The 576,716-nt window shown below is 42.7% G+C and overlaps 1 protein-coding gene and 2 pseudogenes across 2 annotated transcripts; 1 reads left to right on the forward strand and 2 right to left on the reverse strand.

The window, feature by feature from the left end:
- Window positions 1–78,392: 78,392 nt before the first annotated feature.
- LOC126298857 (homeotic protein distal-less-like) lies at window positions 78,393–379,440 on the reverse strand. Of its 2 annotated transcripts, XM_049990363.1 has the most exons (6): window positions 378,853–379,440; window positions 373,389–373,451; window positions 316,743–316,927; window positions 121,589–121,778; window positions 119,958–120,294; window positions 78,393–81,253 (listed from the first exon to the last, which is right to left on the reverse strand). In XM_049990363.1, the coding sequence occupies exons 1-6, from the start codon at window positions 379,346–379,348 to the stop codon at window positions 81,235–81,237; spliced, it is 1,290 nt and encodes a 429-aa protein (XP_049846320.1). In that variant the 5' UTR covers window positions 379,349–379,440; the 3' UTR covers window positions 78,393–81,234. The 2 variants fall into 2 exon arrangements, with proteins under 2 accessions (XP_049846320.1, XP_049846321.1); XM_049990364.1 differs by lacking the exon at window positions 373,389–373,451 and having other exon boundaries at window positions 378,853–379,418.
- Window positions 353,470–353,588, forward strand: LOC126299882 (5S ribosomal RNA; annotated as a pseudogene).
- Window positions 379,441–430,385: 50,945 nt separating the features above from the next.
- LOC126300069 (U6 spliceosomal RNA) lies at window positions 430,386–430,450 on the reverse strand (annotated as a pseudogene).
- Between the last annotated feature and the right edge of the window lie 146,266 nt (window positions 430,451–576,716).

Genomic DNA, 576,716 nt, shown 5'->3' on the forward strand with positions numbered 1-576,716 from the left:
CTCCCTGAAATGTAAGCCTAGGATGGCTTCCCACGAAGACCAACAAATCGCGGCGTAGAATATCGACGACGTACCGCTGTGCTACGAGTGCCAAGGATGACAACCAAAGGGGTCCTGCTATGGAAAGAAATGGCACCCCAGCTAATCAATCCTGATTGACGGGCAGTATGGCGGGCGATAATCAGGTTGGTATGTCACCACTGTCATGGACATCCCCAGACCCGTGTTCGCTGGTCGTTGGGACTCATCTCGAAGTGGGATTCATCAATGAAAACAGTTCTACTTCAGTCAATGAGATTTCAAGCCGAAGACGTGTCAGGAGATACCCCAGCTACCGATAGGATACCAAGCAGACTGTCGCCCAACATACGGCTCGACAACGAGAAGTGATAGTCTGGGGTGTGATTTCTTTTCACAGCAGAACCTCTCTGGTTGTCATCCGTTGCCCCCTAAAGTATAGAAGTACGTCGCCGATATTCTACGCCCTGTTTTGTTACCCTATGTGGCAAGCTATCTTGGGATGACATTACAGCAAGATAATGGATGCCCGCCGGCGAGAGTTTCAACTGTTTGTCCTCGAACTTGCCAGACCCAACATTGCCAGCAAGGTCGTCGGATCGTTGGCCAATTGAAAAAGTTTGAAGCATTATTGGCAGGCCCTCCAACCAGCTCTGGATTAGAATTTGGCTCGCTAGGCCACAAGAGGACATCCAGAAACTCTGCCAATCAATGTGAAACCAAATAACTGCTTGCATATGGTACAGAGGTGGACCATCGCGTTATTGACTTGCTCTATTTTTTTGTAGCTCTTTCTCTTGAAGAAATCATCCAGTTTTTCTGAAATTGTTGTGAGTCGTTTGTCTGAACATGTAAATCACATCCACCGATTTCCATACCATTCTTTCGTATATTTTTGTCTTGAAGTTTATTTCAAAAGTGACGGTATAACCCTACCACTACTATTGTAATTTAGTATGCATTTACCTGAATAACAGAAACCCTGTCTCTATGTTGCCACGTATAACCCTCTTACTAAAATTTAGTTTAGTTTCCAAATAAAGTACACTATGGGAGGATAGTCCTGTTAATAGGAACAATTAATCGATAGACTTACGCTTTTTACAGGATTTGACCCTGTGCTGTGTCTGATGAATAAGTAAATCAGACTATTCACTTCTTTTCCTACGATCTTACCCAGCGGTTAGATAGAAACGCAGTATGAATAATATTATATTCAAGCTAGGAGAACTCAGTTCCAAGATCATTTAGTCGTTTAAAACATGTACTAATCGTCGCCAGCCTATCCAGGCAATGAAACAGTGAAGTATTGAAAAAGCAGAAGTGTGAATTTTGCCTATTTTCTTGCTACTGTTTAAGTTGCTTCTTCAAATAAATATTACTCCATGTAAACAATGTTGGACTACACCCTTATACATTACATTTTTGAAAGAGGAAAGGCCCAGTAGATAACTTCAAGGAAGTAAAAAAATTTGGCCACACGGCACCCTTTGAAAAGCACTTTCCGTAATAAACAAACTTAACTACTAAATTACTTAGATACTAAAGCATACCTTTTTTATACTGAACATTTCACTTCAGGAAAACCTCTTTCTTATTGGAATTTATTTTCAAAAGCTATTATTCTTTGAACTAACTCGGTACAGACATTTAACAGATTCAAGTAACTAGGCATCACTCTGATTAAATTTTACGTAAGCAAACATTTACTATTACACTTTGCAAAAGTTAAGAAAAATTTTTCATTGCTTACACAAAAAAAAATTTAATGGTGCCTTTTTATATTAACTTGGCACTTCATAAGTCTGTAAAACACGATACTCGGATTAATCAAACACCAGGAAGGAACCGTATATACGTGTATGATTAGGATGAAATAACAGGGTGAACCAGTTTCTTTGAAGTCTATGAATGATTATTAAAACACAGTTTAAATTAATGGTTCACGTTGTACAAAAGTAAAATAAAAGAAATCTTGTCTGGTGTCTGCAGGCTTGGGTGCGGCGAACAATTATGACGGCTACACTACCCACAGTACGGCCTGCAAGTACCTTTTTTCGCTACCCAGAGCCACTTTCGTTTCAAACAAAAGCACACTAGCTTTTAAATAACACTTATTTCTTAAATTGTTCCTAAGCGTGACCATTTCTTAAATTGCCAAATTAACACTAATATGAACATTTTATACAGACAAATATTTTTAAACACAAAATGTCATCGGAAAAATATTTGACGTAATAAACAAATTACATGTTATTTTACATACATTACTCACATACAATGCAAGAACTCCAGTGTAGCACACTTCACTTCACATGTTGTTGTTGTTGTGGTCCTCAGTCCTGAGACTGGTTTGATGCAGTTCTCGGTGTTACTCTATCCTGTGCAAGCTTCTTCATCTCCCAGTACCTGCTGCAGCCTACATCCTTCTGAATCTGCTTAGTGTATTCATCTCTTGGTCTCCCTCTACGACTTTTACCTTCCAGTACTAAATTGGTGATCCCTTGATGCCTCAGAACATGTCCTATCAGCCGCTCCCTTCTTCTGGTCAAGTTGTGCCACAAACTCCTCTTCTCTCCAATTCTGTTCAATACCTCCTCATTAGTTATGTGATCTACCCATCTAATCTTCATCATTCTTCTGTAGCACCACATTTCGAAAGCTTCTAATCTCTTCTTGTCTAAACTATTTATCGTCCATGTTTCACTTCCATATATGGCTACACTCCATACAAATACTTTCAGAAACGACTTCCTGACACTTAAATCTATACTCGATGTTAACAAATTTCTCTTCTTCAGAAAAGCTTTCCTTGCCATTGCCAGTCTACATTTGTATCCTCTCTACTTCGACCATCATCAGTTATTTTGCTCCCCAAATAGCAAAACTCCATTACTGCTTGAAGTGTCTCATTTCCTAATCTAATTCCCTCAGCATCACCCGACCTAATTCTACTACATTCCATTATCCTTGTTTTGCTTTTGTTGATGTTCATCTTATACCCTCCTTTCGAGACACTATCCATTCCGTTCAACTGCTCTTCCAAGTCCTTCGCTGTCTCTGACAGAATTACAATGTCATCGGCGAACCTCAAAGTTTTCATTTCTTCTCCATGGATTTTAATACCTACTCGTAACTTCTCTTTTGTTTCCTTTACTGCTTGCTCAAGATACAGATTTAATAGCATCGGGGAGAGGCTACAACCCCCTCTCACTCCCTTCCCAACCACGGCTTCTCTTTCATGCCCCTCGACTCTTATAACTGCCATCTTGGTTCTGTACAAATTGTAAATAGCCTTTCGCTCCCAGTATTTTACCCCTGCCACCTTCAGAATTCGAAAGAGAGTATTCCAGTCAACATTGTCAAAAGCTTTCTCTAGGTCTACAAATGCTAGAAACGTAGGTTTCCCTTTCCTTAATCTTTCTTCTAAGATAAGTAGTAAGGTCAATATTGCCTCACGTGTTCCAACATTGCTACGGAATCCAAACTGATCTTCCTCGAGCTTCTACCAGTTTTTCCATTCGTTTGTAAAGAATTCGCGTTAGTATTGTGCAGCTGTGACTTATTAAACTGATAGTTCGGTAATTTTCACATCTGTCAGCACCTGCTTTCTTTGGGATTGGAATTATTATATTCTTCTTGAAGTCTGAGGGTATTTCGCCTGTCTCATACATCCTGATCACCAGATGGTAGAGTTTTGTCAGGACTTGCTCTCCTAAGGCCGTCAGTAGTTCTAATGGAATGTTGTCTACTCTCGGGGCCTTGTTTCGGCTCAAGTCTTTCAGTGCTCTGTCTAACTCTTCACGCAGTATCATATATCCCATTTCATCTTCATCTACATCCTCTACCATTTCCATAATATTGTCGTCAAGTACATCGCCCTTGTATAGACCCTCTATATAGTCCTTCCACCTTTCTGCTTTTTCTTCTTTGCTTAGAACTGGGTTTGCATCTGAGCTCTTGATACTCATAGAAGTGGTTCTCTTTTCTCCTAGGGTCTCTTTGATTTTCCTGTAGGCAGTATCTATCTTACCCCTAGTGAGATAAGCGTCTACATCTTTACATTTGTCCTATAGCCATCCCTTGTTAGCCATTTTGTACTTCCTGTCGATATCATTTTTGAGACGTTTGTATTCCTTTTTGCCTCCTCCATTTACTGCATTTTCATATTTTCTCCTTTCATCAATTAAATTCAATATTTCTTCTGTTTCCCAAGGATTTCTACTAGCCCTCGTCTTTTTACCTACTTGATCCTCTGCTGCCTTCATTACTTCATCTCTCAAAGCTACCCATTCTTCTTGTACGGTATTTCTTTCCCCCATTCCTGTCAATTGTTCCCTTATGCTCTCCCTGAAACTCTGCACAACCTCTGGTTTGGTCAGTTTATCCAGGTCCCGTCTCCTTAAATTCCCACCTTTTACATCTAGTACCGATATACGAAAATTTTAAAGCAAAAAACTTTCGACATGTTATACAAATTTTAATGAACCATAAGCAAATCATGTTTTAACTGTTCGCTGTTCTGTGTTGAAAGGTGCAATTTTTATCTTATTGCGGCGATGTCTATTAAAAGGAAACAGGGAGATGCTGATGGAGGGAGGCGGAGGATGCGAGAGTCACAAAGTCTACTTTTACCCTGTAGGCCCCTGGTGAAACTTTTAACTTCCCTCTTCAAGTCACTCTCGTTCCAAAGGAAACAATGACAGTTATGCCACCAAGTCTTAAATGAGAGTATAGGAGTCGGTTACAAAAGCCGACGGCACCGCTGACACGTCAAACACGAGATTGACACGGCGCCGACGAGTACAGCCAGCTGATGGAAGAGCTGATGACAACAGCAAACAAGGGCCAGGGGCGGTTGGCTTGCAAGCGACGCCTCGCGGCCGCCGCGGGGAGTAAGAGCCGCGGGCTGCTGAATAGGCGGCCGGCTGATGTACTGGCAAGGAATTTGGCGGCAGCCTTGTAAGGGCGGCGGGCATTGTTGTTTTTATTGCGGTGCGCCGGCTGGGCCGGCAGAATGCGGCGCCGACGAGATGTCCGGCGACAGCTACCTGCGCTTTGCGCTTTCGCCGTCTTTCACGCAGCCGCCTGCCGCCAGCGCCGCACGTCACAAACAGCGACGCGCGCGCCTAATCTGCCACAATATTTCCACCCCGATCTGCTCCGGCGCTCACAGGCTCCAGCCCGATAACGATGGTGCACGTTTCGTTGTTAATTGACGTTTAGGACGACTCCTCTTTTCTTCTTTGGCCTTTCAACCAGTTCCGGCTCATCTCTCCCAGGGCTGGAGTCTGTCAGGCGCACTCATATACAAAATTCGGGTTTCTGTAGTCTTTCACGCGGTTGACATGTGCCTTCCACTCATTAGCACACGCCTTCAGAGACCTAATTTTGAAGGATTCTCTAGCTGTAGTAAAACACACTGTGTCTGCTCGAGTATACCCAAAATACTACTCATAAATATTCTCTGAAGAACCAAAGAAACTGGAACAGCTGCCCAATATCGTGTAGGGCCCCCGCGAGCACGCAAAATTCTCTGAACATGACGTGGCGTGAGCTAAACTAATGTCTGAAGTAATGCAGGAGGATATTGACACCACGAATCCCGAAACTTGCGGGCAAATTAAAACTGTGTGCCGGACCGAGACTCGAACTCGGGACCTTTCTTTGCCTTTCGCGGGCAATTGCTCTACCACTTGCCCGCGATAGGCGAAGGTCCCGAGTTCGAGTCTCGGTCCGGCACACAGTTTTAATCTGCCAAGAAGTTTCATATCAGCGCACACTCCACTGCAGAGTGAAAATCTCATTCTGGAAACATCCCCCAGGCTGTGGCTAAGCCATGTCTCCGCAATATCCTTTCTTTCAGGAGTGCTAGTTCTGCAAGGTTCGCAGGAGAGCTTCTGTAAAGTTTGGAAGGTATGAGACGAGGTACTGGAGGAAGTAAAGCTGTGAGGACGGGGCGTGAGTCATGCTTGGGTAGCTCAGGTGGTAGAGCACTAGCCCGCGAAAGGCAAAGGTCCCGAGTTCGAGTCTCGGTCCTGCACACAGTTTTAATCTGCCAGGAAGTTTCATATCAGCGCACACTCCGCTGCAGAGTGAAAATCGCATTCTTGACCAGGAATCCTGTAGGAGATAATAAGGGGTGGAGATCTCTTCTGAACAGCACGTTGCGAGGCATATGCTCAATAATGTTCCTCTCTGGAGAGTTTGGTGGCCAGCGGAAGTGTTTAAATTCAGAAGAGCGTTCCTGGAGCCACTCTGTAGCAATTCTGGGTGTGTGGAGTGTCACATTGTCCTGCTGGAATTGCCGGCCGCGGTGGCCGTGCGGTTCTGGCGCTGCAGTCCGGAACCGCGGGACTGCTACGGTCGCAGGTTCGAATCCTGCCTCGGGCATGGGTGTATGTGATGTCCTTAGGTTAGTTAGGTTTAAGTAGTTCTAACTTCTAGGGGACTTATGACCTAAGATGTTGAGTCCCATTGTGCTCAGGGCCATTTGAACCATTTTTGAACCTGCTGGAATTGTCCAAGTCCGTCGGGATGCACAATAGGCACGAAAGGATGCAGGTGATCAGACAGGATTCTTACGTACGTGTCACCTGTCAAAATCGTATCAGGACGTAACAGGGGTCCCACATCACTCCAATTGCACAAGCCCCAGACCATTACAGAGTCTCCACCAGCTTGAACAGTCTCCTGCTGTCATGCAGGTCCATGGATTCATACTCATACACGTCCATCCGCTCGATACAATTTGAAATGAGACTCGTACGACCAGGCATAATCTTTCCAGTCATCAACAGTCCAATGTCGGTGTTGATGGGCGCAGGCGAGGCGGAAAACTTTGTGTCGTGCAGTCATCAAGGGTACACGAGTGGCCCTCGGCTCCGAAAGTCCATATCAATGATGTTTCGTTGAATGGAGACTTGTCGATGGCAGCATTGAAATATACAACAATTTACGGAAAGGTTGTACTTCCGTCACGTTGAACGATTATCTTCAGTCATCGTTGGTACCGTTCTTGCAGGATCTTTTTTCGGTCACTGCGTTGTCGGAGATTTGATGTTTCACCGGATTCCTGATATTCAAGGTACACTTGTCAAATGGTCGTACGGGAAAATTCCCACTTCATCGCTACCTCGGAGATACTGTGTCCCATCGCTCGTGAGCCGACTGTAACACCACGGTCAAACCCACTTCAGTCTTGATAACCTGCCATTGTAGCAGCGGTAACCGATCTAACAACTGCGCCAGAATGTTGTTGTCTTATATAGGCGTTGCCGACCACAGCGCCATATTCTGCCCGTTTACATATCTCTATATTGGAATACGCATGCCTATACCAGTTTCTTTGGCGCTCCAGTGTATAATTTATCTGTCTTACATACGCCGCGTGTTATAATTAGTAGCAGACACCGATACGGGTGAAAGTGTACGATAATCGAAGATAAACTTTTCAGTAAACGTGGATGCGCAATCGACCCGTTCGCGAGATAACTAGAAACGTGTAGTTAAGAGTCGCCACTTATATCGGTACGGTATGAAATGCTGTTCAAATTATTACGAATGTGTTTTAAATGTACACTTAAGTCCACACGAGATTAGGCTCAAGTTTGGCCTGCCATCACAATACAACTTCAGCATACTACATGTTACAATTTACTGTACATTTGTGCCTGTGAAAAGCGGTGTTCCGCATGTCCTCGCATTGGGGTGCAGTACTCATCTCGTCTTTGCAGTGAGTTACGAATTCCTCAAAAACTCACGGACCATTTTTAAAGCTTCATTAGACTGTACAATTTGCCGCTCCCGTTCTTCCACCGTATGATCCCCGAGTGTAATATACTTCACATTTGAGAATACCTAAGACAGAAAAATCCGGCAGATTGAGGTAAGGAGATGTTCGAGATGGAGATACAGACCCTGCTCGAGATGTCAATTTAGACCTTATTAGCACGTTAGATATCGTCAGCAAAAAATGCCGGTGCCCATTAACCCTGCACCACATTCCCAACGTTCAATATGGGAAACATCCTCAAGCAGTCCTGCAAGATCCGACCAGAGAAACCCAAGGTATCCTCGTCCATAAAGTATTCTGCAAAGAATGTGTGGCCTATAGAAACGATCATCTATCACCTCTCAGTATCCATTCGGTGAGAAACTTTGCTGGTGTGGTGATTCGTGAACAGCATGTGAGCTTACACAAAATTTCAGCCCAAGTAGATGGGGATTGAATGGAAAAGTTTACTCTTCAAATATAGTAGTACTAGATAGAGCAACCACACATTCTCAGTCATGCCCCAAACGATTCGTTTGCGGACTTATCTTTATTAGAACGTTTTAGTTGCTAGCATCATATATTTACAGCTATAAAAGTTTTCATTCTTAATTGTGGTGTATCCTGTATAGGATGTCGAAAATATTTGTCAAAATTGGTTCAAATGGCTCTGAGCACTATGGGACTTAACATATGACGTCATCAGTCCACTAGAACTTAGAACAACTTAAACCTAAGTAACCTAAGTACATCACACACATCCATGCCCGACGCAGGATTCGAACCTGCGACCGTAGCGGTCGCTCGGTTCCAGACTGAAGCGCCTAGAACCACTCGGCCACACTGGCCGGCTTGTCAAAATTATCCAGGTAAGGAACACTACGTTAAATATTTTGTGATTTGGAAAAAAAATTACTTCGGAACGAATGTTTCAGATGGTACGAGGCCTTTAATGACTAATGCTCGGAAGCATGTGTTTTTAAAATACTTATTTTTTTGTAAAAAATCTGTCTACCGAATAGCCAAAACCTTGACAAACAACACAAAATTGTGTACGAAATTGCCGATGTGGAATCGACCAGTGATAGGAACTTAAAAACTGTCAATGAAAACGAGATGTAGGGTTTAGAAAGCAGAACGAATGCGCAGATAAACAGAAGTTATTATACCAGGTGCATCGGTATGAAATGAGCGTTAAGATACAAATGTGTTGATAGGGAACATTTGTTGTGAACGAGCCTTAATTATTTTTGTTTGGTTGGTATGACATCTGTCAAAGCTATTTAGTATACATCAAGTCATGGAACAAACTACATCGTATGTTTTCATCGTCTTAACAATGTCGAATTTTGTACATGAAAGTGACGATTTCCGGACAGCATTATTTTTTTGTTTTCATTTGAAAAAAAGAAGTGCTGCAGAATTGCATCGAATACTTGTCGAGGCATATGGTGATCATGCTCTATCAGAAGCAACATGCAAAAGATGGTTTCAACGGTTCAGAAATAATGATTTTGATGTAGGAAATGAAGAACGTGGAAGACCACCAAAAAAGTTCGAAGACGCCGAATTGCAAGCAATATTGGATGAAGATGATACTTTGAGTCAGAAGCAAATGGCATCAATGCTAAATGTTGCACAACAAACAATTTCTGACTGTTTTAAAGCTATGGGAAAGATCTAAAAGTGTGGAAAATGGGTGCCACATGAATTAAATGAAAGACAGATAGAAAACCGAATAAACATTTGTCAAATTTCGCTTCAAAGACATGAAAGAAAATCAATTTTACATCGAATTGTTACTGTTGATGTAAAATGGATTTATTTTAAGAATCCTAAACGCGAAAACTCATGGGTTAATCCGGGACAACCATCAACATTGACTGCAAAACCAGATCGATTCGGCAAGAAGACAGTGCTCTGTGTTTGGTGGGATCAGAAAGGTGTGGTGTATCATGAGCTTCTAAAAACCCGTGAAACTGTGAATACTAATCACTACAGACAACAAACGATCAATTTGAACTATGCATTGATCTAAAAGAGACCAGAATGGGCAGAAGACGTGGCAAAGTAATTTTTTTACACGACAATGCACCTGCACACAAAGCAAAACTGGTTCAGGATAAAATCAAAACACTTGGCTGGGAGGTGCTACCCCACCCGCCGTATTCACCAGACTTGGCCCCTTCCGACTACAATTTGTTTTCATCAATGGGTCACGCATTGGCTGAGGAACACTTCGATTCCTACGAAGAAGTCGAAAATTGGGTGTCTGATTGGTTTGCTTCAAAAGACAAACATTTCTATTGGCGTGGTGTCCACAAATTGCCAGAAATGTGGTCAAAGTGTATAGAAAGCAATGGTCAGTACTTTTTACTTTTCAATTCAAAATTAGTGTTTCATTTTCACAAAAAAAACCGCTCATTTCATACCGGTACACCTGGTAGTTCGCATAAATTTATCGCTGTGAATAGAAACTTGAATGATTAAGCCATTGAGAGCTCCTCAGAGTTTTCGACAAAGATCTAAAATGGAAGGAATATTAGAATCTAAGGTACCGCCGACAGTGGGGTCGTTAGAAACAGAGGTGACTCGGCAATATCCTTATCAAAGAAACCATCGTGACGTTTACCTTAACCCGTTTTGGGAAACCGCTGCATAAAGCAAACCTAAATCTGCCTGTCCAGACGGCAATCTGAACTGCCATCGCTTCCGAATACGAATCTAGTCCCTAGCGCTGCGGCATATCGCTCTGTGGCAACAGTTTTACGAGATCGTGTCGGATCGTGTATCAGAGGATTCATTAATGAGCAGCCATCAATTGCCCGTGGAATACAGTGTAGAGAGTACTGACGTAGAAGTAATTACACAGCAGTCATAAGGAAAGAGAGCAAGCATTAAGGCTACACCTTTTTTAAATTAATATAGCTGTTCTCGGTTAGTATTACCAGACGGTGCGACGCGTGTGTTGGGACCTGCCTGTCTTATTAATTATATTGTCTGTTCTATGGAAACTGCTGTTACAGCCTAAATAATTAAATATGCTGACCTGCTCTTGTTATTTTGGTGGATTTTAGTTTTTATGGATTTATTCCCTTCAAATGACATAGTTTTTGAAACTTATCGCATTTTTTGCTAGTTTGGAACATTTTGTAGCACGCTGTTTGCAGGTCACCTTGTAATACAACAAGATCGTCAGCAAATAATTGACGTTTGACGATCCTTCTACCACTAGGAAATAGAAGAATCATCTCCATATTACACTGTCAGTATAGTCGTGTACTAGACACAGTACGAGAAGCAAAGCAATCCTCATGGACCGCAGTTCGCAGATTAAAAGAAAAAGAGTAATTCAAGAAATCTGGGGAACAAATGGCCTCCCGGGTTCGATTCCCGGCGGGGTCATGGATTTTCTCTCCCTCGTGATGACTGGGTGTTGTGTGATGTCCTTACGTTAGTTAGGTTTAAGTAATTCTAAGCTCTAGGGGACTGATAACCATAGATGTTAAGTCCCATAGTGCTCAGAGCCATTTGAACCATTTGAACAAATGGCCCCCTAGCTGTATAGACATCTACATAAATAAATCCCGTACATAAAATGAGAGATAAAACACGTCCTAAGAATTAGAGAGGAATCTCCCTCTCCCTGTATGGTGATGTTAAAGACATTTTTAAGCAGAGATGAATGAATACTTGACCTTCAGTTAGGGGAGTATCAAGCAGTGTTCAGAACATGTGTAGGACAAGCCATAAGCTTAAAGCACATCTTAGAAATTAGGAAAATCAGAAGCTCGAAATACGCGGTAACGTTTGTAATTTTGAAAAGGCATGCGATTCTATTGATGCAAATACATTACTCAACATTTTATTAGCCTTTAGACTAGATAACAAAACAAAATAAATAACTAAAGCAACTTCAACCTATACAGTATGAGAAGTAAAATTTAAAAGAGCAGTGCCTGAAAATTTTGAAATAATATCAGGAGTAAGATTAGGACAGAGCTTCCTGCCTCAGTTTTTGAATTGTGCGCTAGAGAAAGTGGTTGGAGAGTGGAGGAAGGCCATAAATACAGGAGGTATACATAGAAAGAAAGCCAAAGAAAATCACTGTAGATAGCGTAGCTTTAGCGAATGACATGATACCTATTACAGAATCACTTGAAAATGCACAAGAACAATTTACAGAACTACAACGTCAAGCAGCAAAAGTACAATTACACACATAATTTGAAAAACAAAAACAGAGCTCATGATGAACATCAGGAATGCACCTCAAAGGCTTTTGATAAATAACAGCACAATATCTAAATAAGACTGTTCTAAATATCTGGGGGCTTTCAAATAACAGAAAACATCTATACTAAAAATATTTATCATGGAACACAAAACTGAAACAAAAATAAACTGTTGTAAAATAAGAAATACTGTATGCAGCAGAAGTTCTTAAACTGATTGCGAAGCGAAAGCTTAAGAAATTAGAGAAAACTGAAAGAAGTATCCTAATAAAAATACTGGAACACGAAAGCAGCAGTAAATCACAATAAACATAAAGATCTAATACAGAACTATATCTCAGAAGTTGAAAAGGCAGCGTAAGTAATGAGGGAAAAGAAGATTAATGTCCTATGGACACATGTGCACCGGAGAAAGCAGAAATCCAAGTTGCGATCTATTTCTGTGTCGCGCGCCTCCACTTACATTCTGTGGTATTTGAAGGAATAGTTCAAACCTCTATAATTACAACGCAATAATGGTTCAGACAGCCAGATACAAAGGCAACGTGACTGAAACTATATTACCGAAAGCGAACAGGGTGATTTCATAAATTCCCTCTTTGGGACGATTTGTTTTTGGGGAAGGAGACCAGACAGCGAGGTCATCGGTCTCATAGGATTAAGGAAGGACGGGGAAGGAAGTCGGCAGTGCTCTTTCAAAGGAACCATCCCGGCAGTTGCCCGGAGCGATTTAGGGAAATCACGGAAAACCTAAATCAGGATGGCTGGACGCGGGATTGAACTGTCGTCCTCCCGAACGCGAGCCTTTGGGACGACATCCAGTCACATTCAGAAGAAACATTTTCACATTCAGCGAATAAAACCAAGCAAACTGCAACACATCCCATCACTCGGTTGAAGCAAGAGTCCAATTTTCCTTTCACAGGGCCTCGAAAAATATTTACAACATTATGCGTCTAAGATAGTGGCAATGCAGCAACTGTTATCGGATGGCATGTCGGATACACAGACTTCCAGTAACTGTCTTATCAACATGTAAGGCAAAACTTTCCGGAAGCCGAAGGTTGGTTTAGAAACTTGAGTGCTTTACTTAACATGTTACAGTTCTAGGGGTATAGGCACTTACCTTACACCGACATGTTATATGGGAACTAATAATTTAATGGGGACTGCAAATCACACTGCGCGTTGGCATTTTTCACATCAACAAACTATTGGCATAGGTGAAAGAAACGGTATGTTACAGAACAGAACAAAATTCTAACATAGACTGAGAAATTAATCCCGAACCTTTGGAATTTACAGTCCGCCACTTACCCAAATACCTACCGAATGTCACGATCAATAAGTCTAGAAACAAAAATTCCTCCGATATGTAAACCAGCACATTAAACTAAGCACGTTCCCACCTTCTTGAGCGAGGGACGTGACACGGTGGTAACATATTGGATTCGCATTCGCGAGGGAGATGTTTCAAATCTCTGTCCACCAATCCAGATTTAGGTTTCTCATAGTTTACTGAATCACTCAAGGCAAAAGAAAATGCACAGATCATAAGCAATATAACACTCACTGCTGAAGAAATAAGGTAAAGCTATGGTAAAGGAGAATGCAGCACGGGCTATGCGCGGTCATCTATAGGTGACATAAAATTTTCACCCAGAGGTCACACGTTTCCAAATTAGAAGAAGGTAATGTCTGAGTTCTAATCTGGTGCTGGAAATCGTATCCTGTAGTAGCAGTAGTAGTGGTGGCAGTAACCACGTCGCGTGCAGCTTTATTTGCGCCCTCTGTATAACGCACGGATCATAGGCCCCATGAAGAGGAACATCTGCCATGCTGTGACTTACATGTCGACTAACGTCTTCCTAGACAGACTGCAGCAGGAAACGCGCCTTTGAGTAGGAAAATCGTTTGCGTTGTTCATGGTTCAGTCACGGTGTTACCCCCTCCCCAGTGGGCTGACGCTCGACCAGCTGATACTCTATTTAAACCGTTAGAAATTCTTCGTCGATAGTTTTCCACCAACCACAAACTGGAAGAAACCTCGTGTCATCAGATTCCTGACGTTCAATTTAAGCGTCTATATCATCGGCTATACACAGTATCTCATACAATGGAAGCTTGCGATTTTTCTGATGGTGATCCGCTTCCTGGAACACAAAGTTAAGCTTACATGCCCTCACAGCGTCTTTCGAGAAGAGCCGAGTACACGTACGCATATGTTTTTACCCTCTCCTTTTGATCACTAATCGTAAATAACAACACGAATATGAATAAACTGTACATGTAATCACTATAGCAATTTTCACGAATGAGTTATGAATAAGACACAATACTATAATTCTGCAACTTAAAAGTACTCTTGAGCGTGAATAAATAAAATCTTCCCGATTTAGGGGTGTGTCAACAGAAAAGCCATTCGGAAACAGCAGTGTACATCGCAAATTTCTCGAAACCATTAATTTTCATATCAACGATATACTTGGCTCAAGCAGAGTGCGTATAGAGACCAAAATTTCACACTGTTCGATGTGACCTACAACATTGAAAACCCTTTTGTCTTTTGCTGTATTGTATTCTACCGTCAGGTGTGCTACAGCTACTACCTAAGCTGTGTAAGCCTCTGGCAGCAACGTCTTTGGAGACTCCTGGACAATTATTTTCTTGTCGTCTACTAATGGTTTTCGCAATCAATACTACACTTACAACAGACACTGACCCTTATTTCTATTTATGCAGTTATCGATTCAGAAACGTGAAAATTAAGAGACGCTCTCCAATTTAGTACTAATATTTCCTGTCGCCGTGCCATCAAAATGTCCTCTTCATTAAAGTCGTTTATACAAGACTCCTTCCTCTTGTTCCACACATGCATTGAGCTGAATTACCTGTTTCTGAACCAGATCCTTTTCCTACCATATCATGGCAGGTGCAGGGAATGGCAATTGAATCTCAATGTAGACAAGTGTAATGTGCTGCGAATACATAGAAAGAAAGATCCCTTATCATTTAGCTACAATATAGCAGGTCAGCAACTGGAAGCAGTTAATTCCATAAATTATCTGGGAGTAGGCATTAGGAGTGATTTAAAATGGAATGATCATATGAAGTTGATCGTCGGCAAAGCAGATGCCAGACTGAGATTCATTGGAAGAATCCTAAAGAAATGCAATCCGAAAACAAAGGAAGCAGGTTACAGTACGCTTGTTCGCCCACTGCTTGAATACTGCTCAGCAGTGTGGGATCCGTACAACATAGGGTTGATAGAAGAGATAGAGAAGATCCAACGGAGAGCAGCACGCTTCGTTACAGGATCATTTAGTAATCGCAAAAGCGTTACGGAGATGATAGTATAAGTAGGCTGTTTAGGTTTTTATATTGGTAACGCCACGTAGCGCTCTGTATGAAAATCACTGGTTGTGCTGTGTGCAGTCTGTAGCTGGTTTTCATTGTTGGAATGTGCTATTGTAGTGCTGGGCAGTTGGCTGTTAACAGCGCGTAGCGTTGCGCAGTTGGACGTGAGCCGCCAGCAGTGTTGGATGTGGGGAGATAGATGGCGGAATTTTGAGAGCGGACGATCTGGACGTGTGTCCATCGGAAAGAGTAAATTTGTAATGTTGTATATCATGGACTGATACATATATTATGACTTTTGAAAACTATTAAGGTAAATACATTGTTTGTTCTCTATCAAAATCTTTCATTTTTTAACTATGCCTATCAGTAGTTAGTGCCTTCAGTAGTTTGAATCCTTTATTTAGCTGGCAGTAGTGGCGCTCGCTGTATTGCAGTAGTTCGAGTAACGAAGATTTTTGTGAGGTAAGAGATTTGTGAAACGTACAGGTTAATGTTAGTCAGGGCCATTCTCTTGTAGGGATTATTGAAAGTCAGACTGCGTTGCGCTAAAAATATTGGCTGTCAGTTTAGTGTTGATCAGAATAGGTAAAGAGCGAAATGTCTGAGCACGTTCAGTTCTGCTCAGCTGTTTGATTACGCTGATACAATAGCTCCCTACTTAGCAATCATATACAACCGCTCGCTCACTGATAGATCTGTACCTACAGATTGGAAAATTGCGCAGATCGCATCAGTGTTTAAGAAGGGTAGTAGGAGTAATCCATCGAACAACAGACTTATATCATTGACGTCGGTTTGCAGTAGGGTTTTGGAGCATATACTGTATTCAAACATTATGAATCACCTCGAAGGGAACGATCTGTTGATACGTAATCAGCATGGTTTCAGAAAACATCGTTGTTGTGCAACGCAGCTAGCTCTTTATTCGCACGAAGTAATGGCCGCTATCGACAGGGGATCTCAAGTTGATTCCGTATTTCTAGATTTCCGGAAAGCTTTTGACACCGTTCCTCACAAGCGACTTCTAATCAAGCTGCGGGCCTATGGGGTATCGTCTCAGTTGTGCTACTGGATTCGTGATTTCCTGTCAGGAAGGTCGCAGTTCGTAGTAATAGACGGCAAATCATCGAGTTAAAACTGAAGTGATATGAGTTGTTCCCCAGGGAAGCGTCCTGGAACCTCTGCTGTTCCTGATCCATATAAATGACCTGGGTGACAATCTGAACAGTTCTCTTAGGTTGTTCGCAGATGATGCTGTAATTTACCGTCTAGTAAGGTCATCTGAAGACCAGTATCAGTTGCAAAGCGGTTTAGAAAAGATTGCTGTATGGTGTGGCAGGTGGCAGTTGACGCCAAATAACGAAAAGTGTGAGGTGATCCACATGAGTTCCAAAAGAAATCCGTTGGAATTCGATTACTCGATAAATAGTACAATTCTCAAGGCTGTCAATTCAACTACGTACCTGGGTGTTAAAATTACGAACAACTTCAGTTGGAAAGACCACATAGATAATATCGTAGGGAAGGCGAGCCAAAGGTTGCGTTTCATTGGCAGGACACTTCGAAGATGCAACAAGTCCACTAGACAGGTTACACTACACTCGTTCGTCCTCTGTTAGAATACTGCTGCGCAGTGTGGGATCCTTACCAGGTGGTATTGACGGAGGGCATCGGAAGGGTGCAAAAAAGAGCAGCTCGTTTTGTATTACACGTAATAGGGGAGAGAGTGTGGCAAATATGATACGCTAGTTGGGATGGAAGTCATTAAAGCAAAGACGTTTTTCGTCGCGGCGAGATCTGTTTACGAAATTTCTCTTCCGAATGCGAAAATATTTTGTTGAGCCCAACCTACATAGGTAGGAATGATCATCAAAATAAAATAAGAGAAATCAGAGTTCTAACAGAAAGGTTTAGGTGTTCGTTTTTCCCGCGCACTGTTCGGGAGTGAAATGGTAGAGAGATAGTATGATTGTGGTGCCAAGCACTTAAATGTGAATTGCAGAGTAATCATGTAGATGTAGATGTAGATGTAGATGAAACGCCAAAGAAACGTATAGGCATGTGTATTCAAATACAGAGATATGTAAAGAGCCTGAATACACACTGCGGTCGGCAACGCCTACATAAGGCAACAAGTGTCTTTTGCAGTTGTTAGATCGGTTACTGCTTCTACAATGGCAAGTTATCAAGATTTTAGTGAGTTTTAACGTGGTGTTATAGACGGCGCACGAGCGATGGGACACGGCATCTTAGAGGTAGCGATGAAACGGGGATTTTCCAGCACGACCATTTCACGAATGTACCGTGAGTATCAGGAATCTGGTGAAACATCAAATCTTCCACATCGCTGCGGCCGGAAAAAGATCCTGCAGGAACGGGACCAACGACAAGAGAATAATTGAACGTGACAGGAATGCAACCCTTCCGCAGATTGCTGCAGATTTCAGTGCTGGGCCATCAACAAGAGTCAGCGTGCGAACCATTCAACGAACCACCACCGATATGGGCTTCCGGGGCCGAAGGTCCATTCGTGTACCCTTGATGACTACACGACACAAAGCTTTACGCCTCGCCTGGGCCCATCAACACCGCAATTAGATTGTTGATGACTGGAAACATGTTCCTTGGTCAGACGAGTCTCGTTTCAAATTGTATCGAGCGGATGGACGTGTTCGGGTATAGAGACAAGCTCATGAATAAATGGACCCTGCATGTTAGCAGGGGAATGTTCAAGCTGGTGGAGGCTCTGTAATGGTGTGGGGCGTGTGCAGTTGGAGTGATATGGGACCCTTGATACTTCTAGAAACGACTCTGACACATGACACGTACGTAAGCATCCTGTCTGATCACCTGCATCTATTCATCTCCATTATGCATTCCGACGGACTTGGGCAATTCCAGCAGGACAATGCGACACGCCACACATCCAGAGTTGCTACAGAGTGGCGCCGGGAACACTCTACTGAGTTTAAACACTGCCGCTTGGCACCGAACAACCCAGAAATGAACATTATTGAGCATATGCATGGCTTGCAACGTGCTGTTCGGAAGGCATCTCCACCCCACGTTCTCTTACGGATTTATCGAGAGCCCTCCAGGATTCATGGAGTCAGTTTTCTCCAGCACTACTTCACACATTAGTCGGGTCCATGTCACGTCGTATTATGGCACTTCCTCGTGCTCACGGTGTCCTACACGATATTGGGCAGGTGTACCAGTTTCTTGGGATCTGCAGTGTAGCTGCCGTATTTTGTTGGAGTTATTCTTTTAAGTCATGTTTGATCTGTGTTTCTATTTCAATGTGATATTAATTAATAGGCTTGGTGGTTAGTATAAAGCATCAGTGGATCATTGGTAGTATCCGTCAGTGATTCGGATCCCCCGCTCGGTTCGAGTATCGTTATGGAGGAATGGTCAGAAGCATTCGGGCATCATACTCCGGCTCCAGTCAGTTTGCTCCCGTGAGGGAGCAGGCACGGCTGTATTTTATGGGCCCATCCACTGACGTGAGTGTGCCGGCAAATAGCACGGCCCGACACTTGCCATTCAGTCTTTCGCCAGTTCATTTAAGCCTTTAGTACACGCCATTGATCAGCAAAGTTTTGACCTTGCCTGTGTTACATTTTTGTTTCGTTTGGCTCTCTGGACAGTTTGTATACCCTTAAGACGACTTTGTTGCACTGGACTTGTTTCTGATTAGTAGCTCACTTTGTAAACTCCGCTGATATCGGTCTCAGAAACCACCAGCTTCTTCGACTGATCTATGCATTATTGTTAATGCGAGAGTTCGTAAACTGTTTCTTCATATGCAGAATAGAATAGAAAAGAGGGGACGAGAACTTTCTCAGTCTATTCCAGTGCAACATGATTCCTGAATCTCTAAAGTTATGGAAGCAGAAGTTGCATCTGCAACAGAAGCAACAACCTACAGCAACAGCAACAATAGCATCAACAGCAGTGGGAATCCCAACAGTAGAAACTGCTGTTACTCCTGCTGAAAAACGAACAACAGTCTGTCGCTGCAGTTTCCTCGCCTCCCACACCGCCTTTCGTAAGCTTCGTTGGGGCAAACGACAGTTGGAGAGACTATTAACGTCGTTTTGTTGTTCCCCGTAACGCAAGTCAAGTAAATGACCCAGAACCTCAGCTGCACTCTTACTATCTTCTAGTAATAAACTGTACGAGGTGATGCAGAAACTATGACCATTCTCGGTCCACAGTAGTTTTGAGTTGTTTTTTTTACGTTTGTGGTATACTGAATTACTATTAAGGCCACCAAATCCAAGTATTTGCAGTTAGGTTCGAATTTAACCAATTTGTTTGGCAACGCAACTAAAAAAACCGCAGCGTGGGCTGCAGACTTGTAAGACTTAGCACGCAAGTGTGAGTTTTCCTGTAGAGAGTGTGGCGCATTAATTCGAGATGCTATTATAAGCCTTTCACCTGATAGAGACTTAGTGCAGAGGCTTTAGAGTCATCTGATACAACCCTCAATGACGCGCTTCAAATTTCCAAGGCTCCTGAATCAACGGCACGAATGCAAGCTGTGTCTTACAGTACTTCTGGTGTCGACTTTGTTATTGGGAATAGCCTCTGTGGCTCTAAGTTTTTCTGGCTCACCAATCACAAACCTCTCATTTCGTTACTCGACCTCATTCGCAACTTGCGGATAAGACGGCATAGTGGCTACAACAGTGGGCATTCTTTCTTAGTTACTATACCTACGAGATCCGTCATTGGCCCACTGCGCACCACTCCAGAGGAGACGCACATTCATACTTTTCGTGTCACCCAAATTCTGAGTTTCACTAGCATGATGCACTGTGTTTTACCTAATAAGCAAAATAGCAACTCACCCTCGACGACTTCGCGGTTACTGCGCGTGAAGCAGCCGTGGAAACAGTGATCCGCTGCTCCACAGGGTGTTATCGGCCACATGGTGGGGCTGTCCTCGGAACCTGCCTGAGGACGCGAACTCAGCACATGCACCTATCTATCGTTATGGCGCGGGCTTGACGTCGGTGACGATGTCATGTTGGCTATAGATGATTCTGAAAGCTGGGTGATGGTTCCTCCCAGCTCCATACACGCATATAGAAGCTTCTTCACACTGAACAATGTGGCATCATGGGTAGCGGTCTGGTGTTGATGGCGCCATAGAACACACCGTTCAGACCTACCAGTGCACCAACACTCAGTGGGTCCCATTTCAGTGTTTCACTCTTTGACCAAGCCCAAACTACTCCTGGCGAAGCGTGCACGTTTATTTCCCTGGAACATTTCGAGACTGAATGTGGCTGCTAGTTGTTGACGCCCTCGCTACATTTCCCTATGTGGCAGGGATGGCTACCACCACCACAGCAGCTATCATCTTTGCCATATCCTTCATAATTGCAATAGTGGGGCATCGTCCACTCACATTTTTAGCAATGGCCCTCTGTTCACACAATCTACATTTCAGGATTTTTGCCAACACAGTGGTACTGAGCATCTGACCACTGCCGCTTTCCATTCCACTTCCAGTTCAGAAGCCGAGTGGATGATGAGGATCTTCAAAACGCAGATGCATAAAATAATGACAACAGCCGACGCAGGGGAAGCACTCACCAGTTTCCACATCACCTACCAGTCCACCCACGAAAGTGGACGTGATCTAGCTGAAATTTTACATGGCCACAGACCCTGTACCGTCTTCAACCTTCACTGGTTGAAACTGTCATCCACATACACTTGCCAATACCATACTGACTCCTCCTCCACAACTTCCCCTGTCCTGCCAACTGAGTAAGATGTGCGCAACCATGCTAAAGCCCGTCTCACACGGAGCAAGATTCGCTGTAAGTTTCCTTGCTGGCTTGCGCGACGGCTACCTTGCGGGCTCCGTCGTCTGCCAGCGGGCTACCTTGCTGGGAACCTTGTAAGATTTCCAGGATAGGTCCGGTGCTATGTTTCTTGTAAGGTTCCCTGCGTGCTACCTGCGTTATCCAATCATGAGACGTTCCGTTTGTGACGTAAGACGCGGAAAGCTTGGTCGGGGAGCCTTTGTTGATTGTCGCTTTTCTATTGTTGTGAGGTGCGGTAGGAAGTTCTTATAATTATTAAATAATGGCACCGCAGTTGTCCAAGGAAGCGATTGAAGGATTGATATGTACTTATAGGGAAGAACAGTGACTGTACGTCGTGAAAAACGCAAACTATTATAATAAACACTTGAGTGCAGAAGCACTCGAAAGAGTTGCAAGTGCCGTGTGTCTTGTTCGACCATATACGACGAGCAAAGAGTGCTATACCAAAACGCAGAATTTACGTACTCACTTTAAAGTGGAGTACGCCAAAGTAAAATCATCCAAAAGCAGTGGCGGTTGGATGAATTGCCTAGCGCATCACCGTGTCTTTCTACTGAATCAGAGGCGAAACCATGCAAAGCAGTTCTTTAAATACCAATACATCCATTCGTATAAAATTTGCAAAGGATGTACGATCTTCTATCCTATAAAATAAAGTCGTATGTAACAGTCATTATTGGTATATTTATAAAGTCAAATGTCCGCAGCTCGTGGTCGTGCGATAGCGTTCTCGCTTCCCACGCCCTGGTTCCCGGGTTCTATTCCCGGCGGGGTCAGGGATTTTCTCTGCCTTGTGATGACTGAGTGTTGTGTGCTGTCCTTCGGTTAGTTAGGTTTAAGTAGTTCTAAGTTCTAGGGGACTGTTGACCATAGATGTTAAGTCCCATAGTGCTCAGAGCCATAAAGTCAAACAGTAATGAAATGGTGATACTTTTCAAACAAAAGTAGATGTTATGCGGACTAACCTCAACCCTTTGTGAAGCATGGAGAGCACACCTTTTCTAGCGCTTCTCCTCTTAATCCAGGTTTTCGTCCATTCTTTCTTTCTTCTTCTCTCAATAACACGCATTTCTGCATCGTTTAGCACCAATACCGCTAATATCCCAGTTTGCTCTGAACATCTGTACCTTCGTTCGATACAACATTCAGCCGATCACAACACAGCTAGCTGCCGATCTTGCACCGTGGGAGAGCTTCGGCTTGGAAGATAGCCGGCTCCTTTCAATGCAAGCCGGCAGGCATACACGCCATCTCGCAAACTTGCGGCGAACCTTGCTCCGTGTGAGACGGGCTAAGACATGCCTGCCCTGCAGCCTGCCTGCTACTGCTACAACCTTCGGCGTCATGTTCAGTAGTGACAAGGTGTTGACAGCAACCAGTGATGCGGGCCAAAGGGAAGTGGAACCACTTCCACACCACAAGCCACTTTCTGCTCCCGCAACACCAACAACCAACTCACCACATAATCGATGTGGGATGAGAGTTTTCAGTATGAGGTGTCCGGCGAAGCGCAACTGGTGTCCCCATCTTCATCACAGTTGGCAGGACGTAGCTGTAGCCCAGACTCTGATGATGTACAGCCAAGCATATGGAAACGGTCGAGAGGCAGCACGGCTTTACCCTCACAAACACTGACCACTGCACAACATTTCAAGCCCCTTTTGGGCGTTTGTGTGGTCATGGATCCTTTCAGACAGACGAAAGTTCAGGAAAGCTACGGGCTGTGTGTACACCAGGTTTGGAGGACCGGGCTCTATCAGATGTTGAGGCAAGCCCTAGTATAAACTCCAGGCAAATGGCCCGCCAACATGGTGTGAGCCAAAGTACCTTCTGTCCCTATCACGTGCAATCCCATGGAGACCACTTTGGACATTTGTTGTGACGTGGATGTGATGTACCTCCGCACATTATCCATTTTCGGACACATGTTCATAATACCTTGTTTCCTCCATTTCCGGTCGTGAATTTGGCCGTGCAGTTTGTCGGTTTTATTAATGTAAATAATTCCTGTCAGTATTTCCAGTTATGACTTAACCTGACGATTGTGCAATATTCACACCTATCAGTACATGCTTTTTTGAAATCTGAATTAAGGCGTTTGTAGGTATTTCGCCTGTTTCATGTATCCTGTATAGTTGTTGTTGTGGTCTTCAGTCTGAAGACTGATTTGATGCAGCTCTCCATGCTACTCTATCCAGTGCAAGCCTCTTCATCTCTGAAAAACTGAAGCAGGCAACATTCTTCTGAACATGATTACTGCATTCATTCCTACGTTTCCCTCTCAAATTTTAACCCCTACGCTTCCCTGAATTATCAAACTGATGGTTCAAATGGTTCAGATGCCTCTGAGCACTATGGGACTTCTGAGGTCATCAGTCCCCTAGAACTTAGAACTACGTAAACCTGATCAAACTAAGGACATCACACACATCCATGCCCGAGGCAGGATTCGAACCTACGACCGAAGTGGTCGTGCGGTTCCAAACTGTAGCGCCTAGAACCGCTCGGCCACCACGGCCGGCTACCAAACTGACCATTCCTTGATCCATCAGAATGTGTTCTACACTACTAGCCGTTAATATTGCTACACCACGAAGATGAAGTGCTACAGACGCGAAATTTAACAGAGAGGAAGAAGATGCTGTGATATGCAAATGATTAGCATTTCAGAGAATTCACACAAGGTTGGTACCGGTGGCGACACCTACATCGTGCTGACATGAGGAAAGCTTCCAGCCGATTTATCATACACAAACAGCAGTTGACCGGCGTTGCCTGGTGAAACGTTGTTGTGATGCCTCGTGTAAGGAGGAGAAATGCGTACCATCACGTTTCCGACTTTTATAAAGGTCGTATTGTAGCCTATCGCGATTGCGGCTTATCGTACGCGACATTGCTGCTCGCGTTGGTCGAGATCCAATAACTGTTAGCAGAATGTGGAATCTGTGGGTTCAGGAGGGTAATACGGAACGCCGTGCTGGATCCCAGCGGCCTCGTATCACTAGCAGTCAAGATGACAGGCATCTTATCAGCCTAGCTGTAACGGATCGTGCAGCCACGTCTCGGTCCCCGAGTCAACAGATGGGGACGTTAGCAAGACAACAACCCTCTGCACGAACAGTTCGACGATGTTTTGCAGCAGCATGGACTATCAGCTCGGACACCATGGCTGCGGTTACCCTTGACGCTGCATCACAGACAGGAGCGCCTGCGATGGTGTACTCAACGACGAACCTGGGTGCACGAATGGCATTTTTTCGGATGCTGTTTACAGCATCATGATAGTTGCATCCGTCTTCAAAAATGGTTCAAATGGCTCTGAGCACTATGAGACTTAACATCTTAGGTCATCAGTCCCCTAGAACTTAGAACTAGTTAAACCTAACTAACCTAAGGACATCACACACATCAATGCCCGAGGCAGGATTCGAACCTGCGACCGTAGCAGTCTCGCGGTTCCGGACTGCGCGCCTAGAACCGCGAGACCACCGCGGCCGGCACATCCGTGTTTGGTGATATCGTGGTGAACGCACATTTTAAGCGTGTATTCGTCATCGCCATACTGGCGTATCACCCGGCGTGATGGTATGGGGTAACATTGGTTACACGTCTCGGTCACCTCTTGTTCGCACTGACGGCACTTTGAACCATGGACGTTACATTTCAGGTGTGTTACGACCCGTGGCTCTACCCCTCATTCGATCCCTGCGAAACTCTACATTTCAGCACGATAATGCACCACCGCATGTTGCAGGTCCTGTACAGGCCTTTCTGGATACAGAAAATGTTCGACTGCTGCCCTGGCCAGCACATTCTCCAGATCTCTAATTGAAAACGTCTGGTCAATGGTGGCCGAACAACTGGCTCGTCACAATACGCCAGTGACTACTCTTGATGAAATGTGGTATCGTGTTGAAGCTGCATGGGCAGCTGTACCTGTACACGCCATCCAAGCTATGTTTGATTCAATGCCCAGGCGTATCAAGGCCGTTATTTCGGCCATAGGTGGTTGTTCAGGGTACTGATTTATCAGGATATATGCACCCAAATTGCCTGAAAATGTAATCACATGTCAGTTCTACTATAATATATTTACCCAATGAATACCCGTTTATCATCCGCATTTCTTCTTGGTGTAGCAATTTTAATGGCCAGTAGTGTACTAACCAATCTCTTATTTTAGTCAAGTTGTGCCACACATTTCTTTTTCTTTTCATTCAATTCAGTACCTCCTCATTAGTTATTCGGTCGATGCACCTAATTTTCGTCACTGTACTATAATGCCACTTTTCAAAAGCTTCTATTCTGTTCTTGGCTGAACTGCGTATCGTGCATTTTCCACCTCTGTACATGGCATATCTTGCATACCAGATGGAATAGTTCCGTTATGGCTGGCTCTGAAGTCTTGTGATTGTAACAGAATTAGAAAGATGGCTTCATTTCGGTGAGACTATTGCAAGTAGGCGTATCAGTGTGGAGGAGTGAGTGTGGCAGGGCGCGGGCGCGGGCGCGGGGTTAGCAGAGGCCGCTTAAAAAGTCGGGGCGGCGGCGGCAGCGGCAGCGGGGCGCTAACGCGCTGATTGAGGCCGCACAATACGCGCAAACGAGGAGGAGCGGCCGGCCGTCGCCATGGCAACGCGCCCCGCGTCATCTCATTTCCTCGCATTTGTTTGCCAATACCTACACCGCAAACACGCCGGCTCTAGTTGCTTAACGTACTAGCCCGGGGCAACCAAATAAAGAGCGACTAATTACAAAATTATTCAGGTCAAGAAACTCTAAAACGTAAACAAACTCCAATTAAGAACAGAAACATTGTTTTAAGGACAGAAACATAGTTTAGAAGATGGTTCTGCCAGTGTTTCACTGATCGCTGATTTATGTTGAATTACCCGTTGCATGTTAACCGAGTAAGATGGAATGTTATGTCAGCATTCTTCTGTCCCTCTTTCACTACATTAACGAACTTCACAAAACTGCTTTACAATAAAAACATGGAATCATTGTGCTTCTTATATAAATTTTCTCTTTGTTCACGTTTTTTGGCTAGAATAAAAATATTTCATTACGCGAACGAGGTAGATTCTACAGAAGGCTATGCGCAGTCTGCGTATGGAAGGCACTTACGGAAGCGTCTGCAAAACAGCGTGAAGTACATCATATGAGGATCTGAGCACTTTATGATATTATTACACGTACTTCCTATTTAACAGCTCCACGATGAATTCCGAGGCTTTTGAGACCCAAAAAGATATGTTCCCTCAACGGGTTTTAATTTTCCGTACAGTGAACTGGCAAACACTGTGACTGTCGGGAATATTCCTTATTAACCATACTATTCTGCATTTAAACTTCTAAATTTAATTTAATACACATGAACAGCTTAATTGTTTTTCACTCTTATACTTTGAGAGGAACAGATTATCTAGTTGTACACCACACAAAGCAAATGCAAGCACAGACATTGTTTGCACTCCTACACTAACCAAATTTTAAGCGAAAACTAATAACAAGAAGCCACAAACCATCATCATCATCACATGGAAATCCCTACGACGCACGTAAATGTGTTTCGGGAGGCATTCTCCACTCCGGACAAAGGAAACGAGAAATAGATAGATATATAGAGCTTCAATCAATAGACGCCGAATCAGTCAGGCCCCAAACCAATACAAAACCCGGAACTACCGGACCTAGACTCAAAAAAGCAGACAAATTAGATGACGAAAATGTGAGGAAGGCCCATGTGACATTTGCAAAGATGTCAACGTGCCCCTAGAAACAACCACCACTCAAAACATCAACAAAGACACCATAACACATGCAGTCAGCCCAACACAAATCACCACCATCGTTGACACCACACCAGCAAACACAACCAACGTCAGTGAAAAACGTGTGAAGACAAAAAGCACTGAAGAAGCATGTGATGAAATGAAGTGTAACTGTGTGACATATCAAAGATATCTTAAAGGGTCTCCCAATCAGCGGCCAACATCAAATAACAATCCATCTAATGCCACTGCGGAAACCGCAACAGAAACCAGCACCAACAAGAAACCAGCTACACGTAATTATGATAATTTAGAATTTAGCTTACTTTTAAGTAGGCTAGAGGAAAAGAGCTATACTGCAGACAGGGCAGTGGATGCTATTTAGACTGGGCCATCCAAAGGGTGATTCTCTCTGTTTTCCAGTAACTGAGCAGACAGATAGAAATATCGTAAGGACAGAGAATATTCCTATATCAGCAGAGCCGCTGCTCGACCTCATGCTTCATGTCTGCCTGTGCAGGTCATAATCATTCGACTTGGACGAAATATGAACAGATCATCTAAGAGCACAGGGACGAACATATTTGATTACTCACATATAGGCAGTAAATGTGCTTACAATAACTTTATAAAAGAAACGGTCAACTAATATGTCTAACAAAACACGCTACCATAATAACAGGCAGCAATGACAGTAAGGCTGCAATAGTAATTTTAAGCAGAAATTATAACGGTATTAAGGTTACACAGTTATGCAATCAACATTCCATTACCATAAAGATAAAAAATGGGAACGTTACATAGGTGATTGCATTCATGTACGCCCAATGCAGCCATCAAATACAACCTTACACAGACCACATCAGACACCTAGCAATGTATGCCAGAGGCAAAAAATTAATGATAAGTGCTGACATTAATTCAAGATCCACCCTCTGGAACTCAGACAGAACAGATGAGAGAAAACGCATTAACGCCGACATAATACAAGAAACACAATTACACGTAATGAACAAAGAGGGACAGATACCAACATTCGCAGGTTTCGACGGTATGTCAAGTAATATCGACTTTACGCTAGGAAATTATGCAGCAATCGCATAGATAACAAATTAGACTGTACACGATAATGTAACCAGTAGTGACCACAATGTCATAACATGCACACTAACTCACACTCAGAACACAACTGCCAAATCATACATCAAACATTTATTGTTCCACAAAGTAGACTGGAATAAATTAACGGAAATTATCCAACAACACGATCTAGAAAACATCAATGGAAGTATCGATTACAGAGAGCACAAGCTAACACAGGTAAAATAAGATGCACAAAACACATCAATACCGATTGCAAAGAACACAGAATACTCACCAATACCATGGCCAAGCGAGACTCAAACAAGGTGCCAGACGCAAACGAAAATTATATGAAAGGGCGATACTAGATAGAGGCAACGCATAAGGCTTGAAGCATATAGGCTTGCACAAGACTTACAGAGACAGACCCCATACAACATGCGTAGGAAACAATGGGAACTTTTGTAACAAAATATAAGGGGAGGGGGGGGGGAGCCATACAAAATGCTAACTTTGAAGGCAAAAACCGCTCTAGTTCTGTGAACGCTAAGGCAGGATGACGTCACGACGACGAAGGGATGGAGGAATACAACAGAGTTTCTGCTGTATAAACTGCTCCCTGACGACGTATCGATACAGACACACAATATCATACGACACTAACAGAAAATCTACACACACCATACAACATTGCGACTATCACCTGGCCTTTTGCGCAAGAAGGGGTTGCGCTACCAATCTCAGAGCTCAAAAACAAGAAAGCACCTAGACCAGATGGTATCCATTCGGAAACACTGAAAAAGCTAGCGCTTCATATCACCCCGTTCCTAACTACGTTACTGAACGGTGCCTTACGGCTGGGCAGGGTACCTACAGTATGTAACACCACCAAAGCAGTCATTATTAAGAAAACAGCAGACAGGGATCCTTCAGATCCAAAGAATTATAGGTCAATATGCCCAGTGAACACCCTAGCATAGTTCCAGGAGAACCTACTGTGTAAGCGCTTGGAAACCCGGAGTTCTCCGGGGCATGAGACAACACCAGTTCGGTTTCAGAACTGGCAAATCAATAGATGATACCATCAGCCATGCCCTACACATACATAATACTACAACACAGAAATACGGCATGCCAATAATGATTGGCATTGCCGGGGCATTCGATAATCTCTAGTGGCCCACAATGTTTCAAAGGTTAAAACATCTGGAGTTACCGCAACACTGTACGACAGTTCCCTAGACTACTGTAAAGACCGAGTAGTCGAATGGCAGATGGACAGCCGGAAATCAATTAAAAATAATTACAGAAGGCTGTCCTCAAGAGTCGATCTGCGGCTTCGTCTTTTGGCACATAACAATCGAACCCCTCCTACAACTTCTAGATATGGATGACAGGTGAGACGGAATGACTTGCAAGAAACAGAGCAAAGCTAGAAGGGAAATCCAGTGAAATACTGCAAACAGTTACACAATGGTGTCACAACAACAAACCTAGGATAGTCGAAAACAAAACAACGTACACATCACGTAAAGGATCATTCCAAAACAACCCTTCAGTTAAAATTTGGGACACAAACATCAAACGAGCACATGTTACACGCTATCTTGGGCTACACATAGATGAGAAATCGAATTTCCACGAACACATAAGGCTAACAACAGACAAAGCAGAAAAAATACTACATGAGTTGGTGAGGCTAAATTCAAAACAGTACAGACTACCTCTACCACTTATACGGACACACCATTGTGGGCTCTTCGAATCATTATTCTGCTTCGCAGCTAGCAAGTGGACACACAGACTTAACGTGGTCACCAACAAAGCATCAGTCAGTCGAGGGCTATCTGGAGTCTTCGGCACCACCTCAGTGGACGCACTGTGCGTGATGCTCGGAATATGCTACATAGATATCACGATCAAATACATACATACAAGGTGCTGGATAGAGATGGGGAGACCGGATAGGGTACTGGTGTATCGATACAGACGATACGTCAACTTCAAAGTTGGCGTTTGGGTACATAGAAAGGTGAGTGGGATGTAAGTGATAAGGGACTTAGACTGCACGACTTCCTCCCTGACATAGGGGAGCGGTTGCGAATGAAACATATCGATTCCAGCCGCGTTATGGTACATTTCTTAACCGGACACGGGCCTTATCCCACGCACTTGAATTGCGTGAATCTGAGACAGACACCTAGGTGCACATGCGGAGAGGAAGGTTCCCCAGGACACACTGTCCTTTTTTGAGGGTAATACACGAACAAAAGACATGCACTATACTACGCTGAAACAGACATACATACATACCCATCAATCGGAGACGAAGAACAGTGGGCACAACTAAACGCGTGGATAAACAGGATTTCAAAAGCAACGCATGAACACAGAAGAGTACCTGAGGATACGACGTTGTAGAAACGCATATATGCAATGTAAAGAAATCTCCAGAAGGTGAACAACGACACTCAAATTGACAGAGAAAACAGTGACACTGAAGAGGAACTGAAGGAGAAAGACGAGATGTAACAGTGAATAAGCATAAGGTGCTGGCGATCTCTCCAAGAAAGCACCAAAAGCTATACACGGACGAACACCTAAAGTTAATGCATTACATTAGCAATAGTATTTCTCTACTACTAACCAAACATTTTTGTTGTGACTGGCGGTCATCAACTCGAAGAAACCATTACGAGGTATTCACCGTCAGTCACAATCGGTGATGGCACTAACAAATCTCTCCTCTATCTTTCTGTATTCTTCTTCAAAAACCGAGCGAGGTGGCACAGTGGTTAGCAGATTGGAGTCTCATTCGGGAGGACGGTTCAAATTTACGTTCGGCAATCCTGATTTAGTGATTTCCCTAAATCGTTTCAGGCAAATGCCGGGATGATTCCTTCGAAAGGGCAGGGCCGATTTCCCTCTCTATCCTTCGCTAATCCGAGCTTGTGCTCCGTCTCTAATAACCTCGTTGTTGACGGGACGTTAAAAACTAATCTCCTCCTCTCTTAAAACAACAAAATTATATTTAAACCTTAAGTTGTTGTTATTTTAGAAAGTATAATTCATTGTAAGATATTGCAGATAAAAACAAATGAAATGAAAATAAAACTACAAAAAAGATGAAAAACTAAAACTGTAAGATGTACGACCTGTTTTAAAAATCAGTTAAGATGTCTATAATTTGGCAATAAATCAATAAATAAAACTAATTTAGTCAACAATTGGATCCAGAATTAACCGTTACAGCACAGAAGTTTCGTTGACAGAAAGCCTGACGTATACAACGATGTAATTGTGTATTTTATGGTGTTAAACTTCAAAAAAATGTTAGGTAAAATTTATACAAACGTCAACTTAAAATTTGTAAGTGCTCGGGTAAGCCGGTGGCGTAATAATACCAAACAGTGAAGATCAAAAAATGTCTAATGTGGGAAATAATTCGGGCAGTCGCAAATTGTTGTACAATGGTAGGAGGGAGCGCCGTGAACAACAGTCTAGGAATCCTGACAGATGGGGACCGAGTGTGGAATAGGCGTACGTTTGAAGGTAACTTTTGTACGTTTTAGTTGAATAACTTGAAAGCTAGTGAAACAGTACCCGTTACAAAACCTAACTGCATTAAATTTTCTTCAAAAAAGTCCTGTTCATTTTTTCTGTTGGAGTAATAATTTGCGCGTAGCATGCGAAAGAATATGAAAATTTTTCGCATGGCTTTTCGAAGCGAAATATAATATTGCGGGTTGCAGAGAACGACAGCGGTAGGGGCAACTGAATCACCATGTATGTGGCAAATTTAAATTTGTAGGGTCGGAACCCGACATTCCACGAGTTATCCGTTGGTAAATTCAGATATCCGGGCGCACTCACGAACTGACACAAAGCTTTAATTTGATTCGAGCTTTTCTTAGTTTCCATACCAGAATACTAGATATGAAGAGTCGATTCATCTTGTGTATTGGCTTCAATGGCTAATTCCATCCGTGGCCTGTGTTCAGCAATAGATATGCAGCCATTGAAACTGTCACCCGTCATGGTCAGGAAAACGAATTCCACGACTTATAGATCGACGCATAAACATGCAATTTAGGAGCATGAGAAACATTTATGCTATCAATGCATGCACACAGACGTTACGCCGCTAAGTAAATACCATGTTTTAAATTGGTACTGAAAAAAATTCTATGTACTTCGGGGGGTACTAATTCAAGATATTATCCGACATTCACGCACCCCATACAACGACACTGAAGAACATCGATAGTGTCCTGGTTCTATAGCTTTGCAACCTCTATCACCTGACCTATTCTCGCCGTACACCTTTGTCGGGTAATTATCGAAGATTGTGGTTTAGAAAACCCCAAAAGAGTCACAAGAACATATGTCTGGTAGAATAATCGCATTGTATGTAGCTGATGTCGCCAGCAGCCTTCGGATAAGAGCGTCAGTCGACTGCATGCTGTGTCACGAGTGTTTTGGATGCTGCAGGCCCTGTAACACTACTAGACATTTTTTGTTTCCCCCCAGCATGATCTTGACTGTTAAAATCGACTTCTTCAAACTTTTTTCTTGCTACGTCTCCTTTAAATTAAATGAAATTGTAGAGTTATTCAAATGTATATTGCTATTTATGAATATTTAGTGATTTCCGTAATCTCATCTCTCAGGTTTTCCTGGTTTTATTGGTTAATTTTGTACTTTTCGGTGTTCATCTTTGTTGTTGATTCCACTTTTATGCACGATATTTCGACGATCGACCCAACAATCTCTTCAGGTCCTGCTTTTTATGCGTGTTCGCTGTCTGGACTCTGACCATGTCTTGTCGGTCCAGGTAGTTAAAACAGTCGAGTAGAGGTGCACGTAACGTCAGTGACACATCAGACTAAAACAATCAAGCAAATCAGCTGTCTCCAGCACTGCCTCAAGTGTAATCGTGAAATAAAAGGCTATATTACCATAAAAGTTTCTCATAATGAGAAATGAGAGGGAGCAGTCTGTATGTACTTTATAACGATTATTTTAGAGCCAAGATCGTGTTCAAAGTTTCGACAGATAAGTCATTTGTGTGTTTATTTCTAATGCCATGTCAACATTTTGTTGGGGAGTAGATTGCACATTCCATACAGGTTTCTCAAAACTAAAGTTACAAACAAGTTTCTCATAAGTGATGTTGAAAATGAGTGGCATGTATCTTTGTTGTTTTGACACGTAGTGTAGCATTCAATAAAAGCTACTTGGTCTACCACCGCAATGTGTAACTTACTCTTTGCAACCCCTTCGTACAAAAGAAATTAAGAAAATCCAGAGAGAAGCGTTTGTAGTGTGTCGAGATCGCAGTGAAGACCCTTCGATTATTGACTGAAGCCCTGCTGATGAAGCTGTGCTTCAAATGTAAATATGCGAAGTAAAACGGGTATTGAAAAGACAGGAAACGAAATTTGCTATCAACTTTTCATTCATTTTATCTCGGGGTTCCGGCCCCAATAAAATAACTATTCTCTTAAAATTTGTCATTTGTTATTGTTGAAACAAGGGCTTTTCAGAAAGTGGCTGAGTAATTAACTTAGAGAGAAACAGTGTTGTGTAATCTGCAAATTTCACGTGGTTGTTTCCATTGGATGATTTTATAAAGGTTTTCGTAAAGACCTAACACAATTACACTCCTGGAAATTGAAATAAGAACACCATGAATTCATTGTCCCAGGAAGGAGAAACTTTATTGACACATTCCTGGGGTCAGATACATCACATGATCACACTGACAGAACCACAGGCACATAGACACAGGCAACAGAGCATGCACAATGTCGGCACTGGTACGGTGTATATCGACCTTTCGCAGCAATGCAGGCTGGTATTCTCCCATGGAGACGATCGTAGAGATGCTGGATGATGTCCTTTGGAACGGCTTGCCATGCCATTTCCACCTGGCGCCTCAGTTGGACCAGCGTTCGTGCTGGACGTGCAGACCGCGTGAGACGACGCTTCATCCAGTCCCAAACATGCTCAATGGGGGACAGATCTGGAGATCTTGCTGGCCAGGGTAGTTGACTTACACATTCTAGAGCACGTTGGGTGGCACGGGATACATGCGGACGTGCATTGTCCTGTTGTAACAGCAAGTTCCCTTGCCGGTCTAGGAATGGTAGAACGATGGGATCGATGACGGTTTGGATGTACCGTGCACTATTCCATGTCCCCTCGACGATCACCAGAGGTGTACGGCCAGTGTAGGAGATCGCTCCCCACACCATGATGCCGGGTGTTGGCCCTGTGTGCCTCGGTCGTATGCAGTCCTGATTGTGGCGCTCACCTGCACGGCGCCAAACACGCATACGACCATCATTGGCACCAAGGCAGAAGCGACTTTCATCGCTGAAGACGACACGTCTCCATTCGTCCCCCCATTCACGCCTGTCGCGACACCACTGGAGGCGGGCTGCACGATGTTGGGGCGTGAGCGGAAGACGGCCTAACGGTGTGCAGGACCGTAGCCCAGCTTCATGGACACGGTTGCGAATGGTCCTCGCCGATATCCCAGAAGCAACAGTGTCCCTAATTTGCTGGGAAGTGGCGGTGCGGTCCCCTACGGCACTGTGTAGGTTTCTACGGTCTTGGCGTGCATCCGTGCGTCGCTGCGGTCCGGTTCCAGGTCGACGGGCACGTGCACCTTCCGCCGACCACTGGCGACAACATCGATGTACTGTGGAGACCTCACGCCCCACGTGTTGAGCAATTGGGCGGTACGTCCACCCGGCCTCCCGCATGCCCACTATACGCCCTCGCTCAAAGTCAATCAACTGCACATACGGTTCACGTCCACGCTGTCGCGGCATGCTACCAGTGTTAAAGACTGCGATGGAACTCCGTATGCCACGGCAAACTGGCTGACACTGACGGCGACGGTGCACAAATGCTGCGCAGCTAGCGCCATTCGACGGCGAACACCGCGGTTCCTGGTGTGTCCGCTGTGCCGTGCGTGTGATCATTGCTTGTACAGCCCTCTCGCAGTGTCCGGAGCAAGTATGGTGGGTCTGACACACCGGTGTCAATGTGTTCTTTTTTCCATTTCCAGGAGTGTACATTGTCCCGAAACGCTTAGTTCAACTTTTGGGAATCAGTCAGCTGCAGAAATATCTGTTTAAAATTGGTTTGTAGAATTTTGTCGTGATCGTGCTTCCTGCAGCGATGAGGTACGTGAACGGCGACCAAAATCGGCAGATGTTACAAAAAACATGATGCGGTTCGCAGCATGATTCAAAAGGTTAAACACGTCGCTTACTTAGTGTGTTAGTTACTTGTTCCATGGATCAAATTCACGATAAACGTTATTATGTGGAAGGTGTCAGCAGGGCAAACTTATTTACCGTACTTTTAGTTTGGTAATAGGGATGTTCCATTTAAAAGAAAAGAGTATGTTGCATAAAAATACACTTTCTAAGTATTATTACAATCTGTTTATTGGCTAATATTACGAGCACCTGACTACCAATCCATTTTGTGAAACTCGCAGATGAGAAGCACTTTCCATATGCGCAATATTTGCGTTGCAGGTCTTAGGTGATTCTCCCAATATACGCTGCAACTACTTCATCGCCCCTTATATATCATTTTACCACGCATACTTGAGGAGATATGACGTCAGAAACATGCAGATGCGTCAAAAAAGCAACTTTCCCTAAGACGAACCGAAAATTACTTATACTCATCCAGTAACACACGCTATTTTATACACGGGAGCTCTATTCTTTAACAAATCGGGGAAATGAGGGAGGGGTAGAAAGAGGACGATTTCCTCCGAGCATTCAGAGTAAACGTTAGACGGCCGTTAGTACGGTCGTTCGACAGTAGACGTTCCTGTGCTTGACAAGTGCGATATCCCCCAGGGTGAGTGAAACCGACACCGGCGAATGCGGCTGCGTTGTCTGTCAGCTGGCGCTCTTTAGTGGGTCGTCGGCAGAAGCCGAGCAGAAGATCGTAAATTTACAAGTGCCGTATGAATGGCGCTGTATCGAGTCGGGGTCACATTGTAAGGCAGCGTGCCGTCGAGATGGAGATCTGGCGGCCCGTCACACGGCGGCTGATTAAAACGAGCAGAGGCGAGATGCGGCCGGCGATAGCGCCACTCCACAGCAGCGCCTCCCGAAGCACGCTACTCGTCTCCCGTCACCCCACATCTCGTACCTTCCCCGCGAAACTGCATCTGTTTCGCGGCCTCTCTTCAAGAATTCGAAACGTGTCCGCTCATATTTTGCAATTTTCGAGCGAGGAGGGCGAAAATTATTCATATTGCATCTTAACTCGCCTGTGAGGACCGAGCGAGATGGATTCCTAAAAAAACATAGGGTTCAGGCCCATATCGCTTTAGATTTTACTCTATTTTTGGTTAATAATTTGGGACGATCGCTTGTATGGCGCCATTAGAAAGTATTGGACAATCCCCTGCCTCATGGCGCTGTCGTCAAATTCTGCATCTTAAAATCCTGCCAGTCCTCGAAAAATTTTAACGTGGATATTCATGAATAATTTGGAACTTGATTGTTTCTTGAAGTTTATCCCAAGATATTGAACAAGACCCTTGGTAATGTGATCTCGGTGGCCGGCCGGGGTTGCCGAGCGGTTCTAGCCGCTACAGTCTGGAACCGCGCAACCGCTACCGTCGCAGGTTCGAATCCTTAGGTTAGTTAGGTTTAAGCAGTTCTAGGGGACTGATGACCTCAGAAGTTAAGTCCCATAGTGCTCAGAGACATTTTTTTGTGATCTGGCTGTATTGCTAGTACTTTAGAGATGGTAGAAACGTTCGCATACGGTAACGGAAGAGGGAAGTTACTCTGAAGTTACGCAGACCAACATCATAGTATACTGCTTCAGAGTGTAATAAGCTTTGCTTTATAGGCTAAACTGGTGCAAGACAAATATGTTTGTCATTATTAGCTTTTATGAGCGAAAAATCTACTAATATATGAGTTCGTGTGGTGGAGAAAATGATATGAAGACTTCGGCTGTAAACAGTAGTGCGTGTCAATCGATGAGAAAAAGAGTTACTTCATGTACAATCTTTGTGCTTCCTTCATGTTAGTTGATAGCTTCGCGATAAACTGAGAGATTGCTGCTCTAACTCTAATTTCATACTCTCGATAGCGGCATGTTTGTGAGAATGTGTGTACGTAGGCTGTTTAGGTTTTCTTATTGGTAACGCCACGTAGCGCTCTGTATGAAAGTCACAGGCTGTGCTGGGTGCAGTCTGTGGCTAGTTTGCATTGTTGTCTGTCATTGTAGTGTTGGGCAGCTGGATGTGAACAGCGCGTAGCGTTGCGCAGTTGGAGGTGAGCTGCCATCTCTCTCCCCACATCCACCACTGCTGGCGGCTCACCTCCAACTGCGCAACGCTACGCGCTGTTCACATCCAGCTGCCCAACACTACAATGGCAGACAGCAATGCAAACTAGCCACAGACTGCACCCAGCACAGCCAGTGATTTTCATACGGAGCGCTACGTGGCATTACCAGTAATAAAACCTAAACAGCCTACTTACATGTGTACACGTAAACAGTGGTAAGTGACAAAAGGGAGGAGAAGAAGATTGGGGTTTAACGCCCCGTCGACAACGAGGTCATTAGAGAGAGCACAAGCTCAGATTTGGAAAGGAAATAGGTCCCTTTGTCGAAGGAATCATGTCAGTATTTGCGAGAAGCGGTTCTCAGAACTCATGGAAAACCTAAACCAGGACAGGCGGACACGGGTTTGAACCGTCGTGCTTCTGAATGCGAGTCCAGTGTGATAACCACTGAGCCACCTCACTCGCTGCCAAAAAGAAGGCTGCTAGTAGCAGTAAAGATCGGTGCTCGTGCCAGCAAAATGTTCTTCAGAGACCATCTGTACGAATCTGAGTGTGGATAACTACATCTTATATAAAGATCCTGAATATATTCCGGAACGCAAATGCGCTTCGAAAGATGTTGCTTATCATGTAAGTGTGAATATTTAATGAGCAAGTACGTAATTTAAAATCCAGTCTCTTACCACAGTTTACGTTAATTTACGTGACAAGGTGATGGTAGAAATGTTAAGGATCATACTGAACACTGTCTACGTGTGGCAGTGAGATGATCGAAAAATTTTATTAATCGCATTGTAGAAATTTTGGCTGTAGTTGAAGTGAGTAGTCATATGTTGCCATATTTGAAATGTTTAGTATAGATTTTGAGTGCAAGAGCTTCACGAACACAGCGTGATAATTCGTAACACGACACATGCATATCATATTAATTGAAGACATAAAGTTTGAAAATGAGTCCGTGATCATATTTTTGGTACTTTATTTTACAGGTCTATCTTGATCACACAAACTTTCACACTTCACTATTACCGGTTTCGGCTAGTGCCATCTTCAGATCATCGAATATTCTGATGTAGTATCAACGCCAAACTAAACGTGTAGGTATATAGTAAGTGTTTTTCAATAGTAAGGGCATTTCAATCACAGTACATGAAACTGACATTTAGTTGTAAGGAGCTAGATGGTTGGGTCTAGGGATGGATTATTCTATCTTTAAAAAATGAAATTTCAACTGCTGTTAAATGTTCCATGAACTTATTGTACAAACACCCGCCTGGATAGCCGTGCGTGCTAAGGAGCCCCTTCCGAGACGGGGAGGTACGTCGGTCCCGCATCGAATCCTACCGGCGGATTAGCGGCGAGGATCAGTGTGTTGGCAAAAAGCGTGGATGTGCTTTATAGGTAGTTTCCCAGATCCCATTAAGAGAATAGCGGGTTGGTACCCAAGCCCCGCCTCAGTTTCATGATTCGCAAACATTTCTACAACTTTCGCCCACTTTCACGTAAATAAAGCTACATGCAGATAGCGGGATGGTGACAGGAAGTACATCTGGTCACCCTTTAAAACTAATCATTCCAAATCCTTAAATAACCATGAGGACTCTGTGCGGACGCGGAAAAAAAGCACAAGAAAAAGATGAAGATATTACACAATCTGCATTAAATAACGATATATCAGGCTTAGTTTGTAACAGCGGTAAATAAATAGAAAAAGGTAAGTTACATTTATTCCGCGATATTTTAAGCAACGGAAGCCTCAGTAAGAAGTTATGAAGAGTTCACACCCTTCTAGAGCTTCTTATTAAAAATTCGTAGTATATAGTCTAGGTAACTGTAGCAGGAGAACGGAAATTCGTAGTTAAATCGTGCCCTTAACAATATATGGAAAGTTATGTTCACTCCCACCATCCATGTAGTGAAAGTGTATCTGTTTAGGCCACTACACGGCGTGCGAAAGTGCTAAGGCCCCTTCTTTTAGTACGTATCTCTCCGACATGCCATCAGATGTGAGAAGCAATTCAGGAACGCCCCTAAGTGCTCCTGAGAGATTTTAGCCGAAATCGTTGTTCTTTGTTTTTTTTTTCTCTTTACGTATATACAAATAAACGCGGCATATATGTGTGTATAGATCGCGTTTCAGATAAAGTAATGAATAATGTATTCAAGAGTTTAGTAGTTCTAGCTCTTAGTGTGCGTAGTCTGCCAGAGTATTTGTCTATACGACACAGTAGTTTCGTTAGAAACGCAAAGACTGCACTGTCGGATTTGTCTGAAGTCTTCTTTTTTTCTGGCTCTCACTTTGTAAATTTTCTATCGCACAGGTTCAGTCAAACAGGAAGCACGATACAGAGATGACTAAGAAGTTGAGGCACTGAAACGGGTTGGATGACATAAAAACAAACCCCTTGTGCGGAGTTAAGAGGCTCATGATGACAGAAAGCGGAGTTGCCATCAGTGATATTCTTTAATACGATACGACTAAAACATGGAGGGAGAAGTGGTCTTCTACGATATGCATGGCTTTCTTTGTATGGTCTCTCGAATATTCCACAAACGAGCTACAAGCGAATGTTCTCTGTTCAAAGACGTGTCGTTTTTTTCATGGTTCTTACGCCTCTTACTTTACCAAGTGATGGAGAACACTCAGTCGTTCGTAGTCTTCTTTGTGCCATTATCTGAACTGCATCACAGGGAAGTTATTCTGACAAAATTTCTATCATTCCTCCGAAAGCGGTGTGTTTTTCTTCTGACACTGTAGCTACAGAAACGGACATAAGTCGAATCATCTGCAACACCGACCGTCAAACGTTAACGGACATCTCCTTTTTCTCGCGAGGGAATGAATATTTGAACGAGGATTGAGAGAACAGTCGGCAGCCGTGCAGAGAGCGCAGCACGCGACCAGGCCACGTTTGAAGGCTTAGAAAGAGACGCCACCCCGATGTTTTATGGAGCAAGCTCGAAATTTGATTGCCGCACGTCGTTACAATATAAAAGCGAAACACTATCCCGTACTTCTGTGTTACTAGCTTCCGCCTTTGGGTGTTAGTGCGCACGGTTTTATCGAGAACATCGCCTAACGATAGCTCCCAGCTCCATTATTCAGCCGCCTCCGCTGCGCGAGACAAAGCTTTTCAGCATCGAAGATGATGTAAACAAAGTGCATATGAAACATGTCTCTGCTGAAGTACCTTTACACCAGAACATTCCGCACGAATATATTAATTCGTCTTGTGACATTGACTCTAGACGAAATATTAAATAAGACTAAATTTTTTAACCAGTGACGGTTACTTTGTTGATATAAGAAAGTGAACCACAGAGACATGTTTCTTCTTTTATCTGAGGGTACTTCAGGTCCAACAGTTTAAAATCGTCTTCCACGGCGAGTTTTCAAACAAATGCTAGAAAACAATTTCGCAGGTAAAGTTGCTTTGTGCACTCACACCTAAGATAAAATTTCGTTGCTCCATTCGAAGAGAGTACCAGACATACCGGCAGTTAAGGACGTGCAGCCTTGTGGACGAGAACATACGCGAACACATGGATCAAATTTTGTACAAATCAGTTAACAGTTTAGCGATCTTTTCTGAAGGTCCAATCTCTCATCCAAAAGGTACTTTTTGTCAGAATTGTTACGATATGCATGCACCGGTTATAAGGAATTAAATAAGATAAAGGTACAAAAAATGCATTGTTATCTACTAACCAAATATCGGTATATTTCTAGTTTATAAGCGATCGTTCTAATCGATCCAAACTGGTACCTTTTTCTGAAACTATAATTTCCCACCTCACTTGAGTCACTTAATTCCCATGCTACTGGTGCCTAACACACCATCTGCGCCCTTGGTTTTGTTAATATTCGGCACCTCTCCGATAGGGCCTTGGTCAAACATACGTACTGTGCAGTGGACGTTTAAGCATACACAATGTTATCTTAATGCTGAAGCACATGGAATAACCAAAAAGATCGTAGCCAGGAGAGCATACGATGCTTAGATTCTGGTAAATTGAGGAAGCTACGTATTAACAAGAACACTTACGGGTTCTTCGGTACTTTCCTCGTTTATCGAATAAGAGATATTGTAAAATTTACCTAAAAGCTTTGCTTAACATGACTCACATCTCTTTAAGGAACTATATGTGGGCAATATGATCCAGATTAACATATGGGATAGTTAAGATAGAACTAGCTTCATAAGTTAGTCATTGATGGACGAAATAGACCGTCAAGTAAAATTCGCGGTTCTCATTCTTTAAACCCATTAAAGACTTTATGAGAGTGAGGTTTGGTTACAGTCATTGACCGTCACGTCTGTTCACTAACAATGTGAATGAAATTTACTCTGTCTTAAGGGTACATCTACGGATAGGAGTGGAAAATGAGCTCTGCGCATGGAAAGACTAGTAAAACACACTTCTTTGGAGTCCAGTAGATGACATAGCCATGTAAGATTATTGTAGAAGCGTCGTAGTTAACAAAAGCTCTCCCTAAGTCGTTTAGGGATACTCTGGAAACGTTACCTGATATATGCTGCAGGGACATACAGAATACGGGAAACAAGCACAACCAAAGTAATACGGTGGGTTGGCATGTAAAACACATGTTGCATTTCTGAATAAGGGTTCGAAAGCCTGTGACAATAGGTAAATTATATTTTCTGTCCCATTATGCAAAAATCTTTAAAAAATAAAATTTGTAGTACAAAAAAGAAAGTATTCAATATACGGCAGCGCGGGATTAGCCGAGAGGTCTAAGGCGATACAGTCATAGACCTTGCGGCTAGTCCCGGCAGAGGTTCGAGTCCTCCCTCGGGCATGGGTGTGTGTGTTTGTCCTCGGATAATTTAGGTTAGGTTGTGTTTAAGCTTATAGACTGATGACCTGAGTTAAGCCCCATAAGATTTCACACACATTTGAACTTTTTTTCTTTTTTCAATATACACTGAAGAGCCAAAGGAACTGGTTCACCTGTCTAATATCGTGGAGGGCCCCCGCGTGCACGCAGAAGTGCCACAACACGGCGTGGCATGTACTCCACTAATGTCTGAAGTAGTGCTGGAGGGAACTGACACCATGAATCCTGCAGGGCTCTCCATAAATCCGCAAGAGTACGAGGGGTGGAGATCTCTTCTGAACAGCATGTTGCAAGGCATCACAGATATGCTCAGTAATGTTCATGACTGGGGAGTTTGGCAGCCAGCGGAAGTGTTTAAACTCTGAAGAGTGTTCCTGCAGCCACTATGTAGCAATTCTAGACGTCTGGGGTGTCGCATTGAGCTGCTGGAATTTCCCAAGTCAGTCGGAATGCACTAAGGACATGAATGGATGCCGGTGATCAGGCAGGATGCTTACGTACGTGTCACCTGTCAGAGTCGTATCTAGACGTATCAGGGGTCCCACAGCACACCAACTGCACACGCCCCGCACCATTACAGAGCCTCGACCAGCTTTGACAGCCCCCTGCTGACATGCAGGGTCCATGGATCCATGAGGTTGTCTCCACACCCGTACCTGTCCATGTGCTCGATATAATATAAAGCGAGACTCGTCCGACCAGTCAACATGTTCCCAGTCTTCAACAGTCCAGTGTCGGTGTTGATGGGCCCAGGCGAGGCGTAAACCATTCTGTTGTGCAGTCACCAAGGGTACGCGAGTGGGTCTTCGGCTCCGAAATCCAATATCGATGATGTTTCGTTGAATGATTCGACGGTTCGCACACTTGTTGATGTCGCAGCATTGAAATCTGCATCAATCTGCGGAAGGGTTACACTTCTGTCACATTCTGCGATTCTCTTCAGTTGTCGTTAGTCCCTTTCTTACAGGATCGTTTACCGGCCTCAGCGATGTCGGAGATTTGATGTTTTACCGGATTCCCGATATTCACCGTAGAGTCCTGAAATAGTCGTACGGGAAAATCCCCCCCTCTATCGCTACCTATGAGGTGTGGTGTCCCATAGCTCGTGCGCCGAAAATAACAGCACGTTCAAACTCACTTAAACCTTGGTAACCTGCCATTGTACCGGCGGTAACCGATCTAACAACTGCGCCAGGAACTTGTTGTCTTATATAGGTATTGCTGACCGCTGGCTGTTTACATATTTGAATATGCATGCCTGTATCAGTTTCTTTGGCGTTCCAGTGTAGAAAGTGAAGCACACAGAAGAGGAGGAGTGAGCAAAATGAAACTTCACAGGTTGTGATGGTATGAGACATTATTTCAGTCATTACAAAATCGAATTGAATTAACAGAGATCTAGGCAGAGTGGTCCCACTTATCAGTATGACGTGGCACCCCTTCTCGTCTAATGCATGCAGTGATTCGGTTGAGAATGTTGTCATAAAGCCGTTATACGCCTTCCTGAGACAAGCTGGCCCACAACTGCTGTAATTGGCCCTTGATATCCAGGATACTGGAGTCGACATCAGAGGTAGTCCTACATATCTTGTATTGGGGAAGATCTGGAGATCTTGTTGGCCCGGGAGTACCTTAACATCAGTGCTTTTGATTTTTATGCAGTTTAACTATATTCCAGAATTATGTACTCAACTTTTTGTTATAAAAGACACTTCATGATATGTAGTATTTCTTGAAAACAGGTACTCATGTTTTTTTATAGTGCCCTATAATACTTTTAGTTCAAAATTGCTCTGAGCACTATGGGACTTAACATCTGAGGTCATCAGTCCGCTAGAACTTAGAACTACTTAAACCTAACTAATCTAAGGACACCACATACAACCATGCACGAGGCACGTTTCCAACCTGCGACCGTAGCAGTCACGCGGTTCCGGACTGAAGCGCCTAGAACCGCACGGCCACCACGGCCGGCATACTTTTAGTACTGAGGACTGCAAATACCCATAAAAACAGTTTCATTTTCGTAAAACGCTCTTTCTTTAATAATATTCCTACAGTGTTTCACAGTTAACCATCAGAGAGCCGATTGTAAATATCCTTTCTGCTCCATGTAGGTATCTTATCCCTGTACCCTACTAAGTAAAACTCTTAATAACGTAGAGTTCTTCCTTAATGTTGTTCGTTTGAACTGTTGTACTAGGGTCGTTCATTAAGTAATGCTCCACATTATTTTAAAAGCCATTAATATACATAGACAAATTTCCTTGTTGGTGCTCGACATTTAATGCTTGTTCTGTGCGTCGGTGAAGTTTCGAACCGTTTTAGCAGATGGCAGAGCCGTAGTACAGCGTCAAAATGGCGTCTACATACAACTCACGTTACAAGCAGCGTGCTGTAATTGAATTCTTATGTGCAGAAAAGAAACCGTGGTGAAGGTCCTTAAACGTTTGTGCACGAGTCTGCAGTTGATAGGAGTACAGTTGGGCCATGGGTAAAGAAAGTTACAGCCTCAGGAAACGCAGAAACAGAGCTACTTGGTCAACCACGCTCGGGACGTCCTGTCACAGCCACTTCTCCAGACATGCTAAATCGTGCGGATGCCATTATTCGTGCAGACCGGCGCATCACAACTCGACAATTGGCTCTACACTTCGCAGGTGACGAGAGTGTCAGTTGTGCAGTGAAAACATGGCTACGCATACAGGACAAGAGCTTTTACCAGCAGGGAATATATCCTCTTCCACAACGTTGACGTACGGTCATAGAGCATGAGGGAGACTACGAAGATGAACAGAAAGTGGCCAAGACATGTTGATGTATATTATCACCAAAATCTGACCTTTAGGCTGGTCTTTGTGACCGAGCGGTTCTAGGCGCTTCAGTCTGGAACCACGCGACCGCTACGGTCGCAGGTTCGAATCCTGCCTCGTGCATGGTTGTATGTGGTGTCCTTAGATTAGTTAGGTTTAAGTAGTTCTATGTTCTAGGGCACTGATGACCTCAGATGTTAAGTCCCATTGTGCTCAGAGCAATTTGAACCTTTTTTCTGACTCTTAACAATAAATATGTTCTGATAAAAAAAGTGTGGGATATTACTTATTGAACGACCATCATATACGACAGTGTGATACCTTCATTGTTTCATTCACTCATACTGCTGTAGTTATAATGATAGCCTATCGTCATTTTATACCTTTATTTTTATTTTGAAAACGTGTCCAGTGCCTCTGTTTTTTGTATTTGTATTTAGCACTTTATTTTACATGTGAAGAATGCTGACGGTAGCTGAAACTGGTTATTTCACGACTGACTAACGAAAATTATGATTTTATCAAAGGTTTTGTAAGTCAAAGGAGAGAGAGAGGTAGGTTTATGGTTTAATGATACGTCGGTAAAGAAGTCATGAGATACGGAGCAGAAGATTAGATTAGGTTAGATTCAGGGAGAAAATGGGCCGTGCCCTTTTATAACAACCATCCCAGTGCACTTTAAGACTTTCCCGACGTAGTAACTGCTCCATGGATACACGGGCGTCGAGATGGATAATGTTGTGGCAGTTGCACAAAATTTTGACGAGGCAGTACTTCAAAATAGTTCAAATGGCTCTGAGCACTATGCGACTTAACATCTGAGGTCATCAGTCCCCTAGAACTTAGAACTACTTAAACCTAACTAACCTAAGGACATCACACACATCCATGCCCGAGGCAGGATTCGAACCTGCGAACGTAGCAGTCTCGCGGTTCCGGACTGAAGCGCCTAGAACCGCACAGCCACCGCGGCCGGCTCGAAACATTCATTTCACTTGGAGCTGATCATCTTCAGGTGCTTACTGAGTTGGTCAGTAAGTACCTGAAGATGAGGATCAGTTGTGTCGTCACCAGTATCCGACACCGCAGCCGTGAACCAATGAAGCAACCATCCCAGTATTTCCTTTAAACGATTTAGGTGAGTCAACGGGAAACCCAAACCAGGAAGATCGGAAAGGGATTTGAAGCGGTGTCCTCCCAAGTACGAATGTAGTGTCTTGCAACGCTGCTTCGTTTTGCCGGTGGATTTAGCTTGCTTTTTGTCGAATTATTTTTAGCTTACTCTCCGTCACCAGCATCACGTAATTAGAAAACGAAGTAATTAGAAGTATCTCTCTCAGACTTCAAAAACGGTCAAATTTTCCCACACAGAATTCTTCGCTCTGATAAACATTACTGAAACACGGGTCTTACAAATTTGTTCCACCTTTTGGGCAGCGACTGGTGCTCCGCTACGAGAGATTTCAGGCGCCCCGGCTGTCCACATTTAACGTGAGATGTGTCTTCCCAATGTGTCACGTTTCAGAACGCGTCGGAAGCTCGTAAAAGCGTAAGGCCGGCGAGTTTTCAGTGCAGAAGAGCGGCTGTGTAGTTGGAAGCGGCCGATACCCGATGAAGCGGCGAGCGGTTCTTTTATGCCATTGTAAACACGAGCCGCCGGGCCCCGGGCCCGCTACCTGAATTCAACTGAACCACGCGTACCCCTCTAAGTTTACATAATATAATCCTCTTTTTTTCCACACCTTTTGAGTGGCGTGCCCCCTGCGACGCGGCTCGGCAGTGTCGCCTTACAGCCGGCCCGGGGTTACGGGCGAGCGGCGGGAGCGCGGCGGCGCCCGGCGCGCTACTGCTACCACCAATCATAACCTCCAATTTAAGAATTAAGGTTAACTGTAATTTGCCCGAGTGTGCTGCCAGCCACCGAGGGAGTCAACCCCTGCCGTGAAATCTGATAACTCCGCGGGGAATGGCAGCGATCGCCGACCGAAATGTCGAGCGGTGGACGGCGCCGGCGTATGCGACACCGCTCAGTACCCTGCCCACAGGAGTGCACAGGAAACGAGCCACAACAGAAACAGCCGCTGTAGCCACCGGCAATTCCGGATTTATTTCATCTACATCTACATCTACATCATTACTCTGCAATTCGCATTTAAGGGCTTGGCAGAGGGTTCATCGAACCACAATCATACTATCTCCCTATCATTCCACTCTCGAACAGCGCGCGGGAAAAACGAACACCTAAACCATTCTGTTCGAGCTTTGATTTCTCTTATTTTATTTTGATGATCATTCCTACCTATGTAGGTTGGGCTCAACCAAACATTTTCGCATTCGGATGAGAAAGTTGGTGACTGAAATTTCGTAAATAGATCTCGCCGCGACGAAAAACGTCTTTGCTTTAATGACTTCCATCCCAACTCGCGTATCATATCTGCCACACTCTCTCCCCTATTACGTGATAATACGAGGGCTATCCACAAAGTACATTACGTTTTGGAATAAAAAATAAATAAAGTATTGGAATTTTTTATTATATACAGATGAAAGCCACACTTAAATACTACTTTCTACATAGTTGCCATTTAAATTAAGGCACTTATCGTAGCGATGGACGAGCTTGGAAAATCCTTCGTCGTAAAATTCGGCCGCCTAAGGGGGATATGCAAGCAGCTAGCTTGTTGGTGTACAGACTATCTAATAATAAAGCAGCACTTAAATATACAGATCTGAAACCAGCAGTGTATTGACAATGTGCAGCCGATATTTTTATAGACGAGCACGTGGATTTCTTATAGGCCAGAATGTCGAAATATCTTTCGTCGGTATTTAGATGCATCGTACTTCTTTTCGATATGTCTACGGCCGCAACATTATTCTTCTAAAATCGATATATCGAACGCATGTTGTTTTTAAGAATGTTAGATGTATCGATACTTCTCTTTGATATATTGAGAGCCGTATCATTATTCTTTTAAATATCGATATATAGGAAACACGATATTTTTAAAAATATCAACAGTCCTAGTTCAAACGCGGAGAGCTGAAAAAACGTGATTCATAGATTGCATATTATTCACGCTTGAGGCGAGATTCACACAGAGAGGCCTAATAAATTAGCACAATAATCACATGTAGGCTGGCGCAGATACTCGAGGAGGAGGAGGAGGAGATTAGTGTTTAACGTCCCGTCGACAACGAGGTCATTAGAGACGGAGCGCAAGCTCGGGTGAGGGAAGGATGGGGAAGAAAATCGGCCGTGCCCTTTCAAAGGAACCATCCCAGCATTTGCCTGAAGCGATTTAGGGAAATCACGGAAAACCTAAATCAGGATGGCCGGAGACGGGATTGAACCGTCGTCCTCCCGGATGCGAGTCCAGTGTGCTAACCACTGCGCCTCCTCGCTCGGTACGCAGATACTCGAACGATCACAAGTGAAGTATTTAGGTTCATTTTAGTATCATCGCATGTGGAGAAATTGTCAGTGAAGACTCATACAGCCCTACACTTTCTCAGACGGACTGTACAGGTGCTGTTTATCGTCAGTTCCTGTGCGACAAATTACATTGGTGTGCAAAAGTTAAGGACAAAAGTAACTTTCGCATGATTTGTCACTGTCAAGCAACATAGCTCGATGAACTTCGAACCATACATAGAAAGAACTGCTACAGAATAGCACAAAAGACAACTAAAACAAATACGCAGGGAGACGAACAGAAATGACACTTTTGTTCAGTCAATAATCACACTGCGATTCATGCCGCTTCCCAGGACATTACAAAAGACGGCACAGTGTTCGTAACAGGATGTGTGATCACCATGGAGGGCAAAAAATGCTCTGCAAAATGCTCCCATACTGACCACAAGATTGGTAAAGAGCTCTTGTGGTTGGGCGTTCCATTCCTCTACCAGGGCGCTTGACGACTGTTGGAAGGTCGTTGGTGCATGTGGGATGCCACAGTACCTCTCTCCAACTCATCCCACACGTGCTCGATCGGATCTGTCAGAACAGTCCATTCGCCGAATATTGTCTCGTTCTAAGAGCCCCTGCACTTGCATGGAGGAGTACAGTGTCATTAACTTTGACTGGTGAATGGACCGTGTTCAAAAATTTGGAGGACTGTTCGCCTATACAGCAGTATGAATCCCTACGCCACAACACCCATACAACCTGAGGCGTAGCGCCATATACCGATCCTGCCTTGGAGGCGGTTAAGTGGGAGGTGTGTCTCAGAGCTGGATAGTGACAGATGGTGACGCGAGACTGGATGCGCACGTAGTTTATATATCAGTCGATAGAGGACAATATTGGATTAGGGGGACCGTGATTTTAGTTTCGATTGTGCCCACTAGACTGCACTAAAGTATTAGAATGTTTTTCATAAACTGTTCTAGTATTTTCATAAAGTGTTATTATTTCTTTTTGTGTATGTAAAATGTTATAAATATGTTTTAGCAGTATGAATGGGCCGGCCGCGGTGGTCTCGCGGTTAAGGCGCTCAGTCGCGGAACCGTGCGACTGCTACGGTCGCAGGTTCGAATCCTGCCTCGGGCATGGATGTGTGTGATGTCCTTAGGTTAGTTAGGGTTAAGTAGTTCTAAGTTCTAGGGGACTGATGACCACAGATGTTAAGTCCCATAGTGCTCAGAGTCATTTGAACCATTTGAACCAGTATGAATGATGCCTGAGTGTGGATTAATGTCAATATGAAGATAATTGTTTAACGAGTTATGTAGTAGGATTTAGTGTGGGAACATTTCGAAGAAGTTTGGATATGAACAAAGGGGATTTTTCTAGAATAGATTTGTAAAGAAAGTTTATGGTAAAGGGAAAGTTAATTCAGGTATAAATAACAATAGTAAATAACTTTATGCATAAACAAAACTTCATCATATTAGATAATTACATCGGTAAAAGGTGCAGTCGTTAGGTTTACTATTTTGCCATTGGTTATTGATGAAAATCGCGGACTGACGCGGGAGAATGTTGTTTTGCTATTGGCTGTTGAGTATACTGACCAATGGTAAAGCAATATTCTTCGCGCGCTTTTCTCTGCTGGTAGAGAAGACTTAGAGTGTTCTAGAGAGGAGTCGAAGCCTAGCCATGAAACAGATCGGACGTGTGTAGTAGTAGTTCCGATGGAAACGATAAGTTGCAGGATCTAGCAATGTTTGATACATCAAAAGTGTGGTAAAGTGACGGCATAATTACTCCGATGGGCGTGTAGAAATTTCGGAATTTTTAAGTGAATTTTGTGACGAAAAAAGACATATATTCCGCGTGGCGTAATTGAACAGGTCTGTGGCTAAAAACTGTGACTGCATTTGGTACCGACAGACTTAATATTCGGCGAGTATTATCGATCTAAAACAATCAGTATTTTTGTAGTTATTACGTTTTCGTAAAATGCAACACCACAAACTTGCTAACGTGAGTGAAAAGGATTGTGAGTGACTGTGTTAAGACTAGCACGGGCTTGGCAGTGATACTTGTTCACCTAAGTTTCAAAATATATTAATTGAGGACAAAATTTCCAACCTTTCACCTCATATGAAAATTTTCTCCCGAAACGTAGATTAGTGAATTTAATAGCAGCCTGGTTCACGTCGAAGTACAGTAGGTTTCACTCGGCTTCCCTACTGATGATCTGCTGAGACAATGTTCACAGGTAGGTGCAGGTTCGTCGTAAAGGGACGGAAAGAACAGCGCCGCCGCACACCTAAATGATGATGTTCATCCACGTTCTTTGGTGCATTATTTGTCGTCATCTCTCGCAATATAAGGATACTACCAGCATTAACAGTTCTTTCTGTGTAAGATCCAGTTTCATCGAGCTATGAGAGCGTGCTGAAAAATTGTGCCTCCCAGTTTTTAACGTACAAACAGTCATTGCTTTTTAAATGAAAACAACGTTATTAACACTCTACGTTTTTACTCTTTATGTGAAATATTTGCAGCGTTCTACCACCAGAGGGCTCGGAATTGTAGTGTGTAATATGGGGCGCTGAGTAACATTACTGCGACGGTGCATGATAAACAACGTGCAGTAATCGTAATTCGAAGATTTCGTCATCATATCGAGCACCCTCTTCTTTAGCGTAACAATGCCAGGCCACACACGAGGGTTTTGATATCTGCAGCAGTCAGACGCCTTGGGTTCATTGTCATCGATCCTCCTCCGTACAGCCGGCCAAGGTGGCCGAGCGGCTCTAGGCGCTACAGTCTGGAACCGCGCGACCGCTACGGTCGCAGGTTCGAATCCTGCCTCTGGCATGGATGTGCGTGATGTCCTTAGGTTAGTTAGGTTTAAGTAGTTCTAAGGTCTAGGGAACTGATGACTTAGAAGTTAAGCCCCATAGTGCTCAGAGCCATTTGAACCATCCTCCATACAGTCCCGACTTGGCCCCATCCGATGTTCATCGCTGTCAAAAATTTGACGAACGCCTTCGAGGACATCACTTGATAGTGATGAAGTGGTGCAAGCAATTGCTAGATTGTGACTCCGTCAACAAAGTCAGAAATTTTACAGTGACGGTATCAACAAACTGGCCTCTCGTTGGGAGAAAAAGGGTTTGTTGATGGCTACTACGCTGAGAAATAAATATGTAGACGTTAAGAATAAAGAGATAGAAAGTTAATAATGGTCCTTTCATTAATAAAAATTTAAGAAATTGCACATAAAAAATTTGGAGACATTGTTTTTCAACATGCCCTCGTGTGTTACTTGGCTGTGACACTTCGTGCGAAATTTACTTTCACTCTTAAATTCTGCACATGGGTATATTTGCACTACTAAAGAACTCTACCACTTCACAAAGGGAACGGATGTAGTTCATGCACGACGGGACACCACTCCATTTCCTATGCCTCGTACAACAGCATCTATCACAGATCTTCAATGAGCGATGGATAGTCTGGGGATGTGCAGCAGTATAGTCTCGCCGTTCACACAACCTTAATCCCGTAGATATAAGGCTATGGGAATACGTAAAGATATTGATGTATTCAACACCCATCGGCAGCGTGTACACGTTCCAGGAACGTTTGTCCCATGCTTGTGACAAAATCCATGGGCAGCAACGTGTGCTCGCAAAAGTTCGTTATTCTTGCGATTTCTCTGTGAAGGAGTGCTGAAGGACATATAATAATAAGGGGTCACCACATTGAGCATCTTATGTAGTATCGAAAGCTCATATGACAACACGCATTTTATTCCTGGGCCTGTGTTTATAGGAACTTTTTTCTAGTTTGACCAGTAATGCCTTCTCTAGGAAGATGGGACACGCCTCATAAACACACACGGAAGAGTGAGGCGTGAGTATAATTTAATAATAGGGCTTTGTCTTCCTCCACACATTGTGTAGTAGAAGATTGACTGGCTGACGCAGTACCATGGTATGGTAACGGCATAGAAAGCGCTTGGAGTGTTTTGTGTAGTTTTGACTGAACACTGAAGTTTAATGAAAATATTTTCTTCGCCAAACGAACTCTTAACAGCTTATACAATAAATATGGAACCAACAAGGTGCTGAGCAACTCGTGGTATTGTTTCTCAACGCTTCAGCTAAGGTGTTCATATTTGTAAATACCTTCAGTTAAAATATTTCTGTAACTCTTAAATACAGTTACAAAAAGAGTCACTCTCTCATTTGAAACGAGGTGGCAATATGCTCTCCAATCTCTGACAACTCGCTTGCCGTAAATATTAAGTCACTAGTGCACTCTTGACAGTTTTTCTGCTACACACTCTCTTTAAACTCATGTACTCAACATTATTTTACCTATAATGTGAAGAAGGAAAGACAATGGGCGCCCTCCAGGAATGTACCTTCATGAATGTAACTAGTAATGCTAGGATTCCTATTATGTCCCAGAAAATGTTCTGTATATCATCTAAACGAAAGTATTCTCTCTTCTCTTCTCACGATTGTACTCAACTGTAAACGGTATACGTATATGATAGACATTAGGCTTACATATTCAACCGTCTGTGATCCAGTGGCTACGTCTTTCATCAACCAACAAGCTCGTTGATAACTTAAGCTACAGCAAGTTTGTGATTGGGAACATATCTGTACTTGCCAGATTCATCGGTGAGCCCTAACGACTTAATGCGGAGCGCAATTATTCTTCACTCGGTAGATATACTTCCTAGTATCAACGTATATTATCGGATCAAAAGTACCTGGACACGTATTAGTGGACATTAATTTAGAGTGTGTCCATCATTCCATTTGTGACAACTTGAACTCTGCTATAAACAATTTCTATGAGTAGTCTGAATGTCTGTGGAGGAATGGCAACACACTGTTCCTCAAGAGACGAAACCATGGAAGGTAATGATTCTGTACGATGGGGTCTGGAGCGAAGTAACTAATCCCACGTGTGTACCACTGACTGCAGGACGGAACTCTGATAAGCAAATCCATTTCAAGAATGCTATTGACTACAACCCTTCACCTCACAGAGCTGCTTCATGACAGGGTGCTTAATCACGCTGAAACCAACAATCATCGTCACCCCAAGTGTTCTTCTGCTGTATGCAGTACAGAATACTGTAGTTCAATATCCAGACATAATTGTCGTAAATATAATTTAAATGTTTATTTGACACTACAATAGTGAAGCCATAGTCCCAGTACATAAAATTTTTGTTTTAATACAGTTGGGTAAGCATGTGTATAAGTTGTAGTAACTTGGTTGTGCCACCATTGCCTCGGTTGCCTGGCCTCATTATTTCTTGTAATTGTTGTCAGATGTATGGTTATAATTCACATTATATATTCTCCAACGGATGTTTTATATTTGAAAACGACGACGTAGTTTGTTGAAATCGGTAATGTAACCCAATTTCTAAAGAAAAATTTTATGTACTGTGACAATTGCTTCACTATTGTAGTGTCAAATAAACATTTAGAATACAGTAAAATGTGTTCAAATCCTTCCGCATTTAGTTTTTTCTCAAGCGAATAAGAGGGCCACATCCTAACCACGAAAAACATCCCTATACCGCAATACCACCTCCTCAGACCTTCACTGTCAACACTACACACGAAGGCAGGTAACATTCTCCAGGCATTCGACAAATCCAAACCCTTCCATCTGATTGCCACAGAGTATACCGTTATTCATCAAATCAGATCACTCGTTTCCCGTCATCCAGCGTTCAATTTCACCGCCTTTTTACACAACCTAAAACGTCGCTTAACATTGTCTATATACACGTGCGGCATATGAATAGTTGCTCCACTATTGTACTCTATTCTTTCGAACTCCCTGCGCTCAGTTGTTGTGCTAGATGGACCGCTGGTAGCACTCTGTAACTCACGTGTGACTGCTTCCACTGATTTCATGCAATTTCTCACAACCACCCTTCGCATTGTCAACTGTCCCTATCCGTCAGTACATGAGGTCTGGCTAGTCTTGCTTTAGCTATTGTTGTCCTTCCGCGTTTCCACTTCACAGTCACATCACCTTCAGTCGACTAGGGCACCTTCAGAGGGGGATTTGTTACACAGTAACAGCCAACGATTAGTTCACTTTCGAAGTCAGTAAGCTCTGCTGGCCATTCTCCTGTACTGCTTCTCTGTTCTCAACACATTTCTCCCCTTTCATACTGGAGGGTCCGCCTCTCGTGACAGCAAATGGTCAAATCTACATTACCTAGGAGTGCCCGAATACTTTTCATTAGATAATGTGAAACGTATTACCTTGCTCAGAATACGTTCTTTCAAATTTACTACGAATTGTGAGTTGCCTAGTATGCACATTGAGAGGTTTTGCGTATTGTAATCTAAACGTTTTACTTTCTATGGTAGAAATTATTTGACAACAACAGGATTCTCTTTAAAATATGTGTTGATAGCTAATTTTCTCATCCAGTGCCCCATAAAACGACAAATTTAAGGTCACGATGTCGTCAAATACACACATCAAAAAAGGTTTTACATCACCCTGGTCCCCAGAACTAATGGTTCAAATGGCTCTGAGCACTATGCGACTTAGCTTCTGAGGTCATCAGTCGCCTAGAACTTAGAATGAATTAAACCTAACTAACCTAAGGACATCACACACATCCATGCCCGAGGCAGGATTCGAACCTGCGACCGTAGCGGTTGCTCGGCTCCAGACTGTAGCGCCTAGAACCGCACTCCCCAGAACTCCTGACAATAGACCTTGACTCTGGATGTTGTATCCCAGACACAGTCCCTTTGACTGTTCAGAGATGTCACTTAACTCGCCCAAGCCGGCCGCGGTCGTCTCGCGGTTCTAGGCGCGCAGTCCGAAGCCGTGCGACTGCCACGGTCGCAGGTTCGAATCCTGCCTCGGGCATGGATGTGTGTGATGTCCTTAGGTTAGTTAGGTTTAAGTAGTTCTAAGTTCTAGGGGACTAATGACTACAGCAGTTGAGTCCCATAGTCCTCAAAGCCATAACCCGCCCAAAGATGTAAGCTACCGTGCCTGAGCAGCGCCTGTTAGACGGAGGGGTCCGACAGCCGATCAGTTCCAGTCATTACACCCAGAAAGGAGGTACACGGCTCGTGTTGTCTGTAGTTCAACCATGCCTAGACGGTCAATACCGCGGTTCGATGATCGCGTCCGCAATGTTACATTGTGCCAGGAACGGCTCTCATCTAGAGACGTATCCAGGCGTCTCGGAATGAACCAAAGCGATGTTGTTCGGTCATGGAGGGATACAGAGAGACAGGAACTGTCGATGACATGCACCGCTCAGGTCGCCCAAGGGCTACTACTGCAATGGATAACCGCTACCTACGGATTATGGCTCGGAGTAACACTGACAGCAAAGCCACCATGTTGAATAGTGCTTTTCGTGCAGCCACATGACGTCGTGTTACGACCCAAACTGTGCGCAATAGGCTGCATGATGCTCAACTTCACTCCCGACGTCCATGGAGAGATCCATCTTTGTAACGACGACACCATACAGCGTGCTACAGATGGACTCAGCAACATGCAAAATGGACCGCTCAGGACTGGCATCACGTTCTCTTCACCGATGAGTGTCGCATATGACTTCAACCAGACAATCATTGGAGACATGTTTGGAGGCAACCTGGTCAGGCTGAACAGCTTAGACAGACTGACCAGCGAGTGCAGCAAGGTGGAGGTTCCCTGCTGTTTTTGGGGAGGCATTATGTGGGGCCGACGTACGCCGTTGGTGGTTATGGAAAGCGCAGTAACGGCTGTACGAAACGTGAATGCCATCCTCCGACCGACAGTGCAACCATATCGGCAGCATATTGGCGAGACGTTCGTCTTCATGGGCGACAATGCCCGCCCCCATCGTGCATATTTTGTGAATGACTTCCTTCAGGATAACAACATCGCTCGACTAGAGTGGCCAGCATGTTCTCCAGACATGAACCCTATCGAACATGTTTGGGATAGATTGAAAAGGGCTGTTTATGGACGACGTGACCCACCAACCACTCAGAGGGATCTACGCCGAATCCTCGTTGAGGAGTGGGATAATCTGGACCAATAGTGCTTGATGAACTTCTGGATAGTATGCCATGACGAATACAGGCATGTATCAATGCAAGAGGACGTGCTACTGGGTATTAGAGTTACCGGTGTGTACAGCAGTATGGACCACCACCTCTAAAGGTCTCGCTGTGTGGTGGTACAACTTGCAATGTGTGAATTTCATGAGCAATAAAAAGGGTAAAAATGATGTTTATGTTGATCGCTGTTCCAATTTTCTGTACACGTTCCGGAACTCTCGGAACCGAGGTGATGCAGTTTTAATAGCGAGAAATCTCCTAGCAATGTGATGTCGTCGCTAGTGCATCTTGTGTCGTCACTTCGAGAAGGTCACATTCGCGACTGGTCTGTCGTGTAAACCACGCGGGAGATACCCCTGTCGCACGTTGCGTGCGACGTCGTCTTCTCCAGCACGCATGCACGCCGAGTAACCTTCAGGTCCAAGATGTCGTGAAGCTGTGTGTTGCGCACATGTAGCCCATATCGTGGTAGGGACTGACTCCATGCTGCACGTGAAAATAATATACCATGGGCTACAAATTCCACTCTGTACAACCCATTATCTCCATTTTCTCAAATTAACAACCTATTGTTGGTGGTTGTTATGCCATTCGAATGATCGGGTTCGTAATCTCACTTCTAAAACGGCCGGAGTGGCATCTTCCAACTTTATAATAGTGAAAATTCTTCTTCCTGATGCAGCATTAATACTGGTCAGAGAAATTTTCATCATATATTATTAACAAATATGAATTTTTGTTGCTTCAAGCGATACACATTATCGAAACGTATAGGCTTAGCTTGTCAAACTTTGGGATGGTTCCTTGAGCTTAAAGAGAAGTTATTTGCCTTAATAATTATAATCATGAATATTCTTCACAGGTTGACTTCTTACCCTTTGAGTCGTTCTTTACAGTCCTTCACATGCCTGGCAAGTCAGAGACAACACATATTGCCTATATTTTACACGTTAATAATGGCATATTTAAATCATACCTGAGCTAGTAATGGACTGCAAGATTGAATCTACGTATATGGGGAGGCAGCTTTGACCCTTGGCGTAATTATATTGTGGCACGTGACGTGCGCAAACAGAGACGGAATAAAACACTGACAATTTTTTTGTTCTGTGTTACTATTTGGAATTGAGCTTGCAGTGAAAGTTTGATCAGTTGCGTACCTCAGTGTGTATGTTGCGCTGGAATGGTACAGTTTCCATTCCAGTTAGTGAAGGCAACAAACGTGATGTCATGAGAATAAGATAATTTTTATTATGGCACGTAATTTTCGTATATTCTCTTTCGATATGTGTTGTAAGTCACCCATTTTGATAATGAGGCAGCCCATTCTCTCTTGAGACCCGAAACAGTAGAAAGTAGTTATCTTGGACGCTGGAATTCGAGTGCAGTTGACGATCTAACTAATCCATTGGGTTCAGGTCAGGACTCTGTGCACGACAGTCCGTTTCAGGAATGTTATTGTCCACAAACTGTTGCCTCACAGATGCTGCTTCATGACTTGGTGCACTGTCATGTTGAGCCAGTCATCGACTCCGAGCTGTTCCACTATTGTATGAAGACCATACTACTGCAAAATATGTTTGTATCCTTCCGCAATTATCCTTTCCTTAAGTGCAATAAGAGGATCACACACTAACCAGGAAAAACACTCCAATACGTCGCAGCTGGCACAACTCATTAGGACAGGTAACGTTCTCCAGGCAATCGCCAAACACAAACCCTTCCATCGGATTGCCACAAAATATACCGTTATTCAGCAACTCAAATCGTTCGTTTCCTGTTGTCCAAGGTCCAGTTTCGCCGCTTTTTACATAACCTCAAGAAATATATGTCATATGAGTAATTCCTCGTCCAATGTACACCATTCATTTGAACTCCATACGCTCAGTCGTAGCGTTTTGTAACTCACGAGTGATTCCTTTCGCAGATTTCATGCGGTGTTTTACTGTCACCTCCCCCAATGCCCGACGGCCCCCGTCCGTCAATACGTGGGGCCTGAGTGGCCTTGGTTCAGCTGTCATTGTTCCTTCACGTTTTCTTTCCACAATCACATCACCAATAATCAACTTGGGCAGCTTCAGAAGTGTGGAAATGCCCTTGATAAATTTGTTACTCAGGTGACATTTAGTGGCTAGTCTACTTTCGAGGTCACTGAGCTGTCCTGAGCGACCTAGTCTGCTGTTATTGCTTTTCTACTGACAACACAATACGCCACACCTCCTTTTATACTGGCGGGTCCGCCTCTTCTGATATCTAATGGTCAGTTCCAAATTACATAGGGGTGTCCGGATACTTCTGAATGGACAGTGTTGGTACAAAAAAAAAAAAAAGTTTCAAATGGCTCGGAGCACTATTGAACTTAACTTCGGAGGTCATCAGTCCCCTAGAACTTAGAACTGCTTAAACCTAACTAACCTAAGGACATCACACACATCCATGCCCGAGGCAGGATTCGAACCTGTGACTGTAGCGGTCGCGCGGTTCCAGACTGTAGCGCCTAGAACCGCTCGGCCACCCCGGCCGGCTAGTGTAGGTACAGATCCTGTCTATCCATGCGAGTCTTTCCGTCTAAGAATAGACTAGCTCTGATATTTTTAATTCTTCTGGTGCTATATTACATAGAATTCTAGGCTCATTCGAAATTCCACCAATTTCCGGCCGGTGTGGCCGGGCGGTTCTAGGCGCTAGTCTGGAGCTGAGCGACCGCTACGGTCGCGGGTTCGAATCCTGCCTCGGGCATGGATGTGTGTGATGTCCTTAGGTTAGTTAGGTTTAATTAGTTCTAAGTGCTAGGTGACTGATGACATCAGAAGTTAAGTCCTGTAGTGCTCAGAGCCATTTGAGCCAATTCCACCAATTCACCATCCTGTAATTGACGAATTTCCATAACTGACAGAAAACTTTCAATTTCTCTCTAATTTTATTTACGGGCAACGTACATTTCTCTGCCGTGTGGATTTTTTTTCGCTATTCTGATTTTTAATTGGCGGTTTCCGCCACCTTAGTTTTTCTCATCTCCTATACAAGAGAAGTCACCCTGCAATTGCAATGCCACATCAACTGATGTCACCTGCAGCGTAAATGCTTGTGCTCTTTGTGGTACGCTATCCTGGTGTAACATTTATCTAAGACAATGCCAAGATGTTGCTTTTTAGGTCTTTTGTGGCCACAAAATGCAGTTGCATTCATGGCATCCATTTGATGGTTTGTGTGCATAATGCTTGCCCAGAGACGGATGGACTGAAGTAATTCCTCATTTCTGACGAAGAACTTCACAAACTCACTTAAACAACCAGTTAGTCCCCCCTCTCCCCTATTACCACCAATTTCCATTTTGTTCCTCTTTGCTACAGTAAAGACTTCTCATGTTACATAATTTATCAGTTAAATACGCTATTTTATAACTCAAAAGTAAATGAAATATATTTCATGTTCTGAATGGCATGAGTAATTTGTATAATTTATTTAATTTTCGTGGCTTCATTGCTTCGACGATTTTTTATACAAACAGCTGCGTATTTAAGTTATCTGTTATCTCATTGTTGAATATTTGTAATGGGGTGTGTGACCATACAAGGTGATTCCGTGATGTTGTTACAGACTTTCAGGGAAAATGGGGAGGGTAAATGTGTCCATCTAAGGTAACGGCCTATAGCCTGGAACGACCGAGTCGAAAGGTATATACGAAAAGCTACTCAAGTCCCGCCTCAGCCTCGCGCAGGGATCGAACTATGGACCCCAACTTTCCAATTCTGATCGTTACGCATAACCATCTCGTTGAATTCTCCCCAATCCCCTCACATAATTTTCCTTGTAGATGGACTTCTGTATCGATGGCTTTTCACATCTGTAACATCTGTAACGTGAATACCGCTACTATTTAGCATTCCGTCTCAGGTAAAACAGGCTTCACCCGTGAAAAGTACATACGCAGGAAAGCTAGGATCAACTGTAAGGCGCTGCAAGAACCATTGGACAAACACGAAACGAGGTCCGCAGCCTGCAAGAATCAAAGCATGCACTTCCTGTGTACGACAGGGGTGTAGCTTCATTTCCTGTAATACTCGTGTCACAGTACTCTTCGAAACATTCAAATGGTTCAAATGGCTCTGAGCACTAAGGGACTCAACATCTCAGGTCATCAGTCCCTTAGAACTTAGAACTACTTAAACCTAACTAACCTAAGGACATCACACACATCCATGCCCGAGGCAGGTTTCGAACCTGCGACCGTAGCGGTCGCGCGGTTCCAGACTGAAGCGCCTAGAGCCGCTCGGCTACAGCGGCCGGCTCGAAACATTCATTTCACGTGGAGCTGATCGAGTGATGCCTGCAGGCGCCTCTTCCACTCAAGCAGTGAGACCGTATAGTTCTTCGTCCTCAAAATGGTTCAAATGGCTCTAAGCAATAAGGCACTTAACATCTGACGTCATCATTCCCCTAGAGTTAGAACTACTTAAACCTACCTAACCTAAGGATATCACACACATCCATCCCCGAGGCAGGATTCGAACCAGAGACCGTAGCAGCATCGCGGTACCGGACTGAAGCGCCTAGAACCGCTCGGTCTTCGTCCTCCTCGGCCTTCGTGCTGTGGTACTAATTGCCCTGTTTCACCTAATCGTTTGAACAGTCTTGGAAACATGGTGCTAGTGGTAAGTATTCTACTCGGGAATTTGGTTCAAAAATGGCTCTGAGCACTATGGGACTCAACTTCTGAGGTCATAAGTCCCCTAGAACTTAGACCTACTTAAACCTAACTAACCTAAGGACATCACACACATCCATGCCCGCGGCAGGATTCGAACCTGCGACCGTAGCGGTCGTGCGGTTCCAGACTGTAGCGCCTAGAACCGCTAGACCACCGCGGCCGGCCAGAATTTGGTCCTGTACAACTTTTCCTTTTCTCTGCAGCTTCTATTTGCTTTCCCACACACGAAACTCATGTCTGCAAGTTCCGTCACCTGCTACAATTCCATTTGGTTGGGGCTGATCGTCGTCAGTACTTCAACTTGTAAACGCAGGCTATATTGTACACAAGGATTGTAAATGTTAGTATACAGTACGTCATCAGCATTGGGTTCATTGAGTTACTATCCCAAGCTTTACACCTAAGTGCTCATTGGGACTGCGTACCCATAATCTCAGCAATTGGTACGTGCATTCCACTGTCAGAAGTATCATAACGAATTTTGGTGGTAAGTTTCGACTAGACAGCTTAGGAGCTGGCGTCCCTTATCTCAAATTGATACGTTCACCCTTCTCCATGATTCGTGAAAGTTTGTAACATCATCACGGAATCACTCTGTATATATTTATCTGCATACATTCCCAAATTAAAGGAGGGGGCAGTATGTGGACAAATACTGCCCATGTAGGTCAGAATTTAACACTGATAATCCGCCGAGGTAGCTTACATATTTTCTCAATGTTGCTAATATTGCATTTGAAGCTGCCTTATATACGTAGAATACGTGCGTTATATGCCGTTTTGTTCCTGAGTCACGTCGTCTCGAGTAAAATGAGTATTTTTGCTTTGTGAATTCTCAATGTAATTTACAACGCGGACCGACGAAAATAATAATATGTCATCACTACCATTAAAGGGGTCCATAATCTGAAAATTTGCTGCTGTGGCATCGTCTCACTTCCCCTCGGTAATTAAGTAAACAGGATAGTTTTGGTTGCGCCTACTATCCCGTATCATTAGACTATGACATCTGTTAATTGCGCGTGTGCGAGTAACGTAAACAAGATTGAAACTGCATGGCTAATTATCAATTTTTTTGGGGAGCGAACGCTATCTTTACTGCTAACTTATTTTTCTTTTTAATTTGATTTTTATTGGTAAGACGCTGGACTCTTATTCGGAAGGAGTCTCCTTTTATTTTGTAGTTACCACAGCAATGAAGTTATGTCATGGCATTATTGGTTGGGACCCAGGTAGTTTGGGATGGCTGCCAGTCCCCGGCCGGAAATCGAACTCGGCACCCCTCGGCGTAGAGGCAGCCACACTAACCACTAGACCACTACCTGGCGACTGCGGTCACATGGGAAAGCATGGAGACAAATTCAAATGCTGTAACTGGTTATCACGCCTGTTAGCTACTGCATGGCATTTTGGTTTGAATCCTTTCCTAGCACACATTTTTATTTGTTACAATACAATAAAATCAATTCATTATTATTACAAAGTTTCACATCGGTGTTACAAAAATACTTCACTACACAGAAATGGGAGTCATGCAGAGCAGATATCATCTTTAGTCATTTCATGTAAGTTTTATAGTCAAGCTTGTTCTGTTCTGTTTCAAAACATCTGAATCAGCTCGGAAAAGAAGTCTCTAAAGCGTCCTGTACTCACCTGCACATTCTATTTCTGTTGCTAGTCTCCCAAAATGTTAATAATTTTTTTCCATCGATTTCTAAGGGTTTCTGTAAATTCGTGAATTCGTCTTGAAATATATCTTGTCCCAAAAAGCAGTCAACCAATGGTCCCATAATGTACATAGTTTCGTCGTAGAAGAGTTTCCCAGCGTTTTGCAGTGAAGGCTCAACTGTGACATATTTTATCAGAATACGAGCATGAAACCAGTAACCAGTCGTGTTAACGTTCATCCTCCATTCTAGGACAAATTTCATTATTTAGTCATGTAAGTGACCCATTGATAAGAGACGGACACATGTCGGATGACACTGATTTCAAGTACTTGATTGGAACTGGCCTTCTTAAAAATAATAATAGGTTTAATAGCCTCATAGTTTCTTGTAACGAAATAATTTATTTCTACAAAGTTTCTAAAATCTATGCCGTATCAAACTCACAAGTCTACAACTTTAGTTTTCTGTTTTTCAACAATTTCCATAAAGGTCTCAAGTCATTTCATTACAGGCAACAGTTCCTCATTCATAAGGGCAAGGCTAAAAATTCTGTGTCTCGCAGCGAGATAGAGTTCGATGGGCATCTCAGCTCTTCTACTCCTGTGTGTCACTGCTCTCAACGGTTTCAAAATTAATGTGCAACGACATTCTTTATTGTGAATTTAAATCCCCATGGCTCAAGTGTGTATTTTGTTTCTTGATACTACACATCGCGAATGGAACCCTGAGACATGTACTCAGTATATTTGTGCACTGCCTATACATCACACACAATTTGCTATTTTTTTTACAAAACTTTGTGTGAAAAATTCTCTTTACACACTAAACTGTAGGTATGTCTACTTATTATTATTACTGATAGACATTTGTTTTGTTCTTAAGCCTAAATTTATGAAAAAGTAGGGTACATTTCTCATAAAAAATATATGGGAAAAAGGATTGCCAATGATGAGAACTACAAATGACAAAAATAGTTTATCTGTAATATTTTCACCACTCTATACAGGATGTATTTCATTTTGTGCACTACCTTCCCACTCCTTGGGGTACGGAAGTCCACCCTAAACGGAACAGCAGTCAATGTAATGAGGAAGGTAGTGGCTTTGCCCAAGACGCGCCAAGTCGACGTTATTTCTCGGACTGGTTACAGCCAATATTCCCTGGGGTACAAGAAACAATGACTGCCCAATGATGGCTATGTCTTATGGACTAAATGGGTAATAAGACATATGACACAGGGCCTATATTACAAGCAAAACTATCTTCAACAGGGCAATGCTGCTGTCCACAAACAGGCTTTGACAATAGGAAAATTGAGAGATCTGATGTGCTAATTGTTGGAACATCCATCCTATTCTCCAGACGTCGCATTCTCTGATTTCCATATGTTCTCTTATCTAAAGAAATTTGTGACTGGCAGGATTAAAGAGTCCCAACTAGTCATGCCGCACAAACATTTGGAAGTAGCAGTATGTGAAGTATGGTATGTACACATAGTATGGTATGAGCACGTAGTTCCGCCTCCATAGCAGAATGGTCAACGTGACACAAATTCATGCGAGGGACCAGGGTTGATCCCGGCACTGCCAGGACTGGAACGGGCTGCACCCAGCCTCGTGGTGCCAGCCGAGGAGCTATCTGAGAGGTAGAGGCTCCGTGGCCGAAACGTCGGCAATGGCGGGAGTGCAATGTGCTGACTCCATGCCCCTCCATACCGTATCGGATGATGAATGACTGAGGATCACACGGTATTCGGTCGGCTGTCGCGTGGTCTTCAGTACCTGATCACCAGTTTTCTGTCTTTTCCTTTTGACCACCCAGGCTCCGTTGTCGACACCGCAAAGGCAGTTACGATTCATTCGCAGTATACCGTAGAACATCTTCATCTACATGGATGCTCTGCAAAACAAAGTTAAGCGCTTGGCAGAGGGTTCATTGAATCCCCTTCACAATAATTCCCAATTATCCTAATCTCGAACAGCGCTCGGAAAAAACGGATACCTACGTCTTTCTGTGCGAGCTGTGATTTCCCTTATTTTATTATGATGATTGTTTCTTCCTATGTAGGTCGGCGCCAACAAAATATTTTCGCACTCAGAGGAGAAACCTGATGACTGAATATTCGTGAGAAGCTTCCGCCGCAACGAAAAGTGCATTTGTTTTAATTATGTCCACTTTAAATCCTGTATCATGTCAGTTACACTCTCTCCTCCATTTCGCAATAATGCAGAACGTGCTGTTCTTCTTTGAACTTTCACGACGTACTCTGTTAATCCTGTCTAGTAAGAATCCCAGTACCCCCCCCTCCCCCCCCCCCCCCCCCACAAAAAAGAAAAGACGGACAAGCATAGTGTAGGCGGTCTCTTTAGTAGATCTGTTACATTTTCTAGGTGTTCTGCCAATTAAACGCAGTCTTTGGTTTGCATACCCCACTACATTTTATATCATTTATTTCCAATTTAAATTGCTCCTTACTGTAATTCCTACGTATTTAATTAAATTTACGGGCCCTTAGATTTGACTGATATATCCAGTAACCGAAATTTAACGGACTCTATTTACCACTCATGTGCATGGCTTCACAATTTTCATTTCGTAGGATCAATTGCCAGTTTTCACACCATACAGATATCTTTTCTAAATCGTTTTGCAATTCCTTTTGATCTTCTGATGACTGTGCTAGAGGATAAACGACAGCATCATCTGCAAACAACCTAACACGGCTGATCATATTGTCTCCTAAATGGATAATATATACAGTAGATAAGGAACAGCAAAGGGCCTATAACACTACCTTGGGGATCACCAGAAATCACTTTTGTTTTATTCGATGACTTTCCGACAGTTACCACGAGCTGTGACCTTTCTGTTAGGAAATCACAGATCCAGTCGCATAACAGAGACGATATTCCATAAGCACGCAATTTCACTACAAGCCGCTTGTGTGGTAAAGTGTGAAAAGCTTTCTGAAAATCTATAAATACGGAATCAACTTGAAATCCTTTGTCAATAGCACTCAACACTTCCTGTGAGCAAAGAGCTAGTTGTGTTTCACAAGAACGATGCTTTTTAAATCCGTGTTGGCTGTGTGTCAATAGACCGCGCTCTTCGAGTTAATTAATAATTTTCGAACACATTATACAGTATGTTCCAAAATCCTGCTGCATATCGACGTTAATGATATGAGCCTGTAATTTAGTAGATTACTCATACCACTTTTGTTGAATATCGGTGTGACCTGTGCAACTTTCCAGTCTCTGGGTACGGATCTTTCGTCGAGCAAGCGGTTGTATATGATTTTTAAGTATGGAGTTATTGCATCAATATGCTCTAAAAGAAACATAATTGGTATACTGTCTGACGAGGAAGACTTGCTTTTATTGATTTAAGTTGCTTCACTACTTCTAGGACATCTACTTCTTCTAAGTTACTCATGTTGGCAGCTGTTCTTGATTCGAATTGCGGAATATTTTCTTTGTCTTCTTTGGTGAGGGAATTGCGGAAGGCTGAGTTTAGTAGCTCTGGTTTATAGCCGATAGCATTTCCATTGGATCGTGCAGAAAAGGCATTCATTGTGTCTTGCCGCTAGCATACTTTACATCCGACCAGAATCTCTTTGGATTTTCTGCCAGGTGTCGAGAAAAAGTTTCGTTGTGAAAATTGTTATAAGCATCTCGCATTGAAGTACGCGCTGAATTTCGATCTTCTGTGAAAGATCGACTGTCTTTGCGACCTTGCGGTCGTTTAAATTTGGCATGCTTTTTTGTTGTTTCTGTAATAGTGTTCTGAACCGTTTTGGGTACCAGGGGGGATCGGCTACGTCGTTTTTTTTTAATTTATTTGGTACAAGTCTTTCAGTTACTGTCGGTACTATTTCTCTGAATTTAAGCCACATCTGGTCTACAAATGAGTCTGCATACAAAACATGTGCGTGGCCAACTGTTGAATGCTGCGCAAGTACTGACAGAGAACATCGAGAGCATACAAAGAAGGGCCTTCTGAATGGACACAGGCTTGATTCGCTGGCCAGAGACTGCAAAAGAAATTTTGAAAAATCTCAAATACTAGACACTCGAAGACAAACTCCGTACTTTTCCTGAATGCCTGCATAGTAAAGTCTGGAACGGCCTCTAAAGGCAGAGATTATGAATATTCTCGACCTCCCAGCTCATATGCCACATAGAATAAATAAAATCTCACCCAGTGTCGCACAAGAGGTGATTGTTCCCACCCACCACTCGTCACTGGAACGGGAGGAAATCACCACATTTGATACAGCAGGACATACTCTGTTCAGTGCATTGCATACTCGTTCGCATAGCGCAAGGTACAAATGAAAGAGTGGAGCAGGGACCACTGAAACAGGAAAATACCCTAATAACATAGGTCTGGCGACCAGTGGAGCACCAGTGCGACTTATTTATGACTGAGTACATAAACACCTGATAACTCAGTCCTCGAACATCCAGACAGAACATATTTACCTGAAGACAAACACCTTACAACAAGTGTTCCACACTGCCACCGTTCATCTGAAAACAGGCTTCAGCACACTTCCTCATCGCTGCCCGTCACTTTCAGTAATCGCAATCGTGTTCTGATCCCACTGACAACCAAAGCTTTAATACACGCCCACACAAAAAAATTCAGCTGCTCTAAGTCGGGCGCTCCAGGAGGTCATGGTATTGTCCAGCCACTGCCGATGCACTGGTTATGGAAACAGTATTTACCAATATTTGGGTATCCGGAATGATGGTAAAACCAAACAAGGGCTGTCTACCACTTTCCAATTTACTCCTCACTTGACGGCTATCGAATTAAACGTAGCTTTAGACAGTAAACGTGTTGTAAAATTGGCATGACTGCACTTGGGAATACGCCGTGTCGGGGAAACCACTGCTTTCCGGACCATCGGTTATTACGATTGTTTATTTGATTCATTGACCTCTACTAGCGCTTTCCGTTTGAACCTGTAATAGCGATGCAGTGTCTATGACGATGTTGTTGTTGTTGTGGTTGTTGTGTGGTCGTCAGTCCAGAGACTGGTTTGATGCAGCTCTATCCTGTGCAAGCTTCTTCATCTCCGAGTAACTACTGCAGTCTACACTCTTCTGAATCTGTTTAGTGAATTCATCCCTTGGTCTCCCTCTACGACTTTTACCCTCCACGCTTCCCTCCAATACTAAAGTGGTGATCCCTTGATGCCTCAGAACGTGTCCTACCATTCGATCCCTTCTTCTAGTCAAGTTGTGCCACCAATTCCTTTTTTCCCCAATTCTATTCAGTACCTCCTCATTAGTTACGTGATCTACCCGTATTATCTTCAGCATTCTTCTGTAGCACCACATTTCGAAAGCTTCTATTCTCTTCTTGCCTAAACTATTTATACATCCATACATGGCTACACTCCGTACAAACACTTCCAGAAAGGATTTCCTGACACTTAATCTATACCCGGTGTTAACAGATATCTTTTCTTCAGAAACGCTTTACTTGCTATTGCCAGTCTACATTTTCTATCCTCTCAACTTCGACCATCATCAGTTATGTAGCTTCCAAAGTACCAAAACTCATCTACTACTTTAAGTGTCTCATTTCGTAGTCTAATTCCCCCCGCGTCACCTGATTTAATTCGACTACATTCCATTATCCTCGTTTTGCTTTTGTTGTGTGTTCATTTTATATCATCCTTTCAAGACGCTGTCCATTCCGTTCACCTGCTCTTCCAGGTCATTTCCTGTCTCTGCCAGAATTAGAATGTCATCGGCAAACCTCAAGGATATTATTTCTTCTCCATGGATTTTAATTCCTTTGTTTACTTCACTGCTTGCTCAATATACAGACTGAATAACATTGGGGATAGGCTACAAACCTGTCTCACTCCCTTCCCAACCACTGCTTCCCTTTCATGCCCCTCGACTGTTATAACTGGCATCTGGTATCTGTACAAATTGTAAATAGCCTTTAGCTCCCTGTATTTGATCCCTGCCACCTTTAGAACTTCAAAAAGAGTATTCCAGTCAACATTGTCAAAAGGGTTCTCTAAGTCTACAAATGCTAGAAACGTAGTTTTCCTTTCCTTATTCTATCGTGTAATATAAGTAAATGACGATTTAAATGTAGATTAATGGCGTCTGTAGTCAGTGTTTTGCGGACTTTTTGTGATAGTACTTGAAGGCTGAAATCCATTCATTGGATTTGTTAAGCAATGCGTCTTTACATAGGAGGACTCAAAGTCGAAAAATAAATTCTATTTTGACTTAAAAAAACTTTATTTCATAGCCATCTTGATAACATTAATCATTGCCTTGATGTACCTCATTATTGGAACAACGATTCTCAATACTATCTTTATATGCTGACATTTTTATTTATGTTCATTTCAAATCACAAATTTGGCTGGTAGGATTCCCCAAGAACATGACCCACCGATGTCTATTAAATGAAGGAAGACATAACGAACTAAAGATGGTTCAATGAGAATTTCATTTATTACAGTTTCTGTACTGTCATAACTGGAATATTTCTCTCTCACTCACTCGGCTTGTATTTTAAGCAGTGAATTTAATACCGGATCTCTACTCGATAGACCAGAGTAGAGGTTTAAGGGGAGTAGGACGTCAAACGGGCCAACTTGGAGCAGGAGAGGCACCACAGGACATTTTAATTCCTCCTTTCTATACTTTTAAAAATAAATTCATAAAACTTTAACAGCATGACCAGGAAGGATTCTGGATTGACACTCATAGCAGTGGAAGCCCCAAAACGTAACAAAACACATTTTTTACGTGTGAAATTTCATAATTTTTTCACTTACTACTGGCTGCATTTGTTGCTATAGGTGCACTTTTCTTCCTAAGTAAGAGAGATTCTTCGATGACTTTTTCACAGCATACAAACCATAGGTACAGGTGTATGAAACTCTAGAAGTTATTTAATTTATGAAAAAATGAATGAACTGTTACATTTTAGTTAATTATCTCAATTTTTTCCACAGTTTTTTAATAGATTTGGAAAATTCTAGAGTTTCACACACCTGTAACTACTGTTTGTATGCTATGAAAAATTCATCTAAGAATCTCTCTTACTTAGGAAGAAATGTGTACCTATACCAACAAATGCAGCCAGTAATAAGTGAAAAAATGATGAAATTTCACATGTAAAAAAAGGTATTTTGCTGCGTTTTTGAACTTCCACTGCGATGATTGTGAGTCCTCAATCCTTCCTGGTGATGGTGACAAAGTTTTATGAATTTATTTGTAGAAGCATAGACAGAAGAAATTAAAATGTCCTGTGGTGACTCTCCTGCTCCAAGTCGGGCCGTTTGACGTCGTATCCCCCCTAATACTTCTGAGCCTTCCCTCGCTTTTAATCTGATGACACAAAAGTCGAATGGTGATAATACATATTACGTGGATCTGGTAACATCGCCGCCTGTGGACATAATTTCTTTGGCGTTTAGTGTGGACCACGCTAAATCTGGATCTTTTTTATTTATTTATTTATTTATTTCGGTGGTCGCATCACTGAACGGAAGAGCCACGAAGCTAAATCGACGAGCTGCTTTACAGAGATTACAAGTGCCTGTATCCCACTACAGAAAAAGCGAAGCAAAGTAGGCGTAAAAAAAAAAAAGGATAGACCAGGCAAGCGTCAGGCAACGTAGTATGCGTGTTGTGGTCGTCCATGTTTTATTCGTGATTGGCTGGCATCATGCAAAGGCTCCTTTCTAGAAATTCGTGCCGGCGTTCTTGCGATGAGTGCGGCGGCTGCGATACGTTACAGCCAACAAAAGACACGTCCCCCCCGCCCCCCGCCCCCGGCGCGCGGGCCTCTTCTTGTGGCGCGTCGCTCCTCCCATGGCAGGCACACTCAGCCCAGCTGAACCGAACCCGTTGCCGGCTGGCTGCGCTGCGCAATGCGCCCGCTCGGCTACGGCGACGACGACGAAGACAACGATTTAAAAATTGCAGCGTCGCTTCTCGCCTTGACAAGTTGCCGCGTATAAATATCGACCGCGCGCTGCGAGGCCGCACAGCTCCACTGCAGCTCGTCGCTGCACGAACTGCAGCTCGCAGAGCACACTGTGGCATTATCGCGATATGAGAACAATGAGTGCTTACTAACCGTTCAAAATCGCCGCGCGTAACAATTCCAACAGTTTCATATTTCTCTCGCACCTCTGCAAATGCTGTATATCGTCGGATCAAACGGATACCGTTTCACATCATCTTGTAGGTGTATAGCTGCGGATACACTCCATAAGCCTCCGTGGTGTGCGAGGCGGAGCGTACTTCCTACCGATATTAGCGGATTTTTGCTCTACCCATAAGCTTAAATTTCCCTTATACAGGGTGTTACAAAAAGGTACGGTCAAACTTTCAGGAAACATTCCTCACACACAAATAAAGGAAAGATGTTATGTGGAGATGTGTCCGGAAACGCTTAATTTCCAAGTTAGAGCTCATTTTAGTTTGTTCTTCCACCTACGCTCAATGGAGCACGTTATCATGATTTCATACGGGATAGTCTACCTGTGTTGCTGGAACATGTGCCTTTCCAAGTACGACACAACATGTGGTTCATGTACGATGGAGCTGCTGCACATTTCAGTCGAAGTGTTCGTACGCTTCTCAACAACACATTCGGTGACCGATGGATTCCATGGCCTCCACGCTCACCTGACCTCAACCCTCTTGACTTTCATTTATGGGGGCATTTGAAAGCTCTTGTCTACGCAACCCCGGTACCAAATGTAGAGACTCTCCGTGCTCGTATTGTGGACGGCTGTGATACAATACGCCATTTTCCAGGGCTGCATCAGCGCATCAGGGATTCCACGCGACGGAGGGTTGATGCATGTATCCTCACTAACGGAGGACATTTTGAACATTTCCTGTAACAAAGTGTTTGAAGTCACGCTGGTACGTTCTGTTGCTGTGTGTTTCCACTCCATGATTAATATTATTTGAAGAGAAATAATAAAATGAGCTCTAACATGGAAAGTAAGCGTTTCCGGACACATGTTCACATAACATATTTTCTTTCTTTGTGTGTGAGGAATGTTTCCTGAAAGTTTGGCCGTACCTTTTTTTAACACCCTGTATTAATGATTCCTAGGCAGTTTGTACTATGGAGTCAGTACAAGAGCCGAAAATTCTTCCTAGGCTACCAGTTTTCAATATCTACTTAACAAGGTCGGCGAGCACTACATCACGTATCTCCCAAAGTTTACCATTTGGGTTCACCGAATACCTCCGTTCCACTTTCGTATTAATTACACAGACGTGTTGATGAATAATAGTGTGTTTAAAATCTTTCAGTTTCCAATAGGAATACAACATGATAAGGACTTCAAAGAATGGAGCCGTACTCTAGAATTGGATACATTAGGATCTTGTACCCAATTTCTTTTAGATACACCATACTTTCTCAGAACCATTCCTACATGCCAAAGTTGTCCTTTCAACTTCCACATTATTGATTTCACGAGTTTTCCCATTTCATACATATTTGTCTTCCTCTACATGACTATTCTGCAGTTCACACTCTAGTGTCTGTGTGGCAGATGGTTCATTGACGTACATTCACACTATTTCTCTACCGCTCCACTCTCGAACAGCTCGCGAGAAAAGCGAACACTTCAACAGTTCCCCGAGAGTTCTGATTTGTCTTATTTTATTATCAGGACGATCCTTTCTCTCTATGTACATGAGCGTCAACAGAGTACTTTCGCATTCGAAGGAGGAAGTTGGTGATTGAAATTTTGTGAAAAGATTTCGGTACAAAGAAAACACCATTGTTGAAATAACTGTCACTCCAACTCACGTGTCATATCCGTGACACTCTCTCCCCTATTACGCGATTGTAAAAAACGAGCTGCTTTTTTTTTAAAACGTTTTCAATGTTCTCTGTCATTCATATCTAGTAAGGATCCAACGCACACAGCAGTACTGTAGCAGAGGATGGACAAGCGTAGTGTAGGCATCTTCTGTAGTAGAATTGTTGCATCTTCTTTATCTTCTGCCAGTAAACTATAATCTTTGGTTCGTCTTAGTTACAACATTATCTTTGTGATAGTTCCAGTTTTAATTGTGCGTAATTGTAATCCCTAGGTATGTAGTTGGGTTGACAATTTTAACATTTGTGCGATATGCTGTGTAACAGAAATTTAACAGATTCCATTTAGTACTCATGTTGATTAACTCATACTTTTCATTATTTAGGGTCAACTCCTACTTTTGGCACCGATCAGATATCTTCTATAAATCATTTTGCGGTTGGATTTGGTCTTATGATGACTTTATTTGACGGTAAATGACAGCGGCGTTTACAAACAGTCTAAGAGAGCTGCTCAATCCTTCGGGAACGTTAGGTATCAGTCCTTTTTGGCTCCATGACTTTTCGTCATCGCTTGCTAATATCATCTGTAAGTATTTAACTATAAGAGGGCTCCAGATATTCACCACTCATCTTGTAATCGGACACTACTGGATTACATTTATTTGTTATCTTCATTATCGAGTAGTTATCCTCATTTAAAGAGAGCTGCCATTCATTACACCAAGTAAAATTTTGATCATGTTTTTCGTGCTGTTTTTGGGTTCATCCAAGACACCACCTCCCTGTAGACAGCAGCATTGTTAGCTCACATTATGAATGCGCTGCTGACCATTTCATCCTTAAAAGGAAATGATGCATTGTTGTCTACAAGAGTGAAGTTGTTACACCGTTCAAATTTTAGTACCGTAGCTCTACAGAATCAGAAACGGTAGGGATACCGTCAACTACCTTAAAATGCTCCATATATTGCGAACGGCGCCACCAACAGACCGTGACAGACTTGTTACATGAGCCGGTGTCTACAACAACATTCAACCTAATTTTGGAGAAGCGAGCTGGCTGTGATCCTACTGACAATTTACTGCTTTGCAGTATCTCTGGTCGTATCTTTAACCAAACAGAACTGCATCTACAGGATAACGTGAATAACCAAGAGTCTTGTTTGTAGGAGGATACGGATTATAATCTCTGCTTGATGAAACTATACTGGAATGGTTTTTGTAAAAAAGCGGTACAAGAATATTTTGATTACTCCATTAGAGAGGTAACGTAACGTAGTGAGCAGTACGGGACCGCTGCATCATGTCATACCGCCAAACTACAGCTTTCTGCCTCTAGGATAACAGGAGGGGTTCATGGAGAACCATACGATGGGGCCGACAGTGAGCTTTCGATTCCATAGCAGCTATTTCTCATTTTCACTCTACTAGCTCTTTAGTTGTCCTTCAGATTTCGACTAGACCCTACTACATTTCTCTGACGAAGGAGAAATCGTTACCAGTAACGAGACTCCAAAATGGGTTCTACAACCTACACTCTTTAGTCTTATGTCTCGCTCCTGGCCTCATTTAAAAGAATCCATTATTTTTACAAAGACTGGATACTATAGTAAGCTAAATCCAACTTCCGATTCTTTTGTCACGTGTTCTCACGTAGAAAGTTAGCGCTGGAAGTGTATTCAGTAAAGCCGAAATGTACATTTCCGTATCAGTCATCAAGAGTCATGCAGCAGGAGTTTCTTTCAGTCGCTACCAGAAAAATAATTCAATAATTGTGGTAGAAAGAGTAAACAACGTCGAAAAAACAGATGTGGAGCGTCCACTCCACAACCTCGCATAGCGAGATACACCTCACGTGCGACGATCTTTATGCAGCCAAAGGAATGTGACGGTCAAGCCAGGAGTGAGCTGTGCATTTCGCTGTAAAAGGTGAACTAGATGTATCGCTAGCGGTAATCTAGTCGACCCATAAGGCAGATTTATACGGACCATAGATGCGCTTTAACCAACATGCCATCTACCTATTGAGCAACTTGCAAACACGTGTGTACTTGTGCTCTATAAGTCGCTGGTGATACGACTCAATCTTATTACTGGCAACATTTTAAATCCAGTTTTCAGACTTCTAACAAACGAACTCCACTGTTAACTTCCCAGGTGTAAATGTCGAACCAATGAAAAGACGCATGATGTTGCCTATCAACACCAATATAATTGACACAAACTGAGGTCTGTAAACGCCAGCAAGGATCCAAAGTGCAATGCGATAATTTTAGTTCATCTCTCGAAATTCCAAATGAAATACCTCCTGCTAACAGCTTACACACGTCACTTGAGTAGCAAACTGCCCTGAATACTAGAATAGATGACAAATCATAAAGACGCACAGAATGTATAGAAGTGGAACCACTTTCTCATGATGCTTCATGGTGTCTGATGTTTGCTGTCTACAGCTGATATCTGGTACATATTAGTGCGTCCAACATAGGACCCATACGTTAAAATATAACGCCATTTTGATGATAACGTGGATCAAACGTTTTTGGTATCACTTCAGTAACTTTTGTGTCTGTTTTACTGCATCTTCAGCCAAGTATACGCTCAAGATCAGTGGGTATCATAGAATGTGAAGCAGTTACTTCCCATAAAATCCAAGGCATCTGGGTCAGTAGTTATCGACTCTTAAGAAAACTGTATTTTCCATAATAACAAGCTCGGCTGTCGATGAACAATAGTTACGTGAAATTCAGTTCGTGTTAAACGAAAGTCCTGCCCAAAAAGTCATCGATCAATTAAACCAGACTGATGCTGTTTCCCTTGATTTCTAAAACCATTTATGTCAATACGACAACACTAAACAGTAAATGAAATTAAGTTACTGTGGCACTCTGTACCCAAGTGGGTAACCGGATTGACGATTTCCTCAAAAGAACAACACGGCAAGGTATACTGGTCGGAGTGTCATCGAATTATACGAACCCAATTTCGGGTGTGCTTGTTCATTAAGGCTTCCTTGCAGGTGATTCACGAGAAAGTGCTATCCAATTATCTCATGACAAGTTTTTAATGTGTCACAAAACATTGTCATTTAAGAAATACTGAAACCGCAAAGCGTGCCACTAAACGGGACTTGAGCTTTCATTACAGCAATAAGAAGTAAAACACCTTCGAGTAAAACTAAATGAGGATATGGAACGGAATCATCAGTTTTATGCTCGAGTTTATAGATCTAAATCCTGTTCGAGTGTAGGATGTAAGGAAACGGCAGTTAGTCTACGAAAACTGTTTACGAAACGCTTGTGCGACACGTTCAGTAATAATGTGTCAGTGAGATGTGCAATGTATACACAGAAAGGCAGTGAAAATAGTCACGAGTTTGTTTTAAGAAAGTTAAATTGCCAGTCACACGTTTAAGACGAGGATATCGGTGAATATTCTCATATTCTAGTGAGGAATCTAGAAATTCACTGCGATTGATACATACCGTCGTCGCTGGGATAGCGACACAGCACGAAATCTTGATAACTGAATACTCTCAACGTACCATCCGCAGATGAAAAGATATTACCATCACCGTATGGTAAAACGAAAGATACACCTTTTCGTTCTTAACGTGGAATATAAAATATTAAATTTAGATAGAGGAGAAGTGTTATGGGGTAGAAACCAACCATTTGTAAAACATACGTAACGACAATGAAAATAAATGGTTGAACAACTTAAGATTCCTAACTTCCGGAAGACTTTTATCATTCTGTAAAATTATTTCCTCGGATAATGTACGCAGATGGTAGTCCCTTACGAATGTGATGTCCGATGTGAAGCACATGGGCAGCTGTTCTTTGTGCAGCCCTCGGCCGGCGAATTGGCTGCAGTTGGGGACTGGTGTGGCCGGCGCAGCATACAGGTTTTATTGCCGAGCTCCCATTCCCTCCACCTTCTCCGTCTCTTCCCCTTTTCCTTGTCTTTTTATATTCTCCGCTTTCACGTACGGCTGAGGGTATTTTAATTACCTGTACGAACAGACTTCACCTGAAATACGTCGTAGATCCACGTACCGCTGTCAGCATCGATTCAACTTGACGTCCGACATCAAAGGGTAGTCTCCTTGTCCACTTTCAGCCGTGTGTGTGATACTTGTGTACTTACTTTGCGACTCAGTATATCTTTTACGGCCACAATAAATTTGTGCCGCCTGAATTAAAATCTGACGTGATTTTAAACAGTTGTGTATTTGTCATTGATATAAGTAGTTTCGATTAACTTCTGGATGTAGGCAGGTTATCAGTTCTGTAGACAGCCTAGTGAGTGACATGCTCCACCATAAATCTGCTGCTTTAGTCTTGATCGATGCAAGAAAAATTTTGTGTCATTTGGAAAACTCTATCAGCAAGTGTAATTAGTATTTTGAGATCTCTACATATTGTAATAATATTATTGTGTTTACCTTTTCTACATTGATTTTACTTTAATTCAGTCCTGCCTCTGCCTTCTTTGTGTATAATGATACGTAACTATGCAACAGCAGCCGTTCATTTCCTTTTCAGGAATAAGTGCAATATGTTATCTACGAGACCTTTATCGTAATAAACACTTAGAAAATGTGACCCTGCCGCCATTTTTCATGAGCTGCTTTCCTTCCTGCAGTTTCATTCACTTACAAAATAATTCGGTTAAGGAACATATCAGTTCCTGCACAGCCTTCAGCACAGTTAAGTGACAACAGTGAGGCCAAACGTATTTAAATGCTAGCTAGCTTGGCAATAAGTGTGTTGTCTCATTTACAAAAAGAAATTTGGTGACACGTGGAATAATATATGTTAATTGTTTTTCCAAAGCACTCTTCTATGAAACACAACAGTTGATTCACATGATTAGTAGTAATCTTTTGTCTCTGGTAGCTACTTTTTACAGGAAAGTGGAAAGCTTTTTAATTAATAAAACCGCTGCTAGCTGTTGTCTGATGTTTTATTTGATGTTACCCACCGCTGTTGAGTACTGTGGGTGATTTTATTAAGTAGCAGGAAAATGCTGCTTTTTGGTGATACAGGCGCGTGCGACGGTGGAACTACGATTACTAATTCTGTGCCCTGTGTAGCAATGACTGAAATACGTATATAGGAAGGATAATTGCAAATAAACGTTGTTCAAACAACCGAAATATAACAAGTACGATTTGTCTGATCCGTACATTTCTGATCTTGTGTTTTCTGCATAGCAACTAGATACATGAAAATGAGTAAGAAATTTTCATTTTGTCGAAAAATGTGGTGTACTGAAATTCAATTTCCTTAGGACAACAAAATGCATTTAAGTGGAAGAGACGTTCACCTGCTGATTCGAAGTGTAATGTGCACATGTTAGACACCTTCAATATTGTATGCACCTGCAAATACTACTTCATCATTATACAATGAAATGAGAAATCCTTATTACATCATGTAGTATGGTCAGACCTTGGTACATCATCAGGAACACATGTTTGTATTTTGGGACATAGGTACTTCGAACACACAAACAATGGCACAAAACTCCGTTGAAATCGTTATGTATTTTACATACAGAGACCACATCATATTTCTTTATCGGGTTTACACATTACAGCTATTTCACATAAATTTCGTCTGCTGATACTTAGTAGTACGTAATTCTCATTTCCTTTCTTAGGCTGCAATTTTTTGAGTACATTTCATAAAATGTTTCTTATATGCACGAATGTTGTTTCTTTGCGTACAAAAGTGAAGGTTTCCGTGAATTATGTATTACGTATTTCTACAAAACATCGATTATGATATTCGAAGGAAGCGAATCAAAAAACTTTGATGTGAAAATACGTTTCGCTGGTTTTATTTCTTTTTCTATTTTATGTATATCTTTCAACAACACATAAATTAACATGTTCATACAAACCATTAGGTGTTAATTAATTTGATGTTTCATTACTAAAAAAGAAAATAAAAGCGTGAGTAATGTCTAATAACTGATACCACGTGACAGCATAAAAAGTTTGTCTTCTTGTGCCACTAAATATCTGAATTATTTGAGCAATCAGAAATTACGTAATCTACTTTGATCGCGGTTTGTGTTAGATTTTATAAGGTTGCCGAAGTTGACCAATTAGTTTCAATACTCGTTACAAAACTGAATGGACTGCAACCAAATAGCTTACTGAAACCAACAAGACACAGCAAAAGCCAAACTTCACTGTTACAGTCTCTTTGTCTGCCAGTATCACCGCGCATTAGTGACAAAACAAGCTTTTTATTGATGGTATTCGATAGCTTTATTTTCATTTCGTACCCTGTTTAGAGCAAAATAAAATTCTAATATAGCCTTGAATGGCATCAGACCAAGAGCTCATTACAAAAGCAGATCTCACACTGCTGTTTGGTAATTCTCTATATCTTAGAAATATATATGTGACATTATTCCTCTTATAATAAATTTTGTACACCTTACATAATAGATGAACTTATCCTTCATACAGCGTTCGCTGGAATCAAATACGTAAACATCGATCACAACAGCACAAACAATAATTTATGTAACTAAATGCAGTACGAGGATAGCTCACTATACACGTGTCTACACATACTGACGAGTCCTCTAGCGGTAGATCTAATTTTTTTTGTACTGAGTACTGCTGAAGAGAGAAGAACTGTTTCAGACATGTTAATTACAACGGATGAATCTCCAATGAAACCATCTAAGTTTCAGGTGCTTTGCAGACGACATAGGCCCTACTTATGTCACTGGTTTGGAAATAAACCGTTAATAAAAGCATCATTGCTCTCTTAAAAAGAATTGTAAGTTTTTCAAGCACCACGCATGAATTTTTCTTACTCAATATCGGAGAACGAAGCAAATGTGAAGAAGCATTTTCCTAAGAGAGGTGTCATAGGAAATACGTCAGCTACAAGTAAATTCGGTTAAGATGGTTGTGCTTCGATGTATAATATTAATTCATACGCTTGCAACATAGGAAAAACATGTTTTAAACCAACTGATAATAGCGCTAGTTTTTGAACACGTTCACTTTTTAAGGAAGTAGCAAGCGAACGACAGGTTATGCGACAGGTTGGTCTAGTATGTGATTACTATCTACTTTTTGAAAAGTGCATATATCACCCTTTATCTGCAGAAGCCACTGGGAATCCAACACGTCTGCAGTTAACACACAGTTCGTTGCTTCGTCTACGTACTCAGTACAAATGTTTCTTTTTATGTAACAAGCAAATTTCGACTGAACAACTTTCACCTAATACTGGTTTACAAAATGTTTACACGTTACAAATTCACAGAAAATTATTTTTAAGATGTCATGTTCATGCTTAATTAATTCACATCTTATGTCACTAATCAAAGGTCCTATACACAATACACTCGCGATTTTCTAGTGTTATGTTTTGACAGCGAAATTTCTAAACGAGACTTCACTACGGAAGCAGCGTCCTCCTCTTTATGACGGCAGTGTTCCTAAACGAACGATTAACTACTTACGTCATAGTTCCTGAACAAAATATCGTTGTTTATTTGTAGTTCATTTTAGGTGTTCGTGTTTTACGGCTCAATTGACGCTGTGTTACGTTTTTTTTTTCAGGTTAACGACCATGCCGTAGCGAAACAGTGTCATTTTCTCGTACATTACAAATTCCGTCTACAAGTTACGAATAAAACTTCCAAAATAACACTCATTTTTCAATATTTTCAATGCCAGATTTCTTTGATTCTTTGTACTCCGTCACTTTTTATTGTTGTTATTGGCGTACCCAGACGGGCACGACATAATACGTACAGTTATAGTTTGAAAATGCGTTGCATAGTGCTTCTCAGACATCACTGTTTCGTAAGCAGAGTAACGTGGAACCTTTGTCTGAAATCTAATCACATCAGTGTGGAGAAGTCCTCACACAAAACTGTTTGTGCTGAGATTGTTAGATTCAGCCAACCATCCTCCGAAGAGCGATGAGTTAACCAGTAGTCGATGCGGAACAGCCGAAAGTGTGTCGGTTACATTTCAGTTCACATTTCTCCCACGGCACTGTTCGAGGACTTCTAGAAAAACACTTCATCCTCTTTTACGCACACAATAATAGAGCAAACACGACGATTGTCTTCCGAAACGAAAGCAACATTCACTAAAAAAAAAAGAACATTTACACACCAGTGTTTCTTATTCTACAGCAGGCTTGCGACTCGCTTGTCACCGATAGGTAAGAGAAGATCCAAGAGCACGTAACACGAGAACTGATGAGTTGAACTTAAACGGCGGCTGGCGCTGCTCTAGGGACGGTAACTGGGGCGCCCACTCTGGCCGGCTCGAAACTGCTGCTGCTGCTGCTGCTGCTGCTGCTACGTTCCCGCGGTGTCACCGTTAAACAGCAGGCCACACCCTGCAACACCACAACCAGCCGTTACACTTCATTCACAAAAACTTAATTCTAATTATTCAATGGGCTACGTCTTTGCAGCTTAAAAAGTCACAGTATGAAAAATTGTGTAATATGTTTAACAATATTTTGTCTTTGAAGTGCATATGTTCTATAAATTGCACATGGGTTCAGTGTTTTGCTGTGCAGAATAAAACCAAAACAACTGACAAAAAGTTTTTCAATTGACGCGAATAATTTGTGCCTAGTTCTGTATAAACACTATAAGAAACAATAAGTAAAAAAAGTTATCTCCATCAGTTCTTCTACTGCTAATTGCATCGTTCTATAAGTATCCTGTTCGTGTGGAGAAGAACCATAGAAAAAGTCGTACAAATACTGTGAAGCATCCGAATATAATCTTCCACAGTATATCGTGTTTTTTCAATATACTTGTGTTTTTTATTTATTGAGAATTTTTATTCCAGATCTTACCTAAGTATTACGGTCATGGTTCTACTATCAAATCCATGGACACATATGCGTAAAATTTTGCGAACTTCCTCTGATTTACCCTACAGCCATATTGTGGCTTGCAGTTTCCCCGTCGTAATATATCAGCTCCACAAAAACAACGTAAAATTACTGTAATAAGTTTTAAATGCTTCAATATTTTTAGCATAGTATCCGTAATTGAAAAATGTTTGACTTCTCATTATTTGTCTGGAAATAACGCGTTTTCTAAATTTTCGAGATCAGGTTCAGAGTGGTTCAAATGGCTCTGAGCACTATGGGACTTAAATCTGAGGTCATCAGACCCTACACTTAGAACTACTTAAACCTAACTAGCCTAAAGACATCACACACATCCACGCCCGAGGCAGTATTAGAACCTGCGACCGTAGCAGCAGCACGGTTCCGGACTGAAGCGCCTAGAACCGCTCGGTCACAGCGGCCGGCTCGAGATAAGGAAGGGCAGTTATACTATACTGACAATGCTAGTGACAGAAATCGATCACTATCTATAGACTGATATGTCTTGATAAAACAACGGAATAATCGAAATACCTAGACAGGGATCTGAACACAAGTCCTAATGGATGCAAACCCAGTGCCTTACTCTCTATACTACATCAGTCGAATCATTGACAATAAAGGATCATCAGTATTCTTCAAAATACACTCACGCTTCGACTTTATATTTTGGTTTGTACTATCTTATCACATATTTTATTCTAGATGAAGATGTTGCAGTCGCCAGAAACAAAATATAAACTCCAAACCGAGAAAAGGTTATTCAGTATATTCTTGCATCACCAACCTATCACACCTGCTTTCCAACATTTAATTCCTATTTTTATTTTATTATTTTCTATTCTTCGGATTGCACATCTGGAATCTTTTCTCCATGCCGTTTTCTATTTTCAGTAAAGAAAATTCGTGTTAATTCAAGTTTGCAGTCATATCTCTATATCTCTTGTCTCCTCAGTATTCATTGCACTGATACATTAGGAACGGCACATCTACTTCGTCAATGATAGTGAACTGAGAGGTAGAAGCTACTTCACGTCATAATCCGTAATTTAATGTTACTACTCGTCTTATTACTCATCTCGTCAAAATTACTTTAGTAGCCATTTCTGAAAAAAATTGTAAGATGTGTTTGTTAACTTTTAGGAACATGTTACGAATATATAGGTTGTTAAGAATGTCTAAAATACCTGCACTGACCGAGTAGCAAATAGTTTTCTTCCAAACAGCCAGTTACTGCGGTGACACAAACCAAGGAACATTATGTTCGGTTATTGACAACACTCGTGGAAAATTGAAGAGGTTTACAAATGTTGGATGGTAAATTTGTTTAAAAAAATTGTTAGCATGTTTGACAGATGTTAGGAACACCATCAGCTCGACTTCTGCGTGTTTTCTTATTTTCATCTCAATAAACCTTGGAAAACAGAACTGGTAACTTCCGCAGCTCATTCAATACACAATTGTTTAACTGCTTTGTCAATTCGTTGTATGAGGTACATTAGTTATTCATCGAAACAGAGTGTTCTGTAGAGTAGTTACATAACTACTAACTACACTTGTTGCAATTACTTCCCACTTACATTTTTTTTTAAAGTAGAAAGAAAACTGGAAGCAAGGAAAATAGCCATTTGTGAAATTACCTATTCCCGTTGCGTAATCCGTAATTTCAGCACACATATGAATTAAAATCCTACTACATATGTTGTACGTATGGTACAAACGATAAGCAGTTGTGATTTTACCGAAGTGAAGAGCTGAAACGAAATTCAACAAGTAAAGGTCTTTGAAATGTAAAGGGATTTTGTAGCGTCGTAGCGGTCTACCTAACTCCAGAGATAACCTGTTGGTATCTAAAAGGGAGGTGAATTAACACACGGCAGTTAAAAATCATAAAAAATTTTGTCCTTTGCGGAATCACTGAAACGTAAGTTATTAACTATAAGAATAGACGCCTTACGCTTATGCATACCATGGCGAAATAATGAATTCTATTGAATGACTTCATTCCTTCGACCTGTCATCTAAAATTACGCTGCGCTTTCCAACTAAAACCACGCTGCAAATTTGCACTACCTGAAATAAGCATGTGCAACAACTGATTTCACCGTCTGGTGTCTTGGACTACCACAGCTACAACAGTTGAGGACATATTAAACGATGCCACAGTATAGAGAATTCCAGAATATATCCACTGGTGCAATCAGACATGCAGGCTAAAAGATATATTGTTGGTTTGCGTCGACAGCATTAGTACGGATGAAGATCTAATCTATGGCCTCAACATCTTCAGTTCTCAATTCGTTGTATGTCAAATGTGTTAATCTACATTTTTGATTGCTGAAACATGGATTATGTTTTATCAGAACTACTTTTCAAGGTCTCAAGGTCCTTTATGAATTTTTCTGGGCACGAGAACAACTCACTCGTCCGGGGTTTACGTCTAAAATACCTACTTTATGAGTTGTTCTGTGACACTTTTAATGTCATACTGACTTCAAATATTTAAAGCAATCAGTATGTGAAGGAACACACATCAATAACAGTTTGTACAGGAATACACATCGCACTGGTTCAGAGTAGCCATTCAGAAACTAACTTCTTGTCTTTTAGAACGTCTTTCACATAAATTACTTTCTAAGCGAATTCCAGGGTAGTTCCCTTTAGAAGACAACTGCCCTTTGCTTCTATATCCTTGTGCAGTCCGTCACGAGTGATCTTTACGTCGACAAACGTTGAACTCCTATATTCCTTTCATTCTTTATGCAACCAGTGAAATAAAGTAGTCTAAAAGTGTGAGTGAAGGTTCTGTTTGTGATAAACCTATTCGTCTCTCAAAACCAATTAATGGATTATAATTTTTTACACACCACACAAATACCTTCAAGTTTTAAGAACTTTTATTTATCGCGTGTTAATACCGTCACGTCGTAGGTGATATTTGGCTCATCATAAGGCAATTGGACTGTCTGAACTAGATTGTAAAGACCAAAGGTTCAATCACGTCTGTAGTATAATATAGTCAAGTACAAACAGTGAATCTGGTGTTGCTGTTCAGTGGAGCAACTAATTCTTTCAGATGAACTGGTAGCAGAAAACGGTTTTCAGTATTCAACTACACCACTTCACATTTCACTTTAGTGCCTAAGGAGCCGGCCGGGGTGGCCAGCGGTTCTAGGCGCTACAGTCTGGAACCGCGTGACCGCTGCGGTCGCAGGTTCGAATCCTGCCTCGGGCATGGATGTGTGTGATGTCCTTAGGTTAGTTAGGTTTAAGTAGTTCTAAGTTCTAGGGACTGATGACCTCAGAAGTTAAGTCCCATAGTGGTCAGAGCCATTTCAACCATTTTGCCAAAGGAGATTCTTTCATCCTTCGATTGTAGGTTGTGAGAAGTCATAAAATGAAACAAACTTAAACTTTCTTGGTGAAATGACTGGGAGACTGGCGTTTAACGTCCTGTTAATCTCTCAGAATTACTTAGGCCCAGACTGTTTTGCTGTCTCCTGCACATCTGCAGCAGGTCTTCTGAATGACGATCACTGTCGCCAGTTAGCAAGAATATTCTGCTGTGCCACGACATTCAACGCTGTTTAATTGTGTCAGATTCTGCCTTGACACCTCATATTGAGCTCTATTAATGATGGCTGTCGCTCAAAGTGGTGTTTGTCCCAGTATGGGTGTCAGTGCTACGACAGAAGGAAGAAAGGAAGTTTGGATTTTAACGTCTCGTCGACGACGAGGTCATCAGAGACGGAGCACAAGCTTGCATTGTACAAAGATGGAGAACGGAACCGGCCGTGTCCTTTGTTAGGAACCATCTGGACGTCCGCCTAAATTTAGGGAAACTACTTCCTAGGTTAAGGTAGGGTTGGTGCCTGTCCTGTGACTAGTAAGGTGACCGAGCAGGGTGGCGTAGTGGGTAGTACACTGGACTCGCATTCGGGAGGACGACGGTTCAATCCCGAGTCCGGCCATCCTGATTTGGTTTTTCCGTGATTTCCCTAAATCGTTTCAGGCAAATGACGGATGATTCCTTTGAAAGGGCACGGCCGATTTCCTTCCCCATCCTTCCCTTGTGCTCCGTCTCTAATGACCTCGTTGTCGACGGGACGTTAAACACTAATCTCCTTCTCTCCACTAGTAAGGTGCACACTGTTGATTCTGCTAAATTACAACGAGAAGGGAGCAGACGGTGATTTGCAGTCCCGAGTTGGTGCCCACTGCGCCCAGCTGATGATTGGTGTTATCTGGGAGGAAGGCCGCACCGAGCAACTTGCCAAAGCACGGGCGTCAGCCACGTAACGACTGTGCCACAGTTGTGCTAGGACGCGGCCCCGATAACACTGCGTGCCGTACCGACTCAACTTCTACAAGTTTATCACTCGCACGTTTTATGCCGTAGGTCTGTGATGACTTTTTTTAAAGTCTTGGAGTACAAGACTGTCTGCTTCTAGCGGCTTTAGAAATTTCAGATTTTTCTTTATGTTAGCTCTAAGCCTCGCGTAAAAGAAATCATACATTACTGCGGCTTCTTCGTTCTTTGCCTATTTACCGGAAATTTCAAAATAACAGCAATTTGGTAAGTATCAGGAATTCATCACTTGGGATACTAGCGTCTCCAGTATAATGATTAAAAACCAAACCACCATGCGGAAAGCGTACCAGTTTGCTACCCTTCCAGAGAATTTATAATTTCCTTGGAGTAGTCTCCTACTTTTTTGCCTCTTCTATATCGTTTTCGCTTAACTAAAATTGAGATTATTATTAACGAAGTGCAGTGTAAAATAATAACAGGAGAGAAATAACGGTTGAGTTGTGTATAAATGTATGTTAAAATCCGTGTCAAAGAATCCTCCAAAATAATTGGAGGAAAATATTGACATAAAAATACGTAAAAATCGAGCTAGTGAAAACTTCAGATTGATAACTAAATTCAGTTATGTTTATCCCTAGAATCCGTAACAATTATAAGTTACACATAAGGTTTTACTCATTCTAAACGGCAACTAGTTTCAAGTCATTATTATTAACTCAACTTCACATGTATGTACGTTGACAGAGCCACGTCTTTTTTCCTCACAGAATCGTGCGTCAATTATGTCCAGAATTTGTTTTACTCATTTCTTAACGATCCTAAGAGGAAAACCTCAACCACTGCGTCATGTGCCATCGCAGATTTACCGAACGAGCTGGGGGAAATTTAGTAAAGAAACAATTGTCTGCACTGGTTGTATTTTTAATCAATAAATTATAAAACAAAATAACCACTACTGGTCGTTTCCGAAAACTAAATCCATAAGTTAATTCAGTTTCACATAGGTCAGCGACAAATAATTCAGGAAACATTCGTACCCAATTAACAGTTCTAAAATATTTAGTGAGTTGGCGCACTGGTTAGCACACTGGACTCGTATTCGGGAGGACGACGGTTCAAACCCGCGTCCGGCCGTCCTGGTTTATTTTTTCCGTGATTTCAATAAATCGTTCCAGGCAAATTCCGGGATGGTTCCTTTGAAAGGACACCGACGATTTCTTTCCCCATCATTCCATAATACGACAGGATCGATGACCTCGCTGTTTGGTCTCCACTCCCTCTCCCAAATCAACCAACCAACCAATGTTGTTTGAAATCTCATTAAAGGTGAATTCACGAGTTACGAAAATGTAAAAGCAATGAGTGTTTTTACATCGACTAACTATTTCGTTCATCAAATTTTCTGCAGTTGTAGGTAGCTCTATAAACTCTGTGTACGCGCTATTTTAGCATCGGCAACGACAGTGGTATTAATTTGTAATGCATGCAGCAATCACAAGATTGGAAATGGCAGTATGTGGATACAGAAATACTTTTAGAGTACAGTATTGTGCTATACACTTTTTCAGTATCCTAACAGTTTATTTTACAGATAGAAAAATATGGCACGGGTAGGGTTCACACACAGGCTATAAAGTCTACTTTGATCCACTGAATTGTCTTAGCCGGCCGCGGTGGCCGAGCGGTTCTAGGCGCTCAGTCCGGAACCGTGCGACTGCTACGGTCGCAGGTTCGAATCCTGCCTCGGGCATGGATGTGTGTGATGTACTTAGGTTAGTTAGGTTTAAGTAGTTCTAAGTTCTAGGAAACTGATGACCTCAGATGTTAAGTCCCATAGTGCTCAGAGCCATTTGAACCATTTGAATTGTCTTATCTTCTAATGTAATGAAGGTAAAATGTGTTAACTTTGTTGATAAATGAAGGAAAAAATTGAAGTCTGATGTTATATGGCACATATCAAGTATTAGCCACTCATTCCTCCACAGGTAAACGTTTAAATACCAGCGTAAATAATGTAGGTATATAGTTCATAAATATAAATACACTTTTGATTACAACTGACTATAAATAAAAACATTGACAAAGAACTACGACCGCATCTCGTGGTCGTGCGGTAGCGTTCTCGCTTCCCACGCCCGGGTTCCCGGGCTCGATTCCCGGCGGGGTCAGGGATTTTCTCTGCCTCGTGATGGCTGGGTGTTGTGTGCTGTCCTTAGGTTAGTTAGGTTTAAGTAGTTCTAAGTTCTAGGGGACTGATGACCATAGATGTTAAGTCCCATAGTGCTCAGAGCCATTTGAACGATTTTTTTGAAAGAACTACGATAAATGAAATGTAGAATAAGAATAACTAATGAACGACGTAATAGTGAGCATTTTTCCGGTTATGTATTCAAATTAGTAAGTAAAACTAGTGATAATCATGTGGGAAACTTCCATAGAACTTCCAAAGATTTGGATATATGCACAGCGTACAAGCTGTAACATAAATTGAAGCTGAGTAGATTCACGGTAATGCCTGGAAATTTTCTGATCGGTCAGGATTAATTTAGTCCTCATGACGTTATTGATAACAAAGTAAAAGTAAAGAGTTGGATATCATTCAGAGGGAGATTTGTTGAATCACCTAAATTATACTTGGATCTATCAGAAACAGATGTAGCTATACAATTATCGAAAATTGAAAGTGGTGGAACTACTGACTGCAGACTTCGCAGAAAATCTTTTGAATAAAGATGTGAAGTGTGAATGACCATACATAACTGAAATATTACCCTTTTTTAAACTTTATGTACTTTCATTGCAGTACGCTGGTCATGTAGTCCCACGTAGCTCTGTATCTTGGTTAGCTGGTATTATCTACAACTGTTCAATACCTCATTACGACTATACTTGTACCACAACTTCGATGATTGTCTTATCAGACTATTCTCATTAATTTATAAATGTATCCCAAACCTTTCCCTTATATTATTTCATGCGAATTTTCTATAAACACCTATGCCATTAGAGGTCCCTCTTCGTCCCAATCACTATTCGAGGTAGTGTTTGTCACATATTTCTTCTGAAATCAGTTTCTGCGGAGAACTCGTAAATTATTTAATAGCACCCTAAGTCACTGTAAGACGAATGCCGTATTTTTGGTGGACCTGAAATTCCTTTCTTAACCGAGCTAACCCTTCGTCATTACTAACTTCGACATCAACGAGACGCTACATTTAAGGTTCCCTTGTTTTGCACTGGCATATCCTTAGTCTTTTGTAGGACGTAGTATTATTTTTATCGAGGGATGATTAAAATACGAAATCTAATTTCGTATGCAATAAATATCATGTAATAATCTAAAGAGCTGTAGCCCTATTTCACTCGGTTGCTACGATTTCTGCCTTTGTTTCGCCATCTTGTTGAAGCGAGCATTTTACAATGGCCGTGAGGTACCGTCGATACGTATGTCCACGGGGCGCAGCGAACACAAGAGCAGCAGGAAAAACGACAAACAGTTCCGAGGGCAGAGTCAGAGGCGGGGCTGGAATTGCTGGAGGTCGCACGGCAGCCAAAGATCGCCAGATAAAAGCCAGCAGTAAATCCAAGGCTCCACCGAGGCCGGGAACGCCCGCCTCCCGCGATCCGCACTCCGAATGTGCGCCACGGATAATAAGGGGACGCGCAAACGTCCTGCTCTCCATACCGTGACCAGCGATCTAGCCATGTGGCCAACAGATTGCTTAAGCTGCCACTCGATTAGGAAGTGTGTCTCCGAAGCAAAGCGGTTGCGTACCGGAGACCAAATCGAGGCAGTCGTTTCTCCATACTGGTGCGGAAACGAAGTCTCCAATATTTAATCGCGACTCGGTAGCAATCCAGATTTGTGTTTTCCGCTATTGAACTTTCACTCGAACTGGCCTGTAAACAATAAAATGTAATCTTCACATTATACAGGAAAACGTTTGTAGATTACAAAATGAGAGCGTATTCGGAGTTGTGCGCTGCCACTGAAACGTAAAAAAAAAGAATTGATTTTTGAATGTATTTCAGTTGTGAGCCTAGTTTTTTGACCTGTCTGTAATGATCTTGCGCTGGTAGGGTTAGGCTCCGTCACAGTGTCAGGTAAACTGTTGTATCGAGTTGGTCTACCAACACGTGGAAGCCCAGAGGTTTACAAAGAGGGCAAATTGTCGGTGTCCGGATGGTCTGTGCATCGCTTACTACAGTGGAAAATCTACTATCTGTATCTGGCGGTGTTATATCTAGTGACATCACAGCTTGAGGAGATTAATAAGAAATTCTATGTACTAACATGGCAGTGGGAGAAAAAGTAAATTTAATGTAAGGGCAAAGGTTGCTAAACGTGACTGATATTAGTGACTGCTGAGCGTCATATGCACCTATCGAACACAGTGCCCATGCAAACAATGCGATTATTATACAAAAAAACCATGACTGAGTTACTATTGACAAATCTTTTGTAAACTAGCTATACGTAAAAGAAGAGATTCATTAGGAACATGAGTGAAAGGTCTAGACTACCGGCAGCCGGGCTCTCCGAGCGGTTCTAGGCGCTACAGTCTGGAACCACGCGACCGCTACGGTCGCAGGTTCGAATCCTGCCTCGGGCATGGACGTGTGTGATGTCCTTAGGTTAGTTAGGTTTAAGTAGTTCTAAGTTCTAGGGGACTGATGATCTCGGATGTTGAGTCCCATAGTGCTCAGAGCCATTTGAACCATTCTAGACTACCGACCAACGGAAAAGACACATGTAAAGTGTAGTGGAACAATGTTACCTATTGCAGGACATGTTTGCATGTAGAACACAGGAGACGAAGCGTAACTGCCTCCAACTGTGAAGCGTGCTGGAGGTTCTGTAACAGGTTTGGGCGGCAATATTATAGTAAGGAAAGGCAACCGATAACACTTATGAAACCAGTTTAGTTCACTTTATGCACCCCTACAGGGGATTGCATTTCCCAGTGTGATAACGCCTTTATTCACAAGGTGGTAAGTAACCGATATTGCTTCCTTATCACAAGGAACCGGAACAGCCTCTTCGACATGAATATTATAAAATAACGTTTATAACTATTTGGAATACGTGTGTATCGTTACGGTGAGAGTTCGTGTCACCATAAACATCAAATGTAATTCTAAATGTGTATTCCACTTTTTTTCATACAATACATTCTACGTCCTTTTCCAATTAATATTCTGTGATCAATATTGATAGCTTACCACTCTGGTTCGCGAATTTTTCGTAAGTGAAAAGTAATTTGTTACGCTTTGTTACTCAATAAGACGAGATTTTCTGTTGAAATTCATACGCAAACAATAATTGTGAAAATAGGATCAATTGTCAAAAAAATCAAATGTGTGTGAAATATTATGGGACTTAACTGCTAAGGTCATTAGTCCCTAAGCTTACACACTACTTAACCTAAAGTATCCTAAGGACAAACACACACACACCTATGCCCGAGGGAGGACTCTAACCTCCGCCGAGACCAGCCTCACAGTCCATGACTGCAGCGCCCCAGACCGCTCGGCTAATCCCGCGCGGCTTGGATCATTTTTTTTAAATTTCACCATCATTGCAATAATAATTAAAAGTGACTGCTCGAGGGAAAAATGCCAATACAGAACCCAGTCGTAGCAACATAGTTTTTATAACATATGGATATCCACTAATTTGCCACTTCTCTTGCAGTATTTTGTGTAAATGATATTATTTACTTATTCGAATTGATTTTGAGCTACATATTGTGATTTCGCATAAAATCTGTAGTGATGAAGTATTTTGTGTTGTCCTCAACTGTGTTGTTCTACTCCGGGCAATCGAAGACATATTTTTGGGGTACGCCTCACTGTCATCTCTACGAGACTTGAAATCATTATGTGTCTGGCAGCTTATTGTGATATTTTCTCCGTTATATTCACGGTTCACTCCTCAGAACCTGATTTCAGCCTTTCTGTTTAGTAATCTTGGCGTGATATCTACACTGTTTTTAATTAATAATTACCAAAATGCGTTTGTGCAGTTTGAAACTACTTTTAAATGGGTAAGATAACATTCTTCCACTACCATGTTAACATTTTATTTTTAATGACGTCCAAATCCAATCATACTTTACAACGGCGTTCGAAAATCATCCGTAAACGTAACTAAAGGAAGTGAAATAATCTCCAATTTTTTTGACTGGAGTCTTGTGTTTTACCATTGTGCCTCTTCACTTGGTCCAGAAGATGTATCCACAACGAAATATTTTACTACATTTTATTAACCTAGTTTCATTTCCGGTTATTACAAGTAATAAAGATGATACAGAGCTACTTTGTTTTATCTATTTGTTGCAGCACTCGTCTCCATGAAAATGATTTTTGGTGATGGTAATGCGTTTGCACCAATCGTATGTAGGTTCAAAGCGCTGTGATAGAAGAAATTGTCATCTTCGTGATTTGAGCGGCAAAACAAGGCATAGGTGTTATCTACAGTTCATGAAGTGGGTAACACTCAGTAAGGCTTATTTTCGACAGGTTACCGCAATTGTTGAAGGCAGTTACTGATAAATCGGAAGTTTTCAAATCCAAGATAAGGATTTTTTCAGAATAAACTCCTTCCGTGTCCTACTAGAGTAGTTTAGTTCCACTAAATTATGGGTATATAATTTACTGAAATAAATAGAATGGAGTACTTTACACTCCCCTGATTTCTATGGCAATTGTAAATTAGTAAAATGCATTGATAAGGACAAAATCTGTTCACGCAAAGCGTATACAGGTTTGTTTATATAATCCAGTCAACCTGATAAAGGTTTCCCATGTTTTTCCTTAAAATTTCAGTCGAATACGAGGTTGATTCTCATTAACAGACCATAGCTAGCGACATCCATTTTCCTTGCTCCTTAGTAAAACTTCTAATGGCATAAACTGTTATACAGTGTTCTATGGTAATGTCGCTGACGTAGACCACCTCTTACATAAAAAATACTTAAATAGGCTTTTCATGCAGAAAGAACTGAGCAGCGACTTTGAACTGCCTCGTCTAGAGAAGGCATTATTACTATGGTTGTTTGGAACAAACGAGTTCTGTAAGCCACACTTACAGACGAACGACCCAGCTAGAAGAAACATAGTAAATATTGCTCTAATATAAGAGACTCAGTAGAGTGAAGTTTCAGTTACCAGGGGATAGTTTTGGAAGAAAATCTGCTAATTGTGGAACCATGAGCTTCCTATTCTGAAAGTCGAGTTACGGGTCACGGTACAATGACCCACAAACTCCATGACGAACACAGAGGAATGAAATACACATTTCGAATTAGAATCCTAAAGGAAGCTATAAGAAATAAGATATCGAAATGGAGTGAACCTTAGGAGTAGTTATTATTTTTTAATACGCTATCTTTCCATAGAGACAGCACGAGAGCGCTTTGTTTATTGTGTCTCTTTCAGTCACAAAACAAACCGGTAGCTACCCACTTCTTTAAAAATGTGAGATTTCCCTAAAACGTGTGAGAACTACAAAATACGCTGGGGAATCATAATCGCCCAAAACTGACCGTGCCGTCCTCTATCAAACGAATTAATATCTACTTCAAGAGAGAGAGTGAGAGTAGTATTTCGGAACCGTGAAAAATATCTATTTCTTCCATACCACAAATATGGCTGTAGCTCTCACATTAGAAGTAACGGAGGATAGTGACACAGACAATCACGTAATAGCAACTAGACCAATGTCCTCTGATAAAAATAATTGAGAGCTCAGACGAGTCACTACAGTTAATGTAAGGATAAGAGGATAAATTAAGTGCTTTTCGTTTTGGTCTATTAATTCAAACGTTACAGCACGGTTTTTGTACCAGTTAATCACCGCCGAGGCAAGAGAACCAACTATTATGTAATTAACGTCTTGTCATACTGTGCGTTATTACAAAGACATGCCAACACTGCTTTGCAGCCGGCCGGTGTGGCCGAGCGTTTCTAGGCGCTTCAGTCCAGAACGGCGCGACCGCTCCGGTCGCAGATTCGAATCCTGCCTCAGGTATGGATGTGTGTGATATCCTTAGGTTAGTAGGTTTAAGTAGTTCTTAGTTCTAGGGGACTGATGACCATAGATGTTAAGTCCCTTAGTGCTCAGAGTCATTTGAACCAACTGCTTTGCATATAGGTGCCATGGGATGAACGAGATTGTAGATATGTTCCAGAGAGACATTTTGTTATTCTTTAAGGACAAGCTCCACTTCTTCAAAAGTCTATGACCGTGCCGCAGTTTCTCTTTCAAGCGAATTATAGAGATGTCCAGATAAATTCAAATGCAGAATGTATACACTATGCACGGCAAGCCGAGGAACAAGGGAGGTTAGAATTTGACGCACTGTTGACAACAAAGTCATCACAGACGGTACATTCGAGCGAGATGCCGTGTATTAGGGACTACGCAAGCAGTCGAGGACTCAAATCTTCACCAGTTCTTGATTTACACTTTCAGTGGTTTTCCTAAATCCCTTAAGGTGTATGCTACGGTGGTTCCTTTGAAAAGGACACGGCCGAAAGAGTGCAGAATCAAGATCTGAAATCCTCGTGAGAGATTTCACCGCTGATCCTTCTGAATGCGAATCCACTTCACTCAATTTCTTTTCTTACATCAGGCATCACTTCAGGGTACTGTATGTTAGGTCAAATTTCGAGACGTCTTTTTAACTGTTCGAGAATACATTAAACGAACACATATATTTCGCAACTTGTAGCTTATCGTCCTCCGTCCAAGCAATACGAGAAATCATATCCATAAACAGGGATAGAATAACTAAGCCATCACTATACCATAGAACAAGAAAGAGGTCGGAGACTTTCCGATCTGTACTGTGAGAAGTCAGAGAATCGTGCCGAATTGTACACGCTCTGTCCAGGTGTTAAGAAATCAGTTACCGTATTCGACACCGAAAGGCTTTCCGTCACTGAACTAAACTTGGCTCCCTTCGTGGAGCCCCCGTCGACGATGTTCGTCCATCCAAAGTAGGGGAGCCCACCTGTGAAAATAGTGGATGGCCAACACGGTATAGTTTTCTGCACACTGTCGCCGTTACACAGAAAAAATAAAATGAGAACACATGACACTGAAGTATTGTTAAGAGCATAGATATGGGTTACAGCATTGTTTATGGTCTCGGGCTTTGAGAAACAAAATGATGAAAAACAACCGTGTCCTGCATTCAGAAACTCTAATGACCTTGTTGTTGATGGGGTGCGAAACGCTAATGTTGATGCATCCATACGAACTTATGTGCTGGATACTGATCGAGAAAGTTGCGTAATGACAGGACTAGAATTCGGGACGAATAACGTTGACATCGCGCTCACTCCTGCGCTATTTAGGTGTTCCGTCGTTTCTCTAAATCGCTTAAGGCGAATGTTGGGTTGCTCCTTGCGAGGTTTTAATTTACCAGGAAGCTTCAAATCAGCACACACGACGATGCAGAGTGGAAATTCATTCTGGACAGTTTGTTCCACAGACGCAAGGGTGAAATGAGAAAGGAGAGGAGATTTTTTTTCTCTACAAACGTACAGCCAAGATTCTGGGTCCGATCTGGTACTGCAGTTATACACTGAACCGCCAAAGAAACTGGTAAAGGCATGCTATTCAAATACAGAGACATGTAAACAGGCAGAGTACGGCGCTGCGACCGGCAACGCCTATGTATGACAACAATGTCTGGCGCAGTTGTTAGATCAGTTACTGCAGGTGATCAAGATTTAAGTGAGTTGAACGTGGTGTTATAGTCGGCGCTTTAGCGATGGGACGCAGCATCTCTGAGATAGCGATGAAGTGGAGATTTTCCCGTACTACCATTTCACGAGTGTACCGTGAATATCAGGTTCCAAATGGTTCAAATGGCTCTGAGCACTATGGGACTTAACATCTTAGGTCATCAGTCCCCTAGAACTTAAACTACTTAAACCTAACTAACCTAAGGACATCACACAATACCCAGCCATCACGAGGCAGAGAAAATCCCTGACCCCGCCGGGAATCGAACCCGGGAACCCGGGCGTGGGAAGCGAGAACGCTACCGCACGACCACGAGATGCGGGCGTGAATATCAGGCATCCGTTAAAACATCAGATCTCCGACATCGCTACAGCCGGAAAAAGATACTGCAAGAACGGGACCAACGACGACTGAAGAGAACTGTTCAACATGACAGAAGTGCAACCCTTCCGCAAATTGCTGCATATTCCAGTACTGGGCCATCTATTAGTGTCAGCGTGCGAACCACTCAACGAAACAACGGAACCAAAGGCCTACTCATGAATCCTTTATGACTGCACGACACAAAGCTTTACGCCTCGCCTGGGAACGTCAACACCGATATTGGACTGTTGATGACTGGAAACATGTTGCCTGGTCGGATGAATTTCGTTTCAAATTGTATCGAGCGGATGGACGTGTACGGGTATGGAGACAACCTCATGAATCCATGGACCCCGCATGTCAGCCGGGGCCTGCTGAAGCTGGTGGAGGCTCCATAGTGGTGTGGGGCGCTTTCAGTTGGAGTTATATGGGACCTCTGATACGTCTAGATACGACTCCGACAGGTGACACGTGCTCAAGCATCCGGTATTATCACCGGCATCCATGCATGTCAATTGTGCATTCCGACAGACTTGGGCAATTCCAGCAGGACAATGCGACATCCCACACGTCCAGAAGTGCAACAGAGTGGCGCCAGGAACACTCTTCTGAGTTTAAACACTGCCGCTGTCCACCGAACTACCCACAAATGAACATTATTGAGCATATCTGGGATGTCTTGAAACGTGTTGTTCAGAAGAGATCTCCAGCACATGTACGGATTTATAGAGAACCCTGCTGGATTCATGGTGTCAGTTCCCTCCAGCACTACTTGACACATTAGTCGAGTACATGCCCCGCACTTCTACGTGCTCACAGGGGCCCTACAAGTGTACCAGTTTATTTCACTTTTCAGTGTAGAATGAAGGTAGATTTGTGAAATCTACATCTACATCTACGTCCATACTCCGCAAGCCACCTGACGGTGTGTGGCGGAGGGTACCTTGAGTACCTCTATCGGTTCTCCCTTCTATTCCAGTCTCGTATTGTTCGTGAGGAGAGTGAGGAAAAGTGCTGAGGACACCAGTGACTAAGAAACTGATGAGAAAAAGAGAGCGCGTAAAAATCATCGAGCCTGAGCATAGGAAGGACTGACATGCTCACACAACCAGACGTTAAACACTGCCTTCGCAAATATTCAAAGCGGCTGACACAGCAAAATAAACTTACAAATTGCAATCAAAAAAGTTGTAGTCGGAATCACAGTCAGCTATCCTCTTTTTACAAGACTACGGTCTTCAAAACCATTCTGACCAAATACTAAAACGGTTATTTACACTCACAACTAGCTAAATCATTCGCAATCTTTGTCAAAGTTGTTCCAGTATTTTGTCTCCGGCACTCACGTAATTGACCTAGCGAAAGCTTAATCGTCTCTGTACTCGGCGAGGCCGCAGCCCCTGCTGCGCTCGGTCAGGGGATGAGTAAAGAAAGTAGGGGTAGATGGTGGGCTTCCGGCGGCGGGTCGCGTGCAAATGTGGAGCGGAGGCTTTAGGTACCTGTTGACAGCGCTGAGGAGAGCGCGCGACAGCGGCCGAGAAGCACGTGTGCGCCCGGTGACGGCTGGCTGTAGCATCAAGCCCAATCAGCCTCGTTGCTTCTCTATCAAGCGTATCCGGTCGCCGCGGCCGCCTGTTCGGGGAAGGAAGGCGCGCTCAAGGCGGCGAGGCGGCCGACCGCCCACGCGCCCTCCTCTTTAAATGACCACACTGCAAGCTCGCTCGCTTACCAATTCTCCGCAGCTTACAAAAGTCGCCTTCTCCGTCGTGCACTGCCGCGCTCCTTGTAATATGCCAGCTTTTCCTTTGTTCTTTCCCTATACGATAGAATTTCCCGTAGCTTCTGCGTCAGTAAAAGCGCGATTTTATTATTATTAGGAGTCACAGTCTTGTGCCATTTGACTTATTTATTCCCTTCTGGATATACCACTGTGATTCCAGCTTTGTGTTCATTTTCGAGTATTTCATTACTGTCCATTCTCAGTCAGTTACATAGCTTGTCGTAGTACATACTAAGATAATCTCAAACATTATTTGACCATTAAGGTACATCCCTGTATGGTCAGAAAATGATGATGACGTTCTCGGCATATACTCCGACAAGCAATGTAACTGATCTCGAAAGGACAGTAATGCGTCACTTGAATGTAGCTACCAAGCAGAAATTGCAATAGTACATGCAGAAGCAATTTGGGGAGCAAAATAACTGACGATGGTCGAAGTAGAGAGGATATAAATTGTAGACTATCAATGGCAAGGAAAGCGTTTCTGAAGAAGAGAAATTTGTTAACATCGAGTATAGATTTAAGTGTCAGGAAGTCGTTTCTGAAAGTATTTGAATGGAGTGTAGCCATGTATGGAAGTGAAACATGGGCGATAAATAGTTTGGACAAGAAGAGAATAGAAGCTTTCGAAATGTGGTGCTACAGGCGAATGCTGAAGATTAGATGGGTAGATCATATAACTAATGAGGAGGCATTGAATAGGATTGGGGAGAAGAGAAGTTTGTGGCACAGCTTGACTAGAAGAAGGGATCGGTTGGTAGGATATGTTCTGAGGCATCAAGGGCTCACCAATTTAGTATTGGAAGGCAGCGTGGAGGGTAAAAATCGTAGAGGGAGACCAAGAGATGAATACATTAAACAGATACAGAAGGATGTGGTTTGCCGTAGGATGAAGAAGCTTGCACAGAATAGAGTAGCATGGAGAGTTGCATCAAACCAGTCTCAGGACTGAAGACCACAACAACAACAACATCCAGAAGCAAATAAATAGCAGTCACATGACGAAAGCATTATCATTTAGAAATGGTTCAAATGGTTCTGAGCACTATGGGACTCAACTGCTGTGGTCATCAGTCCCCTAGAACTTAGAACTACTTAAACCTAACTAACCTAAGGACATCACACACATCCATGCCCGCGGCAGGATTCGAACCTGCGACAGTAGCAGTCGCACGGTTCCTGACTGCGCGCCTAGAACCGCGGGACCACCGCGGCCGGCTATCATTTAGACCATAAGAAGCTGATTACAATAATTTCCTCTAGATTAAGCACATCGACACTTCAGTTATATCCTTTAGCGAAAGAAGAAAACTCTGAATAGAACCTTTCCATATTCTGAACAGGAATGACGAGTATATAGTGAGAGTCATGACAGCATTCGGCTACACAAGCGTTGAAAACTATCGAAGAAGCGAAGTGCCAAAGACTGACACGTTCCTGGTGACTAGTTTCGGGAGGAGATTCCTAGAAAATACCAGCTAACGTCGCAACATAGTCTGCTTCTTCATTTTGTCTGAACCAAAGAACAAATTTTTTAAATCGGAGATCCTAATAACTGCAACATGTTGAGTAGAGGAACTCTAATAGATCTGGTTCCTGTTATACCTCCTTCGCACGTGTCCCTTTTTATCACCTGGAGATTTGTTTACAGCGACAGAGTCAATGCGGAAAGAATGTCTAAAGCACCGGGGCGTACGTCTTCCAACAGCGTGTCACTTGCGAGTGCTGGCACCAAGTGAATAAACAACTCCTATCTCGATCGATGGTAAGAGTTGGATATAGCTTCTCTCTTCCCATTCCTGTCGGCTTCCCGCTTTTGGTCCCGTAGATTCCTGTCTGTGCTAAATCAATTGTCCTTGTGCTTGCTGGATTTGTATTCATGACATTATATGTACCTCTTAATGTAAACAAAAAAGCACAGACAGTGGAAAACGCTCCGTAAACGATCTTTATAAGCTACTGGAGCTGTATGTACATACATCCAACATATCACGACGGGCGGATTCGAGCTTGTTACACAAGACGCTCCTGATAAGCGAATTTGATATTTTATGCACGCAGCCAACCAATTTATAACAATTCTTTCCGTTATCCCATCGATATATATCAAACTGCCCGAATTAATTTCCTGTGTTACATAATGGTAAGTCGTACACTTAAGCATATGCAGTTTTCCTGTTTCACTTAAAATAGTTTTCTAGGAGAAACGTTTTGTTTAATTTTCTCTGTGAATTTTTTTACGCATATCCTCTGTACTATTTCCATTTCTTCTCCTGTCTCGATACGGCTACATAAATTTAGATTTGTTTAGTATAAAACAAAATTACTCATCTTGAGTGTGATTTCCTTTTATGCTTATTTTATCGACGCACTACACTCATATCTGAATTCGGTAAACTCGTAAAGCTTGCTGCAGTGATATCTAATTTAAAACAAGAAGACGGTGCTCTTCGGCGAAATATCTCTCCTGAAGTTTAAAAGGCCATCAACCCGATTTCACGTTCCATTTATTTATCTGAAACGCCCAACATGACATGATTTGGTCATCCTCAGTTATACTTTATGCTGCTGTCTACCGCTGTTCATCGTACAGGTGTACGTCGTGGTTGATGTGGAACAAAGTGCCGTGTCTCCAGAACGCGAATTTTAATCACAGTCTTAGTCTGTGTTAGTGTGGTACTGAAAGGTGACGAGAGATGCTAGCACATGGCCAGAGTACTAACAGTACCGTTTGATTTGAAGTTTCGTGTCATCGAATGCATTATAATCATTAGATTATCCATATGTGACTTACCCGTCGCAGCTATTAATTGCAGTGAATCAAATTCTATTTTTGCCAAAGTTTCATTTACTAAAAAGCTACCATTTAGTAGGATTAATCCTCCATCTGACGATAGAAACCATTTTATCCTCTGCTATGTTTTTATAACTATCCGCGTTAAGGTATTTATATTGCTGAAGATACAATATGACTCATCCGATACCGATAAAATTATAAATGAATTACGCAGTTGCAGAGGTGGAATTTTATTGACTGCTATAACTATTGGTGTCTCTCGCTTTTGTTTTAAAAGATTCTGACGTAGCGGTAACGCTGGACTCGCAGTTCGAAAGTCGCTGATTCAAATACTCGTGTGGCCACCCATTTATAGCTTTTCCGTGGTCTCCCTAAGTCTCTTAAATCAAGTGCCGGGATAGTTCCTTTAGAAAGGACACGGCCGATTTCCTTTCCTATCGTTCCCCAATCCGCACCTGTGCTCGCTTCTAACGTCGTTGTCACCGACGAGATGTTGATCCCTTAACTTCCTTCCATAAGACAATGCGAAGAAACGTAGGCCTGTATCCCAAAACACTGTGTAGTGACAGAAGCACGTCCGCGAGTTCCCACCCCATCCCCCTCTCTCAATGGACTGCAACGAAGTAGTGTGTGATAACAGAAATCCACCAAAGAGGACTGTCTCTATCATGGCTCGTCTGCACGAAGCTTATTCGAAGCGGACTGGCCGCGTTTTAGTACAGAGCCGTGGCGGTGCGTTATTTCCCCCTGAGTGGACAGGTCGTAGTTGAGTAATTGGCGTTAATGGTACATCTTATCATTTGTAGGCTGCGGACAGACCCCTCTGCGTGCGCGCTGCCGTTGCTGAGGTCGTGGGTCGTGACGACTGACGAAGAGGTCATCGGCCATTGAATACGGCAAACCAAGTTGCCGTACAAAGCCGGCGGGGTAACACAAAGAACGATGTCATCCCGCGCCGACTATCTGTGTTACAGACGCCGGTGTCAGAACGCCACTTGAGTTTGAATGAGACGTTAGCAAATTCATGTGGGCTTTTAGCCAGACCAAAATCGATCCAGAGAGATGTGGAGCTTCTAGACGACGAAAAAAAAAACCTTCAAAGAAACAATACAGGAGTGTAGTCGTTGTCTTTGAGACAGTGAGCAGAATCCGACTTCGACTGTAATTCTTAAGACTGTTCACAATTTTCCTTAATCACTCCACCAGGCTACGACATAGTTTCCTATAAACCCTTTCAAAATTGATTTCATGACCCTTATCTAATTACCCCTCTCGCGACAAAACAGTAAAAACGACACATGAAGCAAGTGGCCTCTCACTACTGTTACGAACCTCGTCAGCGATGTCAAGTACCTCAACCGAGCTTGAGAAGTCTGCGTTTAGCATTAGGAGGTAGCTAAGCAGATCTTTACACTGTGGTATAACGTATCACACTGGTGTCAGCGATCCATTAGCCGTGCAACCTGCAAGCCAATCAAATCAGCAGTATTCGTAAGTTCCTATGACCCTATATCGCGCCAGCTTCTGCGCACATACCGCGATATCCGCTGATGAGCCGCCACGGGCGGGAATCTTTTGGCTTACGAATTTCTGGCTGGCTCTCATCCTGCCACATAGCAGTGAGTCTTTTCATATTCTACATTTATATCATTCTCTGCAAGCCATCTAATGGTGTGTGGTGGAGGGTACTTTCTCCACCACTAACTGAGCCCTCCAATCATGTTCCACTCACGAATAGCGAGTGAGAAGAACGATTGTCCGTAAGCCTCTGTTCTGGCTCTAATTTCTCGAATTTTCTCCTCGTGGTCATTACCCGAGACATATGTGGAGGAAAATAATGTGTTGTCTGACTCTTCCCGGAAAGTGCTCTCTCGAAATATCAATAGTAAATTTATCCGTGATGCACAACGCTTCCTGTGTAGCGTCTGCCAGTGGAGTTTGTTGAGCATCTTCGTAACGCTCTCTCGCCGACTAAACTATTCCGTGACGAAACGCGCCGCTCTTCCTTGGATTAGTCCTACTTGGTAGAGATCCCAGATAGATAAAAAAATACCCAAAAATCGGTCGAACAAGCGCCTTACAAACCACTTCCCTCGTGGCTGAATAACATTTCTTATGGTTCTTTCTCTGAATGTGTCATTTGCTTTTCCCACTATTTGTTTTATGTCGTTATTCCACTTACGGTCGCTCATGATAGTTACTCCTTGATATTTTGCGGTAGATATTGTTTTCGTCAATAGTGTCGCTGTACAGTAATGGATTTCTTTTGCTATGAATGCACTAGGTTACTTGTATTTACGTTGACGGTCAACTGTCAGAGCCCGCACCATTGATCAGTTCTCTGGAGGTCAGTCTGCTAATCGTTACTATCTTCTGTCATTGCTACTTTGTTACAGACAACCGCGTCACCTGCGAACAGTTTTAAAGAGAATCCGACGCTTTCGCTACATCATTTATATATATTTTAACCAGGAACGGTCCTGTCACACTTGATTGGGGTATTCCGGAAATTACCTTTACAGTTGTCCATTTTGTTCCGTTAAGAGCGTTGTGTTGAGTTCTATCTGCAAGAAAGTCTTGAATCCAGTCGTAAAAATGGTGCGATACTCGATAACCTCGTAATTTTTTTTCACTAAACGGCAGTGCAGGACTGTGTCAAACTCCTTGCCGAAGTCAAGAAACACGGCATCAATCTGCGTGCCGTTGGTACGGAGCTGTGGATCTCATGGAGGGACAGAGCAAGCTGAGTTTTGCAGGATCTCTGTTTGCGGAATCTATGTTTATTTCTATAGAGGAGATTTTCACTCTCCAAAAACATCATAATTCATGACCATAAGACTTGCTCCATAATTTTACAACAGATTGACGTCAACGATGAAGATCCTATAACTGCCTGCATCTAGCCTATGGCACTACGAGAATGACCTACTCTTTCATCCAGTCGCTAGGTACCCTTCGTTGCTCTCAACACCAGTGGATGACTTAAGAACTGGAGCTAATTCATTGTTACTCTCGATATCGTGAATAACCACAAAACATTCTAAGGGTATTTTTGTTCTGTTGTTGCAACTACAAAAATGCGTGATTTTTTCACCTGACGCGTTTCGCTTTATTGAGGTAAAGCATTATCAGTGGTCTGTAATTAAGTTATTTACATTTTGATTTGCTTTTAGATCGAAAAACAGTTCGTTAAGAATAGGTTGATTTGTACTTCTGATGAATCAACCTATTCTTAATGAACTGTTTTTCCATCTAAAAGCAAATTAAATTCGGGTCCGCCCCCGGTAGCTGAGTGGTCAGCGCGACAGAATGTCAATCCAAAGGGCCCGGGTTCGATTCCCGGCTGGGTCGGAGATTTTCTCCGCTCAGGGACTGGGTGTTGTGTTGTCCTAATCATCATCATTTCATCCGATCGACGCGCAAGTCGCCAAAGTGGCGTCAAATCGAAAGACTTGCACCAGGCGAACTCTCAACCCGACGGGAGTCTCTCGTCACACGACATTTCATTTTTTCATTAAATTCATCACCTTGTAACATCACTGTTCGTGAGATGTGCATCTACATCTACATCTACATGACTACTCTGAAAATCACACTTAAGTGCCTGGCAGAGAGTTCATCGAACCACCTTCGCAATAATTCACTATTATTTCACTCTTGAACAGCGCGTGGACATACAAACACCTATACCTTCCCGTGCGAGATCTTATTTTCCTTATTTTATTATGGTGATGGTGTCTTTCTATTTAGGTCTGTTTCAACAAAATATTTTTGCATTCGGAGAAGAAAGCTAGTAATCGAAATTTCGTGAGAGGATCCCGGCGCAACGACATACGACTTTGTTTTAATGATGTCGATACCAAATCTTGTATCATACCCGTGACACTCTCCCTCAGTTTCTCAATAATACAAACGTGCTGCCTTTCTTTGAACTTTCTCGATGTTCTTTTTTGCTACTAAGTGGTAAGGATCCCACAACTCGTAGCATTACTTCAAAAGAGCACGAAAAAGAATAGTAGGCAGTCTCTTCAATAGTTCTTTTCTATCTTCTAAGTCTTCTGCCAATACAGCTCAGTATTTGGTTCGCCTTCCCACAAAATATTCTATGAGCTCTTTCCAATTTAAGTTGTTCGTAATTGTAAATGAATTTATGACCTTTAGATTTGACTGATTTATCGTGTGACCGAAGTTTAACGGAATTCTTGTAACATTCATGTGGATGACCTCACATGGAAGAAGAAACTAATCTACTACTAAAAAATTATAGCTCCTTGCTGTAACTCTCTGAAAAAGGACTAAACTATGTTAATATCTGCGCAGAAAAGGTAGAGTTTCTTACATATGCCTAGCTACAATAATGTTCCTTTCACTTATTATTTTGTAAGTACAGAGAAAATCTCCTTATCTAAAACTCCCTGCATATACACTCCAGATAATACCAGAAGATGAGAATTATCTGTATGGTCTTTTTTTTTACATTTCCTGCATTAGAATACCTTGAAGTTTTGATTAAATAATTTTAAATTCATCTTTTTAAATCTTAATCTTCCTCATTATTTTACTATTACGGATTAAGCATATTAAAAAGCGCTGTAGGGGGCGTTATAGTTATGTTTCAGATACGTACTTGGTGCACGTTTCCTTGCTTAGAGGTCAAATGAAAGAAAAAGTGCCAAGTATTAACTCTTTATCCTCCTTTACTTGTTGGAAATTTTTTCATAACACTCATCTGTTCTACTACTTGCCGAAAGTATTTTAAATATCACACTCAAACGAAATAACCTGAAATTTAGCCAGATTCAGGCATAAAGAATACTGTATTCAGTGGATGAACGTAAGACAAGAAGTCTTAGGTACAATTGCCGTGCAGTGTACTGGGTTTACAAAAAGGTCATCAGAGACGAGGTAGGAAGGAGACGTACATGACATGCATTTTGACGAAGTCAGGAAAGTGAATTGAGATGTTTCACCGCATTAAATGACAGGCCAATTAACATGTCGAAGATATTACGCAAATGCGTTACGAGCAGCACAGTGCCTCTGGCTTTCTGATGCGCGTTTCTCTTCACGGAACATACACGACTGTTATTCATTGTCAATGCTGCACCAAATCTGGTATATACGATGCTCGTTTTATTTGTATTTAAGATTATGCTTTAATTTTATTTTATATTATATTATTAATATTATTTTTCAGCGATATGTAATAAACTGAATCACTTAATTATACTAGTTGAATTCTTGGATTATAGTAGAACCAGTAGGTACCAATGGCCCACATAACTTTTCTAGAAATTAACCAACGTCACGCATTTAAATTTCTCACTTTACTGTCGATTTCAAACACATATGTTTATCACCTTTCACTTAGCAGTATGCAGGGTGGCTCACCGAAGAGTCGACACCGCAGTTTCTCTGGTGTTTCGTCATATATTTGCAAATTTCGTTTTTGCATTGTGAAGCTGGGGTCAGTCCAAAGAAAGAGTGCTCTTCACGTCTTTTATCCGAAGGCTAGTGTCAACGGAAGGCGTCTTTTTGCTTCCCGCTACAGAAGATTTTTAAAGCTGAATTTTACGTGCCGATTCGATATAGCGGCCACAGATTAGTCTAGTGAAATGTTCGTTTTATCGATGTGTTATCAGGAAAAGTAAAACATGAAGAATAAACAGCAGTCCAGCAAGACAGTAACGCTGATGTCGTTGCTGCAGTACTGGATATTCTTCGAATTTTACTGCCGCTGTTGATACATATCGATAAAACAAATATGGTACTAGACTAATCTGGGAGCATTCTATAGAATGGACTATTTTTTTGGGCAGAATCCAGCTACACAGTGTTAAACCGAAACTGCAAGTAACTGCTCAAACACAAGAGAAAAATGCTACTGATGACTCTTAGGAAAGACATCCTGTATAACAAACATCTCGCACGATATTTGGCAGAAATTGGAATGTATGTGTGCATGTACAGCATTCATTGTACAAACTCATTTATTACTAAATTTTATCCGCCATAAAGTAAACAAGACTTATTCTGACAATAATTTAATATCCCGCAACTTACAGCTTACAACATAATACGTAGATCGATGTTTTCGATCACGAATAATTCGCCTACGAACTGTTTCAAAAGATCCGCCGAAATTATTATTAACAGCTATATCTACATCTACATTTATACTCCGCAAGCCACCCAACGGTGTGTGGCGGAGGGCACTTTACGTGCCACTGTCATTACCTCCCTTTCCTGTTCCAGTCGCGTACGGTTCGCTGGAAGAACGACTGCCGGAAAGCCTCCGTGAGCGCTCGAATCTCTCTAATTTTACATTCGTGATCTCCTCGGGAGGTATAAGTAGGGGGAAGCAATACATTCGATACCTCATCTCGAAACCTGGACAGCAAGCTACACCGCGGTGCAGAGCGCCGCTCTTGCAGAGTCTGTCACGTGAGTTTGCTAAACATCTTCGTAACGTTATCACACTTACCAAATAACCCTGTGACGAAAACGCGCCGCTCCTCTTTGGATCTTCTCTATCTCCTCCGTCAACCCGACCTGGTACGGATCCCACACTGATGAGCAATACTCAAGTATAGGTCGAACGAGTGTTTTGTAAGCCACCTCCTTTGTTGATGGACTACATTTTCTAGGAACTCCCCCAATGAATCTCAACCTGGTACCCGCCTTACCAACAATTAATTTCATATGATCATTCCACTTCAAATCGTTCCGCACGCACACTCCCAGATATTTTACAGAAGTAACTGCTACCAATGTTTGTTCCGCTATGGTATAATCATACAATAAAGGATCCTTCTTTCTATGTATTCGCAATACATTACATTTGTCTATGTTAAGGGTCAGTTGCCAATCCCTGCACCAAGTGCCTATCCGCTGCAGATCTTCCTGCAATTTTCTAATGCTGCAACTTCTCTGTATACTACAGCATCATCCGCAAAAAGCCGCATGGAACTTCCGACACTATCTGCTAGGTCATTTATATGTATTGTGAAAAGCGATGGTCCTATAACACTCCCCTGTGGCACGCCAGAGGTTACTTTAACGTCTGTAGACGTCTCTCCATTGAGAACAATATGCTGTGTTCTGTTTGCTAAAAACTCTTCAATCCAGCCACACAGCTGGTCTGATATTCCGTAGGCTCGTACTTTGTTTATCAGGCGACAGTGTGGCATTGTATCGAACGCCTTCCGGAAGTCGAGGAAATGGCATCTACCTGGGAGCCTGTATCTAATATTTTCTGGGTCTCATGAACAAATAAGCGAGTTGGGTCTCACACGATCGCTGTTTCCGGAATCCATGTTGATTCCTACAGAGTAGATTCTGGGTTTCCAGAAACGACATGATAGGCAAAAAAAAAAAAAAAAAAAAAAAACAGCTGATAGAGAACTAAAACATATGACGACACTTTAATCAACTCTTAACTCAATAACTTTTCTTTCTTAAAACCAGCGAAATATTCTGCTCCATATCCAACGAAAGACGCACAAGTCATTGTCCGGAGGTACTGTTAATGTAAACACACCCTTGCTACAATAGGTTATTAACTCCGTGAAGAGTCTCAGCGGTAAAAATGTACATACTCAGATACTGCCATCAAAACTTCAAACATCGATTTCTGAGACGAGGTATCTACCGTCAACGTTGAATTTTCTCAATAATTTTATCTTGGAACTCTTCCATTTGGTCCGTGTTTGCATATAAAAACAGCAATACTAACATCAAGGCGGACTCAACTTCTAACATTGAATTTTCCCATAAGATAAATGTTATATGTTTGATAACTGTTACTTCACATTCAGTGCTCACATCAATTTCCAAGTTCAGAAACACAGAACACACTGCAGCAAGCGAGCATCATGTAGCGGAGCATGATTTTATCGCTTTCTGCTTTCTCATCTACTCCAGCGTCCGTGAACTGAGCAAGACTAGCGTGACGAGAAAGCTCATCTGTGTTCAAGGTCTGAGACGTAGTCGGGCAGTGCTTAGAATTATGGCATCACTCAGCACAAGTTAGAAACAGAGGACGGCGTAGCAATGTAATAGTACTAGTACAGTGTTCCAAAAACTGTACAGTAACAATCACTTCGGAGACTGTAATGGACTGCATGCTTCAGTGCTAGCATATTCACGCAGGAAACAGCGAGTTTGATTGGACTCTCACTTTATAACGAATGACTGGTTTTAATTCTGAGGTTATATGTTTCTGTGAATTCGTGATAAACATTACGTCGACTTATAGCAAATATTAAAAATATATCTTTTTGCAATGAATACAATTCCTAAACTTAAAAAAAGACTTGGATCACGCTGTAGGAACCAGTAATTTAAAATGACGAAACGAACCGTTGATTGGAAGGTCTCGGAGAAGAAGCAAGGACTCAGGTATGAAAATTATCTGGGGAGGAAAGAAAATGATCATCTTTAAGGAATAGCCACAAAACTCCTCTCAACGAAGGAATGCTCTGAAAACATACTTTAGGATATTCGTACCGTTATTTGAGCCTCAGCGTTCGACCATATGCAATAAAGAGACCTCGATAATCAGTTGTTGACTTCTCCACGCTCACCATGACGTATCCTTTGTCAGCAGACCAAGAAAACAACAACTGCAGGCCCTGCAGCGAGAGGTATGTCGGCTGGATGCTTTTGCAATGGATCTTACGCAACCTGGTTGCCCCTCACAAATATCCGGACTGGTTCGAACTGCAGTGTGTATGACAAAAAAAATTCTTGGGGCCAGCTTAAACTGAATCGTTGGCTGGGCTACGTTCCTACCATAATTACAGTTAACTGTTCAACAGATGAAAATATCTTGCTGAGATTCAGTTACAATGCTATACTTTTCACGTCCTCTGTATTTCTTCTGTTAACGAGTAGTCATTCTCCTTCGACAATCTAACTATGGATTTAGATTCTTTTTATATTCTCAGAAAAGAGATGATTCTCTGCCGATATGCGGCAAAAAACAAGGTATCCTGAAAGATGTAGTTGTCTTCAGTCCGAAGACTGATTTGATGCAGCTCTCCATGCTGATCTACAGGGTGGTCCATTGAACGTGACCGGGCCAAATATCTCATGAAATAAGCGCCAAACCTAAAAACTACAAAGAACGAAACTTGTGTAGCTTGAAGGGGAAAAGCACATGGCGCTATGGTTGGCCCGCTAGATGGCTCTGCCATAGGTCAAACGGATATCAGCTGCGTTTTTTTAAATAGGAACCCCCATTTTTATTACATATTTGTGTAGTACGTAAAGAAATATGAATGTTTTAGTTGGACCACTTTTTTCGCTTTGTGATAGATGGCACTGTAATAGTCACAAACATATGGCTCACAATTTTAGAAGAACAGTTGATAACAGGTAGGTTTTTTAAATTAAAATACAGAACGTAGGTACGTTTGAACATTTTATTTCGGTTGTTCCAATCTGATACATGTACCTTTGTGAACTTATCATTTCTGAGAACGCATGCTGTTACAGCATAATTACCTGTAAATACCACATTAATGCAATAAATGCTCAAAATGATGTCCGTCAACCTCAATGCATTTGGCAATACGTGTTCTCGCCCAATTTGTCTGCTACTGATGTGCGGAATAGCCGCTACTTGGCCCTCATCATTTGTTGCAGGTCGTGATTGACGTTTCACATGTGACTGAACACTTCCTCTTTGCTTAAATAACGTAACTATCCGGCGAACAATCCGGACGCTTGGGTGATGTCGTCCAGGATACCGAGCAGCATACATAACACACGCCCGTTGGGCATTTTGATCACAATAGCCATACATCAACACGATATCGACCTTTTCGTCAATTGGTAAACGGTCCATTTTAACACGGGTAATGTATAACGAAGCAAATACCGTCCGCAATGGCGGAATGTTACGTGATACGAAGTACTTATACGTTTGTGACTATTACAGCGCCATCTATCACAAAGCGAAAAAAGTGGTCCAACTAAAACATTCATATTTCTTTACGTACTACACGAATATGTAATAAAAATGGGGGTTCCTATTTTAAAAAAACGCAGTTGATATCCGTTTGACCTATGGCAGCGCCCTTCAAGCTAGACGAGTTTCGTTCTTTGTAGTTTTTTCGTTTGATGCTTATTTCGTTAGATATTTGGCCCGGTCACGTTCAATGGACCACCCTGTATATACTTCGCAAGCGTGTCTTCATCTCTGTGCAACTGCCACGACCTAGAGAGTGGTTGTAATCAAACTTTCGCTACTTGAAACAGTGTAGACGGAAAACTATTTTCTGTACGGGTACCCAAATTTATGGGAATGATGTTCGGACTGTGCGCTGCAGGATTTGCGTTGTTAGTAGTGTTAGTGTCATGACGTGCTATTAAGCACCGGTAATGGTACGGTGACGAAGGGTTGAAACACAAGCAACAGTGTGCATTACAGCTGCAGGCAGTCGACATGACGCTGGGCAGAATGGGCAGGGCTTTTTTCGTAAAGTTCTCTTATCACGGCAACAGTAATAGTGCAACTGCTCTTCGCGAGTATCGAAGGGAATACGGAGAGGTGCTCTTGCCGCACCGGGATTGAAGAACATGATTTTAAATTCTAATTAACTGGCTATTTCGTGATTGCTCCTGGAAGAGGCCAAGCGCGCCACAGTTAGTTGAAGAAGTTACTGCTGCCATGGCTGAGAATGCAAGACGCAGTGTGCGATCCTCAAGCAGTGCACAAGCGGTCACGACAGCTGACCATTCCATGGTCCACAGTTCGAGAACTGCTGCGAACAGTCGTGAAATGATATCAATACAAACTTCACATTACTCACCAACTTTCTCCATGCGGCGCATACATTCGAGTAAACCTGGAACGTAAACACGGTACGCAATTAACAAATGGTACCTTCTCATGTGGACATTAGTATGTATTTCTTTCAATGGTTTATTCGTTATTTCTGCTCCGTGTATTCTTACAAATGTTTTCCCAATATGTATTTTTTTCAATGGTTTATTCGTTATTTCTCCTCCGTGTATTCTTACAAATGTTTCCCAAAGTTCCAGTATCCTACGATAGCTCTTTTTTCATGGGAGCCCTCTGAAGTAGCGAAAGTTTAATTACAACCACTCTGTACATCCATCTCAACCTGGTTGCCGTACTGAAGCCTTGGTCTCCCGCTACAATTTTTTACCCCCCCCCCCCCCACCCCAGTAATCACAGATACGCTTTCTTTCATTACAAAACTGACAATCCTTTTATGCCTGAAGATGTGTCCTTATAACCGATCCCCTCTTTTAGTCAATTTGTTCCATAAATTTCTTTTTTTCTCAGTTCGATTCAGTACCTCTTTATTTGTTATTCAATCTACCCATTTAATCTTCATAATTCTTCTATAGCACAGCATTTCAAAAACTTCTGTTCTCTCCTTGTCCGAACTGCTGATCGTCTAAGTTTCAGTTCCGTACAAGGCTACACTCCAGACTGCTTTCTGTACAGGTTTTAAATAACCTTTCGTTCCCTAGTCCATCTATAACATTGAGTAAGATTTGAGTTTTGTGTATTTTTACACACAGCTTTCAGCTTGTAAAGTGTTCAAAAAAATTCGCCCCACCCGCATAACATGTACAGTTCGTGTTTTTATTTTACGGTAACCTATTTCTCAATACTTTTGTTCAAAGGGATCCCAACGTACTGCCACCTGTCTAATGATGACCATTTCTCAGTGCAGTTGAGTAGAGCGCATTGTGTCTCCAGTAGTACAGCTTCTGCGAGCTGTCCTGTCAAACAGAATGCTTCGAATGACAGATTCAAGCTTAGATGGTGTACTCATTACCACCTGAAGGCAAGAAGAATTCGCCATCAAAGGAAGCTGCCGTCTGAATTGACATACAACACAGTAATGTCATTCGAAGATCCAACCGCTATCGTGAGAGAGAGATTGAGGATCTGCCTGCGTTCAACGGGACCATCTTATGGCCACTACCTACAATTGACGGCTGCTAGCTACCCCGGATGAGATGTAATGGACCGCGCGCTGCATTCTGTAGGCAGTCGGTATAGCTGTGTCGACCTACACAGTACGCAGCTGTCTGCACCCTCTACCACAGTGGTGAGCGAAGAAGGCGGAAAAGCGACCACCTCGAATTAAACCTAGACAAATAGCCATGTCTTCTCTTAATCGACGACTGCAGCATTTGTCTGATGTCTGAAGGGCGTCGTAGAAAAGTGTGGAGGCGGTCAGGTATTAATGCACGCCTCAGGCATGCAGTCCCACAGGCTCAGCCATGAGGTGGCTCAATCATGCTTTGGGCCAATGTATCATACGCAGATGTTCGGCGCCACTTATCGGTATCGAGGGTAATCTGCAGGCTGTGCAGTATCAGGACGGGGTCGTCCAGCCCTACAGTGAACTCTTTGGTAACGGACCCGTCTTTCAAGACGATAATGCACGAGCACACCGTTCCCACGCCGCAAAGACCGTTCTCTGCAGGATCAACCATATGGAATGGCCTGCTGTTTCTGCCGACCCTCGGCTGACATAGCATACTTGGGGTCAGTCCGAACTGGGAGTGCGTTCAGGTTTCACCAGCAAGATATCGACTCATATGGATATCACGCCACGGGCGATCCAAGCATGTCATAATGTACGTAACTGCATATTACACACCATTAGGGTTTGATTCCACAAACGTGAAAACATACGTACTCTGCAACAGACTATTTATATTTTGCTTACTCTTTCGCTTTTTTTTCACGATAAAGCCAATTTTCTTTAGTGTCGTAATTTTTTACCGTTCCCTGTTGCCTTCCATCTATGTCCACACCCGTCAGAAAATATGCAGGTCGTGTAAGATCTTTCTGTTGTTTTACTTTGTCGCTCCTGGACCAAAACAGCTACAACCAAAATCTTGGCACCACATTACTAATGAAACCTCCGTCCATGTTCATTACGAGTGTTGAAAATTTATATTTTGAGTTCCTTATGTGTTTTAGTCTTGAAACGATTGTTTTAACTCAGTACTCATCTTTAAGTTTACTGTTCGCAAAGTATTACAATTTTAATGAACCTAATCCTTATGGCTTGAGACCATATTTTGACGTTAACAACTTCCAGAGGAGAAGGTTACAGTATCACCTCACTGATAACTGAATAACGTAACGACATAAAGCATTTCCTATTAAGTCAAAATGGAGCACTACTATATGATGAACATCAACGTAAAAGATGGGATGTGATAATTAACGTAACACAAATATCTTTATTCAAAATAGGATTTTCTGCTTGTGAGTAGTTTGGGATATTCATCCGAGCCAGATATGTGCAGAGAACAATTACGTTATCTAAGGAGCCGGCCGATGTGGCCGAGCGGTTCTAGGCTCTGCAGTCCGGAACCGAGCGACCCCTACGGTCGCAGGTTCGAATCCTGCCTCGGGCATGGATATTGTGTGATGTCCTTAGGTTAGTTAGGTTTAAGTAGTTCTAAGTTCTAAGGGACTGATGACCTCAGATGTTAAGTTCCATAGTGCTCAGAGCCATTTGGACCGTTATCTAGGAAGAGACTGAAGAGGTTACACTTTAGTTTCGAAATAGAAGATTAATGACTTAAACTCGAGGAAATAACTAGCAGCCGATTTTTGTCGCAATGGAATGCGAAGACGTACAAGGAAGCTTGCGAGCATAGCAATAACTGATCAAAGGCCCAAGGTTCGCTGTTTGGTGGAGTATGGGTCCTAGATATTACTAAATGCCTAGAGAACTGAAAGCGTTGGGTGGGGGAAGGGGTTGATATTATAAAACTACATCACTTACGATAAACGCGTTCTTGATATTTGTACAGTGATGGAGAATCAGCAAGGTCAAGTGGAACAGGCTGCTTGTAAATGTGCCTTCTGTAACTAAGACTCGCAGAAGGCGGTCTTTAGAACAGAACACGACCGGTGTATGTACCCCTGTACGAGTCCAGCAAAGAGCGTTTTTAAAGGGCTACGTCAGTTATGGATGGGTTCAATGACAGTGGCAGTTCCGTTAGTCTCTAGAAATTAATTTTAGGCGTGCACTGATTTAGAGAAGACCAGTGAAATGGTACCATCCACCTAATATCATTGGAGATGTCGGTGCGTTGCTCTTTATTGATGAACCCACGAGGTTGTATGTGTTCCAGCTTGGGGTATTGTCAGAGAAGACACGTTAGTTAGTCTTCTTGAGACGTCATATTTAATGGATGGTTGATGAGCAAGGAAACGAAATTACTTTTCAAGAAGATAATACCTGTCCACACAGGACACCAGCAGATTGTCAGCATTTGAAGAATTTGAAAACTGTAGTAGTCTGTGTGGTCCCAAGACTTCAATTGTACTGAGTACTTGTGTGGTGTGTCAATTAGACATCAAACTGCGCTCATATACTCTCAAGAACACTGCAAGAATGGCGATCTGCTACCTGAATATAGGATACGTCAACTGAGGTAGTCCATAGTCTTACCAACTGCATAAGCTTCGTTGTAAAACTTGCCGATGTGTTCACTGTGATCATAAACATGATCAAAGACTGTAACCAGTCCGATTTACGGCCAGTCAAATGAAAATGAGACAGATAGAAAAATTAAGTGAGATGTTTATTATTTCAAAATTAATAGTCATAACTGTTAATACTTTTATTCCACTGTGAGACAAAATGGTCAACGTCTTCATGGAAAAATCTTGCGGCTGTCTACGGAAACAAAATTGTACCCAGGCATGCTATCTTTGTCGGAAGCAAATGGACGACCACGAATGTCCTTCAGAACTTCAAATATATGGAAATCGCATGGGGAGAGATCGGGACAGTATAAAGGATGTGTAAGAGCTTCCTAGCGAAACTTCCGCAGCGTATTCGAAACGACTTTGAGAACATATTGGTGAATATTTTGCTGGCAGGTTGTTTGTACTACGCAGCAGAAGTTTCGCTGGGAAGCCATTACACATCCTCCAAAGAGTCCCTATCTCTTCCATGCGATTTCTGTATATTTGTAGCCCTGAAGAAAGACATTCGAGGCCGTGGATTTGGTTCGGACGAAAAGGTGCACGCCTGGACACATAGTTCCACAGGCAACAGCAAACATTTTTCCACAAAGACATTGACCGTCTTGTTGCATAAATGTGTTAACGGCTATGGTGATTACTTTTGAAATAATAAACGCTTTATTTACTATTTTTTCACCTGTCTCATATTCATTTGACTGCCCATCAGAGTTTCTTTTTAAATCGCAGAAAGATAAGAACATACAACCTCCAATAGAAATATGCCAAATAAAGGTCTACCCTGTTGAAAACGTTGTACGAATAAATAACTCTTTCCTTCTACAAGGCTATATGCTTATAAAGTCATGTGTGGAACGTGGGTAGTTTTACAAATGTGTGTATAGGATCCTCAATTTCCGTAACATAAATGGTATATCATTACCAAACATTCATAAAACCGTATTACACTAAACATAACAAACAAACACTTCAAACATAATTATTTTTATTTTAGACTATTAAAACTACGGATGAGCAAGGGGAATGGAAGAGGTAGGCATGCGAAAACATGGGAAAAAGGTTACATGTCAAAACAGCGGATGCGCGTTATGTACAAAACAGAATTCAAATCAGAAAGAAACGGAGATAAAGCGAGCCATACTTTACATCTTACACATTCTGAAAATTGCCGTATGTACGTACATACATGTCATAGGTAGGAAACTGTTCTGGCCGGCTCCTTCATATCAAGGCAAGTCTGCGGTAATAAAACCATCAAAAGTTTGAGTCCCTCCGCTTACAAACGTGTGAAACAACTTATATGTCAGCTTCATACTATTATTAAGGAACGGCTGTAATAACTCATGGGCATTTTAATTGACAGCATAACCGCCTCACCCAGGGTTCAATTCGAATAACATAAGAACTAATTGTGCTAAGAGGAAAGAAGTAAGTGAATCATCTGTGTGATGTTCCGTTTTGTAACAATGCACATCGCCGATCTCATTGGTACAGAGTTGTGTGTGTATGAGGTTGGGAAGGTTTTCCAGTACCTCGTGGAAGCGACATCCAGCTGGAAATTCCCTGCAAGTAGATACATAGAAATGCTATCAGTCATGTCAAACAGCGATCATAAGAATATAATAGGGATGACAGAAAGAAATTACAAGCGTCCAGTGCAAGGATCGGATTAAAGACATTTTGGGACAACGAAGCTGCCAGGACACCATCACGATCTCGCTTCGGCTAATTTTTCATATGAAGTTAGATTGGGTGCATTTCGTATAGAAAACCGCTCATGTTGCTTACTGATGTTTGCCGAACTTTTCTAAATCCTAATCAATGAATGGGGTAAGTACGAAGCATGTTTTCCAAGTACTGCTTTTAGATACGGCATCGCTGCTGCTAAGAAGCCGCATCTATTAGCTACCCACAGATGCTAAAACAGAAGCATTCGTCCGTGTTCACATTTTTTGTTTTTATTTAAGATGCCAAAATTAAAAATTCTCTCCATGTGAGAAATACGCGCAGTTTTTCGTTTCTTGAGTGCAATAGTCCCTAAATCTGTCGAAAATCAGACAGGTTGGTAAAGTTTATAGAGGAAGACTGTGCGAGATGAAATTATAGGAAAAGAGGTTATAGCTTTTAAAGATGGCCGTGCTATTATTCATGACGAGGAGAAAAGAGGGTGACCATCTTACAGCAGTGAAGATTTTGTGCAGAATGGTGTTGCAGAAGTTAAAGGATTTCACGAATTCGTCCTTGTATAATCAGTTTCCTCAAGCATCAAGGAGTGTTCATTTAGCCAGTCCGTACCACGACAACGTTGATACCGTCAAAGTGGCCAATCAGATGTTCGTTATGACAAGTGGTTTAGTATCGATGGAAATTGTGTTGAAAAGTAGATTTAGGTATAGGCTTTCACGTATTAATAAACTTGTTTTAAGAATGCACTAGCGTTTGTGGAATATGAGGACGATACTTATTTATTTTTAAAAAAACACCTTGTAATATCAAAGTAACAGAAGAAACACCCCTGGAGCAAAAACCGATAATTTCCGAACATGTAGACAGTCCATGAGGCCTGTTCCTCTACGAATTCGTAGTTACTGAAATACATGAAATGATGACCCGTACGCCCCCGCTGCTGCGCAGCCAGCGCGTCTGACTGCCAAGAGGGAGCCTGCGTACAGTTCCTAATACAGTCAAGAATTTTTCCTCATTGAGAGGACTGGAACGAGATGCACTCCGCGTAGTGTGGCCAATTGAGGGCTACTAGAATGAAAAGTAGTGGCCACGAGATCTGGGAAAGGCTGGGAGAGAAATGTTCTTACACCATGACCCTGCACACCGCATCCAACTGATACCGTAACACCTAGGCCCGGTCAGCTCAGCGTGGTCCTCTGAGCCTTTTTATATGCAATATGAGACGTCTGGAAACAAATCCTTGAGGTGCCGACTAAATTTATAAGGTGGCTGTGAAATGAAAACCACTGAACAGATGATAATGCAGTTGCCTACGGAACAAAGTGTGTTTCGTTTAAGAGCGCTGAGGACCTCAACTTGCCACTGGAGGGAGATGGGCGCACACTCGCGTGAAGATAGAGCGAGCACGTGAACGCGTCGACTGTCCATTGTACTGAGTCGTGCTGAAAACAGCGAAATGGAGGCTTCAAAAGAACAGCAGAAGTATGTAGTTTTCTGACAGCGGAAAGAGTGCGAGGAACGAAATTGATCATAGAATGGCTCCAGTGTCCGTTGCGAGGGTCAAGCCGTGGTACAAGCGATTCAAGAAAGGACGAATGTTGGCAGATCGCCACACCGCATTACTGATACCATTGTCCGGCAGGTGGATGCCTTAGTTGTTGAAGACCGGCGAATTACCGTGACAGCCACTGTCACAGAGGTCGGATTTAGCGTCAGAATTGCTACGGATTTGCAGTACTTTCCGTACACTTGTGCCATTCTTCGATACATTTCCGTTCCTCGCACTCCTTCCGCTGGAAAGACAGGCACGACACCCTTTTGCTCTTCTTTTGAAGAGGCAGTATCACCGTTTTCAGCTCGATTGAGTGCTGTGGACGGTCGACGAGTGCACATGATCGTTCTATCGTCACGTGGATTTGCCCGCACGTCCCTCTAGCGACGAATTTCGGGCCTAAGCGCTCTCACGACACCTTCCATCGTAAACATTGTGATTACGATCCCTTCAGCAGTTTTCACTTTTTGTGGTGGTGCGTACTGTAAGACCTTCGGTACACACACCAACAGATTATTTGACTTGTCGCTCTAACGAAGTAGGCGAGTTTCAGCAATATGTCTCGTGGTCTTATCGTGGTGTGTTTATCTTCTGCCATTAGGTCAGACGATAGTAATGCCACTTGCACGATTAGAGTAGCAGATTGACGGTGACCAACTTTAAACGGAACTTGATTAATTTTGACATACATTTATTAAAAAAATAAAAAGCATAGACATTACGTCACTTGATTCTGGATGCAGTTTACAATTGACAATCTGAAGTTCCTTTGGTTTTGGTATGTTAATCTTATTCTCACATATCTCTGATACTTGACAATGTGTCTATTCATTTATCATCATGGCTATGTACAGGAATATGGTAATCTTATTAGGCGCAGACTGAAACTTGACTATAGACTAATGCAGACTAATGCAGACCGGTGCAGACAAATGCAGACTGAGTAATCGGAGGTCTGTACATTCGTTGTAATACCTCGCGCGTTCAGGTATGACTGCGCAAATGTGATCAGTCAGGAGAAAAGGTTCTAAGTTAGCAGCAATCTCATTGGCTGCGTTGCATATTAATACGCGGATCGGCGGAAGCAGAATTTGGTCCGTCTCTGAGGCAGCGCCATCTCGTAGTGCGGAGACGGACGACAGCTGCGCCTGCGCTGTTGTGCTTAGCGGGGCGCCCTCTAGTGGAAAAATGTGTACGCGCTGACTACGCGGAACTATGTACACAACAATTTTCCACTCCCCAGCTCGTTTCATTTTGAATACACCTTATCACAATAGTGAGGAGTTACTTGAGAAAAATCTACGAACGCTTTTGGGCTGATCGATCTTCTAGTGGAGCTTAACCTTCTATAAGACACAGGTTGCGGATTTGTTGACACATCGGGGGGATGGGTTGAGGAGAAGGTGAGGAGGCAGAGCTCGGCTGCGCCGGTACTCACGTGAGGAGCCCCTGCGGGCTGGGCTCGGCGGCCTGGTACCAGGAGTACTGCGCCATGTAGTGCGGGTGGTGGTGGCCGGGGTGGTGCGCGGGGTGCGGCGCGGGGGCGGGCGCGGGCGCGGGGTGCGGTGCGGGGGCGGCGCTGGGCTTCATGTCCCACGCCACGACCGGCGGCGACCCCGACAGCCCGTGCGGCCCGCCCTGCGGGCTCATATCGCTCACCGGCGTCGACGACGGCGTGGGCGTCTGCGCCACGTGGCCCAGGTAGCTGGCCGGCGCGCCGGGCCCGCCGCCCGCGCTCGGGCTGTGCTGGCTGCCCGACGACGAGCCGCCGCCGCCTGCAACAGCCGACACGCCTCAGCACGCCTGCGCCTGCTCTGCGGGGGACCACCTCAGCTGCTACACCTACTGGCTGCAGTATTACTTTGAAGAAAAGGGGGATATGTAGTAGATACTGGGGATACTGAAAGACCTAAGTCGAAACAAGGTCCTGAGAGTAGACAACATTCCATTAGAACTACTGACAGCATCAGGAGAGCCAGTTCTGACAAAAATCTACCATGTGGTGAGCAAAATGTATGAGACAGGCGAAATACCCTCAGACTTCAAGAAGAATATAATAATTCCAATCCCAAAGAAAGCAGGCGTTGATAGATGTGAAAATTACCGAACTATCAGTTTAATAAGTCACGGCTGCAAAATACTAACGCGAATTCTTTACAGACGAATGGAAAAATTGGTAGAAGCCGACCTCGGGGAAGATCAGTTGAGATTCCGTAGAAATATGGGAACACATGAGGCAATACTGACCCTACGACTTATTTTAGAAGCTAGATTAAGAAAAGGATACCTACTTTTCTAGCATTTGTAGACTTAGAGAAAGCTTTTGACAATGTTGAATGGAATACTCTCTTTCAAATTCTGAACGTGGCAGGGGTAAAATACAGGGAACGAAAGGCTACTTGCAAATTGTACAGAAACCAGAGGGCAGTTATAAGAGTCGAGGGACATGAAAGGGAAGCCGTGGTTGAGAAGGGAGTGAGGCAGGGTTGTAGCCTCTCCCTCATATTACTCAATCTGTATATTGAGCAAGCAATAAAGGAAACAAAAGAAAAATTCGGGGTAGGTATTAAAATCCATGGAGAAGAAATAAAAACTTCGAGGTTCGCCGATGACATTGTAATTCTATCATAGACAGCAAAGGACGTGGAAGAATAGTTGAACGGAATGGACAGTGTCTTGAAAGGAGGGTAACAACGAGGATAATGGAATGTAGTCGAATTAAGTCGGGTGATGCAGAGAGAATTAGATTAGGAAATGAGACACTTAAAGTAGTAAAGGAGTTTTGCTATCTGGGGAGCAAAATAACTGATGATGGTCGAAGTAGAAAGGATATACAATGTAGACTGGCAATGGCAAGGAAAGCGTTTCTGAAGAAGAAAAATTTGTTAACATCGAGCATAGATTTAAATGTCAGGAAGTCGTTTCAGAAATTATTTGTATGGTAAGGCGATTATTCATGATGAGCGGGAAATCCGGATTCGTGTCCCGGTATGGAACAGTTTTCACGGTCGCCATTCCACTGAACAGACGACTGTTGCCCATATGCGTGTAGGAGGCGGGAGAGCGTACCTATGAGCGAGCCTGCGGGCGGCTGCGGGCTCGGCGCCGGGGGAGCGTGCGGCGGCTGCTGCGGCTGCGGCGCGGCGCCCAGCAGGTGCTGCGACTGGCCGCCGCCGCCCGCCGGCTGCGTCACCGCCTGCTGCGCCGCCTTCATCATCTTCTTGTACTTGCTGCGCCGGTTCTGGAACCATATCTTCACCTGCAACACACCACAGCCGGGCTTCAACACGCTGTCCCACGCTAGAGCACATCACAATCACAAGCACTATTTATTTAGGGTGTAGCACTACGAATGAAGCACGATCAAAAAGGCAAGCCAAATATAAATCGCTACGCATGCGATAGCATGCCCTGCTTAATACACTGACTGAACAATAATCGGAGAACCAAAAAATACACTACTGGCCATTAAAATTGCTGCACCAAGAAGAAATGCAGGTGGTAAACGGGTATTCATTGGACAAATATATTATACTAGAACTGACATGTGATTACATTTCCACGCAATTTGGGTGCATCGATCCTGAAAAATCAGTACCCAGAACAACCACCTCTGGACGTAATAACGGCCTTGATACACCTGGGCATTGAGTCAAACAGAGCTTGGATGGCGTGTACAGCTACAGCTGCCTACGCAGCTTCAACACGATACCACAGTTCATCGAGAGTAGTGACTGGCGTATTGTGACGAGCTAGTTGCTCGGCCACCACTGACCAGACGTTTTCCATTGGTGAGGGATCTGGAGAATGTGCTGGCCAGGGCAGCAGTCGAACATTTTCTGTATCCAGAAAGGCTCTGCAACATGCGGCCGTGCATTATCCTGCCGAAATTTAGGGTTTCGCAGGGATCAAATGAAGGCTAGAGTCATGTGTCGTAACACGTCTGAAATGTAACGTCCACTGTTCAAAGTGCCAGTCAATCCGAAATAAGAGGTGACCGAGACGTGTAACCAATGGCACCCCATACCATCACGCTGGGTGATACGCCAGTATGGCGATGACGAATACACGCTTCCAATGTGCGTTCACTGAGATGTCGCCCAACACGGATGCGACCATCATGATGCTGTAAACAGAACCTGGATTCATCCGGAAAAATGACGTTTTGCTATTCGTGAACCCAAGTCGTCGTTGAGTACATCATCGCAGGCGCTCCTGTCTGTGATGCAGCGTCAAGGGTAACCGCAGCCATGGTCTCCAAGCTGATAGTCCATGCTGCTGCAAACGTCGTCGTACTGTTCGTGCAGATGGTTCTTGTCTTGCTAACGTCCCCATCTCTTGACTTAGGGATCGAGACGTGGCTGCATGATCCGTTACAGCCAGGCGGATAAGATGCCTGTCATCTCGACTGCCAGTGATACGAGGCCGTTGGGATCCAGCGCGATGTTCCGTATTACCCTCCTGAACCCACCGATTCCATATTCTGCTAACAGTCATTGGATCTCTACCAACGCGAGCAGCAATGTCGCGACACGATAAACCGCAATCGCGATAGGCTACAATCCGACCTTTATCAAAGTCGGAAACGTGATGGTACGCACTTCTTCTCCTTACAAGAGGATTCACAACAACGTTTCACCAGGCAACGCTGGTCAACTGCTGTTTGTGTATGAGAAATCGGCTGGAAGCTTTCCTCATGTGAGCACGTTGTAGGTGTCGCCACCGGCACCAACCTTGTGTGAATGCTCTGAAATGCTAATCATTTGCATATCACAGCATCTTCTTCCTCTCTGTTAAATTTCTGCGTCTGTCTTCGTGGTGTAGCAATTTTAATGGCCAGTAGTGTAATTAATGCAGAGTAATCAAATTTCGGAAATACTAGCCGCGCGAGATTAGCCGAGCGGTGTAAGGCGCTACAGTCATGGGCTGAGCGGTTGATCCCGGCGGAGGATCCAGTCCTTCCTCGGGCATGAGTGCGTGTGTTTGTCCTTACGATAATTTAGGTTAAGTAGTGTGTAAGCTTAGGGACTGATGACCTTAGCAGTTAAGTCCCATAAGATTTCACACACATTTGAACATTTTTTTGGAAATAATTTTGTCTAGGTAACAAATTTAATTGATTAACAATGCAAGATCACTGGTAAGCGCAAGATAAGCCATTGCAAATGTGAAATGCTGGTACATTAGTAACTCATGTAACCACCAGAATCTTGAATGCGAGGAAACATGCATTGTCTTTGACAGACGACAGATGTCGGTATGTGGAATTCCATCCCCACCGCACTTGGTCGGTCAATACAGGGACGGTTAATGGTAATTGTGGATGGCGCTGGAGATGTCGTCGGCCGCGGTGGTCTCGCGGTTCTAGGCGCGCAGTCCGGAACCGTGCGACTGCTACGGTCGCAGGTTCGAATCCTGCCTCGGGCATGGATGTGTGTGATGTTCCTAGGTTAGTTAGGTTTAAGTAGTTCTAAGTTCTAGGGGACTAATGACCACAGCAGTTGAGTCCCATAGTGCTCAGAGCCTCGGAGATGTCGTCCGATGATGTCCGATATGTGCAACACTGGAGGCAGATCTGCTCATTAAGGAGGCCAAGGCAACATGTCAACACTTTGTAGACCATGATAGGTTACAACAGCGATATATGGGACAGCGTTATCCTGTTGGAAAACACCTCCTGGAATGCTGTTCATGAATAACAGCACAAAAGGTCGAATCACCAGACTGACGTACAAATTTGCTGACAGAGTGCGTGGCATAACCACGTGAGTGCTCTTGCTGTCATACGAAATCGCACCCCAAGCTGCAACTCCAGGTGTAGACCCAGCGTGTACAGCACGCAGACTGGTTGGTTACAGGTCCTCAATTGGACTCCTCCTAATCAACATACAGCCATCATTGGCACCGAAGCAGAACCAGCTTTCAACAGAAAACACAATAGACCTGCCGTCTAATGAGCTCTCACTTGACACCACTGAAATCACAAATGGCGGTGGTCTGTGGTCAGTGGAACGCACGCTACAGGGCATCTGGCTAGGAGCTATCATTGAAGTAACCGATTTTTAGCGGTTCGTTGTGTCAATATGATGCCAACTACTCCTCAAATTGCTGCTGCAGATGCAGTACGATGGTCTTTGCTCTCGGTACTGCCACGTGGTCGGCCATCCGGAATCCGGTCATCTTGCGACTGAACTTGCACGTGATCAGCTCTGCCAGCAATAATGTGCAGTGGCTACATTCCTACCAAGTCCCCCCGAAGGAACATCCGGCTTCTCGTAGCCGTTAACACGACCTCGTTCAAATTCAGTGAGGTGTTGATTATGGCGTATTTGTCCGCCCAAAGGTATTCTTCACTGACATCAACTCACTACGTCCCATCTCCAAGGTAACTAACGCTCACGATCGTTCCAGCGTGTGATTAAAGTGACCATGATTTGCGTCCTCATAGCGCTGCTACTCTTATATGACTGGCACGAAATTGGAATAGACGTCATCTTTCAGATGTAGAAATACGCTACCAATTTTTGTTTATGTCGCACAACTCATTCTTGGTGTTGGGATTTCTTTCCCATTATTGTTCCAAAGCACCACGAATGAAAACGAGTTTTTTCCGGGGCTAATACCTCTGGTTCTATTGGTGATAGAAAGGTAGAGTTAAATGTTTTGGATAGCTGTTGCGTTAGGGACCATTTGTATACCAACAAAAGGATCATCTTAGTATAACTATCGTACAATATAGGGGAAAGCTGGAATGGCTCAAATGACTCTAAGCACTATGGGACTTAACATCTGAGGTCATCAGTCCCCTAGACTTAGAACTACTTAAACCTAACTAACCTAAGGACAGCACACACATCCATGGCCGAGGCAGGATCCGACCACAGTGGCCGGCGGAAAGCTGGAATATTACAAAATCATCCACCTTAGGTAAATGGATTGTATCGGTTGGTTCTTTTTGCATTAAATATGGTCTCTTGTGCTCCTTAAGTAGCTTATGGGGCCACCATTTGGTGGTCGTGTGGTTCCTGAGAAACCCAGGAAAACACGGTTTTTGGGTACCAAAATCGATCCACGGATACCAAGAAGGCTATATGCACAGCAAATGGCTGAAATTTTTACGATATATTTCTAAGATCTCGATCTGGAACAACCTTTGAAATTTTCTTGTTATCTTTATATGTCCCAAAGACACAGATTTGCAAAGTTATACTACTTGTACACGTAAAATCAGCTCTCGTACAATCCGGTATGAGGTGAAAATGTAATTTATGAAGTGGCATAACACGGAGAAATATGCTGCAATGTGTCTCCGTTATCAGAATGGTTCTGGGAACCCCATGTTGTAGTACTGAAGGACATGCAATATTTTTGTGCACGTAAAATCCTGCCTGAGGTGTAAAATTATATAGTTTTGCGTAGTATCAATTTCACATAAGAAAACTATCAACATTTTGGTGACCCATAAAGCGTTTTTCGTATGAATGACATCCCCTGCAGTAGCAAGAAAAAGAAGGGTCCTCGTATCGGAACACAAAAATATGCTCCTGTTGAGAAGACCCTGAATGAAAACTGGGGCACCACCTGCCTTATTCTAACTTTCGCAGAAGTTTAATAATTTTCACAAAAAAATTGACAAGTGAACATACTCCCGTCTATTATGCTGAGAGACAAGGAGACAGAGGCAGTCGGAAGGAGACGAAAAAGCGATAAATACTGGAAGACTGTAGACAGTGGTTGTGTTATAGGAAAAGCGAAGGAGACAATGACAGTATGAGGGAAAGAGAGGGAGACAGTGACAATGAAACATAGTTGACAGTGACAGAACAGTGCTAGGAAAAGGGTGAAGGAGAGAGTGCCAGTGGGAGAGAAATAAAGAGAAAGAGGAAGTGGAAGTGCGTGAGAGCCAGTGATAATGAGAGACAGAGTCTATGACAGTGACAAAGAGGAAGAGAGAAATAGAGACAGTGAGAAGAGACAGCAGCAGTTGGAAGAATGGATTGAGATAGTAACAGTAAGGAGAGAAAGAGGGAGACAGGACTGTGAGACGGGGGGCAGTCACTGCTAGATACAAAGAGATAATGACAATGAGTTGAGCAGAATGACTGAGTGATTTCTAGAACGAAGACTGTCTGTTGTCAACGAAAAAATATGTTGGGGGATGGGAAGTTTAAGGTTATTCATTATTTTGGAATATTCTTTCAACAGGGCGTCTTGTCTTCTTAGCAGAAGAAGACCTATGTGGCTGAGTGTTGGACGCCTGGGTGACGGCAGTATAGTGGAGTAGTTCTTCTGGTTCTACTGAGCCGAATGCATATTATTTACGTGTGGGCTGTTCATCCATACCAGAGCACAATGTCAGAGCCAAGAGCCAATGTCCCGTACATTAAATGCATAGCGAGAGCAGAACAGGACAAACGGAGCTAGGTACAGATGTCGCTTCATCCCAACAGACTTGAGCGGCTAATATTTTGTTGGTGTCATCCGAGACGTGATACTGGACCGACCGGTAGGTGCTGTCAGGATAAACACAGCAATAAATCTAGTGAGCTTTCTATAGTTTTCTAGAATGTTCGGGCAACAGCCAAAGTGGAAATACGTCTTCAAATTCCGGGCCGCTCAGAGGGAGCACAGACAGTTCGGGGCCGACTGGTCGACTTCTGAGAGCATGTACCGCGCAGGAAAAGTATCTGTGTCTGCGTTTCCGCGTACCAACACGGAATTATACAAGTAAGCTGGCTTGTAGCACAGTCAGTTACAAGACTAAGGTTGATTCTGACTTCTCTCGCTATCAGTAAGTGCCAGAACACCCACTCCATAGTAACGTAGCCTCTGCATTGAGTCATGAAGATAATGTTGCTCTGTTTACCGCTTTAGTCATAGTAAACATTTAGTACTGCAGACCTTACTCTCACTTGTGTCCATCCTTTTCCGAGTTCCCCATGCCACCAACCTCTCTCTCTCTCTCTCTCTCTCTCTCAGACACACACACACACACACACACACACACACACACACACACACACACACATACACATACCTCGATTACCCCTGACCAACAGTATAAACAGATGCAGCCTACTGTGTGTGAAAAGGTGGGACAAACTAGTTTGATTTCACGATTTCTAAACTGTTACTGGAAATAGTCACGCCCATAAAATATCTCGGAGTATGTGTGCGAGGTGACTACATAGAACTATTCGTAATAAATATAGATATCAGACATTCATTGGGACACGATTAATTGCTCCTTTCTCTGAGTCCTTTACCAGGTAGCATTCACTGGGAAAATAATGAAGATTCAAAGCAGATCAGCGTCCTTTGTTTAGAAGGCCTTATAGCGCCATGAGATGCTGATCGAAATCCGGTTGCGGACGCTACATGAAAGGCGTGATTCGTGAAATTCTGACAGTGTACCTTCATAGAAGAATCATTAAAATGTTACTTAAACCATAATCTTCTTTCCATCATCTTACATCCTCGTTTCATCCTAACGAAGGAAAGTCATTGACGTCATATTTTTGTGAAACTCTGTTCTATTGGTTTTAATGTTTTAAATGTATTACTATTTCTCAGGAGGAAACGCATAACCCTGGGCGCGTTTGCCTAAACAGCTTAATACTAAGCTCACGAATACCAGCCTACGTTATACTACGCTAATGCCTCTTTCGGTGGGGGCAGAGTAGACTGAGTCCTATCCATAACTGTTTTAAACTGTTAGGACGTAGCATAACAACGTGAAATCCACTGGAGAGTGAAACATTAATAGCGCAAATAGTGTTGTCAACAAGAGAGATCTCCACTGCAGAGATAAAATTCCAAAAATTGGTAATCACTGATTGAAAGGAAACGTTTAGTCATCAGAACTGCAGAGCTCATCAGTTTTAGTTATTTCGAAATAGGACTCAATGGCAGTCAAAGATATTACAAGTCGTAAGCTGACCGCATGTGCAATGAAACACTAACATTTTTGGTGGCAATAAATAAAATAATTTATGTTTAGTCATGAAGATTTCCTTCGATACACTGTTCTCAAACCAGCAGTGTGACGAAGAAGACAAGTTCATAACGACGAGTGATCCACTTATTGTCTCGATCAGCCACCTAAACCACGTCTTACTGAGAAGTTATCGACAATACGTTCCAAGAAAATGGGTAAACCCCTTAGGAATCAGATAGCTCTTAAACTTTAAGAATTGGGCCCGACATTTCGTCACGATTGCATACCAGCGACGTGAAGGATTTCCGTCGGAAGAGTTAAGTCACCTCACTCACAGGTATACGTTCTTCTCATCAAACCGCAAGCCACTGCCCTCAAAATTACAGACGAGGCTATTGCAATTCGAAGCAATGCAAGCAAGTTATAGGCTTCTCCCCAAAATGAAATTTTTCTCTGAAATAAAAACTGATTTCTCTACAAAAGTAGGCAACTTTTGGGCGATATAATTCGACTGTAGTAGACAGCAAAGGACCTGGAAGAGCAGATGAACGGAATGGGCAGTATCTTGAAAGGAGGATATAAGATGAACATCAACAAAAGCAAAACGACGATAATGGAATGTAGTCTAATTAAGTCAGGGGATGCTGAGAGAATTAGATTAGGAAATGAGACAAAGTAGTAGATGAGTTTTGCTATTTGGGGAGCATAGCAGTCGCCGTGCAACTGTGGAGCATTAGATTATGTGATTCCGTGCCTTGCAATCCTGTTATATGTGGCTGCAACTCCACCCGTTGCTTAACGTGAGTCTCTCCTTGCGTGTTGCGCAATTTGACGGTCATCTACTTGGAACGCTCTCCACGCACGTGAAACAATGCTGTGAGCAATACCAAACTCCTGGTCTACACACGTCACACTTCGTCATCCTTCCTGTTTCCCGATGATCCTTACCCGTGTGAAGTGATCCAGTTGTTGTCTCCGGGCCATGTTGTAATGAAGTTCATCCCAACAGTCCACCGTAAATACCCGATGATTGACACACAATCCTTTCTTGTTCCTTGAGCTGCGTCGTGTTGCATGACCAGAACTGTAGCCACGCTGACGTCACGCCAGGTGACGTCCAATTTCGTGTGCACGTCTGGGAGACCTCTAGTAACATGATCCCACACTTTCATTCATTTCCAACCAATAGTTAATATTTCGTGTTATTTTACCCATCTTTCCCTAAAGTTTTGCAGTATAGTGTACAAAGTGTTCCATTCACCGTGGCTCAAAAATATAAATGTTGCTTGTTTCAGTGATTCCAAAGGAATTTTCACTCTGCTGAAGGGCACAGAACATTACACGAGCTAGTTCAATGCCAGTTGCTAAGGGTAGATCAGCCATAAAGATAGCAAAATGTAAGTTAACCACAAGTCATCACTAAAAGAAATTTGAGAATCCTCTAGTAAGAAAATATTTAATTATTTTTAAAGCATGAATAAAGCCATCATGTAGCACACAATATGAGTCCTTGAAACGAGGGACAAATAATCACAACAGGTGCCTCTTTAAGCACAAAATCGCAAAGAGCATTTTGTTAGCATCCTACTGCACTTGGTCAAAGACAGTCAACCTTTTGTAGATCGACGATCGACGCTTGGTACAGAATATATCTTTGCAAAGTAACTCCGATTTTAGAAAACGCGAAAGAATTCCAGTACTGAAAGTTGTGAAACAGACAGACATCTTCCAAGTGACATCATCGTAGAAAGCAGTTGTACCTAAACTGCAAGCGAAAATCGTGATTACGAGAGAAAGACGTCAGTTCATGTTCTCGTAGCTACTTGAGACACTTCATCAATGATTTTCCCGACTCATGTGTGGCTCTCAATCTCTATCCTTGTCAGGTATAAAAACGACTGTCGATGGTCATCTCAGCCTGCAGCACGCTCGGCCTTGCTCATCAATACCTGTTCAGCTTATATCTTTAGTATGAATGGCGTTGCAGTGGACTTAGCTGAAAATTTGGCGCAAGCAACCCAAATCCAGCAACTTATTACTGGAACCTTAAATGAAAAGTCGAGCCTTAGAATACAAATATAAACGGTAACAGAAGAGACATTAATCATAGGGACACATAATTTGACACAGTAAAGATGAAAGGTAGCAGCGATAAAACTGAAAGAGCCTAAGGAAAAGATGTATAGTGACTTCTGTTATTTGGGTGTGCTATTATAAATTCCATCATTTCATTCATAACGAAGAAAAACAGCGGAATCACAGTTAAAGCAGTAATTTTCTCTTATCCTTTCATTTCATGAAGTTAGGGAACCTGTAGTTGGCGGTTTCATTGGTAATTGCAGCATGTGCTTGAACGAAATGTGATGGGCTAGTTACTCAGAAGACGAAATCACCGTGGATACCTGCACCATCTATGACTAAGAGGTAGTTTGCTAATGGTCACAAATCTTGCTGACATTTCGAAATGGGCTACAAGCACAATAAGTTATGTAAGAATTGTCGATAGCACAACCAGGGGTAGCGCAGCAGACAGGAATTTCTCAGACAGCCTTTTACAGCAAGTACACGTATCGGAAGATAGTAAGTTCCAGTTTCAACGACGTCACCACCGCTATCTGAGGCAGCGTCCTAAAAACTAAATGTCACGAATATACAACTAAACGTCGCAAATATCCCGCGTTCGAACGTGTGGATCAGTTAGAAATATCGAGCAGATAGTAAGGTCGTTGGGAATGGGCACTCAGGTACGTGTTTCACAAGTGCGGGTAACGCTTTTAATGAAGCTGTGACGGACTTGGACTCCTGGGCAGTTACAGGCAGAGCTGTTAGGCAACTGCAACTAATACTAGAAAACGCTTCGCAGTCGCCTAGGAGTTATTTGTGAACGCTTTCAGTTAGCTAACTGAAACTCAACTGTCATACTGTAAGACCTGGAGAAGACCTCTTTACGGGAAAGTTACAGAAAATACTTGACTGGAGCCACGCTAGAGAAGAAACCGGAATTACTGTGAAACAGCAACGACATAAATAAAACATAAAGCCCGTTACTACAGTCGGATGAGACTCGAAGTATCCATCGAAATACGATACTACGACCTCACGTCACTGCGGAAACCACTGTAATTACTCCGCCTGTACCACACATAGTTTGTATGCAGTTAGCCTTCGGATATTACGCTACTGCCGTGTACCACTGCGTAATTTCTGTAGAAAACACAATTCTGAGGCCGAACTAAATGGTGCATCAACAGAACCTTGGGCCTGCAATACGCAGAGTTGTAGGTAACATAACTGGTAATTCGTCCCCGTTTCTCGACTGTATCTAGTTTATTTACTCATTTCGCAGCGAGTAAATCATACATATATCTCATAAAATATAAAAATAGTTGAAATAAAACAAAGGGAGGTGTTCTAAGGTGAACATTCGCAGCTCAGTCACAATTAAATAACTTTATACTAGACTACTCGTTTTGGAGCCGTGATCTCATCAACTATCAGCCACATAAATACTTAGCAGAGGATACCAATATTATAGCGATATGATGTCTTGCTTCATTCTGGTGTTAAGAAGAGCATCCTCCCACCAACCGTCACTAACATAGACAAAACTCATATAACAAAGAGATGGGGAAAGGCAACGAAGAAGAAGAAGAAGAAGTTGTGTTTCATCCGTATATTCAGCGAAGGAAAAATGACTGCCGATGTGGTTCGGTAAACTATTAATTTTTCTTATTCTATCTCACAAGATCCATGCGCGAGACATACGGTGGAGGTAACAGAACAGTCCACAATCTTCCTCAATACTGGTTCCCTACAGAGTTGCATATGTACCAGATACTCTCTGAATTCGTTCAGCAGGCCAAACGTTAAGCTGAACACGCCATGCAGTAACATCAAGCAGTGTTCGTAGGTCTTAAGGGGGCTTAAAAATTTGAACCATTGCACAGAAAAGTCGTTCGATATTTGTACCATATGCCGTAGGATGACAGCAACCTTGACACCGAAGAACACGTATTCGCCAAGCCGCGATCTCAGTCTTCTGAATAACATGGGCACGCATACATATGTCAGTTCGTGCAGCTGTGTGAACGCAGTCACTTTGATGGCATGGGACAGATGCGTTACGAAATACACTACAGAAATGGCATAATGACATTCAGCTGATCGTTTAAAACACTGTCGTAGTTTACTGTGCATTCTTTCTACTTTACAAAGACTACTGTCATTCGATCGTATGGAATGTGAATCTGACGTTTTAAATTGCTAAGTAATCTTGAGGACCATCAGCAACGCCTGACGTATTGTTCCAGGGTCCTGAAAAGCTTAGCTTATAACAAACTTAATTTAATTGTAACTGAGCTGAGATTTAATCATATTAAGCTGACCTTCCAGTTATCGTCATCTTTCCTACTGCTATATACATGCGAGAAAATAAAATAGAGTTTCCTAGTTCTGTGCAACTGACCAAATTTTGTTAAGGTAATCCAGCACTTCACTCGGAAAATTGTGCAATTCCATTAGGTCAATATTTTGTTCCCACACGTTTCACATAAGTATCTGTTGCATGGATTGCACCTGTCTACAGTCATTTGCCACGTTGTTTGGTAATACACAAGCTGACATTATCCTCCTGTATTAACCCACTGCGGATCTCAGGCGTTCCATAGCCACTCAAAATTTTCTAAAGAAATTGAATTTTTCGTTCTTATTGAATGGGTCTATCAGAAGGCTACGATTGTGAGTTGTGGACACTGAGTGGAATCAGTAGCGGAACATATGTATATGCGTCTCAATCAAAACACAGGAATGAACATGTGCGCCTGTGGAACTCACATGTGGTAAGGACATGTGCCATTATTTTCCTAACCAATACCCGGAGAACGTTAAGGGAATCTATCAGATGAATCCAGGACCTATCCTTTCCCTGATCCTTAATCAATACAAACAAACCGATAACAAAAAAAAAGGGCTCTGAGCACTATGGGACTTAACATCTGTGGTCATCAGTTCCCTAGAACTTAGAACTACTTAAACCTAACTAACCTAAAGACATCACACACATCCATGCCCGAGGCAGGATTCGAACCTGCGACCGGAGCGGTCACGCGGTTCCAGACTGAAGCGCCTAGACCGCACGGCCACATCGGCCGGGATAACAACACACTGGCTATGAATCGTTAATCCAAAGTATGGTATAACCCTAGATCGCTACTGATGCAGATACAAAGGAATAACCAATAATCGAAACACTTGAATGAAAACTAATAATGATTTCGGCCGCCTCTGGGCTGCTTTTCTTCTCCGGTTCTTCACGTAATTTGTACATACAGCTCACAAACGTTTTAAGAAAGAATTTTGTACCAACCTCCACTCAGCGCAAAACACATTTCTTACGTACAATTTGTAAAGGAATCATACGCCGCTTTCTTTGCGTTAAAATATATCACAGACGCTACGACAAGTTTGATCAGTAAATGAGCCATAGAATGCTGAAGCTCATTAACAAGGCAGTCAAACAGCTTCTGAACAGATGAAGTATGAACAAGGAAATTCTGACGTTTAAAGACCGTATCTTTATTAGGGAATAGGCTAGATGACGTATGAGACATTTTCGCATCTAAGACGTCCACAAAATACGTATTTCGTGGTTTGAAAGGAACAATAGGACAACTGAATGCTATGAAACTGCAGCGTACACTTTCACAGAGCGCTTTCATATATAACGATACGAAGAATGCATTTCAATGCATAAACTGTTTTGGGCGACGGCCATATATAAAATCACAGTTTTAGTCGATGATTGACAACAAGTCGTGGTATTATTTTACTTATTTCGGATTACTTTTAGTTGTGTGATATTGGTACTCATTTTGTGATTCTAGGTCATTTGTGATACGTACTTGGAGATGGCTATCCTCATGAATGTTCAAATTGTATAGACCACACTAAACAGCTTTCTCATTTTTAATGCCTCTTAATACTGAGTATTTGTTTTCGCTCGCTATAAATTTTCGCTGGTAATGCCTTGCAACGAGTCATGTACGTCGTCACGATCTAGGTCATAGGACCCAGACGCTTTCGACACTCCTAACAGACTGGCAGTCTTCGAAACAAGATAACTGCTTTCCAAAGACTGGCCTCGTTGAAAGTCAATAAGAAAAGTCTCTCACTTAACCTCACCTACGTTTTGCTGGTTGTATAATACGCTAAGTTGCCAAATTCATGCTTGGTGCAAACCCCTTCTTTTGTTAAAATCCCGAGAGTATGATTTGTTTCGTAACTGTATTTTTCGTTCCAGACGCAATCACGAGAGATATAAATCGGAAGCACGGAAGCATCACACAGTACACTGAAATAGCAAGAGTAATATTGGTTTTCAAAATCCTGAGAATGTACTATCTGTTGAGGCTTCGGGTCTCCATGATGCTATCGAGCAAGTTGGCGCAGTGGTAACTCACTCGATTAAGACTTTAGAGGACGTTGTTTCAAATACCTCCTTGTCTATCCAGATAGTTTCCCGTGGTTCTCCTAAATCGCATCAGGTCAATTCTGGGCTGTTTCGTTTTAAGGTGGACACGGCCCGCTGGAATTCCCATTCTTCCGTAATCCGTGCATGTTCTGCACCTCAACTGACGTCGTTGTTGAGGGGACGTTAAACCTCAATCTTCCTTCCTTCTTCTTCCTGCGGTGCGCCAAAGCCTAACATTCACTAACGAGCATTTGAACCGAAGGGAGCAGCAGTGTTCATTAGATAATGCCGCTGTTTCCTTGGTAAGTGCAGAAGTACAGCTTGGCACGAGACAGTCACGTGTCAGATCTTGTACCGACTAAAAGAGTGATAGGCTTAAGGTCAGACATGACGCGCAGGGAATATGATCTTAATTCATTTTATCGGTACTATATTACTGAGATCCACTTGGTACCCATGAAGGCACTTCATGAGCTATCATGTGACATGAAGATCTCGACTAATATGAAAAAAGCACCAAAAACTTCGGCTATAGTAGTCGAAAAAGTCGTAGACCACACGGGTATCTTCAACGCTAACTCAGATGGTAAAAGATCACTCGCAAACTCAATGCTGGACAGTGCTTGCAAGCAACCATACTATTCAGAACTATGACCTTTGTTGACAGCACATACCATTGCAGCGAGGCTGGTATGATGGTGGGTAGGAAAGCTTTTATTGAACGCTGGAAGCATGGAAGAAGATCTCCATGTGTTTGTACTCAGCGTCGTAAAGTGTATATCGGCAGATAACTCTACACTTGAGGCCCGTGACACGTTAGTGTGTGAGATCCTTACGTAAAATGTACAGGCAATTTGAATACTTACGCGTACATCATGGCAGTGCCTCGCCCCTTCTACGTTCTGCCAAAGACTAGAAGTAACGTAACATCCGTAAGTGTGTGCAATTTACAGAACAATGCTCTCGATAAGTAAACTATTCGCGCGGGGATTTCTGAGAAACGGTAGCTAACTGATAGTACACAGAGTTACGTATGTGACTCGATGCGAAAAAGAGTGTAAGTTTATCGACAACAGAATACCGGTGACTAAGACTTATTTAGGCGTTGGAGGCAGTACCGGCGGGGAAGGCCCAATTATGCGAAACGTCAAAGCGGTGATTTACGGCTCGCAGATAGGGGCCGCCTGGCCGCTGCGCCAGGCTAACAGCGCACATTGTTACCGACCGCGCTACCCAGCTAAAACTCCAAGTCTCGCACGTGTCACGACTGCTCGCTAACTTGAAACATAACGTAATTTAGAGCCACTTCAGTCAGCGGACGGTGAAACGCTACTGTGTGTAAATTGTTTCTCCACGAATTTGAAGACACTGACGATGTTAGCCCAACTACCTGAGAAGCGCAGAGGTCACCGAAGAGTCAAATTCCAATCTCGCCTTGAATGTGCGTGTTGACTTTAACGAATATTTTAGTTGTCTTCGCGCTGTCTTCTGGCGTCGACACTACGCAACATACCTCAACGTACGTTACTCAACGTAAAACTTTCCTTCGTGTAAGTGTGTACCGTAGGTTATATAACATTCTAAATCTTCTTACCTCAAGATATAGAAGGAACTGAGTGAGAGTGTTTGAAGTTTTGTCCTAAGTTAACTGAAAAGTAGCCGGCCGCTATGACCGTGCAGTTCTAGGCGCTTGAGTCCGGAACCTCGCTGCTGCTACGCTCGCAGGTTCGATTCCTGCCTCGGGCATGGATGTGTGTGATGTCATTAGGTTAGTTAGGTTTAAATAGTTCTAAGTCTAGGGGATTGATGACCTCAGATGTTAAGTCCCATAAGCTTAGAGCCATTTTTGAACTGAAAAGTACTAGGTAAACGATCTTTCAACGTAAATTTCAGACGCTTGTACAAGTATTCTACGGTTTAAACGTGTATTAAGACATATTTTAAGCTCAGGGGCTATTTTTCAAAGGCAGGAATAAATTTTGGTTCGCTCCTCGAGGTTTAATTGAAACATATTGCAACACTGTACTACGTTCCAGAATATAACATCGTAGGGCGACCAATCGTCATTTCTGTTATTGAAATGTTTGTCAAAAACGGAGTACGTATTGGCATTTGATGACAGAAGGTATGAAAGTATTCACATCTCATGACGACCAGCAAAGAGGAACTCATGTTTAACCCCATTCCATAGTCATAATAATTTGCGATTCACCTGTTCCTTACGAAACATTAAAAAATATCTAACAAGCTGAAAGAGGTAGTACCAGTAGAATCTGTCACCTCACCAGACGAATGAAATGTTCTGAATCGATAACTCGGTGAGAAACTTGAATTTTAGATTATGGAGTACATGCGACTTCTTTAAAACTGGTAACTTCGGCAAATCAGTGCTAACAATTTACCTAAGTATGTTTCTCCGTCTCACGTTGGTGTGCCGTGTTTGCACCACTGTAAAACCTGAAGTGTCAGCCACTGGTAAGGAATAGCTAATAACTGCTGATAAAATAGAGGGTTTGGTAACGAAACAGTAGAAAGGATTATCGATTCTGTACGTTTCTTCCAAAAAGATTGTAGGGCATTAGTGCCACTTTAAAACGAGGTCGACATTGTGCGCCTTAAAAAATCCTCCAAGGCGTTTCTAGCCGAGTTCTTGTTAGGTAATCAGTATCCAACAAGCGAATACCCTAATAATTTCTAACTGTTGGGCTGTTGCTGACCAATTTTGTGAGGATGCTAGAGTTTCATAGTGGTAAGCTGCGAATATTTTGTATGTCTGTAAGTCCTTCGGTGCTTTGACCGAATTAGGCCGCTTATAATTATTGCATACTTTATTTTACGTGATGTATAACGGTATAAAATAAATTGCTTTGTCACTTTCCAAGAACAAATGCTGATTAGTAGCTACAGCACGTCTCCCGTCATCATTACCTTATTAGTTTCCGCCATAGGTTTTCGAGTTCCTTCAGCAAGGACCCACTGTGTAAAGGAACAATGGCATCGTCTATCTTCTTTTCTTTCCAAATCTTACTGTTGTGAACAACAGTGGAACTTTTCTGGGCCAGAATAACAGAATAAAGATCACTTACAAGAGCTGAGCAATATTTTGTTTAGTCAGTTCAAGGGAAAACCAGTTAACCACAAACCCTAATATGCGGGCCACTCTAGCAACATGAAAATTGATAAAGTTGACATCTTAACACCCACAATTGTTGCACATTATTGCCTATAGAGAACTGACACATTTCCGCCAATCGTCGAAAATATCTGCTTTCGAAATAAAGTTGTCTGCGTGGCGAAAATATTCTCATTTTTTTAAATTTTTTTTAAGCACTTTGCTTTGACAGAGTTGATGTGTGACGAACGAAGTTATATTCCCACAACTAATTCCAATATGAACGTTTCGAAGCCAACAAAGTCAAAGATGTTTCATACAGTATGTGTATAGTGGTGGTAATGCGAAGAGACTTCGTTTCATTTGTCTGTCCTTACGTTAGCCGTGTTCATCCGATATGAAAATGGAACAATACGATTCACACCCAAAGGTAAGCTTCACACAACCTTCCCGCACGACTACGTTTTGTCGAGAATATTCGATGTGAAACGAACTGAACTAGATGAATAATAACAACTCTTCCCTACGAAAGCAAACAGGCACTGAAAAGCAGAAATACTATTTACTCGTTAACAAATTACGGGCTACAGCCACGCAAACATTCTAACAACTTGCTATTTGTTTTGAAGAAAAATAATTATCGTATTAATCCGTTAATATACACTACTGTTGGTGCAGTATTTCATCGTTAGAGCGTGTGCAACATGCAATTACGCGCCAATTTAGCAGCTCAGAATTACGTTGTGGCATCAGAGGTCTTGCTAGTGTATCGACTGAGATTCCGCGTGGAGTGCACTTTAATATTTCTTCGGAAATATCTCTTATAAATTGATATTACTGGTGAGTAGCTACACACTCAAATTATGTTGTTACACAATCTTACAGTTTCATTGCTAAAGGCCAATTAAGAACAGCGAAGTCATTCAGATGATAAAAACCATAGTTTTCTGCGGTCTGGAAATAGGGCTCTTGTGCTCGACAGACTTGTGCAGTTCTTGAACTATTAGTGTAGTTTTCAAACTATTTTCACTGTCGACATTTAGAACCATCCGAATGTTTTCTGTTTCAGCACTCGTTTTCCATCTGAGAAATTAAAGCGACTTCCAGTACAATAAACATTTACAGGGTTATTATACTTCTTATTAATAAATGCATAATCATTTAACTCGTCTAGAGATTAATTAGTGTGCTTGATAGTCTACTGGTAGAAAGGAAAGTAAGTATGTTATTTTGGAGAAAGGCTCACTCGATCCACTTATGATGATGTGTGACAAGTTTCGAATTTGACATTGCGTGCATAAAATCTGAGTCCGCAGCTCGTGGTCTTGCGGTAGCGTTCTCGCTTCCCGAGCACGGGATCCCGGGCTCGATTCCCGGCGCGGTCAGGGATTTTCTCTGCCTCGTGATAACTGGGTGCTGTGTGATGTCCTTAGGTTAGTTAGGTTTAAGTAGTTGTAAGTTCTAGGGGACTGATGACCACGTCTGTTAAGTCCCATGGTGCTCAGAGCCATTTGAACCATAAAATCTGTCGATCTAAATGGAAGTCTGACCAAGTAGGAGGTATGAGTTTTCAACAGTTATCTTTTTTTCACACAGTTTTGTAACTTAAATAAATCGTCGTCTTATGAAAATTTTATTTCTCGCAATTAGCCAGACAAAACGATCCCTAATCGTCCCATATGGCTATTAGTTCACGCTTATCAACGCAAGTTTAGCTGCCTGAAGAGTGAAGTTCCTTTCACAACAGATTTTGAAGTAACATGTAGTCAATAACAGCAACGTTACTTCACAGCAATCGTTTGCTCTTAATCGTCAAACTTCGAATTCATTAATGTTGTTGTCTGTCTCTTGCTATCCGCTTAGACAAGTTCTAAGTTACTCAGCCATCTGAGTGAAAAAAGTGAACCTTGTAAACTTATTTAAAGCAAGGGACTACTCTTAAAAGTAAACACGTTTCATTGGCCAGTGCTGACATTCCACGGCTACATTCTATTTCAGACTGAATGACAGACGTAGTTTACCACCGGAATCCGTGGTAAATCTATGTCCATACTTGTTGGATAGTAACATTTTTAAGGAAAAATGGGCTTGTTGTTAATTCTTTCTTCAAGTCTAAGGCATTTTTGCCTCGTGTACCAAACAGAGTTACGATCCATTCCCTTGCTGCCCTCTCGCGGTGCCGATCGCAAAGATTCTGGAATAATTTGGGAAAAACTTGGACTGTAAATGTTGTTCAGAATAGCCACCACATTCCGTAGTAACTCTTCAACATCCTAAAGATGCAACCCCTTGCATGCATATTTGAGTGCGTGAAAGGGTATGAAGCTTCTTGTGACCAAACCACGCTACCATGGAGGGTGTTCAATGACTGTTATCTCTCTCTTAGCTAAAACGTGACACACCAAAACTACACTAAAATCGAAATACTGCTAGTAAAGGAAACATCAGTCTACATGGTTTCATATTTGTTCAAGTAATAGCTCAGTTATTTCTCGTGCAAAACTTCAGTCTCGGACTTGCAGAATTCCCGCCTCTTCTTTCAGTTTGGTCAATCTGAGATTTTATCAGAGAATGAAATTTATTTCTGATGCCTATTCTAATATTCGCCTTTAATAATTATTCTAATCATTGTTTCGCACTAGAAGGATCTCCATCTCCATGTAACTTATGAAAGTTGAACAGGGGTTTTATTCACCACGTTTTCGAAAAGAAGTTGTACGTTAATGCGTCACACAGTTTGATTGCAACCGTTCAAATGGCTCTGTGCACTATGGGACTTAACGTCTGAGGTCATCAGTCTCCTAGAACTTAGAACTACTTAAACCTAACTAACCTAAGGACATCGCACACATCCATGCCCGAGGCAGGATTCGAACCTGCGACCGTAGCGGTCGCGCGGTTACGGCCTGTGGTGCCTAGAACCGCTCGGCCACGCCGGCCGGCGATTGCAGCCATATTTTTTATCGTTAAGTCATCGGTGTGGACCACTTTCCACATTCTTTCAGATGGCAGAACGCTAACAATCAATAAACTAAAAATCAGGAACGGCCGAAGGCCTGATATCACGCGCTACAGAAAACTGTGTTGTAAATTATGAGACAACTAAGGTTAGAAACCTCTTACCATTTTAACGTACTTTCGGGAGTGATGGAATTAGGGCAGAGCGCCATCTCAGACTTCACAACTGAGGAGACACTCATAGTCGGCTTAGTTTAAAATTTAGGTACACTATGGTCAAGTTCGGTCAGAAAGTTCTTACAAGGATTATAATCAAGCTTCTCCAGATCAACAGTTACAGCTCTCTGCAGGTGTGCCACAGCACTCGGTTTCAGGAAAGTGTACTATTCACTATTCTACATCTTAATTACGCCAAGCCATTGGTTTCGTACAAGATAGAAGGGAAAGTGAGACTACTGAACAACTTGGATTTATCATTCTTACGGAATAATTTGACGAGGAATTGTTCCTTTTTTATTCTAGTAAAATTCCTGACAGAATATTTAGATCAGCAGATACGCATTAGATTCATTAGCAGTAAAAGGGCTGGAATGTAATTAGAGCGTAGCACGTGTCGCTTAGTGGGAGGCTGAGCAGTGTTGTCAGGAGTCGCTAGATTGATGAGCGCCGGTGGCCAGCTTCAGGAGACAGCGGGAAGAACCGTGGGAGCCAAAACAGCTACGCCACGCGTAAAGGTTCCGCCCTCCGCCGCCAGGGGTGACCACTTTGCCGCGGTTTCATTCACTCTCGATTCGGAAACCAGGGGCTCGGCGCTCGGCTGTACCGGTATCGTCTATCATTTCGTGGTACGTCAACCTCCATTCTCTTTCACCCTTCGTGGTATGCCTCATTAGAAAGCAATCGACTACACTCGCCGGCATCCAGAAGCCAGTCAATCATTCTTTATTGTAAAATTATTCCGTTCCAGGAAGTGCTGATCCCTGCTGCTGAGCTGAACACCCGGTGGAAATACGGAAAATTTGAGATCTCATAGAGCGTGAAGGCAATTACTCACGGTGTACTACAACAAATGCAATGAAAGGAACTCAAAGTACAGCAGATTTAACCTTTAATGGATCTCTGATAGGAAAAGGTTGCTGTGACGATCTATCCTACAAGTGACCCCGGCGTTTAGAAAGATGGAAGTTTGAAACGATAGACCATTTGCTGATTTTTTTATGACCATCATTACATAGTATTAGTTTCAGTCGTCAAATTTCGTGGCAAACCACTCTCCGGCAAATTAAATGTGTGGCAGATGTGTTGAAAGTACACTTCTCGAGGTTTCCACAGGATAGCATTGTACAAGTCCTACAACATTTCATCGAACTAACAGTTCTACCTCTTTATATAATTTCCCATGTTACCGCTGCAAGAGGTGACTGTAAGCAGTAACTAGTGCAACCACCTCACAATGTCATCCGGGAAGTAGTGTACCTGCAAAATATTGCAGCATTAAAATTTACAGAAACGTCTAATCAGGCAGTTATATAGCGTCAGTAGATGCGTAAAATTTTCCTGAAACGAGTCGATTCATTGCTCCAGTATAAAATCTGCTGAAATCTGTAGCAAAATCTTTCATGAAATTAAGGTAGCATTCGGAATTATTTAACTCGGTGTTTTTTTTTTTTTTTTTTACATTTAGGAAGACAGTAATTCGCGTTCTATTGTGAGTCAACTGGCTACTGGAGTATTAGTTACGTTCAGCTCACAAAAGTTGGTGCTATGTTTGAGAGAGAGGAGGGAAAAAGAGGAAATTATATTTGACAGCGCATATATGTGCTATGGCTTGATTTCTGTCCTAAATAACCCAAGCTAAAAAAACGGTTTATCCGGTCTTCATTATAGTCCTGCTTAAAATTTGTAATATTGAAAATACAATTCCATGTTATAAGCGCACTCCAACTTTGAAAGAGGGTATGTGACAGGCACAGAAAGAGCGGTAATAAATGGAACGGGAAAGGAATGTCAGCTTGTAAAAATAAAAATATAAGACGTTGGTGTGCCATGTAAACAATGGGCACTGACAGTCTGCTCGACGTTTATGCTCCGAAATGATAAAGTACTGTTACATCTTAAAGCGAACTGACTCAGATCGGAAAACTAGAGGCGAAACTGTCGTAAACGACTTATCTGCTTAGTTACTTGCACAGTTCTCTGGCAGCGTAGCCTTATCCTAAAATATTGCGAGTAAGGAAACAGCTGCTCTCCTATCAACGCCTGAGCTATGGATGAGCTCCGAAAACTTTCTAGAGGAATACATATTTTATCACATTTATGGCAAAAATGTGGACGCCTCCAGTTAATAGAACGTTGACGGTATTTTAAAAAAATAATAACAATAATTTATGGTGCAGTGAGCAGAAGAATACTGTCTCGACAATAGATACCGCAAACTACTAAACCAGTACTTGGATACGTGTATGTCAGAGATTCGAGGATATTTTTTTCTGAAATTATCTCTTTAGTATCTGGGACGTAATAATCATTCAATATTTACCATTCTCTCTCGTATATCCACCACAGGCTCATGTCTAGGTGCAAAATTAAGTACCGGGAAGAAAACGTTGAACTCCCAAGTTCGTCAGCTCTACAAATTTTTTTTATATAATAGTACATAAACTTAGACCAAATCATTATTTTACCTTCTAAGTGTAGGACATACCAGCTACAAATAAATATCTTTAGGTGACCACCAATATATGACGGTATTTTCCTTTTCCCCTGACATGGTGCCTGAAATCTATATTAGTTCAAGTAATCAGAAACAGTAAGAGAGGAGTAACAGAATACGCATGGTGAAACAAATTCATGTAGAACAGCTTAAGGAAATTGTGCGTTATTAGCTGAAAAGTATAATCGTATAAATCCAATTGTTCATAGATCTTTGCCTTGCAAAGTTGTATTAGAGCACTGATGACTCTCATTTCAAATAAAAAAGAGAATTTGAGAGTCACTTTAATGACGTGACTGCTTTCCCGCTACCCTACACCTGAAGCTGATCGGTGATCAGCATAGTGGTTTCCATGAAAGTCTCTCTGGATACGTGTTGATTCAATGAATGAGACACGTTTAAAAATGCAAATAGCTTCGCTTTGACGGCACGATGTATTAAAGTCTATACATTTAGTTTCTACTGCAATAAAGAGGAGTGAAACAAATACAAACTACATTTACTGAAGCCTAGGAATTACAATGGGCAGTATATGGATGATTTTCTGTGTAAATTAAGCACATGTCAGGTACAAACCATTTTAGACCTCTAAAATGTGGTCAGACTTCCTGCTTCCAATCGAAAAAAAAAGAGCCTGCTGTAATTCTGCTCGTTCTACAGGTTTGAACTAATGAGGTATCGAGCACACCGTTATAAGGTACAGGCTCTGTTTAAAATTCTGCTGTCGTAAAGTTCTACAAATAAGATTACGCCCGAATCGTTTCTTAGCCACTTCACATCGCAGTTCGATAATCACAGGATGAAATTAGGGACGATGTCCACATTTAAGATCTCAATCGATATCCTAATTTCCATAAAATATATAGATCCCTAGGAAATAAGATCACTTGGACGTACGGGGACTCAGTGATGATGAAATGTAAATGAAACACGATATATAGCCAAGCACAGATTGTTACGCGCTGACGCACTGGCGTTAAATGCAGATTCAGTAAACATTTTGGAATTGCTCAGAAAACGTGATAGCTGTTATGGAGAATGAACATGTCTGTCAACGAACATACCGACAAAACAAATATGGTGCTAGACTGATTTGGTCCCCTTCTAATGAATAGACACGTAAAATAGCACTTTTAGTCGACGCTGGGCGTCACATGAAACATTTGACGAGCAGTATTTGTTTGGCCGACTCCATCTAAACATTACAAAAACGAAACTGCAGAAATCTGCCGATGCACTAGATGGCCGTTACGAGGGACACACTGTATATCTTATCAATAGGCAGGAGTGAGTACCATCATGAAAAGAAGTCCTCATTTTTAGGCTTTTATTGAAATAAGGTCCGCAGCTCGTGGTCGTGCGGTAGCGTTCTCGCTTCCCGCGCCTGGGTTCCCGGGTTCGATTCCCGGCGGGGTCAGGGATTTTCTCAGCCTCGTGATGACTGGGTGTTGTGTGCTGTCCTTAGGTTAGTTAGGTTTAAGTAGTTCTAGGGGACTGCTGACCATAGATGTTGAGTCCCATAGTGCTCAGAGCCATTTGAGCCGTTGAAATAAGGTAGGAAGAAAATTTCGGAATTCTCTAACGACGAACGCATTTGCGTACAAACTCGTTTTGATAGACTGCCGTGATTACTAAATGATACTCTTGTTTCGTTCTCCCTAGGGTCATGCAACCGAAATATACCAATTCTTTTTGTGCTCCCTTCAGTTCCTCTGCGACAGCCGCAATGGAGTTCACTGAGTGCTTAATTTAAAGTTATGCGTGTCAGTTACACTTATAAACACGTTTATCGTCTAAATGCAGATTTCAATTGTGAGTATACGCTATTTATTTAGTTATTTCATTCTCTTACAGATGGAAGAAATTCCGCTGACAGATAAAGGCAAGGAAGTTATGGTTGAAGGTAAGTCGACAATGAAATCATTATAGGGAAAGTAGCTGTACGCTTTGGGAAATTTGAGGTGGAAATTGTCCTGGCCTTCTCAAAAGAATCAATTTTGAGTTGTTCTAAACTGATTTATGGTAACTGCACAAAACTGAGCGAATTTGAAGAGTTTACCAGTTATTTAACTACTGCACCATCTCGTGAGGTTAAAGCGACAAAGAAGCAATCACATTTTTAGGTAAAATAATAAGCGATGAGATAATCACAGCCACGAGCTTTTTACATTTGTCAGCTTACATTTTTAATCGCGTATGTGAGTTTTTCGATTCAGACGAGCCTGTGAACATTTATGACGCCCTTCTTTGAACACGTTCGAAGTTAAGTGTTAGTCCTATTGACACTGATCCAACATACTATTGCAGTCACTCTCGTTTGTACAAAAACAAAAATTAATTGGTAACCTTCTAACCAAACGAATGCATCCACTTGCGCCACTCCCTGCTAAATCTAGTTGATCTCTAAGTTTTATTTTTACGCCCTCCCTCAGTTTTGATCGAAGATCAATTCAAGCCCAATTCATGTCACTTTAAGTTAACCCCGGGCCAATATTGCCTGCCTAGGTTAAGTGAGCGGCTAGATGGCTGCCAAACGGAGGAGCCGGGTTCGATTTCCGGTACTATCAAGTAATTTTCGTTGGTAAGAGGACTGGTACGGGGTGCTCTCAGAGTCTTGGTGGCAATTGGGGAGCTGTTTAGACCTAGTAGTAGCCCGCAATGGTTCGGAAAGTCTACAAAACGGCCGGGAGAGCGGGATACTAACAGCGTGACCTTCCATACCGCATCCGGATGATGCCTCAAGGCAGAGGATGACACGGTGGCCGATAGACATCCCTTGGGCCTTCACAGCTTGACGAGGAGATCGTTTTTTATAGGCCAGTTTCGCCGACACCAGTCTATCGTAGAATTTTGGAAACCATTCTATAGTTTTTTCGTATTTTCTAGAGATTCAAAATCTTTCCAGTAGGGATTGCCATTGATCCCGCGAATATCTCGTGAAACCCAGATCATTCTGTTTATCCACGATCGTACAGGGCAGTAGATACCAACCTCCTGGTTAGTGTCACGTTCCTTGACTTTCGGAAGGCGTGCGGCAGTGTTTCACATTGCCTCTTAAATGAACTAAATAAGAGCGTAAGAAGATCGAACTAGTTTTTAATTGGATTTAATCGTGCATAGGAAATGAAATCTATGGTAATGCCTGCAGAAAAGATTTCGAGTCTCCATGAATTACGAGGAAACTATAAAATGTCACTCTAGACGGAGTGTTCACAATATTTATAAATAACTCAGCGGATAACGTCTGAAATTCCATGAGACTGTTCGCGGACGATTCTGTCGTTTATAGCGAAGTCACAGCGCTACAAAATTGTAACGAAATGCAAGAAGAGCCGTAGAGGATCGATACTTGGTGCGGGAACTGACAGTTGATCCTCGGAATAAACAGATGTAACAAAGGTCACACAAATAGGCGGAGGGACCCGATTTTGTTTGATTATATGAATGCCGAACACTCTCTAGAAACTGTCTCATTCATTATATACTTGAGAGTATGCGTACAAAACGAGAACGTACGTTTCAAGAAGTTTCAACAGCATATTACTTCCTGCTATATGTTACTGTTGTGGTCTGCAGTCCCTAGACTGGTTTGAAGCAGCTCTCCACGCTACGCTATCCTGTGCAATTCTCTTCATCTCTGCATAACTACTGCAACCTACATCCACTTGAACCCGTTTACAGTTGTGAAGCCTTGGTGCCCTTCTACAGTTTCTCTCCCTTAATCTTCCCTCCATTAACAAATGGATCTGTCCTCAACAAACAGATGTGGTCTGTCAACTTATCCCTTCCTCTTGTTGACCTGTGCCATAAATCTCTTATCTGCTGATTTCACCGCAGTACCTCTCCGATGTACCCACCTAATCTTGAGCATTCTACTGTACCACCAAATATCAAAACATGTTATCCTCTTGACTGTACCGTCTATCGTCCACGTTCCACTTATCTCTAAGACTACATACCAGGCAAATATTTTTACAAAATACTTTCAAAAACTTAAATTTAAATTCAACGTAAAACAATATCAATTTTCCAGAAATACTTTTCTTGCTCTTGCCAGCCGGAATTTCATTTCCTGTCTATGTCGGCAATGATCAGCTATTTTGCTGACTCGACAGCCAAACTACTACTTTCAGTGTCTGATTTCCTAATCTCTCTTGTATCGGCTGATTTTGTTCGACTTGCGCTTCACTACCCTTACTTAACTCCTTTTGGTGTTCATTGCTCTTACAGATACCTTGCAGAAAGACCATGGATGTAAAATCAGAATGATTCGAGCTGATACGGAAGCTTATCACTACTCATCCTTCCCTCGCACCATTCGTTCCTGGAACACGACAGGGTAGGTGACACTAGTACACCAGATACGCTCCGATATACACTGTAAGGCGTTTTGTGGAGTATGCCCGCAAGCTACCGTGCAGTGCGTAGTGGAAGGAACTCCCTACCAATATTAACGAGTTTCTGTCCTAGTACATTGGTATACTGAGTAAGGGAGAAATGACTGTCTAAATGCCTCTTTTCGTTCCCTAGTTTCCCTCATCTTATTCTCATAATCTCTTCGTCAGCTATACGATAGAGGCAGCAGAATTGTCGCATATTCTTGTTCGAATACGGGTTTTTTAATCTCACCCGACATGGTCTCACGAGATCCAGGTATGCAGGGTCATTTTTGTACACTTGTTCCACAAAAAAGAATTCCATAACTAAGAACTGAGAGTACATATGAACAGTATGTAGCTAAAAGACAATGGCTGTTATACACTTATGACAGGACTTTAGGGACATAACAAGCATGTTATGTTCTGTTCGCAAGTAACTTTGCGTGCTCAAGCCACTTCAACAGAGAATCATTCTTACAATTTATGTGTTTGTTACGCAGTCTATAGAGTGGAGATCTACATTTAATTTAATAGGATCATTTTCCCTCCTCAAACTGAAATTCATGGTACTTCTTTTCTTGTGTTCCATGTCACTTTATTGCATATTGACCAATTGCAAACATCCTTGACAGTTTCTTTGCTTTCTCTGTAAGGAGTTCTCTTGTTTTCTCGGTGACTTTAATATCATTGTCATCAGCAAACATAATTTTATCTTAGTATTTGGTATAATGGACCCGGTGTGTCCGTTGCTTATTGTAGTGTAATTGCGTCTCTTTTGATTTCTTACCTCATTTATCTTTCTGCTTGTATTGGAGCAAAAATATCTGCACTGTTGTGCAAATGTGCTGTGTGTCTGGTTTGGAAACAAATTTTTCGATTTATTCGCATTACTTTCACTTTCCCACTTTATTCTGTGCCCTCAAGCTTGCAGTCGGTTCCTCTCGGGTCTTATTTTCTGGCAGTGTTAGCTGAACTTTGACAGTGAAACACGTCTGCGTTGAGAGCTTTACTGATGAAGAGATGGGTCACATGCGGCACGTGTGTGAGCTGTTAAAACTATATTACGCTCAGCTGTTCTCGCAGCGACGTCAACCACATCAAAGAACTCCTTTTTGTCTTAGGATTACTACAATACTCTGTGTTTTGTGTTGCTCGTTTTGCTGATTGCATATTACAGGCTTTCTCAATGTTGTAAGGTTTTCTTTCATAGAAGCAACGGTAATTTGTGTAAGTGATCGAATAAATCGTAATTAAATTATGGATTCCACAAACAGAGAGCATGTGAAACTCAGCTCGCAGTTTTCCTCCATGAGATCCATAACGCTGTAGACAACGGCGGCTCAGGTTTATGCCATGCTCTTTGACTTCACGAAGGCATTTGACACCACTTCGCACTGCCGTTTAGTGTTTAAAAAAAAATTTTAAAAAGCACGAGCTAACTGAATATCGGATCAGATTTACGACTGGGTTCAAGACTTCCCTGCAGATGGAACTCAAAACGCTGCTGTTAACGGAACTAAATCGACAGACGTGAAGGTAATTTCCAGAGAACACCAAGGAAGTGTGATAGAACCACTACCGTTTTTAAAAAATGGTTTTAAATGGCTCTGACAACTATGGGACTTAACTGCTGAGGTCATCAGTCCCCTAGAACTTAGAACTACTTAAACCTAACTAACCTAAGGACATCACACACATCCATGCCCGAAGCAGGATTCGAACCTGCGACCGTGGCGGTCGCGCGGTTCCAGACTGTAGCGCCTAGAACCGCTCGGCCACAACTGCCGGCGCTACGGTTTACAACGCATGTAAATGATCTAGTAGAATGCGCCACAAGCTGCTTAAGACTGTTCGCAGATGATGCGGCTGTCTATTAAAAAAAGTAGCGAAGCCAGAAGACAGTATAGATTTACAGAATGACCTGCGGAGGGTTGATGAATGGTGTAGACCCTGGCAGTTGAACCTGAACGTAAATAACTGTTATATATTACTCATAGGTAGGGAAAGAAATCCACTACTGCGCAACTATACTACTGACAAATTGATGGCAACAGTATGTGCCATAGATTATCTACATGTAACTATCTAGAGCGACGTTAATTGGCATGACCATATAGAACAAATAGTAGGAAAAGCAGATGCCAGACAGATTCACAGGAAAAATGTCAAGGAAGTGCAATTCGTTCACTAAAGAAGTAACTTACAAAGGGCTTGTTCGATCGATTCTTGAGTAATGTCCATCAATATGGGACCTCTACCGAGTAGGATTGATAGAAGATATAGATAGAGAAGAGCCAACAAAGAGCGGCGTGTTTCATTGCGAGGTCGCTTAGTCGGCGCGAGAGCGTCACATAGAGGGTCAACAAACTCCAGTAGCAGACGTTACGAGAGAGGCATTGTGCATCACGGAGAAGTTTTTCTACTGAAATTTCGAGAGGGTACTTTCCATGAAGACGTGAATAACATATTACTTCTTCCCATATACACCTCGCGGAAAGACCACGAGGAGGAAAATCAAGATTAGAGTTACACTATTGGCCATTGAAATTACTACACCACGAAGATGACGTGCTACAGACGCGAAATTTAACCGACAGGAAGAAGATGCTATGATATGCAAATGATTAGCTTTTCAGAGCACTCACACAAGGTTGGCGCCGGTGACGACACCTAGAACGTGCCCACATGAGGAAAGTTTCCAACCGATTTCTCATACACAATGAGCAGTTGGCCGGCGTTGCCTGGTGAAACGTTGTTGTGATGCCTCGTGTAACGAGGAGAAATGCGTACCATCACGTTTCCGACTCTGATAAAGGTCGGATTGTATCCTATCGCGATTGCGGTTTATCGTATCGTGACATTGCTGCTCGCGTTGGTCGAGATCCAATGACTGTTCACAGAATATGGAAACGGTGGGTTCAGAAGGTTAATACGGAACGCTGTGATGGATCCCAACGACCTCGTATCATTAGCAGTCTACATGACAGGCATCTTATCCGCATGGCTGTAACGGATCGTGCAGCCACGTCTCGATCCCTGAGTCAACAGATGGCGACGTTTGCAAGACAACAACTATCTGCACGAACAGTTCGACGACGTTTGCAGCAGCATGGACTATCAGCTGGGAGACCATGGCTGCGGTTACCCTTGACGCTGCATCACAGACAGAAGCGCCTGCGAGGGTGTACTCAACGACGAACCTGGGTGCACGAATGGCAAAACGTCATTTTTTCGGATAAATCCTGGTTGTGTTTACAGCATCATGATGGTAGCATCCGTGTTTGGCGACATCGCGGAAGCGTGTATTCGTCATCGCCACACTGACGTATCACCCCAGCGTGATGGTATGGGGTGCCATTGGTTACACGTCTCAGTCACCTCTTGTTCCCATTGGTGGCACTTTGAGCAGTGGACGTTACATTTCAGATGTGTTACGACCCGCGGCTCTACCCTTCATTCGATCCCTGCGAAACCCTACATATCAGCAGGATAATGCACGACCGCAGGTCCTGTACGGGCCTTTCTGGATACAGAAAATGTTCGACCGTTGCCGTGACCAGCACATTCTCCAGATCTCTCACCAACTGAAAACGTCTGGTCAATGGTGGCCGAGCAATTGGCCCGTCACAATATGCCACTCACTTCTCTCGATGAACTGTGATATCGTGTTGAAGCTGCGTGGGCAGCTGTAGCTGTACACGCCACCCAAGCCCTGTTTGACTCAATGCCCAGGTGTATCAAGGCCGTTATTACGGCCAGAGGTGGTTGTTCTGGGTACTGATTTCTCAGGATCTACGCACCCAAATTGCGTGAAAATGTAATCACATGTCAGTTCTAGTATATTTGTCCGATGAGTACCCGTTTATCATCTGCATTTCTTCTTAGTGTGGCAATTTTAATGGCCAGTAGTGTAATACAGAAGCTTCCGACAATCATTCTTCGCAAGCGCCATTCGCGATTGGAACAGGGAAGGATCAATTTAGTGCTGCAAAAAATACACTTCACGAGACACCTTTGGCTGGCTTGCGGAGTTTACATGTCTGCAACGAGCCACCGGAGACCACCCCAAAATACTCATAAAATATTCCCTGACGACCTTCGAAATTGTGTCAGAGGTCTGGTTCACCCTGTAGATGCGAACGATGGTGCTACGTGTTCGCAGAAAGCGCTCGGCGCGGCGGACAATGGGAGCGGCGGCGGCTGCGGCGGCGGCTGGCTCGCCGGCGGCTGGCGCGGGCGCTGGCGCCCAGGCGGGAGGCGTGGCCGCAACGCCCCTGCCCGGCCGCGCAGCTCGCCTCCGCGTACATATTTTATAGCCCACAAAAAACTTTCCTCCGTTGTTTCGTTTAACGTGATTCAAATATTTCCTCTTCTACAGCCGACTCTCGGCGAAACAAAAACACAGACGGCCACGCACGCCCACCGAGTAATTTCCAGAGAGTCTCCGGTAAAAGAAATTCATTTCTGGAAAACTCCGAAGTCGCTACTGTCTGCTGTGCGTGACGTACTCCACCGTGTGGTTTCGTCCGGTTTAGTATCCCGCTGATACTGTGGTGGATTTAATACTTAAGGAGTTGTCGAAGAAATGTTCTGTCGTAATTCGGAATCACCAGTGACTGAGTGCCAACTCGTACGCACACAGGCGCACAGATTTCAGGAGGCGAGGGAGAGTTACTCTATCTGTTGTTCAAATGGCTCTGAGCACTATGGGACTTAACATCGGAGGTCATCAGTCCCCGAGAACTTAGAACTACTTAAACCTAACTAACCTAATGACATCACACACATCCATGCCCGAGGCAGGATTCGAACCTGCGACCGTAGCGGTCGAGCGGTTCCAGGCTGAAGAGCCTAGAACCGCTCGGCCATCCCGGCCGGCTATGACGTTGAAATTTACAGTCTAGTAAAATCATCATACGATCAAATCCAATTACAAAATGATGTAGAAAGAATATCTGTATGGTGCGAAAAGTGGCAATTGGCACTAAAAAAGAAAAGTGCGAAGTCATCCACATGGGTACGAAAAAAATCAGATAAATTTTGGGTATACGACAAATCACATCCATGCCCAAGGCAGGATGCGAACCTGCGACCGTAGCGGTCGCGCGGTTCCAGACTGAAGCGCCTAGAACCGCTCGGCCACCCCTGCCAGCTATGACGTTGTAATTTCCCGTCTAGTAAAATCATCAGAAGATCAATTCCAATTACAAAATGATTTAGAGAGAATTTCTGTATGGTGCGAAAAGTAGCAATTGACAGTAAAAAAGAAAAGTGCGAAGTCATCCACATGGGTACTAAAAGAAATCAGATAAATTTTAGGTATACGATAAATTACATCCACGCCCGAGGCATGATTCGAACCTGCGACTGTAGCGGTAGCGCGGTTCTAGACTCAAGCGCCTAGAATCGCTCGGCCACTCTGGCCGGCTATGACGTTATAATTTAATTTACCGTCTAGTAAAATCATCAGACGATCAATTCCAATTACATAACGATTTAGAGAGAATTTCAGTATGGTGTGAAAGGTGCCAATTGGCACTAAACAATGAAGAGTGCGAAGTCATCCACGTGGGTACTAAAAGAAATACCATAAATTTTGGGTATAGAATAAATCGCAGAAATCTAAGGGCTGTCTATTCGACTAAATACCTAGGAGTTACAATTACGAGCAACTTAAATTGGAAAGACCACATAGATAATATTGTGGGGAAGGAGAAACAAAGACTGCGCTTTGTTGGCAGAACACTTAGAAGAAGCGACAAACCCACTAAAGAGAAAGCCTACATTGCACTTGTCCGTCCTTTGCTGGAATATTGCTGCGCGGTGTGGGATCCTTACCAGGACGGAGGACATCGAAAAAGTGCATAGAAGGGCAGCTCGTTTCGTATTATCGCGCAATAGGGGTGAGAGTGTCATTGATATGATACGCGACCTGGGGTAGCAGTCACTGAAACAAAGGCGGTTTTCTTTGCGGCGAGATCTATTTACGAAACTTCGATGACCAACTTTCTCTTCCGAATGCGAAAATATTTTGTTGACACCCACCTACGTAGGGAGAAATGATTATCATAATAAAATCAGAGAAATCAGAGCTCGAACGGAAAGATTTAGGTGTTGCTTTTTCCCACGCGCCATTCGAGAGTGCAATGGTAGAGAAGTAGTATTAAAATGGTTCGATGAACCCTCTGCCAGGCACTTAAGTGTGAATTGCAGAGTAACCATGTAGATGTAGATGTAGATCGTGACCTTGTTGATGAAACAAACACAGCATTTGCTGCAAGTGCAGTAGGAGAACCACAGAAAACCAAAAGCAGTATGGTCGGACCAAAATTGAGGAGCACTTCTCAAGTTACTACAAAGGCTTAACGATTGCACCAACTCGAGCAGTCTTTTTGGCAGCCAGTGACAGCTGACTGACCAGAAGAGACTAAGCTACATTTACATGTGGTGTGGAAAATGCTCAGATTACAGAAAAAATTCTGGCGGTTAGTTGACAAGATCGGGTCACGAGTAAAGAGGTACTCATCGATTTGTGGAGAAAAGAGCTTTGTGGTACATCTTGAAAAAAAGAATCTATAGCTTTGATAGGACACATCCTCGGGCATTAATTAGGCTGTTGAGGGAAGTGTGAGATTCCTAATGACTGTGTCATCCCGATCAGCCACTAACGGCTAACTGACTCAAGTAGACAGCTACATATACCGATACTGTGGAAAATGTTCAGGTTTGCAGAAGAATGCTGGATGTTAGATGAGTTACTTATTCATTTATTTATCACGTGGCGTCTATAGAGGTCATCAATTTCTTACGCGAAAATGAAAAACATTTATATACTAAGAATTACACAGCACTGGCAAAAAAGACATGTATTATCAATAAAATATAGAAAATAATGAATGTTTAATAGTGACTGCAACAAAAAAACGTTAATGAAAGTCTAGTTTTCTTATGCAGCACTTAATTTTTATCGTGTGTCTGCTACATTGCGATGTCCAGTGCGCTCAAGCATTCCGTTGCTTCAGTTGTCGTTGTTACGAGATCGTCCCACATACAATGGAATTTCCTATGTGAACACTCAGTCACTGTGTGTTGCTGTGTTTGTTTAACGCTGCAGTCGCATTGACGATTTTCGGCCGTATTCTACTTAAAGACCCCGAACTTCCGTTCTAAGCGCTCTGTTCTGAATCAGTTCAAGCGGTTCCATGAGTCCCGAGTGAAAAGCATGGTTGGAAATGGTTTGCTTTGATCTCTGTAGGCAATGTAGTTGAGGTTTTGGAAGCATATTCATTCTGATCTCCAGTCTTCCTTCAAGTCGTAGGTGGGTGGGATACGGTTCCAGATAGGTTTCCTGGATCGAAGCATGTTATCGGGTAGGGAGCTCAATGTATTATTTATCGCCAGATCTTTGGAGTCTGAGATACGGCTGCTCTTTTTCCAACATGACGGCTTCTACTCCATACAGGGGAGCAACAATCAGCAACAGAGTAGTGCAGCGCTTGTGCCGCTGTGCACACTGTCTTTGCACGTTCTCCCAGCCTGTTTCAGCGATTTTTCTGATCAAGCTGTTTCAGTTTTTGTTGTATGATTTTTTTTTAAAGTAAAGGGTCGCTCTAGACGGACTCTAGGATATTTTGGGAACTAGTAAAGTGAGGCACTGCATCGACGTGGAGACAAAAGAGCTTTATGGCACATCTTGACTAAAAGAAACGATAGCTTTGGTAGGCTATATCGTAGGGCATTAATTCTACTATGGTGGTAAGCAACCCCGTGTCTCTTTGGCAATCAGTAACAGCTGGTTTTTATGAAAATAGACTTGACTATATGTACTTATATTGTGGAAAATGTTGTCCTTTACAGAAGAATGCTGAAAGTTAGAAGGGTTGAAAGAGTAACTAAAATAAAATGAAATGCTTCAGATCTTTATCAAAACAAGGGATAGGCTGTTATGACACATCCTGATGCTTCAAGGACTAGTTAATTAGGAAAAAATGAGAAGTCTGTGTGTGTAGCACCTGACAGATGCAGAGGATCAAATGAACGGAAAGACTAATTGTAATTTCGTGCAATGAACATAGGTTTATGAGGAACTTCTGTAATTATTCGTCGTGCAGCCGATGTCTGCAACGAGTGGGCGATATTAGCGACTGCAACGATTATCAGTAGACCATTGGCAGTAAAAAACTAGGGGATTTGTATTGCTCACCGATTGAGGTACAGTTTTCTGTGGAAAATTAGCTGCAGAAATTGTATACTGCATTCGAATTCAGAGATTGATAACTTGGGTGAAACCTGTAGGTTGGTGCAAAAGTCGTCACAGTATTTGATAACGCTAGAAATTCAGAAACTTTGCTCAGAGATCACCGATCTTCATGTGTAAGTGGGTCAACACGAAAGATTGCTCAATTTTCGGTAGGTCCTTGAAAAAACGAAAGAAGACCCAGAGGCTGTCTACAACAACACTCAGATGAGTATCGAAAATAATTCACTTCATCATGCATGGATACATGTCCAAACTCTAGGAATCTCATGGATAATACTATGCAAAACATAATCGAATGATGGTTTAGTTCTTTGTCTTTCAGACAGAGAGTAGACCATTGATAATTGAACACGGTGCAATCGATTGCATACGAACAGCAGAATAATAAACACGTGGTCAAAACAGAAAGAAATACCCATCCTTTGTCATGAAACTCATTTTCTTTGCTACCGCAGAATACAAACAGTTTTCGTGTTGAGGTACGATATTTATCTATGCTGAAGAATGAAAAATATCAAAGAATCGCCCGTGTGAAACAAGGCTCCCACTGCCCTAACACGGAAATAGTTGGCACGTAACAGACTTGCGTGCTTGCATGTTGGTAGCCTTCCGAAAATGGCTAGGATGCTATTGATCATTATCGTCTCTTAAGCACACTACTCCATTATTGAATTATCACTGGCACGCCTTTATACACGATGTACCTCCAAACAAATAGAATTCAGAATCAAACATGAAACATTCTGATACGTCGCAGCTCCATCAAACCCGACATGTTACTTAATAACATCTCACTATACCAGTTTAGTATTTAAACTTTCACTTTCATAATTTAAAGTGATGAAGAAAGGTTATCGTAATTGATTAAATTTTGTAAATAACGAGACTGAGCCAGATGTGTGTGTTTTAGATGCTCATTCATTCTCATTTATTAGAGTGCTGTACCCTTACTGCTTCGACAATTCAGACATAAAATTACACAACGAAATAAAGCACGGTATGTATGATTACATAATTATGCGGTTTACGAGCTGTCCTTGCTGCTTTGAGAGCTAGTATAGCGGAACGGCACGCGCCTGCTGATCTGACAATGCGGCCAACAGAATCTTCATGAATGTCCCACGGATATATAATATGCTAGTATTCTCAAATGCTTTTACTGTGAGGCCAACAGTAACTGCAGAATTTTCCCATTCTTCATGAATAATGATTTAACTACAATGATGTAACGTGCGTAATATTTTTTTATGAAATGTGAGCTAACATACAATCTCATTCAAAGATAGGTCGTAAATAGTATGAAAATGAAACACACTTCATGTAAACACGCAAAACGTATGAAACTAAAAAAGGTTAATACATAGCTATGACTGTTGGAATGTCAGCTACCTGCAGTAATCAAGCAGAAATGTAAGAGCTATCATAACGACATTAGCAAAATAAAAAAAGACGGTAAATTGCTGGAAAATGCTAAGTTTCGTAAAAATGAGTGACTGCAATCCTATTGCAGGGCCTATTTCTGTATTTATGTTCCTTATCAGAATTATCAGGCGCTAAACATCAAATGTCTTTGAGAACTATGCTTGGCAGATGATGACTTCATTTAAAGTACGAGCACATCACGGTAAATACTGAAAGGAGTGGAAATGGAGAGTAGGGCTAGAATTATCAACAAACACTACAGGTAAAAATCGAAGAAATGTACTTTTCCATTTATAGTCAAAAACTTTCTTTCTGCGAGTCAGACCTCTTACGTGAACGATTGTCCGCAGCTCGTGGTCTAGTGGCTAGCGTTGCTGCCTCTGGATCCCGGATTCGATTCCCGGCCGGGATGGGGATTTTTTCTGCCCGGAGACTGGGTGTTTGTATTGTACTCATCATTCCATCATCATCTTTTGTGGCAGTGGTTAGATTGGACAGTGAAAAAATTGGACGTGTAAAAATTGGAACTTTGTACGGGCGCTGATGATCGCGCCGTTGAGCGCCCCACAACCAATCATCATCACCATCATCATCATCATCATCGTGAACGATTATAAAAACTACTGTAAGTTGAAGAGGGGCACCTTCTGTGAAGCTTTAACACTGTTTCTTCTCTCTACCCCTAGTCAACGCAAAGCAATGTAGAAAGATGTAGTTTTCAGCTCTAGAGGAACAATAAGCAGACACCCACTCTTACACGCACACACACACACACACACACACACAAGTGGACCTAAACCCCGTTGCTACTTAGTATTAATCATTCTGGGGGTAAAAGTCACATTAAGTGATGAAAATGCCCTATTGCTTACAGGAAATAGAATTTTAAATACATTGGTGCGCAAAACGTAAAGACGAAGTAAAGTTTCGCGAGATGTGTCTCTGCCAAATAACATAATTCGATGAAACTTGGGCCACGTAACAAGAACTGCTATAGTACTGTACAGTAAAGTAAAGTACAGAAGGTAGCTGAAACAAATACGCAATGAGGCGAACCGAAGTGACACACTTATTCAAAGACAGTAATTGACTAAAGTCATCGATGGCCTTTATGTCAGGGGAAGGGGCAGGCCATTCCATTACGTCAAATATCCTCTCCTCCTAAGAGTTCCGTCAACTGCGATTTTCGGTTTGGTCAGGTATTATCATCCTTAGAAATGAGGTCTGAGTCGAAAACTTTCTTGAAAAGACGCATACGGGGAAGGAGTACAGTGTCACAACAGCTCTGAGTTACCATTTTCAGATATGGAGATCTGTTCGCTTATGCGGTATTACACCTCGCCACGCCACGCCATAACACCTAAATGACCTAACGTATCACGTTCGACAATGCTCGAGGTTGCAGTACGTGTTCCCACGTCTCACCATATGAGGGTACGTCCCGAATCGCTACATGTACTGAACCTGCTCTCCTTGAACACTCGACACTCCTTCCCCATGTGCTTCCTTCCTGGGATAGATGACAATGAGTGACCGAATCGAACAGTGCAGACGGATGGAGCTCTCTGAACGAGAGGTTAGTCAGCCAATGGAATGGCCTGCACGTCCTCCCGGCTTAAATCCCAGGGAGACTATTGCAGCACGTCCACACTCAACAGAGGCCATCCAGCAGCTGTCAACCGCACTGTTGAAGGGCTGGAACGCCCTACCACAAGTATGCCTTACCAATCTCGTGGCTAGCGTGAGAGTATGTTGTACAGCGTGCAGTGCCGTTTTTGGCGATCGTACGTCGTTCTACGAACAATGTCCCGCCTCTTGTAATGTGCAGAGGAACATCGTGAATAGCAGTGACTTCTGTGTAATTATTATCTTCGAATGCAAGTGTCGTTTCCGTTTGTCTCATTGCGTATTTATTTCAGTTATCTTTTGTATTGTACTGTACTGTACTATAATGCATATGCTCTTTCTGTGTATGGCCCACGTTTCATCGATGATGATGTTTGGTTTGTGAGGCGTTCAACTGCGCGGTCATCAGAGCCACCGTCCAGTGTAGCCACTTTCACGAATGATGATGGCATGATGAGAACAACACAGACACCCAGTCTCCGGACAGAGAAAATCCCAAACCCGCCCGGGAATCGAACCCAGGACCCCGTGATCCACAGGCAGCAATTCTAGCCACTAGACCACGAGCTGCTGACTAAATTTCATCGAGCTGTGTTACTAGGCAGTGACACATCGTGCGAAGTTACTTTCTCCTTGCGTTTTGCGCACCAAAGTGTTTGGAATGCTAATCTACAATTTAATCATCTGAATTGCCGAGTTAATTTCTAGTACTGATCAATGTCAACTACCTCTGTAAAGGCTCTGTTGACAAAGGCTAAGAGTAGAATTAGTTTATTTAAGCGCTGACCGCACAGTAATCTACGTAGTGAAAGTTCTTATTATTATATTTCTGTGATAGTAATTTATGTTATTTCGGGTAGATGACAGCCAATACTTACATTCATGTTACTTATACATGCTGTAGGGATCGTGACCGGACCAAATATCTCACGAAATAAGCATCAAACGAAAAAACTACAAAGAACGAAACTCGTCTAGCATGAAGGGGGTAACCAGATGGCGCTATGGTTGGCCCGCTAGATGGTGCTGCCATAGGTCAAACGGATATCAACTGCGCTTTTTTAAAAAGGAACCCCCATTTTGTATTACATATTCGGGTAATACGTAAAGAAATATGAATGTTGTAGTTGGACCACTTTTTTCGCTTTGTGATAGATGGCGCTGTAATAGTCACAAACTTATAAGTACGTGGTATCACGTAACATTCCGCCAGTGCGGACGGCATTTGCTTCGTGATACATTACCCGTGTTAAAATGGACCGTTTACCAATTGCGGAAAAGGTCGATATCGTGTTGATGTATAGCTATTGTGATCAAAGTGCCCAATGGGCGTGTGCTATGTATGCTGTTCGGTATCCTGGACGACATCATCCAAGTGTCCGGAGCGTTCACCGGATAGTTACGTTATTTAAGGAAACGGGATGTGTTCAGCTACATTTGGAACGTCACCCACGACCTGCAACAAATGATGATGCCCAAGTAGGTCCATAATGATGCAGTGAGCACAAAGTCATCGACGTTTATAGTTAAAAACATGAAGGCAGTGACTGATAGGGTGACGGAAGTAAATATAGCGCAGCACTCCATGGACAAGGTTCTCCCCAGAATGAATGGTTTGGTGAGGCAGTCGGCTAGGGGCGGTAATGGACGAAAACGAAGACGCTGACATGAGCGGAGCCAGTACAGGCCGAAGTGAAACGCAATAAAGCTGTCAGCGCGGCCTCCTCTTTTTATGTCCGCGTCGTCGGTCTTTGTCACTGAACCGCCTCCCGAACGTTAATCGCATATATTTAATGACTGGAGCGCGTGCCTTCAATTAAGTTGCACTGTTAAACGTTATACGGCCAAAAATAAAATATGGCGTGCTGACTAGACGTGCGTAATGTGAACAATTGGCTCCCGCTGTGCAAGTTTGCTAGCTACGTTGTAAATAAGCGCTCACCTTTATTACTTAAATGGACTCTAATTGACCTACTAGTGAATGGAGCGATCAGGGGGCCGCTGTGTCAGTTAATATTAGCGGCTGATATTTACGCGTGTTTTAAACGCCCTCGCTAATGTAAGCCTTCTGGGCTGCCTCTGAATGGAGGTGCTGAGGTTACGTAAGGCTAATTGCGCTGGGATGACTGCTGGAATCAGTACTGGTTTTAGTGTGGCGGCCGCGAACCGCGAGAAGCGACTCTATCAGGCGAGCTTCTCGTCTGCCCCCCCCCCCCCCCCCCCCTCCGATAGCTCCTTATTCTTCGCGGGAACGTTCCTTTCCCGCTGTGTAAGTAACTTACGAATCAGTGGAAACGATGTAATTGCAGAGCAGTTTCTCTGACACTGAGAAACCGCTTCGCCTTGCCATGCCAACGTTGGTCTCGAAGATAACTTACAATGAGAAATTTGGTTTAACTTCCTAATGCGGAGGATCAACATCTATGGTCAGAGTTGAGCGTACAAAATCTACACCTACTCCTATAACTATTCTTTGGGAATCAGCGTGATGCGAATGAACCTTATACATTCTAAGACAAAAAGAGAAGACATTATCCAAATGGGACGGAAATCAATAGATGTGATTTACATGTACAAGCAAACAAATGATTACAATTTCAGAAAAACTGGATGATTTATTTAAGAGAAAAAGCTTCATAAATTGAGGAAGTTAATAACGCGTTAGTCCACCTTGGCCCTTATATAAGCAGTTCTTCGACTTGGCATTTATTGATCTTCAACGGGCATCGGGGCTCAGTTCGAAGCGGGACTCATCATTAAACTCAGTTCTACTCTGGTCAGTGAGATTACAGGCCGAACATGTCTCTGGAGACTTCCCGGACAGCGGAGGGATTCCATCCTCACTGTCGCCCGCTATATGTCCCGAAAATCAGAGTGATTGTCTGGGGTCCCATTTGACTTCATAGCAGACCAACTTTGGCTGTCATTAGCGGCACCCTTACAGCACAGTGGTACGTCGATGACATTCTGCGACCTGTTTTGTTTCCCTTCATAGCAAGCCATTCTGGGCTTACATTTCAGAAAGATAAATCCCGGGCCGGCCGCTGTGGTGGAGCGGTTCCAGGCGCTTCAGGCCGGAACCACGCTGCTACTATGGTCGCTGGTTCGAATCCTGCCTCGGGCATGGATGTGTGTGATGTCCTTAGGTTAGTTAGGTTTACGTAGTTCTAAGTCTAGGGGACTGATGACCTCAGATGTTAAGTTCAATAGTGCTTAGAGCCGTTTCAACCATTTATTTCTTATTGTTAGTTATTTTAGTGACTAAAGTTGGCATGGCAAGGCGAAGCGGTTTCTCCGTATCAGAGAAACTGCTCTGCAATTTCGTCGTTTTCGCTGATTCGTAAGTTACTTACACAACGGGAAAGGAACGTTCCCGAGAAATTTCACACAGGCGAGCGTTGTCAGAAGCCCTCAAAGTCTTGTGTGTCCCTCATCATCCTATACAGTCTAGGTCTTGCTGTTCTCATATGCAGCTTCACTTTATTTTTCCGTCCAACTTCAGAGGATAATCGATGCTCCTCGAAATTCCTCTCCGACAGATTGTATTTCATTATCATGTGAATTATTGTGCACCGATTCCAGCAAGGATACTTATCGCTCTACAGGGTTGTTCGGTTTGATATCTGCCTGCGGTTTGTTGGGGGCCGTCTTCCATCGTGATCATCATCCCCCTCCTCCTCCTCCTCCTCCTCCTCCTCCTCCTCTTCCTCACCATCATCATCTTATTCTTCCTTATCTTAATCATCATTATTTTCCTCATCTTAATTAACTTCGTCTTCTTCTCCATCTTCTGATTTCATAAATACAATGTTTTTATCGTCTTTGCCTGTCTTCTCAGCATCTGAGAAGTATGTCTGGTGGAAAGCTGAAGTGCATGCTTCTTGAACCACATCTACATCTACATAAATACTCCACAATCCACCATACGGTGCGTGGCGGAGGGTACCTCGTACCACAACTAGCATCTTCTCTCCCTGTTCCACTTCCAAACAGAACGTGGGAAAAACGACTGCCTATATGCCTCTGTACGAGCCCTAATCTCTCTTATCTTATCTTTGTGGTCTTTCCGCGAAATGTAAGTTGGCGGCAGTAAAACTGTACTGCAGTCAGCCTCAAATGCTGGTTCTCTAAATTTCCTCAGTAGCGATTCACGAAAAGAACGCCTCCTTTTCTCTAGAGACTCCCACCCGAGTTCCTGAAGCATTTCCGTAACACTCGCGTGATTATCAAACCTACCAGTAACAAATGTAGCAGCCCGCCTCTGAATTGCTTCTATGTCCTCCCTCAATGCGACCTGATAGCGATCCCAAACGCTCGAGAAGTACTCAAGAATAGGTCGTATTAGTGTTTGATAAGCGGTCTCCTTTACAGATGAAACACATCTTCCTCTCCTTTGCCGAAATCTAACGAGATTTTTGTATTCAAAGCTGGATTAGGGTCTGAAATTGAGAATAATGTACCTCTGTTAAGTAATCGAACGAGTCTATATAAATATTGTTATATTTTACCGTTGTATTCATTGACTCGTCATTATCAATTAAGTGGCGTCCATACACACTAAGTGAAGCTAAATTCTGTTATATTGGCAACGAAGATCAAACCGTGCGTTTCCATTGTGGTGGAGTCTTGAAACGCTGGGAAGAACCGGACGATCCGTGAACTGAACGTCGTCCGTGGATTCACAACTGTTTGTTTGTGATTCTTGTGAAGGGTAAAAATTGTGTAGATACTACCTGTCAGAACAAAGGCTTGTTAATTGCAGTGAAGGCTGCAGATAACTTTGAAGTCCCTACAAATCTTCAGACAACTGTAACGATTGTTAAACCAAAAGCAGCAAGTGCATCGTCATCTGAACAATTAGTGACTATGACAGCTTTTGACAGCCCTTAGCTGTGTAAAATTTGTTTCCAAGAAGAGATGGGAATGCTATTCTTTCCGTGTAGTCTCGTCACTGTTTGCGTTAAATGTACACCTTCCCTTTCTTCATATACTGTGTATCAGAATTCTGTTTTAACTACACTAAGAGCGCATTTGTCGTAATAAATTCAGTATCAACGAACAATTTTGACGTATAAAATGGATTGTTAAAATATATTTTTCTACTTCGCTTACTGTAGAATGTATATCACGATTGTTGAAAGACTGTATTTTTTATATACTGTATAACACACTTGTGTACCACTTACGAGTGCTGCTTAAACTGAAGGTTGTTTTATAAGTATTGCCAATACGCATGCTGCAAATATTTTATTAAGTAGTGCAGACAATATAGATGCGGCGTAGGGTGTGAGAAACATTAAATATAACACTATGAATGATTAATAAATTTATTTATTTTCGAGATATCGACTGTAATTGTCTTTTTACCATGAGTGAGAGATTTAAAATCTACAGAGTTCGAACATGTGACGCATTTTAACAGTGGACTCACCTACTGGTGATAGTAAGCAACTGGCATTAAAACAGAGTTTGATTTTATTTTGCGTTAACAATTTAAGTAAAACTCATTTTCGACAACTACGTACGCCTTAGTAATTATTTATATTTTATAAGAAAATATTGGTCTTATTTACAGAAAAAGTGTTATATGCTCGTTCCAATATTCCAATGAAATTTACCGATGTGACTGGTATGCCAGTCCATAATGGATTTCTTGGAACGCAGTAAAGAAAACATACTTCGTCATATGACAGTCACGTGATCACCCTTGAAGATCATTTCAAGATCAAAGGGGATAAAGTAGTTGGTATCTCTGTTACTCATGTGGTAACTGAATGCCGCTATTAATTCAGCCCAAACATCCATATCACTAGAAAAAAGTTTCCTTGCTACAGTTACATAAAGGCAGCCGTCGGACACTAATATTATTAAGTAAGGACTTTCTGTGACAGGACGCACTATAACAGAAATGTGGCAACATAATAATAAGTCACCAATATCATTTATTAAGAATGTGTTACAAAATGTTACTTTGGTAGATTCAGAGGAGAAAGCTGGAAATTGAAATTTGATGAAAAGACCTCGCAGCAACGAACAATGCTTTTGTTTTAATGACTGTCACCCCAACTCGCGCGTCATGTCCTTGACACTCTTTCCCTCACTTTACCTTAATACAGCTGCCTTTGCTTGAACTTTTTTTATGCAACCGTCCATCCTAGCCGCTAAGGATCCCATACCACACAGAAATACTCTTTTTAGTGGATTTGTTGCATCATCTAAGTGTTCTGTCAATAAAATGCAGTGTTTCAGTCGCCTTTCCCACAGCATTATTTTTGTGAATGTTCCAGTTTAAGTTCTTCGTCATTGTTATCAATAGGTATTTAGCTTAGTTGAGACTTAGCTGCGCCTAAAGCCGTCGGCACACGGACCGTGTTGTCGAACGTTAACGTTGTGCGTGCGAAATCCAACGTGCTGCTGAACGCTCAGGAACGATGCGACTTGTGCATACAGTAAGTGGGCCCCAACGTGGTATACGCGATCGCAACGCACTCCGGCGGCAGTTGAGGGATGCTTCTAGTTCCTAGTCACACTGTTTACTCAACGGGCGCGCGCAAAATTCCCACTATACCTCTATTAAAACGCACATTTCCTCCATCGTCCACGAAAAGGAAAGTACCATGTCCAATTAATAAGGACACAGGCTTATAAAAGTTCTATTACAAACAGTGCATTACATATTTGGAATACTTTTCCGAATAAGATAAACATAATTTCGTCATTCCCACATTTTAGTAAAAACCCAAGGTCAGTTTTATTTGATCACTGTTCCTACCCAGTAGCAGAATCTTTGCAACATGTGAATTACAAGGCGTAAAAGAAAAAGGAGCAAAATATCTTTATACAAGTAGGGCAAGGTGTCCTGTAGGTTAAGCCAGTTCAACAAAGTCACCCCTCAAAAAACGTGAACTTACATTTTCATAACATCAAATATTATAGTATATGCTTATATTAAACTAATAATAAAGTATCAGAACTTAATAAAAACGCGAATGTAAAAAAAAAAAATTCGGAAGGCTCAAGACGCGAACCACCGCATCACCACAAAACTCTTCACATTACGCTAAGCCAACATCACACCTGTACTTCGAATCATGTTACATTACCCCTTGCTAAAAACCTTAATCGTAGATATGTTACTAATTGAAATTTAATTAAAACAAATTGTACCAAAACAGTACGTTTTGGGTGGATCTTCAGTGTGTCGCTGCCTTCAAATAGCCTACTTTCAATATACGCAAGTTACAACAATTCTTTTGCCACGAAAATGATGTTTTTTCATTATTTTATTGGAACGAATCACACAGTTAACAACGGGTTTTCCAGTGATTCTCAATTTGCTGGTGCTTAAAAACGGCATGTATACATATAGGCTTGAAATGAATGCCAATATGGCGCCTCACAATTCTGTACTGAAGGCAGACGGCGTGCGTGTGACGTAGGTCGCTTTGTGCCATCTCATTGGTCAACGCTCAGAAGCACGTTCAGAATATCTGACATGCCAGATATTGCTCTGCACGTTCGGAAAGACTCCCGAACATGCTATTCCACGCTCGGCACTCAACCTTCGGATGCACGGTCCGTGTGCCCACGGCTTAAGGAGTTTCCATATATTGTTTGTATTCAAAGGGACCTCTAACAATTTTAATTATTCTGTTAAGCCCATATTCCAATTCTGAATGGCGTTTACATAGTTATTTTCTCTTTCCAGAGTATCGCTTCCTATCTCACCCACAGGTCTTGCGAGGCAGGTTTACTTCCATGCAAATAGCGTCCACGGCCGAGATTGCTATCGAAGCTAGCTGATGCTCCACCTGCAGTACCCAGGTCGACTATTGATGGCAGAATATATTTCGGTCGCCATAATCTGATCAGAAACATGAAAAGAGATTTCGGTGAGTAGTTCCCGATGATCATATTGTGAACTAATGCCTTCCCCTCTCTCAGTTCATCTCCTCCTCCTCCCTTCCTCTCTATCTCCCACTCCCTCTTTCACCATCCATCTCCTACTCCCCTGTTTCTGCCCATCTCCTCCTTCCCCCTCCTCAGTATATCCTCCTCCTTCTGTCCATCTTCTTCTTTCTCCTCTGTCTCTGGTCTGTTCGCTTCCTCGACTTCAATACCATCAATGAAGTGCGGGATACGTTGCACACAAATTGCAGCACGTCCGTCCAGCGGCTGTCAATCACGCTGGTGAAAGAATGGAACGCACTACCGTGTTCACACACCAGATTAGGAACCATGTCCCGCCTTCTGTAATTTCCAAGGGACCATCGTGAATCGTGGTCACTTCTGTGTAACTATTGTCTTTGAATAAAAATGTGATTTATGTTCCTCTTATTGCGTATTTCTTTCAGTTACCTTCCGTACTATACTGCTTCTTCCCACGTATGGACCAAGTTTCATTGAGCTATGTTACTTGGCAACTACTTACGACCTCAAGTTTTGCAGACCAGGCGAACGGTTGCTCGAAGAGTGCTCCGCGCCACGGGCGACAGCCGTTGGGGGTAGTGCGAAGGTCGCTCCAAAAGAAATGCGCACTATTTTTTGTAAAAATACCGTTTTCATTCTGAATGTGTGATAGTTTTACAGTGTATAGATATGTCCTTCCCGCTTGTTTTAAAACTTAGTTCAACCTGTTCCCGTGAGTGGCGCCGTCACAGCACGTCTTCAAGATGGCTGCTACACTTGACGTTCGTCAGAAGCAACGTGCTGTAATACAGTTCCTGTGCTGTGAAAACAAGACAGTGGGAAAGATCCACAAGAGGTTGAAAAAGGTGTGTGGAGATGCTGCTGTCGATCGCAGTACAGTTAGTCGGTGGGCAAGCAGGTTACGTGATGAAAGCGGGCACGCCAATATTGAGGATTGTCCTCGCAGCTGCAGGCCTCGTAGTGCACACACTCCAGACAATGTGCAGAGAGTTAGCGAATTGGTGACTGCTGACAGACGCATCACAGAGAAGGAATTGTCACGCTACGTTGGGATAGGGGATGGATGTGTTTGCAGAATACTGAAAGTGTTGGCGTAAAAAAAGTTTTGTGCCAGATGGGTTCCCAAGATGTTGACAGTGGCTCACAAAGAAACAAGAAAAACGGTATGCAGCGAAATTTTGGAACAGCACGATAATGGTGGAGATGAATAAAAAAAAGAAAAAAATGGTTCAAATGGCTCTGAGCACTATGGGACTTAGCATCTATGGTCATCAGTCCTCTAGAACTACTTAAACCTAAGGAAATCACCCAACACCCAGTCATCACGAGACAGAGAAAATCCCTGACCCCGCCGGGAATCTAACCCGGGAACCCGAGCGCGGAATGCGAGAACTCTACCGCGCGACGACGAGCTGCGAAGATTAATCTTTTGGAAGAATTATGACAGGTAATGAAACATGGCTCCATCATTTTTCACCAGAGACGAAGTGGCAATCAACGGAGTGCCATCATGCAAGTTCACTCAAGAAAAAATAATTCAAAACCACACCATCTGCTGGAAAAGTTATGGCTACGGTGTTTTTCGATTCAGAAGGACTCTTGCTTGTGGACATCATGCCAAGAGGAAGCACCATAAATTTTGATGCATATGTGACGACACTGAAGAAACTTCAAGCTCGACTGAGTCGTGTTCGACCACATCGGCAAAAGCAGGATGTTTTGCTGTTGCACGACAATGCACGGCCACAAGTCAGTCAAAAAACGATGGAAGCGATCACAAAACTCGAATGTACAACACTGAAACCGCCGCCTTACAGTCCTGATCTGGCACCATGTGACTATCATCTCTTTGGGAGAACAAGATTTGAAGATGATGACTCTTTTGTGCACGCTACCAAACAGTGGCTCCAACAGTTTGGTCCAGAATTTTACCGTGCGGGTATACAGGCGCTGGTTCCAAGATGGCGTAATGCAGTTGAGAGGGATCGAAATTATGTGGAGAAATGAACACATTGTTCCTTAAGGATGTATCTACACACTGTAAAACTTTCAAACATGTAGAATAAAAGATGGATTAAAAAAAAAGTAGTGTGCATTTCTTTTGGAGTGATCCTCGTATTATGTTATAGGGGACATTGGCCTGGGCTGCAATCGGACCTGTGGTAGAAATCGAAGGTACCGTGACAATTGTGGATTACGTGAAGACTATTGCGGACCACCGACATCCTTTCGTGCTTAATGTCTTCCCTGGTGCCTTTAATACCTTCCTGCAGGGTAACTGGCCGTATCACAAGCCCAGAAACGTAATGCACTGGTTTGAGGAGCATGATGGTAAACTCACTCTCTTACCGGAACCTGATCGAACTTATCTGGGACGCTGTCGGGCGCCAGGTCGGTACCTACAAACAACCTGCCCGTAATTTACGAGAATTGCGTGAGCTGTGCGTAGACATCAGGTGTCACGTACCTCAGGAACCTACCGACGACTTAATGAATCCACGCTACTCGAAATCGCAGCTATACTGCGTTTCGGAGGCGGACCAACGCTCTATTAAATAAGTGCAGTGCTCATTATGTTTTCTCTCATCCTTACACACTGAGGCGACAAAAGTCATCTGGTACCTCCTAAGACCGTGTCGGACCCCTTTTGCCCCGTGCAGTGCAGCATCTCGAAGAGGCAATGACACAACAAAGTCGTTGGAAGTCTACTGCAGCCATGCTGCAACTATAGCCGTCCATAATCGTAAAAGTGTTGCCAGCGCCGGCTATTATGCACGAACTGTACTCTCGCTTATGTCCCATCCGTGTTCGATGGGTGGCCGGATCATTTGCTCGAAATGTCCAGAACGTTGTTCAAACCAATTACGAACAATTATGGCCCTGTGACAGGGCGCATTGTCGTCCACAAAAAGTCCATAGTTGTTTGGGAACATGAATCCCATGAATGGTTGAAAACGGTCTCCAAGTAGCCGAGCAGAACCATTTCCAGTCAATGATCGTGTTTAGTTGGACCAGAGGACCCAGTCCATTCCACGTAAACAATTGCCAACACCATTACGGAGCCACTACCAGCTTACACAGTGTCTTGGTGGCAACTTGAGGCCATGGCTTTGTGGGGCCTGCCACACTCGAACTCCTTACCAACTGAAATCGACACTCTTCTGACCAGGCCACGGTTTTCCAGTCGTCTAGGTCCAATCGATATGGTCACGAGCCTAGGAGAAGCCCTGCAGGCGATGTGCTATTAGCAAAGGCACTTGCGTCGGTCGGCTGCTGCCATAGCTCATCAACGCCGAATTTCGCCGCAGTATCCTAACGGAAACGTTCATCGTATGTCTCACACTGACTTCGGGTGTTGTTCAACACAGTGTTGCTTCTCTGTTTGCACTCTGATCTCGGTCGTTAATTCAAGGCGGTCGGCCACTGCATTGTCCGTGGTGAGAGGTAATGTCTGAAATGTGGTGTTCTCGGCACGGTCTTGACACTGTGGATCTTGGAATACTGAATTCGCTAACAATGAGATGTCCAACACGTCTAGCTCCATCTACTTCACATTCAAAGTCTGTTAATTCCCGTCGTGCAGCCATAATCACGTCGGAAACCTTTTGACGTGAATCAGCTGAGCTCAAATGACCGCTCGGTCAATGAACTGAACTTTTATACCTTGTGTACGCGATACTGCTGCCATCTGTATATTTGCATCTCTCTATCCCATGACTTTTGTCACCTCAGTATATATCTTTCAAAACAACGAACTGACTATACGTATTCTTGTTTGAAGACTGTCCCGCAGGAACAACAGGAAAAATGGTTTAGCTACATAAAAAGACATGCTCTTTGTATGTCAAACGAAATAATTTTTCACTTTTAATATACCTCTGCCGACAGCTGACTAATGGTTTTCAAAGTATATGCAACCGAGCGAGATGGCGCAGTGGTTATCACGCTGGACTCGCACTTAGGAGGACGACGGTTCAAACCCACGTCTGGCCATCCTGATTTAGGTTTTCCGTCATTTCCCTAAATTGCTTCAGGCAAATGCCGAGACGCTTCCCTTGGAAGGGCACGGCCGATTGCCTTCCCTATTGCCGGCCGCGGTGGTCTCGCGGTTCTAGGCGCGCAGTCCGGAACCGTGCGACTGCTACGGTCGCAGGTTCGAATCCTGCCTCGGGCATGGATGTGTGTGATGTTCCTAGGTTAGTTAAGTTTAAGTAGTTCTAAGTTCTAGGGGACTAATGACCACAGCAGTTGAGTCCCATAGTGCCCAGAGCCATTTGAACCATTTTTTGCCTTCCCTATTCTTCCTTAATCCTATGGGACCGATGATCTCGCTGTTTAGTCCCCTCCCCCAAATCAATCAACCAAGCAAGTATATGTCTGGTAGCTGTTTTCATTCATAACGCTTTCGTAACGACGACAGCTGAAATATTTCGAACGTTCACGGTTTTGTTAATTTTTTTCAAACTGAAAGAACACTATCTATTTTTCCACTGCCTACTGGGAAGAAGTAAAGGGCACTTTTCACATTCGACGACAGAGAGACGTCATGGGATTATTCGGACGAATTGGATAATTGCACTTGCCATGCAAAATGTCCCACTCTTCGTGTTCATTCTCCCCCCTAAGTTTTGTTAAGTGAGTGTGAGAGCGCACACTGCTCCAAAGATGTAATCTGTCAGGACGTTTCGTGGGCAGTCTGTTTTTGTACTGACTTTCTATTGATGTGACAGTGACAGCGAACTGCATTTGAGAATGGAGTTTGGAAAACAGAGTATTTGGAAATTAAATAATTAGGGTTCACTGAATACCTTTTGCAACACGTTGCAAGAGACGTTTGAGAGAACTGTGATTTTAAGTTAAAAAAGAAAAAAACATGCTGTTTGTAGTTACCGTGGTAACATACCTGGAGTTACGAAAACCACAGTACGAGAAGCGAGTGTTTTTTCGCAGTTGTACAAAGAGAAAACTCTACATTTGCAGATGTAAGTTACGTGAATTTGTGATTCACCCTCAGATCTGGTAATCTCAGATGATGGTATTATCTCCGCAAGTCGGTCGAAGTGTTGTTATGGAGATTAATGTAATAATAGTATTTAAGGAGCTTCGCTCAGCGCTAAGTGAACCACTACGCGACAGCCGTACGGGGATGACATGAATTAACAACCAGCTGCCGACGAAATAACTCGCCCTGCCGCAGATGAAAACGCCGTGTTGTGGTCTCGCTAGGAAGTCGTCAGCAGAGACGCGTCAAGTCTGAAACCAGCTCTTGCAAAATCTGAACAATCTCAAACGCCACCAGGTTCTTTTTATTCTTCGGTACTTCAGTAATACAGCTCCACACTTTAGAAATATGACTCTAGATTACACTAACTACTATTAAAGGCGTTGTATAAATAATAGTAATGGAATGTAGGTATTGTTTTGGGTTGGGTTGATTTGGGGAAGGAGACCAAACAGCCAGAAGCGATTTAGGGAAATCACGGAAAACCTAAATCAGGACAGCTGAACGCAGGATTGAACAATCATCCGCCCGAATGCGAGTCCATTGTGCTAACCACTGCACCAATGTTAATGCAAATTGTTAACTGCAATCTATAGCAATGAACAGAGAATGGATAACGTTATGGCTGCGACTTGTCGTCAGAAACCGTTGAGCCATTTCTCTGGACCTGAGGTGATAAAACCTTGGGCAACCAAAGTCGAGGTAGCATGACCGTCTAAAAATTTTGCCCTCGTCACAAAAAGAAAACTTCTTAGAATCCAGTCCTTTCAGCAAGCTACAGTATCTAGAATGACAATCATGCACACCCTGCTATAATGTGTTCGAATGGATCTAGTGGGCTGTTCAACCACTAGATGCAGCCGTCTCACAAGACATGGGGAAAGAGCTCTATTATTAAACTATCCATGTTATGTTGGTTTGGATATGCGAGTATGCATTCATTACGCAACAAGCAATATGCAATGAGAATTCCCTGACTATCGAATGATGCCTCCAGCACCTTCAAACAGCGACTAAATGCGCTTCCGGTACCCCATATGTGACATTTCAATGACGAACCTCTGAGCACATGTCGAGATGACGTATGCTAAGACGCTGACCACAAATTCTGGAGACATGGACTCGTATTCACGTTGAGCCACCAACATTTACACTACTGGTCATTAAAATTGCTACACCACGAAGATGTGCTACAGACACGTAATTTAAACTACAGGAAGGAAATGCTGTGATATGCAAATGATTAGCTTTTCAGAGCATTCACACAAGGTTGGCGCCGGTGGCGACACCTAGAACGTGCTGACGTGAGGGAAGTTTCCAACCGATTTCTCATACACAAACAGCAGTTGACCGGCGTTGCCTGGTGAAACGTTGTTGTGATGACTCGTGTAAAGAGGAGAAATGCGTACCATCACGTTTCCGACTTTGATAAAGGTCTGCTTGTAGCCTATCGCGATTGTGGTTTATCGTATCGCGACATTGCTGCTCGCATTTGTCGAGATCCAACGACTGTTAGCAGAATATGGAATCGGTGGGTTCAGGAGGGCAATAGGGAACGCCCCGCTGCATCCCAACAGCCTCGTATCACTAGCAGTCGAGATGACAGGCATCTTATCTGCATGGCTGTAACGGATCGTGCAGCCACGTCTCGATCCCTGAGTCAACAGATGGGGACGTTTGCAAGACAACAACCATCTGCACAGTTCGACGACGTTTGCAGCAGCATGGACTATCAGCTCGGAGGCCATGGCTGCGGTTACCCTTGACACTGCATCACAGACAGGAGCGCCTGCGATGGTGTACTCAACGACGAACCTGGGAGCACGAATGGCAAACAGTCATTTTTTCGGATGAATCCAGGTTCTGTTTACAGCATCATGATGGTCGCTTCCGTGTTTGGCGGCATCGCGGTGAACGCACATTGGAAGCGTGTATTCGTCATCGCCATCCTGGCGTAACACCCGGCCATCGGTTACACGTCTCGGTCACCTCTTGCTCGCATTGACGGCACTTTGAACAGTGGAAGCTACATTTCAGACGTGTTACGATCCGTGGCTCTACCCTTCATTTGATCCCTGCGAAACCCTACATTTCAGCATGATAATGCACGACCGCATGTTGCAGGTCCTGTACCGGCCTTTCTGGGTACAGAAAATGTTCGACTGCTGCCCTGGCCAGCACATTCTCCAGATCTCTCACCAACTGAAAATGTCTGGTCAATGGTGGCCGAGAAACTGGCTCGTCACAATACGCCAGTCACTACTCTTGATGAACTGTGGGATTATGTTGAAGCTGCACGGGCAGCTGTACCTGTACACGCCATCCAAGTCCAGTTTGACTCAATGCCGAGTCGTATCAAGGGCGTTATTACGGCCAGAGATGGTTGTTCTGGGTACTGATTTCTCAGGATCTATGCACCCAAATTGCATGAAAATGTAATCACATGTCAGTTATAGTATAATATATTTGTCCAATGAATACCCGTTTATCATTCGCATTTCTTCTCGGTGTAGCAGTTTTAATGGCCAGTAGTGTACGTGTTGTGTAATTTCCCCGAATAGCATGCGGCAAATGCTGGCGATATTTCTTTCCGAATCCGAACTAACGCTCTGTCTGTAATGACCTTAAAGCCTCCCGTAACAAATACGCGGCACGAAGATAGAGGAACTGAGTAACGGAACGCTGAACCTCTGCGCCGCATGAAATGTGGAATGTTACCGAGCGAGTTGGCGGAGTAGTAAGCACTGGATTCGCATTCGCGACGGCGGTGGTTACTGCCCGCGTCCGGATGTACACTTTTTCCGTGATTCCCAAACTCGTATATGAGGAATGCTAGGGTGGTTCCCAACTTTCTTCAATACCAAAAAGATTCTGTCTCTAACGATAACGTCTTCCATGGAACACTAATGTTCCTATATTTTCAAAAGCGGAACGTCCTCTGCGCAGCCTTGCCGCGGTAAGGCTTCTTAAGTGTACGTAGTATTGCCTTCATCAGCCACGCCTGTCACGCTAAGCACATCTGTGTATCTGGAATGAGGCATAAATCTAACAGCGCCATTTAGCCATGACTTTTGCCATTTGAGTGTATTCACGCGACTGCTACAAGTGTAAGTGCGTTATATTTGAAGCTAGCTTCAGATTTGGCTCTGGTTTAGTGTAAGCGGCGCGCCGCACACAGCGCCGAGACGCGGAGACTGAGCAGCGGCGCCGCGCGGCGCGGGCAGAGGTGGGCGTGGAGGAAAGCTGTCATTTGGCGCGCCGTCCCGTCCGGCGCTTCCCTTTAAACGCGCGCCTGCTGCGCCGGCCGCCGGCCGCCGCGCTGTGACGTCACGCCGACCTTGGACAGCGAGCGGGCTTCCCAGCCGCAGCCAGCCTGCGCGCCTTCCATCTCCCAAATGATGCTGCCGCACTCATTACGCCCGTGTGCCGACTCACACTCGCCCTTCCAGTTGGGTCGTTTCCTCGCTGCGACACGTACGAGTATTCTGCGCTCCATTCCCGCTCCGTAAAATATTGGAGCGTGGCTCACAAGGGAACCTCCCCATCGCACCCCCCTCAGATTTAGTTATAAGTTGGCACAGTGGATAGGCCTTGAAAAACTGAACACAGATCAGTCGAGAAAACAGGAAGAAGTTGTGTGGAACTATGAAAAAATAAGCAAAATATACAAACTGAGTAGTCCATGCGCAAGATAGGCAACATCAAGGATAATCTGAGGAGCGCCGTGGTCCTGTGGTTAGCGTGAGCAGCTGCGGAACGAGAGGTCCTTGGTTCAAGTGTTCCGTCGAGTGAGAAGTTTACTTTCTTTATTTTCGCAAAGTTATGATCTGTCCGTTCGTCCATTGATATATCTGTTCACTGTAATAAGTTTAGTGTCTGTTTTGCGACCGCTCTGTAAAACAGTGCGATTAGTAGACGAAAGGATGTGCCTCTCCAATGGGAACCGGTAACATTTGATCGCAAGGTCATAGGTCAACCGATTCCTCCACAGGAAAATACGTCTGATATATTCAATACGGCACTGGTGACGGCATGCGAGTTACATGACAGGAATATGTTGTCTACCCACCTAACTTGTACACATGGCGAATGGGTACAAAAGCTACTTCTACCTTGCCCGATTTAGGTTTTCTTCAAATGGTTCAAATGGCTCTGAGCACTATGGGACTCAACTGCTGTGGTCATTAGTCCCCTAGAACTTAGAACTACTTAAACCTAACTAACCTAAGGACATCACACACATCCATGCCCGAGGCAGGATTCGAACCTGCGACCGTAGCAGTCGCACGGTTCCGGGCTGCGCGCCTAGAACCGCGAGACCAGCGCGGCCGGCTAGGTTTTCTTGTGGATGTGATAATCACTCCCAAAAAAGTGATGAAAACATAAGACTTTGTCACATAAACTGAAAATAAAAAAATTAAACTTTTCACTCGAGGGAAGACTTGAACCATGGACCTCTTATTCTACAGCTGCTCAGGCTAACCACGGGACCACGGCGCTCCTGAACTCACATTATCCTTTATGTTGCTTACCTTGCAATGGACTACTCAGTTTGTATATTTTGCTTATGTTTTTCATAGTTCTACACAACTTCTTCCCGTTTTCTCGATTGATCTGTGTTCAGTTTTTCCAGACATATGCACTGTGCCAACTTATAACTAAACCTGAGGGGGTTGCGATGGGGAGGTTCCCTTGTCAGTAGCATTACCCACTACTTTCTTCACGGCATATCTCGACACGTTCGGAGATTGATAAGGGAAAAAAATTAAGTGGAATGATCGTACGGCACGACTGACCGGGAGACCGTCTCTGGGGTTGTTCGGCCGCCTAGTGCGAGTGTTTTTTATTTGACGCCACTTCGGCGACTTGCACGTCGATGATGATGAAATGATGATGAAGACAATGCAACACCGATTGTCCGCGTGGATAAAATCTATGGCCCCGAGATAAGCAAGAATGGAAGACATGCTCGACAAAACGGGCTAACCTTAAATCTAAAAACTTAACAGATACGTGTTGCCATCTGTTGTTGAGTACGGGAACGATCAGAATGGAGATTGGTCCAGTGTGCCATTTGTGCTTTTACCAGTGGGGGGGGGGGGGGGGGGGGGGAATGTCTTATGTATCTTACTAGCTTGGACCGTGGCGTTACCCATAGTCGAACAGTTACTTATAAATATATATTAATGCCGAAACTTACTATTCACGCGTATGCACTATCAGAAAAGCCATCCCTTGTTATATCTTTAAAAGTACATTATAGGTAAAGCTTATTTACAAAATCATCTACATACAGGTGTACGAGGGGAATTCAAAAAGTAAAGACACATTTGTGAAAAGCTGTACTTATTCTGATGATAGAAAACTGAAACATGCGTTATTTTTCTACGTAACCTCCCTGGACTTCAATGCAGTTGCCCCGAAGTTTTACGAGTTTTTTTTATTTCATCAGAAAGTACGTTTATCGGTTGCTTCTGTAACCAATTTTGCACCGCAGCAATGACGTCTTCATCACTTTCAAATCTTCTTCCCTGTAGTGCTTCCGACAAGGGTCCAAACAGGTCAAAAACGCTTGAAACCAGGTCTGGCTCTGAAACTGGATGTTCCAGCACCTCGAATCTCAACTCCTTTCCGCTAAGGTCGCCGGTTCGAATCCTGCCTTGGGGACTGATGACCTCAGAAGTTAAGTCCCATAGAGCCATTTGAACCGCCCGCTACTCGAGTCAATCTAGGAAAATCCCATGTAAGCTATTGCGGTCTCACTGACTGCATAATTTACATATATGAAACTCCACCCTTCTAGGCTCTAAAATAATATGTTAGAGATATAGCTCAGTTTTCGCATCTCGAAACTGACACAAGTTTGGCGGTGTCAGACTATGATTTCGACATGGAAGTTACATCTCGCTGCATCCATTTTAACGTAGTTTTCAGCTTTTTATCGACTATTATAGCAAATGGTTTTTTTTATAATTGAATGAAAGGCGAAAACGATTTGGCAAAGATAATTATTTCTTGGGAATACGCTCAATTTGACAGTGTCATAAATTTGTGCTATTTTATGAGCATCGAGTTAAAACTTGCTTCAGTTATAACGATCTCATGACTTGTTTCAAATCCTCATCGTCATCATCTTCGAACAGCAGTTCTCTTTTATTTTGCATTTATTTTAACAGATTTATTTTGTCCACGAACTTTTTTAATTGAGACCTTTCAGACGTAGCTCGCGAATGCAGTTTTAAAATGATGAAAAATGCACCCACAACAACGGGTTAGTTGCTTTTGTTCCGGCAATCTCATACTTTTTACCAAAGACGCTGATCTCAAATAAATCACGGACACAACCTACTATTCGCACGTGTAATGGATATCAATGTGAAATGGCTCTGTGTTTGCTGTCCCGGTTATACAAGATTGTTTAAACATAGCTGCGTGGAGTAAGAAGTTGAAATTCCCACACTGTGAGAACTGGCTATGAGACTGGATCTATCAGAGGTTTCTAGTCTTGGTGAGATCGGTCGATAGGCACTGCTCGTTCCGTACGCTGGTGCGGTCCCACTGACCTCTACATCCTAAAGACTAAGAAACTAGCATCTAGTTTTTCCCTGCTGAAGCCGCAGTCCTTGTTAGCTATAGCAGGGCCAAGAGTGGTTAACCTACATCAACAAGATGTATGCAAATGTTTATGGAATACGTATTGATTCGATCTCACGTTTCTTTTGTTTTACAGATTGATCATAGACATGGTGAATATTGCCTTCTTTCAGACAGTCACTAATGGGTACAAATGTGTAGGCCACTCACTACATACGCGCCATGTAATCACATCTAGTGTGCTGACAAAGCGAGCGGTGCCACTACGACATTAAGCGGGACCCTCTGGCCCACCCGGTGGTCGATCATTCCTCCCCACACTTTATTTAATAAAATTTTGTGACTGGTTTCGCTAATAGATATACAGTGTGTCCCAAACATTTATGATCAAAATCACAAACACGTCAGAGTATTCTAAACTCAGTATCTTGAGACAAGGAACTAACTATTGAATATGGATGGCTAATTTCCTATTGATATAAATAACACATCTAAAAAAATGGTTCAAATGGCTCTGAGTACTATGGGACTTAACAGCTGAGGTCATCAGTCCCCTAGAACTTAGAACTACTTAAACCTAACTAACCTTAGGACATCACACACATCCATGCCCGAAGCAGGATTCGAACCTGCGACCGTAGCAGTCGCGCGGTTCCGGACTGCGCACCTAGAACCGCGAGACTACCGCGGCCGACAAACAACACATCTCACACTTCTTTACATACCAGGAGAATAGTGTCAAAACACTCTTTTGCCGTCATGACAGAATTCACGATGCCATTTCCCTTCATTATGCAGTACACTGTGCAAAAGACATGTGTGTCCCTGTTGTGCATTAGTTGAAGTCAGCCAGCCGCTGATAAACTGATGACAGACAGCAACAGTAGCAAACGTACTGCTATAATATATAAATTAGTATAGATTTAATTTTATTTTACAGCGTATAAACGTCTTTTCTATCAAATTTATGCATTTTAGGGCCCCAGATGATGGGCGAAGGCCCGAAACAAGTAATGCTATCCCAATATAACAAATTAAAACACACGAATAAATGAAATTATGTGACTCGTTGTGACACCGGGTGTATAGAGTTTTCTAAATATTCAGGGTCAAAATTATGCAGTTGGGTGAGGATCATAAGTGAATAATTTGAGAACAGGAACAAATGATCAAGAATGAATATTCAATGTTTTTATTGACATGAATTACTTACACCATGTCGCAGCAACTGAAGGTCATAGAAACTCCTCAACCTGACGAGTAGAAAAGGAAGGAGGATTAGAGTTTAACGTCACTGGACAATGAGGTCACTGAAAACGGAGCACATGCTCGGCTCGGAGAAAGATAGGGAAAGAAATCGTCCGTACTTTTTGGAAGAAGACGTCCCGGATTTCACCTTAGGTGCTTTAGGGAAACATCGGAAAACAGAAGTCTGGAAGACGGCGGGGAGATATGATCCCCCGTACTCCTGAATTCCAGTCCTGTACCTGAGCACTGCTCAGTAAAATAAACAATAGCAGCGGAAATTTTGCTTCATAAGTACTCTCCACATTGAATTCTTTGAAGAGCGCCCTTCGCGGGCGGGTTGGTTGTGATTATTGGTGAATCTTCTCACAACACCATCATCTTAATTTCCGGTTCTATTGTGGGCTAAAAGTTTCCATCCACGGGAATGAATTCCTTCCAATGTGCACCACATTTTTTGCGTAACTATTCCCTACAATTTTTTTAAACTTCCGGGACGTCGTGCCATGCTGCAATATACGTTAAATACATGCCTGCAAATTACAGTGGAAAGTAACGTTCATTTTTGACAAGAAGTCATGAACTATAATCATTGTGAAGTGCATTGTGAACTAATCAGAAACGACTGTGTATTATTTTTCAAGGTAGCGCCACCGACATCAATGCTACAGGCACATTTAGAATGAAACACAAGTTGTTTAAAATAACGTGCCCTCCACACATTGTCCATTCAAGATACGTGTCATACAAAGTATTCTTTCCGACCATTGGCGCCCCTTCACAATTTACTTTGTTTAGAATCTTCTTCTTCTTTTACTTAGAGCTAATCTGTTCTAGTAAGGGGTTCTCTGAAGTCGAGGATCTGGCAATTTTGTTATTTTTATTTAAGTTTGCCGGCGAATTCTCTTTCTGTCACCGCAGTCGCCAATTACCTAATGAAGGAAAGTCTTGTGCGTCCTCTGTCTGTGAACTGTGTTCTGTGTGTCATCGTATTTGAACTGTTTGTGTATCGTATTTACTGAGGCGGAAAGTGAAGATCAGCCCAGTATTTGCCTGAACGAGCGTGGCAAGCCGCCTAAAAGAAAGACTGAGACGAGCCAATGCAGCAGGCACGGTCTTTTGATCCCTCCTCACGATCCTTTCCGTCCTTATAGATTTAGGTTTTCCGTGATTCAGTGAAGTCTCTTGCTGCGAACACTCTTATGGTTCCTTCGAAATGGCACGGCCGATTTCCTTCCGCAACCTTCCCCGATCCAAAGCTGCACTCCGCCTCTAATGATCTCAGCCGCCTCCGCAGCCGAAGTCTATATCAAAAGCCTGTCAGGTTGAGCTCTAACCTGAGGTATCCGCTTCAAATCCTTGTGGTGGAACAAACTTGCACCGTCTGCGTTTAATTGGCCAGAGGAGGAGATATGCGGCGTAAAGTTACTGATCACAATAACCCGCGCCAGTATCTTAGATTAAATTCCAAATCTCTCCCCAGTGTCTCATGTTATGACGGCATGTAACATTGTGGATGCGATTCTCCCGCCCAAGGGGGACGTTAAGCTCGTTGGTGCCTTCGGAACTGTTCTAGAGGAGTAGCTTACGTCTCTGGTTTCGCATATTTTTTTCTGTCATCGTTATCATAAGAAGCAGTGGTAACGCCAGTCGCCGTCAGATCACCGAAGTTAAGCGTTGACGCACTGGGCTAGGACTTGGATGGGTGACCATCAGGTCTGCCGAGCGCTGTTGGCAAGCGGGGTTCACTCAGCCCTTATGAGGCAAAACTGAAGAGCCATTTGACTGAGAAGTAGCAGTTCCGGTCTCGTAAGCCGACATGCGGCCGGGAGAGCGGTGTGCTGACTACATGCCTAGCCATATCCGTATCCAGTGACGCCTGTGGGCCAAGGAAGACACGGCGACCAGTTGGCACCGTTTCCCCTTCATGGCCTTTTCGGAATGAGTTCAGTTTAGTGACAGCATGCGCTACCTATGTTTCAGAACGTCATGAATAGAAACGGGATTTTTCTGGGGCTCATACCTCAGATTCTACTAGTGATAGAAAGATAGGGTGAAGCGTTTTGGATATCCATTGGGTTGGGGACCATTTTTATACCAAACAGAAGGATCGTCTCACTGTAAATATCTTACAGTACAGGTTCGAAGTTCGAATTTGGCTGGCTCTGAGCACTATGGGACTTAACATCTATGGTCATCAGTCCCCTAGAACTTAGAACTACTTAAACCTAACTAACCTAAGGACATCACACAACACCCAGCCATCACGAGGCAGAGAAAATCCCTGACCCCGCCGGGAATCGAACCCGAGAACCCGGGCGTGGGAAGCGAGAACGCTACCGCACGACCACGAGATGCGGGCAGTTCGAATTTTACACGCTTCTCCCGGCTTAGGCAAATGGAGCAGATCGGTTGGTCCTACTGGCATTATATGTGTTATATGGCGCACCTTGAGGAGTTTATGGAGGCACAATTTTGTTCGTGGGCAGTCCCTGAGAAAATCCAAAAAAATTGTACTTGGGCTTCAAAACCGAGCAGCGGATTCCAAGCCGGCTATGTACAGCAAATGGCTAGAATTTTTACGAGATATTCTTAAGATGTCGATATTGAACAAGTCTGAAAATTTTATTGGTATCTTTATCAGTATCCAAGATACGCAGGTTCAAGATTACCCTACACTTACACGTAAACTATGCACGTGATATCCGGTGTGAGACGTAGCACGGTCAAACATACTGTAAAGTGTCTCCGTTATCATCAGAAGGGTTCTGGAACTATAGTACTCAAGCACATAGAAAAACGTGGTGCACATAAAATCTGGTTTGAGGCGTAAAATTATTTCCGTGTTTCACATAAGTAAACTGTGGTGTCACCGCCAGACACCACACTTGCTAGGTGGTAGCTTTTAAACCGGCCGCGGTCCGTTAGAATACGTAGGACCCGCGTGTCGTCACTATCAGTGATTGCAGACCGAGCGCCGCCACACGGCAGGTCTAGTCCAGAGAGACTCCCTAGCACTCGCCACAGTTGTACAGCAGACTTTGCTAGCGATGGTTGTCCACATACGCTCTCATTTGCAGAGACGACACTTTAGCATAGCCTTCAGCTACGTCATTTGCTACGACCTAGCACGGCGCCATATTCTTCCAGAATGTATTCTGAACAGATAATATTGTGAAACATGTATCGTCAAGAGCGACGTTCATCATTAATGGATTAAAGTTAAGTATCAAACTAATTGCGTCCGCTTCCAGAATTCTCATACTTTGTCGTGTTCCAGACCTCACGTTAGTACAGTTTTTCCCTCTTCACGCTAGCCTGCGTGAGCTGAAATGTCGTGTGGCTAAGGCCTCCCGTCGGGTAGATCGTTCGCCTGGTGCAGGTCTTTCGATTTGACGCCACTTCGGCGACCTGCGCGTCAATGGGGATGAAATGATGATGATTAGGACAACATAACACACTAAAACTCGTACATTTCGGCCTCCATTCGTAACACGGTGTTGGCTCATGTGCCAACACAACATAGACCACCAAAATTTTACTGACCCATAAAGTTCTTATTATAGGAGTGGCATGCCCTGCTGTAGGAAAGAAAAGAAGTGAACCAGCAGAATAATGCTGCTATCGGAGAGCAAAAGAGGCTAATATGCTCCGGTTTTAAAAGACTCTGACTCAAAAGTGTGGTACCAGCTGCCTCATTCTAACTTTCTAAAAACTATGAAAGAGAAGAATACTAACGTTTTTGTGTTCCGGTAGGAGCATTTTTGCACTGGTACACAGTTATCTATTTTGTGTTAGCAGAAGAACTAACACCATGTTACGAGGGGAGGCCGAAATGCACGCGGTTTAGCTCACGCAGGCTGGCGTGAAGAAGGAAGAACTACACTGGCGTGAAGTCTGGAACATGACAAGGAATGAGAATTCAGAAAGCGGACATAATTAGTTTGATACTTAACTTTAATCCATTAATGATGAACGTTGCTCTTGACGGTACATGATTCACAATATTATCTGTTCAGAATACATTCTTGAAGATAGTTCTTATAGTAACTGAATATGGCACCATGCTAGGTCGTAGCAAATGACGTTGCTGAAGGCTTTGCTAAACTGTCGTCTCTGCAAATGAGAGCGTATGTAGACAGTGAACCATCGCTAGCAAAGTCGGTTGTACAACTGGGGTGAGTGCTAGGGAATCTCTCTAGACTAGACCTGCCGTGTGGAGGCGCTCGGTCTGCAATCACTGATAGTGGCGACACGCGGGTCCGACGTATACTAAAGGACCGCGGCCGATTTAAAGGATACCACCTAGCAAATGTGGTGTCTGGCGGTGACACCACATCCTAGACTCAATAGATGCAGTTAATACACATTCCTCAGACAGCGCAACGAAAGGGGCATTGCTTCCCCCCCCCCCCCCCCCCCTCCCTTTCCCTCTGGGTCTACCAGCTAACACTGACGCACGGCACTTCTTCTTTCTATCCGAAAGACATCGGCGTCAACGGAACGTTAAATCACAGTCTTGCTTCCTTTTCTTATGGGATGTATAACTGCCAGGCGATACACACACTATACAGAAGGCGCCTTCTAGGAAGCAATTAACACAAAGACGATACCCGGATTGTTTACTTACGGGACATCTGTGGCTCAGTGTACCATTCCCGCTTCTTGGCGACCCGCAGCCTCTCGTGGCGTTAAATTGTGCTTCAATCAGATCACATCAACACGTGGTGAATGGCGAGGCTGACGGCTTTACGAGAGGTAAGTTGCTTCTTTTGTCAACCAATTTGGGCGGCGGCTGGTGTTAATTATGTGGCTAATAGCGCGCAGGTAGTTACGCCGGCGGGCGAGTGATATGTGGCAGCGCCGCGCGCCTCTGCCGCCAGGATTTCCGCAGCGACGGCTCCTCTGCAATTACCGCTCTCTGGCCGCCCGCCGCCCGCGTTACGTGAGAACCGCGCAAATGCTCCAGACACCGCCGTTCGCCTCACTACTAATCCAAAACTCGCGCCAGCTCCTACACAGGGTAAACATCTTGCAAGTAACACCTTATTTCGTAACCTATCTCTCAGGATATACAATGAAGCGCCAAAGAAACTTGCATATTCAAATACAGAGACAGAAAACAAGCAGAATACAGAGCTGCGGTCGGCACCGCCTATGTAACACAACAAGTATCTAGCGCAGTTGTTAGATCGGTTACTACTGCTACAATGGCAGGTTATCAAGGTTTGAGTCTGAACGTGGTGTTATAGTCGGCGCGCGAGCGGTGTACCCTTAATGAGTGCACGACGCAAAGCTTTACGCCTCGTCTGGGCCCGTCAACACCGACATTGGACTGTTGATGACTGGAACCATGTTGCCTGTTCGGACGAGGCTCGTTTCAAATTGTATCGAGCGGATGGACGTGTACCTGTATGGAGACAACCTCATGAATCCATGGGCCCTGCATGTCAGCAGGGAACTGTTCAAGGAGATGGAGACTCTTTAATGGCGCGGGGAGTGTGCAGTTCGAGTGATATGAGACCCTTGATACGCCTAGATACGATTCTGACAGGTGACGCGTACGTAAGCATCCTGTATGATCACCTGCATCCATTCACGTCCATTGCATTCCTGTTTATTGTGCATTCCGACTTGGGCAATTCCAGCATGACAATGCCACACCCCACACGTCCAGAATTGCTACATAGTGGCTCCAGGAACACTCTTATAAGCTTAAACACTTCCGCTGGCCATCAAACTCCCCAGAGACGAACATTATTGAGTATATCTGGGATGCCTTGCAATGTGCTATTCAGAAGAAATTTTCACCCCTCGTACTCTTACTGATTTATGGACAGCCCTGCAGGATTCATGCTGTCAGCTCCCTCCAACTCTACTTCAGACATTAGTCGAGTCCATGACGCGTCGTGTTGCGGCGTTTCTGGATGCTCGCAGAAGCCTACACATTATCAGCCATGTGCACCAGTTTCTTTGGCTCTTCAGTGTATAATCGTATTACAGGCTTACAGGGGATGTAGAGGGGACTCATCAGATAATGTTTTGATATACATCTCATGTTCAGACATGCGTCGCTTTGATATTGTAAGTAGGCTGTTTAGGTTTTTATGTTGGTAACGCCACGTAGCGCTCTATATGAAAATCACTGGCTGTGGCTGGTTTGCATTGTTGGAATTTGCTATTGTAGTGCTGAGCAATTGGCTGTTAACTAGCGTTACGCAGTTGGAGGTGAGCCGCCGGCAGTGGTGGATGTGGGGAGAGAGATGGCGGAGTTTTGAGAGCGGATAATCTGGACGTGTGTCCATCAGAAAGAGTAAATTTGTAAGACTGGATGTCATGAACTGATATACATATTATGACTTTTGAACACTGTTAAGGTAAACACATTGTTTGTTCTCTATCAAAGTCTTTCATTTGCTGACTATGCTTATCGGAGGTTTGTGCCTTGAGTATTTAGAATCTTTTTTTTAGTTGGCAGTATTGGCGCTCGCTGTATTGCAGTAGTTCGAGTAACGAAGATTTTTGTGAGGTAAGTGATTCATGAAAGGTATAGGTTATTGTTAGTCAGGGCCATTCTTTTGTAGGAATTTTTGACAGTCAGATTGCGTTGCGCTAAAAATATTGTGTGTCAGTATCAGCACAGTAATTCATTAATTTTTCAAACGGGACGTTTCAATATAAAATAATTATGATGATAGGGTAGCTTTCAAATCTCTCGGTTCGCAGTACGCGCACAGGCTAAGTACTCCTCACCGTCGGCAGTCCCTATTGTCATTATGACGTTACATACAGTTTCCGTCTGACTACAATGACGGCTGTACGAAACGGGTACTTTCGCACCTAGGAGGGTTGAGTGGTACTTCTCGGACGCGTCGCACGCTGGACTTTGAAGAGAACGTGGAACTAAGCCGTACGATGAGTAACCTACTCGAAACACAGCACCGAGCGAGGTAGCACACTGGACACGCATTCAGGAGAACGATGGTTCAAACTCGCATCCGGCCATCCAGATTTAGGTTTTCCGGGATTCCCCTAAATCGTTCCAGGAAAATAATGGGATGGTTCCCTTGAAAGCGCACGGCCGAGTTCCTTCCCGAACCTTGACACAATCCGAGCTCCGTCTCTAATGACCTCGACGTCGGTGGGACGTTTTCCTCCCTTCCTTTCGAAACATAGACCATGCCAAAGGCTTCTGTAGAGCACACAGGTAAGAGTTCACTGTCTCCGCTGTGTGCGTACATTGATGCGGGACATTTGAACGTGATCCGATATTGAAACTTACTTTACATCCAAACGGTATGTTTCTGGATATGAGTTCCTCATCACAACTATCTACTATCGGTCGAATGCAACTTCTAGAAGATTTTAATAGGAATTGTGAAACACCCTGCGTATGAGACAGGCGGAATATCCTCAGACTTCTCAAAAAAAATTACTAATTCCAGGTGCAAAGAAGACAAGTGCTTACTAGTATAGCGTTACCGAATCATCTGCTTGATAAGTCATGCTTGCCAAATTCTGACACGAATTATGTACAGAAGAATGGAGAGACTGTTAGAAGCTGTTCTCAGCGATCGGTTTCGGTTTTGGGGAAATGTAGGAACGCGAAGGGCAATACTAACCCTACGTCGTATCTTAGAAGATACATTAAAGAGAGGCAAACCTGCTTTTATAACAATTCTGACACGAATTATGTACAGAAGAATGGAGAGACTGTTAGAAGCTGTTCTCAGCGATCGGTTTCGGTTTTGGGGAAATGTAGGAACGCGAAGGGCAATACTAACCCTACGTCGTATCTTAGAAGATACATTAAAGAGAGGCAAACCTGCTTTTATAACATTTGTAAATTTAGTGATAGCTTTTGACACTGTTGGACTACACTCTTTGAAATTCTGCAGGTAGTTAAAAAAAAAAAAACACAGGCAGCGAAAGGTTATATGCAACTTGTACAGAAAGCAGACTGTAGTTATAAGAGTAGAGAGATACGAGAGGGAAGCAGTAGTTGAGAAGGAAGTGAGACGGGTCTGTAAACTATCCTTGATGTTATTCAGTATATACGTTGAGCTTAATCTGTGTGTAGAAAGCGCATACAGAACGAAGAAGCTCCGTCAGAAACCGCAGAAAGTACATAATTATGATAGATTCACTGATATCAAATCTCTTGAGAACTAGATGAATGTAAAAGAGAGGCTGTGGGAATAAAACGATATAAGACCTTAACTACTGCAATGTACGTCATTTCCGAGTATGTAGGAAAGGGCTTTCATAGCGCTCATGTCCGATCTGACTTTTCTTTGGACAACGGGAGGACATATGTTTAGGGCGACAAGTTGGTTTGTGCCTACCTGCGATGCTAGCTTTGTCAACAATTCTCAGCTGACAAGCCGGATTTCCCTAAGTTTGATTATGCAATCAGCGGCCTTGTGATTCTCAGCTCGCTCTCTGTCTACGAGCTCCACAAGGGAATATATGGCAGCACCTAGGTTGATGCTGTGCTTCTTTAGGGAAGGAATTCTATACGATTCCACACAATCGCTCGGCGAATGAAACACGAGCAAACAATATCGGATCACGTTTGCTATTAGATTCAAGACATCCTAACTAATGGCATTCACTACGTCATTCTCAATGCGAGAAATTGTCAGATGTGAAATTAACCTACACTGGGACCGTGCCGGAGCGGTAAAAGAGCATTATAGACCACGATACATATAAATGATGTACTGGACACGTCGGGAGCTTCATGTGGTTCTACACGGGCTATACTGCTTCGTATAGGGAAGACAGGATGCCAGTAAGATGGAGTGAAATGCGGGAAAAGTTGCGGGAGAAGGAAAGAGGGAGGGAGGCATGTTCCGACGACGATGAGGTCACTGGAGAGGAAGACCTATAAAAAACTGACGCTTGATGCGTCGACGACTCGTAGCTGATACACCACACAAACGCATATAGGAATATTAAGCGTCTCCAATGTGGCTGGTATTGAGTACCGTGACTGTATTCTAAATAAATTACACGACTCCAACCAGTCAATTGATTAAATATCAGCATCTCATTAAGTGACTGGTTGCATTATTGTGCAGCTATAATTAATTCAAATGCAAGGTATATCGCATAAATACGCGAAAAGTCCCATTATTGTTCGATTACGTGATGGACGACCAATAAATCGAACCTGCAACAACAGCAAAACTTGTAGGAGTATGCGTCAGCAGGAATCTAAGGCAAAACATCTACACAACATTTACTGTAGAAAAGGCAGATACCACAGAGTGACTCATTCGTAGAATCTAATGGGAACGTATTTCATCCATCCCGTTTCATCCTCTTCTTGAGAACAGTATCTATCTTCAGTCTGGCACGTTTACTTAATAGGGCAAATAGAAGAGATATGAAGGACTGAAAACAGAGCTGCGCGCTTCGTCACAAGTTTGTTCAATTAGTACAAAAGCGTTACAGAAATTGTGATCCATCTTCATTGACAGATGCTATGTATGAAGATACGGCTTATTATTAAAATTATGAAACTTGCAGTCCAAGAAGAGTCAACCAATAGATGACGCTACACTGAAATCAGAGAAATTCGATATTATAGAGAGACTTAGTGATATTTGGCCCTCCGCGGATGGAACAGTAGAAAAGGGGAAGTGAACAATGACAGCGGTACAAGACAGAAGGCAGCTTGCAGAGTGCAATTTAGAATGCAAATATTAAGGCTCTTCCGGCTGGCAGCAAATAACAGACGGTTGCGATTACTGAGAATTCCGTAAAAATTCACGAAAGTGAAGAGGCCATATTTTGCCGTCTCGCGGGTCGAAGGGCACAAGTCATCATTTTCGAAATTTTTCTTTCTTTATTTTGTGGACATGAAAACTGTGACTCATCAAACTAATTTCGAAGACTGAAAAGTTCCATGAAATCGCAGAGTACAACCAGCATTTCTGATTTTTATAGCTTATGCGCACATGTTTATTCAGTCTCTGTTTTGTGTTGGATCTGAATCTATTGCGGTAGCAGGTAATAACTGAGGAATAAAACTTGGTAAGGTTTTCTATTCCGGCAGAAAATCGAAGTATAACTGTCGAAGTAAAATGATTGATTTTGCATTGACTAGTTTGACTTTCGCCCTTTTCAAGTGTTATCCAAAAAGCTTTTTTCTTAAAATTACGAGGACGTCATGAGGAGTTTTGAAGTCAACAGGAGACTTAACCGTGTACGATATCGCGTCCAGTGGTTGTATCACGAGTGCGTAGGTTGGGATTAGATGGCTGCAGAGCTCATATCAGTTGTAGCAAAGTCGTGGCTATTAATCTTGTCTCGCAGGTCAAATCGAGGCTGGCGAAACTTTCCAAAACTATTTCGTAAGTACAGGAGTGCAGGAAGTTGATCCCAGTCCTCAGATTAACGTTTGTTTCACAGGCGGTGGCGTAATTACGTCACGTAGCGTGTACTGCGCCTCGCTGCCAGCACGTGGGTCGGTCCAGCGAATATTTCTTTCGCGACTTCTTCTTCGTCGGCCCAGAGGGAAAAAGAGTAGGATTTTTTGACGATGGCGAAGGAAATAGGCCGCGCCTTTTCAAAGTAACCTTTCCGGTACTCGCCGTAAGTGGTTTGGGGAGATTACGGGAGACCTAAACGTAGATAGCCGGACAGCGATTTTAACCGTCATTGTGACGAATACGAGTCGAGTGCCTTAGCGCTGCACTACTCCACTGATGATGCAGATGGAAGGAACGTTTTAACCAGGCATGCGAAGATGTAATGTTTAACCACATCACTCTGTTAACGAATTATGTCTCGTCTCTCTTATTCCGGAACCTCATGACAACAAGGGCAGAACTAGTTGCGCGACTGCCATCAGAGAAGCATCAGCATAAGAAACAGGACAAACATGAAAACGAAGAGTGAGCTTCAGCGTCCCGTTAACGACATGGTCATCAGCTCGACTGGAGCAGGTTGCTGTATTGCTCCGGCAGCTGTCCATTACTGTCGTTTGCTAGCTATCCTCTTCATTCCAGCATAACTGTGACATTCCACGCCGTCGCTGATCTGCATCATGTACTTTTACTCCATGTGTTCGAAACTGTCGGGACACCTATTACTGCACGTTAATATGGGATGGCCCACTCTTCACCTTCATGATGGTTTGAACTCAGCCGGCGATACTTTCAATGAGATGTCTGGACGTCTGTGGAGGAATGGCCAGGTCAATCCACTTCGAGAATGTTATTGGCCGCAAACCATTGCCTCAAAGAAATTGCCTTATGACAGCGTGCATTGTAATGCTGATACAATTATCGTTTCCGAACACTTCCTCAACTCTATGCTGCAGACAGTACTATGAAATGTGTTCATGTTCTTGCGCATTTAATGTTATGCACATAAGCGGGGACCACACTCGAACCACGAAAAACACACCCATACCACCTACTCCCTACTTAACTGTACCTTCTCCAGTCATAAGGCAAATCCAAACCCTTACATCAGATTGCCACAGAGTACAGTGAAATGCATCACGTCAAATAACTCGTTTCCAATAATGCACTATCCAGTAGCGTCGTTCCTTGTATCACCACAAGCGTCGCTTAACTTTGACAACAGAAATGTGTGACTTATCAGGAGCTACTTGATCATTGAACTCACTGCGCAAAGTCATTGTGATAGCTGGACAACTGGTAGAATTTTGTAACTCACGAGTGATTCCTTCCTCTGCTATTGCTCGGTATCTTACAACCACTCTTCGCAAAGCTCGACGATCTCTGTAGATCAGTATATGAGGTTTGCCTCATTTCGTTTTAGCTGTGGTCGTTCCCTCGCTTTTCCGCTTCACAATCACATCACTAACAGTCGACTTGGGCAGCTTTAGGAGGATTGAAATGTCCATCTTGGAATTGTTACTCAGATGACATCATGACTAGCCACGTTCGAAATCACTAAGCTCTCCTAACCGACCCATTCTGGTTTTACTGCGTCTCTACTGACAACACAGCACTCCCCACCTCGCTTCAAACTGGACGCCTCTCACGATCTAGTGGTAAATTTCTGATTACATAGGGGTGTCCGGATACGTTTGAACAGGTAGTTTATCCATGACTGTCCCTGTGATTCCTTCCCGCTACCATCCCTTCAGCTATAGTTGTCAGCAACGACTCATTTCGTTATACAGGTATTGAACAAGAATGTTCGTATGGTGAGTGCTTCTGTAACCAAGTTAGTCGGAGTATTTAGAGTTTCAATAGAGACAGTTCTTTCTTTATTTCTTTCTTTCTTTCTTTTGCTACTGTCCTTACCCCGCATCGTGCGCTCGGTCGGCAGGGTTAAGTACGGAATTGGCATGATTAATTTTAAGGGGTGTCCGGATGCCCTTCCTGCCGCCACCTCATACCCCCTGGAACGGAGGTAGTGTACCCCAGCTGTCTGTGTCTAGTGTGAATCGTGAAAGAGTGTGAATGTGTCTCAAATGTCTGCGAGTCATGTAACTGAGGCGGGACGTGGGGACCAGCCCTGTATTCACCAACATTGAGGAGGATTTTGACGAAGAATAAGACAACCACAGATGTAAAATCACTGCAGGACTGAATGTCGCACTCGCGAACTCTGTCAGCACCAAAGCAATAGTAAGCAGGGATCTGGAGGGTCCGCTGGAATTCCAACACCACTCAGCAGTGATGTAAATGCCCGTAACAGGAATGCGTGGTGCTGAAGCCATAAAACATAGACTTAGAGCAATGGAAGAATGTCATTTGGTCGGAAGAATCTGGTGGCACATTGTTTCCAAATTCTGATCGAGATTACATCCCAAGAATGAAACATGGTGGGGGTTCGGTGTTGATTTGGGCAACAATATCGTGATATTCCATGGGCCCCGTGGGTACTCTGCAAGGTCAAACTGCTACAAACGGTTATATAACAATTCTGACTAATCAGGTCCATCCCATGGACCATTGTTTGACAATGGTAAAGCCATGTGCCGAGACGAGAGGGCTCACATCGTCCAAGACTGGTTTTGTGAGCATGACGATGAATTGACGCATGTCTCCTGGCTACCAGAATCAACAGATCTCAATATTGTTGAGTGTTTGTGATCTACTTTGGAGAGAAGGGTGCGGATCGCTATCCACTTCCATCATCGTTACGTGAACTTGCCACTATTCTGCAGGAAGAGTGGTATAAGATTCCCTTGAAAACCATACAGGACCTGTATTTATCCATTTCGAGACGACTGGAAGCTGTTATGAATGCCAATGGTTTTCCTACATTGTATTAAGCACCGTAATGTGTTTTGTTTTTGGTGTTTCCATATTTTTCTCCGTCCTCTGTATGTGCTCATCCATTGTATGCTCTTATTTCATTATATTATTATAATATTATTACATACATCTTTTTTCTCATTGACCAGTTCCAGATGACGTTTTTATTACGTACTCGATCAATTCACCTGATCTTCAACAGTCTCCCATAAGACCACATTTGAAGGACTGCTATTCGTTTCATCTCTCTGTTGCCCACAGTGTAAGTTTCGTCTCCTTATATTGTTTTGTTCCCAACGTACCTTTTATGAAAAGATTTTTACGGCCTCAGAGCTTCATTTTTTTGACCTTGGTCGCTGTTTCATTTTACAGAAAGCTCTTTTGACTTGTGCACTTCTTGCTACTCTGTTATTTTGCACAGTGTGCTAACCACTTTGTGGAAACAAATTTCAGGAGAATTCGCTACCTAGACTTTGTGGTAAAAAAACTGTTGTTTGTGGCGACAAGGCATGTTTTGTAGCGGTTGAGGTGAGCACACGGGCGGACCAGTACCCGCATAATGCATTCGAGTTTGTAAATGCTGGCAGCTACGCCGCCTCGGGCTACTCCGCTTGGGAGGCAAACGTTACAAGTCGGCTGTACAGGAAAAGAGGATTGCTACCTCTATGACCGAGGACCGTTGAATTCTTGGCGATTATTCCAAAGAACACTATGTGAATAAGGGCGTATCGGATTCAAACAATTTCGATACTTTTTTATTCGGCTGGCTGGAAATCAGCGCTAGTAGATGGAAGGAACAGAGACTATGATTCAACGTTCCGTCGACGAACAGGTCATTTCGGACGGAACTGCTCAAACTGGGGAAGAATGGGAAGGTACTCCTCTGCGACGTCGGAGAGAAACCATCCCGGCAATTCGCCTTGAGTGAAATACGAAAATCAGAGAGACCTTCAACATTGGATGGGATTTGAACCGCTGCCCTCCAGACTGAGAAGCAAGTGTGTTTCCGTTTCGTTATCTCCATCGGGGAGAAAGTAGAGACGATCGATTTCTAATGACTAATGCAGGCAAGAGAGAGGGTGTGTGTGGCTTTCATCACTTTGTCGGTTCACAGATCTCTGTTACCAAGGCAGGAAGTTACTTTGTCTAACTAAAACTATACATTAATTGTAATTTTACACATATCATATTTGCGAAGGTGGTTTCCATGACTGTTAGGTGACACGTTTCGTTTGGACTCATTTTCAGATGAAAATTTTAGACCTGGTTTCATCGGTGTAGCTACCATAAACACGTCATCAGACGAGAATTGAGTTTCCCTTTGAATAGAACGGAAAATCATTAAATTCACAAGTGAAACTCTGTTGCCCCATTTATGATGGATGTAACTTTTATGCTCAAAAAATGGCTCTGTGCACTGCGGGACGTAACATCTGAGGTCATCAGTCCTCAGTCCCCTAGAACTGCGCACTACTTAAACCTAACTCACCTAAGGACGTCACAGACATCCATGCCCGAGGCAGGATTCGACCCTGCGACCTTAGCGGTCGCACGGTTCCAGACTGTAGCGCCTAGAACCGCTCGGCCACACCGACCAGCTTATGACTGGCACTCTTAACCTGGAGCTAAGTCTCCGAAAGGCGTCGTTATTGACAATTAAAACTCTTGGCGACTGTCTACGGAGAGTTTATAATGTTTTAAAATTTGTAGTAATATATCTCTAACAATACCCAATGAATATGTAATCTGTCAGTTATTTTTTATTTTCATGTTTTTGTCATCTTCGACGTGCTTGATATAACGAGGTGCTTCGTCGAATTGAAGAATAACATACGAAAGAGGTTTGTTATTGGATCAAGAACAATAGAACAGTTGAAAATAAATTTTTTTGTGCGTACAGTGAAGCACAGGCTACTGGCAAATTTCACTACTCAAACGTCTTGTAAACACAAGATAAGTAAAGACAAATTCTCACTAACATACAAGCGTGATCATGTCCTGTTGAACAGAAGGGGTGAGCCCCATCCTTTAGACCACGCTGCTGTGATCCAAGCGAGTGACTTTAGAAAACCATAACTACGCAGGCGCGTCTCATTGACGTTCACGTGTTTCAAATGAGATGCAGCCCGCCTTCCCGCGTCCACTAAGACAAGAATTCCCAGGAATGTTATGGTAAGGCGGGTAAGAACATGGCAAATTGATTGCAGCGTAAGCCAACTCGGTAACAAAAGCATTAACTGAAAGTCTTTCTGTAATATTCTAAAATAATGTCTAGCCCAGGTATAGTTTCTTATGGTTATTTCTTCCGTTCTGAATTCGAATACAGGATGTCAGTTATGGGCCGTAGTAAATGTGGTGCAGCAAGTTGCTTACTCAGCTGTGGACAGTAAATCATATTCAAAGCAAGCCACATGCGGAAAGTGACCCTCATGTAAAAAGGGGAAAATAGAAAAGTCCTAATAAGTTTAAAAAATTATCAAATAAGGAGAAATCTATGCTTTTGCAGAATGTCACATGAAATGAAGATCCGCAACGAACTGCTGTAAACTTCTTATTATCACTTACAACTCTGTGCCTAACCGAGTCTCTGTTTTCCGACATTGTGTTCAACTTATTGAGGTACCCCAATCATACCTTCGTTCCTCATTTGGCAGTGGTGAGCAAAGCTAGAGACCAGAGTTCGATTCCTTATACAGTATTATCGCAGATCCGTATCGAATTGTGCTCCGCGCTAAAGTGAAACAATCAACCAAAGATTGAGGTTCAGTTCCTATCTACAACATGATCTCTGTCAAGGTGGCCAATGCAGAAAAACCACTGTGGGCAGTAAGAATAAGAGAAGGTAAGTACCTGATGCATACTGTAGGCATACGTGGGACCTTAAAAGACGAGACAGGAGACGCATAATGGTTGCGAGAAAATCTTCTTGATGTTGGCTGGAAGAGTAGATGAAGGCATCGAAATTTTATACAAAAAACGGTTGCGTCCGACTGAAAATACGGAAGAACGAAAGAAGAGATTCATCCGAAGGGAACGAAAATCACTTTTCTACTATTACTATTAAAAATTATCGTCGATGGACATAGAAAGCTGGGTGAAAATGAAAGTATGACGTTGTGTAAAGCATGTATTTTACATTAACAATTTTTTAAAATGTTATACGGTTATTCGAAATAGTGCTGTTTTAAGAATGTGCCGGTGAGGTATTTGAGAATTCAGTTGTTACATAAGTACGACCTGATTTATGTGAAATGCTTCACGGCATGTAATTATCGTCAAACGAAATTGCGTAAAAAAAGAAAGTAAGAAAGTTCCCCTTAAGATCTCCAGTTACTCTGAAAACATACAGTGGAATTATTATTTCGCTGCAGAATCACTGTTACTCCCGCACAAACGCCACAACAAAGTATTGGTGATTGAGGAATTTGCTGCCGAGCTCACTTCTGCAAAGCGAAATCAGTTAACAGTTTACGGTTAGATAAACGAGAATCCAGCAGCACGCAGTATGCTGCAGCTCGTGATGTTTTCCGGCCGCACGTGCTCCATAACCCGCGGCGCTCTAGCCTTACCGTTGTAAACCTGTTCGCCTCTACAAAAATAAGGTCATAACATTTCGTCTCAGACTTGTTTCCCGCACACTAAGCCTTAACTTATGCAGTCAGCTTAAACACGTTATATCATTCGCGTAATACGACAAATCCGGAACCAGCGTAGCTAAGCACTGGGACGCCTTCACCGAAAACAGTTTGAATATAATAGAAGAGGAAGTATGTGTATTTTTATCATTCATTAATAACGTCGGAAGCACGAACTTTATAGTCGCACTTGTGGAGCCACAAACTGAGGAACTGTCCCGCAATTCTTAAATGATGAAACGCAGTTAAAATATTGCTTTTGCCGAGTCGCCACTAGCGTTACGAGAGGTGTTTTCTTATGTGGAAATGCTTCATCTAGTGACCTTATACAGGGGGAAGAACAAATCGCGCACTCAAACTTCGCAGCGCGATTCTTTACGTATTGCCAATTAAATAAAATGTGTCTTAATAAATTTCGTCGTGCACATATTTCGAGCAGTAAATGGACGTTAAAGATTGTCAATCTGGCAACACTGTAATCACATGTACGGTGACTATCTCTCTCAGCAAGCAGATCACTGTTGTGCAGTTGGTGCAGGAGGTATCGTTTTGGGTTAGCGTGCAGGAGGTCAAGGGTTCTATTTGAGGTTGAGGCTTATTTGTTTTTATATACTAAAAGTAGTCTGCGGAGAACGATATGTGGCGTCTTAATTGTCATGCAGAGATTACAGTAGGTCTCTTACAAAACATTGGCAGTTACATAATAAGAACCCAGAAATGGAAGTACAATAGCTTTCATTGGTCAGCTTTTAAAGAAACTTTTAGCACGTCGTGGACGCGAATTGTTTTGCGACATTGCATATATAGACTCCAGACTTGTTTTCTGCGTACCCTCCATCAATGATCCCATCGAAATTATCTGCAAAGCACGTTGCTAGCCTTACTGGTGATGTAAGGGCCTAACGAAAGGTAATTGACCTGAACGTGGCAAGAACAATAGTTGGTATTAATCGATGGGGCCATTGGGGGAGGGTACACACAAAACAAGTTTGGAATCTAGTAGATGCAGTGGTGTGAACAATTCGCGTCCATTATGTTCTAAATGTTTCTTTAAAAGCTGACTAATGAAAGCGATTGTATTTCCATTTCTGTGTTCGTGGTACGTTACTGCAAGTGTTTTGTGGAAGACAGACTGTAAACGCTGTGTGACGATTAAGACGTCAGACACTGTACCACGCAGACTAATTTTAGCAAATAAAAACAAATAAGCCTCAAACCAAAATCGAATCTTCAGCCTCCCGCATACTAACCCAAAACGCTATGCACTGCACCAACTGCCCAGTAATCCTCTAACTGCTGACAGAGATACTCACCGTACATGAGATTAACGCGTTGCCAGTTTGCCAGCCTTCAACGTCCATTTACTGCCCGAAATATGGGCAGGACGACATTTTGGGGGACTCATTTTTGAGTCCGAGAGCGCAAATTTTTTTTCGCCCTGTACACGCAGACTTCATAAAGCCTCTGCTGCTTGTTGTCACTGTGCATGGCTGGTTAGAAGAGTCTGACATTTGTTATTTGTAAAAGCAAAAATTATAAGGTTTGAAGAAATACAGCGATATTTCTTTAACTTCACATCATCGCCTAAGCTCTGTACCAAAACATGAGTTGTCTCAGATATATTTAAGAATTGTTTTAATATTATGTACAGCATGACAGCCGCTGATGTATGATTTCATGCAACTGTCGTAACATGGCTGAAACCAAATATATATTTCGTTTCTTCCTTGTTCAAATAGTTGAAATGGCTCTAAACACTTTGGGGCTTAACATCTGAGGTCATCCGTCCCCTAGACTTAGAACTACTTAAACCTAACTAACCTTAGGACATCACACACATCCATGCCCGAGGCAGGATTCGAACCTGCGACCGTAGCAGGCGTGCTTTTCAGGACTGAAGCGCCCAGAACCTCTCACCCACAGCGGCCTGCTTCTTCCTTGTACTCTTACGCAAAGTACACAGGAGACTTAAACTTGCTGGCAGATTAAAACTGTGTGACGGACTGGGGCTCGAACCCGATATCTTTGCCTTCTGTGGGCGTGTGCTCTAGGAAATGAGCTACCATTGCCTCTCACTATGTACAACACAGCGGCCGACGGCCTTCAGTTAATGAGCTGTGGCGTTTGCGTAGAGTTGTTGGTGCTAATAGACAAGCAATATTACATGAAATAACTGCAGAAATTCATACAGGACATACGACATACGTGCGGCGGAAGTTGGCGTCAATGAGCTATGGCAGCAGACTACAGACGCGAGTGTCTTTGCCAACAGCACGATATTGCCTGCAGCGCCTATCCTGGGTTTGTGACCATATCGGTTGGACCTAGACCACTAGAAAACCGTGGCCTGATCAGGAGAGTCCAGACTTCAGTTGGTAAGAGCTGCTGGTAGGATTCGAGTGTGGCACAGGCCCCACGAAGCTATGGATCTAAGTTGTCAACAAGAGACTGTGCTAGCTGGTGGCGGCTCCATAATGGTGTGCGCTGTGTTTCCATGTGACTGAACCAATCAATGACTGGAAATGTTCATGTTCGGCTACTTGGAGACCACTTCCAGCCATTCATGGAATTCAGGTTCCCGAACAACGAAGGAATTTTTGTGACTTACAAAGCGTCATGTCACCGAGCCACAATTGTTCGCGATTTGTTTCAAGAACATCCTGACATGCCACGTCGAGTTTATGCACTGCGCCAAGCAAATGCGGGTCCGCGACGATGGTGGGTGATATCCCATGACTTTTTTTCACCTCCACCCCGCTCGGTGATAATTTTCGATAATTCAAGCAGTGGTGGGATACGTACTTAAATACCGATTTGTGGCAATCATTTGGAGGTATTTGGCACCGCCACAAATTTTGAAGCTTTATTGTACTACTTTATTTATTTATTTTATTCTATTTCTTAAAAAGGAAGATGACAGTGTGGAATGTTTGTATGTAAAACGGCGAGATTCATAGAGACATACATTTACGCAGTGAAAACAGTGACAGCAGCGACCACAGTTTCTTTTACCCTTGAGATTTTGTTTTTTCTTTGCACGTGCCCGTGCATTTGCCAGCACCAGCCAAGTACGCGACCTGAAGAATGTCACGTTCTCCGGGCAGCACTCACAGGGGAATCCCAGTACTGTGTGATATAAAAAATAATGAAATATAAACGGAATGTTAACACTCTTACGTAAAGCTATCTCAAAGATGTGAATAAATACTTTGCGTCATGGAGACTTATAGCTTCAGAGGAAGAAAACCTATCTTTGAAATGAAACTCTTTTCTCTCTCATATATGGCACAGCACTCAGCAGTCATCCAGAGCCGTATGCTATGTATTGTATCAAGGTAAGATGCAACTATCAGGTAAATTTGTTATTCGATAGTGATATCAGACCTTTCTGTTTCAACAGGTGAAGAAGCCTGATGTAATAGCTGAAGAGGTCTGATATGCAATACATAGTTTACAATGATGTCCATAGAAGATTTTATTGTCAATCGTAGTGGAAATTACGATTCAGAACACGTGTCATAGATAACAAGCATTGTGACTATGAGTATAATAAAGACGTTGATGGTCATGTTCTTTTGTTCTTCTAGTCCTCTTATTAAGAAAATTTTGGTATGGGAAAGCTGATATGAAATTAATTGGTATCATATGTTATATTTGGTGGCGATATCTTTCATTGCACTTATTGCGTTTATCATAATGCTGATTACTGATAATTATTATTGGTAATGAAATGAGACAATGCCATTAACTTTTTAGCAACTGTTTTTGATGAGAAACTTAAACTTAACCCTGTGCTGACCTGCGTGGTGTTCGTTGAAGATATTGCATGAATTTCATGTAATCTATCTTCTGTATTATAAAACTACTGCACAATTTTTTGACATAGACTTGGAGAGTACTTGCAATTTATTTCTGTCCCTAACTTTCTTCGAAGTTTTTAGGCCAACGATTTATCTTCAGATCTGATTCTAGTTGTAGGTTATTACTTTTTTAATCCAGTTTGGCAGTTTAGCCGTTTCGAAGAAAAATTGAAACATGTATTTAGCGGTAATTATTCATAACTGATATATGCTTATTAATACTTACTACAGTAGTCTTAGAGATTCAGTGGAAGCCGCCACCGTACCTGCTTACAAAGCTTACCGAACCACGTTTTGCGAAATCGTCGAAACTTACTGGAGACAAATTTTAAGTCTGATTTTTACGGATAAGGCTAGTTATAGAGGAGCCCGGGCAGGTTTATTGTGGGAAGGGCTGTATGAACACATTTTACGACAGCAAGAAGCTGAGGACTCGGAATTCTTCACCGGACGCTCGCCCCCGGCGCAGGCCTTCAGTGGCCCCTCTTTATGCACGGAACTTCCCACCTAATCTAGCGATCTCTTTGTCGTTCCACTTCCTTGGTCCCCCACTCGCCAGTGTATGACCTTAGCTGTCTCGCGGACGTTAAAAGCTAAAAAAGTTTCCAGCCACCAGTGTCTGGCCCTGGTGGCAGGAAGTCACAAACACCGGTTCCATTTTTATTATTTTTTATGTCTGTATGCGTCCTGAAGGCGCCGCCACCTCATGCGACATCTGCAAGGAGACCCGTCACACGAGGTTCGTACTGAATGTTTGTTAGAACAGAATATATTATTTTCTCAAATTCTTTTGATTTTTTTCTTTTTTTTGGTTCCTCTCTTCTGTATGTACGAAGCGTATTCGGAAAGTAAGGTCCGATTAGGCGCGGAATGGAAACCACTGAAAAAATCCAATTGCACTTTGCACACATGTGTTGGGCAGTGTCTTTTGTGTGCCTGTTGATCGCTTCACGTCGGTCTTTTCAGTTCAGAGCACAAAGTGATCAAATAGAAATATCTAAAACAACAGTTTCTCCCGCCAAGTATGTGGATCTAGTAAGAGATTTCCCCTGAAGCTATGCACCCCACATAACATAAATGTCACGCATTTTTTCCTTCGAGACAATTTTCAGCTGCACTCTGCAGGGGCAATGAAGACGCTCCTGCACCGTTTTCGATGGAAAGTGTTTAATCACACGCAATACAGCCCTTAGTTGGTTCCTTTCTTTGTTCGCCTGTGCTCACATTAACCCCTGGCTACGAAGACAACATTTTGGTACAAACAACGTAAGGCAGACCAGCGTAGAGAATTGGTGGAAAGCACAGGCAGCTGCTTTTAATGATGAGGGTACTGGAAAGTTTGTACAACCCCACGACAAATGTCTAAGTCGGAGCTGCGACTATTTAGAGAGGAAACTGGAAGGTGCGCCTAACTTTTGCTGATAAAATATTTCCCCTTTGAAACGTGGACGCTAAGCAGTTCAGATAGGAGGAGAATGCAAGTTTTTGAAATATGGTTAGGTAGAAGAATTCTGCAGATAAGATTGGTAGATCGTCTAACTAAACATGAGGTCCTCAATCGAATTGAGGAGACAAGAAATTTATGGCACAAATGGACTAAAAGAAGAGACCGATTAATAAGATACATTCTGAGGCATCAAGAAACCGTCAGTTTGGTGTTGGACGGAGGTGTATGTGGGGGGAGGGGTAACATTGTAGTGGGAGTCCAAGGAATTAAAACAGTGAGCAAGTTGAAATCTATGTAGGTTGTAGTAGATATTCGGAGATGAAGAGGCTTGCACAGGATAGACTGGAATGGTAAGCTGCATCAAACCAGTCTTCAGACTGAAGACCACAACTATTATGATGTCGCCCTGAGTACAAGTAAGGATATTCTTCTGACACGGTTTATCGAATATGCACTCAACCCAGTCATTATTTTACTAGAAACGGCAATTTTGATGTGTGTGTCAACATATTTCTTGTGCAGCTTATTTTCTGCCTTAGCCTGTTCAGGCGTTAGCAACAATTAACCGACTACTACTTATCGTTTATGAGATTTCCTCCACAATAATGCCACATGCTGACAGAACAATACTTCTGTAAAACTGAAAATAATCTCTGATCTATCTTTGCAATCATCAGATCTTATTACGCCGTAAAGAGTCTCTTGGAGTTTAGATGTAGATGCAATAGATCTAGATGCCTTTGCACCAGACGCTGATCATCTGCAAGATGGCTGCATTTCACAGACTAGACGTACTGCCCCAAACACACAAAGGGCCTACTTCGTTTTTTTTCTTTTTTTCTTTTTCTTTTTTTTTATTTCCTCCTCAGGTAACTCAAATGGTATCACTGTCGGTGTCGAGTTATTACCAGGTCTTCGTCACATGACCTGAATAAATTACACAACACGGTAACTCAAACGGCCCAGTGAGGTGCTAAGAATGTCTTTCTTCAGGGCTCCAAAGATAAAGACGTCGCATGGGAGGGCTGCATGGAGGATGTGTAACGGCTTCCCACCGAAACTTCTGCAACGTAGTCGAAACAACTTTGGCCATATGTAGGCCCGCCCACAGTTCCGACTACCTTGTAGGTAGTTAGTTGGTTTGGGGAAGGAGACCAGACAGCGAGGCCATCGGTCTCATCGGATTAGGGAAGGACGGGAAAGGAAGCCGGCCGTGCCCTTTGAAAGGAACCATCCCGGCATCTGCCTGGAGCGATTTAGGGAAATCACGGAAAACCTAAATCAGGATGGCCGGACGCGGGATTGAACCGTCGTCCTCCCGAATGCGAGTCCAGTGTCTAACCACTGCGCCACCTCGCTCGGTCGACTACCTTGTAGAAGTGTCGCTAAAGCATACCAGCTCTCGTCGTTAATCCACGAGGTAGATCCGATCCAGGGCTGGAGCATGAGGTGTTCACAATATGAACTTATATGCGCTACTGTAACAAGCAGAGCGAAGATATGATTTGATTACACTGTGAACGCATCTCCTGGCCTCTTCAGTTAACGAGCTAGTATGTAACGTATCCAGGTGACCTTATGATGGCGTGGTAACTTTTCCGTCCCTAGTGACCACATATCTGAAAAACGAGATATTTTCCGATGTCTGGAAGGTATCTGCTTGCTACAGTGTTAATGTCACGCTGTTCTCGATAATACGTGCGTTGTCCAGAAAGTAATGCACCGCAATTTTTTGTTACGAATGCAAAACGTTACGTATGTGTTATTTGCAGTCTCCTGAGTGAGCGCGCCAAGTTTCTGTCACTTCCGACAGATATCGTAGCTGCAGGACAGTTTGAAAATGGCGTCTGTAGGTGATGTACGCTACGAACAACGTACTGTCATTGAATTTCTCACTGCAGAGGAAGAAACCGTGGGGAATATTCACAAACGCTTGTGCAAAGTCTGTAGAGCATCTGCTGTCGACAGAAGTACATTTAGTCGCTGGGCACAGAGGGTGAGGTCATCAGAAGGCGGTTCGACGGAGCTCCTCGATCCTCGATTTGCAGCGGTCGGGGAGACGATCCACAGCTGTCACTCACATGTCGCAGCGAGCTGATGTGGTCATTCGCGAGGACAGACGCATTACGACTCGGCAGTTGGCGCTGCTTCAGTCAACCAGCAAAGGAAGTGTGGACGGCCGCGGTGGCCGTGCGGTTCTAGGAGCTGCAGTCCGGAACTGCGGGACTGCTACGGTCGCAGGTTCGAATCCTGCCTCGGGCATGGATGCGTGGATGTCCTTAGGTTGGTTAGGTTTAAGTAGTTCTAAGTTCTAGGGGACTGATGACCTAAGATGTTAAGTCCCATAGTGCTCAGAGCCATTTGAACCATTTTGCACCAAAGGAAGTGTGGATGCAATGGTTCAAATGGCTCTGAGCTCTATGGGAGTTAACTTCTAAGGCCATCAGTCCTCTAGAACTTTGAACTACTTAAACCTAACTAACCTAAGGGCATCACAGACACCCATGCCCGAGGCAGGATTTGAACCTGCGACCGTAGCTGTCGCACGGTTCCAGACTGTAGCGCCTAGAACCGCTCGGCCACCCCGGCCGGCAGTGTGGATGCAATTCACACAGTAAAGCACTATCTCCGCCACTAGGGCAAGGTTTGGTACCGACGGGGCATACACGCACTTCTTTCGCGCTGGAGGAAGGCCAATATAATGACATGGAGATTACGTGGAAAACTAGGTTGTGTAGATAAAACACCATTCTTTCGTGTTCAGTAAAGGATTATTGAAGAAAAAAAATGCGGTGCGTTACTTTCTGGGCAAACTTCGTATTAAGAACCTGGCAGATGATGTCTGTGGCCCTTTAAGGCTATTCGCAGATCATGCGATAGTATGCAGCGAGGTGACATCGTTAGATAGTTGATACGAAATGAGGAGCCTGTGGAACTAAAACTGCCGGATGAGGACGAACCATAGCGTAATGTCACTGCCTGAAATAGGGAAACAAAGAGGCAGACATTTAGATATGAACGCAACAGCAGACGAGTAATGGCGTAAGGTCCCACAGGACAACGTATGGAGCATTAGTTACGACTAGACACCCCCGAATGGCGGTACTGGCAGAAACGGGATCGTGTCAAGTTCAGCGCTCGACGGGCGAACAAATGCAGATATCAACATAACGGTGAGCGGGCAATGCGGCAAAAGTTGGGATGAAAGACGGCTGTGGCGGCGGCGGCGGCGGCGGGCGAGTGTCCCCGGGTGGTCAGCTGTCTGTGACGTGTTTTGCTGTTCCGCGTCGGGCGACGCACGGACACTAATTAAGGCTGCTGTCCGACTGTCGGAAGCGCGTTCCGCTTCGCCATGTGTGCTTCCGCAACAAAGCGGCCGTGGCCGCGGGCCAAGACCGGCGCGCCTTGTCATAGCTCCCGCTCTGCTCTTCTATTCAGCTGTTGAGCGCCCCTGCTGCCCACCCGTCTTCTACCTCCCTCCTCTTCCTTTCCGTCCTTCGCTTTTTGTCCGCGCGGCCGAGTCAACCACCCCCCGGACAATATAGTAGATGCGACGGTTGCAGATATACTTTTCTACAGTTGTTCTGGCAGTAAGTAAAACGATCAAATTACAAATAATTATTACGAATAAATACACTGAAGTGCCAAAGAAACTGGTATAGGCATGCGTATTCAAATACACGGATATATAAACAGGCACAATACGACGCTGTGGTCGGCAACGGCTGTATAAGACAATTGTCTGGCTCAGTTGTTATACCTGTTTCTACTGCTACAATGGTAGATTATCAAGATTTAAAAAGTGGCTCTGAGCACTATGGGACTTAACAGCTGTGGTCATCAGTCCCCTAGAACTTAGAACTACTTAAACCTAACTAACCTAAGGACATCACACACATCCATGCCCGAGGCAGGATTCGAACCTGCGACCGTAGCAGTCGCACGGTTCCGGACTGCGCGCCTAGAACCGCGAGACCACCGCGGCCGGCTATCAAGATTTAAGTGATTTAAGTGAGTTGGAAAGTGGTGCTATAATGCGCGCACGAGCGATGGGGGCAGAGTATCTCCGAGGTAGCGATGGAGTGGGGATTTTCCCGTACGACCATTTCACGAGTGTACCGTGACTATCAGGAATCCGGTAAAACATCAAATCTCTGACACCGCTGCGGCCAGAAGAAGATGCGGCAAGGACAGGAACAACAACGCCTGAAGAGAATCGTTCAATGTGACAGAAGTACAGTCCTCCTGCAAATTGCTGCAGATTTCAATTTTGGGCCATCAACAAATGTCAGCTTGCTAACCACTCAACGAAACATCTTTGATATGGGCTTTCGGAGCCAAAGGCGCACTCGTGTACCCTTTCTGACTGCACTACACAAAGCTTTACGCCTCGCCTGGGCCCGTCAACACCGGCATTGGACTGTTGATGACTGGAAACATTGTTTTTTTTAATTCTATCCATATTTTGCAGCTTAAAACGTGACTACATTCAAAACATTGGAGGTATGAATTAAACAACGCCTTCTGTCATAACTTTTTCGTGTTTTATTAACTACACGATGTATTTCGGATCCTATGGGTCCGTCGTCAGGTATACTTTGGTTTAATACATGTTCTATTTCTTCTCCTGGATGAGGTGAAATGCATATTCCTGTCACGACAAGGTTTAATGTTAGATTATGAAACACGAAAAAGTGGTGACTGAAGATGTTATTTAATTCATACCTCCATTGTTTGGAAACATGTTGCCTGGCCTGACGAGTCTCGTTTCAAATCGTATCGAGCGGACGGACGTGTACGGGTATGGAGACAACCTCACGAATCCATGGACTCTGCGTGTCAGTAGGGTACTGTTCAAGATGGTGGAGGCTCTGCAGTGGTGTCGGGCATGTGCACTTGGAGTGATATGGGACGCCTAATACTACTAGATAGGACTCTGACAGGTCTCACTTACGTAAGCGTCCTGTCTGACCACCTGCATTCATTCTTGTCCACGGGCAATTCCAACAGGGCAATTCCAACAGGCCAATGCGTCACCCGACACACTAAGAATTGCTACAGAGCGACTCCAGGAATGCTCTTCTAAGTTAAAACACTTCCACTGGCCACCAAACTCCCCAGACACGAACATTATTCCTCATTTTTGGAATGCCTTGCAACGTGGTGTTTGGAGATCTCCACCTCCTCATACTCTTTCGGATTTAGGGACAGCCCTGGAGGATTCATTGTGCCAGTTTCCTCCGGCACTAATTCAGACATCAGTCGAGTTCATACCACGTAGTGTTGCGAAACTTCTGGGTGCTCACGAGGGTCCGCACGATATTAGGCAGCTGTAGCAGTTTCTTTTTCTCTTCAGTGTAAATACTGTCTCATTTTTCAGATGGATATAGAAGCAAAAGAAATGTTCAAATGTGTGTGAAATCTTATGGGACTTAACTGCTAAGGTCATCAGTCCCTAAGCTTACACACTACTTAAACTAAATTGTCCTAAGGACAAACACCCACACCCATGCCCGAGGGAGGACTCGAACCTCCGCCGGGACTATGGTATAGAAGCACTCCAATTATAAAGCACGGAATCAGCGCACTTTATTCTCTTATTTCTACTAAATTTCATTTACATTACAATGATATACACACACGGACGGCCATAAAGAGCAAGGAAGGACAATCTGTTCTTAATTGCTTGCGCGTTACGATGCTCATAGTGACGGTTCTTTGTAGAACATCGTCACAGACGATGAAACATGGGTTCATCACTTCGAACCGGAAACAGAGCGGCAATCCATGGAGTGGCGCTACGCCACCTCTCTTCCGAAGAAAAAGTTCAAAGACGCACCCTCAACCGGTTAAGTCATGGTGAAGATCTTCTGGAACTCACGGGGCAACGATCGACTCTGAAGTATATTATGCTACCCTCAGGAAATTGAAGAAACGACACCAGTGTGTTTCTTGCCGTAAAAATGCAAACGAACTTCTCTTTCTCCAAGAAAACGCGAGGCCTCGCACAAGTCTGCCCACCATAGAGGAGTTCACAAAACTCTTACAGGCTGTTCTTCCTCATTCAGCCTGCATGCCAGTACGTTGATGAGAGGAGGTTATAGATGCAGCATAAATTTGGCTTCGACGTCGAACACTAGAGTGGTATCATGCGGGCACGGAGGCCCTCCCAGTAAGGTCACCTAAGACCGTCACGGCCGGCCGCTGTGACCGAGAGGTTCTAGGCACTTCAGTCCGGAACAACGCTGCTGCTACGGTCGCAGGTTCGAATCCTGCCTCGGGCATGGATGTGTGTGATGTCCTTAGGTTAGTTAGGTTTAAGTAGTTCTAAGTCTAGGGGACTGATGACCTCAGCTGTTAAGTCCCATAGTGCTTAGCGCTATGCGAACCATTTAAGACCGTCACGTTGAACGGAGATTACGTTGAGAAACAGGTGTTTGTAGCCAAAGGAGTGGGGAGTAATATGGTGTATTGGAATATTGAATAATGCCAATCTGGTTTCAGAAAAAAAGTGTTGTATTATTTATTGTAGGCCCATCGTACTTCTGTACATGTCCTGATTTCTCTTCTCTTGTCTTCGCGGTCTTTACGCGAGATGTATGATGGTGGCACTCTGTCACACACGCCGGTTCCAGAAACTTTCTCAATAGTGTTTTGCGGAAAGAACTTTTACTCATTAGGCATTACCGTCTGAGTTGATTAGTATTTCCATAATAGCTAGCGTGTTGATCGGACATACTGGTAACAAATTAGCAACACATATCTGAATTGCTTTCATGACGTCCTTTAGCCTGATCTGGTGGATATACCAAACATTCGAACAGTACTCAGAAACAGGTCTAACAGATTTTCTGAAATTCCGCGGTGTATAAGTAGGAATTGTCAAGCAGATATGAGTTCAGTTTTTGTATGACGTTAATTGCATTATCTATTAAATTCTTCACATTACTTGGTAAAGTGGTCAAACATTGTTATGGCTGAATATCTCTTGCCTTTTTGTGCCACCCTTAGGCTGTGTGACTGACAGTGTGTCATTTGTCCTTCTAGTATGTTTCTGCTGTTTTCAAATTGCGATTGGTTACTGATAAAAAGACTTCTTATCTAAGTGGACTGTCAGACAGTTGTCATCAAAGTGCAGTCTACAAGAGGTTCTAGAGCGGATGCCAGAAAAACGCTGCATACCGTACAGAACGCGTCTAGGGGTCATTTTCCTACTCAGAACCCTGAACTTGATGACGTGCGCCTGCATGATGAACACTTTGTTCCTCGATGAAAAGCTCCCACAGAATATGATCCTATCAGATATTCGTGAATAAACATACAAAAAATTGAGAAACTTTTTCACATTTTCTCCTCCAAAGTCTGCAATTGTATGTAATGAAATCGTTGCAGAGCTTCACAGTATATGAATTTTTCCGTACGTTTTAATTAATTATTCATTAACTCAGCTAACTTATTCACTTTATCACGTATGTGTTCCAGTAGATAATAAGCAACTTACTATTTATTTTTTAAATCGGTCAACTAAAACTCATCTACGAATGTCCAAAGGCCATAACACATCTGTAAATCATAGATATCTATATACAGTTACGTTGTGAAAAATCGACAGCAGTAAACAAGTTATTTTACATCATTCAGACAAAGCAGAAATCAAAGTCTGGCAATCTTCCAATGAAAGAGACGTAGGAATGACGCTAAGAGTTTTAATATCCCATCGACTATCTCATTTGTAGAACGATGGAAAAAGATATCGGCCGTTGCCTGCTCGAAGAAGGCTTTCTGCCTTTTAACTGATGTCACTGAGGGAAATCACGTAAAACCTTAAGAGGCATTTAAAGCCAGTTCATCCCGAATACGAGCCTGGCGCCAACTTGATAGGTCCCCCTGTGGTTTGTCTTACACAGATCAAAAATAATCAGGATGGTTGTTGGAATACGATGCCCTGCGACTATGTGTCTCGTTTTAATTAAATTCTTCCACGTTCACATATCACGATATCATTCCCGAGATCTATACTATCTTTTGTGGTGTATCACTTTACGAGTGGCTGCCTGTCGCAGAATTCCGTCAAGTATATCACAAATAACTCAGTGGTGAGAAGAGTCTAAGAATGTCCCCCTGCGAAACATTTGTTCTCACGGCTGTCGAAGAGCAGGCTCCCTTCTTTAAAGCGGACGGTAGGATGACGCTGCAGTGACGCTGCACAACCGCGGTGCTCGACTCTCGTAGGAAATGTTCTATTCACGAAATTTAATTTATGTAATGGTTCTCTCCTATTGTGGGTTAGGTCCGAATAGTGCCGTGTCCGGCAGTGGAACCACATTTTAGTTCACATCAACGAGACACAGATTTATTTTTAGAAATCGAAGTGCTTGTAACTTCATGTATTTTATATCAACTTCTTCATTCCGATGTCACGCGTAAAAGAATACGATCTGTGATTCAGAATAATTGTATGCTATGCAATACGGAAACCATACCTAAGAGTGCGGAGTTAAAGAATAACAGCAAATGTCTGGGTTATCATCAGTAGGGAAAACAGAATCATTTTAGGTCTATATTTATTAGCACAGACTCTGCATATTCAGAAAATTACAGCAGCAGAGACTTTATGCCTTTATTGAACTTTTCAAAAATACAAAAAAGGGAAATGCGCACCATTTCGTTCATCTGCGCTTAAGAATACGCGAGACATACCCAAAAACTACCCATTTAACAAATGTCACATATGAACGCAAGATCATCCTTAAATGAAGAGCACTGTTCGTGCCACAATCTCCTACACTTATTGCACTGGATCCTGTCCTCTCGAAACGCCAGAATCTATGTTGTCTGCTGACAGCTTTCTGTCTGTTCCTTAAAGAGGACTCCCTCGTACCAAGAGCAGCGGCAATCTATTGTTTGCTTTCTCCATTTTCAATTCGGTGTCTGGCCTCATTGAGCAGCTCTTCAGTTTAGATGAGCTCCCTGTCCGATTTTCCTACTTAATTTGAAATCATTCAGAAATAAAACGTATCCTTTGGACTCCACAGCACGCTCAAGAGGCACAAATTTACAATTCTGCCCCCAGAGAGAACGATAGAAGTGGTGCATCCTATTGTCTTCGGAGAGCACAGTGTCGTGTGTATGATAGACTTTGCACGTATCTGCGTCAATAGAAGCCGCTTGCAAACAGACTTGCGAGGACATCTTGGGTTGCTTGTTTAGCGCCCTGTTGCTCTTTCCAGAATTCACTGCAGCTGATTTGTATTCGGCCGCCTGTTGGGATGGGTTGTGGGCAACAGGTAACGAACATCTCTGGTTACTGCAGCTCGTGGTCACTTCGCGATTCTCTTCTTTGAAAGTGAGGCCACGTCGTAAAAATTCTATTCTAGACACACCTGTGCTATATGCTACGTCACGTTGCGATTTCCGACCATCTGTACAATGAGTTTGCACGCTATAGATTATAATGCATGTGTAGCTTAGCCATTGAAGCATTACTCTCGTAAAATATACGTGAACACTAACACTGATTACCTACGATTCTTAGAGTTATAACTACTGAGAAATGTGTCACTTATTAACCACGTGTCGCGATAAGTGGTACGGCTTTTTCTCGCGTTCCTGTAATAACGCTCTGATTGGTTGTGCACCAAATCTTATTATACACGACATTTTGCTCAGTCTACATAAGAATTTCTTAGCTGAAAACCTAATACTTTTAACCAGAGAGTTTCAACATCTCACATGAAAAGCAGGTACCTCTCGAAATTATGGCAACTAAATTGAAAACTTCAGTGAAAACCGAAGAAGGCAGACTGTACACTCGAAGTTCATCGGTGAAATGATCATGACTGCTGAAATCCCAGTTCCATAAAAATCTATTATTAAAAAAGTTTTAGATCAATTATATCTTCATCGCAGTCGAAGTATGTAAGGGTGAAGGAATGAGCATGGTGGTTGAGACACTTGACTCTCATTCGGAAGATGTAGCGTACAAATCTCCTTCAACCTATCCAACTGTACGATCTTCCACAATGCCGCTAAAGCATTTCAGTCAAGTCTCAGGAAGGTTTCTTCCCCAGAGTCACGAGCAGTTTCTTTCCCCGTCGTTCCACAACTGAGCTGTAATGATCTCTACGTTGATGAGAGGTGCAGGTAAAACCTTGTTTCTTTGTTTCTTGTAGTGACAAGCCCTCTCCGACGTCACTCGGGTCATACCTAGAACGAACGCTACTATACACCTTTCTGTCGCCCCAGGGCACCCAAACCGTTGAGAAGGCACCTCTTACTTGCGAAAACGAGGTTGAGGAGCCCAAGAGCTGCGGTGGAGCCTTCCTGGAAGAGAGCACCTGTGCCGCCAGGCCTATTTCCCAGAACTTCTCTCAGTACTCCTTGCTTTTTCTGCCAATCGTTCTCATTATGTACACTTCTTGTTTCTCGGTTGTATCTTTCCATTTTTGAAACGAAAGGAAACCGAGATTTAAAAAAAAAAAGGAGAGAGGGGTGGGGGTGGGGGGAGGTGGGCGGAGGAGGAGACAGAGACAGAAAGACAGAGAGAGAGAGAGAGAGAGAGAGAGAGAGAGAGAGAGAGAGAGAACAGTAGCTACATTAATTTTGGTGCAGCAAGCATCTTAATCTACGGCGTCCCAAACAGATTTGCTTCCTGAGTAGAATTTAATGTTTTTTTGTCAGTAGTCAATATTCCACCCTTAATGTCAGCCGTCCATGTACATTTACGTAGATGGTTATGAAAGTGTCCCATATCTGAGCACCACATTAAGTGTGGGTTTATCTTTGCAGTGTACGTCCGTCGTATAAATGATTTCCTGTGTTGTAATCCGGTATCAGCAATGCGTGATGTTGAGCTCATATCCGCAGACCTTTGTCGTATGGCAGTGTTTAGTGCGTCAACAAATATTCTGAAATAACTCTGAGGAAAGGTCAGAATACTCCACAAAGGGAGCATAGTAAGTATGCAACTAAATTCTGCGTTATGGTACTTCGGATTTACGTGCATCGTATTAAATGCTTAAGACCACAACAAACACAACTCATAAGACTTTCGCTGTAATTAGTGAAGGTTAGATTTTAGGGTTTTGTGAACAGCGTGGCAGCTATTCAAAAATGGTTCAAATGGCTCTGAGCACTATGGGACTCAACATCTGAGGTCATCAGTCCCCTAGAACTTAGAACTACTTAAACCTAACTAACCTACGGACATCACACACATCCATGTCCGAGGCAGGATTCGAACCTGCGACCGTAGCGGTCACGCGGTTCCAGACTGAAGCGCCTAGAACCCCACGGCCGCACCGGAGGGCTGCGGCAGCTGCAAATGGGATACCAGCCGAATTGCACTAGGATCGGGAAAGCATTTCGCCGTAGCGTTATGAAAATAATTCTCTCCGAATTCGCCTTAAGAAATTTAAGGAAACCTCGGAAAATCCAAACGTGGGTGTTAGGACGACGATATTAAGCCCTCTTCTTTGCTATGAAGGTCCGATGTCTTAACCACTGGGCCACGTGGAGTGATGGATGAATCCGTGCGGCTATTGTCTTCTATGAGATAAAGGAAATAACATTCTCTAATTGGAAACTATGTTAAAGCTCTTTTCTCATTACGTCTGAAACTTAAAGAGAACACCAATCCCAATTTCGATACAAGTACAGATTTTTAGAGAACGAACACAGTCATAACGTGCACATAAGAAGAAAAAGCAAGCCACTGCTTTACAACTATATTATTCATGAGAAACTGCCGGAAACAGTATCTACCGCAAAGTATCTAGGAGTAACTATCCAGAGTGACCTTCAATGGAATGACAACATAAAATAAATAGTAAGACAAGTAGATACCAGACTGAGATTCATAGGAAGAATGTTAAGGACATGTAAGACAGCCGCGAAGGAACTGGCTTACTAGGCGGTTTTTCACCAGATTGTTGAGTATTGTCCATCAATATGCGAGCCTTACCAGGTAGAACTGATAGAAGAGATAGAGGAGATACAACGAAGAGCGGCGCGTTTCGTCACGGGATCTTTTAGTAGGCATGAGAGCTTTCCCAAGATGCTCAGCAAATACCACGGCAGACGTTACAAGAGAGGCGTTTGCATCACGGAGATGTTTACTATTAAAATTTCGAGAGAGCAGTTTCTGGGAAGAGTTGGACAACATATTACTTCCTCTCACATACATCTTGCGTAATGATCACGACGAGAAAATTGGAGAAATTAGAGGCAATACAGAGGCTTATGACAACATTCTTGTCGCTCACCACTCGCGAGTGGAAGAGGTTAGGGTGGATCAGTTCGTGGTAGCATAAGTATCCTCCACCACACACCATTAGGTGGCTTGCGGGGTATGACATAGATGTAAATACCGAGTTTTCGCAGTAAACTCGTTAAACGGACAACACGCGAATTATTCGCTGGAACCAGAGTTTCTTCACTGCGAGTTATCTGTACAGATTCATTCACAGTTTGGGTTACCAGTAGTCACACTGTCCGTGCCCCAGACTTAACGAGAAGTGATTACGGGGGCTACAAAAAGCAGAGCCCGGGTGAGAGGCTGGCTCCATAGATACGCCCCCCGTCGTAATTGGTGGTCGCAGGCGAGTGGCCTGTGAAATTCGCCCCGGCGAGCAGGCGCCGGTGACTAAGCAGTCTCGCGTCTCTAGTGTCTCAGGCCTGGTAACCACTAGCACCGGCTACTCAGCAATTTACATCGGCTCCACAGCGGCGGGGTGTCCGGCGCCAAGGGGGCTAAGCCCTAGGGTGACAAGACATCCACCGACAAAATTTTGGAAGTTGATCGGGGACATTTTTTGAGTATTCTGGTACACAGGACACCTGACCTCCCGTGGCTCGCTACACAGTAATTACATTTCTCTCGATTTCTTACCCCCATTTATCTTAGCATCCGATGCACACAGCAGTGCATATGTCGACTGTATGGACTGCGTATCACTTTTCAAAGCAGTCTTGTTACATTCACTCACCGTACCTGCCGTTGGCGACAATAATATGCACTTTACCCTTCGCCCCCAGGCCTGCATTCGGTACTGCCGGAACTGTATCGGGCTCGTTTTTCCGGCAGTGTTAATTGTACATCAACGGTGATAAACAGTGGTTTTTTTGATTTCGTATTACAGACTTTTACACTGTTGTGAAGGTCCTTTCACAGAAATGAAGGTAATTGAGGTGACAAAACGAATAAATCGTAACTGCGTTATTACTCTGGAGACACTAGAACCACGAAACCCTTATACTAAATACTTAGCAAACATCCTGGAACAATCTCCGAAATTCTGACCGTGGAGTTCGTGTTCGCCCTGTATCGGCTTTATTTCGATAAAATTTTTATCTGTTTGCGACCACCTCATATGTGATAAAACTACCGACGTTTCGGCTACTATTGCGGGCAGCCATTTTTTAAAATTTCCAGCAGTTGCAATTGTATCCCTCTCCTTGATCCTGTCATAAAATCAAAACACAGTATTCCAGGAAGCCTAGCCATTTTAAAATAGTTTACAGGACGTCAGTGGAGGAATGGACAGTCTTCATGGATATGGCAGGAGCCGGCCGGAGTGGCCTCGCGGTTCTAGGCGCTACAGTCTGGAACCGAGTGACCGCTACGGTCGCAGGTTCCAATCCTGCCTCGGGCATGGATGTGTGTGACGTCCTTAGGTTAGTTAGGTTTAATTAGTTCTAAGTTCTAGGCGACTGATGACCTCAGAAGTTAAGTCGCATAGTGCTCAGAGCCATTTGAACCATTTGATATGCCCGGAACAATCATTAGAAGCAAAAAAGTAAACATGGGCTCTGAAATGCATACCTTAAGATGTATGATCACTTCTTTATCTTCAGTACTGTAAAATAAATCATTTCGCCATATTTTTCGCAACACTGTTTGTAATATAGACGACGATGCTTCTTCATCAGTACTCTCCACACCGTATTTTTTAAAGTGTGTATTTCACGGGGTTATTTATGCGTATTCTCCCACATGATCCAACACGGTATGCTAAGGTTCCACTGGGCGAGCAGTTAATTCCCGAGATAGTTTTCCAGCACACTGTGCCTGGAATGACTCAGTTTGACGTAAGTTTCTAACCACAGCGGTAAATTTCTGCCAGTCAGGAGGATGCCGATTACCTGTACATTTATTTGACATTCCAGTTCGTACAGTCTGCTGCACCATACATTAACTCTATGTCCGCAGTTTCGTCTCACAAATAATAGTCTGTCTTCGACGACCATTCATACAATGTAAACAGTGGTTAACTCTTCCTGGACACATACAGACGAACGGGTATTGCTTTTAAGGTAATACTAATAACTGCGAATCGGAGGCATTTTTTAAATGAAACGTAATAAGTTTACAAAAGACGTATTTTAGTCAGATTGCTCGTGCTGGAAATCTCACCGCCTGAAATATTCACATCTTCGTCTCCAAATATTCAGTTTAACATACTGCAGCGTCTGGTGATTCTGACCCTAAGGGCTTACACGGCATGCACATTAGTGTGCAGAACTTAAGGAAAAAAATAAATTTCGCATAATGTGTTTCTGCGTAGCAACATGACTCGATGAAACTTGGACTTAACATAGACAGAACTGCTTCAGTATAGTACAGAAGGTAACTGACAAAAATACACATACATTGAAGTCATCGCGGTTCCTGACGGCCTCCTAGACTTTACAAACGGTGGTACATGGCTCTTAATAGGGTGTGTGATCACCACTGACGGCTTGCATGCCCTGTCACGTAATCCCATGCTTGCCACAAGGTTGATTAGGAGTTCTTGTGGTAGGGCGTTTCCTTCAATACGTTTCCTCAGGGCCTCCCACACGGGCTCGGTGGAATTTAAGCCGGAGAAACGAGCAGGGGAGTCCATTCGCCAAATATTCTCTCGCTTCAAGAGCTACTCCACCTGGTCTGTTCGATGCTTTAACCCATTTTCATCCGTAATACTGAAGTCATGACCGAATGTATCCCTGAAAAGACATACGTAGGGAAGGAGTACAGTATCACAAAGAGGTTGACAGGTGTGTGTATCATGATCGCAGATTTGGAGATCATTGCCTCCTTGTTGCATTACGCCTCCACACGTCATAATACTTGAACCACGTTCGACAATACTGAATGTTCCCTCATATGGAGAGAGGTCGGAACACTTAAAGTACACAGGAACATACAATGTCTTGGACGAGAAGCGTAAGACGGGAAAAGGAGGTAACTGCTCTGTCTGAGTGTTACTTGACCTTGGCTGCACTTTGAATTTCAACATGCTACTCTCACACGTTCCCAAAATATTCCTATTGTCTCACCTTCGTACGTTGTGGACACACAACAGAACAATTTCGAGAAGAAAACAGCTTTTCAGAGGGCGCAGTAGAAAAGCACCAACGGGCTGCAAAACTATGAGGAGACTCTCCTATATTTTTGAAGGTGAATGATAAACAAGTACCAACAACAAAAATAGGGTTCAGCAGCTATTTCTGTATTAAAAAAAGAAAGAGACGAAGACTAGGGTATAATGTGCTGTCGACGATGAACTCATTTTGGACGGTGTACAAATTCAGAGTGAGCAAGGATGGAAGTCGGACGTTTCCTTTTAAAAGTGACCATCCTGGCGTTCTCATCAGTCGATTCAGAAAAAATACAGAGAACCGAACACAGAAAGGGGCCGCGCGTGGTAGCCGAGCGGTCTGCGACGCCATGTCACGGTCCGCGTGGCTCCCCTCGTCGGGGGTTCGAGTCCTGCCTCGGGCATGGGTGTGTGTGTGTTGTCCTTAGCGTAAGTCAGGTTAAGTTAGATTAAGTATTGTGTAAGCTTGGGGACCGATGATGTCAGCAGTTTGGTGCCGTAAGACCTTACCACAAAGTTCCAAAAAAATAGAAAGGGGAGTCCACTACCAATTCACTGCGCTGCCTTACTCCGTTCCACATGTAAGACCATTAGTATCCACACAGTGTACGCTTTCTTCAAGTTTTATCTTAACTCTGTGTTTTGTAAAACATTTTGTTCGAATAAGTCAGATAGTATCTAAAGAAGAAAACGAGTCTGTGCAGGTACTGTGAAATGTTGTGGTGTTTCAGCGATTACTAAATAGAGTCAAATTTACAAAGAACTTGGCAGTATAAGCCCATTTATCAGTGTGACGTTGCACCTCATCTGGCCTGGATGCATGTACTGATTTGTATGGGAAGAGTGTCATAAATCTTTTGTATCCTCTTCTGAGGCAAGCTGGCCCACACCTGTTCTATCTGGTTCTGGATGTACCGGATACTGGCATTGTGACGGAGTTTACTTTAGAAGTGGTCGCACGTATGTTCTACATCTATATCTTGATGAGTACTCTATCAAGTGCCTGCCGTAAGATTAATCGAACCAACTTCAAGTTATTTCACTACTGTGCGAGCTTTGCTTTCTCTTATTTTATTGTCATGATCATTCCTCCCCGCGTAGGTGCGCGCCAACAAAATATTTTCACATTCTGAGGACAAAGCTGGTGACTTAAATTTCATTAGAAGATCTTGCCACAACGAAAATCACCTTTGCTTTAATGATTGCCACCCCATTTCACGTATAATATCCGTGGCACTATCTCCCCTGCTTCGCTATAATACAAAACGAAGTGCCCTTCTTCGAACTTTTTATTTCCACCGCACAACAATAGTCCAGAAGAGGGCGGAGAGGCGTAGTGTAAGCAGTCTCTTTAGTGGACCTGTTGCATTTTCTAAGTGTTCCTCCAATAAATCGCAGTCTGTGGTTTGCTTTCCCCACAACTTTATCTATGTGATCATTTCCATGTAAGTTACTCGTAGCTGTAATCCCTTAGTATTTAGTTGAATTTACAGCCTTTAGATTTGTGTTTTATCCTGTAACCGAGATTTAACTGATTCATTTAGTACTCATGTGGATGACTTCGCACTTCTCGTTATTTAGAGTCAATTGCCACTTCTCGCACCATACAAATATCTCCTCTAAATCTTGGTTACCTTGGGTATTAATTACCGCTTGAGCTGTGTTTAGTCCTTTATTATTGGATCACTAGCGGTTCCGTGTCACTAAAAGCCACATCTTCAGATAAACATATGACTAAAACATTAGAGCGGAAAAGCTTTTAGTGCCACGAAACTGGTAGTGATCCAATAACAAAAGACTAAATACGGCCGAAGCGCTTATTAATACCCAAGATGACTACTCTCAGCTGCAGTTGACCCACCTACAAGGTTGTCTGCTTCTCTAAATCGTTTTGCAATTTGTTTTGATCATCTGATGACTTTATTAGACGGTAAATGACAGCATTATCTGCAAACAATCTGCTAGAGCTGCACAGATTGTCTCCTAAATTGTTTATGCTAATCATCGGCGACCGATCTGGTGATCTTGCTGGCCACGGGTGTCCCTCAACATCACGCAGACAGTTCACAGTCACACGTGTCATTCGTGAACGACCGTGTCCTGTCAACACTGTGGCATGAGACGCAACGCATGAGGACGCAGGATCTCTATGACGTACCCTTCTGCCGTCAGATTTCCCTCAATCACTACCAAGGCGTACCAGATGTTTCCTAACACCGTGGTGCCAGCAGTATCACACCTGCGCTTCTCAAAAATATTGGGAGAACAGGCCCTCCTCCCTGAACGTCGACATACTCGTCGACGATGGTCATCCGTGGCAATTCAGAACCACGATTCATCGCTGAAGCAATGCGACGCCGTTCATCAGCAGTCCACACTTCCCGGCCACTGCACCCCTCCAAACGCAGCGATTTGTGTTGTGGTGTTAACGGCAGTCAACGAATGGGACCGTAATTCCATATTTCCGACGGCTCACACTCTCGAACATTTGTGGAGGATGATACAGAATGTTGCTAGAAATCGATTACTTGTTCTCGGATGGCTGTCGCAGAAGTGAAGGGGTTACAATGTCCTTTATACTCAATACGGCCGTCCTCCACTGTGGTGTTCAGACATGGTCGACCGGAACCTTTGCGATGAGAAACGCCTCCTCTCACGTTCCCACGCATTCCAACATCGGACCACTGTCCCATCCGAATGCCCCAAGAATCTAGATATTGCGTGATTCGACCGCCGGCCACATGAACACCCTTTCAAATACTGTCAGGTGCTGATAGAGCTGTCTCACACGAGTGCACGGCATCTCCGTGTCCTCCACAGTGATCACCCAATATCAGACGCGGTTCACCCCCCTTATATACTACAACACTAAACATAAATAACACTAGTGCACTCTGGTGACCGTTCTACCTGTCACAAAGAACTGCAACTCTGATCATCCACACACACACCGACGATGCGTACATACAGGGTGTTTCCGTAAAAGCGTGCAAAAATGTAACGAGAAAACCAAACTCCGCCCGAACGGGCCATGAAGGCCCAACGGTACCGACTGGCCACTGTTCATCCTCAGCCCACAGGCGCCACTGGTTGTGGATACGGAGGGGAATGTGGTCAGCACACCGCTCTCTCGGCGTCAGTTTACGAGACCGGAGCCGCTACTTCTCAATCAAGTAGCTCCTCAGTTTGACTCACAAGGGTTGAGTGCACCCCGCTTGCCATCAGCGCTCGGCAGACTGGATGGTCACCCATCCAAGTGCTAGCCTAACTCGACAGCCCTTAACTTCGGTGATCTGACGGGAACAGGTGTTACTACTACGACAAGACCGTTCGCGCAAAAATGTAACAGGACGCAGAGAATGCTCAACTGAACAATTTAAGGTAGGGAACCTGGGGTCAGAGAAGCCAGCTTAAGAAGATATGAAAATAAACTTGTCCACCGCTTTGTTTAACATTTTTGTTTTCCAGCTTATTTACATCTAACATGCGTACATGTTTACAAGTACTTTGCTGTTTATTTACATGTACATTCTTTATTTCCTACACAGAAACATGGGTACGAGCCGTATTTCCAGGAAGTTTTTATGCAGGTTTTGTTTACTTTACTTGTCCATAAAGTGGATCTGTCGTATCGCATTTACATTGTCCCATAACAGAACTTGCTATGAATGAACAACACACTCATTCATTACTCAGTGCTATTCAGAGACGTATAGAACAGTACGATGGAGCAGTATTGGTACAGTATTTCCTGATCGCTCGATTAGAAAGGATGGTTCTATTCCGTGGCTGCGAGGTCACCTGACCTGAATCTTCTCGAGGATATTTAAAGTCACTTGTGTATGAGACCTCAGTGGGTACGGAGATGGAATTAGTTGCCAGAATTGCAGCTGCTTGTTGTGTGATTCGAAACACACTTGTCGTGGTGCATCAGAATCTTGTTCGCCGGTGTCATGCTTGCACTGATCCCCCCCTCCCCGTCGGAGGGCTTAGGGACCGATGACCTCAGCAGTTTGGTCTCATAAGACCTTACCACAAATTTCCAATTTTTCCAAAATTTCGTGCTTCCATTGAGGTTGATGGCCGTCAGTTTCGCCACATTTTGTAACATACAATACAAATGGTACGTGTATTGTGTCAATGATCGTATTTGCAGTTAACTAGTGTAAATAAAAAGTACACAATTATGTGATTTTATTCCTATTATCTCCTTATGCTGGCTTCTCCGACACCAGGTTCCCTACCTCAAATTGTTTGGTGGAGCATCCTCTATGTCTTGTTAAATTTTTGCATGCTCTTACGGAAACACTCTGTATACGAAGTTGCATCGACATCCGACAATGACTTCCAGATGCTTCACTTTTTTCGTCAGAAGATAAAACAATACTTGTAAGAGAATGAAATATAAATGCGTAACTGTAACCATATGCTAAAAGGCATGGTAAGTTGGTATATAGAAAATGAAACATCAACACAGTGGGAATAGCAGAACTATTCGAATTTTGTCGAGTTATTTAATCCGCGGCGTGTCTTGGCGGTCGGCGTGTGTCGCTGCCGCGTTCGAGTCCAGCTACTGGCCAGGATATTCCCTCGGCGGGAGGACTGGCCCGGGGTTTATTCAGCCTCGCGAATACAACTGGGGAGAAGGAGTGGCTCCCGTTTCAAAAGCGGACGTACCGCCCGGCAGAGCGGAGAGCTAGTCGCACAACCGCCCCTCACGTCTCAGCCACAGGTTTTCCCCGCAGCCTGGTCGCAGAGATACACTCGAACTTAAATACTACTGCAGCAGCGGATGACATATTTCTTAGTAGCACGTCGGAAACGACGGCAGTTTCCTACCGCTTCTCGTTTTACACCACGAGTTCGGGAATCTTCTCATTCTCATGCGACTCTTTACTAAATCAAACCAACTTCCGACAAATATACAGAAGACCTAGTAGGTCTAATACTGGAATCTCAGCTGAGATGCCACAAGATGTACCGGAGCGAAATTTAGCAATGCTGTGTTAATTTATGTCCATGCACAGCCCTGGACTATCTCATATATCCATCCGTGCTAATTTTGCCGGGTACATGATGTCCTAAGAATGAAACTTACCTAATCTTCCTTTAGACTACGAAGTGAAATGACTTACATTTGAGCTTATTGTTAACTAACGGTCAAGGTGAAACCAGGCAAGGCTAATTCTCTTGTTTCCTCGTAGCTATCTGTGGTCCTAACCCAACCAGCCATATAACCCAAAGAAAAGATTTACAGCTTGGTTTGCGAAACCTGTCAATTACAGCAAGTACAATGAAGTACAAGGGAGAAACTGATTTCAAAATTCTCAGTTAACTGCGACTGCTTGTATTTGAGAACTAGTCCATAAACACTCACACAGGGAGTAAAACTACGAAAAACTTAAATGAGGAAGAACAGACGGGCATTTGAATGCCTCTCTATCCAAACGTGCAGGAGTCACTGCGCCACGTATTTTTGTAGCAAGTATAAGTATGGGAATGTATGGAAACTTGAGACAGTGTAAACGGAAAACTATTAACCGAACGGGTACCCAACATTATAGGAATGATGTTTACTATGTGCGCTGCAGGATTTCCGTTCTTCGTAGTGTTAGTGTCATGACTTGCCGTTAGGCGCCGGTACTGGTACGGTGACGTAGGATTGGAACACAAGAATCTATGAACTGCAGTTGCAGACAGTCAACACGGGTTTGGACAAGGAGAGCAGGGCTTTACTCGTAAAGATGTTTAATGACAACAGCAGTATTGCTGCTGCTATTCGCGAGTATCGACGCATTATAGAGGTCCTCTTTCTACACTGACGTAAATGTAAATGTCGTGTGACTGGGGCCTCCCGTCGGGTAGACCGTTCGCCAGGTGCAAGTCTTTCGATTTGACGCCACTTCGGCGACTTGCGCGTCGATGCGGATGAAACGATAATGATTAGGGCAACAGGACAACACAACACCCAGTCCCTGAGCGGAGAAAATCTCCCACCCAGCCGGCCGTAGAGGCCGAGCGGTTCTAAGAACTACAGTCTGGAGCCGCATGACCGCTACGGTCGCAGGTTCGATTCCTGCCTCGGGCATGGATGTATGTGATGTCCTTAGGTTAGTTAGGATTAAGTAGTTCTACGTTCTAGGGGACTGGTGACCTCAGAAGTTATGTCTCATAATGCCCAGAGCCATTTGAACCATTTTCTCCCACCCAACTGGGTATCGAAGCCGGGCCCTTAGGATTGACATTCTGTCGCGCTGCCCACTCAGCTACCGGGGGAGGAATACAGTGAGGTTGAAAGACATGATTCCAATCACTGACCGACCGTTCCACACAGCGTGGAGAGTGGCCACCAAGATTACCAGATCTGAACCCGTGTGATTTCTGGCTGTGGGGTTACCTGCAGGACTAGATTTATCAACGGGTCACTAACACACGTTGGAGGGGAAAGACAGGCGTAGCAATGCAGGTGCCCAACAATCCACTTGAGATGTTTCGGGCAGCAGTCGAGCAATCTCTAGTGCGGCTCCAGTCTGTGGATGCAGATGGTCGTTACACTAAGCAACGTCCGTAACCCGAATCGTAAACACGGTGCGTAAGTAAGAGATGTTACCCTCTCATGTGAAGTTGCCTTGTTTTATTCGTTGTTTCTCTTCCGCATGTTCTTACAAATGTTTCCACAATGTTTCATTGTCCCACAGTGACTCGTTTTTAATGGTGGCCCTCTCACGTAGCGAAAGTTTAATTAAAACGAGGCTGTACTTCAGATGATGGCATTTTAACTTTTTCTATGCACTGCTGATCCTTTGCTACGATAAGAAATGATTTGGGCCATTCTGTTATTGACATACATCTGTTAGGTCATACAGTCACTTTCTTAACGTAGATTGATTTGGCTAAATTGTTGTTTTCAAGCGACGGGACTGAAGCAAACAAGAGTCGATACGTCTGAAGCAATTCGTGCCCTACGGAGGCAGGTGGAAGAACCCGATAGGAAAACGTGGCGGCGTTTTTTCCTGGCCTTTTCTTGCTACGAGTAGCTTGCGCCTGGTTTATGTAATGCCCCTCCCAGGTAGAAGCGGTTGAGAGTACGATTTTCAACCGGCTGGCCTCGCCGGCACATGCTTCGGCGCTCTACCCGCCGCGCGTGCAGCGTGCGCGAGCCCGCATCGTCGCGCACCCTCTCTCTCACCTCGCGGCGTGGGCGGCTCCGCGCCTCCCACTAACGTAGCTCTAAGTCTTTGAAAACACCGCACTTTATAACTGGAACAGGTAGCTTCTCTCATCTACTTGCCCTCACAGTTTTCAAGCTGCGCGTAGGAAGTACGTAAGTCCCCGCCTTGTATACTGCTGGTCGATAAAATTGCAACACCGCGAAGGCTGTTTGCTACAAGCGGAAATTCGACACGAAGTGCATTGTATGCTTCGATATCAACTGATTAGCATTTCAGTTCAACTGCAGTAGTAGTGCTACAATTGCACAGTCTGCACTACCTGATCAGCTGTAACCGAAATGTCCGTGTAATGCGGGACTGAGCACTTGATGTTACCAGAGGTGGAACCACGAGCGTGAAGGAAGGCGAGGAGCATTGTGTCAGTATAGAAGCTACTCATCGGATATCAGCCGAGTAACAAATCCGACAGGGACGCTTCTATCGTTATAAATCTGCCCAAGTCGACTGTTGTGATATGACTGTGAAGTGGAAGGGTGTAAGAACAACCACAGCTAAACCAAACTGCTCTCATGTTCTGAGCGACAGGGACCGTCGAACAATGCGGTGGATGGTTGTAAAAATCCCATGAAAGCAGCAGAAGAAATAACTACTGAGTTAGTAATGGATACCAGCAATCTACACTGAAGCGCCAAAGAAACTGGTTTAGGCATGCCTACTCAAATGCAGAGGTATGTAAACAGGAACAATACGGCGCCGCGGTCGGCAACGCCTATATAACACAACACGTGTCTGGCGCAGTTGTTAGATCGGTTACTGCTGCTACAATGGCAGGTTATAAAGATTTAAGTGAGTTTGAACGTGGTGTTATAGTCGGCGGACGAGCGATGGGACACAGCATCTCCGACGTAGCGATGAAGTGGAGATTTTCCCATACGACCATTTCACGAGTATACAGTGAATATCAGGAATCCGGTAAAACATCAAATTTCCGACATCGTTGCGGCCGGATCCTGCAAGAACGGGACCAACGACGACTGAAGAGAATCGTTCAACGTGACAGAGGTGCAACACTTCCGCAAATTGCTGCAGATTTCAGTGCCGGGCCATCAACAAGTGTCAACGTGTGAAACATTCAACGAAACATCATCGATATGGGCTTTCGAATCGGAAAGCTCACTCGTGTACCCTTGATAATGTACGAGACAAAGCTTTACGCCTCGCCTGGGCCCGTCAACACCGACATTGGACTGTTGATGACTGGAAATATGTTGCCTTGTCGGAGGAGTATCGTTTCAAATTGTATCGAGTGGATAGAGATTTACGGGTGGGGAAACAGCCTCATGAATCCATGGACACTGCATGTCAGCAGGGGACTGTCCAAGCAGGTGGAGGCTCTGTAATGGTGTGGGGCGTGTGCAGTTGGAGTGATATGGGACCCCTGATACGTCTTGATACGACTCTGTCAGGTGTCACGCATGTAAGGATCCTGTCTGATCACCGGCATCCATTCATGTTCATTGTGCATTCCAAAGGACTTGGGTTATTCCAAATCAAAAAAACATAATTCGCAATAATCAAATGCTACCCGTTACCGATTTTAAAATATCTGTGAGGTTCACTCATTATAAGATAGGATTAATATAGACTAGGTTCCTCTAACATGATCTCCTCTGAAAGAAAAAGGTAGTGATCCCATATGCCAGTGACGTCTGCTATGAGACTACACACGACTCTCGGTGTTGGGTAGAAATATTAATTAACTGCACAGGAAGAACAAAAGTATGACAACAACTAAGAGTGACAGAAATAAGAGGACTTCCAATGATTTCCCTTCGTGACTGATAGAGAGTATATTTCAGAGTTTACAGCCTAGTTACTAATTCCATTTTTATCCATATTTAGAGGGTTGACAACTGTTTTTAGTGTCTCATACCGTCTATTCGGACACTCCTATTTTGGACTTTCGCTCGCAGTGATTTGCCTAATCGGAGAGACACGGGATTTACAACAGGGCTGGACAAAATAAAGTATACTTTATAGGGGAAAGGAAAGAATGATTATTAGCATCCACCGATTATATCTCTGGGACTTTCGGCAACATTGCCGAGTGATTGGTGCAGAGTTTAAGGCACTCCTTTCTTGTTGGGGACGAGCGGTGGGGGATTTGTTGTTTGGTGTTGCAATTCACTTTTTTTATTTTAACGTGGGCGAGTGCTTCGTTTCCACCGATCTCGTGGTCAACGAGATGTGAAAATTCATCGTTCTATCCGTGCTGTCACCTTTTCTCACGCCTTCTCTTATTTGAAAAAAAAAAAAAAGTAAAGCAATGAAATTCTACTCGAACTACGCGCGTGTTTTCTTGCAATTCGCACTGTCACTTGCAAATGCTTCGAGTATCTTACAGTGATGAAACGCACAAAAACTTCACGGAACGCAAACTTCTTCGCCGTGTAATCGTACCTGTGCACCTTCTCAACAGGAGCGACACACGAAGCAGGAAAAGAGATCCGTTCTCGCCCAGCAGCGGCAGTAAATTGTTCGGCGAGTCGGTATATTTTGAAGATGCTAATAATCTGAATATTCAGTTTTAACGACGTTCACTAATAAGTGTGCGTTCTGGGAAGGGTTCTGGCGTCAACGTAACATGCAAGTATAATTAGGCGGCAGGGGGAGTGTTTCCGTGGCAGCAGCAGCGCCTGAGGTGCTCACGCAGGCACACACCGGTCTCACATCCAAATTATCACCGCTAGCTTCCGCACCGACCGCAGGCCGCAGCTTCTGAACACCGAGACACTCTGTGTGGCTTCTAGAAATACCTGCTGCAATTATTTACTGTCGAAAACTAATCTCACAGACATATGACTGTAAATACAGACAAGATACTACTAATCTCTATCTTATGTTGCTACGACATGTACACCTACATATGTACTCCCCAAGCCACCTTACGGTTTGTGCGGAATGTGCTAGTCTACCACTGTCACTTCCCTTCTTCCAGTTCCTGTCGCGAATAGTGTGCTGGAAAAACAATTATTGGAAGGCCTCTATATATACTCGAATCTCTCTAATTTTGTCTTCGCGGTATTTTCGTGAGATACATGTAGGAGGAATTAATTTCAGGTGTACCGGTATGAAATGAGCGTTAAGATACAAATGTGTCGACAGGGAACATTTGTTGTGAATGAGCCTTAATTTTTTTTGGTTGGTATGACATCTGTCAAAGATATTTAGTATACATCAAGTCATAGAACAAACTTCATATGTTTTCATCGTGTTAACAATGTCGAATTTTGTACCAGAAAGTGATGATTTGCGTAAAGCATTAATTTTTTTGTTTTCATTTGAAAAAATGTGCTGCAGAGTCGCATCGAATGCTTGTCGAGGCATATGGTGATCATGTTCTATCAGAAGCAACATGCAAAAGATGGTTTCAACGGTTCAGAAATAATGATTTTGATGTAAGAAATGAAGAACGCGGAAGACGGCCAAAAAAGTTCGAAGACGCCGAATTGCAAGCAATATTGGATGAAGATGATACTTTGGCTCAGAAGCAAATGGCAGCAATGCTAAATGTTGCACAACAATCAATTTCTGAGCTTTTGAAAGCTATGGGAAAGATCCAAAAGTGTGGAAAATGGGTTCCACATGAAATGAATGAAAGACAGATGGAAAACCGAAAAAGCATTTGTCAAATTTTGCTTCAAAGACATGAAAGAAATCAATTTTGCATCGAATTGTTACTGGCGATGAAAAACGGATTTATTTTAACAATCCTAAACGGGAAAAATCATGGGTTAATCCGGACAACCATCAACATCAACTGCAAAACCAGATCGATTCGGCAAGAAGACAATGCTCTGTGTTTGGTGGGATCAGAAAGGTGTGGTGTATCATGAGCTCCTAGAACCCGGTGAAACTGAATACTAATCGCTACAGACAACAAATGATTAATTTAAACTATGCATTGATCGAAAAAAGACCATAATGGACCAGAAGACATGGCAAAGTGTTTTTTACACGACAATGCACCTGCACACAAAGCAAAACTGGTTCAGGATACAGTCAAAACACTTGGCTGGGAGCTGCTATCCCACCCGCCGTATTCACCAGACTTGGCCCCTTCCGACTACCATTTTTGTTTTCATCAATGGGACACGCATTGGCTGAGTAACACTTCGATTCCTATGAAGAAATCGAAAATTGTGTGTCTGATTGGTTTGCTTCAAAAGACGAACATTTCTATTGGCATGGTGTCCACAAATTGCCAGAAAGGTGGTCAAAATGTATAGAAAGCAATGGTCAGTACTTTGAATAAAATGTTTTTACTTTTCAATTCAAAATTAGTGTTTCATTTTCACAAAAAGACGCTCATTTCATACCGGTACACCTGGTATTTGTTGGCTCTTCTAGAAAAGTACACTCTCGGAATTTGAACAGTAAATCACACCGTGATGCACAGCGCCTCTTTTGTAGCGTCTGCTACTGGAGTTAAATGGGCATCTCCATGACGCTTTCGTGCTTATTGTGACGAAACATGTTGCTCTTTGTGGCTCTTGTCTATTCCCTGTCTGGTAAAGGTCCTATGCTGAAGACCGATACACGAATAACCCTCTTCGTTGGTGGCCTACACTTCCTCGCGATTCTTCCAATAAATCTCAGTCTTACATCTGCCTTTCCGATGAATAGTTTTGTGTGGTAGTTCCACTTTAAACCGTTCTATACGCGTAGTCCCATGTATTTATAGTACGTTACTGCTTCCAGTTATTGTTCGATAATCGCATAATCATACAACTACGGGGACTTAGAAGAAACTATGGACCAGGTGGCACAGTGGTAACACACTGAACACGCTTTCAGTAGGCCGGGGATTCGAATCAACCTCCGACCTTCGAAATTTAAGTTTTCCGTGACTTCCCTAAACAGCTGAACAAAAACGCTAAGGAGGACACGAATTTCATTAATTTCGATCAGTTTCAAACATACTCATCATGTTCATATATTTCTTAAGCAACATAAACTGACATGTCAAGATATTGCAGTCGTATTGTAAACTTTTGATGGGAATGTTCCATTTGGGTGGATCGTTAATATAATGGTGGCATGTCTGTCGTTACGTACTGTATCCACCTACTGTGGTTTGTTATAAAACTCCAACTTCAAAAATTCGCGATCAGTCTACCCATAAAAACGGAAGCTGATACTAAATAAAAAATTATTTTCTCTAAACGTCTACTTTACATTCATCTAAAACTGTGAAATAAAGGCACGCAAGTAAGGCAATATTTTCCTGTGTTTCCTCCACAATGAGCGTAAGTTAATATGTTCGTATAGTGTGGAAGTCTTGTAGAAGACAAACTTATGGTTTGTTGGGAGATGTTAAGGAACGTAAGCCACTACAGGGTGCGACTATGAATTTGGTTGATGATGTAAGGTCAATGGATTAGATTATTAAATTACATGCTACAGCAATAGTGTATTCTAATGGAATTGTTATTTATTACAAGAGTTACAACATGAGCCAAATAATTCCAGTAATAAGGAACTCTTATCGACGCGATAAAAATACTTCTCGTCTTGTCACTGAGTCAGTAAATCTTTTGTTTTTAATTGCTAATTCACCTAAAAGTTATTGAAGAACTTTTCTTGTTAATCGTTCTAGATGTATTAGAAATATAGGTCGAAGTATTCCTTTGCTGAAGCAAGTTAATGAAGAAGACACTTTTGATGTGAAAGGTCACAAAGAGAATTTTATCAGTTTGAAAGTTGTAAGTTATGTAGCGTTTATGGAGAAACTTCTTCACAGTTGGTAACAAATTCTGTTCACTAAGTTCTTGTAGGAAGAGGTTCGTTAAAATGATTGAGGTTTGATCCAGTCCTAGGTTAAATCTACTTTTTTAAATAAAATGAATGGTTATCTGTAAACGAATAAAATCCTGAGTGATGGCTGTAAGCATATTGTGAACCAGCGATTACATCATTAAAAGACTGAAAATTAAATTTATTCTCCTCATAAATTCCTTTATACTCATTACTCCTAGAGTAACTAATACACTCTGTCTGGCTATGTTTTTTTTCGGAGGAAAGAGAGCAACTGGGTACTTGGTCGTCGTCGGATGGTGAAAGAATAAAAGAAAAATTGATTTTCCTAGCATTTCTGAGTAAGTCGAGAGATGAAATAAATTGTATACATGATTTGTGGTACAAACTAAGTAGTTCATCATTCACTGTTTTTAGATTACAGGTCCGTTACTTTACCAGTACGTTCTAAACATTGCACTGAGCAAGGCAATGTTTAGCACTCTAGACTCGCATTCGGGAGGATGACGGTTCAGATCCGCGTCAGACCATACAGATTTCGGTTTTCAGTCGTTTCCCTAAATCACTCCAGGCAAATACCTGGATAGTTCGATGAAAGGGTACAGACGATTTCCTTCCCTATCCTTGACACAGTCTGAGCTTGTGCTCCGTCGCTAATGACATCGATGTCGACGGGTCGTTAAACCCCAAAATCTAGCTTCTTTCGACTCGGGTACCTATAAGATGGATTGCGCGATCTTCGAAGGAGCAAGAAGGATAAGTATAAGAAAGCCAATTTTTCACCATATTCGTTAAGTATTGAATGTTTCGCGTACACCTGCCACGAGATGACGCGATCCACTAAAGAATGAAAAACAGCATCACTATAGGTGAGCAGAGCTTGCGGCCCAATGAGAGGCACGCGACGTGCGAAGCGGTATGTGTTGAAAGTTGTAAATCTCCTTGACACAATAATACGATGAAGCAAGCGCCGGCCGGGCCCTGCGCGCGCTGCACCACTCTTAGTTTTGTGCCCACCAGCAGAGAAATGAGTTACGCAACGTCCAGCACTCCACGCTTACATGCACTGCCTAAGTTTTGGAAGCACTGAAATAAAGTGTAGAACGTCTTACGCCCTTAAATTTTCGGTTTGTACTTCATTTAGCACTTTTCGAGTAGGTATTATCCGTATCAAATGCATTTTTCGTAGAACCAATGCTAGCTCCTGCGGTCTTACGTCAATGTAAAATAAACGGACCTTGGGTTCTCGCTGTGCACCTATGCTCGAAACGTTTCCATACGTTGCCTGAGCAGAAGTACGAGTATCAAAGCGGCGCGATATTTTCAAGGCTTGTCAGGTGACTTTTTTATTTTGTACAGGTTGATCTGTTACAACGTGGCATACTGTAAGAGGCGATCAGACAGTCTCTGTTCGAAGGCCGTACAGTCCAGAATCGTTATGCCAATCAGACAAAATCGTCGTGAGCATTGAGGCAGTCATGAAGTTATCCGTTAGTGAAACACGGCGTCCTGCTGCGTGAAGAAGTCCAATTTCCTGCTGCATATCCTAGTCCGACAGGAATCTTCGACCCTTCAAGGCCTTTTTTAAGGGACCGAAGGCGTGGTAATCGCACAGGGAGCGATCACCACTATAGGGCGGGTCCTCGACTGACTCCCGCTTGGGCCGACGTAATGTTTGCGTTACGTCATTAGCGATATGGGACGTACTTTATCCTGAAGCAGCAGCATCCCTTGTCCACAACGGTGGATTTCGACTGGTGTGCTGCCTCATACACATTTTTCGTTCTCTAATGGATGTCTACAGGTATTTGTGCGGCAGCCAAAAAAATATAATGGCATGCTGGTCCCGTTTCTAATAATGTCGTCATAGTCCACGTTTCCGCATTTACCACACACACGTCGGAAATACGCGAATGTCACACTAATCGCTTGCGTACATGTTGATGTTTATATATGCGTATCGGAATCGCGCTATGTTGCATATACACTGCCGTGACCCACCACAAACGGAAAATTCTTGATCGCCCCATATAATATAGCTGTGTGCAATGCTTGTAATAGACTGGTACCGGCGTTTTTTGTGGCTACAAATGGTGAATACCTGGCTAACAGTTGTAATACTAAGTCTCTATACCTACTCTGTTTCTGTTAACAACAGAAACTTTTCGTTCTTCAGTTTATTTCACAATTCTAATTTCGGTATAAGTGAAGAAATTTTCGAGTTCCATTTTTTGAATCCAAGGGAAAATATGTAAAAAGTAACTATTCCTACTCATTTCACTGTAGAGATGCAGTGTGTCATAACGTATGTTCTTCCTAGCTTTATATCTGCCACAATGCAGGCTACTATGATTTATTTTATTTCCATTGACTTAACGTTTGTACTGTTTCTGTGGACGTCTCGACAAAATGGCTCGAAAAGTTGTGTACGCCTTCAGTCTGCGAATCCGAGTTTTCAAGCTCTAAGTATTTGTGTATGGCGTTTTGGGCGTGTAGATGTTAAACAAGCCCGACATTTACATACACAAGACTAACATTCGGTGGATTCGATTCGGGTTTTGTTCGCCTACCTGTCGCTGGGACACTACTCCAGTAAATTAAAAAATCCTCCGATCAAGGGCTTTTACCTATGTTACTAAATTTTACGCCATCAGCAATGCTTTTATAGGTTAACGTTTTATGCTCTCACTGGAAGTGTTCGGAGACCGCATTGTTTCCACACAGTGTTCAAATGCAAATAAAAACTGAATAGTATCGGGGAACTTCCTAGTATTTACGTGAGGTGAACGAGACTTACGCACTAAGAGATAAATAACGTGAAGCATTCCGAGCGACATGTTAACATTGACAACTAGGACTGACGTCAACTTCTTTCACAGAAGAACGATAACGCCTTACGAACGAGATACCATTCTCCAAGAAAAGGCTATAATTCTGTTTTAGACATGTAAGCCGTTTTAAGTCCTACAGCATGTTACTCTGTTTGCGTATTTTGCTGCTGCAAACGCTGAGCGAAAAGATAATTTAAATTATTATTTTGTTCTTTTTAAGCAGAAAGTAGCTGACAGTGTGATATAAGTACATGTAATAATAAACAATTTGTGAGGTAGAACGACTTCTATCGATTTGTTTTCTTGTATCTGCTGTTGGTGATTTGAATCAAAGGCCCTATTTCATCTTACGTGTAATGCAACACTGGTCTACACAGGGTGTGTATATATGTCAAACTCTTCAACAAGCTCCTTTTCCGCTAATTATCTAGCAATTAGGCTGCATCAGCATGCCAATTTACAAATTTTATCCAATTCGGTAGCACAAACGATTTCAACCAGACGTGTAGACCTATCAAAATGAACCACTTCTACAATAATGGAATTTTGTGCTATTTTATTGACCGTTGTTCCCGAAATTTACTTGGAACGAATCCAAAAATTCCTCCTTCATAACGACGGCAAACAAGCTCTGTCCTCTTTATTACCATATTGGGCTTACGATCCCCACCTAAGAATACTTTCGTTAGTGGAACGTTGAATTTAATTTGCCTATAAGGAAACATTAACTTTTGGTAAACTAAAAAAAATAGCATTTTATACCGGTGACAATAAATAAAAGTTTCTTTTATGAAAGCTACCGCCGAAGTTTCTTATAACCTCGGTGTACTTAAGAATGGTAAAGATTTCCTCCATCGGAAGACTGGTTTGAATGAAAATAAACATTCAGTTGCAAGAGAAGGACAATACTTATTTTACAATGAAATAAAATGGTCATAACTTCTGAACGGTTTGCGTTAAGACGTTCAAACTGCACTGTTAGCCGCAAGGCATGATGGGAATTAGGATGCGCATGTGCATGGTTTTGCGACGAAGCCAACTTTCATTCGAATGGGTTCGTCAATAAGCAAAATTGGCGCATTTGGGGGACTGGGAATCCACATTTTGGGATCGAGATGTTTCTTCGCCCTCAATGGGTGACAGTGTGGCGTGTAATGTCCAGTCACCGAATAATCGGTGCGATATTCCGTGAGGCACGGTGACACCGAACGATACGTGAAGGTTTCGGAAGATGATTTCATCCCCATTATCCAAGGTGATCCTGATTTCTACAAGACGGAACGCTACCCCATCGAAGCAGTAGAATGTTTGATATCCTGGAGGAGCACGTTGGGGGCCGCATTCTGGCTCCAGGGTACCCAGAGGCCACTGGCATGAGCCTCAATTTGCCGCCATATTCTCCGAATATGAACACGTTCGACTCCTTTTTGTGAGGCTATATTAAAGAGAAGGTGTGCAGAAATAACCCAAAAAGTATTGGTGAGCTGAAAACAGCCATTCAGGATGTCGTCGAAAGCACCGATGTTCCGACACTTCAGCGGGTCATGCAGAATTTCGCTACTCGTCTGAGCTACTTCATCGCCAATGATGGCAGTCATATCGACCATGTCATATACACCAACATGGTAAAAATAAAGGAGTTAAATATTGAAAAACTTTAGTCTCCGAGCGAGACTGTCTGCAGATAGCACCTGCAATGCTACTACGTAGTCTGGAAATAACATCTCGAACTCTCGTCCTGTTGTCATAACCTGAATTTTTTCGAATTGTCCCAACGCTCTAAGCAAACTCTGGGATAATTGCTTACATAAGGAAACGATCGACACCTTTCCTAGTATATGTAACAAGTTCATTTACTTTTACACTATTACGTCCTATGGTATAATATTTTGTGGCCACTCTGTTTCCTAGTTGAGAATATTCATAGATTAGAAAATGGCAGTCAGGCACATCAGTGATGTCATTTCGCTAACTTCGTGTAAGTCGCAGTTCAGATGTCTCAGTATCATCTGAACACATTCTCTATCATTTGTTGTCGACAATACTGCCATTACGATGGAACTGCAACGCTTATTCATTAAGCACTAGATGGAAACACGATTTTCATTTGGATAACGCTTTCTTGAGCACTGTGTAGAACGGTGTGCACTATTCAGTAAGTTTCATTTTCAGTCGTCTTACAACAGATCATAGAAAATTGAATGATAATCCCCAGACCTTAGATTCTAAATTGAAACTTATTCTACTCTGTAGAGGCGGTCCTCGTAGTAGCTGAGAACTCATCCTATTCTTTCGTATACTCTATCGCAGTTTTTTGTGATTTATTAGTTCTTTAGTTTCTTTTGTTTATAAGTTTTTTGATCAGCGTTCTGTAGCTACGAATTGGCGTGTTCCACGACCGAGTATATTTGGCTCGCATGGCCCTGATTAAAAAATGAATAAAATGAAAAATAAATAAGCGCTTCGTCCTTAACGATCTCATTGTCGTTAGGGCGTCAAATTTTCAAAGTGCAGAATCCTTCTCACAGTTAGGTTAAACAGGCTACTGCATTTGAGAAATGCTCTATTGAAAGGGTATATATTCCAGGTCTCGAAATATTTACGAGGCAATAGTGAAGACTAGTTACAAAGGGAGCAGGAAATCCCAGTTTCAGAAGGCACAGGGAGGGCGGCTGCAATCAGGTGTCGGTGCGGAAGCGCTTCGTGAGGTGAGCAGCGTCATCGCAATTGCCACCAAAAGCGAGGATGCTTTCCGAAGCATTGTGCGGCGGCGCCACAAAAAGAAGAAGAGAGGCGCGCCGACAGACAGTGTACAATTGCGCCGCCTGAGTCAGCACAACGCGCGGCCCTCGCCTACGACTTCCTACGGTGCCGCCTCTCTGTTTCGATGGAAATATTAGCAATTTCATCCTTCATCCAGTTCGAAGGTACACGGAAGCTATGTGACAACTGCACACTGTTCTCTTCTGCTTCTGCAACTCTTTTAGCCTCTTCTTCACTTTTGGCATGGTGTGTCGCGTTTTTTTCTACTCCAACAACTGGTATATTCTCTTCGCTGCTACGGAGCAAGATGAGACCGTAGATAAGACGCTGAATTCGCATCTGGAGGGTCGTTCAAATCACCACCCGGCCATTCAAGATTCGGTTTTTGTGGTTTCCTTATTCGTTTAAGGCACATGTCGACGTGATTCCAATGAAAGAGACGTGACCGACTTTCTTCCCTATCCTTCCAAGATCGTAGAACGATATCCGTGATTGTGTGGACCATCTAATACTTTTGCGCCACATTCATTACTGCAGTGTCGGTATTTGACACCGTCTGTAAAGTTCGATGCAATGTTCCTCAGAGATACAACAATAATGCACTTCATGCCAAAGCCAAGGCAACCTGACGAGGAAACTAAATTAGTTTCTACCTGTGCGGGCATTACGGGAAGCAACGATGGGAAATATGGAGGTATGGGTCTGTCTGTGAAGCGTGCTCGGACAGCCGAAGCGCTTAAGGCGACAGCTCCTGTAAAACGGGAAATCCGGGTTCGGGTTCCGCTCCGCCACAAATTTATATTTGTTTCCAGTAAAATGTATAGCTTTGTTGATACCGTATTCGTAATTTGCGAATACGTTTCACGACTTTTGCATAAGCTTGGCTGGGGTGGCCAAGCGGTTAAAGGCGCTACAGTCTGGAACTGCGAGGCGGCTACGGTCGCAGGTTCGAATCCTGCCTCGGGCATGGATGAGTGTGATGTCCTTAGGTTAGTTAGGTTTAAGTAGTTCTAAGTTCTAGGGGACCGATGACCTTAGAAGTTAAGTCCCATAGTGCACAAGCTTGAACATTATGGGATTAGGGGAAAAACTCAACAATGGTTCACTTCATATTTGGAAAACAGGGAGCAGACGGTTGTCCTCCAGTTTCAACCAACAGAGAAGACATTTCAATCTGATTGAGATCATATACAGAGGGGGTGCAAGGGGGTCCTGTTCTGAGTCCGTGCTTCTTTAGAATTACAGCTAAGCCCTGCCGCTAAACGTGACAGATGATTCACAGTTTCTTCTCTTTGTAGATGACACACTGTTATTGCGAAATACTTGTAATGTAAATGGTCCAGATATTAGGGTAGGCGCTAATATCAGTTCGTGGCTTTCAGAGAATATATTAAGGCTTACCTACAATAAAATGCAATGCACAGAGTTTCTGCCATCCAAAGGTCATTAAACAGTCGGTGGAGACGACGATTTTAAATTCGTAGGACTGTGGGTAGATGGAAAGCGTTCTTGGAAATATCGCGTTCAAGACCTTGTGCTGGATATGAATGGCGCTCTCTTCGGTACTACAAGAATTATCTCTCTACTGTCTCTGAAACTGAAACGTGAAGGCTTGTTAATTTGTATGCTTTCACCGTAATATCTACTACAGTCTCATATTTTGGGGGAACTCTGTGTACTCTTCAATCGAAATATAATTAATCTGAAGTTCCCTGCAGAAGCCTACTTAGTTTGTTGCGACAAGGAAATACCAGCTTATTCCAGTATGAACTATCTGCCCCTGACTCGTAGCATTTCGTCAGCTCAGTACCGAGGTAGACGTTTTTTCCCCACAGCACATTCGGTAATACTTTCAGATGACTCTTGTCTCTCACTCACCTGATTTATCCTGCAGAATGAGTTGATTACGCATAAAAATTGCATGGTTATGCAATTTCTTGCCAGATTTATGATTTCTGTGTTCTTCATACCCGTTCTGTCGAGCATATGCCATAAGAACTCGGTCCAACAGTGTCCTTGATAGTTGTTTGTAGTTTGTTACGACTCTCTCCCCAGAATCAAAGAAGACAAGAGGGTAATACCTAATGTATTCCAGTTCCACGGAGAAGGAACATTGTCTTACGTATGAAAAAGGGAAATTGGGGTTAAACGCCCGTCGACGACAAGGTTATTAGAGACGTAGACGAGCGCAAGATCAGGTTGCGGGAGGATAGACAAGGAAATCGGCCGTGACTACTGAACGAAACCATCCCACCATTTGTGATTCAGGAATACCACTGTGCCAAAAGCCTCATTAGCTGTGCAGGATATGCGTGGTTATCTGCCTTGGCCTACCTCACAGAATACAAAGTAAAACTGATGCACGTTAATTGGATCAGGATTAAAATTTTTCTCTTCCCAAATACGAATACGTTGTCTTAGCCACGGCCCCACGTCGGCCGTTCCTTATCTCCAGAGCATATGCTTCGATTACCGTGAAAACGCTGTGTCCCTACGTGGCTAACGGTGGCAGCTGTTTTCGCGCAACGCCTGGTATAGAGATGTTAGCGCTGTTGACTTCTCGACGGAAGGGAGAGCCGGAGAGGGCTGTCGGGGGTCAAGGAGGGAGCCGAGAAAGGATCCACTTGAGCCGTGCTGTGTCACTGCTCGCCACCTGACGCCCAAGGTCAGCTCAACCCGTGACCCGCCGCGTTAATACTCTGCCATTCCCAAAACAGAACCCACTGCCACAAAACTCGCTCTGACAGCTGTCAGCCGTGCGTACTCCAAGCAAGGGGCTGCAGCAGTTTAAGCACTCAATTAAAACTCGGGTGACCTGGCGCTCCGAGTAGCCTCTTCATAGTGAGCAACAAGAAACATCGAGAAGCGGAAATCTGTGACCAAATTCAGTTCTAAGAAGCAACTGAAACATTGTTTCAGAGCACAGTTTCGAGTGGTGACATTAACAGGAGCAGACAATTCATTAATATTTATTGTTGTATTGCAACGGTACATTGACACCATTCATCTCTTGTATACCTTCATATTTACGCTAACAAACTAAAAAAAATTTACACTTATTGTTTGTCGCTATACTTCTATTGATTTTAGTTTGATGAACTCGGTATATAATATAATGAACACAAAATGGATTCCCAACGGGATGCGAGTGTGGCAGCCGGCCAGTGTGGCCGAGCGATTCTACGCGCTTCAGTCTGTAACCGCGCGACCGCTACGGTCGCAGTTTCGAATCCTGCCTCGGGCATGGATGTGTGTGATGTCCTTAGGTTAGTTAGGTTTAAGTAGTTCTAAGTTCTAGGGGACTGATAACCTCAGAAGTTAAGTCCCATAGTGCTCAGAGCCACTTGATCCATTTTGAAATAAGCGTGCCACTTAGACACAAAGTAAAATAAAAATGGTTCAAATGGCTCTGAGCATTAAGGGACTTAACATCTATGGTCATCAGTCCCCTAGAACTTAGAACTACTTTAACCTAACGACATCACGCAACACCCAGCCATCACGAAGCAGAGAAAATCCCTGACCCCGCCGGGAATCGAACCCGGGAACCCGGGCGTGGGAAGCGAGAGTGCTACCGCACGACCATGAGATGCGGGCAAAGTAAAATCATCACAGCATGAGAAACTGTAAGTAACACCTTAATTAACACTATACATAATGGTTCTCTGTCGGAAATGCAAAATAAGCTGAAACATAATATAACATTTTGCTGTTTACAGATGACAAGCTGTACTAAATGGTTCAAATGGCGCTGAGCACTATGGGACTTAACTTCTGAGGTCATCAGTCCCCTAGAACTTAGAACTGCTTAAACCTAACTAACCTAAAGACATCACACACATCCATGCCCGAGGCAGGATTCGAACCTGCGACCGTAGCGGTCTCGCGATTCCAGACTGTAGGGCCTAGAACCGCTCGCCCACTCCGGCCGGCTAATCCGGTGTGTTTGACAGAATTCGTAGGTAGCTGCAGATACGAGTGCAGTATTACATGCAAATGAGAGGACCCCACGTAGAATACTATTTTTAATATGCACGAATGTACAGTATATTGTAACATATACGTCTGAAGCAGTATTGTATGCGTTGTTAAGGCAGGCCACGGATGAAATCTGAGCCCAGTTAGACAGAGATTTAACTGAAATCTATTTTACTAACTTGAACAATATTCCCTACTGAAATCAGGTGTATCTCGTCTCACACATTGGCAATTACCTCGCAAACTGGTCTTCTGCGGACCCAAGTTTACTGGGACGTTTTTCCTTTTATTATCGTATACTTTCACGCGTGCCAGTGCTAGATGTTATTATACACCCCTTGTTACTTCAGGAACCAGGAAAACGCGTATGTAACGTCGAGGAATAGAAGCAACTCATATGGCCAGTTAAGAGTTCGAACCTCGAACCTTCCCATTCGGTTCCTGACAGCCACTCCTTCTATATAATGCAAGTCATCACTCGCGAGACGGAAGTGCATCAAGAGGCTGCAGTAGGTCGCTTAGAGAGACAGAAAGCAAGTTTATTAGTGCGGACTAATAGATGTGTGAGAGCACGGCTAGCCTGGGGCAAGCAGGAAGTGACGGCAGCGGGTGTGCGGGCCATGTTGTGGCTTAACGAGAAATGGCGCCGCAGCGCGCCGTGAGAACAAATAGAAGAACACAGTAGCAGACAGACAGTCCTTGGTGTTTTTCTCTCTGTGAATAAAATATTATAATAACCAGATGCGACCTTAAGATAGACCTTCACACACGCACGAGTGCATTGTTCGCGCAATCTGAGCGAATCTAAATTAGGCTTGCGGGACAGGAAGGCGCGGGAGACAAGGGGGCTTGCGGCGTTGTCGGGATGTACGAGTAACTCCTCCTACCACTGTCATTCCCAGATCGGAATTATGCACAGTTTCAGGTAATCCGCTGCACCCACGCACTATGGTTCTGCGTTCTGCTTCCTCTCCGATACGGGTTCTCAGAACCGCGACGGTATCTCGAACCTGAGCAGTTATGCTACGTGGGTACGCTAGAAAACTAACACTTAATTATGGCTTTGGCAAGCTCAATTATAAAGTTATTTCTGCACTGTTTCTTTGCCCGAACATATGTAAAACTACTGAAAACTGTGTATTGCTACCTGAATATTTTCATGTATGTGAAGAGTCGTTTTTTTTTTAAGAAGTGGAACTGTATGAATTTCAGTTGGCAACTGTTGGAAGGGCACCGTAACTACGAATGCTGATTCGACTTTACGGTGCTTTTCTCTGTGAACATTTCGTAGAAATGCTTCCGTTGTACTCTGCGTAAAATAATCCTGACAACGATGGAAAATATGCACTACAATCAAACGAATCTGCTATATGGTTGCGCCCACGTGATGCAGAAAAGGTAATCAGTACTTGACCACGTTTTCTCTGCGTGATAAACGTATAAAACTAGACTAGAAATGTTCTTCGGTGTGTGAAGATGGGACTGGATTTGTGACTAATAACAGAAAAATGAATCGTTCATTCCAGCGAAATAAAATCGGTCAACCACTTATGAGCAGGTTAAACACAGATCTGAATAAAGTTCTACGAAAATCTACAGGGACGCAAAGAAAAATGAATGCACTAGACTTAAAGTAGCTGTCAAGAATCTGGCGTTTCCTTAATTCTCCAATTTGTACCGTTCTGCTGGAATGCCATCAAGTTTGGCCCAGTTTCATGAAGAACGGTATAGACAGCCGGTTTCTTTGAGTGTAGGTTTACTAGTATTTACATTAATGTTGTGTTTTTCACTATACCTTCGAAAGAGAATTTTCTGATGAATACTTAACAATGTATTCTTCAGTCTCCCAAAATTTAAAAGGTGGTCCACATTACTCAAGATTTAGTGTTGAGCAGAACACAAGCACTAGTTAGTTCCATAAGAGTTTGTAAATCGCAATGAGGACCAAAAAGTGTATAAAAATGATATGAGAAAAGCAACACTAATGAACTCTTACGGAATATACTTTCACACTGTCTAAGGAAATGAGTTATGTGTATCTAGAAAACAATAACAGTAATCTGAAAACCATGCCATCTGTATGTGTCAACTGATCGGCAGTAAGGTAGAGTATTACATTGTATTTACTTATTTTAACGTTAATACTCGTTAGAATACTATATCGCCAGGAAAAACTTTTTCTGTACTATTATTTTCAAACTTTAACTGAGAAATGTCGCTATAATTTGCGTTCTCTAACCAAATTACTATAAACACAAAGCAAATGGCTGTCACTATCAGGATCGATGCTAAAGTGAAGTGAAATATTAAATAAAAATGACGTGGTATCTTCCACAAGTCATGTAACATGTAGAAAAATGGTGCGGTCATCAAACAGGGAAAGTATCTTTTTAGATATAGCTACGGACGACATTTTGAGAGTACTGCTAGACTATGCAGTCTGAGTTACGCAGTATGTCCGTCGTCAAAATTTGTACTTCTAGATTACGCATGTCGAGAAAGGGAACAGCTGGAACGAACCAGGTAAATTGTAACATATACGCTACCAATAGTAACGCACAGATGATACCGACGTTTCTGCGTCATATTTGTGACCTTCCTGACGCTTTTCTGAGCCTTGCGCTAACAGGGTTTACTGGCTCGAGGCTAAAGGAGGAGAGACACGAAAAGAGCAGCATCTCACCTCCCACAGTGCGAAGGAGCTGCAAAGATGCTGTCGAGAAACAGATGAAATTTCGAGTCGTTTGTCTGAGGCAGGCAGCAGCGAGGTCGAATCTCGGCGCGTACCTAATCCGAGAATGATTGCGTGGTAGCTGGTGACGGCCCGAAGATTGATGAGCGCTGGGACGGCAGTAGGGAGGCCAGCGTGGTCACAGTGGCTGGCTGGCGCTCATGCCATCTCTTTGTCTTACCTCGCTCCTCGCTCTCACGGCGGCCTTTCTACGCGCACCGGAAGCATACATTAAGCGAGCAGGCCTCTAGCTCGGTTTGTCGTGGCCACGCACAGCCGCAACACCCATTGTCAACGTCCGCTGGTCCGTTTTGTTTCGTGGCTGGCTCGGCGCTCTTTGTTCGCATGCACGAGAAGGGCTCTCTTCTTAAAGAGATGAGGCGCGCGACGGCACGCAATGCGGCTCTCGTCCCACACCGCACGATCAGCGCGCTGGATCCTTACTTCGGGCGCATCGCCTCCAGCAGATGTACCGTCACTCGCCCTGTTCATCAGTGTCACACCAACGCTTGCAGCAGAAAGCATGCTTCCCAATGACTGAATGAAAAAAAAAAAATGAAATGATCGTATGGCATTATTGGCCGGGAAGCCCCATCTGGCGTCTGATACCGAGACTCGGACTCGGGACCTCTGCCTTGCGCAGTAAAGTGCTCTACCATTTGAGCTACTCAAGCGCGACATATGACCCGTCTCACAGCTAGAATTCAATCTTTTCTTCCAGGGGTGCAAGTTCCCCAAGGTCTCCAGGAGATCTGTGAAGTTTGGAAAGTAGAGAGGTGCTGGCGGAACTGAAGCTGTAAGGACAGGTCGTGAGTCGTGCTTGGGTAGCCCAGATGGTAGAGCAGTTGTCCGCAATGGGCAAAGGTCCCAAGTTCGAGTCTCAGTCCGGCAGACAATTTTAATCTGCCAGGACGTTTCTGGGCTGCAGAGTGAAAATTTCATTCTAAAAACATCCTCGAGGCGGCTAAGCCATGTCTACCATCTGGCGTCGTTTGGCCGCCTAGTGCAAGGCTTTCTATTTGACGTAGCTTCGGCAGTTTGCGCTTCGATGCAAATGGTATGAAATGAGGAGACTAACAAGAATACCCAATCTCCGAGCAAAAAAATGCCCGATCCGGCCAGGAATTAAACTCGGTACCCTGCGATATACACACAGCGACGCAACCACTTTTATTATTTTTTTATTTTATTTTTACTTTTATTTTTTATTTTATTTATTTATTTATTTATTTATTTGTTACAGAAGGCTGCTAACCCTCTGACCGAACACGCTGAGCCACCGTGCGTAGATCACGAGCTGTGGGCAAAGAGCGAATAAGCACACTAACATCCCACGAGACATGACGCTAATATGTCATATCCAGCTGAAGCCAGTAATTGATGATTAGTGTGCTATCGTCCGACCGCAGATCGTGGCGAGCAATGTCTCGCTGTAATCCGCAACGGCGAATGGGAGAGGCTACAGAGGACACGCCCTCTCTCGCAGTCGAGCAGCGTCCTCGCACAGAGGTCAATATAGAGCCGAGCATGGAACTGCTCTGTCCCAGTTCATGACCTCAGTCGAAGTAGTCAACATCATCGAGCAGGACTAAAGGTTTACTCCAGTCTTAGACGGAAATGTATTTTTGTAAATGTTGAACATTGCACTTCAAGAGAACTGTTTGGTAATTAGTTCATCAAGTGATGCTTTATTAGCCAATGGCAGTTGTAAACTATCATGCACTCCTGTGACAAACAGTTGTTTCAAGGTAGGTAAATATTTTTAATCACTCATGTAATAAAATTCCAGTGTGCCCTCTCCGAGATGAATCAGAGAACCCACAGTACTGACCAGGCGATTGTAGTTTCTTCTGGTTATAACAATTAGCTCCTGCGTGTGTTGATCGCTACATGTCAGCCACCATTCCAGACAGTTTCTACGCGGTTGAGGTCGAGTGATTTACGAAACCATTCGAGGTGCGACAACGTGCCTGAGTGTTCGTCAAACCGGCTTGTAGCGTATGCGTCAAACTTTGTCAACAGTTATCATTTTGGAAGACGATAGTGTCCACAGTATAGGCGTCATGAATATGTTGAAGAAAGGCCAGGATTTTGTCACCGAGAACTTCGAAATAACCGTCCTAATTCATGTTCACGGCAACCTGAATGACTGGCACGAAAAAGATCTACAAAACGTCATTGGCACGAATAACTGTCACGAAAAACATCTACAAGACATCACACATCCACGTCCGGCCTGAATTACATCCTCCATCTGCGGTTTGAACGCCTCATTGGAACATCAATGCATTTGCGCCTTGCATCATTTGAAAAAAAAGGCAAAATAGTGGCTAATGGGACCACACCACACGTCTCCAGCCAGCTGCTCTTAACGTTTTATGTTGTTTCGCCCACTGAAGACGTGCAGTAGCAATAGCATCTTGCGAAGTACCCATCCCCTAATGCAGGTTCCTCCGCAATGTTAGTTCGTAAGCAGGTTGATCTGGACCTATATTTACTGCCACCAGTAATGTTTTTTGTGTTTTACATCAGGTCGTTGACAAAGTAGGACATTCGTCAGCTGTCGCGGCCATTTAGGAACTTTCTGCATCACTATTCTTTCGCCACGGTATGTTGGTGACAGTGATGTACTGTTCCTGGCAAACTAGTTGGCCAGCCCACATTGTACACGAATAAATGGGGCAAGTCCTTTGACAGAGCTGCCAACAACATATCCAAACACGATAGCCCCTTTTTACCATTCTGTCACGTCTCCACGTCGCCCCATGTAACTGCCCTGATTCTATACAACAGTCTGGCACATGCGCGCCACTTCACTGCCGTGACTTCACAATACTGCTTGCCAACCGTTTCTCACTACATACATGGCTCCAAACTGACCAATGTGCAATTTTAAGGGCATAACTAATACAGGATGGTTATAATCGTGGTCGTGCGGTAGCATTCTCGCTTCTCGCGCCCGGGTTTGATTCCAGGCGGGGTCAGGGATTTTCTCTGCCTCGTGATGACTGGGTGTTGTGTGATTTCCTTAGGTTAGTTAGGTTTAAGTAGTTCTAAGTTCTAGGGGACTGATGACCATAGATGTTAAGTCCCATAGTGCTCAGAGCCATTATAATTAAACTTTTGCTACATGAAACGAGTGGTCATTGGTCAATAAAACTTGTGGAACCATTTGTAAAAACATTTGGAAGATAAATAACGAATAACGCTTTGAAAGAGACACATTTTAATATCCGCATGAGATTGTAACATTTGTTAATTGTGTACCATGTTTACGTTCCAATTTAAAAACATTACTCGGGTTGACGACCATCTGCGTCCGCAATAGCATGGAACCGCACTAGAGACTTATCTACTGCTGCCCAAAACAATGGTGGACCATGAAATTTTCAGCTGTTGTGACTCAGCTCATGTACTGCCGGAAGATCGCATATTGCGTCCACCATTCTCAGTCATGGCAATAATAACTTCTTTAACAACTTGTGGAGCAACTGGCCATCGACCTCTCCTGAGAGGAGTTCTCCAATCGCCAGTTAATTCAAACTTCCCAATCATGTTTTTCAACCACGATGCCGAAAGAAGATCTCCAGATATTCCTTTAATGAGCTGATACTCACGAAGAGCAGAAGCACTATTGCTGTTGTTTCGGTGAAATCGCTTTACGTGTAAAGCGCTACTCACGTCGTCCAAACCAATGATGACTGTCTTCAAGTTTAATGCACACTGATGCTTGTGGTTTAACCGTACCTACCAGTACCGGCGCCGAACGGTAAGTCATGTCACTAACAATGCAAGTTCTGCACCGCATAGTCTAAACATCATACATATAAAGTTGGACACCGATAAGGTAAATAGTTTTCCATCTATTCTAGCTCAAGTAGCGAAAATGCAATTAAACCGCCTCGTATTTTGTATCGTGTGCTCATCGATTATGTGAATTATTTTCACTGAGTTACAAGAGCCTTGAGCATGTGTTCGGTGTTTAAAGGACACCAGGTTCGACATAAGGCTCAAACTCTACTATGTGTCATCATTTTGCAAGACGTCTAGCGAAGTGGCACAGTAGGTAAAACAGTGGCCTCACATTCCGGAGAAACAGACGCAAATGACCGTCCAGTCACCAACGTCTCTAGCCTCCACCGACTCAACCAAGATTCCATGTCTCATGACCACGTTGTCGAAAATACATAAAAGTTCAAATTTCTTTCTTTCAGTTTAATTGTTCGTCAACGAGGCCACAGAAGCCCTAAGGAAAGAAAATAGAAATAAAAGTAATGTGTACAGTACGATCTGGTGATTATTATTTTTCAAGTCTTAATATTTGAGAGCCATTTATGGGAAACTTTAATCAATTACGAACACTCTGTGGTATTAGCTCTACAAAGAAATGTATACCATATTCGGTAATATAGTTGAGCCCTGGTCAAATTGTCGCACATCTAAATCGAGAGTTATCGTACTGTCGTAAGGAAACTACAGGTCCTTATCTGCGACATTATAATTAACGGACGTCTGTCGTCTGGCATAGTCATAGTACACCAACGACTGGCATTCCGTTTCTCTGTTTTAATGTCGCTGTGATGACAACATTAGTTTAACGCTGTAATAGCAGACTGCCAGCCAGCTATTTATTTTCTGGAACGTGGAAAGAAAAAAGAGCTACAACTCTAAAGCACAGCGACAGCATAAAACACGTATGAGAATAACGAGAACACATTACATAAATGACAAACGCGGCTTAATGTGTACTGAATGTAGATACTGGTTTTGAGTAAACTGTAAATGTTCCTATTGCAGAAGTAATACAAAGGGAAATGCGCCACACCTCTTAGTATGTCTTCAAAAAGGCCAGCAGTATTAATTACCGAAAGAGTATGATGGTATACCACTAGTAAATGCCGTGGGGCAAACCGTTCGCCGGGTGCAAGTCTTTCGATTTGACGCCACTTAAGAAACTTGCTCGTCGATGGGGATGAAATTATGATGATGATTAGGACAACAAACACCCAGTCCCTGAGCGGAGAAAATCTCACCCTCACCCCCCCCCCCCCCCCCCCGGGTAATCGAACTCGGGCCCTTAGGATTGACATTCTGTCGCGCTGACCACGCAGCTACCAGGGGCGGACATACCATCTGTGAAACGAGGACATATGTAGACACATAACAGTTACAAGAGAATACTTTCACGCCTGCTACCTAACACATTTCCACGCGACGCATTGACGTGAATAGCGAAGATTTGGAAAACTTTTCGGACGTGTAACATTTTCCTTTGCATTGCTCCAGCAGTGAAACGATAGCCAGCACATTCAGATAAGTCTACATTTCTGTTATTTTGTTATGCTTCAGGCGTTGTTAGTCTGATCTTACAAATAAATCTCGGTTCGTTTTAGAAAGTTCAAAATGTTCAAATGTGTGTGAAAGCTTACACACTACTTAACCTAAATTATCCTGAGGAAACACACACCCATGCCGGAGGGAGGACTGGAACCGTCGCCGGGACCAGCCGCACAGTCCATGACTGCAGCGCCTTTAAGTTTTGGAAAGGAATGGACGTTAAATATCCTATCGAGATCGAGGTTATTAAGGACGTAGCGCTAATTCACTTGCAGAATGATAAGACAATCAGAATATCTTAAACAGGATTTCAACTCTGCGCCTGCCGAATACAGGACTAGTGTCGTAACCACGGTGCGATCACGCTATTTGTGACCTTAAACTGATTGTTTTCATCATAAATATTGTCTGTTTCATGACGGCGGAAGGTTCTTCTTGAATATAGTCGAATGAGAGACAAAAAGTTCATGATGTTTCTTGAGCTTAGGTTCAAAAGTGTCAACAGGAAAAAGAGACCCTGCTAGCATTGTTCTGGTGTTTACGAACCATCCAGCTAAAGGTACCTGCCTGATGCCTACAGTACTGAGCTAAAATAAAACGGCTCCGCGCTGTGTGGGAAGGGGAATGAAACAGAACAGTTTCTTAAGCTGCAACGAAGGCGAGAGTAGCGAAGCAAGACGTCCGACGTCCGTTTCCGGGCGCGCGCGGCGTCAGCTGCCCCGGAAGCCGACCAACACATGGCGCCGCAACGCGCGCGCCGCCAACCGATCGCATTCGCCATCCCACCGTTCTCTCAGGGAAATCTGCTCCACACGAAAACGTTACCTGCCGCCGGTCGTCTCACCAAGTTTCTGAAACAACGGCGTCGACCAAAAGAACCTGCTTTGAGAAATACGTTTTGGGTAGTGCCGATTAGAAAACGATAAAGTTTTCTCGTATCAATTCCGCTGTGAAAGTTTGCCGACTCGAAAATGTTCATCGATCAAGGGACGTAGTATCTCAAAGATAAAAAGGATGAAAAAAGGTATTTCATTTGCAACACTCTGTCAACAGAGCACTAACTCAGTTCGACGAAAATCGGGAAGAAAATCGGCCGCGAAACAACATGAATTTGCTTGAAATGATTTACATAAACCATGGAAAATGTAATGAGGATGGCGGAACGGGAATTTGAAGCCTGCTTCACCCGAATCATTGTTCTAATAAGTCTCTCATCTCTCTCAGAGTATATATTTTTTAAATATCTTATACATTTTTACTGGAGCAGAATGAAAATTGTAGTAATGTGGTCTGCATAGGAATATTATCAGTGTGTCCCTATCAACAACACTCACTCATAGCCATAGCACTTCCACGTATCAGAAGAAGAACAGCAGCAGAAAAAGAGAAGCGGAAACAGGAGACAGATCCAAAACACCCCTTGTTCAGATGTGAATACCAACATCCAAGATTAAGATAGAGTTTCCTCCGTTCAACAGAACTACTTTTAACGTTACCTGCAAATCGTCGAAAACAGCTTTGGCGTAACTCACTATCAGACAGGAATTGGAACAACCCTAAAGAAGAGCCTTGCTAAAGGACGTCACCTCCCATATAAAACACGGAAAGTCCTCAACATGCTGAGAACTGGAGTATCCCGATGCAAGGTCAATTTGAAGAAATGGGGTTTCTCTCCAGGAGACGAAGTATGCGAATGTGGCGAACAGCAAGATCATCAACACCTGCTCAACTGTAGAAACGTCCAAACCCGATGTCCAATCGAAGATCTGGTTATCGCCAATGATACAGCAGTTCAAACGGCGGAATTTTGGATATCATATGGAATTTAATCATGTACTTATATTGTGTGTAAATTGATGTCATATGGAATTTAATCACGTGCTTATACTGTTTGTAAATTGTTGTCTACCGGTTATATATGTATGTTATGTTCTGGACACGAGTAAATAAATAAACAGTCACAGGAAATTCAGAAAGCGTGTTCTGAGTGAGCTGTAGCAGATTATTCTCTATGTGACAGACATCAGACAATAAGAGCGACGCATTGCGATGACAACCTGTGAGATCCATTCACTATCGAGCTACGTGTCTTGCTCGCCTTAAATGAGGAGACTTGAACGCCTGAGCAGAACAGTAACACCAATTCGAAGCGTCGCTAGTTTAATCCGACTACTTGGAGTACGTGTCCAACTGAAGAGCCTCTGCTTAAGGAGGCGTGTGAGCTTGGAACAGGTCCAGAAAGTCTCACCGGCAGTGGAAAGAGAAATTCTGCAGTTCAAGGAGGTGAGCCAAAAAAGAGGAGAGAAAAAATTGAATTAAATGTATACATGAATATATTAAAAGCTTCGGTGATTACAGAACACGCATAACTGTGTGGATAAAGTACGGTCTGGTGCACAAGTTTAGGACACACGCTGTCACGCCAGCCGCCTGGGATTTATCGTAGGAACGTTTAATCTGAAACACCGCATCTAATTAATCTACGAGTAATACTCGCTACAGGTTACAGGCACTGCACTGACTCAATTGGTCCGTCTCTTAACAGTGAAGAGACTTGAATGCAACAGTAAGACAGCAACATGAACCTGAAACAGCTTATGCAGAGCAACACGAGATCAGCGAAATGTTTGCTTGTTGAACGGTTCCCGAGGGCACATACAGCCACAGTACATGCAATTACTGCACGCTGAGACCTAAACTTACTGTCGAAATCTGTTCGCAAATAATAGGCTATGTACGTTTCTTCCCCATATGAAAAACGATTGAGAGAGCGGATGCTGGCATCCACTTTGCACATAGCAGATATCTTCAAGCAAATAACGAAAGATAGCTGGACACGTTTGTCGGAGTGTGGGGACGCATAAGTGATTGCAGCAGTAGCTGAGGCGGCACCTGTTGACTCAGATAATTCTCACAGGACGCTGGAACAACCTGTCACAATTACGACCCCATAAATAATAAGCCGAGCGCAGCCATGCATGTCGCCCCTCAGGATATCCGCCGAGTGCAACTCTAACCGACGATTCACAGAGGGATGGAATGTTTCAGAGGTGCCACGTTCACGAAATGTGATATAAATTTGACTCCGAGCCGAGTGATGGCCCTCGGCCAGTTTCCTTCTACACCGAGTATTACAAGATACCTTCTCGGGAGCTGATATTACAACCGTATGAATAATTCAATAAATTTGGTTTCTGAACGGAAGGCGGGACACGGTCAAGGAGCGAGGAGGGTAAGAACTGCCGAATGCTAATGTGGGTGATCAAAATACCTTCGACTCTAGGCTATAATGCTGTTTTATACGCACGTTATTGATGAGTACCAATTAGAGTCAAGTTTAGTAGTTACGGAGTTATCGTAAAGGAAAAATTTTGGCCAAGTAATTTTTTTAGGGTTTCGGCATTCAGTCGAACTGCGGGCCACGTGTTTTGCTGAAAGAACTCATACAACTCGATAACATCAGCACATGGCTTTCAGAGAAGAGACTAACATTTGACTAGAACGAAACACATTGCACACAGTTCCTAACTCAGAAACCTTGTAAAAGCTAAATTTTATTGTCCCGTCGCGGTAAAACATTCAACTAAGTTGGCTGTTTTAAATTCTTACAACCGAAATTACATGAAAAGCTTTCTTGGAATTACCAAGTTCAAGGTTTTGTGTAGAAAATGAACGCTGCTGACTTCTCTATAAGAATAACCTTCACTGCTTCTGATGCTGAAACCCGAAGACTTTTTTGCTTAATTTCGCTCTGTTTCCTTAATTTCACTCTGATATACTTTGTATAACACTGTGTGTTCACCAAGAATATTCTTAGCCCAGAAACGCGCGGTCAGGCAGATTTGCCGCGTCACCTGGCGAATTTCGCATTCAGAAAAAACTGCAACATTCACTCTGTGAACACTAGATGGAAAAACGATTTGCACTTGGATAACAGTTCCTTATGGATCGTATAGGATGATGTATACAAAGAAATATCGCCCACAGGAGAAAATGTTAAAATCCTGGTGGGTAACAGCTGGAGTATTCGCAGCAAAGTGCCAGAGTAGGAAGCGCTCCTAAATATCAGTGAAGTCCACATAATACTCTGTACAGAAAGTTAGGTAAAGCTCGAAGATGACAGCAGTGATGTTTTAGTGTAAAATTTAAGCGTATGTCCACAAGACAGGCTAATGGTAAATAGAGGTGGTGTATTTCTCGTAGTAGACAAGAAAGTCAAGTCTACCAAGATAGAAATTGAAGATTGTTTGGGCATGTCTCAGTAACAAGAGTGGGAATAAAATTACGATTGGATCCTTCTGTCGACCATAAGACTCACCTCCCGATGTAACCGAAAACTTAGAAAAAACCTTGTTTCACTAGTTCGTAAGTTCCCCAATCATACTGTACTCATTGAAGGAGATTTTAATCATCCAACAAACATTTGGGATAATTAAAATTTTGTGGACATGACAACAGATCCTACGAAACGTTACTAAATTCCTTCTCTGAAGACTTCCTACAAGAGATAGTTCGGAACTCCACTCGAGATGGAAATATATTAGATTTCACGTCAACAAACAGACCTGACTTCTTTGAGGATGTCCGCAACAAAGCTGGTAACAGTGACCATGAGACAGTTATAGCAACGAAGTACAAAGAGCAGCAAGAACAAGTAGAATGATGTAAATGTTTGATAAGCTAGATAAAAATGAAGTAGTGTCAAAATTCAACAAGAAAGTTGAAACTTTTTACTCAGGACAGGAGTATGTAGAGGAGACACGGGTCAAGTTTAAAAGAACAGATAACCATGCAGTGGATAGATAGTTACCCAGTGTAATACTTTGTAATATGGGGGAGGAGGAAACAAAGAATGCTGCGTAATAGTTATAAAACAAAGCAGAGGGCCATAGACAGAGGGAACTTGAATAAAACGCATTTGGCTGTCGAGAGAGAAATGCGTGAAACTTTCAGTGACTACCATAGCAGAATATTGTCAGAAGATGATTCACGAGACAGAAACTGAAACTGAGGGTGGAAAAACGAAAGCAAGGCTGCTTAACTCCGTTTCCGAATGTTCCTTTACAGAGGAAACCCCAGGAGTATTACACAAATTTGATTCTCGTACCGCTGAAAAGATGAGTAAGATGATATTAGCATCAGTGGCGTTGAGAAACAGCTAAATTCGTTGAAACTGGACGAAGTTCGAATGGCAATGCGACCTCTCTGAGATTCTATACTGAATTTGAGGCTGAGTCATCCCCTATTTTAACTATAATCTACCGTAGATCCCTCGAACAAAAAACCGTGCCCAGTATTTGAGAAAAGTACAGATTAGGTATCTTGAAGAGAATGACCTCTTCCCTGCCAGCCAGCCTGAATTCCAAAAGCATGGATCATGTGAAACCAAACATTTTTGACATGCCATACTGAAAGCTATGGATCAAGGCAGTTAGGTAGAAGCAGTACCCTTCGATTTAAAAAGAACCGTTTGATACAGTACTAAATCTACGCTTATTATCAAAAATACGATCGTATGGGGTATCTGATTAGAATGAAATTTTTTTGGTAGGAAGAACGCAGTAAGTTATCTCAGATGTAGCAGTAAGTTCTGAGAATTGTGTTGGGACCTTTGCTATTCATGTTGTATATTAGTAACCTCGCAGATTTTTCGCAGGCCCGCATTTCGTGGTCGTGCTGTAGCGTTCTCGCTTCCCACGCCTGGGTTCCCGAGTTCGATTCCCGGCGGGGTCAGGGATTTTCTCTGCCTCGTGATGGCTGGGTGTTGTGTGCTGTCCTTAGGTTAGTTAGGTTTAAGTTGTTCTAAGTTCTAGGGGACTGATGACCATAGATGTTAAGTCCCATAGTGCTCAGAGCCATTTGAACCATTTTTCGTAGGCAATGCAGTTACCTATAATGAAGTACTGTCCGAAAAATATTCAGTCATGTCTTGATAAGATTTAATTTGTTTGCAAATATTGACCGCTTGCTTTAAATATTTAGAAATGTAACATTGTGCACTTCACAAAAAGAAAAACGTAGTATTCTAACGCATATAATATCAATGAGTCACGGTCGGATCAACTCACACAGATACCTGGGTGTAACAATTTGTAGGGGTATGAAATGGAATGATCACGTACTCTCATTCATAGTCAAAGCAGAATATAAGAGAAATGCAATGAGTCCACGAAGGAGACTGCATACCATCCTAGAAAACTGGTGAATTGTGTGGGTCTCATAACAAATAGGACTAACAGGGGATATTGGACGGATATAAAGAAGGGCAACAAGAATGTTCACAGAATTGTTCCACTCATGGTAGAGTGTCATGAAGATGCTGAAAGAGCTGGAATGGCAGACACTTGAAAACAGACGCAAACTATCACTGGAAAACCTACTAAGAAAGTTTCTAGAACCAACTTTAAGTGATGAATCTGGAAATACATTATAGCTCCCTATGTATCACTCGCACAGGGATCCCGAAAATAAGTTTAGACTAATTACAACTCGTACATTTAAACAATCAGTCTTCCCACGAACCATACATAAATGGAAAGGGAGAAAACACTGATAACTGATACAATGGGGCATAACCTCTGCCATGCACTTCATGGTGGTTTGAAGAGTAAAGATGTAGATTTAGATAAGAATAAGTCCAGCAGAACCGAAAAAACTGAATGATAAAACGGAAGTTTTCAAATTTAAACTGAAAGATTTCCTTGTGGCTTGTGGCACACTCAGTCTAGTATGTACATGAGTTTCCCACAGTAATTGAGAACTTTTCTCTATAATGTGTCATTTATTCTTGTACTTCAGTTTCCTGTGTTTATAAACGTTGTAATGAACGTCATGTAAAGTATGAACGAAAAGCTTTGCCACACATTGTCCCACAAAACCTGTTAAATAGATAAAATAAAATAGAAGCCAGGAGCAGAACTGCGTTGTTCTCCTCTAGCCCGTAACGGCGGCCATAGCAGTCGTGTAGTGAAACACGTACACTTTAAAATACAACACAGGAGCGAAACGGTTAGCGGTAATCGAAACCAATGTATTGAACAACGAAAATTAAAAACAAAACAAAAAAATACAAGGTAGCCACATGCTGGCTTGAGCGGTGACTAGGAAGCATGAATTTGTTAGGCAGCTGTGAGCGTCCTTCAGAGGGAGAGCCGTCACCTTGTTTATTATTGCCAGCCAGCACTGCATGGCAAGCTGCTTGGCGCTTCCTTCGCTTTCCTTTTTCCCTTTCCGGCGGACGTGTCCAGCGGCGGCTGCAGCCTTAAAGCAGCTTGCACTGGCACACTGACACGCGGATGTCGACCGGGTTCTTTCTCCCAGCTTGTCCACTCTGCTTTACCACGAAGGGCGCCCGTCGCTAAATAGACGGTGGATCTACCTATGAACGAGTTCTGCGTCTGGCTTTCCCGTGCGTTGGGTTACATTCTGGAGGTGGCTGTGATCGATGTGACCCTGAGTACTAACTTACTGGGTCAGTACCAGCGTTCTGATATGCCAGATATGCCGATCATCAATAAAGGCAAATTGCAGCCACTACGGTAGCCTCTACTGTATGAGCGACTGCCACTGTAGTGCGTCTAGAAGAGGAACTGGTACAGAAAACCATATTTTACTACTCGGTACCCATCAATTGCCTGAATCGTTTGTGGTTTCTGGACAACAGAAGCAGACGCACCGGCAAGCGTCAACAACTGAACTGTCGCGGTAGACAAGCGCACTCATGTAGCAGTATTACATCGTCGAGTATTGCGGATGTGACATACTGAAACTTGCTTCAGCGACGGGTCCCCGCTAGCAGACAACTGTGTGTATACGGATTATTGCCGTGCCTCTGAAAACTTTACTATCAACAGTGTGAGTCACTCTAAACACACATACACACAGACATCCAACCCCCCACCCCTCACCACCACACACACATTTGTTGGAAAAGCGCACGCAACCTTCCTAAATTGTGTCTATTTGCAGAGGATGGTGAAGTATAATTTTCTTAGAATATATTCTGAGTGTTATATGGCATATATTATTACAGACGACGAAGGTATTAGAAAACCCTGCTAGCTCTCAGTGGCCACCCAGCATCCACTGACTTTGATAGAACTTAGTTCTGGAAGTTGCCCGTTTTATACTCCGTGTATCTGTATGTCGAAACAATACGATAAAAGTCTGAAGTACATAAAATGTTAATTACAAAGTTCATACGTTTCGTGCTTGAAATGCAAATACACCAATGGTTTTCCATGTTCTGTAGTCATACCGAACGGTTGTTAATGTTTCTTGTGTAGCATTCTTGTAAAATAAGAAGATTAGAGGCGAAAGAGAGACGCGTAAGGTAGTGTTTCGTGTTAAGAAATAATTATTTGATATTTTATTCCACAATATTAGCGTACTAATAGCACTTCTTCGTTTCATTAGTAACATACTTAATAATTTCAGCTTTCCTACACATCAGTAAGTAGGCGTATTTCCTAGTTTATTATTATTCCACGAATCCCCGTACACCACGTGAACAAGCACGTACATAATTTGTTTTTCTAGCTGACGCAGTGAATATCAGAACGTTTGTTAGCATCGATCGCTTTACGAATATAGGGTTTTTATTGCTCGTGTGTTCACGGTGATGGCGATACGTTCTCCTGTTTTACTACCTAATAGGTAAACCATTGTACAGTATACGGATGAGAGTACTCCGTGTTAATATTGATATTTACTCACTCGTTTAGTTTGCGTAGCAACCGAGGGAAAAGTTAATGTCCCTCTGTATGCTTCCGTAATATCTCTTATTTTACTGTCGTGGTTACTACGCGAGATATACAATAGACTCAGTAGAATTCTTCTAGACAACTCAAATACCGGTTCTCTAAATGTACTTGAGAGGGCATCACCTTTCTTCCAGCGATTGCAACGTAAGTTCCCTGAGCATGTCTGTCATAGTATCGCATAGACTATAATGTCTCGTTCCGATCGTAGGGTCGAATCAGTATGCTAAGCTACAACGTTTTTCAAAATCATAAAGAAGGAAACGTTAGCATGTTGATGGTAGATGCTCTGTAAGATGTTTATTCATTATTTAATACAGTTGTTTGTTTACAGCAGTGAACGTATGAACGTTCGACAACACTAAATACTAAACTGTACTAAGAACACTGGCTTTATTAACGTGACTATACGTTTCCCTTTTATACGACGTCGTGGAGAACTCTCGTGCAGAGCTGTACAAAAATAGGGAACGTGTAAACCTTAGCGAAGGCGTTCCGAAGAGTAAGTATTAGTACGTGCGGGGATAGGGACGGTAGAAAAGGAAAAGTGCGGGGATAGGAACTGACAGTAGGGTTGCGGAAGTGCGCGGGTGCGGCGGGCGCGCTTTCTGCCAACAAAATTATGACGACACACGCAGCTGTAAAGACATTAATTTAGTAGAATGAGAAAGCAAAAAAATGCAGAACAAAAGAGGAAAAAAAGAGGACTGACAGGCTACAAGCGTCATCAAAGTACAGCAGTGTGGAGAAACAAAAAACAAAGGTTGCAGCGCCTCCAGTCCCAAGGTTATCAACATTCAGGCTGCGTTTCTAGAAAGAAACGAAAGAATGAGCAGCAGAGAATGGCGAGCCGGCCAGCCGCACTAAGCAACACACTGTGAATTCTAAAACCGCCTCCAACATTTTACACTTATGTGAAAAAGATTCATCAATCTTGCAGGTGATGTATGTCTCTATTGACTTGTCAAAACATGTGCAGACATTCGTAGAAGCCGAGACACGGTTTACTCGTTTCGGTTCCTCCCGTTCAGCGCCTGGGAAATGTATCCGTGCAAAATGTTCCTACACAACTTTCGCCACTAGAACTGGATTAGCGCGAGGTAGGAGACTGCGTAATGAGATGAGAAGATAAATCAGCGTCCTTTGTCCGGCCTGCTGTGTAATGGAAATTTAACAGCTTAGCGTGTTATTTGTTACTTATAGTCAAAATCTTGTTTCTAAATCATTTATTACGTCACTATGATATCACTTAAAAAGCTGTCACTACTCGAAGAATTTGATACATTCTTACTATTCCTTCATTTCTCATCGAAACACACAATTTTGATTTAGATCCTTGTATGTAAGCACAATTTGTTTGCCCTTAAAGTGGCACAACAATCCCAAGGTTGAGGCAAGGACAAGTAAGCTAATGAAATGGTTTCTACTGACATTTGTCTTTGCAGCAGAACACGAACCACCACATTCTATACAAAGCAGACATGAGTAGATATTCTTCGTCACAAAAGAGCAGGTAAATAGGGATTAAGAAATAATTTAGCTAATTGAATGCAAACTGTAGAACTGAAATAAGTCTGGTCCCTTTAATCCCCCAAACCAACCAAGCAACCAACTGAAATAATAATAAGAAGGAGGAAGAATAAGGTACAGTGTCCCGTCGTGGAACTGATATAATTTTCACGGTTAATGCCTCAAACATCCTCTAACCTTAAGATGCTTACTGATAACTGATAAGATAAATACGATTTGAGGAAGAATTAAGTTTATTTCAAGAATAGTGTGAAAGCAGAATAATTTCCACGATCGTTTATCACATCAAAATCTCATCTGTATTCCACTAGACGCCGTACAGTGTGTGGTGGAGAGTACTTAACTTTATCATAAGCATTTTCCCTTCCCCATTCGTTTCGCAGATGCTACGCGAGAAGAAACACTGTCGACCCCTGTGTATAGGTCAGAATTTCTGTAATTCAACCGTCTTGTTTGTTTGGTGCGGTGTATGATTTAGAAAGCAATGTGTCAGTTGAGTCGTCTCAGTGCCGTGCAACCTCCCATACTGCATCTTGTTGAGCGGTTCTGTGCCACGCTCACCAACGAACACATGACGAAGCACTGAGTTATTCTTTGAATCTCTTCCAACTCTTCCCGCAATACTACCGCGTAAGGGTCTCTCACCGTAAAATAAACCCCGAGAACTGACCGAAAGAGGGTTCCGTGTAACTGTCCTGTTTAACACAGCAATTACTCTTCCTCGGGTTTCTTTAAGTACTGAGTCTGGAACTGTTAGTTCCGCGATTTTCTTTACTTGTTTCAGCTTAAGTACCTTCGGACATCTACTTGATACGTGAAGGTATTTTGAAACTAAGTCATCCGTCGACAAATCAAATGAGAATCGAAAAGGATATTAATATAGCTTAAGCTTGAATTTACTCTGCAAGATGAAATTTGAAGAAGTTGATAGTTTTCGTGGGCATTGTCTCAAGCGACATCCACTGTTAAGAAGACTATTGCAAGGTATTATTCGTTTATGAGCAATGAATTTGGCTCGTTGAAACTTATTGGCAGATCAGAACTTTGTGCTGCACCGAGACTCGAGCTTTTAGCCTATTATTCGAAAGTTAGAAGCTAGGAAGAAAGATCAGAGTTTACGTCCCGTCAACACCGAGGTCATTAGAGAAGGAGCACACACTCAGAATGTTTCAAGGATGGGGAAGGAAATCGGCTGTGCTCTTTCAAAGGGAATATTCCGTCATTCTCCTGGAGTGACTTAGGGAAATCACAGAGAACCTAAATCTGGATGCCCGGACACCGATTTCAACCGTCATACTTTCGAAAGTTCGAGTATTATCTCCCATCATACGAAGGGACTTCAAAATGTAAGTTACACGTTATTATGGAAGGCCGCGTAACATTTATTGAATGCTGCACTAAATGTCGAAGTGACACAGATATATGACATACTTTTCAAGTTCTATCAGCTTGCTCAAAAATGGAAATCACATGTTGCAAGACTGGGCCTCCTGACGAACATTTCATACAGTGTACGCTAGTTTGAGATCTCTTCACTTCCAACAGTTCGTGTGGGCCGAGCTCCTGAGGTTAGTGGCATTGACTTCTCATATTGTCCATTTGACACACACTTTTGGGTCCTAGTAACGCAGGTTGGCATATTTAGTACATTTGGTTGAGGCATATTTAGTACATTTGGTTGACATCATGCGCTGCGTCATCATTGGAGTGTGTAGTGCAGCTACAGTCCGTGCGAGGTGGTCTGGGTGTTTAATGTCACCTTTAGTGTCACTTCACGGCTGTAGAAAATATTCCTGGATTGAGGAAAGATGCCACAGCAGTGCGGACAAGACCAACGACGTGCTACAACCGTTAAGTGTCCAGTGAAGTCCAACCAACATAGAACCTGCCCTGGATACATATCTCGTGGCTGCTACATTTCGCATGAGACTGTGGATCGTCGGCTGGTATATCTTTTTCTGTGTATTAGGTAACGCGCCTGTGCCATCCTTTTACACAAAGGCGCGACCTCCAGGTGCCAGCGCTGTGTCTCGTTCACAGTTAGTGGAGACGGGAACTGTGAGGGTTGAAGTCTATTCTGCAGTAGAATGTTAGCCTTCTTCATGATGAATATGGATCTAGGATTCATTTAAGAGATGCCAATATGAAGATATAGAATGCCTCGATGGGCCAGCTCGCTCATCAAGCCTAGATCCGACAGAACATCTATCAGAGGCTCCATGTTGCAGAACTGTAGCCCCGAAAATGACATCACGGATCACTGGTGATCTCTAGAGGACCCTTGTTCAGCAATGGGATGCGTAATGGCAAGTGAAGCAGGACTGCCTGATCAACAGCACTTGGACCAGCTGTGCACTACGTTAAGGCAGTTCCTCACAACTGGTGTCCTACATGCCGCCATCAGAGCGACACCTCACGGGGGAAGAACTGCTCACTGCCTATAGCCTGGTTTCGGTTCAACTTCAATACACACTGTGTCACGTCTCACAAGGTTGACAGGCCATCTTTCGCTGCATACATTATCGCCGTGCCACGTGCTGATCCGTTGATCGCGAAGATGTAAGCTATGGACACGAATGCACTTAGCTTACAAACACCTATATCCACCCTTGAGACATGATGCTGTTAGGTGGCTGATTAAAGTGATGCAACAAAGTGAAACATTTTCTGGCACACCTTAAAATTAATGGTTCAAATGGCTCTGAGCACTATGGGACTTAACATCTATGGTCATCAGTCACCTAGAACTTAGAACTACTTAAACCTAACTAACCTAAGGACAACACACAACACCCAGCCATCACGAGGCAGAGAAAGTCCCTGACCCCGCCGGGAATCGAACCCGAGAACCCGGGCGCGGGAAGCGAGAACGCTACCGCACGACCACGAGATGCGGGCTTAAAATTAATATAGTAAGTCTCTTGGAAGGTTTAGCAACGACGTTGCAGGAAATTTAACCACTAACATCTTTACGCTGTCGATTAAGCGCCTATATCGGCATGTGAATTACTGCACCGGCACATCACTCATCACAGGTCATCAGAGTTCTCTGTCCAGAGTCATAACGGAGAGTTTCAAGAATTTCACATCTCCTTATAATAAAGACCATGAATACACTGCGTTTCTGAGTACGTTATTGAAACTGATGAAGCTATCTAGCACACGTAGGACAAAGAGAGTAAACGGTAAAATGACTCTTAACTGTCATAAACTATTTGCGGATTAGAGTAGACTTACTGGCTACTTCCGTCCGAAACGGGGACGCACCCAGAATTTCTAAAACGATTGAAAATATCGAGAAAAAAAACTTTTCAACAAGTGGAACAATGCGAAAGGTAACTGCTTCGCTATGAGATTAGTGTCAGGAACTTTTTTATGGATCAACCAGCTGAAACGACTATGTTCTTCTCTTTTCAGTAGAACAGTGTATCCACTTGTTATAATGTTCTCTGTGACCTTTTCGTAAGTTTCAACAGAAATGTGCTAAAAGTGAAAAACCATATAGCGGGAACAGTGTAATCATCATCAACCGGGGACGAAAACATTTCATATCGGTCCTCATACTGAACTATGTCGATTACATGGCCTTCCGTTTAGCAGATTTTATTTCTGTTTTAATAAAAATAACATCTTAAATAATTAAAAAGAGGCAAATGTCTGAGGTAATCTACATAAGATCTCTCGCGTACCATTACAAACATAAATCGTCGCAGTAGTTGAATTAATGATTCGGTGCTTAAAAAAGATTACAGTATTCTGAAGACCACAAAATACACACTTCTTTCATTCCATCAGTCGGTGAAAAGTTAATTTCGATAGCTTGGACATTTAATGAAATAACACAAAGATACTCCATACGGGGGAAGTCTTTTTCTGAAACAATTAGCCACGTAAAAGTATGAGCTGTTGTTTAGTAAGAGGTAAACCTGTAGCAATATACCTTGTGGAAGAACTAAGTGCAATGATTTGACGAGCCCATTATGTTACTAGACGCCGGTAGCGTAACACGTGATAAAATAAATTCCCCGTAAAGTGGCCCAGAGTTATCTGAAGGCGACGTCGCAACCCAGTACAGCTCCTGACACGGTGGATGCTCACGACCGATGAAACACCAATAAATCTGCGGTGCGACCATATTTCAAAATGATGGCGATCCGAGACTGCTAGTTGCGTCTTATCTGGTGGCCGCTAAGTACTTGCGTTACGTCACAGCCCGTCCGCTTAAGCACGCGGCACATCAAACGGTGGCACCCATTCACTGGAAACACCCCACTGATGCACGTCGCTCGCAGGGATCTATTTACGCCGTGCTCATTCAGCAGTCGGCTTTAAGAAAGTGTAGCAGCTGATACAAATGAACTCAAACTTGCGTGACGAGTGATAGATTTGGCTCTACAGGGAAAGATAGAAACTGTACAATATTCACGGACTGAGATCCGATCTAATGGTTATTGACGTCATATTTTACAGCAGCCAACAGACGCTTCCTATAATCTGATTGAAGACTGGAGCTGTATGACAGGCAACAGTAGCGGTATTTTGGAGCAGAGAGGAAAATATTTTTTTCTTGTTAATGCCCAACCTTTGTAGGACAGTGAGATTATTCTGCATTACACTCGAAACCAATTGAAACAGGTGGTCGCTGTATTGCAGGAACAACGCTCTTGAGATAAACTACGTACGTGAGACGTCGTCAGACATTGTCGGCGTGACAACAGGGCGCAGAATTGGCAAGACCTGCGGTCGCGGCCACGTCGTGGGTCCCTCACGCATGGGATACTCCAGACTCCAAGGGCGTGCAGGCGCTGAGCGTTTCACGTTCTGCCGTGTCAAGGGTGTTCCGTGAGTACCTCATTCAAGGAAAGCCTCCGACGTCAGAGTCACGTGCGGTGGGCAACAGCGCGATGACGACAGGTGTCACTGCCAAGTTTCGCCAATTGTAGCAGCGACGGGCAGCCAACTCAGTGGCGGGCAGTAAGAATCAGCGAAAAGAAACATAATACAAACCTATTTCGTGGGGTGCAGAAGTCACCGCCTAAGACGCGTACATGTGCTCGAATACCAACAGGTCAACCCTGCACATGTTTAAATGTGATGGGGCGCCTGAGGTGTCTGTCACTGGTGAACGATATAGCAACCCACTATCCGATTTGGTACCTCCTTTTGTCCACGTACAAGACCCCGAAGGCGGCGTGCATCTTCAGCAAGACAAGACACCATCAATCGCTTTCGGATTGTTTCAGAAGATCTTGAGAAACACTACTCACCATTGCTGCCCTCCCCCCTCTGCTCGCTCCCCACCTTTCTCTCCTCATGGCATGTAGCCTGACCTCCATCCAATTCGAAAAGTCCATGTATTAAGCAATGTCCGTGTATCGTAATGATACTTAGTGTATAGCCTCTAACAATACCACCACTTGCAAAGTAGGTTAGAAATCAGATTAATAATGTTGCTCACGCAGTATGTGTTCGTTTTATCGGGCAACAACAAAGTTATTGACTGTGGATGGTATCGTCAGAATGGAAATAATGAAGTCACTGTAAAAAAGTCATTAATTTTGGCACTTAGCTTGAATGGATTCCCACGTAGATTTTGTCGAAGTTGTTATGGCTCATCTTGTTGATTCTAGGGTGATTCCACTTTGACTACTAGAAGGTCCAGATCTGTATTTTATCAATATTTGAAGACCTAACAAATGCGTTTTTCTGGAAATTCTTAATGGTCAAACAATCCCAGATAAGAACAATGGTATGGTAGAAATTATTTTTGACTTGGTGTTCACGATCCACATTTTTATTAAACTTCTTGTAAATTCATATATACTTCTTCTTAATTGTCACATCATCAAGAAAACAGTTTTTTATCAATCTTCATATATTTAATTTCCACTTTAACCAAACACAAGACTTGAATGTTCTTTTACAAAGCGAAATGACAACTTAACTTTTGCAAAGTGAAACAAAGACTGCTCTGTGCGCATTTGCGCCAAAACGGTTACAAGTAAATCAAAGATTATGACAGTCTCACAGAAACGAATACACACAAGAACCCTATCACTGTAATATATCGATACATCGGAGTACCTATAAACTAATAAAACCAAATGTGAATATTGTCACAAAAATGTGTCTGTTACTTCGCAGAAAAGTAGTACGATATTATTGGTATCGAGAACCGGGGTTGGAGTGCCGTAATGGTCGCGTAAATAAAGAACCATTAAAAGCCCCAGAGATGGGCATGAGGCCCGATAAATTTTAAAAATAAATAATATGTAGCCAGTTTTGACATTAAGGCTTCATGTAGTTCCTCAAATCATTTATTTTAACGGGGCGCTGGGTGGGAAAATGATCCAAACTAAACTGCCTTAGAATCACTGATCAGAATGCTAAGATTTTATAAACGAATAATATAATTTCCGTTTTGGAGACAGCTCAAAGGCTCCGCAATATAATTTATTTCGTTAATTTTTTTGAAGATTACACAACAGGTATAGCGTCGTGTCCGTGAAAGTTAAATACATAACGCAATCATAGAGGTTTCCTCCTGTCATTCGGGAAGAGATGGATTGAAATCTGTCCTGCCATACACATTTCGGGTTTTTCATGGCTTCCCTAAACAGATTAAGCTCGACCGCTACGGTCACAAGTTCGAATCCTGCCTCGGGCATGGATGTGTGTGATGTCCTTATGTTAGTTAGGTTTAAGTATGGGTGGCTTAAAGGCGTCCTACTGCGGGTTATAAACGGCCTCCCTTCTTCACGGAGAAGATACCATTACATCTTGGATCAGTTCTACCATCCCATATCCTGCAAATAAAGACTCTGGAGATGACGTTGTATACTTCACGTCGCAGTAAAAAGTAAAATGTGTAGAGCATTGCGGCTTGTAGCATACGTTGATTTTAAACAATAACGTTCCAGAGAATACAGGTATAATTACCGCAAGTTCACCCATTATATGACTCCATCCGTATGTTTTGTCTAATTACTGACAGCATTTTCTTTTAGCCGTGAGTACAGTATGTGAGTCGAACCTTAATGCGAACCCTTTTGGCGACAAATTGTCCCTGACAAGTCACAGACCGGAGGGAAGTAACGCAACGCGACTTCCATCGGGAAACAATAATAAAGTTAAATATCTAAGACGCTATTGTTCTAAACTTGGAGTGTTCTGTGGCAGTGGTTCCACGTTCGTGTGGGTGGCTCCCATATAGGCATGGCCAGCTGCCCAAGTTAGTACGGCTGAGTTGATGACACTTGGAAGAGGTAAAAAAAAAAAAAAAGAATTCAGAAGCAAAACTTCAGTGTTCAGGCGTAGGTAAGGCGGCGCAGATGAGGATGACGTGACACATTCGTTGAAAGAGGCGGCCGTCCGAGGGCAGGGATCGGCAGATTGAGCGCGCAGGCAGCGACAAAGCGGTGTGGCGGCGTGGGCTTAGGATGTGCTGTTAGCTGTAATCGGGAAGCTCGTTCCGACAATTAAATCGCTGCTACCGAGGCGGACGGCGGACGCCGGCGCCCATACGCCACTTCTTTCCCATCCTCGCTGCTCCACTTGCTTTCAAGCACTACCAAGCTAACTGGCCTATTAGTATTTCCTTTTACCTTCGTGTAGTAGCTTATATAAAGACTTCTTTTTTAATCTTAATTAAAACTCCGATAGGAACTCTATTTTAAAGATGTAGAAATAGGGATGAGCCATCCCGTTTTCAGCTAAACTGATGATCTGGCACACGAAAGTATTGCGCTCCACGCTGTTTTCATTAACTCAGACTCATCACATTATTTAATATTAATTTTGTTTTAGATGGAAAACTTTATAAATAATTACCGGTATACGAGAATAATTGTCATATTGACAATTAGTTTGCGAGTCTAGAAATCTACTAAAATAAGAATTTTATTTTTGATTTAACATAACCAGAAAGATAATCACACTTAAAAAATACACCCTAGAGGTTTTTCCGCATTGTCTGTCGCTATCACAGTCATACTATTCAACACCTACTGGGCTTGAGGCATGTAAAGTAAGTAACTGGTTTTATTCCCAAAAGAAAACGTTATTATACGTATATTTTCCATTTATTAAAACAGTAACGTAAAGATTTCTCAACCTGTCGCACACATGGTGACGATTAGAACAGAATTTTGTTGCGGACTAGCGTGAGTCATTTGTTAGCTATTCTGTGGAACAATTTTCTTTATATCGATTTTCAAAGCAATCGCGGTTTTTATGCGTTATTATGACTAATCTGGAATACCGTGCTGTCATTAAGTTCTTTCTTTTAGGCAATTCATCACCAACTGAGATTCTTCTAAAATAGTTACAGGTTTACACGGCATGCCGCTCTTAATTTTTAACACTTGGGAACAGAAACAAAGCCGTACCTCTCTTTCGAAGGACGTCCCAAAGCTTCAAACACAGACGATCACACCTAGACCAGGATTGTTCATTCGTGATGTATGAATAGAAAATAGAATCTTATAGGTTATTAGGCCTTGTCATTCTCGTCTTCAGATTTATTCCTCACAAATCGACGATTTGATCCATCCTCTTCCGCTAAGCAGAAGATGGTTCAAATGGCTCTGAGCACTATGGGACTTCACATCTATGGTCAACAGTCCCCTAGAACTTAGAACTACTTAAACCTAACTAACCTAAGGACATCACACAACACCCAGTCATCATGTAAGCAGAAGACTATCGCAGACCAGTGTAGTCCTTCAATTTGAAAGAGAGTTTACTCACCCTTGTATGTGGAAGCACTGTTACTGGGTAAAAATTTTCCGGTTGCAAACTATGAATAGGCTCACGTAATAAGTACTACACAATAAAGAGCACATTACGTCTCACACGATGAATTACGTATTAGAAATCTTTGTGCAAAATAGGTGCCGTATCAATTGAGTGTCGGTTAAATTTAGTTTCATAAGAGAACTTCTGAACTGTTTCAAAGTGGAGTTAATAGATTTTGTGCGCCAATTTGTTAGCACGGGTGAGATACGGGTCTTCACTTCACCAAATGAACGAAAAATCAATCAGAATAGTGGATGCTAGCTGGCCTACGAACGTGAAGTCGATTGAACTGTCACGAAGGTAAGCCCAGCTGATTAACGAAAGAAATGAACTTTCATCGGGACATTGATTCTGACTCCAAAGGGTTTTGGGCAGAAGAGAACTGGGATAGCTGAAGTGCAGTTTATCGTAATATGCACCCAATCAGAACATTACGAACTTCAACTATTCCTTACCTTCACATCGAAGAAAACTTACTGTTTTGATTCCAATGCAGATATTACTGCGGTCCTAGACGAGATTTGTGTAAAATTTCAGGAGTCACACCTCACTGATGAAATGTGCTGATTGAAAAAACGTTGGGCCAAAGTGGATTGACCCAAAAGTGCATTTTCAACCTAAAAATCGCATCCATTCCGAGTACTCTTCAGCCTGGCATCATAATGATACTCATCTCAAACAACACTTGCGATATACGTGAAACTTACACTTACTGCTTGCAGCCTACGAACAAAGTCTTCGAGTTCTTTTGCCCGTCACGCGTTCAAGCCGGACGATGTTGCAACAGTACACAAGGTAAACAACGTAACGGCTATTTCCGGAGCAGTGAGTTCGTGAATGACACCTGCTTCTAGACAAGTGAGAAATATTTCCTCCAGCACGGAATGAAAAGAGATAAGGGATTGAAGGACACCGGCGGTTAAGGAGAAGGGGCGTAGGATTTTTGTTGAAGGCGGCCCGTGAGTTTGACCCCATGACCCAGATGGGCAGCGCCTCGGCGCGCCGCTTACGTAACGCCGCTGAATGCTGACAAACGCAGCCAGCGCAACTAATAATCCAATATTTCTGTGGCTGCACCGCTCTGCCCAGCTAACTCACGACAAACCCTTTTCACTTTTCGTGGTTCTATCTGCAGTTTGTTTACAGAATGCACTGTACGAAATCACTACCCAATATATAATCTCCTGACTTTCGTGGAATTTCGGCCACAAGAGTCACTTCGTGTACGTGTAATTATACTTGTATAGGATTCCAACCACGCTAGTCTCGGCTGAAGCTCAAAGCAACCCGTCAGCTTCCCTTGGCTTTAAATTTTAAATTTTTCCTTTTGTTTTTATTACAGCGCCGTTGCAGGATCTAATGGAATATTAAGTTCCCACTGTCACGCACCGTCGCACTTTGGAAGACTTCTATTCAATCGAAACTGAATGCATTATCATTCCAAAACTTCCGTTTTCAGATACTAACGATCTTCTGTCTTTCCATTTCCTTCGACTAATAAAAAATACACAAAAGTTTCTAGTCCTGTTGTCAACTGTACTGAAATCGTATGAAGGTTTTGCAGAAATTAGTTTAAGAACCCCAAAAATTTTCTCTGGAATCGTTTTCCTGGCATGGAATTTTGTAGTCCCTTGTGTATAAGTAATATGGATAGGTGCTTACAGAGGGACTATTCGACTACCAGTGAACTTACTGTGTCATCTATTCTCACTCCTATAGAAAAAACATATTTACGCGATGGATTATTTAAGCTCTCTTCGCTGTGAGCACCTGCAGGTTTAACTGGAACTTTTAAATCGCGTAACAATATACTTGGTGCAAGGCCTTTGATTGTGTAAATCATGGAATTCTTTTAGATAAGCTAAATCATTATGGTTTGAGTGGGGCAGTGCACAAATGGTTTAATTCATACTTAACTGGAAGAATGCAGAAAGTTGAAATAAGTGGTTCGTGTAATGTTAAAACAGCTGATTCCTCAAACTGGGGTGCTATCAAGCACGGGGTCCCACAGGGTTCGGTCTTAGGTCCTTTACTGTTCTTGATATACATTAATGACTTACCATTCCACATTGATGAAGATGCAAAGTTAGTTCTTTTTGCTGATGATACAAGTATAGTAATAACATCCAAAAACCAAGAACTAAGTGATGTAATTGTAAATGATGTTTTTCACAAAATTATTAAGTGGTTCTCAGCAAACGGACTCTCTTTAAATTTTGATAAAACACAGTATATACAGTTCCGTACAGTAAATGGCAAAACTCCAGTAATAAATATAGAATTTGAACAGAAGTCTGTAGCTAAGGTAGAATTTTCAAAATTTTTAGGTGTGTCCATTGATGAGAGGTTAAACTGGAAGCAACACATTGATGGTCTGCTGAAACGTCTGAGTTCAGCTACGTATGCTATTAGGGTTATTGCAAATTTTGGTGATAAGAATCTCAGTAAATTAGCTTACTATGCCTACTTTCATTCACTGCTTTCGTATGGCATCATATTCTGGGGTAATTCATCGTTGAGTAGAAAAGTATTCATTGCACAAAAACGTGTAATCAGAATAATTGCTGGAGCCCACCCATGGTCATCCTGCAGACATCTATTTAAGGATCTAGGGATCCTCACAGTAACCTCACAGTATATATATTCCCTTATGAAATTTGTTGATAATAATCCAACCCAATTCAAAAGTAATAGCAGTGTGCATACCTATAACACCAGGAGAAAGGATGATCTTCACTATGCAGGGTTAAATCTGACTTTGGCACAGAAAGGGGTAAATTATGCTGCCACAAAAGTCTTTGGGCACCTACCAAACAGCATCAAAAGCCTGACAGATAGCCAACTAACATTTAAAAATAAATTAAAAGAATTTCTAGATGACAACTCCTTCTACTCATTGGCTGAATTTTTAGATATAAAGTAAGTAAAAAAAAAAAAAAAGAAAAGAAAAAAAAAACTTAATCATTAGTGTCATGCAATATTTTGTGTAATGTAATTTCTTGTACAGACATCTTTTATTAACCTGACACGTTCCACATCATTACGAAGTGTCGTATTCATGATCTATGGAACAAGTATTAATCTAATCTAATCTAATCTAGTAAAATACTTACATGAAAACATAACTGAAAAAAATGCAAATTTATCTCTCCTGTCACGCACAGAGTTCATTTATCTGTAAAAAACTGCATTTATGTCCAAACTATTGGTTAACCCTGGAACACCCAATGGGGGAAAATGTTAAATTGCTACTAAGGCATTGTAAATTTTATTACTCCTTATTTCATTCAAAGGAAGTCATAATTTATAAATTATACACTGGTTAATTACAATTGAAAAGTCTACAGTGGTATGTTACATACAAAATAAATACAGAAGTCTTGTTTTACACCCGATACACAAAATATCAGATTCGCGGGAACCGACAATTGGTTCCAACTGCAGGGTTTAGTATTCTGGAGTTAACTTTCGAATACCGATTAAACACAACGTCAGAATTTTATAGCTACATGAACTTGATGGCTGGTAGAATAGACATATCTCTGAATTTTTAAATCACTTTTATTCGGTTTGAGCCGAGCGATATCGGATACCTCCCTTGTTAGAGCAGTTCTACGACATTTGCCTTGGGAGAGCCAGTGCTAACAAAACTCTACCATCTGGTTAGCAAGATGTATGAGACAGGCGAAATACCCTCAGACTTCAAGAAGAATATAATTATTCCAATCCCAGAGAAAGCAGGTGTTGACAGATGTGAAAATTACCGAACTACCAGTTTAATAAGTCAAAGCTCCAAAATACTAACGCGAATTCTTTACAGACGAATGGAAAAACTGGTAGAATCCGACCTCGGGGAAGATCAGTTTGGATTCCGTAGAAATGTTGGAACACGTGAGGCAATACTGACCTTACGACTTATTTTAAAAGAAAGATTAAGGAAAGGCAAACCTACGTTTCTAGCATTTGTAGACTTAGACAAAGCTTTTGACAATGTTGACTGGAATACTCTCCTTCAAATTCTAAGGTGGCAGAGGTAAAATACAGGGATCGAAAGGATATTTACAGTTTGTACAGATACCAGATGGCAGTTATAAGAGTCGAGGGACATGAAATGGAAGCAGTGGTTGGGAAGGGAGTGAGACAGCGTTATAGCCTCTCTCCGATGTTGTTCAATCTGTATATTGAGCAAGCAGTAAAGGAAACAAAAGAAAAATTCGGAGTAGGTATTAAAATCCATGGAGAAGAAATAAAAACTTTGAGGTTCGCCGATGACATTGTAATTCATTCAGAGACAGCAAAGGACTTGGGAGACCAGTTAAACGGAATGGACAGTGTCTTGAAAGGAGGATATAAGATGAACACCAACAAAAGCAAAAGGAGGATAATGGAATGTAGTCGAATTAAGTCGGGTGATGCTGAGGTAATTAGATTAGGAAATGGGACACTTAAAGTAGAAAAGGAGTTTTGCTATTTGGGGAGCAAAATAACTGATGATGGTCGAAGTAGAGAGGATATAAAATGTAAATAGGCAATGGCAAGAAAAGCGTTTATGAAGAAGAGAAATTTGTTATCATCGAGTGTATATTTAAGTGTCAGGAAGTCGTTTCTGAAAGTATTTGTATGGAGTGTAGCCATGTATGGAAGTGAAAAATGGACGATAAATAGCTTGGACAAGAAGAGAATAGAAGCTTTCGAAATGTGGTGCTACAGAAGAATGCTGAAGATTAGATGGGTAGATCACATAACTAATGAGGAGGTATTGTATAGAATTGGAGAGAAGAGGAGTTTGTGGCACAACTTGACAAGAAGAAGGGACCGGTTGGTAGTACAAGTTCTGAGGCATCAAGGTATCACAAATTTAGCATTAGAGGGCAGCGTGGAGGGTAAAAATCGTAGAGGGAGACCAAGAGATGAATACACTAAGCAGATCCAGAAGGATGTAGGTTGCAGTAAGTACTGGGAGATGAAGAATTTTGCACAGGATAGAGTAGCATGGAGAGCTGCAGGAAACCAGTCTCAGGACTGAAGACAACAACAACAACAACAACAAGACGTTTGATGGAAGTACCTGACGCAACTAGATAATCTTGAACCATGTGGTACAGCAAAATCTCCGAGCCAGCTAGAGACAGATCAATTGCAAGAAGACTTGTCGCATGTTGACGAGGAGCCGATCAAACCCTCTGGACATAAGTAATTCCGGGAGGTCGGCCTCACAGATCCAATCAATAGGCAAGTTCAGTGCTATCAACACACAGGCCGCAGGATGGACTTGTCAGGCGTGCTTCCTTGAGTTCGTAGAAGCAGGACTTCGTCGCTCGCCGTGAGGACGAGGTACGGGCCAATTAGTGACGTCCTTACGTTCCTGTGCTATGACGACTTTCCTCGTTAAGTCGTTATTAGTTTTTCTTACGGCTGTAACGGCCCTGCGACGGCTACGGCCGCACATCACAGCGACCCTCCGAACGGACATAAGCAGTAATTCCTCCTCTCATATGTCAGTGTCACGGTTGCGCTGAGATACTACTCTACGGGCTTGCGGATTTCGTCAATATGGCCTCATCTGAATAATAAACCATCGTATTACATTCTTTATTTGTGGTTAAAACGTTACTCTCCAAAAACATTTTCGAGGACGCCAGTGAGGCCATACAGTTCTCTCTCTTTTGGGCCCTACTCTAATTACAAACGCAGTCCCTACATTAGTATAACAATAAAGGGAGAATAGGATGTAAGGTAGCCCCGACGACATTGTTATTACAGACGGAGCAGAAGCTTTAACTGAATAAGGATGAGGACGGAAATCTTTTCTGAGGAACCGTCCCAGCATTTGCTTCGAGTGATTTAGGTGAACCAAGGAAAATCGACGGGGATCTGAATGATCATCCTCCAAATTACGAGTTGAGAGTTTCAGCACTGCTCCACGTTACTTGGTACTTTAATATAATGTGCTACATGATTCAGTAGAAGATGCTCAAAGTTTTTATCTCTTTTGGAACAATTACGTTGAATATGGAAGACGGTGAGGCCCAAAAGTTTCTTAAGACTGGATGACTTACGTTAATGTTTGTGGCTGTAGAAGCCACTTGTCTGTCGAGATGATAATCAAATCAACTGGACGCTATATACTGTGAAAAGTATACAATCTACACCCTACATTCGTAGCACATTACTATACAAACGACCGTACAGTTTTACCTAGATGAAGATATTTAAAAAAATGGATCAGTAACCTGGCGCATAACTTGTTGTTACTTAATCAAAAATGGTTCAAATGGCTCTGTGCACTATGGGACTTAACTTCTGAGGCCATCAGTCCCCTAGAACTTAGAACTACTTAAACCTAACTAACCTAAGGACATCACACACATCCATGCCCGAGGCAGGATTCGAACCTGCGACCGTAGCGGTCGCGCGGTTCCAGAATGTAGCGCCTAGAACCGCTCGGCCAATCCGGCCGGCGTTATTTAATCACAAAATGTTGAAAAACAAATTCAGGTTACTGGAGGTAACTAAATATATTTATCGCTCCGCTCGTGCATAGTAAGTAACGTGAATACTGCTGTTTTTATTTTTCAACTGTGAGTTTATTTCTCTGAACAATGTGTCTCTCTCAAAAACTCGCGGGAAACTGATACTGCTGATTTACGACACTAGAACAGATATTTTGTGACACCTCAGTGTAACACAGGCGTACTGATAAAGAAACAAAATGATGTCTAGGAAAAGCAGAGTAACTACAGGCGCCTCAGCTGTCGGTAAACGATGAATGTGTGCAGCCGGAAAGCACGAATGTATTAAAAAAGTTGTGAGCTCTGTTCACCTGAGAATGGGACAGGTTCAAATGGTTCAAATGGCTCTGAGAACTATGGGACTTAACATCTATGGTCATCAGTCCCCTAGAACTTAGAAGTACTTAAACCTAACTAACCTAAGGACATCACATACATCCATGCCCGAGGCAGGATTCGAACCTGCGACCGTAGCGGTAGCGTGGTTCCAGACTGTAGTGCCTAGAACCGCTCGGTCACACCGGCCAGCTGCATGAAAGGGAGTGACCAATTATGTCATAAAGTACCCCCCCCCCCCCCCACACACACACACATAGATACTGGTTTTGTGGAGTAATTACATGATGGACGGAAGTCAGCGCTACAAGTTAAGAAACAAAGTTCGTGAAGAAGAGAACAGCCAAAGCGGATTGTATACATTACATGCAGCACAGGAAACAGCAGCTTGCCCTAAACGTTATTTTTTAAAAGCTTTCCTTGCTTTTATGGAGTGTAACATTTCCACATTGGTTCTGGTCCAACTATATGCATTGCCGGAAAAAAAATAGTGCACCTGAAAAGATGGCGTCGATTTTGATCCGATGACGGCATGTGTCACCGGGGGGATAGCAGATGCACTGATAATGGTTTCAACGTCGTCCACCAACAGACAGAGCAGTGTCATAGCTACTAGACAGAGCGCCATCTGCCTCTATACCTCACAGCTACAAGGCTCCGTGTGGTGCAAACGTGTGAAGCAAGCTGCCAACCATGACACGGAGACGCGCTCGTGCTTCCTCTAGCAAACTGAGCGAGTTTGAAAGGGGGCAAATTGTGGCCATCCGAGTAGCGCGATGGTCCTCTCGGAGAATTACCACAGAAATTGGAGGTTCTGCGTCAGTTGTGCAACGATGCTGGTACCAGTTGTTACTTGAACGTTCTCACACCCGAAGACGAGGTTCTGGAAGTCCACGCATCACTACGTCTACATCTACATCCATACTCCGCAAGCAACCTGACAGTGTGTGGCGGAGGGTACCTTGAGTACCTCTATCGGTTCTCCCTTCTATTCCAGTCTCGTATTGCTCGTGGAAAGAAGGATTGTCGGTATACCTCTGTGTGGGCTCTAATATCTCTGATTTTATCATTATGGTCTCTTCGGGAGATATACGTAGGAGGGAGCACTATACTGCTTGACTCCTCGGTGAAGGTATGTTCTCGAAACTTCAACAAAAGCCCGTACCGAGCTACAGAGCGTCTCTCCTGCAGTCTTCCACTGGAGTTTATCTATCATCTCCGTAACGTTTTCGCGATTACTAAATGATCCTGTAACGAAGCGCGCTGCTCTCCGTGGGATCTTCTCTATCTCTTCTATCAACCCTATCTGGTACGGATCCCACACTGCTGAGCAGTATTCAAGCACTGGGCGAACAGGAGTCCTGTAACGTACTTCTTTTGTTTTCGGATTGCATTTCCTTAGAATTCTTCCAATGAATCTCAGTCTAGCATCTGCTTTACCGACGATCAACTTTATATGACCATTCCATTTTAAATCACTCCTAATGCGTACTCCCAGATAATTTATGGAATTAACTGCTTCCAGTTCAAAAAATGGCTCTGAGCACTATGGGACTTAACATCTATGGTCATCAGTCCCCTAGAACAACTTAAACCTAACTAACCTAAGGACATCACACAACACCCAGCCATCACGAGGCAGAGAAAATCCCTGACCCCGCCGGGAATCGAACCCGGAAACCCGGGCGTGGGAAGCGAGAACGCTACCGCACGACCACGAGCTGCGGGCGCTTCCAGTTGCTGACCTGCTATATTGCACTTAAATGATAAATGATCTTTCTTTCTATGTGTTCGCAGCACATTAAACTTGTCTACATTGAGATTCAATTGCCATTCCCTGCACCACGCCTCAATTCACTGCAGATCCTCCTGCATTTCAGAACAATTTTCCATTGTTACAGCCTCTCGATATACCACAGCATCTTCCGCAAAAAGCATCAGTGAACTTCCGATGTCATCCACAAGACCATTTATGTATATTGTGAATAGCAACGATCCTACGACACTCCCCTGCTGCACACCTGAAATCACACTTACTTCGGAAGACTTCTCTCCATTTAGAAAGACATGCTGGTTTCAGTTATCTAGGAACTCTTCAATCCAATCACACAATTGGTCTGATAGTCCATATCCTCTCTCTTTGTTCATTAAACGACTGTGGAAAACTGTACCGAACGCCTTGCGGAAGTCAAGAAACACGGCATCTACTTGGGAACCCGTGTCTATAGCTCTTTAAGTCTCGTGGACGAATAGCGCGAGCTGGGTTTCACACGATCGTCTTTTTCGAAACCCATGCTGATTCCTACAGAGTAGATTTCTAGTTTCCAGAAAAGTAATTATACTCGAACATAATAAGCGTTCCAAAATTCTACATCTGATTCTTCTCATGGAACAGGAGCAGGGTATCAGAAGCTTTTGGAATGGTCTCCTCTCGCTGTTTCCGGTAACTTTTCAGTCTGTATGTCGTGATGGCAGTAAAAGAGAAACGCTATGACACCATGGAGGATCCCAATAGAATTTCAGTCGAGTTATGTGAAAGGATGGTTAACGTTTAACGTCTCGTCGAAGACAACATAATTTCAGACGGAGCATAAATACAGTTGTAAACGGACAGACTAGGTTAGAAATCGTGTCCTTTTTAATAGGCACTGTCCTGGCTTTTATGCGATATGTGGAATCCACGAAAATGTAATTATTAATGGATGGACGGGGAATTGAACCGCTGTCCAGATTGGTGAAAGTCTAGAGTGTCTTAACCAATGCGCTACTTCGCTCGAAACATTACGTGAAGGGGCCTCATGTCCGTGGAGTGTTCTTCACGGCATTCTGGCTTTCGGGAGCAATGGTCTGCTGCTTTGTCTTTCTGAAGGAACAGGCTGCTTGCGGTGTGCAGCAAGCGAACAAATGGGTAAACATGAATTGGCAGCAGCTTCCTGTATCGTTCGCCAGCGAAGGAAGGAGAAAAACGTATTAAAGGCCCCATCTCATTTCATGTCAACACCCTAAATATGGAAACACTTCCGCTAGTGGGAAGTGACTGCTGATTTAGTTTGCAACGTACTCGTCATGATGATGATGTTAGTTTGTGGGGCGCTCAACATTGTTGTGATCAGCTCCCGTACAAATTCCAGATATTGCCATTTCCAGACTCAGCCCTTCCCGAATGATGATGAAATGATGAGGACAACACAAATACCCAGTCCCCGGATGGCCGGAAATTGAACCCGGGGCCCCGTGATCCAGGGGCTGCAAATGGGCTCACAACCTGCCATCGGTATAGAGTAAGGTATGACAGCTCGCAAATTCAGACGATGTTTTCCCAAGCTTGCAGCACCCATGCCAACTCTGCGCCATGTGCACAGGTACACTCCGTAATGAGGAGGTGGTTCTGGGTGGTTGCTGTTGGCCACAATTTCAATGACAAGTGTTCTGCTGCACCGTGGCCCGCACTGCTGCAGTCCAGCTATCATTAGTTCAGATGCTCATGATAGTGTATTATCAAGAAATTGCCTTTAGTTTTTGTAGGTATAAATCTTAAGAAATACATTTATAGCAACTGCATTCAGTATAAAGTGTCAGCGAAAGAGACATTCAAATCGCTTGCAGCTGACTTAGACATATCGTTTGAGCCGACCTGAGTTCCGATGCGGTTCGTCAACGTATATCATGTGTAACTAAGGACATATCATTCGCCTGAATACTTTTTTGAATATGTGTATTTAAATGTGTTGTGTCCATCACCAACACTGAACGTTTTCCTTAGTAATACGTGCAAAATTACTGAAGTTCTGAACACATCCTTCATCAGTTTTGTGTTCCGTTTCCAACAATATCGACGTTTCCAGAATATTAAACTCTTTCCTTTATATTTTAATGCTTGTTAGAAAGCCTGCTGTGTTATTTATTACACGTTATCATCTGTAAATGAAGTCGATTGAATGACATATTTCTAACTGAACTACAAAATTCTTGTGTCCTTCTCTATGCAGTAGGTGATACGTATTCTGAAGTTCGACAGAGACGTTGGACTCAATAAAGGAGTACTTTCACATATTCATTTTTCAGTTATCAAGAACGGGTTATCGTTTATATTTCACTTCCTCGTCCAAGTAACCACTATTTTAATCATAAAAAGTATGTTCCTTTTATGTGTTACCTGCCTAACGTGATTAGCACGATTCAGCCGCGAAGAACAAATATTTTACACCGACTATCATTCAGTATCGGTACTGGCAACCTTGATCAACAACATACATATGGTGTACTGAACATGAAATTCTCATTTAAAAACTCGCACGCAGAGTACGGGGTAAAGTCGAATGCTGAAGTCTTAAGTGTGAGGTGTATTCAAACGCGGTGAGAGAGAGAGAGAGAGGGGGGCGGGGGTGAAAGATATTGTCAGACAAAGCTATACACAAGCTGGACATTCGCGGACCAAATTAAACACTTACAGTAACATAAAACTGTTGCTGCGTGTCTGTTGGTTGTGTTCGCAGGGGTGGGGCCATAAAACACAATTAGTGCAGCTGGTTCGTGCTGAGCTGTATCCGGCACACGCAGCAGGCTCTTTGCTCTTCTGAACAAAACACCTCAACAATGGAAGGAACTAGGCACCGCTTTTGCGACCACACGAACTTCACTGAGAGTCAATAATAGGTTTTCTTTTCTTTTCATGTCTTAATCGCTTCAGATTACCTCATTTCGACAGAGATGTCCCGTATTCTCAAAGGGATTTAACTGTTCTGTTTAGGAAAAATATTAAGTGCTCAAGATTCTCCTCGTCGTGCTATAAATGCGAGGGCTATTCGTTTATTAAGATATGATAGGTAGCGAAATAGAAATGACAATGAAAATCAGATGAATCTTCGCACAGATGTGTCGGGCAATGTCACTAATATCCCCATCGATCGCATCACATCGGTCTTTACAGTTCCGAGCGCAGAGTGAGCACGTAAAGATGCCTACAGCAGTAGTGTCTACCGCCATGTATGTCAGCTTGCAGAGACATTACGCGTGATTTCAAGCAGCCCGCTTATTTAGCGTTTTCGATGGGGAGTGTTTGATCACCCTACTATATAGTCCGGTCTTGGCTCCCTGTGAGTTGCATCTCTGCTCGTATAAACCGCCAGCTGTGAAGACATTTTGGCACACACAACAATCTGCAGACCAGCTTAGAGAATTGGCTATTAGCACAGGCGGCTGCCTTCCATGTCTACGGTATTGGAAAGTCGATACAACCCTACGACAAATGTCGAAGTCAGAGCGGCGACTATGTAGGGAAGTAGCTGAAAGCTGTAACTAACTGTTGCAAATAAAACATTTTTTATTTTCACTGCAGTTCCCATATCGCGACCGATAGGACCTTAATAAACGGATAGCCCTCGTACATTTGGACGTCTAATTAATACACGTCACACGAAAAAAAATGAAACTAACATACAGCAAAATCAGCTGGGTTATTGGACGACTATTCGATTTGGTAAATTACCTCTTCCACGTAACTTCAGGAACGCATACAATCCCAGCATACTGTACACTAATACTTGCATCTGTTAGTATGTCAGTTTGAAACATACCTAAGAAACAGATACGTGACTTCACGGTACTACTGCTGGAAAAGTGGATGTTAATCAGTGGGCCTTGATCACTTCTGTATACCTGTTTATCTACGATGTAGTATTTAATGAAGGTAGCGGACTTCCATTTCAACCGCGAGAAGAGGTTAACACGTGATAAATCTAAAGCTGCTGCCGCACGCTGACGGTCACCATGTAATATCCGACTGATTCTTTGCGGAAGTCCTCAGCAATATGAGCAAACAAAAAAGTCCCGGGATGATTCTTCCGAGATATAAAGGGCAGAAAGCTCTGCTAAGCACCTCAGTTTCCACGCAAACAAAATAGAAAATAGTGCATTCCCACTTAAATAGAACTTGCCAATATTGTTTCTTCCAGCAATACCACCCCCTCCCCCCCAACCACCCCCCACCCCAACCCCGTAATAGCTCGACGATCCAATACCATTCGTCGCCTAGTAATAACGTCTGTTTGAGGTCAATCACTGTACACTCCAATTTCTAACCTACAAGTGACGATTCGTTAGAACTCCTCTTGTACGGCACAGTTTATTCTCGAACAAACACTCACAAAAGACAATGCTCGTGTACAAGATTACAAGAAGATCCATAACAGTAATTCGTAGACCGACTCTCGAAGTATGCTGAACATTTGGGACCTTTAACCAATGAGTGGTATAGTTGCTTAATGGTTGGCTTGTTGATTACCCACAGATATTCTCACTGATTCCGTCTCTCGTGCATCTCGAAATAAACCCTCAGTTTGCTGCCGACAATTGTTTAAATCACACGCAAGTGCAATAAAGTTGCTGAGATGTTAGGAGAAACTTCCTGAGCACCGGGCAGGTCAGGGATGAAACCCCAAAGCTCATCGAAGTATTCAGCGAACATTGAGAGCTTGCCAACAGGCGTACTATATTTGTTATTATGTTACTATTTATTATAGGAACCATGCTTGCTGCTAACTAGCAAGTTAGGTTCGCATTCTGGAGGACAGTGCTTCAAATCCTCGTCTGCTGCCTGTACTTAAGTTCCGCCAAATCACTTAGGAGACATGCTGGGATGGTTCGTTTTAAAAGGATACTAACAATTTGCTCCCCATCCTTTCCTTAATCCGAGCTTGTGCTGCGTCTCTAATGACCTAGTCATTGACGGGACGTCAAAACCTAATCCTCTTCATCACTGATCCTAGAATCTGAGGCTCGAGATAGAGATGCGGTGCGGTTCATAAACTCTTCCAAAAATTCATCAGATGTTCTCATTCGTCTCAGTGACTACGGTAGTCGACAGCAACGCATTTAATGCGCTCATAATTATAATTAAAATCAGTATGGTATAATTACTTCACCAACAATCCATCAATACGGGCTCTATAAAGATAGATAATATGTTATTTCGCCCTGTACTTTTCGTATCAGACGTTTGTGCCCGTACCAATTAATGCAACCGTCTCCGAGGTCTTGGTCGTAAGCGTCGATAAACGAACGAAATCTACGCATAAAGGCAGTTGCAGCAACGCTGTAAGCTTTGAGCACTTATCTTCGCAGTGCTAAGCTTTATTGCTACTGTCTCATATTATTATTCGCTAACGAGCTTTATAATTTATTCTCGTAATCATCTTTTGTTTCCTAATGCTACAAAGCAGTCATAATTACATCCCTTTTAAGCTTCATATACTTAGTGACGTTGCCACTCTGCAAAGAAATAAGCTGTGGTTATGGATGTTTTTGTTGTAATGTTCGGCTGTTGTTTTGTGACGTATTCGGGACTGTGAAGAAAAGATAAGAGAAATTTGGGCCTGTACGGAAGCATATAGATAGCGTTTATTCTCTCTGTATTTGCGAGTTGAAAAGGAAGGGGAATGAGTAGCAGTGGAACAAGATACCCTCAGCCATGCAACTTATGGTGGCTTGCGGACTATGTTTGTAAATGAAGACGTAGATAATGCGCTTAAAGGTCACTGCTATATGTTTATTTCCCCTAAGATCTAAGCTGTTTACACAAACTCGTGTTTATGTATGATAAGCATTCCCCTTTCTTTCATCAATCAGTTTTTTTCTTTTAATGCAAGATGAAAACCTGCGGATGTATCACACCACTAACAGCATCATATCGTTTTGTATTCTGTCGGGTCTTAGCACTCGCATATATTAGGAGAAACTGAGTAGGGGAATGGTACTTGATAGTGGAATAACCCGGAGCTGCAGCACACTAAAGTAACTGAGTAGAATAAATTTTTACGCTGCAGCCTGTAATTATGGTGTGGCTTTAGGCGTGTCTAGGCAAAATATAAGAATGTAACTTTACGAGTGCTGTTATCAACTGAAGACGTACACGCGTAATTTGCGAACAGCCCAGATGGACTGACGATAAAACTATTGACTCGATCGCATTCTGTTTTCTCTTGGTTGGAGTAGATTAATACAAAGCGAAAACTGAAAGAAATCTTTCCGTATGGGATTGTCGCGGGTATAAAAATGGGGCAGACGACTGTTCAATAATTCAGCAACGCGAGGAGATAGCGTGCCTGGTGCCGGCTCCGCCGACACGTCTGCCGTATATTTTATTCACGCCGCAGACCAGCGCCGCTTATAAAATATCCCCAGTCAGCCATGCGGACGTGTTGGTGCGCACTACGGATATTTGTAAGAGACCACGACAAAAGGAATACAAAAATGAGTATTAACTTTGCACGGTGTGGCGATGTCCAGCAGGCGCAGGAAGCGGCACAAACTGCACGCCGTTTCTACCACGAAACACACTCTTTACGGACGATTACAGTTCCTCCTTCGCGAGTTCACCGTACTTTCTGGTGTAAGCCTAACCGTTTTCCAACCAGTGTCGAAAGGCGAAATTCTGTGAGCGATGTACATGAAATCAGAGGACTCTGTTAGATTCTGATGAATCGTTCAAATGGCTCTGACCACTGAGACTTAACTTCTAAGGTCATCAGTCCCCTAGAAGTTAGAACTACTTAAACCTAACTAACCTAAGGACATGATACACATCCATGCCCGAGGCAGGATTCGAACCTGCGACCGCAGTGGTCGCACGGTTCCAGACTGCAGCGCCTAGAAACGCTTGGCCACCACGGCCAGCGGTTCTGATAACTCGAGTGAATACAGGGTCCAGTCACATTAATGAGACCACCGGCTGTCTTCGACGTGAACGTGCAAAACCCACTCACAGACGCTGGGTGAAAGCAACAGCAATAGATGGTAAACTGGGTGTTACAAAAAGGTACGGCCAAACTTTCAGGAAAAACTCCTCACACACAAGTAAAGAAAAGATGTTATGTGGACATGTGTCCGGAAACGCTTAATTTCCATGTTAGAGCTCATTTTAGTTTCGTCAGTATGTACTGTACAACGTGATCAAATTGTAAATTTTCACAATCAACATGTGTGGGCTGACGAGAATCTGCACGCAATTGTGCAATCACGTCATCAACACAGATTTTCTGTGAACGTTTGGGTAAGCATTGTTGGTGATGTCTTGATTGGGCCCTATGTTCTTCCACCTACGCTCAATGATGCACGTTATCATGATTTCATACGGTATACTCTACCTGTTCTGCTAGAACATGTGCCTTTTCAAGTACGACACAACATGTGGTTCATGTACGATGGAGCTCCTGCACATTTCAGTCGAAGTGTTCGTACGCTTCTCAACAACAGATTCGGAGACCGATGGATTGGTAGAGGCGGACCAATTCCATGGCCTCCACGCTCTCCTGACCACAACCCTCTTGACTTTCATTTATGGGGGCATTTGAAAGCTCTTGTCTACGCAACCCCGGTACCAAATGTAGAGACGGCTGTGATACAATACGCCATTCTCTAGAGCTGCATCAGCGCATCAGGGAATCCATGCGACGGAGGTTGGATGCATGTATCCTCGCTAATGGAGGGCATATTGAACATTTCCTGTAACAAAGTGTTTGACGTCACGCTGGTACGTTCTGTTACTGTGTGTTTCCATTCCATGATTAATGTGATTTGAAAAGAAGTGATAAAATGAGCTCTAACATGGAAAGTAAGCGCTTCCGGACACATGTCCACATAATATATTTTCTTTCTTTGTGTGTGAGGAATGTTTCCTGAAAGTTTGGCCTACCTTTTTGTAACACCCTGTATAATGCGTTTCGGAGGGACGCGGAAAACGATGCAGGCGTTTTCTTATTGCACAAACGGAGCGATTTTATCTGACGTCCAAAAGGGCACGATTATTGGATGTCAGGCCAAGGGTGGAAGAATTACCGAAACGTCTAAGTTTGTAAACTGCTGGCATGCCGATGTGGTTAAAGTATACAGTGAATGCCAATCTTAAACCGGCGCCGAACCAACTGTGGTGCATCGCGGGTATAGATGACAGGGGTGAACAACTCTGCGAAGATGCTTACGGGCGAATAGACCTGCAACTGTTGAGCAAATGACCGTGTACGCGAAACAAGGAGCTACCAATTGTGTCTCCTCAAAGACCCTTCCGCGAACATTGCTGCGTATAGGCCGTCGCAGCAGGCGCCTGGCTCGTTCACCCGTGCTGACTGCTGTTCACGGGCGACCCAAGCTGAAATTTGCTTCCCAGTACCGTAATTAGACGTCCACTGACTGTCGACAGCTGAACTTTCCAGATGAATCACGCTTTATGTTCCATCGGACAGAAAGCCATCGTCGGAAGGGTCTAGGCATGATGAGGGAGCCTTATGGTCTGGGGAATGTTTTCGCGACAGTCCCTGGGAGATCTCGTCATTCTGGAAGGCACCACAATGGATCAACACAAGTATGCATCAATCCTTGGAGACAATGTCCGCCGATGCAGTTCGGCACGATGGCATCTACCAGCAGGACAATGCAAGTATCACACAGCTCGTAGTATACGTGTGTGGTTTGGAGAGCTCCAAGATGAGTTTACTGTACACCTAAGGCCACCAAATTTCCCGAGTTTAAACCTAATCGAGAATCTATGGAGCAACCTCGATCGGGCTGTTCGCACCGTGGATCCTCTACCTCAGCCGTCTATTGGAGCTGGGCATGTCACTGGAGTCGGCATGGCTTAACATCCGTGTCGGTACCTTCCAGAACCACAGTGACTCTCTTCCTTCACCTCTCGCAGCGGCCAGCGCTGCAGAAGGTGGCTTTCAGGCTTTTGACAGGTAGTCACATTGTTTTGATTTGACAGTGTGCAAGGGGTGATCAAGAAGATTCCTTTTGAGGGCGTTGCTAAACCGTATATGCAACTTACCGCGACTCCGATGCGGTTGTATAAACACCGACATGTAGGTGAGGGATTAGTGTGGCATACCTGTCTTTCCAACGTCCGTACGCTAAATGCGGAAACGTGAACTATAGCGACGATACTACCAAATGCATCCAAAGAAGACCAATGTGTTGTTAGTCTTTTCCTGTCTGCCGAAGGACAATCACCTTTAGATACCCATACGAGAATGAAGGATGTGTATGGAGCAGCTTGTCTGTCGAAAATTACCGTTGTGGAATGGTGCGCCGGCCGCTGTGGCCGAGCGATTCTAGGCGCTTCAGTTCGGAAATGCGCTAGTGCTACTGTCGCAGGTTCGAATCCTGCCTCGGGCATGGATGTGTGTGATGTCTTTAGGTTAGTTAGGTTTAAGTAGTTCTAAGTCTAGGGGACTGATGACCTCAGATGTTAACTCCCATAGTGCTCAGAGCTATTTGAACCATTTGGAATGGTGCGACAAGGAGCGTTGCTACCTCTTAATAACGCACCTACCCTTATCGCACATGTCGTAACGCAGAATTTACATCAACCCAATTGGGAGACACTCGGGCTCCCGCCCTACAGTTCTGATCTCTCCCTGTGTGGTTATCGTACCCTGCGCCCCTTAAAAAAGGCCTTCAACGGTCGACAATTTCTGTCGGATAAGATGTGCAGCAGGGAGTAACGGATTTCTTCAGACGGTGTTTTACGAAATAGGTATCTTCAACGTGGCACGACTGTGGGGTGATTGCCTCAAAGCTCACGTCGATTTTTCCTGATTGTCATATCGATTCTGGCCTGTACGACATTCGAAACGGACGTTCACCGGTAATTGTTGGGAGAACTCATAACATTGCAGTGCATTTTATCTTCAAATAAAATTATCTTCTTCTAGCGAGTTTGGTGACACTCATCTTGCCACACTCGTGTTCTATTGAGGAGGATCTCTGTCCAAACACCTTGGTTCATATTTTCGTTGGTTTCCTTAATTACTTCAGATGATTGAAAAACCAGACCCGTCATTAGACAACGACTCCTTCCCTATGACCTGACAACTGATTTAGTGCTGATAATGTATTGATCTCCATATCTAAATTACGGTAAATTCTATGCTATATTTTTTGCCTTCCTTATTTCACATGTGGGAGATGAGCACACGAAACAACATCGAGAGACCTCTATCTCGCCGTCTCTTTTGACTTGGCGGTAAAACTGATTTCACTGCATTCTAAGACAAACTAGTTTTTACTTTCCAAAGGTAGAGTTCCTAGAGTTTTGTTACGGGGAAGTTAATGCCTACTAGCAGAGAAAAACAGTTGTTATACACTCATACGGCTTGGCTTGTCAGTCCACAATTATCATGAAGTAAGGTACTGTTCAAACCATGGATTTGCATTTATTCCGTCTTAAAGGATAGGACTGAGATGTCCAAGATATACCATTCGATTCACTTCGATGATCAAGTGAACACAACAAACTGCTTCTGTTTTGGGTACACATTCACAGGGATTTTTTTTAATGACGGCAAGTTGTCACCATTGACTGCACTATTTTATTTATCCAGAATTACAGTTTCAACCTTCAGACTACCCTCAAGTGGTAATGAAGTACCTCAGCACATTTCGTAATGGCCTTTTATTTTTCACACCTGACGGTAGACGTACTTATTACCGAAGGTAGAAATTAAAATTTTCAATAGGTAAAATAGTTCAACAAAATTATATTGTCATTTAAGTGAGTACAGTCTTTCGTGGGAACTGCATTAGAACATTATGCTACTGGAACTAGTTGTTCCCAAGTATTCCTCAGTTTTCATCATTATTTGTTTCGTTGTTCTCACCACGCTGTACAGCCACTGTTTCTTAGAGACTTTCATCTTTTGTTTGTTGACGCTGTTTTCCGTTTCCCCTCTTACAATGAGAAATTTAAGATAACTGGCTCTGAGCACTATGGGACTAAACATCTGAGGTCATCAGTCCCCTAGACTTAGAACTACTTAAACCTAACTAATCTAAGGACATCATACACATCCATGCCCGAGGCAGGATTCGAACCTGCGACCGCAGCAGCAGCGCGGTTCCGGACTGAAGCGCCTAGAACGGCTCGGTCACAACGGCCGGCTTAAGAGAAGTACGAAAGGCAGAAATTCGCTGCAGTTTTTCTTGGAAATTTGACTGGATGCTGCAGGTATGTCAAAAGACTGCGAACACGAGCTCTATTACTTGTCACAAAACGAAATGAAACATGCAACGTATTAATTACTGTTTGTTTATAATCAAACTTTCCCTATTTGAGCCCTTGTAGACGGGAAAACTATTCACCGTATGGGTACTCAATTTTGGGGACCGAGCGAGTTGGTGCAGTGGTTAGCACACTGGACTCGCATTCGGGAGGACGACGGTTCAATCCCGTCTCCGGCCATCCTGATTTAGGTTTTCCGTGATTTCCCTAAATCGTTTCAGGCAAATGCCGAGATGGTTTCTTTGAAAGGGCACGGCCTATTTTCTTCCCCATCCTTCCCTCACCAGAGCTTGCGCTTCGTCTCTAATGACGTCGTTGTCATTAAACACTAATCTCCACCTCTCCTCAATTTTGGGAATGATGTTTAGACTGTAAACTTAGGGTTAAAACACAAGCATCAGTGTGCATTATAGCTGCAGACAGCAAACAAGGGCCTGGAGAAGGTAAGCAGTGCTTTACTCTTACAGCAGGTTTATCAAAACAATTGCAATAGCGCTGATGCTCTTCGTATCGCCGCGGTAAAGGAATGCGGAGAGGTCCTCTTTCCGCACCGGGGTTGAAGAACATGATTCGAACCACTGACCGATCGTTCCAAACTGCATGGCCACAAATATCACTAGATTTGAACCCGTGTGATTTCTGGCTGTTGGGTTACTTGAAGGACAGGACTTATCAACTGGGCACTAACACACGTTGGAAAATGAAGATGAGTGTAGCTAGGGAGGTAGCCTCAAATGTTTCGGCCAGCAGTAGAGTAATCTCTAGTGCGGTTCCATGTTTTCGTGTATGCAGATGGTGGTCCCATTGAACAACGTTTATAACCTGGAAAGTGAACATGGTTCCCAAATAACACAAAAAAAATTCAAATGTGTGTGAAATCTTATGGGACTTAACTGCTAAGGTCATCAGTCGCCAAGCTTACACACTACGTAACCTAAATTATCCTAAGGACAAATACACACACTCATGCCCGAAGGAGGACTCGAAAATCCGCCGGGACCAGCCGCACAGTCCATGACTGCAGCGCCTTTAGACCGCGCGGCTAATCCCGCGCGGCCTCAAATAACAAATGTTACCTTCTTATGCGGAAATCAATATGTGTTTTTTTTAATAGTTTATTCGTTATTTCTCTTCCGCATATCTTTACAAATGTTTCCACGAAGTTACATTGCCTGCGATTAAAAAAAAAAAATGGTTCAAATGGCTCTGAGCACTATGCGACTTAACTTCTGAGGTCATCAGTCGCCTAGAACTTAGAACTACTTAAACCTAACTAACCTAATGACATCACACACATCCATGCCCGAGGCAGGATTCGAATCTGCGACCGTAGCGGTCTCGCGGTTCCAGACTGAAGCGCCTAGAACCGCACGGCCACATCGGCCGGCGCCTGCGATCACTCATTTCTCACGGCGGCCTTGTCATGTAGCTCTATTTTAATGATAACCATCCTGTACATGGCAGGAGTGTTACAGAAGAATGACTCTGGGACAAAATTATTGTGGAAGACAAAAAAATTTAACAACAGAGCTAAGCGTATAGATCAAAGTTCGTAATTACGTACAGTTTCAACAAACACGGGTTCACAAAGCAGATCTACATTTCTCAACTAATAACGAATGTTTGACAGGTGACATTCGAGCAACTGCATTTCCTGGTTTTTTCGAATAAAGTCAGAAACAATGTGAAGCAGTTTCAAATTTCCATTTAGGTTCACTAGCAGACGGTAGGTAAGCAGGTCAATATGAAATCATTATGTGGTGGTTAGGGTCCCACGGAATAAGACGAAGACCTTAGCTGTGTCAATCTTTCGTTTTGCTAGGAACAAAAGTAAGGAAAACTGTTAGTAATAAAAACCTAAACGTTGTTTTCGTGTAACGTGAAGTTCTTTACAAGCGACTGGCAGAACATTGTTCAGAACGTCCTTGTGAGCCTCCCGTAGTCTTGAGAAGAGAGAGCGGACACGTAACATGTTTCTCACGGAACCCCTTGGGGGCAGCAGAGGCACGCAAATCGTATGAAAGGAAGCAAAAACGAAAAAGATTGGCTCAGGGAAGGATGGCGGCAGCCGGCAGGCGAAGCAAGCTCTCCTTGTGCTCTCGTCGCCCCATCGAACCACTGCAAGTGTGTACCTCTTACACACGGATTCTCACGCAGCCACTAACTACTGGAAAGGACCACAGAATGCGACTTACCACACGGTTATTCAGATACAAGAGAAATCAAAGCTAAGTTACAGGCTGCTTTTATCCGGAGGAGAAATGGTGACACCGTCGACAGAAAACTCTTTCAAGAAACAGCCCATCGTCAACGTCATTCCAAACGGCAGGAAAATTTACACAGGTTCTGAACAATAAAGTTACTTCAATAAAACTCTTTCGAGTAGTTAGCGAGTGTAGGGTCTGCAAGCACTTATACTGCTGCTGGCTTTAGCTTAATGCTTCTGCATTTCATTTCATAGAAGGTGAGAAGCGTATTAATGATAACATGTGTAAATATATTTTATTCCAGGATTTATAAACTACGTCGTTGTTTAAAACTGGAAGGGCAAGTCTACACTGACAGAAAGCCTAATCCGCGGTTGTTTACGATATAGTTCTGACATATGGCGAGTATCTCACTATTAACGGGTAAGATGCCTTCGTGAGGGAGATCACTAGTTGAACGTGACGCTACGACGTTCTACTTGTAGGCAGCCGGTTGGAATATCGGTGGTGTAACAACTAGCATGTTGAAGGGAAGAGAATGGCGGTATATTGTCCTTATCAGCAGACTGTCTACCAGTGCCCACCGAAAATTTCAGAATCCCTTTCAAGGGAACCATCCTGGCATTTGCCTGGAGAGATTTAGGGAAATCACGGAAAACCTTAATCAGGATGGCCGGACGCGGGATTGAACCGTCGTCCTCCCGAATGCGAGTCTATGGAGGTGTACTGCGAGTCTTTCTTGCCACGTACCATCAGTGAATAGAACAGGATGGGAAAGATGAGGCTGTTACACTGTGGCCTCATGCACACGCCGTACAGAGGCCTGTGGAGTAGAGTCGTAGAGGTGGATGTACAGAGTATGGAACTCAGGCGCTAGAGCTCAGTCATGAAACACATTTCTGTGTTGCCTGTTGCGGGAGGATGCGGAGGCCGTGGGTTTCGTGCCGACAGCAGAGGAAGCCGCCGCGGTTAGCGTGCAGTGAGCGGCCCACCAAGGAGGTCGCCCACACGCCCCCGTTTTGCTCCCAGTCCAGCGCAGCTACACACCACCAGCTTAACACTACGAAAACCAGGCCTAACCTGAAAATTTCGTTGCTAACCTACCTTTGACAGTAAAAGCTGCTCTACCAAATGAATACACCTACAAAGGGACTTCAAAACGTAACTTACCTACCCTAAGACCGTTGTTCAACAAGAATGGTGCGTGTCAGAAGAGACTACACGTCGCTGCAGACACAGTTCTGTTGCAGTTCGGAAAACTAGGGCGTCTCACGGTGGGAGCGAAATAGCGCGGCAAGTACAGGGTGATCAAAGGTCAGTATAAATTTGAAAACTTAATAAACCACGGAATAATTCAGATAGAGAGGTAAAAATTGACACACATGCTTGGAATGACATGAGGTTTTATTAGAACCACAAAATGTCCGACAGATGACGCTCGACAGCAAAACTGCTACTGTGACAGGTGAGAGGAACGCCGGCCGATATGTTACAGAATCGCATCATCCGCAGACTGGCTGATAAACACCAGCTGGAACGTACGATGTTTATTCTGGATGGCGCTCCACCCCGTATTGCTAGACGTGTGAAAGATCTGTAGGAATACGCAAGGTAATACTGACCCTACTACTTATCTTTGAAGATAGGTCGAAGAAAGTCAAAGAAAATGAAGGGAAGTCAAAGAAAATGAAAGGGGAGTCGTATTTGAGAACGCAGTGAGACCGGTTTGTAACCTATTCTCGATGTTATTTGATCCGTTCACTCATCAAGCTGCGAAGGAAACCAGAATTTTTTTTTTTTTTTGTAATGGGACTAAAAATAAGGGAGAAGAAAGAAAGACTTTTCTGTTTGCAGAGACAGTTAAGGACTTGGAGGAGAAATTGAATGGAAAGGATGGTGTATTTTATTGTAAGATGAACATCAATAAAGGTAAATAATGGTGGTGGAAAGTAGTCTAATTAAATCAGACGACGCTGAGGGACTTATATGAGGAATGAGACACTAAAAATAGCGCACGAATTTTGCTAGTTGGGCACCAAAATCAGTCATGATGGCTGAAGTAGTAAAAAAATAAAATACAGGCTGATAATAGGAACAAATGCATTACTGAGAAACAGGATTCTGTTAACATCTAATATGAATTTAAGTGTTAGGAAGTCTTTCATGAAGGTATCTTTCTACAGAGGAACTTTGTACGGGAGTGAAATGTTGCTAATAAACAGCACAAATTACAAGAGACAGAAATCTTTCGAAATGTGGTGCTAGAAAAGAACGCTGAAGATTAGATCTGTGGATTGAATAACTGATTAGGAAGTACTGAATGAAACTGGAGAGAAAAGAAACTAACGGTATATATTCACGAAAAATGAGATTGGTTCATCGGATAATCCTGAAGCATCGAGCACTCGTCAATTTGGCAACTGTTTCCATTGGCAATACTGGGAAATTACACGTCATGTAAGTCAGACTTGGAGCATAGGCGGTTCAGACAAGAAGGGAATAGAAGGTTTTGAAATGTGGTGTTATAGAAGAATGCTGAAGATTAGATGGGTAGATTGAATACTAAACGGGAAGGTACTGAATCGAATTGAGGAAAAAGGAAATTTAGGACACAACATGACTCAAGAAGGTATCATGTGTTACGACTCATCCCGAGGCACCAGGGAATCGTCAGCATGGTATTAGAGAGAAGCTTGTGGCAAAAATTGTAGAGGGCTCCTGCAATGTTTCATTGTAACTTGCATTTTTTTTCCTTCAGCTCTTTGCTGGGCTGCCACCAGACCGTTATTCGTCTATACGGTCCTGATATGTTAAATTTTGATTCATCCGAAAAAATTACTTGATTCCAGCACTCCATGTTCTTGTTTATTTGTTCCCTTCCGAAAAGCAGCCTCTTCTTCCTATTGGAAAGACTGATGTAAGGCTTCCTTCTTGCAGTTCGCCCATGGTAATTTTCTCTGTACTGTACTCGTCTTATTGTGCTACGACTGGCCTTCTTCCTAAAATCTCCCTCAGCCTCAATGGCAATTCGTGTAGCTGTGATTCGTGGATCTTTCTTGACCTTTTGTGCAATTGCTCTGTCTTCTCTCCTCACAAATAACCTTTGGCGGCCTGTTTGTGGCAGATTTTCTGCCCTGTTTTCATGTTTATATCGACGGGCGATGTTCCCTACAGTACTTTTCTTCATATTCAGTAATGTTGCTATTTGTTGGCATGTTCTTCTCTTTTAGTGGTGGAACATTACTAACTGCCTCTGTTCAAAAGCGCTGTTTTTATACCTTTACGGCCGGCCGCGGTGACCGAGCGGTTCTAGTAGCTTCAGTCCGGAACCACGCGGCTGCTACGGTCGCAGGTGCGAATCCTGCCCCGGGCATGGATGTGTGTGATGTTCTTAGTTAGGTTTATGTAGTTCTAAGTCTGGGGGCCTGATGACCTCAGATGTTAAGTCTCATGGTGCTTAGAGCCATTTGAACCATATACCTTTAAGTACCGTTGTGTACAAAGACACTTGTGTTTAAAAAAAAAATGGTTCAAATGGCTCTGAGTACTATGGGACTTAACATCTTAGGTCATCAGTCCCCTAGAACTTAGAACTACTTAAACCTAACTAACCTAATGACACCACAAACATCCATGCCCGAGCTAGGATTCGAACCTGCGACCGTGGCAGTCCCGCGGTTCCGGACTGTAGCGCCTAGAACCGCACGGCCACCGAGACCGGCACTTGTGTTTCCTTTGAGCTCTCGACAGGTAATGAACGACACCGCATGAAATAACGAATAACAGCGATATACACACTGATACTGTTGCCATTTGTCCAAAAACTTTTGAAGTGCAGAGTTTCATATCTCGCAGTAAGAAATGGGTCTTGTTCTGTTGGAAACAGGCAAACAGACGTGATTGTACTTTTCATCACCCATATTTACATGTACAACTTGCAGACGTAAGTCTTTGTATCCGTATTAACCATCATAAAACTTTTCCGCATCCAGACATGATGTGCAGTATGTTTGTTCCAAAATTTATGAGAGGCGCTGTACGTTATCATGAAAATTTCGCTCTAGTAGACTTACGTCACCCTAATCTTTTTTTTCTTTTCTTTCTACGCTGTATAATCCCCCCAATTTTGGGTGCGAGGTAAAATTGTTGGGTGCATTAAGGCTCACACCTGTAAAGCGTGACGATTGTATGATTCATTGTGCCAGTTAGGTACGACTGGTGGGGTGTGTTGTGTAGGGGAAGATGCATGGCCAGTGGGCAGTGTGACACGGGAGACGGCAGGCGGCGGCCCCTCGGGTCGTGTGAGCGGCGTGCCAATTATACCGGCGCGTCCAAAGAATCACTTATAATGAAGTCGCCTGTAAGTAGAAGCCGCGCCTAATTAGATTAGAGGGAGGTTAAACGAGCGGGGCTAGGGCAGCGCCTGGCTTGTGTATCACATTGTTACGGCGTCCCGTTGCGCGCGGCGCCGCCCCAACTGCTCCGATTAAAAGAGCTGCAGCCCGTATTTATTGCAGCACGAGGGAGATCTCTGCGCCGCAAATTTCCTCCGTCAGCGCAAGTGGTCAGGCACGCTGATGCTAGCCACGTAGCTACATCTACATACATACTCCGCAAACCGCGGTATGGTGCGGGGCGGAGGGTACCCTGTACCATTACTGGTCGTATCCTTTCCTGTTCCACTCGAAAATAAAACGAGGGATGCCACCGTACGAGCCCTAAACTCTCTAATGTTATCTTCATGGTATTTACGCAAATTGTACTTGGTGGCAATAGAATCGTTCTGCAGTCAGGCTCAAATGCCAGTTCTCTAAATTTTCCCAGTAGTGCTCCTCGGAAAGAACGTCGTCTTCTGGCAAGCGATTCCCATTTGAGTTCCGGAGGCATCTCCGTAATACTTGCGTGTTGTTCGAACCTACCTGTAACAAATCTAGCATCCTGCCTCTAAAATGCTTCGACGTCTTCCTTCAATGCGACCTGGTGCGGATCCCAAACAGTTGATCAGTACTCAACGATGAGTCGCACTAGCGTCCCATATACGATCTCATTTACAGAGAAAACACACTTCCCTAGAATTATCCCAATAAACCGCAGTCAGCCATTTGTCTTCCCTGCTACAGTCCTTACATTCTCTTTCCATTTGATACTGCTTTGCAGCGTTACGCCTAGATATTTAAGCGACGCTATTGTGCCAAGAAATAAACTACTGATACTGTATTCGAACATTATGCGTTTGTTTTTCCTACTCATCTACATTAATTTACATTTTTGTACACCCAGAGCTAGCTGCCATTCATCACACCAACTATAAATTTTGTCTAAGCCATCCTGTATCCTCCTACATTCACTCAACAATGACGCCTTCCCATACACCACAACATCATCAGCAAACAGCCACACACTGCTGCTTACGATGTCCGCCAGATCGCTTCTGTATATACGATATCTTTTCAGCGGCCGGGACAGGAATCTGGGTCTTCTTGCTTGCTAGTCAGAAATGCTAACCATTACACCACCACAGCACTAGGGTTAACAATGCTGCACAAACCATCCAAGTTGAGTGCTTTCCTCAACACATACCTCAGTTCATATTTTCTGCTTATTGTCACTATTCTTCTGTATATAGAAAATAACAGCAGTTCTATCACACTCTTGACTATACCCTTGTCTGTAATGAACACTCGCCGTCGAGGACAACGTGGGTCTGTTACTTAGGAAGTCTTTCCGAGGCTGCTGGGACAATTCGTTGTAAAACTGTTGCACAGCAACGTGTCTTGGTTATTATTCCTCATTGTAGTAAGCTGCGACATACATTCTAGGTTCCTTCTGAAAGTCTTCATCTCTAGCTACATACGATTCGCTTTCCTTTATGCTTCATCAACTACTACAACTATTTTCCTTGAGAAAGCAATTAAGCACTGTGTAACGTGGTTTGCCACACTGTCGGTAATGTAACAATAGAGTCTTCATTCAGCTATCAGTAGCATAACACCACCTGATCCAAAAGTAACACACAAAAAGTGACAAATCAGTCACTGGAAACACATTGCCAGCAATACGATGTGATTTTCAAAGTAAAGTGCAGACAGAGAAAAACTGAAAGAAAAATTGCATGATAATTGAGTTTCTGTTGGCTGTTTCTTATTGTAATTTAAACTTTTGTTGGCTACTTCAAACTTAAAATAATGCGGACAGACAATTACGTCATGTGGACAGATTTTTCACACAAATAAGAACTGTTAGGCGACGTACCTCACAGCTGAACCATCTTAGCTTTGCTGGTGGCATTTTATTGTGTCTAGTACATATAAACTTTAAAATAAAGCAAGGGATCTAACAAGGTAGATTGGGAAGTCGGCTTGAAAATCCATTGCAATAAAAATGAAACAATATACACTCAACGCATTGAAAAGAAAACATTACAAATGACCACTGAAACCATTGAAAAATTAAGGATATTTCGTATTTTGAGTAGTTAAAGACTGCATGGCATGCTAATAAAATAAAAGAAGTGTGTGAGAACGGAATCGAGTGTCTCTAATTGGTTTCAGTAATAAAATATATGTATCAAAAAATCCGCAATTGTGAATGTTGTGGTCAAGCTGTAGACTATAAAGTAAACGGGCAAATGGTATTGTGACAGGAAGCTACACTTTTAAATAGTGACTTGTTGACAGAGATTCAGCGACGGATGTTTTTGTAATTTTTTATTGAAGTGATGGCCTTTAGATATGGACGCTGCTGAATGGAAACATCGTATTTCATGATCGAGTGATGATGAACCTGATGCCCCCCATTATTTCCCTTCGTGTTTTTAGGTTGTAATACTGTTACGTAATACATCATATGAGGCAACCATCAATTACAAATTTAAAATATATTGGAGACTATAATTAAAGCAAAAAGTAGGTCTTTACACGCTAAACCACAAACCAATAAACAATACTAACTGAAAGTTAATTGTTACAGATACAGAACGAAAAGTAACAGACTAAGAGATCGAAGATATTAAGAAACTGTAGGACTAGAGAAAATGATAAAAATTACTTAAAGACATTGTAGGACACATTGTGTTTTTGCGGTGTCTGTTCAGTTGAGCACATCAGGTATTCTTTAACATGGTATTAAAGCATCGGTGTTGAAGGCTTACTTCAACTTCTCGTCAATGAACACTATGAAGGAGCATATTAGCTTTACGAATTTGTTCCGCATTTACACAGTAGACGGCAGTAGTAGCAAGTGGTGGAACAGGTGGTACGTCGTACGTGTCATGTAATAAGCTTAGCCATTTCTAAGCATAACGCCATCATGCTATTAGTTGATTTGTGATGGGTCGTTAAGTTATTCTCGACTGAATATGTCAATTTACGAGCCCAGTTCTCGTCATCTAAGGGAAGTTTTAATTTATCTGCTTTAATATCGAGAAATCTGTGACTGAGTTTCATGAAATGCTGGGTGAGACCAATGGTGAGGCAACTATTAGTGAGAAAATGTGCTGAGAATGGTTTCAACGCTACAAGAACGGCGAATTTGACTTCGAAGACGGGCGTGGCGGTGGAAGAGAGAAGGTTATGAGCTACTGAAACTGACTGAAACAATCACATGAGGTCGTTATCAAAAGCAATAAATGCCGTTTAACCGAGCACTGAAAGACAAACGGCCACAATACAGTGACAGACATGAAAAGGTGATTTTGCTGCATGGTGAAAGTTTATTATTAATTACCGTTATATAGTTAAAAACTGTGACTCATTCGAGGCGCCTGTAATTAAGAGAGTACGGAATGAAAATTATACTTAATTTTTATTTTACACGTCTAGTTCCGTAGGACCAAACTGAGGAGAAAATCTCCATGGTCATGGAACGTGTCAGTACATGAAATTACTACAGAAAAAAATAACAAATAAAATAAAATGTTTATGAAGCCTAAAAAGGTAGCACGCTAAGTTTACGTAACCGCAATCAGCAGTGGAACACCGGAATCATCTTAATTATTCAAGGAACTCCTAGACATAATAGAAGGAGTGACCCAAGAGGAAAGTCTTCTACTTCGATTTGAAAGCGCGTCGATTACAGATAAGATTTTTGAATCTTGTGGTAGCTTGTTGAAAATAGATGCAGCAGAATACTGCACGTCTTTCCCCACAAGAGGCAATAAAGTGCGATTCAAATGCAGATTGGATTTGCGGCTAATATTAACTGAGTGAAAGCTGCTAATTCTTGGGAATAATCTAATCTTGTGAACAAGAAACGACAGTAAGAAATGTATATATTGAAAGGCCAATGTCAGAATACCCAGACTAATGAACAGGGGTCGATAAGAGTCTCGTGAAATTACACCACTTATTGCCCAAACTACGCGACTAATTTTCGAGTAGAACGCTCACTTACTTCTGATACCGTTCGAATAGTAAAAAATGGCAGCATTAAGTCTGTGAACAAGATACTGAACGTGGGCTTTCCATGATAGTTTACTATTTATCTGAACACCTAGAAATTTGAACTATTCAGTTTCACTGATCATATGCCCAGTCTTTGAAATTAAAACGTCAGATTTCGTTGAATTGTGTGTTAGAAACTGTAAAAGCTGACTGATTGTGTGATTTAGGGTTAGTTCATTTTCTACAAGCCATGAACTTACTTCTTGAACTACGCGAATTGAAAAAGAGTGCCAATGTTGCACACATATCCTTTACTACCAAGATAGTGGTATCAGCAAACAGAAATATTTTAGAAACACCTGTTGTTTAATCACTCGTTTAAAAGAGAAAACAACTGTCAACTTAAGAAAGGGTTCCACAATGGCTACATCATTAGCTACATCTACATATGGCAGCACAAAATTGCAAAAGATGACTTGTAGCTATTTTCAGTTCCTTAGCAGTCACCACCTGCATTGTATAGACCATAGAACAGAGTGTCTTCTTCCTCATTCGAATTCGTTTCCCGAACGTCTGGAAAATAAATTTCTGAGAAGTAGTATTTAGTCGACTTCGTGTTTTGCTGCTTAGGACTAAAATAAATTCCACTCGCAAGCCTTATACATTCCTTCAAAATGATCTTTTCAGCCGGGTCACAGGTGCAGAAAACGAATGCTGCTCTGTATTAATTCCGGAGATGAGCATTTGCAGAATGAACAGACGCGTTTCCATGGCCTCCACGCGTCACCCGTGCCTTAGGCCGGCTGCTCGAGTCTCTCGTGGCAAGCCCACAATGCGGAGGGCACGTAACTGATCGGAGCCGCTGATCCGTCTCAGGGACTCCTCCCTCCATCCAGTACACAATGACCAGTACAGCACTGCACGTGTTAAAACGAATCCAGCGTGAGAGTAATGTAACTACAGGAATAAGCATACAGCGATCACAAACAACTTTTCGACACAGCTCCATCTAACAAGTATGCTCACCGACACAGCTAGCAAACCGACCGTACCTACTGTGATGCAGTGTCAAAAGCAAATTCGATAATGGAGGGCTTTGTGTACCGTCAGTACTCGCATAGCTAATAATGAAAACTTTTTCCATCTACGAATATAGGAACAGTTCTTTCTTCTTAAACACTATTTATTGCGCAGCTGACGGTATATGAACCGTGGAAGAATATGCTAACTTCATTAGCTACTTTGGTAGCGCTGTAAAAAATGAAGCAAAACTCAGAGGCAATCCTGGCATCACATTTATTTCGTTTGCATTAATGTAATAGTTTACGTGTCCTTTTTGTTGATTATGTATCGATAGAAAAACATTCTGATAAGATTCATCCACACTTATATCTACATGGATACTTTGCAAAAGTGTCTAGCAGAGGGTTCGTCGAACCACTTTCACAATAATTCCCTATTATTCCAATCTCGACAAGCGTGCGGAAAAAACGAACACCTACATCTTTCAATGCGAGCTCTGATTTCCCATATTTTAACATGATGATCGTTTCTCCCTACGTAGGTCGGCGTCAACAAAACATTTTCGCAATGGGGGCTGAAGGCTGGTGATTGAAATTTCGTGAGGAGATCCCGCCACAACGAAAAACGCCTTTGTTTTAATTATGTCCACGCCAGATTCTGTATCATGTCAGTGACACTCTCTCCTCTAGTTCTCGATAATACAAAAAGTTCTGGTCTTCTTTAAACTTTCTCGATGCACTCCGTTACACCTATCTGGTAAGGATTCCACACCGCGCAGCAGTACTCTGAAAGAGGGCGGATAAGCGTAGTGTAGACAGTCTCTTTAGTAGATCTGTTGCATCTTGTAAATGTTCTGGCAATAAAATGCGATCTTTGTTTCGCCTTCCCCACAATATTTTCTTTGTGTTCTGTCCAATTTAAGTTGTTCGTAATTGTAATTCCTAGGTATTCATTTAAATTTACAGCCTTTAGATTTGACTAATTTATCGTGTAACAGAAGTTTAACGGATTCCTTTTAGCACTCATGTGGATGACCTAACACTTTTCATTATTTAGGGTCAACTGCCAATTTTCGCACCATACAGATATCTTTTCTAAATATTTCTGCAATTTGCTTTGACCTTCTGATGACTTTACTAGACGATAAGGGACAACAACATCTGCAAACAAGCTAAGATGGTTTCTCAGATTGTCTCCTAAATCGTTTATGTGTATAAGGAACAACGCAGGGCCTATAACACTGCCTTAGGGAACGTCAGAAATCACTTCTGTTTTACCCGATGACTTTTCGCCTGTTTACACGAACTTTGACCTCTCTGACAGGAAATCACGGATCCAGTCACATAACTGAGACGATATTCCATAAGAACGCAATTTGACTACAAGCCGCTTGTGAGATACAGTGTCAAAAGCCTTTTGAAATCCAGAAATACTGAATCAATTTGAAATCCCTTGTCGGTAGCACTCAGCACTTGGTGTGAGTAAAGAGCTGTGTTTCACATGAACAATGTTTCCTAAATCCGTGCGGACTGTGTGTCAATAGAGTTAATTCACAATATTCGAACACAATATATGTTTCCGAATCCTGGTCCATATCGACGTTAATGATATGAGCCTGTGATTTAGTGGATTACTCCTCCTGCTTTTCTTAAATATTTTGGACTATTACAACAGTTAGTAGTTTGTTTTTAGTGTGAGCTTCTTCCGTGTATTACACATTACACTTACTTAATAATAACGAGCTCCAAAGTTTTAATCCATTTCCAGTTTTCGTTCTTCATTAGGATTATGACCTAGGAATTCTGCAGTATGTGAATGTCTTATACACCAGAGTTCTTGTCTCCTGTGTTGAAACACTTCTCATTTTCATTATTTTTGCATATTTGTGTGTGTGTGTGGTCTTAATTTTTTATTTTTCATTTATTTATTAATCTGTGTTAGTATCTTAATGTCGGAGAGGTCATTTAGACCAGATTATGAACACAGATGTTTTCGCAGTTTGTTGTCTTCGACTTGCACCTAGATATTTACATGGCTCATATGAGAGACACTAGTTCTCAACACAGCATTTTCGCAGATAGGTGTGGGAAATGCTGCCGTGTGTAATTTTGCTGTATGGGTGCCAAACGCAACATCCACTTCGGTGCACCAGTGGACCAATGGTGAAAACGTTATTGGAATTATAAATATAAAACAGAAAATTATATGTGACTCAGCTCTTTCTTCATAGCGTCACTATCACCTAGAAAAATCATGCTGTTTATGTTGGTAAATTAAAAACAAATAAATTAAAATGATATTTCGCTTCTACGTTCACATAACGGTACGCAAGGAAGAGCATGCGCTATCTAATATCTTCCAAAACGCCACACGTATTAGCGGGATTTTTCCGGGGCTTTATCCTTGCGTTCTGTTGGTGATAGAAAGGTAGGATCAAGTATTTTGAACAGCCGTTGGGCTATGGACCATTTGTATACCGAGCAGAAGGATCGTCTTACTGTAAAGAGTCAAAGTTTGAATATCACGCACTTCCTGCAGCTTAATCAAATGGAGCAAATCGGTTCGTTCTTTTTGTATTACATGTTGTCTGTAGCCTTGAGGGCTTATGGAGACACCATTTAGTTCATGGGCTGCTCCTGATAAATCACGAAAAACATAGTTTTTGGGTACCAAATCCGAGTCGCCGATTCTAAGGCGGCTACGTTCAGCGAATGACTGAGATTCTTATATTGTATTCCTAAGCTTCCGATCTCGAACAACCTTGAATATTTTCTTTATATCTTTATCCGTTACCAAGGTACAGAAATTCAAATTTACCCTACTTGCACAAATAAAACATGCACGTAAAATCCGGTGTGAGACGATATCGTGGGTTATAAAAGGATGCAGCACGAAGAAATACGCTGCAAAAGGTCTCCGTTACACAGGCCAACGAAAATTTTTTTGAAAAACTTTTTTTCTTTGATAGCTGATCTTTATAGATTTTTATGAGCCGAATCCAAATATAGTGTTAGTTTTTTGTATCGCCCATAGTCTTCAAGCAATATGCTTTTTATTGTATAGTATAAAAATCCTATGCTACACGGTAAACGGGGAAATTAATGAAACGCTTTGTTACAACATAAGCATGGTCTGTATTTATAGTAAGCTACTTAAGACAATGATATGTGCTAATAGAGGTTTCAATTGTCAGCTGGAATTGGTTTGTATTTTCTTTGAAGCTTCTTGTGTAGCTTTCTCTACGATGCGTGGCTTGCTGAAGTGACCAACGGTAGTCTCCAATCATGCTGGTGTTCCAGCGGCCTTGGTAGCGTTTTCCCATCGCTTTAATGTCCTGGTGGAAACGCTCTCCTTGCTACTCACTAACATCTCCCATATTGTCCGGGAAGTATTCAAGGTGACTGCACATAAAGTGAACTTTCAGGCTCATTAATCATCCTAAAGTTTTAAATTTCTTTAACATTGTAGCTATAATAGAAACATATCTGTGTCTTTTTCATGTTCTAAGAACTTTGTAACGAATTGCTTCAATGATACCAATGCTTCTTTCTCAGTTAAGGTCATTGTGGATCGAAAGTTAACATCAAACATAATTTTCTAATGTCAGGTCCGACAAAGACGCCTTCTTTTAGTTTAGCTTCTGAAAGGTGTGGAAACTTTTGGCAGAGATACTTAAAACATGGTAGAGGTGGTAGGAGTACGTTTTTTGGGTCTACAAGGTTTTTACGTAGAATGTTCTTCTCACCAGGTTTTAAAGACTCCCTCACGGGCCAGTTCGTTCTGCACTGGTGTTGACCTCTAGCCCTGCTGTCCCATTCACACAAGAAAGATTGAAATTTGGTAAAGCCACCTTGCTGACCCAGGAGTATGCATGTTACTTTTATATCGCCACATATCATCCAACCATGAGCGAGCAGAATAGCCCATTTTATTTAGCACTGCTTCTACGTTTTCATAGCTTTCTTTCATATGTACAGAATGTCCAACAGGTATAGATGCATTCAGGTTAGCACTGTATAATAAAACAGCCTTTAAAGTAGTTTTGGATGAATCAATAAACAGCCTACATTCTTCCTTTTTGTATTCAGTATCAAACTCATTCGTCAGACCGGGAATGTCTGAGCACCACACTAAATCACCTTCTTGTGGAAAAGGCTTAGAAAATTGCTGTTCTCTCTTTCTATGAATGTATATGCTGGTTCCAACTGCCAATAAGTTCTTTTTTTTTTAATCTAGAGCCAAGCAATTCAGCTTTTTCTTTCGTAAATCCCAGATTCATAACCAGATCGTTAAGCTAGGTCTGAGGAAACAATACTTTCTGTATTACAATGGAATTCATCATCATCTGGTTCACCTAAATCAGATCGTACATCAGAAAATACTTCTGTTGGAATAGAATTTAAATCATCTGGTGGTTCAAGAACCGGCAAATGTGCACCGTGCCCTACTGGTCGGATGGCGGACGGAAGGTTAGGATAGCTTATTACCTTCTTGTTTTTTGAATTATGTTTAGTAATGGCAACACTGCAAAAGTAGCAATCATCAGAACGATTTCTTGGCTCCCTCCATATCGTAGGAATAGCAAATCTAAAGGCTTTTTTCTCCTTTTTGGACCATTTTCTCAGATCTTCAACACTCACATAACATATCTTATGCAGCGCCCAAGATTTATCTTGATCGTCAAGCTTAGCTCCAGGATATGAGAGATAAACCTTTTTCACAAAGTTTGCAATGTTTCTTTGGTGTTTTTTAATAACAAATTCACCACAAATATAACAAAAACTATCAGCACAGTTTTTACAATCACGATTAGACTTTGTACTGAGTACATGTACAGGAAAGGGGAAAATGAGGTTAGGTTGACAGTAAACAAAATATCATCTGTTAACACAAAAATGGAATTGACCTTTTTTTTGCCAGAAAATAGTTTTTCAGCAGTGCTACCAACGTCATCTACATTCTTTACACCTCCCTTTTACATTATTCTAACTGTATAAAAGCTGTAAAATTCTTTAAAAGTCACTTAATTTAATAAATTTAACTGTAGAAGTGAAGAATTGGTGGGTGATACAGCTTTTTAAGTATCATATTCGGATTTCCCACCCTAAAAACATAAGAGTGAGGTATTTTCAGCAAAAAAAAAAAAAAATTCCGTCATTGGCCTGTGTTATCATCAGATGGGTTCTGGGAGCCTCATGTTGTTGCAGTACTGAACCAAATGCAATATTTTCGTGCGTATAAAACCCAGTATGAGGTGTGAAATTACATAGTTTTGTGGTATTTCAGTTTCACATACCTAAGCTATCGAAATTTTTCTACCACATAAAATTCTTTTCACATGAGTGGCATCTCTTGTTGTAGCAGTGAAAAGAAAAGAAGCAGCAGAAAAATACTCCTATCGAAGCACAAAGCGTGCAAGTATGTTCCTGTTTATTAAACACTCTGACTAAATAGTCGGGTAGCAGCTGCATCATTCTACCTTCCTCAGCACCTTTAAAAAGTTTTCCAAAAATTTTGGCAGCGAACATATTCGCGATTTTTTATGCTGAGAGAGAAGGAGACAGTGGCTGTGGGAAAGAGATGGGAACGTAATAAATACTGGAAGACAGCACATAGTGGCCGCGGTATAGATAGAGCGAAGGAGACAATGACAATTTCAGAGAGAGTGACACAGTGGCAGTGGACAGTGGCAGGGGACAGTGATAGAAAAGTGCTACGAGAAGGGTGAAGGAGATAGCGATAGTGAAATAGGAATAAAGAGAAGGATAAAATGGAAGTGGGTGAGAGTCAGTGATAATGAGGAGTAGAGTCTATGATATTGACAGAGAGGAAGAGAGAGATAGTGACAGTGAGAACAGACAGCAGCAGTGGGAAGGAGTGAATGAGGAATTAGCAGAAAGAGAGAGCTAGAGGGAGACAGTGACAGTGAGAAGAGGCAGCAGTAGCATGACAGGAAGAAAGATACTGTGGCTGAGAGACGGGGGCAGTCACAGAGAGGCACAAAGAGGTAACAACAATCAGTTGGGCTGAATGAGTGAGGGAGAATGGGCAGGTGGTAATTGTGAGAGGTGAGCTGCATGTTAAAAAGAGCGGGAATATGTTTGCATGCCAAAATTTTTGGCAAAAATTTTACAGGTCCTGAGGAAGGTAGAATAGAGAAGCTGGTACCCCACTTTTGACTCAGTTTTATTAATAAACAGAAGAACATTCGCCTTTTTCGTGCGCCGGTAGGAGAATTTTTCCGCTATACGTATACACTCCACAAGCTACCGAACGATGTTTGGCGGTGGGTAAATGATTCCGAAATCATGGAAGTTAAATTCTGCCGGCCGAGGTGGCCGTGCGGTTCTAGCTGCAACAGTTTGGAACCGCGCGACCGCTACGGTCGCGGGTTCGAATCCTGCCTCGTGCATGAATGTGTGTGATGTCCTTAGGTTAGTTAGGTTTAAGTAGTTCTAAATTCTAGGGGACTGATGACCTCAGATGTTAAGTCCCATAGTGCTCAGAGCCATTTGGCTCAACCATTTTGTAAATACAGATAGGCTGCTTTGTTATCAAATGCTTGAATCTGTCCAATTCTTCTGCAGCTGGTATGCCAACTGGTTCCGAGAGTATTAATATAGAATTGGATTTCTAACACAATTGTTTTTAATTTGGTCATGAAATCGGTTGGAAAAATATAACTAAGAAATAAACATATGCTTATGACATGTCCCATGATCATAGATCGCTCCTCGTACTGCCCTTTAGCCAGCAGTCAAACAGTCGGAACAGGCCTAAGACCTAATCCTTGTGTGGTGTTTTCTTCTATGAAGAGTCTCAAATACACGAAGGAACACACTGAGATGCGAAGCTGAGCTATATTGCTATGCGCAGTCTATCGACGTTTAGTTCCCTTAGTTGTAAAGGAGTAAAGAGAGGGCCATTGCCGTAGCGTGCCAATCTAAGTGGCAAAAATATGGCTGTGCAGTGCCCACACGCGCAGGCATGTGATAGATAAGGCTCCTTACGTGCCATACGAGAGTACGGAGAAGCTCTGCAGATTTGTTATATTTGTCATGCAAATTCTAATATGGTTAGGAAAATCGATAAAATTTAACGTGAAGCATTTCGACTGGCACAGACAATCAAGTATTAGTCAAGTATTACTTCTTCTTAGGTTTATCTCAGATCTTAATATCCAGGCGGCAGCGCAGGAGGTCACTGGAAACTGGCCTCTGATTCAGCTCTGGCATGGGAGGTATAAGATATTAACGTTGTTCTTCCAGAAAGGAGCATCCTGAGGTTATTTAAGATAAACCTCTAAACTCTGGATGGTACGGGCGAACATTAACCCGACCTGCTTTACTGTTACACTATTACCCCCCCCCCCCCCCCCCCAATGGCAAAATAGCTTGTCTCTTAGCGATATGTTTAATTTCTCAACTTCACATCGTGCGTTAAAGGAAGGACAGGCTGAAGAGGACAGGAGTATGGAATGTATGTCTCTTATAGACCACTTTCCACGGCTTTCAGATTACAATAGAAATCTAGTTTGATCTGAATAGTAATTTTTACTGTACGGAGTATTGGTCTGTTAACATTTTCAGGCTAACGCGTGTTTAGGTGATGAGGTTTACATCCAGCCACTGCTCCAGTCTGTCTAAGCCAGCTTACTAACAGCGCAGGCTTTGCTGCTTGCGAGTAATTTACAATATAAAAGATTTACGTATCACCACATTCTCCGTGATTGAGGGAGACGGAGAAATCTATTGATACTTAACGGTGTAATCACACCGCAGATACTCTTCTTTACGGTCCTAGCAACCTGCAATTATCTTTTAAATTAATTTCATCGGTCTTAATCAAGGGGGAGCAAGCTCACCTCGTAAGCGATACATAAAGGCAAGCCGAAATATAAGTTAATTGCGTGTGGTTTATACTCACATAACTGTGCAGGAGCAAACAAGTTTTCGCAGACGTGTGTCTATTTATTAAAACCACAGATTACTTTAGTAAGAGGTGTTAAGAACTAATTATCAACTAGTAATTATTTCGTTAAAAAGACGAGTTTCTCCACTAAGAGACAATGGTGCGCTACAGTTCACTGTTATGACCACTTAATTGTTATCTGCTCAGTCGATCGACATTTGGTAGTAATAGCACGTCGTAGCTCATTTTATTAAGACATAATGTTCGTTTTTACTGTTGTATTTTGATTCAAACAAATATTTATGATCACAGAATCGTTTTAAACACCTTCTTCTCCACGGACAGTTTAGGAGCTAATATGTCATTAATATGGTTGATTAGTGAGGAGAAGCTTTATCTTTAGTTGTGGCGTGACGTGTGGACGAGACTTCTTAAATACTCGACAACTGCGTGTTTTGCACCAAATACTGTTGGTATTTGTACTGTGGTTGCAGCACCTGTGGAGTTTATTGTTCCGCTAAGGTCCTGACAGCGTAATACAAATGCGCGGAGAAGAAACCACCATTTTAACCCCCACTACAGATGAGAGTCAAGGCGACGGCGTTGAGTAAGCAACTCGGTTCTTTTCATTTCTCTAATTGTACTCGTTTCTGAGACACGAGAGCATCCTGAAAGGTCGCAGCCCCGAGAAATGTCAAAGGTCAATTAAGTGATGTACGTAGTAGCGGGTTATTAAAACTACGAATAATTGCGCGTCTGACTTCATAATTAGCTGCCACAGTTCACAAAGTGAGCTACAGTGTTGGGTCCACCTAAGTGTTAAGCTATTTTTTTTTAATTATCTCATATCACGGTACCCTGAGAGGCAGCGTCCGTTTGCGCATCTACCGTTGGTCAGACAGGTGTTCCAGAAGTTTCATCGCATTTTAACCAATGAACCTCGATTGATGGAATGATGCACCTTCTACAGATTCATTTGAAAACTGTTTTATCAGAGTTTTGAATATTTACACACAGTCCACACTATTTCTGCCCATAGCATCACAGTGCGGAGATTAATAATCAAGAAGGGCAAGAACAGTGGGGTAGTTTTATTATTCGTTATTGTACTTAATTGTAGCACCCTTCCAGTTACAGTTTCATTTTCTAATTTACTAAAAAATAATGAATTGTAGGTGCTGGGCTGAAGTATTTCTAAGGTAGGATTTTGGAGTGTCGTTACTTACTTTTACATGTTTCGTCGTCAGCTTTGTTGTCTGTGTCGAAAATGGTGCATGATAAGAAATTGCAATCAGACTTTAGAAGGAGCCAAGAGACACCTGTAGACCGAATTTAACGTGACTGACAGGGGCGAAACATGTGGTCTTAAAACGACAATTTTTGGTTCTGGGCGACACTTAAATGAAGATACTTCAGCATCAAGTCATTGGCTATGCACCTGTCGTATTCTGAATTCCACTGTCGTTTCAGTCATCGAATAACTTCCTGTGGTTGACCAGAATCACTCTCTGATTTCATTATTTCTCTAACATCAAAGTGACTTACAAACGGTACTCAAACCGTGTAAAAAACAAGCTGGGTGTCATTACCCGGAAAGCTCAGCTGGTAAGAAAATCGGGTGTGTTTGAGTTCCAGTGCGGTACACACTTTTAATCTGTTAGCAAGTTTATCACTATCACACAGTCCACAGCAGAATGGAACATTAATTATGGAACCACGATGCAACGGCTTTAGAGATGATGTCTTATTAGTTTCCTTCGCTTATGACACTCGTCGCAAATACCAGACATTGACTATTATCACTTCTTTAACTGGTCAACTTAGTAAAGTGACCAGACATATTAAGTACTGTGTTAGTAGAAGAATTAAGTAAGACAAATGTCATTAGAATCCACAGCTTGCATCAGAATCGAAGATCAGGTACATCGTCGGCAAGGCAAGCACTTATGTGATGCCCACATCCTCAAGGAGGAAATTTGGGCAAGTTCTCCACTAACATTTGAATTATACGCTAATTGCACGCGTCGAACACCAAATAAGTATTGAACTAAACGAAGGGTGGTGGGATATGCACTTACCTCCTTCAGCTGCCCTCCGGGTAGTTGAAAATAGTTGCAACTGGTTGGACAAATGCCAGTGTCAAGAAAAAAGGCACATATTAGCCAACTTGCGTTCTCATAGCGGAAAAGTCCACACGGCATAGAACTTACCAGGCATCATGAAATGAAGAAGAGAGAGCTAAACGCTTTACAAAATTTCAATGCACGAAAATTGTAGTAACACAACTCAAAGTAAATGGCTTTTCGTCCATAGCCATAATTCGAAAATGTGTTACTTGGAAGAATTCCCTTTTGTAAGAGCAGCAAGTATTTGCCGTTTCACCACGTACAAAATTTGTTATAAAACATCTACATTATTACTCTTCAGTGTTTGGGAGAGGGTTCGTAGAATACTCCAGTCGTCAGTTTTTGCTGTCGTATAGCACGAATGTATCCGTTCCATACGCTGACGTAGGCGTGTTCGGCGGTGTCTGATATATTAACACGAATAAAAGTTTCTAAGAACTATGTTAAATAATTGTCTTAATGTAAACCATATTCGATACGGACATACTGCTCAGATGTCTTCATTATAACAGTTGAACCATCATTACTTTTATATACTTCCGCAGCAGTACGCTTTGTCAGTAACGTTTCTGCATGATTTTTTGAAAAGAAGAAAGTAACAACGATTGGGTTATGCACTTCTTGGTGCTGAAACAAATTCACAGTGAAGTTTGAACGTTTGACTACTATGTGATGGTACGGTACCCTTGACTTAGGTGGTTCCTGTTCTTTTTATTCTTCCAAGCCGTCCAAAAAGTAATATTCTGTTGGAAAGAGAAGTATTTGTTAGGTTTTCTGTTCCGAAACGTTCTTGCTAATTGCTTATTTCCTTCTCATTAACTCACGATGTAGTATCAGAATATCTTAGTAATTTATGAACTGTGATTTATGTTTCTAAGCTTTAAATGATTATAAGAAAATCTTCAGTTATTTTTAGACCACAGATACAGATTCTAAAATCTAGTCAGTCTCCGACAGTCCTGGCAATATGAAATTTATTCTCAATAATCCTGTCTGATAAGACAAAATAATATCAATTTCAAAACCGTAAACATGCCTGCTAAACAGCAACTGTGTAAATCTGAAGAGATTGGAAAAATCAGCCAGCTAGTTGAAAAACAATGGCTTATTAGCGCTTGACCTAGGTTTCGTTATTTCTACAAAATATCTTCTTCAGAAGGTGTGTGTCTTAGGCTCTGGCATGATGTACACGTATCTTACGCAAATATTTTATCCTGTGACTTCAATTACAAGTATATGTTGCCAAGGGTCTCTACATGTGGGCATTTACTAGTGAGCGTTCATTCTGAAGTACACTAAATGTAATCTGGCTGCTATCTAAACCCATGGCTTGGGATAATTCTTGTTTTGTTAATTTTACTTATGGCAAGAGCCACTCGGCTTCAGCTAATCTAATGTACCATCATGTCATGTAACAAGGCCCACTCCTTTGAAGAAGATATTTGTAGAAACATCGAAACCTATCAGAAAGGCTAATAAGCCTCTGTTTTGCGACTGGTTGGCTGATTTTTTTCAACCTCTTAATATCAATTATTTTTTAGTTCTCCCATCAGTTCTTGAATAGTAATCTTACTGTGAATCATAAGGGTGGACTTGGCAGCATGGATACATGTAACTAAAAGATAGTTGTTCGTTTCTAATTCCAACGAGGATGTCAATGACTGATTTTAAATTTTAGTTATTTACAGTAATAAGTAATGGTGTGAAAAATATCAGGATTATTTCCTTTGTGATTTTATGAAGGTAGCTTTCTTAACAGGATTTCATTCTTCTCAAGAAAATACTCTGGGGAAGCTAGAGACTAAGATAAATTAAAAACCTTCTTTTAGACGTTTATTCACGCTGTGTATGAAGAATTCTGGTGCCAGAGTTACCCAACACGGTAGCCAGGTTTGAACACGAGTGTCTACATTAGGAGGAGGACGGTACCTGTAAAATGTTTCGGAGGTAAGAGAGGGCTGCGTTTCTTCACATCAGGATAGTTTATCATCAGCGGACAGGTACGGAAATAAGAAATTTGGAGCGGCGCCGTGCCGGGAATGCGGAGGAAGCTGTGGCGCAGATATCGACGAGCGCAGAATGCGAGTGGCGTCCCGGTAATCGCTAATGGAATGTGACGTGCAGGGCTCCCGCGACACAATCCGCTTTCGTTCCGTGTCGGCACGTCTCTTTTATTTCTGACTGTTACATTTTAGTCGCAGCCATAAGCAACAAGCGCCGCTTTTTTGCTCGCGCTGCTGCGTCGGCTCCGCCGCAGACGAGCCGACTTATATTTATTATTACGATGTGCAGCAGTGGCGTGAAATCGGAAATTGAAGAGTCCCTGGCGTCGCTCGGGTATTGTCTTGCAAGTGGCCGTCTGGAAGCCGAACAAACCGCTGCTTCGTTTTATAACTTATTTGCTTAGCGGCCGTCGCCTTTTTGTAACATTACCGGAATTTATAAGTCGTGTTACGGCCAGGAATTACATCGCGCGCGCTGCCGGCTTGGCTCGGTGTTCGTCCCTCGTGGTAATATGTTCGTGAGCGCGACATGCGGGTCAATTAATATCGAGTCGTGCGACTTCATTTTGTCACTGCGCTCACGCCACCGATTGCTGCTTTCTTATTGATGTGTAGGAGACCTGTTGTAGTGCTACCTACAAGAAATTCCTGGTGGGGCTGCAACTTTATGACTTCCGACCTCCGAGCTGTACTTTCAGGGAGTATTTCAAACGATCGGCTCGGCACAGTGATTCTTAACCAGCTGGTATGGAGTTTGAAGAACTCTCCACTATTTTTTATTCATATTTCAGAGTCTTTTCTGAGTCACGCTGAATAAGCTGACAAGGTGGCTTTAAAAAAGGTCGTATGTAGTTTCCTCCCGCCTAATTCCTATAAGAATCATCAAAAACGTAGCAACTGATCTGCCTATAATGACACTGCACTTGTACCTCAAATAAAACAAACATGTTTAAAATTGAGCGAATGAACCTTAACTGCAAGTCCTGGAGAATGTGGCAGACGGAAAGTTTGACTGGGGATTAGTTATATGCGTGGTTATTAGAAGCTCCAAAACCAATTTTTATGTCTATCCTGGTAGCGCAAATGTTTGCTAACGGAATATATCGAAGAAGCGACTGAAAAACATTTGCTCTTGTGATAACACCTATGAAAGAGATTAAGACTTCTATATTACGAGTCAGCGCTCGAGTATGAGGTGTGCGCTGTTGTCCTTAAGGGCTTCGACATTTAGATCGAGCACTGCTTCGACCTTATCTGAAGACAATATACTCGAGAGGCTCGTCGATATCCCAGCTTTTGAAACAGGATCCACTATGTCTTTTTCAAGAAACTCCTCAGTGGTGTGAATGAGTTCCATAACAGTGTTTGAACCAAGGAAAAAGAATTTCTGACAGTGACGGAAATTGAACTCGGATCTTCCGTGTGGCGGTTGTACAGGGACACTGCTTAGCCTTGGAGACGGGCCATTAGCGTGTTACTGTCCTTACCACTAATCCTTTCACAGCGATCGGCCAACATGGAGAGGTTCCTGCTATAATCGTCTCATGGTGTAACTTACATGTGTGGCAAATATTTCTGATCAGTTCGATTCTGAACCATCCCTGTCATACTGAGCTGGTAACCTTGTCTTCAATGGAAGACACGAACACGAATCAGATTCGTAGTTCAACATCACTGCAGCTTTCTTGTTTCCCTTAGCATTAGATTAGAGGTGAGTGGGAAGTAAGTACCATTATTGTGCAGGCGACATCATGGATTTAGTCCCTCTTCCCATGCCCCTGTGTCTATTTGCACGGACTTTTCACTGGGTTAACCTCACTCTAGCAATCTTAAACACAGAGTAGATGAGTCTTATTTTCTTCTTGTGCATTAGTCCGAGACATACCCCTGTCTCAAGTACTGTGATGCATTTGAGTGCATATCTGTTAATATATTTATACGAAAAATCTGACAGTTATTTATTTAGTATAGCAGTTTTATGGTTAACTGATCTTTTGAACTTGGGCAGTAGTCCATTTTAACATGTTTCTGAAATAGAATCAGGACAAGTGTCCATGACTGTTTGCCATAAGAAGATCTGAGAACTTGTTGTCACTTATACTGACGGGGCTGATTTCACCACGAATTTTGTTATAAAATCACGCTCTTCTATTATCGTCTGTAATTAGTAAGCAATGTAAAAAGAAACGACGTCAGACCTCTCACTGCTCCTCACAAAAGCTCCGAACCAGATTACCTCGTTCTCACTTCAATTCTCAAAGACGTCTTTGTGATTAAAAGTGCTATTACCAATAACTGGGTGTTACGAAATTTAAAGCTCAGCGTATAGTTACTCTCAAACATTTCCGTCAGCAGCATGAACTTTACCGCCAGGGGAAGGTGAAACACTGACGTTATCTTCATAATACAGAGAATGCGTTGAGATCAGGGAAATACATGAAAGGTACCTACAGTTATATGGAAGCCTATGTAGGATGTAGGAAAACAGACTGAATAAAAACATTTTTTACTTACTTAATACATGCAAATTAAAGACCAGTTGGATAAAAGAAATACAAGAAGACCTGCACCAACATAAAATTTCAAAAGAAAAAAATGAAGGTCTTAGAATAGTTCAGAAGTAAAACTGAAAGTAAGAAACCAAAGAAACAACGGAGAAAAAAGAGAGAGACGGAAGGAGGGAAAAAAACACAGTGAATTAAAGAAGAGGTTTCAGGAAGAAAACAAAGGAAGAAAAGGAAGTAAGCTGTGACTGACTCAAGTTCACACGCTCCCCTAAACGTTTAGACAAGTGTCTAATACACTTGGTTGTACGGCTTTTTGAAGAAGTTGCGCTGTTTATGTTCAAGACAATAAAGACAGTTATACGTATTTAAGGAGCAGGAATAATTGTTTAATCATCTTTTGCCAGTGTTTGCTCTACCATAATGAGCTACCGGAATTAGCACGCCCTAAGATGGATACTGTCTGTCAACGCTATCAAAATCAACATCTTTTCCTCTTTGGAACTTTCAAACAATGGCGTTGCAATGAATACGAGAGGCGAAAGAATGATGGATACGTGCGTGAAACGGTGCAATTTCAATACGTGGAAAATGGTAGTCTTCTGTCTCAGTACTTGACTGAAATATATGGCGACGCTATAATCGTATATCTCCGGTAATCTATCTTAATTAGAGAAGTGTAATGAAGAGGGTGAGGGTTAACAGGGCGCCAATCCCTACCGCAGATACAGCCACCCCTTAATTGATATTTAATGTTGAGCTTACACCATTTGCGTGAATGCTGCTGACGGAAGCAAATTTTCGGAGCGGCTTAATGGTTCCATAGATTCCGTTCCCGAGACAGGGAGCTGTGTTTTCATTTCCTGATCTTTCGGCAGTCTTATTAGGTTAGTGATGGCATTCGGAGTAACAAGCTTTCTCCCTCGCGAAATAAACAGATTCTGTGACAAGCGCGAGACGGCTTTAGCAGGCATGCTGCAAACAGCGAAGGAGTAATTGCAGCTCTCACGTTCTCCGGAAATACAGTGAGGATATGCTCTGTACTGATTGAATTAGTATTTTCTTAATATCTTCTTTTTAGCTCAGTATTTATTGTATATAGCAGCAAGGCACGGGATTGACTCCCATCCGTTCGTTCCCATAATTTCCTTTGCGTACGCCCTTACGTCTATAGCAGATGTTAGAGAGCTTCGCTACACCAGTTGATAGGTTCCTGGAATAAGAAAATTTGATAATTATTAATAAGCCGACATAGTACGTAAAGACAAGTTGCAGGTGGAACGTACCTCCATGTACTACATTGCTGTAGCTCTCAGGGCAAGTCAAAGGAGGAAAAGAATTTACATTCTCATAGATCTCTTAAAGATTTGTTGGTATTTGGGAAACCAAAAATTCTGGCTGTTTTGCTCTTAATAAGGTAATTAAAATACAAGTAGATAAATATAAATTAATTTGAGTTTCAGGGTATTACGATGAAATGTCTTTGTCTAGTGACTGAAATTCAGATCACTATATAATTTCATTCGACAATACATCTACGTGCAGATGTATTATAGGTACAGTTGCTGAATTATTTGATACGGTGAGCAACTTTTATTCTTAAATGTGTTGTGTGCATCATTGTCATACTTGCCACCTTATCGTATTCAGCTTCTTCTAGAGGTAGTTTCCATACTGATTTTACATATTTCATTATATTTACTCATCTTTTTTTTATTTACCCCTGTTTTCTACATGGCATATGTTACTGTGTTACCAGTTGAAGTAAGGTTAATCATGTTTCCTCATACTTCTTAAATAAAGCTAATACTGTTTCGAAAAACGCACTCTTGCAAAAGAATATAGTCATCATTACATCTCACACTACGAAATAGGTATACAGCTGCAGAAAAACAGCATTTCAGAGCTTTTGTTATTCATCAGCTATATACAACACTGTTTTCATATCGTAAAACATACCTTGTTCCGTAGTGTGTGTGTGTGTGTGTGTGTGTGTGTGTGTGTGTGTGTGTGTGTGTGTGTGTGTAAGTGTGAGTGACACGAAAGCTCCTAACTTACGATACGGATGGGAAGAAGTAACGAAAACACGTTTTTCTGCTTTGTCAACTAACCATTTTCATTAGCTTCATGAGAATTTGTGCCCTTCTTTCTCCTGTTACAGGCTGAGAGAAAGAAATTATAATTCCGTGGCTGGTGAATATCTTTGAAATTTACAGTCAGTTACAGACATTATTCCTATGACAGTCTTTAGTTTATTATTTACTGAAGCTGTGTGGGACGGAGACTACCGCCAGGATCTTTGCTACAACTTAACGTCTAGTTCAAAAGCAGAACAAAGCGTAATATGCTTGAGGGTGTAGCGGATGTTGTGAGGCCAGCCGGGCTCACCTTACGAGAAGAGAGTTCATAGTTAAGAACCTTCAGTCGTAATAATGCTAAGAAATTAGAATTGCCAGATACAGGCTGAATATCGACAACTAATGTGAACAGGTACTCACATCTAATATATCAAAAAATGTGCTAGTAATGTATCAGAATATTGTTACAGAATGCTAATTACAGAACACATAGCAAGGTACGATGTAGGACACGAAGAAATGACTACATTAGCTGTGGACTACGTCTCTGGCTCTAGTAAACTTTCAGAGACGCGGACCACAGACTTGTCGACCACTTGCTCTTAAATGACGCATATTTCCTACTTCAGTTAGTTTTCGCGCATTTCTTCCCAAAAATATAGTGGATGCTTTATGCGAGGGCATGATAATAGTACACTACACTGAAAAACGGAGAATGAATGAACATTAGTACATGTAAACGCTAGTTTCGTTCCGTGTTACGCTATAGTCTAGGTCACATGCAACGTCTTACTGGACACCATTAAAAAGGGAAGTAGTGGGGCTGATACATCTTTACACTGGATATCTTTCTTTCTAACGTGGAGCACGAAATTTCAAACGCAGTTGGACCAGGACTCTAACTCTGATCCAGGCCTCGGCCCTCAGTTTAATTATTCATGTACAAGCAACACGGATACAATACATCTCACTAACTCAGCTGCCGAATCAAAGATACGCACTGGAAATAAAAATGTGGCCGCCCAGCATCGGTGTGCGGAGAGCTGACGATATACTACATGGTATTAGGACACTTTTAGAATTATGGTGGTTTAACGGAGACTAATTCTAGTCTCGAGATCGTTTTCATATTTGGCGCTAGCTGGGTGAGGTTGCTTGCTCAGGAGCGCGTGGTACATACCTGCGTCTGGGTGAGGCCCAGGCTAGCGGCGAGCTCTGCGCGCTCGGGCAGCGCCAGGTACTGCGTGCGCTGGAAGCGCCTGTTGAGCTGCTGGAGCTGGAGGCTGGAGTAGATGGTGCGCGGCTTGCGCATCTTCTTGCCCTTGCCGTTCACCCGCAGCGAGCCTTCGTCGCCACCGCACTTGTCTGCAACAAACAAGAGCCGCTCTTCTCCTCCGTTTCTTGCACCAACCGCCACTCCACTCATCCTCGCTATATTTCTGCCTAACCTCGACATCTTACTCTAAGATTTTTGTGCTACTCACTAAACAATAATGTCATCAAAACACTTTGTTTTCTTCTAGTATTAGTGATGCGCATTCGGGTGTAGAGCCGAACTGAAATACACCAGTAGCGTGCTGCAAACGCCAAAAGAAGACATGCGCGCAAAAACGGTCCAACCGCCAAATGTGAAAGCTTAGAGATAATTTTTGCCATTTGTTGCTGGGTATGGGAACTATCAAAACTGACATTGGTCTCGCCCCTAAATATCACATTAGGGGATTTAGGGGTGAGACCAATGTCACACACCGAGCAAAAGGCATAGCTCATACATACGCCCGTTTTTCCGCACATCTCATCTACATCTACATCTACATTTATATTCCGCAAGCCACCCAACGGTGTGTGGCGGAGGGCACTTTACGTACCACTGTCATTACCTCCCTTTCCTGTTCCAGTTGCGTATGGTTCGCGGGAAGAACGACTGCCGGAAAGCCTCCGTGCGCGCTGGAATCTCTCTAATTTTACATTCGTGATCTCCTCGGGATGTATAAGTAGGGGGAAGCAATATATTCGATACCTCATCCAGAAACGCACCCTCTCGAAACCTGGACAGCAAGCTACACCGCGATGCAGAGCGCCTCTCTTGCAGAGTCTGCCACTCGAGATTTCTAAACATCTCCGTAACGCTATTACGCTTACCAAATAACCCTGTGACGAAACGCACCGCTCTTTTTTGGATCTTCTCTACCTCCTCCGATCTGGTACGGATCCCACACTGATGAGCAATACTCAAGTATAGGTCGAACGAGTGTTTTGTAAGCCACCTCCTTTGTTGATGGACTACATTTTCTAAGGACTCTCCCAATGAATCTCAACCTGGTACCCGCCTTACCAAGAATTAATTTTATATGATTATTCCACTTCAAATCGTTCTGCACGCATACTCCCAGATATTTTACAGAAGTAACTGCTACCAGTGTTTGTTCCGCTATCGTATAATCATACAATAAAGGATCCTTCATTCTATGTATTCGCAATACATTACATTTGTCTATGTTAAGGGTCAGTTGCCACTCCCTGCACCAAGTGCCTATCCGCTGCAGATCTTCCTGAATTTCGCCACAATTTTCTAATGCTGCAACTTCTCTGCATACTACAGCATCATCCGCGAAAAGCCGCATGGAACTTCCGACACATCTCTGGGACAGTGGCTATCGAAATAAATCTGTGGGTAACGTCTATAAAACAATGCTTGACGTCCGGAACTCATTTTACTACTCTCATCTCTCTCATTCCCCAGAGCTCGAAAACGCTGCGGGAATGTGCGTTTTGCGGAATAATAGTAGGATATCCGAAAAAAATGGGCCTCAGAGGACGCGCGGGTGCCGGGAGTCGAACTCAGCTATAGATAACGTTGCGACAGGAACAGTACTTCGACAGGCTGGTTGGGGTCCGGGCAAAGGGCAAGCATAACGACACAGTCTCGCAGCATCTGAACGAGACGGCTGGTTCGGTCGCTGAAAAATTATGCATAAAATGGAATCAGCAAATCGGCTGTACACCCGAAAGCACACCATTTATCAGCGACGCCGACAGAACCTGAGATATTACTTTCTAGTGTTACTGGAATGCGTGTAGAAAAAATTGGATGGCCAGTTCACAGTCAGTCAATATATGTCACTTAGAGTAGAATCAGTATTTTCTGCTTGAGACACAAATGCAAAGCATCCACAGCATTAGCTATAATCAGTGCTGCCAGGCATCGTGCCTTGTATTACAACATTACAAACTCCAAGTACATCGATATAGCAAGTTAGGGTTCTGGAAAAGCGTACTGCGTGTAATGCGTATAACAATGAAATACATTACAACACTATACAGAATGTATGATAATTAATAGCGAAAACTGACAAAAGTGTACGATAAAATAAACAACAACGCCCCAGTAAACATAGATCGTCATTAGAGTGAGGCATAGGGGTTCGTACTTATTTTTGAAGTCGATGGTATGTAACTAACTTCACATAAGAAATGATTCGCAAATTGCGATTAGTGTTCCGCATCAGCTATAGAATATTTAAGAACAAATGAACATTTGCGCTGGATTTGGACCGGAACCCGGATTTCCAACCTGCCACGAGCGGTCGCTTTAAAAGTTTCGTCTGTCAGAGCACGCTTCCAAGTGCGGTCCAAACTTCCACTTGTCTTAGTGTCTACATTCTGTAGTGCTCGCAAAACACTACTACCGTCATTCCCGCGCCTGTTGAGACTCTGTACTGTGGTGCAATGTCCGTGTCGTACTATATTATCCGAAGCAATGTTTCTTCCACAGGGACATTGCTTCGGACTATGTAGCCCAACAAAATCACTGCGCTACGATAGAGTACTTCACATAAGGCTGAATATATACCGTTTTACTTTATTATTACCTAAATACCTCTTAATTTTGAATGACACCTGCCTCTTATGCCTAGCTACGAATGCAACATACAGCGTGAACCAGAACTCCACTGACAAGCTCTCAGAGGTGTATTATCTAGAAAATCAAGAAAAAATGCCTAATAAATATTTGCTCTAAAATGCATAGGTAAAGACCTACGAGCACTTGTGTTTTCCATAGCTTTGGAGGAAGTACTACGGATCAAACCAAGAAAAACATCCCATTAAACATGGAAATGCAGCTATGGCTATGAGCTGTTGTTCCGTAGAGGAGACAGGTTTCACAGTAGCAAAGATGAACAGGTGCTCATATGTCTCAAGGCATGCACTTTAGAGCCCATAGCAACGAAAATAAAAGAATGCTCGTAGCTATTGCGATACGCATTTTTGGGCCCATGTGTCCTAGACATTTTTTCTTGTTTCAGTCCGTACTGCCATATCTGAAATTCTGTCGGTGGAGTTCTGGTTCAGTCTGTATAAGAAGGACAGCCCAAACTATAAACTTCTAACTAGTCCGACAAGGTATCTACACATTTCTTAAGAATACTGGTGCTAGCTCTATAAAAGAACAGTGTGAATGAACACAGGGTAGTTACTTCTGCCTCATTTAGTTTTCATCCCACAAAATATAGCACAATAAGCTGTTGATGTTCGGTTTGCACAAGCTTTTCTGTTACAAAGGGTTAATTAAATGATTCTTTAGAGTTATTATAATGAGGTTGTAAAAAGGAAAAGAAAATGGAAAATAAAACTGTGGATGTAATACCCTCCAAACTCATTGTTTAACAGATTTTATAAATAGCACATGTCAATTTTGCCATATAATTGTACCTTATTTTTGGTTGGTTGGTTGATTTGGGGGGAGAGTACCAAACAGAGAGATCATCGGTACCATCGGATTAGGGAAGTATGGGGAAGGAAGTCGGCAGCGCCCTTTCAGAAGAACCATCCAGGCAGTACCTGAAGCGATTTAGGGAAATCACGGAATCCTAAATCAGGATGGCCGGACGCGAGTTTGAACCGTCGTCCTCCCGAATTCGATTCCAGTGTGCTATCCACTGCACCACCTCGCTCATTGTATGTTATTTTTGCAATGCAGAAATAGGTACATACTTACCGTCGCCAATGTGTATTACAAGATCTGAACAAAGACTCCCTGCCCTAACACAAACTGACATATATTTAGCAATACCCTTTGGTTTATTTACGTTTTGTAAAGCACCCAGAGCGTGTTACCTGTGGCTAAGTGTTTGAAGTGGAGTAAAATTAACGTCAGTGGAAACACTGGAAAACATTCATTACGTTTTCCAGAACACTTGTGCACCAACAGCCAACCGATGGATACTGATAAATGTAAGTAATGTAACAAAATCGATCTCATAATGTGAATAATTCTCACCACACTCAGTTCTTACATGCTTCGCTTACACATCTTGACACAGCTACACGACTCCCACACTGCTGCAAACAATCAATAAATATGTAACATCTGATAATGAATTGCCATGTGGTTCGGAGTCGGTAATGGATGCCAAAAATTGAAGAACAAATCAATTTTCCTTTAGAAATGGAAGATAAGAGTATAATATGGCCGTCCGCTGTGACCAAGCTGTTCTAGGCGCTCAGTCCGGAACCGCACTGCTGCTACGGTTGCAAGTTCGAATCCTGCGTCGGGCACGGGTGTGTGTGATGTCCTTAGGTTAGTTAGGTTTAATTAGTTCTAAGTCTAGGGGACTGATGACCCCAGATGTTAAGTCGCACAGAGCTTAGAGCCAGTTGAACCATTTGAAGTATAGTATGCTGTGGGACTCGAGGTCAGACGAGCACGTATTTGACAACATTAGGTTAGAAACGAAGCCCTGGCATTGTCTAAGGAGCGAGGCCGTAATTTTCTGAAGTTACGGAAAACCTATACTGGTTTCCAGATGGAAATTTGAACGCTGCTTTTCCGAGTACGAATCTTGTGTCCTGACCACCCTGCCGTCTGACTCGGCTTGCAAATATCACGGGAACAGAAGCACAAATTACAGTCAAGTATCTTAGGACATTCGTTGTACAGCAAGACAATTCGTTTGCGGGACAAGTTGGATAGAAAATTAAGATCCGCAACAAATGCGCATCTGCCGTACACAAAAGTATTGCAAGATTCACAAAAAATACTTCAATTCTGAATGAAGAAACTAGGCCGTTCAGAAGATTTTCGCACGGGCGGTTCCTCTTGCGGGAACAACAGAGCAAACTGCCTCTCGGCACAAGTAATGTAGTCGAGAACCGATGTACTGGAGTCCCCACCGGGGGAGGGGCCGTTTGAAATGCTTTTTCTGCTCGTCTCCCTTTCTCAGTGACCCCCTTCGTGTAATCCATTTGCAGAGGCGATATGTACACAGGTGTGCATACCTCGCGACTGGACTTACGACTTCTTGTCGCAAACATGAGACGTGCCGGTGCACAACCGTGCGACCCTCTCACAGCTGCAGCTGTCGCCTCCAAGCAACAATTCTCGTCTCAAGCTCTTCTGCACTCTTTTCCGATGTCTGCTAAATGGGAGTTTCGTCTTGACAAGAAAAAAATAAGCCTTTTCAGACTACGTACACACGCTGGCCACATCGTGCGTTCTCCTCTTCCTACTCTTCGACTGTGGTGCATATGGTTCCTCGATCATCTTGTGCAAAGTGACGTGAATCCCGTCAAGTAGGAGGTCATTGACACGATCCCTTAGAGGCAAGCGCTAGGGCAACTTGGCGATTTTGGCCCTTATAAACACGGAGGATACCTCTCCAGTTAAAAATAAGGACCTGTTGAGTGAGCGTTCACTATACGCGCCAATAAAAGTCTGCTGCAAAATATTTCTCGATGATTCCTCATAAGTGTGCCATTAATTTAAATTAGTCCTTATGTAATTGTTTAGAATTTTAAGAATTCCCTCACTAGTGGAACAGCCTTCTTAGGTAAAACGTAAATATGAATGAATCTGCTGTTTGATTACGCTTTCAAGACAGAGACACTGTATAAATCTTCTTTGAGGTTTTACGTTAGGCTGGACTCAACGCGCGGTTACAGTTTTCACTTGACTCTCAAAACAGTCCTGTTCTCCAACCATTTTTTGAGCAATTACAGATGGAATTACATCAGCAGTTATACTAACATAACTAAACATACCTAGGAGAGAAGGTATGCATTGGCATAGAACTTTTTATCTCCATATGGACTGAGTCCCAAAGTTTTACTTCTGTCGAGTAGTCGTACTATCATCTAAAACAGTTGGATAACTGAATTGGGTTTCCTCATTAATAATAGGTGTGGGGATATACACATCCCTTTTTTAATTTCTAGAATTCCAGACATGCGCGGAAAAACGGGCTAATCCTCAAATGTAAAAACTTAGAGTTAAGTGTTGCCATCTGTTGCTGGGTATGGGAACTATCAAAATTGACGTTGGTGTCACCCCTAAATATCACTCAGGGGTTGTAAATTTTGATAGTTTTCGTACCCACAAACAGATGGCAACAATTATTTCTAAGCTTTTATATTTAATGGTTTGCCCATCATTCCGCGCATGTCTTCAGTTTCTAACTGGCCGAGCTTTGCTGCTTTATCCTCTATGTGTAAGAATTCTACATCTATTATGTATTTTGGTTTTTGTTAAGGCAGTGTTCCGCAAAGGCTGAATCAGGCTTCTTCAATCTCAGCAAAAGACGAACAACCAGCCATCATAAGAAGTGGGGTTTATAAGATCATATGCCTGGACTGTCAATCTTGCTACACTGGACAGACTGAGAGGTCAATCTTCGCATCTCCATCCGGCTTAAAGAAGATAATAGAAGCTGGAGACTGAAGAAGCCTTATTCGGCCTTTGCAAAACGTTGCCTTAACGAAAACCACAAACACGTAGCAGATATAGAATTCTTCTACATAGAGGAAAAGGAGGAAAAACTCAGTTAGGAATTCTATATATTAAAAAAACAGATGTCTATATCCCAACACCTATTATTAAATGAGCAAATCCAATTCAATTATTCACCTCTTTTAGATGATATCACAACTGGTAGATAGAAGTAAAACTTTGAGCTTCAATTCATCAGTAGATAAAAAGTTCGATGCTGATGCGTAACTTTACTCCTAGGTATGTTTAGTCACGTTAGTGTAATGGCTGAACTGTGTAATTCCATATGTAATTTGTCAAAAAGGAATGTCACTGAAGTGGTTTTACACGAAGCCAAGGATCTAAACATTAAGAAGTTGAGATGTTTACCTTTGCTTATAATCGCTTTATCATCTTCGGTATTAGTAATGTACTTGAAAATGTGCCTCTAGACCCAAACGTAGGTTGTGCAGTAACCATAACAAAATTTGTGGAAGAAGGTAAAAGATCAGTGTCTGTTTAGTTAAATTATTACCTCTTTCCAAACTTTTATGGTTGTATTTGCTCAGTTTCCGGTATACGTTGATAAAGTTGGGGAACAACGATGCGTTTTGGTGGACTTTTAGCTGGACACTAGTTTCGATATACACGAAGGAAGAAAATGCAATACCCGCAGGACCAAAAGCATTTTATTGACAAGTGAGGTGACAGATAGTTCATCACTGTAGGAGTGTATGATAACAAATTCAGATAAAACGAAACACACATTTCACAGCAAAGGTTGCGAAAGAGTCTCATCAATACACTGCGTACCCCCTCTGGCGGCAACCCAGGCGTGTATTCTGTGAAGCAAACGACCATAAAGGTGCCAAATGGCATCCTGCGACAGGTTGTCCCATGCATCTTACGCCTCTTGGCAATTTGGCACTGTTTCTTGCAGGCACCGGAGGACGAGTAAGTTTCCGCTTCATCATACTTGTTTAATTTGCGAGAAATCTGGTGATCTTGCTAGACAGGACAGTTATTTGCACCTTCTGGAGCGCGTTGCCTCGCAGTAGTCAATGTGGACGTGCACTGTGCAGCTGAAAAAGCACATCACCTTCCTGTTGAAGAAATGGCAGTTACACGGCGATAACAGTCCGTGGAAAGTAGTAAGCATTGGTTACTTTACACTGAAGAGATACCAAATGTGACCACGAGTTGTCACTGATAGTGCTCCACACTACGGAGCTTGAGATGGGACCTGAGTGTCGTGGGCGAATGCACTCTGGAATATCCAGCTCATCATGTAACGCCATACACGTGTACGCCCATCAATCGAGTACAGCCAGAACCTACTCTCACCGCTGAAGACAAGAGAATATCATTCCACTCTCCAGTCAACACTTTCACGACACCAGAGTAGCCATGATTGGCAGTGTCAGAGGTAGCATGGCCAGAGGCAGAAGTGATCTTAATCGTGCTGCAATGAGACGGGTCCAAGTGGCCCCTGATGGCAGTAGGTGCAACATGTGCCCCTGGATGATGTTCAGTCGGCTAACACTGCTCACACAATGCCTCGATCTTGATGAGTGTCTGTCCGGGAATGTTGAAAGCAGTGACACACCATCCAAACATTGTGCCCGACTTGTGCAGCAATCCGTCGATACGTCCAGCCAGCTTCCCACAGGCCTAATACGCGACCCCGTTCAAATGGCTGAAGCTGTTTAACAGGAATACGTACCCCTTGGTGGGGCATGGTTGTACCCTACAATGAATGTTGCACTGTTCACCTCTAAGCTGATCACAGTTTCTCCCGCAGAGTCAAAACAGAGGGTGGACAGACAGGTCTCCTGAGTTCTACCTTATCGTCGACGACCCTCATCAATAATACTACAACCAGTATGTACTGTCACTGAACAATGTCACTGAGGGTGTAGCATATTTTGCCGACAGTGTGTATGCTAATTCTTGCTGCTTTCGTTAACGTAGACGGTACAGAATATCATTGATTGCACTCCACTCTAATCTTAACTACGTAACAGGTACACACAGACACTGACATTTCAGTGTGAAAACATGGAGCACATCAAAGTAGATAATCTGATGCTCCGAGCTCTGTTGCCCACGCACACAGACTTCGTTAAGTGCTTATCTTCAGCAGCACTTTGTCTTGTAGTCCCGTGTGTTACAATAGTTGCTTGTTCTATCACTGGTTGCCTTGGAAGTCTCAAGAATTATTTTACCTTATAACTTCCAACTGGCATCGATCCCTGATTTACGTCCATTGTTTCACTTCGCCTTTCTTGTGCTTCCCCATCGCCCGTGAAAGTTTATCTGTCATCAGAAAAATATTCTGTACGCATACAATTACAGTAGCTTACTACCAGAAGCTAGTTTGATTGACGAGTTACTAGACACGATTCGCCTATTGGAAGCTGTGAAAATCACTCGCCCAAGGTGGCCCAGTGGGTAGGACAAAGAACTCGCTTTCTTGGAGGACCAGTCTTCAAATCATTCGGCCCTCCAGATTTAGGTTTTAAGAAGGTTTCCTCTTGGTGGACAGGACGTTAAACCCTACTATTCCTTTACAGGTGTTCTAGAGTAAGTAATTATCTTTCGAGTCCCTCTCAGCTCTATATTCCTTCAAGATGCTGCTCGTCTATGTATTGCTTATGTTTTTCTTCAACATGTCTTTAGCATATAGTACATTGCACCGCTCTTTTTTGTTTGGGGATTCACGCAATATGCCACCAACGCTTGTGCAAGCTTTTTTGATACTACAATGATTAAAACAATAGACTTCCATTCAGAAGAAGTGAGATTCAACTTTCACTCCTACAATCCTATTTGACGTTTACTGCGGTTCCTCTAATTCGCTCAATGGTCGCGGCGAAGTTTCTGCCGCATGTTTGCTGTGCTGAGATTGTGTTCTTTCTCTAACGAACCCATAATCGACTGTACATTAAACCTTAAACTTCCATATGTAGGTGTGACTTATGATTTATCTCTCCATAAAACCGTATGTGTTCCTCAACTTGCTGAGATATTATATCTTAACGTTCTTCCATTTTCACGTTTACTATGTGTTTTACACTGTATTACACTAGAATCAGTATTTCTGGATGTGTTTACATTCCAAAATACCATACAAGGGTTTTGTTAATCTATGTTTCATTTTCAAGTCATGCTGAATGGACGATGTCATATTTTTCGGAAGACGGTGGAGAAGCTTGTCGCGTAAGGTTTATCTTGTGCGATGCTGTATTTAATACATAGATTTCAGAGATGTTAGTTGAATTCCACCTGGTAGATAAACTCCTGTATTGTCGGATAATAGTACCATGGACTTACAATATTATTCACATAATTGAAACGAAGAGGAAAGGCTTTATGTGGAAACAACGTATTGTCCTATACCGGAGTGAAGTAGTCTGGAAATGTTATTCAGTATGTGACTAATCCATATGGTGAGGAATATGTTCAGCTTGATGATTTCGGTCTTTACTCTACATCGACATCTGCGTTTACCTTTACATTTTTGTAGAGAAAAAATTCAGTGTTATGTCACATTATGGCTATATTACTCCATTTACGTTTTCAATCTTTCAGGATATTAGAAGGAAATTCAATGAAAACAGCACTTCCTACACATAAAATGTTACCTTGCGCATTATCACGAGAATTGTGTAAGGACTCTGCGTTAACGTTGTTTCTCTGAACTACATTCTGGGCTTAACTGTAATATGTATGCGCATTTACGAACAACAATGTAAGCCGGACTCTGTTCATTACTGCTACACTGCCTTGAGTTTCTCATTTTTTGTACAGCTCACGAATGAATGGTTCCTTCGACACGATCACGGTCGATTTCTAACATTATCCTTGTTTAACTGAGTCTGTGCTCCCTTTCTAATGATCTCACTCACTAAGGGAGAGTTATTATGATACAGAATGGGCTACATAACTCACGTCTCAAAAGCGTACGACATTTTAAAGAGCAAAATGTATCAATGTTACGATTATATGTGTTTCTTCTTTTTCTCATAACCGCAAAGTTCCCTTCATGTTCTAGAGAGTTTAGAATAAAAAAAGCCGAAGGCATCAGAGTTGACCCACTGACTCATAAAAAGGTGCAGTGAAAAATCAAGACCAAGGCGACTGTAGCATTAGTGTGACATTTTGATAATCCTCTTTCAGAGATTTGAAAGTTGCAAAGTATTCGCGTAGTAGCACGCCGTGAAGTATTAGCTCAATAATAACCATCGTAGGCCGAACAGAAATGCAGTGTGCTGCTAACGACCAAGAAGTCTTGGTAGTACTCTGTAGCAAGGTTCGTTACATGTCCTTTGACTGTGATACCCGGCGGGATTCTTCCGAAGCCAAACTGGAGAGGTTTTCTACCAAACGTCCCAGCAGTGCTTTGCGATATTTGAGCTATATGTCTTAAGTATAACTATTACAAGTAGACTACTTTGGTACATAGTGTAGTATTATGAATTGTTGATTATGTAGATGAAAAAAGTTGGAAAATGGCGACATCGACACCCGTTATTTGCGCATAGACTGCAGCAAGTGTGAAGCGCCCATAAGACAAAATGAAAAATTCATTCCAGAAAAAGCTCCCACATTGAGGCTAAGGCATTCTCTGTGAAAATGTTTCTCCCATGGGAGACCGCCAAGGATTTCCGAAGGTACTCAGGTACTGGCATATCGAAGTCATGGGTCATGCGATGTGCACGGATAGCACAGTCGGTATAAAGACATACCATTTTAAGCAATATTCTAACCCTCACAGCATACTAAGTTTCAGAGGTGTTGGCGATTTGACACAGGATATGAAACTGACCGATGAAACGTCAATATGGAATAAGATATATCTCTTACTGGAAGTAAATATACACCTTTTCATTGTGATCCTCAAAACGTTGTCTTAGCTAAAACGCATCCGTTTGTGTAATATACGTTAGGACCAATACAAGTAACAGAAAAAAACATATTAACCAGAATTAACAACAATTTAAAATCAGAGGATACTTATAACATACAGGCAGACAGTTCAAATACTTGAACTTTTTTAACAAGCACTTTTACCAACTGGCAAACGAAAATCTAAAGAAGGTGTCATTTAGAAAAGCGTTCAAGGGCCTTTTCCAGCAGCAGAAACGTTAACATAAAGTATTAAATAACTTACGATGTGTTTACCACCTAAAAATGCCCAGCCCAGCGTTGTCTTCAGAATAGTGATTCTTTCTCGTCTTTCCATCCGTTTCTTCTATTTGTACCTACACATTCATATTTCTTCAGTTCAGTTAAATATCTTCATTTCCTGTGCGCTATGTTTCGCTTCCCATACATCAGCGTGCAAACCGCCACCCTTCACAGCAATCATATCTGTGTACTCTCTTAATTTTCTAACCTGAGATTTTGTTAGTGTCTAACATTCACAATTATAAGCAATGTTGAGTCTGTCATTATATTATAGAATTTAAGAGCTGTTTCCTTTTTGTTATCACCTAAACTCCCCTCGATTATGTTACATAAATATTGAACTCTTTTGCTCTCTGTTCACGTAATTATTAGACATATACTTTGTCCCGCAACCTAGATATAGAAACTTTTCCCATACTACATTATGTGGACGATCATAACTATCTTAGGACATACAACTTACTTGCTTGGAATGCCGTTGTGTTATTCTTTGCTATCTCCGCTGAAGATCATAATTTTATTGAGCTAAAATTATCTGGTCACCTGTAAAAAGTATCGTATCCAGAATAGGTAGATAGTGGACGCCCTTAACTAAGCCCTTGTGTTATCGCCGGCTGTGTAGAGCAGTCTGGAATCCTGATACATAGCCTGCTACACGTAATTTGCTCAACTCTTGTTAATCGCTACATCAAATCCTAGTTTAGGAATACCGGAAATATGCTTTCTCATAACTATTTAAAGCAGTGTAGTTTGGTACTTCACATTTTCTGTTAGTTGTGGCATGGTGAATACACAGTAAGTGCAAGACATACTTTTACTGAAGGCTCTTCGAATGTAATTTATGATGCTGCTGCTCCAGCAGTCCAGACAGGGTTAATAAAAAATAGAGAAAATTAAGGTGGTGGTTTTAATGCTTCATGTGTTCTACATACTCTCCCCCACTTGGGTACAAAGCAAAGAACATTCATACAACCATGTGAAACTGTCAGAAAAGTCACCGAGCGAGGTGGCGCAGTGGATAGCTCACTGAAATCGCATTCGGGAGGACGACGGTTCAAACCCGCTTCCGCCCTTCCTAATTTAGGTTTTCCGTGATTTCTTTAAACCGCTTCAGGCAAATGCTGGGATGGATACTTTGAAAGGGCACTGCTGACTTCCTTCCCCATCCTTCACTAGTGAAGTGGGACCGATGACCTCACTGTTTGGTCTCCTCCCCCAAATCAACCAATCAGAAAAGTCCTGTATTGAGATATTGTTCAACACGCACGTCACACTTGCATCTTCCACGGTCATGGCGAACTATCAGAGACCTATTCTACACTTTGTCGTTTTATGGCAAGTTTATATTCATAACAGTGAGTCTCCCTCCCGTGATGAATTTCACTGGAAAAAGTCGTCATTTCTGCCGCGTCACGGCACGAGTCCAGCGGTCGTTGTTTTTGGTCAGAGGTCAAGGAGTCTGAGACAAACTTTGCACACACTTTTCTCGTCCTCAAAACATTCTGAAGAATCAATTAGTAAAAGGCACAGCAATCAGTCGCAAAGATGTTCATTGATTTCGGTCATTTTATGGCCATCTTCAGAGCAGTAAATGAAGGTTGAAACGTCAAAAACGCTTCTATATGCACATAGTCCCAACTAGACTATGCATGTCAGAGGCTGAGGTATGCAGTAAACGTCATTGCGGCAGACTGCTGTACCCTTTGTTATTTGAAATGAATACAGTCGCTAGCAACAACTGTGCCCCTATGGAATAAAACCTGGTAACTTCTTGAATGCTTGATTTAAGGTATCCCTCCATTGTGATTTGCGACACAGCAACGTAGACACATTATGGCCACACGCCTACTATTTAACACCGCCTGCTCACAACTCTCTGGTCGCATGCAAGTCTGTTGTTTACAGTTGTCAGTTTATACTGCCTTCGTAGTCGCTTATGCACCAGTAATAAAATCAGTCTCGGAAATTTTTGGACGGATGGTGTACGTTGTTGAATTATCTCGGCATAAACTTTATATGTTTTACATAGTAGGCTTATGCACCCTTAATTAACTGCTTTCATTTCATCTTCATTCATAAATACTGGAAATAGGATTGCTACACTCTACACGTCCAGTATAGGCACGCGAGTCCGACGCCTATTGCAGAACTTCGGCAACCTTCATCGATACGTACTTAGACAACACAGAAGTTACAATATCATACGGTAGCGTCCGTTTGTTTCTTAACATTGACAAAGCTACATGTAGCGATTCAACTGCTCCACTGCTCAAAGTGTATCCACTCAATTTTTTCAGTTCTATGTGATCTTTATTCTTATGAGCCCAGAAGTCAATGGAATACGGCAGCTACTCTCCCTATGGAAATTTGTTATAACTGAATTAATCTTTTTACGCTTTATTCAGATCCCTCGGTATGTAGAATGTGTTTCATTTTCTACCTCGAAGATCATGTTCTTGGTCTGTTATGTAAGCATTCCAAATCCGTACTTTCATTTGTTTATGCCTGAACGGAATAACGAGTTGAAATCTCCTGGTCGTGGGACTCAAATGTAATATTATATATGTTAAGAGGATTCGAGTGTTTCCGTTTTATTGACTGCTCATGAAATTGCTGGGTAGTTTTATGTCAATGCCCATGAGAGAAAAATACTAAAAAATGACATGTAAATTTTCTCTCGTATTTCATAGAACGTTTCTCCGCAAGCATTCAGATACAAATATGAATGTTGACATGAGCAGCTTGTCTTACTAGAGGGTGTAAAGAGTAGAGTTAGTTCCCTCTCCTTAACTCCGTTATCTAATGAAATTTTTCTGACAACTGCCAAATCACTTACATTTGCAGAAAAAACTGAAAAAATCAGGACGGGGCTATTCATAGCCATAAAATGATGTCATGAAATGGTAGAGATTCTTCAGGGATAACACATTTTTCTGTATAGTCTTACTGTGTATCACAGAAAAACATCTGAGTCCTCGCGAAAGACTCGGCAAGTGATTAACAGTGGAAACTGTAGTAAATTCAATTATCTGTCTTTTATGTGGTGGAATTGCGAAAGGCAAGAATACGAAAATCATATAATACGGAACAAAAGTTATCTAATATTCAGGTATTCACCATATAATTCAAATTAATCATAGATGCATCTTGCAGCTAGATCGATACCGAAACCGCTGACGATGTTTTTTTTAGCTTGTTTACAAGACTCTCGCGAGAAGGATGTAATTAGTCAGCGACTGCTTTCCTTCGAGGATTCCCACGACAAATAAAATATGTCAACAAAGAGCCATCCATTTGTCGCTATAAATCAATGTCGTTTGAAGTTCTGTAAAGGTGCGGGAGACAAGCACCTGTAATTTGCGGTGACGTATCTTGGGTACCTCCTGTGGCTGCCGCTGCCTCAGTCCAGCAGTCCTTCATTCGTAAGAACAGTGGACTTGTTTCACGTGTTAATTTGCCATGAGAAATCTGTAGAGTTCATTATAAAGTAATGCTTCGTATTTCCGTGGACAGCGTAAGTGGTACTGAAAAGTAGGCTTTCAACTTGCAATCAATATTTAACTCTCAAAAACAGTGATTTGTTTTCCCAGTAAAATAACTAATGTCGTGGAAATGAGGATAAATGTTTCGGATAACGATGTCGTAATCATATTGCACTGAATGGAATATGTTTTTGATAAAAGTACGATACTTCAACAGATTATATGTCAGTGATTTAATTTCACGAATAGAGGAAACCTAAAAAGGAAAATTTGCTTCTACGAAGTGTAAGATAATTTAACAGGTAATATCGCAGAGTGAAAGTTATAGGCAGTACGGAATAATTAGTCTGAAGTCTGATTATTTTTTACACTAAGGATATATTTTTGAGCTCTTACCGCAACATCTCATTATTCAAAGAAAGGTAGTTAATATGTCAGTAATGTTATTCATATTATAGACAGGCGTCACTAGATTCAATGAATGTGAAGATGAAAGCAAGAAGGAAGATTAGGATTTAACGTCCAGCTGACGATAAGATCATTGGCGACGGAACCCAAACTCTCAAATGGAGAGGACAAACCGACCGCCTCCTACTCAGAGGAACGAAAGCGGCATTTGCCTTACACGATTAAGTGAAAATAAATTTAAATGTAGATGGGTGGTCGGCGATTTGAATCGCCGTCCTCGCGAATACGAGACCAGTGTCTTACCACAACACCTCCTCGCTTCGTTATATTTGGCGGTGATAACAGAATTGTACCCATGAGATACTCGCATTCGAGAATAAATTTTATAATACTTGGACTCTGCGGCAAATCTTTATTAAAATGGTAAGTCACAGGTCTCAATTTGTTTAAATTTCATATAATGAAAGCAATCGCATCCACAGGCTACCAGTGGAGAGAATGTTACAGTAACTATAATTCTGGATCTCATCTCTCAAATATGACCTGAAAATTTGAATCTAATGCCCACCTCTTCGTAAAAATCGCAGACAATAAAAAACCGTTTTGGCTGCACGGCCCTTTGATCTCAGAATGCCGTTTTTTTGCTGTGACTTCAGCTTTCCCCCACATGAAAAATAAATGCAAAAGTTCGAAGCACTGAAATCTCTCGCCACTTGCATCTGTCCCCGTAGAGCGCCATGTGTCCTATTAGTGCCGGAAGCGGCTCAGCACTATACGTTGGCGTCATAGATGTGAGATAATGGTGCAGCTGTTCTAAAGTGTCGTCTTCCTTATCAAACTGACATTAAGCTAATGCATTTATATGGGGTGAGTCAGGAGGAAAGGTACAAGCTTTGAGGAGTGATAATATTAGTGATTCTATAAAAAACTTCAAATGAAGATATGCCCTTTTCTTTAAAAGTCATCCTTCACCAGCACTCGCAAGCGAATACAAGCTAAGTGACATTAGGCTGCGTAGTGTTGTCTTTACTGACCATTTCAAAGCGCACTTCACTTGTGCATGGATTAGCCACGAGTCCGCAGAGTCATTTCATGACCGCCAAGGTCACCCAGTCTTGCTCCATTAGATACCTGCATTTAGGGTTGGCTTAAGAGCGAAGTATACAAGCGCAGAGTGGACACAAAAAAGGAAATTCTCGCTCGTATTTTGCACGCGTCTGCTCAAGTAAAGGAGGATTAGAGCTGGGACAGGTTAGCCTCTAGGAATAAGCTCAGATCAGTAACACAGCACCTGTCCACAAGAGCTGCAAAATGCACTGCAGTTAATGGTGGAATTTTTGAGCATATTTTGTAAGGAAATGTTAAATGTTCACTATTAAAACAACTTTAGATCAGAATGCTTAATTTACTATCACCTGCATTTGTCCTAATCCCAACTGATTTCATTACTTTCCTCGGAAACTGTTCAGAACAGGACTTTTGTTCATATGACGATTTTAGCCCCGAATTCTAATACTATCACCAATCAAAGCATGCAGCTTTCCTCCTGACTCACCCCGTAGTTTGTTTACAACTCTGAAACTATTATTCCACTGTTTAAGTTAGGAGAATTTGCGGCTTCATCCACACATACAAACCAACGTTTCTCACCAGTGGAACAAAGGAAAATGTTGGTCTGAATAAAACCAAACTCCGAGGATGTGTAGATCTACGTACTAGTGGTGAACAATAAGGATTGCATATCTTGTGTAACGGGTGACGACATTTTTACATTGCGTTCATTTAATGAAGACCCATCAAAATGAAATGAAAGCATGAAAGTAAGTGTCATTGTAAGACCTGGATGACGTAGGGTGCATTATTAGTGTTTAAGTGAGGTAGAATGATCGGGCTCCGGTAAATAGGCTTGTCATAACATTCCCTTTCCTTTAGTGCAGCGCATACTGGTGCTACGAAGGTTATGCGTCAATGGAACTAGTCAGCAGAAGATTCGCACAGTTTGCTTACATGACTGTAACCGATGAAGAACTTGTCCAAAGTGTTTTGGACCCATGCTGGTCCACTGGGACGGTTCGATCTCGGGTTTGTGGCACGCAAGCCATTGCTTCGGTTTGCATTATGGAGAAACCACAAACATCACCGACTGCTATACGTACGTGAATGTCGTCGCTAGCGCGCTGAGACGGATTCGCTTCCACTCGCTTTACAGTGATGGCTGCATACATGTTAAGACACTACGGCAGTCACTGAGGTCTCATACCCCACACTGTTGAGCGACATAACGTACATATACCGAATATGATGCTTTGAGCCATTATTAGATACAACATGAGATCTCGACTAATACATATCGAAGTCTGTTATGGTGCAATTTTTTGATTAGAGAAAGTTGAGGCTAAGATGTACCGCCTGTACTTCAGAAGAACAACGTCCGGCTAGTTGTGGATGATTCGCTGGTTTGCACATTCGCCCAACGTACAATCCATCGAATATGTCTAGAACATCACCGATTTAACTTGTTCTTCGATGTCCTTCAGCAACTACTATTGAGGCTCTTAGGAACTCGCATACAAACTGCGTGACTCAGGCCTCATAAGTGACATGACTCCACTTTCACATATTGTGGACGTTCCGCTCCATAATTAACTCTCGAAATAGGAGATGATATACTATTCTGTGATATAATGTCAAATCAAACACCTTTCAGCCGTCTAATTTCCTAACTGTTATTTTATTTGGGTACCACTTTCGGCGATTTACTACACCACCTTCATGCCCCTGTGTGCAGACAACAATGTTAACGGTATGACAAAGATAACCAAAAAGAGCGAGGTGCCAGTCTTATGCACAGTGGTAATATGTAATATAAGAACATAACACCAAGCAGTACATTGTTGTTTGTACACAGGGGCCTGAAGTTGGCGTAGTAAATCTCCGAAACTAGTAGCCAAATAAAATAACAGTTTGCAAATTAGACAGCTGAGAGGTGTTTGATTTGACATCCTTTATTGAACAGCCGAGTACCGCATCCATCTCTGAAGAGATCAACATACAGAGACCATTCTGTAATAATACATTTGTTCAGTTACATAAAATTCGCCCCAGTTATTCTTTTGTTTTTACGTAGGCCCTAATGTTCACAAATATTAGAGAATATTAGTACCTGATTGTAACAGCACCCTTTATAGCAAATGAATAAAGCTGTTGGATTACATAGTTATTCATACACATTGTCTGATCAAAGGTATTCGCACGCTAATAATTGCAAATTAGTAAGGGGAGTGTCCACCCTTCAGTGAGGTGTCTGCGGTGAATGGCAGAGCCCAAACCAAGGGGAGGTAGTGATGTTAAAAGCTGGAGCGAAGTCGACGTTCCAATTCATCTCAAACGTGTTCCATGTAGTTCAGACAGGGACTTTGGGCAGACCAGTTCATTTAAGAAATTGTACACAAACCACTGCCTCACAGATGCTGCTTCGTGATAGGGTGCATTGTCATGATTATACTCTGCAGTACGCATTATACAACACTGACAGCCGGCCGGAGTGGCCGAGCGGTTCTACGCTACATCCTGGAACCGCGCGACTGCTACGGTCGCAGGTTCGAATCCTGCCTCGGGCATGGATGTGTGTGATGTCCTTAGGTTAGTTAGGTTTAAGTAGTTCTAAGTTCTAGGGGACTGATGACCTCAGAATTTAAGTCCCATAGTGCTCAGAGCCATTTGAACAACACTGCAAAATGTGTTCATATCCTTCCGCATTTGGCAGCTTCTTTAGTGCAATAAGGGAGCCGCTCTCAAACCACGAGTAACACGCTCATACTCTATACCACTATCTTGTTAGCACTACACAATATGGCAGATAACGTTCTCCAGGTATTCACCAAACTCAAGTCCTTCCCTCGATTGCCCACAGGGTATAGCATAATTCATCACTCCAAATCACTCTATTTCAGTCGTCCACTGTCCAGTGGAATCTCTCTTTATACCACCTCAGGCGTCGCTTAGGACTGATTACAGAAATGCGTGGCTTGTGACGAGCTGCCCGACCATTGTGTCCCATTCTTTTTAGCTCCCTACACGTAATCATTGTGTTAGCTTTGGACTGCTGGTATTACTTTGGAACTCAAGAGTGATTCCTTCCACTGAATTCATGCAATTTTTTACAACCACCCTCTGCAATGCTCGGCGGCCGCTGTCCGTCAGTACATGAGGGATCGTGGTTTAACTGTGTTTGTTCATCCGCGTTTCCGCTTCACAGTCACGTCCCTAACAGCCGAGTTTGTCAGGGTTACAAAGGTAGAAGTGTCCCTGTTGCATCTGTTACCCACTTGACATCCAATCCACGTTCGAAGTCACTGAGCTCTCTTGACCGACCCATTCTGCTGTAACGGATTCGTTGCTGACAACACAATACTCCCTGACTCCTTTTATAATGGCGAATCCGCCTCGTGACATCTAGTGGTCAATTATGCATTACGTAGGAGCGTTCGGATACTTTTGATCAGAAAGTGCACATGAACATTTTGATCTTACAATATCTCCCACCTACTTGTTTAGGCTGCTCGGTTTTCAGGAAACATGTAAGCATCGACTTGATCTGGTATGTTTAGTTTATTTCCGTTCCGTACTGTTTCTCAGGAATGATTTGCTGCAGAATAGAGTCTTACCAGGTTCCAATGGTGGGTGCACGTTGGTTTACTGAATCACTACGCCTACAAAATTTATTTGCTATATTTCAATAAAAGGGGACCAATTATCTTGTACCTTCCAGTCACCAGTCACACGTCCGAACAATATGTGTTGTCACCGGCATGGGAGCATGGTATGTCAGCAGTGCAGCCTCCAAAAAAAGGTTCAAATGTGTGTGAAATCTTACGGGACTTAATTGCTAAGGTCATCAGTCCCTAATCTTACACACTACTTAACCTAAATTATCGTAAGTACAAACACACACACCCATGACCGAGGGAGGACTCGAACCTCCGCCGGGAGCAGCCGTTGCAGCCTCCTCTCCGCTCCTTATTTCCTTGCGTTCTACTTAGATACCGTCATTATAATCACCATCTTCATCTTCATTTGCAGTCATCTGCAAACTTCGGTAGCTGTATACCGCCATCTTGTTTCCACTGGTGGGGCTCGTTCCCAAAAACGGCCAAAATGGTTTCTTTCCATAAAATAAGTGAACTGTAAGAAGACTACTCACATGCCATCTATTTTATGAAACATTCCTGCAAAACGCTATACCAAAGGTCTCCATAAATAGAAAATTGGAGTTGTGTATTAAAAGTTCTTCCAAATGGTTCAAATGGCTCTGAGCACTATGGGACTTAACATCTGAGGTCATCAGTCGCCAAGAACTTAGAACTAATTGAACCTAATTAACCTAAGGACATCACACAGATCCATGCCCGAGGCAGAATTCGAACCTGCGACCGTAGCAGTCGCGCGGTTCCGGACTGAGCGCCTAGAACCGCGAGACCACCGCGGCCGGCTACTTCGAAAGAAAATACGTCTCTAATGACAGCAGCGGTTGTACATATGTCCACAACTGTTACTGAAAGTTGTTACATTTAGGTTATAGAAAAAAGATATCGGTTTACTAAGGCGAAAAGCAGTTAAAATTGTAGGAAGAAAGAGCGCTTTTTTTCTGTTAACGCCCTACAGAGAATGATGATGTCGCATATTGAATTTCCAATCTCGTATTAGGTTCAGATAATGTTGTACCCATAGGAAGGATATCTAATGAAAAAAAGCATCCATCAACATTTGCCTCCATCGGTTCATGGATTCCATTCCAACAACCACATCGAATAATTAACGGAATATACAACTCAGATATGAGACAAACTGGGAATTATCATGATCATAAATTAAATGTTCTTTGGAACCTACTTTTCTTCGAGAATCAAAATAAAAACTCTCTTTATATATTCTGAATTGAGGGAAGACTAAACTCCTGGACGTCCTCAAATTATTTCGTTGATATTGCAGGTGTAATAGTCCGAAAAGTGGTGATGGAGACTACTAGTGCCCAACCTGTTAACGGCATATTATGGTGAGCCAAATTTTAATTTATCCAGCAGCGGCACATGTTTACCTGAGCCATAATAGTACCGGCGTATGTTATCTAGAGGTATAATTTTCAAAGAGATGCTTCCATTAAATTTCCTGTGAGCACAATGACATGATTTATACACTGAAGTATTGCAGAATGAGCAATCAAATTTTAGTGGCTAACTTGTTAAAATTACTTAGGACTACGGCGCCCAGTTTCAATGGGAAAATAATGAAGTTCGATTTTAAAAACACTTCATATAAACTTGGGGGAAAAGAAACAAGGTACCTATACAAGCTGTGACTCATCCTACCTCATATCAACGCTGACAATCGGGTTTCACGTGGTATGCATAGCGAATGAATCTGATGTCAAAACTCTGGGAATAGAGAATTCATCTTCAAATACTCTCTCTTCGTACTGAAGCTTCTGGCTAAATCAAAACCTTATTGACTTAGTAATGAGAAAATGACAGAAAAGTTTTACTGCTGGCATGGGAAACGGTATTGGTGCAAGCAGTAGGTACGTTGTATGCTAACAGCTGCGGAGTTTCGAATCCAGTGATACTGTTTCGTTATCGAGTGATAAAAATCGCCTCTATTATAATTTTTGAGTCTGCCTCCATATTCTCTGTTCGGAAAGTTGTAAGACTAATTAGTGTTAACGGGAGAATTTGAGTAAGCCTGAGGGTTTACTTGGTTTCTTAATTCACGTGTATAGTGAAATTTTTCATTTCATTCATAACTCAGGGTAATTTATGCTTAATTAAAAACTCTACCCATACTGTCAGACATTTCTTACTGATCTTTGTTTCATTATTCATGTTTGAACTGTTCTTTAACTTGTCAAAAGCACTGTCTCAAGCTTTTAAAGGAGAGCTGAGGATATGAAAAAATAACTCCAAGCGCTAATCCCCAATAATGCAACCATCATTGTAGTTCGTGGTTCAAAAATAAGAGAGACCCATAACAAGATTTTACGAACGCTAGATTTTTTGATAAAGTAATTTTCTGAAGTATGAATGAACTGTAAACGTAAGTTCAGTCTTTACGGAAACCAAGTATGCCCGTGGTTAATTGGAGTCTAAGTATTATATCATATAAAAGGCAAGTTGTATCAAAATCTGAGCACGGCCCTGTCTTGCTTACAGCACAAGGCTGAACATTTGTTACGACTGTGGTGATCACACTATCTACAACCAGACGTTCTGCTCAGTTCCTCAAGGATAATTTCTTCATCCTCTACGTGTAACTTGAGCCTGCGAACTAAACACTTACCACTACTCATTAGAGAACAATTAAATTGCCTGTGACCCAAAAATTGCTTCGTACAGTAATTTGTAAACTGCATGCAGACCTAGTAAATAAATTTCATTGTTGTAATTATGGAACATTTTAACTTGAAGTCTCGAATAAGCAAACCATGTGCGGCACGTGTTTATAAAATAGCCATGTTTCCACAACGACGCTGGTGGCGCTACCTTACAAACCATAAATAATTATCTTTTATGTGTACAAGGTAGATCTTTTCCTATGGGATGACATGAAGTCGTTGGTGTTCCCATAGAAACGGAAGAAGAACTAGTTATAGGGTACTAGGTGTTTCTATCCTTGTACAACGTACACAACAGGTATATCTGAGGGAGCGTGCTGAAATAATTTGCGACATTGTAATTCATGCATTAAGACTGGCGGTCGACTTTTTAACTGTTGCTAAGAGCGGAAGTTGCTGTTGTAAGGCGTAAGTTGTTCATGCCAATAAATAATTCGGATATTAATTGTCGATAATTGATTCCTTACCTCAACCTGGGTCTTTCAGGGCCCTCTAGCAACGGTACCATTGTGACCGTATGGGTTGTGTGTGTGTGTGTGTGTGTGTGTGTGAGAGAGAGAGAGAGAGAGAGAGAGAGAGAGATTCCAGTGAAGCTTTACATTATATATCGGACACACTGGCGTGGTGAATAGTTGCACAATGATTTGACCCTTTTACTTCTCTTAAGCGCGATCTTCTACGGCTATTTATAGGATACTAGCTGAGAAACTGTAAATCGCGCTCTGGACAAGTATGTAGCGAGTCAGTGCATTAAGGACGGAAAAGACCCAGCGTCGTTTAATAACAAAATTCAGAGGACGCTGAGGAAATAGCGAATGTTGCCATCTTGGTTCAAAGAAGAACGCGCAAATGACGACAGGAAAATATAAGTAGAAATTTTGGCATCTGTAAACAAATCTATGAGCGATACAACAATAACTTCCAATGTCATGCGTTAATAAAAGATCTTGCCGAGAACCCGAGAAGATTCCGGTCCTACGTAGAATCGCTGAGTGAATCCAGTCACTAATTGATCGGTCTGGTGTGGCAATAGAGGATTGCAAAAGGAAAGATGAAGTTTTAAATTTCGCGTTTAAGAAATCATTCACGCAGGAAAATCGCGCAAACATACCGTCGGCTGACCATCGCACAGATTTCCTTATGGAGGACATAGCAACAGTCTTTCCCGGCGTAGAGAAGCAGCTAAAAGATTGAAAACAAATAAGTCGTCAGCTCCAGATGGAATCCCAGTTAGATTTTACAGAGAGTATTGTACGGCATTGGCTCGTTACTTAACTTGCATTTATTGTGAAACTCTCGCCCAACACGAGGTCCCAGGCAACTTATTGGATGAATATATTTGCGCCCGCCGTGTTACGCTTCTTTTTGACCCCTACTCGTTTAAGAAGCATGTGGTTCTCACCTCCCCCCCTTCCCAAAGTGCTTATATACAAATAACAAGTAGTACGTGTATCAAATTTGGTTGAAATCGATCGAGTACTTCAGAAGAAGAACATTCGCCCGGTACATACATGTTTATAAGGTACAGAGGCATAGGAAACGCACACTTGATTTTATTCGTATACGCGTGACCCACCAACTTGATTCACATGTAGCTTTGGAAGGAGGAAAACGAAAGTATGTAAGGTATAAGACGAGTAAACGTGTGCCGTCTTTTCTTTCCAGTTTTTTTTACTCATTTAAGAGTAGTGCTTCTTGCAAGGAAGATGAACACTTATGTATTCAAAATAGTGTAATCATTTCCAACAATCAATACCATCCTTAATCGCTCAATGCATGATGAATGACAGTCTGCTCAGTTGAGGAACTAGTATGATTGTATCCGCATCGCTTTTCTACTAAGGATATCCTTTGGCGTCTTCTCATATTGAAATCAATAAGCTGAATGTCTTACCAGGCAATGCTGAAATGTACGTTGAATGCGAGCCATATTAAGTCCCGCTAGAATCAACAAAGCAAATTAATGCGGTTTTGGTGGTAAAAGATACTTCAAACATTTTCGATTTTTTTTTACAACAGAGCCCGTCATCTACTAGAAAATTTATCAGTGAAATACTAGGCCAATGACCTTGATGCACAGACTGAAGCGTAGTATTATCGAAGCTGGTTTTTCGTGACAGACGTACTTTCCAAAGTAACGAGCTGTATTGCCCAGTCAAGTGAAACTTTATCCGTAAATATGTGAAGGGGAGAGGGGTGCCGGGCGAAGCATTGCGAGTTTTGTTACAAAAACTGAAGATAAAGAGGAAAATTGCTGATAACAACTAGTTACTCCCGATACGAGGCTACAGCAAAGTGAGCATTAGCGATCTCGTGTAGGAAGGCTGCAGATGCGAATCATTTACTCCCAGACTGTGAGTTGACCCAAATCGGCGGGCGACGCGGCTGTCGGTAGACAAGGCACAGCTGCGCTTAGAGGCGTGAACGCGGCTCATGCCTCAGATTGCGTCCCTAATACACGCGCCCAGCCTGACATTCGTTTTAGCTGCAGGCGGATTTGTGAAACACGGCTTGCGCAACAACTTTCAGCGTGAAAGCTGGAAACGTGGAAAGAGTCGGCACTCGGCGGACCGACCACAACCGTGGGCCGCAGGTTTGTTCAAAATGTTCTCAAATGGTGGTCGGGAATCTTTCCTAAACAGCAAACAGATGAAGGATCACGTTACGCTATATTGTTTTTCGTCTAGCACATTATACTGAGCTGCGTGTAGGCTACACGAGACGGTGGAACTTTACAGAGAACGCAAATATACCAGACAGGAAACCGGCAGCAAACACAATGTCTCTTGCAACGCTTTAGGAAAATATCAATAGATTACTAAGTCTCTACTAAATAATCTATAATTACGTGTTTCATATGCATTTTTAAAATCATCCCCAGATATGATAATCAACCAACGGCCTAACCCTCCTTTCCTTCACAATGATGCTATTCCCATGATGGGAAAACCTCTGAAGATAATTAATATCTAGTGGCAAATGAAAATTTGTGCCAGAGCGAAACCCATGTTTGGAATTCCTGCTAATCGCGAGATGTCGTCTTTTCCATTACATTATCTCAGTTCCCCTTCTGACTTAATACATACCTTCATTTTCACTAACGTTTCTGCCTTTTATTTCCGTACAGTGGTCATTCCACGTGGTGTGTAGGAATAAGATAAATATTCAGCATGTATAAGAGAACATCGAATCAAATTAAAATTTTCGCCTTTGTCTGGCGACGGTCTTGAAGACCTAACAGTGAACAACTATTCGCGAAAAAAATGGAAATCATGGTTCTAATCCTGGTCCTAGAAAAAATGTTCATTGTCATTTCATATCCCTGTCGACGGGATTACTGTGTTAGGGAACTGTTGTCACGTAGCCGGCCGTTGTGGTCGAGCGGTTCTAGGCGCTTCATTCCGGAACCGCGCGACTGATACAGTCTCAGGTTCGAATCCTACTTCGGGCATGGATGTGTGTGATGTCCTTCGGTTAGTTAGGTTTAAGTGGTTCTAAGTTCTAGGGGACTGATGACCTCAGATGTTAAGTCCCGTAGTGCTCAGAGCCAATTGAACCATATGTTGTCACGTAGTTTATTTATTTCATGTTTTATATACAGGGTGCCCCTGGAGGAACAGTCACTATTCAAGGATATGACAGGAACTCTCATCTGGATCAAAAAACTTCATATGGACATATACCCTACTTCGAATGGTATCTGAGACAGATCACCTTTAAAGCACATTGTTATTTATTTTCTATATTATTCAGTAGTGTAGAGTAAGTCTAGATGAAAAATTTGATATCGGGCTCTTGTGGTCTATCATATAGGGGAAACTACCTCAGATTTGTCTAAAAAACTATCTGAACTAATGTGCAAGCGCGTCGAGTGAGATTTTCAATATTCTCTCGCTGTCTTCGCGCAAACTATTACTGCTACAAAAGAAATGAATATGATACTTTTGGTAGGAAATTTAATGTAGATTGATTTTGTACTGGGACACGTTTTTGGCAGAGGTCGAATTATTCAAGAGAAACGAACATATATGACATTAAATGTATTCTGTCTCAGAAACCATTCGGAATAAGTTATAGCCCATGTCCACATAAAATTTTTTGTTCAAACGAGCGTTTCTGTCACATCTGTGAATATTACCATTCCTCCTGGAACACCCTGTATAACTGAGTTAGAGAAATCTACTTAGTGGCATATGACATATAATTCAGCCGTGATGAAGAGTCAAAATACGGACTAACCGAAACACCTAAAGTATTGCGAAGCTGTCTCGATCCTTGTTGGCTGAACCAGAGCCTACTAATGACAGAGATTGTTGGGAGCTGATAACAAGGCGCGTACATCTCGCTCGAAGACTTTACACATGTGCGTAAGACCCTGGAGGACCACACAAACACCCTCATGTGTGTGAAGTTCTCTTGAAACCACTGTCAAGCGATTCGGAAGCGATGGGTGCTTGGTTATCTTGTTGACGATACGGGTTCCCAGTGAGCTGTTGTAGTCGAACAAACTGATGCACATGGTCAGACATCATGTTACTGTATCGTCTGCCGCCACGCGGGATTAGCCGAGCGGTCTCAGGCGCTGCAGTCATGGACTGTGTGGCTGGTCCCGGCGGAGGTTCGAGTCCTCCCTCGGGCATGGGTGTGTGTGTTTGTCCTTAGGATAATTTAGGTTAAGTAGTGTGTAAGCTTAGAGACTGATGACCTTAGCAGTTAAGTCCAATAAGATTTCACACACATTATCGTTTGCCATGGGGATATGATGTCTCACGAGCCCCATTTCATCTCACGTAAACATACCTTACACGGAAATACCTGCACCACACACTATAGGGATTCATCATCTCGCGTGGTTTCCGACGCACTGGGAGTGTTCCAGAGCGTAGAGAGATCTTCAGCAGAGGCGACGTTTCTCTATGCATCGAGTGGCAGCGATTCTGCGTTCATGTTAAACTCTGTGCCCGGTGTTGTGTGGTTAGCAGAGGTACTCGTCCGTGGCGGTGGCTTCTCTACAAAACAGCGAGAGGTTGACTCTACATCTACACACATACCCCGAAAGCCTGTTATGGTGTGTGGCTTAGGATACTTCTGGTACCACTGTAATTGACCCCCTTCTCTGTATCCCAAATACATCTACAATTGTAGATTGTTCTTAACTTGTTGTTGTCCACCCCTGAATTGCGAAGGATTATTCGGTACTATCACCAACCTATCAGTTTTTATAACCCGTTGTAGTTGTCAACGACCCATGTCGTCGGTACATTGTTTATTACGACAGCTAACGCTGGTCGCAATGTTTTCTTTCAGATCGAGGTGCTCGTGGTACACTATTGAAACAGTCACACGTGAAAAGCTGCACTGCTGCGCAACCTTGTCCCAGGCATCGAGTCCCAACGAAATTCATTGATATGGGATGTTTTGCCCATCTTCCTCGCCACTATAACGCCGAAAATCAGTCAAAGGTCTGAAAACTTCCTAATCATATGGCACAGCTAACCAAGAATGCTAACTCAACATTGCAGGCAAGCAATGAAGTCATGGCACACAAAATGAAGCAAACATCATTGTCATGGTTCTGGTGTCAGCTGATAGACAGTTTACAGTGTGTGTAGCGTGTGTAGTGACTGATGTTGGGATGTGAATGAACAGTGTATCACTAGCTTTTTACGTTATGAAATTAAATTGTTTGCAAAAATGTAAAAAAAGAAATTAGTGCTGAAGACTAGGGGTAAACACAATGAGGTTTCTAAGCCTTGTAACAGATGCCACAGGCAGGGTCGACTCTCTGTCAGACTAGACCTGTAAGTATGGAAATGTCTGTTAATTTTAATCATGTTTTTTTTTTTTCCTTTTAGTATTGGCTACGACGGCATGTCAACTAGCCTTCAGATGAATAAAACTACCTCTGCTACTATCTACTATTACTGCTGCTACTACTTCTACTACCACTATTCTATCAGCCAAGCCTAAGAAAACTCTCTTTTCAATAAGGCTAATTCATTGCTCATGAGTGACGGAAAAAGCAGCAAACTCTACTCCAGCAGTCACTCTCTCCTGCATTTTTGAAGGTGCGCTAAGCCAAATTCATATTCAGGAGACATGCAGAAATAATGACATGTCAATAATAAACCTCCTGATGACACTTCTTACGTGATAGTATGCTGCAGGTAGTCATCGACAAGAAGAGAAAATCAAAGTCGAAAATATGTAGGTGTACGATTAATAAATTTCACGTTTTGATGATAATCTTACTTCCAACGTGCATTAAAAATAAAAGTTCTTCGAGCGACGACTAATGGTGACATGTTTATCTGTATTCAGTAACATTCGAGATGTTATCACATCGACCAGCGTATTGCTTCTCCTGTGAATATGACAACTTATGAATCAAATCGGAGCATATTTATTCACCTTAGACTAAATATATTTTGACCACAAAATATGTTATTTAGTAAATTGTCATTATTTGTACCACTTTATAAATATTTACTCCTACATAAAAGTGGAAGATGTAATTTAATACTTTTGGATGGGACACACTTTCTCGTGTACGTTTAATTTTCACATCTTCAGAAGATATACTTTCATCTGCAGTAGTGCTGCTCACTGAGGAAGAAATATTCCAGAAGAGCAGAACGGTAAACGCAAATCGCGCCTACATGAGTGTGCTACTCATTGAAACATAAAAAGCTGAAACCAATAACTGTCAGTTAAGTTCGAAGAGTTAAATGCACAATAGTTAAGCTATTAAGATATCAGAGGTAAGGCGGACCCTTCGACATAACTCACATGTCAGTCAAGATATAATTTGAATTTACTAATCACTACTATCAAAGGGAAGATAAGGCTGTGGTATGGAACTAAAATAATGACGTAAACGACTTCTTGGACCAGCGTGTATATAGCAGCGACTAGTCGCAACTCGTCTAATCATATTTTCTGATGATTGAATAGGCTTGTCTCTGTCTTACACAAATGACTTCAGGCGACTGATACAAAGGTTCCTTCAATTTGATCGTTACGGATACCTTTGGCCGTACTTATTTAATGTGTGCTCTGCCCATAATGAACTCGATGTTGACTGTAGATTAAGTTCTAACCATTCACTTCCACATTTATTGTCGTTAAGGACGTCGCAGACATTCTTTTATCCGTCACTACTGGTTTCGTAGTAGTTAGTTTATTATGTCATACTGATCATAAGTAACGTTAAGACGGTGGAAGACTCGTTGTCATTGAAGAAAACATACAGAATTAAGGCAAAAACCAGTTATATTAATGAATGTCTTCATGAAATTTTTCTAAACACTTAAGGAAATAAGAATAAGTAATAAATGGGGATTCTGAAATGATCTAGCGTAGGAAGGTACGGAACAAATGTGGAAGTAGTGCAAGTATTATGTTAGCTAATCAAAGACTAACAGGGAACATGTAAAACAATAATAAAATTGTCATTGAGAAACTGAGAATGGGAAAAATAAGCGATTTTCCTCGATAAAAGCTTAGTCAAAATAATTTCAGCGTGACTGCTGAGAGACGAAAGATGGGTCCTCTTATGAAGATTGTTAACTGTGTTGTCAGAAATAATATTTTACTTCCAATGACGGCAAAACAAATATAAATAGTACATCAGAAAATCATAGCAATGCTAAATTTTCAGCTATATCTATTTGTGTACCTAGTGATACTGTACAGTGTGTAATCCACTGGGCTCTCATTTGAGAGGGGGGACTCTCCAAACCCTTTTCAGCCCACCAGATATTGAGATTCCGTGGTTTCCGTTAATCTAGTAAGACGAAAACCGAAAGGGTTTGTTTGTAAATGTGATAACCGATTTCGTGTCCCATCCCTGTCAAATCTTAATTTGTGTTCCGTCTCAAACGGCTAGTAACCGACTGTTCTTTGAATATTAATCTTGATTATGCTGATATGATTTATAAGAAATCACTCCGGCAAACCACATCTGATTCATCGCCAAATATAAAGAGCACAGAAAGAAATTTAGCTCAAGACAATGGTATTTTGTACAGCGAATCAAACGATGTGTTTTTCCGGGTGTTACAAATTAATTTCCAATGATTTTACATCCGTTTTATTTTGTACCCATGTTATAAACGGTATTATGTTGCAGTGCTGCGCATTAGCAGTTAAGTCCTTCAGGCGAAGGGAATATCGTAGTCGCTGAAAATTGCCGAAGTCTACCATACAATGACATATTGTTACACGTAAAATGTTAACACGTAAGGTGGCCCAAGAAATGTTTGCAGTGCCGGAATGTTGAATTATCACTGAACAACCAACAGAAAAATGCGCATTCGAAATCCGAGTCTTACTACACTTGGAAAAGAAAACTCAACAAATCCCACATATCTGATCCGCTGTATTCTCACGATAGTATATTAACTGCAGACTAATAGCTAATCTGATGTAAAGATAAACCGCATGAGAGATGCTAGCTCGAACCGCTTTGAGTCTCTATACAATGTACATGGTGATCGACAAATATATCGAAACTCATTACCATGCTTAATACGGTTTAGGAGAACCGACAGTATTCAAAACAGCTTCCAGTCTCATAGGTATGGATAAATACAGGTCCTGTATGGTTTTCAAGGGAATCTTATAGCATTACTCGTGCGAAATAGTAGTACGTTCGGATAACGATACTGGGTGTCAGACAATTCATCCTCGTGTTCACAAAACTAGCCCTGGACAATGCGATCTGGCTGTGGCCTTAGAATACATCATCACCATTATGGAACAAACTTTGTACCACGGCGTGGACCTGATCAGCCAAACTGGTCACATAATCCGTTGCAAAATGGTTCAAATGGCTCTGAGCACTATGGGACTTAACATCAGTCCCCTAGAACTTAGAACTACTTAAACCTAACTAAGGACATCACACAAATCCATGCCCGAGGCAAGATTCGAAGCTGCGACCGTAGCGGTCTCGCGGTTCCAGACTGAAGCGCCTAGAACCGCTCGGCCACAGCGGCCGGCACAGTCCGTTGCAGTAATGCAATCTTGCAGAGTAATCATTGGGCCCATAGAATACCACGATATGGCTGCCTACATCATCACCGAACCCCCGTCATGTTTCACTCTTGGGACCTAAACTCAACCATAAGTTGGAAGCAATGTGAAACAAAGCTCATCGGGGAAAAAGATCTTCTGCAATTGCTCCAAAGTAAAGGTTCTACGGCCTCGGCACGTCTTTTTCCTGTTACAGCATTTTCATCACTGACGGGTGGTTTTGAAATTCAAGCTCGCCCTAAAATTCCCTGTTTATGGAGCTCCGTTCGTGTTGTATTGGTACTGAGAGGGTTCGAGAGTGTGAGATTCAGTTATGCAGTGACTTTGGCAGTTGTCGTCACCGTATTTTTCGACACAGTCCTCTTCAATGAACGTCTGCCACGATCACTCAGCACACACTTTCGTCCGCGTTGTGACTTAGCGGATGAAAATTTTTCGTTTTGCCTGTACAAATCTTCAATACGGTGCCTCTTGAAACACCAAACACTCCGGCTAAGTTTTTACGACCACTAACAATTTGCACACAGTAGAAGTCACTTAGCTTCGACATAATGCACACACAACTTTTCTGACCACTATTGACACCTGAAACGCATTGAGGACATTGTACAGCTCACGCACAATAGCTACAGGTTTGGCTGGTACCTACATTTATGTTCAAGCATGGTGGTGTTTAGATATTTTTGTTCAACCTCTGTAGCTAAAGCTTCATAACTGTAAGTCCACAAACGAGTTTTTTTGTGATAGCAAGATTTATTCGGCACTTTTCCGTCACATCAAAATTTGAGAAGTTACCTGTTGTTCGACGTTGTACACAAAATATTGAAAAGAAAAAAAAAAAGAACAAGAATCTCGACGGGTAAAAGCGGTCTTGCGAGTAGTTGGATAATAATCTGCACTTATTGCGGATATCAATTCTAAATTTTGTTTAATTGGGAATTAATATTACACATATATGCAGAAAGCTGTCTGCTTATTCTACGTCAGTTCTTTTTTGATAGCTACCCACTTCATTTACTATCACCATCATCGGGTCTCTAAAGATTAATAAGCACCACTCTACTACGCTACTTACACAAGCTGTCAAATTTCTCTTGCTAATACATTATATCGTGTTTATGTAGAGGCACGTCAACGTACGTAATGAACTGCTGATTTAGATTTACAGAACCCATGAATAATCTGTGAAATAAACAGGGAAAACCGGAGAGTAGCAAATGCAACAGAATTGCGTGCGAATGATGCCGAACTGAGACAATGAGCACATCAGTTGCGCCTTGTAAACTTATCTGTGTCTATTAACAAATACAAATGACATCGAAAATTTTCGACACATATTAAGCAATATTTCTCCTTGTTCTGTAATTCCTAAGTTGGCTTTTGTTCAATGTATGATTGCAGATCAACGTACAGGAGCAAGTAACACATATAGACATCTACTGCGCCTTATATGATTTCTTTTTCTCAGAAACCATCTGATAAATTGTACTAGTCACTTGCCTGCAGTCCGCGGCATGGAGTTGGTTCCTGAAGATAATTTAAGTTCCCTTTTCGGTCCCTTCACTTATCGTTATCTTCTCGCGATTTTTCTGGATCGATAATCTCTACCTGATTCTGGTAACCATCTTCCTACTGGATCCTCGCGTGATGTTCTCTCTCAGACTACTTTCCTGTGAGTTCCAAACTATCTGTCAATTTCTCATACTTATTCGCTCCACACGTAATTTACGTGGGTCTACCCGTGTTTTACGTCAACCAGAAAGGCACAGTAGTGTCATTTTCTGCTAAGGTTGTAACTCACTACGACACAGCGTTGAGTGCCACAGTATTTGTTGATATTTGTATTTAGGCGCTTTTATATCACTGAAAGTATCAAGGTATAATTAATTTCCATTTTTTAAATCATCACTTGGAAAGGAACCAATAAGCTATGCAGCACGTTACATCAAGAAAGGAAAGTTTCCGTGTGAGGACTATTTGAGATTTAGGTGTTCAGAGAGGGAACATAAACTCATTGTAATATAGATAGGACAGAATACCTATATGGCCCTGATGAGGGGAAAGATACCAGCATTTCCCTGATGTGATTCAAAGAAACCATAGGAGATTTAACGTGGTTCTTAAGCTATCTCCTGCAGTACAAACAACCAAAGGACTTCTGAAACGTGAGCTCGCATTTCACTAACTTCAGTCAGATGTAATGAGTTCCACCAGTTGCTATCCCCGTTCTAATAACATTATATAGAAATGCGAACAGTGAAGCTTCCTGACTGGACACGTCTAGGTAGCTACCAGTTGCCTTAAAAATACTGCACTAGCTATAAACCATCTAACAAACATTTACAGCTACTAAGCTTTTCATAAACGTGGATTGTAACGATAAAGTAGTCTTTCTGCCGATAATTACAGATGCGAGACAATTATTCTTTCCTGTCCTATTGTATAAACAACACAAGGAAAGGGAAAAAATAATAAAATCTTGTACATGGCACAAAATAATACAAGGCTATATCTAATTCGTATGGATTCAGGAGACGAAGCCACAACCGAGAGGAAGCATCCACATTATAGGCTATCAACACAATTTCGCTTCGCTGTAGATTCGATAGATCTATGATTCCATGACGGAAAATGCAGTTCTTTATTTACTTAACAACAAATTTAACACTTATCGCATTGCTCCTAATCCCTCTCTGGAGCTACGATTAGCGACTGGCCAGGGTCAGTAACTTCTCCACTGCACGATGAACAAGCAACTTCCTATTCTCACTGCACGATTGCGCAAGGGCGCTTACCCACGCGCACAATTATTACACGTGAGCAGTGCATGCCGACCTTGCAACTAATTACGACGAATAACTTCACTGCAGATAGCTCCACTCCAGGTATCTCGTCTGGAGAGCACTGTGTGATCGGAATCTGCTGATGAGGCTGGAAGCTATCAAAGACAGAAGTATTCGTACGTGTACGTGTATGTGTGTGTGTCTGAGAGAGAGAGAGAGAGGGAGGGAGGGAGGAGGAACTGTCAGATGAAGGAAAACGTTATCTTCTTTCAGCCAGCCTAAAGCAAATCATATTTCGCTGTATTACTTCGTGTATCTTCTAAAATTTACCGTCAAAATATGTAATAATGTAAGAAACTTGAACGGCGACGAAAATCTTAGTAAGGCTGTCTTCTATGAAATTATCATTGGTACCATTATTTTCACTTTAACCGTCATTTGAAACCTCGACTTAAGATTATTTCGCTCTCTTCGTTCAAAGGATCTCACAGTGTCTCTTTTCACCAGCTTTCCGCATTTATCTGTCTATACGTTGTTATGAAATCTCAAATAAACAGTTCACAGATAATAAGAAAAGCATATTTTAATTGTGTTAGCCCCCTCTAGCAGATTCTACTAGTCTTCAGTTCGGGTAGATTAAAATAGTGCACGTGGTTGGTTAGATGCAAAAGAAAGAGAACTTGTGTTTAACTCTAAAGCCAGATACAGGGAAAAGAGTCGCATGTGTTACCTTCCAACAAATAGCTTGGTACGGAAGGAAATTTCGATTTTTTCTTTAATTTTTAATGTTTGTATCACAGTCGCATCATGTGTTATTTATCACTTTGTTATTTATGTTTGGTGCTCTAAATATGAAAACTAAATCGCACGACTAATCAGAAGTTACTATTTGGCGGCAATCTTGTGACAGATTGCGGAACTACAAATTGGAAGTGTACTGCATTTTTTCCGTGGGAGCCGAAGTATTTTTCTCTGTTTGACTGACTAACGTACTTCTGAACGTTTACTCCGAGACTTCAAGTTTCTGGGATAATCAGGACGTTGGTGGTTCAGCGAATTAAGTTATGTTGTATTTACACACACAGATTTTGGATTCTCTACTTTACCTCAATCATTTGAGATAAATTCTGGAATGCGGCCGACTTCCTTTACTATCCTTCCCAAATTCGACTAAATGCTGCGTCTCTAAATTCCTAATAGTTGACGGGAGAACCAGTCCTAATATTTCTTCCAGTTTGTGTGCAGTACGATTGCTACATGGTTCATATCACTAGTACGGGTGTTTTAAATGCTTTACCTTGTCTCACAAGTCAAAGCGAATCTAGCGACGCTCATAAAAACAATTTTATAAGTGCAGGAGTGCAGAAATTACATTGAAGTCTGACAACTGATGTTTTCTTCACCGGTCGTCTTATAGTTATGTCACGCTGCGCTATTGCGTTCGTCTCACAGCGTGTGGAAGTCGTCGGTGGAGTTTTCTTGCGCGGTGTTGGAAGAAGAGAAGAACTAACGCTACTATCTCAGAAGTCAAGTTGATTGTTAAATCTTTAAACTTATTTTCATTCTCATTTTTTGGGCTATGTGAAGGCAATAACTGTACAAATCTGGTGATACACATTACGCCTTCAACTTTTTGACAACAGAAAGAACGCTTTCCTATTTATGTAAATGCTAATAATTTTAGATGTTCTGTTTTGTTACCTGTGGCACCTGTATTCGTACTGTAGAACTTCATTTCGAAAAATCTGGAGTTACGTTATTCAGAGCACCAATTCACCCATTTCTCCCTTGTCTGGAGAGGTTTATGCAATATGTACTACATGATGACAGAAATTTTCATAAGTCTCTAGAAATTAGCGCTTTCCATTCCAACCTATGCCAATGGCCTTACCCCAGTGGTAACACCGGTTCCCGTAAAATCACCGAAGTGAAGCACTGTCGGGCTTGGCTCTGACTTGGATGGGTTACCGTTCGGGTCTGCCGAGAGCTGTTGGCAAGAGGAGAGGGGTGGACTCGGCCCTCGTGAGGCCAATTGAGGAGCTACTTGACAGAAGTAGCGGCTCCGGTCACGGCCGGGAGAGCGATGTGCTGATCACATGCCCCTCCATATCCGCATCCAGTGAAGCCTGTCGGCTGACACCGCGGTCGGTCGCTGCCGCTGGACTTTCGGACGGAGGTTCGTACCTGTCCAAACCAACATTAAATCTTCCTACTGATCTTCCTAAATGGTGCAACGCTTAAGGAACTGAACTGATATTCGAAAAAGACTGCTGTTCACATTCCTGTCCAGCCAACTAGATTTAGACATCTCATGGCTTACGTTTAATAGTCCATTCGAATTGTGGGATGATTTCTTTGAGTTAACCATGACCGATTTCTTTCCCCATCGTAATCCAATTGTAGTAGCGTATTTAATGAAATACGTAGTGGAATACGTGTTTAGAAAGATAAAAATTTAGAGGCGGGGTTGGATTTGAGTTGAATGACAAATGAGTAACATGAATGAATTATATGAAATCTGAGTAGCGATCCACGATCACGATGGCATTTAAACAACAGGTCAGTCTGGACTGAAATTTATTAACAACGCTTAAACATAGAACTCATTAAGGACTTGCTAATGTTAGTGGTACGTACTAATGTAACGAGAAACCTTACATCTATTTCTATTCTTTTGATCCTGAAAATGGCTATTGGCCGAAACGCGTAAGTTATTTGAGTGTTATTAATAAACTTCGATCCAGAATGGAGTTTCATACTAAGTACAACAAATGAACGAAACAAAAATCTCCTTACATGCTGCTTATTATATTTCTGCAATAATTTGTTTTCACATTTCTGTTTAGCCATTCAGTTTCTGCTCCTTCTGTATTTCGACGTGCGTTTCACAGTTATCTTACATTGTCTACACGGATAGGCGCAACTCGTACTTTTTTGTTGTTTTTCGTTTCATCTTTAACCCGTATATTTCTTTTCTTTTGCTTCTGTCTCTGTTCTCCATATATCTAACGTTTTGCAACCTTTCTGATATTTTCTTACAATACATTTCTCATCTCTGTTACTATACTATCTTACGTGGCTTAGCACTCCCTAGCGCTTACACTTTCAAGAGATTTCGAAGTTCCACCATTGATCACTAATCTGGCATCCGTTTTACAACCGAGTACAGAAGTCCAAAGGCCACAAACATACACTGGCACGCAGCACGAATACTATGAGAGAATGAAAGCTTCCTACCATCACAAAAAGTCACATTCAAACTGAGTTCCTCTGGGGTTCAGAGTTTTAATTAAATTGTTATTGATAAAACACTAGTGCAGCTTTGAGAAAGCTCAAATTTCATTAAGTCACATAGCTGTAATTCGAGATGAGTGCTTCAGTGAAACCACAAAAAGATTGAACGAAGTTAACTTGATGATAATTCGGACCAGGGTCTTCTCCAATCAAAGTAAAATCTGAAGAATAAATCTGGTTACCAAAAATGACAGTAGTTTAAGTAAAGATATACAACCAGGAAGCTTACGTGTAACAAAAGCAGCTGACTAGGAGTATTGTTGCTTTAACAGAAACGTCATCACTGTGGTATGTATATTCTTGCTATGAACAGAACTGGCACCTATAAATTGTGTAGTTGGTTTACTCCCGATTCCTGACACCGACATCTCAGATAGCGACAGTAACATTACAGGATACGTAGCAAATAAAAATGTGTAGCGAATAACAGACATCCCCTACGTAAAGTAAATAAACTACTCGTACTTCAGACTAATACAACTTGCGAATATTACGAGTACCTCAGTTAATGTTTCGGTGGATGTATGTGTGTGTGTGTGTGTGTGTGTACATTGCATGGAAATTTCCTGAAATTGAATATTATGCTAATATATTTCTCTTGGTGATGAAATTGTCGTTTATCGTTTGTTACGTCTTCGCAGATACACTTGTCGAGACACGAACGGTTCGCCATATTTGCCCACAGAGCTATTGACAGCATTCGTCTGCTCTCAACAACATTCCCAAGGTTTAAATTTAACCTTGGGAGTAAGAGTAAATTTCTCTTATGAAGGAGTGGGTAAGCGCATGTAGAACTTAATATCCAGTCACGTTTGTTTAAAAATATCGCTCAGCAATGCCTGTATCGCACTGCTAATGTCCTGGTTGCAGAAGGAATCGTAAGATCAAAAAAATCGTGTCTAAAAGCAAGAAATGTTTAACATCGGCATACGATGCAAAACTGAAAAAAAATCTCTTAAAAATTGCTCTCTGAATATCCAATGTACTGAAAATAGTTATAACAGTGTGAGAATCAAGTAAGCTAGTTACAGGCGTTATTCATTTTTTTTTAATTTGCTCACGTTATGTAATTTAAAGTAGTATAACAGTGTTATGTTTTAGGCATAATAAAGTATGAATATTTGTCTCGACCTACCTTCAGAAAAAAATGTCATACAAACATTTTCGAATGTAACATTCTCATCAAATTCCAATGAAAAGTAGTTTCGGTCAAATAAATTCCATTTCATTGCTGTAACCCCTTATCGATACGTCATGAAACGGCGCTGACACCGAAACCAAGAACGAAGTAATTCAATGGGAAATTATAATTATGCGACAGGCACTGCTAAAGGCAAAGTGAAAGTGTCCCAGTAATTACTGGTATTCCTGTTTTTTTTTCTTTCTTTTTAAGCAGTAGCGTGGCAGGTCACTACAGACAGCATCCCGTCCAAAAAGAGAACTTCTTTGGCTTGTGACTGTGCTCAAGTAACACAGCACGGCAGAGAGACACGATGCTACGTAATAATAATAAAATTTCTAAGATTGAAAACGAATAGTAGGTCATTCTCTTGTTTCCCTTTCCTTTTGTTGTTGCGGTGAGGGTACTTACTCGTCAGCACATAATAATACAGAAGTTTCTAAAATGCATTATTTCCAGGAGATATGTTCAGGGATTTCATTTACTTGCTTCAAAACAAGAAATCTTCGGTGTTGTGTTAGTATGTTAAACTGACGAATTCAGAAAGAAAACAATGAAAGCTCTCGTTGTTTCCTACGTGCTTCCTACGCGTTAGTAATTTGAATAAGGAAAAGACTCTAATGAAGGCAATCATCTTAAATCAATCTTCAGATCTGCGATGTCTCTACCTCTGCTTCCGATGATTTGGTGCTCAGAACCGTTATCTTGTTCACCAACGTCATGCCTTATACAAGCATAGTAACGTTCAGTTTTGATTTTCACCACTAACACTTCCTAAATTATAGAAACATTCCGTAACGTAAATTCTCTCTTAGGTAATTCTCCGCAAAACAGGCAATTAAGAAATTGCCATCAATAATTTTACGGGAATCGTTCTTTATGTAGTGATCCACATATAATGTGCTTCGTTTTCTTTTTTTCACTTTGATTGAGTTTTCCTGTGAAAAGAGGTGAGCTTACTGTATGTCATTCCCGGACATGGTAAAGCCCCGTACTTCCTCTGGTAAACGCAGTGTACAAATATTTCGTGACATTATTCAGTACCTCTGCCAAAAATCATCAATGGATGTGAAGAAGGGATTAACATGTTACATTTGTGTTCAGAAACGGCAGGAATGAATGACTTATTGTGAATGCCAAAGAGGTCCTTGAGTAAGACCATAGCAGCTTCCCTCCCCCATCCTTTTCATTTGAGAAGTTCTCATACCCAATAGCCTCGCTATCGATGGGTCGATCAACTTTAAGCTGTAACAGAAATCATTCGCTCCTGAAAGCAAGTTTCCAATATTGGTCTCTGAACCATATTTATAGTCAACTTATTATTGCGTTCAAAGTTTAAATGTGTCAGAAATGACCGTGAATAAATCATCGGCAAAGTATTTACATTTGTATAGCATGTGACAGTGATTTCTTTGACGGTCTACAGCATTTGCGCAACGAACCATTCAAAGCTGACATAGTACATCATACACAACTACTTCTCATATAAATTCCAAATTAAGTTGTTATATGGAATGGTGATAAATATCACTATTTCTCAGTGTATTCTGCTGGCTGAAACGTATTTTTCGAGACTTTACCCAGGATTTTGATACTTTTCGCAACAACTTAAGTGAAACGCTAATATTGAATCTCGTAATTTTTCTTCGTGTTCTGGAAGTAAATGCTTCATTCCCACTGATATTCACTGAACCAGATTTTATAGCTCTGTAATTTCTCAGAAAAATTTCTCCTTTTCCTCAGTGCTGTGAAATGATGTATTTATTTGGTGTACTGGCCAAAGATTTTTGCCTTTCAACATTGGTTTCGTCAATGAAAGCAAATAACACATCACAAGCTTAGCAGCATATTTTGTTGGAATTCAGTCCAAAGGAAGGAAGGCTGTAGTTCGACGTACTCTCTACGTTGAGGTTATTAGAGGCAGAAGACTAGCTCAAGAGGACGAAGATACAGAAGGTCTCGACCGTGGTCTTATCTAACTAATCATTCCCTCATTCGTAAGAATTGATTTACAGAAACTATGAGTAACCTAAACGTTGATGGATGTTCAGGAGATATGAACCTCTCTCACGTTAAATAACAGTGCCATCCAGGAAAATTGCCTGCGTTTTAGGTACCAAAGCGTCGGTACATGAAAGAGATGACTTCTACGGAAACATTACTGGTTCCAAAGAGCATAAATAATGGAATCACGGGCAGATTTAAGAAGACCAGAAATCCACTTTTGTTCCATCCCAAAGAGCTAATGAGGAACATTACGGCAACGCATCACGAAGAACAGTACGATAAATGTTCGACAAAAATCCACTTACGACCAGGAAGATTACACTTCCGGTTGTGTGATCGACATATGTAACTTGAAATAAGATTTACACATTGAGTCAATGATTAATACTGATTCTGAGAACTGTATTGGTACACTAATTTCATTTACTAACGGTATAAGTTTATTGTGCCACGTCAGCGATTAAACTAAAGCACTATAAGCGGCCACTGAAAAATTCGGTAGATACTCTTCCATGTAACGAGTAAGAGCCGGTGTTGAAGTAATGAAAAATTCGTCTCTAATGGTTCAATAATTTACAACTTACTTCTCTAAGAGGGAAAGGAAAGCCAAAAGACTTCAAGAAGCTAGTTGTATCAAAGTAAAATGCGACGTTCTAGACATTGTTTCGCTGAAACTGAAGTGGCTTGATTCTAATTACATCGCGGTAATTCTCATGTGAAAGGATATAAGCTGAATGCATAGGCCGAAGCATGTTACAACTTAGAAAACCTTGGCACAACATGTTAGAAAAGTTCACAGAGATTTTTATTGAAATCTAATTATGAACTTCTAAATGATGATCCTTACAATACATTTCAAACTTCCGTAACTAACAATCTAGTTGTGGGTATAGAAGTCACACTCTCAAGAATATTAGTTCTTTCTCACAGTCGTTATCTGAAACTTCATACAGGGTGAAAGACCCAAGGAAGCGGTCGACCATAACATGTACGCATAAAGTGCAGTGCTCACCTACTGCAATATCTTTTTTCTACATTATATTTTTCTTATTTTTCTTTGCGTTGATACTGTGTATGAGTTCACAATTACAATGTTGGACATAAGATATACTGTACAGTATTTCATTTCGTTACATATTTAAAGTATTTTACCAACACAGTAGTCGTAATATCCAACAGACCAATGAATATATTTCTCTTTTTCTGTTTAAAGGCTTCTTAAATAGGGCTGTATCTTTTGTTCAGATTTTGTAGAAGTGTTACTTTGGAAAATCTGTGGCGCTGTTTACAGTTGGTTAAGAAGAGATGTATACGAAACGAAACAGGTAAGTTTCCGCAGAATTCGCTGTAAACACAAACGGGAAGAAAGTGAATCTTAAGAATTACGCGAAAACTATCCAAATTGCTAGTTTACTACGGGAAAACTAGAAATATATTCCTCGATTTAAGATATTTCTTTTGTTTTGGCAAGTGCAATCTGTCTGAAGGAGAAAATAAGTCTACATACCGAAGATGGAAACAAGTGTTTCCGTATACGCTGTCATATATTTTCAATAACTCATCATGAGAGCTTGACTCCATGTTGTTACTTTTTTTATAAAACTATTCCTCAATTTCACCTGTCGAAGAGCAAAATCTATCTGAAGGAGAAAATAGCTCTACGTACCGAATTTGAAAACTAGAGTCTGTGAATGAGCTGTCACACATGTGCAAAATTCTGTCATCAGAGCTTCAGTTAACGCTGTTGTTCACATAAAGTATGATTCAATTAAAACTAGTAACTGTGAAAATATTTTCTGTAAATAGTACACTACATTATTTACGATAGCTACTATAAATTGCAGCCAATGATGCGACGGAAACAATCAACTGATCTTTGCAATTATTAAAAGCTAAACAGCAACTCTGAATTTGAACGAACTTAATTTTCTTACCACGTGTGTTTACACTGAATTTTGCGGAAACTTATCTGCTTCGTTTATTACATTGTATCTGAATCTACTACTTTCTCATTCACGAAACCAGGTATCAAACATGAGAAGCATATTTATATAAATTCGAGTTAGCATAAAACTTATTTTCACGTTGTAGAGCATTAAATTTTCGAATTTCCGTTCCTGTCAGTAATAAATATAAGGCTGATTTTGACGCATTATTGTATTTCAGGGGACTTACATGCAAATAATAATGTTTAAACGAATTTATTGTGCCAATAATTAACCGAATCATAATTTAAATTATGCAACTGACTCCATTTCAGGCTGTTCACCATTTGCTCGTACACATTATGTATTAAAAGTTTTATCATATAAAAGTATGGGAACATTGTGTACGATTCAGTGGTATCAGTTTTACTAACTTTGCTGATTTTCAAGGTATCATAACATAATTTGGCTTTGTAATAAAGTTACTATTGATGATTAATGCTCATTTTAATTTGATTTGAGTATTATCGGTTAAGCACACATGAATTATTGAAAACTGCGAGCTTCGTCATTTCAGTGCTAAGCATGGTAAAGGAACATACAAGCGAAAAATTCTGGTATACGTTTGTATGAGGTATGAATATTTCTCCTGTCAATCTTCGCTGCATTATGCCAAAATAGTCTATAGGAGAACAAAGCAATTTGCGTAGTTTGTTCGCATATCACTTAAACTTTATTTCATTAAAATCAAATACTGTGTTTTTGTGTCGTAGGTGTGGCGAGGAATACGGAGAAATTTAGCGGATGTGTGGAGTTCAGTACAAATCATGTAACGATCACGATTATAATGGCAATCATGTGAGTTCTAAATAGGAACTGAACTGGGAAACAGCTCAGGCAGCTCAGAGAGGCTACAATATAATTCTAGAGTAAGCCCGATACATTTCTAGCTGTCTGAGGTCAGATTTCAAAAGTGAAGCGAGACGGATAGATTTCTACTATAGTGCTCTCGACCGACATAGTCTAAAGAATATTAGAAAATGTGGTACAATCCCACTGGTTTACTGACTGCTGTGTATTTGTCTACGAGAACGTGAAATCCTAACAACCGGCCGATCTCTTATTTGTAGACTACCTGGAGGTGAATTTTATAGTTTATTGCTATCCACTCAGATGCGACGATACACGCAATATTTTAGCTGCTACGGGGTATTTCTGGAAGAATCGCCGGCTGTGATCTGCGCTACGGAAGAAACCTGCCCCGTTCCGAGACGTCAAATAAAATAAGGGAAGGGCAGATAGTGAGTGGTGTCCCCTAAACGGCGGTTCGCCGCTGCGGGTGACCGCTCGTATTTGCTGTTGGCCGTGTGTGCCGCATTGTCCGCTCCAGGGGGCGCCGCCATTGTCGTGTCAACACAGCGCCTCCCGCAGCACTGATCCGACAGGCAGATGCGCTAAAAATGCCCATACTCGCACTTTGGCTCGGCTAATCGGCTAATGAATAACATCCGAGCCTCGCCCCCCCGTGCCTGCTTCCTTTACGAGCACGTGGCCGCTATTGCTGCCGCCGCCGCTATTACGAGCCACTGGCCGCAGAGTTCAATGTTTAATGTTCCTAAATTCCATGGTGGTCATTTGAGACTATTCGGGCGTGCAAATAAATAAGACAGATAATAACCACAATAAAAATAATAATAATACAACCAGGAACCCGTACTAACACTAAAAAACGTAATTTGTGTGTAGGTCACCAACCATTTATAACTATAAAATCCAGAAACTGACTGATTCATTGTATTTAGTGTTCTCACTCGACCTGTCGCGTTAATTTTGTGTAAAATCCCGAACTTTCGACATCGTTCACCATTATCTTTGTCGGAAAAGCAACTGACTGTCACAGAATTAACGGAATTACGTCAATGGATATGTTGTACTGGCGCCCACAGTGCACAATACATTGTGACGACGCTGCCGATAACGAACCCTCATTGGCGCTATTGTAATCTCTCGTTGCAGAGGCCACTACCACATGATTTACACCTGTGTGGCTCCGTTACTTCTTTGACTGTCAGTTGTCATCTTGCCGAAGGCAATGGCGGATATTGTCGAAAGCTCGCATTTTTATAGAGATCTGTCGCGACAATCGCACGTTCAGTACAACAAATTCGTCGCGAAAGTCTTCGTGATTTTTTTCTTTGTCCCCCGATTTATTTTCAGTTACTGTGTTATACTACGAAGAAGACGCAAAAGACCTTTTGTTGTCGAAGCAAACTTTATGGTACCTCAGTATTTATCAGCGGTATCTGAGCGATTTAGACCGTTCACCCAACGATAGGATCAGTATTTCATAGACACGAAGATAAAAATTTATAAATAATCGTGAACCGTATCAATTGATGTAATTGATGGTAGTTTCAGAAACATCATAATGATTACACTAGCCGCGCGGGATTAGCCGAGCGGTCTCAGCGCTGCAGTCATGGACCGTGCGACTGGTCCCGGCGGAGGTTCGAGTCCTCCCTCGGGCATGGGTGTGTGTGTTTGTCCTTAGGACGATTTAGATTAAGTAGTGTGTAAGCTTAGGGACTGATGACCTTAGCAGTTAAGTCCCATAAGATTTCCACACATTTGAACATTTTTTTGATCCCACTAACAGTCGGATTTACTTAAGGTACGATCTACAAGACGTTAATTTCACACGAGCTACATTTTGCGTTACAAAATTACAAAACGAATAAAATTACTGTACCACAAAATAGGCTTATAGCCTCTGACCGTACAAACGCAGAAGTCTTATAGAAGGTAGGTTGAAGAAAAGAATTGACACTGTGATTCTGCATTCGTTTGCCGCTACTGCCTTTATCCCGCATCGTGCGCGTGGTCGGCAAGATTAAGTACGGATTTGGCATAGTTAATTGTTAAAGGGTGGCCGGATGCCCTTCCTGCCTCCACACTGTGATTCTACATTCGTTTGATCAATTCAAGTTTTCCTATCTTCTGAATACTGCTCAAACCACCATAACATTAAGGCAAACATAAATGATTAACTTTCTTTTTTTGCTGTTAGCGCACGTCAGACGTTAAAATGCGCGTGTCCGATAAGATCCAATATTATCAGAGTATTTTAGGGTGATCTTATGCTATCCTACTAGGAAAGCTTTCTGCGTTTTCACTCTTAATAGTGGGCCACAATCTACCTCGATTTCAGTTTTATTGCGGTTCAGAACAAAGGAATAAATGTTTATCAAATTAACTTTTTAAGGTAAAAATGTGTTCATCATCTGCTCCTGCGCGCATCGTGCGAACCTATGGAGATCAATGAATTCATTGGAGTGTTACTCAAGTGATTTCTTGGTGTTCGTAATTCTTGTCGTCTTCCTATTCATCTTTTAAATCTGTCTCTCTCTTAATCTCAGTGTTACAAGTTAAATTTCACATTTAATAAGCCTTCAACTTGGTAAGGCATCGACAGAACCTTTTTTCTAACACCAATCCCGAAATGCATCCGAAGTCATGTAAGGATCAAATGGATACCGAAAAATAGAGAACACAGTCCATATTATACAAGTAATCTGAGCGTTGTCCGCATAATTTCGATTTACGCTTATTCCGTTATTCGCACGCTTTAAGCGCTTTTCCGTGTAATGGTGAGTCACTTTGCCGCGCGGAATAAGCCGAGCGGTCTTAGGCGCTGCAGTCATGGACTGTGCGGCTGATCCCGGAGGAGGTTCGAGTCCTCCCTTGGGCATGGGTGTGTGTTTGTCCTTAGGATAATTTAGGTTGTGTGTAAGCTTAGGGACTGATGACCTTAGCAGTTAAGTCCCATAAGATTTCAAACACACTTTTCTTTTAGTCACTTTGTAAACCAAAATAGCTTTCTGCTATTGCCTAAGAGTGGCACTGAAGTTCATAAGCTACTAGAAATACCAATGAAGGGAACAGTTTCGCTACTAAAATTATTGTTTTTGTCTGTAATATACGATTTCGGCACGGCGCACATTTCAAAAAATTCAAATGTGTGTTAATCCCTAAGGGATCAAACTGCTAAGGTCATCGGTCCCTAGACATACACACTACTTAAACTAAGTTAAAGCTAAGGACAATACGCACACCCATGTCCGAGGGAGGACTCGAACCTCCGTCGGGAGGGGCGCACGGTTAGTGGCATGGCGCTTCGAGTGGCGAGCACATTTCGCGATGGAACACAGAATGCAATCAATTACTGCATGATTTTATGTTAAACAGAATCAGTTAAGTATTCATCTCTATGATTGTTAATTATAAAGTGATGCTAATTTTTGGGTCAAACAATTCTAAAGTTACTTACACTGAGTTAATTGTGTATTTTGGTTGTACTGAGTACCTTACGTGGGCGTTCTAAAACGGGACCTTCGTTGTAGTTCCTGCCAGTTTGCTAGTTTCTTTACACAGGGCTTTACTTCTGACCATTACAGTCAGCCAGGAGATAGCCTAAAAATTCACTGCGGTACTGAACCAAGAAACTCTTAAGTTAAATATGTTACTCTTTGCTGACATTTCATGTCTCGGACTCTTATCAACGTGAAGCGCGGCGTTTTCTCTCTAAAAATCGTATCTACGAGCTACTTTGTAAATATCGAGTCACATGACGCTTTCCGACGTGCATCATACTTTCTTTGGCTTCTTTTTATCCAGTAAGTCCCTTTATCAATTTTGTATTTGGTTTTAGAGAACTACGTAACAAAATTGTATACAATAAAAATTTCTAAAATGTCATCTGTCTGTACCACAAACGTGGCTAAGCCTAGATATAACATAGTTATAATTTTCTTACAAAGTTATTAGAGAGTCAGAACAGCTGGTAGGTGGAGGAAAGAGTGGTGAGTATTACATGCCTTACTGCAACAGCTAATAAACTATTTGGCAGTATGATATCTGTTCATGCGAGAAGGCAAACACACCAACTATACTGACTGCTTGGAAATCTGAGTTCTTTATTGCAATATACACATCTCAATAAGATTTTATTTAAGTTTTGTGTACTGGATGGTGTCATGTAAAATTTCCCGGGTGAGTTTTACCTCATAATATTTAATTCAAAGGCTCTAAAACAGGTGCGGATCTTTTGCAGGGTGGCGAACTGTAAAATCTATTCTCGCGGAAAGTTGTGTCAAAAGGAGAGTTTTCTAAGAAATTGAACAATGAAACACCAACAAAAATAGTAGAGCTCGACCATATTGAAATAAATCCCACGTAGATGCTTGATGGTACACTACTAATTAAAATGAGAAGTTGTACTGATGTTGAATCCCAACTGTGCAATGCCTTTCCCCTTCTTTGAATAACCACGCTCGTTGTTTCCGTTTCATGCTACACCGCTCATATAAAGAAAAACAATGATAACTTGTATTTATAGATGGCAAAAAAGTTACGCCGATTTCCAGTGAGTATGAGACACGAAAAACGCTTAAGCTGTGATGATGCAGTCTGCAGTACTGCAACGCATCCGTCTAATTTCGCGTCTTTCGCCATATTTCTTGTCTTCGTGTAACGGGGATAACAATTTAATACGCAAAAAGTGTCTCAGGTGACGAGGCATCGACACATTCATTGTACTGTGGTGCTACGGAAACACGAAAGTCATCGAAAGCACTCAGCAGTAGGCAACTGGATAGATACCCTTAGTCTCTTAATCTCCTGCCAACATTTTGAATTCAGTAGATAACAAGACGACAGAGTAGCAAAATTTCTTAGTCTCAAATGGACAGGCTAGAGTTTCCCTTGGATTGTGTACATCATGTGATTCGAGATGAGAATGCGTTTGGAAATTATACGAGAAAACCACGTTCTTCGCAGGAATCATAGAGTACAACGGCACTGGTGGAGCACTAGTAAACAAATGAATTAAGAAGGTGAATCATGTTATTGAAAACAGTCAAATGCGACTAATCTTGTGGAAGATTTTATTCCAGGAGCTTATATGAAATAACGGTAGTATTTTTCTAGCTCATGCTTTTTAGTAGTGCTCTTTGATCCACCTGATCAGAACTCCCTCGTATCTGATAACATTTGTTTGTCAAAGCGGGTAGCTCGCATCCTACACTATGAGACCAAACATTTAGATCTATACCCATGAAAATCACTATAAACTAAGTGGGAGAAGGTAATTTCCATTGTACTTAACTGCAGATAATCCAGAACTCTGTGCATATACATCAAGTTGTTTGGATGGTTCTTTGCTTGTGGAAGAGTTTCGCAACAAATCAGTAACTCGAAATATTTCTAGAGTGATTCTCGTGCTGTATTCTAAATTATATAGACAGTTTTCGTGTTACAATAAACTAATATGGTTGGCAGAAGTTCGACGACGTCTTTTTATATACAACCTAGATAATGACGAAAGACCACAATTTTCTAATACATGTTTGTGTAATTTTAATTGCATTCAACTGGATAAATGTTTCCTAGAGGGTAAACCGCATTTACCAGGCTAGTGTAAAAAACGAAGTGGTACCGACCAAGTTTTCTAATTGAAAAATGATAGTTTATAATTGCATGGTCGTTCATTGCGTTGGAGAAGAGAAGATGTATACATTTAAAAAGTATCGTATAGGCTGGAATGCTACAATTGCCAGTAAGTGAGCAGATAAGGAAGATTCTAAAATTTATCGTTTCTCCATATAACCTACTTGTGAGACCTTGACGCCGAATATATTTTATTTCCTAGTTCTACAAAATGCTTATCGCTTTTATCTTTACACAGTCATGTATGCGAACAACGTCCTTATAAATATTTGAGTGTTAAAATTGTGTGATGGACGGAAGATCAGTCATCTCCACGCCGCAGGATTCCGTTTTCCTGTGGAATTTTGCCAGGCAATGTAGTTGGCCAAACAGTAGTACTACTCATGAACAAGCTACATTTATACCACAAAGAACCACATTTATTGGGTTTGCTTTAGAACACTTGAGAATTATCGAGTTAAAAGTAACGTAAGATCAGTAATCAGACGGCAACAACCAGAAAATACAGGTACGTTAGAAAGAACGGCCTTGTTAAATCTTTCAGAAACTGTCTGATGATACGCTCTCGAGATACCTGTACTATTTATTTTACAAACTGCACCGTGCATACATTTTATTTCACCGGATACCATACTGGAAAGGCTATTTTTTTCTTAAAATTTGAAATAGAAAGAAAATGTGAGGAAAAAATTATACACCGATAGAGGTGGCGTAGAGGTTCAGACACTGGACTCGTATTCGGAACGTATCGCATTGATTCAAAACGGAGCGATTGATTTCCTCTCAGAATACTGTTTATATGAGACAGTTATGTCTGCAACGACTGCTGTGCTGATGAGACTATAAACTCTTCAAGCTCGAAACTTCTATAAAATTATGCGAATGGGGAGGAGGTAGGGGGGTGAAGGACGGAAAAGATGGCAAGAAACTAGCATAGTTGCCAAAATTGCTGACAAGTTTCACGAAAATTGTGCGGTGTTAGCCAAGAAAGGTAGAAAGCAAGCTAGAAAAGTTGCTTCGAAAAGTTCTGGGTGTAATGTCCAATATATATACGTGATCTCTTGTTAAACCAATAGTTGAGTCCAGAAGATCTGTTCTAAGAAAACAACCACAAAACTCTCTCAGAATTTCATTCATCCCTTCAGACCGGAGAGACGGTTAGCCGATAACTGAACTGTGAGCCATTGTCTTTCCAAATTACAACCCCTTTACCCCTAATGCCGAGACGTGTCGTTAGGTGTTACAGCGAATGTGTGAATGAGACGTTGTTTCAGAAGCGGCTCAAGGCGCGTGTTTTTGTTTTGGGCACGTTGGCGCTAACACAATTAGCAGGCTGTTCCCCCTGCTCGCGCAAATTAGATATCGTGCCCCCGGCGGCGGCGCCGTCACATTCAATGAAGTGTGCGAGGGCGCATTGTCTCACATTCCGTGGCTGCGCGCTCGTTCAATGGCCGATACTAGATACCTTATCGCCGCACACACACCATTAACACGTGATCATTGACGCAAATTAATATCTTGATACGGACACGCGTTGGGCACCTCGTAACATATAGCGGGCGGACAATTTCATTTTATAGGAATCGTGCTTCCCTCGTTAATAATCGCCTTTTAAATCATGGCTCGTCGCACGCGCGGCTCGGCTCGGGACCAAACGTCTTGCTCGCTCGCTTTAACTTTCGCCAAATACGGGAGCAAAAGCTTTTGCGGAGGCAACACTGCTGCCAATTTTCTAGAACCATATATGGATGCCATAGGTGAAAAAAAATCTACGCATTTGTAGTGTCACTTACAGATACTGTGTCAGTAGAGGCATGAGTCTGTTGGCTCTCTTGCTCTCTTAATCAGCGAATTTATATGAGAGCATTATATATTCCTAATGACACTACCATTTCCCTTATGCTACTACTTAACAGAGTCATAATACGCTATGACGAAATTTTTGTATTTGCCTTTAACTTGCACCAGGTTGATGCTAATCAGCAACGCATGAAGACCGAAAATTATGGTTCAAATGATTCAAATGGCTTTAAGCACTATGGGACTTAACATCTGAAGTCATCAGTACCCTAGACGTAGAACTACTTAAACCTAACTAACCTAAGGACATCACACACATCCATGCCGGAGGCAGGATTCGAACCTGCGACCGTAGCAGCAGCGCGGTTCCGGACTGAAGCGCCTAGAACCGCTCGACCACAGCGGCCGGCCGAAAATTATGAGCAGTTAAGGGAATACACGTTGATAAAATGATATTTTGTTACTTTCGTGAAAACGCTAGAAGGATTAGTGCCAATCCATTCGTCGGCGACTTGTGGAACGGTATATATCAGCGAGAGTTGAATGCAGAGTGTTTCTGTACTATCTATCTCCGATCGGACCTACATCTATCTTATTCCTTAAAGGCGTTCATACCACTGATAAACCTTAGAAAGCGTTGTAAACGCATAAATGGCATTATTACGTTTAATGTGTTGTTCCTCTTAGTAATAATAATAATAATAACAGATATACACCAAGTGATATTCTTCCTTTCGAACTGCATCGCGCATCATGTTAAACTCCAGAGCCTGAAGTCAGAAATAGCGGTCTCTTCAGACAAATGAGATATCAGTAAGTTCATTTGGCTGTTTTCATCTAAAACGTTGTAGTGAATCAAAGTCGATCCACTCGGCGGCGACTTTTTAGGATACTTCACATGTACGAGAGTTTCGATGAATAAGACAGTCTCTAACTAATTAATGATTGTTGAGAGAAACGTCTCTTCCAACGTCCTTCAGCTGTTCGACAACCACGGAGTTCAACGACGTACATAATGGATAAAGCATCTTTCTTCGATGTTTGTTTCACATAAGTGCTACTAAAGATTCAGTCACCTTCTTCTTTGCATTGTGTAAACATACATACCAAAGATAACTTGAGAACAATACACATTATTAAATTATATCGTCACATTCAACATACTGTCTTATTTTTCTTCTAAAGGAGCAACAAAATACGTATACAAACGTTTGTCTTTGCCGTTCGTGACCCATGTCGCTGCTGATTTCAATAGACAAATCTTCAAGTCCGAAAATGGCGGGAATGCGATACGAACAAGACTTATTTTCGTGATTACGCTTGCAGTAGGTCAAAAATTCAGTCAGTGGGAAAAAAACCTAGGACGTCATATAAAGAGTGATTGAAGTAATTATATTTTTATCGTTGTATTACATGTACCGCGTCTCTACATACTCCTCCGAACTCTTATGTGCTTGCAGAACCTCTAAATAGGCAAGGTAACTCGTTGAAAACCGTGGAATACACTAATTTGTGTTATGTTCAGTTTTCTGTTACTCCCACAAAACATGATGTTTTATTTACCCTCTTAACTGAGATTGCGGTTCGTGTTAGCGTACAGCTCATGAAGGCCGAAATAATGGCTTGCTCCGTGGAATGGCACGTCTAAACGCAGATTTGGCGCTAGCGTCTAAACCTCTGCAACTATACATTGCCGGACTACAAATCGGAGCGTTTTGTCATAGTACCCGTAGCTTCGTAAGCATTTTAAAACACCAAGTCAACGACACTAAATATTCTGAGTAAGATATAAGCGAAAAAATTTAACTTTATTTCACGGTCTCCCACACTCAACGTCTCATAAAACAAGTGTGTAATTTCCTTTCCTTTCGTCTGGCTGAAGCGCGTCTATCAGTTCGGTTCAACTATTTTAGTCGAAGATTAAATGTGAATTTTAGATAAATATCCATAAGTTGGCCTGAGAAGCATATAGCTTTCAGTTTCTAAGCCTGAAGCAAAGAAGTGCCGTAAATTTGCATCACAATGAGTGGTACATTATCCTTGTCGGACAGCACGTAATTCAATGAGAGCGCGCAGAGTTTACAGGCGATTTGCGTCTGTCGCGCCACTACCGGGGCTAGCTCGTTTCAGGGTTATTTCTCAGCGTGACGTACCGCTGATAAGTTACCACTACATCTCGCTGCGATAGCATCTCACGAGTTACACCAGAGTTGTGCTGCTTTTCAGGAAAAGAAAAAGAAATAACCTGCGTAGGCGTAAGAAAACTATTACACATATCTATTCTAGATTCTGAATTATTATTGCGTTCAAACTGCTATAACAGTTCCGATACACTCGCACGAGAGAAACATATTGTTTCTTGCTAAAGATATTACTGCTCAGTCGGTCTAATGTATCCCACATCCTTAACGCTTATACCAATTTAAGTGCTAGTGCAGACAAATAATTACAAATCTGCTTTATTATTTCCAGTCTGTAAGAGTTGGAGAAACAAACTACGGCACTTCGCGCATATCACTTGTAAAATCGGAAGACACTTTTCGTCTAAAATTGAATAAATACGCTGCGTCGGGTCTAACTGCATTCACAGACAGATTTTACGCATCGGACGATAAGCTCGAGCCTGCAGGTACCGTTACGGGAAACGTGTACGGACAAACCTTGCCTAGAAGACAATGAACGTTGCCGCGTTACGCTCACCTGCTCCGCGGTCTGTATTCTAGCACTCTGCGGTTCATCCTGAGTCCGCTGCAACCGTCCTTAAGAGTGGTAAACCTACGGACGCACAACTTGTTAGAATATTATGTGATAAACAGCAGTTACATGTGGCTTATTTTAATGTAAACCGTGCGTTTCTTAACAGGTCTACCTTACATTCCAGTAACTATACTAAAAGACTGTCTTGACTAGCAGTGCAACAACAGAAAGTGTAAAGAGACTGTAGCAGTTGAGAGAAAGAGCCATCATTTCAGTTAATTTGCGGAGATGCGACTGCAGTTACCGGCTGTCTATGTTCAAAACTGTCTGTTAGCTTATACCACGCAAAGAGCAAAGAAATACCCAGTCTCCAGTAGCTGAGAGATGAATTAAAGAAACTGAATCAAAACGGGAAAGCTAGTGACAGACATAATAAGACAATGTGGAAATTTTTCAGAAATTTGTAGGGCATTTGAGGAACAAAGGATGCGAAAAATTTTACTACAGCTCTCCGTACGTACAACGAAGTATCAACTAGCGTCCAATAAAAACTTCATGCAGTTAGCTGCTATAGTGCACAAGAACGCTATGACTTCGTCTCAAGAAAATAAAACTCGTCTCTGTACTTCCCTTGTCAGTCGACGGCTCTATATTAAGTAAATTTCCTCTTTTCCCTTTCATGAGACCGATCGCAGCACGTCCTTGACACACGACGCTTACTAAAATCGTTCCTTTAACAGTCAACTTCAACTGATAAAGCATTAGGCATAATAAATTCTAGCGAATGCCTTCCGAGAACACAAACAGCTACTCTCCGCGGATGCGGCGAGAGTGTGTCGCACGGACAGTAAGTAGCTTTGTTACGATTTACGAGGGATCCTTTTAGTAGCGTTTCGTCTTGTGTGCTCCCAGCAATACGAATGGTTTGTCGCCGCGAGATAGATACGGGAGACGACGGTGCAGCACTTGAGAGGGCCTGAAGCGCACATGTGAGCAGACGTCTGGACAGATGGATGGCTTCCCGGAATTCTACATGAAGGCAGGCTGCTGAGCAAAGTTCCCATGGCGGGCTCCCATCCTTCCGGCCGCGGAGAGCCTTGTGCGTCCTGCTCACGCACGCACCAGGCTGCCTTCACTCGATAGGGTAACCGTACTTAATTTACACTAAAGAGGTTCTGTATCCGCACTGAAATGCATACGTACTCTAACTAAAACACGTTCTCGAGCCACTGTACTATGACATTGTTCTTGCGACATTGGTCAGTGCTGATATCCGCACGGTTGAGTGCCGAGGACCTACCATACCAATTAAACTATCGAAACTAGAACATTACTTCTTCATTAAAAAGAGAAAAAGATCAGTCATTTATGTGGCAAGTATAGCGTCGAAGAGTTTCCGCTCATGTCACAGTAGGCCGTGAATCAAAGTAACTAACTAAACACCCAAAATAACACTTACAGGAAGCGGTAGGATTACGCTTCTGAGAAGGAGAATGTAGAACCATCCTTTCCACTGCTGTAACGGAACAATCGTTCAAGCTGGATGCTGATTCTAAAATCCCTGAAAGGTTCAGTTTTATATCTGTTATTTAGGGCTAATGCATAGCTGTATGACCCACACATAAGAGACAAAGAATTCCTACCAATCGAGGGAGCACCATGGTTCGCGTTCTTGTCTGGCCACTCAGATTTAATTTTTCCGTCGTTTACATAAATTACGAGGAATGACGCGCCGGTTCACTCTAAAAGGCATGGCTTATTTCCTTCCACAACCCTGTCGTATAAGTTTGTGTTCCGTTTGTAGGGCCTCGTTGTCGGTGGAGCGTCAAGTCATAGTATTCCTTCCATTATAAACTATTCCAAGATGAATGCGGGTACGTAATACAAAATGTTTCGGCTAGTTCTCTGCACAACAGTGACACAGGGCGTCTCTCTAACACAAATAAGTTAAAGCTAGACATTTTCATTAATAGCCGCTTTGAACACAAGGAGAATGAGCGGAAGCATTTTACGCAACTGTCTGCAAAATTCGTTATACTGTCCAACTCGCTTCGAGTTTCTACATGTGTGTTTCTTTTCAATACTCGGTACACATACAACACGATCAGGAAGACAAGTCACGCCATAAACAACAAAGAAACTATTTTCCGGTGGACAACTATAGAGTCGTTTCTCCCTTATAAGGCCGTTCTAAATGATAACTAACATTCTCTGTTACTATTTCGATACAAAGACTCTTCTTGTAGTCAAACTTTAATGCCGCACAAATAATATGAAACCGTTTGTGTTGTGAATGTGTGTTGTATATTTAGGTAGCCTATGTCTTAGTTAGGAATTAATTTGAATTGTGTGTTTGAACTTGCAATTAGTGAATGAATGTTGAACTCACATTTTTCGCCGCACTGCCGATCATCCAGCAGTTCCGATTTTATTCCCTTCCCGTACAGCCAATCTGGAGGAAAAAACACCAGCGGTAGAAGAAAAATTCACCCAAAAAGTATAATATAAACACTAGATACAGAAGTAGTGTGGCAGCATGCTGATAGTGTTAATGCAACTAAAGATTACAATTATTGTTATATTCCCTGCTAATACGTGCAGTAAAAATTACATAAACATTTTTAGTACAGAGTAATGATAGTAAAGCGTTTACCATGTAGCTATTACTAGTCAAAATTAGTCTACAGAACCTAAGTTAAGACGATAAAAACTTCTCAGTTTACAAATGAAGCATGATATTCTGAGATAATAAAATCACGTTGTACCAATTCATGAAGGACATTTATGAACTTTATAAGGAGTACCGTACGGGTGCGCAAATGAAGATTTTTGCTTTTTAGACAACATGCAGTGAAAATTGTTCTAGAGATACTTGTGAATGAACAGCAGTCCCATACCCACAAGAGTGCACATCTTCGCGGAAATGAAAACTATTGACAGAATAATTAATAAGGCATGTCTAGACCATCAAAGGGAAACACACGAAAAAGCCCAGTAGATTATTGAAAGTTTTAGTTTTCCGGTTGATGAGAAATGATGCCTTCATTGCCCCACAACAAATCACTATGGATCCTAATCTAAAAACCTAAGACGTGTATTTTCATGCAACAAGCAAGGGACGCCGTAAATAGTGTTGAGCGGATCGAAACATTGGTCCAATAAAGAGAGATTTAAAATATAAAAGTGTCTACAACGATGAACGCGGTAAGAGTCATTCTTATCTGTACACCTAAAGGAATGAGAAGATTATGAAAACATACAGATTCAGTAAGAACGCAATAACAGTGAAATACTGGGCCATTTCCCCCGCTGTGACTACGCAGTGACGCTATCTCAATGTCTTTCAAGAACTAAAGTTTTACAATAGTCACACTCTCATGTTACCATTTTTTCCTTCTTAATCAACAGAGCGAACCTGCTTAATGCCAAGGCTGCAAAATACAGAATGAAGTGTTTGACTTATTACGCAAGAAAAATTAAGAAAGAATGCACATCATATACCATGTAGAAAGTCGCCTCAGACATTGCAACGTCAGATTCCCCACACGTACTGCAGAGCAGCATATAAAATTCATTATGTTAGATCAGCGTGCGAGAAATTGCGCAGGAAAATTAGCACCAAACAGTTTTAGTGGAATTAGGTTGCGAAATGTCATGTGAAGTCCAACAAGAGGAGGATACTGTAGACACTTTGAAAATTTTGAACATCCATTTGACAAAAAGAAATATTCCCTTTCTGGTTTCGTACCATAGCACTCGGGAGCTTATTCTAGAAAACTGAAAGCTGCGCGTTTATCCAGCAACTCTGCTCACCGGCTCAAAGGTTCGGAAGACAGCTCCAGAAATGACATATTTATAACTGCAAATGTTGTAGTAACATTGAGTGCGAGACTGATTCTTTACAAAGATCATACAACAGAAGGTCAGTGCCAAATTGAGGGACTCGTTCTGCAAGAACGATACCGAATTAATGACTGCGAACAACAATAATGCGCTTAAAATATAGCATCCGCAACGAAAGTGTCGGAGCGTTTGGCAGGAAGAGACTGGGGGCACTTTTCAATATAGAAAAAAATTTAATGAAACTAAAACCCTCAAAAATTAGTTACTAGACCTTTTAACGACGAGGCACACGTATTAACTGGGTGACAACAGTATCATGCGTATTATTGCCTTATTTTGACGGCAAATTACGGTGGCTTTATGTTGTAGGCAAGCACGATACGCCGCTCAACTCGTCAGTAGCAAATGTGAGACCATGCTTCTTTGTTTTTTTATACAGTGCTCAGCCGCTACAATTTTAAATATGTATCTGAGTATTATAATTTGACGTATAAATACTACAATAATTACGTAAGAACCTACAGAGAATTAAGAGTTACATGAATCAAGGCATAATCCTTATTGCTGAAAATTGGGGACGTCAGAAATCAAAAATATTGCGGAGGAGGATAAAGACCATTTATTTTCTTTCTATCTTGTCTACACATAAATGTGTTTATTGCTTTTTGTCTATTTACTAACGATTCGCGATACTCTAAGCCTTCATCTTCATCCAGCTCAAATTGCCAGTCGTGTAGCAAACACACCATAGGATTTTGGATTACAATAATCGGGTGTACTAGCGATGGTACGCATCATCGATTACAAACAAAAACTGCCTGCAGATGAAGCCTTAGAATTACTAAATAGATAGCAATGAGATAAAAAAACAATAAACACAGCTGACAAAACAATTAGAGCATAATAATCTTCATTCCCCAGAATGAAGCGCATCCCTATGAAACTGAGAGGACCTTTGCCAAATAATCACTTATTCTTAATGGCTTGTGTTTATGGTTGATTAAGTTATTTTCTACGCAATGTGGTAACCCATTTAGCAGATTATTGTTTTATAACTGCGAATACTGCTGAATGAAGATTTCTTGTCCTTTTGTATTTCTTGTTTCCAGCTGGGTCATGTACTGCTACTCAGTTTAAAATCGATCATTAAGCGAAAGCTCTCCAAGACTGCCAATCCTTCTACATTGTTTACGTCGTCGGAGGGATACTGAAAGCATACGTTCTACAATGCGCTGTATTGCCCTCACTCAGTCCTTTCAAAGCTACACTTCAATGTTGCTGGAGGGGCATTTTCGTACAACTATCAACGCCACTAAGAAATTTGTTCAGGAATATTCTACTATAACAATGTACTTCACAATAAAAAATAAAATGAAATATTACATAAAGTAACACATACTATACATTTGCTTAAAATGTTTTTGATATTGTTGGAATGTGAGTTAGCAAGAATATAAAGCCACCTATGCACGTATATTCTCAAAGCATATTGTGTCGACAGATCGCTTCCTGGAGAAATGGATCTATTAGTAGAGTACGTAAACAATAACCTTTTAGTGCTACTGAAACACTGTTTTTATTTTTCAGTAACAATATCTAGGAAATTTTATTGATTGAAAAGGAAATACATCTACGTAAATGAAGACTCAATTTAGTTGTATTGACATTCTAAACGTGCCGGTAAGCTTAATGGGCTAGCAATATAGTATAAATGCATGTGAGCATTGACATGCAAGAATGCTGTATTATGAGCTAAATCTATAGATAAAGTGAAACCTGCGTAGCGCGCAGAGAATTTCATACTTCGGTCAAGATTCTAGCTTATCAACTATGGCATGTTCAAAACTTCGACCGTTTGTTCTACAGTGGAAAAGATTTGCATAAATAAAGTAAGAAAGCTAAACGGAAAACTAATACAAAGTAAACAATACCCTCAAAACACACGAAGTCAATTTACTACGTAAAACTGAAAAGCAAAAATGCGGCGAAATTTATTCTTGAATATGTTGTTAGGGTAGAGTAAACAGCTACTGTCGTTATGCTTTATTAAGTTACGGCAAATAAAAGTGTGAATTACACTAACGACACCACGGTGCGCAGAACATGTTGCCTTTGGTGTAACTGAGAGCAAAAAAGTAACAGTTAGCGAGGAAAGTTTAGCGATGTGGAAGAGAGAGGTGCCAGCAGATTTCAGTGTTCACCAACATGGTACCGTGCTAAACAGCCAGCTCTACGGTAGCCCGTTGCGAACGTCCATTGGCTATTGATACTAAAACATTTGGTATTTTCCCCTAAGTAAAGCAGCAATTTGTATGCTATATGAAGCTACTGTGTCATCGTACGGAAAAGTTATAGAATTGTTGTACTAAGGACGACAATCAGAATATATGAAAAAAAAAGGCAGCAGTTTCCTCTTTTTGCTACCACCAGCATTCCTTGTTTTCAACACATGTTTTACTGGTCAACGAAAACTTACACTGAGGTAGTGTACATGTCCGAAACCTGCGGAAATTTAACCATTCATATGCTCAGGATGAGATAAAGGTCCCACAAGCAAACAGCTATTTCCTCAAGCACGAAAAATAAATTTCTTGTGACAGTCTACTAATTTACAATTCTCCTCAAAGAACTATTCCTAGTTGGAAATAATGAATTTCTTGCTACAGTTCGTACCAGTGACATGCATATCGGAGAAAAGCAAACATGAGCTAAACCAAATCAAATTCAAAATACTACAGATCTTAAGTCCGGCGTGGACCGCATTGCCCGAAGTCATGATAACGCGGTCCTTGTCAGACGATCGCGATTCTCAATTTTCTCACCTTTTTCCTTCACACCTGCGCAATGTTACCTGAGCATCGTACCGTCTAAGTAAGACGATCAGCTGAGCGATAATCACTGTAAAAGCCACTAGCCTTCGAACTCTACACCATCATAGATGATGTCCGAAACGTGGGCTCCGTGATCCAAATGGTAAATCACGGTCCTCCCGACTCGGTAATCGTAAGACGGGAGCAATATGTGACGCAGAGCGTTCACGGCTACAGCGCGCTGGTCGCCCGGAGGCGTGGTACCCGTGCGCTGACACAATGTGTCATTACAGTTTGCGTTAATAAGCTTCACTCTGAACACTTCATCACCCTTTATCGTAGGTAAAACATGACACGTCCAGAGTGTTTATTACCTTCACAATGATTCAATCGTGCTAGCTACTGAAGGCTCCCTCGAGAACTTCACAGTCTCTGCTGCTCTCACCAGCCGATCGAAACGAAGATGCGTTGGTGGGCGCTACACCCAAACTGGGATTGCTTTGCTGGACGATCTCTAGTTACGTAAAACAGAAATGCTCAGTGGGTTGTCCCAACGGTGAGGCAGATGTGGTGTTAACAACTGTGGTTACAGATGGACTGGCAAGGCAATTCTGTGTGCACTGTGTCTGAACTGTAGTAGCACTGATTCTACAACACTGGCCATTTCCGCTTGTTTTCTTTTTCTTTTTTCTCAGTAGCCTATATGGGTCTCACGGTATATGGGAAGCTAAGTAATCCAAAACGGTCACTCGAGGGGCACGAAATTAATTGGAGGCACCCGTTTTGACACTGCACGGCTAGTGGCAATGATAAATGACACGACTAAGGTAAGAGCTTCGAGCACTGTTGTCAAGCAACTTGCACGTCCTCGTCTTGACAGGACGTCATATGACACAGACTGGGACAGAGGATCACTGCGAACGGTCTGGAGGTGATACGACAGCAAAGGAAGCGAATGTGGTGGTAAAGAACCGGACCGAGCCCAGTGTGGCGTGTTCCAGCACCGTGCGAGTCGACTCTCCGATGGCACTTTTAGAGACACTGTTCCCGTTACGAGGTGGCCGTATGGCGCCCATCGGGGACGGAAGAGCCTGGCCACACGGCGCCTGACAGCTGTCGAGCCCGCAATACTCGCGCCTGGCGGACACTGCTACGAAAACTCCACTGCAGCGTCGCACACAGAGTACAACGAATTCTTACCGTCCTTGGGTGGCGAAGCACACTGTGGCGCGTAGGATCCCAGGTGGTATCCGGGGTAGTTCTGGTGCATCGTCGGGAACGGGTAGGGGCCTAGCGGCGGCGCTCGCGGGCTGCCGAAGCCGGCGGAAGGGTCCACGTGGTGCGGGGGCACGGGCGGGCCCGGAGGCACGGGACCCGCGGGGCCCGCGAAGTGGTGCGCGTGGTGCTGCGAGTAGCGCAGCGGGCTCGCGCCGTGTCCGTACTGCTGCTGCTGCTGCTGCTGTTGCTGCTGCTGCTGCTGCTGTTGCTGCTGCAGCTCGATGAAGGCCGACTTCCCGGCCGACGGCTGCGCCTGTTGCTGTTCCGCCTGCGCGTCGGCCATGGCGGCCACTGTCGGCGTCGGCGTGCTCGAGCCGCCCCCCTGGAAGGGGCTGCCCAGGTCGGTGAAATTCAGCGTCGTGCCGTGCTCTGCCTCGCGGTCGCTAGCTACTGCGGCGGGCCGTGGCCGTGGCCGCATACGGCATAGTCAGCAGAGCGGAGGCGAGGGCGCGGGCGCGGGCGCTGGCGGCGTGCGTCTGTGTGCTCGGTCGGCGTGCCGGCGGCGTACTGCGCGACGCGGGCAGCGGCTCGCCTGCGCGGTGCCCAGTGCGCAGCGGGGGCGGGGCTTGCGCGCGCACGCCACCCGCCGTTGGCCGGCGCCGGCGCGGCCACGCCCTCCGCAGCCGCGCGCCGCCCTGTCGCGGCGCCCGGCCGCGATTAATACTGACTTACTTTCCGAGAGGAGACACGGAGGCCGCCGGCGACACTGGCGTCTCCTTCTTTCGCTAAGCCAGCCGACACTTATTACGACACATCACCAGCCACCTCAACACTTTCCATACGCAGCTCTTTCCACTTGCCGCGGTTCGTACTTCGACCTTCTAGTAATGTTCTCTCCCGAGAGTAAACAATTTATCTCCAAACGTAAACTAATATGGAGAATCGAGTCGATTTCGCAGCCGTTTCTCAGACTCGTTTCGCGAACCTATTATCCACCACCATCTGAGATTCCCGGCGTGTTGTAAGCTATCGCCATTTAAATTTGGTATTTCACCAAATCACCCCGATAAAGTGCGATAGGTTTGTTCAAGTTTTGGGCAAAGCCTACTGTCAGTTACATCAAACCTGTGAGGGTTGACGAACGTGACTTGCTACACATACAGAGAATCTCTATAAACAAAGTATTTTACAAATTGGGGTCAGCTGCCTCTTATTAAACTTCATAAATCGCACCCCTGTTACTCTTGTTTACGTGAGCTAATCTTCTAGGATCCTCTTCGATTCCTGGTATCTTACAAGCTACTGTCATTTAGATATCTCACCAAATCATCCCTATAAAGCGCGCTAAATCTCTTCAAGCTTCCTGCAACGCCTACTTTTACTTACACCTGACCCATATGTGTAGACTAACGCGTAAATTATGCCTTCCTGCACATACAGAGGCTCTCTTGCAAGCAAAATACGCCATCAACAGGTGTCAGTTCACCACCGTATATATCAGTAGTGCTTATTCTGGCTTTCTTCACGATATATTACCACGTAATTATTGTGAAGAGTTACGAAAATCGGCGTTGTTTTACGAGAAGTATAATACTCGTCGGTAGCTATTGTCCAGCCTAGATTGCTATTACTCCCGAGACTATACGATAGCGTATATTTGAGATTTGCTCAACTAGATCCTCCCCCCGTAATCACTAGTTCCAGCTTACGGGGACGATGATTTTTGCAGGGGTGGAAACATTTACTCTTATTTTAAACTTACAAAGTCTTCTACAACTCTAATAAAGGAGGTGGAATTGGCAGATTTTTGTTTCGTTGTTTTCCAGAAAGCTAGAAAATTGAGAAGTAAGCTACACAGGTGAGCTGTGTCAGTTAGGAAACTTGTGGTCTGGTTTGCCTTAGGACCACGTCTTTTCACAGTAGAAACTAACCGTGGCTTCGAGCTGATATGACTATAGTGTTTGTACAACCGTCCTGCTGTATGTACCCTGAGTGCGTGCCGTCTAATATAAAGCTCATTGTGCTTTGGGGTACTCTGTCTATACTAAAATGAAATCTTGTTGTGTGATCTTATCCGTGTACACGTATTTCTAAGCTCGTCCATAATTCCATCATCTGCTTCAAACTAACTTCGCAATTAACACAGACCGTAATTGTTTTATGCCCTTCCCAAAGAGTGAGATATGTTTGTCAGGGAGATATTTATTGAATGTCACTTAAACGTTGCTGCCAAAATTGGAGATAACTGTTCCAGGTAATCTACACGACAGTCTCTCTTTGAAACATTTCGTGCACTTATCCACATAACTTTTGACGAGAAAATATTTTGAAAGAATCTGAAAAGTTCTGTTATCGAAGAATGTTAAATATTAGGTGGATAGATAAAATACGAAACAAAGAAGTACCAAATGGAATAAATGAGGAAAGAAGTCTGTGGAATATCTTACCAGAGGAAAGGTGAAGTTAGCGGGGCATTTGCAATAGCTTCCATCAACAGTTAACCTTGTGTTGTGAGGAGCAATTCAATGGGAAAAATAATACTCTAGAATATACAGTGTATCTTAGGTGTAATAGTTATGCTGAAGTGAAAAGATTAGCGCAATGTAGGAAATGATAGTCGAGGGACTGATCACTCCAAAAAGTTGTGAGAAGAACACTTTTGTGATATTTGCTTATTGGGTCCATTCAGCAAAGTAGTGTCACAGACCACAGATCAAAAGAGGCCACCAGTAGGGGCTCTCTTCAGCACAGCTATATTTCTGTATTGCAGTACTTCAGAATCGTAACTCAGTTGTGCGGTTTCAGAATAAAAACAAACTGCAAGCTCCAGATGACACGGATCATCCACAGTATGAATCATACACAATAGATTCGAGGCTCTAACCGTCCTCTAAGCTCCCCCAAACGAATGCGACGGGATGGTTCTTTCAACAACGCTGCCACATGTTCCTCACTCCTAACTGAATAGAGATCCGTCTCTGCCAAACTATGACTCCACGTGATGCTGAAACCTAACAATTAAACATTTTCAGTAGCTGTTGTCGCAAAACAAGCATGTATTTATTGAAAACCCTGTTATACCACCGTCCAACAGTTTACAAATCTCCAGAGGTTGGTTCCCATGTACTATGCCGTAGTTTGAGAGGTGATAGCATGGACCAAAAAAAGACTAAAATGTCTAGTAAATATGGGATGTAAAATGCATAGCTTAAGAGCAATGAGCACTTGTTCACTCTTCCTACTGTGAAACATGTCTCTTTTACTGTAGACTATCTACTATTATGAACGACCAACAGAATGCAGTAAACCAGTCACAACACATTGTTTGGTTACTGAGAAATAGCAGAGGTTCTGATGTAATCTGCTTGGTTTTACATACGACCTGCACTTGTCAGCCATGGCTGATGGATGTGCTTAAGATGGTGTTCATTCATTGTACCGCACGTTTCTGTCCAACGTCTTATAGAATCACACACTATCTGAAAAACTGAATTCTTGTGCAGATGGTAACCTGCGTTGTGGATATTTTTCAGAATATAGGATACGGGCTCCACGGTTGCTTCCCTTTGTCAAACCATAACAGAAGATCAGTTTTGACATTTCCAGTGCGGAAAAGTAAAGTTTCATTATGTCGGTAAGCAAGTCTCAAATAGTTTGGACACGAGAAGAGGATGAAGGATAGGCGCCTATCAAAACAATAGTAGGATACAAATGTGCAGGGAGAAGACCAATAGAACGACCCATAAAAGGATGGCTGGATCAGATTAAGGAAGATTTGAAGGCAAGCGGAGGAAACTGGAAAACAATAATCAAGACAAGAATTATATCAAGATAGAGCAGAATGGAGACAAACGTACCTGGCTCGCTTGAACGATACGAAGGTGATAATGTGTTGGTAAGTGGCAAAACTAAATCTACCATGTAAAAGCATTTCATAAAGTTTTTAAAAAATCATAGAGGGAGACCAAGAGATGAATACAGTAGACGGATTCAATAGGATGTAAGCTGCAGTGGCTATTCGGGGATGAAGAGAATTATAAAGGAAAGAGCAGCATCTGCATCAAACCTTAGGTCCATAACAACAACAACAACATAAAAACACAGACTGCTTTCATCAGAACTTATGTATGCACTGGACTTACGCAGAATTGTGAATGCGATTTGCTGTACCAAAATGGAGCGGTGTTTACTGCACGCTGTATCAGTGGGCAATAATAGAGGAATTTGTCCTCGTTTGTTTACTGAACTATGTAGCATGGAACAAAAGAAGAAAACGTTTTCTTGTAAACTGTGAGCACTTGTTCGGTAGAAGAGATTTATTTCCCAGCAGGGAAGATGAACAACTGTTCGTAGTTCTTAAGGTATCCATTTTAAAGCCCATGTTTGCCGTACATTTAGGTCTTGTTTTGATCCACACTAACACCTATCAAAATATGGAATACTTTTCTTTAAACACACTGTGTTATTGAGGCATTGGATCTAATGAACATTATTTAAATTTTATGTATTGTGTTCTTGTTGTCTGGCTCGTATTTTTGGAGTAATGAAGAGTGGGACCCAACGTCATGTATATATGTACTGCACAGATACTGTGAGTAAAAAACTTCCTATGCCTGAAGAAGTTTAGTAACACTGGAAACTGGCAGTAATAAGAAAGCATGTGTCGATGGTACAACACGTTTTTCGAATAGCAATTAAAGAAATGTAAAGGAACCCATCATTAAACGAGAGACAGACGGCCAGGGCGGAGCGTGGGTGTACACGCACCAGTTTAACACGTGTCTGTTTCCAGTTAACCGGTTTGCATAGCTCCGTCCGCTGAAGGATGTATACTACGAAGTCGCGTTGCTACCTGATGCGAACTGCGGTTTGAAGGTTAGCAGCCATTTTCTCGATCTCTCTGAATGTGATGTGCAACTGTTTCTTCGGAAGAAGCTCCTACGTGTGACAAGTATTGGAACAAAAAGACTGAAGAAAAGAGATATCTCTGCTAAAAGGAATGTTGCAGGTAGCGTTTTCCTAGCAGCTGAGTATTTCATGCAAAAACGAAATACCCCACAGATTATTAGCTATTAACTGTTGGTAGCTTTCTAAGTGGGTAGCTGACAAACTAAAAATCCAATAGTCTGGAATTCAGTCCTCAGTCAGTCTTAGGATTATAGCTTACTTTATCCCTGTGAATGATTTGTTTGAAAAATGTCAACTTACGTCGTAGTTTGAAGTCCACATTAAACTGGTTATGTGTGACATCTCAAAGGTCGAAGGAAGGAAGGACCTATGCCCAGTAAAGCAGTGCGAGTTGAGGACAATATTACTTTTTTTTTTGTTTCTGTGAGAGAAACATCTTGTTTTGCTGTTGTGGAGGAAAATACGAGTTCCAATTACGAACAGCTCTGCTTGCTGCAGCACGTTCCCTCACGAATGGAAGGAAAGTTTAAGGTTTACAGACGGAAGGGGAAAGAAATTGTGTCGGTTTCGAATGACCCATCCTGGCACTCGATTTACGGAAAACAGAAAACTCAATTCTAGATCTCCAGCTGGGGCTTAGAACCTCGTTCCTAACGAATTTAGGAGCATTTAGCAAATAATTGCGAATTATAAATGTTCCAGAGTAATTCTGTACGTTAAGTAAGTAGTAGTAAGGCTGTCCTCAACCCCAAGGTGGGTTTGAATTCAGCAGTGCTTTCCTAGCTTCGTCCCTTGGAGGTATATTCCCTTGCTGACTTACCAAGGCTAAACCTGCAGTTTGGCTTGGACTCCTTACCGCCACAGACCGCAAATAACTTAGCTGTAGATATTAGTGATGATGCAGCGCTTCTTAAGTTACTCATACATTCATACACTACGCAAGAAATGGATAAGTGTCCAAAGATTCAGAGTTCGATCCGTAATTATGCACATGACCTTTTCGAGCGCTTAATTAGGTTCTACCAATTACTAATACCTTGTGTACATAAAAACACCACATTTCATCAAGATTTAAACTCCGTTTTAGACTATAATTGGTTTGATGGGCTTCACAATGGAAGGGAGTAGAAGCATACCGCTTCCAATACGGAAACTTTTAGAAAACACGTTGAACAGAAACCTCCTTAGTGGATCACGGTTTTTCCTGTGCATTGGAAGGATGTCTTTGTGCTCTAGAGCAACGATACATTTTCAGCTTCTTGGTCAGTAATAATGAATTTATCAGAGAGATATCTCTGTGTTTGCCGCCCACTTCTGACGTACCGAGACAGATAAGCTTCATGCCATGTCTGCCTTCGAGAGCCTGCTGTCCCCTGTAGAGTATTCCACCACCAACACAACGTTGTCAGCATTTTTTTTTTATTTTGAGGGATATTTATAGAAGATACACTGTCGAAATATTCAGGAGTATCTAGTAAGTACAGTAAACCTATTTTTTGTGAGTTTCATGATAAAAATGGGAAAATGTAGTACGGTGGTAGTATATGCAATAGAAAGTGAGATTTAGGTGCTACACGTTCCCCACGGTAGATATAGCTTGATTGTCATTAGTGGCTTGACAACTGAAGTTACTTAGAGCATAACTGGAGAAAAAATTTCGGCACTGGTCAAGTGTAATTTGCGTTATTGTTTTAGGACTGACTTGATGTTTTCGGCTCTCTATCTAGTCCGTATCGTCACCGACATGGGCAGATAACGTGTTTTGCTTGTTATGCGATATCCGTGTTGTGAAATGAATCGTTGAAATTCAGATAAATAAAATCAGAAGAAGAGAAACATCAGAAATGAAATTCTTATGACACGCTGTACAGATACAAAATTTCCAGAGGCTTATTGAATCACGTTCCATCTGTACAATTTGCATTCACAGGCGAACTGTTGATTCTGACGAACTGCCGGCCAATACATTACCAACAATAAACCTGCTCATTGATGTAAGAGAGAGAGAGGCAGAGAGCGAGCTAAAAACAACATTGTGAGCCATATTAATTCGTTTGTCCGTCAAATGCAGCTATATATTTATGGCTCCAACCAATCAAGTAAAACTATTAATTTATACGTTTTTATTGCTCACATGAGCATAGGACAACTCTTTTTGGACCTGCGGTCATCATCTAGCGCTTTATTATGCTTCAGTCTAATACAAAACACGTCTATACGCTTTGAATTGAAATAGACCCTATTCTAAGTTAACCTGTTGCAGTTATCTGTTTGCTCTGGAGATATCTACCCCTTGTTTATCAGCAGGTCGGCAATCTCAACTGATTCTGAAAATGCGATATAACGCCATTTTAAGTCGTAATTTATTGCAATGTATGAAACGTCGTCCGTAAAAATGCAACGCACCACAGGTCGCTAGTAAGCGGCTCTGGCGTAATAAAGACGCAATGTTTACCGGCTTGCGGTGTATTAACAAGAACACTCGCATTTTTGAAATCGCTTCCACTGTTCTTGCAGGCTTAGATCACACAACTCACATTTAATTAACAGTTTTGAAATATTGTATTAGTTGTCAGTGACCAAAGTGGGTTATCTTACTTTCATGTTTTACGAAGATAGTTTGTATTGAGTGAGGCAGATTTATACTTCTTTGGAGCTAAACTTTAGCTCGAATCTCATGCACTCTCAACAGTTTCACACGAGTGGCAAACAGAGCTGGACACTCCACTGAGTAAGAAAAGTGAAATAAAGAATTCGAAACCTGAGTGGCCTGTACGCATAGGAAGTAAACTAGAGGTACCTACCTAATGGCGTGTTGAATTCGCTTTCACCTTGCCAGTGGCAACACAACGTGACGTGGACTCCACGAAACAACGAAAGGTGAATCGCCACCCACAGCTCACGTAGATCGCTCGGAGTTGGGTCCAGGGTTTGACCATTCTGCACGATGGTGTTTCATGAGTGATCAGTGGGTCTGAAGAGACTACACGAGCCCCCTCATATCCGTGGAGTGTTCATTCTGACACAACTTGGGAGCACAAAGGGACATGTATTGTCTTGGTGAAAGTATTTGCTTTCTGCCGGTAGCTTTAAGAACTTAATGATGAGATATTAGTTTCCTGTATCTTCCGCCACTGAGAGACGATGAAACCCCTTTCGCCCCATGTAACCGTCCCCAATACACCATTTTAGCCACAATGTCAGTGACAAAGTGGTGACTGGAGAGAAACATTTTCGAACAGGAGTGGCATCAGAACCGTATTGTACTAATTGTGCTCTACAAGACACTCTAGAAAACCTTTTCGTACGTGCCGATCGAAACATAACGTGGTCTTGAGTTCGGGAAAGACTGTCCCATATTACCCGCGCGAAGCCTTCAGCAATATTAATAGAAAATACTTTACGACCACATTGGCGCTGCTATCTGGATGCAGTGCGTGACATCAGTGTGTGATATGTGGCTCTCTTTGTCTCTTACATGCTCTCGGCTTTAACGCCAGAAACAAGGGGAATTAGAAATTATTTAGTTCAGCAACACTGGCTGTTGAAAACAGTTTACAAGAAAACTAAAAAAATGTCTACAATATTTTGGAAATTTCTCTCAGTCAAGTGGTCTGAAGTTCTTACAAAAGATTTTTTTCCTCACTCTTCGTGAAGAGTCTTGTAGGTTTTTTCTCAAGAAGATATCTACTATTTTTCATCAAGAGCTTTTCATCAGGAAAAATGGTTATTGTCTTTTTTTTAGAAGAGTTTTCTTTCCTGTTGTCTTTCAAAGTAATTTGTCATAACATAACTGCGTCCCAAGATGAGGCTTTTTAGTTTTGCAAGACCTTTCTTTCCATTAGAAGGTTATCTTATGCATTTAAATGAAGAAGTTATTTCCATGTTTATTATGTAGGAGGTCATCTTCTACAACGAGTCCCGAAATCACATGAGAACAATTTCCGCGAGGAAAATGTGGTTACGAGCTACATGTTTAAGCCAATTGAGGCGTTTATTATGGCTAGCATAAGGTGGGGCTATCGGGGAGGGTAGAGGCCGTAAACTAAAAAGTAGCCTGGGTCGGTATTGCACGCCTGTGAAGTGGCTCTCAACTAGGTGAGCTGGTTCGAGAACTGGTGGTAGCAAATTTTCGCTTCCAGTATTTGGCCGACAAGGGTAGGTGGGGTGGTGGCGTGAGGTTTCTTATCAGCCGTCTTTGCGTAAATGTCCTGGATTTAACTCCAAACGTCTACGCATGGTCTGAGGAAGCGAAGGCAAACTACACTGTTGTCGGTGATTCGTCTGTCAGGTGGGAATCGTAAGCTCGGCGACCCCCTTGGTGCTATTCGAGAGGAATGGGCCGTATGCTGGCAGTAGGTTCCACCCTCTCCTTTTCTTCGTCCATAACAGCACAAACTCAACACTACACTGTACAAGCACTTATCACAGTCATCCGCATGGCGCGGACGTGCACCAGACGCTTCCTAATAAGTAGGAGGAAAGCAACAGCAAACCCCTTCCACTAGGACCTTGCCTAGGAGGGCGATGCAGGCTTCCAAGATCTACTCCCCTATGCTCAGTCCGTGAGTACTGAGTAGGGGATTACTTTGACTTTTTGAAACGCCCTCTACACGAAAATGTTTCCACCAGCTGACTGGTCGCTCGCCTGTTGAGAAATGAAATGTGTTTTTCAGAGATACCTGCTATTGGCGTACTCAACGATAATCGGCCGAGGCCTTTTCTCATGCTACAAGCGTCTAATGACGGCGTTCTGCGCCTATCTACTATGTGTGCCCTGTGATTTGGGTTGACCTTAGATACATATGCAGGATCTTAAGGGTATAGGTACAGATTTGTGAGCATTGGTATCTTAATGTGTACCAACTTCAGAGTGTAAGTTTCTTTTCTGCGTGTAACAGTCGTCCCGAAACACATCACTTAATTTACTATCTGATGTTTTCTGCACGATCGTAACTATTCCGTGAAGTGGATACCCATGTCAGTATAGACTGTCCTTCTGCCTCCACCCATCCCCTTTTCAATACCTGATCTGCTACTCGGAGGAAACTAAAGTTTAATGGCATGCTTGTGCCACACATACTAACCAACTTAAAAACGTAGTACTATAATTATTAATGTTAAAATAAAGTAATTGCTGATGTAATGTTGATCTACACACTTTCCTCATTCATCACTAGAAATATCCATACTTATACTCCTTACACCCCGCTTTTGGATCAGTGGATTCTGTGATCAACTGTGAGGAGATACTTATGGATGGGTGGCATATCTACTTACTGGTTGTTGTTGTTGTTGTTGTAGTCCAGCATAGAGCTGATGAGTGACTTGCAGAACATCTAACGGCGACCCCGATGCCAAAACTTTGTCGCCCACAGCTGTTGTCAATTCCGACTGCGTTTTTTTTTTTTTTTTTTTTTTTTTTTATCGATGCAGTCATGAAGCATCGTCGACAACAAGGTACCAGAAAATCCCAGTATGTCGAAGACTTTGGAAATAGAGAGACTCGGGGTGTACCGACGTGTACCAGAACTCATCAGCTCAGACGACGTTCTTCCATGCTTGGAGCTGTAGCGGTGGCGTTCCTGAGCCCGTGCTAATCTCTGCGCCATGTGACGTACGGTGAGCAAAGCTACACGTGTTGGGGTGGTAACGCTTGAAGTCCATAACGAGAAGGTGGTTGCAACCAGTCGTAGATCAGCATTGAAATAGCAAGTGATCTACTGTGTTGTGGTCTGTCTAACCAGTATTACAGTCCGCAAGAGTCCAAACTGATCGTTTGTCGCATCGTCAAGCACCTGTGGTCAGTCTGCGATCAAAGCTCTGATTCACATATTTTGCCCATTCTATGCTCGACCGTCACGACGACTTCATGAGGTTTCTTTTATTTCAGGCACAATTAAATTTTCATTTTTCGCATTATATTCGAACCCTAGGTATGAACTGGGTGCGTTGCTATCCTGAGCAATAATATATGGTGCTACTGGTCCGTGTTTGGCGGCTATTCCCACGCTCGGCAAGCAGCCAGCGAGTGTGATCGCGCCATGTGTCACTGGGTGGGCTATGGTGTGGCGACTGAAGAGCTGACCGAGGCGTGAGCCGTGTGCATGTATCTGGAGAAGCCACTGTAGACGCCGGAAACAACCCGACATTCTTCTTTGTCAAATAATGATTGCTAGAATCCACTTGTGACGCAGTAGACGCTAGGGGCAGTCTAAGAATCATTAAACCTTCTTTACTCTTATTGCGGTATCCAGTACACTAATTGGAATAAGAAACAGACTACGGTGAAGACGCTACCGACAAAGTACGGATCCTTCAAATGTCGTACGAAGTTTCGTAGCGGTTGTAGCTGGGCGCAAAGTAAGGCATTGGGCACACTCAGCGACTCAATTGAAACGCTCCGGCGATGCGACTTCGTAGCCGGTAGACTGGGAATCACTTCCTATGTAATTGATTTGGGCTCTGTAGACTGCGCGACTGCAGAGTGGCTCATTACTAAATCGCTTTCAACGCGTTGTCAGTCAGTTGCCGGCGATACGGCGTCCGCGTTGCCAAGCGGTCTGAGTTGCATCGTGTTCTCGAACACAGTTCTGTATTGGTTTAATTTGAAAATGAACAAGTAGCTTTGTGCAGGAAGTAGAAAAACATGTTTTTTATTCAATTACGAGTTACTAGGCTACTGCAGGAGGTATTTCACAGAAAAAGCGTGGTTTGAAGTATATGTAGTGTACTGTACATCCGTTGCTAAAATAATTCCTGGTACGTCATTTTGAGCAAACGTACAAAAAAAGTAATCATACCGGGAGTATTGTTTTGAGTGGCTAGCAGCCTGTGTCGTTGCGCAAAATTACATTGTCAAGTGTAACCGAACAGCGAAAGCGGCAGAAAAGCCATAAATCTGCGAGATATGTAAACACAGTGCTGTTCACGTACAAATCATTTAACGAACACAAACCAGCATCACCGCACTTCCATTCATATAAATCTCAAGACATTTGCGTTTCCAACATAGAAACATCACTGTGTTATACGGTCATTAAAAGTTTATAATCATCTTTTCATCGTTTCAGTTCTTCTTACAGAAGGAAAATAAACGAATAAATCCACTGACGATGCCACAAAAATTGCCGAAACATGTCTGGGTGAGAACATAGCTCGAAAGGTGTCTTCCATAAGGCGAAATACCTCCCGAATTATAAAATTATAAACTACTAATAAAGTTCAGCTTTAGAGAAGCCTAACACATTTACTGGTGGCCAACTCGTTTTACTCCATTGATGAATTTTTTAGTAGAACCAATTGATGTGTATGCGAGCATTATAAATAAGTGTTGTAAAAGGATTTTTATGTTTGATGTCGCTTGGCTACAATAGCGTAAGAATTTTCACATACACCTCAGTGTACTGAATACTGTATGTTATATTACAAGTTATGTATTACCTTTTCAGAATTTTTGGCTTATTCTACATCAATAAGGACCATTTCAGTTGGAAATTGTGGAAAATACATTAGCAAAATTGTTTTGCTTTGCAAATATTTACTGTGGATTCCTTTCATTCTGACATGTTCTACATCCTGGAGGCACTCCTTGCGCTGGATCTACCGTATTGTAAAGAAAAGTATATCTGATCCAGTCTATGACGGAAGAAATCAACTGTGTCTAATCACTGCAGCATTGTTTAGTCGTTCTATAAGAGATTATGAACTTTGAATCTATCGGTAATTGGTCTTTGGTTGGTAACTGCAATTTATGTTTCTTTGGGTGTACGGCAAGTCGAGAATTTCCTTCGTTCTCTCATTCGTGTATAATAATAAAACAGAACTAGATCGTCCTCTGAGCTTGAATCTGGACTCGACATGCACAGTGTAACCAAAAGATGCAAGATACTCTGGAGTGGCAAACATTAATCCATTCCCCCCCCCCCCCCCCCCCCCCCCCAAACTCCTCTCCACTCGCTCGCACAAGGTAGCTGAAGTTTCCCATTTCAGAGTTGCGCCGTGTACGGACTCGTGGCTATTCTGAGAGACGCATTGAAGTTTAGTTCACGAGGGGATCTTGCAACACCCAGTGGAAAGTCTACCGACGTTCCTGTCTTGTGACTCTATTCACTATTCCATGCGCCACGGTGACAGGAACACGCAAGTACACGGTGTTTGGAAAATAAACATAAAATAGCTATAAACCAAACAACATGTACAGCACTCAAACGGATATTTCAATGGACAGAAAACCCGATTGTAAGAATAATTAATACGATCACGGGATGTGAAATAGCAAGTTGCTTCGGGTTTAGTACTGACAGGAGAAAAATATTCGTAAACAACTTAAAATTTTTTGTAACGAACTGTAAGTGTGATGAAAAAAATTCCAACGATTGGTCAAATCAAACTTCTTCCACCTCTGATCATACTGTACCATGAAGTTATCCTCGCCTTTAGAGCACACTATCTGATAAAATGTATCCGGACACCTATTAGTAAACTTTGATATGGGGTGCGTCGACTCTTCGACTTTATGACATGTCCAACTCCACTGGGAACACTGAAAATCGAGAGCACGACTAACACAGAATACGGATCGAGAATACTCCCAACGCCGACTGACTTAGACCGTCCGCACATGGAGAGACTGAAGAGGGACGGAACGGGCAGCCGATCTAAATCGGCAGCTGGTTGTCGTCCCAGCTATGAGGAAACAGTGGACATGGACAGGAGCGATCTCTCTCCATTTTAGTCGTAAGCATGTATCCCTGCCGCCTTCGAGATCGTAAGAGTAACTCTTAGGGCGAATAAAGTTATTTTCCTTGAAAGGGATCTCTAGTAATTAGCACAGACTTAATAGACGTCGCTTGTGTAATGATAGATCTCTTTAGATGCACGAAATCCTACAGTCTGCAGACACGAAGGGTTGGGTTATTTCCGTCTTCTTGTGTTTCCGACATACTTACGATACTGTACCTCACTGTTGATTTATGTTAAAAATGGTTCAAATGGCTCTGAGCACTATGGGACTTAACTTCTGAGGTCATCAGTCCCCTAGAACTTAGAACTACGTAAACCTAACTAACCTAAGGACATCACACACATCCATGCCCGAGGCAGGATTCGAACCTGCGACCGTAGCGGTGGCGCGGATCATGACTGTAGCTCCTAGAACCGCTCGGCCACCCCGGCCGGCGATTTATGTTAAAATACTACTGTAATGGGAATTTTCTCTCCAGTTTGCCGAAGAATCATTGACCGACTGAGACCAATGCCTCATTAAACACAGAGAACTGACGCCGGTGTTAGGTTTTTGCCAAAGTAACGTTGTTTTTGTGGTCTTCAGTCTATAGACTGGCTTGATGCGACTTTTCCCGGTATCTTCTTCATCTCCGCGTAACTACTGCAACCTAAATCTATTTTAACTTGCTTACTATAGTCAATCGCCGGTCTCCATCTACAATTTTCACAACCAACACATCCCTCCAATTCCAAATTGACGTTTACTTCACGCCTCAGTGTGTGTTCTGTCAACCAGTCCCTTCCTTTGGTCAAGGGATAGGCTACAAATATCCTCCCACCCCAGTCGATTCAGTAACTGTTCTTTAATTATTCATTTTACACATCCTCTGTTCAATACTGTTCTGAAAACCACAATTCAAAAGCGCACTTAAATTAATATTTGATATTAACATATTTGTCCTTTCTTTGCTGTTGATAGCCTGATTTCTAAATTCTATTTAGTTCGGCCATCGTTAGTTTTTTTGGACCTAGGAAGCAAAACACGTCTGTTACCTTTAGAGTTTCTTAGTCTACTGTAATTCTCTCAGCGTCGCCTGATTTGATTTGGCTACATTCCATCGTCTTTTTTTAATACTTTTGTGTATATTCATTTTACGACATCTGTTAAAGACACTATACATTCCGTTTAACGTGTTTTCCAAGAATCTTTATTCACTTTTCACAGTTCTCTTCGGTTTCGATTACAGTCTCCACAATGTACAGGTTCGGCAACACTGGGGACAGCATATATCTTGGTCTCACTAACTTCTCAACTACTGCTTTCCTTTGACTTTAACAACTACAATGTAGTTTTTGTACAAGTTGTAGAGAACTTTTCCCTCCTTGTATTTTATCCCTGCTACCATCAGAATTTAAAACAATGTATTCCAGTCAACATTGTCAAAAACTTTCTATAAGCCCAAAAATGCTACAAACGCAGGTTTTCATCCTGACAGTCTTGTCCAGAGCGTGCTGCTCCTATTTGGTTTGATGCAATATACACTATAACAGTTTGCCTTAGTATCCGAAGCCGGCCAACGCCAAATTTGGCCCCAGTCCAGCCCCTAACAGACGGCGTCGAAACGTAGACGTAGTCTGGTCCGCACCTACTCCATTACACCTAGCTGACCAAAGAGTTGAGGCTGAAGATGTTCGGCCACGCGGACAAGATGGCGGTCACCCCGTGGTTTGGTCACACTGCCTGGATGGTAGCCTCTGGTAGCTGCGTACGAAGCACTTCTCTCCACTTGTTCCACAGTTGCCACACTGTCTCACAGCATCACTCTACGAAACAAATTGTCAATCCCACTTCTTGTAGACCAAGCACTGCCCTCTTAGAACTCACTGATGTTACGTTATTCGACATGATGCATATGGGGTGTAATGCCTGCTCGTCTCATGATATTAGCTATACATCTTCTACTACTACGTCGCATGTGTTGTTTCTTCGGTTCACCTGCTGTAAATTCGTTCTATTACGTGTTTGGATCTTCTATATTACAACGTTGTTAGTAGTTATGAGGTCCTTAAGTCTTGTCTTTACTCTTATAAATCTTTTTGTCTTCGTGTTCTAAGTATTTACGTCCAGCAGATTTCTTGTCAGGTCCTGTAGGAAGATGTAGTAGCACGTTTACAGTGCTTGATGGGATATACCTTTTAGTACTGAAAAGTGTTCTTCTGCTCCAATTTTGACCACTAAGATGAAAATGTTAATGTCTCTGTGTTTCTACACTCACTACTTTTTCCTCAGGTATTTCTGATTTTCCTGTGTGAAATGTGCAACGGACGTAGCCACATTGCTGTACAGGAGAAATCTAATAGTGATTCTTCACGTTTTCCAAGTAGCTTTAGGTGACTAAAGGTAGTTCTTTTTACAGCTATCTCCAGGAATGTGCACTGGGTATCTACGTAATGTTCAAGGACGTGCATAGGAAGACTCAGATGAACCGCGTCCTCATCTACCCCACTCCAAAAACCGAACACAGAACCTGTCCCTCCGCACAAACAGGCATAGCAGTTGAGTCCCAGGTGAAAAGAGAGAGAATTACTTGAGTTGTAGCAAGAGATCCCAGAGCCATGTGTCATGGCGTTTCAAAATTGTTTCACCTTTCGCCGCTGTTCTTCCTGCACCTGAAAATAACAAATGACTCTGGGATCTATAGGATTCCAGTAGCGGTGTAACTTCAATTCGCGAATTTTTTTTTCTCGTGGCATCAGTCGATGTCAAAAACTGCTGGAAATGGGAATGAAGAATACATTTGGACGTTATCTCCCAGACGGAGAATAATATGTACAAATCTCACACAAACTGTAGTCTCCCAGTTACCATCATTGTCGGTAGTAAGTACTTACTATAAAGTGGCTACTTTAGTGTGTTTGGTGATTAATAAGCACGGTTTTTCAATGCTTTTGACTGTATTTGCAAAAAAAAAAAAAAAGATTTGGGGTTCATTTTCTCCATTCTTTCTCTTTGCACGAAACTAATTCGATACCACTAGCCATTTGTTCAGATCATGGATAAGCTAGAGAACATGTTCGTACTGACTCACATAGCTCGTAAAGACTGTAAATGTTGACCTAATACCAATTCATGTGTATTATAAAAACCTGAACAATATTTAAATTAAGTTGCCCATGAATTTAATTGCGCTCTCTCTTTTATAAATGCGTTATGCTTCTCGAAAACTCTGTTAATAAATCAATCTCAAACTGCCACTGATAATTGGCCACTGCTGACACTAATAGAGCGATTCAAACATTCCGAATATAAACAGTGCTATAACAGACCCGACGACTTGTCTTACAGGACAGACCGATAAAAGTAGAACTTGCTTTTGTAGCATTTTTAGGTTTATAGAAAGTTTTTGACAGTGTTTACTAGAACACACAGTTTTAAATTCAGATGGTAGCAGGGATAAAAAACAGGGAAGGAAAAGTTCTCTACAGCTTGTACAAAACCCATACTGCAGTTATTAAAGTCAAAGGAAATGAAAGATAAGAAGTAGTTGAGAAGATACTGAGACCAAAATAAATGATACCCACAAAGTTAGCGAATCTGTACGCCGAGTATACTGCAATCAAAACTGAGGACCATTCTGAAAAATGAATAAAGATTCTTGGAAGATACGTTGAACGGAATATACAATGTCTTGAAAAGATGTCATAAAATGAACATCAACAAAGGTATTTAAAAAATGATGGACTGTAGCAGAATCAAATCAGGCGATGCTGAGGGAATTACATTAGACTCATAGACTCTAAAAGTAATAGACGAGTTTTTCTATCTGGGTCCAAAAATAACTGACGATGGCCGAACTAAAGGGAATATAAAATTCACACTGTAAATAGCCAAAAAATAATTTCCAAGAAAAGGATAAATTTGTTAACATCAAATATTAATTTAAGTGCTAGGAAGTCTTTTCTGAGGGTGTGAAATGTAGACAATAAGCAGTATAGACAAGAAGAGCGCAGAAGCTTTTGAATTGTGGTTCTTCAGAACACTTACGAATAGTGGATGTATGAAACGAACAATTAACGAACAGTTACTGAATCGACCGAGAGTGAGAAGAAATCTGTAGCCTACCCCTTGACCAAAGAAGGGACCGATTGATAGGACACACCCTGAGGCGTGAGGTAAACGTCAATTTGGTATTGGAGGGAAGTGTTGGTTGTAAAAATTATAGACGGAGACCGGCGCTTCACTATAGTAAGAAAATTAAAATAGATTTAGGTTGCAGTAGTCACACGGAGATGAAGAAGATACCGTGGAAAGTCGCATCAAGCCAGTCTACAGATTGAATACCACAAAAACAACGTTACTTTGGCAAAAACCTAACAGCGGCTTCAGTTCTCTGTGTTTAATGAGGCATTGGTCTCAGTCGGTCAATGATTCTTCGGCAAACTGGAGAGAAAATTCCCATTACAGTAGTATTTTAACATTAATCGCCGGCCGGGGTGGTCGAGCGGTTCTAGGCGCTACAGTCATAAACCGCGCCACCGCTACGGTCGCAGGTTCGAATCCTGCCTCGGGCATGGATGTGTGTGATGTCCTTAGGTTAGTTAGGTTTACGTAGTTCTAAGTTCTAGGGGACTGATGACCTCAGAAGTTAAGTCCCATAGTGCTCAGAGCCATTTGAACCATTTTTAACATAAATCAACAGTGAGGTACAGTATCGTAAGTATGTCGGAAACACAAGAAGACGGAAATAACCCAACCCTTCGTGTCTGCAGACTGTAGGATTTCGTGCATCTAAAGAGATCTATCATTACACAAGCGACGTCTATTAAGTCTGTGCTAATTACTAGAGATCCCTTTCAAGGAAAATAACTTTATTCGCTCTAAGAGTTACTCTTACGATATCAAAGGCGGCAGGGATACATGCTTACGACTAAAATGGAGAGAGATCGCTCCTGTCCATGTCCACTGTTTCCTTATAGCTGGGACGACAACCAGTTGCCGATTTAGATCGGCTGCCCGTTCCGTCCCTCTTCAGTCTCTCCATGTGCGGACGGTCTAAGTCAGTCGGCGTTAGGAGTATCCTTGATCCGAATTCTGTGTCAGTCATGCTCTCGACTTTCAGTGTTCGCAGTGAAATTGGAGATGTCATAAAGTCGAAGAGTGGACACGCTCCTTACCAAAGTTCACTAATAGGTGTCCTCATACTTTATATTAGATAGTGTGATATGAAGGCGAAGATAACTTCATGATACAGTCTGATAATGTCCAGAGGTGGAAGAAGTTTGTTTTGACCAAACATTGGAATTTTGTTCATCACACTTACAGTTCATGACAAACAATTTGAACTTTATTTTTATTTTTTATTTGTTTATTTATTTTATTTTGTTTTATGTTATTTTATTTTATTTTTTGCTCCTGTAAGTACTAAAGCCCAAACACCTTGCTATTTCACATCTCTTGATCGTATTAATTATTTTTACAGTCGGGTTTCCTGCCCATTGGAATATACATTTGAGCGTTGTATATGTTGTTTTGTTTTTAGCTATTTTATGTTTATTTTCCAAACACCTTGTACGTGCGTGTTCCTGTCACCATGGCGAATGGAATAGTGAAGAGAGTCACACTACAGGAATGTCGGTACACTTTGCACTGGGCGTTGCAAGATCCCCTCGTGAACTAAACCTCAATGCGTCTCTCAGAATAGCCACGAGTCCGTACACGGTGCAACTCTGAAATGGGAAACTTCAGTTACCTTGTGTGAGCGACTGGAGAGGAGTTTGGCGGAGGGGGGAAGGGATTAATGTTTGTCACTCCCGAACATCGTGTATTACACTCTGCACATCGAGTCCAGATTCAAGCTCAGAGGACGATATAGTTGTGGTTCAAATGGTTCAAATGGCTCTGAGCACTATGGGACTTAACATCTATGGTCATCAGTCCCCTAGAACTTAGAACTACTTAAACCTAACTAACCTAAGGACATCACACAACACCCAGCCATCACGAGGCAGAGAAAATCCCTGACCCCGTCGGGAATCGAACCCGGGAACCCGGGCGTGGGAAGCGAGTACGCTACCGCACGACCACGAGATGCGGGCGATATAGTTGTGTATTTGATTATTATACACGAATGAGGAAACGAAGGAAATTCTCGAATCACCATACATCCAAAGAAACGTCAACTGCAAGCTACACGTAGCAGCCAAAGATCAGTTACAGATAGATTCAAAGTTCATAACCTTTTATAGAACGACTAAGCAGTGCTACAGTGATTAGTCACAGTTGATTTCTTCCGCCATAGATTACAATAAAAAATTCGGAGACACTACATTTCAGCACACCCCCGTAATATACTTCACAGATTTATCTTGTGGCGATTCCTCCTGTCCGTTAATATTTTACTTGAGTTTTTGCTTTTCGTTTTTTTGTTTTTTGTTTTTTTTTTTACATTCGTGAAGCCTCTTCATCATGATGAGACTTATGGGACGTTATATATGAATGACTGAAGGTTTGTCGAACAGTATGTGTCATTCTCTGTTGATCCATTGTGGATATGGGACAGCGGCTTGTCAAATGTTTAACAATGAAATTCTCCAAACAGCCCTAGAATTGATAAGTTATTTCATTTTATTTTCGGCAGTTCATTATGCTATATTGAGGCCTCATATGCACCTCTCAAAAATAATCGATATTTGCATACTGGGGCCGTATGTTTCTGGTAGTCATGAGTTATCAAGTGCTTCCTTCGAGGATTGGACTGTAGGATGTCTTAGTTCCAGTCCAGTCCTCGAAGGAAACACCTGAGGATTCACAACATCCAGAAACATGGCCCCTGTACGCCAGTAAAGATTATTTTTAGGGGTGCATATGGTGCCTGAAGATGGCGTAATGAATTGCCGAAAGTGATAGCATAAATAGAAGAAAATAATTTCTCAACTGTAAAGCTGTTTGGCGAATTTCATTGTTAAGTGTATGAGTCGTAGTTGATCAACTACTTATTCATCACAGTCCTCCAGCAACAGCTGTTGTAATAGCAGGTGAAAGTTTATCAAACATAGTGGTGGGAGGAACATATCCAGACCCTCTTTGATACAATGCTCGTGCCGTGTTCACAATGTACTGAAATCAAAGATTTTGAAATGATGTGAAGTTGTGTTGTCGTCATCATCTGTGGATTGTCACACACGTAGTCAGTGGTATATAGCTGATTTACTTAACGTGCAGTCTTCTTTGTGTTGTAATTTTCATTGTTTCTAGGATGCATAAAAGCAGATAGCTTAGCGTTTGACACCCGGTCGCCAACGATTTGACTGTAAATTCAACTGTAGCTCAGTTGGAGGTATGTACAAGCAATTGTCATGGCATTCACCCTACAAAATCTTATACAAACCACATTAACGTAAATCAGCCTGGCAGAAAGGTGATTTGAAACCAGCTGCTGCTACAAAGGATATCAGTGGCCCAACCATTGTGTCACCTCTCACAAGTTCGATAATAAACAGGCTAATGACAAAATTTCGTCATCACCTAATGCGGTGTCATTTGTAGAGACCCTTCTCCAGCACTGGGTAAAACAATAGATGATAATATTTTTTGTATAATGCAGTAGCTAGGATGTACAGTACTGGGCATTACAATTGCTACACCGAGAAGAAACGCAGATGATAAACGGGTATTCATTGGACAAATGTATTATGCTAGAACTGATATGTGATTACATTTTCACGCAGTTTGGGTGCATAGATCCTAAGAAATCAGTACCCAGAACAACCACCTCTGGCCGTAATAACGGGCTTGATACGCCTGAGCATTGAGTCAAACAGAGCTCGGATGGCGTGTGCAGATACAGCTGCCCATGCAGCTTCAACACGATACCACAGTTCGTCAATAGTAGTGACTGGCGAATTGTGACAAGCCAGTTGCTCGGCCACCATTGACCAGACGTTTCCAATTGGTGAGAGATCTGGATAATGTGCTGGCCAGGGCAGCAGTCGAACATTTTCTGTATCTAGAAAGGGCAGTACAGGAACTGCAACATGCGGTCGTGCATTATCCTGTGGAACTGTAGGGTTTCGCAGGGATCGAATGAAGGGTAGAGCCACGGGTCGTGACACATCTGAAATGTAACGTCCACTGTTCAAAGTGCTGTCAATGCGAACAAGAGGTGACAGAGGCGTGTAATTAACCATACCATCACGCCGGGTGGTACGCCAGTATGGCGATGACGAATACACGCTTCCAATGTGCGTTTACCGCGATGTCGGCAAACACGGATGTGACCATCATGATGCTGTAAAAAGAACCTGGATTCATCCGAAAAAATGACGTTTTGCCATTCGTGCACCCAGGTTCGTCGTTGAGTGCACCATCGTAGGCGCTCCTGTCCTTTAATGCAGCGTTAAGGGTAACCGCAGCCATGGTCTCCGAGCTGATAGTCCATGCTGCTGCAAACATCATCGAACTGTTCGTGGAGATGGTTGTTGTCTTGCAAACATCCCCATCTGTTGACTCAGGGATCGAGACGTGGCAGCACGATCCGTTACAACCATGCGGATAAGATGCCTGTCATCTCGACTGCTAGTGATACGAGGCCGTTGGGATCCAGCACGGCGTTCCGTATTACCCTCCTGAAACCACCGATTCCATAGTTTGCTAACAGTCATTGGATCTCGAACAACGCGAGCAGCAATGTCGCGATACGATAAACCGCTATCGCAATAAGCTGAAATTCCACCTTTATCAACGTCGATAACGTGATGGTATGCGTTTCTCTTCCTTACACGAGGCATCACAACTCCGTTTTACCAGGCAACGCCTGTCAACTGCTGTTTGTGTATGAGAAATCGGTTGGAAACTTTCCTCATGTCAGCACGTTGTAGGTGTCGCCACCGGCGCCAACCTTCTGTGAATGCTCTGAAAAGCTAATCATTTGCATATCACAGCATCTTCTTCCTGTCGGTTAAATTTCGTGTCTGTAGCACATCATCTTCGTGGTGTAGCAATTTTAATGGCCAGTAGTGTTTATCATTTGATGCCAAGTGACAAGTGGTAAGTATACAACAGCAAAGTTAAAAGAAACAAAATGAACTTAATAGAAGAAAACATATACTCAGATCTTTTACTAACAACAAAATAGAGAGTAATATTTCCAAAAGTTCTTCAATTTTCCCTCTTGCTGCCCACATCAATCAATTTTAGTTTCTGGCTTGCAGTGAAGGACAAATAAACATGTCTTTGACGTCCGAGGAATCTGCGTTGTTGTAAAGCATGGTGTTTGGTCTGGCACGGATATCTAGGCAGTGTAGGTGACTACCGAGACAATCCCGTCCTGTTGTGGATGCGAATCTTGCAGTCTTCTGGGCCTGTCTGCGTGGCGCAAAATTCCTAGGTCTATCGCCGACCGCGGTGGTCTTGCGGTTCTAGGCGCACAGTCCGGAACCGCGCGACTGCTACGGTCGCAGGTTCGAATCCTGCCTCGGGAATGGATGTGTGTGATGTCCTTAGGTTCGTTAGGTTTAATTAGTTCTAAGTTCTAGGCGACTGATGACCACAGATGTTAAGTCGCATAGTGCTCAGAGCCATTTGAACCATCCTAGGTCTATCCTGCATTTGTAGCTTCAGATTAGGTAGGAATGTTTCGGTCTCCCGATAATAAATGTTGACGGCTGCTCTAGTGAATGGGATGTTATTGGCATTAGAGAGGAGGATTTGTGATACATTCTCGTTCATTACATCTGTCAGTTCATTCTTTACGATTCTACAGGTATCTCAAAAATGGTTCAAATGGCTCTGAGCACTATGCGACTTAACTTCTGAGGTCATCAGTCGCCTAGAACTTAGAACTAATTAAATCTAACTAACCTAAGGACATCACACACATCCATGCCCGAAGCAGGATTCGAGCCTGCGACCGTAGCGGTCGCTCGGCTCCAGACCGTAGCGCCTAGAACCGCACGGCCACCCAGGCCGGCTCTACAGGTATCTATTGAAAGCAGATAATCTTGTCAACATTATGTAACATTCCATTGTTTCCCTTGCACTGAAGTACATGATCATTGACTAGAAACACATTATAATTCTAGGTTGCTGATATGACTGATTTTGCATCATTTTACATTATTGCCATAGTAAATGACAGTAATCTGTAGGAATACATCTTTTTGTTTTAGACACAATCACAGAACGAGGATGCATTCATCACCAAGTTCGGCCATACATTATGTTCATATTCTATCAAAAGAAGTGCAACTTACGATACGTCGTTCACATCTCTACGTAGACGGAATGTCTTTCTTCCCGGAATCTGTGGATAAGTTGAGTGAGAGCAGTTACCATTGCTGGAAATTCATCAAAACGCGTTTGACATTTCAGTACTGTGAAATATTAATTATCTTCATATTCTATCAAAAGAAGTGCAACTTACGATACGTCATTCACATCTCTACGTAGACGGAATGTCTTTCTTCCCTGAATCTATGGAGAAGTTGAATGAGAGCAGTTGCCATTGCTCTAAATTCATCAAAACGTGTTTGACATTTCCATACTGTGAAATTTCATTGAATAGATGGCAGTGAATTCCGGCTCTAGCTGTTTCATTTTTCTCTGTTATCGACCACGTGAGTGTAGAAGCGTGACCGTTCGTTCTCTGTGTATCAAAGTCCCATAGTTCCCAGTATAGAGAACTTGAAGTACTCAGTTTCTGTCATCTCTTTGCCTTATTTGATCCAATTCCTCGCAGTATTCCACGGAAAAGTATATTAAGATTGATGAATGGTCTGCCAAAAGAGCAGATTAATATTACGAATCGACAGTACATGTAGATAAGTCACCAACGAGATGGCAGCCACCACGTGTTACCCGAGACGACCTGTGGCTCTACCGCCATGTGTTCCCGAGATGCAAACAAGAAATCAAGTACTGACAGCGCTGCACAATCGGTGAGGAACTTGAGGCAATGTCGCCCCATCCCTAAAAGGGGAAACTGAGGCTGACGAAGTATACCCTTACGTTTATAGACAGAGAGGAACTTTGTGAGGCTGTTAATAAGATCCCACTGCCTACACAGCAAGATTGCAGGACTGCAGCTACGTGGAAGTTTGTGAGGTCTCACAGGAGACGGGCGCGACAGCGACGCAGAGGAGAAGAGAGAGAGAGAGGGGCGGGAGGGGAGGGGGGCGGTGCGAGAGGAGAAGAGGGCGCCCGAGGCGTGTGTGGGGTCAGCGACCCGGCCGCACCCCGCACCCCGCGCTGCCCACACCGGCGCCGCACACCTCGGCGTGCAGCTGTCATCTCGCCACCCGGCTGTGTCGCGTCTTCCTCTTCCTCTTGCTCGCTCCCGGTTTCCCGAATACGGTGCCCAAACGCAAACGTAATGACAGACGTAGCCGGAGCTATTGATAGCCTGCGGTGGCCTCGCTTGTTCTCTAGGCTGAGTCAAATAAGATGACCGAGAAATTTCTACCTGAGTCTCCGGGGCTGTTGCCGAGGTAGGACACCCAAAATTATTTGTCTGAGGAGACGAACGGGAAAAAATTAACTAAAGGGTGTTCTCAGGGCTCAGCATAGGGATTACAGTTTTATGATATTGGCCTGGAAATCCTGTTAGGTAAAATAAAGTGAGTTACTTCAAGCAAAAGGATGCAACGCATGCTCCTCGGACTCGATGACAGCAACAGCAGGGGTCAGTAGCACACAACTAGAAGAAAATAGACGACACGTTATAATGTCGATTCACACGTGGTGTTCGGAAAATAAACGTAAAATAGCTTCAAAAATACAATATATACAGGATGTTACAAAAAGGTACGGCCAAACTTTCAGGAAACATTCCTCACACACAAATAAAGAAAAAATGTTATGTGGACATGTGTCCGGAAACGCTTAATTTCCATGTTAGAGCTCATTTTAGTTTCGTCAGTATGTACTGTACTTCCTCGATTCTCTGCCAGTTGGCCCAATTGAAGGAAGGTAATGTTGACTTCGGTGGTTGTGTTGACATGCGACTCATTGCTCTACAGTACTAGCATCAAGCACATCAGTACGTAGCATCAACAGGTTAGTGTTCATCACGAACGTGGTTTTGCAATGTTTACAAATGCGGAGTTGGCAGATGTATTGATTAGTACGGGGCAATAGCCGTGGCGCGGTACGTTTGTATCGAGACAGATATCCAGAACGAAGGTGTCCCGACAGGAAGACGTTCGAAGCAATTGATCGGCGTCTTAGAAAGCACGGTACATTCCAGCGTATGACTCGCGACTGGGGAAGACCTAAAACGACGAGGAAACCTGCAATGGACGAGTCAATTCTTCGTGCAGTTGACGATAACCCTAATGTCAGCGTCAGAGAAGTTGCTGCTGTACAAGGTAACGCTGACCACGTCACTGTATGGAGAGTGCCACGGGAGAACCAGTTGTTTCCGTACCATGTACAGCGTGTGCAGGCACTATCAGTAGCTGATTGGCCTCCGCGAGTACACTTCCGCGAATGGTTCATCCAACAATGTGTCAATCCTCATTTCAGTGCAAATGTTCTCTTTACGGATGAGGCTTCATTCCAACGTGATCAACTTGTAAATTTTCACAATAAACATGTGTGGTCTGACGAGAATCCGCACGCAATTGTGCAATCACGTCATCAACACAGATTTTCTGTGAACGTTTGGGCAGGCATTGTTGGTGATGTCTTGACTGGGCCCCATGTTCTTCCACCTACGCTCAATGGAGCACGTTATCATGATTTCATACGGGATACTCTACCTGTGCTGCTAGAACATGTGCCTTTATAAGTACGACACAACATGTGGTTCATGCACGATGGAGCTCCTGCACATTTCAGTCGAAGTGTTCGTACGCTTCTCAACAACATATTCGGTGACCGATGGATTGGTAGAGGCGGACCAATTCCATGGCCTCCACGCTCTCCTGACCTCAACCCTCTTGAGTTTCATTTATGGGGGAATTTGAAAGCTCTTGTCTACGCAACCCCGGTACCAAATGAAGAGACTCTTCGTGCTCGTATTGTGGACGGCTGTGATACAATACGCCATTCTCCAGGGCTGCATCAGCGCATCAGGGGTTCCATGCGACGGAGGGTGGATGCATGCATCCTTGCTAACGGAGGACATTTTGAACATTTCCTGTAGCAAAGTGTTTGAAGTCACGCTGGTACGTTCTGTTGCTGTGTTTCCATTCCATGATGAATGTGATTTGAAGAGAAGTAATAAAATGAGCTCTAACATGGAAAGTATGCGTTCCCGGACACATGTCCACATAACATATTTTCTTTCTTTGTGTGTGAGGAATGTTTCCTGAAAGTTTGGCCGTACCTTTTTGTAACACCCTGTATAGTGCTCAAAGGAAAACTGCAATGGACAGGGAACGCGACTATAAGAATAATTAATTCTATCGCCTGATGTGGGATAGCGAGGTGCTTTGGGGTCAATACTGATGGAAACAAAATTTTGATAAATTCTTTTCCACGAGCGGTAAGTCTGATGAACAAAATTCCAACTACTGGCCAAAATAAACTCCACTCACCACTAGACATTACCAATCTGTATCAAGTTATCCTAGCCTTCATAGTACACTATCTCATCAAAAACATCCATATAACTATCACTGGACATTAGTATGATGTGTGTCCATCTTTCGCCTTTATAACAGCTTGAACTCTGATTGGGACACTTTGGATAAAGTGTTTGAGTGCCTGTGCAGGAACGGGAGTCCATTATTCCTCAAGAGCTGAAACCAGATTAGGTAGTGATGTTGGAAGCTGGAATCTGGACAACTCATCCCAAAGGTGTTACATTGGGTTCATATCAAGACTCTGGGTAGGTTACTCCATTTCAGGAATGCTACTGTCCACAAACCACTGCTTCACAGATGTTGTTTTATGACAGGGTGCATTGTCATGTTGATACAGGCATCGTCTCCAAACTGTTCCGCTGTTGTACGCAGTATACAACGCTGCAAAATGTGTTCATATCCTTCCGCATATAGCGTTTTCTTAAACGTAATAGAAGAACCACACCTTAACCACAAGAAACGCCCTCATACCATAACACGATCTACTCCATAGTTTGCTGTTTTCACTACACATGATAGCTGGTATCATTCGCCAAACCCATACCTCTCCATCGGATTACCTCAGGGTATAGCGGGATTCATCACTCCAAATCATACGTTTCCAGTCATTCCGTCATCCAATCACCACCTTAAGCATCACTTGGCGTTGACTACAGAAACGTGAGGCGTATGAGAAGCTGTTCTATCTTTATACTTCGTTCTGTTTAACTCCCTACGCAGAGTCATTGTGCTAGTTAGACTGCTCGTACTACTCTGGAAATCACGAATGTTTCCTTCCGCTGACTTCGTGCTGCTTTACAACCCCCCCCCCCCCCCCCCCCCCCCTCTCCGGGGAATGCTCGACGGTCCCTATCCAGTACGTAAGACCCGCCCGATTTTGGTTTAGCTGTGGCTGTTCCTTCGCGTTTCCACTTCACTGTCACATCACCAACCGTCGACTTGGGCAGCTTTAGAAGGTTTGAAACAACCCTGATAGATTTATTACTCATTTGACATTAAATAACTAGTCCACGTTCGAAGTCACTGAGCTATCGTGACTGTCTCAGTCTGCTGTTACTGCTTCTCTACTGCAAAACATGCTGGCTGATGCACCTCTCGTGAGATATAATGGTCAGTTCCGCACATTACGTAAGGTCATTCTGATAGTTTTGATCAGACAGCGTGGTACATGCTGCAGGGAAGTGGACGCATAACTAAATCAACTCCACCTAGAGGTCAGAGGAGCGTACTACTGAGATTTACAGGTGACATACAGGACCACTTCTATGGAATCTGTTCTTGTTATGTTACTAATGAGTCCCTTATATCTAGGAATCAGAAAGAAGGAAGCGTAACACAGATTACCGAGGAGGTGACACATAAAAATTAATAGAGATATTATAGCAAAGAGCACTCTCCAAGGAGTAAATCATTTCGTGCATAATGTGAGCTTGATAAGAGGATTGACATGCAGGAACAGCAGGATGGCGCGTCTATGTGAAAGAAAGGCTTGGTTTCTAGTAAATTCTACTCTCGACGGCTATGATCCATTCTTTTCATAGTACATGGACATTAACCCACGTACCTGAACAGAATAGGACTTCGACCTAACAGTAACTGTGATATTGGAGAAATCTGAACATTTGACCTTACCGTTCGGCTCTGTATTCATTTCAGAAACGTCATCGAATACGAAATACCTGAAACAGGAGATGGGACAATATACGATATGATGTGGGACGAATTTAAACGGCCAAAGCTGTTCAAAATCGCCTAAGTGTTTCCAGGAAAGAAATGGACAATTTTTTTCGAAGACAAGAGAGAAGTACGCTGAATTTAGATAAAAATGGTTATGTAAATAGATATAAACTAAGATACCAGCGCATACATCTGTCGGGGTGCACGTGTTAAGGTGCGCTGTTCTGGAATAATAAGCGATGGACAGTGCCAGGGGATACTTCCGTGCTTCCCGGAGCTCCGGTCCACATGTTGCTGAACAATGACGCAGAGCACAAGATGGCTGTTGCAGCGTATGTGCTTACTGGAGTCGTGGAGGCAACTCCAGAACCGGAAGATTAACGGTTCTGACCACGGCTCAAAGTGGTACACACGTCAGTGGACATTTTAAAGAACTTCAGAGTGTCAGAAGTTACCGGATATGAGCGGGACATCGGACAGGTTTGCGCTAGCTTGTTACAATGATGACATACGCCTCGCCCAACGATTCATCGTCCTTATGTTCCATTGCCATGTCTCCGCAGACATTCTGCAAATGCCAATGAATATCTGCGACGCTCTGATATTCCGCCAGAATAAACTTAGTGACAGGTCTCTGCTTGAAACGCACCTCTGTTACAGACGCCATTTTCAAGGCTGTGTATAGCAGCCGTCACCTATCAGAACTTCATGAAACCATAGAGGTTGAAGCGGTTATATTCCGCGATATGTACCAACGAATTCTGCATTTTTTCAATTGACACTGCCCGGAAAAAAATGTGCTGCACTACTTATTCAACGCTCCTCGTAGTAAAGACAGCAAAGACACTGGTTAATGATGAGTTCATAGTGCCAAAGTCGTTTCGGGGGAACTACCCGATTTCAGTAGCTTATATAGTTTATTTCACATTTTTGAAAAGTGCTACAGCCGTTTGAAGCCACATGTTTAGATTAAATCTGGATTAAATGTTACATTGTTCTTCCGGCACAAGATGCAAAGATGGCACTTGCAACACTTTTGTAAAGCGCTAAGAATGTGAAGAAAGTGTATAGGCTACTAAGGACGACGGTATCCCGGAACCAGTTCCGAAAAATAAAATCGCCGCTAACCTGAGACTGGTTTTTGTGTTTATCACGTTATCTACTAGGGTAATTCTGTCTGAAAAGTGAAAATAAATGTTGGTAAGCATATGCAAAAACAATGGAGTTTCATACGTTAATCACTCGTTAGTGAGCCTCGGATGACAATAGTTTCTTCAGTGAAAACACCCAGCAAATAAGCCGGCCAGAGTAGCCGAGCGGTTCTAGGCGCTACAGTCTGGAACCGAACGACCGCTACTATCGCAGGTTCGAATCCTGCCTCGGGAATGGATGTGTGTGATGTCCTTAGCTTAGTTAGGTTTAAGTAGTTCTAAGTTATAAGGGACTGATGACCTCAGAAGTTAAGTCCCATAGTGCTCAGAGCCATTTGAACCACTTTTTGAACCCAGCAAATAGGCCATGAGAGATTTTTGAAAGATGATCGACACGCTTTATATTCCGCATGTGGTCTCTCAGACCACCGTGTCTTGCATGCAGACGGTAATGAGCAACGAACGCAGGTATGCTACACCTAATCTCTATAACCGACGATATCTCCCAGTATGGGTGTGGGATGGTTGAGGTACTGAACTGCCGCTTGCAAGATCTCGAGATTTTAGTATGGCAACAGTGCACTGCACCTAGTTTTGTTTACTTTATTGTGTAATTCTGGATAGATCCGAACGTCATTTCTATTATGTTTATTTTTCCTCGTTTTTGTACCTGTAAGGGCTGAGATGCCATGCAGGTTTCGCAACTATACTGCAAAACAACAATTAAAGGATGACTTACTCTGAACGCCGTAATTCTCTCCCAATGCGACACCTAAGTTTGAAACTTGGCTCAAAGGTGCCTATAATCCTCGTCTGTAATGGCGCAAAAGCGTCGCGCCCTGCAACGTTACCCTGGGGCTCAGCGACGCTTCAAACAGAGAGGTGTCGACATATGCGAAAAAAAGCCCTCTTGTTCGCATTTCACCTTTTGTATTAACACCTCTGCGTTGTAGGTGAAAACTGCGACGCGCAGCTTTGAAATCACGCAATTTTCTTGTTAGTCACCAAGGAAAATATTTCAGACTTACCTCCACTCAGAAGCAAACACGTAAATGCCTTGGAGTGGGGGGGGGGGGGGGGTGTCAGTCAAACCACCCTTTTCCTTGGGCTGTTGATTCCCACACATTTCACGTACAGAAGCGACAGTTCGCAGTGTGATGAGCAACGGGAACCATGTTCTTGACAATCTTTGGTACTGATGACACTCCTGAACGTTGCAACTCAACTCTATGAGTATCGATGGCCAGCAACCCCACTGAACATGACAGCACCCCTTTCGAGTGCAATGCTACCGCAATTTCTGCTGTGGCGTACAGGGTGGGAGCACTAGGCACCGTTCGAAGCCATTCAACGAAATCTGAAAGTGATCCGAAGCAGTATACTTTTTCAGCTCTTCTGTTTCGTGTGTCCAATTCGCCTTCGTCCGTGGCCTACGCTGCCAGGCCTCGTTACGTATCACCGCCTTCGCCGCCAGCGTTCGCTACCTGTCATCACTTTCGCTACCAGTCGACATCTTCGTATCGACGTTTCGCCCTCGCCACTGATCATCGCCAGTCCGCTTCTTCACTGCCAGTCTTCGCCTCCATCAACGTCACCGCCGTTTCATCGCTTGTCTGTCATCGCCGCCGCCTCCACCTGTTGATCGCCGCTAACGCACATCGCCTGACATAAATGCTTCTAGGCGCTTCAGTCTGGAACCGCGTGACCGCTGCGGTCGCAGGTTCGAATCCTGCCTCGGGCGCAGCTGTGTGTGATGTTCTTAGGTTAGTTAGGTTTAAGTAGTTCTAAGTTCTAGGGGACTGATGACCACAGATGTTAAGTCCCATAGTGCTCAGAGCCATTTGTACCATAAGTGCTTCTATCCCTGTCATGTCGGAGACATATTCATAGTTCATAACTTCACCACAGCTCGTCGCCGTGGTAGCAGCCCCACTTCGGTGGCCGCTCGCCACAGTCAACGCCATTATTCAGTTACCCCCACCACGGACCACCCTACTATGTTAATCATCTACACTTTTCCATTTCCTGCTCCCACTGCGTATTTAGGCGAGCTAATCGGGCGCCCAGTATTGGTATAAGGTAAGATGAATTTGTTGTTCTGTTGAACGCTACTGGGCCCAGGTCTCAAGGCACTCCGCGGCAGTTCCGGCTTCCGCCTAGGTGACCGGTACGTACGAGTCCAGGTACAAAGACTAGAAGCGTCGCCGGAAATGGGGAAAACCCCGAAGCTGGGAATTTGGAAGGCTGTTATTCGCATGGCCTTTGTGCAGGAAACGCTCAAAGAAACAGCGGAGTGTCAGACAATCTTAAAGATGACTAAGTTACAACTCTTTGAGATTCGACAACAGTTCACAGTAGGTTACGTATTCATGCGAATCTGAATACCTGTGCCATCTCAGATAAATGAGGTGCATCCACTGACACAAAAATATTTCAATATCTTTAAAACTACGGACGTTAATGTTTCACAGTAAATCAACATTTACACAATGAACCTCTGAATTAATAACTTTTAAACACTTCATGCAGTTTTAGCATACGATATTTCCGATGGTAGCATTGCACTATAGTTTATCATTCGTGAAAGCTATGTATCTGTATCTATTTTATTTATTGATTTACGACGTCTTTTATATCCTTTTCATTATGCAAATGTTTGTCAGAACGTCGTAATTTCCTCCAGTATACAGCAAATCAACACTCAGTACCTCATATTTTTTGATACGTGTGTTTTTATTTAATGAACAGTTTACTATTTTTCGAGTAACTTTATGTTGATTTAAAGTGCTGTTAAAAACTGTGCTAATTTAAAAGTGGTCAGTCGAATGCATTAGCTGACATTACACTTGAAATGAGAAAAAAAAAGATGCTACTATCAAGAAGGCATCAATAATTGCTTAAATAATATTTAACGACAATTCTTTGTCACTTAATTTCAGCGCACTTGTGCAAGAATGCTGGCTTGTTTATTTATAAACCAACTATTAGTGAAATTTGTTCTAATTTATCTGAGTGTAACTGAATGTTTATGACATTTCTTTATTTAAATATTCTTGTACATATTAGTTTAGTCTAGGAAGTGATCAGGTGGATCAGATCATGCCTGTAGATCTTAAGGACGATGCATTTGTGGTGGGGATGGCCTTCAGCCAATGGAAAAGCAGATAGTAGCGGAACACTACGGGAGTCAAGTGGAGACTGGGACTTCTCGAGTGAAGAGCTCAAGGGGAAAATTCTGGACACGGTATGTCGAGTTCTTGAAGAAAGCAGACCTGTCTGTTTTAACGTGCGTGATTCGGTTGTATAGGTGTTTGATTCTGGGCGGTGAATAGTAGCCCCTATATGTTAACTTGTGAAGGGACTTCGTATTTTGAGAGGTCTGAATGTGCTCCAGAACAGGACTTGTGTTACGGAACTGAGGAGAGACAGAGTACGAAATTCTAATCTTTGCATTGTGTGTGAATCATCACGTTGAGCTGGTGAATATTTCATGTATTGTGGGTACGAAATGGACTTAATTTTCGCGTATCTGAGAGGACTGTTTAGTCAGGAGATTTTACTACCATTCTCTTTAAACTCTCAACGTTACTTTACTGCATTTTATAAGAGCATTTCTGTCTGTATTTTAATTGACTATCGTAGGACCATTTTCGGCTTATCTGAGGTGTCCTTTCTTGAATAAACATTATTCAACATGATTCTCTGTCGTCTAAATCAATTATAGAACCCTAATGTCTTTCATTTTGTATTTCTGTGTAATTTATTAATTCGCAATTCAAGCCAATTCATAGACTACTTGACAACAGGATGACAACTATCTGCAGGGCAAACTCTATTATATAATGGGCGTTCAAAAAGAAACGAGCCGGAGGCATAATTACAGAAACCAGTACCTGTATGTCAGAAGTATTGACCCTGGATGCTGAGACACTTGTCCCACTGTGACATAATTTGGTGAATGGCTGTCTCATAAAATTCCCCGGGCTGCGATGTTAAAGCAGATCCGCACGTACAGCTGGACGTCGTCGTCCGTGGTGAATCTATTGCTCCTCATAGCCTTTTTAAGGGGTCCAAGCCGCGTGGGATTAGCCGAGCGGTGTCGGGCGCTGCAGTCATGGACCGTGAGGCTGGTCCCGGCGGAGGTTCGAGTCCTCCCTCGGGCGTGGGTGTGTGTGTTTGTCCTTAGGATAATTTAGGTTCAGTAGTGTGTAAGCTTAGGGACTGATGACCTTGTCAGTTAAGTCCCATAAGATTTTACACACATTTGATCATTTTTTTGAAGGGGTCAAAAAATGGCGTATTCACAGGGAGGGAGGTCCGAACTGTATGGAGGGTGGCCGAGAACCTCCCACCTGAATTTCTGCAGGAGTGCCGCAACTCTGTTGGCCGTATGAGGCTTTGCATTGTCGTGGAGCAGAATGACCCTACGGGCGAGATTGCCTGGTCGTTTCAAAAAATGGTTCAAATGGCTCTGAGCACTATGGGACTCATCTTCTGAAGTCATCAGTCCCCTAGAACTTAGAACTACTTAAACTTAACTAGCCTAAGGACATTACACACATCCATGCCCGAGGCAAGATTCGAACCTGCGACCATAGTGGTCACGGAGTTCCAGACTGTAGCGCCTAGAACCGCAAGGCCAATCCGGCCGGCACTGTTTTTTTTTTTTTTTTTATTTGATCGCTTGGAGAAGGATGGTAAACCTTCGCGAGTAACACTGGGCATTCACTGTTGTCCCGTGCTCCAGGAAGTGAATCAGAAGGGAGTCCCTTAAAAAGACTCTGAGTGGCAAACGATTCACCTCAGGCGACGACGTCCAGGTGTACGTGCGGAACTGGTTAACATCGCAGCCCCGGGAATTTTATGAGCCATTCACCGCCTTGTGGCACAGTGCGACAAGTGTCTCAGCAGCCAGGGTCAATACTTCTAAGAAACAGGTACTGGTTTCTGTAATTATGCCCCCGGCTCTTTTCTTTTGGAACGCCATTTATATTATAGGAAGTTTGCGTGTGGGCACTGAGCACAATATTTTTCAGTAGTTACATGTGTGAGAATCGGTATCACGAAATTAGGCGTCGGGAAGTTAGTCGCGGAATTTCAAGTAAGAAGAAGTCTAGGCAGAGGAGTGCTGAGTTCGTGACTGCACCGGCCTGCAGCAGCGGAGACTTCGACGTCGATATAGTGGCAGCGGCGGCCACGGCAAAGTGGGCCAGCGGCGGCGACTACGAGTTCATGGGGTGCATCTACACTTTCGGCAGCAGCAGTACAGCCGAAGCAGCCAGCATAACCCACAAGTCAAGCACTCGCTATGGAACTTATTTTTCGGGTTATTCAGGAAAAGAATTACCTTGAAATCCACCCCCACTCCTCCACTGCTCAGGATTTCTAGTATATTGTTCACAGCACTGCTTCCTACCACTGTAGAAAACTTCTCGACTGTACGGATTATTTCCCATATTCGACTTTCTTGGACATCATTCCCTGGCCTTATTGAGCCACCGGCTTAGTCGAACACTTACAAAATGTAAAACTGGCGTTGCGTGTATTTTATCTAACAATTTTGTGGATTTTAACAATATAAAATAAACAATGAGATCGTTGTATCAGTCGATCCTTCTAACTACGAAACTACTGTGCTTGTAAGGGTTAATTTCGGATCGAACTGTCACCGCACTTAGTTTTAGCATAACCTTTACAGAAATAGGATTTCTTTCATTGCCAACATGTAATTTAGTTTTAGCGTAACGTTTAGAAAAGTCATTTTTATTTCATTACCCTCATGGGCACGTTTAAATTAAAAATGTCAACGAAAAAGCCGATTATCCTGATAGCGTAACAGCCCAATCAACAGAGACCAAAACACAACGAATATTAGGAGGAGGGAGCGCCACGATCAACATACTAGAAATCCTGACTGGTGAGGAATGAGTGTGGGAATGAAAGGGCGTTTGAAGGTCCCTTCGTACGTTTTTCTTGAATAACTCGAAAATCGTGACTGCCAGTAAAAAAATATTCCGCTACAAAATTTAACTTCATTAAATGTACAACAAAATGGTCCTGTTCATTTTTCCTGTAGGTCTAATAGTTTGCGTGTAGCGTGCGAGAGAATATGAAAATCTCCCGATGATTTTTGAAGGCCAAAACAGAATTGTTGACTGCATAAAATGACATCGGTAGTTGCAGCTGAGCTGGTGTGCTGGGTGGTCAGTATGTCTCCAGTGATAACGGTCTGGAACATCCGAGCATTGCCGTTGAACGCCGATGACTCCATTTGCGACAGTTTTCTTGTTTATCCAGCTCCTCCAGAAGTCCTTCCGGAGTAATAAGATTTCACAACTTCGGCGTTCAGAGATGCTGTATGACGTCTTCCGCTTTGTCAGAATCCTGAATGAGCATCTTGCTCTCCAAATGTGCCTTCTTGCTCTACGTGTCAGGACTTAATGCTGACCCAGGCTTTTCTCTCTATGAAGTCATTATACTGATCGAAGCGGGAACTGTTCGTCGGCCCGGCGAAGCCGGGATATAACCATTTGTTTGCCATTTGTTCTCGATGATCTTGTACTTATCTTGTCCAACTCGTAGTGATTACTACTAGATTACGAACGTGAACTGTGGGAAGCATTGGTATGAGACCTGTTAGGATCTATGGACTTATTATGATTAAGCAGGGAAATCAACTAAAAATAAAATTGAAGCAACAACAGTCCTCGGTCGCAGAAAAGGGAAATAAATATCGACCCAGCCATAGTACCTCATGTCTACACAAAAAAATTCAATTGAGATATGATTGGTGCCCCGAAGGATATCCCCCAACGACTATGTTGACTCACCAGCTGTCCTCTCTACTGACAGTAAGTAAAAATTGAAACTGGTTTTTAAATACAGATACCTTGATTATTCGGCGATTCAGAGGATGAAGCAAAAATCCTCATTTCATGTAACACGCTATTCTCTACAATCGCGCTTCATGGTAGTAGCTGAAGCATTCTCGGAGTAATAAAAGAACAGGCAGCGCTGAATGGCCTCCAAGCCCTGGTTCGCGGAACGCATACCCAGCCAAGACTCGATTAGTGAAAACTATGAAAGACAAAACTTTCTCTCAGTTTAAAATACTCTGTAAAATAGGGTACCAGCTGCCTCATTCTACCCTCCTCAGCACCTTTAAAAATTTTCTCAAAAATTTTGGCAAGCAAATATATTCGCGTTCTTTCTAACATGCAACTCACTTATAACTCTTACAAGCTTCCCAAAGTGTAACTCGCTCACACCTAATAGTCCATTGCTGTAAGTCACTCATACTCACCCATTTCCACTTACGTATTCTCACTTACTCATTCAGCCCAACTCATTGTCATTGCCTCTTTATGTCTCTCTAACTGTCACTATCTCCTGTCTCACAGTGACAGTCTCGTTCGTTGTGTCCCACTACCACAGTCAGCTCTCACTGTCACTGTTTCCCTCTTGCTCTCTCTTATTGCTACTGCCTCATTCGTTCCTCCCCACTGCTGCTATCTTCTCTTACTGTCATTACCTCTCTATTCCTCGTTGTCACTGTCATAGGCTCTGTGTCCCATTATCACTGGCTCTCATTGACTTCAACCTTCTCCTTCTCTTTAATCCTCTCCTGCTGGTACTGTCACGTTCACTGCTCCGTCACTGTCAACTATGTTCCACTGCCACTGTGTCCCTCTCTGTCTCTCACATTGCCATTGTCTGCTTCACATTTTTCACTCTTTTTAATGTCTTTCCCACTGCCACTGCCTCTTTGTCTTTCAGCATAAAAAACGAGAATGTGTTCACAAGCCAAAATTTTTGAAATTTTTAAAGGTGCTGAGGAATCCAGAAAGAGGCAACTGAAACACCAGTTTTCAGGAGCACATTCGCCTTTTTTGTGCTCCACTAGGAACATTTGCTCTTCTTACCTAAACAGGAGAAAGTATGTAATATTCACTGTCCTTCTGTTCGGCATAAAATGGTTCCTAGCCCAAGCTCTATTCAAAACACGTGACCCTACCTTTCTATCAGCAACAGAACCCGATGCACATATGAGCTCCAAAAGAATCGATTCAGTTTGCATGTGACATTAAGTTAAAGACAGGGTCATATGGCATTGTTCACTGGGAGACCCCGAGAAGTAGCTTCAGCAGCTAAATTTGAAACGGTCTCCTTCTTCTCCGCACAATGACTCTTTACTCGCGGCTTGTGAGAGTTGCCTCTCAAATGTAGTTAACTGTAGTAGATGTGTGTATAGTGTATCGTCAGTCTGAATTGTTCGATGATAAGAGAAGAGAGACGATGAAATCCAATGCTGGTACATACTCCTCTAGGAAAGCACCAAGAGATAGCCTGGCTAATCCTCCTCATCCGATGGACAAATCACTGTCAACAGTGTCACATGCCTTCACTCCATGAGACTCTTCAGAGAAGATTTGAATTTATTCCAGGACATTGCCGCAATGTCTGGTAAACAAGTACTTCACTCCTGCCGTTGTCGGCAGAAACTTGTTGTTAAAATTTCTTCTAACATTACGAATCGAACCAGCTTCCTCCACAGGCGTGCGGTAGCGATCTTTGTTAAGGTAGCGGGTAGCATCAAGTTAAAAGCTCAAATAAATGTGAGGTTTAAAATTAAAGTAAATTTTAGCTTTATTTTCTGGTCCTTACACAGACTTCTCTGAAAATTGTGCTATCGATAAAACGCTTCATCCAACAACAATATAATATGGACTTTTTATATTTTTCAGTTAGATTATATAACGTTAATAAAGATATGTAGAAACTTACTTTTAAACGGAAAACAAATGCAAGAACAAATTTGGACTCCAGTCATAATTTTTTACACAATGTACATTAGAGAATAAGAAACCACAAGAAGGTAGAAAGTTAAGGAGATGGGGCATGGATAAGTTCAGACAACCAGAAGTTGTGGAGAGTTTCGTAGACAGCAATGAGTAATGTGTGATTGAAATAGATGAAATAAATCCAATAAAAGGTGAATGGTCACCCGTGAGAAATGAAATAGTAAAGACAGCAGATGAACAACTAAGCAAAAAGACAAGACCCAGTACAAATCCTTGCATATCACGGTATATATTAAATTTGGTTGATGAAAGGAAAAAATACACTGAAGAGCCAAAGAAACTGGTACACCTGCCTAATACCGCGTAGAGCGCCCGCGAGTACGCAGAAGTGCCGCAACACAACGTGGCATGGACTCGACTAATGTCTAAAGTAGTGCTGGAGGGAAATGACGCCTTGAACCGTGCAGGGCTGTCCATAAATCCTTAATAGTATAAGGGGGTGGAGATCTCTTCTGTTGCAGGGCATCCCAGATATGCTCAATAATGTTCATGTCAGTGGAGTCTGGTGGCCAGCGGAAATGTTTCAACTCAGAAGAGTATTCATGAAGCCATTCTGTAACAATTCTGGACGTGTGGGATGAAGCATTGTCCAATTGGAATTGCCCAACTCCGTCAGAATTCACAATGGACATGAACGGATTCACGTGATCAGACAGGATGCTTATTTACTTGTTACGTGTCAAATGGCTCTGAGCACTATGGGACTTAACATCTATGGTCATCAGTCCCCTAGAACTTAGAACTACTTAAACCTAACTAACCTAAGGACAGCACACAACACCCAGTCATGTTACGTGTCAGAGTCGTATCTAGACGTACCAGGGATACCATACCACTCCAACTGCACACGCCCCACACCATTACAGAGCCTCCACCAGCTTGAACAATCCCCTACTGACAAACAGGATTCATGGATTTATGAGGTTGTCTCCATACCCGTACACGTCCATCCACTCGATACAATTTGAAACGAGTCTCGTTCTAGCAGGCAACATGTTTCCAGTCATCGACAGTCCAATGTCGGTGTTGACGGGCCCAGGCGAGGCGTAAAGCCTTGTGTCGTGCAGTAATCAAGGGCACATGAATGGGATGAGTGGGCCTTCAGCTCCGAAAGCCCATATTGATGGTGTTTCGTTATATGGTTCGCACGCTGACACTTCTTGATGACCCAGCAGTGAAATCTACAGCAATTTGCGCAAAGGTTGCACTTCTGTCAGGCTGAACGATTTTCTTCAGTCGTCGTTGGTCCCATTCTCGCAGAATGTCTTTCCGGCCGCAGAGCGGGTGGTGATTTGGTGTTTAACCGGATTCCTGATATATGGCCGAATTGGAAAATCCCCGCTTCACGGCTACCTCGGAGATACTGGGCCCCATCGCTCGCACGCCGACTATAGCAACACGTTCAAACACACTTAAATCTTGATAAGCTGCCATTGTTGTAGGCTTAACCGATCTAACAACTGCGCCAGACACTTGCTGTCTTGTTTAGGCGTTGCCGACCGCCGTGCCGTATTCTGTCTGTTTTCATATCTCTGTATTTGAATACGCATGCCTATACTAGTTTCTTTGGCACTTCAGTGTATAAAAATTCACCAAACAAAGTAGGCGAAATGAGCATAGATGTCGAAAAAATAACATTGTATCCGTAATTTACGAGGTAGTTTAACACATCAGACATCCAAGAGGTGAATAAAACATTAACAGCGGCTGCCCCCGTCGGAGGTTCGAGTCCTCCCTCCAGCATGGGTGTGTGTGTGTGTCGTCCTTAGCGTAAGTTAAAGTTAGATTAAATAGTGTGTAAGCATAGGGACCAATGACCTTAGCAGTTTGATCCCATAAGACTTTACCACAAATTTCCAAAACATTAACACATTTGTTGGCGAATAACGCAACCAGACACAAATATTTTTAATGCTTGTGTTATAGACTCATAACCGGTTTCGTGCATTCGCGTCCATCTTCAGATGGCTAACGTTTCCAGTTGCATAAATGGTTTCATTAGCAGCGTGTCTTCAGCTCCAGCAATATGTTCCAGTTGACGGATCTTCGTCTGGTCTTGGTCCCGATGCCATTTCAGAACAACGTACAAACTGTTGCATTGTAAACAGCACACGTATTCTAAAAAATTTCCTTTGTCATGCAAAACACACTTCAAAATACTATCCATGTCAGTTTTCACGTCACACACGTGCTTTACACACTTTATATATTGCTGGAGCTGCTGACGTGCTGCTAATGAAAACATTTATTTAGCTAGAAACATTAGCCATCTTAAGATGGCCCCAAAGCGGTTATAGTTCTAAAATGACAGCATATTGGTTGCGTTGTTCACCAACGATCATTAACAGCCTCGGATTTCACAACATCCTGCGGGGATAAAATAACATTAACACATTTATTTGCAAAATTTAGTAGCTGAAACATGAGAAATAAATTACTTTGGTAATGCTATAAGGCCTTCAGTAGTGCTGCGATGGGTCTATTTCTGAATTGTCCTCTATACAAACTGATTCACTTACTGACAGTCATGATAAAAACGCCGGCCGCTGTGGTCGAGCGGTTCTAGGCGCTTCAGTCCGGAAGCGCGCTGCGGCTACGGTCGCAGGCTCGAATCCTGCCTCGGGCATGGATGTGTGTGATGTCCTTAGGTTAGTTAAGTTTAAGTAGTTTCTAAGTCTAGGGGACTCATGATCTCAGACGTTAAGTCCCATAGTGCTTAGAGCCATTTGAACCATTTTTGATAGAGACAATGGCTCACTGTTAAGTAGCGTCGTGCTACATCGATGTATTCTCACAGAAAGTCTTCTGAGAGCTGGGGGCGGAGATAGATGTAAGGCGTCTTAAAGGGATTTGCCTACAGAACACTTGAACGAGGTGAGTGATGCAAAGACAACGTTCTCTGATGGCGTACGTGCTGCCAGCCATCGGTGACGGCGTGCGTTGGAGAGAGTCGGTCGGCGGAAACAACGGCGATGCAGGAAATAAGACTGACAGGAACTCCAAAATGGCAAAGTATGTATAGCTAGAGGAAAAGCATAAAGCCTTAGTAAAGATGAATGATTATAGGAAAGGTAGACACCACATACGGGAAAATTAGAAAAACTTTGGCTATAAGAGAAGCAGCCGTGAGAACATCTAAGTCTTTGATGGCAAGCCAGTACTGAACATGTAATAGAAAGAAACTTGATGGCAATTTTCTAAGAAGAGAAGAGGAAGTTAATGAAGCTGCATCGGGTAATACGACAAAAATTTGACGAAGCACTGAAAAACCTAACTCGAAACAAGGTACTAGAAGTAGAATTATTAAGATCCGTGGAATGAAAAATCGTGACAAAAGTGCCTCCTTTTGCTTTGCAGTTTAACATAGGACAAACGAAATTTTCTCAAACTCAAAGAAGGATGTAATAATTCAGTCTGTGTATTACCGATCTAACGTGGTTGTAAAATACTAACACTATATATATAAGGGTGGAACAACTAATAGAAGCAAGATCTGAGTGAAGATTAGTTTGGATTCTGTAGAAACATAGAAACACGCAAAACAATTCTGCCCGTACGACCTATCATAGAAGTTAGCACAGTATTTGTTGATTTATCAAGTAATGCTGACAGAGGTGTTACTGTTGGTGAGTTGTGGTGTTTTGGGCGAAAATTGGTTTGATGCAGCTCTCCTATCTATCCTGTTTAAGCCTCTTCATCTCTGATAAGCACTGAAACCTACTTGAACTTTCTTGCTGTATTCGTCTCTTGGCCTCCCTCTACAATTTTTCAAGCTGTAGTCACTTTCACTCCTTTATCGCTGGGAAATTAAGAAATCGAGATGTGAGGATTATCGTTAAAATTATTCTCAGGTAAGACACGAGCACAAACACACAAACAAACACGCAAAGCACAACATAGACCTGCTCACACAAATGCTTATCATTGTAATATTTCGGGTATTAGAAAGATTCTTTCTTTATTTTTTTCAGTTTATTTTCTTACTTTTTATTTTCGCTGTTATTTCAACACTGTAGACTTTTCTGAAATAGTGTTATGTGTGACACCCTACAAGACGTTGAACATTATGAAGAAGCTGGGTCGGAGTTCGCCTGAAGTTTTTGTGAAAACCACGAGGACATACAATTAGAGGATCAGACCGGTATATAAAACCAGTCCCTTCCGAGTACGAATCCCATGCCTCAAAAATGTATAAAGTTGCTTGACACTGGAAGACTCATCGCTGTTAACTACAAGCATCAGAAACACACTGAGGTGATAAAAGTCATGGGATATCTCCCAGTATAGTGTCGGACCTCGTTTTTCCCGGCGTAGTGCAGCAACTGATCGTGGCATGGACTCAACAAGTCGTTCGAAGTCCCTTGCAGAAACAGTAAGCCATGTTACCACTACAACCAGCCATAATTGAGAAAGTGTTGCCAATGCTGTATTTTGTACACGAACGGATCTCTAGATAATGTCTAATAAATATTTTATGGGCGATATGGGTGGCCAAATCATTTGCTCGAACTGTCCAGAATGTTCATCAAACCAGTCGTGAACAATTGTGCCACGATGACATGGCGCTTTGACATCCACAAAAATTATGTCGTTGTTTGGGAACACGAAGTCCATGAATGGCTGCAAATTGTGTCCAAGTAGTCGAACATAACCATTTACAGTCAATGATCGGATTCAGATGAACTAGAGGATCCAGGCCATTCCATGCCCTTACCATTATGGAGCCATCACCAGCTTGCATAGCGCCTTGTTGACCACTTGGGTCCATGGCTTCGTGGGGTCTTTCACCAACTGGAATCGGGTCTCATCTAACACGGCCACGGTTTTCCAGTTGTCTAGGGTCCAATCGATACAGTCATGAGCCCAAGAGAGAAGCTGCAGGCGATGTCGTGCTGTTAGCAAAGGCATTCGCGTCGTTCGTCTGCTGCCTCAGCCCATTAACGCCAAATTCCGCTGCACTGTCCTATCGGATACGTTCGTCGTACGTCCTACAATGATTTCTGTTGTTATTTCACGCAGTGTTGCTTGTCTGTTGCTCGCTGTTCTCGCTCGTTAAGTGAAGGCCGTCTGCCACTGCGTCATGTGTGGTGAGAGGTTATACCTGAAATCTGGTATCCTCGGGCCACGTTTCACGCTGTGGATCTCAAAATATTGAATTCCCTAATGATTTCCGGAATGGAATGCCCCATGAGTCTAGCTCCAACTACCATTCTGCGTTCAAAGCCTATTAATCACCGACGTGCGGCTATAATCACGTCGGAAACCTCACTCGAATCACCTCAGTACAAATGACAGGCAGGCCGGTGCGGTCTAGTGGTTCTAGGCGCTTCAGTCAGGAACCGCGCGACCGCTACGGTAGCAGGTTCGAATCCTACCTCGGACATGGATGTGTGTGATGTCCTTAGGTTAGTTACGTTTATGTAGTTCTAAGTTCTAGGGGACTGATGACGTCAGATGGTAAGTCACATAGTGCTCAGAGCCATTTTGAGTACAAATGACAGCTCCGCCAATGAACTGTCCTTTTACACCTTATGCACGCGATACTTCCACCATCTTTTTATATGCATGCCGCTATTCATTTATTTTTGTCACCTCAGTATAGTTGCTCAGAGGACAGAAAGTATTATACAGAAGAATATCAGACAAACGCTAAGAAAGAGAAGAAATATCAATGGGCGATCTTACTGATTGACTGATGAACCAAACTGACGTAACCAGTTATTTAGATGACGTATTAAAGAGGGAGTGTAGGCATGTGCCTTGGAAATGTTTCTTTTCAAGCATTTCATATTTAGAAGTTAAGTATTATTACTTTACCGGGAACCGTTTTCTTTGTCAGGAACTCATTGTAATTTTCAGAGTACGTTGCTCCGTTCGGATGGTTAATGGTTTGGGTCCCGGTATGATCACCCCGATTTCAGGGTAAACACTACACATCCAAATTTCTTTTTATACTCTTAAAAGTATCTCGTGTGTGACCCGAATTTGTCTGAATACTGGCCAGTTCGCGGATGTTTCAGTGTCCTTGGTTAACAAAAAAGAGTGTATCATGACATTGTGTTACGCGACGTCCAAATTTTCCCTGCATACAGTTTTTAGTACCTTCTTTATGAACGTCAAATCTCTGCAACAAACTGGTCCGTGCGTGAGCTACGCTTGCAAAGTTTAATTGGATTTGAGGATGACATTTCTCCATTGTCTTCTGAAATTGCTGTCACGCAGCTGGAAGTAGACACGCGAAATGTGTCAAACCTTAGTCGATTGTTTTTTGTCCGAACAGGTCTTTTGTAAATCAAAAGAATAACGGGGGAAACAAGAGCGTTTTATAACATCCTGTAGGTCGGGAACCGCCAGTAGCGGTCTTAGTAGCTAATTACATCTGAAAATTTTGATAAATCTTTAACAGCCTGAATTTTGATAAATCTTTAACAGCCTGAATTTTGATAAATCTTTAACTGCCTGATGTGGCTACTGCTAGCATTTGCCTTGGTGCTTGTTACCTTCTTCCCAGTTCCCCCATAATAAACAGTTATTACTTTATGGATCCATAGGACATACATTAAACGTTATAATACAGGGAAAGAAACATTTATTAAACTTTAAAAAGTAGTGGCCTCGTCTTAGCTGCTGTATGGTAGCGAATTTCGGTCCCTAAAATCAGATCAGTTACGAGAAATCGAAGCATCAGAGGTGCGTTTCCTCCGTTTTGTGGAGTTCATTACTGGACCATAAGAGAAACATTGACATTAGACAGGAATTAAATAAAAAAGCATTACAACTTGAACTGAGTAATACAAACTGAATTGGAATTATAATGTCCAACGAATGTCTAACAACAGCATTGTTAAAACTCCAATATTACATAGCCCAGTAGGAAAGAGACACGATGGACGTCCATTAAAGAGATATACATCTTCAGATTTACTCCGCGAGTCACCATAAGGTGCATGGTGTTGGGTACCTTGTACGACTATTAGTCACTTCCTTTTTTCTTTCACTTGCAAATGGAGCGCGAAGGAAAACCAACTGTCTATATGCCTACGTATGAACCTAGTTTCCCTTACCTCGCCTTCGTGGTCCTTACGCGAAATATACGTTGGCGGCAGTAGAATAGTTCTGCAATCAGCTACATACACCAGTTATCTTATTTCTTTCAATAGCATTTCGTGGAACGAACACCGTTTTCCGAACAGGGATTCCCGTTTGAGTTCACGAAACTTCTCCGTAATATAACGATATAAAAAACAACCACGTGCATAAAATTCACGAGCATAGCATTTTGCGGTATGAATCGTATTGTCGACACTCCCAAATAATACGATATGTATATCCTTCTGCAGAAGGGCACTACGTGCCCGAAACGGGTGAAGGTATTAAATTTCTTTTATACAAATGGTTGCTTATTTTTTCTTTATATACGATAACAGTTGTATAGTTGTTGATCGAACCTAGCGTTAACAAATCTCACAGCACGCCTCTGAATTGCTTCGATGTCTTCCTTGAATTCGTGAATCCGACCTGGTGGTTGGATCGTGGAGGGGGAGAGGGAGGGGAAGGGGGGAGTGGGGAGGGGGTAGGCAGGGAGGCAGAGGCAGAGGGAAGAGGGAGAGGATGAAGGTCCCAAACACTCTAGCAGTACTCAAGAATGGGTCCACAATTAGTCTATACGCGATCTCCTTTACAGATGAGCTACAGATTCCTAAACGAGTAAACTAAAGTCAACCATTTGCCTTCAAAACTACTGAGGTTACGTGCTCGTTCCATTTCATAACGCTATACAACGTTACGCCCAGATATTTAGTAGACTAGACTGTGTCTAGCAACACGTCACTGGCATTTTATTCGAGCATTATGTTATTTTTATGTCCAACTCATCTGCATTAACTTACATTTTCCAATATTTAGAGCATGCCACCATTCATCGCACCAAATAGAATACCTGTCTAAGTCATCACGTATTCTAGAACAGTCATTCAACAACGACCCATTCCCGTACACTACAGCGTCGCAAATATTCGCAGACTGCCTTTCAGCCTATCCATCGGATCACTGATATACTTACGGAACAAGATTGCTTCTATCACACTTCCTTGGGACACGCCTGACGATGCGTTTGTCTCTGAAGAACACTCGTCTTCGAGAACAACGTACTGGATTCTATTGATTAAGAGAAGATGACGTGAACCATGATGAGGCGGAACGGACCAAAACGGATATTTCTTGTAGACTACAGTGATGATGATGACCTTTTGCAGCAGAGCTGTTTCTGGGAACGGTTTTGAGTAGGCCTTAAACAGGACAGAATTCTATTATTACCTACAGTGGTAGTAAATAATGTCTTCTCCTCTCAAGTATAAAAAATCTGCTTGGACCCATAATATGCGTAGTGTATCTGGAAGAGTCTTTGATGTTCACTTCCGTTTTCCTAAAAGATTTGCATAGATAAATTAACAGTTATTATTTCCCGAAGTGTTTTCTTAAAACTTGACACAGTTCAGAAAAGAAAGAAGATTCAACGAATGTTTGAATTATTTTTATTACTGCACTTACATTAACACCCTGTTAGAAATACACTGCAGCAGCAGGATCCCACAATAATACTAAATTTATTCTGCAGCATTAAATTACAACACTATTTGTAGATAATAATAGTTTTGTTTTGGACAGAGGTACGAAATGAGTAAACTTAAATAATACTTATATTTTTTTAGCCAGCATTACGACTTTATACTAGCACACTGAAAGTATTTGTAGCCATCGTACTTTATGACACATTATTTGAATAGCAATTCAAAGTATTAATCGAGCTCATTTCAAGCATATGTTTGAAAAAATTGGATTCTAAGTGCATCGAATGAGTACATGTACCTACCAATTACGCACTTACGTTGTTTTTGTTGTAGTCTGTAGTGCGAAGACTGGTTTGATACAGCTCTCCAAGCCCCTTCATCTTCAAATAACTACTGCAATCTACATCCATTGGAACCTGCTTACTGTATTCATTTCTTGCTCTTCCTCTACAATTTTCACTCCTCACACTTTCCTGCAATACTGAACTGACAATAGGAATGTGTCTTATCAGTCGGTCACTTCTTTTGGTCAAGTTGTGCCACAGCCTTTCTCCTCAGTTCTATACAGTACCTCCTCATTAGTTACGTGATTTACCCATCTAATCTTCAGCATTCTTCTGAAGTACCACATTTCAAAAGCTTCTGTTTCCTTCTATTCTCTAAACTGTTTATCGTCCACGTTTCACTACTGTACAAGGCTACACTCGAGATAAATACTTTCAGAAAACACTTCAAAACATTTGAATTTATATTAAATGTTAGCAGGTTTCTTCTTCTTCAGAAACGATTTCCTTGTAACTGACAGTCGACATTTTACATTATTTCTACTTCGATCCTCATCAGTTACTTTACTGCTAACACATCAAAACTCATCTATTGTGTTAAGTGTCTCATTTCCTAATCTAATTCTTTCATCATCATCTGATTTAATTCGATTACATTCTATTATCATTTAGAAAATATTGAGAGACACCAATAAAATTAATGAGACTATACAGTCACAAATTATTTAAATATCACATAATAGTGGTTGATAAATTAAAAAGAAATTGACATCAAAACATATACATGCCGAGCGAGGTGGCGCAGTGGTTAGCACACTGGACTCGCATTCGGGAGGGCGACGGTTCAATCCCGCATCCGGCCATCCTGATTTACGTTTTCCGCGATTTCCCTAAATCGCTCCAGCCAAATGCCTGGATGATTCTTTTGAAAGGGCACGGCCGACTTCCCTCCCCGTCCTTCCCTAATCCAATGAGACCGATGACCACGCTGTTTGGTCTCTTCCCCCAAACAACCCAACCCCCAAAACATTTACATCATCCTAAAATATACTTTCACAGAATATGGATGTTACTTGAGAATTATTAGCTCAAAATCTATAATGGAGTGTTACCTTTCTGAGCTCAAAGTCTTCTTCACTATTTATTGATGCCAAAGCATCAACCTCCTGGCATATTTTGCATATCTGCGCTCAGTAATATTTTACGGCATAATTTTCTGGGGTAACTTAGAAGGAAAGTATGGGTTGCAGATATATGAGCAGTAAGAATAATGTGTGGTGCTCAACCACGGACGTCGTGTGGATACACCTTCAAGGAGTTAGGTATTTCCACTGCGCCGTCTCAGTACAAATAATCGCTAATCAAATTCGTCATAAGAAATCCTTCACAGTTTGAGAAGAACAGTGATGTCTATACCTACAAGACTAGAGGGAAAAATGAACTTTATTACCCATTATTAAAGCTGCCAGTGGTTCAGAACGATGATCAAGATGCTGCAACAAAAAGTTTTGATCGGTTTCCGAATAACATAAAATTTCTGACAGGTAGTGTAACAAGTTTTAATTTTAATATAAAATTATTTCTCGTTAACAATTTCTTCTATTCCATTGTCGAATCTCTACTTAAAAGCTGGTAGCCAGGAAAATCATTACATGTAGCTGCATGAGTAGGACCAAAAATAATAATGTGTACATTAATGTAAACACTAATCCTATAAACTAACTCGTTTCACATCATTTCGATGAAAGAATCGTTCAAACGATCTATGGAACATCTAACTAACCAACTTACTCATTTTTCCAGGTAGATAATGAAACAAGAAGGATCTATGGAAAATTGCCCTGATGTCAATCCAAAAAGGTAACGTGCAGTGTGTGAAATGTGTGGCTGGTGAGAGATTGGAATGAACAATATAATATCAGTTTGGCATAATCAGATAACTGTTTTGCAAGTGTTTCTACAAAGAACAACATTGGATATATGTATTAACCACTGTGAAACTATTTCAATAAGTAATTATATTTCTGTATGTATGAATTAGTTAACTATTAACTATGGTTTCTCTTTGTGGTAAGCTGAAATATACACTAAAAATGATCTGTGGATGAATAAATAACTAAGCACCTAATATTGTTGATGGTGATATATCTGTCAGATGGAGACGCTAAGCTTGACACTCTCGTAATTAATACTCTAGAGAAGTAGACTATGTGCTTTCATTGAGTTTCACCCTCTCTTCCATCATTATCCACAATAACGCTGTCGGGACACTGAACGCCACACACTCATCGTATTCATTTCCACAATATGCTTATACGTGCGACTCATCGAAGACAAGACGAAGGAAGGCTACGATAAGGGATACCTCGCTTTATCACTGCGTTCAGTAATGAGCGTAAGAATTCACTCATTTGGAAGCAGGCAAAGAAAGATGTACTTATGAATCTTCAGCTTTTCCGGTGCACTGTCAGCTGATAAGAGTCGGGCTCACATTCTGGGAACATGTATAAATTTCAAAGATTAAAAAGTTAACTAGTTCCTTAACAAGGCACTAAGAGAGAAGCGTAGTATACAGCGATACACCCGCCCATATTGTACGGGATTTCTGAGTGTAATATAACGAGAATTAAAAGTTATCTCAGTGAAGAGGCAGTACACTTGTATTGCAGCTTCACATGTGGTGACTGGTTTGAAGATTAAAGAGACTGTCTTAGAGCTTCCTTATTATTTTATCTGGTACAACGTTGTGTATACCCTGTCAACTACTTATTTCCAGTTTCTTCACCTAGTGCCGAGGACGGCATTAATAACTATAAACTGCTGGAAACGGACTCTACTTTGTGAATATTTTCCCAATATCAGACTGTACTAAATAATAAAAACTTGTGCAATCACTCAATCCTCCGATATTCACTACGGCACAAGTAGTGAAAACTCTAGACGGTTACACTTAACCAAGAGTACTTGTGTGCGTTACAAGTGCAATGTTGACCATGTCAGCTTCTCACAAGCCAAGTTAGGGCGGTTGCGGGCAGACATGTTTCCTAACTATGCTACACTGTGTCAACATCGTCAGCTCCCATGTATGCACGTCAGTCCCCCACATCAGAGGATCAAGTATATGTCATCTCATCAACATCGCAACACAAGGTCTTACCTATTATCTTAGCTGTGCCCATCGATAAAACGAAAACATTCACGAATTCCTTCACTGCTGCTGTTGTCCGTCTCTGGAACAAGCTGTCTTGCATTCTGTGCACTATTCAGTATGCTCTTCCATTTAAGAAAAACCTGAAACACTGTCTTTTCTCAGCTTCCTTAAGTTTTTCTAAAAATCGACGCACGTGAACAGTTTTTTTCTACATGAAACAGTAAAGCAAATGTCTCTATCTTTGGCCAGTTATCCTTCTTTCTGTTTCCTTTCAGACTCAGTCACGCCACTGTCTTTGATTCTGTCTTGATGACTAGCTTTTATACAATGTCCCTCTTTCTCCCCATCTGTTATGTCCATTGCTGGCGGTACACTCAAGCCAAAGCTAAAGCTAAAGCTCGACGTCTGCCAGTGCCGTCATTCGGTTACGGTGAGGAGGAGCGTTTTCCAGAACACGGCTCTCCCAGCCGTTGTCGGCTTTGCAGAGCTTGGAGTCGATAATTATTACTCAAACAGTTCCTCTATTGGCATCACGAGGTTGAGTGCACCATGGTCGAGTCCTGTTACCAAAGAAAAATCCCTGGCAGAACCGGAAATGGAACCAAGGGCCATGCTAGTCTTCTCTGTATCGTTCCAATTTTAGTATATGTACCACTGAAGCGAGTACAAACTGACCTACAGAGGCGGCCTTCAGATTAAACCTCCCGTATTGTAAGCTGTATTTGTTGTTCTGCTTCTTCTCAAATAATATAAACACCGTGGTTTTTCTGCTATCGCTGGTACTGTGTTCACAGTCTATGTTGTATTCTAAACTAAATGTGAGTCCTTTTCTAACAATGTTACAATGCACAAAATATAAAATATGTGGAGGGTCTAATTCGGTGTAAGCCATAATCTGATGGCCATAATGTTGCCAGGATAAAGAATTCAATATACAAATAAATAAAAATGAATGAAGAAATGGTTTGCACGGGCACCAAGTACATATCCCTATTTAGTTCCAATTCTATAAAAGAAAAAAAAAGCGAACAGACTCTCCAGTAATGAGTATAAACGACCAAATCCACTTAAGGGAAGTTACACGAGAGTTTAAAGTCGTGGTAAATCCCATTAAGCCAGCGCTATTCGGCTCTGCCGTAGTTCCACGATTGAAATAACTTCATATTTCTGTACAAAAATTGCAGTCAGATTCCATAATTATGTTAGCAAAGTTTTCTTATACTTTTGAAATATTACGAGTAGTAAGTCCTATAAATGCATTTGCGAACAGTCCGTGATTTGGTTGTTGATTCATTGTTTTCATTTGCACGGGAGTGCAGCATGGATCTCAATATCAACATCTACAGTTACATCTACCACTATACGCTGAGAATAACTGGGAAGTGTTTGTCAAGAGCGTACAAAAAAATGGTTCAAATGGCTCTGAGCACTATAGGACTTAACATCTATGGCCATCAGTCCCCTAGAACTTAGAACTACTTAAACCTAACTAACCTAAGGATAGCACACAACACCCAGTCATCACGAGGCAGAGAATATCCCTGACCCCGCCGGACGAGCGTACATTATATTGCGTCGTATATTAAGGTTTCTTCTCGTTCCATCAACTTATGTAACGTGGGACCAATAGCTGCGTATAAGCTTCTGAAAGATCTTTTTTTGCTTTATTTTTTTTCTGCGCGATCTCTGCGTGATAGAGACGTAGGGGGCAGAAAAATATTGGTACTTGCTGTTATGGAGAACGGTTTACGAAATTTTTCTTACACATCATGCAAGATATGTGGCGTACTTCTTCGAGTGTCTGCGTTTAAGATTCTCAGTTTTTCTGTTGGGCTTTCTCACCAGTCAGACAAGCCTGTGACCATTCGCAACACAGATCTTTGTGCACGCTCTTAGTCTAACTTCGTACGGCCTCAGACATTTGAGCAGCATTCAAGTATGGGCCATACACTTGTTTTGTGTGCTAACTCTGTGGTAGACAACGAATAATACCCTGTCTTCTGCTTTACCCGCATTCCAAATATTTCTATGCCATGAATGACCCTCTTGTGAATGACTAATCCTATAATCTTACAATAACGCGATTTTACGATTTGTAAGAAGCAAACATTACATTTTCTACATTTCGATTTAGTTCACAGTATTTTCATCAGACTGATATTTTCTTGGGCAGAATTTTCTACTCCACAAGTAAGGTCGCTAACCCAGATCTGTATTGCGCCACTAGTATTCCACCAGCAAGGTGAGTGGTGTTAAGTTCCACATCATCAAACTTTATGGCAATGTCCTGGCTCCAATGTCGAAACTTCTCCACGTATCTCATGGATGCTGCAGCATGTGATGGTTGGGGTGTGTGGACGGGTTACTTCTGAAACCGAAATTGCAGATCTGAAGATGGTTGTAGAGGAACCGAAACCGGTCATGTGAATAAACATTTTATGCAATCAAGACGGATTATAAGTAACATTGTGAAACCACTGACTGCGGTTATCCCATCAGACATTATGTCTGTTTTTGCAGTGATTCTTATTTGACGTAGAGCGCTTGTGAATCATCTTCCACGACAGAAAGCTGTTCACCATAGTGAGATCCATCACGAAATACAGAATTCTATGCCACCATTCGAAGAACGTCTACCTAGAGCGCATCTTTCTTTCAGTCGATCAAATCTATCAATTCCACCCATGATCTTGTTATAATCAGCCAAACTAAGGGGCAGAACAAACGTAACTGTGTCCCATCTTTATTCACGCGAGTCAACAACAATGTGACTGTACGGTTGTCCATACACTTCACAGCTGAGATAGCACCTTTTATTTGAAACTGAGATTCTCCTCTTGATAACCTAATATTACCTTTCATCATAGGAGAGAGACCTTTGCGATTCACTCCGTCAATTCCACAGGAGTAAGACAGAAATCAGCCTAGGTGACGTAAAAATGTTGTCATACGCCACAAGTGCAGCCTTCTGATGCACACATTCTGTTACTTTTAGGACTTTCCCCTAGTGAGTAACCACATTGTTTTCTTTTGATTTTCCAGTGTAGATAACGAAATTCAGTATGTATCCTGTCTCTGGTTCGTATGAACACCGTATTTCATGCCTCCTCTTGGCAGGTTTCATTGCCATGATCCGCTTCATACTAGAGAGGCCTTTGAAAGAAATCAGGCTCTCGTCAACAGGTAAGAAAGTAGTGTGGTCGTAATTTGCTTTGCAATTCTCTAATTTTTTGTTAGAAGAGGTCGCACTTTGTGAAGCTTGTCGTACTCAGGGTGGCTTCGAGTTCTCTGTTCCTCGTTGTTGTTGCAATGGACGTTTTCAACAATTTTTTTTTACTCTCTTACTGCTCATTACTTCTGTTACAGCATCAACTCTCAGAATTAACTCCAAAAATTTGACCGTGATGGGAGTACATGAACGTCCATAATAATAAGGCATCCAATAAATGGCTGCAGCTCCCCAATGTTCGTAGGACTCCACCCTTTTACTGTACCAACTTCCCCCCCCCCCCCCACCCCCCCCCCACCCCCACATACAAAGCTCTATTTTGAGTAGAATACATACACTCCTGGAAATTGAAATAAGAACACCGTGAATTCATTGTCCCAGGAAGGGGAAACTTTATTGACACATTCCTGGGGTCAGATACATCACATGATCACACTGACAGAACCACAGGCACATAGACACAGGCAACACAGCATGCACAATGTCGGCACTAGTACAGAGTATATCCACCTTTCGCAGCAATGCAGGCTGCTATTCTCCCATGGAGACGATCGTAGAGATGCTGGATGTAGTCCTGTGCAACGGCTTGCCATGCCATTTCCACCTGGCGCCTCAGTTGGACCAGCGTTCGTGCTGGACGTGCAGACCGCGCGAGACGACGCTTCATCCAGTCCCAAACATGCTCAATGGGGGACAGATTCGGAGATCTTGCTGGCCAGGGTAGTTGACTTACACCTTCTAGAGCACGTTGGGTGGCACGGGATACATGCGGACGTGCATTGTCCTGTTGGAACAGCAAGTTCCCTTGCCGGTCTAGGAATGGTAGAACGATGGGTTCGATGACGGTTTGGATGTACCGTGCACTATTCAGTGTCACTTCGACGATCACCAGAGGTGTACGGCCAGTGTAGGAGTTCGCTCCCCACACCATGATGCCGGGTGTTGGCCCTGTGTGCCTCGGTCGTATGCAGTCCTGATTGTGGCGCTCACCTGCACGGCGCCAAACACGCATACGACCATCATTGGCACCAAGGCAGAAGCGACTCTCATCGCTGAAGACGACACGTCTCCATTCGTCCCTCCATTCACGCCTGTCGCGACACCACTAGAGGCGGGCTGCACGATGTTGGGGCGTGAGCGGAAGACGGCCTAACGGTGTGCGGGACCGTAGCCCAGCTTCATGGAGACGGTTGCGAATGGTCCTCGCCGATACCCCAGGAGCAACAGTGTCCCTAATTTGCTGGGAAGTGGCGGTGCGGTCCCCTACGGCACTGCGTAGGATCCTGCGGTCTTGGCGTGCATCCGTGCGTCGCTGCGGTTCGGTCCCAGGTCGACGGGCACGTGCACCTTCCGCCGACCACTGGCGACAATATCGATGTACTGTGGAGACCTCACGCCCCACGTGTCGAGCAATTCGGCGGTACGTCCACCTGGCCTCCCGCATACCCACTATACGTCCTCGCTCAAAGTCCGTCAACTGCACATACGGTTCACGTCCACGCTGTCGCGGCATGCTACCAGTGTTAAAGACTGCGATGGAGCTCCGTATGCCACGGCAAACTGGCTGACACTGACGGCGGCGGTGCACAAATGCTGCGCAGCTAGCGCCATTCGACGGCCAACACCGCGGTTCCTGGTGTGTCCGCTGTGCCGTGCGTGTGATCATTGCTTGTACAGCCCTCTCGCAGTGTCCGGAGCAAGTATGGTGGGTCTGACACACCGGTGTCAATGTGTTCTTTTTCCATTTCCAGGAGTGTATTTGTTTCATTTACGATTACGCCGAAAATATTGTCAGCAAAACGTTTTCAAAAATAGGATAGTTCATTATCACTGTTACTGAAAATATATTTTGAAGCAGCACCTCTTACTGTATTACACCTGTTTCCTTAACTGCTAAGATGTGAATAGTCGTCGCCCCGGTCTTCATCGCTATGTTGATCTTAGTCGTCTTGAGTTCATGTATCATCTGTAGCTGCCTGTAAAGTAGTTTCTTCAGCCACTTCCTCCGCACATAATCACAGGGTACGGACGACTGTACTGATGTGGCATGAAACGATTCATCCAAGCTATTCAAATCGCCACTGGCCCCTAAGTCTCGTTCTACTTCAGAATCACTGTCATTCTCCGGCAAAGAAAATAAAATACTCAGCATAACTTCCACATGCTTTGGATTACTCAAATCTAGTTTCTCAGACATCTGCAAACATAACGCTATGTTCAAATAGTAAGTAACTGCAATATCGAGATATATCATCATAATTTGGAATAAATCACTACAGAAATACGCTCTATTTGTGTAAACACTCGTCTGTAAGACCTTGCCGAAAACATGCTTTGCAATGTGAATTTGCTCTTGAATTTAGCTCATGAAAACATTTGATCACAATTATTGCAGGAAAAAAATCTGATTGACAGCTTCATGAAAAAGTCAGCGGGAAACCTGCTACCCACCAAAAGATATTGTCATAACTGTGCGGAATAGCATCACAATTATGCATTATTCAGTTATAAACAGCTAAGAAATATATTTAAATGTTTCCGTGATGAATATATTGTTAAAACTTAACTTTAACACGAAATATAATGAAAAGACTGACTTTTATGACATAACGGCGCCACAGTCAGTCACCGTAACACGTTGTGCACTACACGACGAAACATTCAGAACCATTGCCGAGAAATGGAAAACGGCTGGTGGCCATAAATTCACAAGGGAGTTCAAATGGTTAAAATGGCTCTGAGCACTATGTGACTAAACTTCAGAGGTCATCAGTCCCCTAGAACTTAGAACTACTTAAACCTAACTAACCTAAGGACATCACACACATCCATGCCCGAGGCACACTAGGGAATCCTACAGATGACAGCGCATCACGATTCTGGGAAATCCACACCCCACGAAGCATTTTCGTTATGAAACTTCCTGGCACATTTTTTTTTTAATCTCATTATGTTCGTTGCTTTTGCTCGTGGCGGACGTCGCAAGACGCCCGTTTCAGTTCTTCGTTGATCAATTAACTCAGTTTTTTTATTACAGAGGGCAGCTAACCCTCTGACCGAACACGCTGAGTTAACCGTGCCGGCATCACATTAAAACTGTATGCCCGACCGAGACTCGAACTCGGGACCTTTGCCTTTCTCGGGCAAGTGCTCTACCGTCTGGGCTACCGAAGCACGGATCACGCCAGGTCCTCACAACTTTACTTCTGCCAGTATCTCGTCTCCAACCTTCCAAACTTTACAGAAGCTCTCCCGCGTACTTCGCAGAACTAGCACTCCTGAAAGAAAGGATACTGCGGAGACATGACTTAGCCACAGCCTGTGGGATGATTCCAGACTGAAATTTTCACTCTGCAGCGGAGTGTGCGCTGATTTGAAACTTCCTGGCAGATTAAAACTGTGTGCCCGACCGAGACTCGTTATTGTTAATCTGAGAAGTAGAATTCCCACCGCCTACGAAATAGTTATAGAAAGCGAAAAGGAAGTAGGAGAGTTATGAAACTGCGAGAAAAACTTGACAAGGCACTGAAAGATCTGACCAGAAGTGACGTACCCGGAATAAAAGACATTCCATCAGCATTACTGCAAGATACATGACGTTCAAGATACATGAGACAGAGGAAATACCATCATACTTCAGAAAGACTGTTGTTTCCAGTTCCAAAGGATACAGGTTCTGACATGTGTAAATGCTGGAGAAGCACCATTTTAAAAAGTCATGGTTGTAAAATAATAATACGAATTATTTAAAGAATAATGGAAAAACTGGTAGAAGCCGACCTTGGGGAAGGTCAGCCTTGGTCCCAGAGAAATGTAGAAACACGGCAAAACTGACCATACGTTTTATCTTAGAAGATGGGTTGAAGAAAGACAAACCTACGTTTCTGGCATTGTACAATGAGAGAAAGCTTTTAATAATATTCATCGGAGAGAAATTTTGAAGGTAGCAGGGATAAAACACAGGGCGCGAATGGTTACTTACAAATAACACAGAAACCAGACTGCTGTGATAAGAGTCGAAGCACCTGAAAAAGAAGCGATAATTGAGACGGGAGGGAGACAGGGCTGTAGCCTATCCTCAATGTAATTCAATCTTTACACTGAGCAAGGCGTAAAGAAAACGAAAGATAAATAAGGGAATTAAAGTTCAGGAAGACGGAAAAATAACTTTGAGGTTTGTCTATGACACTGTAATTCTGTCAGAGACAGGAATGGATCTGAATGAGCAGTTGAACGGAATGACTATTATCTTGAAAAGAGATTATAAGATCAACATCAACAAAAGTAAAACAAGGTTTATCGAATGTACTTTAATTAAATCAGAGGATACTGAAGAAATTACACTAGGAAATGAGACACTAAAAGTCGTAGATGAGTTTTGCTATTTGGGCAGCAAAATGACTGACGATAGCCGACGTATAGAGGACATAAATTGCACATTAGCTATAGCAAGAAAAGCCGTTTCGATAATGAGGGATTTCTAAAATGTAATGTAAATTTAAGAGCTAGGAATCCTTTTCAGAAAGAAAGTGTATGTTATGTAGTCTTGTATGGAAGTGAAACGTCGACAATAAGTAGTATAGAGAAGAGGACAACAGAAGCTTTTGAAATGTGGTGCTATAGAAGAATGCTGGAAATTAGATGGACAGATAGAATAATTAATGAAGACGTACTGAATATAGTTGAGCAAAAAAGGAATTTTTGACGTAACTTCACTAAAAGATGGGATCGGTTGACAAGACACATTGTGAGATATCAAGTAGCTCTGAGCACTATGGGACTCAACTGCTGTGGTCATCAGTCCCCTAGACTTTAGAACTACTTAAACCTAACTAACCTAAGGACATCACACACATCCATGCCCGAGGCAGGATTCGAACCTGCGACCGTAGCAGTCGCACGGTTCCGGACTGCGCGCCTAGAACCGCGAGACCACCGCGGCCGGCTAGATATCAAGTGATCATTAATTTAGTAGTATTGGAGCGAAGTGTCTCTCATGGAAAACATTTTAATTTCAAATACAAAATGGTAACGGCTCTTAATTGCTTACCATATTTACGTTCCTGTCTACAGACGTTGGTTCAATGTGACGACGATCTGCATCTGTGACAGCCTGGAACCGAACTTGAGATTGCTCTACTGCTGCTCGAAACAACTGCGGACCGTGGAATGTTCAGCTGTTGTTACACATCTCGTGCACTGCTTGAAGACAGCAGATTGAGTCCAGCATTCTCAGCCATGGCAACAGTAAATTCTTCAATAATTTATGATCCAAATCCACACTTCATGGCTATCTTGTAGATGCTGTGTCCCATCGCTCGTGCGCCGACTGTAACACCACATTCAGACTCACTTAAACCTTGATAACCTGCCATTGTAGCAGCAGTAAGCGATGTAGCAGCTGCGCCAGACACTTTTTGTCTTAAATAGTTTTTGCCGGCTGCGGCGCCGCATTCTGCCTGTTTACAAATCTCTTTTAAATGGTTCAAATGGCTCTGAGCACTATGGGACTTAACATCTGAGTTCATCAGCCCCTAGACTTAGAACTAATTAAACCTAACTAACCTAAGGACATCACACACATCTATGCCCGAGGCAGGCTTCGAACCATCGACCGTAGCGGTCGCGCGGTTCCGGACTGAAGCGCCTAGAACCGCTCGGCCACAAAGGCTGGCACAAATCCCTTTATTTAAATACGCAATCCTATACCAGTTTCTTTGGTACCTGTTGTGTACATAGTTCCGCGTAGTCAGCACGTACACAACTTTCCCACTAGAGCGCGCCCCGCTAAGCACAACAGCGCAGGCGCAGCGCTCGTCCGTCTCCGCACTACGAGATGGCGCTGCCATAAAGACGGATCAATTTCTGCTTCCGCCGATCCGCGTATTAATATGTAACGCAGCCAATGAGATTAGTGCTAACGTAGAACCTTTTCTCCTCGCCGATCACACTCGCGCAGTGATACCTGAACGCTCGAGTGTGATACCTGAACGAACGAGTGTACAGACCTCCGATTAGTGAAGTTTCAGTCTGCGCCTAATAAGATTATCATATTCCTGTACATGGCCATGAAGAGAAATGTATAGACACTTTGTCAAGTATCAGAGATATGTGAGAATAAGATTAACGTACCAAGAGCAAAGGAACTTCAGATTGTCAATTGTAAATAGCGTCCAGAATGAAGCTAGAGCGACAAGTCAAATAATCTGATGGTGTGTTACCGAAGGTCTTACAGTACACACCACAGAACCTCAGTGTAATTTCGTACTTCATACAAATCATCAGCAGGTGCGTAAACGATCACGGCTGCATTTCTATGGGACAGGTAGAACGGCCACCTGGGTGCATTTATGGTGTTCGTGATTAGCGTTACTACTAGAGTATACACAGTGTACAAAAAAAGGTATGGCTAAACGTTCGGGAAACAGTCCTCAACGTAGAGGAATAAAATGTTTTGTGTGGACGTGGATCCAGAAACGTGTTATTTCCATGCTACAGCTTAGTTTCTATAACTCTCAACACATTAACCATGGGAAACACACAGGGAAAGAATGTATCGGCTCAGTATGAAACATTTTCGTAAATGAAGTTTAAACGTCCCCTTAGAACAATTATACAAGATTGTGCTTAAACTGACACACAATATCTTTAGCGCAACGCAATCTGACTTTCAAAAATCCCTACAAAAGTATGACGCTGACTAACATTAACCTATACGTTTCACAAATCACTTACCTCACAAAAATCTTGGTTACTCGAACTACTGCAATACAGCGAGCGCCACTACTGCCAGCTAAATAAAAGATTCAAACTATGGAAGGCACTAACTACTGATAGGCATAGTTAGCAAATGAAAGATTTTAATAGAGAACAAACAATGTATTTACCTTAATAGTATTCAAAGGTCATAATATCTATATCAGCCCATGATATCCAATATTACAAATTTACTGTCTCTGTCCAGATTTACTGTCTCTCAAAACTCCGCCATCTCACTCCCCACATCCACCACTGCTGGCGGCTCACCTACAACTGCGCAACGCTACGCGCTGTTAACAGCCAACTGCCCAACACTACAGTAGCCAACAACAATGCAAACCAGCCACAGACTGCACGCAGCACAGCCAGTGATTTTCATACAGAGCGCTAAGTGGCGTTACCAATATAAAAACCTAAACAGCCTACTTACATAGCCCCCATGCTCTTACAAAGTGTTCAAAATGTCCACCTTATGCAAATATGCATGCATCTAACCGCCGTTGAGTTGAATCCCTGATGGGCCGTATGAGAGGCGTGGCCACTGTGAAGAACACGGACATCTGCATGCTCGCACGAGACGGCGTTATTAGTACGGGTTTGAAGGTCACCTCCAGGTGCGTTTCCATTTGACCGAGATTTGTGGAGCATTCAGATTTAGATTCTGCACTGCATAAGAGTGTGAGGGGAGACATAATTGTCGTAAGGCTTCCAGTCGACGTCGTGTGACCACCACAAGAGAGGGTCGTCATATTGTGCACCTGTCACATCGGTTCTCTTCATATCTTCGCCTGCCGTCCTAGAACAAGTAATAGACTACCTACAACATCGTGTATCGATCCACACTATTAGTTGGAGAGTGGCAGTAATCAGACTAGAAAATTGTTGTCGCCTGCGTAGGCTGCCATCAACACCACAAAACAAATAGCTGCATTCGCGGTGGTGCCCTAACGGGGAAGCATGGGCAGTTTAGTAATGGTGTCGCATTCTGTTCAGCGATGAATCGCTGTTCCACACTACCCAAGCCGGCCATCGTAGGGGACATGGTGAGAGGTTTTTTTTCCCCACTGTTTAGCGGGGGCAGAGCGTTGTTACTCCTCGCGTCACGTATGAGGAGCCATTGAGTATTACTTCAGGGATTGAGGGAATTCAGGCGGGTCAACGGCTCATCATTGACACCCTGCGTTCTCAAATGTTACCTCTCGTGCGGCATCTTCAACAGGACTGTGCTCACCCTCCTGGGAGCAATTCCCAAATCGGCAGTAAATTCCAACTTCTGAATCATATCTCTCCGTATTCCTTTAAATCTAACGAAGAGCAGCAGCGCTATTGCTGTTGTTTTGATAAAACAGCTTTGCGAGTTAAGTCATGCACACATTGTCCAGACCCTTGCTGACCGTCTGCAGCTGTAATGCAGACTAATGCTAGTGTTTCGACCCGACGTCACCATACCAGTACCACCATGTAAGGCCACGCTACTAAAAACGTAAATCCTGCAGCGCACATTCTGAACATCATTCCTATAAAGTTGGATACCCATCCCGTAAATAGTTGTCCGTCTACACTGGTTCGAGTAGCGAAGGTTTAATAATAACCACCCTGTACAGTAAAGGGATCTTATTGTGTGTTCGGTGGAAGCTTAAATATAGTGAGATGAGGTTTAAAACTGGAGTGTGTGCTTTGGGAAGGAGCACGTTAGAATAATTAGTAGCGAAGTGAGGAGAAGGCGGAGGCAGAGGCGGCGTGGAATGCGGCGCCGGCGCGGATCTCGGCGTCAATTAGCCGCTCTCCGCTCTCCGCACTCCGCACGCAGCACGGCCGCACGAACAGCCGGCCTTACCGCAATGTTCTCGGAATAACGGGCGCCCAACACTTGGGAAAACTCAAACTTTAACATTCGCACGCTACCAAGTAAACTCACCGATCGTATTTGTGTCAGGCCATATACACTTTGTAAGTGGGCGATTTAGGTTTTTATGTTGATAACGCCATGTAACGCTCAATATGAAAGTCACTGACTGTGCTGTGTGCAGCCTGTGGCTGGTTTGCATTGTTGGAATTTGCTATTGTAGTGGTGGGCAGTTGGCTGTTAACACCGCGTAGTGTTACGTAGTTGGAGGTGAGCCGCCAACAGTGGTGGATGTGGGGAGAGAGATAGCGGAGTTTTGAGAGCGGACGATGTGGACGTGTGTGCGCCAGAAAGAGTATATTTATAATACTGGATATCATGAACTGAGATATATTTTATGACTTTTGAATACTATTAAGGGCCGGCCGCAGTGGCACGCGGTTTTAGGCGCGCAGTCCGGAACCGTGCGACTGCTACGGTCGCAGGTTCGAATCCTGCCTCGGGCATGGATGTGTGTGATGTCCTTAGATTAGTTAGGTTTAAGTAGTTCTAAGTTCTAGGGGACTGATGACCACAGCAGTTAAGTCCCATAGTGCTCAGAGCCATTTGGACCATTTTTTTACTATTAAGGTAAATATATTGTTTGTTCTTTATCAAAATCTTTCATTTGCTAACTGTGCCTATCAGTAGTTAGAATCTTTTATTCAGCTGGCAGTGTTGGCGCACGCTGTATTGCAGTGGTTTGAGTAACGAAGGTTTTTGTGAGGTAAGTCATTCATGAAAGGTATAGGTTATTGTTAGTCAGGGCCATTCTTTTGTAGGGATTTTTGAAAGTCAGATTGCGTTGCGCTAAAAATATGGCATTGGCGAACAAGATTCTTTCACACCCTGACAAATATCACTGGTGTGTTTCGAATCACATCACAGGCAGCTACAGTTCTAGCAACTAATTCTATCTCCGTATGCACAGGGGTCTCATGCACAAGTGACTTTAAATATCCCCAGAGGAAATTATCAAGGGGATTCAGGTCACGTAACCTTGCTTGCCTCCGATTCCAATCCAGCGACCAGGAAATAGAGCACTGAGATGGTTGCGGACATCCCCACTGAAGTGAGGCGGTGCGCCGTCATGCTGTATCCACATCCTCTGATGACAGTAAAGGGTACGTTCTCCAAAAACTCTGGTAGAACTCTTTACATGTGCCTCAAGTACAGATGGCTATTCAGTCGACCATATAGACAATATGGCCAATGAGATTGTGGCCTACTATGCCGGCCCAGATATTCACAGCAAATTGTACTTGATGGTGTGACTCTACTACAGCGTGAGGATTTTCCTCATCCCATCATGGCTATTCCTGCTGTTAGAAATAGCATCACGATCAAATGAGACCTTGTTAGTAAACAGAACGATTTGGAAGAAATATGGTCGATGATCCATTGTTGGTGCAGCCACTGACGGTATGCGACCCATGGTGCAAATTCAGCCACAAGCATTGCATGGACTCGTTGTGGGTGATAGGGGTGTAATTGTTGTTCGTGGAGTACTGGCCACACGATAGTATGTGCAGCTCCCATTTCAGGTGCAATGCGACGAGTACTTCTAGTGGGGTCCGTGCAACGTGTTCCAGAACCTCCTCTTCAAAATCGGGCGTGAGAGCGGTCCCCATGTTGCCAAGTACCTCGTTTTTTTCAGTGAACCAGTCTCCCGCATTCTTCGATCGTAAGAAATAAATACTCATCGTGACGGATGATGCCTGTTACGAAATCGTTCCCTGTACAGCCTTTCAGCAGTGAGAGCATTGCAACGTAGTTCCCTATACACAAGGCGCATGTCAGTGAGTTCTGCGAAACTGTGCCGGTACTGCTCCATCGTATTGTACTGTAAGTCTCGGAATAGCACTCAGTAATGAATCGGTCTGTCGTTGATTCATAGCACGTTCTGTCATGGGACAATGTAATAAGATACAACAGAGCCAACTTATGGACAAGTAAAGTAAACAAACTTGCATCATGACTTCCTAGTAATTAGGCTCGGCCTCCTTGTTTCCTTGCAAGGAATAAAGAATACACATGTAAATAAACTTGTACGCATGTTAGTTTGTTGGTTGTAAATAAGCTGGAAAACACTAATGTTAGACGAAGCGGTAGACGAGTTTACTTCCACATCTCTTTAAGCTGGCTTCTCCAACGCCAGGTTCCCAACCTCAAAATGTCATGGATGCATTCGCTATGTACTGTTACATTTTTGCAAGCTCTTACGGAAACATCGTGTCTATAACGCACTCGTGTTCACAGTTTACAACAGTTCTCGAAAATGAAATTTGTGTCCTCCAACACCGTCGGAAAAAAATCTCTTCAGTTTCGGGCCCTTTCGGCTGTTATGATCGAGATATCCTGTAATTCTGGACTTATCGAACAGTAATCAGACAAAAACAACTAACAGAATACTATGAACAAATCACTAACGTCCGTGCTCCCTTTTGTATCGTAGAGTAAAGAGGTCTTTAAGCCAGTTAAGGTGGTCCGTCAGCTCTACCGTGGTAACTAGTTTTCATAAGCTTGCCTGTATCAGTTTCGGACAGCCAAAAGTCTCTAAACTCTTACTGAGAAGACTTGTCATTCTCCGCAACATACATGTTTGCCTTGGGAAATAACGTGCTCCATTTTCCTGATAAAAACGATGTTTGTAATTGCTGCTTCCAGTAACCTGGCTCACAGTCGCAGGTGCCTTTGAAATGTAACCATGAAAGTGGATAGTAGTAGCTTAGAAACAACGGTCACAGTTTTTAACGCAAGTTATGTCAGACGGGCACCATGCACAATCTAAACAAGTGTTACAGTTTCTAAAATGAACATTTAAGGACCGGCTGTTTCAGAACGAATCTGATATATTCGTCGAAGTGCATTCATCGTTATAAGAAACGGATATCGTACGGCGAAAGCATTACGGAAACATAATTATTAGCAATGACTACCTGTGGGTGTGATAACCTCAACACAATGCATTATCTACTGTATATTCGTCACGGTGAGCGTCGTGGCACTGAACCACTGTAAAATAGCACTGAAATCCCACGTTACGTAACCGATGGCCTAGTAGTGATAATTTTCTTTCTGGACGACGTTTTCTGGACAACACTTTAGTTTACATAATGATCTGCGACAAATTTGATAACATGTTGTCTCTAGATGAATGTTCTATACTGAAACATGCCCACGCTTCTGATAACACGAACTGTGTATGGATGTACTGACAGCGGTATCGTGTTTAATGTGTAGTGACAAATTTGCAACTGATTTACACGTCCCTATATTAATGTTAACTTTTTTATCTATGACAGGAATGATGAGACGTTGACTCTATATATCGTACAATCCTTCTTGACTCAGAGTCCTACAGCTGTCGCCACATCACTCATCTCTGTCGCCAAACGCTTCGATCTCGCCATTCTTCTTCATCCTCTTGTATTCCTCTTCTCTCCATTGCTTCTTGGATACCCTTCAGCCACCCTTTTCGTGGCCTTCCGCTTCCTTTTCTCAGAGGAGGTTTCCTTGAAAGTGCGTATTCGATCATATATCTGCTCGCATTCATGTGAAATGCCCTAATCGTCCTAGCCGTCCTTCTATCAGCCCATAATACTACTATGTGTTTGCGTCCTTTCCGTTATTTCGGTCATCAGTCCCCTAGAACTTATGTGTTTGCGTCCTTTCCGTTATTTCGTCATTTTGGTCATCATTTCCCTAGAACTTAGAACTACTTAAACCTACCAAACCTAAGGACATCACACACATCCATGCCCGAGGCAGGATTCGAACCTGCGACCGTAGCGGTCACACGGTTCCAGACTGAAGCGCCTAGAACCGCACGGCCACGGGGCCGGCAGACCTTTTCAGGTCTGAACTTTCTGATATGTGTATATGCAGACTGAAGCGAAGAATGAAAATTTTACCAATACCGGAATTCAAAGGCGGGTCCCCTTGTGACTTTCAGATGCGCTAACCACTAAACCACCAAGGCACAATGGCTTTGCACAGCTCCATGGACTATCCTAGCACCCCTCCTAACTGATACAAATTTTCATTCGTCGCTTCAGTCTGCATATATAGAAATTAGAACAGTATTGTTGCGCAGCATTAGTTCACAAAATTCTAAGTCGATGTACAGGATGAGGGTTAACCATGTGAAAATTCTTGCGTCTCTTGCAACACAAACTGTGCCAATTAAATGTGTATATACATATAGCATCACACAGCAACGGTATGCTTTAGTTGGTGGGTTGTCTGGTCGTTTCGGGGGAGGGGACCAAATAGCGAGATCATTGGTCCCATCGGATTAGTGAAGGATGGGGAAGGAAATCGGACGTGCCCTTCCAAATGAACCAGAAGCGATTTAGGGAAATCACGGAAAACCTAAATCAGGATGGCCGGACGTGGGCTTGAACCGTCGTCCTCCCGAATGCGAGTCCAGGCCGCTGGCCACTGAACCAACCTCGCTCAGTTACGTAACAGTATAACTAATAAACTTCTAGTGATAGGTCTATATAGCTTTTAAGTCGCACGTTTCCTTACGGAATTACCGGTTGAAACAAACTGGCATTAAGTAAATATGTCATTATACCACTGTTTACTATGTGATCTAGGACATTATTTCTGACATGTCACTACATGAACGTCTGCCCTTAAAAATACGCAGAGCAGTGTTTCATCTGAATCCATCCGCTCGGTGGCAGCGAACAAGGACTTTACTACAAAAGTATTCTTACACTAAAAGGAAGTTAAAAACAGCGCAACTATTGCATAGTTTCATGAAAAACAATTTTCAGGAATGTTTTGAGCAATGGGAATAACGCATGCAGATCTGTGTTCATTCAAATGTGCGCTAGTTTGAAGACAAGTTAACTGACAACGTTTGGTGTGTACAGCACATGATGCTGCATAATTCTCACGTATTTTATGTAAGTCCTCGTATACAACATTTTCCATTGGAGTGAAAGAAGACAACCGCAGCAAACTTCTTGTTCACTGTCACAGACTTGTTCCGATTTTTTTTTTTTAATTTCTACAGCCTCAGGCACAGATCAAGGTCAGAAAACGCTCTCTAAATAAAACTCTAAGAGAAATAGTTCCTTATTAAAGACAGCAATTATTGTGTTTATTTTTTCCAATGTTTTTTTAAACTTAACTGTTATGTAGCAACACGTCATAAGATCACCAGACTGAGCATTAGTTACCGCCTTTAATGAGCACATAGGACGATTTGGGGAGGTGAGGATGGCAGCGACATGATACCTGTCGGTCAAATGACGCTTCACATTGGCTTAAGTCATGACAGTGAAGTGGTGTGTATGTGCCAATCAGTCGGATACAATCGACATGGTCAGATGGATTCGCAAGGAGACGTAAGAGAGTGGCAGAAAGGAGCTACAGAGTTTGGATGTGCACATAAGCACCCCAAAGATTAAGTTGCCCAATTTGCTGGTTTTCCAAAGACGTCGACAAAGAATTTTTTATAATCCGCAGCCGTGTAACACGGTGTAAGAACAGTGGTCGTAGCAGCGGCAGGACACGAGTGTCACGCCTTTTCAGTGATAATCGGTTTCAAACCTGATTGGAATCCCTGCTGTCAGTTAATTTAGGTCCATCTGAACACGTTTACGAGAGAACATTTGCGAAGAGAACTGAATGCAATGGACATTTGGGGCCACGTACTTGGCCATTGTTCACAGTGACACACAAAGCTTCAATGGACCAACCACCACAGGAACTGAGCAGTAGCTGACTGGAGGTATGCAGTATGGTCCAACGAGTCGCAGGTTTGCCTGGTTTCAGATGACGCGTTTCAGATGACAATTGTAAAACTACCGTACACTACACTAGTTTTCCTAGTAGCTTTGGCCTGTTAACATTGTAACCGCATTACCTGAAAGTTAGGTATTTTGTGAGCAGACCGGGCGTTACCTCATTTTCATCGCTTTGTTTGTGCATTTGACTAGTATCTTCCTACACTCCCCTAGAAACTGGAAGCGGTGAACCGTCTATAAACTGAGTGAGGATATACAGGGTGTTTCACAGTTCATGTTACAAGCTTCTAAAGGTTGAGCAGGGGATTTAGTAGAACACGTTTTACATAGGAACCCATGTCCGGAAACGTCATCCAACGACGCTGCAGAGCGCCAAAGTTATAGGGGCCGCCACCTGTAAATGTGTGTGTAGACTGGGTGATTCCGTGATGACGTTATAGACTTACTGTGGTAGTGGAGGAGGATAAATGTATCAATTTGAGGAAAGGGTATCTGTACCGGAAACGAACGAGTTGAAAGTTATAAGCAAAAACTGTTCTGATACTTCTGACAGTGGAGTATATGTACTGGTACTGTTGTTGCTAAGATTGTAGGGTTAGCCACTTTCAGAGGTGGTAATGTGGACCAAAACAAGGAAAAAATGTCCACTAAACATGGACTCTAAAATGCATAACTGAGGACTTATGAGCGCTTGTGCATCTTCGCTACTGTGAACCACATCTTGTCTACTGAAAAAGTGTTCATAGCTCCTCAGGTATGAATTTTAGATCCCATATTTACTAGACATTTTTTCTTGTTTTTTTTTTTTTTTTCGTACTACCACCTCTGACAGTGGCCTAGTCTACAATCGTAGCAACAACAGTACCAGTATATGTATTATTCCACTGTCTGGAGGATCAGAACGATTCTCGCATATAACTTTCAACTCGTTCGTCTTCGGTACAGGGACCCTTACCTCAAATTGATACATTTATCCTCCTCCACCACTGCAGAACGTCTGTAACATCATCACAAAATCACCCTGTATATACACACATTTACGGGTCCCGGCGGCTGTAACTTTGGTGCTCTGTACCGTCGCTGGATGACGTTTCCGGACCTGGGTTCTTGCTTAAAGTTACATCTACAACCTCTAGAAGTGTTTAACATGAACTGTGAAAAACCCTGTATCAAAAGAACCTTTTCATTTCTACATGCGTACCTTCCAATCTGTTAATTAAAGCCACGCGGGATTAACCGAGCGGTCTAGGACGCTGCAGTAATGGACTGTGCGCTGGTACCGGCGGAGGTTTGAGTCCTTAGGATAATTTAGGTTAAGTAGTGTGTAAGCTTTGGGACTGATGACCTTAGCAGTTAAGTTCCATACGATTTCACACACATTTGAACATTTTCTTGTTAATTAAAAATAAACAATGTTTATAGTAAAATTGAAGTTGTTAATGTTCAGTTCAGATTTTATTCGAACACTCTTGGTCTGTTATATGAAACAGAGGAATGTTGTAGTAAAATTATCAAAAAACACAGATTTATCAAATGGCACTAGAAAACACAACCTCCTAAAAAAGGATGTAAAATTAAAAAAAAACACAAAGCAGAAACATATCAAATATGGCTTCAATATTTCGTCGGCTCATCGAGTTCATACAAAACATGTTTCCGAGACTCATTAGTAGTTTTCTCCCTTATCAGTAATAACTGGAAGCTCTTGCCTTTGATAATGACGGAGAACATTCTACTGAGTACAATACAGCAACAACAGCTATATAGATTTTTTAGCCGTTCTGCATGTGAGGTGTACTTGCATCACAAGTAACTGCTTTCGTTGTATAAAATTGCAGAAGACACGCATCAACTAATTTCTTTTACTTATAAAATGCAATATGTATTTTTTAAGGGTATAAAATACACAATGGATTAACACAGAACGATGTGCCCAAGAAACAAGCAAACAACAAAGATGAATAGACTTTCAGTTTCTCTCTCACGCATTTATTTATGTTGTTTTTTCCCTATCAATGCTACAAATACTACCGGTATTGCTACACGTTACTACGCGATTTACGTAGTGTACCATAACTGCCGAACTGTAGTTTTGGTAGAGCGCAACTCTATGCATGGCATTAAGTGCACCGAGGGCGTTTAACCAACAGTTTGTCACAGTATAATTCCAGCTAGTGGATCTGTGATGTCAAGGGGTTGTTTTCTGGATCACGAATTGGGTCCTCTTATTCTGGATGGCGCCAACATGAATCGGGATGTTAATTTCAATATTCTTTGTAACCAAATGAGGCTCTTTCTTCTACACGTTGACGATGAGTGAGCTGTAGACTCTTCCGTCGTACACGATGTCGTTGCCATGTTCACAGGGCTGTATGCATACGTTATGGTTTGGTGAACACACAGGCAGCCTGTCGGACCTCGACTGACCTGTTAAATCACCTGATATTCATCTCATGCAAAACCACTCGGGATTGCTTTCAGTATCGGGTGAAACCTAGAAATCAGCACTCACTCAATTTGGGTGCTGTACGAGATCGCATCATTAATGAATGGCTTCAGCTGGGTATGGCTTAATTGAGGAATCTTGGGGATCCTAAACTTCTCGTCATCGAATGTAGGCTATTAAGGACTGAGATCTTGTTACATGGTACAGGGTGAGAGTTTTGATCTATATGAAAAACAACGTCAATTAGTTACAAACTACGGCGTGCTCGCACTTTATTCAACATGTAAACATCACTACAGATATTCGGATCTAGGTTGTGACATGTTCGGTATGCCTGACATCATTGTCGATGATGTGGCACAGACGAATAGCGAAATTGTGCTTGACCCACTGAAGTGTCGGAACATCGATGCTGTCGATGACCTCCTGAATGGCTGTTTTCGGCACAGCACTGGTTTTCAGGTTATTGCTCTACACCTTGTCTTTAATAAAGCCCCTCAAAAGGGAGTCGCATGTGTTCAGATCCGGAGAATATTGATGCCAATCCGTGGACTGGATGGGAAATAGTGATTTGGAGAGATGGACCACAGTGTGGTCATCCAATGGAAGGGACTGGGATTGGCGAATGCCTGGAGTACGTAACCTGCCATCACTTGTAGTGCCGTCAGTGAAGTACGGAGGATGCGGAGGTGGTGGTGTTATGTTATGGTAATGTTTTCGTGGTTGGGTAGTGGTCCTTTTATTGTGCTTAAGAAACGCGTAATGCGGAAGGAAAGGAAATCATTTTACAGCATAGTGTCCTGTGCACTGTAGATGAAAAGTTCGGAGACAATTATTGTATCAGCATGGCAATGCACCCTGTCATAAAGCAGCATATATGGGGTACTGATTTGTGGACAATAGCGTTCCTGACATGGATTGACTTTCCAAGAGCCACGATCTGAACACGATGGACCACATTTGGAATGAGTTGGAACATCGACGTAACTTGCATCCAAGATCACTACCTTCTTTGGTTTCGTTTCTTGAGGAAGAAGAGGCTACCATTCCCCCACAGACATTCAGATACCTCACTGAAACTGTCCCCAGCAGATGTGAAGCCGTCATAAAGGCAAAGAGTGGACACTCACCATATTAAAGTCCAGTAATTGGTTTCCGGATACTTTTGATCAGATAGTGTGTTTCAAAGTCCATGAAGGTGTCCGAGACAATTATCTATTTCCAGGCTTCCCAAACTTACACGAAATCAAAATTTTTGGTATATGGCTTTTACCGATTTTTAAAATTTTTGTATATTATCGTGATTAACAGCCAGTTAAATGTCAATACCCTGGTTTGTGTGCCAAGTGTCTTAAGCGTAACTGTTCATTGTACCTGACTGCTATGACTACATTCGAACGTTCTTCAGTGTCGGTGGTAGAAAGGGACAGAGAGAGAGATAGATAGAGAATGAAGGAAAGAGAGAGAGAAAAAGAGAGAGAGAGAGAGAGAGAGAGAGAGAGAGAGAGAGAGAGAGAGAGAGAAGCGAGAAGTTAAAATCCGGTGTTAGCACTACTTCTCTCGAATTGCCTGAGGGAATCATCGAGCTTAATTTTTCATCCCACCAAGCGCTACAACAGTGTTACATGCCTTACTCGGTAAGACCCTGCGAAGAAATTTGGAACGTAATAAAGCACGTTTATGTGGAAGCTAAGTTAAGTAATGAGGAACTTTATACTACGTCCCTTCTCTCCTAACTAGACAGATAATTCTATGAAAATTTTCTTCCCAATCAGGATGAGAAGGAGCAACCACTGAATTGAACACGTGAGCGTTTACGACCCCGGCTATGGTGACAAGTAACGTACTTTTAAAGCGACTAAATTGAAATTTCTTGGGCGAATTAACTCCGCAAGTTATCTTTAATGAAGTCCCTTGAGCGAAAGCAGTAATATTTACGAGTAAAATTTAAATTTTCCACCCTGTTGTTGCTACTAGAAATATTATCAACGAAAAAAATCCCTTTATGTGAATAACGGAGTTATCGTAAGAGAAGAGCAAAATTTTTCAGTTCGAGTTACAGAAAACGTTTCCGTGATTCAGGTATTGGTGATTGACTCTAAATGCAGCAAAACCGCAGAGCTTTCCACATAAACGAGAGTGGGCATTTAGCAAATACCTCGCCCGGTATGAAAGAAGTAGAGGACAAAGACGACGCATTGCGTGATTATACCGCAGTAATGGATTCGCCCTTCCTCACATGTTACTCCGCTCACGCGATTTCGCTCGGTAATTCTATTCCAGTTGATTAATGTTTACCGCGTAACCCACAACTTTAGCCATTATATCGAGAGGACACTAACTGTGCTCAGAATTCACTATTTTACCTGACTGCAGTAACTAATAGTGAAAACATCGGTAAACATCACTAATGTCATAGTTATTTGCTTCGGACGAGAATTACCTCAGCTAACCTTTTACGCAAGTTTCACGTATTTTACTTAATGCTGATTTTTCTTCACGCGTCACTACTGAGAGAAGGACATTTCTGTTACGAAGGATCAGAGACAAAATCATCACCACACAAGAAATTTTATGTTCTGTAGAGAGTTCATAAGTAATTCATTTCCTGAAGAATCTTTCTGGTGAACGTTGTAGTAATATAAAAGCCACATCACTTGAACGTTTGTTATAACTTGGTGCCGAAAGAGGTGACCCACTTCTAAAATCTCTGGAGCTGTGTCCGGGAGAATCGGCCTCAAATGCCTCATGGGCCATCCACATTTCGGGCTTAAGTGGTTTCCCTACATCAATTAAGGTAAATGCTAGCACTGTGCTTTTTGGAAAGCACATGGCCAGCTTTCTTCCCTGTCCTGTTTTCAACCTAGTTTGCGCTCCGTCTCTAATGAGTTTGTTCTTGATGGGACATTAAACCCTAACCTTCCTTCTTTCGTACAGTTAGTTGATGTCCATAGTCCCTCATATATGTAGATGCCTAATCACGCTTCAGACGCTTGTCTCAGGTGATGGTAAGATCTTGAACCGTTGCTGGATGTTACTTTCATTTATTTTGCCAGTTTCAAATTATCTGACAATCTTAATTATCTGCGGAACCAATTTCTGCTCAAATTCGTAAAACAAAAGAAGCGGTGTGCCGATCTAACTTACATGCATAAACTAATTATACGTTCATTATATTTATAATTTGTATCGTAAGTTGTCTTTCCAAAATTTGTGCTCTGTGCATCGACAATGTAATATTACATATAAATATCAGTTTTCTCTCCGTTATTGAATTATTTACCATGCTGAATCTCATGATTTTCAGGCTATACTGTGTGGCTACTCAGTACAGTCCTTGTTCAAGCTGAGCGATTGCTGTGATACGCTTGTATGTAATACGTTTTCTAGAATTACTTCTAAATTGTATAATTGAATTTAGATACTAACTCCGCTATACCGGTCACAAACCCGGGGCCTCATCTTACAAACGACGAGGAAGGAGGAGCGAGAGGAGTAACACCTCGTAAGAAAACCGGGGTTCAGCTGGACCGGCTGATAGCACCCTGTAAGGGCCCCTGCCTAGGGCACAGGTGAAAACCGTTCAACGGCTTCCAAAGCGGATGAAGATGATTGATACAATCTCAAAGGCAAAGAAGGCGGAAGAACCACAAGGGGAAGGTTGGTCTCCATAGCCTGGGAAGGCAACTAATCTAAGGGAGTAAACCGTGAAATCAAACCTACCGGAGTTTACAGCTTCGGTAGTAACGTGATTAGGACGTAACGATTCTAATCCACCTAATAACATTTTCTACGAAAGCATAGAGGGCAAACTTAAGAATATATTTACCCCAGGTGGTTCTCAATCCAACGTCGCCTCAGGCGAAGTTAGTGGCCCTTTGGATTCTGGGGAGCCCACACCAACATGCTACAAGGATGAGCCGGAGCGTCGTGAAACCTCTAGAAACAATGCCACTACTTCGCCACGCCGAACGCCAACTCCCTCCTTAAGATGGGCAAGTTGAAGCATCTGACATACACTCTCATACAACACAAGATTCTTATCACAGCGGTACAAGTGACTAGGTATGTAGATGAACACACCTTTGAATCTCAGGGTTATCGAATATTCAAGGGCAGAGTGGGACGTAGGAAGATGAAGAACGTCCCTCACCTGGGAACTGGATTCATTGTCAATAACAGAATACTTGATTCAATTATCGACTTCCATTCACCTAATAGTCGAGAGTCTCCATTATCATTTCGATGTTCCAATAAGGTCTACATCATTGTGAATGTACATGCACCTATTAACCAGAACAACAATAAAAACCCTGAAGGCATAGACCAATTTTGGGAAGAACTCGTGGACACTATCATCAAGATCCCAGAGCGGAATACAGTCATATTATTGGGTGATTTTAACACCCAGTTAGGGAAAGAGCGGAAGCATAAATATATAGTGGGGGAATACCCAGCTCACATGCGCACTAGCAGAAATGTAGAACGACTTGTGGCACTCTGTAAAGCAAGTAACCTGATAATGAAATCAACGGCCTGTAAGCATCTGCCGTCCGCTGTGGCCGAGCGGTTCTAGCCGCTTCAGTCCGGAACCTCGCTGCTGCTACGGTCACAGGTTCGAATCCTGCCTCGGGCATAGATGTGTATGATGTCCTTAGGTTAATTAGGTTTAAGTAGGTCTAAGTCTAGAGGACTGATAACCTCAGATGTTAAGTCCCATAGTGCTTAGAGCCATTTGAACCATTTTTTGTAAGCATCTACGAAGAAAACAGAAGACATGGACTTCACCAAATAAACTCCTAGGAGAGTTTCAAATATAGCATGTGGCCATTTCAAGAAAGTCCTGTAGAGAAGTACAAAATGTGAGAGTTTTAAGAGGGACAACTTAGTCTCAGACCATTACCTCTCAGAAATAAAGTTCCGATTTCTACCTAGGAATACAAGGAAGTCTCAAACTCCCAAACGAACCAAGTTTGACTTGGAGAAACTGAAAACCTGCAATATGCTTACAGAGAGAATGCAAACACTAGACCATGAATGCAACAGCTGGGAGCAACTAAGCGACAAATTATTAAAAGCCGCAACAGAAGTCGCCCCACTAAAGAAACAGAAGAAACATGAGTGGTGGCAAGTTCCTGTGACCAAGAGATGGCAAAGAGTCAAGCAGCTTGGCCAAGATGGAGCTCACAGAAGCCTGAAACAAATAAGGAGAAGTTCATAGTACTGCGCCGGCTAACTGCCAAAACCATCAAACAGGTTGAACGTCAGTACACTTAGCACTAATTGATTTAATTAGATGAAGCCTTCTAGAAGAATAACACTAGAAACCTTCACCAAATTTTCAAGCGAAATCTTAGGAGCTATGCCCCACCCAGTTTACACTTCAGAGGACCAGATGGAAACATAGCCTATAATGACAAAAATAGCTGCCGAATATTGGCCAAATATTTTGAGATTCTCCTCAACTGTGAGTCCCCTAAAACCTCCTTTATCTATAAAGACAGTCCCAGACAACCTGACTCTCACCCTCCAACAGAAGAAGAAGTGAAAAACATCGTTCAGTCCCTAAAGAATAACAAAGCACCAAGAGAAGACGCTATAGTTGCAGAGCTGTGGAACCAGGCTGGAGACAAAGCAATCAGCAAGTTGACCGAGATTGTACGGAACATTTGAGGGACTGAGAAGTTACCAGATGATTGGACATCTGCTCTGATCCACCCCTTACACAAGAAGGGTGCCCTAACTGACATCAACAATTATAGAGGGGTCTCATTGATACCAGTCACCTATAAGATATTATCTAAGGCATTATTGAACAGAGCCGAACCTCAATTGGACCCGAAATTTGGTAATTATCAGGATGGTTTTAGAAAAGGACGTTCCTGTGCTGAACAGATCCCTAACTTGAAATCAGTATTAAGTCAAATTAAACTAGCGAATAAACAGAACATAATTGCTTTCGTTGACTTCAAGAAAGCATACTATTCAATCGACAGACAAACTCTAATGAGAAGTTTGCAGGAAATGGGCCTGAACCAGAAAACCCACAGCCTTATCCAAAAGACCCTGAGTAACACTATATTACGAGTAAAGTTCAGGGGAACACTTTCAGAAAGCTTTGAGATAAAGACAGTAGTTAGACAGGGGGATGAACTTTCACCTCTTCTCTTCAACTGTGCACTGGACAAGGTGATCAAAGAGTGGCGAAAAGAAATGGAAGTACAAAATATACCGAGGGGTATCTACCTGGGACACAAATGGACGGGACTAGCAGTAGACTGTTTAGTTTTCGTAGATGATCTGGCACTTATAGCAAGCTCAGTGGAAGTAGCAGTAAAGCAGCTCAATATGCTCAAACTCCAGGCTGCCAAGGTAGGACTTCAACTGTCACTAGGAAAGAGAAAATACCTCACCAACATATGTGATACTCCCAGGGAACTACAGCTGGAACAAGGTCAAATTGAGAAAGTTGACAGATTCGAGTATCTAGGGGAATGGTTGGAACCTAATTTATCAGAAGGAACAGCACTAACAACTCGGATTAATAAGTTAGAATTAGCATATCGATTAACGAAGTACATCTATAATAAGAAATGCCTATCTCGCAATTTCAGACTAAAACACTACCAAACAGTTATCCGCCCTGAAGCCCTATATGCCTCACAATGCTTGAATCTGAACAGGAAAGGTTTGACAGATAAACTAGAGATTCAGGAGAGGAGGATCTTGAGAAAAACTCTGGGACTGATCAAAACAGATGGTGAGAACAGAAGACAATCAAACCAGGAGATATACAATCATACTGAGAAAATCACAGGCATAGACAGGAGGAGACGTCTCGCTTTCTACGGACATATCACAAGGGTGGACCAAACGAGACTGACCAACCGACTTCTCAACTACTGGAAGAGCAGGAAGACCGTGACACCATGGCTGACAGAAGTCAAGAAAGACATCCAGGAACTGAACATAACTGAAAGTGAACTTAGGAACCGAGCACTTCTCAGAAGGATACTAAAAGAAAAGATGTTTCAGGACAGATCGCCCCGTAAAAAGAGCGGAGCGCTTTGGACAAACGAGAGACATAGCCAGAGAATGCGGGATTACTGGGCAGACATCAAGTCCCTCTCCGAGCTGAAAAGCTGAATATCGTGGTCCTTAGCTGGCCCATTCGAAAGAAGAAGAAACTTAGGTACTGTTTTAGATACCCTTAGTCACCCTTATTTCCTAAACATACAGTCACTGTCACTAATGAAACACGTAATGACATTTTTTGCTCTGGGAACCGTATACCCTATATGCTTTATTATGTAACCTGCAGCGCCAGCCGGAGTGGGCGTGCGGTTCTAGGCGCTACAGTCTGGAGCCGAGCGACAGCTACGGTCGCAGGTTCGGATCCTGCCTCGGGCATGGATGTGTGTGATGTCCTTAGGTTAGTTAGGTTTAATTAGTTCTAAGTTCTAGGCGACTGATGACCTCAGAAGTTGAGTCGCATAGTGCTCAGAGCCATGTAACCTGCAGCAAGGGTTTCTTTTTCCAGGTTGAAAAACATAGTTGTGCGTGATTTTTGTTTCAATGATAACACAAACATATTTGTGATTAGTGATATATCTTTTGAAAGTGAAATACGTTTTATAACAAAGTTCGCCGTCCTTAAAATTATCATTTGTAATTAGAAATTTTATAAAGTAACTGTTTATAGTTGTCAAATATTTGAAGAATTCCTCTCTAAGCCATCAGCGGTAAAAATACATCTTTATTCTCTACCGGTTTCTGTTAAATAACAATCGTCACATGAGGAAGTGCTGTACAGAGTCACGAATACATTATCCTCGACCGAGCGAGGTGACGCAGTGGTTAGCACACTGGACTCGCATTCGGGAGGACGACGGTTCAATCCCGTCTCCGGCCATCCTGATTTAGGTTTTCCGTGATTTCCCTAAATCGTTTCAGGCAAATGCCGGGATGGTTCCTTTGAAAGGGCCCCGCCGATTTCCTTCCCAATCCTTCCCTAACCCGAGCTTGCGCTCCGTCTCTAATGACCCCGTTATGACGGGACGTTAAACACTAACCTCCACCACCACCACATTATCCTCAAATCAACTCCAATCATATGTTTATCCATTTGCTCTATAAACTCAGAGAGCTAAAGTAATTTCTGTTCATCAGAGTTTATGGCGCAATTGTATGAACATATGACCGGAGTTGCTGTGAAGATAATCTATTCGTGACTCATCATATCAGAGTATTCCTCCTGTGTTGATAGTCATTAAACGGAAAGTGTGTTTGTACAGCTGATAGCTCAGACATGCATTTCTTAATCATTTAGTACAGCTGGCATGACTAAGACGATAAAATGGAACATCTAAAGGACAAAGTTAAATAACGAAAGAAGAGGTCGGTTCTAGTATGCTTACAAATGGTAGAAGCGAGGTAGGCAAACTAAGAAGGCTTCAGTAGCACTCTCACCTTTTTATTCGCTCTTGCAGTAGATTCACATTTTGATCTGTTCTTCTTTTTATTAACAGGCTTCTTTAGTTAGTTACATTTGCGCGTATAAATTCGTTACAGCACTTGAAAGATGTATCTTCATGATAACGCTTTGTCTCATGCTTCTTACAATATTAATCGCCTTAGCAACGTGATTGTTCCAAGGAAACTAATTAGTCTTTGCAGTGCGCCTCAGCCAATTCAAAACAATCTTGCATTGAAGTATATAGTATATTGAATACAATAATATTAGTTGTAACTTAGTCTCTTGCGTGTGCAGTTATAACTTGCCTTGAGAACTAGTGCGAATGGAGTTCCTTATATATCGGAAGCACTATTTTTTTCAACAGATACTACTTCACGTTCAGAGAGTAGTCGGTTTAAGATAGTTGTCTACCATGGATCGAGTGATGCCTGTCACTTTTTCTCTGAGTGACATCACACTTATTTCTCTCGAATGACAAGCTTGGTTGATCATGGCGTTTTTAACAAAAACAGATGTTGCAACTTCGCTCTTTGATCGTAAGTCGAGTGGAAGCGAATCATCGGCTTTGGTACTTTAGCGGCCGCTGACGTGGTAACTTTTTAGAGTTGAGTAGTAGAACATAAATTCAACGTAGCGTCTACATGTGTTACTGGTGCAGTAATGTCACTACCATTAAAAGAAAATACCGTAAAAAGGGAAGAGGAAGTAGATGAAGATGAGATAAGATATACAATTTGACAGACCACTGGAAGACCCAAGTCAAAAGAAGCCGACTGATGTAGACGACACTCCTACTGTGTCTCTATCAGGGGTCACACATCACTCCAATTGCACACGCCCTACACCATTACATAGCCTCCACCAGCTTGAACAGTCCCCTGCTCACATGTAGGGTTCATTGATTCATGAGGTTTCCTCCATACCTGTACATGTACATGCGCTCGACACAATTCGAAACGAGTCTCGTCCGACCAGGCAACATGTTTCCAATCATCACCAATCCAATGGTCGTGTTGACGAGTCAAAGCTAGGCGTAAAGCTTTGTGTCGTGCAGTCATCAAGGGTACACGAATGGGTCTTCGGCTCCGGAAGCCTATATCGATGGTGTTTCGTTGAATGGTTCGCACGCTGGCACTTGTTGATGGACCAGCATTGAAATCTACAGCAATTTGCGGAAGAGTTGCACTTCTGTCAGGTTGAACAATTCTCTTCAGCTGTCGTTAGTCCCGTTCTTGCACGATCTTCTTCTGGTTACAGCGGTTTCAGAGATTTGTTGTTTTACCGGATTCCTGATATTCACCGTACAATTATGAAATGGTCGCACGGCAAAATTCCCCCTTCGTCGCTACCTCGGAGCTGCTGTGCCGCATCGGTCGTGCGCCGACTATAGCACCACGTTCAAACTCGCTTATAACCTGCCATTGTGGTAGCAGTAACCGATCTAAATACTGCGCCAGACACTATTTGTATTTGAATACGCATACCTATACCACTTTGTTTGGGGCTTTAGTGTATATCAGATGAATTAAATTCACTGGAGCATAATAAATGGACCCATTAGGGATCAGTTCAGCGAAGGTGCTACTAGCTGAAGTGGTAACAGTGAAAATAGTTAAGATTGCTTACGATTTCTAGGTAATCTAGGTTCGGGTCCCAGTCTGTAAAGAATTTTCATTTCTCACAAACCTGTTCATCACTCTGCATGTTCGGCATTTCTGGACGGTTTTTACTTAAATTAATGAATCTGCAACTTTAGTTGAGTTCAAACTCGTTATCTCCATTCATTTCATTTCAATGATTTTAATTCAGCTAGCTCTCATAGTCTTAACCTAAGTCTTTTGTTACTGGAAGAAAACAAACAGCTCAGGTGCGTTGGCCCAGTAAAAATGTTTACTAGCGACATGACTTCACAGTAATTATCCCAGAGATTTGTCCCATCAGTGCAATTGCAATATGATTGCTTACGTCATTCGTGTACGTAGTAATTCCAATACCAAAAGCAAGTAAACTTAAGCTAACAGTCATTTGAGGCAACTTACTCTCTGTTCATCAGGTCCACGCTTGTAACCTCTGTTTGTGTGATAGTTTACCTACACTTGAAACTTCCCCTTTGAATGTAAGGAATAACTGTGCTGGTAAAACTTCTACGTTACTTGATTTTCAAACTCCAGAGTGAAACTGAACTTACTGAGACAGTCTTCTTTTTACTTATTCTGATCATTACTAAACTGACACACAAGAATTTAGCGCAACGCAGTCTGACTTTTAATAATCCCTACAAAAGAATATTCCTGACTAACAATAACCTATACCCTTCATAATCATTTACCTCACAAAAATTTCCTTTACTCGAACTACTGCAGTACAGCGAACTCCAATACTGCCAGCTAACCAGCTAAATAAAAGATTATAATTACTGAAGGCAATAACTACTGATAAGCATATAGTTAGCAAATGAAATATTTGATAGAGAACAAACGATGTATGTACCTAAATAGTGTTCAAAAGTTATATATATATATATTTGACATCCGTCTTTTCTGACGGACACACGTCCAGATCGTCCGCTCCTATTAACATCTCAAAACTCCGGGATTTCTCTCCCCACATCCATCACTCTTGGCGCCTTACCTCCAACTGCTCTATGCTACGAGCTGTTCACATCAAACTGCCCAACACTACATAGGCGAAAAACTTCCAACAGTGAGTCCAACCAGCCACAGATTGCACACAGCGCAGTCAGCGGTTTCAATACGAAGCTCTACGTGACGTCACCAACGTAAAAACCTAAACAGTCCCCATGCTTCCCACAAAAAAAATTACAAATTGTTTTGGGCATTGGCCAATACTGATTTTCCATATTAACAATAAAAAATAGATAAAATGCACGCACTTATTGATACACTGTCGGTCAAAAGCAAAAATTGTCCTCGCAGTCCATAAAGACAGTTGTGATCATTCATCACAGTAATAATGATAGTTTGATGCACAAAGTCTGACCAGTAAAAGAAAATGCACATGGAAGTAGTGGATTTCCATGCAGTCTTGAAGAAGTAGTGTTGTCCTTCCTACGGAAAGACGGTGCTGACTCTTGACATGCAGACAGGTAATGGGCCACAGCAGAGCAAACCCACAGCAGAGTCAGTCGACGTTCTCAAGAATATTGGTACTTAGGTCATCACAGAGCAAACCGAAGTATTTCTTGTAGAGGTAATGGTATTAGTGGGCCACCACAGGTGCAGACCCACAGTAGTCCTGGTAGAGATTATGGTACTGGTGGGCCTCCAAAGGTGTAGACCCACCGTAGTCCTTGTAGAGATGGCCAGCAGCGATCCATTGCGACTGTGCGGGTGCACAATCACCATCGAAGAGTCTTGCGGATAATACAGAAGTCCATGAACCACCACTTGTGCACTCACAAAAATATTTTTGAAATGTCCTTAGAATCAGCAATGCTGTTAACCAGTCCCTTGCTGAATTATCTACACACGTGGGAGCACTAACAGTCCTATTTTTAACTTCTCACATATTATGCATATACTGTGACCGACAGAAATGTGTGCTGTGAAATGAATCCCTACTATTTACTTAATTTGAAGAACTGGTGTCAATTACAATTTTATGACATGAGAATACAGCTACAAAGGACAAAAAAAAAATCATTAAGAAACACGATGATAACATCAGTAGTAATACAGGCATTACGCAGGAATAGAAATAAGCATATACATGAGTATTATAGAAACTGTGACGTAAGTAAATAAATGAATAAAAATGAGAATATTAATTAGAACATCAAACTGATACATGAGAATGAAAAAGAAAACATAACAGAATAAGTAATATCTAAACATTTTTCCAAAGTAAAGAACAGGTTGTATTTGAGGATAACAGTACTCCTCATCATAGTAAATGCAGCTTAGTATTAGAAAAATTCTACAACATAACTCTTATCAGATAAACACATAAAGACAGGAAGAACATAGACACACAAGGGTACACATAAAAACATAGCGGAATCACACAAAAGGAAAAGACAGGGTTTGTTTTCAGTATAACATTTGGTACTGCAGTATTTATCGTATTTAATTTTCAAACAAAACTTTCTTTAGTTCTCGGAGATCTCCCTTACTTCATCATTATTCCCAAAAGGCCCTATCTTATTCTACAATACTCATTTTGGCCCAAATCTTTTTCATATTACTTCTCAATGCATTCTTTCCCTATTCTTCATAGTTACTTTCTTATGTAGTATCCTGCCTCTTCAGTTAACTTAAATCTGCAGAACTCAGATACATAAATTAAGGTATGAGGCAATGCAGCAGCACGAACATTAACGCAAACAAGAACGAGAAAAAATGTAAAGTGGCAAATCAAGCAGCAATAAATATGAATTAGCAAAGCAAATGCAACAATACAACTAATATGGGCCAATGTGCAGCAACAAGAAAATAAATCAGTAGTATAACTGGCTTAGCAGGTTAATACGAAGTGAAATTCAGTAGAACAATGCCTGACAAATAGCAGCAGCAAAAGCAATAAACTATACCTAAACATGACAAAGCTCAAGCAGAAAAAATATTACAGTAAAAATAGCAATACAGATAAAGGAAATGTCTATTTACACCTTAACACCTATGTCACACCGTAACAGTAGAGTGATGCATCACAATAACTTCCTCTACCACACAAGTTACCGAGTCGTTGAAAAATTTATGTATGCAATTCCTTTGAAGGGAAATGTCTATTTGCATCCTAATGTCTACATCAGTTCTCCTTCCTGTACTTCTTTCATTTTCTAGTGCTCCCTTTTTTAAGAAAGTAGATCATAAAATTATTGTTTAATGGATCTGTAGACGGAAAATATTTACATTAGTACACCTGTTAGATTTTATTTTAACCAATGCTACAGAACAGCTAGAAACTAGATGTGAAACAAAATAGGCAAATATATATTAGGCAAAGGATGAAGCTGTCATTCACTAACCATATGGCATTTCATAAGGCAGTAGAAAAAAATCTCTCAATTAGAAAGACAGTAGTCATAATGAGGCATGTAGACGTAAAATATTTCTCATCATTTCATTGGCATTTCAGTAAATATCAGAAAGTAGAGCTCCAAAGTGTAATCATATGTTTTCAAGTATGAGCGTGTCGTGTTTGCGATGCTTTCTACAAAGAAATGTCAATAACGAGGTTAATGGTCTCTTTTTTCTACCCCTGTGCCTCTGAAAGGCACTCACTAACGATTTTTTTTTTCAGGCGACTGTCGCGCAGCTCGACGCCCACAGTTCATTACGTCAAGGTCACTTACCTATTTTACCGAAATATTTACGACAGCAGTTTCCGCTACAGTGACAATCTCACATACATAATAAAAATTCACAGGCTGAAAATTTACATTAAAAGTGTGTAGAAACAAAGTCTCACAAGTAACAGTGTCTAAAAAAAAATTCGTCGGCATTGTGGTAATCACATTCACGCATGCGGTCACCCTTTATAATGATCACAAGCACACCTCGACGTCACAATACACATCGACGTCGCAATAATAACATCATAACACCTCAGTCAAATCTCAAATCTTTCTTCAATACTTTCAAAGTCTCTAAATAAATGCTCTCGTGGTATCACAGTGGTTTCTCAAGTAAATATGAACAGTTCCCAAAATGCATACAAAATACAATTTCATAAGTGTGAAGTTATCCATCTGTGTAATTACGTAAACATGTGTCACTGACATTGTAAAAAATGTTTGTCTCTCAAATAAGTGATCAGATAGCTGTGTAATTCCGTGTTAGAGAATTATGGTACTGATGTGTAAAACTGAATAAGCAAATGCCATATTAGCTAGGGCTCCTTGCGCTTGCCACACGCATAGTACACAAAGTAAGGGTTAATGTAATTATACCCTCAAGTGTTACAGATTACAGCAACGGAATGAAATGTATCACCGAAAACCATCTTTGGATGTTTGTAATTCAAGAATCTTTAAAAACAATGTTTTAAGTACAAAAATCTGCGTGTCCTGTAGCGCTAAACTGTGCGCCTTGCTGTAAGATAATTTCTGTCATTACTTAACGCTAAAAATGTGCCACGTGTCGTAGTTATCGTCGTCCATAAGCAAAGTTCCGCAGAATTCAATGTACTTACCTCGTCTTAAACAAAAACGAAATACTAAGCATATAGATGTCCGTTCATTACCATAACCAGGAAAGTACTGTACTATAACGTATTGTTGTGTTACGGAAAAGGCTATCTCATTGCAGCTATACTAGAAATGTTACTGCTAAAACATGTTTCAATTTTCAGAAGACCGCAGAAATTGTGCAGACATAAAAAGAAAACAGCGCAAATCAATAATGACGTTTGTGTCACTCATTACTTGCGTCATTACATAATCGTGTAGCTGTCAAACAAACCAAATACTGTGTCATCTGTAATTTCTCAGAAAGTACTTTAAATACAAAAATTCTTTTCAAGTAAACCAAAATTTGGCATTAAAATCACATTAGCAGTATATGTTCCAAATATGTAAGCACTATAGTCGTTACGTGATCCTGCAACCAACAAACAAAATGAACACACACTAAGACTGTGTCGTCAGTTCCCTATGAAAATGCACTTATAAAATTACAGTCTTAATACGTTCTCTAGGTTCTTGACTGGATAGTTAACTTCAAACCATTGTTGCATGTTAACAGTATCTTTCATCTGAAACTTCCCCTCTGAATGTAAAGAATAAACTGTGCTTTTGAAACTTCTACGTTACTTGATGTTCAAACTCCAGAGTGAAACTGAAAGTACTGAGACAGTCTTCTTTTTACTTATTCTGATCATTACTAAACTGTCACACAGGAATTTAGCGAAACGCAATCTGACTTTTAATAATCCCTACAAAAGAATAGCCATGACTAACAATAACCTATACCCTTCATAATCACTTACCACACAAAAATCTTCTTTACTCGTACTACTGCAATACAGCGAGCGCTAATACTGCCAGCTAAATAAAAGATTCTGACTACCCAAGGCACTAACTACTGATAGGCATATAGTCAGCAAATGACAGATTTGATAGAGAACAATCAATGTATTTACCTAAATAATGTTCAAAAGTCATTATTGTTGTTGTGGTCTTCAGTCCTGAGACTGGTTTGATGCAGCTCTCCATGCTGATCTATCCTGTGCTAGCTTCTTCATCTCCCAGTCTACTGCAACCTACATCCTTCTGATCTGATTAGTGTATTCATCTCTTGGTCTCCCTTACGATTTTTACCCTCCACGCTGTCCTCTAATACTAAATTGGTGATCCCTTGATGCCTCAGAACATGTCCTACCAACCGATCCCTTCTTCTAGTCAAGTTGTGCCACAAACTCCTCTTCTCCCCAATCCTGTTCAATACCTCCTCATTAGTTATGTGATCTACCCATCTAATCTTCAGCATTCTTCTGTAGCACCACATTTCAAAAGCTCCTATTCTCTTCCTGTCCACAAAATTTATCGTCCATGTTTCACTTCCATGCATGACTACACTCCATACAAATACTTTCAGAAACGACTTCCTGACACTTAAATCTGTACTCGATGTTAACAAATTTCTCTTCTTCAGAAACGCTTTCCTTGCCATTGCCAGTCTACATTTTATATACTCTCTACTTCGACCATCATCAGTTATTTTGCTCCCCAAATAGCAAAACTTCTTTACTATTTTCAGTGTCTCATTTCCTAATCTAATTCCCTCAGTATCACCCGACTTAATCCGACTACATTTCATTATCCTCGTTTTGCTTTTGTTGATATTCATCTTATATCCTCCTTTCAGGACACTATCCATTCCGTTCAACTGCTCTTCAAAGTGCTTTGCTGTCTAAATCTGCATGCCCTCGGGAAAAATTACGGCCGTAGTTTCCCCTTGCTTTCAACTGTTCGCAGTACCACCACAGCAAGGTCATTTTGGTTAGTGTTACAAGGCCAGATCAGTCAATCATCCAGACTGTTGCCCCTGCAACTACTGAGAAGGCAGCTGCCCCTCTTCAAGAACCACACGTTTGTCTGGCCTCTCAACAGATACCCCTCCGTTGTGGTTGCACCTACGGTACGGCTATCTGTATCGCTGAGGCACTCAAGCCTCCCCACCAACGGCAAGGTCCGTGGTTCATGGGGAGGGCAAAAGTCATTATATATACTTGACATCCAGTTTAACAGATTTCCTATTTCTGACGGACACACGTCCAGATCGTCCGCCCATAGTAACATCTCCAAACCCTGGGATTTCTCTCCCCACACTCCTGGCGGCTCACCTCCAACTGCCTAACGCTACGGGCTGTTCACATCCAACTGCCCAACACTACATAGGCGAAAAACTTCCAACAATGAGTCCATCCAGCCACAGACTGCACACAGCGCAGGCAGCTATTCCAATACACAGCGCTACGTGGCGTCACCAACATGAAAACCTAAACAACCTACTTACACACTATGTGATCAAAACTATCCGAACACCCCCTAAAACATACGTTTTTCATATTAGGTGTATTGTGCTGCCACCTACTGCCAGGTATTCCATATTAGCGATCTCAGTAGTCAGTAAAGAGCGGAAGGGGGCGTTCTGTGGAACTCACGGACTTCGAACGTGGTCAGGTGATTGGGTGCCACTTGTGTCATACGTCGGTACGCGAGATTTCCACACTCCTAAACATCCTTAGGTCCACTGTTTCCAATGTGATAGTGAAGTGGAAACGTGAAGGGACACTTACTGCACAAAAGCGTACAGTCCGACCTCGTCTGTTGACTGCCTGAGACCGCCGACAGTTGAAGAGGGTCGTAATGTGTAATAGGCAGACATCCATCTATACCATCACACAGGAATTCGAAATCGCATCAGGATCCACTGCAAGTATTATGACAGTTAGGCTGGAGGTGAGAAATCTTGGATTTCATAGTCATAAGCCACATATCACGCCGGTAAATGTCAAACGACGCTTCGCTAGGTGTAAGGAACGTAAACATTGGATGATTGAACAGTGGAAAAACTTTGTGTGGAAGACTTATCACTGTACACAATGCGGCGATCCGACGGTAGGGTGTGGGTAAGACGAATGTCCGGTGAACGTCACCCTGCCAGGGAATCTAGTGCCAATAGTAAAATTCTGTGGTGGTGGTGTTATGGCGTGGTCGTGTTTCTAATGGAGGGGGCTTGCACCCCTTGTTGTTTTGGGTGGCACTATCCCAGCACAGGCCTGCATTGATGTTTTAAGCACCTTTTTGCTTCTCCTGGTTGAAAAGTAGTTCGGGGATGGCGATAGCATCTTTCAGCACGATCGAGCACCTATTCATAAGGCATGACCCTGGCGGAGTGGTTACACGACAATAACATCCTTGTATTGACTGGCCTCCACAGAGTCCTGACCTGAATCCTATAGAATACCTTTGGGATGTTTTGGAGCGCCGACTTCGTGTCAGGATTCACCGTCCGACAACGATACCTCTTCTCAGTGCAGCACTCCGTGATGAATGGGATGCAATTCCCCAAGAAAACGCCCTGCACCTGATTGAATGTATGCGTGTGAGAGTGGAAGCTGTCGTCAAGGCTAAGGATGGGCCAACACCATATTGAATTCCAGCATTACCGATGGAGGGCGACACGAACTTTTAATTCATTTTCAGCCAAGTGTCCGGATACTGTTGATCACATAGTATATATATATATATATATATATATATATATATATATATATATATATATATATATATAGTGTCTCGTATCACCTTTTCATCTATTGCAAATATTTTCGTTGTTAACAATGTTCGAAAACCGCTTTCGTTTGTTCATTGTGCTGTTAATGAAGTTACTTGACGGCAGATTCAATTTTAACCAATCATGTCTGTTGGGGAGACACGCAAGCAGTATACACATGTGCACCATGGATGCTTACATCTTGTAATGATCATGATTTTGTACATTATGATGTTATTACAAACATTGTGTTTGATTGTTTCATTTTTTTACTATTCTGATATTACTATAAGCAAAATAACTATTTAAGCTTTAGAGCTGTACTTGCGACAACATATGCAAAACCTGTAATTAGTAATAATGACAGCGATATTAGTATTAAAGATAACGGTACAGCTAATAAATATCCTGGCAAGGTAAGGTGTGCTGTAGACGGTCTGCTTCAACGACCTCGGCGAGCTCTATATTGATTGCGTCATTATCGATTACACTGCTACTAAATGCTTAAATTACAGACTAATTCATAGAAGTTTGTTCGAAGTACATTACTTTCATTTATTTTGCATGCTACAAATATTTTTATCGCAACAGCATGTTAAAGAAAGAGGAAAAGTACCTAAAAGAAAGGAAACGGCAGTTATATTAATCAGACTTACATGTTCGTCACGGTATGCAAAGAAACGCAGAAATTTAGCGATACTTCACGTCAACTGATAATGTTTCGTATACAATGACACTAACCGAAATAATCGAAGAGAGAAGACGAATCATCACTCCACAAGTGTCGCCGCTTATGTTAATGTAGTCTACATTCAATGTAGTACTCCCAGACAGGTCAGTACAGAGACTATAGCAAAAAAGGCACCCGCCAAGTGCGCGGATCCAGTGCGGGCGCAAAAACTGACAAAAAAAGGAACACGAGTTACGAAAATTAACCGTGAGAGGTACGTGAGTTCTCCTACTACTCGTGTTCCTATCCTTTGCCTGCGAGAAGAAGTATTTCCCTCGGCCCGACGCAGTAAACGCAAGCTGTTGTCACAGTGACATTTCGTCCCAGTATCAACATAAAGGAGTGACTATTATCGAACGGGCGTCACACGGGCTATGTGGCAACAGTGTGCTTGGTTCCTACAGCTGACACATACACAACCAGCTCATGTACAACAATGGAGTTTTTACTGTACTTCGCTACTGTATTGCGGGACATTAAATTTGGAGCGCGGGTGTTGAAGTAAATATACTATTGATGTGATGGAATTACATTTTCCAGGAGGCATATGAGTCTCATCTCTCTCTTCGATAAGGATAGAAGCTGGAGCAATTAATTACAGGGTGACAGTTATTCAACTATACAAAAATAAATAGTCATAACTTCTGAACGGTTTGCGTTAGGACGTTCAGACTGCATGATTGGCCACCGGGTATGATAGGAATTAGTATGCGTTGTATGCTTTGGTTTAGCGACGAAGTCCATTTTCATTTTGATGGTTTCGTCAATAAGCAAAACTGGCACATTTGCGGGACTGAGAATCCGCATTTTGCAATCGAGAAGTCTCTTCACTCTCAACGAGTGACTGTGTGGTGTGCGATGTGCAGTCACAGAATAGTGGGTGCGATATTCCATGAAGGCACGGTGACTACCGAACCGTACGTGAAGGTTTTGGAAGATGATTTCATCCCTGTTACACAAAGTGAGCCTAATTTCGACAAGATGTGATTCATGCAAGACGGAGCTCGACCCCATCGAAACAGGAAAGTGCTTGATGTCCTGGAAGAGCACTTTGGAGACCGCATTTTGGCTCTGGGGTACCCAGAGGCCGCTAGCATGGGCCTCAACTGGCCGCCATATTATTCGGATCGGAACACATGCCACTCCTTTTTGTGGCGCTATATTAAAGGCAAGGTGTACAGCACTAATCCCAAAACCACTGCTGACCTGAAAACAGCCATTCAGGATGTCATCGACAGCATCAACGTTCCGACACTTGAGCGCGTCACGAAGAATTTCGCTATTTGTTTGCCCCACATCATCGCCAATGATGACAGGCATATCGAACATGTAACCTAAATCCGAATAGCTGTAGTGACGTTTAGAGGTTGAATAAAGTGTGTGAATGCTGTAATTTTCATATATTTCAATAATTGTCACCCGTAAAATTTCTGCCGTAGTCAGGCCTTGAACCCAGGTTACCTGCTTACTAGACAGATGTGCTAGCCACTACATCATAGTAGCATTGTAGTTACCACACCTGCATGAATTAACCTGCCTATACTGTTAACAGAAGCATTCCGATTTTTGCTGAGCTGTGCCAACTAAGGGCTGTAGTGAAACCTTTTAAGCTATTATGCATCAAAGTGTTTGATACAATACTACGTGAACTGGAAAACAGATCTCACACATAACAGATCATTTCATATCACTTTCATTTACTATTGTGAACGCCGTAAATCAGAACACTGTATCTTACTTCCAATAATTTACAGCAAATTTTGGTGCAAAATATGGCAGAAATATCGATACAGTTGAGCTAAAGTTAATGAAATAGCGGCTTTCTAATTCCAATAGGGAGAGCCGTTGAAGAACAATGACACAGCTTCCAATTTGGATATTTTGAATATTTTTAAACATGGGTTACGATTATGCTTAGCCAAACATTGCAATAGCTTGGAGGATATTTATGACAGTTTCAGTAACTGCAGCATACTCTCAACGCAGTTTCCCCAAATTAAAGATTATGATCAATGATCAGTGATCAATGAGTTTGCTTAGCTCAAAGAGAGTGGAAAGTTACATTGTATTAAAAACTCAATGCTTGCAAAGTAATGTGGCCTCAACACTTCGTTATAGCATTTCTTTTATTTCGATTTAATAAATTTTGCGCATTAATTATTTTTGACGAGGAAATAAAATATGTTTTTTATTATACGTCATAAGCATTTGAGTTAAAAAGAACATATTTGCACCGTCAGCTGTACAATTGTATATTCACTGTCGACCGTTTCCAGTTATAACAACCACCTTCACTGGAGAAAACCTTTGGTTGTGTTGTATTTGACGATCATGTATTTTTGATCCATTGATATATACTGCTTTTCTCCTGTGAAGACGGTTTTTATATCTGGCTTTGGTAGAGAATAAACATACAGTTTTACGACTGATGGCGCGAATATGATTTTTTCAAAGTTTTTAGGAAGAATGCCCCTAAACGCCATTGACTTAGTTCAGGATTTGTATGCACTGGCTCCAGAAAGTTGATATTAGATGCATGTTTGTGTTGTTTTGCATTAAGTCTCCATATCAAGTATCTATATGTTATGACGTAAACAGACTATTTTCCAAGAAACAAGATCGTTTTACGGTACTTATTAATACTTCAACACTCAAGAAGAATATTTCAACACGCAGGGACAATTTTGTGAAATGGAGTACCCAGAGCAGACATCGACTAAACTTATTTTATTACAACTGAAAATATTATCACCATAATATTTTTCAATAAGTCACTCGCGTCGTCACATTCACAATGTTTATGCGCGAGCCAAAGTAACGGCGCTTACTGTGATAACTGACACGATGACTGCTCGTAGCGTTACACGAGTGGAGGTCGTTTTCGGGGTTCAGCCACAGGAAAAGAAAGACCAAAACTGATTTTTTTTCAGGTAGCTAGAACTGTCCAGAAGAGGGGGTGAGTCCATCCTCTTTAGGGCCGTCCGATCATTAGTCACGGAACTCATCGGTAATGAAGCTCATTATGGAGCGAGGCTGTGTTATACTGGCCCCATAAACTGCCACCACATCCTTCCAGTAAGCAAACACGTCGAGACGAGGTGAGTTCTCTCCACCTGATGGCTGCTGGAAGACCTGCGCTACAGAAATCGTCTGTTCGTGCACAGTGGGCTACCGCTTACCGGGGAAGGTGGCGAACCTTAAAGAGCGCTGCTTCGTTCATTAGCGTCTGCTGCAGGAGATACCGTACGCTTTACAGAAGCACGGAACTTCATCCATCCACAATTTTTTTTTTCTTCTTTAGGACCAGCAGCATAATATACGCCTGATAATGATATGGTTATTAGAGGAGGAGGAGGAAATTAGTATTTAACGTCCCGTCGACAGCGATATAATTAGAGACGGAACACAAGCTCGGACCAAGGAAGGATAGAAAAGGAAAGTGCTCGTGTCCTTTCAAAGAAGCCATCCCGGCATTTGCCTTAAGCGATTTAGGGAAATCACGAAAAGCCTAAATCAGTATGGCCGGATGCGGATTTGAACCGTCGTCCTCCCGAATGCGAATCCAGTGTGGTAGCCACCGTGCTACCCAGCTCGATCGTGAATCATAGAAAAATGCACCAAAATAGCTGCTTGTAATAGCGAATCTTTTTCACAACAGACTATTTCGGCATTTATCGCCATTGACAAATACGTGCGAATATAATTTTGGTAAGAACCTGTAGTGGTTGCCGAGCGGTTCTAGGCGCTTCAGTCCGGAACCGCGCGACTGCTACGGTCGCAGGTTCGAATCCTGCCTCTGGCATGGATGTGTGTGATTTCCTTAGGCTAGTTAGGTTTAAGTAGTTCTGAGTTCTAGGGGACTGATGACCTCAGATGTTAAGTCTCATAGTGCTCAGAGTCATTTGAACTATTTGAGAACCCGTATAAAGGTAAATGTCATTAATATTGAAGTGACTATATTGTACTCACGTCGAGACTGATGTGATGTTCACATTATATCGTTAGCGAACTGTCTTATAACCGTCACTGTTCTTATAGGACGGTGAATGGCGTAAATATATTGAAAATAGAACGTGAATTAGGTGTGACAGTAGTTTAACAGTTACACTCGTATGACGCTATATGTTTACAAAGATTATGCAGGCGGACAGCGATGTTATTTCATTAACTAAAATTTATTACGATCTTTCCTTGTTGCATAAGTTACTTCCGATTTATCCATTTTCGCTCTCTAAAAGTTAAGTAAAGTTTTTGAGTTACTACTTGTGTCTAAATTCTATGTGCTCGGTTAATATTTCTTGTAGGTATACAGAATACCAAGAGGTTTTGCAATGAACATCCTTGAAGGATTGGAAAGCTAATACGCGCGAAAAAATATCCACAAGAAACTTTACTGAAATTTAAGAGCACGAAAATGAATAAATCGGAAGTAGCATATGCAACAACCAAAGATAATTGTAATAAATTTTAGTTAATAAAATAACATCGCTGTTCGTCTGCATAATCTTTGTAAACATATAGGATCATAAGAGTGAAACTCTTAAACTATTGTCACACCAAAATTACGTTTCAGTCTCAATATATTTAGTTCATCTACCACTTTATAAAATAGTGACGGTTATAAGACAGTTTATTAACGACGTAATACGAACGTCACATGAGTCTAGACGTGAGTACAATGTAGTCACTTTAATATTAATGACATTCACATTGTACACGTTCTCACCAAAATTGTATTCGCAGGTACTTGACAATGGAGATAAATGCCGAAACAGTCTGTCATAAATAAAGATTAGTTATTAGAAGCAGCTATTCTCGCGGATCTTTCTAATAATCACGTCATTACCATCCATAAGGCTTTCTGACCTTTGACTAAAGTTACATATATCTTAGTATTTTACAAACTATCCTACAATCGTTCAAAATTGACGTTAGGTGTGTAGGCGTGTTCTGCTTTTTTAATTTAGGAAAGGGTGTGAGAGTATTCAGAATGGGCCGCGCCAGGGAAAATCGACTATCTGAACGCCTCAGTACGAGTTCTAACTTCCCTTATCTTTGAATGGTGATCATTGCGCGATATGAAAGTTGGTTGTAATAATACATGCTCTACATCCTCGGCGAAGATCGGATTTCGGAATTTAGTGAGCAGCCCCTTCCGTTTAGCGCGTCGTCTTCAAACTTTCTATGTGATTTGTAACGCTCTCGCGATGGCTAAATGTATCAGTCTCGAATCTTGCCGCTCTTCTTTGGACCTTCTCAATATAATTCATCAGACCCAACTGGTAAGGGTCTCATACAGACGAACAATACTCTAAGACTGGACGAACTAAGCAATTTCCTTTGTTGAAGGACTGCATCGCTTCAGGATTCTACTAATAAACCGCTATCTAGAATTCGCCTTGTCCGTTACTTGTGTATGATTTAGTGCATAATTGTGTTGAGAGAAGGCAATGGATGGAAGCCGGTGCCAGTAAATAGGCGAATACTACCAAGGGGGCAGCAGAGCTAACGGCCTCATCAGACGGACGGATCGTCATCAACTGCGTTTATTTCATGGGACCCTGTGGGGAGCTTTGGAATTTACTGTAGGACACTGGCGCAAGGAAATTCCGCGCCATTGCTCTTGCCGGATAAATGTTAGCAGTGAAAATTTCATCCACCACCTGGTTTCGAACCGCCTTACGTCCGAGTTTAGGGCCACCCCAATTGCGTGCTTTAGCGACTTCGGCTGTGGAGGTGGGCTGTCCTCCACTTATGGAACGTATGAAAAAAATGAGAAATTCAAAGTGACTTACAATTCATTATCTATTTCCAACGGACTAACCAGTTAAGAAACTTTTCTACATTTATACTTCGCAAGCCACGTTACTGTGTGTGGTACAGCGTTCTTCTCGTACCACTAGCGTTTCTTTCCCTTCCTGTTCCATCCGTGGTGGTGCATAGGAAGAACGATTGTTGGTAAGCCTCTGCATGGTCTCTAATATTTCCGATTTTTTCCAACGAGATCATTTCGCGAGATATATGTGGGAGGAAGTAATGCGATGAATGACTCTTATTCGAATGTGTGCTCTGGGGAATTTCAACAATAGTCCTTTCCGTAATCGCCAGCTCCTCTCTAGTAGCGTCTGCCTTTGTTGGAGTATGACAAGCATTTACGTCCACATTCTCGGTCTTACCAAACAAAGTCGTGACGTAACGTGCCTCTCTACTTCGGATCCTTTTATCTCTTCTACACTGAAGAGCCAAAAAAACTGGTACACCTGCCTAATAACGTGTAGGGCCCCCGCGAGCAAGCAAAGTGCCGCAACACGACGTGGCATGAACTCCACTAATGTCTGAAGTAGTGCTAGAGGGAACTGACATCATGAATCCTGCATGGCTGTCCATAACTCCTAAGAGTAAGAGCGAGTATATGCTCAATAATGTTCATGTTTGGGGAGTTTTGTGACACTCTGTAGCAATTCTGGACGTGTAGGGTTTTGCATTGTCCTGCTGGAATTGCCCATGTCGGAATGCACAATGGACATGAATAGATACAGGTGACCAGACAGGATCCTTATGTACGTATCTCACTCATATCTAGTCATATTAGGAGTCCTATATCACTCCAACTGCACACGCCCCACACCATTACAAAGCCTCCACCAGCTTGAACAATCCACTGCTCATAAGAAGGTACCGTAGCGGTCGCGCGGTTCCAGACTGTAGCGCCTAGAACCGCCCGGCCACCCCGGCCAGCTTATAAGAAGGGTTCATGGATTCATGAGGTTGTCTCCATACCCGCACACGTCCATCCACTCGATACAATTTGTATCGTCCGACCAGGTAACATGGTTCCAGTCATCAACAGTCCAATGTTCGTGTTGACGTGCCCAGGCGAGGCTTGAAGCTTTGTGTCGTGCAGTCAACAAGAGTACACTCGTGGGTGTTCGGCTCCGAAAGCCCATATCGCTTATGTTTCGTTGAATGGTTCGCACGCTAATACTTATTGATGGCCCAGCATTGAAATCTGCAGCAATTTGCCGAAGGGTTGCACTTATGTCAGGTTGAAAGATTCTCTTCAGTCGTCGTTGGTCCCGTTCTTGCAGGATCTTTTCCCGGCCGTAGCTATGTCTGAGATCTGATGTTGTACCGTATTCCTGATATTCACGGTACACTCGTGAAATGGTCGTACGGGAAAATTCTAACTTCATCGCTACCTCGGAGATGTGTCCGTCGCTCGTGCGCCGAATATAATACCACATAAATCTTGATAACCTCCCATTGTTGCAGCTGTAACCTATCTAACAACTGCGCCAGACACTTGTTTTGTATAGAAGCTACCGACCACAGCACCGTATTCTTCCTGTTTACGTATCTATGTGGTGGTGGTGGTTAGTGTTTAACGACCCGTCGACAACGAGGCCATTAGAGACGGAGCGCAAGCTCGGGTTAGGGAAGGATTAGGAAGGAAATCGGCAGTGCCCTTTCAAGGGAACCATCCCGGCATTTGCCTGAAACGATTTAGGGAAATCTCGGAAAACCTGAATTAGGATGGCTGGAGACGGGATTGAACCGTCGTCCTCCCGAATACGAGTCCAGTGTGCTAACCACTGCGCCACCTCGCTGGGTTACATATCTATGTATTTGTATACGAATGCGTATACCAGTTTCTTTGGCAATTCAGTGTATTATTCCTACTTTGTAAGGATCTTTGTTTCCCGAGCAGTAGACCAGAATCAGTCGAGCGAATATTTTGTATACCACTTATTGTGATTATCACTTCAGTTGGCTCTGGAGTGATAATCGTACAATTTGATTGTTGTTACTGTTTCGACTGATTCATCTCCATAGTGAACGTAAACAGTCTTTGCACCGACTTAAGCGTTAATACATCATATTTGTTTACTCTGGTGGCCAACTTTCGGTCCTAGTACCAAACGTCGCTCCTGTGTATGTTTTCGCCCATTGCGCTACAGTTTTCTGGCGTTGTAACTTTCCTATACAATACAGTACAACAGCATCATCAGTGAACAGCTTCCGGAGCTTCCTACTTTATCTAACGGATTATTTAAATGTATCATCAACCGCAACAGTTGTAGAACACTCCCGTGGAGTACACACTAAGTCAGTTTTAAATCTCATAGTTTTGCCCTGTTAAGAAAGCGTGTTGAATCATATCTACCAGAAACTTCTGAATCATAAATAAAATAGGCACGAATTGTATTTCCGCTTCATTCACATATTTTCACAGCAATAATTTTAGCACACAATAATGAGCTTAGCTCTACTGCCGTACCTTATGCATGCGACGTTATGCACAGCTAACGATGGGGGTTGTTTCACAGTACAGATTACGGCTTAGGTATCCTAATATGCTTTCACTATTTCTCACTGTCACGCATTTCGAAATCCACCCTCTAGTGTTATCACCCACCTCTCCCGCTGATGTCTTTGTTCTGTCAGATATAAATATGAATCCACAACGACATAAATTTATTAGTATCTGATGTCCATTATTCCCCAGATTTGTCTCTAAGCTCACCTTGAGATTTAGATATTCGTAACATTTTATGCTGAAACATGATCTATGACTATGTATCTATTTCGTCGCTCATGAATAGAATGAAGCTTCTACAGTTCAGCAACTCGCGGTGTGCCAGCATATTCTGCATCACTTACTTACCGTTATGTATTCCAGAAGCAAACGTTATGGTGGAACATTAACTCTGCTGCCACTCATTACAGACATCGTTCTTTTTACTATCACTTTCTGTTAAAATTTCTTCCCTTCTGACGGGTGATCGAAAGACCATTGCGTACAGCGACATCTTCGGTGGAATACAACACCAGTAGCCGTTCGCTGCGTACCTAAGCAAGCTTCGTTCGTCTTACGGAGAATTTGATTTGAAAGGACATTTTGTTCTCCAATTTGTTTTGTGTCAGTAACGAAATATCACTGTTGGTGATCATGAATTTACGAACTTCAATATCGGCTTTATAACATTCTTTGTCTACGTAAAGTACAACAAAACTAATTTCAGAATAGTTACGAAAATTAACTGTCGAGTATTTAGGACTAATTTTACTACATTGAAATGTGGGTGAAAAGACATCGCCGAGATTATGTGTTTCTTATGTCTGAAAAACGCTCTCGACCTGTATAATTGCGCAGAGTATTGATTCAGCCAATCGCTAGGTAAAATTACGGTAAATATCAACAAATTTTGGAAATTTATGGTAAGTTGATATGGGACCAAACTGCTGAGGTCATCGGTCCCTAGACTTACTACTTAATCTAACGTAAAATAACTTACGCTAAGGACAACAGACACACCCATGGCCGAGGTAGGACTCGAACCTCCGATGGGGGGGAGCCGCGCGAACCGTGGGAATGCGCTTCAGAGCTCGCGGCTAACCCGCGCGGCAAATATCAACACGATCAGGTTAAACAGGAGAGTAATAAGCATTACAGATTTCAGTGTTGATTAAAGAACGGTTGTACTGCCTCCGCTATAGGCCCCACATAACAATCGTAGAAGGATTATATAACACACTCATGGTGTGCCTATAACCACGCAAGCAAATTACTTTTCTTTTCTCTATTCCCGAATCGTGCAGCACAGAGAGTGAAAAATAACTGAACCAATTATTGTGTGTACTTCTCAACATCTTGAAAAGTACGCATGCAAATATAAATGTAAAGAACCGTTGGGCCACAGTGAATTTACTTGGAATGGCTGAGAAAAATTTGGACAAAGCCCACGGACAACGCTGGAGACAATGAACGCAGGTGATTTCAGACTGGTCTGCCGAAGTTACATTGGGGGCTACATGAGGATATGGCAAGCACTGTCTCCGAGGCGTCGAGACAGTTACCACAAGCTACGGCCAATTAGAGGGACCTGAGGTTCCTAAATGCTTCAAATAGCTCTGAGCACAATGGTACTTAAAATCTGAGGTCATCAGTCCCCTAGAACTTAGAACAAGCAACCAGCTCGGAGGGGGAACCTATGACGGTCTACGAGTCTATATGGATCAACAAGTCGCCACCTCCGGCCTCTGCCTCTGCGAGCTGCGGCCCTGTTTTCGCACTGAGGCCAGTGTTGTGGACTCCAACCGGTGGGCCACCTGTAAGCATATCTCAGTCACTGCCGGACAGGTCCTAGTGGTCTACAGTTCGAGCTCGGGGCTGTGCAACCCTCAATCGCCGTCGCTCGTGTCGACACACTCTTTGCTGCCCGTCACTTCTCGTGTGGACAGAGGCTGCAGTGAGCCTTCTCATCCACTGCGTGATTCTGCATGCATCGGCACACCCCATCCTGTGCAGCTTCTAGTCTAGTCTACATTGTGGGCCGCCGCCCATTGATATGGTCAACGTCAACGGCCTGCCGAGTCGCTGACATCATCACTCATCACTCCACGGCTGCACGGCGCTGCTGACGGGCACTCCATTTTGCATTCCGCCTACAGCCTACGTGGGGACGATGGCTTCTCCGAGCATTGTCACGGTTGTTGTAGATTGCTGATCAATAAATGAACGCCAGAATGAGATTTTCACTTTGCAGCGGAGTGTGCGCTCATATGAAACTTCCTGGCAGATTAAAACTGTGTGCCGGACCGAGACTCGAACTCGGGACCTTTGCCATTCGCGGGCAAGTGCTCTACCAACTGAGCTACCCAAGGACGACTCACGCCCCGTCCTCACAGCTGTACTTCTGCCAGTACCTCGTCTCCTACCTTCCTTCTCGGTCCGGCACACAGTTTTAATCTGCCAGGAAGTTTAATAAACGAATGCTTTAACAACAATGTTTTCATGTCGACACGTCTGAAGACTACTGAGAATCCGCTCACCATTCCACAGCTACCCCGCTCAGGGTTGTGAACTACTGTCCCTCTGGCCTCTGCCACCCCGGTTCCATCAGCAACATGTTTCGATCCCTGTGAAACCCTACATTTCGGCAGGATAATGCACGACCGCATGTTGAAGGTCCTGTACGGGCCTTTCTGGATACAGAAAATGTTCGACGGCTGCCCTGGTCAGCACATATTCCAGATCTCTCACTAATTAAAAACGTCTGATCAATGGTGGCCGAGCAACTGGCTTGTCACAATACGCCAGTCACTTTTCTTGATGAACTGTGGTATCGTGTTGAAGCTGCATGGGCAGCTGTACCTGTAGTACATACCGTCCAAGCTCTGTTTAACTCAATGCTCAGGCGTATCAAGGCCGTTATTACGGCCAGAGGTGGTTGTTCTGGGAACTGATTTCTCAGGATCTGTGCACCCAAATTGCGTGAAAATATTATCACATGTCAGTTTTAGTACAATATATTTGTCCAATGAATACCCGTTTATCATCTGCATTTGTTCTTGGTGTAGCAATTTTAATGGCCAGTAGTGTGCGTTGCGTGTAGGGACTACGGGGATAACATACAAGAAATTAGAACTCATACGGAGGCGCTCTGTTTGAAAGTGGAACAAGAAAGGGTACCCTCCGCCATGCACCGCACGGTGGGTTGTGGAATATGTATGTAGATGTAGATGTATCTATACTTTTATGCTTTGTTTTACTGTCTTGCAATTGCAGCAATTGCTTTACATATTTTTTTACGGAGACTGTATACCGTGGAGGTCCCTCGAGTCATGAAGTGTTCTGCTAGACACGTCTTACGGCGTGACACTCGGCGAGACTTGGGGCGCTTAGCAGGCTGGCTGCTTCCGCATTCGGAATGCGGCGCGAGTGTGAGGGGAGTGGGTACCGAGGTGGGACGGCGAGACGAGTGGGCAGTTTTTTGCGGCGCCGGCCGCTGCCCCGGGCTGCCCGCCGCGCCGTGGCGCTGGCGCTGGCGCCTGCGTCACCGCCCCCCTAATGCTACGTCTACATCTGATTTATCTCTGCCCCACACTCATCCTAACGTGTCATTTCTACTCGTGGCCTCCTGATTTATTTTTTTATGCCTGTCGGAAGTTCTCTTTTCGCGGCAGAACTGAAGCGGCCCGCCGACCCGGGCGCCGGCGCCGTATTGGCATTACTTGGGCGTGCCAGACATCCATCCGGCGCGTTCTAATTGTTGCGCCGCTAACGGGACGGCCTTTCTTCTGCTAAACGCCCCGGGCCGCGCCGCTCCGTCATTCCGCTGCCGTCTCGCGTACTCACGCGAAGGCAACAACGCATAAATCTTTCCTGACGTAACTGACACGTAGCTAACGTAACGACAAGACGGTGTTGCTACCGACTGTTGTTGGGGTAACACGTTCGATTCGCGACAACACTGCTGAACAGTGCATAGGTATACTAACAACAGACATAGCAAGAACCAACATCTTTAACGTCGGTTTACTGCAGAATTATTTACCATGTTCTATGTTCACAAGGGCGATGTACTTGAGGGCAATGTTATAGATGTAGATGAAGATGAAATGAGAGATATGATACTGCGTGAAGAGTTTTATAGAGCACTGAAAGACCTAAGTCGAAACAAGGCCCCGGGAGTAGACAACATTCCATTAGAACTACTGACAGCCTTGGGAAAGACAGTCCTGACAAAACTCTACCATCTGGTGAGTAAAATGTATGAGACAGGCGAAATACCCTCAGACTTCAAGAAGAATATAATAATTTCAATCCCATAGAAAGCAGGCGTTGACAGATGTGAAAATTACCGAACTATCAGTTTAATAAGTCACGGCTGCAAAATACTAACGCGAATTATTTACAGACGAATGGAAAAACTGGTAGAAGCCGACCTCGGGGAAGATCAGTTTGGATTCCGTAGAAATATGGGAACACGTGAGGCAATACTGACCCTACGACTTATTTTAGAAGCTAGATTAAGGAAAGGCAAACCTACGTTTCTAGCATTTGTAGACTTAGAGAAAGCTTTTGACAATGTTGACTGGAATACTCTCTTTCAAATTCTGAAGGTGGCAAGGGTAAAATACAGGGAGCGAAAGGCTATTTACAATTTGTACAGAAACCAGATGGCAGTTATAAGAGTCGAGGGACATGAAAGGGAAGCAGTGGTTGGGAAGGGAGTGAGACAGCGTTGTAGCCTCTCTCCGATGTTGTTCAATCTGTATATTGAGCAAGCAGTAAAGGAAACAAAAGAAAAATTCGGAGTAGGTATTAAAATCCATGGAGAAGAAATAAAAACTTGAAGGTTCTGTCAGAGACAGCAAAGGGCTTGGAAGAGCAGTTGAACAGAATGGAGAGTGTCGTGAAACGAGGATATAAGATGAACATCAACAAAAGCAAAACGAGGATAATGGAATGTAGTCGGTTAAGTCGGGTGATGCTGAGAGAATTAGATCAGGAAATGAGACGCTTAAAGTAGTAATGGAGTTTTGCTATTTGGGGAGCAAAATAACTGATGATGGTCGAAGTAGAGAGGATATAAAATGTAGACTGGCAATGGCAAGGAAAGAGTTTCTGAAGAAGAGAAGGTTTTTAACATTGAGTACAGATTTAAGCGTCAGGAAGTTGTTTCTGAAAGTGTTTGTATGGAGTGCAGCCATGTATGGAAGTGAAACATGGACGATAAATAGTTTGGACAAGAAGAGAATAGAAGCTTTCGAAATGTGGTGATACAGAAGAATGCTGAAAATTAGATGGGTATATCACACAACTAATGATGACGTATTGAATAGGATGGGGGAGAACAGGAGTTTGTGGAACAACTTGACAAGAAGAAGGGATCATTTGGTAGGACATGTTCTGAGGCATCAATGGATCACCAATTTAGTATTGGAGGGCAGCGTGGAGGGTAAAAATCGTAGAGGGAGACCAAGAGATGAATACACTATCAGAAGGATGTAGGCTGCAGTATGTACTGGGAGATGAAGAAGCTTGCACAGGGTAGGGTAGCATGGAGAGCTGCATCAAACCAGTCTCAGGACTGAAGACCACAACAACAACAACATGTTCGAATGTAACATTCATTGAGGCAGAAAAGCTTCTATCCAAAGATCAGCACGTTTTTACACCGAAGTGTCAAACAATCTGGTATAGGCATGAGTCTTCAAATACAGATATGTGTAAACAGGCAGAATCCGGCGCTGGTGTCAGCAACTCCTATATAAGACAACAAGTGTCTGGCGCAGTTATCAGATCGGTTACTGCGGCTACAATGGCGGGTTGTCAAGATTTAACCGAGTCTGAACGTGGTGTTATAGTTCGCGCACGAGCGATGGGACACGGCATCTCCGAGGTAGCGATGAAGAGGGGATTTTTTCGTACCACCATTTCACGATTGTGCCGTGACTATCAGGAATGCGGTAAAAGATCAAATCTCTGACATCGCTGCGGCCAGAAAAAGATTCTGCAAGAACGGGACCAACAACGACTGAAGAGAATCGTTCAATGTGACAGAAGTGCAACCCTTCCGCTAATTGCTGCAGATTTCAATCCTGGGCCATCACCAACTGTCAGCGTGCGAGCCATTCACCGAAAAATTATTGAGATGGGCTCTCGGAACCAAAGACTCACTTATGTACCCTTTATGACTGCACGACACAAAACTTTACTCCTCGCCTGGACCCGTCAACACCGACATTGGACTGTTGATGACTGGAAACGTGTTGCCTGATCGGACGAGTCTCGTTTCATATTGTATCGAGCGTATGGAGACAATCTCATGAATCCATGGACCCTGCATGTCAGCAGGGGACTGTTCAACCTAGTGGAGGCTTTGTAATGGAGTGGGGTGTGTGCAGTTAGAGAGATATGGGACGCCTGATACTTCTAGATACGACTCTGACAGGCAACACGTACGCAAGCGTCCTGTCTGATCACCTGCATTCATTAATGTCCATTGTGAATTCCAGTGGAGTTGGGCAATTCCAGCAGGACAATGCTACACCCCACACGTCCAGAATTGCTACAAGCTGATTCCAGGAACACTCTTCTGAGTTTCAACACTTCCGCTGGCCACCAAATTCCCCAGACATGAACATTATTGAGCGTATCTGCGATGCCTTGCAACGTACTTTTCAGAAGAGATCTCCACGCCCTCGTAGTCTAACTGATTTATCTACAGACCTCCAGGATTAACGACATCATGCTGTAAATGTAGAAAAATATAGGTAATTCAGATGAGTAGGAAAAACAGTAGTGGTGTGTTCCTTGATAGAGTCACATTGCAAATAACCTTATAGTTTAGGTAACCACAGCTAAAGAACTTGTACATAATCTGATGGGCAATTCAAAATCAGAGAAAAATGGGCAGTTCCATTCTTTCTCGGAATATCTCCAAATCTCTGTTTTACTGATTGTGCATGGTTCGGATCGGATGCCCACCTGGCGTCTCATCCAAGGTTTTACCGAGGAGTGACATGTATCTATGCGCACTTGCACCTTGGAAGTCGTGGTACGTGAAGTATTAGTTTTATATGACCTGAAGATTCCTACAGGGTATGGAACCGGTCGTCGTACAGTGGAAACACAATAAACAGCTGTTGCGGATTTTGACTTTCATTCAGCTTGATATAGACTACTTTACCATCTCTGATTTTAAATTGTTTCATTGTCCGTCACATTATGTACAGTCATATTGATTAAATATCTACGTATATTGTTGCAAAGCGATATGAAACGGAACGTGCACGTAGGGTCGGTACTAGCGATGGCGAATGGTCAACTTCGAATTATTGGGAGAGTTCTAGGAAAGTGTGGCTCATCTATAAAGGAGACTGTGTATAGAATGCTGGTGCGACCCATTGTTGCCTACTGCTTGAGTTTTTGGGATCCTTATCAGGTCAAAGGAAGACACCGACGTAACACAGAGGAGTGCTGCTGTATTTGTTATCGGTGCCTTTGATTAGAACGTGAGTATTACCGAAATACTCCGTGAACTCAGATGAGAAATCCTGGTCCGTAAACGACATTCTTTTCACCAAACAGTAATGACAAAATTTAGAGAACCGGAATATGCAGTTGAGTGCACACGATTCTACTGCCCCCAACGAACATTTCGCTGAAGGATGATGGCGAAGAGATGAGAAAAATCATGACTCGTACGGAGGTATATATAAAGACGTTTTTCTCTTGCTCGTATTGCGAGTGGAACAGTAAAGGGAATGACTAGTAGTGATACAAGGTACCCTCCGCCATGCATAGCATGGTGGCTTGTGGAGCATGTGGTATGTAGAGGTAGAAGGGGAGTGAACGTTACCGGCAAATGGTGGCGTGTTCACACTAGATAGGACGTCAACATCAAGTCACGTCGCCTATATCAGTACTGAACCACGAAAGAAAGCAACAAGGTACCTTACATCTGTTTTTCGAAAACCAAAGAGGTGTTGGCGTAAAAGAATTATCACTGAGACTACTATTGTCAATGGGCAAATCAAAATTAATAACTTATATAGGAAAGTAAATTTTCAAATTTCTTTGATGCAAAGGAATAAGGAAACACACTTTGTCTTCAGAATGAGATTTTCACTCTGCAGCGGAGTGTGCCCTGATATGAAACTTCCTGGCAGATTAAAACTGTGTGCCCGACCGAGACTCGAACTCGGGACCTTTGCCTTTCGCGGGCAAGTGCTCTACCACTTTGTCTTATTTGTTTTTCGGTCTTTTTTCCACAGTTGTGGATATACAAGTTGCCTAGGTCAATTACCGTCTTTTGCAACTGCAGTGAAAGTCTTATTAGGATTTAATATAGTTTTTCTCTTACAATTTTGTTTGCTAGGATCACGAACATAAAAGGAAGGAAGAGTAGGGTTTGACGTCTCGTCGACGTCGCGGTCATTAGAGACGGAGTGCAAGTTTGGATTGTTTCCAGGATGGAAAGGAAATCAGCCGTGCCATGTCAAAGTAACATTCCAGCATTTACGTGGAGCGATTTAGGAAAATCATGGAAAACCCAAATGAGGATAGTCGGATGCGGGTTTGACCCGTCGCCCTGCCGAATACAAGTCCAATGAGGATCATGAACAGTTCTCATGCTTCGATTACTATTATCAACAGTTTTCATTCTTATCGTTACTAACGGTTTTTTTGTTGTTCACTTCATTCTTCCTGTTCTTCCATGTGTATGTATTGGGTTCTCAGCACACAGCTATTTCAGTGAACTATATATGTATTTCAGTGCACTAAATACGAGTATATGTTTAATGCAGTGAAAGTACCGCGTACTGGAAACCCAACAGATACACGTCGAAGAACAGGAAGAATGAAGTAAACTACAACAAAATCGTGAGTAACGATAAGAATTAAAGTTGTTTATAATAGTAAGCAAAGCAAGCGAACTTTTTATGAGCTTAGCAGACTAAATTGTAGGAGAAAAAAACACATTGTTACAGTGACTACTGAAGTTGGTTTAAAATAAAGCGAAACGCATCTTGGTAATAAGACTTCCATTCCTGTTGTAAAAATCGTTGACGGACTCATGCAACTTACAATAAGAAAATATTCCGTTCAAACCTTACGAAACAACACCATTTTTTGCTCGAGATGATCTGTCAGCTAGCTGAAAATATGGAGATCGTAGGATCTGAACTATACAGCAGCTGCTTCCATACCTCTCATCTAAAACGCTAAAGCAAAGACTGACCTGTGAGGGCCGTGTAAGGTTTAGCATTGTCGTGCAGAGGAACAATGCCTGCGCTTAATTTTTATCCCTACTGTTCTCTATGGCGTTGAGTGGCGATTTGAGTGTCACAAAAAAGAATCAGCGTTAATTGTTTTTCCCTTTGGTATAAACTCTGTGCGCACAACTGCTTCACAGTTACTGATGATATACTCGGCATTTCTTCCGCGGAGACGAGAAGGTGTGTATCCATTCCATAGACACTCCTCGGAATAACGCTCAAGGAAGTCCAGAGACGCCATGAACGTTGCGGCTTTGTGTTTAGGCGAGTGATCATGCAACGCACCATGAGCACAATTTCCCATATTGCGAACGACCTCGGACGATAGAACGATCACTACATCTACGTCTACACGGATACTCTGCAAATCATTCTTAAGTGCCTGGGAGAGGGTTCATCGAACGTCCTTCACAATAGTACTCTATTATTCCAACCTCGAACAGTGCGCGGAAAAAACGAATACTTATATCTTTCCGTGCAAGCTCTGATTTCCCTTATTTCATTTTATGTTCGTTTCTCCCTATATAGGTCGGCGTCGACAAAACATTTTCGCGTTCGGAGGAGAGAGTTGGTGATTGAAATATTGTGAGAAAATCCCGCTGCAACGAAAAGCGCCTTTGTTTTAATTATGTCCACCCAAGATCCTGTAGCACGTCAGTGATTCTCTACTCCTTGTTTCTCGATAATGCAAAACGTGCTGCTCTTTTTTGGAACTTTCCCGATGTACTCCGTTTAACTTACCTAATAAGGAACCCAGACCGAGGAGCAGTACTTCAAAAAGAGGACGGACAAGCGCAGTGTAAGCACTCTTTTTAGTAGATCTGTTACATTTTCTAAGTCTTCTGCCAATAAAACGCAGTCTTTGGTTAGCCTTCCCCGCGACATATTCTATGTGTTCTTGACAATTCAAGCTGTTCGTAATTGTGATGCCTAGGTATTTAGTTAAATTACGGCTTTTGTATTTTACTGATTTATTGTGTAACCGAAGTTTAAGGGATTCCTTTTAGCACTAACGTTGATGAGCTCTCACTTCACGTTATTTAACGTCAATTGTCAATTTTCGCCCCATACAGCTATATTTTCTAAATCGTTTTGCAATTTGTTTTGACCTTCTGGTGACTTTACTAGACGATAGGCGACAGCAGCATCTGCAAACAACCTAATACGGCTGCTCAAATTGTCTCATAAATCGTTTGTAGAGCTACGAACATCAGAGCACCTATAGTACTATCCTGGGGAACGCCAGAAACCACTTCTGTTTTACTCGATGACATTCCGTCAAATCACAAATCCTATCACCTAACTGAAACGATATTCCATGAACATGCAATTTCACTACAAGCCGCTCGTGTGGTACAGTATTAAATGCCTTCTGGAAATCTAGAAACACGTAATCAATTTGAAATAGCGCTCAACGGTTCGTATGAGTAAAGAGCTAGTTGTGTTTCTCAACAACGATGTTTTCTAAATCTGCGTTGATTTTATGTCAATAGACTGTTCTCTTCGAGATAATTCATAAAGTTCGAACACTGCCTATTGAAATACGCACCTGCCGAGCATGTCTGCAGTAGCAAATGTACGACTGCTGAGAATCAGTTCATCAATGGCCTGGACATTGTGGTCTTGGTTCCATGTGGATGACTTTCCTTATTGACCAGCGTCACCGACGTCTTTGCGGCCTTGGTCAGATTGTTGGCACCATTTCACTAGGGCTCACGATTTTGCATTTGGTCCATACAATGCCAGAATTTCACAGCGAATTTGTGTGCAATTTAGACGTGTTGCCCAGAAGAATTGTACTGTTCCACGTACTTCAACTTTGGAGAATTTCATTTGTTTCCAAACCATCTCACTCACATTCTGTGTTGTATCCATTACCTGTACCGCAGCACAACTGTATCTGCAAGAAACCCGCGACATGTACTTTCTTCTGGCACCGTACCACTCTTGTTGCGCAATAGTCACACCGGAGGACAGCATGTGTATCTATCTTCCTAACGTCTTGCCTATATACATACAAACGCATGAACCAATAATTAGAAGGCAATGCATGGTGCAATTTTACTTAATCCTTTATATATTTCTTTCTTTCTAGCCACCAAAATGAGATCAAAATACCATATTTCTTCTTGAAGCGATCGTATGGCATTTATTGGCCACTATATCCCCTTAAGGGTTCGGCTACCGTATTGCAGGTCTTTTTATTTGACGCCACTTCGGCGACTTCCCTGCCGGGAATCGAACCTTTCGGCCCGCCTTGCGTGGTAGACGGTAACGCTACCGCTGCGCTATGGAGGCGGACTATTTCTTCTTAGTTAGAGCTGATATCTTCACTGATAAATTGTTTATTAATGAAAATTGTTTTATGAATTTATGTACTTATTTATGCACAGCGCAGCTTTAAATCATTGTCCACTTTCAGATACTTGGTCTCTTTTGTGGAAGAGCACTCATGGGAAAAAGATCAGATTCCTCCTGCAAACTTAGCGGTGTGTTACGCAAATAAAGTAAACGACAGGATAAAGAATGACACTACCAAACAGCACAAAACCAACTGCTATAGCTTCTGAGTAAGCGCCGCAGGTTTAGATTAACTTCCGGTGTTCGCAGAAACGCGCCACTGTCGTCCGGCTAACGTCATCTTCATAACTTTCTTCCCGGAAAGACTTATTCGTTTCGTGTCATTCTGGTCTGTGTGATTGCTGTAATTTATAATGCATTGTAGAATTTTGGGACGTTCCGTGGCATCCACTGTGAATCGATCTTAATGTATTGCCGACTTCGGAGAGGCCAGACACGAAAGAGTAGCTCAGTTTGCCTTGAATGACAAAGGTAGTTTGCCATGGTCGTGTTGCAAGAAGCATCTGGGTAAAAGCCTGTGTTGATTTAGAGAAACTATGGTACAACTAAAACAGGACAGCTGATGCGAAGATTTCAATCCGACTTCCCCGAATATAAGTTCAGCGTCTTCACCGCTGCCCAGTTATAATCTGTGCGTCGTGTGAAGAAGTATCTACTCAGTCCCGATAAGATATTTAATGATCTGTTCTGCCTAAGAAGCAGGGACATCCACACTTCATCATCCGAAATCGCATCAGGTCAGAAGACTTGTACAAGACTGCGACCTGGACTAAATATTATGGAGTTCACGGTCCTATTAAATGAGATATGTTCTTCCCATGTTAGAAGTGACTTAGGGAACCAGTTATAGGTTCAACAACAGTTTAACGTGGGTTCCCAACCACGGTGCAGCTAGGTCATTTTTCGGTGGTGGTGAAAGAAGCGGTAAAACATCCTACCACTGACTAAAGGTCTAATCCGGAACTTTTGCATGCCGGTTTTTATCGGAAAGACTTCAGTGGAAACCTTTAGTGACGATAGCATCTGGAGCAGAACTTTTGGAATCCAATATCGCACATACATGTATACAGATAGAGAACTGGACTGTATATCTACGTAAGTAGTGAGAGTATTACAAAGTTTACGAAGCGTTATACATACTGATACACTTCCGGTGTAGGACTTATCCATCAGCCTGGATATACATTAACATGTACGTGCCGCAAGCCACTCTACTGTGCGTAACGGAAGCTAATTCGGGCCAGTTTTAGCTATTTGTGTCCTAATCCATTCGCGTACTGAACAAGGAAAAACGACTCTAATCTTTCTTATCTCACTCTCGTAATCTCAAGACGAGATAACCGATGGTGGCAGTAGAATCAAAATGGTCATACAGTTGCTCTCTAATAGTAAAGATATCCAAACTACATGTCCCGACTTGTCGAGTAGTAGCATCAGGGGTGTCGCGAGGCCAGTAAATTCAGAATGTAAAGCAAACAAAAAACTTGTGATAAATAGCACAAAACATCCTTCTCTTCTATCAGTCTAACCATAGCTCACATATTAAACGAGTTATCGATGTGTTGAATCCCACTATTTTATTTCAGCGTGATAATTTACAGAAGTAATCAGAGGTAGGTACATTTATTGTCAGCAAGAGACATTTGGTAGTGTGTGAAACATCAGATACAGAGCAGCACTCAAAACTGTGTCTGAAACTTTAGCAGACACAGATCAAAAATGAAATAGCACGTTCCAAAATTCTGTATATTCTGTGCCACCATGCAGGGGGAAGAATGCAAACGTTTTTTCGACAACATATTCGTCTGAAAGTGCATTTTCTTTTGTAACTAATATAAAAACAGTCAAATGTGAATGTTCGAGAAAGTTAAATAAGGTAACGCGTATGAGTTTGTCCTACATCAGAGGTAAAATATGACAGATTCGTAATGCTCGTAGAGGCCACTTAAGTCACTGTATTCATAGTATTACTGACAACTTTTGTACCTGTGAAATGTATAATTCTGCTATATTTATAAATGGAATACAAAAATTGCCATTTCTCTTAAATATAATTTGTTACAATAGAATTTCTTTAATTAATTTTAGTGGAGGTGTGTCTCGAGGAGCTGTATGTGTTAGAGTAGTGTCTCCGTGACGAAAAGTTTGGAAAGCTCTCGTCTAGAGGTTTTCTAAATTTACCGAACAGAGTTTCGTGAGAACTAGGTACATTTCCTTCCAAGCATTCATATTTATGTACCACGTGTCTGTGTTACAGTTTCATATGGGCTATAAGGGCCCCTTGCGATTACCGGAAGAGGAGTCGCAGTGATAGGATGGCAGTTCAGATCTCCGTCCGGACCCCACATTATGGTTTTGTATCATTTCCATGCAGCGTTTGAGGTGAATGCCAGAATGGTACGTTCCTTTGAAAGGACCCCGTCATTTCCTTCCGTACCATTCCTCACCCGTGTTTATGATCCGTCTCTACTGACTTCGTCATCGACGGGACATTAAACCCGTATCTTCCATCTTTCCTTCCTTCCTTCCTGTAGCGAACCTCGCGATCTGTCTCTGAGTTCGTGCGGCGTCTACCATCATGCCTATTTGATAAGAACTCCAAACGCGGAATCAGTAGATTAGTCAGCCCACCGTATCCTATGTGATTTTCCACACTGAATCTCGACATTTTCTCCCAACACACCCACCAGTCTATGTCTTCCATCCACCTTCCCTAACACCGCTTTGGCGAGACCGGCCCATTTAATAACGCTTCCTAGTATTATCCTTAAATACATACACAATGTGATTTACTCAAGAGATTCACCAGTCATCTTGTAATCTGATAATAGTGGGTTTTTCTCTTCCTTATGAGGATTATCTAACATTTACCGACACATAAGACAGCGTTTTGGCTGCCTTTAAATATCGATAAATGTTAGATTACCTTTTAAAAAAGACAAAGAACCCACAAATATCAGATTACAAGATTAATGGTGAACCTCTTGAATGAATCGCAATGTGTAGGTATTTAAGGAACACGAAGTCTACTCGTCTACCTGCGTCTGCTGTTTATAAGGTATAAAACAAGCTGTGTTCCAGACTAGTGGTCTCTCCATAATACTTGTAGCTTCTTTGAGGGATACTTATTTTTCTCCAAGAGCCTCATAATGTTTGAGTTTAGAATGTGCTTTAGGATCGTGCAACAGACAGACGTCAGCGATATCTGCTATTCTGTGAATTATATATTTTACTCTCTTCGTAAGTAAGAAACATCTGCGCGCTTGTCCAGTCACTTCGATCTGCTCACTACGCAAGAGGTAGTAGGCAGTAAGTCTAGGAAAGGGGCTGAAACCGAAGTACATTCAGTGTCAAACCTGAAATTAGCACCACGAGAATCTGGAGTTTTATTTTTTCAGTACCGGAGATGTTTTCAGCAATATCTCTCATCTGTGAGTCGGTGCGACGACCAGACATTGGTACAGTAGTAAAGGAATTTCGAGTAAAAGCAAAAATACTGAAATTTACTATATCTTTAATTTTAATCCAATTATTAATGGACAAATCTATCATTTAACTCCTGTGTATTAATAATTGTAAAAATAACTGCACTTTTACTCTTCAGATGGAGAAGCTATGAGCAAGAGCACAAAATCGCTAACCACGTTCATTTAGGCGCTTGTGTAGATAAGAGTACGCATTTAGACGGTAATAGTTAAAATTCCTCAGCAGTGGTCACAAACATAACGTCATACACCTTCATAGTAGAGACAGTTCTCATACCACCTATCTTAGCATTTATCTCATTGAATCCAGTCATTATCCATGCATTTTTTTAACTTTCCTGTTCACAGAATGAGATTGTTCCTCTTCTAGAAGATTTTGTTTTCTTTTTCTGTTTTGCCTTCGGTTTTTCTTCTTCTCTTTATCCCTATATTTTTGTGGAGCGCATTCTTCAAAGGTGACGAGGAGAGGGAATGACAGAGACGGGCGTGTGCGATTGTACTCGACCAAAATTGAATTCTAGCACTCCCGTATATTTTTATGGCTCGGTTTCTTTCGCTGGGTCACTGTTTCCTGTTGTATTATTACACTCGAAGTTCTAAACTGAAGTTTCGTCTCCTGATATTACAAAGCAAATATACTCTCGAAGAAGCATTAGGATTGTATGGGCATATTTCATTTACTTCAGACGCTTTTGCAGTCCTTTCTATTGTTACTGCTCGACGTTATGCACATCTAAATAAACCGCCGCTGTGGTAAGTACTCTTCACTAACTGACAAATGTATTGTTTGATCCCACCACATAACAGGCAGACAGCTGTTACAGCGTGGAAAAGGAAACAATGCTATGTAGACTTAACGCAAGAAATTAAACTACACTGACTGGTTAAATCCGCTTAAACAAAGTATGTTACTTTCGATCCTAGGAAGAACACTTTCTTACCTGAACAGCAAGAAAGAATACACGAGAACGGTACAGTCTGGTCTTTATGTACTGCTACAATGGCTAGCCAATGAGCCTCCCATAAATTACAGCCAATACTAAATGACTTGAAGTGCGTACCGTACTCTTAGAAGATGCATACGCTTTACAGAATTTTCTTGATCATCACGCATAAATAAATTTTAAATGTGAAAGTTAATATTTTTGCTTTACATCTGCTGCCTACAGTTTCAGCATCACACGGATCTACGAGAAACTGAATGGATATTTCCAGGATGAGATTTTCACTCTGCAGTGGAGTGTGCGCTGATATGAAACTTCGTGGCAGATTAAAACTGTGTGCCCGACCGAGACTCGAACTCTGGACCTTTGCCTTTCGCGGGCAAGTGCTCTACCATCTGCCAGGAAGTTTCATATCAGCGCACACTCCACTGCAGAGTGAAAATCTCATTCTGGAATCATCCCCCAGGCTGTGGCTAAGCCATGTCTCCGCTATATCCTTTCTTTCAGGAGTGCTAGTTCTGCAAGTTTCGCAGAAGAGCTTCTGTAAATGTTTGGAAGGTAGGAGACGAGATACTGGCAGAAGTAAAGCTGTGAGGACCGGACGCGAGTCGTGATTCGGTAGCTCAGATGGGAGAGCACTTGCCCGCGAAAGGCAAAGGTCCAGAGTTCGAGTCTCGGTTCCGATCAGTTCTCACAGTGTCCGCCTACTTGGCCGGGTGGTAACGGGCTTGTTTCCCATGCAGCGGGCCCAGGTTCGATTCCCGGCCGGGTTGGGAATTTTCTCCGCTCGTGGACTGGGTGTTGCGTTGCCCTCCTCATCATTTCATCCTCATGACCGGCACTCGAGTCGCCCCATGTGGCGTCGATTACAGTGAGGCTCGTACTCGGCGGCCGATCTTCCCCGGATGGGGCCTCCCGGCCAGCAATGCCTTACGATTAATTCATTTTATTAGTCCTCACAGTGGAGCTCCAAACCTACAGCTGTGTACAGACATCACGAGTGCGATCTTCACCACGTCCGACAGTCTCTGGTCGAAGAAAACAGGCGAAAGGGGTCGCTGGTGACAGCATGAGCATCGAATTTCAGCTGACTGCAACCTGTGCTCTCAATTGATCCCGTTATGAACTCTTCCAATCGGTAGATAATTCGTTCAGGTACAGAGACGGAGTGCACCTGTGGGTTGTTTCCCTTCCGTGACGCTGATTGCCTCTGATGGGTCATCGCACACCTAACATTTGAGCTGACTACCACTAAAAACCCCACCCATCCTTTTCCTCTGCTGGTGCGTCGACTAAGGAGAGACCGCAGCACGAGCAGAAGAGACAACGTCCGCTGGCTTCATCTCACTATGACCGAAGGCAACTCCTAAAAATTATTCATTAGCAGTTTGGGCAAGCTTTCTGCCGTTAGTCACATATAACAGTCGTCCTGAAACAGCTCCGTGTCTGTACATATTCTGCCAGCTATCAATTGGTGACCGCCTGGTGTCAGATGGTTGTTCTTTGCGGACTGCGTCTGTAAGAGGAGTAGCCGACTAGCTCTGCGGTACCTTCGTAGCAAGAGAACGCCCTGCCTCTCTCCATCAGAGCGGTAATATTGAGCGGCCACATTAAGTGGGTCGACACTTCCTGCGCAGCTTCCAGCTCTTCCCAAGTTGCAACCAGTTTCTTATTCTCGATCTCGCGACGGTTTCCAACTCTGCCATATTTATTCTTTCTGATCAAAAGTATCCCGACACGCCTGTGTAATGAAGCATTGACCACTACATGACACGAGAGGCGGACCTGCCAGTATAAAATAAGACGGATAATATAGTGTTGTTAGTAGAGGATCAGTAACAGAAGAAACACTTGGTCAGCAAAGCTCAGTGACTCCGACCGCGGACAAGTCATTGCATGTCACCTAAGTAACAGATCCGTCAGAAATTTTTCAACCCTTCTATAGCCGCCCGATTCCACTGTCGGTGATGTGACTGTGAAGTGAAAACACGAACGAACAATAGAGGTGGTATTAAGCGAGTCGTCACTGGATACTGGATGACTAGAAAAGAGGGAATTTAAGTAACGGATAACGCTATATACTGTGGAAATCCGATGGAAGGCGAATGCCTGGAGAACATTACTTTCCCATCACGTGTGGAGCCAGCACTGAACTTCGGAGTTGATGGTATCGTGTGAGGGTGTTTTTTGCGGTTATGGGATCGTTACCTTATTGTGTTTAAGAAGACGCTACACGCGGAAGGATATGAGCACATCTTGTGGCATTGTGTACTGTGTACAGTAGAGGAACGGTTCGGAGACGATGATTGTTTGTATCAGCATAACAATGCGCTCTGTCATAAAGGAGAATCTGTGTGACAATGGTTTGTTGAAACTAACTTTATTCCTGGAATGAATTGGCCTGCCCAGCGTCCCTGTCTGAACCCATTGGAACACCTTTGGGATGAGTTAGAAGGTCGATTTCGATCCAGAACCCAGCGTTCAGCGTCACTACCCTCTCTGGTTTCGGCTGTTGAGAAAGAATGGACTGATATTCCTAAACAACCATTCAAGCACCTCATTGAATGTTTCCACAGCCGCACAACGCGAAGTTTTGAGACGCCTCATATTAATGTCAGCTAATAGATGTCCGCATACTTTCGATCAGATAGTGTACATGCGAACGTACTTCTTTCAAGAGTGAAAAGAAGTACAGAACTTTAGTCCAAGCTTAGGTTGTCCTTATGTAAGGACCAAACTAGGAGAAATGCACAGGCACGGCCGCTAAAAATGTCGCTGTATCTAGCACTGAGGCCATGAAACAAACGTTGCTGAACATTATTTAAGAGTCAGTGGTTCAAACAGAATAAGGTGACAACGGCGCTGATAGGGCTGTTAACACTACTACGTAAATACGCGAGTGCCTAGCTCTGGTGAACGCAAAAAGAAGTACAGAAGTTAAAAGCACTAAACGCACCCAAAAACTATTTGTTGCATATTTTCAAGCAGAAGAATATATATGAAGATATTAACTGTTCTCGAAAGAACAAATACCATTGATGACCGTGCAGCATCTCTAGAATAAATGATAATTAATTGAAACCCTCAGCTGCCGACAGGTGTTGTTGATACACCTCAATGGGGACAGTTGAAAATGTGTGCCCCGACCGGGACTCGAACCCGGGATCGCCTGCTTACATGGCAGACGCTCTATCCATCTAGTGTCCTCGGTGGTTCAGATGGATAGAGCGTCTGCCATGTAAGCGAGAGACCCCGGTTTCGAGTCCCTGTCAGGGCACACATTCTCAGCTGTCCTCATAGAGGGATATCAACAATGGTGTCTTTTCTTTCGAGAACAGTTACTCAAAAAAATGGTCAAACGTGCGTGAAATCTTATGGGACTTAACTGCTAATGTCACCAGTTCCTAAGCTTACAGACTACTTAACCTAAAGTATCCTAAAGACAAACACACACACCCATGCCCGAGCGAGGACTCGAACCTCCGCCGGGACCAGCCGCACAGTTCATGACTGCAGGGACTTAGACCGCTCGGCTAATCGCGCGCGGCAGAACAGTTACAATCTTCATGTATATAGTTAAAGGCTACCCAGCGATTGACCTTCGTCTTTGCGAATGTGAACAGGTTGCCCGAACTCTCACGGGAATCGTCACCTTAGTGAGAGCGAGTAATGAGTGGATGGGCAAATATCTATTAGGTACATTACGTATGTAGATTGTGGACAGTTGGGTATGTGGGTCTCACGGGAAGCGTGCAAGGAATAAGTCCCTGCAGTCGCGCTGTTCTTCTGTGTCCTCCGTGGCTCAGATGGATACAGCGTCAGTCATGTGAGCAGGAGATCCCGGATTCGAGTCCCAGTCAGGGCACCGTCTGCTTTCGGCTGCGCTGGGGCGAGGACGTCCGCTGCGCCCCGCCGTGCGCGACCGTGAGCGCTTACTTGTGTTTACCTTCTCGCGGCGCGAGTTGTATCAGTTCCGAGTTCAGTGCGACTATGGCACACACATGGCGCCACGATACGATCAAAATTACTTTCCGACCAGATCACGCGCGTCCTCGAGGCTATGAAATAGAACAGTTCATACGCGACGATGTACGTTTAGATCCGGCGACTGTCGTCGGAATACATTTTTCTATAACGGCGAGTGTGGTTTATGTTAAAATGACCAGTGCAGAGGTCTGCGCGACAGTGGTGTCTAAATACTCGAACTCTCTCAGATTCAAACATTCTAACGGGCATATCGGTGCAGTGACGGTGGATCATGCAGGCATGGGCCTAAGGACTGCAAGGGTTTTTGAGCTCCCCTTCGAGGTCCCAGAGGAAGTTGTCAAGGACGCCTTCCGACCATACGGCAATGTTATCAACCACGTTGCAGAAAAGTGGCAAACTTTCTCGACGTATAAGGTCTACAATGGTGTGCGGCAAATTAAACTTGAGCTCAAGAAACATGTGCCGTCCTATTTGAACATCGGTGGCTGTCGTGCAATCATCATGTACGACGGTCAGCCGCGTACCTGTTCCGGATGTGGGCAGGAAGGCCATGTTCGATCGAGCTGCTTACAACGTCGAATTACGCAGATGCCAGTGGGAGACTCCGTTTCCCCGACGGGGACGACAATCCTGCCCCTCACGTACGCTCAGACGACGATGCATACCATAGTTGAGGACGAAACGGGCGATCAGACACACCATCGAAGCCAGAAGTACCAAGGGAGGAAGAGGAAGGACCCCCGATGCCAACCCATATGTCGCCCCCTCCACAGCAACAGCAGCAGCAACAGTCCCACGGACTCCAGACGCAACGTAACATTCAGAACGCGATGGACGTGGACGCGAACATTGTCCCGATCGCGGCTTTCCTAGCGGAAGGTGATACGACGCTGGATTGTCTCCCACATTCAGATACGGATGTCCACGTTCGAAAGCAACGTTCGCCTCGACGACGGAAGCGACGTCGGCGGACCCCTTCTGACGATTGCCTCCTACACACGGCCGGTCAAGAAGGTGACATCTCATCAGACGGCATGGATGCTGCGCCTACTGAGGATCTAAGTGGTGCAGACAGTTCACTTGCCCATACCACGAGTGCCAAGCTACTTCTTGCACCACAGATGCAGCAGGTCGCGTCGATGTATGGCGCTCCGTCTTCCTCTACCAAAGACGGCGTACGTGCGGGAGATTTATGTGCCGATCAGCTACACAGCATCGTGTTGCAGCCACTGTGGTCGGACGATGTTGAGGAACTTCCTGAATAGGGCACGGGTGATAGGGGAGGGGGTGGCATTGGAGATGCCACTCCTAGCGTGAAAGACACATAATTTGTAACTGGTTTGGTGGGTCCGGCATCTCTTGCGGTTAGCTTTGATTGCCATTGTGTCTATCCTAGGTGAAGATGCTAGGCAGCACACCTTTCGCATTACCACAAACAATATCAACGCGATAAGGGCACCAAACATACTAACAATGCTACAACGCATGCTTGATGCGGCGGACGTCGACGTGGCCCTCTTGCAGGAAGTATGTGTCGCTAGTTTCCCTGACTTTTACGGATATACCGCCCACATCTCCCACGACTCTTCTACCGATTGTGGTGTGGCTGTTCTGCTACGGTACGGTTTGGCGGCTACGGACGTACTGTACTTACCGAGTGCAAGAGCCATGGCAGTAACTGTCAAAGGTGTACGACTCATCAGTGTATATGCCCCTTCAGGATCAGGAAGACGGAGAGATCGGGCCCGCTTTTTTTCGGAAGATATTACGCGTCTATTTATGGGCCGCATAGACGATATGGTGATCGGAGGAGATTTTAACTGTACATTATCTCCGTCTGATCAGCAACCACATCACGTCCCGTGTGCGGAACTGGAAATGCTAGTGCGTGACCTCCACCTGATTGACACGTGGCGCCACATCCATGGCCCAGCTCGTGGATACACCCATTATACAAGTCATTCATGAAGTCGGTTAGACAGGATTTACGTCACAAGCACCCTTTCGACGGGGACGAGAGGAGCAGAGCTCTGGCCCACTGCATTCACCGACCACACAGCCTATATTTGCACCATTGCCCTCCAACCTGCACGTGTGTGGTGCAGTAGGCCCCCCTGGAAACTGAACGTCGCCCATCTGGACGAGCAGGCATGTAAAGGTGCTACCGAAGAGTCGTGGAACGCGTCCCAACAGCGTCGTGGTCGTTACCGATCGACCCTCAGTTGGTGGATTGAATGTGCGAAGCCTGCTCTTAGGCGCACCTTCATGGCTTACGGCCGGGAAGCGGCGGCGTGGAGGAGGAGCACGGAAAACTTTTATTACACCGTCCTATGGGAATGCCTTGCTATGGAGCCCTCTTCTGACCGGAAGATCATAGTCAATCGCGCGAAAGCGCAGCTCGTCTCCTTAGCACGCCATCATTTACAAGGCGCTGTTACACGGTCGCTTGCTCCAGACATGATACAATCAGAAAGGCCATCTATGCACCACGTGCTCCTAGAACGCAGGAGGCGCCGTAGGGCACTGGTAACCGACATGATAACGGACGACGGACGACAGGTGGCAGAACAAGCAGATATAGCAGAAGTCTTCTATGGGCATTACGCTCAACTTTATTCAGCAGTGTTCCCTGATATGGCGACGGTAGACACCGTTCCAGCACATGTCCACGATACAGTTCCACCAGACATGGTACCGACTTTACTGGGAGAAGTGACAGAAGAGGAAGTGCTCGACCCCATTGGTAAAGGTGCTCCCCATAAATCACCAGGAATCGATGGATTTCCATTAGAGTTCTATCGAGCATTTAAACAACTGTTGGTACCGTGTTGGGTTGAAATTTTTCAGGAATTGATGTCCCCGGGTATACCGTTGCCTGCACCGTTCTTGGAAGGACTGATTGTCCCCATCCATAAGCCGAAGGGACGGAATGATGTCCGCAATTATCGCCCCTTAACGTTATTGAACAGCGACTTCAAGATCTTTTCGAGGCTGCTACCAGAAAGTCTTTGGGGCACACTATTGCACGTCCTGTCCAGCGATCAGATGTCCTTGGGGGGACCCAACAACATCAGAACTGCGTTATGTCGTTACAGAGATCTCATCTCCCTTGCACGGGTGAGACGTTTGCTGGCAGCCCTGGTGTCTATCGACTTTAGCCAGGCTTTTGACCGTGTGGGCCACACTTTCCTCACTGCCGTTCTACGGCGCATGGAATATCCCGGCCCCTTTATCACAGTGTTGACACGCCTTCTGCATGGGGCTACTTCTCGTGTTCTTGTTAATGGAAGACTAACGGCACCCATGCCGAGCCGCCGATCAGTACGACAGGGATGTCCATTATCAATATTGTTATTTGCATTGGCCTTAGAACCTTAGTTGTGTGGTCTCCGAGACAGGCTCACTGGGATACAGTTTGGCGGCTCCATCTATCGCTGCACCGCATATGCGGATAATTTGATGATCGTCATACGAGGAGCTGACGATGTGGCCACGGCGTTGGACTGGATTGCAACCTACGGTACAGCTTCTGGTAGCCAAATCAACGTTGACAAGTCTGTCGCCTTGAGCATCGGGATTGGGCTACCGCAGGAACACATTGCCCCCTTACGCTTCAGTGATACTGTCCGATGCTTGGGCTTAGATTTCATGAACGACATGCGACGCGCGACGACGCTCAATTATCGACGCGTTCTTCACCAAATAAGGGCCAGAATTGCAAATCAGCGCTTGCGATCCCTTAACATCGTTCAGCGGGCGTGTTATGCCAATGTATACCTTGCGTCCCGCATACCACATGTAGCCCAAACGCTACCCATTCCGAAACCCTTGGCTCGTAGCATTATGGCAGCGCTGGGATACTTCGTCACCGCTGGTATGTTACTGAAGATCAGATACGTATCTCTTACCCTCCCCAAGGAAAAAGGTGGTCTCGGCCTGGTCAACGTCCATGATAGGACCATTGCCCTCTATGTTAGCTCACATTTATGTCTGTTGCGCCGTTGTCCTACGAGCCTCACGAGTCTGCTTCTGACGGCGCTTCGACCTGCTTCACTAAGAGCGCCGGTGCCACTACAGGACATCCCAACGCCCCTCTTTTATATAGGACGTTTCTCTTTAGAACAAAGTTTTTGCAGTGTAGCGCTCACGACACCACAAATGGCCACGACTCGACGCCTATATCACGACATGCTGCAACGCCGCCCCCTAAATGTAGTCGGACTAAAATATCCTGATGTACGGTGGCGCGTGGTGTGGAAGACTGTACACGATGCCATGATTGATTCCGACGTTGTTTCCCAATGGCACGTAGTCGTTAATGGGAAGCTGGTGACGCAAGAACGTCTCTACAATATCCACATGGCAGAATCTCCCAATTGTGTGGGTTGTAACACAGTAGATTTTGACGAACACCGCCTCAGCTGTGGAGAGGCGGAACCGGTTTGGCACCTAGTGCGGCAGATGCTGGCTTATCTCTTACGAGTTAGGCCGCAGCATATATCTGCACGCACGTTATTGTTTCTGGATGAGACATTTTACCCCAAGACTCGAACCAACCCGTCACCTGGATACGTGGACATGCGGTCAATTACCTCTGTCGTGACGGACACAAGAATTTCCTTGACTTCTGGCTCTATTTGCAAGAAAGACGTCATGCTATTTCCGGGCATACCAGATATCGACAATGCTTCGCAAACTACTTATGGAGTGCCTTTCACAGCTCGCCGTGCAGCTGGAATGTTCCAGGCAGTGGCAGATGAGGTCAGAACGAACTGCAAACGAGCATATATTGAACAGTGGGCGCAGTCGCTGGGAAGCCTAACTACGACGTGGTAGCTTTCTTTTCATGTTATTTACGTTTAATATCTTCGATGGTGTCTTCATTCTGTTTTAGTTTTCCAGGCTTGATTAACTATTACTGTACGCACATTGATAACTATATAAATTAAAAAAAAAATTAAAAAAGTGGGCAGGAGACCTGCGTTACGAATCCAAATAAATACCCAAGAACAAACTAAGAACAAAATGAACAACAAATAAAATACAATAAAGTATTATACCCTTTCCTTTCTCCTTTTATTATTTTTTTTATAAAAAGTTCAGAGGCATATTTAATTTTTGTTTCGTTGGCGAAACCTGAAGTGGTAGCGAACGGCCGTCCTAGTTAGCTTTAGGATGAAAGTGGCGGTGGCACCAGCTTTGTTTTTGTTTTTAGGCTAGATAGGTTTTTGGGGGTAGTGGAAGAGGTAATTTTCTTTCTTTATTTATATATAAATAGAAAACCAAAATGGTCAAAAAAGGGAGTGTGATTTTAAAAAAATAAAAAATAAATAAATAAATAAAATAAAAAAGATAAAAAATAAAAAACATGCTAAAAAAAGATGGATAGAGCGTCTGCCATGTGAGCAAGAGATCCCGGGTTCGAGTCCCGGTCAGGGCACACATTTTCAGCTGTCCCCATAGAGGTGTATGAACAGCATCTCTCGGCAGCTGAGGGTTTCAATTAATTATCATATAAGCAGAAGAATGTTATAAAAAGTACTCCAAGAGCAATTCACAAGCAGCAGGTTGTAGGATCGTAAGTGTTGGTGGATTCACGGACTCTAAAGCACTAGTACACGAGAATCGCTCTAAAAACTATCAACAACTAACGAGAATTCTTGTAGTTCTAGTACCTGAAGTTTACAGTTTCGCAAAGCACTCTCCTACAAATATATGATGTGGAGCAAAAAAAAAAAAAAAAAAAAAAAAGGTTCAAATGGCTCTGAGCACTAAGGGACTCAACTGCTGAGGTCATCAGTCCCCTAGAACTTAGAACTACTTAAACCTAACTTACCTAAGGACATCACACACATCCACTCCCGAGGCAGGATTCGAACCTGCGACCGTAGCAGTCGCGCGGCTCCGGACTGAGCGCCTAGAACCGCTAGACCACCGCGGCCGGCGATGCGGAGCACCTTCTGATATTAAGTTACGAGGGCTTCATTTTATGCCTTCTCGGAACGTTGTATGGCAGACACCGCCGCTTCCGAGAACTCGAAAATATGCCTATGAGTATTTTTCTTCTTCATGAAAGAGAAATAAATCACATATTAGCAGATTGTGGACTCATGTGCTCGAATTTGATTGCTTTCCTGAACACCGAAAAATCTCTTATATAGAACTCAACATGCTTTTCGGAAACAACGATCGGGTGAACCCCAGCTCGCTCTTTTGGTCCACAAAACTCAGAAGGTGGTGGATCCTTGACTTCCGTAATGCATCCGATACGGTTCCACGCTGCCGCCTAGCGAACAAACTACAAACCTACGACGTATAAGGCCAAATGTGTGACTGAACAGCAAAATTTCCAACAAACAGAACACAGAATGTCATTCCCAATGGACAGAGACCTTCAGACGTAAAAGTGACTTTGGGCGTACACCAAATGGGCGCTATAGGTCCATTAATCCTCACATTATACAGCGTTATTCCGTGATGATGCTACAAACTTTCAAGGATGAAAGGAGGATAAATTTATCAATCTGGGGTAAGGGACCCTGGTCCAGAAACAACCGAGTAGATAGTTATAAGCTAAAATCATCCTGATACCTCTGACAGTGGAACACAAATGGCGGCACTGCTGTTGCTAAAACTGTATGGTAAGCAAACAAAACGCGAATAAAATGTCCAGTAAACATGGGCCCTAAAATGCGTCTTTTAAGAGCTATGAGCACTTGTCCATCTTCAATACTGTGACACTCACAAGGGAACCTCCGCATCGCACCCCCCCTGAGATTTAGTTATAAGTTGGCACTGTGGATAGGCCCTGAAAAACTTAACACAGATCAATCGAGAAAACAGGAAGAAGTTGTGTGGAACTATGAAAAAAATAAGCAAAATATACAAACTGAGTAGTCCATGGGCAAGATAGGTAACATCAAGGAAAGTCTGAGCTCGGCAGCGCCTTGGTCCCGTGGTTAGCGTGAGCAGCTGCGGAACGAAAGGTCCTTAGCTCAGGTCTTCCCTCGAGTGAAAAGTTTACTTTCTTCATTTTCGCAAAGTTATGATCTGTCCGTTCGTTCATTGACGCCTCTGTTCATTGTAATAAGTTTAGTGTCTGTGTTTTGCGACCGCACCGCAAAACAGTGCGATTAGTAGACGAAAGGACGTTCCTCTCGAATGGGAACCGAAAACATTTGATCGCAATATCATACGTCAACCGATTCATCCACAGGAAAACGCTTCTGATATATTCAATACGACACTCAGTTTGTATATTTTGCTTATTTTTTTTTTCATAGCTCCACACAACTTCTTCCTGTTTTCTCGATTGATCTGTGTTCAGTTTTTCAAGTCCTGTCCACTGTGCCAACTTATAACTAAATCTGAGGGGAGTGCGATCGGGAGGTTCCCTTGTCAGGAGCGGCGCTTAAATTCTCTTCGTACAGAGGCCGCTCCTGTCGCGGTGCGGTCCTAGTCAGCGGGCTATTGGCAGACGTGGTCTCACAGCCGTCTCTGCTCTTGCGTTCTTCATCTTTGTGTCGTCGCTTGTTGTTAGGCCGGAACATTTCACCTATTCATACAAAATGCAATTAACACACATAAAATTATTAAATTATTGAAGTTTGTATGTATTACAGACCTCTGAAAATGCTTAACATGAATAGACAAAACATGTCTGGTACTAAATTTCAGTTGCAAAAGATGGAAGTTTTCTTATCTTTAGGATAAAACATAAGTTTTCACGACCATAAAGGATAATTTCATGTAAACTGCAGGGCTTGTACAGAAACTGATTTTTGAATGGCATATGTTCAAAGATTCAACAAGGATTGCTAAAACCGGAATGATTACAATTTTGCATCATTAACATAATCATCATTTTTTAATCCGTTTTGTGCTACCTCAGACCAATATGCAGACAAAAATAAATGCCTAAACTCCTCTAAGATTCACAACTCCTAACAAAGCATGTGCACAGCAGCTTACCTTCCAAATAACCATATAGGAGCTCAGCGTTATGACCAGTAGACCAAGCTGGTGGAAGTGAAAAATAAAATTACTCTAACCAAGCACAAGGATGAACACTATTTCACATATTTCCGACCACTTGAAATTTCCAAACAGATGAGAAGTTTTTATAGTCAAAACGAGACATGCCTTCGCGATTTACATTCTCGCGTTTTGAGTGACCATGATTGCCATGAGCTCCCCTCGTTTCTTAAGGAGACGTGCTATCTAGCTCATCTTTCAGTCCTGAATCCACATCATCATCATCATTAGGCATATAGCCTCTACTAAGTCAATGACCTTCATTAACAGCTTCATCTAACTTTTCCTCAATCTTAGATACCCTCTCTTTTAATTCCTGTCCTAATTCCCTTCTTCTCCCATTAATTTTCATCTTGTCTTTCTTAGACCGTAATAATGATCTCACCTCCTGACAATCACCAACACCCGCAGGTACACTACCGCTGGAACTCTGTTCAGCATTAACCCCAACTATGCAACAGAAGTTGCCATATCGTCCGCCTGCTTAACTGTTTGCTTAAGGGGGGTAGGACGTCAGACGGGCCGACTTGGAGCAGGAGAGCCACCACACGACATTTTAATTTCCACTGTCTATATTTTTACAAATAAATTCATAAAACTTTGCCAGCAGAATGACCAGAAAGGATTCAGGATTCATACTCATAGCAGTGGAAGTTCAAAAAAGTAACAAAATAAATTTTTTTAACATGTGAAATTTCATCATTTTTTCACTTACTATTAGCTGCATTTGTTGCTATAGGTACAATTTTCTTCATAAGTAAGAGAGATTCTTCGACGAATTTTGCACAGAATACAAACCATACTTACAGGTCTATGAAACTCTAGAATTTTCCAAATCTATTAAAAACTAAGGTAAGATTGAGATAATTAACTATAAAATTTGAGTTTTTTTCTAAACATTAGGTTTAAAATATAACAGCTCATTCAGTTTTTCATAAATTAAATAAATTCTAGTGTGTAGTGGCGCTCGCTGTATTGCAGTAGCTTGAGTAACGAAGATTTTTGTGAGGTAAGTGATTTGTGAAAAGTATAGGTTAATGTTAGTCAGGGCCATTCTTTTGTAGGGATTATTGAAAGTCAGATATAATAATACTGTGCGTCAGTTTAAGCACAGTCTTGTATAATTTTTCTAAGGGGACGTTTCACAATGATAATAATAACAATCAAAAAAATTATAACAATCAAGAATAAGAATAATAAGAATAATAATAATAGTAATGACTATGTATATGAAAGTAAACATATTTTCTTTTATGAATGTCAGTCCTATTGCTAGCTGGGAATTTTCTCGTTATGTTCTTGCAGCTCGTGAGTTATTCTCATCGAGCAGAGACATAAGACGATAGAATGGGGTGAAAGAGGTATAGAAGAGGTAGAAAGTTAAAGGAAGAGAAACAGAATGGTAGAACTCGAAGATATGATGGAGAGGAGAAAGAAAGAGATGAGAGGGGCACAACAATGGTGACTATACCGTCCCTAATATGTAAGTTTTGAGTTCCCTCTTGAATGTTAAGCGGTTCGGGATAAGACGCAGATCACAGGGGAGCGCGTTCCATAGTCGTATGGCTGAGATGGAGAATGACACGGAGAAAGATATTGTGTTATGTAAAGGTACAGCCAAGATGCTAGACGTATCCGATCTGGTATTGCGGTTGTGGAATGATGATGGGTGTTTAATGTGAGAAGATAAGTATTGGGGGCACCAGTGGCTAAGAAATCGATGAAGTAAGCACATCGTGTGGAGATCGCGTGCCTTATGTGGGCGTATCCAACCTAGCTGGGAGTATGAAGGACTGATATGATCAATCAACCGTATATTGCACACGTATCTAACGCAAGCACTCATCACTAGCTCGAGGCATCTCGAATTTTCACTATTTGTGCCGTGTTGAACTACATCACAGTATTAAAGATTAGGCAAGACTAGTGATTTCACAACGCCCCGTGTCCGAGATAGGCGAAGGCCACTTACAGAAGAAGAAGTTATAGAGAACCTTAATTCATCAGAAATTGACGATCTATCTGATGGTCCTGGCGAGGACCTCCCGTCGGGTAGACCTTTCGCCTGATGCAAGTCTTTCGATTTGACGCCACTTCGGCGACTTGCGCGTCGATGGGGATGAAATGGTGAAGATTAGTACAACACAAAACCCAGCCCCTGAGCGGAGAAAATCTCCGACCCAGCCGGGAATCGAACCCGGGCCCTTTAGATTGACAGTCTGTCGCGCTGACCACGCAGCTACCGGGGGCGGACGACAATGAGGGAGGTAGTGTTAGACGTTTTATATCATACGATATACAGTAAGCTGAGTAGTCTAGACGCAAAGCCCGCTAATTGCATAATAAGTGGCACTAAGATAATCATGAAACACTCCTCCCATCCAAACGACAGTGCATTGGCTACAAGTATGTTGATGTTGCGTACCTATTTGTTACAGCGCAGCCAACGTAAAGCTGAATAAGAAAAATATCCATTCCAATCGTAACGGACTGAAAGGTAGCTTTGAATGTCCATATTGGTGAGTCTGATGGCTGTTCACTTGCTTTGTGTCCTGACATGGCGGGCGGCAGCCACGCCTATTGGGCATTTAGCGGGCTTTGCACCCGGGGGCAACATGCAGTTAGCTGCTTTTGACACCGAACACAATTTTCGACAGCCACTTTCAACGGTTTGTAGTCGGTTTTGCAATCTGAAAGTGGATGCATGTTTGCTCATACAATTGATATTTCACGTGTAAATGCATGGATTGAGTACACTACTACAGAAGTCAGGCAGACGCTCCTAACGTTCTAAAGAGAAATGCCTGAAAAACTTTCAGCAATAAATACCTTCTGGAGTCGTGTGCTGTAAGTAAATGTCACAAAAATTCACAAAATTTCTTACGTAACTAGTGGGGTACTTGGGTATTGGAGTAGTGCTAGTTAGTGTAAGAAAAACATGAAACTAACGAAAATTATTATTTGTTTTGCAAAAATTCTGAGAAATCACAATGGCACTTTTAGTTATGAACTGAACAAGTTATTTCCGGGTTCTTTTCAGAATGTGAAGTTACTTCTTAAGGATAAAATTCCCTAATGAAATTTCTATAAAAAGTTTAAGATTGTTATTGACTTGGCAGAATGGCTGAGAGCCGTGCCTACTCAACTTGAATAATTATCTGTTAGAATGTTGCTAGGTGGGGTCGAGGCTGTCGCGTGAGAAATACAGTGAAGTGTATTGTTGTGGAGGAAATATGGGGCTCGCAAGATCTGTAGCACACAACACTGTAAGCTGCGATGACTGCTGTCTGCACCGCTCGCTGCTGACCAATAAGATAACTCTCGTTCTATCTGGATTGACCTTTGCCAATTAAACTCTCCCTACGCCTTGATGAAGTCAAGAACTCCTATTCGCCCCTAGTTTAACTATTGGCGTGGTACACTGGTCAGATAACCAGTCCACTGCGATGCAACTCAAAAATTCACTCGCAGGCGTTTAACTATAACTCTGTCCGTTCACACCGCACAATAAGTGTGGCGGCCTACACCGTGAACAACACTTAATCGCAAGGACTCAGTACAGTTGCACTCCAATTCACTCTCAACAGAGGTGCTCTCCCAGTGAAGTACTGAGGAGATACTTGTTCCTCGCTCTTAGAGTACACTTACGAGCGCACATGCTCTCGTTACGTGTTCTCGCTCCAAGAGCGACAACGGAATGGCCCCTCTCCACGCCAGACGTGAAGGGGTATATCTTTCGGTCTCTTCCATTACTCCTTCAGCTCAAGGCATCAGGAATATCGTCTGCCAATCAGAATTGCTCTTCTAAAATGGGAGAATGACGTTTCGTTTAAGGCGACCAATCCGGAAATCTGTAGCATCGGTCTTTGGCGTTTGCTGTCTCCCTGTGAAAACGTCTGAAACTGCGCGCTATGTTTGTAAAGAATGCGTAGGTTGGGTGCTTTTAAGCCGGACACTGGTTTGTTCTCCCCTTTCACTCGGGCAAACGCTGTCCGCTCCATGGGCGGTTGCCGTCCGACGTAGATACGCTGAATCGTCCTCTGAAGGGACCAGCCTCTCGGCGTGCAGTCCGCCTCTCCCGAACTAAAAGCTCTTGTGACCGTCGTGTCTTGAATGTGTGTGTGTACGCCAGCCTCGAGTATCTCAACCCGGTGCGCATTTGTTATTTGCGTATCGTTTCCATGAATTCATACAACATTGACTTTATCTTACAATGTGACTCGTCACTCCGCTGAATATTGCCCGGCCACATGTTGTCAACTTAGTTCCCTGTCAGAAACTGATGAGCAAATTCGGAACATTGTGTGGATAATGAAGTTTCAATTCGACCACAAAGCTTTCCTTCTGTTGATCATAGGACGAACAATTCTCGTGACAATGCACGAGCACTAACACTGCCTGGGTCACATGCTGCATGGTCAGTTACGGCAAAATCAACCTAGTCAATAACTTCTACCAGAACAGGACGCCTTCCTCTTCCAGGTGCTTCTCCAAGCTCACCCGTGTTTTCGAATTTCATTATTATCTTCTTCAAACCATTTAATAACATAGGGCCTTTCCTCAGACCTTTCATTCGGTGACACTCTCTCAATGTAGCACTGCAATTGTTGCCATTCACATATAACCGTTTCACTAACAGCACGCCGTCTCTCTTCTCGATAGCCACACTGTTCACTCACGCTATGGCTTGTCAAATGACTGCGGTGATATCATAACGTCATACATACAATGTACAGCGCCAGTTCTGCACCTGGTGGTCACAATTGCAAATAATTTTTTCCAGCGTAAATCAGATCCGCATTAACACACTAGCATGTCCACCAAGTTGAGTTGCCATGCAATATTTACAGCACACACTGAACCTGCGCGAGTAGCTGCACTTTAATCATAACCACCCTGCATGTTGCTTTATGCTTACAGCATCCAGCTGTGTGATGAGAATGTCCCCTCAATATTTTAATCATAGACTTGACATGTAAGAGTAATTAAATCATATAAATGAGAATATAAATTCTGGCTATCATTCTTACATATCACCACAGTAGTGAGCGAGGTTACGTCGCACAGTTTCTGACAAAAGTAGTCAGTGAAACGACACTCGTCAGCCTACCTTTCTCAGCAGCTGGAAGCTAAGAACATGCAAAGAAAAGTCGCTTATTGTCAATGTCCTGTGAGACTGAAAATTAGTGATTTCCCATAGACCCTGAGTGGTTGTGTATCAAAAATCGATGACACACTTCAACAAGACTGCGCCCGTGGAGCGTGGCACGTTCTAGTGACCTAATACAAAGAATTGTAAGGTATATTTAGCAATAAATCCGAAAGAAGTAGATTGATAAGCGATTATATTGTAACTGAACACAAGCTCACGATTTTACAACAGCGCAGTTTTGCCACGAAAATCAAGTCCTAGTGTCACCTGATGCGTCGTTCTGTCAATGACCTCTACAGCTGGTCTACGACGCGAATCTTCTACAATCACCATACAGTCATACAGAGCTAGATGGAGAAGTGGTTAGCACCCTGGATCGCATTCAGAAGGATGATGGTTCAAATTTCCAATCAGTTATCTAGATTTACGTTTCACGTGAGGTTTCTAAATCGCTCCAATCAAATACCGTGATGGTTCCTTTCAAAAGAGCTCGACCGGTTTCCTTCCTCATCCTTTCGTAATCCGCGCTTGTTCTTCGTCTCTAATGACTGCCCTGTCGATTTGACGTAAAACGCTAATCTTGCTTCTACAGTGATAGCTGACGACTTGTTATCTTTGGACTTTGGCAGTCCCTGTCAACAATTTTTTAAGAGATACCAGACAGTGTTTGTGTTTATTGATACCTTGACGTTTCCAACTGGTAATGAAATTACTAACAGCGCATCTGAGTTTATTTGACTGCTTTGAAATCCGGATTTTTTGTCCCTCTACATTCATGCTCTCTTCAGACTCAGCGGAGGTTCGAGTCCTCCCTCGGGCATGGGTGTGTGTGTTTGTCCTTAGGATAATTTACGTTTAGTGGTGTGTAAGCTTAGGGACTGAAGACCTTAGCAGTTAAGTCCCATAAGATTTCAGACCCATTTTTTTCTTCAGACTCATACAGTTCTCTCCATTAACTCATACTGACCGAAACAAGAAAAAGAAGCTACTACGGTGTCGACAAATATTTATCAGCCTCCTACGTATCGCTTCTGCAGTAAGAGACCGTAATGATTAATTTAGAGTTATCGTGGCCCACGCAGGGGCGTACAAGCAATCATTTCTCCGACACCCCATCCGTAAAGAGAAGTGTGAAAAACTTAAAATATGATGCAATAAACTGTTATCCTTATTACGGAGCTTAGAGCTGTTCGCATATCCTAGATACAGATTTAAAAACACCGTCTGATGTGTAGTCTGATGCCATACTCAGATCACTGAGTGTAATTTTTGGAGACTTCGACATATTGCGTAGTCCATGCAGGTCAATTATTGTTAAACTATTGTCACTGAGTCTTTTCCTGCAGGACGCGAAGAACCACATACATTATTAGCAACTGAATTAGCAAATTTGAAACATACACTACTGGCCATTAAAATTGCTGCCCGCGTCTCGTGGTAGTGCGGTAGCGTTGTCGCTTCCCACGCCCGGGTTCCCGGGTTCGATTCCCGGCGGCGTCAGGGATTTTCTCTGCCTCGTGATGGCTGGGTGTTGTGTGATGTCCTTAGGTTAGTTATGTTTAAGTAGTTCTCAGTTCTAGGGGACTGATGACCATAGATGTTAAGTTCCATAGTGCTCAGAGCCATTTGAACCATTAAAATTGCTACACCAAGAAGAACTGCAGATGATAAACGGGTATTCATTGGACAAATATATTATACTAGAACTGAGATGTGATTACATTTTCACGCAATTTGGGTGCATGGATCCTGAGAAATCAGAACCCAGAACAACCACCTCTGGCCGTAATAACAGCCTTGATACGCCTGGCCATTGAGTCAAACAGAGCTTGGATGGCGTGTACAGGTACAGCTGCCCATCTAGCTTCAACGCGATGCCAGAGATCATCAAGAGTAGTGACTGGTGTATTGTGCGGAGCCAGTTTTCGGCCACCATTGACGAGACGTTTTCAGTTGGTGAGATATCTGGAGAACGTGCTGGCCAGGGTAGCAGTCTAACATTTTCTGTATCCAGAAAAGCCCATACAGATCGTGCATTATCCAGCTGAAATGTAGGGTTTCACAGGGATCGAATGATGGGTAGAAGCATGGGTCGTAATACATCTGAAATGTAACGTACACTGTTCAAAGTGCCGTCAGTGCGAACAAGAGGTGACCGAGACGTGTAACCAATGGCACCCCATACCCTCACGCCAGGTGATACGACAGTATGGCGATGACGAATACACGCTTCCAACGTGCGTTCACCGCGAAGTCGCCAAACACGGATGCGACAATCATGATGCTGTAAACAGAACTTGGATTCATCCGAAAAAATGACGTTTTGCTATTCGTGCACCCAGGTTCGTCATTGAGTACACCGTCGCAGACGCTGCTGTCTGTGATGCAGCGTCAAGGGTAACCACAGCCATGGTCTACGAGCTGATAGTCCATGCTGCTGCAAACGTCGTCGAATTGCTCGTGCAGATGGTTGTTGTCTTTCAAACTTCCCCATCCAGCACGGCTTTCCGTATTACACTCCTGAACCCACCGATTCCATATTCTGTGAACAGTCATTGGATCTCGACCAAAGCGAGCAGCAGTGTCGCGATACGATAAACCGCATTCGCGATAGGCTACAATCCGACCTTTATCAAAGTCGGAAACGTGATAGTACGCATTTCTCCTCCTTACACGACGCATCACAACAACGCTTCACCTGGCAACGCCGGTCAACTGCTGTTTGTGTATGAGAAATCGGTTGGAAACTTTCCTCATGTCAGCACGTTGTAGGTGTCGCCACCCTTGTGTGAATGCTCTGAAAAGCTAATCATTTGCATATCACAGTACCTTCTTCCTGCCGGTTAAATTTTGCGTCTGTATCACGTCATCTGCGTGGTGTAGCAATTTTAATGGCCAGTAGATTACAGTCCTATTCTCTCTATCCCGTTTCATATCTGCAGCGTGATGAGACAGTAATAATTGGCAGATGAGCTCCTCTATCTGTAGCAGATCGTTAACGTTTAGCTTGGACGTAAAAAATTGCAACTTAATCCATAATAATTGTAAACCCAAGAGTGCTATTACACAAGTCGGAATTCTGAGTCGACTATGGCTCGTTGCCAGTTTGAACAGTGGGAGAAATAAATGGCTCTGAGTACTATCCGACTTAACTGTTGAGGTCATCAGTCACCTAGAACTTAGAACTAATTAAACCTAACTAACCTAAGGACATTACACACATCCATGCCCGAGGCAGGATTCGAATCTGCGACCGTAGCAGTCGCTCGGCTCCAGACTGCAGCGCCCAGAACCGCACGGCCACTCCGGCCGGCGAACAGTGGTGGGAGATTTGACAAAAAACGCAATAGAGGTAGATTGCGCTAAATACATTCTCTCTCGAAGCGAAATCCGTATGGTAAACCTCAGCCCCCCCCCCCCCTCCCATTGAAACAAAGCTTTCTTTTAAACGTCGTTAATTAGGTATTTATTGTTTTAGATCTTCGTGCTCATTGTACCTCTGATTCCGCGTGTTGTCTCAAGCGATATTCTTGCGGTATAAATCTTGCCTCACACAAATTACATTCGCAACGGTTAAACGATGAATGAAGACAGTATGTTGCTGGAGATACGAAAAAGAGTTTGGGGCGGCCGTGGACGGGAGCGCCAGACAAATTGTTACAGATGGACGCGCGCTGACTGGCAAGTATTGGTCGCCCTTGTGCCGCCGCCTGCCTCGTTAGAGATTTGATAAATCGACACTACCTGCACCTCCACACGCCGAGAACACTTTCAGCCAAAACTTATGTCAGTCCTAGGTGAGAAACTTTATTAGCAAACGTTTCTTTTGCTTCGAGTCACACTTATTTATCACCATATGACTGGATAGTTCGGCAGTCAGAAAGTCATTACGTCAGATGTCGTGACTCACCACAATAGAAAAGCTGATTGATGAAGTCCGCATTCGCCGATGACTTTGGACAGCAGTGGCTCGAGTACGTTTTCTTCCCTGTCTGTCGGCCGCGAACCTTCCTGCACTTTCATATTTTTTCTGGGACACTGAGATAATTTTAATGATATCATCTGTTCTGTTTACAGGGCACCGTTATTACAACACGTACACAAGTGTCGTTACTTTTGAGAAGTTATTAACAGCAGCGGAATCAAGAATTCATCCGAAAAACATATATCTTACTCCCAAAAAGGTCTAAAATTTTCTGTTCTCTAGTCATCTCTCTGGATTCTTTGCAGAAATGAGGGGGAGTAAGAAGAACAGCTTGTAATTACAATTTAAAAATGGAGTAGCCGGTAGCGGTGGCCGAGCGGTTTCTAGGCGCTTCAGTCCGGAACCTCGCGACTGCTACGGTAGCAGGTTCGAATCATGCCTCGGGCATGGATGTGTGTGATGTTCTTAAAAATGTGTGAAATCTTATGGGACTTAACTGCTAAGGTCATCACTCCCTATTATGTCCTTAGGTTAGTTCGGTTTGAGTAGTTCTAAGTTCTTGGGGACTGATGACCTCTGATGTTAAGTCCCATAATGCTCAGAGCCATTTAAAAATGGAGGGGAGAATTACTCTGACAAAAAAAATAGGCTGGTCACGAAGAAATTTCTGGTTTACATACAAAAATTTATCTGGAGCGACCTCAGCCCACAAAATCTGTCGGAAATGGCATGGGGCATATTACGACAAAGTGACGTCTACAGACTGGACTAAACCACTGATTCAGTGGAATAACACTAGACAGAAGGGAGAAAGAAATATTAGAGTTTAAGAGCCTCTCGACGATGAAACCATAAGAGATGGAGCAGAGCCTCGTACAGAGGAATGAAATCGCCCGGGGTTTTTCAAAAGAACCTTCACGTTATCGACCATAAGCGATTTGGTAAAATCGCGGATAACCTAATTCTCATTGGCGGGTCTGGGATTTGAACTGTTGTCTCCTGGGGCACGACTGCAGTCTCTAAGCGCGGTGCTACCTCGGTCGGGGAAAGACAAACAAAAGCAGCTATTTTTAATTGCCTCAAAAGATCAGTTGATTCACTTACTGGCCATCGACCTAGATACACTGTCTTGACGATAGTACCGAAACAGTTTTGGAAGAGCCTCAAAGAGCAATGGATATTTGAATGCTGAAGCATATGATAACTATTAAAAATGTTACTCGCGTAAGACGTTACAGAATACTGTCTACGTAGGATTTTATTGTCGTACACATAATTAATAATTTCAGTATTACTGAAGTCATTGGATTTAGTAGTTCCTTACATCCGACCTTGCCAACTTTTTCAGGGAAAATATGAATAAAGATATGAGATGACCGTATTGCAATGGAAGATAGTATCTTCAGAGGATATACGGGAAAGTCGCTTTTTGGTACAGTGCTGCTGAAGTCAGTCATGTATCTTCGTACAATCTCTTTTGAGTCGAATTTCGTGAGGCTAAGTAATTCGGCTTATTTTATTCGGGACGGAAACCTTAAAGAAACCGAGGAAAACGTTGCTGTTCAATTACTTTTGGACATGAAAATAACACAACACTCAAAGCACAAATGTAATATGTTGGAAGATGGACTGAGACAGTCACTCTGTTGTCATGTATTATAAGCTCCATACTTGACCTCGAACGCCATGGAAATTTGGGAATTTGTGGTAAGTTCGTATTGGACCAAACTGCTGAGGTCACCGGTCCCTAGGCTTACACACTACTTAATCTAGCATAAACTAACTTACACTAAGAACGACAGACACATCCATGCCCTAGGGAGGACTCGAACCACCGACAGGGGCAGCCATGCGAACCGGGATAAGGCGCCTCAGATCGCGCGTCTACCCCGCGCGGCTCCAATGCCACGAAGAGCCCGTTTCAGTTAAATAAGTAGATGAAGACTTTGATAGGTGTTTGATGCCTTTCAGTTTATTTGCTCGAAGCGAATGTCACCGTCACGTGAAGCATAGCTTAACCCTGACAGAAAGCTGAAGACACTGAGCCATCTTTTTTTAAATATTGTAGTAGTTTTTACAGATTACCTGTCAGTTCTTTTTGTATCCACAAGTATGAGATAAAATGACAAGCATATAACGGTTATCACAATAAAATAGTCGAACGCCTATTGTGGTGAAGCCTGGCGCCACATAGATAAACTGTCTGTCAGTTTTTTGTACTTTCTGTGCGATTACAGTAATTTCATGGAGCATCTAAGGAGTATTAAGGCCATGGAGTGCGAATAAGTACTTTTATCAGAAATATATTTTACGTACTGCTTGGCCGTTTTATTTGCCATGATATTATATAACATAAAATTGTATCGATTTGTGTGTGGGGGAAATAGCTCAGGAAATATTCGGTTTATTATACGAATTTGCGCATGACTAGTAATAAATGACACCTCATCCGCTTGTAGATCTGCTAACTGATTGCACAACGCTTGCTACTTGCAAATTAATCTGTGGTAGGAGCACAACCATAAACAGGGACAAAAATGTTATACTGAAATTATTACCGTCATTTTCATATTTACGAGGGCGTGCTGAAAAGTAATGCCTCCGAATTTTTGACCCAGCAGCCACTATGAATTAAGACACAGTGGATAACAGACATTGGCTAATAGTGGGCATTGATTGAAATCAATAAGGGGAGTTGAAAATTTGTATCACGCTGGGATTCGGACCCGGGACTCCTGCTTACTAGGCAGACGCTCTTGCCACTGACCCAGCCGGACACAGTGATCATTGCAACTGCGCAGACTACCATAGCACCCCTCCCGTCAGACCCTAATTCTCAGCTGCACTGCCCCTTGTCCATGCCCTCGCGGCATTTCGGCGTTTCACGTAAGAATTCAAAAAAATGGTTCAAATAGCTCTGAGCACTATGGGACTTAACTTCTAAGGTCATCAGTCCCCTAGAACTTAGACCTACTTAAATCTAACCAACCTAAGGGCATCACACACATCCATTCCCGAGGCATGATTCCAACCTGCGACCGTAGCGGTCGCGTGGTTCCAGACTGTAGCGCCTGGAACCGCTCGGCCACCCAGGCCGGCCTACGAGTTTAAGCCTGGTGTGTATCTGCACTGAAGAGATCTTTGGCTGTCTCTCCTGTCCGGATTTTTTATTCTGTTCTCATTATTGGTTGAGGTATTACGTGCCAAGCGTATTACTCGGTCGACTTTTTCGCTTCGCTGGTGCAAGTTGCAACCATCGCTCGCTAGAGAGCTCCGTACTATAGCGTGTAACAGGGCTGTGTGTAACGTAACTATGTCGGTGCGTGAGAAACAGTATGCTGTAACCGAGTTAGAAATCGAAGACTTTCTCCTCACATGGAACACCCTCTCCTTCAGCATGACAATGCTCGACCACACACGAGCGCTGCAACATCTGAAACAATCCGACACCTTAGGTTCACTGTCGCGCATCATTCAGTTCCGACTTCGCCCCATCTAATTTCCATCTGTTTCCTAAGCTTAGAGAACACATCCGAGGACATCACTTTGATACCGATGAAGCGGCGCAGGAACAGGTGAGGTATCTTTTTTCGGTCAACAAAGTCAAATATTCTACAGTGCCAGTATCAACAAACTGGTCTCTCGTTGGAAGAAATGTGTTCGTAGCCAGGGCGACTATGTTGATCGTGTTTGGTTTGTGGGACGCACGACTGCGCGATCGTCACCGCCCGTATAAAGTCCCAATTTTTACACAGTCCCATTTTTTTCACAGTCTAATCTAGACAGTGTCACGAATGATGATGATGGTTATGAAATGATGAGAACAATACAAACACCCAGTTCCCAGGCAGAGAAAATCCCCAACCCGGTCGGGAATCGAATCCGGGACCCCGTGATCCACAGGAACAAACGCTAGCCACTAGACCACCGGCTGCGGACAGAGTGACTACGATGACAAATAAAAATGTACATATGAAGAATAAAGATTTAGAATGCTAATAACGCTTGTTTTATTTTTTAAAAAACTTTCAGAATTTTCACACAGTATTTTCGGAGGCGTTATTTTCAGCACGCCCTCGTATTTCGTCACGCTGGTACACAAAGTCAGCTATTCCGTAAAGCATTTGCTAGACAGCCCGTCTCGTGCATCGTCTGAAGATGGGGTCGTTTGTTTCTGTCTTTACGTATCAGCGGGATGGAATTATCTGCGAACCAGAAGGGAACACTGCATAATACATACCACTCTGGGATCTTCATCGACCTGTCACTATTTACAGAGGTAAAGAGATGAAATCTTAGAAATGTTTTCCTAGTGCCAGATGTGTGACATTCCTTATGTTAATAAATGCATCAGAATCAACAGCTCCGTTTATTTCTCATCATGAAGCAATTATTGCATGTTCTTTGTTTTCCGACTTTAATGTTAAAGCCGTTACCAGGTTTGAAACTCCCTGTCTTAAAAAAACTTTGTGGCGGATCGGGACGCGACGCAAACGCGAAACCTATAGCTTTCGCACCCAAATACTTCACCTAATGAGGTACTCGTGCACGATTCAGCCAGTACCTTTTGCCTGCCTCCCAAATTTCAACCAAGTCCTCCCGCACAACTAGCTGGACAAGCACTCCTGGAGGAAAGAATATTGCGGAGAAGTGGCTAAACCACAGCCTTGAGAATTGTTTTCAGAAAGCACCTTCCACTCTGCAGCGCAGTGTGTGCTGATTTGAACTTCGTGCCAGACGAAACCAGGTAGATGCGTGGGCGGATCGTGAGCCATTTCTGTGTAGCTTGGTGGGTACAGCGTTAGCCCGTAGGAGTTAGTTTCGCAGTCCGGCACATAGTTTTCATCTGCCAACAAGTTTCAGATAATCTCACACTTCGATGTACAGTGAATAATTTATTGTACTACTGGATAGTTGTCGCGGATGAAAAGAACATTTGTGGTTTATTCATCTTTTGGATCTGAATCTCTCGTCCTTTCTTTTCGTGTTTGCAGTTAAATTATAGGATCTGGTTTCCGCCTTTTCGCAAGCGCACTGTTTTTTCTTTTTACCCAAACACGTTTCAGCACCTCTGTGCCATCATCAGTGTGTTTTTTTTTATTGAAAACTGTAAAGAGTGAACATATTTTAGATTGTAACTGATCTAACACAGTGAGGCCCAAAGAAACTATTTGTTCGTTTTGCTTCTTGCCGTGATTTTACGTCAAATGGTTTTGCAAGACCAACTGTATGTGTCCTGCACTGATAGCTTGTCATCTGCAAACCAAACGATGTAAATCAGAATTTCATTAGCGAGTTAACACATTCCTTGATTTTTTAAAAAAATGTGATTTTGGCGTGTCAAAAAGCCTATATATTTGTTACTACTCACGTTCTGTTTTTACTGACCCTTCTCATTTTGCACTCTGAGGCCACTGCACACGCATATTAAGGTACTTTTTGTCATTTCGTTCCTTATAAACACATTTTACTTAGCAAAACGCGGTGAGCACTTTGTTGTCTTTTCTAACGCCGTCGGCTTTCATTTGTTCCTGAGAGAGTTAGGTGCAGAACTTGAATTTTGTTTACTGTTTTCTCCCATTCTGTGTGCGTGTGTGTAAGCTCCTTCAGCTATACTTGGCCACGCAAACAGACTTACTCCTTTATCTTTGCCTTTTTTGTAAAGTTCCTTTAATGTGTTAAATAATGTGCGTTTACGGAGTGTAGTGTTTTCATTTAAAACTTGTTTGCCTTTTGTTATTGCCTTCTGTATGTGAAAGTTCTCTTCTATTGTCAGTTTGTGGTATAGGCTGTGGCTGGATTTAAATATTTTGAGATCTATTCCTATTGTAGTTGTGTGGTGGTTATGAGCTATTAGGTGGTCAGCAAATGTGCTATGGGTGCTGTTACTTTTTAGGCTACAAATATATACATTGTTGGACAGAAAGACAACAAATTTTAATAAAAGATCACCCCATACACTCTCCAAATAGAGGCCATACAGACTTGAGTCTTCTCTTTGACCAATAATAATTAATCATTCGACATGCTACGACGCGTTTCACGTCGGCCACCGTCGTGTAGCCAGCAGTTATTACGACCGAATGGCCACGTTAAATTCAAGCCTACTGCAATTGTCTATTAGTAAATATCTGGGGCATCTTTGAATTTGAGATTCCGGAATTTACTAGAACATTGTACGTGTATATAAATAGGAGAACTCTGTGCTGAGGCAGGCAGTTAATCTCTGTCCGTACTTCCATGAGCGCTTAACGCAAGTGCTCTCAAAATAAAGCGACCATAACTTATTCCAGGCAGCACTTAGGCCTGCAGTGAACAACTAATTACGATGAGAGAGTGAATATGTAACCTCGAGTACATCTACCCTCTGAAGTGGAGCAGACATTCTACTCTTGTTCGGCAGGAACTGAGTTCAGATTCACTACTAGTAATGTATATTTGAGTTTCCTGTCATTTCCCTTATTGCTCTGGATATATTTCCAAATTATTCTATAAATATGCGCACTTCCGCGTCCCTCTCCCTCTAAATTCCGGCTCCGTATGTCAGTAGTCACCAGTGTCTGCGAGCTATGCGAAAGGCCTGGGTTCGATGCCAGGTACTGCTAGGGATTTTTGATTAGTAGGTGGAGTGGATCAGGGTACACTCAACTTCGTGAGGCAGTTGAGGAGCTGTTCGAATGAGAAGTATCGGCTCCAAAGCCAAGAAAGCCAACAACGGCCGATCCTATGATGCCAGTGGCAGAGGATGACACGCTGGTCGGTCGGTCCTGGGCGTTTCAAACGTTCTTAAAATAAGTTACAGATTGTACCAGAACTGAACGACAGAAGGAAATTAACATTTACGAGAAAACCGTAGGTCACGGCAAAAGCATATTAAACGAATACACCACACTCTGACATAAGACACTCTTTGTCTCCCTGAAAGAACTGTGTCGTTTAACTAACACATTAACCACTCCTCCACATCAGCCCCTTCCTGCCGGCCGCCGTGGTCTATCGGTTCTAGGCGCTCTGTCCGGAACCGCGCGACTGCTACGGTCGCAGGTTAGAATCCTGCCTCGGGCATGGATGTGTGTGATGTCGTTAGGTTAGTTAGGTTTAAGTAGTTCTAAGTTCTAGGGGACTGATGACCACAGATGTTAAGTCCCATAGTGCTCAAAAAAAAAAAAAATCCCCTTCCTGTACCACAGCCTTTCCCCAAATCAGTTCACTGTATGGTAATTACCTTCTATGAACACCAGTCACACACACACACACACACACACACACACACACACACACATTCATTTTGACAATAAATAAGGATGGAAAGAGCGCCCGGTTGCAGAAATCTCGGATTTAGACACTTTATCACACGTATGTACAATCAGCACCACGAACTGCAAAAATCTTGTGAAAATAACTTAAAACCATGCGGATATAGTATGTCGCATTTTTAAACCGAAATGAAAAAAGATGTAATACTTTTTTTACTAAACATTACAAATTGCCGAAGTACAAATACATCCTACGTCACTGTCCACACCAGAAAGTAGCTAGTTTCATTTAAAGTACCTTTAAAAATTCTTCTCTTACTTCTAAATGCAGATCTTTAGGCCTTTTTTCATAATAAGCTTCAAAAAAAGAAACGTAAAGTATTTTCAACGCATTACTGAACGTGGATAACGGATATGAACTACAATGATAATGCCAGTTACTTAGAAATAGTTTTAAGTGAAATTTATATGAACGATCCTCAAAATCTTTTATCGATTTACAGACATCTGATGTGTAAAATTAAATTTACAGACCACTAGAGTCAGCGCACAGTGTGGTAAAACACAGTTCGATCAAACAGTGATAAATCGATACTGTCGAAATTTATATACAATGTTTTCCAAAAATTTACCTGTTTAGGTAAACTGACGTGTGTACGGCACCCCGGCGCCAAATTAACTTAATAAAGATTTCTCGACAGCATCATAAATTATTTCTAGTTAATCATTATTGCAATATGACCCATTATTCCGCCTATAAGCTTCGTAGTTTTGATACCTCAAAAACAGGAAATTCCCGACTAAGCAAGCATGTTCATTAAAGATGCATCGCCGCTCGGAGTGGCCGCGCGGTTTGAGGCTCTATGTCACAGAGTGCGCGGCGCCTCCCGCCAGAGGTTCGATCCTCCCTCGGCCATGGGTGTGTGTGTTGTTATTAGCGTAAGTTAGTTTAAGTAGTGTGTAACTCTAGGGACCGATGAACTCAGCAGTTTGCTCCCTTAGGAATTCACACAAAAATGGCTCTGAGCACTATGGGACTTAACTTTTGAGATCATCACTCCCCTAGAACTTAGAACTACTTAAACCTAACTAACCTAAGGACATCACACACATCCATGTCCGAGGCAGGATTCGAACTTGCGACCGTAGCGATCACGCGGTTCCAGACTGTAGCACCTAGAACCGCTCGGCCACCCCGGCCGGTAATTCACAGACATTTGAACATTTTTAAAGATGCATTATTTTTCCACAGTCGTGAATAACCGTATTGTTTGTTTGCGCAAGTAGTGGGATAACACGTTTTGGCCAGCACTAGAGTATCGAGTTTTATATATTACATCTTATTTCTTATATTGTAGTCTTTTACTCATAATTTAAACCCAGTACCGAGTATCGCGAAGTCCTGTTGGCGTGAGCTAGCGTGGGGTTGCAACACTCCACTTCCTTTTCTCTCAAGGCGGCGCCAGTTTTTCCGAAGCGTCGTCGGCGTCCGAGGCAAAAGCCGCGGCGCAGTAATTTGAAATATCATTTAGACACGGAGGTGCACCGATTCCTCGTCCCTGCACGCGTGTTGGCCGTATGAGAGAGTATAAAGGGGGCCGTGCCGGGGGGAGCGAGTGAAGTTTTTGCTGTGAGCGGCCTTGGGCCTTTCTCCGTGGGTGGCAGAGCGCTCAAGGCCCGCTGCCGCTGCCGCTTGCAGCTTCCCGCCTGCCGCGCCGCCGGCTTTCGCGGCTACCGACTACCGCCACACCACCTGCACGCCCCTCAGCTAACATACAGGTACTAGGAGCCACTGCTCGTGATGGGTGCTCACATGCCGGCGCGCAAACCTGCCCGCCTCTGGCTCAGACTACCCTGCCTGCACTCACTTCGTGAGAAAGCTGGAACACTTCCTTTTTACAACCTCGTAAAAGCCAATTTCTTCTGTGTCAGACAGTTAAGCCAATGCAGTCGACTCTTGCTAATTCGAAACTCGTCACATCGAATTTATCCATTAATCAAATTCCTAAGAAATCTTGTGTGTTTTGCTGAACTCGACAAAACGAGGTGATTGTCATGATAGGCCACCCCGTAAACACAGCACAGTTCTGAGACAACGGCACCGCTACGTTCGCAGGTTCGCATCCTGCCTCGGGCATGGGTCTGTGTGATGTCCTTAGGTTAGCTAGGTTTAAGTAGTACTAAGTTATAGGGGACTGATGACCTCGGAAGTTCAGTCCCATAGTGCTCAGAGCCTTTTTTTTTTTTTTTTTTTTTTTTTTTTTTTGAGACAATGACTGTTTACCACTCAATAATTAGAACCGTTTCGTCAGCTGTTCAGGTAATTCATTCGTCATTCAACCCGTCGCGGCACTTCTTTCTTTTCTCAAAAATACAGAACTTACTACAATATATGAATAAGTTATAAAAACTCTAATCAAATTCTAAAGGCGGCAAGGGTAAAATACAGGGAGCGAAAGACTATTTACAATTTGTACAGAAACCAGATAGCAGTTATGAGAGTCGAGGGGCACGAAAGGGAAGCAGTGGTTGATAAGGGAGTGAGACAGGGTCGTTGCCTGTCCTCGATGTTATTCTATCTGTATATTGAGGAAGCAGTAAAGAATACCAAAGAAAAATTTGGAGTAGGAATTAAAGTCCAGAGAGAATAAATAAATTTTGTCAGAGACAGCAGACGAGATGGAAGAGCAGTTGGATGGAATGGACAGTATCTTGAAAGGTGGATATAAAATGAACATAAAAAAATGAGGATAATAGGATGTAGTTGAATTAAATCAGGTGATGCAGAGGGAATTAGATTACGAAATGAGACTTTTCAACTAGTAAATGAGTTTTCCTGTTCGTGAAGCAAAATAACCGATGATGGTCGAAGCAGGGAGGAAATAAATATAGACTGGCAGGCAAAGCGTTTCTGAAGAAAAGAAATTTGTTAACAACGTGCTCAGATTTGAGTGACAGGAAATCCTTTCTGGAATTATTTGTATGGAGTGTAGGTATGTATGGAAGTGAAACATGGACGATAAACTGTTTAGACAAGATGGTTCAAATGGCTCGGAGCACTATGGGACTCAACATCTGAAGTCATCAGTCCCCTAGAACTTAGATCTACTTAAACCTAACTAACCTAAGCACATCACACACATCCATGCCCGAGGCAGGATTCTAACCTGCGATCGTAGTGGTCGCGCGGTTCCAGACTGAAGCGCTTAGAACCGCTCGAACACACCGGCTGTCAGACAAGAAGAGAATAGAAGCTTTCGAAATATGGTGCTACAGAACAATGCTGAAGACAAGATGGGTAGATGACGTAACTGAATAGAACTGGGGAGAAGAGAAATTTGTGGTACAACCTGAGTACTGGAAGAAGGGATCGGTTGGTAGGACACATTCTGAGGGATTAACGGACCACCAATTTAGAGGAAGTAGAGCCGGCGAGATGAGTTTCTGCAGCCGGCCGTGGTGGCCGAGCGGTTCTAGGCGCTTCAGTCCGTAACCGCGCGACTGTTACTGTCGCAATTTCGAATCCTGTCCCGGGCATGGATGTGTGTGATGTCCTTACGTTAGTTAGGTTTAAGGAGTTCTAAGTTCTTGGGGCCTGATGACCTCAGATGTTAAGTCCCATAGTGCCATAGTGCTCAGAGCCATTTGAGCCATTTTGAGTTTCTGTCTTTTGGGGGGGGGGGGGGGAGGGGGGCGGTATTCACTGTTAGTCTGGGTATTGAAGGGTTTACCATTGGTCATTGGTGACACGTGGCCCACTCACTTTAACAACAAGCATAACTTTGTCTTGAAGAACATTTTTGGGGGAAATGGGAACTTTAATGACATAATTTTTCCAGCATGAAACCATAAACTTAAGTTGTAAGTTGTCTTATATACCGACCAAAGAGTATATATATAGGGTGTTACAAAAAGGTACAGCCAAACTTTCAGGAAACATTCCTCACACACAAATAAATAAAAGATGTTATGTTGACATGTGTCCGGAAACACTTAATTTCCATGTTAGAGCTCATTTTAGTTTGTTCTTCCACCTACGCTCAATGGAGCACGTTATCATGATTTCATACGGGATACTCTCCCTGTGCTGCTAGAACATGTGCCTTTACAAGTACGACACAACATGTGGTTCATGCACGATAGAACTCCTGCACATTTCAGTCGAAGTGTTCGTACGCTTCTCAACAACAGATTTGGTGCCTGATGGATTGGTAGAGGCGGACCAATTCCATGGCCTCCACGCTCTCCTGACCTCAACCCTCTTGACTTTCATTTATGGGGGCATTTGAAAGCTCTTGTCTACGCAACCCCGGTACCAAATGTAGAAACTCTTCGTGATCGTATTGTGGACGGCTGTGATACAATACGCCATTCTCCAGGGCTGCATCAGCGCATCAGGGATTCCATGCGACGGAGGGTGGATGCATGTATCCTCGCTAACGGGAGACATTTTGAACATTTTCTGTAACAAAGTGTTTGAAGTCACGCTGGTACGTTCTGTTGCTGTGTGTTTCCATTCAATGATTAATGTGATTTGAAGAGAAGTAATAAAATGAGCTCTAACATGGAAAGTAAGCGTTTCCGGACACATGTCCACATAACATATTTTCTTTCTTTGTGTGTGAGGAATGTTTCCTGAAAGTTTGGCCGTACCTTTTTGTAACACCCTGTATATATTTCTCGTTGGATGTAATAGGGAGCCTGATGGCTCTAATCTCGCCTAGATAAATAAAATAAATAAATCAGCCACTGACCACACTGCGCATGGATCGGTGGCGAGTGTAGGGTTACAAAGTCCTGCGTGTGCTGAAGACTGCGCAAGACCAGAAACAGGAGACTGTTGCCTCGTCCCATAACGTCACAAGTCAGTCACCGCTCGTTGCCCTCACTCGTATTGTAAAAGTGGTTTTTGTGCTTTTGTCACTTTTTAATCGTCATTTTTATTATTTGCTTTGTTTCAGCAACATACAGCAAGTTTGTTTCAAGACTTGATATTTTTCTTCGGAGTTTTCTCCTAAAAGAGAGACCACATACCTGAAAACAGAAAGCTATTTACGTTTTACAATACCTAGATAAAGAAAAAGTCTACTCTGTGCATAAATAAGAACTAAACTGGAAGAAACTATTTTAATGACAATCGTTGAAACAGTGAAAAAGTCATCTCTGTTGAAGAAGAAAAATAGTTTTGGCTATATAAATTAAAAAAGTGCAGTGCACCGCTTTCTGAATATTGTTTGAATTTAACTGTCTGACAAGGAAAGTGAAGCACTCAGAACGAGAGAAGGAAACAAAAGGATTCTTCATGGGTTGAGAGAGTATGTGGTCAGTGGTTAGAAAGTCGAGTCAAATTCACAAACAACTGGCGCTGATTCGGTTGGGAAGGGCGTTGCCGTCGTATTCACCCCCGAAGCAAAGTGGTCCACAACTGTTGTGACTGGTCCTTGATATCCTGGTGACTGGCACTCTGACGGAGTGGACTTCAGATCTGGCCCCACACTTGCTCTATTGGGAACAGATCAGTGGATCTTGCTGGGCAAGGGAGTACCTTGGCATTACACAAGCTGTTCATAGAAACACGTGCGAAGTGTGGACGAGGTTTGTCCTGTAGAAAAACGGTACCACGATATTGTCGCATGAGAGAAAACACATGAGGGTTCAGAATGCCCGCTACATACCGTCGTGCATTCAGAGTTCCTTCAGTCACCACCAGCCGACACCTGAAGTCATATCCGAATGCTCACCACACCATGACTCCAAGAGTAACACCGCTGTGCCTCGCCAAACCATTGGAAGAATGGTACCCATTCCTGGCTGGCCAGCGTACTCACCGACGATGTTCATTCGGGATATCTCAGAGCAGCATTCATCACTGAATACAGTGCGACGCCGTTCATCAATAGCTCATGCTTCCCGACCACGGCACCAATACAAACGCAACTGTTTGTACACTTACGCGCAAAAGAAACTGGTATAGGCATGCGTATTCAAATACAGAGATATGTGAGCAGGTAGAATATGGCGCTGCTGTCGGCAACGCCTATATAAGACAACAAGGATTGGATTGTTTGGGGGATGAGACCAAACAGCGAGGTCATCGGTCTCATCGGATTAGGAAAGGGCGGGGAAGGAAGTCGGCCGGGCCCTTTCAAAGGAACCATCCCGGCATTTGCCTGGAGCGATTTAGGGAAATCACGGAAAACCTAAATCAGTATGGCCGGACGCGGGATTGAACCCTCATCCTCCCGAATGCGAGTCCAGTGTGCTAATCAGTGCGCCACCTCGCTCGGTAAGACAACAAGTGTCTGGAGCAGTTGTTAGATCGGTTACTACTTCTACAGTGGCAAGTTACCAAGATTCAAGTTAATTTGAAGGTGGTGTTGTAGCCGGCCCACGAGCGATGGAACACAACATCTCTGAAGTAGCGATGAAGTGGGGATTTTAGCTTACGAAAATTTCACGAGTGTATCGTGAATATCAGGAATCCGGTAAAACATCAAATCTCCGACATCGCTGCGACCGGAGAAAGATCCTGCATGAACAGGACCAACGACGACTGAAGAGAATAGTTCAACGTGACACAAGTGCAAGCCTTCTGCAAATTGCTGGAGATTTAAGTCTGAGTCTACAAACCATAAAACGGAACATCATCTATATGGGCTTACAGAGCCGAAGGTCCACTCGTGTACCCTTGATGACTGCACGACACAAAGCTTAACGCCTCACCTATACCCATCAACACCGGCATTAGACTGCCGATGACTGGAAACATGTTGCCTGGTCGGACAAGTCTCGTTTCAAATTGTATCAAACGGATGGACGTGTACAGGTATGGATGTAACCTCATGATTCCATGGACTCTGCGTGCCAGAAGGGGACTGTGCAAACTGGTGGAAGCTCTGTAACGGTGTGGGGTGTGTGCAGTTGGAGTGATATGGGACTCCGATACGTGTAGATACGACTCTGACAGGTGACACGTGCGTCCTGTCAGATGACCTGTAACTATTCATGTCCATTGTGCATTCCGACGGACTTGGGCAATTCCACCAGGACAAAGCGATACCCACACGTCCAGAATTGCTGCAGAGTGGCTGCAGGAACACTCTTCTGCGTTCAGACACCTCTGCTGGCCACCAGACTTCCCAGACATGAACATTATTGAGCATATCTGGGAAGCCTTGCAACGTACTGTTCGGAAGACATCTCCACCCCCTCGTACTCTTACTAATTTATGGACAGCCTTGCAGGATTCATGGTGTCAGTTCCCTCCAACACTACTTCAGATGTTAGTCGAGTCCATGCCACGTCGTGTTGCCGCACGTCTGCGTGTTCACGGGGATCCAATACGATATTAGGCAGGTGTACCAGTTTCTTTGGCTCTTCAGTGTATATATTCTATTCCATTCCCTGATGGCGGATGCAGCAACAGTAGATAAATGATTCAGTAGAGTGAACAGTCTCTGTTGCAGTTATGTAACTGTTTTATTAATTCTACTTTGCGCGTTTTACGCGGTTAGCGCATAATCAGACTGGAACAATAAGGAAATAATTAAACCTCAGAACCTAGAGAGCCCTGGATCTAATGTGGCTAAAAGATTAGTAAATAAGTAGAGAAGTTAAAAAACTTTGAAATTGGGTGGTAGAACGCTGAAACCGTTAAGTATGGGGCCCGATTATGATGTAAAACGGCAGTGGAACCATCCTTGTCATGAACTATAAGTTAATGTAGGTGAAATATAAAAATAAGTAAAAAGATAAATAATAAATACATTGAGTAAAGGTATTTCGAGGGCGACGGGTGGGAATGCGGCGAATAAAATGTGAAAGTAATAAGAAAGGAGCTGTCATGTAATGCAAAAGAAGGAGCTGGTGAAGCCTTAGGTACAGGTTTACAACCATCCGACTGAATGAGGCGGAACTGCAGTGCCACCGCCGACCATGAGCACAGAAGTGCCGCAGTGAGATTGCGGACAGGGAACTGCGGCGCTGTAGCATCGGGAATATAAATAACGTGCAAGGGAACGGGGAGGGAGGGAGGCGGGAAAACAGGAAGAGGTGTGATAATCGAAGAAACTTATGTTTAAATTTGAAGCATAGGAAACAAGGGGGATGAAAGAGCAAATGGTCTGACTGGAGGTTGATGTGAGGTAGGAGGTAATGTTGTAGTGAAGGAAAGGGAAACTTTGCTGTTGGGGAAAATTTTTTTGACCTGGGAAGAATGGAAAGAAACGTGCCATAACTGTTGAGAATAGGGGAGGGGATAGGGATAGGGACTGGCTATTAATGAGGAAATCGGATAAGGGGGTGAGTACGGGGATGGGAGGTGTAGGAAGTGGGATAGGAAGACTCCAGTTTGGAACAAAAGATGGCTAACAAATATAAAAAATAATACTTTTTTGTAATCAGCTGCTCGTTGAGACTGTGTTCTGCGGACTGTTTCACGAAGTTGGAAATTTCTGTCTCTTCAAGCAGTGACAGCTTTTCCCTTTGTGGGCATAGTGGAGGATTTACGACTTGATGCTTCCTGGCAGATTAAAACTCTGTGCGAGACCGAGACTAGAACTCGGGACCTTTGCCTTTCGAGGGAAAGTAATGTACTGACTGAGCTACCCACGGACGATAATAAATGCGACCCCACAGCTTTACTTCCTCCAGTACTCCGTATTATACCTTCCATCCTTCAAAGAAGCGCTCCTGCGAAACTTTCAAGACTGGCACTCCTGGAAGAAAGGATATGGCGGAGACATGGCTTAGCCACAGCTGACGGGTGTTTCCAGATTAAAACCGTTTGCCCGACCGAGACACGAACTCGGGGCGTGAGTCGTGCTTCGGTTGCTCAGATGGTAGAGCACTTGCCCGCGAAAGGCAAAGGTCCCGAGTTCGAGTCTCGGTCAGGCACACAGTTTCAATCTGCCAGGAAGTTTCATATCAGCGCATACTCCGCTGCAGAGTGAAAATCGCATTCTGTCTATGGCGTAGTCGACACTTTGGAATTAAATATTAATAAATGTCTTACTTCCTTTGTCTTACCCGCTTCATAGTGTGTGTGTGTGTGTGTGTGTGTGTGTGTGTGTGTATGTGTCTGTGGAAGGGTGTGTGGGTGTGTTTTTGTGGTTAATGGGCGCTCAACGGCGAGGTTATCAGCGCCCTTTCAAATTTTAGAAGGAACGAATGCGGTCTTTCTACTTCGTAGCGTGTCGATGACAAGCATTTAAATGAATTGTAGTGCCTCAGCAAGTTGTACCGCTTTTGAGCTTCCTGATGACAGACCCTCTTGCGTCACGATTCCTGAGGAGACGGTGTAAATAGGGCAGTGAAGAAAATGGACCATCGTCTTCTTAGCACCACACACACAGGACACATCTTGGTTACCACGGAGTGCCATTTTAACATGGCAGTTTTACTTCGGTCAGTACCCACGCAAAGACGATTAAGTGATATCCGTATTGACCATTACAGGCTGTTTCAAGGGGCTAGCTCCTATTTTGGTAGTGTTCTATCACTTTCAGCTCTTTCCTGGCAGCGTTGAAGCCTCTCTTCTGCCTTGGACTTCACTAATGGGAAGACACTTGAGATGAAGTTTTTCTTGCTGCAAAGACGTCGAGCCACAGGCTCATGCTCATGAAGTGGGTGTCTCTCATAAGTGTTGACTTGGCTTCTTTCGGATTTCGCTATTACTGTCCGCCTGATATAAGGTGGAACTATTCTGGCCAGAAACTGGATCTTCTCGACTGGGCTTGGTGTCAAACGTCCTGTCACCTCGCGCCAACTTTGGTGAAGAGCAATATAAGCCTGATCGAGTGGCAAGATTGATACCACACGGGGAAGTATATTCTCCGGCCGAGCAGCGAAAGGCTAGACCAGACGTCCGAAGTACATATGTGCTTGCTCCACAACCTGTGACTTTGAGTTATTTTTGAGTAATTGCTTCGTACTGCGACATTCATTCTGATCTTGTCACAATGCTCCTCTAATATCAGACTCCTAAAGAATAACCCCGAGATATTTAGGGGTAGAGCTGTAACTGAGAGGAGTTCCCAGCCATGAGAACTTTAACCTGCAAACGCAGTTAAATGGCATAAAAAAGGAAGAACATGTGTTACACAAATACATGCTGTCCCTCCCAACCTCATTCACGGTCACCTACACAATCACACTAAAATATATGTTGATCGCAGTTGAATCGTTGTGCAATCAGCCGCTAACGCCGGTTCTCCAAACTTTGTCAATAGTGTTTAGCCGCGCGGGGTAGCCAAGTGGTCTGGGCGCCTTGCCACGGTGCATGCGGCTTCCGTCGTCGGAGGTTCGAGTCCTCCCTTGGGCATGGGTGTGGGTGTTGTCCTAGGCGTAAGTTAGTTTAAGCTAGATTAAGCAGTGCGTAATTCTATAGTCCGATGATTTCAGCAGTTTGGTCTCAAAGACCTTACCACAAATTTAAATTTAAATAGTGTTTCTCGCAAAGAACCTCACCTTCCCTCCAGAGATTCCCACTTGAGTTTACAAAGCATCTCCATAATAGATTCAACTCTGCCAGAACCTCGTCTCCTACCTTCCAAACTTCACAGAAGCTCTTCTGCGTACCTTGCAGAACTAGCACTCATGGAAGGAAGAATATTCCGAAGACATGACTTAGCCACAGCCTGGGGGATGTTTCCAGAACGAGATTTTGACTGTGCAGCGGAGTGTGCGCTGATATGAAACTTCCTGGCAAATTAAAAACGTGTGCCCAACCGAGACTCCAACTCGGGAACTTTGCCTTTCGCGGGCAAGTGCTCTATCAACTGAGCTAACCAAGCACGAAACTCGGCCAGTCATCGCAGCTTCAATTCTACCACTACCTCGTCTTTGCAAAGTTCTTGAGTTCGAGTCTCGGTCTGGCTCTCAGTTTTAATCTGCCTGGAAGTAACATATCAGCACACACTCGGCTGCAGAGTGAAAATCTCATTCTGGAAACATCCCCCCGCCTGTGCCTAAGCCACGTCTTCGCAATATCCTTTCTTCCAAGAGTGCTAGTTCTGCAAGGTTCGTAGAAGAGCCTCTGTGAAGTTTGGAAGGTAGGAGACGAGGTACTGGCAGAATTGAAGCTGTGAGGGTGGATAGAGAGTCGTTCTTGGGTAGCTCAGTTGATAGAGCACTTGCCCACGAAAGGCAAGCTACCCGCGTTCGAGTCTCGGTCCGCCACATATTTTTAATTTGCTAGGAAGTTTCATATTAGCGCACACTAAGCTGCAGAGTGAAAATCTCATTCAGATCTCCATAATACTTGCGTCTTGATGGAACCTACCTCTAAAAGGTCTAGCAGTGCGTCTCTGTACTGCTTGGTGTCTTCGTTTGATATGACCTTGTGGAAGTCCCAAACACTATAATACTGCTCAAGAATGGGTCTCAGTAATGTTCTATATACGGTCTTACGGTCTCCTTTATACATAAGCTGCACTTTCCTAGAATTCTCCCTATAAAGTGAAGTCAACCATTCCCTTTCACTGCTACCGACCTTACGTGCTAGTCCCATTTCATTTCGCTTTCCAGTGGTACACTTAAATATGTAATCTACATGACTGAATCAAGCAAAACAACGCTACAAGATTGTTTTCCCGACTCATGTGCGTTAACTTACATTTTTACTCGTATAGAGTAGGCTGCCATTATTCGCACCAAATAGAAATTAGGCCTACGTCATTATGTATCCTCCAACAATCACTGAGCGACGACGTTTTCCTTAGACCGCAGCGTCATCAGCAGAATTGAAGATTGCTGCTCATTCTATCTGTCAGACTGTTTATGTTTATAGAGAAAAAGATCCATCCTATCACATTTCCCTTGGGCTCTCCTGACGATAGCCCCGTCGTCGATGAACACTCACCGTCCAGTACAACACACTGGGTTCTGTTGCATAACAAGCCCGTGACCCACTCTCATATCTGGGAACTTATTCCGTACACTCAGACCTTCGCTACCAGTCCGCAGTGGGGCACTATGTCTAATGCTTTTCGGAAATCTAGGAAAATGTAATTAGCCTGTTGCCTTCCAGCCATGACTTGCAGGATATCCTGCGAGAAGACAAGCTGAGTTTCGCACGCTTGATGCTTTCTAAATGAGTGGTGATTTGTGAGCAGATGCTTTTCCGTCTCAAGGACATTAATTGTATTTGGACATAGAATATATTCAAGAATCATGCAGCAAACCAACGTTAAGGATATCACGTGTCCATTCTTTTTACCCTTCTTGTATCCAGGAGTTCCCTGCGTTTTTTAGAGTTGCTTCGATCTTTGGCCTTGGCGAAAGATTCGAGTTATACGCAACCTAAATAAGGGGTCAATGCCAAGAAGTACTCTCGGTGACTCCGATCTGGGATTCCATCCGGATCCGGCGATTTATTTCTTTTCAACTATTCGAGTTGCTTGTTGACGCCACGGATGCCTATTTTTGTGTCCTCCGCGTGCGAGTCTGGAGGACAGCCAAACACTGGTGTGTTTGCACGACCCTCCTTAGTTGAATGGGTTTTTAAAAGCGAAAAATAAAAGTTCAGATATCCTTTTGCAGTTTTATATTGCTATACCAAGCTGGTCGATGAGTGACTGAACAGGAGCCTTCGACCCCGTGTTCCTCTACTTTACGGCGTAGAGACTATAATTGATCCCCATCTCTTCCTGTCTACAGTCGTGGCTACTGCCTCTCTAACCGATATCCCTCCTCCTCCTCGTCCTCATCTCCTTTCCCCATCGTCCTTTACCGCCTTCATTAACCATAGCAAGCTATATTTCCACTTTCGTTGCCCATGACCGTTTCAGGTATTGCTCTTGGATAGTCTTCTGCAGAGGCTTTGCGTTTGAATTTTCCCGAGTAACTGTGTCTCGAATCCTGTCTCTACTAGTCCTGTTTCCTATTTTTTTTGGAATTAACTCATTTCTACAATCTGGATCTGACATTTTGTTCTCCTATTCGCTGTTTGAAAGCTATAGGTTAATGCCTGGATGCAGGTAGACCCAAATACAGCTAACTTTGTGCCTTTCGATTTTCTATATAGTTGACTTAGTTCTGTCCTACTTCAATAAACAGACGGACTGTTACCCAGCCCCTTTCCCTAATATCTTCTTCCGTTCTTCTCGACTACACTGAAGATGGAGCGCAAGTGCTTAAATTTATAAATGCGTTCTGATGACATGAAACATGAGCTTCTCGAGGCATTTAAAGTTTTCAAATAACTTAAGGGAATGCAGCCGGATGTTGTCTTCGAGAACCGCCTATATTTCGAGAGTTGCATACCCTGTCAGTTTCAAGACATAAATGTGCAAAAGAGGCGCTGTGCAAGGGAATTTGAAACCTGGGTGTGCAGAGCATATCTGGAAATATAAAATACACTCACAATGTTAACGCTAGGCCCACCACAAACTAAAGGTGACCGACATCAGAAGTTATCGGTAGTGAATATTAATCACATCGTGTGAGGTAGCATCACCTTTGTGCCCATGTTTTTTGACAAGGGAGAGAGCAGGATTCCACGTAGAATTTAAACAAAAGGCTCTGTCTCTGTTTATAAGGTCGCTTGATAAGTTAATTTCAACTGCTTTCTTAATAACACTACCCCAACATGCATGCCAGAATGTGTGTTGTCATATTCCACAGGATGACCGGTGCAAAGTTCTGCAATAGCGGAACTGCTCGTCTGTTTTAATCGCGCGTGACTCTTACGCTCATTACAGCAGTCTTCCACGGTCTTGATAGTCTGACGATTATATGACATGCCACAAGTGCAAAGAATGCGACAGAAACCCGTGTTATGTAAGCCGAGCTCATACTTTACGGATTCCAGATAGACCCTAATCTTAGATGGTGGTCGAAAACCACATTTCACTTCATATTTGCGCAAAATAGATCAACCCTGTTGAAAATTCTTCAAGCGTAACAAACGATATACAGAATGAGGACGTACTGCACCAACAAAAGTTTAGAGATCGTTCAGGCTGTTTCCTCTGAATTTTGGTGTGAAGAATTTGGCGTTTCCAGGTGCTCGTCAGAGAGTACTATTTTAGTTATGATATATTCGATTTGAGTCCCCAATTACATTTGTAAAAATTCACTCAGAACAGTGACAAAGACTATTACACATAATCAGAAAAACGAATGGAAAAGCATTGTGATGTGGTTAACGTTGCTCCGGAAACAGCATTAATATAGCGTCTTTGTGCCACTCTTTCACTGCATTTGGTAAACTCACACAGTAGGTACACATCGGCCATTTCTTCATTATTAAAGTAATGCGTGCTTATGTGTATCGTTGTTAACGTGTGTTGTGTTCTTCAGCAGGAATACTAGATTGATCAGCAGTAAATGCTACTTTGTCCTCTTCATCTCCGAACATACATCCTTCCGAGTCTGCTAACTGTGTTAATCTCTTGGTATCTCTCTATTTTTAAACCGACTCTTTTAAACCCTCCAATACTAAATCAGTGATCCCTCGATGTCTCAGAACGTGTTCTATCAGATGATCCCTTTTGCTAGTCAAGTTGTGTCACAAATTTCTTATCTCTCCAATTCAATTCAATTCCTCCTTTTTAGTTACGCAATCCACCCATCTAATGATTAGAATTCTTCTTTAGCACCACATTTCAACAGTCTCTATTGTCTTCTTGTCTAAACTGTTTATCGTCCATGTTTCACTTCCGTACGTGGATACACTCCACACACACACCTTCAGAAGAAACTTCGTAACACTTAAACCTATATTCACTGTTAACAAATTTCTCTTCTTTTGGAACGCTTTTATATCCTCTCTACTCCGGCCAGCATCAGTTGTTTTATGCACAAATAGCAAAACACATCTACTAATTTTAGTGTCTCGTTTTCTAACCTAATTCCCTCAGAATCACCTGATTTAGTTCGACTGCATTCCATTATCCTTGTTTTGTTTTTGTCGATGTTCATCTTATATTCGCCTTCAAAGAAGCTGTCCATTCCATTCAACTTATCTTCCAGTATTTTGTTGCCTCTGACAGAATTACATTGTCATCGGCAAACCTCAAACTATTCATTTCTTTTCCCTCTACTTCAATTCCTACTCTAAATTTTTCTCTGGGTACCTTTACTTCTTGATAAATATACATATTGAATAACAACAGGGGTAGGATACAACCCTGTCTCACTCCCTTCTCAACCACTGCTTGTCTTTCATGCCCCTCGGCACTTATAGCTGCCGACTAGTTTCTGGGCAAGCCTTGTGGGCGAGCGGTTCTAGGCGCTTCGGTCTGGAACCGCGTGACCGCTACGGTAGCAGGTTCGAATCCTGTCTCGGGCATGGATGTGTGTGATGTCCTTAGGTTAGTTAGGTTTAAGTAGTTCTAAGTACTAGGGGACTGATGACCTCAGATGATGAGCCCCATAGTGCTCAGAACCAATTGAACCATTAAAAAAAAAAATAAAAAAATAAACCTGAGACAGTGCCATGCGGTACTGAATGCAATCATGTCAACACCAAGTACCCCGAATCAATGGATCGAGTTCGTTTCCACACAAGACACAAATCGCTTGTAGTCGACGTTCACTGTTGTGACACTTATTGACTACACGAAATTAAATCGTCCTAACTTCTGAACATTTTGCGTTAGGACGTTCAAATGGTTCAAATGGCTCTGAGCACTATAGGACTTAACTGCTGAGGTCATCAGTCCCCTAGAACTTAGAACTACTTAAACTTAACTAGCCTAAGGACATCACACACATCCATGCCCGAGGCAGGATTCGAACCTGCGACCGTAGCGGTCGCGCGGTTCCAGACTGAAGCGCCTAGAGCCGCTCGGCTACTCCGGCCGGCTAGGACGCTCAAACTGAACGGTTGGCCGCGGGACATGATGGGAATTAGTACGCGACGAAGCCCACTTTTATTTGGATGGGTTCGTCAATAAACAAAATCTGGCCTTTGTGGTCGTGCGGTTCTAAGCGCTTCAGTCTTGAACCGCGTGACCGCTACGGTCGCAGGTTTGAATTCTGCCTCGGGCGTGGATGTGTGTGATGTCCTTAGGTTAGTTAGGTTTAAGTAGTTCTAAGTTCTAGGGGACTGATGACCACAGATGTTCAGTCCCATAGTGCTCAGAGCCATTTGAATCAATAAACAAAATTGGCGCATTTGGGGGACTGAGAACCCGCTTTTCGCGATCGAGAAGTCTCGTCACCCTTAATAAGTGATTGTGTGGTGTGCCGAGTCCGGTTACGGAATAATCGATGCGATATTCCTTCATGGCACGGTGACTACTGAACGGTACGCGAAGGTTTTGGAAGATGATTTCATCCCCATTATACAAAGTGACCAAGATTTCGACAAGATGTGTTCATGAAAGACGGAGCTCGACCCCATCGAAGCAGGAGAGTGTTTGATGTCCTGGAGGAGCACTCTGGGGACTGCATTCTGGTCCTGGGGCACACAGAGGCCACTGCTATGGGCCTCGATTGGCCGCCAGATGCTCCGGATCTGAACACATGGGACTTCTTTTTGTGGGGCTATATTAAAGACAACGTGTACAGCAATAACCCCTAAACTATTGCTGAGCTGAAAACACTCATTCAGGAAGTCATCGACAGCATGGATGTTCCAACGCTTCAGCTGGTCATGCAGAATTTCGCTATTCGTTTGCGCCACATCATCGCCAATGAAGGCTGGCAGATCGAAAATGTCATAAACTAAATTCGAATATCTGTAGTGGCGTTCACATGTTGAATAAGGTGTGTGGTTCAAATGGCTCTGAGCACTATGGGACTTAACATCTATGGTCATCAGTCCCCTAGAACTTAGAACTACTTGAACCTAACTAACCTAAGGACATCACACAACACCCAGTCATCACGAGGCAGAGAAAATCACTGACCCCGCCGGGAATCGAACCCGGGCGTGAGAAGTGAGAACACTACCGCACGACCACGAGCTGCGGGCAGTAAGGTGTGTGCAGGCAGTAGTTTGTAACTAATTTTTTTTTCATATAGTTCAATAATAGTCGCCCTGGATATTCAGCGCAGGCCGCGGTGGTCTCGCGGTTCCTAGGCGCGCAGTCCGGAACCGTGCGACTGCTACGGTCGCAGGTTCGAATCCTGCCTCGGGCATGGATGTGTGTTATGTCCTTAGGTTAGTTAGGTTTAAGTAGTTCTAAGTTCTAGGGGACTAATGACCACAGCAGTTGAGGCCCATAGAGCTCAGAGCCATTTGAACCATTTTTTTAATATTCAGCGCAAAACAGACACAATTATAATTACGAGGAAAATACCAGGACGAAGAACTAAAGATGGTGTGCATTATCCAAAACCCAATGCAGAAATATATAAAAATATCTCCAAAATAACAGACACAATGCGCATGAGAAGAATCCAATTCATGGGGCATTTAGAAAGAATGGACTCAAACAGGTTAACGCACAAAATCCGTACATTTTTAAATAACAAAACTACAAGACCGAACTGGTACAAACAGACGGAAAAAGACCTGAGAGAATTAGGGTCTCCAATCTACATGATAGAAATGAAATCAGAAAAATCACAAACACACGGAGTTTTGAGGAAGAAGAGAGAAAAACTAACCGCCATATGTGGTATACGCAACGAAAGCTAGCCCATTCGTTGTTTATGAAAGAATACTGGGCGAAAAGGAAGATCAACAAATGTTGATTACGCGTGGTCCTAAGTGATCAATCCGCGAAGAAGAAGAAGAAAAATCGAAATACGAAATCAAACGAAATGAAATTAGGCCTTTTCTGTAACGAGCCACCAGAAAGCACGTGTCTCATATACCAAAATATCCCTCCGAAATTTTGGTAGTGGAATTGGAGTTGACCCATAATAATAGGTTATGTTGCCTTATCCGTTCTGGCGGGTAAGCCTCAGAACTTTACCCCTACAGCGGCATCTTGTGAGGAACCGCAACAGCGGCGGTTATACAGTTGTAAAAGGAGAGCGCCAGCGGGCCGGGTGCCTCGAAGTGTTGCGTGGAGTCGCGTGATCCCATTCCGCGGACGGCAGCAGGTATAAGTGAGTTTGTTTCGGTTACGCCCCCGGGCAGCCGGCTTGTTTGTGCCCGCCGCTCTACCTGCACTTTGACACGTCACTAGCCATTAGCGGAATGGCCCCGGGTCAGATTTACAACGCACAACACGCCGGCGCCGGTAGCCGCTAGCCGCTCGCCGCGCTCTGTCAGCCTGCGTGTGCCGCCATTTACGAGATTACACAAACAATCGCAGCAAACACTCATTACGCTACACCCAAAGAATCGCCTAAATCTAACCACGGGAAACGGAGTTCTGTCTCATCTGCTTTAATACTAATTATCTCTCTCTCTCTCTCTCTCTCCCACTTTCTGTCTCTCTTTTGTGCATCTACATCTACATCTACATGATTACTCTACTATTCACAGTAAAGTGCCTGGCAGAGGGTTCAATGAACCATCTTCATGCTGGCTCTCTACCGTTCCAGTCTCGAACGGACCGCGGGAAATACGAGCACTTAAATTTTTCCTTGCGAGCCCTGATTTCTCTTATTTTATCGTGATGATCATTTCTGCCTATGTAGGTGGGTGCCAACAGAATGTTTTAGCAATCGGAGGATAAAACTGGTAATGGAAATTTCAAGAGAAGATCCCGTCGCAACGAAAGACGCCTTTGTTTTAATGATTGCCACTCCAAATCACGTATCATGTCTGTGACGCTATCTCCCTTATTTCGCGATCTACATGACATTCCTTTGTAGAAAGCATAGTTAATACGACACCCTCAAACTTGAAAAAATGATTACACTGTAGAGTTCTTAATTTATGATATTTACTGAAATGAAATGATGAGCAACGTTTCATGTCTATTGTTTGCAAGTTGGGAGATTGTTTACTGCATTATGAAATGCCTTATGGCTAGCGAATGACGTTTCACGCCTTGCTTTGCCTATTTTGTTTAATATCTAGTTTCTAGCTGCACTGCAGCATTGGTTAAAATAAAATTTAATAGATGTACTAATATAGTTATTTTATGCCTACAGACCCAGTAAAAAAAAATATGATCTACTTCCAAGAAAACGAGGGAACATAAATAGGCATTTCCCTTCACAGGAACTGCATGAATAATTTTTTTTACAATTTGGTAACTTGTCTGCTAGCGTATGTTCTCGTGATGCATCACTCTAGTGTAAAGATGTGACATAGGTATTAAACATTTTTACTGTAATATTTTTTCTGCTTCAGCTTTGTCATGTTTAGGTAAAAGTTATTGCATTTGCTGCTGCTGTTTACCAGGCATAATGTTACTGAATTTGACTTTGTATTACTCTGTTAAGCCGGTTTTACGACGGATTTATTTTTTCTTGTTTGCTGCGCATTGCCTTATATTAGTTGTAATATTGCTGCCTTTTTTGCCAATTTCCATTTTTTTATCATTGCTGTTTGTGTTAATTGTTTTGTGCTGCTGCATTGCCTCGTCCCTTAGTTTAGCATCTGAGCTCAGTAGATTTAAGTTAGCTTAAGAGGGGGTAGCCTATATAAAAGAATGAGTTGCGATGAATTGGAAGAAATGCACTGAGAGATTATACGAAAAATGTACAGAAAGCAGGTATAGGTAGGATTCTCTTGGAAATAAATGATGAGGTAAGATACTGGAAAATAAATGATGAGGTAAGAAATATGTGAACATATAAATACAGAAAGCATGCTTGGATAGGATTTTTTTGGTGGAAACAAATGTTGAAATAAGACGAAAGTTCTATGGAATGAAGTTTTGGGTTGGACTGCAGTACCAAATGTTACACTCAAAACAAATCCTGCCCTTTCCTCTTGTGTTATCCCACTATGTGTTTGTGTACCCCTGTGTATTTGTTTTCTTCCTGTCTCTGTGTACTGTTCATAGAATTTTTTCTCTTCTAATACTAAGCTACATTCACTATGATGAGGAATACTGTTATCCTCAAATATAATTTGCATTAATAACATGTTATTTACTTTGTAAAGATGTTTAGACATTATTTATTCTATTTTGTTTTAATGCTCGTGTGTGAAGTTGATGTTTCGAAATTTATTCTGATTTTTTATGTATGTGCTCCTGTCATAATTCCTGTAACACTGATGTATATGTTATTTCGATTCTTTTGTAAAGCCTGTATTACTGCAAATGTTATCTGTACTATTATGTTCTTTAATGATATATTTTGTACCTTTGATATTGTATTCTCATGTTATAAAATTGTAATTGACACCTGTTCATCAAATTAAGTAACTTGTAAGTTACATTTCACTGCACACATTTCTGTTGGTCATAGTATATGGACAATATGTGAGAAGTAGGGACTGATAGTGTTTGCACGTGTGTTAATAATTCAGTAAGGGACTGGATAACAGCATTGCTGGTTCTAAGGACATTTCAAAAACAATTTTTGTGAGTGCACAAGTGGTGGTTATGGACTTGCTATATTATCCGCAAGACTCTTCAATGGTGATAGTGCGCGTGCACAGTCAAACAGATGGCTGCTGGCCATCTCTACAAGGACTACAGTGGGTCTACACTTTTGATGACCCACCAATACCATTATTTCTACAAGGACTGCAGTGGGTCTGCACCTCTGGTGGCCCACCAATACCGTAGTCTCTACCAGGACTACAATGGGTCTACTCTGTGATGACCTACCTACCAATAGTCTTCAACTTTGACTGACTCTGCCGTGGGTTTGCTCTGTTGTGGCCCATTACCTGTCTGCATGTCAAGAGTCAGCACTGTCTTTCCGTTGGAAGGACAACACTACTTCTTCAAGACTGCATGGAAAGCCACTACTTCCGTGTGCATTTCCTTTTACTACTCAGACTTTGAGAAAAACACTGCAATTTTACTGTGATGAACGATCAGGACTGTCTTTATGGACTGTGAGAAAATTTAGCTTTTGACCAACATTGTATCAATAAGTGTGTGCATTTCATATCTTTGTTATTGTAATTATGAAAAACTTTTTCAAATCTGTATTGGCCACTGCCCAAAACAATTTGTAAATTTTTTTGTGGGGAGCATGGGGGCTATGTAAGTAGGCTGTTTAGGTTTTTTATTGGTAACGCCGCCGCCACGTAGCGCTCTGTATGAAAATCACTGGCTGTGCCGTGTGCAGTCTGTGGCTGGTTGGCATTGTTGTAATACTCGCCATTGTAGTGTTGGGCAGCGGCAGCTGGATGCTAACAGCGCGTAGCGTTGCGCAGTTGGAGGTGAGCCGCCAGCAGTGGTGGACGTGGGGAGAGAGATGGCGGAGTTTTGAAATTTGTAAGAATTGATGTCATGAACTGATATATATATTATGACTATAAAGGTAAATACATTGTTTGTTCTCTATTAAAATCTTTCATTTGCTAACTGTGCCTATCAGTAGTTAGTGACTTCCGTAGTTTGAATCTTTTATTTAGCTGGCACTAGTGGCGCTCGCTGTATTGCAGTAGCTTGAGTAACGACGATTTTTGTGAGGTAAGTGACTTGTGAAACGTATAGGTTAATGTTAGTCAGGGCCATTCTTTCGTAGGGATTTTTGGAAGTCAGATTGCGTTCCGCTAAAAATATTGTGTTTCAGTTTAAGCACAGTATTGTATAATTTTTCTAAGGGGACGTTTCACGGTAAATTACAGCATTATTTGAGAACAACCTAAGAGAACTGCTCAGATAATACAAAACGAGCTGCCCTTCTTTGTACTTTTCCGGTGTCATCCGTCAGTCCCACCAGTCCCACACCGCACAGCAGTACTCTAGAATAGAGCGGACAAGCGTAGTGTAAACAGTCTCTTTGGTAGACCTGTTGCACGTTCTAAGTGTTCTGCCGATGAATCGCAGTCTTAGGTTTGCTCTACCCACAATATGATCTAAGTGATGGTTCCAATTTAGGTTATTTGTAATTGTAATCTCTAAGTATTTAGTTGAATTTACAGCCCTCAGATTTGTGTGACTTATCGCGTAATCGAAATTGAGCTGGTTTCTTTTAGTACTCATGTGAATAACTTCGCACTTATCTGTATTCAGGGTCAATTGCCACTATTCGCACCATACAGATATCTTATCTGAATCATTTTGCAAGTCGTTTTGATCATCTGATGACTTTACTAGGCGGTAAATGACAGCATCATCTGCAAACAATCTAAGACGGCTACTCAGGTTCTCTCCTATGTCGTTAATATAGATCAGGAACAATAGAGCGTCTATAACACTTCCTCAGGGAACGCCGGATATTACTTCTGTTTTATTCTATGGGTTTCAGTTTATTACTACGAACTGTGACCTTTCTGACAGGAAATCACGAATCGAGTCGCACAACTGAGGCGATACTCCGTAGGGACACAGTTTGGTTAGAAGACGCTTGTGAGGAACCGTGTCGAAAGTCTTCTGGAAATCTAAAAATATGGAATCAATTTGACATCCTCTGGCGATAGCACTTATTACTTCATGAGTATAAAGAGCTAGTTGTGTTTCACAAGAACGATATTTTCTGAATTCGTGCTCACTATATGTTTTCTTCGAGGTACTTCATAATGTTCGAATACAGTATATGTTCTAAAACCCTACTGCAAATCGACGTTAGTGATATAGGCCTGTAATTCAGCGGATTACTCCTACTTAGCTTTGTGGGTATTGGTGTGACTTGAGCAATTTTCCAGTCTTTAGGTACGTATCCTTCTGTGAGTGAGTGGTTGTATGTAGTTGCTAAATATGGAGCTATTTTATGAGCATACTCTGACAGGAACCTGACTGGTATACAATCTGGACCGGAGGTCTTGCTTTATTAAGTCATTTAAGCTGCTTTGTTACACCGAGGATGACTACTTCTATGTTCCTCATCTTGACAGTTGTTCTTGATTGGAATTCAGGAATATTTACTTCGTTTTCTTTGGTGAAGGAGTTTCGGAAAACAGTGTTTAATAACTCTGCTTTAGTGGCACTGCCATCAGTGGCTTCACCGTTGTTATCGCGCAGTGAAGGTATTGATTGTGTCTTACCACTGATGGGCTTTATGTATGACCAGAATCTCTTTGGGTTTTCTGCCAGATTTCGAGACAGAATTTCGTTGTGGAAATTATTAAAAGCATCTCGCATTGAAGTACGCGCCATATTTCGAACTTCTGTAAAACTTTGCCAATCTTGGGGATTTTGCGTTCTTTTAAATTTGGAATGCTTTTTTCGTTGCTTCTGCAACAACGATCTGATCTCTTTTGTGTACGATGGGCGATCTGTACCATCACTTATTAATTTATGTGGTATATACTCTCAATTGCTGTTGATACTATCTCTTTGAAATTATTCTACAACTTTTCTACATTTACATGATCAGATCGGAAGGAGTGAAGACCGTCTCTTAAAAAGGCGTTAAGACAATTTTTATCAGCTTTTTTTAAATAGATATACTTTGCGTTTCTTTTTGATGCTTCTAGGTGTTACGGTATTCAGCCTAGCAGCAACTGCCTCGTTGTCGCTAATCCCTGTATTCGTCACAACACTCACTATTTGTCCAGGATGCGCATGCGCGACAAATTTAAAATGTATGCTCTTATCTGAGAGCACGCTGTAGAACAGGGTTGCACGTCATTCTTGAACATGTGGCAGGCATCTTCACGCTGCGAAAATCTGTTGGTGAAACGAAATTGTCTCTCCAAACACCGTTGGGGATGACACTGGCACGGAAGATGATCAAATGAAGGCCGGAATATTAAATTCTACTTCCCAAAAGTACTCCGTCAAACGTGTCATCAGACGTGTGGCACCATTTACAAGATTACATGAGCGATCATTAATCTACACCCAAAAAGTCGCCTATTTCGAACCACGTAAAGTAGATTTCAAAGTGTAATTGTTTCTCTCTCTCTCTCTCTCTCTCTCTCTCTCTCTCTCTCTCTCTCTCTCTGTCTCTCTCTTTCCCACTCTCTGTCTTTCCCAAATCAAATTTAAAATAGACATTCTTGTCCAAGAGCACGCTATACTGAAGTGTATTAGGTGCTTATAATTCAATTTTTGCTACTTGAGGGGGGACACCATAAAAAACGAGTGATCGTAGGGCAACGAAACTTTGTGGAAACATTTGTAAGGACGCGAGGGAGAGACGAATAAACCATTGAAAGAAACACATTTTAATTTGTAGAGGAGATCTGTTGACACGCAGTCAACATGGGTTTAGAAAACATCGTTCCTATGAAACACAACTAGCTCTTTATTCAAATGAAGTACTGAGTGCTATTGACAAGGGATTTAAGATCGATTCCGTATTTCTGGATATCAGAAGGCTTTTGACACTGTACCACACAAGCGGCTCGTTGTGATATTGCGTGCTTATGGAATATCGTCTTAGTTATGTGACTGGATTTGTGACTTCGTGTCAAAGAGGTCACAATTCGTAGTAATTGACGGAAAGTCATCGAGTAAAACAGAAGTGATTTCTAGCGTTCCCAAAGGTAGTGTTATAGGCCCTTTGTTGTTCCTTATCTACACTCCTGGAAATGGAAAAAAGAACACATTGACACCGGTGTGTCAGACCCACCATACTTGCTCCGGACACTGCGAGAGGGCTGTACAAGCAATGATCACACGCACGGCACAGCGGACACACCAGGAACCGCGGTGTTGGCCGTCGAATGGCGCTAGCTGCGCAGCATTTGTGCACCGCCGCCGTCAGTGTCAGCCAGTTTGCCGTGGCATACGGAGCTCCATCGCAGTCTTTAACACTGGTAGCATGCCGCGACAGCGTGGGCGTGAACCGTATGTGCAGTTGACGGACTTTGAGCGAGGGCGTATAGTGGGCATGCGGGAGGTCGGGTGGACGTACCGCCGAATTGCTCAACACGTGGGGCGTGAGGTCTCCACAGTACATCGATGTTGTCGCCAGTGGTCGGCGGAAGGTGCACGTGCCCGTCGACCTGGGACCGGACCGCAGCGACGCACAGATGCACGCCAAGACCGTAGGATCCTACGCAGTACCGTAGGGGACCGCACCGCCACTTCCCAGCAAATTAGGGACACTGTTGCTCCTGGGGTATCGGCGAGGACCATTCGCAACCGTCTCCAAGAAGCTGGGCTACGGTCCCGCACACCGTTAGGCCGTCTTCCGCTCACGCCCCAACATCGTGCAGCCCGCCTCCAGTGGTGTCGCGACAGGCGTGAATGGAGGGACGAATGGAGACGTGTCGTCTTCAGCGATGAGAGTCGCTTCTGCCTTGGTGCCAATGATGGTCGTATGCGTGTTTGGCGCCGTGCAGGTGAGCGCCACAATCAGGACTGCATAAGACCGAGGCACACAGGGCCAACACCCGGCATCATGGTGTGGGGAGCGATCTCCTACACTGGCCGTACAACTCTGGTGATCGTCGAGGGGACACTGAATAGTGCACGGTACATCCAAACCGTCATCGAACCCATCGTTCTACCATTCCTAGACCGGCAAGGGAACTTGCTGTTCCAACAGGACAATGCACGTCCGCATGTATCCCGTGCCACCCAACGTGCTCTAGAAGGTGTAAGTCAACTACCCTGGCGAGCAAGATCTCCGGATCTGTCCCCCATTGAGCATTGGGAGAATAGCAGCCTGCATTGCCGCGAAAGGTGGATATACACTGTACTAGTGCCGACATTGTGCATGCTCTGTTGCCTGTGTCTATGTGCCTGTGGTTCTGTCAGTGTGATCATGTGATGTATCTGACCCCAGGAATGTGTCAATAAAGTTTCTCCTTCCTGGGACAATGAATTCACGGTGTTCTTATTTCAATTTCCAGGAGTGTATATAAACGATTTGGGAGCCATTCTCAGCAGCCGTCTTCGGTTGTTTGCAGATGACGCTGTTATTTGTCGACTAATAAAGTCATCAGCAGATCAAAACAAACTGCAAAACGATTTAGAAAAGATATCTGAATGGTGCGAAAGGTGGCAGTTGACCCTGAATAACGAAAAGTGTGAGGTCATCCATATGAATGTTAAAAGGAACTCGTTAAACTTCGGTTACTCAATAAATCAGTCTAATCTAAAAGCCGTAAATTCGACTAAATACCTAGGTACTACAATTACGAACAACTTCAATTGGAAGGAACACATAGAAAATGTTGTGGGGAAGGCTCACCAAAGACTGCGTTTTATTGGCAGGACACTTAGAAAATGTAACAGACCTACTAAGGAGACTTCCTACACTACGCTTGTCCGTCCTCTTTTAGAATACTGCTGCGCGGTGTGGGATTCTTACCAGATAGGACTGACGGAGTACATCGAAAAAGTTAAAAGAAAAGCAGCAAGTTTTGTATTATATCGAAATACGGGAGAGAGTGTCACAGAAATGATACTGGACTTGGGCTGGAAATCATTAAAAGAAAGGCGTTTTTCGTTGCGACGGAATCTTCTCACGAAATTCCAATCACCAACTTTCCCCTCCGAATTCTAAAATATTTTGTTGACAATAACCAACATAGGTAGGAACGATCACCACGATAAAATAAGGGAAATTAGAGCTCGTACGGAAAGATATAGGTGTTCATTCTTTCCGCGCGCTATACGAGATTGGAATAACAGAGAATTGTGAAGGTGGTTCGATGAACCTTCCGCCAGGCACTTAAATGTGATTTGCAGAGTATCCTTGTAGATGCAGATGTAGATGTAGGGGATGACATTTGTTAATTGTGTACAATATTTGCGTTTCAGGTCACAAACGTTGCACAGTGTTACGACTATCTGCATCCACAACAGCCCGGAACAGCGCCGCACCGCACATGTAATCGAGCGGTGGACCATGGACTGTTCAGCTATCGTGACAGCTCGTGCGCTGTTTGCAGTTCGCACATTCCGTCCAGCATTCTCAGCCATGGCAACAGTAACTTCTTTAGCAATTTGTGACGCCATTGGTCGTCGATTTCTTCCAGAAGCAATTCCCAATTTGCCAGTTAATTCGAACTTCCAAATCATGTTCTTTAAACTTGGTGCTCAAAGAAGACCTCTTCGTATACTGTTAATGCGCCGATACTGGCGAAGAGCAACAACATTTCTGGCGTCGTTTTGATAAAACATCCTTACGAATCAAGTCCTACTCTTCTTGTGCAGACTCATGCTGTCTGCAACTCTACTGCACACTGATTTTTGTGTTTCAGCCCTGCATCACCGAATCGCCTAAAGCCGAGTCATGACACTAATACCACTAACAACGCAAATCTTGCAACGCATGTTCTTAACATAATTCCTATTTAAATGACTATCCATATGATAAACAGTTTTCCGTCTACACTGGCTCAAGTAGCGGGAGTTTAATTATAGCCACCCCCACCCCCTCCCATGCAGAGACACAGATAGCTGCATAGCCGTACCGTAGGTGCAACCACAACGGAGGGGTATCTGCTGAGAGGCCAGACAAACTTGTGGTTCCTCAAGAGGGGCAGCAACCTTTTTAGTAGTTGCAGGGGCAACAGTCTGGATGATTGACTGATCTGGCCTTGTAACACTAAACACAACGGCCTTCCAGTGCTGGTACTGCGAACGGCTGAAAGCAAGGGGAAACTACGGCCGTAATTTTTCCCGAGGGCATGCAGCTTTAGACAGCAAAGGACTTGGAAGAGCAGTTGAACGGAATGGACAGTGTCTTTAAAGACGAATATAAGATGAGCATCGACAAAAACAAAAAAGGATAAGGGAATGTAGTCTAATTAAATCAGGTGATGCTAAGGGAATTAGATTAGGAAATGAGACACTTAAAGTAGTAAAGGAGTTTTGCTATTTGGGGAGCAAAATAACTGATGATGGTCGAAGTAGAGAGGATATAAAATGTAGACTGGCAATGGGAAGGAAAGCGTTTCTGAAGAAGAGAAATTTGTTAACATCGAGTATAGATTTAAGTGTCAGGAAGTCATTTCTGAAAGTATTTGTATGGAGTGTAGCCATGTATGCAAGTGAAACATGGACGATAAATAGTTTGGACAAGAAGAGAATAGAAGCTTTTGAAATGTGGTGCTACAGAAGAATGCTGAAGATTAGATGGGTAGATCACATAACTAATGAGGAAGTATTGAATAGGATTGGGGAGAAGAGAAGTTTGTGGCACAACTTGACCAGAAGAAGGGATCGGTTGGTAGGACCTGTTCTGAGGCATCAAGGGATCACCAATTTAGTATTGGAGGGCAGCGTGGAGGGTAAAAATCGTAGAGGGAGACCGAGAGATGAATACACTAAGCAGATTCAGAAGGATGTAGGTTGTAGTAGTTACTCGGAGATGAAGAAGCTTGCACATGATAGAGTAGCAAGGAGAGCTGCATCAAACCAGTCTCTGGGCTGAAGACCAGAACAACAACAGCATATGATAGTGGACGTGTGTCTACGTATCGTAAACAAGTACAACTTTGCCACTTATTTTTTCCTTTTCGACTTCTTTGCAAACAGATGTAACAACATGCTTCAAAACCCTAATAAACAATTATAGTTTATTTTGTAGATCATTATTTATGGAAACATGATAAATTAAGGGAACCTATATAGGGTGAATCACCTCAAGCTTGCACCGCAAATATTGCGGAAATGGGAAGTGCTAGTGATGTGTAGTTTTCACAGAATAAATTGGTAGTCAATAAACAGGCTGTAATAATACTTAGAAAGTGTAATTTGTGTGCAAACGTACATTTTTTCAAATGCAATAAAGCCTACTGACATTAACAAACTAAAAGTATGGTAAATTAGAATGTCAGTGGTGTTTGTTGCAGGAGACGTCCGAGATGTCCGAGCAGGCTGCAGTAATACGTCTTTGTATATCGCCAGATCTAGTTGGTATGTCCTTGTTGACAGTGTCTTTCAGCTTCACCCGCAAAAAAAACGTCTACAGCATGTAATCAGGGGAATGGGCCAGCCTAGTTACGGGTGCTCTGCGCCCATTCCAACGACTTGGAAACAATTCGTGAAGACGTGCAGTAGTAATTCGTGCACTATGGGCTGGACAGCCATCATGTTGGTATCACAGGTTCCTACTAGTTGCAGAGGAACGTCTTCTACCATCCGTGGAAAATGGTCTTTTAGGAGGCTGCAATACATCTGCGCATTAAGTGTTCCGTCGATGAAACACGGCCCTATGAGCTGACGGTTCACTATCCCACACCACACGTTTACACTCCATGGACGTTGATGCGCCACCTGACAAAGCCAAAGGGGACCGTGGACAGACACATAGCGCATGTTTCGGCTGTTTGCCTGGCCACGATTGGTAAATGTGACTTCATCACTAAACAAGATACATGATACATTTGGAATATCCTGTCTTAATTCCCATGTACAACCGTTAATACGATTCTCATAATCGTTTACATGCACCTCTTCATAGAGAGCGGCCTGATAGGGATGGAACCTATGTCGGTCGAGTATGCATGGACACTTGTCTGACTCATGCCACCTCATCCTGCGATTGCGTGGGAACTAGCGTGCGGATGAACTACAGCTGCAGCAAGGACATTAATGTCTCCCCTTGTGTCGTCACTTGTTTCCTTCTGTTACGTTGTTTAGGTAATTACATTAACAAAAATGGCTGAAATGGCTCTGAGCACTATGGGACTTAACTTCTAAGGTCATCAGTCCCCTAGAACTTAGAACTGCTTAAACCTAACTAACCTAAGGAAATCACACACATCCATGCCCGAGGCAGGATTCGAACCTGCGACCGTAGCGGTCGCGCGGTTCCAGACTGTAGCACCTAGAACCGCTCGGCCACCCGGGCGTCAATTACATTAAGACTTTCATGTAACTAGTTGAATATGATGATAAATAACTGCCCAGATAGTTGACATATATTGGAATATCTTGGCGCATACACCATACAAAGACGAACTTCGTTCTTCCTACACTCTCCATATGCCATGACCATGTCGGCCTTTTTTGCATTCTTAAATCCTATTATCCACTCACGACCTACAGCTTGGACTATCAACACTAACTGACTGACTAGTTGCAATGCATACAAGGAACACACAAGCACACTGTAAGCAAACAACAACATCGTACCTACCAACTAGAGAGGTTGAATGGCAGAAACAATCATCGATGTGGAAACTTCTCAAAGTACAATTTCCAGTAAACGACTCGCACTAGAATCCTTCAACAAACACCACTGACATTCTAATTTACCCTACTTTTAGTCTGTTAGTGTCAAAAGGCATGGTTCCATTTAAAAAAGTGTATGTTTGCACAAAAATACACTTTCTAGGTACTATTACAGTCTGTTTATCAGCTAACGATACGAGCCACTAACTACCAATCCACTCTGTGAAAACTGCACATCAGTAGCAGTTCCCATTTGCGCAATATTTACGGTGCTAATTTTAGATTATTCACCCTGAATATGTTATCATAATTGCAAACACCGACGGTAAAGTTACATCAAAAACAGGGCAACTTTGCCAGTTGTGTTAAAGTTAGTAAATATCACAAACATTATTTGAATTGGCAGGCCGCGGTGGTCTCGCGGTTAAGGCGCTCAGTCCGGAACCGCGCGACTGCTACGGTCGCAGGTTCGAATCCTGCCTCGGGCATGGTTGTGTGTGATGTCCTTAGGTTAGTTAGGTTTAAGTAGTTCTAAGTTCTAGGGGACTGATGACCACAGATGTTAAGTCCCATAGTGCTCAGAGCCATTATTTGAATTATGAAAACTTTTATTTGCAAGATGTATTCACGTAACTATTCAAAACACTAAAACAATCCTATTTGAATTTATACACTTATGCTTTCAAAGAAAATTCTGAATTTTTGCCAGAAACACTAAATTTTCTTCAGATGTCATTGTAAGGGGGATCAGCTATACACCTATTGTCTTTTAAATTGTGTAAAGGTCCATCAAACATGTTTTAGAGGAGTCGGAACAGTTGTGCAGAGGGACACTTCTCAGGATAGACATACCCGTGGATCCTGCGACTCTTCCTGGGGTAAGTGACTTTTTACAGGTAGCATATAGCCACCCTGAGCATTTTTTCCTGTCTAGCAGTGCAGCACAGAGTGTTGAAGTCTACGATGTCGTGTTACTAGGATTAGTTTTAATATACGATCGCTATTCGGAGAGTAAGATCCGGTCGGCCGCGAAATGGAAACAATGAGGCTTTGCAGAGATGTGATGGGCTGTGCGTCTACAATGCCTGTCAATCGTGCACGTCTCTCTCTTCACTTCTAAGCACACAGTGAGCACGTGAAGATGCCTAGAACAATAGTGTCTCCCGCCAAGCATGAGTGTCCGCTGAGAGATTTCACGTGATTTCATGCAAGGCCACATTACGTAATTGCCATGGATTTCCTTCTTCGTTTCAATCCTCGGCCGCGCACTACAGAAGCCATGAGTATACGTTGGTAGCGTTTCCGGTGGGAAGTGTTTGAGCAGCCACCATACAGCCCGGGCTTGAATCCCTCTGATTTTCATCTCCGCCCACATGAACCACTGGCTACGAACACATTTCGGCACAGGTAGCGAACTGCAGACAAGCACGGAGAAGACGTGGAAAGCACAGGCGGCTGCCTTCTATGACGAGAGTATTCCCCACAGTCGCTTAATGAACAAAGTAAAAGCATATGGACTATCAGACCAGTTGTGTGATTGGATTGAAGAGTTTCTCGATAACATAACGCAGCATGTCATTCTCAATGGACAGAAGTCTTCCGAAGTAAGAGTGATTTCAGGTGAGCCGCAGGGGAGTGTCATAGGACCGTTGCTATTCACAATATACATAAATGACTCTGTGGATGACATCGGAAGTTCACTGAGGCTTTTTGCAGATGATGCTGTGGTGTATCGAGAGGTTGTAACAATGGAAAATTGTACTGAAATGCAGGAGGGTCTGCAGCGAATTGACGCATGGTGCAGGGAATGGCAATTGAATCTCAATGTAGACAAGTGTAATTTGCTGCGAATGCATAGAAAGATAGATCCCTTACCATTTAGCTACAAAATAGCAGGTCAGCAACTGGAGGCAGTTAATTGCATAAATTATCTGGGAGTACGCATTAGGAGTGATTTAAAATGGAATGATCATATAAAGTTGATCGTCGGTAAAGCAGATGCCAGACTGAGATTCATTGGAAGAATCCTAAGGAAATGCAATCAAAAAACAAAGGAAGTAGGTTACAGTACGCTTGTTTGCCCACTGCTTGAATACTGCTCAGCATTGTGGGATTCGTACCAGATAGGGTTGATAGAAGAGATAGAGAAGATCCTACGGAGAGTAGCGCGCTTCGTTACAGGATCATTTAGTAATCGCGAAAGCGTTATGGAGATGATAGATAAACTCCAGTGGAAGACTCTGCAGGAGAGACACTCAGTAGCTCCTATGGGCTTTTGTTAAAGTTTCGAGAACATACCTTCGCCGAGGAGTCAAGCAGTATGTTGCTCCCTCCTACGTATATCTCGCGAAGAGACCATGAGGATAAAATCAGAGAGATTAGAGCCCACACAGAAGCATACCGACAATCCTTCATTCCACGAACAATACGAGACTGGAATAGAAGGGAGAAACGATACAGGTACTCAGGGTACCCTCCGCCACACACCGTTAAGTGGCTTGCGGAGTATGGATGTAGATGTGGATGTAGATTGGGAAGTTGGTACTACACTATGACAATTGTCTAAGTCGGAGTGGCGACTATGTAGAAAAGTAGCTGTAAGGTTTAACAAACTGTTGCAAATAAAACATTTTTGATGGTCACTGTGGTTTGGAACCGCGATCGTAATATTAGATTGTAAGTACAGTTATAAAATATATATGTCGCAGGTTTTCTGGGATGACACTGCCTATGCGTGCTTGGCGAGCAGCGCCAGTGACCTGTGGCGGGAATGATTCATGTTTCCGGCTAACAGTAGGAGCTGTCCGAATGAAGAGGCCTGTTGGCATGCAGGTATGTAGCTAACTTAACCATGTCGTCCTCTAAACGGCCGAATAGCGAACTAATACTTAGTATGTGTCTGACAGCTTTCATGAGCATGTGCAAATTTGAGAAGATTCAATATGGACGTGTGTTTGCGCTGGACTATTATCCCTTCCCATGTAAATTGGCCGGTTGACTGCTTCTGCACATTTCGCACCTTTATTTAGTTGAAGGAACATCGATTGTGGAGTGTGCATCTAGCAGGTGCAAGACAGGTGGAAGACATGTTTGCTGGCTCTCTAGATATGAGAAACACCTTAGTGGACTTTGCAAATTATCTATTACATCACCGACATCGATATTTGAGAGTGGAAATATCAGTTTCCTATATTTTTTTTGAGTTTTCACATAAAGGTCTTCGCAGATGGCATTAAGTTTCTAGATACTCAGTGACTTACAGCACGCTCCACCTCGCTAAAGTTTCAGGCTTCTAGAGAAATAATTTCCAGTCTATATCTTCAGAATTATGTAGTGCGAGCGCTACTGAGATGCAAGCGATATTGCTATGGGCTTGATATCAAGAAGTATCACGTAAATGATATAATATTCTGGCAAACCATGTGAAAATACATGTGTTCTTATAATCCCAGAGTCTGGAGATGGATGTAGGAAGCAAGCAAGCAGGGAAGCAAGTCGGGACCAGAAACTGTGACGCCTTTGTGCCGAGGGTAGCCGTGCCATCTTTTGTATAAAGGTGTTTGAGGTATATGAACGAATGTATCGAGAAAACGGCATTATATTATTGCAGACCATGTGAAATTACATATATTCTTGTAATCCCACATTCTGCAGATGGGTGTGAGAAGCAGAAACAGTAAGGTCTCTGTGCCAAGAGGAGCCAAGCCCGAATTTGTAGAACAGTTCTGACCGCCTGACCTTGCGGGAAATGTCTAGTGCAGCGAGGAGTACATTTATACTGTCTGTCTTCGCGGTATATGTACGAGTGTGTGGCGTTCGATAGTTATGTGCATCATGTGAAAGTAGCTAGTCTCTATGGCGCAGGATACGAATTGTATGTTTACTACATCGACACGATATGTTGTGATTATTGTCTGGTTGGAGATCGGTTTCACGCCCTAAAATTCAACTCTCTGTCTTCAGTGACAGAGCAGTGTAAGTGAGTAAGAGTCTTGCCGTATTTAAAGATCTGTTGGCCACATTGCAGGGTTTAATGGTCAGTGCAATATGGCGAACTGTACAAAATAGTTTTGCCACTGTAAGTCTCCTCTGCAGAATGAAAAAAAAATGTGGACAGGGCTTCCACACCAGAGGCATAAGTAATTTGGCAGTAAATTCAGTAAGAGTTTATCATAATGCTCCATTCATTCACAAGACATCCTTTGTGCCAGGATGTAGGAGACTCTAAATAGCGGTGAGGACGTTTAGCATTTTGGAGATGTTTGTTGAAAGCAAGACTTACGATTTCCAGGAATCGTAACATGTGATAGACAGGGTGCTACATTAGGACTATCAGGAGGAATACATTCGGCGTTATTCTGAGCTATTTTCGTAAAAAGGTTCTGTTAGAACAAGAATTCCCATGCAGACAAGCTGAGACATCACGGGAACTACTACAAGAACGACCATTAACTATTTCTGTGACACTCTGTAATTTCTGAGGGGTCGACTTGCCTCTTACTTACATAGCCATGTGATGTCCGTATAACACTGAGAACCCTTTAGACGCACCTGCGATGTTGAGTCGCTATGCTGACATTTTGGGGCGATGCACCAGCCACACTGGGTAGGTAAACATGCGTGCACGGCTAGACGCAGCTCACATGTCCTGTTAGGATCGCTAGGAACAATGCACCCTGTGCTCTTCCACATCTACATCTACATACATACTCCGCAATTCACCATACGGTGCGTGGCGGAGGGTACCTCGTATCACACCTAGCATCTTCTCTCCCTTTTCCACTCCCAAACAGAACGAGGGAAAAATGACTGCCTATATACCTCTGTATGAGCAGTGTAACTGAGTAAGAGCCATGCCGTATTTGACGATCTGTAGACCACATTGCAGGGTTCCTCTTATCTTATCTTTGCGGTCTTTCAGAAAAATGTAAGTTGCGGCAGTAAAATTGTACTGCAGTCAGCCTCAAATGCTGGTTCTCTCAATTTCTTCAGTAGCGATTCACGAAAAGAACACCTCCTTTCCTCCAGAGACTCCCACCCGAGTTCCTGAAGCATTTCCGTAACGCCCGCGTAATGATCAAACCAACCAGTAACAAATCTAGCACCCCGCCTCTGAATTGCTTCTTTGTCCTCCCTCAATCCGACCTGATAGGGATACCAAACGCTCGAGCAGTAATCAAGAATAGGTCGCACCAGCGTTCTATAAGCGGTCTCCTTTACAGATGAACCACATCTTCCCAAAATTATACCAATGAACCGAAGACGACCATCCACCTTCCCCACAACTGCCGTTACATGCTTGTCCCATTTCATATCGCTCTGCAATGTTATGCCCAAATATTTCATCGACGTGCCTGTGTCAAGCGCTACACTACTAATGGAGTATTCAAACATTACAGGATTATTTTTCCTATTCATCTGCAATAATTTACATTTATCTATATTTAGAGTTAGCTGTCATTCTTTACACCAATTACAAATCCTGTCCAAGTCATCTTGTATCCTCCTACAGTCACTCAACGACGACACCTTCCCGTACACCACAGCATCATCAGCAAACAGCCGCACATTGCTATCCACCCTATCCAAAAGATCATTTATGTAGATAGAAGACAACAGCGGACCTACCACACTACCCTGGGGCACTCCAGATGATACCCTCACCTCCGATGAACACTCACCATCGAGGACAACGTACTGGGTTCTATTACTTAAGAAGTCTTCAAGCCACTCACATACTTCTGAACCAATCCCATATGCTCGTACCTTAGTTAGGATTCTGCAGTGGGGCACCGAGTCAAACGCTTTCCGGTAGTCAAGGAATATGGCATCCGTCTGATACCCTTCATCCACGGTTCGAAAGATATCATGTGAAAAAAGGGCGAGTTGCGTTTCGCAGGAGCGATGTTTTCTAAAGCCGTGCTGATGCATGGACTGCAACTTCTCTGTCGGAAGGAAAGTCATTATATTCGAACCGAGAATATGTTTGAGAATCCTGCGACAAACCGATGTTAAGGATATTGGTCTGTAATTTTGAGGATCCGTCCTTCTACCCTTTTATATACAGGCGTCACCTGCGCTTTTTTCTTCTGGGAAGCATTGGAACAGATTTCTACAGCGTGACCTGTGACATCAGTATCCACAGGTCGAGAGGTATCGCGCCAGCAACGATAAATACGTGGACACGACCCAGAGACGTCTCACGTATGGGACTGGCATGAGTGAGCCGCCCAGCGTGCGTGCTTTGAAGTTCTGTAGGGGGGCAGTTCTCTAATACGTCGCAGTTGACAACAGTTTGAAAGCATTTTTTATGTACAGTGAGTGTTTGTGCACTGCATTATTTTTGCTGTTTAAGCAAAATGGTTCAAATGGCTCTGAGCACTACTGGACTTAACATCTGAGGTCATCAGTCCCCTAAAACATAGAACTACTTAAACCTAACTAACCTAAGGACATCACACAACACCCAGTCATCACGTGGCAAAGAAAACTCCTGACCCGCCGAGAATCGAGAACGCTACCGCACGACCACGAGCTGCGGACTAGGAAGAATGTCTGCAGAGAATTATACACCCATTATGTTGACAATTTACGAGTTGTTTGCGTGTCTGTAGATCAGTGTACTGCAGTATTTCGGTGATTTACAACTAGTTTGCATATCTGTAGGCTGTGTATAGCGACGCCAAGCAGGTCACAGTGAGTGCTTTGTATCAGTGTAATAAATAAAGTACTTGAAATCTGTCCCTAAATAAATAGTTACAAAGTAAATAAAGTACACTCCTTCCTCTCTCCAGCAGCCCAGCACAGGCTGAGTTTTTATCCCACCATTTTTCGCCCCAGACTGCCATGGGACAATAGCGTCCTCTGGTGGCAGTACTGAGTGCTAGGTCAGCTGGACTCCAGACACTGGATGGAGCCTCTGCCTCAAATTATTCATATAAAGACTATTTAAATAAAGACTTACATCTGTCCTTTCCATCACAGGCTGAATCTTTTTCCCGCCCATTCCTAGGAAGAGGTGGTGGTCGGATGACTTAGATTAGTGGAGGTAGCCCAAGTGACCTATTTTCCCGCTATTTGCTTAGGTTATTGAAGGTAGCCATGGTGTGTTGCATTGTCCTGCTGGAATTTGAACTTCCCGCCATTTTCTGGGGGATAGGAGGGGATGGAATGGGGGATGAGGGTTAGGTTAGTGGAGGTAGCCGAACTGAACTATTTTCCCACCAAAATTTGAACTTCTCACCTTGACTTCATTGTGATGTTGCATTATCTATCACCGCCATCTTGATCAGCCATCTTGAATAAACTTGGCAACAGTGGAGAGTGGGGCGACGCCGGCCTTGTCCCACTACTTCCGGCACCATTTCATTACGAAATTGATGATTACCTGAATCATGTAGAGCTTTCAAATATATGCGAGTTTCTGTCCAGAATGATTTAAGATGGAATGTCTATGTAAGATCAGGTGTGAGGAAGTTAAAAATGTTCAAATGTGCGTGAAATCTTATGGGACTTAACTGCTAAGGTCATCAGTCCCTAAGCTTACACACTACTTAGCCTAAATTACCCTAAGGACAAACACACACACCCATGCCCGAGGCAGGACTCGAACCTCCACCGGGACCAGCAGCACAGTCCATGACTGCAGTGCCCAAGACCTCTCGGCTAATCCCGCGCGGCCGTGAGCAATTTAGATGGCAGGCATCGATTTATTGGAATATTTCTAACGAAATAAAATTTACACTCTATAGATCTCACTAAAAAAACGTCTTTCGACCGGTTATTGAGTAACTCCGCCGGTGTGACACCCTTACCAAGTTATATTAACAGAATAAATAGGACAGATCCAAAATTGAGATTGAAAACTCTTCATCGAAGTTTCACCTTTCAAGTAATTGATTATTACGCGGGTTACGTGTTGAAAGCCTGTTGCAAAGACGTTCTGTACCAGGTTTGTCGATTGCTGAATGTATTACAGTCTTTCATTAGTCGAGTGACGGCATGTCTGCTAGCTTATACTTTCCAGACAGAGTGTACGGGCCATTCACAGGCCGGTGCATGACATGTCACATGTTTTTGAGTCGCTTTCAACCCTCCGCCACACACCGTCAGGTGGCTTGCAGAGTATGGATGTAGATGTAGATGGAAAAAGCAATCTGTTTCTGTTCTTGTCTTTTGGCTCGTCTTGCTGCTTCCATGTTAGCGGGTATGTAAGGACAGATGAAGCACAGAGTGTATCACCAATGATTTCATCGATGACGTCATGTGTTTTCCCCACCCCTTCCCTAATCCCAACCCTGCCTGAATAATGCCAATTGCCCTTTTATAAAATGGCGGAAATTCAAATTTTGATGCGAAAATGCAAAATTTTGGCGGGAAATTCAAAAAATAGACTAGTTGTCATAGTGTGTTTCTTATGGAAGTAGGACTGTTGCCCTAAGTATAATTTGGCGCGAAATTCAATATGGCACATTGCAATGCTGGCAGATTTGGTATATTCGCCGTGGCTCTATGACCTCAAAATCCTAGGCTTGGAATACGAGCACCAGTGTAGGTATCATATCAGAATGCAAGACAGCTGACCTAGAGCGCAAGTTGGCGACTAGTGACTACTGGCACAACTATATCACGTCACAGTCCAGCTCAGATGTGTCAGGCTATTTATAACAGTATGAAATCCTGGCATACTAGTCAAGACTTAAGATACTGGCATGCCCCTACTATGACATCAGAATCCGATATGGGTGACCTGGTATACAAGATGGCGACCAGGACATACTGGGATAGTCGTCAGAAACTGACTTCTGGAATACTAACACTATAACATCAGACACAAAGGATGTTGTTGCAGTTACAGGTCTGTCTGCTGAACTACCTGACATGTTCTCCCTGCGAATATTCACTCAAAGGTGTGTGGTCATCGCTTCCCTACCTGTAAGTTTGAGTCTCTCCGCGTATGTCTTTATTGAAACAAACACTGGGAGGGAAAAACTTTCCAGATACGCCGCCCCTCGACTTATTCCCCTACTTTAAAGTCCAAACTGCACGTCGTTTAGTAGGAACACTCGAGTCTTTCTTTAAACAAATACTTTTTCATATGGACAAGAAAAAGGGGCGCTACACTTTCAGCTACCTAGTTTCCGTTACTTTTGAAGATCATTCACCTACACACTTCCACCATCCGAAATGCATGTACGTAAACCGTTGTAAATAGGAAATTTCAGGATTTTTGGCAGGTTAGCGAATAAGACAAGCAAACGTTTTCGTACAAAATCTTTATTAGTCTCTGCATATTCATTTACACACAGAAAACAACCCATTCTTTATGTTTGTTAGGTTCAGTTTCAGTAACATCTAACTTAATTTTAACTTATAATTTCAATTCACATCTGAATCAAATGTTTCTCTCTCCAGTCAGTAATTTGACAGTTGCAAAGAAGGTATGTTCTCTGATTTTAATACATATTTAATTTCCTTCCAATGAAATAACTTGTTTGAGGCCTTAACTATTATATCTGTTCCTTCTTGCAGTTCTTCTAGACGAGAATATTCGGGAATTTTAATTTTACTTCCATGACACTATCGTAAAAACACTCCACATCTTCCTATATGTACGCTAACAGCTCTTTTCCTGCAACTCCTTGCGGAATTTCTGTACAACTTTTGCCAGCGAGTGTCCTTTAAATGTAGATATTCCGTCAGTTGTAAACTCTGAAAAATGGCTGTTTTGTTTCTAGATGCACAACATCCGGTTCTCCACATTCAGAGAGAATTTAGCCACTTTTATTAAGCCAATCCAAATGGGAATGGAGATTTATAATTTTTTACGTGTATTTTTAATTTAGTAAACATTCTCGATTCCATTGTTTTCGGCCACCATTCCAACAGGTGGCTAATTTCCATTACTGTTTACTGTAAATGCATATCATTTATATTTCTCAGTCTTAGCTAGATGTATCTACATACTGTGTTTAAACCAATATGTGAACCTTGCTTGCACATCTGCAATAGCTACTTCTTTTTCCAGTTGCAGTTTATTTCTTCCTTTATGGCCACTGTCTTCGGCATATACTCCAGTTTTCGTTTCTTGACTTCGATGTCGTCCATATCCAGTTTTCTTGTTCCTGCACATAAAACATTAACTGTACATAGGGAGTAATTTCTTCAACAGGGAATAGTTTAAGTCTGTTCAACACTTTGCTTCCTTTCCTTAAGACTTGGGGAATGAGATAGTTTATAATAACCAGGTCCAATTCGGCAACATCTATATTTTATAGACTTGTGAAGAACAATATCCTACACTAGGAAAAATATGTTTCTCCTACTTTAATATAACACTTCTGTATAACATTTACATTGTCTTTCTTGGAGACAGTGAAAGAAATCTCCACGTAGTTTACAGGCATATAATTAAAACAGTACACAGACAGAACATAGCTTATAAGCTTTTCTCGATCTTGAGACTCTAACAGACTTCCTTGTACACCAGTCAGTTTTCTGCTTCTTGTTATTACTCGAGTAAACAAACTGCAGGATGTTGTCAAACTCCGCACAGCAACTGTTCTCTGAGTTATTAGTTAGCTGCTCTCATATGAACGTGATTGGTACAAAGTACAGTGGACCACATTGTAAATATGGTTTGTTAAAGTCTAATATACTTAAACAGTCTTGCACAGGGTCAAACACAGCTGTATATCGTAGCTTCCAGCCTGGTAATAGCAGGTTCCTCAGCCAAGGAAGATGTAAAAGTTCTTCATAGTAGCTTTCACGTCTTTCAGATTCTTTCTTGCTGATTTTACGCAGTACATCTACATCTATATCGATACTCCGTAATCCACCTTACGGCGCATGGGGGAGTGTACCCCGTACTACTTCTTTCATATTCCACTCGCATGTAGAACGAGGGAAAACGACTGTCTATATGCCTCCGTATGAGCCCTAATTTCTCGTATTTATCTTCGTGGTTCTTCCGCGGAATGTATGGTGGAGGCAACAGAATCGTTCTGCAATCAGCTTCAAATGCAGGTTTTCTAAATTTTCTCGTAGTGTTCCTCGAAAAGAAAATCACTTTCCTTCCAGGGATTTCCATTTGAGTTCCCCAAGCATCTCCGTAACACTTGCCTATTGTTCGAACCTACCAGTAACTAAACTTAAGTCATCTTGTATCCTCTTCAAGTCACTCAACTTCAACAGTTTACCGTACACCACAACATCATCAGCAAACAACCACAGATTATTTACCGCCCTGTCCGCCAAATCATTTATGTTTATAGAGAATGATAGTGGTCCTAACACACTTCACTTGGGCACTCACGACGACACACTTGTCTCTGATGAACACTCGGTGTCGAGGACAACATACTGTGTTCTGTAACTTAAGAAGTTTTCTAGCCACTGACATATCTGTGAACCTATTCCATACGCTAACACCTTCCTTAACAGCCAGTAATGGGGCACCGTGTCAAATTCTTTCCGGAAATCTAGAAATATGGAATCTGCCCGTTGTCCGTAATACATAATTCGCAGTATATCATGTGAGAAAAGGGCAAGCTGAGTTCCGCACAAGTGATGCTTTCTAAAACCATGCTGATTCGATGACATAAGTTTTTCGGTCTCAAGTAAATTTATTATATTCGTAAGAAGAATATGTTCGAGTATTCTGCAGAAAAACGATGTTAGGGATATTAGTCTGTAATTCTGCGAGTCCAGTCTTTTGCTCTTCTTATAGACGGGAGTCACATGCGCTCTTTTTCAGTCGCTTGGGACTTGGGCTGCGCTAGAGATTCATGATAAATGCAAGCTAAGTAAGGGGCCAATGCCACAGAGTACTCTTTGAAAACCAGAACTGATATTCCATGCGGTGACTTATTTTATTTTCAACTCCCTCGGTTGTTTATCTATACCAGGGGTACTTTTTATTATGTCGTCCATACGGGAGCCTGTTCGATGGTAAAACGACGGTACGTTTGTACGATTCTCCTGCGTGAACGATTTCTTCAACGTGAAATTTAAAACTTCGGCTTTTGCTACCGTCAACTGCCACAACAGACAGGTCAACAAGTTACTGGATGGAAGACTTAGATTCATTTAGCAATTTTACATAGAATCAGAATTTTCTGGGATTCTCTGCCAGATCTTTTGGTAGTAGTTGTACGCTTCACGCATAGATCTTTTCACAGACGGACAAATCTCTAATGACCTTTTCTTGTCGTTATTTGTGCGTCCTCTTTTGAACCGAGAGTGCAACAGCTTCTGATTCTTCAACATTGCCAGAATCTCGTTATTAAACCATGATGGGCTTTTTCCGTCCTGAATCCACTTACTAGGCATATAACTCTCCAGACCACGATTTACAATCTGCTTAAATTTGGCCCATAAACCCTCTACGTCCATCCCATTGGAACTAAGTGATGGCAGTACACTGCTTTCGTGCTCTTTCTGGCAGAAATACTCTCCTAGGTTTCTTATATGATTTATGAACTTTGGTAACTATAGTTACTATAATTACATCATGATCGCTAATCCCCGTTTCTATTCTGACGCTGTCGATATGGTCCGGCCTATTTTTAACTACAAGATCTAAGATATTTCCATTGAAGATGGACTGCCGAAGAAGCTGCTCCCCCCCCCCCCCTCCCCCGCCCATGCAATGAATCCATAGACACCCCAGTCTATACCCGCTGGCTAATGTTTCCACCAACTAGTAATGCATGATCTGGGTATTTACGCTCTACTGACCGTAAACGTTTTTTCAATGACTCTAGAACTGTCACAGCACGATCAAGTGGCCGGTAAAAACATCCAACAATTAGCTTGGTTTCAATTAGACCAGTTACAGGCGACCAAATAATTTCACTGTTACACTCAACTTCCATCTCAACAGAGACAATGTTTTTGTCAACTGCAATGAACTCTCCCCCTCCTTCGTCGTCTAATCTGGCTTTATGCTATACGTTCCATGACTCGTTACATATCTCAGAGCTTTCCACTTCGAGTTTCAGCAAGCTCTCAGTCCTGAGAATAATCTGAGCGAGAGAATTTCCCTCCTCCTGACATCACATTGTCACCCCCATGTTGCAGACATGGTTTTTCAGCCTTGGCAGAGATGAACTTGAGAACTTGAGAAAGTGTTAAAGGTACGACACACATTTTGAAAGTGTTTGTCAGCTGGATTCGTCATCCTACCAAGAAGATGAAGCATGCATGACGAATCACAAACATGTAAATGTACTGAACGGATGAACCACACAACGCGTTTGTGACAGGAGGTTAGACTGTCTCTAGCGAGCATCATCCCTACATATGATTAGTACAGTGCATTAGCTGGGCGGTATAGTATAGCGCTGCACCCAAATGTGGTTTGAGACGGAGTAGTGCAGCACCTTAGACATGCAGTACAGAATAGCACAGTACCTGAACACGTCCGCAAACGCGGTTTCCGATGGGGTGGTACAGCGCACTAGCCCGACGGTGTAGAGTAGCGCTGGGTGGATTTTCTCAAAATTTGAACGTATGGTAGTCGGCGTGGAGTTGTTAACTCTTTGAACTGTAATGTCAGAGGGGGTGTGGGAGGTTGTTAGCGCATAGCACAAGTGAACTGGTGGTGAAAGAAGGGAGCGGGCACATGGCAAAGGGTCCATTCCCACCAGTGTTTAAGATATAGAGTACAGGCATCCAAACTTAGAGTTAAGAGAAGCAGCATGCAGAGACCTTACACTTCTGAAGGACCAGTATAACGAAATTCAACTCTGTTATAAATAGCCCAGCAGATATGAACTGAATTGTGACACCATAGAGCCAGTGCCAGTATTCCAAGTTCTGGAATCGGATGTCATAAAGCTGTCCCAGAATGCCCCGATCGCCATATTCGGTCACCGTCTTGTATTCTGACATCATACAGCCTATCTCAGTATTCCAAGTATTGGATTACAATATCTCATAGCTAGTTTTCCAGGTCAACCATCTTGCATCACCATCGTCGTATCTGACGTCATACAACCAGTGGAAACGTCTGACATCATTATAATTTGCGTAAAACATACCGAACAATGGAGTAATTATTCCTTAGGGAGATTCTTACGTGACATGTCAACCGCTCACTGCATGTTATTCTCGTTGTTGATGTTTATTTTCACTGTCCTTGGATGGCTCTTACACACTGTAATCCATTAACACTCTCAGCACTTTAAAGTTGAACATAGCAGTTATTTATGCAGAATTCTGATGTGCCCTATTCTCTCACACAAAACACACACACACACACACACACACACACACACACACACACACACACACGCTTGTACGATTAGTTTTAGACTGCGTGGGAAACAGATGTCGAACTAAATCATAGACATCTTGTTAGAATCGTAGCGTTTATGTGTAGCCCAGACGAAAGTATAGCGGTGTGATGTGAAATTCACTTCTTTCGGTAAAATTTTCATCAATTTCAGCAGAAAGTTGAGAGATATGGCGTGGATGTGTGATAGATGAGCGCAGGAGGTTCCTGTTGGGCTGTGTTTTTGCTTCCTGCGTCGATTTTATTGGTCAGTTTGCAATCATGTTAATGTGAGGCAGCATTGCTTGTGTGCAGCTGTCAGGTTATGTCAATTTAATATCTAAACGTTCTCAATAATGTCTCGTGAAAAGAACACCTGCACACACACACACACACACACACACACACACACACCTGAAATGGGGAATTTCTTCTCCAGTACATGCATTGTGATTCCAGACCAAGCACCAAACATATCTGTACCACCACAATTCACTGTCCTCACCCATAGGTACATTTAACGTGATGATTCAGTTGCCGAAATTTTCCGATGTCTTCGTAACTCGTGTGTGTGTGTGTGTGTGGGGGGGGGGGGGGGAGGTGGGGGGATGTTGCTGTCTACTGTAAAGGGAATAACACAGAAGAAATGATGTTCAAATGTGTTTGAATTCCTAACGGATCAAACTGCTTAAGTCATCACCATCGACGACAACTATCACCATCATCAGTGGGGTTTTATTAATCTAAAACATGCAGAAAATACCACGGTTATACAAACACAGTAAAACATTGTTCCATTTTTATTATTCGTCTTTTTAAATATAGTTTTCTATGTATACTTACATACTACCTTATTTATTGTATGTTACAGCATGTTTTAAGCAATTATTGGCTCTGTTTGCGACATATTTCCTGTGCAATTTTTTCAGTTGCCGTTTTTTCCTTAGCGAACATCAATACATAAGACATACGAAGTGCACCTTTCAGTATTTTGTTTACTAACAGCCGCTCACATGGCTGCAGATGACATGATGTTCGCTAAGTAAAAAACGGCAACAGAAAAAAGAGCACAGAAAATACGTCGCAAACAGAGCCAATAATTGCTTAAAACATGCTGTAACATACAATAAATAAGGTAGTATGTAAGTATACATAGAAAACTATATTTAAAAAGACGAATAGTAAAAATGGAACAATATTTTACTGTGTTTGTTTAACAATTCTATTTTCTGCATGTTTCAGATTTTAAAAAAACCCACTGATGATGGTGATAGTTGTCGCCGAAACTAGTTTGGGATAATAAAGAAATAAACGAATAACAAAGTGTTGTGCATCAAAGCAGACCCAGTTCCTAATATTACTGTACTTAAACTAACTTCGAACCTCCGCCGGTGTGGCCCGCGCAGCACAGAAGACGTCGTTATGACCAGCACTGCGTGTTTTATATCTCACACTGCTAACAGAAGTACCACTCCATGTCAATCGCTCGCGAGCACAATTTCATAACCGCGACCAGCTGCGGCAGTGTACGTGACAGAAGGTACTCTGCTACGCTCCGCTCCCTACCGGGTGATTCATAGCCCCAGTATGCTGGGAGCGTCATTCTAAGCCGGTACACAGCTGGATTGTCGCTTCTATTCGTCCGCACTCTTCCGACCATGTCGGCAGGATGCGCTGTGATACTGGTGATTCACCAAACGCGAGTCGGTCAAACACTGAACGATAGTCCCTTAGATGTAAAAGTACCGTGACTTGGCAGGAAATTCGATCAGCTTGCATGCGAGGCCGATGCTGGCGACTGGCCGGAAGTCTCCTGCGGCATGCGTTGAAGAGAGTATTAATCATGCAACTGCTCTGAGTAACCGGAAGTCACCCGTTGGGATTTTTTGTGATCTATCAAAGGTTTTCGATTGTGTAAATTATGGAATACTTCTAGATAAGCTCAAGTACTGTGGTATGAATGGGACAGTGCTCAAATAGTTTAAATCATACCTAACTGAAAGGGTGCAGAAAGTTGAAATAAACAGTTCACATAATATGCAAAAAACTGGAGATTTCTCAAACTGGGGAACAATCAAGAATGAGGTGCCGCAAGGTTCGGTCTTGGGTCCTCTGCTGTTCTTAATATATATTAATGACTTGCCATTCTACATTCACGAAGATACAAAGCTGGTACTTTTTGCCGATGATACAAGTATAGCTATCACACCCGACAGACAAGAATTAACTGGTGAAATTGAAAACCATCTTTTTCAGAAAATCATTAAGTGGTTCTATTCAAATGGGCTCTCATCAAACTTTAACAAAACACGGTATATACAGTTCCACACAGTAAATGGAATGACCCCATTAATAAATATAGACTTCGATCAGAAATCGGTAGCTAAGGTAGAATAATCAAAATATCTAGGTGTATGCATTGATGAGGGGTTGAACTGGAAAAAAACACACTGAGGATCTGCTGAAACGTTTGAGTTATGCTACTTATGCTATTGGGGTCATTGCAAATTTTGACGATATACATCTGAGTAAATTAGCTTACCACGTCTATTTACATTCTCTGCTTTCGTATGGCATCATATTCTGGGGTAACTCATCATTGAGTGAAAGAGTGTTCATTGCACAAAAGCGTGTAATCAGAATAATTGCTGAAGCTCATCCTGCAGACACTTACTTAAAGAGCTAGAAATCTTCACTGTAGCCTCACAATATATGTATTCACTTATGAAATTTGTTATTAACAATCTGAACGAATTCAAAAGTAATAGCAGTGTACATGGCTACAACACTAGGGGAAAGGATGGTCTTCACTACTCAAGGTTAAATCTAACTTTGGCTCAGGAGGGGGTAAATTACGCTGCCACAAAAGTCTTTGGTCACTTACCTAATAGCATCAAAAGTCTGACAGATAGCCATATAGCACTGAAAAGACTCGAACTTTTTTGAAGTGAAATGGATGAGTTCGACAAAGAGAAATCAACGAAATATACGAGCTTCTCAGTATGAGTCTTTTAATACTTTGTTGCCACTGCGGAAGGTGTTCAGGGGTTCTGCAAAATAGAATGATCACTCTGGTAAACTACGCACTTTCCTGAGCTTGTTTGTTACTTATCAGTAACACATTAACTAATTATCTTGTACTGGATATTGTAGCATCTCTGAAAGAATTTTGGGACATTATGAGAATCGTGGTGCTGTGTTTATTTACAGTCACATCGCCCCTTACAGACTGGCAAACAATCAGTGCTTCCGTAGCTTTTCGGCGATATATATAAGGACTCACAGGTAAAATTTGCCTTCTAAATACACTGAAGAGACAAAGAAACTGGTACACCTGCCTAACGCACGCAGAAGTACCGCAACACAACGGGGCATGGACTCGACTAATGTCTGAAGTAGTGCAGGAGGGAACTGACACCACGAATCCTGCAGGGCTGTCCATCTATTCGTAAGAATACGAGGGGCTGAAGATCTCCTCTGAACACCACGTTGCAATGCAGATATGCACAATAAAGTTCATATCTGGGGAGTTTGGTGGCCAGCGGAGGTGTTTACATCTAGAAGAGTGTTCCTGGAGTCACTCTGTAGCAATTCTGGACGGGTGGGGTATCGCATTGTCCTGCTGGACGTGCGCAAGTTCGTCGGAATGCACAATCGACATCAATGGATGCAGGTGATCAGACAGGATGCTTACGTACGTGTCACCTGTCAGAGTCGTATCTAGACGTATCAGGAGTCCCATATCATTCCAACTGCCCCACACTATTATAGAGCCTCCACCAGCTTGAACAGTCACCTGCTGACATGCAGAGTCGATGGATTCATAAGGTTGTCTCCATGTCCGTACTCGTCCATCCGCTCGATACAACTTGAAACGAGCCTCGTTCGACCAGGCAACTTGTTTCCAGTCATCAACGGCCCAATGTCGGTGTTGATCGGTCTAGGCGAGGCGTAAAGCTTTGTGTCGTGCAGTCATCATGGGCACACGAGTATGCCCATATTGATTATGTTTCCTAGAATGGTTCGCACGCTACCACTTATTGATGACCCAGCACTGAAATCTGCAGCAGTTTGCGGAAGGGTTGCGCTTCTGTCCCATTGAACGATTCTCTTCAGTCGTCGTTGCTCCCGTTCTTGCAGGATCTTTTTCCGGCAGCAGCGATCTCTGAGATTTGATGTTTTACCGGATTCCTGATATTCACAGTACACTCGTGAAATAGTCTCACGGGAAAATTCCAACTTCATCGCTACCTCGGAGATGTGTCCGTCGCTCGTGCGCCGACTATAATACCACATAAATCTTGATAACCTGCCATTGTTGCAGCAGTAACCGATATAACAACTGCGCCAGGTACTTCTTGTCTTATATAGACGTTGCCGACCGCAGCGCCGTATACTGCCTGTTTACATATCTGTGTATTTGAATACGAATGCCTATACCATTTTCTTTGGCACTTCAGTGTGCCAATACTGGAAGAAAAGTTTAATTTACTGATTGCTTATTGGAACAGGGAGGGATTTAAGTGGATTTATACCTCTAATTGGTAGTCAAATGAAATACAAATCAACCGAAACTTGTGACGTGGTTCGAATACTACCTCGGGCGTGAATCTGTGCGATGTCCTTATGTTAGTTAGGTTTAAATAGTTCTAAGTCTAGGGGACTGGTGACCTCAGATGTTAAGTTCGATAGTGCTTAGAGCCATTTGAATCATTTTTGGTATATTATTAGCAGAGCGATCTTTGAGGACGCACATTCTTTTTACCAAGTGTTCGATAAAAATAGTGACTATAAATCGCTAGTAACAGTAACAGCGGTACAATATGGAACACTAACCACCCGTAGCGACCTATTTGAATCAGAATGAGCACATAATACTAGTTGTAGGAAAATGGAACACACCCACGAAAGGAGTGGCCTACAAAACAATCTTCATACCGATTTTTCAATACGTTCGTCCGTTTGGGCTCTTATCAGGAAGAATTAATAGATGAGGTAGAAGAGATTTAACTAAAGGCGACGCCCTTTTCCGTTTTTTCGTTTAGTAAACGCGAGGACACTGCAGCTATACTCTTCAAACTCGTCTGGCAGACGCTGCAGGAGAGGTCTTTTGCATCACGCATATGGTTATTGGTAAAATGATCGAGTGCGTACGTTTGAAGATGTCATATTCAGTATATTACTTCCTCCTTCGTACATCTCACGAATATAGCACGACGAAAAATCTGAGAAATTCGGACTCATACGGAGATCCACCAACAAACATTCTTGCTACGTGACATTCGTGAATGTTGTGAAAGGCAGAGGTAGGAGAAGTACCCTCCGCTACATACGTTAAGTGGCTTGAGAATATACACCGAAAAGCCAAAGAAACTGGTACACCTCCCTAATATCGTGTAGGTCCCCCGCGGAGACGCAGAAGTGGCACAAAATGAAGTTCCATGAACTCGACTGAACTTAAATAATGCTGGAGGGAATTAACACCATGAATCCTTCGGGGCTTTCCACGAATCCGTAAGAGTACGAGGGTGTGGAGATCTCTTCTGAACAGCACGCTGCAAGGCATCCAAGATATGTTCAATAATGTTCATTTCTGGGCAGTTTGGTGGCCAATGGAGGTGTTTAAACTCAGAAGAGTGTTCCTGGAGCCACTCTGTAGGAATTCTGCATGTGTGAGGTGTCGCATTGTCCTACTAGAATTGCCCAAGTCCGTCGGAGCGCACAACGGACATGAACTGAAGCAGGTGATCAGACAGGATGCGTACGTATGTGTCATCTGTCAGAGTCGTATCCAGATGTATCAGGGGTCAAATATCACTTCAACTGCACACGCCCCACACCATTACAGAGTCTCCTCCAGCTTTAACAGTCCCATGCTGACATGCAGAGTCCATAGATTCATGAGCTCGATACAGCTTGAACCAGGCATCGCGTTTCCAGTCATCAACAGTCCATTGTCGGTGTTGACGGGCCCAGGCGAGGCGTGAAGCTTCGTGTTGTGCAGTCATCAAGGGTACACGAGTAGGCGGGCCTTCGGATCCGAAAACCTATGTCGATGATGTTTCGTTGAAGGATTCGCACGCTGACAAAAAAAAAAAATAGTTCAAATGGTTCTGAGCACTTTGGGACTTAACATCTGAGGTCATCTGTCCCCTAGAACTTACAACAACTTAAACCTAACTAACCTAAGGACATCACACACATCCATGCCCGAGGCAGTATTCGAACCGTTGCGATCGCGCAGTTCCAGACTGAAGTGCCTAGAACCGCTCGGCCACACCGGCCGGCACGCAGGCTGACACTTATCTTCAGTCGTCGTGGTTCCCGTAGTTGCAGGACCTTTCTCGGCAGCAACGATGTCGGAGATTTGATGTTTTACTGGATTCCTGATATTCACGGTACATCCGTGAAGTGGTCTTAAGGGAAAACCCTACTTCATCGCTACCTCGGAGTGCTTTGTTCCATCGCTCGTGCGCCGACTATAACACCACGTTCAAACTCACTTAAATTTTGATAATCTGTCATTATAGCAGCAGTAACCGATCTAAATACTGCGCCAGGCACTTGTTGTCTTATATAACCGTTGACGACCGCAGCGCCGTATTCTGCCTGTTTACATATCCCTGTATTTGAATACGCATAACTATACCTGGAGCTACAGTGTAGAAGTAGATATAGAAATATACATCTCTGATCATACGCCTCTGTATTTAGGCGAAGAAATAATTCGTCAACAACACTTTGGCGCATGTGTGACTTTTAGAGTTAATGATGAAAGGCGCGGTAAAAATATGTTTGAGTAATGGGAAAGTAAAGAATTAAGATTACGGCACGGAGTGGCTACGCGGAAGTGCGTGGATGGCTTCGGGGGATCTGACGGCAGTGCGCAGGATTCCTGCCCCAACCAGTCACTGCCATGTTTCTTTTTGTTTGTGGAGGTTCTCCAATGCTGTTCGTTCCCTTGAGTGCTGGCGTAGTCTTGTTATTTTGTGCTACTCTTCCAAATAAAACTCCCATTTCTGGTTTCACTACCGCGTACTGTAGTTAACCGATACACCCCATCGCAGTAATCGGATGAACGCCTAGGTCAGGACATACGCAACATGTATCTCAGGAAAATAACACGTGGTTAGTTACATGTTCCATAGACCATTTGAACGATTGTTCAGTCTAAATTATGTGGAAGCAGTCTGTCTGCTGCATTACATCGCTGTCCCTTCACTTGCAGGACGCAAACTAAGCACTAGGGTTGCAGTCCTTATGGATATGATTATGTAATGCACGTAGAATCTGTGATATGTTTCTGAAATTTCTGGTAACACTTTTACAGGTTAAGTACGCAATAGCCATTTTATTCTAAGATACAGCTTTCTCTACGTTTTGATTAGCAGTTCGTTGACTGACTAAGTGCCAGACGAAACTCGCAAGAGTTTTGTGCGAGCATTTGGCGTCGATAACCGGTCAAGTTTCATAATTTCCTGTGCCCTCTGACAGTGCTTTATGTAAGTGAGAAACGACAACTTATGCAGTGAACTGGATTCCACGTTAAATCATAGGTAAAGCTGTAACTGACAGGGCAACTAATTTCACAGTTCGGAGCGTACTTAGTATTCATTGCATTTCAAGGATCTAAATTTTACACAGAAGAAGGCAATTTTACTCAGAGCAACATTCAGGATATATATTTACATGTAATTCGAATTTCAAAAATACTGTAGAAGGCTTACAACATAAAATGTTTCACTGGTAGAGAAGCAAATTTTAAATCGAATCTAAAATCATATCTCCTGGTCAACTCATTTTATACCAGAGACGAATTTTAACTTAAAAATTGGTGGTCTGTAACAAAAAGTCCTAATTTTTAAGTGTAGTTGCGTGAATAGGACTACAAAATAATATGCTGGTTAATGCAAACGCTAATCATGTACACGTATCATGTAAAAAGTAATAAAACGGAACGTGGTACTTTGCTGAGACGTAATCAGGAGCGAGTAGCTCTTCAGATCGCTTCGATCAATTTTAATAACCACGACATTTTTGTAGTAGCTTCTCTTTGATACTGTTAGTCAGTCATCTTCGTTGGCCGCATTTTATTCATGTGCATACTGATGGCTCTCGATATCAAGAGACTTCAGTAGTAGGACGTGCATTTCTTGTTCCCAAGCAGAAATATTCCAAGCAACTTCTTATGTCCCATATTATTACATTTTTACTGCGGAAGCAATGACGATTCGAGAGGGTCTGAAATTTGCTCGTCGTGCGTGGATCCAGAAACCGCTGATATCAAAAAGCGTATTTCAATCTATTCACAGTAAAATAAATATTTAAATACCGGAAGTTATACGACAATCACTGAAAAAAAGAGATGAGAATTTCCTTACTATGGCCCTAGCTCATGCAGTATTAACTTACAATAATAAGACGAAGGAGGCCAGTGTTTCTGAACCTGCAATAAACGTCGGCCTAACATCCTCCGACATAGTTATGGATAGGGAAACTGGCCAAGGAGGAATGGGCAGTGAATTGGCGCCTTTTTATCTGCCATAACGGCCCATACTATGCTGCGATCCAACCAGTAATCAGGAGCTCCGTCTGGTTTCGAAAATTTTAGGCGAGCAGGGACCTCACAAATGCGTACCAATGATAATTCAACTCCTTTCCGCTTACTTCGGATAGGCACCAAGGTTAGTCCTTTCTACGATTGCCAGAAGAAAGAAGGAGATACAATAACTTACTGTTTCCGTACAGATTCCTCAAAGGAAAGCATTATCGTTTACTACGAAACCCTGCGAAACTGACGGTGTTGCTTCCAACAAGTGCCCCTGTGTTATTGTGTCATTAAGATCCTCAGACATACGAATCACATTTTTATCTTATACGGTATACTAACATGCGTATATGGAATTTGGTGTGGTTGCATGAACACCCTAATCTCAAGGTGTATGCTTTTATATCGTTTTATATTGCCTTTTGGTCTATAGTTAATACGTTAAGATTCATTATCTATAAATACTGTACGTATGTGGATAATGTAAACTAATCTTAAATCATTGTTTACGCTATTTTTATTGTGCTCTATCTGTAAGTATGGTTTCATATTTGTTACAAGCTACTCGTAGTATGGTTAAATAAGCCCAAACCAGAAAATAAAAATAAAAACTTTGCTATTTACTGTATTTGGTAGTTATTTTCTATTCATTTTGCGTTACCTCTGAGATAAAAGCTGCTTTAACTGCGTATACTTGAGATACTGATAAGGGACTGCAGAACCTCAGTTCTGGCAAGGGAGGAAGAGAGTCTCTCAACTGTGAGGGACATCCTCTTAAGTCAGTATCCGTTTAATTTCATGAAATGTACGGACCCCAGTGAAATGGGGAAAATCGTAGGAAATGATATAGCAGATAAGATAAATGCAAATAAATGTAACACAATGGGAATCGAGGTTTGGAGAGAATCCAGATTTCCACACCAATGAGTTCAGAGTATTTCTCAGTGAGGAAGACAGTGGAGAGAATAGAATCTCCATCGCAACACGAGCTAAATAGGAAGAAAGAGTGAACACTAGTTATCACTATACAAGATAAATTAACTAAACAGACACTGTTTTTTGCCTTGTTTCACAAAATTTATTATTAATGTTACCGCACAGCCTAGGTTTCGGGTTAAAAGCCCATTTTCAAGCACATTACTGAATCCCAAATATGATAATGAACAGATAAATTTTGATAAGTCAAAGATAGTCGTCTCAACATCTTAATGTATCGATCCATGGCTTAATGTAAAATTACTTCAATCACTATTTTTTATAATTACGTATGGAATTACACAATTCAGGAATTACACTAACATGACGAGACTAAATTTATGCATCAGCCTAGAACTTTTTATCTGCTAATGGACGGAGGCCCAAAGTTTTACTTCTATCCTGGAGATGTGATACAATATAAAAGAGGTGAATAATTGAATTAGGTTTGCTCGTTTAATAATAGGTGTGAGGATGTACACATCTGTCTTTGATTCCTAAAGTTTCTAATTGGTTGAATTTAGCCCTCTTTTCCTCTGTGTGTCAGACTTGTACGTGTATTATGGATATGTGGTTATTGTTCAGGCAATGTTCCGCAATGGCTGAATCAGGCTTCTTCAATTTCAATAAGTCAGCAGCATAACAAGGCCAGGCCAAGTTAGTCAATGAAGACAAAAAGTCGCAAATTTTTGTACAGTGATGAGAGGGATTGCCATGAACAACATACTAGAAATCCTGACCAATGGGGGCTGAGTGTGGGAGTGGGGGTTCGTTTGAGGATCACTTTCGTAAGTTTTTCCCGCAGTGAGATGGTATCCAGTGAACTGCAATTATCTCGTTGTTCTGTTGTAGACATTTAACCACTTCTTGAACTTCTTTAACTTGAATGATTTTTAGACCTTGCGTGTTGATAACTGCTGCTATGAAATAACGAAAAATGACTGCTTTATCGAATGTGTGTAACTAGCTGTTTACTTGACTTGTTGCGATTGTGATCGCATCAACTTCACCTTCAAAATTTGAGTGTGTGGTCCTAATGTTTGACAGAAAGATATTCCAACGGGAACGTATCCTTCTTTTCCCATTACAGAACTGTCTGAGTAGATGTTGAGCCATTAATTTTCAGGACATCTCAGATTTCTTGTTTGCAATGCAATGCTCTCAGTATTACTTTATCTGTTTCATTTTCTTATACTTATCCATTATATGTAGCTAGTATTGCGACTGAGGAAGCAGAATTGTGGAGAGTCAGAAAATAAATTTTTCAGAAACAACTTTCGGTAATTGATATTGTTTTTCTATGTCTTCTACTTTTTGGATGAAGTCAATTTGTGTTTTCAACTGTCTACTATTATTTTTACATGAATCTTCATATTTTAGCCATT

Source organism: Schistocerca gregaria, chromosome X (genome assembly GCF_023897955.1).
Source record: "Schistocerca gregaria isolate iqSchGreg1 chromosome X, iqSchGreg1.2, whole genome shotgun sequence".
Taxonomy (NCBI): Eukaryota; Metazoa; Arthropoda; class Insecta; order Orthoptera; family Acrididae; genus Schistocerca; species Schistocerca gregaria.

Coding starts and splice junctions, on each gene's coding strand:
- LOC126298857 (XM_049990363.1), bottom strand. CDS start 379,348: ATGCGGCCACGGCCACGGCCCGCCGCAGTAGCTAGCGACCGCGAGGCA. Junction 373,452..378,852: donor TGCTTCGCCACCCAAGGACG/GTAAGAATTCGT, acceptor TTTTTCCTCCAG/ATTGGCTGTACGGGAAGGGA. Junction 121,779..316,742: donor TGGGCCTCACCCAGACGCAG/GTATGTACCACG, acceptor GGTGTGTTGCAG/GTGAAGATATGGTTCCAGAA.